This window comes from Schistocerca serialis, chromosome 5 (genome assembly GCF_023864345.2).
Source record: "Schistocerca serialis cubense isolate TAMUIC-IGC-003099 chromosome 5, iqSchSeri2.2, whole genome shotgun sequence".
NCBI lineage: Eukaryota > Metazoa > Arthropoda > Insecta > Orthoptera > Acrididae > Schistocerca > Schistocerca serialis.
The window spans coordinates 142,677,145-143,191,291 of record NC_064642.1 but is presented as its reverse complement, the minus strand read 5'-3'; the positions used below and the strand labels follow the sequence as shown (position 1 = coordinate 143,191,291).

The 514,147-nt window shown below is 39.9% G+C and overlaps 3 protein-coding genes across 4 annotated transcripts; 1 reads left to right on the top strand and 2 right to left on the bottom strand.

The window, feature by feature from the left end:
- The first annotated feature begins 113,729 nt into the window (after nucleotides 1-113,729).
- On the top strand, nucleotides 113,730-420,785 carry LOC126481638 (protein tramtrack, alpha isoform). Of its 2 annotated transcripts, none has more exons than XM_050105536.1 (10): nucleotides 113,730-114,166; nucleotides 159,431-159,613; nucleotides 179,750-179,890; nucleotides 196,312-196,525; nucleotides 215,329-215,576; nucleotides 233,527-233,641; nucleotides 325,061-325,284; nucleotides 346,005-346,385; nucleotides 378,393-378,581; nucleotides 414,433-420,785. In XM_050105536.1, exons 2-10 carry the CDS (start codon nucleotides 159,443-159,445, stop codon nucleotides 414,676-414,678), a joined length of 1,929 nt encoding a protein of 642 aa, XP_049961493.1. In that variant the 5' UTR covers nucleotides 113,730-114,166; nucleotides 159,431-159,442; the 3' UTR covers nucleotides 414,679-420,785. The 2 variants fall into 2 exon arrangements, with proteins under 2 accessions (XP_049961493.1, XP_049961494.1); XM_050105537.1 differs by lacking the exon at nucleotides 113,730-114,166 and adding an exon at nucleotides 114,514-114,572.
- On the bottom strand, nucleotides 153,308-153,955 carry LOC126481807 (uncharacterized PE-PGRS family protein PE_PGRS54-like). The gene has a single exon (XM_050105762.1). The coding sequence runs from the start codon at nucleotides 153,953-153,955 to the stop codon at nucleotides 153,308-153,310; it is 648 nt and encodes a 215-aa protein (XP_049961719.1).
- A 5,443-nt stretch (nucleotides 420,786-426,228) lies between the features above and the next one.
- LOC126481639 (NADH dehydrogenase [ubiquinone] iron-sulfur protein 3, mitochondrial-like) lies at nucleotides 426,229-495,280 on the bottom strand. Its single transcript, XM_050105538.1, has 5 exons — nucleotides 495,121-495,280; nucleotides 494,725-494,796; nucleotides 494,263-494,510; nucleotides 443,806-444,051; nucleotides 426,229-426,512 (listed from the first exon to the last, which is right to left on the bottom strand). Exons 1-5 carry the CDS (start codon nucleotides 495,179-495,181, stop codon nucleotides 426,336-426,338), a joined length of 804 nt encoding a protein of 267 aa, XP_049961495.1. The 5' UTR covers nucleotides 495,182-495,280; the 3' UTR covers nucleotides 426,229-426,335.
- Nucleotides 495,281-514,147: the final 18,867 nt, after the last annotated feature.

Genomic DNA, 514,147 nt, shown 5'->3' with positions numbered 1-514,147 from the left:
TCTGACTGGACGAAGCAATGCCAGATTTACGAAAAGTGACGTCGTCTTTTCCGATTTTCGTAACATACAAACCAAAACTTTTCAGTTGTTTCGAGTTCAGAATTATGTATTGTAGCAGCTATTTACTTATGTGTAACAGACTGATTGCGGTTCTGACCACCACCTATATCTGAAGAGGTAACCAAGTGATCTGTCTTTGTTGTTCATTATTTAAACAATGAAGCAGCAGATAAAGAAGTCTGATAAAATAACTCAATGTGAGTTAATGTTTAGCCAACAACCTGTCACATTGTGCACAACTTCATTCTGTTGTCAAGTGGAATATAACTGCGGAGAATCCCAAGAAATATAGATTATGTGTTTGTTATACACAAAACAGGTACTTTCAGTTTGGATAACATTCACCCTGAGGAAGAAAACAAAACACTTTGCCATACAGTTCATACACACTTCAATACATACCCACATTTCTTCTCTTAAGTGATATGCAGCAGATCTAATATGAGACTACGGCACTTTTTTTTGGCAACTAACAAATCAACTGCAGCAGCAGCACTTAAATGACATGTCTGTTAGCCAAGGCAGTATAACAGTGTTCCAATTTTCATCTGATATGGGACTCATTTTAATAGTAGTAAGGAGTTCTACTTATTGCTTACTTACCTTAGGTTTCAATTTCTTATTTTGGTATGGAAGAGATTTCCTAACAGGGCAACAATGTCCCAGTGTTTTTAGGTAGCTTAGGCATAAACCATTCTACATTGAGCTTTGTTTATGTCATTCCCTATTTTATAATTTTCATTCTTTTAAATGCAAGCCTTTCTTGTCAAGCTGACAGGTACTTACAGTGGTACAAAATGAAATGATGAAGGGATTGAGACGGATCATGGAGCAAAACTTTACATCATAGTTTGAGAAGTGTGGAATGTCTCAATCAATAAGCAGAAGCTTCATTGCTTGCCAATGACAAAGTTTTACTAACATTGAAACTAGGATTTGCTTTTGAAATCATTGTCCTAATAAAAATATAGGCTATAAAGTCCTTATTCATTCATAAAAAGTATGGGAACTGGGAATGAAATAAAGCATAAATATTAGATACTATATTCAGAATTTTATTCCAGCAAAAAAGCTTTTCTTGATCTGTTATCCACTTTGTCGAACTGCTTGTTACTGGTATACAGAAAAATTATTACAATGTGACTTTTCAGATAACTGCCTTTTTCACAAATTTTTGGAATTTAAAAATAACATAGTTCTATGTTAAAAAAAAATATTATATGGAATTGTAACAAAGTCCACATCATTGCTTGTTGAGAATGAAAGAAATGTCTCAGTCTCCTTACTGATACAAATGTAATACTATTTACCATTCCACATACATATGATTTATCACAGTGGTCTTGCATAAACCAGGAGAGTAGTCAAGCAAACAAACATAAGAAAATATGCAATCATTTATAAAATATGTCTTACTACAGATATAAATGTTGTGGGCTGTAGTTTCTGTACAACACATGGGTTACATTTCAATGGATTAGGGGAGAGACTGCTAGAAAATTTAGTGCCCAATGAAGTAGTGAAAAACCAATAACGCTCACCTGCAAACACTACTATCTCTCATTTTTTTAGGGTAAACCACTGTTGGACTAGATCACAAAAAAAAAAATTTGTAATGACACAAGCAAAAACCATAACATACCACACAATGATGGGAATGTGTTTCAGTGTGCCAAAAATGAGGCAATTCTATTTCTCATTAACATGTTGTCACTCGTGGAAACTTAATTAACAACACTGGCTAGAACATACTACAGCATACTCTGCCAAACAATGGCTAAATATTTCAAAAAGAAATGTATGTCCCATTTGGAAGCACACAGATCACAAGCTATTGCAGAACTAGTACTGCATACTGGTATGGTGGAGTATCAATCACTTGGAAACACTCTACATATAATGTAGTTCCAAATTTTGGTTTGAGGAAGATATATTTGGAAGATATTACACACGCACATAAAATTATAATTGTCTGACTCCATCACACACCAGGAACAAATTTTCATAGATACCCTGAATATGCTAGTACTAATAGTTTTAAGATACACACATCACAAACATTTTGTAGCTGGTTATAACAACATAGACATAATGGAAAAGGAAGAATGTGCATCATTTATTAATTACAATAAGGTTACATGCCCAGTTTGCCTCAATATAATGAGTGCTTTATACAAGATGCCTCACACACTAGACCTCTGTGTACAAATATCAGTTACTGACCTTTAAAAAAGGTTGTCCTGATTTTATTTTCATGCAATGCATCACTTATTCTCTTAGCTGCATGTTTTTGGAGAGAGAGAGAGAGAGAGAGAGAGAGAGAGAGAGAGAGAGAGAGAGAGAGAGAGAGAGAGAGACCACAAATCCAGCTATATATACTACAATATGGACTTCCACTTCAAATCCAGCTATATATACTACAATATGGACTTCCACTTCAGAGAGATAAATTCCAGTAGCAAAGTAATCGTTGTCGTTGTCAGTTGTCGCTGCACTATTTTCCGTGCTTAGTAACTGCCACCGTTCCGAAGTGTTAGCCACTTTCTTCTTAAGTCGTCGCTTAGACTGCTGAAGAGTTTTAATTTGTTTTTTGTACTGATCAGTTTTTCTTATGAGGTGTTCACACTTCGTCTTCAGTTCCTCACTTTCAGAGGATGTCTGACTACGTTCTGGTGGTCCTGCAGTGTACTCAGGAACAAGAGCAGGAACTACTACATCCTGCACTCTGCTGATGGCAGCCAAAACTGAAGATGGAAAGGAAGAGCTCTCCTTCCGCAATGGTGGCTTTCTCTTCTTGTCTCCCTAAATGAAATAAACGGATGGAAAACATTAAGAACTGTTTTTAACAGATGGTTGAAGGTGTTACAGTCTTTGTCATGAACAGCATGTTACAGCCTACTAATTACTCCTATTCTTAGTCCTTTCCAGAAATATAAATTCTATTTTTCCAGCAGCTATTTATCTTGTTCATAAAATACTGATTACTCTAACAAAAACCGTTGTTGTGTTCAGCAGACAACTTGAAATGCCTCCCATGTGCGAAGCTACAATTAATACACACTTATTGAAAAAATATAAACTTTGAACATGTAAAATATTTCTGCTGGGGTGTCTTGTTTAACTATCACACTGTATCGCTCCCCTCTTAAATTCTATATACAGCATGGAATCATTCCTAGGCAAAAGCTATGTGTAAGGACCTAATCAGGTGGAAAGTGAAATTAATGTATTCAAATGACCTGAAGGAATCCTCCCAAAAATACACATATATAAGTAAAACTAGAGCTGTATCAATTACTCCTAAAACATAACTGCCATTAACTAGGAAAGACAGTGCAATAAAAATTTTGTACAACACAGTAGACCAAACAAAGTGAGATGTTCACAAACTACTGCCTTAAATTTAATTTACTTCACACGTGTATTTCATTACTTTCGGAGTTAGAGCTAAATAATAGAAAGTGAAAACTAAGTTAGCTATACCCTCCCTCCAAAGCCCCATAAATACATCTTGTTTGTAATACGTTCTGGGACATTTCAGTTACGTTACACTACTGGGAAACACTGTTCATTACCACCAATATTTAGTGAAATACGGTACATAGAATGGCAAATCTACACAGTGTCCTGTTTAGGCCTATACTTTACGCCAGTCAGTGTAGTGTTAGCTTTTAATTTGGTACATGACGAAGACAAAGTGAGTTACTCAACACTTCGATTATCGACGATACGTACGTATTATACTGAAACGTGAACTTGAAAACTAAGACTTTAATTCTTTGAATTAACATACCTTTTGCAAATGTTTTGGGTGTGTAGGGAAAACTGATGGTACAGCATTTTCTCGGAGCCTTACTGTTGAAAGGGAAGTTCGGTCTATGTCCTCTTCTCGGAAATGCTGAGAACATATAGTGCTCCATTTCGACGCACGCCAATTCTTCCTCCTCACGGCATTCTCCCACAGAGCTTTCCGACTTTCATTTTTAGGAAATCTAAAATCATACAGGAGAAAAACACGCTATAGTACAAGTACCGATGTAGCACCCGTTCATTCACAATGAAGTTGTAAAATCACACTTAACGAGACAACTTACACATGAAATGTTATTCCCTTCGATTTCGCATCACAATCAGAACGATTCGTACACCCGAACACCACACAAGTCACCATTATAGCGCAAAATCCTTCCAAAAGCGAGCGACAAGCTTATGCACACAATCTTACAGCAGCAATGTTTTGGTCGGACTGAGATGGCTACCCTTGGCTTCACATAGCTTCGCAGCTGTAACGTCACGGCGTCTCCCTCTATTCTTACCTCCATGCAATTACCTCACGCTAGGCGAAAATAGTAACGTAACGCTACGACATCAAGACGTAAATAAACCTAAATCGACTATATGAGTACGTATATCGATCTTTGCAGTTGTACCACAGAAGTTGCACGATAACGTGAAAGCAAAGTGTAAATAAATTAGTTCAAAAATGGCTCTGAGCACTATGGGACTTAACATCTATGGTCATCAGTCCCCTAGAACTTAGAACTACTTAAACCTAACTAACCTAAGGACAACACACAACACCCAGCCATAACGAGTCAGAGAAAATTCCTGACCCCGCCGGGAATCGAACCCGGGAACCCGGGCGTGGGAAGCGAGAACGCTACCGCACGACCACGAGATGCGGACGTAAATACATTAGTACAAACGACGTAACAGCAGTTGTGTGGTATGTTCATCCCAGCTGAATTGGTTATTAAGCTCGAATCCCAACAATTTTGGGGTCTAGTCAAGCTGGGGATACAACCTGTCGGCTTTGACCAATTACGAAAAACATTATTCAAGGATAAAAATGTCTTCGCTTTCAGCCATAGATAATAAAACGGTTCTGTGTTCCGGCTAAGCGCTATCACTGTATATTAAAATAACTGAATGTGATTTTAAGAGAGATCGCTACATATTGCTCAAAATATTCTTCGTGTGCATTTATTTGAATAATTGTTTGTTTGTAATTCATTCGGTACTTAATCTCATTCTTCGTGATATTGAGGTAATTTGAACTATTAGTTTCTTGTTTTAGGACAATTTTTAGTATCTCATTTTCGTTTGTAGGTATAGATTTATCTGGATGAACCTGGATGATTTGACAGAGCCTATGGGCGTAGACATGTTGGCCACAATTTTTTTTTACAAATGTGTAGTCTTGTTGCCGAGTATGTTCGATGTCGAGAGTGCGACGAACATATACGCCTCGCTGTACTCACGACTTATTTGTATGGTGCTGCAGGAAAAATCGGTTGTGGCGGTCCATTAGACGAGGGATGTGGTTAGAAAAATCTAAGCTCGCCTTGAGAGACATTATGAAAATCACATACTGTTGGTGTTTGAGATATCCTGTGTGGCTGTATGCCCATTGCCCATGAATGTCGTGTGAGGGTTCAGAAAAGACCCTCTTTAGGGGCGGCAGCACACAAAGAAAGCAAAATTTAAGAGAGGTTAGAACTGAGACAAAACTTCAGTTTGAGAAAGAAATCAAAAAACATAATTACAGCTTATTACATCAGCATAAACAGCTATTGGTTAATAATTTTCAACAGTCAGCAGATATTTTACCTCTACCCAATTTTAACTCAGTTAATGTGAAATGTCAGCTATCTTTATTGCATCAAAATATTCGAGGACTGAAAAATAAAATTAATGAATTAACTATCTGCATATATGGATTAGAGTCTTGAAAAACCCAGTTGACTTAATCTGCCTCTCTGAACATCATGTGACCACTGGTATAGAACTTTTAAGTGTTACAGGGTTTAGGTCAGCATCTCACTTTTGTAGATCAGAAATGGAGAAAGGAGGAGTTGCCACATTCATCAGGAACTGTCATAAATTTAAGAACATAGACATTCATAAATTTTGCCTAGAACAGCATATGGAAGCTGAAACACGTATGTAACATAGCAGCGATGGCGAGGCATTGTAGCATCTGTGACCAGAGAGTATGCGCTTGACCGCGCGAGTGTTGCGAGCGGTTCTTACTCTGTCTGTAGTCGTTGCGAGTCAGTAGCTCTGTTCAGTTGCGTCGAGTACGCTAGTAGTCGTCATGCAGAGCGGTCGGTCAGTGGTAGCAGCCCAGTGCGGTTGTGTGATGTAGTCGGTCGGCAACACTGGTCAAGATGCTGAATGAGGTATACTGTTAATTAATATAATCATTAGATAATGAAAAATTTTATTTATTGTAATTATTCTCCAACAAGTGCCCCAATAATAATTTTTATTTCAAAAGCATTTTCTCAAAAATTTAATTTTTTATTGAACTAAAGATTTCGTTGCACTTCCCATTTCATTCCACTTCTTTTGAAGAAAAATTTCACTAAAATCACAAAAAAAAAAGAATATTATTATTTGCAATGCAGTTCCTCCAAGCGGTGCGCAACAACAAGAGCAGAAATTTGACTAGGTGTTGCAATGAGGTAAGAATTTAATTTTGATTTTTGCACAGGGCCAAAGACCGATATTTCGGTTTAATTGAATTTTCTTATCACTGAATGGACTTTAATTTTTGGTGAAGAATTTATATTTGAGTCAGATTGCGAATTTCACATTTTTGTTGCCATTGTCAGTACATTTCATTGTGGGCAGGTTACGCTTAGCGCAATGTCCATTAGGATTCATAATTAAATATTGTCATATTTCTTTCTTTCAAATTTTTGTGGGGAGGTTACACTCGGCTCCCATTTCTATTAAGTATTGTCTTTTTTCCTTTTAAAAATTACGGTGGGGAGGTTACACTTGGCGACCCTGCCAGGATCGTATTTCGTTGAGAGTCTTTTGAGCGACAGTCAGATATCTGCTCTTATTTGCTTAGATATAATTAGGATTTTGCGCAACGCTTTTATTAACTTGTGACTTTCTTTCTACAGGTCAACGGCAATTCGTTGCTCTATTGTATTTGTGTGTTGCTTTTGCATTGTGCTTATTTATTTTTTGAATAATTGTGACTATTGCAAAAGTGCCGCGAAAGACTGTGAATAGTGTATCGCGAAGTATTATGAATGAAATTACCGACTTAAACAACGTGACCGATAGTAATTGTGATACGCAGCGTAATGATGACAATCCTGCGTTCACTAACAATCAGTGCATTCCAACCACTAATGGTGACTTTTACCTTAATGATGAACAAACGAACTCAATTGTCTCGTCTGTTAAGTTGACGACAATTGATGACGCGGGACGCTCTATGGTAATGAGCGCTGCCGAGCTTAACACACCCGATTTAGAAAATCTAAGTAGTGTACAGACAAATTTTTCGAATGAAAATGGTCAGTGTAGTGAGAGTATGACGGATCCATTTAATTCCGAGATAATGTCTGATAGTGTACATACGACTGATAAACCTTTTTGTAAAATACAGAATGACCAAATGGTCACACAAAACGCGACAATTGTAGATACACCATCAAACAGTACTGAGAATAGAGTAGGTAATGTCACCTTGGAGCAATTTATGGCAATATTGATAGAACAGAATGAAAGGCAAAGTGAGAAAATAGACAACAATTTCAAACAACAGAACGAAAAATTAGACAAACAAAGTGAAGATTTTAGACAACTTAGTGAACAGGTCAAACAACAGAACGAAAAACTTGACAATAATGCCGAAGATCTCAAACAACTTAGGGAAGATAACAAACAAGATAACGAAAAACTCAAACAATACTTAAATGAAAAATTAGACGACAATTCCAGACAGCTTAGTGAACAAATAAGAGCCGTTGCCGCGCAGTGTCATGACACTAAGGAACAGTTGCGCGTGGAAATTGAGGCTTGTTCAAAAAAAAAAATAGCGAAGAAATTAAGTCTGTTGCGCAGGAATTAAGAGAAATGCAAACAGCCGCAACAGATACACTCAGAGACGAAATTAGCGGAGTCGCTAAACAATGCTCTGAAAAAGCTGCACAATTACGGGACGAGTTTAGAGCAATGACGGTAGAACTTTCGCGCACTATGGACGCAAAGATAGACGCGAAATTCGAACAGCAGAACACTCAGATTAACGAGCGCTTTAATCAGCACATACAGAACAGTGATACGCGTTTCCGCAGATTTATTCAGGATCAAAACAAAGTAAAACGACAAGTCATGGAAACAATCACTGCACAAAGACAAGAGGACAAACGTAAAATATTCGCGAAAGCGAAGACGTATGTAGACAATAATATTACTACAGTGTCCGACAAAATTAATACCATAGAACAATTGAACGCGGAATTACGGGATGAAATTTCTGACCTTAAATCAAAAACAGATACACACACAGTAAATATTCAAACAGTGACAGATAGATTCGAACAATTAGATCTAACACAGAATTGTGATGTTATCAAAGCTGATGTTAAAAAACTGAGCGAAACTACGTGCAAGTTGCAAAAACAGATTAATGCATCTGATTCTAAAACCGATGATCAGCTTAAAATACTGACTGAAAAATGTGATGAATTGGCCAGTCGTATGGATGTTATCGAAAATGCTAATGACAATAAATCAGACGATACTGCACCGGTTTCATTTATCCAAACACCTGAATTTCAAAATTTACAGCAGACAATTAATAAGATCGATTCATCTAACAATACGTTACGTAGGAAGTTGTCAAATTTACAACAAGAAGTAACAGAGATCAAAAACATTTCAGTTAATAACATACCGCAACAGACGCCACTTTATGAACATATGTCAGACTCACGCAGCGCGTATAATTTGGGTAATCTACAGAGAGTACGGGTATTAGATTCCGATCAACCACAGTTCAATAGATTCTCTTACGATCCTGAACCTGTTCCATCACACAGAGATGATAATTTCGACTACAAACATTTTCTGTCAGTGAGAAAGTTTAAGGTTTTCAAAAACGATAGAACGCAGATTCACCCACTGGATTGGATTCAACAATTTAGCTTTGCTCTTCCACCGACTTGGCCTGTAACGCATAAACTTGAATTTATTTGCAGTTTTTTGGAAGGCGAACCGGCAACTCGTATGAGACCGATCGCGAGGCAATGCTATTCAGTAGAAGAGTTTCAGAATGCTTTTCTATCTGCGTATTGGTCGAAGACGACACAGCGCGGAATTAAAGATCAGTTAATTAGTTTGCCGAATTACGAGAACTCAAATTTTCCCAGTGTCACGCAATTTTTTGAGCATATGGTCCAACAAAACCAGTACCTAAGTGAGCCGTACAGTGAATCCGCACTTATACAATTATGCATTTCCAAATTACCACGGTCATTACGAGTGTCACTTCTAACAGGTCAGCAAAAAGAAAATGTTTCAGCGTTTAGAGATCTTTTACAGCTCTTGGAAGTACAGCAATCTGATTATTCTTTTGTAAACAAAAACTTTTCGTGTAACAACCAAGGTCAACAACAGTACTACAATTATGATCAGGGACGTAATTTCAATCGGAAAGATAACAGACGCTTTAGGAACGACAACTACCAAAACTTTAATAACAGGCAAAATTCTAATTATCAATACCGTCAAAATTTTCAGCAACAGGAACAACACTTTAGTAACAATAGAGGTGTTTCACAACAACAACATCAAAACCAGCCGGTTAGCATACCTAACCAACAATGGAATACACAAGGTCAACCAGGCTTTAATGTTTCGCCGCGTGGACGTATAGTCCCTGGTCCAACAAATAGTAATGCACGGCAGCAAGGAAACAACTATGTACAAAGAAGACAGTATTTCAATTCCCATCGCAATACACCGTATAGGAATGACTATTACGACAGACGTGAAAACGATGAGCACAATTACCAGCGTACATATAATAACAGTCGGTCTCACCAACAGCAAAATCATACGCAAGAACATATTCGCATGAATGAACCCGACAGTAGGTACCATCCAGAGCGTAACACGTCTGGAAGAAGTAATAGGACAGTTCAAATAGTCGAAATGCCACAGAATCCTCCTAATAATAATAACACGTCAGATAGAATCTGACTAGATACTGCACAGGACGCATCTTCTAATAACACAAGCCCTACCTTTGACACGCAAAATGTTGTTCACGAAAATGTAATTACTTTTGACGATATCAGAGACACTCTCTTGCAGGAAAGACCAGTTATTCAGAAAACCATTTCACATCCTGTTATCGAAATTAAAATTGGTTCATCGAAATTCTCAGCAGTAATTGATTCCGGATCACCAATATCAGTAATAAATCAGGAGACTTTCAACGAGTGCAACAAAGAGAATACCTATCCGACATTACCTTTAGGCAAAACAAAAGTGAAAGGAGCAGTACCGAGTAAAGGAGTAGACGTTAAATTACAGACGCATTTATCATTTTGTATCGCAGGTCACACTTTTCACTCTAATTTTTGGATTGTTCCTTTATTGACAACAGACGTTATTTTAGGTACAAATTTTCTGGTACAACACGACGCAGTTATCGATTTTCAAAATTCTTATTTAATGTTAAAGGATGAAAATGTACAATTGGCTTTAGAATTTCAGCACTCTTTATCTGCGGAAGAACAAACAATTAACCGCACAGAGGTCATTTCCGCAACACGTAACATAGACTGTAATCCCACATTGTTCACGGATACGTACGTACACAACTATAATACTCCAGACGAAGCTGACTACGACGTAATGCAATTGATTTCTGATAAGGTTAAAAAGAGCAGTGCAACTACAGACGACGAACGAAAGCAATTACACAAAATTCTTTAACAGCAAGCTCCAGTTTTTGACAACATTCCTGGTACTATGTCCGGCTTTATGTATGAATTTCAAGTCAAACCGCACGACACATTTAAAGCAAAGCATTATCCTATTCCATATATCCACAGAGAACAGGTTAAAAAAGAATTGCAGGATATGCTTGACCAAGGAATTATTGAACCGGCAGTTAGTCCGTACATAAACCCGCTACATATTGTTAAGAAAAAAGATGGCTCACTTCGCCTTGTACTTGATTCACGTCACATTAATGACATTATTATTAATGAAACAGACCGACCACAGACATTAGAGGAACTTTTACAGAAATTTCACGGCACTGCTATTTATTCCACATTAGATTTGAAATCGGGATTTTGGCAAATTCAACTTCATCCGAATTGTAGAAAATATACAGCTTTTCTGTTTTGGCGACTGTTATCAATTTTGCAAATTACCATTCGGGTTAACTATTTCTTCTGCAGCTTTTATTCGCGGTTTGAACACAATACTTCCGACAGAACTTAAAGACAGAATCACGACGTATGTAGACGACATTCTTATCGCAGAAGCTAACTGGTCTGAACACAATCTGATTCTTGAACAACTGTTGCAAACTTTTCATGCACAAGGACTTACAGTTAATCTTAGTAAATCGCACTTTGGCAAAACTTCTATAAAATTTCTTGGACACGTAATTTCAGCAGAAGGCATTGCACCTGATCCAGAAAAACTTCAAGCTCTACGTGATATTACTGTTCCGACGACAAAGAAGCAATTACGCAGTTTTTTGGGCTTAATTAACTTTTTTCGTAAATTTATTCATCACTCTGCTCTAGACACACCCAGATTATGTCAATTAACAGGTAAAAACACTATTTGGTCTTGGGATAAGCAAGCTCATTCTGAATTCATGAACCTGAAACATGCTCTGTTGAATGCACCACTTTTATCGCACCCAGATCTTACTAGAAATTTTTCCATTGCCACCGACAGTTCCAACACCGCTTTAGGCGTACATATTTTCCAGGAAATTGAAGAAGATGGTTCAACAGTAATTAAAAACATCGCATTTGCAAGTCGCATTTTGTCACCCGCTGAACGAAATTATTCTGTTACAGAACTTGAAACATTATGTGTTGTATGGGCTTTTACGAGATTTCGGCACTTTCTTTATGGCAGACATACCACCGTTTACACAGACCACAGAGCGATACAATTTTTACTTTCGGCCAAATTCACTCACGACTGATTAAGCAGATGGAAACTTTATTTACAGGAATTTAATTTTACAATAGTTCACATTCCCGGCACACAAAATGTTATAGCAGACGCACTATCGCGTTCTCTCGGCAACAATCAGCAAGACGTAGCAACCAACTTCTGCAAAACAAATTTCAGTGTCATGTGCATTCAGCAAGTTGCATTTGAAAACTTTATTTCATCGTCATTACAGGACATAGCACAAGAGCAAAATAAAGACAATATGTGGAAAGAAATTAAACACCTTTGGCAAGATAAGAATAATGTTACGTTTAGAAACCACTACACTGTACGCAATGACATTCTGTTTCGCCGCTCTCATCCTGACAGCAACAATTGGTTATTATGCATTCCTGACGAACTGGTTAACAAATTAATTTGGTACACTCATTTAAGTTACGCACATTACGGAGCACGAAAATGTTTTCTTATACTGAGACAGAACTGTTATTTTACCAACATGGAGAAACGTATACGACGAGTTTTAGCGTCTTGTAAAATTTGCCAGAAAGCTAAATCAGACACCACTTCACATATTCCTCCATTATATCCCATTATACCTGTTAAATTAAGACACATGGCCGCAGTAGATATTTTTGGTCCGATTCCCAGAACTAACAGAGGTTTTTGCTACATCTTTGTCGCTGTTGAGCTCACTTCAAAATTTGTTACTTTCACTCCGTTACGCAAAGCTACTGCTAAAACTGTTTCAAAAGCATTTGTAAAACATTTTCTATTTCATGTAGGGCATGTGATGAAAGTAATTTCTGACAATGGATCTCAATTTCGTAGTAGCGTATGGACACGCATGTTACGAGCCAGAAACATTTCTCCGATCTATATATCCAAGTACCACGCTTCTTCGAACCCCTGTGAAAGATTAATGAAAGAAATTGGTAAACTGTGTAGAATATACTGCCACAAAAGACATATTGATTGGGATACACACATACTCTCATTCCAAGATGTAATTAATTCCATTCCAAATGAATCCACTATGCTATCTCCGTCTGTTATACTGAAAAACGTTGAACCACCAAACAAAATTAAAGAATTAGTAAAATTCCCCAAATGTCGGCGACTTAGACACCACGAAATAATTGACATTGCGCTGAACAACATCAAACGTGCCGCAGAGCGCCGGAGAAGACAGCAAAAACAGGTTTGTACACGCCGCGACTTTCACGTTGGACAGAAGATATTTATACGTACACACTATTTATCCAGCAAATTAAAAGGTAAGTGCAGTAAATTTGAACTTCTATACGCAGGTCCATATCGGATTCGCAGCATCCCTCACCCCAATGATGTACACGTCGAAACTTTGAGAACCAGAAAATCGAAAGGCAACCACCATATCTCGAACATTAAACCGTTTATTGAATGAAGACACTTTATGATTCAACACACTATGATGTCGTTTACTAATGGAATTATTTCACCTGACTAATTACTGATGATTATCGTATTTTTCCTTGGCAAGTGCCCGGCAAGGTAAGGTTAGCAGGTCGCTTTTCTTGTCGTTACACATCAGACCGTGCATATTTTTCCAGATGAACTTACGTATTTTATGAATAATTATGCAATTCTATGTAATGACGTATTAATTTTATCAAATTCTCTCTCCATTAAAGTCTTTAATTCTCGCCTCTATTAACTACACTACATACAAGCTGAACACAACGAACGTCACATTTGTCTTTTTATGTACGATTGTATTCCAGTTTTGTTTATATGCACTGTGAAATAGTTAAATAGTTAAGATATAACACACACCAGTTGACTTTGACATTTTTTTTTTGCCTTATGACAGCTCAACATCGTGACTGTTTTACATTTTTTGCTGCTGCATTGTGATATTCTCTGTACATTTTTAGCTTTGAACAATGTCTTTGACATATTAGGTTTTCTGTCATGTTATGCTGTATGGTTAATTATGTCACCATAAACCAGTCATTATTTAGTGGGTATAGGATTTAAATGCAAGACATTAATCTTTGTTCATGAATTTCAGAAAGAAATGATTTGTGTAAGAAATAAATTCAACAGAAATGGGAATTTCACCTACGGAATAAACGAAAGAAGATGCAATAACTTTATGGGGAAGAGTAAATGGATCAGGATTAACAAGAATATACTATACTCATCATAGAATAGCAGTCTTAACTAATTTTTTCTTTCAGAATACAAGGTAATTGATGCAGGCTGTCAGACAGAACTACACATCTTAGTTTTAGTGATGAAATATGCTAGAGATAAGGAATAGTTGTATAATGAGTAATGAAGTGATTTTTTTTGCAGATGACAATGAATACTGATGAATAATGATGAAGGATATGGTATTATGAATAATGAAGTTTTTCTTTACAGGTGATGATAATAATGAAGTTATGATAATATGGATAATGAATAATGAAGTTTTTTTTCTTTACAGATGAGGATAATGTTGAAGTTATGTATTTATGCTATGTAGTTATTTAAGTTTTTGTTGCAGTTTGCTTTGACAGCAGGTGTTACATTGCATAGTAGGATGACAGAAAGTTTTGGAAAGGACAGCTATGGAACACAATTTATACACATTTCACTACCTGTTAATTCGAAGTTCACTACTTTTCAGCATAGTGTGCGTTTCTTCTTTCAGGTCAATAATCCGTTTTTGTATTTTTTCCAGGAGAAGCTTTTCATGATACTTACTAAACCTGTTAGTTATTATACCTGTTCTAGTACTTGCATTTTTATTTTTTACCCATTTGTGTTTATCACTTATAAATGTGATCACATATACTGCCTTGTTACATAACCTTGCTACAGCTGACTCATGACGAATGACGTTACCTATCCTCATTTGCAGCAATAGGTCAAAAACAAATAGTGTTATGCCTCAGCAATTAATTAACGATCCCAACGCAATGCATTGCTAAAAAAAAAAAATGTATTACCAGTCCCAAGTAGTGATACCAGTTTGAGAAAATTCTGAATAATACTGATTAGCTCTGAATAGTATGTCGCTTGAGTAATGACTTCTTAATGAGACAAAAAAAAACGTTTATATTTAAAATAATGCTTTGTCACTAGCTAATAACTGCCACTGTTTATTGTAATGAGACTACTTATAATGCCCACGATTATTAATGCTATGACTGTAATTAACTGATTTCTAATAATGACTTCGTAATGATCTGAATAATACTGAATGATGAACTATGTTTTATTCTATTCAATACTTGCTGGCCACTGAGTGCCAATAATTAATGTCACTCCACGAATTGTTATTAATTATGCCATTGATTAGCTCTTGTTTCCAATGTTGATACTTTGTAACCAGAAAGGAATGTGACTGTTTAATAATGCTTTGTAATTAGGAGAAGACTAATGATTCTTACTATTGGAATGACAAATGATTAATTAACGACAAATGATTAATTAACTGTTATTAGACAAATGATTAATTAACGACAAATGATTAATTAACTGTTATTAGACAAATGATTAATTAACGACAAATGATTAATTAACTGTAATTAGGAAAAGGCTAATGATTATTATTGGAATGACAAATGATTAATTAACTGTAATTAGGAGAAGGTTAATGATTCTTAATTATACTCTGTAACTGAAAAGAATGCGATTATTTCATAATGCTTTGTAACCAGGAAAAGAAGGCTACTGATTCTATGTAAAACAATTAATGAACATTTTTCTGTAATACTACATACTTGGTACAGAAATGTTCAATAACTGGCCTATGAATGCCACAATCTACTAATTAAGTCTGTAATTGTCAATATTATGTGACATAATGTCCTTCTCCTCATAAGCTAACTACCCTGAATTACTGCAATGTCCATTTGTCCTGTTTATCCTAGTGATCATGGAGCACTATCTTTGGTTTTGCACTAATTCTACGTTGGTGTGCCTTGTAAGAGCGTGGTGTTGACACGACATGCTGTCCACCACCGTGAGCGATGAAGACGTTATTATGGTCCCACTGTTTGGTGTACCTAATGTACTGCCAAAATGAAAACATGGAACATTACTACGACAATTCAGTGTCTTGGCTACACTGATAAATTCTGATGGGGAAAAGAACTTCAAGTTGTGTCACTTGGTGTTGTACTACTGTGGAAAGATATGGACTTTCAGAACAGCTGTGTGCGATCTAAAATGCTACAACCATGATGCAATCCTTCCGTTTCCTATCCTAATTCTTGTCACATAGTGAAAATCATTTTTTTTGCTAACATCATTTAAGTTCGTGGGTTATACATTTTTCGATTCGCTGAACTCCAGTGCGAGTACACTTATGTCACTGGTCGACATGATGTTTTCATCATTATGTTTATTTGTTGTGAAAATGCTAAAGACATTTTTCAGTGCGTGTGCACTTTGGACATGATTTTTTTGCCATTATGTTTATTTGTTGTGAAAATGCTAAAGACATTTTTCAGTGCGTGTGCACTTTGGACATGATTTTTTGCCATTATGTTTATTTATTGCGAAAATGCTAAAGACATTTTTCGATTTGTTCTGAAGTACGGTATACAGTATACGTATGTACACTATTGTCTTTTATATTGTATATACATTTTTATTTTTATGATATGTTCTGAACTACAGTGCATGTGCACTTCTGTTAGGTGTTAATATGTTTTCTACTGAACTTCAGTGCCTGTACACTTATCTCATTTTTCAATATGTTTTCTACTATTCTGTATATTCAATACTTTAATGCGAATGCACTTATGCCATTTGTTACTAATTGTACATACATTTCATCAATTATGGATATGTTCTCAACTGCAGTGCATGTGCACTCATGTCACTTGTCAACATAATATTTTTTGCCAGTCTGTTTATTTGTTCTGAATATGCTAAAGAATTTTTTCAGTGCCTGTGCACTTTGTTATCTGTCAAATAATTTGTATATACATTTTTCTGATTTGTTACTATGTTTTGTACTCACATTTTGTCTTTGTCTGATATATCTTGTACTTAGTGCGTGTGCACAACATCTAATTCATGTACTACATCTAAATATTCTGTAAATTGTAGAAGTTTATTAATTAGAAAAAAATTTTGCCGCGATTGGCAAGTCCAAATGACTCACCATCGCTGCCAAATTTTTGCCCCCCCAGTGGAGGGTTATGAAACACGTATGTAACATAGCAGCGATGGCGAGGCATTGTAGCATCTGTGACCAGAGAGTATGCGCTTGACCGCGCGAGTGTTGCGAGCGGTTCTTACTCTGTCTGTAGTCGTTGCGAGTCAGTAGCTCTGTTCAGTTGCGTCGAGTACGCTAGTAGTCGTCATGCAGAGCGGTCGGTCAGTGGTAGCAGCCCAGTGCGGTTGTGTGATGTAGTCGGTCGGCAACACTGGTCAAGATGCTGAATGAGGTATACTGTTAATTAATATAATCATTAGATAATGAAAAATTTTATTTATTGTAATTATTCTCCAACAAGTGCCCCAATAATAATTTTTATTTCAAAAGCATTTTCTCAAAAATTTAATTTTTTATTGAACTAAAGATTTCGTTGCACTTCCCATTTCATTCCACTTCTTTTGAAGAAAAATTTCACTAAAATCACAAAAAAAAAAGAATATTATTATTTGCAATGCAGTTCCTCCAAGCGGTGCGCAACAACAAGAGCAGAAATTTGACTAGGTGTTGCAATGAGGTAAGAATTTAATTTTGATTTTTGCACAGGGCCAAAGACCGATATTTCGGTGTAATTGAATTTTCTTATCACTGAATGGACTTTAATTTTTGGTGAAGAATTTATATTTGAGTCAGATTGCGAATTTCACATTTTTGTTGCCATTGTCAGTACATTTCATTGTGGGCAGGTTACGCTTAGCGCAATGTCCATTAGGATTCATAATTAAATATTGTCATATTTCTTTCTTTCAAATTTTTGTGGGGAGGTTACACTCGGCTCCCATTTCTATTAAGTATTGTCTTTTTTCCTTTTAAAAATTACGGTGGGGAGGTTACAAAGCATGTGCAACAGAAATAGAATTTCACATAAAATCCTTCATTATATTAAGTGTAGGTAACTGCAGGTAACTTGAATCTGTTTGTAAGCCACCTTGAAGCTGTGCTGGCCCATTTAACAACCAAAAACAAAGAAATAGTGGTTGCTGGTGATTTCTATGTAGATTTCCTTAAAGACTCTCCCAATAAGAACTTATTTCAGTTAGTAAGAACTTATTTCAGTTAGTAACACTATCATTCAACTTAATTCCCACTGTAAAGTTCCACACTAGGATAGCCAATTGCTCACAAACAGCCATTGATAATATCATTATAGAAAAGTCCAATGAACAAAATTATATTACAAAACGAATAGTCAATGGCCTCTCAGACAATGACATGCAGTTCCTTCTGTTAAATGTTAATACTGAACAGGATAAAAAATCTGTTAAATCCGAACTCAAGAGGGTAGTCAATAAGCCAAAAATTGATTATTTTAGGACACTCCTCAGAGACATTCACTGTACTGATGTTTACAGTGCTCATGGCATGAATGAAAAATATAACACTAATAAAGTGCTTACCTTATTCGAACACTGTTTTCCCCCAAAACTTACCAGCTGGCCGAAGTGGCCATGCGGTTAAAGGCGCTGCAGTCTGGAACCGCAAGACCGCTACGGTCGCAGGTTCGAATCCTGCCTCGGGCATGGATGTTTGTGATGTCCTTAGGTTAGTTAGGTTTCACTAGTTCTAAGTTCTAGGGGACTAATGACCTCAGCAGTTGAGTCCCATAGTGCTCAGAGCCATTTGAACCAAAACTTACCAAGGTTAGAGCAAAGTCTACAAAGAAGCCTTGGCTTACTCAAGGAATAGGGGTATCTTGTAAAACAAAAAGAAAACTGTATCTGTCAATCCGAAAAAGTTCCAAAGTTGATGCTATAGCACATTACAAGAAATACTGCAAAATATTAAAGACTGTAATACGGACATCAAAGCAAATATATTACAAGGAAAAGATAGTCATATCAGATAACAAAATAAAGAGAATATGGGATATAATGAAGGAGGAGACCGGTAGAACCAGACATGAAGAGGAACAAATAGCATTAAGAGTAAATGATACATTGGTGACAGATGTGTATAGTGTTGCAGAACTTTTTAACAAACATTTTATAACTGTTACTGAAAAGATGGGGTTGTCAGGTTCGGTAGATGCTGCTATGGAATACCTCAGACCAGACATTTCAAGTAACTTCCATAATATGAATTTGACCCTCACTACCCCAACAGAAATGATGTCCATCATAAAATCTTTAAAATCAAAAACATCTAGTGCGTATGATGAAATATCAAGATAGTTAATTAAAGAATGTGAATCTGAGATAAGTAATATATTAAGCTATCTGTGTAACCAGTCGTTTATCAGTGGAATATTTCTTGAATGGTTGAAATATGCTGAAGTTAAGCCAGTGTTTGAGAAGGGAGATAAAGAAATAGCATGAAATTTCCGTCCAATTTCACTGTTGCCAGTATTCTCAAAAATTTTAGAAAAAGTAATGTACAGTCGGCTTTATAACCATCTTATCCCAAATAACATGCTGTCAAAGTCACAGTTTGGATTTCTTTAAGGTTCTGATATTGATAAGCCTATCTACACTTACAGTGAAAATGCGCTTAATTCATTAGACAAAAAATTGAAGGCAACTGGTATATTTTGTGATCTGTCAAAGGCATTTGATTGTTTAAATCACAATATCCTTTTAAGTAAATTAGAATATTATAGTGTAGCAGGAAATGCTGCAAAATGGTTCAAATCTTATATCTCTGGCAGGAAACAAAGGGTGTTATTAGGAAAGAGACATGTATCAAGCTATCAGGCATCATCCATCTGGGAACTAATTACATGTGGGCTCCCACAAGGTTCCATTTTGAGGCCCTTGCTTTTTCTTGTGTATATCAATGACCTTTCATCAGTAACATTACCAGAAACCAAGTTCGTTTTGTTTGTCGGTGATACAAACATTGCAATAAATAGCAAAACAAGTGTAGTCTTAGAAAGATCAGCTAATAAAATGTTTGTGGACATTAATCACTGGTTCCTAGCCAATTCTTTGTCATTAAACTTTGAAAAAAACACACTACATGCAGTACAGAACTTGTAAGGGGTGTCCCACGAGTATATGTCTAACATACAATGACAAGAAGATAGAAGAACTGGACAGTGTTAAATTCTTGGGATTACAGCTAGATAATAAATTCAACTGGGAGGAGCACACCAGAGAACTGCTGAAGCGTCTTAACAAATCTCTGTTTGCAATGCGAATTTTGTCAGATGTAGGGGATATAAAGATGAAAAAGCTGGCATACTATACTTACTTTCATTCCATAATGTCATATGGGATTATTTTTTGGAGTAATTCATCAAGCTAAGCTAAAGTTTTCGTGCACAAAAACGTGCAGTAAGAGTTATATGTGGTGTGAACTCAAGAACATCCTGCAGAAGCCTGTTTAGCGATCTAGGGATACTAAATACTGCTTCCCAATATATTTATTCCTTAATGAAATTTGTCATTAAAAAAATATATCACTTTTTCAAACCAACAGCTCAATTCGTGGAATCAGTAATAGAAATAAGAATAATCTTCACAAAGATTTAAAGTCACTTAGTCTTGTACAAAAAGCTGTGCATTATTCAGGAACACACATTTTCAATAACTTGCCAGCAGCCATAAAAAGCTTAACAACCAATGAAATTCACTTTAAGAGAAACCTAAAGGATTTATTAGTGGCCAACTCCTTCTACTCCATTGATGAATTCCTCAGTAAAACCAATATATATATATATATATATATATATATATATATATATATATATATATATATATGTGTGTGTGTGTGTGTGTGTGTGTGTGTGTGTGTATGTGTGTGTTTTCGTAATGTTTTGTTTGTTGTGTATGTGATTTTTGTTGATGTCTTTCTAGGCGAGCTTCAGTTCTTTTATGAAGTACCCGTATAGTAAGTTCAGTTTTCCATTTTTTTCTTTTACTGCATTTGACTATTTTGCCATATTTCATTGTTGCATTTCACCATTATGTATGTTTTTGTGTACTCCAGTACGTAATAGAAATTTCGCAACTGTCTTTCTTCTTTCGTTTCCCAGCACTAGCATCAGTAGGATTTTTTTCGAATCTGTACTAGCAATATTCTACATCTACATCTACATCTACATCCATACTCCGCAAGCCACCTGACGGTGTGTGGCTTAGGGTACCTTGAGTACCTCTATCGGTTCTCCCTTCTATTCCAGTCTCGTATTGCTCGTGGAAAGAAGGATTGTCGGTATGCTTCCGTGTGGGCTCTAATCTCTCTGATTTTATCCTCATGGTCTCTTCGCGAGATATCCGTAGGAGGGAGGAATATACTGCTTGACTCTTCGGTGAAGGTATGTTCTCGAAACTTCAACAAAAGCCTGTACCAAGCTACTGAGCGTCTCTCCTGCAGAGTCTTCCACTGGAGTTTATCTATCATCTCCATAACGCTTTCGCGATTACTAAATGATCCTGTAACGAAGCAAGCTGCTCTCCGTTTGATCTGGGTTGGGTTGGGCTGTTTGGGGAAGGAGACCAGACAGCGAGGTCATCGGTCTCATCAGATTAGGGAAGGATGGGGAAGGAAGTCGGCCATGCCCTTTCAAAGGAACCATCCGAGCATTTGCCTGGAGCGATTTAGGGAAATCACAGAAAACCTAAATCAGGATGGCTGGTCGCGGAATTGAACCGTCGTCCTCCCGAATGCGAGTCCAGTGTTTATCCGTTGGATCTTCTCTGTCTCATCTATCAACCCTATCTGGTACAGATCCCACACTGCTGAACAGTATTCAAGCAGTGGGCGAACAAGCGTACTCTAACCTTCTTCCTTTGTTTTCGGATTGCATTTCCTTAGGATTCTTCCAATGAATCTCAGTCTGGCATCTGCTTTGCCAACGATCAACTTTATATGATCATTCCATTTTAAATCACTCCTAATGCGTACTCCCAGATAATTTATGGAATTAACTGCTTCCAGTTGCTGACCTGCTATTTTGTAGCTAAATGATAAGGGAACTATCTTTCTATGTATTCGCAGCACATTACACTTGTCTACATTGAGATTCAATTGCCATTCCCTGCACTATGTGTCAATTCGTTGCAGATCCTCCTGCATTTCAGTACAATTTTCCATTGTTACAACCTCTCGATATACCACAGCATCATCTGCAAAAAGCCTCAGTGAACTTCCGATGTCATCCACAAGGTCATTTATGTATATTGTGAATAGCAACGGTCCTATGACACTCCCCTGCGGCACACCTGAAATCACTCTTACTTCGGAAGACTTCTCTCCATTGAGAATGAAATGCTGCGTTCTGTTATCTAGGAACTCTTCAATCCAATCACACAATTGGTCTAATAGTCCATATGCTCTTACTTTGTTCATTAAACGACTGTGGGGAACTGTAGCGAACACCTTGCGGAAGTCAAGAAACATGGCATCTACTTGTGAACCCGTGTCTATGGCCCTCTGAGTCTCGTGGACGAATAGCGCGAGCTGGGTTTCACACGACCGTCTTTTCCGAAACCCATGCTGATTCCTACAGAGTAGATTTCTAGTCTCCAGAAAAGTCATTATACTCGAACATAATACGTGTTCCAAAATTCTACAACTGATCGACGTTAGAGATATAGGTCTATAGTTTTGCACATCTGTTCGACGTCCCTTCTTGAAAACGGGGATGACCTGTGCCCTTCTCCAATCCTTTGGAACGCTACGCTCTTCTAGAGACCTTCGGTACACCGCTGCAAGAAGGGGGGCAAGTTCCTTCACGTACTCTGTGTAAAATCGAACTGGTATCCCATCAGGCCCAGCAGTCTTTCCTCTTTTGAGCGATTTTAATTGTTTCTCCATCCCTCTGTCGTCTATTTCGATATGTACCATTTTGTCATCTGTGCGACAATCTAGAGAAGGATCTACAGTGCAGTCTTCCTCTGTGAAACAGCTTTGGAAAAAGACATTTAGTATTTCGGCCTTTAGTCTGTCATCCTCTGTTTCAGTAACATTTTGGTCACAGAGTGTCTGGCCATTTTGTTTTGATCCACCTACCGCTTTGACATAAGACCAAAATTTCTTAGGATTTTCTGCCAAGTCAGTACATAGACCATTACTTTCGAATTCATTGAACGCCTCTTGCATAGCCCTCCTCACACTACATTTCGCTTTGCGTAATTTTTGTTTGTCTGCAAGGCTGTGGCTATGTTTATGTTTGCTGTGAAGTTCCATTTGCTTCCGCAGCAGTTTTCTAACTCGGTTGTTGTATCATGGTGGCTCTTTTCCATCTCTTACGATCTTGCTTGGCACATGCTCATCTAATGCATATTGTACGATGGTTTTGAACTTTGCCCACTGATCCTCAACATTATCTGTACTTGAGACAAAACTTTTGTGTTGAGCCGTCATGTACTCTGTAATCTGCTTTTTGTCACTTTTGCTAAACAGAAAAATCTTCCTACCTTTTTTAATATTTCTATTTACGGCTGAAATCATCGATGCAGTAACCGCTTTATGATCGCTGATTCAATGTTCTGCGTTAACTGTTTCAAATAGTTCGGGTCTGTTTGTCATCAGAAGGTCTAATATGTTATCGCCACGAGTCGGTTCTCTGTTTAACTGCTCTCGGTAGTTTTCAGATAAAGCACTTAAAAAATTTCATTTGATTCTTTGTCCCTGCCACCCGTTATGAACGTTTGAGTCTCCCAGTCTATATCCGGCAAATTAAAATCTCCACCCAGAACTATAACATGGTGGGGAAATCTACTCGAAATATTTTCCAAATTATCTTTCAGGTGCTCAGTCACAACAGCTGCTGAGCCAGGGGGCCTATAGAGACATCCAATTACCATGTCTGAGCCTGCTTTAACCGTGACCTTCACCCAAATTATATCACATTTCGGATCTCTGTCAATTTCCTTCGCAGCCAGCCGAAATGGCCGTGCGGTTAAAGGCGTTGCAGTCTGGAACCGCAAGACCGCTACGGTCGCAGGTTCGAATCCTGCCTCGGGCATGGATGTTTGTGATGTCCTTAGGTTAGTTAGGTTTAACTAGTTCTAAGTTCTAGGGGACTAATGACCTCAGCAGTTGAGTCCCATAGTGCTCAGAGCCATTTGAGCCAATTTCCTTCGCTACTATTGCACTTCTTATCGCTGCAAACACGCCTCCCTCTTCACTGTCCAGCCTGTCTCTGCGGTATACATTCCAATCTGAGTTTAGGATTTCATTACTGTTTACGTCTGGTTTCAGCCAACTTTCTGTCCCTAGTACTACATGGGCATTGTGACCATTTATTAATGAGAGCAGTTCTGGGACCTTTCTATAGACGCTCCTGCAGTTTACAATTAGCACATTAATATTGTTATTCCCTGTTGCATTTTGCCTACTCCTACCTAGCCGCGTCTCAGGAGGCGTCTTGTCGGGCCTAGGGAGGGAATTCTCTAACCTAAAAAACCCACATGTGAACTCCACACGTACTCCGCTACCCTTGTAGCCGCTTCCGGCGTGTAGTGCACGCCTGACCTATTTAGGGGGACCCTACATTTCTCCAACTGATAGCGGAGATCGAGAAATTTGCACCCCAGATCTCCGCAGAATCGTCTGAGCCTCTGGTTTAAGCCTTCTACTCGGCTCCAAACCAGAGGACCGCGATCGGTTCTGGGAACAATACTACAAATAGTTAGCTCAGATTCCACTCCACGGGCGAGGCTTTCCGCCTTCACCAATTCCGCCAACCACCTGTACGAACTGAGGATGACCTCTGAACCCAGACGGCAGGAGTCATTGGTGCCGACATTAAAGGCGAAACGTCCGCCACAACTAAAATTTGTATCCCATCCGTCAGTTGACCTTTACACTGACACTACCTATTCGAAAAGAACGACTTATGTAACATTGATGAGATTTACCTTTAAATGTCAACTGGAGACCAAGATACAAATGTTATGTATAGATATATAGCTCAACTTAAGAATGGGATACTATTGTCACTGCTGTCATCAAAACCATAACGCTCATTAGATACTATTCGCATAGAAGGCGAAAAAAACTGTTCCCATAGTGAAATACGGGATACAAATTCTATAAATGTCGTGTTATTGCCTCTTCACGTAGTTCAACTGAGATACAGGTTGGAAATGTAACGTACGTCCATTTCCACAGTTTCGGTAGCAGTATATATATATATATATATATATATATATATATATATATATATAGGTCAATGGAAGTATGGGATACAAATATTTTGTACACAACTCCTTCTGCCATCGGTAGTACTACTGTCTATGTAAGAACAGACTATTAGTGGTAACGGAGGCGAAAGAAACAAAACATGTAGTATTTGTATCCCATGCTTCAGTTGACCTATATAGTTCAACTGAACAACAGGATATTAATGCTAACGAAAACGAAGAAATCGACGTATGCTTAAGTTGTATCCCATACTGCAGTTTCTAGTACCAATACAGTTTGAATAAGTTTCGAGATGCAACCGATATATATGTGACGTGAGGTATTCTATGCTACCAATATTTCCATCCATTTTTCCCCTTCATTTTCCACAGAAATAATATGATACAAACACACGATATCCTTAACATGAAAATACTACTTCACTTAATATATGTCAACTACATTTTTCGTCTCTCGTATTCCTTTGTTCCTGAACAGTCTTGTCAGCTCTTTCATCTGTGTAATAAATGCTTTCTGGCCAATTCTGATGCTATTGGTCAAAGCCGACAGGTTGTATCCCCTGCTTCACTAGACCCCAATTTTGGATGTAATTGTGTGTTGAATGTCTGAGCGAAGGAACCATAACGAAAGTAAAAGGAGAAACGCTGTTAGTCACTTTTTTTTAAATCCGATGAATCGTTCACAAATCATGTGGACAGAAACGTGAAACAATTAATTATTAAGCTGTAATATAAAGAATTTGGGATGTTATTGGGTATCTCATGAACATAACGAAAGTCAAATAAAATGTATAGTCATTTTTTTTTTTAAAAATGGCATGAACCATGCATAATTGTGTCGACAGAAACGTGTATTAATTAATTATTAAGCACTAATCCCAAGAATGTGGGATGTTATTGTGTGTTTCGTGAACATGACGAATATCTGAAAGAAGGAACCATAACCATAACAAAAGTAAAACAAAACCCGAGTAGTCATTTTTTTTAAATCCGACAAATTGTGCATAAATTACGTGGATAAAAACGTGAAATAGAGAGAAATTAAAGTGTTTCTTATTTTTTATAAAAACCAATGGATTGTACATAACATTAAACCGAGAAATTAATGTGGTTCCAAAGATAATTCCGAATGTTGCTAGAATTCTAATTTTGCCTTCATGTTGTAGATCACCTTATGACCTTCAGAAATAAATTATTGCTTATGATTATAATGTGCTGACTTGTTTATAACACACGTCATTATTTTTCTCTATACACTGTATACTGTGAAAAAACAATGATATTTCGTCTGTAATTGTTACTCACATTTTAATATTTACACAGTATCAACTTTAAAAAATAGTTTCCTAGTAGTTGCCAAATGATGTTGAACACTGACAGTCACAATGGATGAGCTACTTTACAAAATAACCTCAACAGCCCTCAGTTTTTAGCAGCACTAAGTGATGTTTCATATGCGATGTTGGAATACTGTGTTAGTTTATTCTCTCAATAGACATGGTATAAATTTTGGGCGTGTTTGGTATGATTAGTATCTCTATTTCCATATTGCCTAAAGATCATACAAAAAAGTATCTGAAAATGACAACAAAACTCACTGCTTTCAGTTTCTTAAAATGCTGGTAAATGTGACTTGCATGTCATTGTTGTTTCACAGTATACAATGTAAAAGAAAAATAATGAGGTGTGTTATAAACAGGTCAGTACATTATAATCATCAGCAACAAGAGCAAGTTGATGTTCAACATGAAGGCAAAATTAAAATTCCAGCAACAGTCGGAGTTATCTTTGAAACCACTTAAATGCTCAGTTTAACATTTCTGCCCAGGAGAATTATGTACAATCCATTGGCTTTTATAAAATTACGAAACACTTTAATTTCTCTCTATTTCACGTTTGTGTCCTGTGCACATGATTATTGCACAATTATCGGATTTTTGAAAAGATGACTAGACACTATTTTTTACTTTCGTTATTGTTATCGTTCCTTCGATCATACATTCATTACATTCAAGAAACACACAATAACATCCAGAATTGTTGGGATTACAGCTTAGTAAGTAATTCATCTGGAATGTGCATACCATAAAACTGCAGTCACTTCGTTTGTACACGTCTATTTACATTCAGTGTTCACGTTATCGGTGCAACCTCTGTGGTACAACTGCACAGCGCAGATCGATATACGTACTCATGTAGTCGATTTAGGTTATTTACCTCACGATGATGTAGCGTTACGTCACTATGACGTAGTGTTCTCCTGATCTAGAATGAGGGGAATGCTACCCAGTAAACGAGAGGGAACTATAGTCCGATCCACCAACGATCGCCATTCGCATATATCGAGACAAGGACGGGGACTGCATTGTTGTCGGTTCCAAGCGCAGTTGCGGGATGCGTGTACATGAAACCATGTGTCCCGCACATTATGTTTCTCACTTGCTTGTGTAGAATTTGTCGCTCCCTACCAACATTAGCCATCACAACTCGCAACATATGGAATAAAAATTCACCAACTAAGTAGCTACTATCACATATAAAACTCGGAATGCATACAACATTCACAGCAAAGCGCTCAGAACACTACTGAATGCTCATTGGCTGTCGGAGAATACATGATGTAGGTGCGCAGAACAAGCCTAAACGCGACCGTCGTCGTTGGTGACTCCAACTATAGCGTGCCCAATAGGGGGTAATACTCGTCTCATACTACTTCCTGCAAATAGTGCTCCTTTATAATACAGAGTGGCCCACATAAAACCGGCTAGAACCTGAATGCGAACGCGCGTGAGTAGCATTACTAGCTTGTCAGTTTCTTTGCCACCTTCCAACAGCAGTAGCGTGTGAGTAGTGTATACAGAAAGTAGTCGTTATAAGCTGTGTGCTTCATTGGCATGCCTTACTCCATTGAAGAACGTGAGTTCATTGTTGAAGAATATGTGCAGTCTGAATCCATTAAAGTTATTCATGACACTTTTCACGAAAATTTTTCTGAAAGTAATATTCCTGCAAAATCAGCGATTCAGGATCTAGTGAGAAAGTGGCGTTCGACAGGCAGTGTTGTTAATTCAAAGAGAAATAAGGCACTGACTGTACGTACACCTGAAGTTATGGCAAACGTGACCGTACACATTGAAAGAAGTTCCTACAAGTCAACATGACGATTATCACACAAATGTGGAATATCTCGCAAGTTGTGTCAACGCATCCTTCATGGCTTAAAAATGAAACCTTACCGTGTGAGTGTTGTTCGGCAAATAAAAGAAGCAAACAAGGGTAAGCGTACACATTACTGTAATTTTTCGATGGATGGATCTAGGTTTCATCTGTCGGGTTACGTTAATTCGCAAGACACTTGACTACAGAGAATCCCCATGCCATACTCCAAAAGCCGTTACACGATTTAAAAATTGGTATATGGTGTGCTGTATCTGGTAACAGAATTATCGGGCCACTGTTTTTCAACGAAACTGTCCACACACGTGTTTACTTGCAGCTCTACAATGAATTTTCAGCTCTGTTAACTCCAAACGAAAAATGTTGTGCGTATTTTCAGCAAGATGGGGTAACTTGTCATACGTTGGATTGGTCCTTAGCTTGTATACATTCTGATTTTACAGAAGAGAGGACCATTAGTAAGGGCTTGTGGCCAACCTGCTCTCCCGACTTGTCACCATGCGACTTTACCTCTGGGGATTTCTAAAGGCTAGAGCCTACCACAACAGTACCAGAACACTTGACACATTAAAAAAAACAACATATGTAGAGAAATTTCGAACATTCCTCAAAGAGTACTGAATTGTGTTTTCCTTAACATGCTTCTATGTGCACAACTGTGCTTGGGTGTTGGCGGAGAATATTTTAAACACAGGCTTTATATTCCTTTATAAAACATGCTTATTAAACAAATAATAGTAAATCTGTTACTTAAACTGTTAATTACAAAGTTAATAATGAAACTGTAAAATGAAAATGTAATAAAGCGATGATGTACGTTGATTTTCTTCATTCATATTCCTTTCAGCGCAGGGGCGGGTTTTATGTGCGCCACTCTGTAGTATGAATCGTCTGCCATGTTTTGCCCAAATTTGAGGATTTGTCAATGTCTACCTTGTTGATGGATAACGTTGTCATCCAACTTTTTACAACATTTGTGAAAAAAGTATTTGATACTGTATGTATCAAGTGTACCAATCAGTAAATAATGTGGTAGAGACATTTTCAGTGCCATTTTCATGTACCAGAAAAACTGAAATGTAATATTACACAGATATAGACCAATGTCTTCAAATGTAGGTGTTATGTAGCAACAACCTATGTCTGTTTATTATTTTTACCTGTATATAAACACTAGCAAAGTGGTGTTTATTTCTTAATCATTGTTAGGAACTTTAAGAAATGCGGCACAAAAAAGTATAATTTTATGTTACAGTGAAATGAATTTTTATAAATAGTTTCATCTATCATTCAACCAGTATTCATATTGTATACTTCATGACAGGTTAGTACACCTCAGTGAAGAGCTTGTTGATGTGTAGTCAAAACTTTATTCTTTGAAGTTTATGTAACTTGTGCAGATTCCCTTACAACAGCCAATCTGCTGTAAAATTATCGTAATTATCACTTGTCCTACTGTACCTGTATAAGAAACAGGGTTTAAGTGTTATCATATTTGTGTGCGTAACTTTATGATACTGAATTATAAAGATATCATAATATATATTCTTGTCTACACTTTCACCAATTGCGAAAAAGTCTCACGAATCGAAAATTTTTGAGACGAACAGCTACAGTATAGTTTATGATTAGGGGAAGAAACGCAATTGTATCTAATTGGTTTCATGCGGGTTAGATTTTCGCGTTGCATTGCGTATTTGTTATATTCGTTATATTGTGCACTACAAAAGTTCCACCTACTTCAGTACGGCGTCTGATCAATAGCCCGTTTCTCTGCATACGTAGATACTGTTCAGACGATGTTAAAAGCAGCGTTGAAGAAAAACTCTTCCGTTTGCAAAGTCCACGTGAACTCTGGTAGCAAGCTATCCTATAGTATCTTATAAAAAATATCGGGTGGAAGGCGATTGCTTCATATCTTTAGGAAAATGACAAAATTCTGCAACGAGTTCTTTTTTTCCTTTAGGTTTTGGAATTAAACACTTGCCATCTGCCCTAATTTAATTAACGATTAACATCACTGTCCTCAGCTCACAGTTCATACAACCCCATACGCACACAAGGCAGCCGGGAATGTACTTAAGTCCTACCAGAATTATTAGGCGATTTACAGTCATTACCCTGCTACAATATACGAGTCTCACATTTCTTCCTTTTTTTTTTTTGGTTTATTTCTAATAAAGAAACTGCTCGCCAACCATTCCATAGATGAATATGAAACATGCCACGAGGAATTTTACAAAAGCCAAACATTCACACTCGTTTATCTTTCCAACAAAACACTTCATGAAGCTCAAATTGTCACAATTTGTCCGTAAATGCAACTGCTTTCACAGCAATACCATCCATATGCGAAATACCAGTAACTTCTACATTTTACTCAAAATGTAGATCTACACTTCCAACATGACCTGTACGTCTGATAGCTAGCCAATGACTCACTGCCATTCCTTCCATGGTCTACAACTTCTTGATAGAGCGCGGGAAATGCTTGACTCTGATTAGTTGTTAAAAATGACCAGCCAATCAAAACAATACATCTAGTTCTTTCTCGTGCCAAAACTGTCCTACGCCCATCAATATTCACAGATGCATTTATGTCACAACATACAAATCTTAATAAAATGTTTAACAAAACCAAATGAAAAGAAAGCTAATCTTGAAATGACTTTAGAAAATCATTACTTTGCAAATGGCGATTCTGGCTGCCTTCTTACCAAAGAAAGTACCCTTGGACATACGTTATCAGCAAGGTAGGGAAATTACAGCTTTCATTGCAACAGCTTGCTTCACACTTTCCCATGACATAGTTACTTAATGTTTACCAACATATAACATTGAATCCTTATGTATGTCCCACATACACACTTCACCCACTCTCATTTATTCACACAACAAAACAAATAGTTATTAAATAAATATTAATCCTTTCTGAATTCTATGTTACAAAAATGAAAAATAGTGAACGATTTTTAACTATAAAAAAATCTAAATAAATTGACCTAACATTTTGTGAACTTCAGTAATGATACCAAAAGACAAACTGTTATGAACCCTAATTGACTTTAATCTTACAAGTGTCTGTTTGGGGTATTTTAGGTAATTTTCTCTAACTCTGATGAAAGCTGAGATTATTACACAATCTTCTTTTTAATAACCAAGGGCTGTATATTGACTTTTAACAAAATTGAATAATATTTAATACTGTTTATTTAGATTCTTAGGGGCTTGAATATTCTGTCACTCGAACTAACACAGGTTGCGCTTCCATGGCTAGGCTAGTGACAGGTGCAAGTGGGTCATGCAAAGATACCAGTGGCTGTACATTGCTACCGCTAACTGCTCCAAAGCTATGAGCCCATACTTCAAAGTAGCTTACTGCAATAAAATGCTATTGTGCATTGACTTGCGGCGTTACAATTTGGGATCACTTGGAAATATGAAAACCATTTTTGCAATGGTTATTGCAGTTCATAGCTGAGCTGCCACCCACATCTACGACGAATTCTTCAATATATTTAATTAGTAATCCTCACTTGCATCATGATTCATATGTAAACAAGTATGAATATTGTATAATTTGGAGGAAACATGCCGGACAGTTCAGCTCAGCTTAAAGGAATCTTAAGGCAGCCACACATCTAACTGCATGCTTGACAAGCACGCTTGCAAAAGCTTTCTTTAGTAAGCAACTCCCTGGCGCCTATATATGGTACAAGCATGCATTGGATTGTTTACAAGAAAATGTCAAGCTCAGATGATGCTGTGCCACGTTTGGCAACCTTTTTCCTTGTGTTACAAAAAAATCAAAAGTTAAAACGTGACATGTGGAGTAAAGAGTGGTTAAAGAAATGAAAACACTAGTCCCATATTTACTATTCGTAGCGAACATGCTATGAACTCTATCTCACAGTACTGTTTATTTTTCTTCTCTTTTTCTACATGAAGTATTGTACTGACTTACCCTACTGTACAGTACAACCTTTGTATAGAATGTAATTTAACATGGCCAAATATAAATTAAATCAAACTAAATCACTGACAAATGCTTGCACAAGTTTCCCTATGCTTGCTATACTAGCTTATGCTGTCGGCAAAGCAAACGGGACGAGTTAGCTAACGTTTACGTGGCGCTGTAAGAGTTTTGTGGCGTCTTTTCATACCGTTTCTCGTTCAGAAGCTATTTCATCACATGAAATACAAAATAAGTACTGTGATATTTCGGCAATGTGCCATGTATATTTGAGTAGAACCAATAGGAAGCAAGAATGCTCCCTACGTCACAAGCAGAAAGCAAGTCGACATATTGTGTTTGCCGTTTTTAGCAGAAACCTATGTTCGATGGGTTATATGTTATAGATTACACCCTATGAATATATGCCGTTTCTAAACACCACCACTTTGAATGTCTCGAGAACAAACAGTTCTTGGTGCGAATTATTGCAATAAAATGACGGGAAACGACACATTGGTGTTTAAAGAATCTTCGTAGTTATTTTCGCGATATAACTCACTTGTAATGAGAGTAAGCTATTTTGAAGCAACGACCCATTTAAAACTCCTGAAAACGTATCGTTGATATTACTATTTGTCACATAATTAAATTTCAACAAAATTTCGGAATCTAAAGCATCTTAAAAGCAAATGATCAGTAGAGTAGTTGGTTAAGGCACTGTGATGTAGAATTATCATTAGATCCGAAGAAGGTTCGTATGCTGCTGTAACTAATTTTTTTTAATTTCACATTAGCCTTTTCTAAGCTGTTGTGTGAGTTTCATACGAAATTAATAGAAATAATTTCTGTAACATTTGGTGTTATGCAAATATAAATGCACTGTCTGTTACAAGAGAGTGTGTTTGATTTGGTGAACTTTTTATAAGTTGATGTCTTTCCTGAGCGTAAATATATCTTCAATTTTTCTCTTATTATACGTTCACGGATTACAGTTTTTATTTATATACACCACAGGGTAAACAACATGACTACACTACTTTCAGGAAAGTAAATGTTTGGGTTAATAGAGCTAATGTAGGAATTCTAGGTGTGTCGATTTTTGTGAACAAACTGTATGGTTTTCGAGCCAAATAAATCCGACAACCATCGCTTCAGTGCGCTGAGAGCGCGAAATCACTAGAGAGCCTGTATACAGGCTCTTTAGAAATCACATGCCTCGTGACGTGGGATATCCCATTGCGTGCACATTGACGTTAGCTGCTTAACCCCGTGTGCCGGCGGCTTTAAGCATACAGACGCTTGAACGCTTACACAAGCATGCATAATCGAAATTCGATCAAGCATCAAGCTGCTTGACGCCATTTTAATGTCATGCGCACTATTGACGATGGAGGAACAGCTATCGAATTTTTTTAGCTTTCAATGCGGGCTTGTCTCCTATGGGTAACAGCTCACACATGTCCTTAGCTCCAGAAATGTACCAACCGGAAATGCCATTGGTTTGCAGAAGTACTTGTGAGATTATTGTTACCCACGAAATACTTGTGGCAAGGAAGAATGTGAATGTTACTGCTCATCGTTTCACTCATAGCAATTTAAAATGTCCTCTTAAGCTCCTGACTGAGTATATATTCGGAAATCGCCGAAATTTTCGGAAATAAAAGAGCTGAACATTTATCGGAAAGAAGAACGTGATTTTTAGTTCTGCCTCACAGCAATTTAAGCTGTCCTCTTAGGTTTCAGAGTAAACACACACTCTGAAATCACCTCGTATTCGGAAATAGACAGCGAAATATTTATGACAAGGAATATTATGAATTTTATTGCTGCTCGTTTCACTTGCAGCAATTAAAGCTGTTTTCTTAGGTTCCTGCCTAACCACACACACTGAAATCGCCATGTATTCGGAAATAAACTGCGAAATATTTATTTCCTCTTTCTTTCTCTAATGAGGTGGATATGTTAAATAACATCAAATATTGCAGAACATACATATATTAGATTCATAAGAAAGTCCCAGAATGTGCTAACATCATTGAGATGAAAAGAAAAGTATAAGTATGTAGTGAAATACGAACCTAAATCCTTCAGCTCCATTAACCATGACACTATACATTACAGTAGAGCCTAGTGATGTGATATTTGTCTTAAGTTTCAGTTTTCCTAGCATCTCTTGAAGGCTTATATCGTTCATGCAGTATTAAGTGACATTTAATAATAATAAGAGTGTGGAGTTTGTGACACATTTTCAATGCACCATTGCCTTCTGCAAGTTATAGTATAAAACAACTACATATGATAATAAATATGGCGCCTGTTGCATCGATTTGCGCCTGCATGGAAAACTTCGTGATATAACGTGTGCTGTCAAAATTACGCTTCGTCTGCAGGAAATGTTGTGAAATGTGTGTTACTCCCACAACAGGGTTGCGACAGGAGTGGCTGATTAGTAAATGGAATAGTTTTGAAGTGTACAAATAACCTGAGCAATGAGCGAATAAATAGAGAAATGTGTGTGTAACTGAGTTTATGTTCAGAGTAAGTTGGTACATGGCTGTTAAGATTAGCAGTTGTATCAGATGTCATTATCGTTAGAAGTTAAATCAGAGATCTATCTGTTTGCATTCATTGTGTGGTAAAAAACAACAGATTTCAGTATAATAAACAGTTTTTGATCCAACTGTGGTGTGTAAGAGTTACTTTTTTTTCCTTGTTTGTATGGCCAACATATTGAATGATTCTCTAGTAATTAACCATTCAACGTTTACATCCCTGCACTGATAACTTACAAGTGGCAATGGTTGACTGAACAGTTTTTGGTGAAGTAGTATGTGGGGAAGAATGAACTGAGAGAACGATTTTAAAATTAAAAAACTGATCATGAAAGAATTGGCAGCATGTAGACGACGTCCACAACCGAGCGGAGGAGTAGCATAGCAGACCATGTGACTGGAACTGTCTGTTCAAAGAACTGTGAATTGGATAAATGGAATGCAGTTACTCAGTTGAACAACAGAAGAAACGAAAATGATGATAAAACATCATATTCCATCTTTAAAAAAATTATTTAGAAGGCAATGCTGGAAGAATACATCAAAAACATCAAATTACAACCAGCACCATGGTGAAGTAAACATAAGAAGTTTCTACAATAGCAACTGACAATGATCAAAGATTAACATTGCATGTATATTAAATAACACTGAATAAATACTTATACTTTCGCTCTCCCCCACAATGTTTTACACACAAACACACATACACACATTATATATAAATAGACACACAAGGTAGTTATTTCCACCATGTACAAACTCTAGGGACTGATCAATGAGAAGATACAGAACAAAAAAGGTCTAACAAACTTATGTCCATAAATGCAAAGTTTCCATGCTAGAGACCAATTATTCAATCATACTTTATTACAGAGAGTGTAGTCTAATGTGAGCTGTACCATGCAGCAACAGTTACAGTACGCATGGTTTCCTCCTACAGGGTGGTACCACTCCTCATACGTAATTCCCTAGCACCATCTCCTGCCATAGATATTGGTAATCTTGTGTCTGATTCACTCCTCTTGCTGGCTCATCTTGTAGTGTATTTGATACAGCGTTGTACACAATGGTTCCGTATTCGAATAGAGAGCTTTCGATATGGTGTTTACTTATGGAAAGGCATATGGCAATGGGCAGGAGGCAGCAAGATTGTATCAGGAGACCTATCCCTGTCGGCAACAATCACAGCAGTCAATGTCTGCAACAGTGCTTCACCATTTGTCTGAGACAGGGTCGTTTCAGGAAGCAGGAAATCATGAAGGACATAACCGAAATGTTTGGACACCAGAATTGGAGGAAAATGTGATTAACACTGTGGAAGGTGATACTGTGTTATAGTTGGTCTGCCAGTACAAGGCAAGCCAGAGGACCGTGTCGAAGATTCCCCATGATAATTCTTACTACTCTTATCACATACAGCAGGTGCAGGGCTTACTAGACACAGGCTTTCCACATTACAAACAGTTTTGTCACTGGTTTCTTCAACAGGCAACTGCGATTCCAGGATTTGTGTCATCCATACTATTCACAGATGAGGCCACCTTTACGCTGAATGGTGTCTTCAGCTTTCACGACAGTCATCTGAGGGATAGCATGCAGAACCCCCATGGTATGGTGACAGTGAATCATCAGCATCAGTGCAGTGGGAATGTGTGGGCTGAGATAATTGGCGGCTGTATTTTGGAACCAGTCTTCCTTACACATCGCCTAGAAGGCCTGTACTATCTGCGTTTCTTGTGGGTGACTTTGCCTCCCCTGCTGGAAGAAGTGCCACTGATGATACAAAGGGTTATGTGACCATTACATGATGGTGCTCCAGCCCACCTCGCTGTTAATTTCCAGATGCATCTCAATTGTGTCTTCCCTGGTCGATGGATCAGACGAGGGGGTTCAGTTGCATGGTCTGCTCGTTCACCAGAGCTCAATCCATGCAAAATACGGTTATGAGGCGATCTCAAAAGTATTGTGTATGCATAGCCCATTCCAGATTTGGAGACACTGAAACAGCATATTCATTGTGCCTTTGACACTGTTCGGATGCAGCCTGGACGACGTGAACATTTGAGACAGAACATGCAATGGTGCATACGCTCTTCCATTGAGGCACATGGGAATTATTTTCAACACATACTGTAACTGTGGCTTCATGGTACAGCACATATTAGACTGCAGTCTCTTTAACAGTGTATGATTGAATAAATGGTCTCTAGCTTGAAAATAATGCGTTTCCAGACATAAGTTCATTAGACCTTTTTTGTTCTGTATCCTCTCATTGATCAATTCCTACTGTTTGTACATCGTGAAAAATTACCCTGTATATAATGAGGTAGACACTATATCAACGAATTCCTTCATCATATGTAACTTTGCAAAACAGGAACTCAGGATTCATCAACAGCTGCCATTTCTTTGAGAAGTCAATCCAACCACAAAAGTGATTTGAAAGTTTCGTTTTTAGGCACATATTCTGCCTTGATTGAAGAAAGATGTGTACTTTACTTTTCATAGTAAGTGGTCCTCCGTGAAAGTTGATAGAATGCCACTTCCTAATCGGCTTTGGCATTTATACCCACCGTGATCAGCATCACTATATGCTTCAATTCAACAGTTTTTATTCTTTACAAACCTAATGCCATCCAGTATCCGTTCTGGTTCAACTGCTGAAGATAATGGTTACATCTCCATCACACCATATTTTTCTAAAATTGTCTTGACATATATAGACACATTCACTAGAGTACATTTGTCAGATTTTCTTGATTCATAAGCCCAGCAAGTAAGAAACCTAGTCTACAGTGATCTAAAACGTTTACACAGCTGTTCAATAAATTTAGTTGTTTCATCAATAGAGGCCCTATTCAATCCATCATCAACATAATCAATCCATCATCAACATAAAACAGCTGTACCGGATTTCTACCATAGAATTTACCTGAACTTGAGTAGCTGTGATAAATTAGTGTATATAGTAATCTTAGTGATTTGATCTACTTTGTGGTTCTGCCTACTCATATAATTGTATCCAATGTATCTGTGACTGAATTTCGTTTATCTGGTGTTTTAATACAAAATGCAGAGTATAGCCTATAGTAGTTTAAAAATTTTTTGGAAGTTTTCTGTCTGCACTACGCTGTAAAAGAAAAGGTAAGGATTTCATTGTCGATTTCACTTTACCAGAATAAGTACTGCTTGATACATTAAGCTTTGCAAATTTTACAATAGAGGCTACCTTTAACAGTAATGATTATCTTGTTTGTACAAGATAGTTAACTGCACATCACAAGCATGTGTAATGGTACAGTGATGTTTTGGTGTTTCATCTCAGTAATGTTGTATTCCAAAACATTCTTGTTCAGCAATACTCGTAATTTGTTTGCTGATATTAATTTTAATTAAAGGATTTCATGTGCATGATTTCAGTCATTTTTTGTTTTATTGTAAAGATTGGGAAGCCGTCCAAAATGGAACCAAAAGCATTATCTGAAATAGGAGTTAAAACTAATGAGAGTGAATTCGCTGACATAGTAGTGCAAATGCTTCAGCTCATGATATTGAATTGATTGCTGAAAGCGAAGTAATTAATTCTGTCATGAGTGCTACAACTGGCAATATACTGGACCTAGGTAGAACAACAATTCACATTTTAATGGATGTGAGGGAAATGGCTCGAATAGTTGTCAGTAAAACCAGGTTAAGAAAACGGCAGATCAGTTGTCACTCACCTAAATTGTTATCTGACATGTCCGTGGAGTTCAGATAAATGTCAGATCAGCTATTCATTAAACATGATGAATTTTGTAATGAAATATCAACTAAAAAAATGAATTCCACAACGAAACTTCCTTTTAAATAAGAAGCTTAACCAGCGATGTCTCAGATTTCAGAAGAATGCTATGGATCTCAGGGACAAATTGGTCCATGTATCTGAGAACGACCTTCAATACTCTATGTTTGTGCTGCCCTCCCTTGATCTCATACAACTGGATGATAAATTGAGTGCCCATAACAGTAACAGTGTAGCACAAGCCTCTCCTCGATAAGCTCGGTGGTAAACACAAAGTGGGACAATATGGAATCACGTTAATTATGTCACACAGCCAGGTACGACTCCCACGTGCAATGTACAACAGTTATATCATGGTCCACTAAACACACATAAAATAGATGGAATGACAGCTAATGTCATCCAGGTTATTATGGTAACAGTAATGGGTAGTGGTGGAGGCATAATAACGACCACAACAACAACAATAGGTGGAATTACCAAAGGGGAAATCACAACCAAGCGCCCATTCATAATAAAGATGACACACATAATGTTCCAATATGAAATTGAAGAGTTGAAGGTGACTGACAGACACATAATGCCACTGTAAATATCACTGAAGTGGTGGAAGAGCTACAATCCGCTAACACAGGGTGAACAAAATAAGTCTGACAGCATTGCACTCACAAATTTTGACCATGGAGAGGGTCAGGGGCAATGAAGACAATCTCACAGTAATGAAACTGACATCAGAGAAGAACTAACTGCAGTTAATTCTAAATGTCGTGTAAAGAATGAAGAGATTGTCCAAGCCACAATATATGCAGAGATACCATCTACAGCTGTAATAGAAACGGGTGCTATGGTGCTATTGTCCAATTTGGCTACTAAATTTCGTGAGGTCACAAAAGTACCCACATATTCTGTACAAAACTGTAAAATCATTGGAGCTATTGATGTTAAACCACGCAATGGAAATATGCAAACTCATGTGGCGGTTAAAACACGTAATGAAGAGCCAAAATGCCCAGTCCTAATTAGAAAAGGATTAATAGTTGAATGGATCTTGGAATTGATTTCCTATGACACAAGGACACAATAACTGACTTCTCTTCAGCAAAATGTTTCTTAAACACTGATAGCCAGAAGATTGTGGCATGAGTTAATGAAAAAAATAGAACATGGTAAATAATCCCAAAGCTTCTGCATAAAATTATTTAAGACAAGGACAACATACACCAGTAGCGCACACTCACACTGTGGTCATATCGAATGGAAGTTCATTGCCGGAAAATATAGTGTCACAACACATATTCCATCCTATGAATCAAAAGGGCAGCCATCACAAATGAGCTAAAACAAATGCTTGAATGAGAATAACTGAGCCTTCCATATCAACTCATTGTAGTCCACTACTATCTGTGGCAAAACCTGATAGAAGCGTTTGCCTAGATTTACATGCAATGGTCGTTAATCACTATGGCACAACTAAGTACATCAGAAAGATCAGCTTATATTGCTGTTTTCCTAACGTGAGAAGACACATACAGCAAGTACCGAAAACAAGATTTTTATATATGTCCAAAAGCAAAGCCCACAAGCAAATGCTGTCTTGCAGAGCTACACTCTATGATACCAACAAAACCACTGCATATCATCTCAGTTGACATCGCAGGACCTTTGCCCTCAACTGGAAGAGGAATTAAGTATACAGGAGTATTGTATGAAATTTTCTATATTTACATCTACATACATATTCCGCAAGCCACAATAAGGCATGTGACGGAGAGTAAGCTGTACCACTGTCAGTCATTTTCTTTCCTGTTCCACTCGCAATTAAACCGAGGAAAAAACGACTGTCTGCAAGCCTCTGCATGAGCCCTAGTCTCTCTAATCTTATCTTCGTGATCTTTATGCGAAATGTACGTTTGGAGCAGTAGAATCGTTCTGCAGTGAGCCTCAGATGCTGGTCCTCTAAATTTTCTCAATAATGCTCCTCGAAAATAACGTCACTTTCACTTCAGTGATTCCCATTTGAATTCCCAAAGCACCTCTGTAATATCTGTGTGTTATTCAAATCTAGCATCACCCCCCCCCCCCTCTGAATTGCTTCGATGTCTTCCTTTACTCAAACCTTGTATGAATTCCAAACACTCAAAAAGTACTCAGCAATGGGGTCGCATTAGAGTCCTATATGTGCTCTCCTTGCAGATGAAGCACACTTTCCTAAAATACTACCAATAAAGTGAAGTCGACCATTCACCTACACTACTATGATACTTACATGCTTATTCCACTTCATATTGCTGGGCAGCGTTATGCCTTGATATTTAATTGGCGTGACTTATCAAGTAGCACACTACTAATGCTGTAATTGAACATTATGGCTTTGTTTTTCCTACTCATCTGCATTAACTTACATTTTTCTACATTTGTAACTACCTGCCATTCATCACACCACCTAAAATTTGGTCTAAGTCATCTACCATTCTCCTACAGTCACTCTATGTTGTTACCTTCCCGTACACTACAGCATCATCAGTCAACAACCACAGATTGCTGGCCACCCTGTCAGTCAGATTACTTATTTATATAGAAAATAACAGCGGTCCTATCACACTTCCTTGACAATACGCTTGTCTCTGATGAACACTCCCCATCGAGGACTAATTATTGGGTTCTCTTACTTAAGAAGTTTCGAACCACACAGGTATCTGTGAACCTATTCCATATGCTTGTACCTTAGTTAATAGTCAGAAGTCTGGCACCACGTCAAATGCTTTATGGAAACCTGGGAATGTAGAGTCTGTCTGTTACCTTCATCTATAGTTCGCTGGATACCATATGTGAAAAGGGCAAGTTGAGTATCAGATGAGCGATTCTTTCTAATATCGTGATAGTTTGTGGACAGAAGCTTTTCCTCTTAAAAATAATTATGATATTCTAACTGATAATATGTACAAGGATCCTGTAGCAAACCAGTGTAAGAATACTGATTTGTAATTTAGCTAGTCCAGTATTTTCCCTTCTTATACACTGGAGTCACCTGCTCTTCTTCCATTCGCTTGGAACTTGGCTCTGGGAGAGAGATTCACGACAAATATAAGCTAAAGGAGGGGCCAATGCTGTAGAGTACTCTGTGGGAAACTGAACTGGAATTCTATCATGACCCGACGACTTATTTGCTTTCAACTGTTTCTGTTGTTTCTCTACACCAGGGACAATTAATTATCACTATGTCCTCCATAAAGGGGTCTGTACAATGGGCCGCACGGGGTAGCCGCGCAGTCTTGGGCGTCTTGCCACGGTCTGCGCTGCTCCCCCCGTCAGAGGTTCGAGTCCTCCCTTGGGCGTGGGTGTTCGTGCATTGTCCTTAGTATAAGTTAGTTTAAGTTAGATTAAGTAGCGTGTAAACCTAGGACCGATGAACTCAGCAGTTTGGTCCAATAGGAACTTACTACCACCTGTACAATGGTCAAATGACAAAATGTTTCTACGATTCTCCTGCTTGAACGATTTATTAAATGAGAAATTTAAAACTTCGGTATTGCTTTTGCTATCTTCAACTTCCACATCTGGTCAATGAGAGAGTCGATGGAAGCCTTAGACACACTTAGCAATTTCACGTAGGACCAGAATTTTCTCTGGTTCTCGGCAGGATCTTTAACTAAGGTACGACGGCGATAGTTGTTGCAATCTTTGCACATCGGTCTTTTTATAGACGCATGAGTATCTTTGAGTTTTTGCCTGTCTTCCTTTTTTACAGACACATGAGTAACTTTGAGTTTCTGCATGTCTTCCTTTGTTCATTGGCTTTTAACTGAGAGTGCAACAGCCTTTTCTTCCTCAGCATATTTCGAATTTCGTTCTTAAGCCATAGTGGGCCTCTTCCGTCCTTAATCCCTTAACTCAGCACATACTACTCCAAAGTGTCTGATTTACGTATTGTTTAAAGTTTGACCATAATTCCTCCATGTCCATTGTACTGGAATTAAATGATGTCAGTTCATCGTGCTGCTAACAACTGTCTGTCAGCTCTTTCTATCAGAATATTCTCCTAGTGTTCTTGATTGATTTCTTAACTTTAGTAATCAAAGCTACCATGATGACATCATGGTCACCAATCCTTTTCTCTATAACGACGCTGTCGATTAAGTCAGGTCTGCTTGAAGTTACGAGGTCTAAAGTATTTTCATGGTGTGTGGGCTGTCGAACTAGCTGTTCAAGTCAGTTTATAGAAAATGTGTACAAAAGAACTTCACAAGACTCTCTGTATCCCCTACAACGAATCCACAGCATCCCAGTCTATACTTGGTAGGTTAAAATCACCAACAAATATTGCATCATCTGGGTATTTACGCATAATAACCGTAGACTTTCTGTGAATGGTTGTAGAATTGTTACAGTAGAAAGAGGTACAAAAGAACTTCACAAGACTCTCTGTATCCGCCAGCCGGTGTGGCCGAGCGGTCTAGGCGCTAAAGTCTGGAGCCGCGAGACCGCTACGGTTGCAGGTTCGAATCCTGCCTCAGGCATGGACGTGTCTGATGTCCTTAGGTTAGTTAGGTTTAAGTAGTTCTAAGTTCTAGGGGACTGGTGACGTCAGATGTTACGTCCCATAGTGCTCAGAGCCATTTGAACCATTTCTCTGTATCCCTTACAACGAATCCACAGCATCCCAGTCTATACTTGGTAGGTTAAAATCACCTCCAACTAATATTGCATGGTCTAGGTATTTTCGCATAATAACCGTAGACTTTCTGCGAATGATTGTAGAATTGTTACAGTAGAAAGAGGTGGATGGTAAAAACATTGAACAGTTAACTTGGTTTCACCTGGAACTGTTACATACGACTAAATAACTTCAGTGTCACTCAATTTCACCCTCAATAGAGACAATATTTTTGTCAGCTACAATGAACTCACACCCTCCTATGCTGTCTAATCTGTCCTTTCGATATACATTCCATGAATCGCTAAATATTTCAGGTCGTTCCACTACAGGTTTCATCCAGCTCTCGGTCCCACGAACAATTTGAATGCGAGAATTTTCCTGGAGGGCAGTAAAAGTGGGGACTTTGTTATGAGTACTTCGGCAATACTGATAAAATTTTCCAGTTGAAGTGTCTTTACTCTGAACATTGCCTGATTTTGATAACTGCAAACTGTCCGCCGAGTGTTCGTCAGAGTACCTCAACTTACTGCCTATCCTAAAAGACCCCCATGTGCTCTCCACAAGTACTCTGCTGAGTAGAAGCTCCCTTTGCGTAGTGCACTGCTGATCTATCAACGGGAGTCCTACAATTCCCCACCCAATAATGCAGGCGCAGAAACCTGCAGCCAAGGGCATCACAGGATCGATGAAGCCATTAGTTGAGACCCTCCACTCAGCTCTAAACTAGAAACCCTGAGCGACTATGGAAACAATGCTGAAAATTGCAAGCCATATTTGTATGCCATACATGAGGCCAGCATCCTTCATCCTCTCCACTAACTGCCTATGTGAACTGGGGATGGCCTCAGAACCCAAGCTATAGGCGTCATTGGTGCTGATGTGAGCCAAAACTTGCAGACGACTGCATCCTGCACACTCTGTAACCACAGCCAAGGCCTTCCCCACATCTCAGATGTGGCCCCTCATCAGACAATCCGAGTGCACTGGGCCTGACCACTGTCTTCCTAAAGGGCTCCATAACATGCCTGACATTTGAGCTCCTGATAACTAGTAAATCCCTCCCCCCATGTGTGCTCGGACCCTGCTGAAGTAAGGGGCACCTGTCTACTCACAGGGTGGGTCAGATGACCAACTTCCACATTGGCACTCGGCCGCAAGTGACACCAACACATTACCACTCACCACCCATTCTCCTGTGAGTGCAGATCCACTGTGTCAGATACACTGGGAGGTGCCTCTGCAGCACATCCCATGGGCGAAACAAGAGACACTAGCGGTGTTTCACACAATGCACCAGGTTCTCTACTACACCCTGAAGCAGCAGTGTGAAGACGACTGATCGTAACGAAAAGCACATTCAGCTGTTCACAAACTGTAGCCAGCTCCTCGTGTGTCTGCCCATAGCATGCACACATTCAATCCATCCCAGTATTTCTAATTTAAGAATTGACTCAAAAAGCACAGACATGAATTCAGATATGCAACCTGCTAACCATCCTGTGTGCCACCAATGGAGGCTGACGCCTTATTTTCACCAAGTATGTTGAATTGTATGCTACAAAGTCTACTGCAGGAGGTACAGTGATTAAAAGAACAGCAACCAGGTATATACCAATAGTTACCAAGCCTCCCACCTTGCTGTCAGATAACGTTTCAGACTTCACATGTCAAGCATGACAAACATTTTTACATGGATATGGCGTTAAACAGATACCAATATCATGCTTTCATCCATAAGGAAATCCCACTAAACATATCTTCCGAAAATTTAACATGTTCAGTAGGAACTATGCACCAAGCAATCAAACCAGACAGGTAGAATATATGCAGCTCTTTGAATAGGTAGTGAACAATTTGCCACATACAATATACAACACTTCAGCTGAACTTATAAGTAGGATGAAAGAGAAGAATTAACGTATAAATCCTCTTACACAACCAGACAGAGAAGTGTATTTCTGGTAAGATATGGTAAGAAAAGTTTTGATCTCACTCACTGAGCACATACACCTGAGAAAATTCTGCTATGATAGGTGAGTCAAAGAAATGCAGAAATATCGGGTAGGAGAATATAATCTGTTGAAGACGCATCAAAAAGTATTTGATTCTTACAAAAGAAACTGTAAATGGCAAAATTTGTAAATAAGTCGCTATCAGATTGTAAGGATTCTACATGAAGGAAGTTATCTCATGGCTTATCCTAAAAGCAATAAAATTAAGAGTTTTTATGCACACCAGAACTAGAAAAAAGACTTACATAGATTTATGGTGCTATTTATGTTATATGTGATAGTTTATATGTAAATGTAATTATTATTTGTCATCTGTGTCTGGTTTAACCAGTGTTATTAGTAGAAAACTTAATGACATATGAGAGAAGGATGTCTGTATGGACTGAAGGAATACTAGAAAGATAATGCTGATGGTAACATTAATATGAAGAATAGCGTTTAAGTTAATAACATTTGGATGAAGATAGATTCTACTTACTGACTATATGTATTGAAGGCATTACTTGCTAGGTCTTGTGCTGCCTAGCCTATTCAAATATTTATTGATGTGTACAGATGTTTAAATAGTAGTTATAAGAAAAGTAAAGCAAAAGACACTCTGGTGTGAGTTTATACTCTGTTTGGACGGCACATCTTAACACCTAACCTATGAAGTATGTGCTGCACTCGTCCATGATGTAATTAATTTAACCTATGAACTGTATGAGAAAATTCACTGACGCTGTTTGCTAGGTAGTAATCATATTTTGCTGTTCATTGAACCGTCTCCAGGCGATTTATTGTGAACAGCAGAGTAATCAGGTAGATGTAGATACACTGGACGACTGGAATGTTTCTGCTTAGAGGAGAAAACAAAGACACTAATATGAATGTATGAGTTAACGTTTCCAGATGTGAAGAGGATACTGTAGTATCTGCAGCGTTTTGCATGAAAGCTGCATGGCTTATAAGTAAACAGATTCTTCCAGTACTTCTGGAACCAGTAAAGGAAAGACTTGGTACAAGAAAAGTGTGCTACAAATTGAAATCCTTTGTAAATATTTATCTGTTATATTACTCTAAAGCAGCTTTAAGAGGATGACTTAGTTTTAATACTTTTTAAAATCATGTAAATATTAGCTTGGTAGAGCTAGCCAGTTTTGAAGGAGAACAGTTTTTCTTAGCTCCTCTCGAGTTGTAAGTATGGGTCCTGTCCAGGTTTGAACTTAAGTTTTCCTTTGATGTCGCTTTGCTTTTACGTTTTTATTCATTGATTTGATTTAACACTCTATGCAAAAGTTGACTTTTATTCTTTAAGTAGACAGTGTTGTCCTGACAGGTGGAACATGTAATCCTTATAGAGTGCAGGAGTGCATAAGATTAGGGGAGAGTCATGTATGAAAGGCATCCAATGATTGTAAACCTAATTTTGGCGAAGTATAAGTTTATTATTCCTATACAAAGATATACACATTTATTCTATAAACATGTTACCTAACAGTGTTTCATTATGAACACTTGAGACCTGTCAGACGAACTGAAAACCACAGTCTGTAAATAATAGACTAATGAACAATAACATATTGATCTATCCTTTTCTAAAGACAAACTTACTGTAATAGTGAGTCTGTAATAAAAATATGGGACAGTGATGAACACATATTGAGAGCATTATGGCGCAGTGAACTTAGCACTGTGTCAAGGTTTGTTGGTGTTAACTACTAAACTAAACTACTAGTGTCCACCTTAAGATGGAGTTACACTTACTGGTGATGAGCTCAGCAAAATGACATCCATTACTGCTCCAGTGGGGAATGATTGGTTGTTATTCAAGTGTGAGATGTGACACCCATTCAAATGCTTCACAAACACACACATAATTACTAAAGAGTTTCTACATGCAAGAGTCAGCAAGCCACTGGTGGGTGCTAAGCGTCTGTATGCTTAATACACTGTGATTATTCAAATGAACTATATGTTTGAAAAAAAATAAGGTTCGCACAGAAGAGACACAAAAAATTTGTATGTTGTCTTCATTAGTTGCAAAAGTGATCTTGATGTTATAAGCTTCTTCATCTCAAACTTTAGTAGTTTAAACGCTCTTTAATGGACAATGAGTGATCCTTTATAAACGAAACACTAAAAGATCCACCCCCCCCCAATGCTCAATACTGTTCCAATTAATATGTTAAAGATACATTTTGTTCTTTATATTTATGTAAAAAATTATCTGAGACCTAACAAGAATTTCTTTCACCATAACCTGTATAGGTCATACTCTATGTAGTAGAAAATCCATTGTGCAACTGTTTTATGTAATTTCTCAGTGGTGAAGATACTGTTGCTTACTGCTCTAGTTGATGATCTTCCTATAGAGAACCTGATCATTGACTTGTGTCCTACCACAGGTGACAATGTCACCTAAATCACATTCTTGGGTTCATCACACCTCAGGGGCGTAGCTACCGCCGTATCAGCTGCATAAATGGCACGGATCCCTGGGCTACAGGGAGCCCAGACAGGTGTTAGCAAAAATTCGTAGAATGTTTTCTACAATCTCACTCAAGGTGAATGCTTAAGTCTTAGGCCGAAACCTAAACCATTAATAAACCAGGCGTCCAAATGTTGACAATACTGAACATCTCAGATTTCCCATGGGGCACGTCAGCAGACGACTATGATTGTAGTATTTCTCCTTTGTTGAATGAGAAAAATCTATACGCGTTTATTTCAATCTGTACACGCGGTTCCTGACGTTGTAAATCTAGTCATTATTTGCTTGTTAATAAGTTTAATTGTGAAAGAAATGTGCGAAAGAAAGAGAGATTGCCCCAGTTAAGCTATAAAAAGAAGAAATAAACAGAAGGAAGAAGTCATAAAGGAATTGCCCAAAATTTGTTCATTTTTTCAGCGGTCAGATTCTGTGAGTGATTTACGCTGCAATAGTAAGTATCCATCTCTACGGGAAAAATGATTCTTGTTTTTAATTTAGGTCACGTTATGTAGCTTTCCACACTGTGTAATCTACGACTCATTAGTATCATTATACGTCGTCGTGTAAATGTAGAACACACATAATGTTATTTGAATTATGTTAACAAACCATAGGGTTAGATTAAGGGTGCACATGCGATGTATGTCGCTTGAGAGCAGTGGCGTGTGAGAAGTTGCATCTGGGTCTATCATCTAGTTGAACAAATTGCACTAAGTAACATATGCGAGCAGCATTTTTGCTAGATTTGTAAACACGCAGTATGCTCTTTTATAAGAAAATACAGTGCATAATTTTATATACACAAGTTTTCCCACATTAGGTGTATGTATATGCATGTTTAATTTAAAGCACTTCATGCAGAGTATATTAATTAAATAAATTTTTTCGTATACAATTAACATGATGGTAATACGGTAAATTCGATTACAACAGTGAGCCTATATCAGGAAGAGATCTCTTCCAGCTAACAAATCTAGTGTGGAAAGGCCGGTGAAAAATACAATCAGCCAATGTAGATTTTTCATTCAGTACACATTTAACAAAATAAAACTTTATTCAATATAGTACGGCATTACTGCTTAATCTCGTTAGCGTGAAATCGCTCAAGATGAACTCATGGTTAACGCGAAAAAAAAAAATTGGTCCAGGCAGGAATACATTGGTCCAATGGTAAATTTTATCAGTTATCGTAAATTTAGGTGATGGTGAATTACGAACTCTCTTTCAGTCCTCAGTGTAACTAAATTTCATTTTAACACAAACGTTTCAGTAATTTTTTCCGAAATTAATGCAAGAAATGTAACTTCAGAGCTAACTACCCGTCGTTGACTCGTTTCTAGCGTATTTTAGGTCGGGAGCCGCGATTATCAGCGTGTACGCTGCATTTAACGAAAGATTTTAAAAGTATGTTCTAGAGATATTTGCGCTCTGTCACACGTAATGAAAAAACAAGAGATGATACCTCCAATAGCAAAAAAAAAAGTAGTTCCTTGGAAGAACTGGCCCCACGGAAAATTCGTTATAAGTAAGAACGATAACCGAATTTTTCGAGTAAGCTAGATGAATTTATGGACTATAGGTTAGACTAAAAAGTCTGATTCAGCGATATAAATTCCGAGATGTGTTGACTTTGCTGATTACATATTCCCCAAGACATGAATTTCGTCTCAGAGCTGCTACTTATTTGTTTCTAATCTTGATGCGCCTTGGAAAACATCATAGGTCAATATGCTGACATAGTATTTATTACAATATTCATTTGCCATGAAAGAAGAGTACGAAAAATAGCTCACCAAAGAAAAGAAAGGCACTTTTTATATCGAAAAGAATATTAACACTACAGCATACATAAACAAGTAACACTTTGCAAAAGAGTATGAACGAACAGAAATATCTCTCGATATACCGTACACCAAACTCACAGTAGTTTGTAAATTGGAAGAATAAAAATGCAGACGGGTCAGTGACGGCTAATTAAAGTTTTGCAGCTATTGCAAATTGATTTTCGTGGGGAATGTTTTTTACAAACAAATCGCTAACACTGTTTTGTACGCGTCATCCAAGCTCTGTTTGACTCAATGCCCAGGCGTATCAAGGCTGTTATTACGGCCAGAGGTGGCTGTTCTGGGTACCGATTTCTCAGGATCTATGCACCCAAACTGCATGAAAATGTATTCAAATGTCAGTTCTAGTATAATATATTTGTCCAATGAATACCCGTTTATCATCTACATTTCTTCTTGGTGTAGCAATTTTAATGGACAGTAGTGTATCTCTATCAGAATTGTCTTACTTTAATGTCATATCCTCTGGTTGAAAAATATACCAGATATGAATATGAATGACTCTGTGAAGAAAGTGCTTCCACGAAATATGACTTGTATTCGTCGAATCTCCACCATATCAATCGTGTGGCATGACAAGAAAATGGTGTATGTGTGTGCCCACACGTGTGTGTTACGCTCACACTGAATAAGATGGCGCAAATTAGGCCTATTTGTTTCACTCCTACCACTACACCGTTGTTCATCCGCCTTCTGCACCTTGAACCCTCCACACCGCTGCGATTTTAAGACTGAACGACCTATAAAATATGGCTCACTTTGACGTTGTGTCATCAAGGAGGCCCCATGAAACAATCTCTGTTCGTTGGGCCTGGTTTAAAGATTAATTTAAAAATTTAAAAATTTGTTCAATTAACATTTTTAACCCTACAGTTCTAATAATTTCCAAAAATACCAAATATTAATTTTACTTCAATTTATTTTTTGATGCATCTAGAGCAGATCGTCTGCCAGAGGTTCGGGAAATAGCAGAAACCCATACCAAAGATATTAATAAGTCTGAGGAATTTCATAATATATGTTTGTCAGATAGAGGAAATTTTGGTGACAGCCTTACTGAATGTGAACAATTGGGCCCATTTAAACCATAAAGTTTCCAAAGGATCCAGAAACAAAAGAATGTTTTTCAGCCTATCATTACTCATATTTCGATAAGACTGGTACAAAAATTTCAAGACCATGTCTATGTTATCCTAATATTTTAAATAAACCATATTGGCATGTCTCTTGGTTATTTGCAGGTGGTCAAAGGAAATCATACTACTCCACATGGGTTAATGGTGTTTTAATTGGAAGAAATTTTATGCATTGTATATCTTACAATGAAGGAGCATGTCAATGTGACTCTATCTTTGATAATTGGTTACAAGGTAACACCATCGATGCTTTACTACAAAGTCAAATCAATAGTAAAATTACTTTCTGGCGATACGTATTGCATTGTGTTATTAATGTCATACTCACTTTAGCTTAATGTAGTTTACCTTTAAGAGGTCAGAATTCTGAATCTGGAAATTTCATGTCAATTTTATGTTTACTATCAAATTATGATCCTGTTTTAAAAGAACCTCTTTTAAACCCACAAGCTGAAATAAGTCACTTAAGCCCCATGATTCAATATTATTTTTTAATTCACTTGCTAGTGCAGTTAGAGAGAATTTGTTTTAGAAATTGAAAAAGCTCCTTTCCTGGTGATTATTTTGGATACAATTCAAGACTTTCATATACTAACCAACTTTCTGTAGTTTTTCGATACATCTTAATAGTAGAAAATGATGATCATGTGCCTAATAAAATAAAAATCTGCGAGTCCTTTTTGGGATTTATATCAGTTGCTGACTGTGCAGAAGGGCTTAAAACTGAAATTTTTAATACTACAAAAGAATATTGAATTGATGTGTTCAGATGTAGGAGGCTGGGTTACATTGCAGCAAATGCTGTGTCACTTATGTATGGAGGATTACAAGCCCTTATAAAAGAACATTCGACAAATGCCGATTATATTTATTGTGCAGCACATATATTAAATTTAATTTTAAATGATGCTGCAAAACGTGTTTCTCAAGTGTCAATTTTTTTCGATGACTTGGAAAAAATATGTATCTTTTTTGGCAGTAATATAAAACGCTGGTCAATGCTGAGTAATAGTAAATATTTAAAATATAAAGTTACCCTTAAAAAGGTATACCATACTAGATGATCTTCAAGACACAATGCTTTATCGGCTATAAAGAAAAGTTATTCATTAATAATGAAAAGGCCGTGCGGGATTAGCCGAGTGGTCTGAGGTGCTGCAATCATGGACTGTGCAGCTGGTCCCAGCGGAGGTTCGAGTCCTCCCTCGGGCATGGATGTGTGTGTTTGTCCTTAGGATAATTTAGGTTAAGTAGCGTGTAAGCTTAGGGACTGATGGCCTCAGCAGTTATGTCCCATAAGATTTCACACACATTTGAACATTTTTTTGAATAATGAAAACTTTGTTCCAGATGAATTTAATTTCCACTAAAAAATGAGAGTGACAAATGTAAAAGTATAATTAATATTTTAGAGAACCACAACATTATAGTGCTTGTAACCATTTTCAATTCATTATTTGAAATCATTAGTCCAGTTTCTAAAGCTCTACATCACGAAAATAAAGACTTACAGGAAGTTAGTATTTTACTAAGTAATGTTTCGAATGGTCTGAGCGAAATCAGAAATAAAAAATTAATCCCATGGTTTGTTAAATTAGTACAGAGACCTAGCAGAAAAGTGAGGAGTAACAACTGTTTTCAAAAATAAAAGATGGAAGATGACAAACCGATATTTTGATGAGTTATCAGAAGATGAGAGAATTTCAGACCTGGAATCGCATTTCAAAGTCAATTTGTGTTATTGCTGCCTAGATATATTAATTTCTCAGACTAAACAAGGATTTCAAAGCCTCTGTGACCTTAGTAATACATTCCAAGTGTTACAAGCGGAAAAATTCTTATCGGTTTCAAATGAAATAATAAAACAGGAGCGAGAAAACTGACTACTAAATACAGTAATGACATGTCATTTGAACAATTAATTTCTTTGAAAATGTGCTTAAAAGCTGAAATTTAGAAAATCCATTCCATTAAGGAACAAACAGAATTACTACTGATTAAACTGAATAGCCTTGCATCCAGTTTTCTGGAGGTAATAACAGCTTGTTTCCCACTTTTTACCCTTTCTGTAACCATTGCAACAGCTGAAAGAAGTTTTCGAAATTAAAACTGATTATAAACTGTATTAGGACTTATATGATCCAAGAAAGGCTTTCAGACTTGTCACCGCTATCTATAGAGGCAGAACATCTCAAAAAACTAAAATCGTCTTCAGCTATGAATGATTTAATATGTAAGTTTGCCGAAAAAAGGAGAGAAAACTATATATTTGAACTGTTTGGCTGACTTGGCTCCTAGGAGCATTAATTGTAAATAATTACTTACCTATGTAACCTATACTCAGTCAATAAATATTTATTTTATTCAAAATGAGAGTTTTTGTATCTTTTGTGAAAAATCTTTACCCTTCATTTGAGCTCAGTTGAGGTATCCCCTCCTCCCCTTAACCTATTGTGCCACTTCTGGTATTCTATCACTGATCATGAACTGCTTCAGGTCAGCCTGAGTTTTATGAATAAACGCCTCCCATCAGTTTAATAGACTAATTAATTAAATCAATATCCATTCTGTGTGGGGCTTGTCCTTGATGGATAGAGCCCACTCCTGGAAATACTGATTGACTGGAGGGAAATCAATTGTAGTTTCTGAAATATTGTTTATTTAAACAATTTATGGGATACAGTGTGTGGAAAGTTTTTACAATTGCGGCTCATTTTTATTCTGATTACGTAAGGAATACTGTCATGAAGTACTTACCACACATAATTACACCATCACATATTACTTTAAATATAACTGGCGATTGCCGCGCTGCACCACGCACCGGAGTCTGAAACGGCTGAGAAGCTGCACTACATGCCAGCTGCTGGAAGCCATGACGAACTCGGGCCTGCAACACCGCACCGCACAGGGAGAGATGCTGACCAACTGCAACTAAGTGCACATCTCCCGGTATTAGCAGGTCAATCGTGCAGAGATTGTCAATCAATACTGAAATTGCACAATGCTTATTCAGCGGCAAGAGACCCCCAACGCCCACGACAGTGAAAACAAGCTACATCTTTTGCGACGATCTGGCAGCCAGGTCACCCCAAAGCCACGGTCCTCTTTGTTTGTGGCGGCGTCCTTTGTTGGGGAACTCCCACCTCAATTTGTTACTTCCAGTTGCAGCAACTGCACAATCTCCTCCCAAACACACCAGGTCAGAGGAAGCAGCTGCTCTATGTGCTCGCCCTGCTGTGCAGATACTGGATGAGTTAGTTCACAATACCACCGGCACTGGACGCTGGAAGAAGCAACCTCCCCAACTCTCCTTCCTCCAATCGCCTCCACCCCTCACCTTCACCCCTCTGGCTTTTTCCTATCAAACAAATCATCAGGTGGCAGCATCTGTTTGATATTGATACCTGAGAAATTGCTGTCAAAACCCATGCTGTCTCTCTTTCTGTTTCTGTCTCTCCCTCCCTCTCTCCCTCTCTAGTGCCCACTTGCTGCCCAGTAAGTGTCTGTCATCTTCTGCATTAACCCCTCTTCTGTACTGAATAAAGTAGTGGATTCCTGGTAAATCTGCAGCTGTGAACGTCTTAAAAATATTCCCACACTCAAATTGACTGACTAATTAAATCGATATCCTTTGTGTCTGTGCAGTTTTTTCTTGCATCCTATTGGTGGATACTAGGACCGGTATATTTGGTGGCATTTGATCCCACAACTGCCCGGTTTCCAAACACTATTCATCTGCCTTCAGGATTTTTTTCCTTGCAATCTGTTGTGGATACTGGCACAGGTAAGTCATTTGGCAGGAAATCTATTATGCTGGAGGTAGCTGAAAATTTCAAATTTCAGATCAATTGCATGTAATGTCCTTAAACAATTTGTGGGAGAAAGGGGGTGGATTTGAAATGGTGTGTGTGCTCACAATACTACTATTACAAACAATACACTGATCAACTGGAAATTTAATATTGTGACTGGGTTTTTAAAGCACTATATAATGCCAAAGTTGGTTCTCTCAGCTACACCACGTTGAAGAATGAGAGGGAGGAGGAGAAGGAGGAGGAGGAAGGGTCTACCATATGACTGGATACTAACAACAACAAATACCATGAGCACCTTTCCATTGCAAGACAGAGTCCACTGAACTATACTGAGAAGCAGTGAACACCACTCACTTAAACCACATTCCATTCCATAGTAGTAATTAGTAGTGTGATAAAGCTCGTTCTGATGCAGTTTTTGTTATCAATTTAATTGAGTAATTGATCAATTAATTACCCCCACCCCTAATGACATCATGGGTTTTCCCTAGCCTGTACATAGATCCCCTCAGGGGACTCCCAGCCCCCTCTTCTCCCCCTTCCCTTCCATCACATAATCCAAGTTTGCAACCTGGAGCAGAAAATGGAGGGAAATTCACTCAGTCTGTGTCGAGCTGCTGGACTGGGAGGACCTCACGACAGTAGGGTAACGTAGCAAGCCTAAGGAATTGTCTAAACAATTTGTTTAAGAATATTGTTTATTCAGTTCTGAAATCGCAATACACGTAGATAGTGACACTGGCGTTTAAATAATTTATACAATGTTAAACAACTGCAGTGTGTTCTTTTGTTTCAATAGCGAAAGGAACCATGTAATTTCACTGACACAGATACCTAAAAAACTTTTTTGAGGGCACTCCGTCCGCCGGTGCCATTCGCCAGGCTCGCAGCGTCGACCAGTGTGTGAGAGGCGGCAGCCACAGCACTGCGCTAAGCTATTACTGTCCCACAGGGAAATATCTCAGCCTCTCAGCCTTCTGCATCCTTGGCACACTTATTTTCTTTGTGGTACATTGATATGCCTTGTTACTGAACAAAAACTGCCTCAGTAGTTATTAAATCTGGTGTTTAAGCCATACATGGAATTTTGTCACAGGAATATCTTGAACATGTCACAAATGCTGCTGTTTCAGAAGATGTGGCACAGGAAATATTAATTAAACAATTCGCTTCAAAACTGAATATATATCACAAAAACACTCAAATACACTTGCACGCAAAACAATGTGGAATATTTAAACAAATTGTGGTGACATTGAATATTGTTTAAACACTTAGGGCGCTGTGTGGAATATTTTACAATGTTTATAAATGGAAGATGTCACAGGAAACAAGCATAACACTACACAAAGAGTGAAATGCAACTGTAGTGCGACTGTCGAAATGATTCAGAATATTGGCATAATTTTATTGTTCTAACAACATTTACTTTCCCAAGTGTGCCCTCGTCAAATGAGTAGTCCAAGACGTTTGAACTGACACTGTCGGTACAGTAAGAACTTCACCACAGGCTCCCAGTCTAAACTACTCACAAATGAAGTCAGTCTCAGAACAGATCCCAGGTACCAACCACACATGCCAGAGCTTCGACCAGAAGTGCTTACCAGACCAAAGTCCCCCACCCGAGTGCTTCGCACCATTCCAGAAAAAAATCCCGTTTTCCTACAAAGTACATGAGCGACACCGCCTTCACCATGTCTTGAGCCTATCACAGGGTTCTAGAGGCGCTAAATCTCCCCTCCCACATGACAGCACAAATTCATGTCGAACCAGGGCAAGAGTTAAGAAACCCGAGTCTCTGAAAAAAAAGAAAGCGCCAATTACTGGCTTTTTAAAGTTTTCGCAGAGGTGGAAGATGATTTTTTCCGAATTCGTGTCTCTTCCCACGGCAACAAGTGAACAGATACAGTCTCAAAGATCTTTATCGAAACCGCCTGTGCCGTGGAGCTTGTTAGTCCTAGCTATGAGGTGTAATAAAGATTCTACCTCTAAACGTTTCTTAGACGCCGGATTTTTCTTATATAACTGAGGCGGCTGGGGGAAGTGGTTCACTGTCCTATTTGCACTATTAGCGACCACAAAAACAGGTGAATTTTTATTACGCATGGCTCTGCACGCAATGTGAGGTCTATGACTCCACTGTGTAGACGCATTCCTTCAGGCCGTCGCCCCAGCCCAGACTTCTGCTGGCACCGCAGCAGGTAGTACAGCATTGTTCTGCTGTGGAGTCCTGTCTTGCCGAGGGGTTGCCCTGTCTACCCTGTAGGGCTGTGGACCTTTCCGACTAGATTTACTGAGGGATGCGCTCGCCGCCAATTGCTTTCCACTCCCAACTTGCTATTTCTATGAGCTAAGGACTATAAAAATACCTCATGCTTTTAGCGCCCTACCAGGCCCCACTAACGTCTACTCAGGCTGTTAACTTTCTGGAGTCTCGTTCAAGGAGCGTCAGGTTGTAATAAAATCTCATCCTGATAATCGATATATATATGAAAAAAATTAACTTTGCCAATCAGGTTTGCCCATGGCTAAAACACATCCTAGCTTGACCTCATTCATTCCAGGGGTCATTCACTCACATGAAGCTGCAAGCCCACAAGAGTACATGTAAACATTGCTGTGAGTAGTATGAATTACGTTAGGCTCAGGGATCATTGTTACGTCATAGACTTCTGATAAAGATTTGATATGCAGTTAAAAGGCCTGCATACCCGTGCACACCATATCCTGAGCTCTGAGATGTCTAATGTTCCAAATCATCTACAACGTCCTGGAGTATGAACTGTTCTCTGCTCAATGATTTACCTCTGCTCTACCACTCATTTGCTCTCAATCATCAAACACATACATCCTCAAATTCTCAATGACCAAAGAAATCACATGTGTAATCTGTTTGTCTTATTACCTGTTGTTGTTGTGGTCTTCAGACCTGGGACTGGTTTGATGCAGCTCTCCATGCTACTCTATCCTGTGCAAGCTTCTTCATCTCCCAGTACCTACTGCAACCTACATCCTTCTGAATCTGCTTAGTGTATTCATCTCTTGGTCTCCCTCTACGATTTTTACCCTCCATGCTACCCTCCAATACTAAATTGGTGATCCCTTGATGCCTCACAACATGTCCTACCAACCGATCCCTTCTTCTGGTCAAGCTGTGCCACAAACTTCACTTCTCCCCAATCCTATTCAATACTTCCTCATTAGTTAAGTGATCTACCCATCTAATCTTCAGCATTCTTCTGTAGCACCACATTTCGAAAGCTTCTATTCCCTTCTTGTCCAAACTATTTATCGTTCATGTTTCAATTCCATACATGGCTACACTCCATACAAATACTTTCAGAAATGACTTCCTGACACTTAAATCTTTACTCGATGTTAACAAATTTCTCTTCTTTAGAAACGCTTTCCTTGCCATTGCCAGTCTACATTTTATATCCTCTCTACTTCGACCATCATCAGTTATATTGCTCCCCAAATAGCAAAACTCCTTTACTACTTTAAGTGGCTCATTTCCTAATCTAATTCCCTCAGCATCACCCGACTTAATTCGACTACATTCCATTATCTTGGTTTTGATTTTGTTGATGTTCATCTTATATCCTCCTTTCAAGACACTGTCCATTACAATCAACTGCTCTTCCAAGTCCTTTGCTGTCTCTGACAGAATTACAATGTCATCGACGAACCTCAAAGTTTTTATTTCTTCTCCATGGATTTTGATACCTATTCCGAATTTTTCTTGTGTTTCCTTCACTGCTTGCTCAATATACAGATTGAATAACATCGGGTAGAGGCTACAACCCTGTCTTACTCCCTTCCCAACCACTGCTTCCCTTTCATGTCCCTCGACTCCTATAACTGCCATCTGGTTTCTGTACAAATTGTAAATAGCCTTTCACTCTCTGTATTTTGCCCCTGCCACCTTTAGAATTTGAAAGAGAGTATTCCAGTCAACATTGTCAAAAGCTTTCTCTAAGTCTACAAATGCCAGAAACGTAGGTTTGCCTTTCCTTAATCTTTCTTCTAAGATAAGTCGTAAGGTTAGTATTGCCTCACGTGTTCCAGTATTTCTACGGAATCCAATCTGATCTTCCCCGAGGTCGGCTTCTACTAGTTTTTCCATTCGTCTGTAAAGAATTCGTGTTAGTATTTTGCAGCTGTGGCTTATTAAACTGATTGTTCAGTAATTTTCACATCTGTCAACACCTGCTTTCTTTGGGATTGGAATTATTATATTCTTCTTGAAGTCTGAGGGTATTTCGCCTGTTTCATACATCTTGCTCACCAGATGGTAGAGTTTTGTCAGGACTGGCTCTCCCAAGGCCGTCAGTAGTTCCAATGGAATGTTGTCTACTCCGGGGTCCTTGTTTCGACTCAGGTCTTTCAGTGCTCTGTAAAACTCTTCACGCAGTACCGTATCTATTTCATCGTCATCTACATTCTCTTCCATTTCTATAGCACTGTCCTCAAGAACATCAGACTTGTGTATACCCCCTATATACTCCTTCCACCTTTCTGCTTTCCCTTCTTTGCTTAGAACTGGGTTTCCATCTGAGTTCTTGATGTTCATACAAGTGGTTCTCTTATCTCCAAAGGTCTCTTTAATTTTCCTGTAGGCAGTATCTATCTTACCTCTAGTGAGATAAGCCTCTACATCCTTACATTTGTCCTCTAGCCATCCCTGCTTAGCCATTTTGCACTTCCAGTCGATCTCATTTTTGAGACGTATGTATTCCTTTTTGCCTGCTTCATTTACTGCATTTTTGTATTTTCTCCTTTCATCAATTAAATTCAATATTTCTTCTGTTACCCAAGAATTTCTACTAGCCCTCGTCTTTTTACCTACTTGATCCTCTGCTGCCTTCACTACTTCATCCCTCAAAGCTACCCATTCTTCTTCTACTGTATTTCTTTCCCCCATTCCTGTCAGTTGTCCCCTTATGCTCTCCCTGAAACTCTGTACAACCTCTGGTTTAGTCAGTTTATCCAGGTCCCATCTCCCTAAATTCCCACCTTTTAGCAGTTTCTTCAGTTTTAATCTGCAGGTCATAACCAATAGATTGTGGTCAGAGTCCACATCTGCCCCTGGAAATGTCTTACAATTTAAAACCTGGTTCCTAAATCTCTGACTTACCATTATATAATCTATCTGATACTTTCTAGTATATCCAGGGTTCTGCCATGTATACAACCTTCTTTCATGATTCTTAAACCAAGTGTTAGCTATGATTTAGTTGTGCTCTGTGCAAAACTCTACCAGGCGGCTTCCTCTTTCATTTCTTAGCCCCAATCCATATTCACCGACTACGTTTTCTTCTCTCCCTTTTCCTACACTCGAATTCCAGTCACCCATGACTATTAAATTTTCATCACCCTTCACTATCTGAATAATTTCTTTTATTTCATCATACATTACTTCAATTTCTTCGTCATCTGCAGAGCTAGTTGGCATATAAACTCGTACTACTGTAGTAGGTGTGGGCTTCGTATCTATCTTGGCCACAATAATGCGTTCACTATGCTGCTTGTAGTAGCTTACCTGCATTCCTATTTTCCTATTCATTATTAAACCTAGTCCTGCATTACCCCTATTTGATTTTGTGTTTATAACCCTGTAGTCACCTGACCAGAAGTGTTGTTCCTCCTGCCACCGAACTTCACTAATTTCCACTATATCTAACTTTAACCTAACTATTTCCCTTTATGAATTTTCTAACCTACCTGCCCGATTAAGGGATCTGACATTCCACGCTCCGATCCGTAGAATGCCAGTTTTCTTTCTTCTGATAACGACATCCTCTTGAGTAGTCCTCACCCGGAGATCCGAATGGGGGACTCTTTTACCCCCGGAATATTTTACCCAAGAGGTCGCCATCATCATTTAATCATACAGTAAAGCTGTATGCCCTCGGGAAAAATTACGGCCGTAGTTTCCCCTTGCTTTCAGCCGTTCGCAGTACCAACACAGCAAGGCCGTTTTGGTTAATGTTACAAGGCCAGATCAGCCAATCATCCAGACTGTTGCCCTTGCAACTACTGAAAAGGCTGCTGCCCCTCTTCAGGAACCACACATTTGTCTGGCCTCTCAACAGCTACCCCTCCGTTGTGGTTGTACCTACGGTACGGCTATCTGTATCTCTGAGGCACGCAAGCCTCCCCACCAATGGCAAGGTCCATGGTTCATGTATTATGTATGGCAATAATTTCCCGCCCATCTGAGACCGTTTAATAGTGACTGTGCTTATTTTAATCACCACACAATACAGTACGTGGGCATCGCACCACACACTACCTTACAACCCTTCTGACACACAAAGAGGACTGTTCTGGAACTTTCTGTCGCAACGTTTCCCCGCCTTACACTTCCGCGAGGAAATCCCTTTAGATTTTAACTTAAGCCTAAAGCCATGACTCACTACAGCTTTAATTACAAAGGTACATAATACTTTCAAAACTAAGAGATTAATACAAAAAACTTTATTTACAGCTGTACATTTAAAATACAGTTATATATTATTGTCTGTGTACTTCGCAGGCTAGTGCAACAACTTATAGTCGCGAGCTGCCTTACTTTACCCTGCTGCCGTCAGATCTCACTGCTTGCTTTATACAGGCTTTTACAGTTGCCCTGCTACTGATCGTATTTCGTAAGTTATGACGGAGAATAACGAAATAACTTCTACAAAATGAAATGGAACAATTCCTACACTGTGTGATGTATACCTGTGTCATTGCAAGAGGCATACCTGCTTACTACTGAGCATTTGAACAGTTCCCTGCTGAAATTTTAGTGTGCGACGAGTTTTTATTTCTTATGTCCTTCTTTTTTGTCTTGTTGCTGTAGCCTTCATCCCTGAGATGATGAGCAATCTAGAACAGCAGCAGGAGGCCGAGAGACTATTGCAACAATAGCCTCCAGCAACAATAATCGAGTCGGTTCAGCTAGAACGTAAGAGGATTCTTTTTAACTTGTAGCTGTTGGGGAACATATTTTATTTTAGTTCATATAATGTACTGTTCTAATGATGAGGGCTGGGGACTGTATATAGATTTATTTTTCATAACATGATGCATTCGGTTGTCTGAGACACACTCTTTGCTTTTCTAGGTGTTTCTATCGACGAGGAAGGAGGTGAAGACGCATGTGACGAGACCTAGAGCCAGGAACCATCGATTCAGTCTTGTAAATAGCATTTTCAAATTCAGTGTGTTTGCTATATAAGTAATTTAAGTGAACCAGAGAATACAATTTTCTATTTATATTTCAGTGAACTGAAGAATTCGATTTTCTGTTTATAATTCAGTGAGATAACGAATACGATTTTCAGTACTATTTTCTATCTCTAACATTTTCAAGAAATAATTACGTTCAATGTCTTATTTTTGTAGGCAGCATCATTGAGCAAGATAGACGGCCCCCAAGGCCTGGCTGAAATACCAGAGCAGGTGCATGGTGGCGGCTACTGAGGAAGCTGAAAGGCAGCACTGATGGAGAAGGATGAGGAAATACTGGGTTAGGTGGGAGAACGATCGGAAAGCCTGACTGAACTGCTCAGTCCAAGGACCCAAAGTGGAAAAGGAGATTAAAATGCAACCATAGTCGTTACAGCATATAATTAATATTATTATGGAATGTTAATAGTTGTTTGCAGTATATACTTTTTAAGAAGTCTTGAGTGTTGTACTTAATTTTTTTAGTTATTCGTGTGTTGCAGAGGCACCACAGTCGCCACCAGCACCTCGACAGCTTGCTGTAGCACGAGTGCCTAGAGTAGTGGTTGCAGGGGCAATAATGAAATGCGCGCCCAAGCAGCATGAACAGCTGTACAAAGAACCACTTGTGGCTGCGTGAGAGGTGGTAGAATCAGCTGGGGCCACTGGAGTGCAAGCCAGCAAGCCATTGAATACCCTCTGGCGTCTGTGGGTGCTTCAGTTGGAGGAAGGAGGAGAAGAAGAAGAAGAAGAACAACAACAACAACAACGATCTCCCACTTTCCAAGCTGGTGGTGGTGTAGGCTACATCATGCAGCAGCATCGTCAGACGCCATAGCTGCAACCTGAGTGTTCCCACTGGGCCTCACCACTGTTACCTCATCCTACTCTGGCTCTGACTGTTAGCTCTCACCACCAATGGAAGGTACGTGTGCCTTGGAGAATACCCCTTACCCCAGCAGGCGCCTCCTCCCCAGCAATGTCATCCATTGCATGGACGCAAACATCTCCTAGTTGTAGTGTTAAAGATAATGAACCTGTGGCTAGCGGTGGTAATCTCTCCCGTCCTGATAGTAAAGGACATCAGATTAGAGGCGTCATGACCCTTCTAGAATACACGGTACTTGCTAGAGCCTTTGAGGGACATATCTGTTTCACTATAAGTAAGAATCCTTCTAGAGGATATTTCGACCTAGAAGCACGTCTCCCAGTGCTAGAGACAGACATATAATGCCATTAAATGTAACACAGTACTCTGCTGCAAGTTGACTCACCCACCCAAACAGCAGGGTGCTGCTGAAGAGAAAAGCCTCCACTACTTCTGGGATGATAATGGCTTTACATCTTGGAGCACATCATTCACTGAGTGGTATTGTGATTTCAACTTGGGTGCTATACTGGCCCAGTTCTTCGAGATAGAAGTAAAGATGGTCAACTAAAGCACTCAGCCAAATATCACACCTCAACATCAATATTCATATCTATGATCTGTTAAAAGGAGGGTCCAATTGTATCAAGCTCCCTAAGGATATAGCTGATAAGAAGGTATGTATTAATGTCCAAAACGAAAAGCACTAGGCTTGTTTTGCATAATACGTTCTGGCATGCAAAGAAAAAATTAAACAGAATCCAGAGCATACATCTCAATACACGACAGGTCTTAACATTCGTGGATGATATAACTTTGATGGTATTGAGTTCCCCTTACAGATTCGGGACATAGCAAAATTTCATGCACAATATCCCAGAATACTGGTTCATGTTTATGGCATGGAGCAGAAAGCAAGCCAGATGAGCAGGACAAGCGTACTGTAGTTGGGTCACCACGTTTTCCGAAATATGCAGGTGAATGTGATTCTCATGTAAACATGCTGCTCTTCTCTGAAAGTGATAATCAGCCTTATATAATAGATCAAAGATAAATCCCAGCTCCTTTCATTACAACTGACTAAACATGTACATAAACGGCATATTGGCCTCCTGTGTCTAAATACCTTTTCAGAAGAAAAGAATTTAAAAAGGCAACTGAAGGAACTGGTACATGTTGTTATGCCTTCAGAAGAAAACAAGTTCATTAAATTGAAGAATGCTCACCATCAGGGGCGAAGTCCATTTGTTGTATACATTGACTTCGAATGTCTCCTTGCAAAATGGTTCAAATGGCTCTGAGCACTATGGGACTTAACTGCTGAGGTCATCAGTCCCCTAGAACTTAGAACTACTTAAACCTAACTAACCTAAGGACATCATACAAATCCATGCCCGAGGCAGGATTCGAACCTGCGACCGTAGCGGTCGCACGGTTCCAAACTGTAGCGCCTAGAACCGCTCGGCCACACCGGTCGGCGTCTCCTTGCACCTGTCACACATTGTGAAGGGAATCCCTAAGCCTCACATATCACTTTCACGCAAAAAAACACACCATATGGGGGAGTGTACAAACTTGTATGCTCAAGTCTTAACCGCTATAAATCTTATGTCGTGGACGATCCTGGAGTTTGGTTGCTCACTGGGCTTGAAAAACTCTCAGGGGATGTTGACAGGATTTACTGCACTAGCAACACCATGACCGAATCGGAGGAGGACAAAAAATTATACAATGATGTGGTTAACTCTCATATTTGTGAGCTGCCGTTAGACAGAGAAGCTGAAACTCCCTGTAGGGATCATTGTCATCTTACTGGTAAATTCCTTAGTGCAGCTCACAAGGCTTGCAATTTGAAATATAAGTTACCACGACACATATCCGTTTTCTTCCATAATTTAAGCATGTAACGCTCACTTTCTATTTGAGAAGTTGACTAATTTCGGTATGAAGAAAGATCAGGTCAGTGTCCTGCCTGAGAGTATAGAGAAGTATATTTCTTTCTCGAAAGGACAGACAGCAAAAATTATGGTCCGCTTCCTTGACTGTATACGTTTCATGCAGACTTCGCCCAAGAAACCTGTTGACACTCTATCAGGAGGATATACACAGCACCTGATCTGCGTACCCCAATGAGGAAAAGTTTCAACTTGTGACTAGGAAAGGAGTATTCCCTTATGAGCATCTGAATAGTAAGGCGAAACTCGACGAAACCGGGCTACCCGACATATCTGCATTTACCAATAACCTAACAGACGATGACATAATTAGTGCAGATTATGAGCATGCCGTGAATGTTTGGCAGGAATTCAACATTCCCTATTTGAGTGAATACAGATACATTGACACCGATGTGTGGTAGCTTGTGGATGATTTTGAAAAGTTCCAGAGTGTATGCATGGCTACATACTCTCTGGACCCTTCCTTTTATTACACAGCACATGGGTGTCCTGGGGCACAATGCTGAAGAAAACGAGGCGTAGCATCGAACTTTAGACCGATACTGATATGCTTCTTTTCTTTGAGTGCAGGATTCATAGGGGACTTTGCCAGTGTGTCCATAGACACACGAAGGCAAATAACCCGAAATAACTTGAAAACGAATTAGAGGGCTTAGACGGAAAAATAATGAGTGTGGCATCTGATTCTGATGTAGGGTATGTGATGAAGGGAGATTTCCTTTACCCCTATTTTTTTTTTTTTTTTGAGTCATTGGTCTTCTGACTGGTTTGATGCAGCTCACAACAAATTCCTCTCCCGTGCCAACCTCTTCATCCTGGAGTAGCACTCTCAACCTGCGACGTCAATACTTTGGTGGTTGTATTCCAATCTCTTTTAGTATGCATGAAATGAGAAGCGACTTGCCGTTATGTCGAGAGCAACAAGGTCCACGAGGAAGCACTATCCCTATACTGATTGACCGCTGTTGGATACAAGCAGAGTTATATAATTCATTATAGTAATCTCCAGAAGTGCCTCAGCTTAGGGGTGGAGACAGGTAGAATCACCGGGGCTGTCTCCCTCGATCAGTCACCTGGTTGAAAGAGTATATTGAATTAAATACCGAAAAGAGGGTGGGTGAAACTAGTGATTTCGAGAAAGATTTTTATAAATTAATGAACAATTCCATTTTCGGCGAAACCAGCAGAATGTAAGAAATGAAAATGATATTTTGATTAGGACTGAATGGAAGGGGCGTTATGGTGCAAGAAATTGTATCACTGGGTGAAGAACTGCGATCTGCATTAAGTAATTAGGAGTCACATGATAAATTCGACACATCTGAATACACATCCAACAATCTTTACGGTATTATTCTTCAGAATAAAAAGGTTATTGGCTTAATGAAAGAAGAGTCAAATGGATTGAATTTGTGGATCTAAGATCCAAAATGGATGCATATCGTACAATAGATGGAGTCACCCACAAGTGGGCTAAGGATGTGCAACGTGCAGTATCACATGTCCTCTCGTTCGAAGACTACTTGGAGTGCCTGTATGGGGGTGTTCATGGTGCTCCACCACAACCTCCACATATGGTACGGCAAACTAGTATTTGATCGTGAGGTCGCGAGATGTATACTGTGTTGCAATCTAAAGTTGGATTGTCACTTCATGACGATAAAAGATCCATTTGGGATGATAGAATCAAAACCCTCCTGTACTCACACCGTTTACTTGAAATGCATGGGGGACTCTGATAGTGTGACAGAAACAGAATGACTGAGTGGCTGAGTGAGAGCTTGTGCCAAATAGTATAGCTCTTTTATGGTTCAAAATGGTTCAAATGGCTCTGAGCACTATGGTACTTAACACCTGAAGTCATCAGTCCCCTAGAACTTAGAACTACTTAAACCTAACTAACCTAAGGACACCACACACTTCCATGCCAGAAGCAGGATTCGAACCTGCGACCGTAGCGGTCGCGCGGTTCCAGACTGAAGCGCCTAGAATCTATCGGCCACAGCGACCGGCGGCTCTTTTATCATAGTGTAAATATTGTATGTGTGTGATGTGTGGTATGCCTGCATACCTGATTGCTTATGTGTCTTTGTGTATGCGTGCAAATTCGTTTGAGTGTGGATGGAGTAATTTTACATTTTCATAAGCAGATACAGCAACACTATTTTCACATACTTTCTTCTTGAGTCGATGGAGAGCAGCCCGTAGGTTTCCAGATCTTGAATAGCAGCAAACTTGAAAATTCGACGTATCCAAGAGATCTTCTCCTTCCGTAGATGATGGTGCCTGTGGGATCGAATAATCTAAGCGACGCCACCATATCTTTATAGGGTATGCCAGGATCATCCTAGTGGATTCCACAATAGAAATTTGCTAACCACTTTGACTCTTCCATGTTTTAGCACACCTCACATCTTAGAAAGATGTTGGTCATTCAGTGTTTGCTGAGAATGTCTCTATTATTTCGGCATCTTCTGTGTATGCCATGAGTGCAATATCTTTAAATACGAATTTACTACCCTAATTATCAGAGAAACCCTCAGCGTCTGCAAATGACGTTCACACCTTGAGATACGATTGCTGAATGCTCTGGGCATTTATACAGCTCGGTGCACAACAGAGGTGAGTGGGCAGTAGTTAATCACACAATGATACAGAACTCGAGCGTACACTACAGTGTATTCTGGGATATTTGTCGAAGATTCAAATTCTGTTTGTACGTTTATAGAACCAGATTAATTATCTCGTTCAGTTTTGAGCAGTCTATTACGATGACTGGCGCCAGCTCCTTGAATTTCCGTGGCCTGAGTAGATAATCCCCTCCTTCTTCTTCAGCAATTCATAGTAAGAAGCACAGAATCTCGCATACATGTCACATGCAAGACTGTATACACGTTCACCCCATTACAGGTGTAGATTTTTCAGATGGGTAGATTCTAAATTCTGGTACACCCTGGCATTGATTAACTTGCAGTTGTTGTCTGCAGTGGAATCATTTGCTATATTCCTTCTTCTATCAGTCTGAAACACAAAGTATGATGAATCTTGGCGTCTCCAGCTGAGACGAGGTTTTTAATAGCCCATGCTTGCCTGCTTGCAATCGGTAGCATTGGGTACTCGAAAACCTCCCAAGAACAGAATATTAGAGATAGATATGCACCGGCTTTCACAACTTCTAAAAGCTTCAAATGTTCCTTGCCTGATACACTGGTGTAAGGCATTTTCCATATAGTCTTGCTCATTGTAATCATATTCTTCTCTTGAGCTCCTTGAATGTATGAGTTATTGTCTGTCACACTCTGTACCAGAATTAGTTCCTCTTTAGTATTCATAATAATCTGCTTCATGTCCTCAAAGAAGTACGTAAGCATTTTTGGAGGTATGCATGCAATGTATCGTCCTCTGCAACTGTTCGATCCACCAGATGGTCTATGAACCATCCTGCATTTTCTAAACCATTCAAATTCGTGGGTGATGCAGAGATGTATGTTTAAGGAGTTGATGTTATGCCGACATTGCGTGTATGCTCAGTCTCAGACCCATTGAGTTCGTAGTGAATCTCTTGAAGCTGGAATGATGAAGCGTTACGTGTAAGTTTAAGTCTCACTGTATTGCTGCCGTCGGTATTCTTGAATGATCCCTCTAAACATATGAAACTATGGCATGCAAGGGTCAGCGCGTCTTGATGCTGGATGACAATCCTAATTTGATCATTCTTGATATATGTGACTGAAGCATAAGGTTCATGCGAGAAGCAGTCCTGGTGTATAATTCGCTCATCACAGTCTACTGGACTCGTTATACTGAGTGAGGACGTCATTGTGACATTTCAAATCAACTGAGTGAAGAAAATCATAATTATCACGTGTTATCTCTTTGCAGTTTGGCAGTAAAGTAAAGTACTGTGGATTGTATTCACTGGTTTTTTGCCATACTCTCATCCCGCCTTAGACATAATCGTACACTGATTTCCTCACTGCGAAAGTCATCAAGTTGATTATTCTTGTCAACTCCAAGTAGTCCAGTGTCTCAACCGTCACTGGAAGGTTTATTGGATTGGTGGGAGTCTCAAAAACGTTACACTCAGTTGCAACTGAGGGGAAGAATCCGTAAATAGTATGAATCAAACTGTCGTTGAGATGGGAGTTCGTTGCAATGTTACACTTGACTCTGATTGTTCTGACAGGCAGTACGTCCACAGTCTGATCCGAGTTGTTAAATTTACTAGGATCCTTCTTCAAAACCTGTCCTTTTGTGATACCCAGTAGGTAATCTATTAACGTGTCTGGTCAAAGTCAATCGTTGCAGTCATAGTCGTTATTTCAGATTGTGGTGTACTGATGTTTGTACATAGCTCAATACCTTTTCCACACTGTTTTAAGACTTCGTTTAAACTGTCGATACCGTATGCACCAGAGTCTATTTCCCCAACGTCTTTTTCACCGTTAATATCCAGATGTAGCTTGTTGTTGGCCTCAGTGATGTTTTGGATGCTGTTGTAAGTCTCCAGTCCAATCAAGGCAACACTTCATTCAGCAATGCTCAAATCAATTGGCGGGAAGTAATTTGCACGTAATACAGATGATCTTTCTTTTGAAGTCAAAGTGTACGACATTGCACCTGAGCCTCAACAGATGAAAAAATGTTTAAAGCCATTCCTTACATATTCTTCATCTTTGCAAAAGTCAAGAGAAACGTGATGCATAAATGCCCACAAAGGTGTGTATTATAGTCCTGATAGCGTCGAAAATTGTAGGACACAGGCTTTCTGCAAGTGAGGTATTTTAATTCTTCTTGCCGTTGCAGGTCGCCAAATGAGTGAAAACAGTAGGTGATATCTGCATTTTTCGTAACATATAACACCCAGTGGGTGCTGGGACCTCCAGAATCATCTAAATTCTCAGTACCACATTCACCAGTTTTCCACATAGTCTTCGGTAATGTATCCCACATAAACACACCATGGAATCTTTGAATGTTAATTTTTTCTAATTAGGAGTGGATTAGTGCAATTTTTGTGTCAAGTGTTGTATGGTGTTTTCGCTGTTACATGTTTTTGTTGCTGATGTTGCGTGAATGAATGTTATCCCGTAGCAGTGCGCGACTGTTGTCGAACGCATCCCAAATAAATCGACTGCACACGATGGTGCAGGATCAGGGTAGTAACAGGGTTGTACTAGATGAAGAAATGTTGAGTTTTCCTACGGGGCGGGAGGTGTGGAACACAGACGATAGACGCGAATCGGAGGTAGACCGAGAGCAGGAGGATATGAGAGGTGAAATCAGTGAGAAAGAAGGGGAGGTAGAAGTGAATAGGCATGTGGAGGATCTTGTTTATAAAAATAAGACCACAGATGAGAACACACCGAGGAAAATTCGACCTCCACAGTATAACAGTGCTCAACTGTCTCGAGTAACATCACCAATTGGTGAAGACGGGCCTTGTCAGGCGTAGGATCTATTGTTGGAGATTTTGGGGATGGTAAAGGACATAAAGTACAACCTATAGACTTGAATGGATAGAGTGAGAATAAGTACTTTCGGTTGTGAACGAAGTGAAGAGTGAATTAGCGGTGGTCGGTAATACGAATGTCGAGGCGAAGAAAAGGGCCGCCGAAACCAAGAAAGATACAGAGTCAGCAAGGGTAGAAGCAGTTGGCGCCAAGAAAATTGGCATAAATACCAAATAACCGTGCAAGAATCGCTAGGCGAATTGGACACGTCAATGCGGAAGGAATTGATGCAATAAAAGCGCAGGGGAAGAAATCACTTGAAAGTACGACGCAAAGAATGGAAAGCGTCGAAGAACGCGTTGCGGATACCACCGAAAGATGCGAAAGTGTAGAATAACGTGTAGCACGCCTGGAACGCCAAGTACAAATTGGTACATCGAGTCCAGAGGCATGGCGGGCATCGAAGTGTGTCGCCGGCCGGCGACCTATCGCGCACCGGCTCTGCGCAAGATAGAGGACTACCAAGCGCGCACTGCAGCCCAGGGAGCGAACGGACGCAAAATGACGACCCGATCGTAACAACAAACGCTCGGTTCGAGTATCATAACGGGGCAGGACTCTGTGATCATAGCACACACCAGGAGATGTCAACTCGCGTCGAACAGACGGGCGTGTTTGATAGTAGAACCAACAGAAATGTGCAAAAAGACCAGAGTTTGATTACAAACACTTTTTATCGGTCCTCAAATTCCAAAATTTCTTGGGAACTGGAAGCTCACTTCACCCAAAAATTTGGCTGTCAATTTTCTAACACGTTACCAATAACTTAGCCATTGAGAGCAAAATTAGAATTTACCTGCGGGAACATCGAGGGCACGGCAGCTGAGAAAATGCGCGGTGTTGTGGGTACATGCCGAACGTAACAAGAATTCACCGACGCGGTTCTCGGAACTAATTGGTCGCGCGAAATGCAAGACCGAATAAAACAAGAAATCATTTTGTGTCCATATCTGGAGGCGTCAGGATACAAGAGCCCCACGAAACTCTTTGAGGATTTAATGAAAAAGAATCAGTTTCTTGATGTGCCACATAGTGATGGTGAAATAATTAAGTTTTGCTTCGCGAAACTGCCAAGCAACTACCAGCAAGCGCTTGTAGGAAAGTACTGATCGAATATTGAAACATTCAAAAGCCTTCTGCGCGAGTTGGAGCTAATTTTTGAAAAAGAAGCAGCGCATTAAGGAAAGGGCAATATAACCATTATAGTGGCGACTTACGTGATACACCGTGCAATAACAACAATGGCAGGAGGAATGAGCGTGATGGAATATCCGGGAAGCAGGACTATAGGAAACAAAATTCAGAACGGCAGAGTAACTTGCAGAGACAAAAAGATACCCGCCAGTACGACACGAGCTGGAGGCGCAGAGATTAAGAAGAACAGCGGGATGAGTCAATTGAAATACGTGCTGCTAACCCGAGTTCCAATCGTCGAAACAGAAATGGAGGACGAGATGGAAACCACGACCGTGCGGATTCGGCTCGCGGAAAATCTGCACAAATGGCTCTGAGCACTATGGGCCTTAACTTCTAAGGTCATCAGTCCCCTAGAACTTAGAACTACTTAAACCTAACTAACATACATGCCCGAGGCAGGATTCGAACCTGCGACCGTAGCGGTCGCGCGGTTCCAGACTGTAGCGCTTAGAACCGCTCGGCCACTTAGGCCGGCTCTGCACAAATATTCGGACAGAGCCGTGTACATATGTTGAAATACAAGGAGCGCGCGAACGTCGTTTTTGTATAGGGGAAACAGTGTTGGTGAGATCTTTTCGGCTTTCGAATAAACAAAAACAGAAATGGCAAAAGTTTTTCTCAGTTGTACCATGTAAAATAAGCGAAAGGAAAAAGAAACAATAAGAGGAGCATAAGAGATGCTGTAAATGACAGCCTGACCTCAAAAAGGTAAGCGTGTAAACTCACAGTTGGGTTATGAGAGAAAAGCAGTAAAGAATATGTGGAAATTGCAGTGTGGAAAATCTGTAATATAAACATTATATGAGCCTAGAAATTAAAGAATCTGGAAGGAAATAGTCTTAAGATAATCCGAGGAAAACCTGTGATCTTTGAAAAAGAATTTGTGATTTTAGAAAAAAAAATTTAAATAGTTGTAAGAAGTTCAGCCATCACTAAGGAAATTAATATGTACGAAAAGGGGGAAAGAAAGAGACAACGAGAGGAGAGTAATCCTAGCAGCAGTGTTATTGGAGTAGTATGAAGGGATTATATTCGTACTGTTTGTGAAAAATAAGATAATTTTGTAAAAAACATAGAGGCAGGGGTGAAATTTGACAATATGATGAGCACGAATGCTCATGTTCCAGCTAAGTGTGACTTTCAATCTGTAGTGTCTATAAATAACAATAATCAATTATAGAAGCAAATGCAGGTGCTGTACGACAACTGAAACAAAAGTTATAACGAGTTTAATTAAGAGAGGCGAATCAGAATTCAGGATGACATCGGATGAGATGCACGCTGGCTTGGATCGCAGGGTGGCAGTGCTTAATGCATCCAGAGCGAGCTAAGTTGGCTGTCGGTGTGGGGTCACAGTGACTTGCGGGAGCCAGGAGATGGACCAACACAGCCACGGTAGAGGCAAACAAAAACTAAAACGCAGTATCTATGGAGGGACACCCCTCCACACTGGGGAACGTGGACTGGTCCTACCACAGCCCCCAGGAACGAAGAGTAGTTCTTACACTAAGTAACTAAGGAAAAGCAAGGTGGCATGGCAAAAATTAGATAAAAACATAATTACGTAATTCTAGTACTAGAGAGTCACCAAGTGCAAGCTAAATTTGAAGAGGTTCAGTTTTACAGAAAAGATGGTGGCAAACATCTCAGCGGTTCAGAAAGAGGGAAGGCTGGCAGGAATGCCATTATTAGGGACTTTGAGGGGAAACGAGCGCTGTGTCATTGTAAGAGGTACAGGGGTGAGCGAGTGTTGGGCCTTCCCCAGTTCGCTACTACCAGCGCCACGTCATCGTAACGCGCCTCTGCTCGACACACAAAACATTACACCAAAATCTAAGAGTGAAATTAAAAGTTGAAATAACTTTTCTAAACTTCATCTGTGTATGCTTCAGCATACCAGTGTTAACAATGTAAAGGCTAAGAAAGAACAAAAGAATATGTTAAGCAAAATATCAAACTTAAGAAAAAAATAAGTGGCGCTAAGTAATAAAACTAGAAAGATAAATATTGGTCAGATATGCAAATGTATGTCACAAGCAAAAGTTACATTTCTCAACTCCATCAGAGCAATATTTTGGTCAAAATGGGCCTTTTTATGAAAAACGAAGGAGCTAAATATTAGGCTTAGAAAGATGAGAATTCATATCTAAGCTCATTTACATGTAAAAACCTTATATATATGACACCAATAAGCTACCTCTACTAGTTTTCAAGTTATTTACTAAAAACCAAATTTGAATAAAGTCTTTATTTATGATAGGTTAAGTATCATTTGTATTTGTGATAGAGAGTTCTAATTAGAGCACTCGATTACATTCAGGTAATAATACAGCTTTACCAAGTTTCAAGACTGTATTGTGAATAATAATAATAATAATGGTCATATTGTATTGTCAGCTCCGTTCTAAGAAATTTAGCCAGCAAAGTTCAAATGCAGTCGAGGTAAAGCTTTCTCAGTAACAAAAGCAAAATTAATTAAGAAGATAGTAACTTTTAAAAGAAAGAGATTTAATTAGTATGTGTCCGAGACAGGGCCTGTTTAGATGCTGCTACCTGTGCCTTAGGCACTTGATAGCAGATGTTCCGTTTGTTGGTCCGCTGCATCCATTTATAAATACAGCCACAGAGGCAGTGAGAAGACACACTTCGCACAGAGATATCAATCTGCCCACGTCAGTCAAACCCTGGCGCTCAATGTACCTCGTATGACATCAGAGCAGGGCAGCTACCAGAATCATTTTTAGTAAAAGTAGGATGTGAACCCACGAGGACTAATACACCGTCCTGGATCGCTTAGATTTCACAGAAGTAACTGTTTGTGTGCCGACCACAATGTTGGCAAAACCACGTGGCAAATGGCAAGATTATTTTCCAGTTTTAAGTGAGCGATTAAGATTTGGAGACAGACCATTTTACTTGGAACTTCCCCTAGAGGTCGCCACTGAACTGTTGTCAATAGCGTTGTTTCCGATAGAGATATTAGTTGGAATTAAGACTCATATTTTGTGCGTGTGAACTTTGACTGAATATATCAGTCAGTTAAAGCTCAAAACTTTTCCTTTTTAGTCATAGTTCCTGATCCTGCCGAGTAAAAGGCAAGTAGAAAAATTTTTTCAGCGAGTACAAAAAGAAATACGAACTTGCAGACTGGGAGTTATGGTCAGTGTGTTCTCCTTCGCTTTCTGGCTGAACGCAAAGATAGTTTTCAGGATCTTGCAAACGACGAAGGTAGGTGTAAAACACACACAGATAATTTAAGTGTCTTTGCATAACGATATAAAGAAAGTAACGACAATTTTGATTATTTACTCGCCGTCCCACAACTTGGAGTTAACGGCAGTGAATAGAATGGATGAGCATCAGTGTCACTAGCCCTGATTTCGTAAATAAGCTTCGTATTTTGCACAAACAGAGCCAGAATGTGTGCAGTCACTTGCGCAAAGGTTGTGACAAACGTCACGGATTTAACGTGACTTTTCACACGTTTAATTCATTTTCATTACCTTTTTATAGCCTATTAGGCCATATAAAGGATGAGATATCCAGATTTGCATAGAATAAGTAATATCTAAACAATGAGTGTGCATATATTTGCTATTTTTGTGTATATCAATAACTTTCTTTTTAATTCTTATCACAAATTTGAGCGTGCTATCAAGAAGTAGGCCTACTTGGGGGTTGGTGTAGGAGATTTTTGTCAGAGCTGAGCTGTAAAGGACGAAGCACGCATTCTTCACATTGGACAGAGCGAGCTGGGGATGCTGGTCTGATGGCTCCAGAGTAATCAGTTTGTGATAGCCACTGTCACCCCATAAGAGGGGTGCTGGATGCGGGATGCGGCCTGCCTTCTCTTCATGGCACGGGCAACGGACAGACAGGTTTTTTTTTTTTGTGTGCCGTACTTTACATTTGCCTTCAGAGCTTGTGAAACAGAAAACATGCCTTTACGTTCCGCAGTGTTAGAGAAGAGCTCTACTCTTTCTCTCCATGCCGGGAAGACAACTCTGTCGGCAGACTGGCATCTTCAAAAATGCGGATATGGGACGCAAAAATACCACCCGCCACCCACTTGCAAAGCGTTTTCCTTTGTTTAGCTACGAGCATGGGAATACCGTAGCATTCAGAGAGCGCAGTTCCTATTGGTGAAGACATTGTGACATCAGAGGGAAAGGTGTTGTGGTTCCCCATTAGTACCAGAAGACTGAAACTACGCGTTCGATTGGGTAAGACTCTTTTTCCTTTAGTTATTAGGAAGACTCTCGCAGCGCTCAGGCCTGTGACTGAAAAAAAAAACTAGTGGAAAAGACATTAGAGATACAAGTTTTCGTGATTCCCACCAGAAGCCACACGAGTCTCTCTTCATCCTTTTCTGTATCTGGACACTCTCAACTCTCTGACATCAAACGGGATTGCTCACACTGCTCCAGGCCTAACAAATTAAACCATCACCTAGTTGAACCTATGTGATTGCAGGAAAACTTATGCCTTCGCATGTGGTCATGGACAACATATAGTTGGCACTACGCAATTGTTGAATAACCTGCCTTAGCATTCAGCTAATTAGATTTGTGTTTAACCTCATACTTTGTCAGGTTAAAATTTGTCATTACATATGAAATTTGATAGGCCTCTAGTTCAGATTTCTGAAAGTGTAAAGCACTTAAAATTTTCCCATCCAAGTAGGAGAGATTAATTCTAAGTGTGGTTCAGTATGAGCATCATTCACGATCACTTATTTTATTGAATCAAGTCCTTCTGACTTCATTCATACCAACAGAATATTCCTTAACTCTGTGATTTGGTTATTTGAAAGTTTAAAAATAGGTTTTGCAATGGAATAAACGCTAAACATCGACCTCAATAACGAAAATTTGAAGAATGATTTTTCGGAACTTACTTCAGCCTACGGCAGGATTAGTTCTATTTTCGCTACCAACCAACAGATGTGTCTGTACAAACAGATCCTTCACGCAGCACATGAGCCTGCCATCACATCAGCATTCACAGCCACGACGATACAGCATGCTACGTGCTCGATACAGCAAAGTACGGCTCAGCTCCGGCAGTTTAGGGAATCTCAATGTCGACTACTTTCTCAGCTCTGGTCATGATTTAATCGATTTTTAGACTTCCTTGCCAAATTCAATTTTACAATAAATATTCATTATTGATAGGAAGGGCATACTCCTTCGTGAGTGAGCAGTAGGAAAACTGTTAAGTCACTTCATTCCTATTCCCTTGCTTTAAAACAATCGTCAACAAATTAATTGAGTTTATTTTTTTAATAACTCTTGTTTATATCCACCACTGAATCGGCAGTGTTGCAAAAATATGTTCAATGCGTTTTTTGTGTTTTTTGAAAGAAATAAATGAGATTCATTAAACATACTACATGTCTTTCAAATTACTAGTAGTAGTCACCATTGTATCTGTATACGATTTTTAAGTGTGGTAGAGGCATTGATTGAATTTTACGCAAGTACATTCGTCAGATGTGTAACTTTTCGTTAAGATTGTAGAAAGAGACTATTCATGTTTCAAGATTCGCAACGTTGGGTTGAAAGTCACAGGGCTAATTTATTTCTCATGTTATGCTGTATCCGTTGCTTCATTTTATCGGGCATTTAACTTAGGAGCAATAGAGTGGTGTCTCAAATACACACACAAAAATGTTCAGATGTGTGTGAAATCTTGTGGGACTTAACTGCTGTCATCAGTCCCTGAGCTTACACACTACTTAACCTAAATTATCCTAAGGACAAACACACATACACCCATGCCCGAGGGAGGACTCGAACCTCCGCCGGGACCAGCCGCATAGTCCATGACTGCAGCGCCTGAGACCGCTCGGCTAATCCCGCGCGACTACACACACATAAAGGGGTCTTGTATAGAAATGGTTTACCCTGCCAGGATACGAAATTTCATGGGTGATTCTTTGTTGTAAAGTGTTGAGGAAAAATGCTCATGTAACGTGTAGGATAGTAGGGATATAGGTACGCCTTGATTTTCGCGTTAATCCAGAGTGAAGTCAGAGTAGCTATTTTTGCATTTGTTGTGTGTTTGTTTGCCATAAATTGAATATTAACTCGAAGCAAAACAATGCTTGAGAAAGATTAACGAGTTGTCAGTTCAGGAAACGACATGGAACAATCGCAGGGCAATACAGTAATTTAAATGACAGAGCATGAATATTTGTCCCAGCAGAACAGTCATATTCTAGCGGTCCAGAAATTGGAACATGTGATGTCGAAATAATGAAGAAAAAACGAAATTTTTCTGTGTAATTTCGAACTTGAGAATGTAATTCCACAACATGTTGACGTACGTCCTAGTAATAATCCAAAATTTTGGTGGTGATGACGATGAAAGGGTAGTTTCTCTATCCCTCAACCACGAAAATATTCATATGAGCTCACGCGGTTCGCCACCTTCAATTTGATAATGGTGTACGCAAATTGATTTCTTATTCTTTAGTGGTTCCTGTTCAGAAGCACAGGTATACACAGTTCTCCAAATTCTGAGTGGACAGTTGTACGTAGATCGAAAGGGAGTCATGGCATAATGACTTCTGTTTATTCAAGAGGCGGTGTGGTTTGACAAAACCCTTTTGACCCACCTGGAATTGTTTCAGTTTTGCTCCCCTGTCTGCCCATTGTTTCCTTTTTGTAGCCGCCTGTTTGATTTAAAGTGTCACAACTTTTCTAATTTTATGAAACACTTTGAAACACGTATGTAACATAGCAGCGATGGCGAGGCATTGTAGCATCTGTGACCAGAGAGTATGCGCTTGACCGCGCGAGTGTTGCGAGCGGTTCTCAGTCAGTAGCAGTCTGTCAGTCGTTGCGAGTCTGTCAGTCAGTCGTTGCGAGTCTGTAGCTCTGTCTAGTTGAGAGCAGTACTCAGTCTGTAGTCGTCATGCAGAGCGGACGGTCAGTAGTAGCAGCCCAGTGCGGTTGTGTGATGTAGGCGGTCGGCAACACTGGTCAAGATGAGGGATAAGGTATACTGTTAATTAATATAATCATTAGATAATGAAAAATTTTATTTATTGTAATTATTCTCCAACAAGTCTCCCAATAATAATTTTTTATTTCAAAAGCATTTTCTCAAAAATTTAATTTTTTATTGAACTCAAGATTTCGTTGCACTTCCCATTTCATTCCACTTCTTTTGAAGAAAAATTCCACTAAAATCACAAAAAAAGAGAATATTATTATTTGCAATACAGTTCCTCCAAGCGGTGCGCAACAACAAGAGCAGATATGTGATATCCATTTATTCTGAGGTAAGACTTTAATTCTGATTGTTTTACACAGGGCCAAACACCGATATTTCGGTTTAATTGAATTTTCTTGTCACTGAATGGACTTTAATTTTTTGAAGGATTTATATTTGAGTCAGATTGCGAATTTCACATTTTTGTTGCCATTGTCAGTACATTTCATTGTGGGCAGGTTACGCTTAGAGCAATGTCCATCAGCATTTCTAATTAGTATCGTCTTTTCTTTTAAAATTTTTGTAGGGAGGTTACACTTGGCTCCCATTTCTATTAAGTATTGCTGTATTTTCTTTAAAAATTACGGTGGGGAGGATACACTTGGCGACACCCAGTCCAGGATCGTATTTCGTTGAGAGTCTTTTGAACAACAGTCAGATATCTGCTCTTGTTTGCTTAGATATAATTAGGATTTAGCGCAACGCTTTTAATAATATTGTGACTTTCTCTCTACAGGTCAACGGCAATTTGTTGCTTTGTTGTATTTGTGTGTTGCTTTTGCATTGTGCTTATTTATTTTTCTGAAAAATTGTGACTATTGTAAAAATGCCGCGAAAGACTGTGAATAGTGTATCGCGAGGTATTTTGAATGAAATTACCGACTCAAACAGCGTGACCGATAGTAATTGTGATACGCAACGTAATGATGACAATCCTGCGTTCACTAACAATCAGTGCATTCCAACCATTAATGATGACTTTTACCTTAATGATGAACAAACGAACCCAATTGTCTCGTCTGTTAATTTGACGACAATTGATGACGCGGGACGCTCTATTGCAATGAGCGCTGCCGAGCTTAACACACCCGATTTAGAAAATTCAAATAACGTACAGACAAATTTTTCGAATGAAAATGGTCAGTGTACTGAAAATTCGACGGATTCATTTAACGCGACAATTGCAGGTATACAGTCAAACAGCACAGATCATGGAGTAGGTAATGTTAATTGGGATCAATATATGGCATTTTTGCGGGAAAATTTCAAACAGCTTAATGAAAGATTTGACAAACTTATTGAACAGTTCAAACAACGAAATGAAAGTGTCGACAACCATTACAAACAACTTAGCGAAACAATTAATGAAAGTTTCAAACTGACGAACGAGAAACAAGACAACCTTAACGAACGGAGCAGACAAGTTAGGGAAGAGATTACAGCTGTTACCGTTCAATGTCGGGACAATAAAGTACAATTACGTGAGGATACTAAGACTTGTGCTAATAACAGTAATGAAAAAGTTGGCACTGTTGCACAAGAATTAAGTAGCACACGTGTAGGCACAACAGAATCACATAAAGACGAGATTATTGGAGTCACCGAACAATGTTCAGCAAACGAAACACAGGTACACGAAATTAATGCAATCACTGAACAATGCCCTAAAAACGCAGTACAGATTTGCGACGAAGTTAATTTAGAGTCAGTGGAAGTTTCATACACTCCGAATACGGAAGTTGACGAGAAAAGTGAACGACACAATAACCAGATTGACGAAAGTATTAAAGTAACAGAATTAACAATTATTTCAGTCACCAATACGTCACAGAATCCGCCACGTTGCGAGCATTTATCAGAGTCACGCAGCGTGTATAATGTGAGCAATTTACAGAGACTACGCGAATTAAAATCTGAAAAGCTACGCAACTTGAAATCCGAAATGACACAGACAAACAGATTCACACACAAACCCGAACGTGTTTTCAAATTCAATGACGAGAATGTAGATTTCGAGCAATTTGCATTTGTAAGAAAATCTAAGGAATTTAATACTGACAGAACACAGGTACACGCTTTGAGCTGTATACGACAATTTGTTTTTATGCTTTCACCGCTATTGCCTGTAATGCAGAAGCTAGCTTTGAACCAGATGCGACAATTTATTTTTGTATTTACAACAGCATTGTCTGTAATGAAGAAATTTGAATTAGCACGGATACAACAATTTGCCTTTGAAATTTTACCGCTATTGCCTGTAACGCAAAAGCTAAAATTTATTTGCAGTGCGTAATAGACCTCAGGGGATTCATTACGCTTTAATGAATATGTGCCGTAGCGAGCATAGGGCCCCGAGCTGTAGTAGTGCTGTTTCATCTTTAGTTTTCTGCACTGCTGCCTTCTCTTCTACTATCCTTTATATCTATCCAAACTGCTCTTTAACTATTGCTCTACGTAGTATTAAGAAACGAGTAATGAAAACCCGATATGACAAATATTTTACCGAATGTGACAATTTTCAGTAGGCACTCCCGTAATGACAACTACCGCCGTAACTTTAATAACAAATAAAATCGTAATCATCAGTATGTACAAAATTTTCGGCAGTCGCAACCACATTTTTGTAACAATAGATGTTTTCCACCACAATAGCATGAAAGTCAACCGCTTAGCATACGTAACCAACAATGCAGTCTACAAGGTCAACCAAACTTTAATGTTTCGCCGCGTGCACGTATAGTCCCAGCTCCAACAAATAGTAACGCATGGCAGCAAAGAAATAACTACGTACAGACAACACACCATTTCAACTCGTATCGCAATGCGCCGTATAGAAATTACTATCATGACAGACGTAAAAAGAATGATGAGCACAATTTGCAGCGTACATTTAATAACAGTCGATCTTTTCAGCAGCAAGAACATCAACAAGAACATATTATCATGAATGAAACAGACAATAGGTGTCATCCATAGCGTAACACGTCAGTAAGAAATAACAAAGCAGTTCATATAGTGGATATGCCACAACATTCTCCCGTAAATAATAACACATACGATAGATTTTAACCAGATACAGCACAGATTGCATATTACAGTAACGCAAACATTACTTTTGACACGCAGAATTTTGCTCACGAGAATGTTATTTGAAACATGCTCTGTTGAATGCTCCACTGTTATCGCACCCAGATCTTACCAGAAATTTTTCCATTGCTACCGACAGTTCCAACACCGCTTTAGGCGTACACATTTTCCAGGAAATCGAAGAAGATGGTTCTATAGTAATTAAAAACATCGTATTTGCAAGCCGCATTTGTCACCCGCTGAACGAAATTATTCTGTTACAGAACTTGAAACATTATGTGTTGTATGGGCTTTCACGAGATTTAGGCACTTTCTTTATGGCAGACATACCACCGTTTACACAGACCACAGAGCGATACAATTTTTACTTTCGGCCAAATTCACTCACGATAGATTAAGTAGATGGAAACTGTATTTACAGGAATTTAATTTTACGATTGTTCATATTCCCGGCACACAAAATGTTATAGCAGACGCACTATCGCGTTCTCTCGGCAACAATCAGCAAGACGTAGCAACCAACTTCTGCAAAACAAATTTCAGTGTCATGTACATTCAGCAAGTTGCATTTGAAAACTTTATTTCATCGTCATTACAGGACATAGCAAAGGAGCAAAATAAAGACAATGTGTGGAAAGAAATTAAACACCTTTGGCAAGATAGAAATAATGTTACGATTAGGAACCACTACACAGTACGCAATGACATTCTGTTTCGCCGCTCTCATCCTGACAGCAACAATTGGTTATTATGCATTCCTGACGAACTGGTTAACAAACTAATTTGGTACACTCATTTAAGTTACGCACATTACGGAGCAAGAAAATGTTTTCTTATACTGAGACAGAACTGTTATTTTGCCAACATGGAGAAACGTATACGACGAGTTTTAGCGTCTTGTAAAATTTGCCAGAAAGCTAAATCAGACACCACTTCACATATTCCTCCTTTATATCCCATTATACCTGTTAAATTAAGACACATGGCCGCAGTAGATATTTTTGGTCCGATTCCCAGAACTAACAGAGGTTTTTGCTACATATTTGTCGCTGTTGAGCTCACTTCAAAATTTGTTACTTTCACTCCGTTACGCAAAGCTACTGCTAAAACTGTTTCGAAAGCATTTGTAAAACATTTTCTATCTCATGTAGGGCATGTAATGAAAGTAATTTCTGATAATGGATCTCAATTTCGTAGTAGTGTATGGACACGCATGTTACGAGCCAGAAACATTTCTCCGATTTATATATCCAAGTACCACGCTTCTTCGAACCCCTGTGAAAGATTAATGAAAGAAATTGGTAAACTGTGCCGAATATACTGCCACAAAAGACATATTGATTGGGACACACACATATTCTCATTCCAAGATGTAATTAATTCCATTCCAAATGAATCCACTATGCTATCTCCGATTGTTATACTGAAAAACGTTGAACCACCGAACAAAATTAAAGAATTAATAGAATTTCCCAAAAGTCGTCGCCTACGACACCACGAAATAATTGACATTGCGCTGAACAACATCAAACGTGCCGCAGAGCGCCGGAGAAGACAGCAAAAACAGGTTTGTACACGCCGCGACTTTCACGTTGGACAGAAGATACTAGTACGTACACACTATTTATCCAGCAAATTAAAAGGTAAGTGCAGTAAATTTGAACTTCTATACGCAGGTCCATATCGGATTCGCAGTATCCCTCACCCCAATGTTGTACACGTCGAAACTTTGAGAACCAGAAAATCGAAAGGCAATCACCATATCTCAAACATTAAACCGTTTATTGAGTGAAACCACTGTATGATTCAACACACTATGATGTCATTTACTAATGCAATTAATTCACCTGACTAATTACTGATGATTATCGTATTTTTTCTTGGCAAGTGCCCGGCAAGGTAAGGTTAGCAGGTCGCTTTTCTTGTCGTTACACATCAGACCGTGCACATTTACCACTTTTTTTTTGTGTATATGACTGTACTCCAGTTTTGTTTGTATGCACTATGAAATAGTTAAGATATAACACACACCAGTCGACTTTGACATTTTTTTTTTGCCTTATGACATCTCAACATCGTGACTGTTTCACATTTTTTTTGCTGCTGCATAGTATTATTCTGTGTATATTTTTGTTTTTGAACACTGTCAATGTTTTTGACATATTACGTTTTCTGTCATGTTATGCTGTATGGCTAATTATGTCACCATAAACCAGTCATTATTTAGTGGGTATATGATTTAAATGCAAGACATTAATCTCTGTCATCAATTTCAGAAAGAGATGGTGCGTGTAAGAAATAAATTCAACAGAAATGGGAATTTCACCTACGGAATAAACGAAAGGAGATGCAATAACTTTATGAGGAAAAGTAAATGGATCAGGATTAACAAACATTAACAAGAATATACTATACTCATCACAGAATAGCAGTCTTAACTAATTTTTTCTTTCAGAATACAAGGTGATTGATGCAGGCTGTCAGACTGAACTACATATCTTAGTTTTAGTGATGAAATATGCTAGAGATAAGGAATAGTTATGTAATGAGTAATGAAGTGATTTTTTGCAGATGATAATGAATACTGATGAATAATGATGAAGGATATGATGTTATGAATAATGAAGTTTTTCTTTACAGGTGATGATAATAATGAAGTTATGATAATGTGGATAATGAAGTGATTGATAATGAAGTTTTTTTTTTCTTTACAGATGAGAATAAGGTTGAAGTAATGTATTTATGCTACGTAGTTATTTAAGTATTTGTTGCAGTTTGCTTTGACAGCAGGTGTTACATTGCATAGTAGGATGACAGAAAGTTTTGGAAAGGACAGCTATGGAACACATTTTATACACATTTCACTACTTGTTAATTCGAAGTTCACTACTTTTCAGCATAGTGTGCGTTTCTTCTTTCAGGTCAATAATCCGTTTTTGTATTTTTTCCAGGAGAAGCTTTTCATGATACTTACTAAACCTGTTAGTTATTATACCTGTTCTAGTACTTGCATTTTTATTTTTTACCCATTTGTGTTTATCATTTATAAATGTGATCACATATACTGCCTTGTTGCATGACCTTGCTACAGCTGACTCATGACGAATGACGTTACTTATCCTCATTTGCAGCAACAGGTCAAAAGCAAATAGTGTTATGTCTCAGCAATTAACTATCGATCCCAACGCAATGCATTGCTAACAAAAAAAAAAAAAAAAAAAAAAAAAAAATGTTACCAGTCCCAAGTAGTGATACCAGTTTGAGAAAGTTCTGAGTAATGCTGATTAGCTCTGAATAGTATGTCACTTGAGTAATGACTTCTTAATGAGACAAAAAAAAAGTATATATTTAAAATAATGCTTTGTCACTAGCTAATGACTGCCACTATTTATTGTAATGATACCACTTATAATGCCTGTGATTATTAATGATTTGACTGTAATTAACTGATTTTAATAATGACTTTGTAATGGTCTGAATACTACTGAAGGAGGAACACTGTTTATTGTAATGTTACCACTTATAATGCCTGTGATTATTAATGATTTGACTGTAATTAACTGATTTTTAATAATGACTTCGTAATAATCTGAATAATACTGAATGATGATTCTATTCAATACTTGCTGGCCACTGAGTGCCAATAATTAATGTCACTCCACGAATTGTGATTAATTATGCCATTGATTAGCTCTTGTTTCCAATGTTGATACTTTGTAACCAGAAAAGAATGTGACTGTTTCATAATGCTTTGTAATTAGGAAAAGACTAATGATTCTTAATAGATTGGAATGACACATAATTAATTAACTATGGTACTGTTTAATAATGCTTTGTAATTAATTAAGGCTAATAATTCTTACTATATTGAAATGACAAATGATCAATTAATTAACTGTAATTAGACAAATGATTAATTAACGACAAATGATTAATTAACTGTAATTAGACAAATGATTAATTAACTGTAATTAGACAAATGATTAATTAACTGTAATTAGACAAATGATTAATTAACGACAAATGATTAATTAACTGTAATTAGGCAAAGGCTAATGATTATTGGAATGACAAATGATTAATTAACTGTAATTAGGAGAAGGTTAATGATTCTTGATTATACTCTGTAACTGAAAAGAATGCGATTATTTCATAATGCTTTGTAACCAGGAAAAGAAGGCTACTGATTCTATGTACAACAATTAATGAACATTTTTCTGTAATACTACATACTTGGTACAGAAATGTTCAATAACTGGGCTATGAATGCCAAAAACTACTAATTAAGTCTGTAATTGTCAATATTATGTGACATAATGTCCTTCTCCTCATAAGCTAACTACCCTGAATTACTGCAATGTCCATTTGTCCTGTTTATCCTAGTGATCATGGAGCACTATCTTTGGTTTTGCACTAATTCTACATTGGTGTGCCTTGTAAGAGTGTGGTGTTGACACGACATGCTGTCCACCACCGTGAGCAATGAAGACGTTATTATGGTCCCACTGTTTGGTGTACCTAATGTACTGCCAAAATGAAAACATGGAACATTACTACGACAGTTCAGTGTCTTGGCTACACTGATAAATTCTGATGGGAAAAGAACTTCAAGTTGTGTCACGTGGTGTTGTACTTCTGTGGAAAGATATGGACTTTCAGAGCAGCTGTGTGCAATCTAAAGTGCTACAACCATGATGCAATCCTTCCCTTCCCTATCCTGATTCTTGTCACATAAAGAAAAAATTTTTTGGTTACATCATTTATGTTCATAGGTTATACATTTTTCGATTCGCTAAACTCCAGTGTGAGTACACTTATGTCACTGGTCGACATGATGTTTGCCATTATGTTTATTTGTTGTGAAAATACTAAAGACATTTTTCAGTGCATGTGCACTTTGGACATGATTTTTTTTTTTTTGCCATTATGTTTATTTGTTGTGAAAATGCTAAAGACATTTTTCAGTGCATGTACACTTGTCAACATAATATTTTTTGCCAGTCTGTTTATTTGTTCTGAATATGCTAAAGAATTTTTTCAGTGCCTGTGCACTTTATCTGTCAAATAATTTGTATATACTTTTCTGATTTGCTACTATGTTTTGTACTCACATTTTGTCTTTGTCTGATATATTTTGTACTTAGTGCGTGTGCACAACATATACTTTATGTACTACATCTAATTATTCTTGCCAGTCTGTTTATTTGTTCTGAATATGCTAAAGAATTTTTTTTCAGTGCCTGTGCACTTTATTATCTGTCAAATAATTTGTATATACATTTTTCTGATTTGCTACTATGTTTTGTACTCACATTTTGTCTTTGTCTGATATATTTTGTACTTAGTGCGTGTGCACAACATTTAAATACTCTGTAAGTTGTAGAATTTTGTTAATTAAAGAAAAATTTTGCCGCGCTTGGCAAGTCCAAATGACTCACCATCGCTGCCAAATTTTTGCCCCCCCAGTGGAGGGTTATGAAACACGTATGTAACATAGCAGCGATGGCGAGGCATTGTAGCATCTGTGACCAGAGAGTATGCGCTTGACCGCGCGAGTGTTGCGAGCGGTTCTCAGTCAGTAGCAGTCTGTCAGTCGTTGCGAGTCTGTCAGTCAGTCGTTGCGAGTCTGTAGCTCTGTCTAGTTGAGAGCAGTACTCAGTCTGTAGTCGTCATGCAGAGCGGACGGTCAGTAGTAGCAGCCCAGTGCGGTTGTGTGATGTAGGCGGTCGGCAACACTGGTCAAGATGAGGGATAAGGTATACTGTTAATTAATATAATCATTAGATAATGAAAAATTTTATTTATTGTAATTATTCTCCAACAAGTCTCCCAATAATAATTTTTTATTTCAAAAGCATTTTCTCAAAAATTTAATTTTTTATTGAACTCAAGATTTCGTTGCACTTCCCATTTCATTCCACTTCTTTTGAAGAAAAATTCCACTAAAATCACAAAAAAAGAGAATATTATTATTTGCAATACAGTTCCTCCAAGCGGTGCGCAACAACAAGAGCAGATATGTGATATCCATTTATTCTGAGGTAAGACTTTAATTCTGATTGTTTTACACAGGGCCAAACACCGATATTTCGGTTTAATTGAATTTTCTTGTCACTGAATGGACTTTAATTTTTTGAAGGATTTATATTTGAGTCAGATTGCGAATTTCACATTTTTGTTGCCATTGTCAGTACATTTCATTGTGGGCAGGTTACGCTTAGAGCAATGTCCATCAGCATTTCTAATTAGTATCGTCCTTTCTTTTAAAATTTCGGTGGGGAGGTTACAACTTTCGTGGGCCAAATTGCCCATAACTCAAATGACTGTAACCTATGAGTTTGTTTATCAGGTCTTCAGGTATGCAGAGAGCCCATAAAGACTCGTCTGCATTCCTCGTCCAGTCAGGAGGACTCGTAGTGCTATAGATGAGAACGATAAATTCCAAATGTTATTTGATTTCATGAAACGATGCATCAAGGACCTCGGTGAACATAACAAGTGTATAACCGATCAGACTGAATGGGTAAACGCGAAAACTGTAAAGCAGGGCTTCCCAACGTGTGGTCCGCGGACCCCTTAGGGGTCCACCGGCTTTTTTAGAGGGTCTGCGGCCACCTTTCACCAAAACGTGTAAAATAATGAGTAAAATTATTGAATAAAATATGAAAATCAAATTCATCACTATTTTTTTTTCGTGTGAAAAATATGTGTACTTCAGGTCGTATTCCCAAGCAGCCTTTACAGTTCCTAAGTGAGAACGCATACACAGTCTCGTGCCGCTGAATGCGGCATCTTTGATCGACTGTTTCGCAACAAAGATGCGCTGAAACCTTTTAAGCATGCACGAAGCGAGCTTTGTCGACCAATCACAGCGCTCGCTGGCACGTATGCGGCCCTAGGCATCATTAAATGTTAAACGTGCTTTGTCAGTGCACTACGTATTTCAGAAGTCGATTCTTGAGCAGTTTATTACTTGTAACATGGATCGGTGGCTGAAGTCAGCATCATTGAAGAACGGTGCAGTTTCTCCATCGCCTTCACAACAAGGGAAGTTTCCAGTTGAAATGAATGAAGAGGGAGGACGACCAAAGCAAGAACAATCACAAGAAGCTCCACAGCTGGATTAATTATGAGAAAACGCTGCGAGTACTCCACTGGTTGCAATATCCTGTGGAAGTGGAATAACCAAGAAGCGCAAGTACAACGAAAGCTATATAGAAATGGGCTTTATGGAGACAAAGGAGGGTAAAGCTCATGTGTAATTTATGCGCGAGTCCTTCCGAACAGTACAGTGGTTCCAGTTACATTGCGCCGTCATTTTGAAGGTACTCACCCGGATTTCCAGGCTAAAGACATCGATTTTTTCAAAAGGAAGATTGCTGAACTAGCTGCTTCTCAGCATTGCATGAAAACTCATGCAAAAAGAATTAATGAAAATTCATTAAAAGCTTCTTTCTTGGTTAGTTGTCGAGTGGCAAAAACAAGCAAAGCTCATACCATTGCAGAAAATCTCATAAAGCCTTGTGTTAATGATATTGTTTCTTGAATGCTAGACGAAAAGGCAGTAAAACTTGTATCTTCGGTGTCATTTTCAAACACCTCGGTCAGCAATTCTGCTCTTAGAGATGAGTAGCTACTTTGAAGAAACATGGGGTTGAACCTATCTTTATTTTCTCATTTCATCCCGTGTTGAAACCTATAGCACGGGCTATGAAGGATCTAGGCAACTTATTCAGAGTGTGTTGTGCTAAAAAGCACACCAACTGAGACATCTTTCTACCTGATTTCCAGAATGTGTGAACGAGTTGCCACATGACACAACCAGTCTTCCACCAGTTACAGTATTAAGAAATAAACAACGTAAGGATAAGGTGAAGGAGTTAGTAACTCCCTGTAATCGGACACAGCTTGCAGCAGTAGTAGGTGTGGCACTGAGTAATATCAAAGAGACGGCTACAAAAAAGAAACTATGGGCAGACAGGGGAGTAAAACTGAGACCATTCCAGATCAGTCAAAAGGTTTTTGTCAAATGAGTCACTATGACATGATCTCCTCTCAATCTACATACAACGGCCTATTCAGAATGTGGAGAATTGTGTATTGCAGGGCTTCTGAACAGCAGCCACTAAAGAGTAAGAAATCAATTGGCGTACACCAGTATCAAAGTGAAGGCAATTAGTAATGGTCATTCAGGAGTGGTGTTTGTGTTCTCCATTGTCAGTAAAAACAAGTAATTTACCATAAAAACGCATAATTATGATTAATCAATCTTTCATACTATGGTCAAGATTGCTAAAAAACAAAAAATGTCAGAAACAAATTTCAGTACCTCATCTTCAAGTGAAGTAAGTATTGAGGTAGAAATGAACTTAAACCTCGAGAATATTAATGCCGCCGTGAGAGAAACCAATACGCAAACTGCAGGTAACACATTTCAGCCAGACTTTCAACCATCCGCAAGTAATGAACAGATCGCGAACAAAATGGTTCAACCTTCAACCAACTTTGCATTCCTGCCACTAGGAGCTTCTAGTGAACTCGAAATAGAACAACAGTTGTTGCAAAAGCTGTTAAAAGCTGAGATATCCACTCTTAGTACTCAAATAGCCACATTCAAAAATGAAATAAACGCTGGGATGTCCACCTTAGGACTTATGTTTTCCACTCAGACCACTAAAGATGAAACGACCACTTTTAAAAATGAGTACCTCGCAAGCAGTGATGTTGCAAAACCTGAACAGATTCATGAATTGAAACAACACAAAGACACCTTTAACAAAGATCTGCCGCTTTAGCAACAAATTGTGTCCTCACAGTAGTCTGATCACAAAGTTCGATGAAGCAACGAAAAATATCACAAACCAAATTTCAGAGCTTTCACGGAGTGTAGCTAATTGGCAGCCACAGTTTAGTAACATTTCGATAGATGTAGGACCAACATCACAAAAGAATTATACTTTTAAACAACAAGAAACATTAGCCAACAATGTATCAAAATTATCAAATGTTAGTCAAACTTTGTCTACGAATGTAGATAAGCTCACTGGTGAAAACACTATACTCAGTGAAATGGTACATTCATTTTAATCTGAAGAACATTTCACTATAGAACAGGCAAATAGTTTTTAGTTACAACTCGACTAGCAGATGCATATATTTAGCAGTAATTAATCCAAATGGATTGACTACAAAGATAAACACATAGATAAACGTATTAGTGAAGAGTTACTGTGAGCGATTTAATGGTTGGTGTGTGAATACTTTGCAAGTAATGATGTTGCAAAACCTGAGCAGACTCAGGAACTGAAACAACTTAAAGAAACCTTTAACAAAGATCTGCCGCTTTGGTAACAAAATGTGTTTTCACAATCGTCTAATTTGCTACATAAATTAAAACAAATACAGGAAAGTGTAACCCATTCCTCATCCACAACCGCACCCATGCAGAAAAATTCCAGCCACCTGCAAACTGCACGAAATTATGTTAACGAAAATGTTAAGGTGCTCAGCTCTTCATCAGTGACGTGTTGTATTATCCGGAGGCAGTATGTAAGTTGTCGACTCTATTACTGGACGAGAATTTACCAAAACACCATCAATTTCAAGTACATATCCAAGAGAAAAAGGCCATTAACCTTGTAGTTTTTCTTAAATCATTTAAAACAGCTTTGCCTAGGGCTTGGAGCAACTAAAAAAAATTCGTTGTGTGGCTGGCTACATACATGGTGATGCCACCATATGGGCAAACGAAACAGCCGCTAACTATATCGATTACCAACTGTTTAAACTCACTTTCTTGAACAAATTTTGGCCAGGCTCGGTTCAGAAGAGATTGAGACGAAAGGTTTTTAAGACGCAATTCTTTAATCCACGACAAGGTAGCCTAATATGGTATTTTGGAAAGTTGGAAACTATCTAAATATAAGGGATTACTTGGACGATCCTGTCTCCAAACATGGTGTGCTGTAGATACAGAAAGCAAAATTGCGGTTTAGACACGTTAAAGACTTGTAGAAGTTCCAGCGACAGACATAGAATACTTTCTGTTTGTACTCGACTCATTGGATTTAATGTAGGAAGATATGCGTGGCTTACGACCTGACAATAGCAATGCTCTCACAACTGTACAGCCAATCTTAACTCGCACAGTGAAAACTTTGTTAAGCATGTAGGACTGGCTAATCAGCCGACAAATGCGGATGCAGCACCTCAGAATTATGGACCGAATTCACCCAATAAGAAAAGAAAGAACAGAAACCGTTTCCATCCAGCATACAACGGCAACCATAACAGACGAAACAACCGAAATGGGAACAGAAATGAGAAAGGAAACCATACCAACGCCTATAATAATAATAACACTAAAAACTGAAATAGTTTGCAAAACAACACGCAAATTCGTGTGGAGGACACGGCATCCTCTTATGAATACAACTCAAGTGATAATGAGCCTCAATTGTCGAAAGACGGCCTGTCAAACTACGTTCGGTCTCATCTTATCGCCAGGTGATCACTGGGGATCATTAGAAAAAGCCCAGGTATTAGTCAGGTATTTACCGTGTCCTTACTAAGTTACAATGAAAACATGGAACTTCATGACGAGTTAACAGAAGAAAATACCAAACGTCATGCTCCAAAGAATGAAGTGGAACAGGCCACAGTACAAGTCACCGTTGGTGGTATACCAACCACAATTGTTACAGGTACGGAGGCAACAATATGTGCTATACCATACAATTTGTATAAGAGGATGAGGGAATTAGGCTTCGTTCCATATTTTACCGTCCAGAAGTGTTAAATCGTAAGCGGTGTTGGCCTTAAGTAACATGGGGTTAGGATGCAGGTTTTTGTGACAATTAACCTGGGGAATGAAGTGTTACACTACCCGTTCCTAGAAATAGATGATTTACTTACTGACTGGCTGATAAGCGTACATTTTCTGAGACAGAAAGCAATAATTGATTTATTCTTAGTAAAATGTCTCTTGATGCACAATGGCGAAAAGATTGAAGTTAACCTGGACAGACAAAAGTTAAACCATGACAAGTACTGCCAGAGCTCTCGTATACAATTCATAGACAATGGCGACAGTCATAACATAAGCCTCCCGACAACAAAAGATGAAATGTCAGACTTAAAGGAACCCATAAGCGACGGAGTGATTGAATCTACAGCAATCACAAAGGAATAAGAAGGTAAGTTACGTGATTTATTACTACACTATTTATAGGTATTCAGACGTTTCTAAAAGCTTTATTTACGATTTGTAAGTTCAACCCCATGAGTATTTTGCCACAACACGTATATCCCCTGGTCAAAGCAAACAGCAGTGAGAGCTGAAAGCAAGCAAATGCTAGAATGGAACATAATTGAACCACCTGCTGGAACGCTGGGCGCGAACGCACAACGAGGGAGAAAGTTTACAACTTTTTGTGCAGAATTTTGGTTTCAAAAAAAGATCAAAGGACGTTTCAGTAATTTACCGACAACTAGTGGAAACTTGAAACAGGGTTTGAAACATGAGAATTTTGTTTGAAATTCGTTATGTTTGCAACAAATGTACATGTATTTTTAAAATTTTCAAACTTTCTTCAAAACTTGCCAACATTTTAGTTTCCAAACAGCAGTGTAAACGTGCCTTAACGATTCTTAGAAGCATCTTTATTAAACTTCTCAATTCTCATTATGTAGGCTGTGCCCAGCTGACACCTTGTATCTACTTTGAAAAAATTTATGTGTAGTTCACTCAGTTTATGTTTTTTTTTTAACTTTGTGAGCTAAGTGTTTAATGTTCATTACCCACTTTCGGTCCAAGCTTGTTTGCAACATTAATTACCAGATATGTGTAACAAAAGAAAACATTTCTTATTTCACATCCAAACAGCCAGTCAACGCGTTTATATAAAGAAGGAGTAAGCTTTCTGGTAAAACTACTTTTGCTTTTGCACGTATTTTGAGTCTGTAAAATGTTTAAAACAGGTCTTGGAGGTCATAGCTTTTTCAGCTCCCTTTTTCTCTTAAAAATAAGATTCTGACCACCAGTAATTAAAATACTGTTCACACCATTTACACTATTCATTTTAAACAGGAAACTAGCGCGTCAGTTAGTCATTAATTTGCACTTTCAAACAATCTGCTTCATAATGAAACAACAAAACTTCTACCACCGGCGTGGCACTACTCGTTTATTTTGCCCGCTTCGTACGGGTGCTGTCCCAAGTAGGCCTACACAATGCATTTCGATTTACGACATCGTACATACTGCAACCTTTAACGTCACAGATACTACTGGAAGGGCGCCGCCCTGGAATCCTCAAGGAATAGCCGCCACTGGTAGAAAAACATAGAGATATACACTGATAATCAAGCTCAGAGTTTTTTGACGCTTTGCAGATTATTGCATCGATGCTTAACGCGTTATGTATTCTATTTACAAGAATATTCATAGGATATAATTCATACAGCAGGAAAACAAAACACTGAAGTAGACACATTGTCTAGACTGTTGGAGTTATTATCGAAAATGCAGAAACGTTAGAATGAGTTACAGACTATCGCATTTTACTGATGAAGGACAAACACTATCGACAGCATAGAAACATAAAAAAATTACGAGAAACAGATCCATGATGACACAAAGTGTGAACACAGCTGAAAGAAGATAATGCAAGCAGTTTGGGACAGTATTACACCTTACACAACGATCTGTTGTTCTATAACAGACATCTCACGACAAACACTTGGTGTGCATGCATTCCATCTGATAGTATAGATAAACTTATTTGGTTTTGCACATTATGCCTTTGGACATTACAGTACCACAAAATGTGTAACGAAGCGTAACCTATTTTGCAACTTTCCAAATATGCGACAAAAGTCCATCGATAACCAAGAACTTGTGTCATCTGTCAGAAAGCAAAGTACATCAAGAAATCTATTAAGGCTGAACTGCACTCTGTTTTGCCTTACAAACCACTTGAAATCGTAGCTCTTGATGTTGTTGGTTCATACCCGACTGCCTTTGAAGATATTACATACGTTATTGGACTATATGAAATTTTTCCAAATTTGTAAATATATATACGCAGGTAAGTCCGCTACAGCTCAAGTAATTATCAGGAGAATCTCAAATGATTACATTCCCACGGTAGGGAAGCCCAGCTTACTGCTAACAGACAATACATCTTACATCACTGACTGTAAATGGAGACAATTGTTGCAAGATAATAGCACACAAATAATTTTAATATCACGATTCAACCCGCAAGCAAATCCCTGTGAATGAGTATTCTGTGAACTAAAGAGGTCCGTATTCACTTATAAACATTAGCAACACATGTGTTATGTACAGTATCTTGACTTGTTTGACCAGGGAGAGAACCATCTTCCTCAAGGTGTGTTTACACCTATGCGCCTTGTGCCTAGTCACCCTGCAACTGTTCTTGACCCTCACGCAAGTAGAGGCACGAGTGTAGGTGCATGTCTCTTCATCAACATGTGCATGCGAGTGAATCCCTTTCACGTCTGTGTTCATACTAGGCGCCTTTACTTCTGAGTGGGGCAAGCTACAGCCGCTGGTCAACTAGCCGCAAGGCAAACAGGTGTAAACGCACCTTAATTATGACACACAGTACAATCCTGTAGACTTGATGTTGGATGTCAAAGAGAGCAATGAGTAAGTAGACCCACTTTTAAAATTTCCAAGACAAGCAGACTCTTACAAAGAAAAGGTAAGATCCGTGTTAAATAGCACTTACTCGCCAAGTGCGCCTTAGAAAATCGCATTATGACAAAATTCTTAAAAACGTGCAAACTTATGAAGTAGAAAATTATGCTGTGCTCAGAAGTCACCACAAATCTTCACAGCTCAAACAAGAAAAACAGCAGGTGGGCACTACCTTTATGAAGGACCATATGTCATTACACGCATCCCACAACCAGGTTGTTATTAGCTCACAAATCGCAGAATCAATAAGATTAAAGGTCTGTACCCATAAAAAGATTTGGAGCAGTTTTTTACCAAAACTGCTAAATAATTATGAAAGGTAAGTATCAGCCATGAGAATATTCGTCATGCTGATCGTCAACTGAACTAAAACTCATGAAACATCAAGTATCCTGACTTTGTTTTGGAATGGGCATTAAATCTGCAAAATGTGTATATATCAGTGATCCATCTACACTACCTGGAATTGTATTTATGCACACATAAGGATGTATCGATTTGAAGAACATGTGCAGTAGCACCAACTCAATTTCATCTATGGTTTTTCTATGTTTATTGTAATGTATAGGTATAAAGTTGTTTTCTCTGTACGCAAAGGTGCGCTATGCAAACGTGCACCACAGACTTATATACTGCTGAATACTTTTTATGCTTGGCTCATTCTAATTTTATGACATTTATTTTGTGAAGAGAGTAAAAGATGATCATGAACTGATAGGACTGAGCGAATAGTTAAAATCCCAGGGAATTATGTAATGTCCATAAATGATAACATTTTTGCAGATATACCGCACTGTGTGCCATTCTCATATGAGTAATCTCTTTCTATAAACTTAACTGACCAAAATACTTGTGTAAAATTCAATCAGTTGCTCTCTCACCCTTAAGAATCGTATGTAGATACAAATGATGATTGCTACTAGTAAACTGAAAGAAAGGTAGTATGTTAAACGAATTCCATTTATTTTTTGTAAAAACAAAAAAAAAAGCATTGAACATATGTAGGCAACACTGCCAATTGATTGGTGAAAATAAGCAATAGTTATTAAAAATGTAAACTTAATTAATTTGTTGATGAATGTTTTTAAAAGTAAGGGAACAGGAATGAAGTGGCCTAACAGTTTTCTACTGCTCATTCACGAAGGAGTGCGCCATTCCCAATTAACAATGAATATTCATTAAAAATTAAGTTTGGCATGGAAGTATAAAAATCGACTAAATCGTGACCAGAGCTGTGGAAGGAGTCGACACTGAGATTCCCTAAACTGCTTGAGCTGAGCTGTACTTTGCTGTGTCAAGCATGTGTTCTGCATCGTCATGGCTGTGAATGCTGATATGATGGCAGGCTTATGTGCTGTGTGAAGGATTTGTTTGTACAGACACATCTGGTGGCTGGTAGCGAAAATACATCTAATCCTGCTGTAGGCTGAAGTAAGTTCTGAAAAATCTTTGTTCAAATTTACATTAATGATGTGGATGGTATGTGTCAGTTCCAATGCATGACCTACCTTTAAACTTTCAAACAACCAAATCACAAAGTTAAGGAATATTCTATCAGTATGAATAAACTCAGAAGGAATCCTCAATCAATGAAATAAGTCATCCTGAGTGACGCTCAGTTTGAACCGACACTCTGAGTGAATCTCTGCTACTTGGATGGGAAAATGTTAAGTGCTTTACATTTTCAGGAACCTGAACCAGACGTCTGTCAAATTTCATATGTAATGAGAAATTTTAATCTGACAAAGCAGGATGTTAATCACATATTTGACTTCCTAACTGAAATTCACATTGATCAAGAAAAAGAAAACACACGTTTATTTTCCGTATAAAAACACGTTTTACAAAGAACAGGCTACGCAGGTAAAGCGCGCAAAAATCAATAAACAAAGAGAGAGGAAACAAAAGATCAAACAGAATGAGATTTTCACTCTGCAGCGGAGTGTGCGCTTATATGAAACTTCCTGGCAGATTAAAACTGTGTGCCGACCGACACTCGAACTCGGGACCTTTGCCTTTTGCGGGAAAGTGCTCTACCATCTGAGCTACCGAAGCATGACTCACGGCCGGTCCTCACAGCTTTACTTCTGCCAGTATCTCGTCTCCTACCTTCCAAATTTTACAGAAGCTCTCCTGCGAACCTTGCAGAATTAGCACTCCTGAAAGAAAGGATACTGCGGAGACATGGCTTAGCCACAGCCTGGGGGATGTTTCCAGAAAGAGATTTTCACTCTGCAGCGGAGTGTGCGCTTATATAAAACTTCCTGGCAGATTAAAACTGTGTGCCCGACCGAGACTCGAACTCGGGACCTTTGCCTTTCCCGGGCAAGTGCTCTACCATCTGAGCTACCGAAGCATGACTCACGGCCGGTCCTCACAGCTTTACTTATGCCAGTATCTCGTCTCCTACCTTCCAAATTTTACAGAAGCTCTCCTGCGAACCTTGCAGAATTAGCACTCCTGAAAGAAATGATACTGCGGAGACTTGCCTTAGTCACAGCCTGGGGGATGTTTCCAGAATGAGATTTTCACTCTGCAGCGGAGTGTGCGCTTATATGAAACTTCCTGGCAGATTAAAACTGGCGGAAGTAAAGCTGTGAGGACCGAGCGTGAGTCGTGCTTAGGTAGCTCAGATGGTAGAGCACTTTCCCGCGAAAGGCAAAGGTCCCGAGTTCGAGTCTCGGTTGGGCACACAGTTTTAATCGGCCAGGAAGTTGCAAAAGATCAAACACATATATTATCTTGTCCTTGCCTCTTAGATCGACAGCTGTAGTCGCTACACCAGCACCCTCTTTGGTGAAGCTAGGAGGGCCAGGAATGCCTGGAAACTAATGCCTCACGTTTCTACCACCCTTGGTGATTACTGCTGGACATACTGGTGAGGACAATGCTGCATGGTAGAAAGCTTGCATCCACCTCTCCTGCCAATATATTCAGCATAACCAGTGTGCGTGATCTCCTGAACTCTATTGGGATCGTCTGATGACATTCCATGGTATCTTTGTCCAGGTGGGCCGATTTCAGTCTTCTGACTGAAACTGTTTCCTGTATACCATTCCAATCAATGATGAATGTGTTGTCGTGCTGTTGAAGGACGTTGTACAGACTTGTGTAAGACGATTGTAATGGTGGCCTTGCACTGTCGTCACAGAGCAAGACGTGTAACGAGGTGCACCAATCCTTATGGCCGAATAAAGGCTTCTCGCTATACTGCTGCGACGATTTGAGTATTAGCTCTAAACTGAAGGGCTCCTTCATCTCATATGTCTGGAGCTGTGGTGGTATTACAGAAATAAGGACCACTGGCAGTCTTAGTTGTTTTCTTCAAACCAGTGGGGCCACTGAACGATCTTCATCGCCCGTAATTGCAGTCCATAGATCCAAGAGAACCAACAGTAGTGTATCTATTCATTTCTCATAGCTACACATTAAGGCTGCTTTAAGAGTTCTATGTAGCCGTTCTACCATCCCACTGATGGTGGGATGGTAGCTCGTGGTCTTAAATGTGTGCAGCCACTCAGACCTAAAAGCTTGTGAAAGAGCACAGATTCAAACTTCCTTCTATGGCCTGTTGTTATGACTAGCAGCACACCAAACTTCACAATCTACCCTGTCACTGAGGCACGTGCTACTGTTTCTACTGTCATGTCAGCTATTGGACAGGCTTCCGGCCGACGTGTGAATGTGTCAACCACTGTCAGTATGAAGTTGTTTCTCCCAGAGCATGGCAGTGGCCCAACTAGGTCAACGTGAATATCCTTGAAGTGAGCTATATCAGAGGTTCCCAAAGGCGCTGATATATGTCACCCAGTTTGGCAATGTTGGCACCTTATGCAAGCTTGCTCCCAATGACAGCAATTCCTTTACAGTCCTGGCCACACCACTTCCTTCATAATCAGTCTGATGGTAGCTGGCATGCCAGAATGTGTCAAGTCGTTAAAAGAGTCAAAGGCTACGTGCTGATTTTTCTATGGTATGAATGACCATTGTAAGCTATGTGATTTGTTACACCATAAAGTAGTTCTAAGTTCTTGTCATCGACTGCTGACAGATTAAGGATGTATGTAGCATCTTCCTGCAGCCGTTTCAAATCACTGTCTGTTTTTTTTTTGTTCCACTGCATCTTGTTGTCAAGGAATGACTTTTATGCTAGCACAGCAGCATGAAAGGTACTCCACAACTATAAAATCTTTGCCTTTTATTGAGCCTTTGGTTGCTGAATGGTAGCGCAAATAGCATAAACTTCCCTGTCAACTGTGCTCCATTTCTGATGCACTGTTGTGAATAGCTACGAAGAGAATGCCAAGGACTGCCACTTCCCATTCACTAACTCTTGCAGTGCTACACCAACAGTTACTTTCCTAGTGTCCACCATTAATGCCACCTGTGGTGGATGAGGAAAACACATGAGCCACATACTCCTTATCTTCTTGAAAATTTCCATCAGTTGTGGTCTCCATTTCACTTCTCTTTGGCCCGATGTATATTTCCCTTTCAATATATCCGTCAGCAGAGCCTGAAGTTCAGCCACCTTTGGCATACGTTTGCGTAGTAACTGCACGCCTGGGGTGGATGAGGAAAACACATGAGCCACATACTCCTCATCATCTTGAAAATTTCCATCAGTTGTAGTCTCCATTTCACTTCTCTTTGGCCTGATGTATATTTCCCTTCCAATATGTCCGTCAGCAGAGCCTGAAGTTCAGCCACCTTTGGCATATGTCTACAGTAGTAACTGATCATTCCCAAGAATCTTCTCAGTTCTTCGAATATTTGTGCCATCGTCTTGATACTGTTCCTTCCATGGGAACAAACCAATCTTCAGTGGTCTGTCCACCTGCGAAGAATGATTTATTGCCTTATCCATGTCAACTAGTTCTTCAAAGCTGTGAATCTTGAAATCGATTTTAAATGAGGTGCAGTGTCGTTCAGCGTTTTTCGTTGTAGGTACTCCATTCTTTATAGCAATGTTGGAACTTGGGTCTGGTGTGAACTTTATGTTCCAGAGAACGATCAGCATCACTGAATTGAAACCTACTGCCTGTGTCTGCTTCATTTGTGATCTGCAGAATGTGAACTTGATACGAACTGTTAAGGAACACTCTGGTTGACGAACTGGCTATTTCCTCTTCTGCAGTATGAAAAACTGATTATTTGGTCCTGAGCCAGTGAAGTACAAGGATGGTTTGAAAAGTTCTTGGCACAGAATAGAAAAAAAGTACTTACATCCCTGAAACTTTTTTATTTTTCAATGTAGTCTCCTTGTAGATTAATGCACTTGGTCCAACGATGTTCCAGTGTCTTGATCTTATCTCGAAAATGAATTTCTTCCAGGTCTGCAAAATAGTTGTCAACTCCAGCTATCAGTTCTTCATCTGAAGTGAATCTTCGTCCACCAAGAAAACTTTTCAGTTTTAAGAAGAGATGTCAGGTGAATAAGGTGGGTGTGGCAACAATTCATACCTTAGTTCGTGTAATTTTGCCATGGCAACGGCACATGTGTGCCACGTCCTTTTCCGCCAAAGGAATTGTCTTTGCTTTCTTTGGTGCTGAAGAATAAGCACATTTCCACTGATTTGACTGTTGTTTTGTCTCTGGGGTATAGCAGTGCACCCAAGTTTCATCTGTGGTCACAAACCGGCAGAAAAATCTTGTTCTTTTCTCCTAAAACGGGCCAAATATTGTTCCAATATGTCCATTTTCATGCGTTTTTCATGCAGCGTCAAGAGTCACGGCACCCATCTTGCAGATATTTTTTTCATTTCTAATTCTTCAGCTAAAATGTGATGTTCCCTTTCAGATGAAATCTGGCAAGCGTGAGCAATTTTACGCACCTTCAATCGACGATCCTCCATGACCATTTTGTGCACTTTTGCAATGATTTTTGGAGGAGTGACACATCTTGGCCGACCACTGCGGGAATCATCACCAAAGGCCCCCTGACCAAATTTAAATTAATTTGTCCACTTGGCAACAGTTGAATATGAAGGAGCAGAGTCCCCAGTGTATTCTCGAAATCTGCATGAATGATCTTTGGTTTCATACCTTTCTTTACGAAGTACTTAATCACTGCTCGAATGTCTGCCTCGATAGCTGAGCGGTTAGCGCAACGGAATGCCACTCTAAGGCGCCCAGGTTCGATTCCCGGCCGGGCTGGAGAATTTCTCCACTCAGGGACTAGATGTTATGCTGTGTTCATCATCATCTCATCCCCATCGACGCGCAAGTCACCATAGTGGCGTTAACTCAAAAGACTTGCACCAGGAGACAGGTCTACCCGACGAGAAACTGGTTGAAAACGACCTCAGGGAAGATCAGTTTGGATTCCAGAGAAATGTAGGAACACATGAGCCAATAATGGCCACTATGAGTTCTCACAGAAGATAGGCTAAGGAAAGGCAAACCTACGTTCATAGCAATAACAGACTTAGAGAAAGCTTTTGACAATGTTGACCAGAATACCCTCTTTCAAATTCTAAAAGATAGCAGGGGTAAAATACAGGGAGCGACAGGCTATTTACAGTTTGTACAGAAACCATGATGGCAGTTATAAGAGTCAAGGGGCACGAAAGTGAAACAGTAGTTGAGAAGGGAGTGAGACTGAGTTGTAGCCTATACGTAATGATATTCAGTCTGTGTACTGAGCAAACCGTTAAGGGAACCAAAAGAAAAATTTGGAGTATGAATTAAAGTCCAGGGAGAAAAAATAAAAACTTTGAGGTTTGCAAATGGTTCAAATGGCTCTGAGCACTATGGGACTCAACTGCTGAGGTCATTAGTCCCCTAGAACTTAGAACTAGTTAAACCTAAGGACAACACAAACATCCATGCCCGAGGCAGGATTCGAACCTGCGACCGTAGCGGTCTTGCGGTTCAAGACTGCAGCGCCTTTAACCGCACGGCCACTTCGGCCGGCTGAGGTTTGCAGATGATATTGCAATTCTGTCAGAGACCGCAAAGGGTTTGGAAATGCAGTTGAACGGAATGGATAGTGTCTTGAAAGGGGGATATAAGATGAACATCAACAGAAGCTAAATGCGAATAAAGGAATGTAGTCGAATTAAAACAGGTCATGCTGACGGAATTAGATTAAGAAGTGAGACACTTTTAAGTAGGAATTGGGTTTTGCTATTTGGGAAGCAAAATAATTGATGATGCTCGAAGTAAGGAAGATATAAAATGTAGACTGGCAATGACAAGGAAAACATTTCTGTACAAGAAAAATTTGTTAACATCGAGTACAATAGATTTAAGTTTCAGGAAGTCGTTTCTGAAAGTACTTGTATTTCTATGGAGTGTGGCCATGTTGTTGTTGTTGTTGTGGTCTTCAGTCCAGAGACTGGTTTGATGCAGCTCTCCATGCTACTCAATCCTGTGCAAGCTTCTTCATCTCCCAGTACCTGCTGCAGCCCCTATGAATCTGTTAAGTGTATTCATCTCTTGGTCTCCCTCTAAGATTTTTACCCTCCACGATTCCCTCCAATACTAAATTGGTGATCCCTTGATGTCTCAGAATATGCGCTACCAATGATACCTTCTTCTAGTCAAGTTGTGCCACAAATTCCTCTTCTCCCCAATTCTGTTCAATACCTCCTCATTAGATATGTGATCTACCCATCTAATCTTCAGCATTCTCCTGCAGCATCACATTTCGAAAGGTTCTATTCTCTTCTTGCTTAATCTATTTATCGTCCATGTTTCACATCCATACATGGCTGCACTCCATACAAATACTTTCAGAAACGACTTCCTGACATTTAAATCTATACTCGATATTAACAAATTTCTCTTCTTCAGAAACGCTTTCCTTGCAATTGCGAGTCTAGATTTTATATCCTCTGTACTTTGACCATCATGAGCTATTTTGCTCCCCAAATAACAAAACTCCTTTACTACTTTAAGCATCTCATTTCCTAATCTAGTTCCCACAGCATCACCCAATTTATTCCAACTACATTCCATTATCCTTGTTTTGCTTTTGTTGATGTTCATCTTATATGCTTCTTTCAAGACACTGTCCATTCCATTCAACTGCTCTTCCAGGTCCTTTGCTGTCTCTGACAGAATTACAATGTGTTTGGCGAACCTCAAAGTTTTTATATCTTCTCCATGGATTTTAACCCCCACTCCGAATTTTTCTTTTGTTTCCTTTACTACTTCCTCAGTACACAGATTGAATAACATCAGGGATAGGCTGCAACCCTGTCTCACTCCCTTCCCAACCACTGCTTCCCTTTCATGCCCCTCGACTCTTATAACTGCCATCTGGTTTCTGTACAAATAGGACACCTTCTGAGGCACCAACAGATCACCGATTTACTACTGCAGGGAAGTGTGGGGGGTAATAATCGCAGAGAAGACCAAGAGATGAATGCAGTAAGCAGATTCAGAAGAATGTAAGTTGCAGCAGTTACTCGGAAATGAAGAGATAGAGTTCAGGATAGAGTAGTGTGGAGAGCTGCTTCGAACCAGTCTTTGGACAACATACTGAGTAATGTGGCACAGAGTAAGGCTCTAGAGCTGCATTCGGGAGGAATGGCGTTCAGTCTCCTGTTCATTCTTCCTGATTTAAATTTGCTGTGGGTTTCCCAGGTTGCTTGGGTGAATATTGTGTTGGTTCCATTGAAAATGCCATTTCCAACTTTCTACCCTGTGTATTGATATGTAAGAAAAGCATTGACAAAAAAATTAGCGAGACCACTGTAAGCGTCAGCAAAAGATGTATTTTACTATGATGGAAGACGGTAACAAATGAGGGAAACCTCATTCAGTTTTTTTTTTGTCAATCATCGGAGACACTCTGTCTTTAGTTCTTGTGACTAGAAGACGTTTTTCTTGTAATACAATGTGGTCTGAAAAATAATCCTATGAAAAATATGAAATCTCAAAATTCGTTTCTTTGTGCAAAGTTTTCTTTTCTTCCATGCATCATCTCAAAGTTAGGCTTGCATCGGAAGAATAAGCCTGATTAAGAACTGTTATACACATGGTCAATGGCGGAAGAAGATGAATATAACCAAGGACACCAGACATAAGTTCATGGAACCACTGGCTCACAATTTACTAAATTTGTGAATTAAAAGAAAAGACAATTTATTTCCTGGAAAAAAATCATAAAAAATCAAACAAGCCAATAGTATACAAGCAACAAAAAAATATATGTTTGCACTCTTGTGCTCACTTAATCCAGTTCTAGTTTATACAGGGTGTTACAAAAAGGTACGGCCAAACTTTCAGGAAACATTCCTCACACAAAAATAAAGAAAATATGTTATGTGAACATGTGTCCGGAAACGCTTACTTTCCATGTTAGAGCTCATTTTATTACTTCCCTTCAAATCACATTAATCATGGAATGGAAACACACAGCAACAGAACATGCCAGCATGACTTCAAATACTTTGTTACAGGAAATGTTCAAAATGTCCTCTGTTAGTGAGGATACATGCATCCACCCTCTATCGCATGGAATCCCTGATGCGCTGATGCAGCCCTGGAGAATAGCATATTGTATCACAGCCGCCCACAATACGAACATGAAGAGCCTCTACATTTAGTACTGGGGTTGCGTAGACAAGAGCTTTCAAACGCCCCCATAAATGAAAGTCAAGAGGGTTGAGGTCAGGAGAGCGTGGAGGCCACTGAATTGGTCTGCCTCTACCAATCCATCAGTCACCGAATCTGTTGTTGAGAAGCGTACGAACACTTCAACTAAAATGCGCAGAAGCTCCATCGTGCATGAACCACATTTTGTGTCGTACTTGTAAAGGCACATGTTCTAGCAACACAGGTAGAGTATCCCATATGAAATCATGGTGGTGAATCAAGGAAGTAAAGTACATACTGACAAAACTAAAATGAGCTCTAACATGGAAATTAAGCGTTTCTGGACACATGTCCACATAACATCTTTTCTTTATGTGTGTGTGAGGAATGTTTCCTGAAAGTTTGGCCATACCTTTTTGTAACACCCTGTATATGGTATACATATATGCAAGTCATAAAGAGAAATATTCATTAATTTAACTAAATAATAGGACACTAATGTATGTATGTATGTACAACATAACCTCTTTACACATTAGCTTAAATCTTACCAAAAATTACTTTATTTTTATTCATGAAATCACAGAACAGTCACTCAATCAAAGACATTATTCAGTTTCTATGTTCTAAAAGCTTCGAATAGCATTGTACCTTCAGTTCGCCATGTATTTTCTCGTGTTACCAGCCAATGTCAAAATTTTAATGCAGAAAGTATTGCATTTGTCATAACGTTATCTGCTGGACAGCATACTAACATTTAAAAATGGCTTACAAACTAAACTCCCTCAACTGAGCAAGTTGTGGATAGTAGCTACTTATTATAAAGTAATTCATTTGGTAATTAATAAACACGACCTTAAGGTTTGTGTCACAAGAAATTTTGGTTCATACCCTCTAACTGATCCCCTTATGTGAAACACAAGTCAGGCAGACAGCCTCTGATTGAAACTAAAGATACTCAAAAATTGACAGGAAAATTAGGTTCATTCAGTTGCAATTCAGCCAGTGCACAAAATCAGCTTTCGCTATTACATCAGAATATCTGAGGACTAAAGGGTAAGCTTAATGAAATGGTTATTTGTGGTAAAGAATTAGAGTTGAGCAAACCAGTTGATATAATTGGCCTCTCTGATCATCGTGTGACCACTGGTATATATATGTTAAATATTACAGGATTCAAGTTAGGTTCTTAGTTCTGTAGAGGAAATGTGGAGAAAGGAGGAGTTGTCATATTTGTCAGAAACTGTTTTGATTTCAAGAATACTGATATTAATAAATTTTGCTCGGAGGAGCACTGAGAAGCTTGTGCAACAGAAGTAGTATTTCATAATAAGTCCTTTATAATATTAGTTATATACAGATCTCCTTCAGGAAATTTTAACCTCTTCTTAAAAAATCTGGAGGCTCTGCTGTCCCACCTCATAGCAAAAAACAAGGAAATAGTGATTGCTGGAGATTTTAATGTGGATTTATTGAAAAGCACTGTCAGTGAACAATTATTGCAGTCAGTAACACTATCATTCAATTTAGTTCCTACTGTGAACTTTGCTATTATAATATGTAAATTCTCTGAGTCTGCTATTGATAGTATCTTTGTAGACAAATCTAGGAAAAAAGTCACATCACAAAACCAATAATAAATGGGCTATCTGATTGTGATATGCAACATATAGTGTTAAATGTTGAAACATGTGAGGATAAAAAAAATCTATTAAATCTGAGTACAGGAGAGTACTAAATAGGTCACAAATTGAGACATTCAGACATGGAACGGATAGTTGTTTACAATACATCTGACTCAAATGGAAAATACAAAGCATTCAGTAATAAAGTTGCCCCCACTTTTGAGAATTGGTTTCCCCTAAAGATAACTCAACTCACACACAAGTCAAAAAATAAAGCTTGGATTACACAAGGAATAAAGATATCATGTGGGACAAAAAGGACACTCTATCTACTATCTAGGAACGGCTCTGAGGTTAGAATTGTAATGCATTACAAAGAATACTGCAAAATATTGAAACAAGTAATCCAGCAATCGAAGCAGCTTTATTATGAGAAAAAGATAATTACATCAGGTAACAAAATGAAAACTATATTTGATATTGTGAACACACAGACAGGTGGGGACAAAAAGGAAGAGGAACAGGTACCTCTAAAAATAAATGAAACTTTGGTAACATGTACATTTAGTGTTGCAAACCTCTTAAACACCTACTTTATTTCTGTTACTGACAGCTTGGGGTTATCGGGTTCGGTGAACAGTGCAATGGAGTACCTGAGACCAGTCTTTAAAAATAACTTCAGTAAAATGGAATGACACTCACATCTCCTAAAGAAGTAGCATCCATCATAAAATCCTTAAAATCTAAGTATTCCAGTGAGTATGATAACATATCAACAAAGTTAATTAAAGAGTGCTCGTGCGAGTTAAGTTCTATCTTAAGTTCTTATGTAATCGATCTCTTATCAGCAGAACATTTCCAGATTGGCTAAAATATGTTGAAGTTAAGACTCTTTACAAGAAGGGGGATAATGAGATACCATCAGACTATCGATCAATTTCACTTTTTCTGGCTTTCTCAAAAATATTTGAAAAGGTTGTGTTCAAGCATCTCCTTAAGCATCTGACTGCAAATGATATATTGTCCAAGTCACAATTTGGATTTCTGAAGGGTTCTGATATAGAGAAAGCGATTTACACTTACAGTGAGAATGTATTTAATTCATTGATAATAAATTACAGGCTACTGGCATTTTCTGTGACCTGTCAAAAGCCTTTGACTGTGTGAACCACAGCATTCTCTTAAGTAAATTAGAGTATTATAGTGTGACCGGCAATGCTGCGAAATGGTTTGAGTCTTATCTATCTATCAGGAAACAAAGAGAGTCGTTGCAAAATACCTGTGCAGATATAAATATAAAAAAAACTTGCATACTTTGCTTACTTTCATTCTATTATGTCATATGAGATCATATTCTGGTGCAACTTATCAAACCGAGCAAAAGTTTTTAGGGTGCAAAAGTGTGTGATAAGAGTCATTTGTGGTGTAAATTCAGAACATCTTGTAGAAACCTATTCAAGGAACTTTGTATTCTAACAACTGCCTCTCAATCTATTTATTCATTAATCTCTATTTCCAACCAATAGCTCAGCACACAGTATCAATTCCAGGAATAAGATGAATCTACATAAAGGCATAAAAACACTTACCTTGGTCCAAAAAGGGGTCCAGTATTCAGGAGCACACATTTTTAATAAATTGCCAGCAACCATTAAAAACTTGGTTTCAGATAAAGCACTGTTTAAACAGATGAATATCTTAACAGAGACTGTTAAGTCAGCTTAAGTAAAAATATCTGTTAGATTTCAGTTTTGACAACACTTCGTCACAACAGACAAGAGTGGGTATTTTGTGTATGATAAATTTATTAATAGTGAATAACAGTGTTTCATTCTAACAGTGTGTTAATTCTGTAAATATTAGTTGACCCAGTTTACTGCATTGTATTAATTTATTTTCGACTGTCTTTTGACAAATGATCAGGGTAGTAAGTATTATATTCAAATGTTTTATGTTTTTATTTCATGCTTTCTGAGATGTTCCACACCCACGAGAACCATCTCATTTTTGGGTCTCTGGAACGAAAACTGAATCTAATCTAAAACTATTGTGAGTACCCTCACATTACTCAGTTTCTATGTTTGTTGGGAACATTCATATTTTACTCTTTGATGTGTTATATGTGTAATAGTTTATGTTTTCTCCTTGATCTTCGTTATGTACATCGCTGAATAAATGGTCTCTAAAAATGTGTGTTCCTTGCAATATGGTGTATTGCGTATTTGATTAAAAGGTCAGCTTTATAATGCCACAGATGACTAATTAGAGTCAATATCTAATAGGTTATGGGCCCAGGAGAGATTAGTGAACTTCCCATACCAAAGAAATAAACTGATAAATCAAGGTTACATAATTTTCGCGTGTGTTCAATGTGTTGCTAACGTATTTTTTTTTTGCAGAGAAACTTTCAAGATTTACTTGTTTAACTATCTGAACGTATTCAAGATGGCTTTGGGTGGACAATTACTGTTTAATTTTGAAAAGTTGACTGGTATGACAAACTACGACTGGAAATTCACTATGGAAATGTACCTGACACATGAGAGGCTATGGGACACAATTGCTGGCACTGACGAAGATGAGAAGAATGTACAGAAAGCATTATCGAAATTATGTTTATCTGTAAATTCATCTGTGTATCCAAAACTTCGTGGAGCAACGACTGCTAAAGAAGTATGGCAAAATATACAATCTGCATTTGAAGATAAGAGTTTATCTAGTTATATTGGGCTGTTACAATACTTAATGAATGTACGATTGGCTTCTGAGAAAAATATGGAGGTGTATTTGTCGAAAATTATGTCACTTGCTCAACAAATTCGAAGCATTGGTAAGAAAGTGGACGATGATTTCGTAGCTGCAAATATGCAAAGTGGACTTCCAGCAGTTTTCCAACCCTTGATTTAGGCAATTGAGAATTCGGGTGTCAAGATTACTAGTGATTTAGTAAGTCAGTGATGAATTCAAGGATCGACGAAACGTCAGTTTGCACCCACAAATGAGACCACAGATTCGGCGCTGGCAGTTAGTAAGCAGGACAGAAAACACCAGAAGACGAATATCCAACGTGATGTGCGAAATATCAAGCCTTTTGAGTGTTCTAAATGTCAGAAACCTGGTCACAAGGCGAATGAGTGTAGATCAAAGAAGAAACAAAATAAATTTTCAAATTCTGCGAATGCAGTGAGAACTGAAAACGAAACTGTGTTAACGGCTCTAACTGCATCTCCGCACCATAGTGATGGCTGGTATGTGGATTCCGGGTGTTCATGACACATGACGAATCAAAGAGACTCGTTCAACACTTTCCAATCGACCACAGCTGTTAAAGTGACAGTAGCAGATAACAGCAATCTTCAGGCTATTGGAGAAAGCGATGTTCATCTTCGAGTTACTTGTGACGACAAGAATAAACAGATAACTGCCAATGTTGTTGCGTATGTTCCAAGCCTTGCTTACAACCTACTGTCGGTTAGTCAGATGACTAGACGTGGATTGTGTGTATTGTTTGACAATATGCAGTGCGGTGTATACAAAAAAAGTGATTTAACTGTTTCTGGAATACCAGTAGGAACTGCAACTCAAATAAATGGTATGTATCGATTAGATGATGTGCATCATTACGCAAATGTTGTAGAAATTGACAGTTATGATTTGTGGCATCGAAGATTGGGACATTTGAATCGTGTAAGCATACATTTATTAAAAGAAAAAATGGCTGATGGACTGTACTGGACGAACGTCAATTTGGATCCGTGTATTCCCTGCATAAAAGGTAAACAGTCTCGACAACCTTTTCCTAAAACATCAAGTAGAATAGCAACAGATCTACTTGACCTTGTGCATTCTGATATTTGTGGACCAATGAGCATGGCTTCGTGGGGAGGATCACGATATCTTCTCACTTTTACCGATGCTTTGTCAAGAAAATCTTTTGGTTATTTGCTAAAATCAACAGAAGTCTGTGACACATTCATCGAATTCAAAGCACGAGTAGAAAATGAAACTGGTCGAAAAATCAAAATACTTCGAACAGGCAATGGAAAAGAGTTCGTCAATCGGCGCATGAAGTTATTTTTAAAGACGAGTGGAATTCAACATGAAACAACTCCTTGCACACCAGAACAGAATGGTGTTGCAGAACGCTTAAATCGAGCAATAATTGAAAAATCAAGATCAGTGTTAACAGATGCAGGTCTAAGTAGACAATTTTGGGCTGAGGGTGTAAACACAGCAATTTATTTGAAGAATCGATCTCCAACAAAAGCTGTTAAGAATGTCACTCCTGAGGAATTATGGAGTGGTCGTCGGATAAATCTGAGTCATTTACGAATCTTTGGATGTCGAGTATTTGTACATATACCAATAGAAAGAAGGACGAAATTAGAAGACAAATCTAAGGAACTTATCTTTGTTGGATATTGCGAAGATTCTAAAGCATATCGTCTGATTGATCCAAATTCACCAAAGACAATTGTGAAAGCCCGTGATGTGCAATTCTTGGAAAACTCAAAGTGCACTTGTGGAAACAGTATTCCAAACAGTAACCCAATTGACGATAATCGTATAGACAGTCGTCAACTAGCGCCAGCACCTAACATCATTGAAGAGGCAACTGAACTGACACAACCTGCTGAAGTTGACAGAAATGCAGTTTATCTTGAATTAGCAAAAAGTGACACTGAAAAAAAGGAAATAGCAATGTACATAGTCACACGGAAATTGTGCAGCAGGGAAAGGCAACCAGAAATTAGAAAATCATCATGTGAAGGAAAACCAAATACTAAATATTTTAATGATGATTTTGTTTGTCTTGCTTGTATTTCTGAACCAAATTCGTATAAAGAAGCAATGAATTGTGATGACTGTGAAAAATGGAAGGAAGCCTTAGATAATGAATATAAATCTTTACTTGAAAATGAAACATGGATTTTGACTGATTTACCACCAGGCAGGAAGGTAATTAATTCGAAATGGGGGTTTTAAGTTGAAAGAAACGTCAAATGGTGAAATTGAACGTTATAAGGCTCGTTTCGTAGCGGAATGTTATTCCCAAATACCAGGAACAGACTTTGATGAAACGTTCTCACCTGTTGTTCGTCATTCTTCACTTCGCATCCTGTTAGCTTTATAAGCTGAGTTTGGTCTTGACATTGAACATATGGATCTTCAAACTGCATTCCTATATGGTAATCTCGATGAAGAAGTTTACATTCGTCAACCTCAAGGCTGTGTAAAGAACTGGAGGAGATGAAGGTTTGCAAGCTCAAGAAGGCAATGTATGGTCTGAAACAGGCGTCACGTGTTTGGAATATGAAATTAGATGTGACATTACCTAAAATGAACCTAAAGAAGTCAGAATATGATTCTTGCATGTATTTCAGAATTGAGAAACAAAATATACTCATTGTAGCTGTTCATGTAGACGACTTGCTCATTTTCTCTAATAGAAATAATAGGTAGAAGAAAGAATTGAAGAAAGGATTAATGAATCAGTTTAAGATGACAGATGTTGGTGAACTTAGTTGGTGTCTTGGCGTGAGAATAAAGCGAAACAGGAAACAAGGGACCATTAGTATTGATAAAAGCAAATATGCAGCAAACATACTCAAGAAATTTGGCATGGAACATTATAATCCGTTTGCATATCCATTTGAATCTGATTCAAAGCTGCAAAAATGTGAAAATAAATTGACAGATGAAGAAAACCTTGTGTTGCATCGCATTCCTTATCAGCAAGCCGTAGGATCACTACTGTACTTAGCTCAAAGCACAAGACCGGACATTGCATATGCTGTGGGGGTTCTAAGCAGATTCAATTCTAATTATCGGAACATCCACTGGGAAGCGGTCAAACGAATTATACGATACATTAAAGGCACAGTCAACGTAGGACTAACTTTCCGAAAAAGTGGAACAACTGAAATTGAAGGCTTCTGTGATGCTGATTATGCATCAGACCTCCATCAGCGGCTATCGACGGTTATACCTTCAAGTTAGCTGGGACAGCAGTTTCCTGGACTTCAAAACGATAACAAACTGTCGCTCTATCAACTACAGAAGCTATGGATATTGCTCTATCAGCAGCAGCACAAGAAGCGGTATACCTTTAAGGATTGCTTCATGAATTGAGTGTAACGCATAGTGAAAAACCAGTAAGTGTATGATGTGATAATAGAGGTGCCATTGCACTGAGTCACAATGGTGTGCATCACACACGAACAAAACACATTGACCTGAGGCACCGCTATATTCGTGATTTAATTAAAACACGAAAGTTCAGTGTGAAACCTGTAAATACCGATAAGCAGCAAGCTGATTTTTTGGAAAAGATACTGCCTGAAGGTAAACATCATTGGTGTTATCAAGCTGTGGGATTTTCAGAGTTCACGAATTGACATTTCGAGAACTTGTGGGGGTGTTGGGAACATCCATATTTTACTCTTTGATGTGTTATATGTATGGTAGTTTATGTTTCCTCCTTGATCTTCATTATGTACATCGCTGAATAAATGGTCTCTATAAATGTGTGTTCCTGGCAATATGGTGTATTGCGTATTTGATTAAAAGGTCAGCTTTATAATCTCACAGAGGACTATTTAGAGTCAATATCTAATAATGTTATGAAAACTTCGAATGGCGTCGTACCTTCAGTTCACCATGTATTTCCTCGTGTTACCAGCCAATGTCAGAATTTTAATACAGAAGTATTGCGATTTGTCTGAGCGTTATCTCCTGCACAGCATATTAACATTTAAGAATCGCATCCAAACTAAACTCCCTCAACTGAGCAAGTTGTGGATTGTAGCTACTTATTATAAAGTAGTTCATTCGGTTATTAATAAACACGATTTTAACGTTTGTGTCACAAGAAATTTTGGTTCGTTTCCTCTAACGGACCCCCTTCTGCGAAACTATTATGAGTCCACTAACTCCCCCCGACAACAGTGCAACCAACCACCCATCCTTATCGTCTTTTTCTACAGATTACGGGTACCCGTTTTGTTGAAAAAGCAAGAACATTCCTGTAGCACTTACGAAAATTGTCACAAGGGGCTGGCGCCAACAAACAATATATTTGAAAGCTTAGTTTACCGTACCATTCTGTACGAAGGAAAATTGTGTTTTTTTATAGAAGTTCCTCCCTACATTTCTACACTGTTTTTTTTTGTATCTACACGCGTGGAGAAATGTTAAGATTATTGTCTTCACTTAAAAGAAGAGACTTGCGATAGTAGATGCTATGACTAATAGCGCGTAAACATCAAATGTTTCAATGTTCGTACGGCAGTGTATACATCATATCCTCTATAATTTAAGAACTTCAAGTAGTTCCTGCAATCTTAGCATGTTTCAGGGCTTCTTGGTTATTTCGAATGGCATATAATTAACTAATAATACTGCTCAGCAGGACGAAAGTGCATGACATTTCATGGTAATGCGGAGTTCTAATATAAGCAACATCTTTGTTGCTTTCGATTACCAATTTATTAAAAAAAATTCAGTAATATCAAGAGCGCTGCAAAATAGTTGCAGTGAAGTCATACAGAATAATGGCAGTGAACGTTTTTAAGTGAGACCCTGCCATCACGATATATTGTTTCTCGTATTTTTTTCACATGACTATTATATACTGTATGACGTCATAAGGAATTGTGAGGGCGTCATTTGAGGAGATTTACAGAAGATCCAAACCAGGGTTTTGAGGTAATGTAATCATTTAATTTTGATGATATGCAAGACAGTTGTCGAACCATGGTGATTTCCCCGCGATTGTTATTCTCCACGAACCTTTGAGGCTTTTGTATAGTTCGTTGCTTTGTAATTGGTATGGAATGTTATGTTTCCACAGCTGTGTACGAGTGTACGATTTGTTTACAGCTGAACTAAATCTTAACACTGGTGCGAGTTAATTAGCATTGTAGTTGCAAATTACGACATGACCACCAAAAGGTCTTAAGGAGAGTAATAAAGCGGTTTGTAGGTAATTAAGTAGCTCATTTGAATTCATTCTTACATTGCAACAGTATTGTCATACGCATATTAATGCTCTGTAGAGCTACGAACGAAGAGGCGCAACATCTGCACAGAAGGAAATACACACACACATAATGTACGTGGCCAGGACGATAAGCTAACGGTATTGGAAATTAGTGTTTGTGAGTGTCAGTGTTTGTGACGCCTTGAGCGATTTGCTTATCATTAAACATCAAGCGAAAAGTTTTACGAAATTGTCGAACAACTGCTCGTAGCTATCGCTGTGGTGTTAGTTATAGGGTGATAATTACGTTGTGCCTTCCATGCAGTTTTGATAATTTATGTCACATGTGTACAAAACAAAAGTTTGAAATTTGTCCAGTATCTAAAACGCACATTCTGCATTTACCTTCCAGCTATAGGTTTTGTAAAGGAAAATATGCATACATCTGTTTGAGACTCTTTAGTTGTTTTTTTAGATATAGGTCTAATGTAAACTTGGATTCACATCTTGTTCATGCATACATATCAGCTAAAATTAAAATTTATTCCATTTTTACAGAGTTGCAACAATTGGATACTTGGTATGAACATGTAGTTACTCAGTTGGAATTGGAACATAGTTATGAACGTTATGAAAATAATATTTGTTAAATGTAAGTGAGAATACTTACAGTTGCATGTAGAGCAGGGTTAAATAGGCCTAATAAATAATTCGCATACATTAAGTCATATCTGAGAAAGTAATGTAGGCCTAGTAAATAAAGAAAACTTTAATCAGAAACTAGGTTTAGGCTGTTGTGAATTAGCAGTTTGCTTCATGCATCGTAGTTTACAGTTTCTGACATAAGAGTGAGTCCTCTACTACCAAGCTTTTAATGTGTGTTAAGATAATGAACAGGGAGGTCCTGTGAAGGTATGAAGTTATAAATGCTATTTTTCAGGCTGTCTGTAAAAACAAGGTGTTTTGTAGCCAAAAGCTTTGTTTTATAATGATTGGGGAATACCTACAAAGTAGATCAACTCTGAATCTTCATGATAAACAGGTAATGCCATGCAGGTCATATGCAAATAATTTTTTAGCCATTTGGTGGAAACCTTCCCTGTTTCATAGTTCTCTGCCAGTGGTATTTGATGAAAAGAATACTTATTCTGAAGGATTACTGGACTGACTAACATTCTGTTACACAGCAAGTATCAATATTGCCCATTATTTACTATTTAGGCAGCCTTAGAGTCCCATGAAATTGCTGATGTAAAATGTTTGAGGTTAGCCTACCATTTTATATGAATAGTAAACACTTATACACACCTAAGTTAGCTTGTCTGTATTACTTTATACATTTAGTAAAAAGGTTTTTTGTTGTTTGGTTTTGTTTCTGGTGCAGAGTAATATGCCTTTAGGCCTGGAAAAAAGTTAAGTGTGTTTAAATTGGTCACTTTATGAGAAGAATCCAGATACAGTTTCATCTCAGGACTGTTTTGTTGGGTAAATGACTACGTCATAGTAAAAATTGAAGCATTCAGTATTGCTTTGCCTATCCACAACTTTTAGAAATGCTGCAGATCATTATTTCAGTACGTCAGAGCTTTCATATTCACATTCTTTATCTTCCCCAAACTGCGACCCTATTGTCACATTCCGGCCTAAGCTAGACTTCCTGCTGCGCGAGGGATCAGTCTACAACCACAAACTATATTTCAAAAAGAAATATTATCAGTCCTGTGTCCTTTTTCTATTTGCACACACATGATGTCACACATCACATTGTCAGTTTCATGCTCCATAGGTTATTTGCACAATAAATTGTAATGATGTGTAACGAGTAATTTTACATTCACATTGCGCTGCAGGATGAAACCAACAGCCACTAAGTTTGGTTGACTTTAAACTTGCTGGGTAGATATTAACTCTGTGTAATTGCATTTTGAATACCCAGAATGTACATTGTTGAAGACAGCAAATCCAAAAGGAAATTCCAACAATTAATTACCTTTATTCCTGCAACCTGCTGATAGCAGTTTTTCCCATACAACAAGCGATAATACATTTGAATTAAAAAACATAAGATTGAACACTGATGTGTTTATAACTTTGGAATCCATGAATTTTATTAATAGTCATTGCACTCTCAGAAGCAGCATGGAAATGTTGACAGGCAGAAGTTTCTAGAAACTTGTGCATCAATAAAAAGATCGATGCACAATGCAAACGACACATCCACCATCGTTCATTAGTGAAAGATCTTGCCAATAGCTCAAGAAAGTTCTCCTATGTAAAATCACTAAGCGAGCCAAAGTCACTTGTCGACCAGTGTGGTACTGCAGTAGGAGGCAGTAAAAGGAAAGCTGGAGTTCTTCATTTCACATTTAAGAAATCATTCACTCAAAAGGATGTTACGGACAAAACAACATTTGGCTGTCACACACATACTTGTTTGGAGGACATAACAATAGGTGTCCCAGGTGATGAGAAGCAACTAAAAAAGTTAAAAACAAATAAGTCACCAGATGTGAATGGAATCCCTGTTTGGTTTTACAGAGGGTACTCTACAGCATTGGCCTCCTTACTTAGCTTGCTTTTATTGCAAACCTCTCACCCAGTGCAAAGTCAAAGCAACTGTAAAAAAGTGCAGAGGGCTCCTGTATATAAGATGTAAGAAGGGTTAAAAGGACAGACCCGCAAAATTACAGACAAACATCTTTAATGGGTCGACAGAGTTACGCGTTTGCTTTTGGACTGGATTCCGCAGCAGGCCTGGTATTGCAGACTTCCAAGTTCCGTCTTGCGTGGCAATCATATATAGAACATAAACTATGTAGACAAACCTTAATTTCACAGATGTACCACTTATAGATGTCGCAATATCAGTGTTGGAAGGAAATTGTCCTAAATTTTGCATCCACTCCGAAGACTTTGCCCATCCAGTGTCACTGAGCAATGTGTCTTGAAAATTTCAGTGAGGCTACTGAAGGAATAAGGTTAGAGACTTGCAGGCCCATAACTAGGATGCCTGCACCTGAGCGGAACATAAACACTGAAGAAAGAAAGTTGTTATGTTAAGAGAAGAGAGAAATATAGTAATTTTACATGCTGACAAGAGAAACACTGCAGTAGTTCTGCCTGCAACATCTTACTTTCGCAAGAAGATGGGTGCCCTGCAAGACTCAACGTACTGTCATTTTCAGAAAGATCCAATGGATGTACTGTAATGGTAAATATCCGCCGTCCTCAATTGCAACTCTTTTCCTGAAAATGTGAAAAAAAGCTCAAGAGTACAAGTACCAATTCCATCACGACCTTATGCCTGCTTAAGTTACATAAGGAAGTATAGGGAGCCTCAATATATTACTTAGCAAAACATCTGGCTTCTCTTCTGACCCCTTTAGTAGGAGAATGTGAACAGTATTTTTGAAACTCTGAAGACTTTATACAGCAACTAAATCAATCACATCTCAAACCTGCTGACATATTAGTGAGTTTCGGAGTGGTATCTTTGTTCACATGAGTACCTGTGAGGGTTCATTACAACCCATAAGAGCTAAGTGGAGGAGGACATCTTACATTTTTTCAGACATTTACTCCCTCGATTTACTTTTTATTTAACAAACAATATTTTGAGAAAACTGATGGTGTTACTATAGGTAGTCATTCGTATATGGGATACGAATGACTAACCTTTTTATGGAAGATCATCAAGGTTAATGCACCTAAGTCAGAAGTTTTGAGACCTAAATATTTCTGAAGATATGTGGATGACACCTTTGTAGTATGACCACATGAGACAGCAATACTTCCTGAATTTCTGGGATGCCTTAACTCCCTCCATCCTAGAATTTGCTTTACCATGGAACTGGAGACAAAAGGAGACCTGCTGATTTTGGATGTCTTGATCCTTAGAAAAGGAATTGATTCCTTAGATCACAGTGTGTTCCGTAAACCAATTCACACTGACCTATATCTATGAGGTGCCATCACCTATCCCAACACAGTGGTGTATTACGGACTCTCATTCATGGGGTTGGAGTTGTCTCAAATCCAGGGACCTTGTCAGCAGAGCTTAGCCGTCTTTGCTCTTTTTGTATAGAATGAGCACTCTGATAATCAATTTGAAATGCATTCCAGGGGAAATCCATCTGGATAATTTATCTACCCTTGTGTTGGAGTTGTGTCCTTTATGATTGTCAGTCTGTTTAAGAAACATCAAATGAAGTTTGTCATTCACTTTCCAGCACCAGTGTGGGTGATGCTAGCTCCTATTAAAGACAACCTAGGCCTATAGAGACCAGGGGTATGTAAAATCCCGTGCCAGTATGGGAAATCGCACAGTGACTAGAGGTGTTGCACTGTTAAAGGTAGAAATGCTGAATGTATGATCACACCAGACTAGGTCAGCCTTAAAGGTCTGGTGTTGATGAACACTGTCTTGACGCAAGACATAGCATGAACTACAGAGAGAAAAAGATCCTTTATCCGCCTCCATGTACTAGGACTCAGTCATTAAATAAGTGGTGAAGTACTGATAAGTAATGGGCTAATTAATAGAGACACAGGATTTCAACTTAGCAAGGCATAGGAACCAGCATTGGTACTAATGCATCATCGACCACAGACCACCAGTCAAACAAAGACGGCCAATCAGAATCGGGACACTTAAACTGGCTGCAAACTCTCTGCCAGCATGTGCACTGGACCGCGACTTGCGGCTGTGCTTTCTCGCACCACATGTTTGAAGATCATGGCCTGTTTCACCAGCAGGGAGCTCTGACTGTTGACGTCTTCTGTTTTTCAGCCATGATGATGATGATGTAGTCCCACCCCTCGGCATCTGCACTTTTCTAGCGAACCATCACTTATGTAGGCAAGCCACTTCAGCAACACGGCAGAAAGCAACTGAACGTGATTAGCAGCTGTCTTGTTGGAAATTTGTGTAACTTTTTCAACTTACCTGATGTGACGCGTGTGAATAACTGAATAGCTGCAGAATTCTTGGCATCTTCTGGGTTTGAATATAAAGAGTTTCCTTGGTACAGAAAAGTTTCTGTCCACAAATCCACATGGATTTAGAAAACATTGGTTGTGTGAGACCCAGTTTGCCCTTTTCTCACATGGTATCCTGCAAACTGTGGATGAAGAGCAACAGGCAGGTTAAATGTTCTAGATCTCTGTAAAGCGGTTGACTTGGTGCTCCACTGCAGACTATTAACGGAGGTCTGAACATACGGAATAGGTTCCCAGATATTTTAGTGGCTCAAAGACGAAACACTAATAGAAACCAATACGTTGTCCTTGACAATGAAATTTCATTGGAGACAAGAGAAATGTAATAGGACTGAACTTGTTCTCTATGCACATAAAGGATCCGATGACTGTGGTGAACAACAATTGGCAACAGTTTGCTGATGACACTGTAGTATATGACAGTGTCGTCGTTGAGTGACTGTAGAATAATACAGGACGAGTTAGAATTTTTATTTGGTTTGATGAATAGGAGTATGCTCCAAATGAGGAAAAATGTAAATTACTGCAGACGAGTTGGTGATGAAATGCTGTAATGGTTGGTTCTGGTACTAGTTGTATGCTGCTTAACACATCCACATCAATTAAAGATCTGGGTGTAATGTTGCAAAGTGTATTTAAATGAAATGAGCACCTAACGATGCTACAAGGGAAAGTGAATGGTCGACTTTTGTTTGTTTTGGGAATTGTAGGAAAGTATATCTCATTATGGAAGAGACTGCTTATGTAGCACACATGTGGTCCATTCTTGAGTACTACTTGCAAGTTTGGGACTTCACCATGTCAGATTAAAGGAAGACACCTGAGTAATTCAGAGGCATGCTGCTGGATTTGTTACTGATGGCTTCGAACAGCATGCTACTATTGTGGAGAGGCTTCATGAGGTCAAATGCATAATAGCATAATAATATGTAGAAACATAGATCTTAACACAGTGTTGAGGGTAAAATTAGTAATAATCTGTTACACTTAATTTCAGCCACCAAGTCAGGATTTCTATATAGTTCTTCCAATTCCTTGTTTCTTCTTATCCTCCATTGTCCTGCCTCATACATGGCACCAAAAATCTTTCTTAATATTTTCGTCTGCCATCTTCTCAAGAGCTTGTCTTCTGCTACAATCACTGTCCATGTTTCTGAGCCATACATTACCACTGGTCTTATGACTGTTTGATAGACAGTCACCTGCGATTTTCTGCTCAGACTACGTTACTGAAGGATCTTGATCTGGGTCCAGTAAGCTCTGTTTCCTGCAGCAATCCTAGATTTTATTTCTTCTCTTATTCTGCTATCCTCCGTAACCAGCACTTCAGGTATTGGAACGTCTCACATCTCTCATAATTGCCCCTTTTAAAGTAAATATACTTCTCTTTAACAACAGTATTTTTCCTGGAAGCAAAGAGATACTGTGTTTTTGTGTTGTTTACTCTAAGTCCCAACTGCTCTGCCTCCTTTTCCAGTCTGCCAAATTCTTCTTCCATTTCTTTCAAACTTCTAGACAGCATACACGCATCATCGGCATAAGCTAGATTTTGGTGCATATGGTTAAACAGAGTGCCACTTCAGTTAACAATCTCCACCCTTCGCATCACTCTCTCCAACACTATGTTGAAGAGTAGCACCCTGTCTTAACCCTTGGTTGACTTCAGATTCTTTATAAAGTTTTCCTTCTACTTTTACCTGGCATTTTGTGCTGGTGAGGGTCATTTGTACCAGTCTTATAAGTTTACTTGGGAATTCCATCTCCATTGAGATGTCATATAGCTTTTTCCTTTTAGGCCTAACACTATCGTAGGCCTGTTTAAAGTCCACAAAAAGTTGCTGTGCATCCACATTATGTTCATAACACTTATCCATTATTTGCCTTCTTATGAAAATCTGGTCTGTCATTGATCTGCCCCATCGAAAACCACTCTGGTAGTCTCAGAGTATTTCTTCTGTAATTGGTGTAAGTCTCTTTCTTTTGGCTAATACTTTGTACACCACGCTGACTAAAGCAATGCCATGGTAATTTTCACAGTTTGACAGTACAGTAGTTAAAAAATAAGAAGTCCGCAGGCATTGGTGAGATTCCTGTCTCTGTTCTGAAGGTGTGCGTAGATAACATGCAAACCCCATTAAGAAATATAATAAATGAATCCTTTAGTTCACATGTTTATCAGAGTACCTAAAGGATTTGCGAGTGGTGTCCTTACTAAGGGCAATACGGAAAGCACTGAGAACTATAGGCCAGTTTTATTGCTGTCTTCATTCTCAAAAATAATTGAAACAATGATGAGAGAAAGACTGACAAGTTACGTGAGTAAACACAAACTCTTTAATGAAGGGTAGTTTGGTTTCAGAAGTGCAAGCAGTACAATGTTGACAGTTGCAAAGTTCACAAAAGTGATACTTGAAGCTCTTGATAGGAACGAATGTGTTACAGACATTTTCTTAGACTTGTCCAAGGCATTTGACACTGCCGACAGAAAATACTATTGAGTAAACTAGAAGTGCTAGGTGTAAGAGGAATGGTGAAAGAGTGATTTCAGTGTTACTTGGAGAACAGGGTGCAAAAGGTGTAGGTTCTTCATTCATCTGCTGATGGTAAATTTCTAGTCCAACAATTATTGGACTAGAAATATATTAACATAGATGTTCCTGAGGGTAGTGTTTGGTCCAGTTCTGTTCTTATTATATATCAATAACTTTTCAGACGGCATAAGACGTGGAGGAAAAGTTCTTTTGTGCCGACAGAAACATCATAGTCACTGATAAAATGTAAGAACTCCCATAAGAGAAAGGAAATTGAACCCCCAAGGATATTTACAAATGGATAGTATGTAATAAAATAACATGGAACATAAAAGAAAACCAACAGTATGCACTTCAGCACAAAGAGAGGAAGTAACTCTTTTGTAAACCATAGGTGGTAAATGTATAGTTGTGTAGCAAACATGAAGTTTTTATGGATGAACATTGTCGGCTAACATGAAGTGAACATACAAAGATATTGACAAAATGAATGGCATCAGCATACATTGATCATAGGTTTTTAGCATTAGTTTGTAACAGTCAATGTGTTGTAGCAACTTACTACACCTACATGCTCAATTCTTAGTTGTGGGATTCTTTTCTGGGGATAGAAGGGACAAAATAAGGACACGGTTTTTAAAATACATAAAAGGGCCGTAAGAATACTAACTGGAAGTAGTAGTTGGGCTCATTGTAAAGAGCTATTTCAAAAATTGGGCATCCTTACTGCACCAAATTAGTACTTAATACCAATCTGTGTTGCACACCAGGGAAAATATTATAAACACTGAAAAAATAGTTCTATACATAATTGTGGAACAACAATCAGTTTGGAATTACATTTATTCAGCAAAAACAAAAATCTAAAAACAGCAGTTTGTATCGGGGGATAAAATTGTATACTAAGTTCCCAAAGGGAGTCAGAAAGTTCACTGAAACATTTGTTCAAAAAAAAGCAGCTAAAACATTCTTTACAAGTAATGCATTATTACCCAATTAAAGATTAGTTAGAGGAGAGTAGTGGATAATAAGAAAGTAGTTAACTACATCGCCTCGTCACATTTCGGTACACGATTATGGTTTACTACTTTCACGAGGATCATGTTTGAAGATGTATGATGCTTGACAGTACTAACTGATGACTTAGGACGATAGCACATAGTTGAGTATGGAGGCCGAAATTGAGGCAAGGGGCACAGCAACTTCTTCTCAATCTAGGAGTCGTCAGTTGATGTCTTAATGTGAGTAGCACTGAAGATTGGAACTATGTTTTACATTGCAAGCAACCAGAAACAGTCCAGTAGTCATCAGCGGTTGCCTTCAGTTTATGGGCGGTGAAGAAGGAAACTATGTTTTATATTGCAAGTTACCTGAAACAATTTGTATTTAAATGAAGGAATATTATACAGTAATCAAATGAGGCAAGGTATCTGTTAGGACACTGATCTCATATTCGGGAGGCTAAAGCTGCTCTGTTCAGTCATCCTGATTTGGATTTTCCACGATTTTCCTGGATCACTAGGCAGATGACAGGATGGTTCCCTAGTCAAGACCATGGTCGACTACCTGTCCTATCCTCTTAAAGCATGTTATGTATACTGCGTGTTATTTTTTGGCCTACTGATTGCATTGTATTATCTTGACAAGCCCTGTATCATTGTGAGATGATCTTTGGACGAATAAAGATAAAAAAGTAAATGGGAATTGCTCAAGTAACGACCACATTCTTTTCACAAAATGTTATTGGGAAAATTTAGAGAAGCACATTTGCAGCTAACTGCAGAATAATTCTACTGCCACCAACATACATTTCACATGAGGACTACGGAGAAGAGATCAGATAAATTAGGGCTGTTACAGAGGTGTACATACAGTTTTCCCTCACACGATTTGCGAGTTGAAATGACTAGTTATGGTACAAGGTACCGTTTCGCCATGTATCATATGGGGGCTTGTGGAGAATGTATGCAAATGTAAATATAGTGTTGATAAATGTTGAGCTATAGGTTCAGAACAATTTATGAGAAAAAGCTTTACAAAGTCTGTAAAAGATACTCAAATTTAAAGAAAAACTCAACCAACCAAACAGTATCAATAAGTTACTGATTTATCAATATTCTGGTAACATTTAGAAATGGAAATTAAAGAAACCAGTAATGCATTGGGGCCTGAAGGGTTGACAATTCTAACTAGTCAGGATCCTGCATAAATTCGTTTTTATTTGTTGTTGTGGTCTTCAGTCCAGAGATTGGTTTGATGCAGCTCTCCATGCTACTCTATCCTGTGCAAGCATCATCATCTCCCAGTACCTACTGCAACCTACATCCTTCTGAATCTGTTTAGTGTATTCATCTCTTGGTCTCCCTCTTAAGATTTTTACCCTCCACGCTTCCCTCCAATACTAAATTGGTGATCCCTTGATGTCTCAGAATATGCCCTACCAACGATCCCTTCTTCTAGTCAAGTTGTGCCACAAATTCCTCTTCTCCCCAATTCTGTTCAATACCTCCTCATTAGTTATGTGATCTACCAATCTAATCTTCAGCATTCTTTTGTAGCACCACATTTCGAAAACTTCTATTCTCTTCTTGTCTAAACTATTTACCGTCCACGTTTCACTTCCATACATGGCTACACGCCATGCAAATACTTTCAGAAACAACTTCCTGAAACTTAAATCTATACTCGATGTTAACAAATTTCTCTTCTTCAGAAACGCTTTCCTTGCCATTGCCAGTATACATTTTATATCCTCTCTACTTCGACTATCATCAGTTATTTGCTCCCCAAATAGCAAAACTCCTTTACTACTTTAAGCGTCTCATTTCCTAATCTAATTCCCTCAGCATCACCCGATTTAATTCGACTACGTTCCATTATCCTCGTTTTGCTTTTGTTGATGTTCATCTTATATCCTCCTTTCAAGACACTGTCCACTCTGTTCAGCTGCTCTTCCAGGTCCTTTGCTGTCTCTGACAAAATTACAATGTCATCGGCGAACCTTGAAGTTTTTATTTCTTCTCCGTGGATTTTAATTCCTACTCCGAATTTTTCTTTTGTTTTCTTTACTGCTTGCTCAATATACTGATTAAATAATATCGGGGTTAGGCTATGACGGGGTCTCACTCCCTTCCCAACCACTGCTTCCCTTTTGTGCCCCTCGACTCTCACAACTGCCATCTGGTTTCTGTACAAATTGTAAATAGCCTTTCGCTCCCTGTATTTTACCCTGCCACCTTCAGAATTTGAGAGTATTCCAGTCAACGTTGTCAACAGCTTTCTCAGTCTACACATGCTAGAAATGTAGGTTTGCCTTTCCTTAATCTATTTTCTAAGATAAGTCGTAGAGTCAGTATTGCCTCACGTGTTCCAACATTTCTACAGAATCCAAACTGATCTTCCCCGAGGTCGTCTTCTACCAGTTTTTCTATTCGTCTGTAAAGAATTTTTGTTAGTATTTTGCGGCCGTGGCTTATTAAACTGATAGTTTGGTAATTTTCACATCTGTCAACACCTGCTTTCTTTGGGATTGGAATTATTATATTCTTCTTGAAGTCTGAGGGTATTTTGCCTGTCTCATACATCTTGCTCACTAGATGGTAGAGTTTTGCGAGGCCTGGCTCTCCCAAGCCTGTCAATATTTCTAATGGAATGTTGTCTACTCCCGGGGCCTTGTTTCGACTTAGATCTTTCAGTGCTCTGTCAAACTCTTCACGCAGTACCGTATCTATTTCATCTTCATCTACATTCTCTTCCATTTCTATAGTATTGTCGTCAAGAACATCAGCCTTGTGTAGACCCCCTATATACTCCTTCCACCTTTCTGCTTTCCCTTCTTTGCTCAGAACTAGGTTTCCATCTGAGCTCGTGATATTCATGCAAGTTCTTCTCTTTTCTCCAAAGGTCTCTTTAATTTTCCTGTAGGCGGTATCTATCTTACCCCTAGTGATACACACCTCTACATCCTTATATTTGTCCTCTAGCCATCCCTGCTTAGCCATTTTTCGCTTCCTGTCGATCTCATTCTCTAGATGTTTGTATTCCTTTTTGCCTGCTACATTTACTGCGTTTTTGTATTTTCTCCTTTCATCAATTAAATTCAATATCTCATCTGTTACCCAAGGATTTCTATTAGCCCTCGTCTTTTTACCTACTTGATCCTCTGCTACCTTCACCATTTCATCTCTCAAAGCTATCCATTCTTCTTCTACTGTATTTCTTTCCCCCATTCTTGTCAATCGTTCCCAAATGCTCTCCCTGAAGCTCTCTTCAACCTCTGGTTCTTTCAGTTTATCCAGGTCCCATCTCCTTAAATTCCCACCTTTTTGCAGTTTCTTCAGTTTTAATGTACAGGTCATAACCAATAGATAGTGGTCAGAGTCCACATCTGCCCCTGGAAATGTCTTACAATTTAAAACCTGGTTCCTAAACCTCTGTCTTACCATTATATAATGTATCTGAGACCTTCCAGTATCTCCAGGCTTCTTCCATGTATGCAACCTTCTTTTATGATTCTTGAACCAAGTGTTAGCTATGATTAAGTTATGCTCTGTGCTAAATTCTACCAGGTGGCTTCCTCTTTCATTCCTTAATCCCATTCTATATTCACGCACTATGTTTCTTCTCTTCTTTTTCCTACTATCGAGTTTGTCACCCATGACAATTAAATTTTTGTCTCCCTTCACTATCTGAATAATTTCTTTTATCTCATCATACATTTCATCAATCTCTTTGCCATCTGCGGAACTAGTTGGCACGTAAACTTGTACTACTGTGGTAGGCGCGGGCTTCGTATCTATCCTGGCCAAAATAATGCGTTCACTATGCTGTTTGTAGTAGCTTACCTGCATTCCTATTTTCCTATTCATTATTAAACCTATTCCTGCATTATTCCTATTTGATTTTTTGTTTAGAACCCTATAGTCACCTGACCAGAAGTCGTGTTCTTCCTGCCACTGAACTTCACTAATTCCCACTATATCTAACTTTAACCTATGCATTTCCCTTTTTAAATTTTCTAACCTACTTGCCCGATTAAGGGATCTGACATTCAATGCTCTGATCCGTAAAGCGCCAGTTTTCTTTCTCCTGATAACAATTTCATCCTGGGTAGTCCCCACCCGGAGATCCGAATGGGGGACTATTTTACATCCGGAATATTTTACTCAAGAGGACGCCATCATCATTTAACCATATAGTAAAGCTGCATGCCCTTGGGAAAAAATTACGGCTGTAGTTTCCCCTTGCTTTCAGCCGTTCGCAGTACCAGCACAGCAAGGCTGTTTTGGTTAGTGTTACAAGGCCAGATCAGTCAATCGTCCAGACTGTTGCTGCTGCAACTACTGAAAAGGCTGCTGCCCCTCTTTAGGAACCACATGTTTGTCTGGCCTCTCAGCAGATACCCCCTCCGTCGTGGTTGCACCTACAGTATGGCTATCTGTATTGCTGAGGCACGCGAGCCTCCCCACCAACCCACCACGCCAAGTCCATGGTTCATGGGGGGTTAAATAGATTCACCAATTTTCCTTATCATATGAAGGAGATTATCAGCTTAAACATCCACTTTTTTACACTGGAGTTTGTAACAAAGCAGTTGTACAGGAATTTGTAATCACTATCTTTCTAAATTTGTCATTTTGATCACATTTCACCATCTTATGCATAGCTACATTGGCTATGTGTGTAGAAGTGCAGGTATTTCCCTTGTACCATATGATCAAAGTATAAAATCCTACATATTTATACACACCCATAACACTCTTGTCCAAACAACACAGCAGAAATACTTCTTCCCACCAGAGAAAAATATTTTCTCTCTCACTCCTTTACACAGGTGCATTCTCTGTGTCATTTGCTGTAAAATGTGCCTCATTTTGGAATGGTCTCCCTCACTAAAGTGGGGTTACCCAGTGTCTGAACAGTGAAGTGATGAGTCTACTTTGCTTCATTGCAGAATTGAATCCTATTAAAAGCTTGAATGGGGCACATGTCATGTTCCGTTTCTTGAAACAACAACAAAGCTTGAATTTGTTTCTGTCCACATCCCTTAACCCATTACAACTAAGTAAATTGGCACTTTGAACATTGTTTAAGTAGACTTTGTTGGAAGAGTCTTGAGTGCATAAAACCAAATTTCACCCTCAAATACGCAACATTTTCATCATATTTATGAAAGGGTAGAGAACTCAATGGACATCACTTGTCACACACTATTAGATGCTCCATTTCTAAGCAATATATTTTACATCGCACGTTCTTTCCTGTCTCTGTGTATACAAGTTAAGGAAGTATCATTCTGATATGAAATTTTTCAGATTGTCTGGGAAAACAGTGACCCATATGCACGGTTAACAGTAATATGTAGTCTCTTTGCTCATGATGTTTCCTGCAGGTTTCTGTTTTCCTTGGCAGGCTGTGTATCTTCTAGTGGTTTACCATTTTTACTGCTGGCATTAATTTAATTTCTTAGGAAAATGAAATGTTCTTAGTACGTACAACACTCGCAACTTCAAATGCTGTGTGTGTGTTCATTTAGTTACATTCTTATTTGAACCAAATGATTAGCTAATTTACAAACAGGAACTGCCAGAGAAGACTTTTGTAGCAGTTTGACATTGTGAATAAAGTTGGTGTTTGAAAGAATATTTTTGTTGCATTGTTTTAAATTTTTGAGTGGGGGAAATAATAGTTCATCCTATTGTCTCCATGTTCAGCAGATGCTTCAGGTATATTGTTGGCTATTACATTGTATGGCCTTACCACTGTCTCTAGGTTAACTTGCGAGTCAGCCATCTTCTGTTGTGTAATAGTGTCTTTGAGAATGGAGTGGATGAGTGCTTCTCTGCTGGAAGTGGTTGGAGGCGTAGATGGTGAATTGTCAGAGTTCTTTATTGTTAACCATAAACAGACACAGTGCCTGTGGTATGGAGACTACATACAACAGATGTTGAATCATGCACCCAGGTGCGGTGGTGCGGACATGCCACTGTAAGCACTTCCTGGTGAGGCAGCCCAGTAGCAAGAAGCTTCGGCTGTCATAGCAGTCCAAGTAGCTAGTTATTGTGGAGTCAAGATAGTGTGACAGCGTGCCGACTCAGGCGGCCATAGTGGGGCAGGCCCAAGATCAGCCTTGGTTTGATGTCTGGATGATGAACCCGTAACCAATGGCTGGCATTCTGCACATGACGACGTTGGTTCCCAATGGCATGTAGCTGGGAGGACATCAGTTCATACGCAGGACCTTGAGGTGGCAACAGGACCACCAGTGTGGGGTCTCGTGGAGATGGTGGAAGAATGAAGGCGACCTGATGGATAGACTGGCAGGTGGTGGTTGTTGGTTCTCAGCTTGGTGTCATCACAGATTGCTGTATTAGAAGAGTGACGGTGACCTCGTGGCAGAGACTGACAAACAGTGAGCATCAATGTGTAGCCCAGCCATGCCAGTGACCTGCAAAGCTGGCCTGGAAGTATATATTAATGAGGCGCACTGAAAACCTTGTAACTCCATCTTTCTGTGAAAATCTTGTAATTCCACTAACCAGTAACTCCGTTATCAAAGAGAGATTTGAAAGTACGTGGATTTTTTAATCAGCCAATAACCACGATTCTATTATATAGGGTGAACATTGATAAAACTGACAAACAACAGGGATGAATTCCTGACTGGAAATGGAGGAAAAAAAGGTCCTGTGAACATGTACTGCAAATGCATCATTGCCATGGTAGATGGCTCTGACCACTCGCTGTGTGTTCCTTGGTGTTGCAGGCTGCGTGATGGATGCAGTGTACTGTAAGCAGCTGAATGGTCCGGTATTCACATCAGAAACAAGTTGAGATGGTGTTAGTGTAAGGCCAAGCAGTTGGAAACTGTAGAGGGGCAACACCGCTATATCAAAACAAGTACCCTCACAGGCACCAGCCGCATCACACAACATTTTAAGTCCTTTTTGGGCATTTGTGTTATCATGGGTCCTTTCAGACAGACGGATGTGCTGGGAGGTGGTGGACTGTGTGTACAATAGATTTGGAGAACCAGATTCTACAGGATGTTGGGATGAATCGTAGTACAAGCTCCAGGCAAGTGCCCCACCAACATGGTGTAAGCCAAAGTAAGATTATGAGTATCCTGCATGACCACTGCTACTATCCCTATCATCTGCACCGAGTGCCAGGATTATCAGCAGTGGATTTCCCTCTATGGGAAGGATTTTGTCGATGGTTTTTGTGCCAGACCATCACAATTATGGGATTTCTGTCATCAGTGCTCTTTACTGATGAAGCAACCTTTACCAGAACTGGCATCATTACTCTGCATAATCTTCATATGTAGGCTCCAGCCAATACTTGGGGAATGGTTGAAGTGTCTCATCAGCATCAGTTCAGCTTCAATGTGTGGCCTGGTTATTATTCCACAACGCCTCGACAGAGACCACTTTGAACGTCTGTTGGGATGTGGACGGGATGCAGCTCTGTAATGCGTTCAGGGAAAATTTGTTGTCATAGCACGTGCACCATCCATTTCCAGACATATATTCATAGGACTTTTTCTGTCATTTCCAGTCAGGAGTCCGTCCCTAGAGTTTATTGGTTTTATTAATGTTCACCCCTATAGTTATACATGTAGTGACTTTTATCCGTGTTATTTTGTATAATTGTTTTAAGAAACTGTTTTTGCTTTTGCTGTGAAATGTAGCAAAATGGAATTAATGAGCTTTTCAGTGCCTATCATCAGTATGTGGCTAAAGCGGGCATGTTAATGCAGGAGCCAAGTGGAGCTGCGTACTTTAGTACTGTCAAAATTTCCTGGAGGGTACTTGTTGCCTAGAGAACTGGGTCGCTATTGACGAAACTGTTGGTGCGGTGAAATACTGTTGCAGCTGGCTGTAACTCTCACTGTGAATACTGCCCTGGGCTCCTATCTTGGTCCATACCATTACATTTCTTCCCTTCTAGGAGTAATTCGAACCACTGGATTCCTGCTTGAGAAACTGACTGTAACAGAAGGAGTAACAGTTCTACAACTGGTTACACTTTGCAGTCTCCTACCCCAGTTCAAAGTAGCCACTTGTGAGTAACTTGTACTGTTTTGTGGCATTCTTTTCTTTCTATATTTACACTATGTTCACTGTTTCACTTCTAAGAGACACAGACATGGAGTCATTAGGCCCTGTTTTGCACTGGGTTCATTCAATTCTCCTTCTTTAGTCCAGTAACCAGCTGTGTCATTCCATGTTGCAGGAAGGGGGATACAGATGAGAGTGGTGTGCTCAAGTAAATTACATTATGTGCACACAGTCGGTGTTATCGGTTCATCCCCCAGCTCCTCCCAGGTACCATAACTGAGTCTATCACTTATGTAATGGGAATTGGATGACAGGAAGACAACAAACCAAAGTTTATGAAGACCCTATGAGTGGCTAAGACAATGTATATTTTGCGACTTATATTTTCTGTTGTTGAACTACAATTCTAGCCCTCCATTGCTCAACCACTTATGCCTCTAACAGATTACCTTCTTGATACGAAGTAATGGCATAAGAGAGTATTTATTGGACAAGGTGAATGGTTCTCTGCTGGAGGTGGGTGGAGCCATAGACCATGAAGGCAGTCAAATTTTGTGAAAGTTCTTTATTATTAACCACGAACAGATGTAGTGCAGCCTGCTGCAGAAAGCAGATGACGACCGTTGAACCTTGCAGACAGATGTGCTGATGTGGACACACTGCTGTAAGTGCTTCTCGAAGAGGCAGCCCGTTAGTGAGCCTCCTTAGCTACCAGCAATCCAAAGCACACAGCTATTGCAGTGTCCAGATGATGTTACAGTCTCCTAGTTCAGATGACCAGAGCGAGACAGGCTAGTGGCCAGCATAGTGGGATAGGCAGTGATGTCTGATGGCAAACTCGAGACCCATGGCTGGAGTGCTGCATCTGGTGGCTTCTGACCTGAGCTGTGTAGACTGTCTGCAACCAGTGCTGCTAATATGGCGCTGGTCTCTAGTTTGGCCCCGTATGTCAGACAAATCGTCTGGTACTTGGAAATTTGTCATTTATTGTGCAGATCCTCATTATAAGATTAAAGAACTGTGCTTAAAAATACTACTGTCAAATGTTGCAAATCATCATGTTAACAGGTGCAGTTTGTATGGGGAAACTAAAAATATTGTTATAGTATCTAATTTATATTCATTAATACATAAAGTGTAACTTAAAAAAAAGTTTTGTGGTTTTTATACATAACAGTCCACTTAATACATTTTTATCCTGGCTGAATTTGTTTGTCCTTAGGGAAAGCTAAAATGATACTTTCAAGTAATCAGAAAGGACTTTTCCTATCTTTTTGACAGGCATTGTGAGATATGTACCTTCTGGTTAAGCTCATTAGGCTTTTTTAACCATTATCATTTAAACCAAAAAATTCAGAAGCCACTTACACACATCAGAATTTTTGACAAAATATTAGTATGTGTAATTTATCAAAATCTGAAGAACCTAGCATTTCTTGCTTCAACTTGTTCAGTAGGTCATTGTAATCAGCATAAAATTGGATAAACTATTCCTGGTATATTTTTTGTGTTAATTATCTATAAACTTGACAGAACACTGAAAGATCTAAGAGGAAACAAGGCCCATGGAATAGATGAGATTTTCTCAGAACTAGTGAGAGCTTCAGGACAGCCAGCCATTACAAAATTATTCCACCTGGTGTGTGAGATATACAAGATAAGTGAAACACTGTCAAACTTCAAGGAGAAAGTAATAATTCTTCTTCCAAAGAAGGCAGGTACTGACAGGTGTGAATACTACTAAGCCACTAGTGTAATCAGTCATGTTTGCACAATATTGACATTAATTATTTATAAAAGAATGAAAAAGATTGGTAGAAGCTGATCTTGAGGAGGAAGAGTTTAGATTCTGGAGAAATGTAGGAACACACATGGCAGTACTCCAGTAGACAACTTGTTTAAGACAGGTTGGAGAAAGGCAAGTTGTGTTTAAGCATTTGTGAATTTAGAGAAATTGGCAACATTGTTTGAAATTTTGCTCCTAGAAAGGATAAAAGCTAGGGAGTGAAGGATTATTTACAACTTTTACAGAAACCACACTGCAGCTATAAGAGTTGAAGGATATGCAGGGAAGCTGTAGTTTAGAAGGGAATGAGATAGTTGCATTGTATCACAAATATTATTCAATCTTTATGGTGAGCGAACTGTGAAGGAGAAGTGTGGAAAGGGAATTAAAAGCTCACTGAGCAGAAATAGAAAACTTTAAGGCTTGCTAGTGACGTTGTAATTCCGACAGAGATGGTGAAGTACTTGGAAGAGCAGTTGATATATTGTCTTGAAAAGAGATTATAAGATGAACATCAACAAAAGTAAAACAAAGGTAATTGAATGTAGTGAAATTAAATCATGCACCGCAGAAGAAATTCGGAAATCAGGGGGTTAGAAAATGGGACACTAAAAGTAGCAGAAAAGGTTTCTTTCTTTTTGTAGCAAAGTGACTGATGATGGCCGAAGTAGAAAGGATATGAAACGCAGACTGGCAATAGCAAGGAAAGCATTTCTGAAAGAGAAGAATTTATCAATTTGTTGGGAAGATTTTTGTGAAGGTATTTGTCAGGATTGTAGCCTTGTATGCAAGTGAAACTTGGACAATAAGTGGTTAAGACAATAGAAATTTTGAAATGTTGTGATAGAGAAGTAAGTTGAATACTAGATGTGTAGATCTAATAACGAATGAGGAGACAGAATGAAATTTTCACTCTACAGCAGTGTGTGCACTGATATGAAACTTCCTGGCAGATTAAAACTGTGTGCCGGACCGAGACTCGAGTCTCGGTTTGTTTCGAATGAGGAGATACTGAACTATAATTGGCAGAAAACAAATTTATGGCACAACTTGACTAAAAGAAGAGATCACTTGATAGGACACATCATGAGGAGGCAAGGAATCTCTCAGTTTGGTACGAAGAAGCTTGCACAGTATAGACTAGCATAGAGAACTGATTCGAACCAGTCTTCGGACTGAAGACCAGAACAAAATCCATGAAAATCTGAGTGTTCGACTACCTTTGTCAGCCTCAGAAAAAGCCACTGACTGGCCAAAAAGTAACAGAATGACACACAAATGTGTGTATATACGAAGGTTGGAACTTAAATAGTGGCAACTATTTATTCGTGACCGATACAAAAGAGTTACATATGTGCACCTGTTACTGTCCTTCAAAGTAGTCACCAGGGTTGTGTAGAACCTGTTGCCAGCAGTGTGGGAGGTGTAGATACCGCTAGCAGAGCCTGTTCTGTTGATGGTGCGAATGGAGCAGTCTACTGACTGGCAAATCTCTGGGACAGTTCTGAAGCGAATGCCACGAAGTGGTTCCTTCATCTTTGGAATCAAATCAAAGTCACAAGGACTTAAGTCCGGGGAGTATGGTGGGTGTACAATACTTCCCAGTCCCATCAATTGAACAGAGCAGCCACAGCTTGCTCTGTATGCGCCTGCACATTGTCGTGCAAAATGATTGGTGGTTTCCACAGAAAGTGTCACTGCTTCTTTCACAAAGCTGGTCGCAGGTGATGCTCCAAAAATGAACAGTAATGCTGTACATTGACTGTCTGCCGTGGAGGAACGTAATGCGTTAGGATAACACCATCACAGTTGTACTCGAGAATCACCATAATGTTAGACTGCTCCATCCACACCATCAACAGAACAGGCTCTGCTAATGGTATACGATGCCTTCCACATTGCTGGCAATGGGTTCTACACAACGCTGGTGAGTACTTTGAAGGACAGTAACAGGTGCAAACACATAACTCTTTTGTATTGGTTGTGAATAAATAGTTGCCGCTATTTAAGTTACTACCCTCGCGTAACAGGTGCGACAGAGAAGTAGGTGATTTGGCAACCCTGGAAATAGGATGTTACATTAGGAAGCAGAAAACAAGTGTGATGCCAGCTGGACAACAGACCTTTGCCATTGACCCTGATGTTGATGTTAAGCCAAAGTTGCATTGTGGACCAGTGAGCAACAAGCCATTGCCCTGAAGGCATACAAAGACAATGATGGCTGCATGGCAGTGCATGTCATGCCCCAGTCCTGTCAGCATATGCTACCAAAGTGTGGGTACATAACTTTGAGGAAACGTGTGATAGGGTGCAAAAGTGGGGTGGAAATGCAATACACATGTGCACACCAGAGATTGTTGCAAGATTGGAAGAAGCCTTCATCCAAAATCCCAGGCATTCAGCACCCATACGAAATTCAGATAGTGCAAAAACTGAATGTGGATGACCTGATCGTGAGTGCTGAGACCAAGATTTATGTGTCAGGCTTTGTAAATAAGCATAACTTTAGGTACCGGTCACGTGAAAATCCTGAAATTCCTCTTGAAACGCCACTCCACAGTCAGAAAGTGGTAGTGTGGTGTGGCATATCATTGTTTGAAATCATAGGACATTATCTGGAAACTGTTGTGACAATGCAGTTAATGTGAGTACAGAACATTATTAACATGTTGAGCCATTTCCTAGTGTGACAGCTTGCTGATCTTCTTGTAACTGCTAACACATTCTTCCAACAAGATAGGACCACATGACCTGCCTCGCGGTATTCCATTAATGCGCTGCAGAACACATTTCCTGGTCATTTTGTCTCCAAGAACAGATAGATTGCCTGGCCTCCAAGACCCCCTGTAAGTGTATGATTTCTTTCTTTGGAGTCATCTGAAATGTCAGATCTTCTGTTGTGAGCCACCACACACTATCTAGGAATTGAAGGGTCAAATTTGGGATTAAGTTAACAAAATTCTAGCACAAGTCCTGCATGATTTGATGACTCATTCCCATAAAAGACTTGAAATGTGTCTTAAGGACAATGGATATCACCTACATGATGTGAGTTTCAAGTGAAGAAAATTTTAAATTGCAAGCATTATAAATTCATGTTGTATTTCTTTTATTATCACTGTGAATAAATTTGTATTGCTAGTGGAGATTTCAAAATCGCCGGTTTCACTGCTGCACCTGTCAGTATACCCCTTGCCGAACAGAAATTACAGTTGCACCTCTACATCTCCTGATTCTGCCTGGTTGATCACAACCTTTCCAGTTCCTTTCTGGCTATGCCCCTCTATAAAGTTACTGCACAGAGATGCGTCTCCATAGGATTCTACCTAGCTTCGTCCTTCTCTAATGGTGCTGCCCAACGGCAAGCCTCCCTAAGATTGACATTTACGTGATGCAAGTGTTAACACATTAGGGGAATACCAACCCAACTTCTAACAAGGAAACATCACAAATGTGGCCTTATATTTCAAGGAGAAAAAAAGTACATTTGCGAGATACCATACATAGAAATCTGTCACATGCGAAAATTTGGGCCATTATTGTGATAGTACACAGTTATGACCTTCAGTATGTACAGATTTTAAACTTTCATGTGCATCATTTGTTTGTCACTCATATCACCCCACTGCAGCTGCCTAGTGCCCTTGGACAGCCAGAGCCCTCCTGTTTCTTAGGATGTTGAAGGCAAGGGAAGAGGAGGGGGTAGGTGGACACATCTGCCCATTGTGTTTTGAAATCTTGTTCGAGAACATGTTATTCTTTAAATCTTGTTACCTTCAAATGTGTCTTCTGACGTGTGAGAATAGCACCTTTTGTCCTGTCTGTGTGAAAAATGGTAAGTAATATGAGTATATAACAGTCAATCTCATGCAAATACATGTTTTTTTCCCTTGTATTGGTATAATTCAGTTATATGTACACTCAAAATAGAAATGAATCGCCTTAAGCAATTGAAGAATGATTATGAAATGAGTTTAATGAGCTTCAGTTTACAGTTCATCGTACTAGTCACATCGAGGGATCTCCTGCAAATGTCCTTTGCTTTAACAATGCCATCTTTAAAATCCTAAGAAAATAATGTACAGCAGTGAAGTTAACAATTAAATAGTGCCATGTTACTTGTTTAATGATGCCTTCTTTTGTTTCATTCATTTACATTGTACTTGTGAATCGCAACATAAAATTGTACAAAGCAAAAATCACTGGCAACAGCTACTGGTTAGGAACATTGCACTTTGACACAGGTAACAAAGCATGTCACCAGTGTCGAAACAGTACAGTAGAGCATCAATTATCTGAACGTCGGTCAACCGAACGACCACTTAACCAAACTGTGTACTCGCTCGCACCTGTTACTCTCCCACCCTACCGTCCATCATCCCCCTCACTCCCAAACCAAGTTTCCCACAGTAGTCTCTGCACTGGGCCACCGCTGGCGGAACATTGCTTCTAATGGGGCCTTCACAAGGCGCTGCTGACCAGCCAAGCTGCCGGATGCTGTTTTTCAACAATCAGCACACTCCTGTCTGCTTGGCACTGGCAGTAGAAGTAGCGGCAGTATCAAAGCTGTTCACAGCAACAGCTGCGCCAGCTTTGAGTTGAGGCGTGCCGCTCCGTGCAGTTTGAAGGATTGTGCGCCCCCAAGAAGAGCTTCTCATGGTGCAAACAGTCATCTTCTGTTCTCTGTTACGACCACTTGTGTGCTGCTGCGTGAAGAAGTGAACTTGACTATACTAAACATAAACGTGTTGTGCTTTCTATGAGGGATAAGTACGAGATTATTAAAAGGTTAGAAGAAGGTGAACCTGCAACCACTTTATCCAATGAGTTCAAGGTGGGGAAGTCGACAATTACTGATATAAAAAAACAAAAGACGAGCATAGCCATTTTATAGCTATGCTTGATTCTACTGATGGATCAACAAGCCGTAAAACTATGAAGGCTCGCCACTAACACAGATCTAGATGATGCTGTGTACAAGTGGTTTACACAAAAGAGATCAGAAGGAGAACCTATCTCAGGTCCCATTCTGTGTGAGAAGGCAATGCAGTTCAACGAAAAACTTGGAGGGCCTTTGAACTTTAAAGCGAGCATGGGCTGGTTAAAACGCTTCAAGTCAAGACACGGCATTCGTGAGCTTACAATACAGGGAGAAAAACTGTCGGCTGACTCTTCAGCAGCTGATTCTTTCAAAGTCAAACTAAGGGACATATTAAAATGCTGACGAAACTGGACTTAACTGGAAAGCTTTACCGAGAAAAACTCTTGCTTCATGTCATGAATTAGCAGCACCAGGTCCTAAACCAAGCAAGGACCGTATTACAGCTTTGGCTTGTGCTAATGCTACTGGAAGTCACTGACTGCCTATGTTCGTCATTGGTAAAAATAAAAAACCGCGTTGTTTCAAGCACGTTAATATGTCAGCCTTGCCTGTTGTGTACACCTCACAAAAGAGTGCCTGGATGGATAGTACGATTTTTATCAAGTGGTTTCTGGACGTTTTTGTACCCTCTGTAAAAGCTCATCAGCTAAAGAATGGGAAGAGGGAGAAAACACTACTTCTCCTTGACAATGCACCAACTCATCCGTCATGTGATATTTTAAACGAAAAAGAAGAGTTCATAAAGGTAATATTTCTTCCACCTAACGTAACCTCCTTATTACAGCCCATGGATCAAGGCGTTATTGAGACTTTCAAACAATGTTACAGTAAAGAAGTGTTGCGTAAGTTATTGTTAGAAAAAGAAGAGGATGGAGAAGAAAGTCTCTTAAGAAATCATAAGAATATTGACTTGAAAGATGCGTCCTACATGATCAGCGCAGCATGGAATAGTGTAAAGGAAGAGAATTTGAAGAAAGCCTGGAATAAAATTTTGGACACAGAAGAAAATTCACAAGGTATGATTGAAAATGACGAACAGAATGATATGTCCTAAATTCTCGGTACGCTAAAAGAAATAGATTGCCACGAATGTGATGAAGAAGACGTTCATGAATGAATGGATGAATATTGATGATGCAGATCCAGGACACCAAATCATGCAGGACAGCGAGATTGTAAACGTCGTCACTGATAAAGATGACGCCGCCAGCATCTCATCAATCAGTGCTCCAGAAAGTGAAGATGAAAGTATACCAACAGCTTCTGAGGCATTCACTTGTTTAGATACTGCCTTGCGATGGTTTGAAGCCCAAAATGAAAGTGACCAGTTTCAGATATCTGTAATGAAAAAAGTACGTGACTTAGCTGCTCGTAAGCGTGTAGGCTTGCTTAGACAGACCAAAATAAAAGATATTTTTAAACGTTAATTTTGTATACTGTGTGTATTGTTCATGCAAAATGCATATGTAATATGTATATTTTTTTGTTTAATAAACTGTGCCACATACTATATATTCCTACTGAAGTTGCCTTTGTATGTTACTTTGTAATACTAAAAGAGATGCCTGTTTTTATGAGTAAATTTACTGTACAGTACTTCTTTTTGGCAAATAAACATGTACAGTTCGATTATCTGAACAAACCAGTTTTCCGAACACCCATGTCCTCCAATTACTTCGGATAATCGATGCTCTACTGTATTTCACAAACCTCCTACTCACTCCACCATGCAGTACTTTGCACGCGGGCATTAAGCAGCTGCAGTATGGTAGACTGAGTGACACCCTGTGTATGCGTGTGTTTAAAAACTGTTCTTTCAGAATGTCTTAAGTGTGTACTATCAGAATTATGGTGCCAGTTTTGATGGGGGATCAACTGCTGAAGTTGATTTCTTGCAAGCGTATCTTTTCTTTTCTCTCCTTAAAATATTAGGTCAACTTTGTGATTTCCTTGTAAGATCTGACATTTATGTGATACAAGTGTTAACACATTAGGGCCAATATTTCTTATCGTATTAATAGATAATTATGTTAAAAATGATATGTGTATAGACATTCATTCAATATGTTATGTGCCAAGTCTATTTTGTCTAGCCTATCATTTGGCCTGCTAGATTATAATTAACTGAAATTGACTAGCATGTAGGGCTCTGTTTACGTTTAAGCAAAGCAGTACTAACATTGCAGTACTGTTTGAGGTTTATATTCATTCAGTTCTTTGTGGCACTAGGGTCATTGCAAACAAAGCCTTTAGCCTCGAACATGAAGATATCAGTTGAAGAATGTGAAAGCAATAGTAGTGAAATTATTTGTGCTAAAAACAGTGTAGAGTTGTGTTTTCTCATCCGAGGATTAGGAGGAGAATTTGAAGAATGTCATGTCAGGATATCAACCAAAGTTTATACCATTTACTTCCCCTTCTAGTTTCAGAATTGAAAATTCTAATTGTCAGATGTAATACGAGAAATGTGCTGTGAACTGTTTGTGCCAGATAAACTGTTAGAAGAAATTCTTGAACAAACTAACTTATATGCGTCATAGTAATTAGAAGGTGAATACTTGTAGAGCTTTAGTAAACAGACAGTGGCAAACAGAAATGAAATACAGTAGAGTCTCATTAGTCCGAACTAATTGGGACCGGACCTTGTTTGGATTACCAATTTGTTCGGATTTGCCGGAATTATGGTGATGAGCTGTAGAATGAAGTATACCAAGCAGATAAGTAGGTACACCATGGTAACAAGTGAGAACAAGTGTGGAACAGTGGTTCACTCTCACTCCCTGCCCTTGTTGTTGTGCATTGTTGAGACCTTTGTAGTGTCTGAGGTCAGTGCTCTGCCAGTTGGCTCACAAAGCGCTTGGTTATGTTGGTTATCAATCGCTGGCACGTGTAACAGTTGTATTGTATTCATTCAGGTATAGTGTTGTACGTATTTTCGTCATGAGTAAACAGAAACATACGATGTTAACTCTCAAAGAAAAACTGAATGCGTTGAAGTTGTTAGACAATGGTGAGAATGTATCTTAACTGACAATGGAACTGGGTGTTGGTAAAGCAACCATTTGTGATTGGAAGAAGAACTGGGTGAAGCTTGAACAGTCCTGTGCAACGTCTTCGAGAAAAACACTCGAAATTTGGCAGGCTTTGAAACAGTCCCAGTACGAGAAAGTGGATGGAGCTCTTTTCCTTTGGTTTACACAGGAAAGAGAAAGGGGGAACTCCTTTGAGTCGAGTACTGGTTCAGGAGAAGGCTGTTGACCTGAAAAAGTTAATGAATGGTGATGAGTCTTTTAGTGCAAGTGCGGTTTGGTTGGACAGATTCAAAAAACATCATGGAATCTGTCGGGTAACAATTACTGGAGAGAAGCTTTCTTCTGACAGTGATGTAGCGAAGGAATACTTAGGTGAGTTTGAAGAAATAAGAGAGGGAAAGTATTTTCCCAACAAATTTATAAAGCTGGCATCAAAAGCAGAAGAGCATGCTCCTGGCTTTAAAATGTGCAAAGGTCGTGTGACTTTATTAGTGTGCAGAAACGCTTCTGGTAATCACAAGCTGCCTTTAATGCTGATCAGCAAATCTGCTAGGCCCAGAGCTTTTGAAAACTGCAACGTGAAGTCCCTGTCCGTATATTATCCCAACCAGAAAAAAAGGATGGATGCATGGCAAACTGTTCAGAGAATGGTTTCACAGCCAGTTTGTTCCCTGTGTTCGACAGTTTTCTGAGGAATATCATTTGTCTCCCAGTACAATCCTTTTGATTGATAACGTGCCATCTCACCCCAGCACTGAAGAATTATGTGGTGGAGAAATTGTGGCAAAGTTTTTGCCCCAAATGTTACACCAGTTCTGCAGCTGATGAACCAGGGCATATTGTAAACATTAAAACTGATTTACAGAAAACAATTTTCAAGAATGCTGATCCAAGATGATAGCATTCCCGTAGTGGATGAAATAAAAAAGACCGATGTGAAGGATGTTGTTTATTAGACCGCTAAGGCATGGCAGAATATTTCAGAAAATACTTTGAGAAAATCATGAAGAAAACTGTGGACATCTCTCGAATTTCAGGACAACATAGTTGAAAATGAAGAGGAAAAGGTACTATAAATGATACAGATAATCCCTGGATGTGAAGGAGCTAATTAAGGAGACGGTAGATGAGTGGATGACAGCAGATGGGGCGTGTGTGGAGAACTTTCCTGACGCTGATTTAGTTGCTGCTGTGACTCAAGACTTCCCCTCCTCGCCCCTTCCCCACTGCCCCCTACTTCCCCTCCTCGCCCCTTCCCCACTGCCCCCTACTTCCCCTCCTCGCCCCTTCCCCACTGCCCCCTACTTCCCCTCCTCGCCCCTTCCCCACTGCCCCCTACTTCCCCTCCTCGCCCCTTCCCCACTGCCCCCTACTTCCCCTCCTCGCCCCTTCCCCACTGCCCCCTACTTCCCCTCCTCGCCCCTTCCCCACTGCCCCCTACTTCCCCTCCTCGCCCCTTCCCTACTTCCCCCGCTCGCCCCTTCCCCACTGCCCCCTACTTCCCCCGCTTGCCCCTTCCCCACTGCCCCCTACTTCCCCCCCTCGCCCCTTCCCCACTGCCCTCTCTTTCCCCTCCTCGGTGTTTTGATTTATGTCGACCTGGCTATCCACCAGGTTCCCTGTATTGCTTGCAATTTTGTTCCTCCTGCCTGTTCTCTTTCATTCTTTTTGACGTTTAGGTCCTCACCTGAGGTTTGAGCTCCACTTATAAATTTTGTTTTTTTTGTGTGAGCATTTTGGGGAAAAACTCCCTCCTTAATGTCTGTGTTGTGGATACCTCTCCCCCCTTCTTTCCCAGTCTTTGTTCCCTGCTGTAGCCCTTCTCCCCCCCTCCTACTCCCCCTACATCCTGCAAGGTCACTAACATCTCAGTAAGATGCAGTCAGGCTCCTTGTTGATAAAAGCTGCTTCTACTGCCCAATCTGCAACTCTTCATGCTTGTGATCATCTTGGCAATGTCCCATTGTCTATTACCCCTCATCAATCTCTTAATATGGTCCAGAGAGTGATTTTTCATAGGGACCTCATCCTGAAAACTGATGATAAACTCCCGGCTAATCTGTAGTGATGCAGCATTCATTTTGTTCGACATGTGCAGGTGGGTCCCAAAGACAACTGCACCAATGTTGGTGCCTTCATTTTAGCTTTCGAGGGGGATACCCTCCCAGAGAAGGTCCAGGTTACGTGCTACAGATGTGATGTGAAACCGTATGTCCCATGATCCATGAGGTGCTTTCAGTGCTTGCAGCAGGACGGCAGACCCTCTGTGTGGTGACTGTGGACACCCACTCCATGAGGGAAGCCCATTTTCCGTCACCTGTGTATGTTAGCTGTCCATGACTGACACTCCTCTTGCTCACTAGATTTCCCACCCTACAAGAGTACAATTCCCTGGATCACTTGTCTTAAGCTGAGGCTTGTCAAAAGTATGAGATGCTCCATCTAGTGTCACTTTCTTCAGCTTATGCTCCTATTTCATCATTTCCCACTTGCACATCTTTCTTGCCACAGCATTGTTCCCCTCTCCGCTTCCCCTTCCCCTCCCCTGCAGTCCCCCCCCCACCCCCCCACCCCGTCACCCCTGGGACCCCTCCCCCTGGCGTGTGTCAGGCTGGAAGCCTACTGCCACCACTTGACCACGAGGTGCACCGTCCTTGCACCAAGGCCAAGGTCGCCTGCTCTCTTTTGGTTCTGGATCTCGCAGACGCCTGTACTCCTTCTGTGCCTTGCCATCCTCCACCTCCAAAAGAGATGAATAAGAAATTTAAATCCCAAGACAATCCCCCCCCCTCCCCCCTCAGTGCCCCCCCCCCCTCCTCCCCCCTGGAAGCGCCATCTTCCCCCTTGCAACCTGAGTCTGACACTTTATTTATGGATGTCACCCCATCCTTGTCAGTGACAACCGCTGAACAAGTGACATGACCTCCTCTTGGCTTCTTTAAGTCTAACCTGGCATCTCATCACACGACAATCCAGTGGAATAAGGAATGGATACTATAGTTTCCTCCAGGAAATACGATGTCTTGTTTCCTCCTGGATATTGGGTGTACTGTCGGAACCGTGCCGACACCAGTAGTATCTGGAGGGGTCTGCACTTTGACTTGTTCCGATGTCATTAGTTGCTGGATGCTCCTTCATACCGACCTGGAAACAATAGCAGAGTGCAAAAGACCCCAGAAATTACCATTTGCAATATCTTTCTCCCTCGAAGTAGGCAATTTCCTTATGTTGGACTGTCCACCGTAATACAGAAACTCCGGCCACCATTTCTCCTCCTCAGGGACTTCAGTGCCCACCATACCCTGTGGGGGGGAGTGATACTTCAATGGGTAGTGGGCTGGTAATTGGCCAACTTACCACAGACTTCGATCTGTGTCTCCTCAGTGACAGTTCCCCTACCCACTTCTGTGTTGCTTGTGGCACCTTTACTGCTGTTGATCTCACGATCTCCTCCCCTGCTCTCGTGGCTTCCCTACTTTGGTCACCCAATGATGATGATTGTGACAGTGACCTCTTTCCGGTGATGCTATTGTTCCCCTGCCGCCGCCAGAGAGACAGGCAACCAAGTTGAACATCCGCAGGTCCAATTGACTTTATATATGTCTGCTATGCATTGTGACACCTCCCTCTCGAATTACATTTATGCAGTTGTGCAGGGTGTCTCTGCCGCCATTCTTCATGCTGCTGGCACTGCTGTGCCCCTATCCACAGGTCCCCCTCTTCGTTGACTGGTACTGTGGTGGACGGAGGATGTAGCAGTTGCTGTCCAGGACCATTGATGACCGCTGCAGTGATTTAAGCGACACCCTACACAGAGCAACCTCCTCACTTTTAAGTACCCCTGTGCTAAGACTCGTTACCTTATTAGGCAGAGTAAAAAGGAATGCTCCCTCGGGCCTTATGCCTCGTCATCACAGGTTTGGTCCAAGCTGCTTGTGGGCTGCCAGCGACAGTCAACTGTCCAGGGTCTTAACCTTCAAGGTGCTCTGTGCACTGATCCATTGGTCACTGCAGAACACCTCGCGACACACATTGCGATCGCATCAGCATCCTCTTCTTACCCCACCACCTTTCTGCGGCAGAAGCACTGAGTTGAACAGACCCCAGTCTGTTTCAACCCACATTATGCTGAACTCTATAATGAACCCTTCACTGAATTGGAATTCTTGCAGGCTCTTACCTCTTTACATGACATGGCCCCAGGCCCATATTCCAGCCACAACCAGATCATCCAACACTTGGATGTTACTCAGGGTCTTCAACCATATTTGGCTCACAGGTGCTTTCCCGTTGCAATGGTGAGACAATCTAGTTACCCTGTCCTTAAGCCCAGGAAGAATTCCAATGTCTCTCAACAGTGATCACATGTGTAGTGTGACAAATATATTTTGTAAACTGCTTGAGAGGATGGTTAACTTCCGATTATGATGGATACTCGAATCTCTGGGCCTTTTGTCCCCAGATCCGTTTAGCTTTCAGAAAGGACACACTCCAACTGACCATTTACTCAGATTGGAAACAGCAGTCCAACAGCTTTTTATTTACCACCAGCACCTTGTCGCAGTCTTATTTGACCATATGACATGGCTTGACACCATCACATTTTTAGTTATCTTACATGACTGAGGCTTTTGTGGTACCCTTATGAACCGTGAGTTTTTGTCACACTTGCTCTTCTGTGTTCGAGTTGGTACTTAACTCAGCACCCCTCGGATTCAGGAGAAACGGTATCCCACAGGGTTCTGTGTTAAGTGTCAACACTCTTCCTCATAGCCATCAATGGACGTATAATCTCTGTTGAGCTTGTGGTTACCCCGGCATTTCATGTTGACAATTTTTGCATCGGGTGCAGCTTCCACTTGATAGTATCTGCTGAGTGCTGGCTCCAATGGACCTCTGCATGGGCCATCTCCCATGGCTTCCAGTTTTCTCCCATCCAGAACTTTATTTAAGTGACCAGTTCCTAGATGTTATAGCACAGTTCTGTTTCTCGGGCCTTATTTTGGGTATAAGGCTGACATAGCTCCCTGTAATTGCCACATAAAGGCTACATGCATGCAGAAGCTTAATGCTCTCCGCCTCCTGGCCCCCACATCTTGGGCTGCAGACCTTGCTTCATTTTCACAGTGCTGTGGTCTTGTCCAGACTAGATTATGGTAGTCATGTTTATGTCTCAGTGGCTCCTTCCACTCTGAAAGACTTGACCTTGTTCACCAGTATGGGGTGTGTCTGGCTATTGGTGTGTTTCTTTCTAGTCCCAATGACAGTGTCATCCCAGAAGTGGGGATTCCCCCTCTACAAATACGAGGGAGCTAACTCTTGTTTTCTTATGCAATCAACATTTGCTGATTCCCTGTCCTCTTTGCAAACAAGGGATGTGTGTCTCCTGATAGTGGCCCATGGGTGGGATTGCTGGTTTGAGTGCGTCTCACTCCCACCTGTCAGCATCTCTATCCCTTCTCACAGGAATGCGCCCCGTGTGTGTTTCCTCCCACAGCCCACAGGGATTAGGACCGACCTATTCTAGGGTCCTAAGGTGTATGTTGCCCCTATGGTTTTCTGGCATCTTGTATGTTCCATCCTTGCAGAGTTTCAGGGTGCCACCATCTTCCCCACTGATGGTTCTAAGACAATAGATAAGGCAGGATACGCTTTCACGTTTCCTGCAGTCTTAGAACATTTATTGCTGGGGTCATGTAGTGTGTTCACAGCAGAGCTCCTAGCCATTCATAGAGCCCTCCATTTTGTTTCTCAGGCCTCCCTCCACAGTATTTTAATATGTACCGACTCAGTGAGCGGCCTGCAGGCTATTGACCGATGCTACTTTTGGCACCCTTTGGTCTTTGCTATCCATGACCTCCTTAGAGCCCTTGGCTGTGCCATTTGCTCAGTTGTCTTTCCCTGGGTCTCAAGTCATGCGGGCCTCGCAGGGAATGAACTGGCCAACCGTTTGGCTAGAGCAGCAGATACTTAACCCCATTCCCTGTGATGATTCCAGCTGTGGATATGTGGATTTGTGTCAAATCTCTCTCTGCCCAAAAGTGGAACGACATCCTTGCAGATTCTGCTCCTCTCAGAATGAGTCCACTGCATTATGCCGTCTACTTGTTAGTCATACCAGACTCGCTCATTGTTTCCTCTTGTGTAAAAACCACCCCCACAGTGTGGTTGTTGAGCAATACTGACAGTATCCCATATGTTAGTAGAATGTTCCCTTCTTTTGGCCTTTCACACTAAGTATAGTCTTCCAGATTCCTTAAATTTAATATTAGCAGACAAATCACAGATGGCTGAACTGGTCCTCAATTTCCTCCATGAAAGTGGTTTTTGTTTTAAGATATAAGGTTTTGCTTTACTGCTGGAGCAGGGCAGGGGCAGAGTGGTTGCGATTGGGACCTCTCTCTGTGTCTTCCCAGTCTGGGACCTATGACCACTCCTCCTTGCAAAGACTGCCCTTTTATCCTTCTGTTTTCCCAGTTCTTAGATTTGGGCTACCCTTTTTATACCTTATGTGTGTGTTTTAACTTCCTCGTTTTATAATTTGACACCTCTCCAGCGGGACTGATGACCTCAACGTTTAGTGCCATAACCCCCTCAATTAATTAATCAATCAATCACGGGGATAGCTTGAACCCTGCGGAAGAACATAAGCTACTTGAGAATGTAAAAAATTTAACTCCTAGGTAGGTGAAGTAGGGAATGAGACATGTTTCTTCATATCAGTGAACATAAACCATTTTAAAAAATTATTAAATGTCTTGCATGAAGTACATGTTGCTTAATGTATAACTACTTCAATAGCACGATGCATAGATGTGTGGTCCTGCCCATGCCGCTCCACAACACACCACTTGGCAGTGACGCCGCATTTGCTGCCAAGCCAAAGTTTGTTGGGTTGGGGGGGGGGGGGCACACATCATGAATTATGCTTATCCAATCAGGCAGACATGTGAGGACATAAGACGTTATTGTATGTACAGTAGCTTACCTACTTACCAATACTCATCATAAAACTACTTATACACATGCAGCCAGAGGTAACAGATGCGTTAACTAATGCGACAACTCTTCATGAGTTTTCACATGATATAATTTATCACAGTACACCAGAATTGTAGCCGCCCCCTAGCAAGGCAGCAAATAGTTTTAAGGCCACAGCACATATATGTTCATACTTATAAATACAGTGCTAAAAAGTGTGCTAAAAATGCCTTCACTTCACTTTTTTGTATTCAGCTCTCCTGGTCTTCGTACTGTAATTACACACTCAGTTTTCATTCTCTAACAATCCCCTGAGGTTAATAAATAAAACAGATGTTGTTACATGTTTGAGAGACTTCCCCAAAAATATTGTCCCACATAATTACATTGTCATCCCCTCCCCCCCCCCCCCCCCTCCCCGCACCAAGTTGTGCAATCATGGTTTGAAGGTCATTCATTGGCCATTTTGAGATTGTTTCCCAAGTGTGTGTATGTTGGTGCCCTCACCTACTAATAATCGTGTGTTTTGTGTGAAAAACATTCCCTTTGACTTTCCATTACTGAAATTGACTGTCGCCATTGCTGTAGGTTGTGGCATACTGATAACCACAAAGGGTCCTCCACATAGTGGATAGAATTTTTCAGCCACTGCCTCATTTTTTACATTATGCCTATGACGTTTAACAAGAACTAAGTCTCCCACTTTGTAATGTGCAGGGGTTCTCTTGTTCCCACATTTTTTTTCCCAATTTGTCTTCCTCTTTCCTTATTGTACAGAGGCAACCTAGTTCATGCTCAATTTGCTGGATTTGCGTGTGGAGGGTAACTGGAAATAACTATATGATTTACATCTTCTAATGCAAAAATGCTTTAAACTTTTTTTCCCGTTACCAAACAATAGCATGTTGGTTATATTGTAATATTTGTTTTGGCCCTTTTTAAAGGATTTAATTTCACCAATTTTGTCCAACATTCATCTACCTCAAAAATGTTGGGCATTCCTCCCCAGTCACAGGGTAGTAAAAAAAAAAAATCCACAGTTAAAAGATCCCAAATGCCTTATGATAATATAAAATAGTAAATAGTGTGTATACATGAAGTAACTACTTTCACTTTGTGTATGTGTAGAACAGTAAAAAATACCGAGAACCTGTAGCACGCACGCGCGCGCGCACACACACACACACACACACACACACACACACACACACACACACACACACACACACACACACACAGTGCTTGCTTTGTAATCTTCCAGTTGGGTTACCTTCTGTATAGGGAGCAACTGAAGAAGATGTAATTAATGTCCTGGTGATGGTGTGAGATAGATTCTATAAAGGGTGTTTTCGGTGGCAGTTGTTGTTGAACGTCAACATGGCAGTGATCCTCACAAACTCTCACATCACTGATGTGATTAATAGTTGAATTTAAAAATACACATCCCAACCTACCTTTGGGCCTTCAGTAGATGTGGAAGGATCTGTTTGCACCACATGACCTGTATGGATATTTGGTCTCCTACACCGTTCCCATTTGTTTTTGGCCATGTCCCTGCATACTGCAATGAAATCATCCTCTGGGATGCATTGCTCTTGTAGGGCATTTGTCATCATGTTGCAGGCCAGTTGGTCAACTGTCTCATTCCCCATAATCCTAACAAAGCTCTTGATGCACAATTACATGACACCTCCATATTGATGTTGTGCATCTCTGATGCAAAAGCAGCTATTTGGTATGGTAAGTAACAACGTCCTTTGTCCTCGCCAATTGTTAATAGTATTTGCACTGCAGAGAGTGATTATTATGATATTGTAAGTCATTATGATCATCCCGTATTTTAGTGTCCGTTCAGTGGCTAGGGGCTTGTCTGTAAAAAATTGATGCCTTTTGTGATAGGTGAAATAGTTAAGTCTCTTTATTTTTAATATTTGTGTAGGAATCGCCAAGAGTCCTTGCATTTAGACCCGTCAGTATACACACATGTGGTGCACATGATACGTTTGTGCGATATTTACTGTTTCGGTAGAAAGTGACCCTATACAAGTGCATGTGGAACCAATAGATCTACAGTGCAATTCCCACTTAAAAGCTGAATTCTTTTACTGTAAAATTGTCTAGGAGTTCTATGTTGTTTTGCTCGGAAAAGTTTCCATGTTTCCATAATGACATTACAAGTGTGATACAATGTTTCAATGAACATATGATGTGAAAGGACTTTTTTTTTATTGTGAAAGTAATTGAGTCACAATTATGTGGCAGTCAAAGTGACAAAAATCTCTGGAACTGTGTACATCTGTCCCTATGCTGACATTTTGTTCCAGATACAAATTTTATTATGCCTTCAATATGTCAAAAGTAATTAAATAACACTGAAAATTTGTTTTGTCAGCTATGTTGCTATCAAATAAGAGACGAAGCCATGTGCTAGACGTGCAGTGTTCCTTGTGTGGTTGCATTGCCACTTAAATCCATTGTACTCATAGTTTCCCCTCCATTTCATGCATGGCTTCTCAACTCCCTCCAATTCCTGCCTGGCTTCTTGCCCCCCTTCCACCCCCCCCAAGTGCACAGCCCCCCTCTGGTCCCCCCCCCCTCCCCCCCAGGTGTGCAGCCCCCCTCCGGTTCCTGCCCCAAACTGCGTATCCAGTTGTTGTTGTTGTTGTTGTTGTCATTTGCTTACCAACATTCCTTCCATTCCAGACAACACTGTGCTGTATGAGGTCTGTTGAAAAATTCTGGAACTTTGTCCACAACTTTTTTTGCTTTTACGTTTCACTTTTTGGGCATCGTCTCCTTCGGAATAATCTCCTTCACAATTGATACACCACTCCCAACGCCATTTCTACATCCATAAACAGTCTTGGTACGCCTCTTGCTTGATCACGTGAAGTATGTGTGTGATTTTCTTTTATCTAGTCTATTGTTGCAAATCTTTGTCCTTACAATGGGGTTTTCAACTTTAGAAATAAAAAAAAAAGTCTGCTGGGGCCAGGTCTGTAGAGTACCGGGATGACACAGCTCAGTGATTCTGTTTTTTGTGCAATAATTATGCACCAACAGCGATGAATGTGCGGGTGCATTATCGTGATGTAAGAACCATGAATTGTCTCGCCACAGTTCAGGCCGTTTCCTTCTGACATTTTTTAACAGGCGTCACAACATGTCCCAATAGTACCATCAATTAACAGTTTATCCCTGTGGAATGAATTGATGATGAACTAATCCTTCAAACTTAAAGAAAACTATCAGCATGGCTTTGACATTTGATGTGACCTGAGGTCTTGGAGAATCTCTTCCAATCCGTTTTGAGGATTGAACCTTGGTCACAGCATCATAACCCACATCTCATCACCGGCTATAATTCTCTTTAGGTACATCTCGTTCTCATTTGTGCAATCCAAAGGCTCTTCACAGTTTGTGAAGCAAATGTATTCCTGGTCTTGACTCGTGAGCCTTGCAGTGAAATTGGCGGCAACACGATGCATTGCTAGATGCTGTGTCATTATTTCATGTCATGCTCCAACGGAATTGTTTCATTTTTCTGCAATCTCTCGGACAATCATTCTCTCTATTGACATGCACAGTTGCATTGACGTTCAAGATGTGAGCCTCGTCGGTAGATGTTGAAGAGTGTCCTGACAAGGATCATCTTTAACTTACGTCCAGCCATCTTTAAACCATGTGAACCATTCGCAACACAGAGTACGGCAAAAGTTCTCATTGACATAGGCTTCCTGCAACATTTGGTGTGTCTCTGTAAAAGTTCTCTTGATTTTCAACAAAATTTAATGCATGCATGTTGCTTCTTTAAATATGCCATCTCGAAATTCACAAACTGTGCAACACAACGTTCTACTTGTGACATTCGCCTGCTTTATTTCTTCGTTGATAGTCCTCAGTGTCGATGTACTGCATTTTATACTGGCTGAAAAATGGGGGGTGGAAGTTGAACACTGACTACTGTAAATGGTGTAGCCGACAGTTGCACAGTTGCTTTTTACCGTCCTTTACTTTCACTGTTCACGACCCCACAACATTACACAGTTATATGGCCAATTCACTGTTTCTTAACTTTTGATAAGCCTCATTAATAGTATGCAGGCAAATGTCAGCATACTGCTACAATAGTTTACCGTTCAACATCTGTGAGCAGTAAAAACCTAACCACACAGTTCTTGCAGAATAATACGGTTTGTGTGCCACTATTGAACAGACACTGTCATTATTTTAACACATGGCCTATTTGTGTTACACTTATTTCACGGTTAAGTTGATGCACTGTTGTTGACCTAACCAATACAGGTTTCTTGTCTGAAAATCGACTGTGGACTGACTGTCTCGGGACCAAAAATTGGGCCTTTATATATGCTCACAATAATAGGTACTGAAACTAAGCATCGTTTGATGTTTAATTTACAGAAATTACAATTAAAACATCTCATTCAATTAACTGAATATATAGAAAAATTCCTTCTTTTTAACAGTTACTTTTACTACAGGGGTTAGGCTGAATCATTTGTTTAAATAATGAAATTAACAGATACAGTTATACGAACAATACTTTTGACAAACCTGGTAATTACTTTGGTATTAAATAAGGGCTGGCTTTGCTAATATGTTTTCGAATGGAGCCAGATAAATTCTTTAAGGATCCTAGTATTTCATCTTCCAAATGTTTATAATTAGTATATAATTTACATTTGTTTATAAGTCAACAATAGAAATAGTCACGAAACAATTACTGATTTCACCATATAACAAAAGATATTAACTAGGAATAGTAAAAATAAATTAGGAAATTGATGACATACACAAAACTAAGCAAAAAATTAGATATGGTGCTATATTTCTTAAGTCTGAGGGCAAACCTTTTTCTTTTATGAATATTCAGATTATACTCATGTGTGTTAATGGTAATTAGACAAAAAAAATTAATTTAAGGAGGCAGATGACAAAACAAGAGAGGAAGTAAGGAGATCCCAGCTTGCTTTATCACATACTCAATACAGCATTGAACAATAACTCAAATACAACAGTGAAACTTCTGGCAGTTACACATTAAACACAGGGGTGTGTGCAAGGCTGCCAACCACATTTCGCTCCAACACACCATTGGTACAGAATTATGGATGTCCTGGAATTTTGTAAACAGACTTTGTACACTGTCTCCCCCTCCGACGCCCCACCATTATTCCAGTTTCTTCCTGGCTTATCACCCCCTCCCCCCCTCAAAAAAAAATCCCCTTTACCGGTTTCTGTCTTTTCACTTACCACTTTTCTAGTTCCTGTACTATTGTTCACATTCTACCTATTCCCACTTCCTGCCCTGTTCACACTTCCATTTGCCAGTTCCTGCCTTGTTGTGAACAATCCCCATTTTCTGGCTCCTGTGTGAACATTTGCACTCTTTCATTGGCAGTTTCTTCTCCTTCAGTTCTCACTTTCCATCTCCCAGTTCCTATCTGGCTGCGACTTCTCCCATTTATTAGTCTCTACCTGGCTGCCAATTATCCCATTTGTTAGTTCGTGCCTACCTGTTTACACAACCCATTACAAGTTTCTGCACAGCTGTTTGCAAGTCCCCTTTCCAGTTCATACATGGTTGCGTGCCCGTCCTTTCCAGTTCCAGCCTTGTTGCCCACCCATCCTTTTTAGTTCCAGCCTTGCTGCCCACCTGTCCTTTCCAGTTCCTCCCTTGCTGCCCACGCGCCCTTTCCAGTTCCTCCCTTGCTGCCCACGTGCCCTTTCCAGTTCCTCCCTTGCTGCCCACGCGCCCTTTCCAGTGCCTCCCTTGCTGCCCACGCGCCCTTTCCAGTGCCTCCCTTGCTGCCCACGTGCCCTTTCCAGTTCCTCCCTTGCTGCACACGCGCCCTTTCCAGTTCCTCCCTTGCTGCACACGCGCCCTTTCCAGTTCCTCCCTTGCTGCACACGCGCCCTTTCCAGTTCCTCCCTTGCTGCACACGCGCCCTTTCCAGTTCTGCCCTTGCTGGCCACCCGCCCTTGCTGGCCACCCGCCCTTGCTGGCCACCCGCCCTTGCTGGCCACCCGCCCTTGCTGGCCACCCGCCCTTGCTGGCCACCCGCCCTTGCTGGCCACCCGCCCTTGCTGGCCACCCGCCCTTGCTGGCCACCCGCAGCCCCACTGGGCTGCCTGCCCCGACCCACCTGCTGTACAGTCCCACCAGGTTCCCCCACCCGCCTTGCCTGCTAGACATTTCTCCCCACCCTCCACAGTCCTCATTTATAGTTGCTGCCTGACTATGGCTAGTCTAGATTTATGCGCAAACTGAAGAATTGAATTATGCAGAATAATTGTATTTTCAAAGTAAAGTACAATGGGAGGAGTGATTTATATGAAACTTATTTGTACAACAAACTATTGTGCTCAGTTACAGAATCAGATACCTCCATAGGTTACAGACTTTTGCCACTTAAAATCTGCATCTGGCCATCCAAATTTGGGTATTCTGTGATTTCTCTTAATTGCTTCAGGCAAATGGCAGAATGGTTCCTTTGAAAGGGGATCGCCAATTTCCTTCTCCATCCTTGAAATAATCCAAACATGTGCTCCATCTCTATTGATGTTAATGGACATTAAACCCTAATCATCCTTGCTTCCTTCGTATTGTGATTTAGTAATACTGATTTTGTTACCAAATTATGTTAATTTTCTTAATTCTACATTTTAATCTCTCTGGGAAATTGTCTTGTGTTAGTGATTCATGTCTCAGAACTAATTAGTGTTCTTTTGCAAATGCTAATAACTGTAAGAGCGTTCACCGTAGAAAGGATTTGTGTGTTTTTGATTGAGAAGAGTATGGGGGTGGAGTTTGAGATGACTTAAGTTTTATGGAAATTAATTTTAAGCGTACCCTTTCTTTGTATGTGGGAACTGTAGTTATCCACACGTTACTGCATCTCTGCAACCGGAACCATGGTGCATGTCGATACACGTGCTCATTTGAGTAGCGCACTGTTCAGCTGCTGTCCTCTGTCCAGTGCCTCTGTCGCCTGCAGCCAATGGCAAGCAGCTCGTGGTAGGCAAATGCTTCTTGTATAGCCATTCACCAGCTCTGGCTGGGAGTTTTGTGTTCGTTCTCCGGACTGTATTGTACTTGTGCTGTCATGTTGTGACTTGATAATTAGCTGGTGTCTCACGACTTTTTGTTATGTGTTCGGAGCTAGAACAGGAAACAATAAGCACTGGAAATTTTATCTTTCTGTTTCCTGAAGTAAGAGGATTCTATGTACATTGTGTATGATATTTGTGAACATCCTTCAGGTGGGTTTTCATTGTGGGAAGTAGTACATGTAGTGCCATGTGACAGAAGAAAGTTTTTTTAAGTACGAAAAAGTGCACACACATTGAGTTGTATGGGCAGAAATCTTCACAAGTGACAGTTCTTTCTCAAACATGCTTAACCCATAGACTAGGCTGTTTCTTCCACCATGTAGCTGCCGTTGTAGTGGTGTTGCCTGCTGCTGTCATAGGGATTTGCAGGAGCTGCTATCTGTTCTGGCCCATGTAATTATTCCTGAGCCTCAAGTTGCTTTTTTGCAGCACATTGTATTCTGACACACTTTGGCATGCTTTTCTCAAATCAAGTGATTGTTGTGATTGTAATTTGCCAACAGTTATGGAGCTTTTCGCAGCAGTAGTGTGCGCTATGAAAATAAGCAGATTTTTTTTTACTTATTTTGATAGACATAGGAAGCATTTTATTGAAGGAGCTAACTTGTGTTCAGTTTCCTTGTACAAAATTTATTTAGTAATTATTTTTTATATGGTACTATTTGAAACACGTATTAAAAATAGACCAATGTCACATGCTTTACAATAAACATGTGTTTTTCTTATTTTATTTCCAGTGATGTTTTTTCTACTGCAGCACATTTGGCAATGTCTCATAAGTGCCTGTTTCTTCTCAATAGAGGGAACATGTTTCAAAAAGCATTGTTTCACCAACCATGTTGGGGATGACACTTGGCAGAGGCAACCCACTTTCCTTTGTTGACAGGAAGAATGTATAAAATGCACCAGTTTTTCAATTAAAACTTACAGTTGAATTTGAAAATCAAATCTCTCAAATTTTTCATTAAGTTTCTTGTGCAAGAAATTAAATTTAGAGCAGCAACTGTCAACATAGTGAAATTGCTTTATGTAATGTTTTAATAGATGTTTCCTTCCTCTCGAATAATTTGTCATGTGCTAGTCAGAAGTCAGTGCCACCCAATGTGTCACTGTATTTGAGGATAATTCCTGGCTTCACTTTCACTATTTTCTTCCTCACAATTTGTTGTAGTTATTCACTGTAAATACTAAAAACCATCTTTTTTGTGTCACTGTCACATTGCCATCCATTTCCCTTTAAAACGATCATAACTTTACCCATCTTGAGTTTTGCCTCCCTCAAAGCAGCTGGTATTTCCGTGGTGGTACTCATAACGGTGCCAGTGCAGTCAGTATTTTTAGAGATAAGGAAGTCAAATAGCTGGAGACACGAATAAAATCTGTTGGTATGCCCTTTGTCAAAATATCCTTCAAGCAAAGGCATAACTTAATTTTGTGTGTAAGAGGATTTTTAATATGTTGTGGCTCAAATACTATATATCTCTCTGTGTGAACTGTAAAGTAAAATAAAAAGCCACTATTTGCTCCACACAAGCAAAATGTTTCGATCTCAAAATGAGCATGTTTCATTGGTACTACTTTTCTTTTATGGAAGTGTCCCTCTTCACTATAAAAGTTACTTGTCAGTAGTAAGTTAATTAGTTAAGTGCCCCATGGATCATTTGCATGATAAATTGTAATGATGTGGAACAAGTCATTTTACATTCGAATAACAAATTAATTTTTAAGTATGGCTGGCTACATGATGACCATTCTTTTGTTGATATACATATATCAATTAGTAATTCCTACCTACCATCTTTAAACGTTGCAATAGTACAAATTGTTGTACGGAATAGCAAGTGTTCTCAAGGAGAAACTTTTTTTGTTTGTTTTCAAAATTTACATCAGTGTCAGTCAGACTTTTTATATCATTGGGCAAGTGATCAAAAAATTTTGGTTGCAGCATTGTGCACCCCTGTTTGTGCTAAAAACAACCATATTGTTGAGTAATGAATGTCACTTTTTCTTCTGGTATTGTAGTAACCTACATTATTGTTCCTTTTGAACTGCAGTAGACTATTTACAACAAACTTCATGAGGTAGTAAATGTATTGTGAAGCAGTAGTCAAAATGCTTAACTCTTCAAATGGATGCCTACAAGATGATTGTTAGTGAGCACCACTTATTAGTCTTACAGCACATATTTTAGCAATGAACACTTTCTTTTGTAGTGGTTAATAAAAAAGAACAAGAGAAGAGAAGGAAAGAAAAGGTTGAAAATGTGGGAAGAAATGGTGAATAAAAAGGGGGTTTTAAAATCGTAAATGACCGTGAAAAAGGGAAAGAATGAAATGCAAATCAGACTTCGTATTACAGAAAAGCTATCGGACTTCGTGATTCGGAAAAGCTATTGTTGGGGTGGTCCTTGTGGCGTTTCTGAGCAAAAGTCAAACCAATTTCCACTACAAAAATTATTTGAAGGAGAACAGAGAATAACAAAATGTGGTTTACAGGGGGAAATGGCGTAGATAAGAGTTCATCCTTTACCATGTTAACATGTCTTCTTTCGTGCAGCGTCCAGGTCTTCAAAAATCTCCTACTTCATTTCTGCGTGAAAAGTCTGCTCCAAAATCATGCAGTCGTTCAGGAATCACTAATTTATACAAATTAAAATCGTCTTCATACTGAATGCAATTTAATTTACTTTGCTACTTCCGTCCTCCGAATTTCATAACAACTTCCACAATATGTCTACACATTAAAATCAGATCAAGACTAGCTAATAAGTTTTTTACGTCTGCATTAAGCTTCCGCTCTCGAGAGACAATAGACGGATAGAGAAAAAAGGAGTTACAATTTTTTGTTCCTTCATTTTCTGCCGTTGAGTGCTCATACAGCTGTGACGGTATAATATATATCTGATGGAACGAGTGTAGCGCGGCGAAATTCAAAGTCCCACTACACTTTCTTCAAGTTGAATTAACCCAGAACATTATTCTGTATGGCATCATTGATTGAAAATACGCAAAATATCTCAAATTATAGATTTGTTTCACCCCAAGGATTCCAATGATTCAAAGTGCAAGAGTGGCTGAACTATGTTGTATAAGGGATTCAAAAATGTATTTTTTTCCAGTTTAAATTCTCATCTATATGGACACCTAAAAATTTTGATCCTTTCCACCCTAATTATTCTTTTCTCACCTTGTGTTATATTTATCATTGCTGTAGTACCTCTGGCTGTATAGAACTGAGTATGTAGTCTCTCTTTGAAACTGAGAGTGAGACCATTTACAGAAAGCCAGTCAGTGGTACTTTTAAGGACATTGCTTATCTTTTCTTCTGTTGCTGTGTGTATGCTTGGAATGATTACAAAACTAGTATCATCGACAAAACGAAGTAATTCTGCTTGTTGTAGATTAGACAGAAAATTGTTTACCTGTATGAGGAACAAAAGCAGAGCTAAGATAGAGCCTTAGGGAACACCACTTGTGATTACTCACCAGAATTCTCATTCGGGAGTGTACGCTGCATCAAATTTTTTCTGCAGATGGTCAGCCACAGATTTTAATTTTTATACTCAGCAAGAATACTATAATCTTTGAAGTAAAAACTGTAGTCATTACTTTTCAGAAAGGTGGTGTATCTAGAGTTTCTTTGCTTAAATAATACATTTCAAAATAGGGTTTCTGAACTTTGACTTCGAACAGAGAATACAATTCTCTTTTGTTTGTTGGTACCAATTTATGCACACACAGTTGTTGTTTCAGCCTGTACTCGTAGGGCCTTACAAATTGTTCAGCATACTTGTTCATCTCACTACTTATCTTTGTTAACAACCTATCATGAAAATGAAAGTATCATGTGGATTCAGAAAACTTGCAAAACAATTTTTTGCATCCATTGTCCCTGTAAATGCAAATTTATCCCTGCCTGCACTACAGTTAACAGACCACGTTCTCATAGAACCACAGTCAGCAGTCAGCATTTCAACATCACCTTTGCCACTTGACATTTTTGTATCACCGTCGTTAAGGTCCTCGTCATCACTGTGTTCTCCACTACTAGACCAATTATAAGCATTTTAATTTAATAATCTTCCAATTCCTTCATCATGCAGAGACATGCGTGATGTGTTACATATATTCTCCTGGCTCTGAACAACGTGTATACTACCTGATGAAATAATTGTTTCGTAGAACAGAAATGCCATCGACAAATGTTGGATATTGCTTACACTGGGTAATGTGAGCCTTGTGGCTGATATACAACTCTAAATACATGTTGTAGAGCATCCAGAATTTTGCCGCCTGTGCAGTGTATCCTGAGCCCAGCTTGTAGAGCACAGTTGAGGGTTTAAATGTGTTGTGGCCTGTGGTGTGTGTCACTGTTACATGTTTCATTTTGAGAAACAAATGGGAAATTGAAGCCAGTTTCCATGTTCATTCTCTCTTCTTTGTCTCTTATGTGTCTTTTATCAAATATAAATAATTTTTTGTTTTGTCTTATACTTCTTTATCAAATAGAAGAATTGGGTTACTATTATTTGTGTCTCTGAAAGCTATGAAAATAAAAACCATTGTGTTTTTTTTTTTTCCCTAGGTCAGAGCGGCAATGGCTGTGCAGCAGTTTTGCCTTCGATGGAATAATCACCAGCCAAATTTTATCTCGGTTTTCACACATCTACTAAGCACGGAATCTCTGGTGGATGTGACACTAGCTGCTGAGGGCAAGCATCTCCAGGCTCACAGAGTAGTTCTCTCTGCTTGTAGCCCATACTTTCAGGTGGGCACACACGCACTAAGCAAAATTTTAATTTTTTGATTAACAGTTTACATTTAATATGCTGTAAATACATTTCTGTCTGCTTCTTCAAAGGGAATGCAGTCTTTTAATTACTTTTCTCTCTTTTTTTAATGGGTATGCAATTTTTCATTGTTTTTCTCCATTTTTTTCAACCTTAGTACTATTAGGGATTTACATATTAAATATAAAACCTTTTTTTCTATCACAGTACTCACATACAACAATATTTTTGGTGAGCAAATGTGGAAAGTACTCAGTATGCATAGCATTTGTGTTCTGAAATGACTTCTTGACTATTTGACAGCTGTTACTGCTTCAATTTCCCATCTTCAGTACTGATTCTTAGTAAAATCATAATGTAGAAAAATTTCATAAAAATTTTAAAATATATAGTATAAAAGTATTTACACAGTAAAATGAATAATCTAATGTTCTGATGACTTAAATTGTGAGTGAGAGTCTGGATTATACTGATTTATTTCGACAAACCACATTCCATTTCTTTATGAGGTGACTTACTTGGAATTTTGCAGCCCTTCTTCTTTATTTGATAGTCAGCTGCTGGAAAATCTCGTCTTCTTCTCCGTTGAATAGAGCTAGGTACAGGAACTTTTAAGCCCCTTTCTGCTTATAAAATGAGTAGACATACAAACCTTCCTTTTCATCAGTTAGCGATGTATTTGACTTTCATGCACAACATAATTCACACTTTCTACATAAATATGCAACTTTCTGTAAGTACCTTGTATTGTCGGAAATTTGAAACAAAATGAGTTACAGTTAAAAGAAAGTTGGCTTGACTACCATGACTTTCTTAAAATGAATCAGAAAATATGTCTCGCCTCTACCAAGAGTCTACTTCAACTGTTCTTGTTTCACATAACAATAGTCAGTGACACAATAAGCACAGAGCGGCATAAAAACTCCATGGTTCTTCCTTGCACATGCACTAAAACCTCTATGGATTGCCCGACAAGTACTTGTCAGTGCCGTTTGACCGCTGCATCTACTTTCTTCCTGCGACTGATTTCAATCCTGCACACACAAACATGTGACACGCAGTAGGAAGAATTTTACCATTCCACATATGTATCTAGAATATTGTGTGTTCGAGATGGTAGTAGGCTGAGTGGTTCTAGAATTTACACAGAAATTCTTGAATCACTACGTTTCCCCCTCCTCAGATCGAACACACGATACTTTATACATAATCATTATGCAAGTAATATCAGTCATAATTACATTCCAAATCTTAACAGTATATTTTTTACGTATGTTTATATACATATCTCTCCTTTCAGGAACAATTCTCTTTCTTATTTTACTTTATTAAGATGTGAGCATTTACTTGTGGTTTTAGTCAGCTTTACTAATATTTAGTAATTGTGGGTACACTTTTTCTTTTCTTTGTATCCTTTTTCAATCATAAACTTCAGGGGTTTATGACACTTGAGTAATCTATTTTCTATTCTTATCTTTTTGTACTACCTTTTTCCTGGTATGTACTATTTTCATTAGTTGTACCTTGGAAGAACTGTGGGCAAATGAAAGTGTTCTTTTGACACTCATTTACTTCCACGAAAGATAATAATGCTAGTCCGTTCATAGAATTTACACTTTCCAGAATAATTCCTATAAAATTTGTGACTTTTGTCATGATACTGTCCCCTTCTCCTAGGATCAGCACCTATTCCTTGCTTGTGTGTTGACCTTATGAGAGCATGTACGTTTTCCGTTCTGGTAGGTACGCCTCTTACAAAACATTTTTTTTTAGGCCACAGATAATTTTATCTCCACATAGCTAAGTCTGCCCTTTATACTTAGTGATTGCCGGGTACACCCTCCTTATACTTTCTGAGTAGGCCTCACGGTTCATTACCATAATATACATTTCTATGTACACTCCTGGAAATGGAAAAAAGAACACATTGACACTGGTGTGTCAGACCCACCATACTTGCTCCGGGCACTGCGAGAGGGCTGTACAAGCAATGATCACATGCACGGCACAGCGGACACACCAGGAACCGCGGTGTTGGCCGTCGAATGGCGCTAGCTGCGCAGCATTTGTGCACCGCCGCCGTCAGTGTCAGCCAGTTTGCTGTGGCATACGGAGCTCCATCGCAGTCTTTAACACTGGTAGCATGCCGCGACAGCGTGGACGTGAACCGTATGTACAGTTGACGGACTTTGAGCGAGGGCGTATAGTGGCCATGCGGGAGGCCGGGTGGACATACCGCCGAATTGCTCAACACGTGGGGCGTGAGGTCTCCACAGTACATCGATGTTGTCGCCAGTGGTCGGCGGAAGGTGCACGTGCCCGTCGACCTGGGACCGGACCGCAGCGACGCACGGATGCACGCCAAGACCGTAGGATCCTACGCAGTGCCGTAGGGGACCGCACCGCCACTTCCCACCAAATTAGGGACACTGTTGCTCCTGGGGTATCGGCGAGGACCATTCGCAACCGTCTCCATGAAGCTGGGCTACGGTCTCGCACACCGTTAGGCCGTCTTCCGCTCACGCCCCAACATCGTGCAGCCCGCCTCCAGTGGTGTCGCGACAGGCGTGAATGGAGGGACGAATGGAGACGTGTCGTCTTCAGCGATGAGAGTCGCTTCTGCCTTGGTGCCAATGATGGTCGTATGCGTGTTTGGCGCCGTGCAGGTGAGCGCCACAATCAGGACTGCATACGACCGAGGCACACAGGGCCAACACCCGGCATCATGGTGTGGGGAGCGATCTCCTACACTGGCCGTACACCACTGGTGATCGTCGAGGGGACACTGAATAGTGCACGGTACATCCAAACCGTCATCAAACCCATCGTTCTACCATTCCTAGACCGCCAAGGGAACTTGCTGTTCCAACAGGACAATGCACGTCCGCATGTATCCCGTGCCACCCAACGTGCTCTAGAAGGTGTAAGTCAACTACCCTGGCCAGCAAGATCTCCGGATCTGTCCCCCATTGAGCATGTTTGGGACTGGATGAAGCGTCGTCTCACGCGGTCTGCACGTCCAGCACGAACGCTGGTCCAACTGAGGCGCCAGGTGGAAATGGCATGGCAAGCCATTCCACAGGACTACATCCAGCATCTCTACGATCGTCTCCATGGGAGAATAGCAGCCTGCATTGCTGCGAAAGGTGGATATACACTGTACTAGTGCCGACATTGTGCATGCTCTGTTGCCTGTGTCGATGTGCCTGTGGTTCTGTCAGTGTGATCATGTGATGTATCTGACCCCAGGAATGTGTCAATAAAGTTTCCCCTTCCTGGGACAATGAATTCACGGTGTTCTTATTTCAATTTCCAGGAGTGTATATCGTAATTAAGTATCTGCTGGTAAAGGTATAAATCTATCTAAAACTTCACATTCATCCTTTAATTATATCATTCACTCCCTAGAGTCCTCCTCTACTTATCAACTTCTATACTTTCAATGGATATTATGTCTATGTATACTACTTACATCCCACTATCCTTCATTTCATCAGAGTTTTTATTGCACTGACATTGCTTATGCCTTTTTCTTATTTATCCATTACTCATTACTGCTTTCTAATCATTCATTATTTTATGGGCACCTCTCCTTATGTATATTTGACGCAGAGCCATCATAACTCCCCATATATGTGCGCATGATTCCCTATGTACACCTCTTTTCCCTGGCGGTTCTCGTATCTTGACAGGCTTTGTCTTATGTAATTTAATGTTTGTGTAGAAGTGTATATTTGTGGATGTGTGTTTCTGTAGTCTGGTTCTTCAGCCTTCATATCTAAAGATAAGATGTAGGTTATTAGTAACCACAGAAATAAGGACTTCAGTGATAGAAGTTTGTGAATATGGAAAGAGGGAAAAGATAGACAGATCCTCAAGATGAGAAGTAAGAAAGGAAAAAATAGATGTGGTTGTTAGGTTCGAAGAAGAGAAAGAAGATAGCCCCAAAGACAGGAAACCCTTCCCACCCCCCTTCCTCAGGATCCCTACCTCTCAGGTACTTGAGTGAGAAGCCAGAGGAGGTTTGGTGTTAAATCATCTCCTACAGAATGGACTTGTCCCACCTTCACCCTCAAGATCCCCAAAGGAAATCCTACAACCCTATGGAAACAGCAAATGATGAAGAATCAAGCACACTTGTTTGTAAGGGTTATTTGAAAGGTGTGCTGTGTGTTTTGTGTTAGTCATGATGTATCTGTTCATGTAAATCCTGCTCTTATCTACAATACCCACCCCTTTCAAAATTTATACAAACCCTCCCATCTACATCACTTCTCACAAAAGGTATAAAATACTCTATACAAAGTAGATAATCTATACACTATGGTATCACAATTGTTCGACTAGTCACATATTATTATATTTTCCACAAATATAATACTCTATTTAGTTTATTTCGTCTAGATATGACCTGTTTTTCTGTGATTCTCTTAAGCTGTTCTCTATTTTATGGTCATATCCAGTTTTTTAAGCAATGAGATTATAGGATAGTTTTAGATTTTAAAGGAATTTGGTGCAAGAAAACTATTTTGGAAGAAACACTGAAAACAACTCGGGATCCGACGGTCGTCACTCTGCCTGTTAACTCAGAATGTTAAGGCCCCTGGGGGATAGGTGACTCTGCTCGGGTCCCACGGATCTGATATTAACTTTTCTTTCACACTCAATATTTACTGTACCCCATTCTAAGGCTTCCCCTAGAAGATACCCCACAGCAAATTCGATCTTCTTTGAATCTTCCCAATTTTTTTGTAATACTTGGTTAAACCTTTTTAAGAAATGAGTTTGATGTACATCTCCGTCCAGCTTAAATTTAGGGAATTGTCTAGGTAACCCTGAATTAGCTCCCCAATGAGTCACAGCTTCACTAGTTAATACGACATTAGGTGAAGATACCCTTTTTTCTACTTTATCTTCGATAAGCTTAACCACTTTCCACGTGTCGTCCATACTCTTCAGAAGAAGGAATAGGCAATACATTCCCGGATGTTACTCTCTCAGTAACTTTTCGATATGTAATTTCCCCAAATTGTTCCTCCAAACTAATTGCATTTATAATATCAGAGTTAGCTATTTTCTCTTTGAAATTCCTTTCTACATTTTCTACCCGTGTACTGACACCTGTAATTTGTGATTGAATGATTGGCATTAACTCATTCTGCTTATCTACACTCTCTTGAAAAGTATACAACTCATGTCTTACATCATTATACTTAATATTGTACGTGTTTTCAAAAGAGCCCAACTTTTCAATAAGTTTGGATTCTACGTTATTACGTGTGTTCTCAATGTTAAGTTCTAACCTTTTTGACAAATCTTGAAAGTTAACATTCTGTTTCTGACTAAGGTCAGTAAACGTGTGTATTTTATGTGTAGTCAAAGAGTTTGTCAACTCATTTTTTAGATCTACTTTTAAATTCTCTACTTTAGTTGTTATTCCGTCAAACTCAGTTTTCAAAGCGCCCATGCCTTCCCGCAGATTACTAAATTCTTCACTTTGAGAGTCGACCTTGGCACTTAACAAACCCAAATTTGTTGTTTGAATATTTAGAGTTTCCCTCTGGGTATTTAAAGCTTCACTCTGGGTATTTAAAGCTTCACTCTGGGTATTTAAAGCTTCACTCTGGGTATTTAAAGCTTCACTCTGGGTATTTAAAGCTTCACTCTGGGTATTTAAAGCTTCACTCTGGGTATTTAAAGCTTCACTCTGGGTATTTAAAGCTTCACTCTGGGTATTTAAAGCTTCACTCTGGGCATTTAAAGCTTCACTCTGGGTATTTAAAGCTTCACTCTGGGTATTTAAAGCTTCACTCTGGGTATTTAATTGCAAATCTAATGAGTTTAAATTAAGACTTTGAGCATTTAATTGAGAATTTACCAACCCTAGAGTCGCACTCTGAGCTTTGATTAATTTTATCAGTTCAACCCAGTCAGGCACTTCGTTGCTAATTTTCATGGCCATAGCTGGGTCTTGAGTTTCCCCAAACTGTTGTAGATTTTCCATACTTTTATGTGCTTTAGCTCTTTTAAGCATTTAAAACCAACTTTAAATATGCTAATTGCACAATAAAAGTTCTCTTAACAGTATCTGGTAGCAGTTTGCACTAAAGTAATTAAGTGTTGTTTTGCGCTCACCCGTCGTAGAATTCTCTTTGCCTAGGTGAGCAGATGTGGAGGCAGGTCAGCACCGGTGAACAGCAGCTGGTGCCGGCGGTGTCAGATGTAGGTTGGTTTCTGCGTCTGCGTCCCCGCGAATCGTGTGAGAGCTGTATACCCCCCGCACTGGATCTTCGTGCTTGAAGCATTCTATGTGTATTTCTTCCTAGACAAATACATCGAAATCTTCTTTGCTGTTTTTATTGTTGTGAATAATTCGTGTCTTCACTGTTTTTCTTTCAAATTTTGCTTCAGTGGGTACGTGAACATATTCCAATGTCTCGGAGTAAATCCTTTGTAGTATTATGTTTGGTTGCTATGGCAGCACACAACAGCTTCTTTTCTCGTTTTTGACAGAAAATTCCTGTTTTTTCGGTCCGTTCACACAGGTCACCATGTTCTAACATTCTAATGACTTAAAGTGTGAAAGTAGACATACAAACTTTCCTTTTTATGCACAGCATAATTCACACTTTCTACATACATATGCAACTTTCTGTAAGTACCTCGTACTGTCGAACATTAGAAACAAAATGAGTTACAATTAAAAGAAAGTTGGCTTGACTACCATGACTTTCTTAAAATGAATCAGAAAATAAGTCTTGCCTCTACCAAGGCTGAGTCAAGAGTCTACAAGAGTTCCTCAACTGTTCTTGTTTCACATAACAATAGTCAATGACACAATAAGCACAGAGTGGCATAAAAACTCGATGGTTCTTTCTTACACATGCACTAAAACCTCTATGGATTGCCTGACAGGTACTTGTTTGTGTCGTTCGACCACCGTGTCTACTTTCTTCCCGCGACTGATTTCTAACCTGCACACACAAACATGTGACGCGCAGTAGGTAGGATTTTACCACCCCAGTCTCGTATCTAGAATATTGTGTGTTTGTTACAGTAGAAGGCTGAGTGGTTCTAGAATTTACACAAAAATTTTCAATTCACTACAATACTGTATGTCAGATTACACAGAGACGGAGTTACACAGCTTCAAATGCAAAATATTTCCATAGATAATCTAAAAGAGAAAATTGTATTTATATAATCCGCATTGAGTTCAGTGCATTTGATCCAATGAGATATGAGATATGAGATACTGATTTCTTTATCCACCAAGGGGGGGGGGGGGGGGGGGGTGAACAATGTTTTCAACAGTACATAATACACATTTACATTACAGATAACTGCCTAATTTGGAGAAAAATTCTTTCCTGCATACTATTTTTTGAACTTTGGTAACACAGAAGTCGTGGTTCCAATTCCAGTTGATAGCATAGGTGGAGAGCTATTTCACAACTTAACCATCACAGTGCCTGATGGGTCAGTCGGCACATTGCCCAGGTGCAGGAACACTTTTCCCACTGTAATTTTTGTCACACACTTCAACTCATGGCACCAATGCCCAACAGTCACAATCTGACAAAATAGTTGTAACTTTTCTGTGTACTTTCACTATTGTCAACACACTTCTTATGGTGGCATTTTATCCTTTGAGGTGTGATTTTGAGGTGTCTTTCAGATTTTTATGAATGTATGTAATACGTAGTATGACCTTCACAGTAAAATCTATTAAAAGGACAGATTTTGCTATGTCAAGTTTCCACCTGCTACAGCAAGACAAAACCTAAGCATACTGGCATTTGTGAACAAACTTACAAGAAATATCATAAAATCAAACTTTCATTGTAGATAGATATACGTCAAATGTAAATCTAACAACAGAAGGGCATGGGACAAGCCTCACCAGTTTGGCTTAAATAACACTGAAGATTTTGAAATACTTGTAAAATATTATAATCAGCTTCTTAATTGTCCACAGCCAAACCATAAGCTTGAACAGCCACACACTCATGAAAATGTAGACTAAGGTTTACCCCCAACTATCAAAGAAATTGAAGAAGTTATTGAAATTTTTTTTTTTTCTGCGACGAGTTGCATACAACATATTCTTCAAGATTATATAAACAGAGTAGAAGCAACACTGAAGAGTAATTAGGTGAATGAATGGCCAAGGTGGTTTCAAAAAGGGCAGAGCATGTTCCAAACAGATATTTAATCTGAAGTCCATCATTTGTCACACATTACTGAATTCAAAAGGCCAGTTTTTTTTTCTACTTTGAAACTGCTTGTAGTGTATTGTGCTAGTATGCATAGTATGAGGTATTTTTAAACCACCACTGTCATGATGGCATTTTGAGTGAGTGGTCAAAATCCCAGACTGGCAGTTTGCCGACCCAGGTTCGATTCCTGCAGATCTCAGATTAATAATTCCATTTTATTTTATTCCTTGCAGTGCTAAATTATTAATTATAAAATGAAATATATTTGGACAGCTCAATTTATGTATGTAACATTAATATAAATTAATTTATTCATTTAGTTAAGATTACGACCCCTTAATGACTTAAGGCCATCACATTGTAGCACATTGGTATGATTTTGCACAAGCCATCACTGTTAGTACCTCTTGCTTTCTGGACTTTGACTGGAATCCCCTTCTTGTTCCTGAACTGATAGTCGTATGGGATCAATTAGTGCATTTGTGCCATAAACTGCAAGATGGATCCTCTCTCACAGTTTCCTTGTGTCTGTATGGTACTGTTTCTGTCAAATGACTGTATTGCTTCACTTACCTGGACAGTTTGTGATTCAGGTCTACAGTTTCCTGGAACCATACTAGAAAGTCATTTCCTAGAATCCGGCCAAATTCATGACCTTTCTTTGGTAGAAACTCTGCGACAGACTCAAATTTTTTTTTCTCCAGTGTGCAGCATGATCTGGCAGGACCGTAGCGATAACAGCATTCTTACAAAAACCACTGGTGGAACTGAGTGACAACCCTAATTCTTAAATCCTGATCTCACATGTGCCCTGGTATTTACTAATATCTTGATCTGTCTACCATCCAGCTGTCTCAGTAGAAATTATTTTCTGCAGTTTTCTTATACTCTGATAGTTCTCTAGGATTGTGCTCATTGTGGGAATTGTGTGAGGTCATTACACACTACCACCCAACCTGTTTCCCATACTAAGACCTTAAGCTGTGATTTCTCTGCCATTACCTCTGTGCTACCAAACTACTCCTCTATTTCTCTCCTGGACATTAAGAAGCCTGGAACACCTTCTCGTGTTCTACGTCTCAGCAATAGGTGCATGGCATGCGGCACTCATTGGAATAGTGGCCAGTCTGTCCACAATGGCCAATTCTAATCTTTGCTCTAAAACCATGGGGTGGGTCTTGCATGTCCATCCTTTCGATAGGAGGTCTGGAGGACTTCTGCCGTTCACTTATGTGACCTATACCCGTCCTTATGATATGATTTATTGTATGCTATCACTCTCAGTACTTCAGTGCACTATCTTCAGGTCTTAGCTGATGCTAAAAGGGTTAACACTATCTGTATACATGATGTACCAGTGGCCAACATAACTGGTTGGAGAGACATCATCACAATTACAGGTAGTCAGCATAAACGACTTATATTGGCCACTGATGCTTCATATATACAGATGGTCTTAACCCTTTTAGCATCGCCTAAGGCCTGAAGATGGTGCACTGAAGTACTGAAACTGGTAGCTTTACAGTAAATGACATCATAAGGATGACTGTAGGTGTTTCATTTTCTTACAGAGGGTTCCGGTTTCTTTGTTATGCCAAGCCACAAACTGATTAACTACCTGTTGCAGCATTGCTAAACAGATATTGTCTTGTAACGTGCGCTGAAAGGAGGACTGAATTTCCAAGCCTACATGAGGATCTATTCCCTTAATGAATTCGTAAACAGTTCACTCTTCTTCCTTGTCAAGAAGAGCCTAATTATAAAATCTCTTGTCACAAACAACATTGGTTCAACAGGATATGGCCCAGTTATGATTCACATATACTGTAAAACGATTTTCATTTTTTTGTTAGAGGTTAGACAACTTATTCCACTAAAAAGTGACACTCCTTTTTAGGTATAGCAGTCTACTAAATCCCTGGCCAGTGTTTCAAAATCGAGGGTCCATAATAAATTTACTACATGTAAGTCAACATATGCCCTGGAATCTGCTGGGAACTTCAGTCGTGTGATGTTTAGCTAAAATTCGCTGCTATGTGCGTGTGCGCACACACACACACACACACACACACACACACACACACACACACACACACCATGAATATTCTGAAGGAAAACATGAAAATTGTCAGTGGGTTTTTCATGTGCTGCATTTGTAGGTACTACTACCAGAACAACAAAGTTAGTGACGGAACTTGTGATTGGTGCTTTAACAGGTAAATCTGTAGAAGCACTAAAGTCTGAGATATGGCCAGATTTTGATGGGGAGCCTGCAACTGCTCCCAAAAATTATTTTTTTACTTCCAACGCATGTAACAGTGTACTCAAAGCCTCCCGCAGTTCTGTATTTACTAGTTGGAATATTTGTGCCTTTGTATGAAAAGATGGAAGACAACCTGTCTTTTTAGTTGCAAGTGTGTCGTGGAAATATTTAACAATACTCGTAACTCAATATAAAGTGACATTCACACCAAACATTAAAATGCAACACAAAAACCTTTCACAACAGTAATCCTCAAAATATGTTATGTTAATATGTAACTACACAGTGCATTTCCTTGACATTCCAGAAAACTAAAGTGCAGTTATGTGATCCACAAATTGTTAAGTTTGTCCTTCAGTGTCAGCTGCAGTGGTGTTGGCTCTTCGCACAAGAGAAACTCCCTGTTGCACTCCCCTCGAATTTAGTGGTAAGTTGGCCCATTGGACAGCTTAAGAAAAACTTGGGCTATCATCGTGTGGTCAGGGTATTAGACTGCGAAAGGGGAGATCTGGGTTCAAATCTACTTTGTGTCCAATTTTTTTTCACAAAATTATGAACTGTCTGTCTGGTAATTGATGTGTCTGCTTGTTGTATTCAAATCTGAGTATGTGTCGTGGCATAATGTCCATTTGCAACCGCGATGTGTAACAAAAGGACCTCCAGACATAATTACCTCCTATTTCTTCTACACAGGTACCACATGTTGTGCCTCCTGCATTCCTTTTTAAAAGTTTTGACACTTGAATTGCACCATTGTAACATGATCCAGACCCGTTTATTTGTTGTTTTTATTTCTGTGAGAGGTCTATGCGGCATCTCACCTCTCCTCCGTAGTCATCACATTTAGTTGCAACGGTAATATATTCTTACCTCATGACTCATATCCTTTGATGAATAGTGAGAGCAGGTGAGACGCCTCGTAGCTCTATCACAGAAATAAAAACAGCTAATAAACGGGCGTGAACTATGTTACAGCAGTGGAATTAGTGTCAAAACTTCTAAAACAGAACACAAGAGGCATAACATGTGGCACCTGTGTAAAAGAAACAGGAGTTACATACATCTGAAGGTCCCACCGTACACATCGCTGTTGCAAACGGACATTATGCCATGACACATACACAAATTTTAATACAGTGAACAGACACGTCAATGACCGGATGGGAAGTTCATAATTTCGTGAAAAAAGGGGGGGGGGGGGAGTTGGTGTTGGGCACTAAGGAGATTTCAACCTGGATCTCCCCTTTCGCAGTCTTAACACCATGACTAGATTGGATGACCATGACTCAAATCTCATTAATATTGGTCAATATTGCACATATTAAATTTGTAACATTCCTGTTTCTATTTTTCTTCTGTTTTCCACAGTTCAGCACACCTTCTTCTCGTTTTCATGTTTGATCTGTGTTCAGTTTTTATGGGCTGTCCAATGGGCCAACTTGCCACTAAATCTGATGAGGGTGCAGTTGGGAGTTTCCCTTGTTAGTTACCTCTTAAATGGAAATTCACTCTTACGCCTTTGACTGCACATTTATTACAATATCCACTATTGCCATTTCAACCTTTTGGTCATTTTCACATGGCTATAGCTGCAATCAGTGTATACATCAAAGACCGATATACCACTGTTAAAAATACACACACATTTCGCGTTGAATCTCCCCCACACGGTAACATCGATGTATTCATCAAACAACGGAAGTAGGAGTGTTGAGAGGGATATGTCTCGACCATTGGGTGCCATACGTCACCTTCCCAAGTCTGGGCAAAGATCAAACGTCTTTTCAAGTACCAGACCCCCAACAGGTGTTCCCAGTGTTACCATAAATGGCGTGTTATCTACCAATGCAAATATGATTGCCGAGCACTTTGCTTGGGCCTCTGCATCGGAGAATTACCTCCCAGCCCGTCGCACACTCAGATGGTGGCTGGAAGGGAACATCCTCTCATTCACTACACGTTGCATTGAATCCTATAACACCCCATTTACAGAGTGGGTGCTCTTGAGTGCCCTTGCACATTGCCCTGACACAGCTCCTGGGTCTGATCTGATCCACAGCCAGTTGATTAAACATCTATCGCCTGACTACAAGCGATATATCCTCATCATCTTCAACCGGATCTGGTGTGATGGCATCTTTCCATCGCAACGGTGGGAGAGCACCATCGTTCCAGTGTTCAATCCTGGTAAAAACCCGCTTGATGTGGATAGCTGTCGGTCCATTAGCCTCACCAATGTTCTTTGTAAGTTGCTGGAACGTATGGTGTGTCGGCAGTTGGGTTGGGTCCTGGAGTCATGTGACCTACCGGCTCCATGTCAGGGTGGCTTCCGCTAGGGTCGCTCTACCACTGATAATCTTATGTCCCTTGAGTCTACCATCCGAACAGCCTTTTCTAGACGCCAACACCTCGTTGCCGTCTTTTTTGACTTGCATAAAGCATATGACACAACCTGGTGACATCATATCCTCACCACATTGTAGGAGTGGTGTCTCCGGCGTCCGCTCCCAATTTTTATCCAAAACTTCCTGTCACTCCGCACTTTCCATGTCCAAGTTGGTGCCTCCCATATTTCCATCCATATCCAGAACGGAGTCCTGCAGTGCTCTGTATTGAGTGTCTCTCTATTTTTAGTGGCCATTAACGGTCTAGCAGCAGCTGTCGGGCCCTTTGTCTCCCTTCTCTGTTTGCAGACGACTTCTTCATTTCGTACTGCTGCTCCAGCACTGGTGTTGCTGAGCGTCGCCTACAGGGAGCCATCCACAAGGTGCAGTCATGGGCTCTAGCCCATGACTTCCAGTTTTCTGCCATGAAGACTGGTGTCATGCATTTCTGTCGGTGTCATACCGTACATCCAGAGCCAGCACTTTACCTTAATGACAATCCACTCACTGTAGTGGAGACATATTGTTTCGTAGGTCTGATTTTCGATGCTCGTTTGACTTTGCTTCCTCATCTTCGTCAGCTTAAACGGAAGTGTTGGCAGCACCTCAATGCTCTCCGCTGCCTGAGCAACACCAGCTGGGATGCATATTGCTTCACGCTGCTGCAGCTCTATAGAGCCCTTGTTCAATCCTGCCTTGACTATGGGGATGTGATTTATGATTCGGCAGTGCCCTCAGCATTGCATTTGCTTGACCGATTGCACCATTGCGGAGTTCGACTAGCGACAGGAGCTTTTTGGACGAGTCCAGTGACAAGCATACTGGTGGAGGCTGGAGTCCCTCCATTGAAGATCAGACGTGCACAACTGCTCGCCAGTTATGTTGCACACATTCATAGCTCTCCTGAACATCCTAATTACCGTCTTTTCCCAACCACGGTGGATCACCTCCCGCATAGGCGGCCCAGGTCAGGGCTAATGACTGCGATTCGTGTGCGATCGCTTCTGTCTGAACTGGAGTCCTTCCCTTCACCACCTCTCCTCAAGGTCCATTCACATATACCTCCGTGGTGTAGCTGTAGGCTGAAGCTTCGCCTGGACCTTTCGCGTGGCCCTGAGGACTCCGTTAACCCTGCGGCTCTCCGTTGTCACTTCTTCTCGAATCTTGAAGTGTTCCGGGGCTGTGAAGTGGTTTACACCGACGGCTCGATGGCTGATGGTAATGTTGGCTTCACCTTTGTCCACAGAGGCCATAGTGAACAGAATTCCTTGCCCTATGGCTGCAGTGTATTCACTGAAGAACTGGTGGCCATATCTCATGCACTTCAGTATATCCATTCATTTCCCGAGGAATTGTTTCTTCTTTGTACTGACCCCTTGAGCAGCCTACAAGCTATTGACCAGTGCTACCCTCACCATCCTTTGGTGGTGTCCATCCAGGAGTTCATCTATGCCTTGGACCTGCCCCATCGTTCAGTGGTGTTTGTGTGGACCCCAGGACGTGTCGGCATCCCAGGCAACGAACTTGCCGACAGGCTAGCCAAACATGTTATGCGGAAACCGTTTCTGGGGATGAGCATCTCTGAACCTGATGTGCATTCTGACTTATGGTGCAAGGTTTTTCAGCTCTGGGAGATGGAATGGCATAACAGTATGTGCAACAAACTTCTTGTCATTAAGGAGACTACGAATGTGTGGAAGTCTTCCATGCGGACCTCCTGCAGGGAATCAGTTGCCCTCTGCCAGCTCCAAATTGGCCACACTTGGGCAACCCACGATTACCCTTGTGCCGTGACGACCCGCCTCAGTGTCGGTCAGCGCCGGGTTGACAGTGGTGCACTGTTCCACTTTGACTGCCCAGCAACGAAATCTTGGGTTACCAGACTCATTGCCGCTCATTTTATCTGACAACGCCTCACTGGCTGATTTAGTTCTATGCTTTATTTGTGAGAGTGGATTTTATCATTTGATCTAAGTTTTAGCTCATGACTTTTGTCCCTCTGTGTCCTCCACCCTAGTGCTTTTAGGGTGGAGGTTTTAATGTGTTGCAGAGTGGGCTGGCTTTGCCTTTTTATTCTCATGGTTGGCCAGCTACTGTAATCTGCTTCCTTGTTTTACTCTCTTCTGTTTCTAGCATCTCTCTGTTTTCTTGTCCTCTTTTGTTCCTTTTGGTGTTCATTGCCTTTCCTTCGTTCTTGTGGTTTCTCCTTTCTTTCCGTTTTGTGTTAAATGTCTCATCTGTTTTATTCTCACACTTATGGCATTGTTTTATTAGGAACAAGGGACTGATGACCTTGTAGTTTGGTCCCTTCCCCCTCTTTTAAACCAACCAATCAACCAACATTTCGCAATACAAACATGAAAAATCTTTATTAAAATAGATTAAAAATTACTCATGTGCTGAAAATACAGCATCAAAAAAGCATAAAAATGAAGTGAGCATCTATGGCATTGTCAGCCTTTGTCACATAGACCATTTGTATATAAAGTATAAAATAAATAATCACATTATGAGAGCACCTCCTAAAACACGTAGATAAATGCAGTGCTCTTAACTGATTTTACAGTTACATAAAAGACAGGATAAGAACCCCTGAAACTAAATTTGGGCATAGTGCCCGTGCCAGTAATGTTCATGTACTGGTCGGAACTGGTGGTTATCGGCTCCAATATATTTACGCAATTTCCAAGGACTACATTTAAGACGTGCAGGCTTCCTGATACAAAACCTGTTCCAGCATTGATAAATAAACTCTTAGGTGTTAATCAAGGTAATGTGAAATGAGGACAGTCAGACTTTATTTGCGATGGTAAAGAACATAAACATCTCAGTAAGCTAGAAAATACATTCAAATGCTACACTGCCATGAAAACGTATACAGTAACACAGCATAGTTACAAAAATTCCCAAGCTGTTCGTCAGCACACAACATAATATCTCTTGTATTGTATTACTTGAAGGATGGGATCTGAAGTGTGAGGCTCATGGGGGCATCACGCCACAAAGCATGCCATAAGGTGTGATGCCTGCATGAGCTCCATACTTCACATGTTGTCTTTTTAAGTTACACAATACTTGACATACTACACAGAATCCAGAAAACATTGTAACATCAAACTTGTTGTATATATCTTCATGACCATGTAGCATTTGAATGTATTTTCTAGTGCTTTTTACTGCTGTTAATAGTATCCAATTGTCTTTGTCTTCCCATTACTGGAAAGTTAATATGTACGCAGGGAATTGTTTTGTGTCAGGATGTCAGAGTGAGTCGTAACCCCTTAACCTAACATTTTTTCTTTTCAAATTATATTGCAAAAAAAAACATTTTTAGTAGTGAAAAATGTCCTTTAATGAATGACATTACATGTAGATATATAAAGACAGCTTTTAAAGCTCAAAATAATTAGTTACAAAGTTCTGAAGCTCGCCAGTAATAAAATCCTGAGTATACTTCTGCACTCGACTTCAACTAAATTGTTGTGAAATTTGAAGTTATTTTTTAGTTACCATGTAGGTATGAAGTCTAACCATGTATTTCACAATGGTTTCCTGTGAACATAAATCTTGGAGGAGCTTGGTGCAGCACAGTGGATGTACTTATCTCATACCACTAAACTGACTAAACGTCGTGTCTCTGTCTCTAACGAAGTAACATCACATTCTTTATTTTCTGAGCCACTAAATTCAATGTTAAACTCAGGACCACTGTAGCCATCCTGTTTTGAAAGCATTGCCCAAAACAGCAATATAGGAGAGAGTCTGAAAGCTCGTGTTTTGTTGTTGAGTATGCAAAGCAGCACACAGTAAAGATGATACCTAATGGCAGTTACCTCAACCAAAATGCAACAGCCAGGCTACAAATGTAGTACCAGATGCTCTCCAATGGCTGAACATTTAACTGTCAGTGCTGAAATTGATGTTAAGCGGGTCTTTATTTTCGTTTTTCGTTGAGTTTCCAAAATGTACTTGGAATTTTAAGTTTCTGTGAAAATAATAAAAACGAAATAACTCTCAAGTTTTAAGTTAAGTGGAAATAGTGCAAATAAATTGGTGTCAATTCCTGCCCGTTTCGACCAGTACAGTTTTTATTATTGACATCACCAGGAAGCACAAATTTAATCTCGTGGCTTTTTATCTGGTTTGTCATATAATGATAAAATTAGTTAAGAGTGTGTTTTATAATGTGCTCTCATAACATGATTATATATTTTATACTTTATACAGATAGACACTGGACTCGCAATCGGAAGGACGACGGTTCAATCCCGTGTCCGGCCATCCTGATTTAGGTTTTCCGTGATTTCCCTAAATCGCTCCAGGCAAATGCCAGGATGGTTCCTTTCAAAGGGCACGGCCGACTTCCTTCCCCATCCTTCCCTAATCCGATGAGACCGATGACCTCGCTGTCTGGTCTACGTCCCCGAAACAACCAACCAACCTTTATACAGATTGTGTATGAGACAAAGGCTGGCATGAGCCATATAGGCTCAAGTCATAATTATGCTTTTTATTAATGTTGATTACTACTTTGTTTTCAACATGTGAGTAATTTTTAGTCTATTTTAACTTGGATTTTTTATGCCAGTACTGTGAAATAAGTGTATTTTTGTCAGTAGTGTGTTTAACATTGACGTATATGTTGTTTTCAGCCGTAATTACTCGACAGTGACCAAAGGGACGAATTTGATATAGTGGAAATTGTAGTAAGTGTGGAGTCAGTGGTGAATATGAAGTAATTTAAAAAATCCACACTTAAATTAATGATCTGTAAGAGAAGTTGGTATGCAACAGTGACAGTGGCATGAACATGTGGCGCTGGGGTGAATGGCAGTGACTCCCCACGGAAAGGTAGACAGCATGAGTATCTTAATAAACCCATTGTTCCTGGACTGCTATACTGCACTACCCACTGCAAAGATGGCAGTGGCTAGCTAGAGCCCCACAGTGTGTGACAACCCACTGCTGTGACAGTGCATGGCCTCCCAGGCGCCAAATATGTTTTTCTTTTCTTTGACTCAGCTTGTGGCTCATGTTCAGCAAGAAAGTTGAGAGACAACTTTGTGTAGCTGACTAGCCCCTCACAGCCTCCATTAATAAATTCTACCCGAAGAGATAAGGTACAGTATTCACCGGCCAATGTAAATGGCCATGTGGATATGCTCCCCTCATCTGCAACCAGTTGCTCATAGGACAGGCGAGTGGATAGGCAGGGTGCAAGGATTGGATCGTGACATTTAGATAAATGGTTAAGAGGAATTTGGAAAAAAGAGACTTCGGTTTTTTGGTGAAACAAGGTAAATTGAGTAGGGACTAAAGTGCCTCAATTAAGTGACAGAACACAGTAACCAGACTTCATTAGGAGACAGAATTTCTTGGAACTATGAGTGGGAATGAACCAAATACACTTAGGAAATGACTGTTTGGTCAAGATTAGTAAATCATGGAGAGTTCTTGGCTCAATTGGATTCACAGTAGTGTGGAACCCTGTCATAAAAAGTGCCACATCCCTCCTGATGTATTATTTGGTAAAACTATGCATTTAGCATATGATATTCAGGATAGTGGTGATGTTCTATTTGATAAATATTCCTATTGTTATTGAGGAAAACAAATGCAATGATTAGGAAGTGATCTATCTCCAATAACTTCATCTTCACTTGGGCAATAAACAAATTTTCTTTACTTTCCTTAGCAAGTAGTTTCTAAAGTCGTATTGGCTTGTGATTTATATTAAGAAAATACAATAATTCATATGAAATGACACAGTTCTTGAAACAGCCATGGAAATTTACATTCATGAGCAACTTAATTAGACAAACATTCATATTAACATTTAATACCTCTTTTCACTTTTGATGGTGTTAACACTGCATGGACTCCTTGAAACACTGGAATAGTTGGGGAGCCATCATGATTTGTGACTGCCCAGCTGCTGCTCAAATCTAATGTGTGCAAAACTGACTTGTTGGCAGATATGCTCAGTAGCATCAAGGCTGGATGGTCTGACAGGCCTCACCAGCATCCTCAAGTTAGTAGAATGTTCCTCAAACCATTCTTGCTTGGTTTCAGAGCTACAGGTGGTGCTTTGTCTTCTTGAAATTATGTGATGCCTGAAGAGTGCTGTAGACAGACAAATGGATGCACATGGTTGGGTGATGGGTTCCTGTGTTGTTGGCTGCTAAGAGACAATGGCAGACATATTGGGCTCCATTTCATTCCATGCTCCACCACGTGCCTGAGTGATACTCAGTTGTAAAGTGAGATGCATCACCTTCTGTAGTTCTCTGTTTACTCATACCATGTCGTCAACATGTACAACAACTTGTCTATCCAGGCAACTTACTTCCATGATTTAAGCTGCCAAGGGCAGTGTTCCTGGGCCCTTGCCAGTCTCTGTGGTTTGTGGCATGTGGTGATCAGGAGTTCACTTGTGGCATGGTGGTTTCTGTACCCCTCAGCAAACTAGTGGTTCTGAGTGATATGGGTGGTCACCAGCTGTTATTGTCCCACAATGAATTGATGAGTGATATTTGGTGCAGTATGGTTTATCTACCTGTAGATACAATCCAGAATGACCTACAGCAACCTGATTAGTAAGTATATTTTTGCCCATGCTACTTGATACTGGCAGCAGCAGCTTTTTCCGAATCAAGCTGCTCACAGTAAACTCATGATTGTGGCACATAAGCCCATTGCCTGCACAATCTTAAAGATGGAGTGTTCCGAATGTGAGGACCCGCCATCTGGTTGCAGCCAAATGTGCTGATTAGCATCTCGTGCACTTGTGATAGACAAGGTCTGATTTCAACCCAGTCATGTGACATCCTGGACTCTTCCCTTCTGCCATGGTGATGAGAGTAAACCTCCCCAAGACACAGAAACTACTCCAATTCAGTTGCTCATGAGATTAAATACATATTTGTTGAGTTACGTTGTGAAGTAAATATTATTTAATTTGAGAATTACAGACTTTTAAGACACATTTAGCAATGGTATTTGTAAGTTTAATATTTTTTGACATCTGATGAGACCTTCTGATGAGAAGTGTTTTTTGTGAGGCTGAAGGATTACTTTTGTGTTGTGGAAGCTCATTTCTACTTTCTATTACCAGCTGAACTTCTTTTGTGGGTGTGAAACTGTAATAATAAAAATTGGGGATTTAAAAGTTCCTCCTCTTAACACTTGTTTATACTTCACATATCTTTTCGGATGCTTTAGTTATCTGATGCTTTTGTCTTCACACAGATGCTGTTTACAATGAATCCATGCCAGCACCCAATTGTTATTCTGAAAGATGTTAAATATGATGACTTGAAAATAATGGTAGATTTTATGTACTATGGCGAAGTCAACATCTCGCATGAACAGTTGCCAGCAATTTTGAAGGTGAGTGTCTTATATAGTTTTAAAACAAAGTTTAATGTTTTTTTAACAAGAAGATTAAAAATGGAAAAACAAATATTTCTTGTTAATGTCTTTTTTTAACCAAGTGATTCCAAACATTTAACAAATTGCACACTGTAGATATATTAATTGTTTATGATAGTTATCTCGGATATACTAATTGTTTATGATGGTTACCTTGGTCTTGGGAAAGGAGGGAGTGGGGGTTGATGTGAGTAATAGGACAAAACAGGAAAATTCTTTCATTTTCCACATTTCCATCTTTGATTGTCTCGTATATTTCTCAGTACAGTGACAAAATTTCCAGTCCAGGTTTTCTCATCTTTACCCATTAGGTCAAATTTTAGCTTTTTGCAGAAAGCAGTTTGGTAAACTCTTTTGTGACAAATATTGTGGGAGATACCTTTTGTTAAGAAAATATTTGTTCTTTCTTGTGCAAAACTGCTATCAGTGTGTAGGTCAAGTTCTACATAAATATTTAGGGAGTTGCTGTGCTATATGAAATTGTTGCTGAAGTCACTTAGTGTGATAACTGTCTGCAAGTGGAATATGAACAAAATGATATGCCCAAGGAAACTTTCTTAATTGATTTCATAGAACCTGGGGAAACCAGTATTAAGCATTAACTAACATCCCCCCCCCCCCCCCCCCCCCCCCCCCAAGGGGTTCACAGTTCTTTTGTGAGTTTGTGCATGGCGCACACACACAGAGCCCTGAGCTATTGCAGCCCATTCTTCCTTCCCAGCCTGAATTTCCTTCAGTGTGCTCCTTCACCACTGACCCCTCCTTCCCCACTCTCGGTGTACTGATTTGTATAAACCTGGCTACCCACCTGGTTCGTAGTATTCCTTGCAATTTTGTTCCTCTTGTCTGTCTTCTTTCATCCTTTTTGGCGTTTTTGGTCCCCCCTTGGGGTTTGACTTCCACTTCTAAATTTTCTGTCTTTAGTGTGAACCATTTGGAGAAGAACTCCCACCCTAGTCTTTATGGCATGGATTCCTCTCTCCCCTCCCCTCCCCCCCCCCCTTACTTCCCTGTCATAGCCCCACTCTGGCCCACTAGGTCACCAGCATGTGTAGCCAGTCCATGTGGTGAGGCTGTTACGTGCCCATCTGGCTGAGTCCCTGGCAACACAGTGGTCACACTGCTGATACCTGAGCTGTTGCCTCCCCATGTATGCTAAGGAGTGCTTGCTTGTCATCCTGGAGCATCAAAAGTCCTGTCAATGGCCACCGTTCCAGATGGAATGGGTGGGTGGCTCCCGCGGGGAGAGCCCCTGGTTGTAATGGATGGTATCAGGCTGGATGCTTGGCGCATAAAAGCATAAAGCTGCAAAAATCTGGCTATTCCTAAATGACCATCTGCTCAAGTGTTCAAGGATCATTGGATGCTGCTTTATGGGAACCGGAAGCCTGCCTTTCTATAGTAACATCCTGGGAGGAGGGCCAGGCTCACCATCTTAGGATGAAACACTTTCCCTGCTACGTGGTCTGTACTAGTACATTAACTGCCACAAAGCCATTGCTTTTTGCGGAGAATATTGAGGACAAGTTTGGCAAAGTGGAGTCTCTCAGTAAGGTGCAGTCGGGCTCCGTGTTGATCAAAGCTGCTTCTGCCACCCAATATGCAGCTCTTCGAGCTTGTGGTCGTCTTGGCGATGTCCTGGTGTCCATTACTTGTCATCAGTCTTTGAAAATGGTCCAGGGAGTGATTTTTCATGAACTCTGGACTAGTCTGGAGCAATGCAGTGTTAATTTTATTTGACGTGTGCAGAAGAGTCTTAAGACAAACACACTGATGCCAAGACCTTGACTTGATTTTGATTTGATTTTATCAGGGAAGCAAAAACATCGGTCAAGCCCACTGCTGCCCGAATTGAAACAGAATGTATTGTGCGGTATCGTTCCCTGTGTCTCTAGTAAAGCCAACCAATGCCTCTGAACAGTGCGAGGAGATCCTTTACCAGTGCTTTACTAGACACAATTTCTTCAGGTCTGGTTGATTCGAATATTCTGTGACTTTTAATCTCCAATGCCTCGCATTTGAAATTCAAATGTGATGCGGTTTCCTTGCCCACACCAATCATCCTGCATTTGGGGTCTTCTTCTATTATCCCCATTGTATGTAGGTGTTTTTTTGATATTCCCATGGCCTGTCAATAGTCCAACAATGAGTTTCATTTCTTTCCTGTTCAGGCCCAGGATTGAGATACTTCTCTTAGAACATGGCTTCAGCATCAATACCTTGCCTTTTTTGTGCTTTTGGATCTCAGCCCAATATTCTACATGCTGTCTTCTTGTCCACTCTCGTAGTTTTATTTTGATTGTTGCCTTGGCGATTGTCAGTACAGGTTCCAGTCCAATAAAAGGTGTCACAGCTCCTATCCAGGTGAACCTATTGGCTTGCTCATTATCACTAATCCCTGAGTGACCAGGTACCCATAATAGGGTTACCCTATTGTTTTCCCCTAACTCCACAAGGACTTTGTGGCATTCTGCCACAATCTTTGATCTTGTTGCAGAGGCTGCCAGTGCTTTCAGGGCTGCTTGGCTGCCTGAATAAATGAAAATTCTATGACCTCTGTAGCACCTCCATAAATTCTTATCCACGCACACCCTGATACCAGATATTCCTGCTTGAAACACAGTGCCCATAGTCCCTAGAGAGATTGAACTTTCTAGCCTTTGCTACACTCCTTATACCCCAGCCCCAACACCTTGGTCTGTTTTCGAACCATAAGTGAACCAGACTATGTCCCCAGTACGATGTCAAATTTTCTTCTCCCAGAGATTTCTTCTTCCAGTTACTACGTTGAAAGGCTAGTTGAAGCAGCTGGGAGTTATTATATAGTTGGCGGGCATTTCTCCAACCATACCTATGTCTACTCACTCAGTATTTTAGTGTGAGATCCTGGATACCCCAGTGATTGCCAGTGTGCTCCATCTGCTGCCTCCATCTTTACCCACAGGTTTAATGGGGACATGTCCAGCATGGTTCCCATCCCAGCAGTGGGTGCTGCTAATTCTGCCTGTAATGGCTAAGCAGGCCAATCTCAGCATCTTAGCATGCTAATTAGCAGCTACCCGCTATTCTACCTTTTTCCACCACACTGTAGCCCCATAAGTGATCATAGGTTAACTACTGTGGTATATATCCAGTACATACTCTTGAGCTTAATCACCGGGTTTTACCACAAGCTCTCCTGGTACTCATTAGAGTACCTTTCGCATAGGAACAGGTGCTCCTTATGTGAGGGTTCCATGATAGTTTCTCATTCAGGATTACCCCTAGATATTTCACTATCCCCTTCACTGGTAGTGTTTCATCGAGAAGCTTGAGATTCTGATATGTGTGTCGGATCTGCTTCCTCGTAAATAGTACTACAACAGTATTCTTAGGACTGACCCTTAGATCCTCTTTCCTGCACCAATTTTGCACAATGTTCAATGCTCCTTGTGCCATAACTCCGACTGTACTTGAAAATTTGCAAATATCGTCTGCGTATCTCTGGCAAAAGTACTGTCTAAAGTTTAATTCTACAATGAGTTCATTCACCACAAGGTTCGACAGTGGAGGGGCCATGACTCCTTCTTGTGGATAGGACAGCCTCTGGTCGTGTTGATTACCATTTTTTCTTGCATCGTGGTGGCTTCTACCTTTCTACCACTAAGAATGGCTCCAATCCACCTGCAAATTGTGGTCTCCAAGCCATGCACCTCTGCTGCTGTAACCATCGATTCAAAGGTCGTGTTGGTAAAAGCTCCTTCGATGACCAAGAAGATGCAGAGGGCTACTTCCTGAAAGTGTAGTGCTTTCTCCACTTTCCGAACAAGTTGGTGAAGTGCAGTTTCACCCAATTTTCCTGGCTGTTATGCATGTTGGTTAATGTGTAGAGGGACCATAGTTAATCTCCTCTTCCTAACATGCATGTTGACCAGTTTTTCTAATGTTTTAAGAAGAAAGGAGGACAGACTGATTGTTCTCATATCCATGGCCCTGGTATGATCAATTCTCCCTGGCTTTGGAATGAAGACAACCATCACTGCCCTCCAGACAGTAGAAATGATTCCTGCTGCTCGGCTATCCGTAAGTAACCTACACAGGGATCTTATTAAATTCACTCCTGCTTGTTGCAGGAGCGCTGGAAAAATTCCATCTGGGCCAGTTGACTTGAACGGTTTGAATGTTCCCAGCGCTCAATGGATTCATCTATGGTCCACACAGTCTCCGACAGATTCCCAGTTCTCCCTTCGAATATCTGAAAACCAATATCTCCCAGGTTACCTTGCCCTGGTCTGTGTTGTATGTCAGGACATTGAGGAAAATGAGTCTTGAGGAGTAATTCCAGTGTTGTATATTTCCTCTTTCCTTAAAGTTCCTCCTGGATTAATTGGTATCCTAGTGAGGATTTTGTGAAGTCTGGCGTGAACAGCCATAACCTCTATCTCCTCACAGAATACCTTCCAGGATGCCTGCTTTGCTTGCTTAATTGCAAGATTGTATTTAACAAGGGCCTCCCTATATTCTACCCATTGTCCTTTCCTTCTTGCGAGGTTAAAAGTCTTTGTACCTGTTCCCTCTGTGATACCAGGTTGTTGTCCCACCAAGATTCATTCCTATTCGTGCACTTCTTTGTGATTGAGCAGTTGTCGTGGTATGAGGTCATGATGGCAGAGGTCACTGCCTCTGCTACCTCCTCAAACTCTGCTTCCGAAGCTGTTTCACAGAGGAAGACCGCACTGCAGTTCCTTCTCTAAATCCTCGCATGAGCGAAAAAATGGCTGACATCGAAATAAGTGTCCAAGGAATAGAAAAGCAACTGAAATCACTCAACAGAGGAAAGTCCACTGGACCTGATGGGATACCAATTCGATTCTACACAGAGTACGCGAAAGAACTTGCCCCCTTCTAACAGCCATCTACCACAAGTCTCTAGAGGAACGGGGGGTTCCAAATGATTGAAAAAGAGCACAGATAGTTCCAGTTTTCAAGAAGGGTTGTCGAGCAGATGCGCAAAACTATAGGCCTATATCTCTGACATCGATCTGTTGTAGAATCTTAGAACATGTTTTTTGCTCACGTATCATGTCATTTCTGGAAACGCAGAATCTACTCTGTAGGAATCATGGGTTCCGTAAACAGCGATTGTATGAGACCCAACTAGCTTTATTTGTTCATGAGACCCAGAAAATATTAAATACAGGCTCCCAGGTAGATGCCATTTTCCTTGACTTCCGGAAGGCGTTCAATACAGTTTCTCACTGTCGCCTGATAAACAAAGTAAGAGCCTACGGCATATCAGACCAGCTGTGTGGCTGGATTGAAGAGTTTTTAGCAAACAGAACACAGCATGTTGTTCTCAATGGAGAGACGTCTACAGATCTTAAAGTAACCTCTGTTGTGCCACAGGAGAGTGTTATGGGACCATTCCTTTTCACAGTATATATAAACTACCTAGTAGATAGTGTCAGAAGTTCCAAGCGCCTTTTCGCGGATGATGCTGTAGTATACGGAGAAGTTGCAGCGTTAGAAAATTGTAGCGAAATGCAGGAAGATCTGCAGCGGATAGGCACTTGGTGCAGGGAGTGGCAACTGACCCTTAACATAGACAAATGTAATGTATTGCGAATACATAGAAAGAAGGATCGTTTATTGTATGATTATATGATAGCAGAACAAACACTGGTAGCAGTTACTTCTGTAAAATATCTGGGAGTATGCGTACGGAACGATTTGAAGTGGAATGATCATATAAAATTAATTGTTGGTAAGGCGGGTGCCAGGTTGAGATTCATTGGGAGAGTTCTTAGAAAATATAGTCCATCAACAAAGGAGGGTGGCTTACAAAACACTTGTTTGACCTATACTTGAATATTGCTCAACAGTGTGGGATCTGTATCAGCTCGGGTTGACAGAGGAGATAGAGAAGATCCAAGGAAGAGTGGCGCGTTTCGTCACAGGGTTATTTGGTAAGCGTGATAGCGTTACGGAGATGTTTAGCAATCTCAAGTGGCAGACTCTGCAAGAGAGGTGCTCTGCATCGCGGTGTAGCTTGCTGTCCAGGTTTCGAGAGGGTGCGTTTCTGGATGAGGTATCGAGTATATTGCTTCCCCTTACTTATACCTCCTGAGGAAATCATGAATGTAAAATTATAGAGATTTGAGCGTGCACGGAGGCTTGCCGGCAGTCGTTCTTCTCGCGAACCATACGCAACTGGAACAGGAAAGGGAGGTAATGACAGTGGCACGTAAAGTGCCCTCCGCCACACACTGTTGGGTGTCTTGCGGTGTATAAATGTAGATGTAGATGTACTGGTTTCCTTATCGAAGTACTGACTTCTGATAGGCTTGAGTTAAGGTCTCTCCTAATCACCTCCTAGTCCATTTTTCTGGGATTCCTATAGGACATGATCTGTCTAATGCCCATTTCAACCTCGAACTTAATATACATGTGATCTGATGAGGATGGCTCTAAAGCTACGTGCCATTGTTTTATATAACTACCCATCAAAGTGGAACCGAAGGTTATGTCAATTACCTCTTCCCTTCTTATATTTCTAAATGTAGTTTCCTTGCCCTATTGAGGATCTCTAAGGTATTAACTAGAAGAAATTCTAGAAGGTTCTCACATCTACTGTTGGTGTTGGTGCTGCCCCACACTAAGTTGTGGGCCATAGCATTGCATCCAACCTGTTCTGTTGCTCTGTTGTGCACAGGCTTCCATCAGTCTCCTCACCTCCTCAGGAGGAGGAGTACTGTCCTCGTAAGGAAGGTATGCCATTACAAACTCCCTCGTGATACCTTCCTCACGTTGTCACATCCTGATGGCCACTAAATCCCTGGAACAAAAGTCCGCCATGGGCATGAAGGGGATTCCATTTTTTGCATAAATGCACGTTCTGGAGTTTCTTATATTTCTAGCATAAACCAGCTTACATCCTTTGCCGTTGAGGCTCGATACAACCCCTTTATATAAGTAGGATTCCTGAATGAGGGCCACATCCACTTCGTGTCTTTCCAGAAGATGACTCGGGGCAGTGGTGGCCCCTTTACTGTGTTGCAGATTTATCTGCAGCACGTTTAGTCTCCATCTTGCCACCATTGTCACTTCTGATGTCTTTGTTTACCCTGATGGCAACCTGCGAGAACCGCAAGATAGTCTCAGGTCCTGTTCCTTCATTGCCTTTAGGGACTTCTACCACAAGGGTTTGGCCGTTTGGTACAACCTTCCGGTTGATTACCTTCCGATCCTCTGTCAAGACTTTAGGGTTTTGAGACCCTGTTTTCTCAGAGTTTCTGGAGAGGTGTCCTTAAGGAGTTTTGGCACCCAGATTAACAACTCTGCAGTCTTGAAGAGTTCAGCCACTGTCTTTAGCAGAAGCTTCAAATCCTCCCACGGTGATATTAAGGGGCACCTTTTCCTTAAGCCAGTCCACTGTACACAGATTCACAGACAAAGATAAGAGCACTGTGATTCAGATAGAATCTTCTGAATTTGGGTCCTGGACCAGTGTCCCCCTCCCCCCCCCCCCCCCCCCCCCCCCAATCTTCTCAGAGAGAGCCATCTGTATGACCTGCTCCTGCTGCGAGGTGATCTTGACTAGTGGATAATCACCATCCTAAAAACCAAAACTGCAGTACTATAGGTCTGTTTCCCTATTTCTTGACTCAGCTTTTTCTGGATACGCTTATCCTGAGAAGTGGAAGTCTTAGATTCCTTTCTTGTTCTCTTACTGTGTGCCCTCTATGTAGAAGGGGTTTGTACACCCCCTTCGCACTGGGACAGTCTTTTCTTGGAGGTCTTGGGCTCAACCCCCTACCGGAACCTTTATTCTGGCGTTCAAGGGAGGTACGCTCCCAGAGGAGGTGAAGGTTATGTGTGACCAATGTTATGTGAAGCCGTATGTCCTGCCATACATGAGGTGCTTTTGGTCCTTGCATTTTGGGGAGATGTCTTCCCGCTGTCTGGCAGACACACTGTGAGGGAAGCCCTCATGTTCCGCCACCTGCTTGTGTAAATTGTCATGGCCACCACTGTCCACTCTTACCAGATTACCCACCTTACAAGAGAGAAAAGTAAATCCAAGTCACTGAATCGCCTGACTTATGCTGAGGCTCACCAAAAATATGACTGACTCCACCCATTGTCAATTTCTTCTCCTTTTGCCTCCGTTGCATCCTTTCCCCCTCATACCCCTTCCTTACCCCAGCCCCATCTCCCTCCCCCTCCCCTGCAGTTCCCACACCCTCCTCTCCAGCCCACTGGTGATGGGGCTTCTGCCGTGGAAACCCCCCCTCCCCCCCAACTTGCATCTCTCTCTGGTGCCACCAGAAGTGCCATCACCCCCCTTGCAACCTGAGTCTGACATCTTATTTGTGGATGTCACCCCATCTCTGTCAGTGACGACTACTGACCAGGTGACATGACCTCCCCTCAGCTTAATTATGTCTAACTTGGATCCTCACCACATGATAATCGAATGGTGAAGTGCAACAGTTGTTTCCTCTTATTCTGTGTTCTGTCTTGCTCTTCAAGAAATGCACTTCCGTGATGCCCACTCTCCAGATTTCATGATTATTGGACATTCTGTCGGAACTGTCAGTCCTGGGATCGCATCTGGAGGGGGTCTGCACTTTGGTTGGCACCAATGTCATTAGAGACAGGATCCCCCTTCATACCAATGTGGAAGCAATAGTGGTACCAGTGCGAACGACCCCATCGATCACTATTTGCAATGTCTATCTCCCTCCAGGTAGGCCATTTCCTTACATTGACCTGCTGCCTTAATACAGCAACTTCTGCCCCTCACATCTTCTCATTGGGTACTTCAGTGCACAACACCCCCTGTGGAAGGAGTGACACTTCGATGGGTAGTGCGCTTCTAATTTACCAACTTATTACAGACCCACTTCAGTACCACTCACGTCACCTTTTCTTCTATCGATCTCACGATCTCTTGCCCAGCTCTCATGTCTTCGCTACACAGGTCACCCCAGGATCTTTGTGGCAGCAACCACTTTCCTGGGATTCCATCATTCTCCTCCTGCCGCCAGGCAGACGGGCCCTCACTTTGGGCATTCCACAGAGCCAGTTGGCCTTTATAACATCTGCTGTGCACTTTGTCACCTCTCTCTCGGATTGCATTGATGTGGTCGTGCAAGACATCTCTGCCACTATTCTACATGCCACTGGCACTGCTATCCTCCTATCCACACGTCCCCCTCGTCATCGACTGGTACCGTGGTGGACCAGGGACGTAGCAGTCGCTATCCAGGATCACCGGTGGGTGCTGCAACAATTTAAACACCACCATTCATAGACCAACGTTATTGCTTTTACGTGTCTCCCTGCTAAGGCTCACTACCTTACTAAGCAGAGAGTGCTGTGTTTTCTCCCTGTGGATGTATGCCTCTTCATCACAGGTTTATTCCAAGCTCCGCAGCCTTCTGGGCAGCCAGTGACAATCAACTTTCCAGGCTCTTGTCCTACAGGGTGCTCTGGTGCTCAGTGTTGTGATCCATAGGTCCTTGCAGAACACCGTGCAACTTGCTTTGCTGTCACATTGGGGTTCTCTTCCAATCCTACTACTTTTTTCTAACAGAAAGGACGAATTGAAGAAACATCCCTGCCCCCCTTGTTTCAGCTTCCACCAAGCTAAATCCTATGATGAACCCTTTACTGAATGGGAATTCTTGGAGTCTCTTATCTCTTCACATGACACAGCCCCAGACCAGATTCCATCCACAACCAGGTGATCCAACACTTGGACATTGCCCAGAGGCAGCATCTACTCACTATCTTCAACCACATTTGAATTACGGGTGCCTTCCCCTTGCAGTGGCAAGACAGCATAGTTATCGCTGTCCTTAAGCCCGGAAAGAACCCAACATCTCTCAACAGCTACTGGCCAATTAGCATGACAACACATTTTGTAAACTGCTGGAAAGAATGGTTAGCTTCTGATTATGTTGGGTACTTGAATCTCGTGTTCTTTTGTCCCCGTATCAATTTGGGTTCCGGGAAGGACAATCTACAACTGACCACTTACTCAGACCGGAAACAGCAGTCCGACAAGCTTTTACTAACCGCCAACACCTCATCGTGGGGTCTTCTTTTATCTGTATGAGGCATACGACACGGCTTGGTGCCATCACATTTTAGTTATTCTTTCGCGGCCCCCTTCTGATTTTTATTCACGAGATTTTATCCCACTGACTCTTGCGGGTTCGACTTGGCACTTCAGTCAACACCCCTCAGATCTAGGAGAACAGTATCCCACAGGATTCTGTATCAAGTGTCACATTCTTCCTCATCGCCATCAATGGGCTTGTAAGCTTTGTTGGGCCTCAGGTTTTCCGGCATTGTATGTTGACGATTTTTGCATCTGATGCAGCTCCTGCTTGGTAGCATCTGCTGAAAGCCAGCTCCGGCAGGCCTCTGTGTGCTCTCTCCCCCATGGCCTCCAGTTTTCTCCCTCCAAAATGCAGGTTAAGCTTTTTTGCCATTGATCGAAGTACACCTGATCTGGAACTTTATTTCCGCAACCAGTGCCTAGATGTTGTAGCGCAGTGCTGTTTCTTGAGCCTTATTTTATAAAAAGCTGATGTGGCTTCCCCATATTCACCACCTGAAAACTACATGCATGTGGAAGCCAAATACTCTCTGCCTCCTGGGCCACATGTCTTGGGCTGCAGTCCGTGTTACTCTTCTCCATCTTTACTGTGCTCTGGCTATGTTCAGACTAGATTATCATTGTCAGATTTATGGTTCAGCAGCTCCTCCCACTCTGAAACTATTTGACCCTGTTTATCATTATGGAATGCGTCTGGCTGTCAGTGCCTTTTACACTAGTTATGTTGACTGTCTCCTCACAGAAGCGTGGACTACACCTCTACAAATGTGACGGAGCCAACTCCTGGTTTCTTATGCCATGGAACGTCATTTACTGCTAGGATCATGTTGTGGGTTCACAGCAGAGCTGAATCATCAGAGGATCATCCATTTTGCTACTCAGGCCTCCTTCCACAGTGTTTTAATATGTACTGACTTAATGAACAGCTGGCAGGGTATAGATTGATTCTACTCTCATCACCCTTGGTATCTGCTATACATGGCCTTCCCTATGCCCTTGGCCATGCCGCCTGCTCAGTTTTCCTTTTCTGGGTCCCAAGTCATGTGGGCATCTCAACGAATGAACTGGCTGACCATTTGGCTGGAGAGGCAGACACTTACCCACCATTCCTTTAATGATTCCACGTGCAGATATGTAGATACACATCAAATCTCTCTCTGCCCAAAAGTGGAATGAGATCTGATGTGCTACTGCACTCAGTCATAAATGTCACACAATAAAGAGGATTGCTGAAATTTGGAGTTCTTCCTTCTACTCCTCTTGGAAAGAATCCACTGTCTTATGCCGTCTACGCATCAGTCATATTAAACTCATCCCTTGTTTTCTCTTGCATAACAAGCCACCCCCCACAATGTGGTTGTGGAGCCAGACTGACGATGTACCATATATTGGTGATTGTCTCCTTCTTTTGGCCCTTCATACTAAGTATACCTTCCAGATTCTTTGTCTTTAATATTAGCAGATTATCCACAGATGGTTGAACTGGTCCTCAGTTTCCCTCATGAATGTGGTTTTTATTTTCAGTTGTAAGGTTTTGCTTTCCTGTTTGGTGTCTGGAACCCATAACCACTCCCCCATGCAAAAACCACTCTTTTATGCCTCTGTTTTTTCAGTTTTTTGATTTGACCTATCCTTTTATGTGTTCTTCTGTGTGTGTTTTTAGCTTCCTCACTTTATGATTTGATCCCTCTGACTGGATCTGTCCACTTTTAGTGGACACCTCTGTCTTAGGCACACAACTTTTGAATCACAGGATTGATGACTTCATCATTTAGTCCCATATCTCCGTCATTCAATCAATCAGTCATTAACTAACAGTTATTGCAAGTGCAGCTCTGAGGAGGAAATAGTTATTACAAGTGAAACTCCAAGGAGGACACACGTGAATGAAAAGATTCATATGCTTCAGGTTAGGTTCACGAGACACAAGATCAGATTACTTTGAGAATACAGTAAGGATGTGAAGCCTCCATGTGCTCCAGAGCAGCTAAACTTGTTCTGTGGAATCAAGAAGACATGGAATTGTTTCTGGGAAATCTGTGTCCACATAGTTGACACATACTGTATGTGTGTCTACAAAGCAACAAGGGCTGCTGGAGTAGCATCATGATCAACTTAGGAACCAACCATATTCCACATTGTCTGCTGGGCAAAAATCACTTGAATGTAAAGCCTAGGAAAGCAGTGGCACGCACCATTCCAAAGAACGTTTGCATATTCTTGGAGACAAGGATGGGGTGTCATCCTGCAGTGTGTTGGGTTCTAAAATATATCTGATGTAGTGTTTGGTGATCAGATTTTTATCACTGCGTAGGTCACTAGATTGGATGTTGTATTCAGTGATGCCATGAACCACGGTATTTGGTGCTTGTATGCTATGCTGCTCAATAATGCACGCTGCCAGTTTGCAGGTGCCACAGCAGAGCCCAAATTATACAGGGTGGTCCATTGATCGTGACCGGGCCAAATATCTCATGAAATAAGCATCAAACGAAAAAACTACAAAGAACGAAACTTGTATAGCTTGAAGGGATAAACCAGATGGCGCTATGGTTGGCCTGCTAGATGGCGCTGCCATAGGTCAAACGGATAACTGTTTTTTTTTTTTTAAAATAGGAACCCCCATTTTTTATTACATATTCGTGTAGTACGTAAAGAAATATGAATGTTTTAGTTGGACCACTTTTTTCGCTTTGTGATAGATGGCGCTGTAATAGTCACAAACATATGGCTCATGATTTTAGACGAACAGTTGATAACGGGTAGGTTTTTTTAAATTAAAATACAGAACATAGGTACATTTGAACATTTTATTTTGGTTGTTCCAATGTGATACATGTACCTTTGTGAACTTATCATTTCTGAAAATGCATGCTGTTACAGCATGATTACCTGTAAATACCACATTAATGCCATAAATGCTCAAAATGATGTCCGTCAACCTCAATGCATTTGACAATATGTGTAACGACATTCCTCTCAACAGCGAGTAGTTTGCCTTCCATAATGTTCGCACATGTATTGACAATGCGCCGACGCATGTTGTCAGGCAGTCGGTGGATCACGATAGCAAATGTCCTTCAACTTTCCCCACAGAAAGAAATCCGGGGATGTCAGATCCGGTGAATGTGCGGGCCATGGTATGGTGCTTCGACGACCAATCCACCTGTCATGAAATATGCTATTCAATACCGCTTCAACCGCACGCGAGCTATGTGCTGGACATCCATCATGTTGGATGTACATCGCCGTTCTGTCATGCAGTGGCATCGGTTGAACATTATGTAGGAAATTAGCATACATTGCACCATTTAGATTGCCATCGATAAAATGGGGGCCAATTATCCTTCCTCCCATAATGCCGCACCATACATTAACCCACCAAGGTCGATTATGTTCCACTTTTTGCAGCCATCTTGGATTTTCCATTGCCCAATAGTGCATATTATGCTGGTTTGCATTACCACTGTTGGTGAATGACGCTTCGTCGCTAAATAGAACGCGTGCAAAAAATCTGTCATCGTCCCGTAATTTCTCTTGTGCCCAGTGGCAGAACTGTACACAACGTTCAAAATCGTCACCATGCAATTCCTGGTGCATAGAAATATGGTACGGGTGCAATCGATGCTGACGTTTTTGAGATTCCCAATTATCGCGCAATTTGTCTGCTACTGATGTGCAGATTAGCTGCGACAGCAGCTAAAACACCTACTTGGGCATCATCATTTGTTGCAGGTCGTGGTTGAAGTTTCACATGTGGCTGAACACTTCCTGTTTCCTTAAATAACGTAACTATCTGGTGAATGGTCCTGACACTTGGATGATGTCATCCAGGATACTGAGCAGCATACATAGCACACGCCCGTTGGGCATTTTGATCACAATAGCCATACATCAACACGATATCGACCTTTTCCACAATTGGTAAACGGTCCATTTTAACACGTTTAATGTATCGCGAAGCAAATACCGTCCACACTGGTGGAATGTTACATGATACCACGTACTTATACGTTTGTGACACGTACTACATGAATATGTAATAAAAAATGGGAGTTCCTATTAAAAAAAAGAAGGCAGTTGATATCCGTTTGACCTATGGCAGCGCCATCTAGCGGGCCAACCATAGCGCCATCTGGTTTCCCCCTACAAGCTAGACGAGTCTCATTCTTTGTAGTTTTTTTGTTTGATGCTTATTTCGTGAGATATTTGGCCCAGACACTATCAATGGACCACCTTGTATAAAGCCGTTTGAGTGTGTGTGGTATTCATTTCTGGGGCTTTGGATTCAGTGTGTGCCAGTCTGACAGAAACCAAACAAAAGAGAATATGGTTCATTTCTTTACAGCTACAGAAGACTTAAATTTAATACTACTGAATTACCTGATGCTACAGGGAAAGATATATTCTCATTTATTAACATATTGTTACTTTTTTGTGTCCAGGCAGATTTGCAGCCATGTTTTCTGATCATTGTTGTCTCTTATAAAGTTTTTGGCCCAATATCGGGTAATGTCCAAAGCTCCATTGTTTCTTAAACGTAGATAGCTGAGGGTGGACTTACAAGGAATGTTAGAATGATCTAATGTGTTTGCCACATACTGCACTTGACCACAAAAATGTTGTTGTCTTGAAACCCCCACATTGAAAAGATAATCTTTTTTGGTGCAACACTTGTTCATAGTATGTTGAGGGTCTTCAAAGTTTCACCAAATGGATATATGTTGAATTAATTCTTGTGGTGGTTACTATTTGGAAAGCTTGATGTCTATATTGTTCATAAAGCTGCTTCTGCATTTTAATCATACTAGAAACTTGTTCTCTGTGTGGTACACTGCGTGTTTTTCATCAAAGGTCTGTTTGAACTTTTCCGTATATTTTATTACTGGTGCTAAATACAAAGAGCAGAGGAATGTGCCGGTCTGTCCAACTTATCTAGAGGTCTAGCCTTCATGCAACCAGCTGTTAAATGCCATGTTTCCTTCAGAATGATGCCCATTTTTCCTGTATGCCTTACCAATTTGATATTTGTTGGCTGAATTTCCTGATGTTTAATGGGCTCAAAAAGTGTATTGATTCTCATTTAGAAACAGCAGCTATTTTTGTTTTGGGTCACAAGCAGTTTTTTTGCATTTACAAGCATTAGCGCTTTTTAAAATTATTCAGTAACAAGTTGTCCCAGACCTTTTAAATAAGAAGCATTTAGTTCAGCACACACTGGACTACAAATTAAAACCATGATCACCTAGATGAATGTATTCCTTAATATATTTTTAATGACTCAAAAGTTATTGGCCACAAATTGAAAAACAAAACTCAATTTTTGAGCAGTGTTTTTCCAAAGGAGGAGTAATTTCTGCGCCTTAATATTTCTTGTGCTGTTATACTACACAGTGTAGTTGCTTTTTATTCAGTATCAATGGTGAGAAGCTTACAGTTAAAAAAAAAAGTATTTTCAAAATGATTTTTTCATTCTTTGATCTGCAGTATCTTTGTTTGGTGACCAGATAAAAATCTGAAAATTACGCACTTAAGAGACCTTTATGATACGAAACATCAGTATAAACTTCAACTTTGCGATTCAGTGGGAAGTTATGGGGCCATAATATGACATTGGTCTTTTGTTGCTAGGTGGGGTCGCGCCAGAGATATGAAGGCCAACATTTTTTTTTTATGGGATGCTTTAGTTTGGTACTAATTTTCTGATAGCAGCTATCGAGACGAAGCCAATGATGTGTAACAGTAAGGTCTTTGAAGGTGAACGAACGTCAAAAAGGTGGCATGAAAGTCTGTTTACAGAAGGTGTTCGAAGTGATGACCATTGGTATCAATGCAGTGCTGCAATCTTCTCATCATGGATTGAGTGGTATTCCTTACAGGTGTAGTTGGAACGTCTTTATAAATAATGTCTTTTACAAATCCCCACCAGAAAAAAAAAAAACAGGAACTGGTATTTGAAACGCATTAGGATGAATAACTTTTATTATCCCTCAAGAAATGTATGTATTGAACATCATAAAGTGTGTCCACAATATATTTTAGAAAAAAAAAACACTTGTTTCTGTTACTTTTCAAGGAATCTTTTGTCTGTTACAAAGTGATTTTCCACATCTGTTTAACACACTGTTTCTTCTTTGGCTATTTTCTGCTTCTGCCCTCAAGCCCAAAGGAACAGTAGTTAATAATGATATTCGTGATCTTTGGCTATTTTCTGCTTCTGCCCTCAAGCCCAAAGGAACAGTAATTAATAATGATATTCTTGATTAAACAGACTGCAGAACTATTGAAAGTCAAAGGCTTGGCAGAGAACTCGGATCCAGGCTTGACCAAGCAGGCAAGTGGCTCATCTGACCGTGCAGAGTTGTTGGCACCCGGAGATTCTGCCTGGGACAGTGCAAGTCGCCGCAGCCCATCACCTTTATCAATTGCAGCCAAGCGGAAAAGGCTGCGAAAGTCGTCTACAGGTTCAGGGTCTGGCTCCACAGGTAATTCAATCCTTGCAGCTATGGAAAGTGTACCGTAAAAGTTGAAATTGCAGTACTTCTCCTGAAAAACACTGTTTGCACCTTACTGTGGGCCCACTTCCTGTTGGTGTATTTTGTATTATGACATTGATTAACTATAGTTTTTTTCTGTTTAAAAAAAAATTGCATTTCAACTTTTTTCTGAAGTATGGGATGTTAAACTCCAACCAACCTTCTTTTCCCCTTTTGTGAAATTTGATGGTAAGCCCAGTGTTGTAAGAATGCAATGCTATCACCAATACAGTGTTGCAACCAGGCATTTATTTTTAACCAAACACAATTTTAATTGCAGATCCTTTAGTCTTAATAATTTTTCATGGCAGCTAATCAATTTTTATAAATGTTGGCTACACTGTCTTTGGCCTTGTCATCTCTCCATGAATTCTCAACTGTAAATCGACACTCCTTTGTATACGTGCTAATATAGTAATGTAACTGTAAGGAATTTATTAGGTATGTGAATTTTAAATTGGTTTGAGGAAGTTAAGAATCAAAATGGTCATGTCCAATATGGATGATATACACAGTGAACACTGCATTTATGATAAAAACAGGGAAAATTTGCAGTGCAGGCTAAACAGGGAACATTCGTGGTGCAGGCTCTTGACTGGGCTATTGGTCTAGCTGCAGGTAGAGTAAAGTGTTTCTTTGCTGTCGCACTAGGAGGGGAGGGGGGGGGGGTGTCTTCGCCGCAGGAAAGATCCTTAATACATACGTGACAGCAGGCTATGTGGATCTGACACTGTCCTGGAGGGATCAAAAGGAAGAAAAGTTCCTTCCCCTTTACGGGGCTTAGCCTGGGACCTCCAGTGTTTATGTCTACTATTCATTTCATAATGACTGACATCTGACTGAGCTCATATTCTGATTACATCACATGATGAACATCAATGTGTCGTATCTTGCTGGACTCATCAAAATGTTTACTTTTGTTTTGTGTATGAATATGACACTTTATTTGAAAAGGGGACAATATATGCAGTAATATTTAAGAGACGGCATGCTTTTTCATGCATTTTTGGCGAGTGTCAACTTTAAGGACTCATAGAAATCAAACCGTAATTAGGAGAGAACAATTTCCTGTGTGTAGTTTAAAGATACAATCATTCTCCACTCACAGGGGAAATTTCATCACTTTCCATTTGCCATTTTGTCGTGATAATGGTTGATGTAAAGTACCACAGTTTGCCAAATGGTGATGCATATGAGCTAACTGTAACACCTACAGCGCCTCTCGGTGTTGAAAAAACAAAAATAGCTCCCAAATTAGCTCCCATGTCCTTAAAATATCAATTCACAAAATGACCCAAGTCCCTCCACAAGTAGTAATTATGAAAAATAAATAAAAAACAAATACAGGGAAATATCTAGTATAGAAAGCAAAAGAAAAGAAAAGGAAAATTTAACTATAAATTTTAGAAACATGGGAAGGGGGGAAAACAGTAGAAAGTATTAAAATATTAGTTATTCCAATACGTAAGAAAATCAATGTTATAGTCATAGAACATAGGTCTGAGACACCAAAGATAGTGTTTATTAAAGTATAAATAGCCATACGTTGTAATTACGATACTCCAGTCTCTAGTCTGTTCTAGTTCGGAAGTTATTTAGGACATACAGCTTTAGAGAACAACAATTGGGACTTAATTAAACGGGGATCAAGAATAGACCGTGACGGACGAGATTGTTTTTAAGGATTGTCAAGTCAAGACTTTAATTTGGACATTTATCAGATTAGATAAACAGGTTCAAATGGCTCTGAGCACTATGGGACTTACTAGATAAACAGGAAGGTGAATAGTAATCTCTCTGGCTATAATGTCAATTTGTGTGAATATTTAAACACTTTACTGAATTGAGAATTTTAACTGCATTCGGACTTTGAATTGTGATAGTAGGAAACTTTAACTTTACGCGACTAGTGATCATAGTTAATGACAGTTTGCGGATATTAAATAGAAATAACTTATTTACTGAAAGTGACAGGATATTATCTAACACCTCTGATGCTAGTGGGAATCCTACTTCGACATCTAATTAAAGAACTTCTTTGAGTGAGATTGTATGAGTGAACCTATTTATTAATAATTCTTGTCAATAAACTGACATTGTTAATTTGAAACATAATACAAGTCTTGAACATTAATTTAACTTAGGTTGATAAACGTTAAGGTTATGTGATCTATGCCAAGAACAAACTAGCGATTCGTAACTAAAACAATTAAACGAAAGGTTAAAGTATTGTCGTCTGTAAACATTTGTAGTAAAGCTACTAAAGATTTTTTCTCTCAGAGTTGGGAAGACAATACGTGTAATGACCCATGTTTAACATAGGGTTTTAAAAGTAATCAAATTGATACTTAGCCGGGACAATATTAAATAAAAGTAAAACCCTTCAATGACAGTCAATGTGTAAAAAATAAAATCAAACTTTCACCTATTAGACGAAAAAGTGAAAACAGAAAAAGGGCTGCTACAAAACACAAAGTGTAAATGCAAGCTCTGTTGTTGCCTTTCACAGCTGTTATATTTTTATGCCTATAAATGTACATAAAATGCTAGTATCACATCTTTAATTTATTTGCCGATTCGTCTTTATGCACTGCACGCTTGCTTGTGTTATGTTGCCAGTCCTCAGAACAGTATGTTCAATTCTTTGTTCATTGTTGCAGTGTTTACATTGGGGCTTTTCATCAGAAGGGGAACAATCTTGCTCCCATTCGTTGTTGTGTACTTGTGTGAGACAATCATTTTAACATAATTAGTTGCCTTGCACTCGTGTGAAAACGTGCATCTTTTACATAGTTGTGGAAAGTTTATGGTGATCTGTGTGCATACTTACATAGAAACATAAAAAGAACAAGGTATGGGCAGTTCCATGTCACTGCCAGTGTGGAGAACTTGTGAATGTCGTGGTGTTAGTGAAAGTTCATGGCATCAAATGCGATGAAAGTAGATGACTTTAAATGTGAACACTTTAGGTTAAGCTTTACCGTAACTGTTATTGACATTAAATGAAACAACAAGTTTGTTATTGCCAGTCACGTTATTTGTCTCCATAACGTGTTTCAAAGGTTTAAACCACCATAAGATGATTTACGTGTGTGTGTGTGTGTGTGTGTGTGTGTGTGTGTGTGTGTGTGTGTGTGTTGTTTTGTGTTAAGAGTTTCTAGAGGAACCTGTGGCACTGTCTCCAGTGGTCACAGGTTCCTTTCACTGTCGTAACGCATCACATGTCACGTGTATACTGTCATAAAAAATACTGCCATAAAAAAGGTAGACGAAGTGAATTTAGAGATAATATGGGGAAACTGCGTGTCCTATATCATCAAAAAGGAGTTCTGGCAGGCAACAGAAGTTTGCATTGGAAAGTTTACAGAAGGAGTCATAAGAAGGAAAACCCACAACTTCTATGTGGAGAAATAATTTACAACGTTAGCTACTGTATTGAAAAAGTTGAAAACTGAAGTGGAAGGTTTTCATGAAATGAGTGAGACAACCCTTTAACATGCTAATCTAAAATTGGTCTTCAGGTACAAGAGGTTCAACAAAATACCTTTGCTGATGGAAAATAACAGAGTAGCAGGGGAAATAAGATACGTGTGAAACACTGGATGGACTATTTATTACACTGATGGGAGTTGGTGTGGTGTAAATCATCCCAGAAAATTAGGATGGCAGGAACAAAGATACCTTATGTATAAAAAGACATATATGATAATCACAGAGGAAGTGTGAAAGAGTGGAATTGACTGCAAAGGAGGAATTCAAAACACTTTCCAGTTCTTGAGTTGCAGAAAAAGGATTATGATGTGCCACATTGGGAATGAAGATGGATTTGACCAAAATGTTGGATTGTGTTTTGAAAAATTACCAAACAAGATCTGAAGTTGTTTTAAATTAAGCTCCATATCATATGATGACAAATCCAGTACCACAAAGGATTCCATCATTGAATGAATGGAAAGTAGTAATGCAGAGCTTCCGTGTAATGCCACATCATAAGAGGAATTTACTAAAGCTGTCCTACTGGAACATGGATGACTGCTCTTCAGCTCACAAGAATAGTTTTGGAATATGTATTGTGCTCAATGGTCAAGAAAATTAAACATCCGTGATTGCCAATGGCACACTGAAAATTTGGCACCATTGAGTTTACTTGGATATTTGACAGGAACACGGTAGGAAAGGAGGACAAGAATTTTAAGATAAATGATACTTTACAGTTTCTTTGCTTTGGAGAGTGTTCCCCAGAGTGTCTGGAGGAATTCAGTGAGTCGTGTACACAAACTTCGCAACAGTTGCACACAAAGAGCCCACTGTCTTGAAATAGCAAAAGTAGCGCTGCCGTGCCAAGTAGACGACTGCAATAGCAGCAGCAAGGCATCAGCAGCAGTGAAAGTGATTAAGATAGGTTGCCCTTTATTCATCATTCTTTCTTGCAAAATGTATTCCACCTAATAGATTTTTCATTTACTGTTAAAATGTACATTACATTTCATATTGAGAGCTGGTTATATATCGAGCATTCACTTGCTGTTTAACATATTATTGCCCTCTGCTCACAACAACTGAATGCGGCAATGCTGTGTGGAAGTGCGACTACGAAGTTCGCATTCTTCACTGGTGAATATGTTCTTATCGTGCATTACAACAGTGGTAGCGCACTGATGTGACAATTGTGCTCTACCAGAGCCTCGCATATATTGCAGCTGCTTATGCAGTTACTTTACAAACTCTTAACTGACAAACATAGGGAGTATTCATTAATAATGATATGCAATGTAACCAGCAAAAGTTTCAATTTTACATCGATGCTTTCTCTGCCCAGTAGTTACAACAGTAAGTTCAATTTCAGCATCTTATGTTTGGCATTATAGTGATTAAATTATTAATCAGAAAATAACAAAAATCCACCTGCAAATGTAACAATGTTGCATCTGTAAATTGTGAAAAGGAAATGTTTCTCCTAATGAGGGACTGACTTTTCCAATCCTTCAAAGTTGACATTTACCAAAAAATGCTTAAAGACATATGCTTTCTCATAAATACTACTGCGCATACAGCCCCCCTTTCAACTAAAATGTAATATTCATACACTAAATAAAAGAAGACATTTCGATGATTCTGGTGAGGTACTACACGTTGATCTTCATCATGCGATATAACCAGAATATGAGCTCAAAGTCAGTGTTCATTCATTACAAAATCAATAATAGTGCTCTGCGCATTACCCTCTCACTGCCACACATTATCGGAAGACAGCATTTCAGGGGGCCTGGACCCTCCTGTGTATGTGTTGTTTTAAATTTAAGGAACATTTTCTCGTGCACTACATGTACCATAAAGGCAATTTTGCTAGGCATATTTTGCCAAATGAATTTAAACCCGTTGGCAATTATTCTGAAGATTTTCTTTTTGTTTTTGTTTTCATATCTGCAAATATTAAAAGAACACTTCCACTGAGCTCTGTGGTACTGATATATTTTTTGACATATTTATAAAAGGACTATAATAAAATTTGATAAAATTTGCAAATTAGTAAGCTGGACCAATACTGAACATTTTGGTTCTTTGTCTCAAATAGTTCACTTGAAAATGTTCCTTGTGTGGCGAAAAGGTATATTTGTGGGATGTGGTGTTTTGAAGTTTCATCAGTAGTTTAATCAAGTCTCAGACCATAGGAAGGTCTTCCTAAGTCACTACACCTGAATCAGAATAACAAAGTGATTGACAGATAGTTGTTTACAGGACAGTTGCCATAGCAACAGCCAACCAGAGACCCGAGTTTGTTCATGCCTCTATTCTGTTCACCATTGTCATATCATTCTGCTACCTCACGTGTTAGTTGCCAAAGTTAGATGCTGATGACACTTGTGGCCAATAACATAAGCTACGATTCGTTTTCATTGTTGCATTGTTTCCTTGTGCAACTTGTTTATTTTTTGTTACAGAATGTCCTAAACAAGTTGCGAAAGTGTACCAGAAAGTGATTAAACTATTGCCACCCTGCTAAAAAACTAGTGCTGCATGATAACAGACAATATGTGAATGAAACCAGAACAGATATGCCCAGCTGTTCTGCAGCAGCTATATTATGTGTACAATGACAGATGTGAACTGACAACATTGCCCTCTCCCATGCTCAAATGTCAATCACTTTAGCATTTTGATCGAGGTGTATACAACTCATCTATGTTTCTTCTTGTAGCTTTTGTCCTTTGTGTAGCTGGAGTTTTCAAATTTTACCATTTCATCTCAGCATTCATGTTTCTCTAATTGTCTTTGAATGACATAGTGCTGGTCATCTAATTCCCAGAGCACATAAAACTTATAATATTTCCTTTGCTGTATGTGGCAATAGCATCGTGTGATTCAGAGTAGAAAACAGTATACTTTGCCTGCCAGTCTTTAACCTGTGTGTGGATTACATCAGTGGGGACCAGACATTTGATGTAAATATGATAGATATCAAGTATCACAGTTTGTTTATACACATTTTTGCAGTGTACTAAAATCTCTACCTGACATAACTGTATGAAGCTAATTTTCTGACATTGTCTCATAATTATTTATTTTAGAAATGTCTTCATGGCCAAGCGCATAATTGGAAAGATAGTGTGAACAATATGATTTTGACCAACGAAGCTTCTTTTTGCACTAGATGTTGGAATTGATCACTCTTCACACACATCTTCACTACTGTTAGTATCATTCCCTGCATCACTACAAGAAACTCTCATTATTCTGTTATATCAAGAAAAATAATCAGTATTTGACAGTATGATGTGGTTGGGAGATTAACGGTGGAAGCCAGGTTAATATGCAAGACAGAGATTATTGCTAAAACATCGTGCAGGAATTAATAAGAGTGAAAAGCTAAGTGTGTTGCATGTAGCAGATGTGGAAGGGGGACAGTGAAAAATAGACACGTCAGAAAATGAAAGATGTAAAAAACTAAAACGGAGTAAAGAAAGGAGTAGTTACTGTGTAGAAATGCTGAGACTCAGAAATTAATGTGAATTAAGGCCAGGCAAGTGGTGAGAACCAAAGACATGTTGTAGCATTAGTTCCCACCCCGGAGTTCTGAGAAATTGGTGTCTACGAGAAGAATCCAGATGGTGCATGTGATGAAACAGGTACAGAGGTCACGAGTGTCATGCTGTAGAGCATGCTCTGCAAAAGGATATTGTGTGTTGCCAGTATACACCCTCTGCTGATACCCATTCATCATAACTGATAATGTGGTAGTAGTCATGGCGATCTAAAAGGCCAAGCAGTGTCTACATAACAGCAGATATATTATGTGTCATTTCACATTGATAGTATGTGTTTTGCCACTTATAGGGCTGGTGTAGGTGGTGGTAGAAGGGAGAGTAAGACAAGTCTTGCAGCGGGGATGTTCACGTGGATAGGAGCCAAAGGATAGGGAGATGAGCGGAGAAAGAACATAGGTCCTCACAAGGGTATTGTGGAGATTGAGATGGCGACGAAAAGCTATTCTAGGTGTGGTGGACAAAATCTCAAACAGAACTGATCTCATTTCAGGGCCTAATTTCAAGAAGTTATGGTGTTGTCGAAGAAGCTGATAAATACATTCCAAACCAGGGTAATAATGAGTGACAAGTGTGGTGTGTTCCGAAGTTGTTTTTTTGGAGGGATCAGCAATACCAGGATTGGATGTGGTGGCTCAGGAAATCTGCTTTTGATGTAGGCTTAAAGTGTCTGCATCCAAACAAATATATTTGCCTTGAATGCCAAGGCTGTGTGTGTGTGTGTGTGTGTGTGTGTGGGGGGGGGGGGGGGGGGGGGAGGAGATGTTTGACATGAAAGGATGGGAACTGTCAAGATGTAAGTACTGTTGTTTGTTAGAAGGTTTAATCTGGACAGAAGTATGTAGCTCACCTTCAGTGAGGACAATATCAACATCAAGGAAAGTGGCATGGGATTCGGAAGAGGACCATGTGAAATTTAATTGGGAGAAGGTATTTAGAGATTCCAGGAATTTTAACAGATCAGCCTCACCGTGAGTCCATATGGCGAAGATGTCATCAATGTATCTAAACCAAACCTCCCTCTTTACTAACATCTCCCATGTACATGGTCTGTTTGCCACTGAACATTTCCTCAGTCAGCCACACCTGTTTCCAAGCCTAAGACATCCCCCTGCTCACCTTAATCAACTTGATACTTACCAACAACTAATTCACCTTTGAGGGGCAGATATGCAAACAGATCAGAGGTACAGCCATGGGAACCAGGACGGCTACTTCCTGTGCCAACCTTTTCATGTATTGCTTGCAGGGGGCTTTCCTGGGGTCCATAAGTGTTCAGCCCCTGGTTTGGTTTACATAAATTCATGACATCTTTGCCATATGGACTCATGGTGAGGCTGATATGTTAAAATTTCTGGAATCTTTAAATACCTTCTCCCAATTAAATTTCATATGGTCCTACTACAAATCCCATGCCACTTTCCTTTATGTTGATCTCTTCTTCACTGAAGGCCACTTCTGTCCACTTTAAACCTACTGACAAACAACAGTACTTAACATTTTGCAATCCTTTCCATGTCAAACGTTCCCTCCCATACAGTCTTGGGTTCGAGGCAGACATATTTGTTTGGATGCAGACTCCACAGCAATACACCACTCTCACCTCAGCCTTCACTGGTCATGATTACCTCACCAGTCTAGTTCAAAAGCAGATCTCCTGGGCCATCACATCCAATCCCTGGTACTACTGATCCAGCCCAAAAATCAACTTCAGAGCACACTACTTTTCACTCAATATTATCCTGGTCTGAAACACATTAGTGATCTACTTCGATGAGGCTATGACTTCCTAAAATCATGCCCTGAAATGAGATTCATTCTGTCTTGAGATTTTGCCACGACACTCATAACAGCTTTTCCTCGCCTTCCCCATCTGCACCCATCTTCCTACCCCATGGCTCCTCCCCCTGTGACAGTCCTCACTGCAAGACTTGGCCTATGCATGCTCCTAACTCTACCTACACCAGCCCTGTAAGTAACAAAACATATACTGTCAAAGGGAGAGTCACCTGTGAAACGACATGTCATGTATCAGCTGTTATGTAAACACTGTTTGGCCTTTTAGATCAGCATGAGTACCACTAAATTATCAGTTAGGATGTATGAGTGTAGGTGGAGGCTATATACTGGCAACATACAATATTCTGTTGCAGAAAACATGACAGTCGTGACGTAAGTACGTGTTTCTGGATTTTCCCCTAGACACCAGTTCCTCAGAACTCCACAGATGGGAACTAGCACTGCAACATGTCCTTGGTTCTTACCACCTGCCTGTCCTTAATTTACGTTAATTTCTGAGTCTCAGCATTTCTTCACAGTAGCTACTCCTTTCTTCACTCCGTATTAGTTTTCTACATCTTTCATTTTCTAACCCATCTGTTTTTCGATGTCCCCCTCCTACAACGCGCTCAGCTTTTTACTCTTATTAACTCATACATGATGTTTTAGCAGTAATCCCTGTCTTGCATATTACCCTGTCTTCCACCTTCAAGCTCTCGGCTTTTCAAATCTTCTCTGATGCAATCCCCCAACAATCAGTCTTTCCTTCTCTGTCTGGTAAGTCCCCCACACCGGTGGTTCTGGGTGACTTTTCTGAAACATATCCCTTTTCCTAAACCCTCCAGTCCTTGTTCTGCACCCTTCTTCCTTCCCCTTCTGCCAGGAGGAGGAGCCACTGGCTCTGAAAGGTTGCATAAGTATAAGCTTCTTTATGTGCTTGTTCTGCTGCCACTTGATGAGTAGATTTAATCTATCTAATTTATCATTCTTTTACTCACATACCTCCCTGGATCATTGTTCTTTATAAAAACTTGATTAATGAATCATGCAACCTATTAACTGAAGCATACTTTACAGATTTATTAGCTGTGAAATTATTGAATAATTTGAATGACGTATTTTTTCAGACAGAATGGCACAACAAACCTGTGTTGTCATAGTTTTAGACAATAAATTAAAAATACTTTCAGTTAAGCCAAGTACAAAATACTTTCATCATTTTATTGAAAAGGCTACTATTTCAGTACTAAAAAATTCAAAAATGAAATATTAGACTTGCATGCAAATGTAATATAACAGCAAGTGTCACATTTAATCTTGAACATGGTTTCACAATGAAAATGGTGAGTATGAAAAAAAGTTTTACTGTGCTTTCTTCCAAACATATCAATCTTTCTTGTTGTTACATCAGTCATTCTTGTTGACATGAATGGTTGAGATGATAATATAGCTTGCATTTTGCCAAGGTATTCATGCACAGTAGCTTTAAAACTGAATAATCTAGAAGTGACATCCAGTGAGTAAGCTGTAAACTTTTGTTTTAAATTCTTGTATGTTCTTATTTATATTTTTCTTCAGCTGAGAACCTTTTCAAAACTTCTTGTCTCGTTCTTGTTGTTCTTCTCAAGTGCTGGTTGTCACTTTTTTTTATGTCATTTCTCATTATAACATAACCAGAAATCATCCTATTTGATATTATTTAAGATTTTAATGTCAGGGCTTCAGAGGTTTGAAATACATGCCGCCGCCCCGCCCCCCCCCCCCCCCCCCCCATCTTAGGTTCAGTTCTAGAATAGCATCTTAAATTAAGAATAATATATTTCCAGATAATAGGTTGCCTTCATAGAACAATTATAACATGGAAAACACTGTTGTTTGATGAACTGTTGTACCAAAAGCATACAAAACAGACAGTTATAGAGCAGTTTCGTTTACATAACAGCAACATCCAGACTTGTAATGTGATTTACTGTGTTGCAAACTATATCCATGTAAGCTTTATCTATTTGTGTGCTTTCCTCAAACTAACTGTTGCCTTTCTGTTATTGTTAACCAGACTTCTTTCCATAGGTTGTCTGTAACCAACCCCATAGTTGGTAGTTACGTATTGCACATTAAACACAAAGTAAGTGTAGTCACATGGAAAAAGTCACTTGCGTAACAGTTTGTGAAAGTATAAGTGTAGGGCTGCATGCTGTGATTTAAAGGTGTGTAATTAACACCAACTGAATTTTATGTCAGTGCTTGATAGAGCTTGACGAAAATACCAAATAGGAACTTGAAGAAAGTGTTCCCTGTTTAATAAGGTGTGTAATTGTCTACTACCTTATCTGTTCGTTGCTTGAAGTAACTCATTAAGCATATTTTGGTTAATAGCATAGGATTTGTCCCATAAGTGTTGGTGTTAGCTAATATTCTTCAAAATATGACTTAATGGGCTGCCATTTCTCCACAGATGTTCAGACACTTCATTGAAAGTGTCCAGATATTACTGATCTTCCCGCATATGTGACGAGCCCTGATCCTCTAAGTTTATGCTCTTCCGCGTATAATTTTCCTTTCAATATTTTTTTTGCAATCATAATCCATAGTGGAACACACCTTCATGTCTACTGTGCCCTTTATTAGCTCATGTGAACCTTTTTGGTTGTTTTGGTTGGGGAGAAGTGTTTGCTGCTCACAGCTTACCTTTCTTCCCTGGATCATACTTAAAAATCCAAGTTTTGTCCCTGATTATCACACTGTCCAAAATGTTTGCTCTGCAAATATATCAGTTGTTTGAATAAGATGATTCTCGGTATTATGCAGCAGCATTATAATGACATGGCTTAACACCTAGATGGATTTTATTCAAATTGACATTGGTTGGGCAAGCTTATGCTCTTGTTTCAGTACTTGGCAACAGCAAATTATCATGTCTTATTCCTTCTGCTTGTCTGACAAAACTTTAGACATCAACTTTGCTCACACCTTTTAAATTTTCATATCATTGGCAACAATTGAATGCACAGTGGGTTTCACTGAATTTAAATCTTGTGCTGTCAGCTGAACACTTCATCAGCAGTTGCAGTGTAGGTGTCTTAAATTTGACATAATACATTGCTGAAGATGTAAGGAGACATCCAGGGTATTGTTGATCTTTGACTCTTCCTGACTCATTTATTGAATTATTTACTTCATTCATAAACATGTATTCTAAATGTGGATTTGTTCTTGTAAACCTCATGGATGAAATCGAAATTTCTGTAACAGATTTGTTTAATGTTATCCAATTTGACAACACAGTATCGTGGCTGTCGGCAGAAGCACGGAAAACATTTTCACTCCGGCATGCTTTGCACACTTCGGAGACTAGGAAGTAACTGAGCCAAATCTTATAGCTCTGTGACATCTGTTGTTATCAACCCCCCTGTAGAAACTACACTTTACCTTTTCTGATCTACTGTTAAGTTTTAAGTTTCTAGTCACTTTGTCGATTCTAGAATATTTTGAGAACTGGGTGGAATCCACACAGTGAAAACAAGTAAGACTCCTGCCTGCAGCACCTGAAGCAACTGAATAATTCATTCATCAAAATATTGTGTACAAAAACCTATTCATCAGCTAAACCCAGAATGAGAAAACATACTGTAAATTAGAAAACAGGCCACATGCAAGTAGGACTCATACACTGAGGGTTCCACACAAACGTAATGATGTATGCATATACAATTCATCCGTACAGGGAATCGAGAATCTCAGTGATTTTTGTCTGTTATCAAGTGAAAATCTCTACAGTAGTTCCAGACAAACAAAAAGAAATGACCAGGGGACTTTGGTTCATGTAGGAAGAGAGAGAAGATGTATTAAAACATTTTTGTTTACTTACTAAAACATGACTATAACTTACATTATATGTTTGTGTGCAATAATGTTTGTCTGTTATGCTTTTGACAGATGATAAATGTAGTGTACATTCAAATGGCAAAAGATATTTTTATGTGATATACTTACAATTTAACAAGTTTCAGATTTTTTCCTTTACTTGTACTGTGAAACCTTGCTTCTCACCAAATGTCATGATTCTAGGTTAACGGGAGGGATCCTGCAGGTTTTGATGATTGAATTTTAAATATCAAACAATGGGACATAAATGGCCCATCTTTTGATTGAGCGACTTATGAGCTTAAAATTTTTACACCTCCAAGGACCTTAAATCTTACATGAATTTGAACTTGTTATGCGCGCGTGCCCACACACACGCGCGCGCCCACACACACACACACACACACACACACACACACACACATCTCAGGCTGCCAGGGCCAGACTCATTATTCCACCATAGATTTCCCATTGTTCTATAAATTTGGTTGGACTTCATATGTCTACCCATTGTTGAGAAAAAAGGTTCTTAACAGTTGGGTAGATAGACAGACAAACAACAAAGCGATCCTATAAGGGTTCCATTTCTAAAGATTGAGGTATGGAAGCCTAACAGTAAAGGAATTGCAGGGTTCTGATGTTTGACAAACTGTTTACAGAAACAAGACATCTGATGAACATTTTTGTAGATGTACACCACTGCTTCAGAACCAGAGTTGCACTACACTTTTATGTTCATATGTCACCATTTTCCCCACATGATGAGTGCCTTATTGACCTATCCGAGTTAAAAATTTTAGTTGAAAGTCCATGCTTTTCAACTACTGATTTTATTTTGTGCTAGTAATTTCATCTATTCCTGTTTTTACCACTTCTTTAATCAGGATCAGTCAAATGATGCTTTTGTTGTCTTGTCTTTCTGTTTCTACTTAACTGCACTGTTATTTTTACAGTCAGTTTTCGTTACCCATTTTGCTTCCTACAAAGAAAGGACTTTGTTTGAGGTATTTTTACGCTGTATTACTGCGTAATATGATAGCGTTGATCTGAAGATTTACGGTGAAGGAAGTGCTGTAGCCTGGGCTCTCATGTTGCTAGATCTCATTACAGCAGAAATGATTGTTACCAGGATGTGTTATTACAAATAGGGTTTAATTATTAGTGACATGATAAATTTGATGATTTATTCATCGTGCTGTCCTTTGTATAGTCGCTATTTCCTGGATTTGCTTGGACTCTTATCATTCCACCCTTGAGCATTTTCCTGATGCGACATGTGCCAAACAGAATCATTAATCAAAAATGTTGTCGACAAGTAGCTTCTACTAAATTACAAAACATATGTATTTAATAGAGGCATGCTATACAATTATGAGTTTTATATGATCATGATTGTCATTTACTGCCCTTTGTTCTTGGGACAGGTCTCATGCAGTGCTAGAAGTGATATTGGTCAGCTAAGCTTGTAACAGGCAGTTGATGACAGTGGCAGAGCAGTAGACACAAAATTAAAACATGCTTCAAGCCTTTAACATCACCACCTCCCATTAATGAATTAAATTTACGTAGAATAATTGAGGAATGAAAGTATTAACTTTATTTAAATTCTGACTAGAAGTAATTAACATTGATTGCAACATTAAAGAAAACTGGGGCTTCTTTTCATGAAAAGTAGTTTCTTTGATTCTATTATGAATGTGTTCTTAAATTATTAAACAATTTCAGTAGCAACTTTAAAGTAGCTGTGACCCACAATTAGCTTGGGAGGCAGTTCTTTTGGTAATCTGTACATTGACCATGAAATTTAATGCTCTTTCCTTTCAGAAAATAGTATTTGATTTATAATCGAACTTTGTAACATAAAAATGATTGCAGGATCTATCATGACTTAAAGACAAAAGATAGCTGTGTGTGAAATGGCATATGAAAATTATGTGAACTAAAAGAAAGCTTTGTTACTTAATTATTCCACAATTATTAATCTTGTAAGAAATGGGTTGGCACTTTAAATGAAATAAAAAATTAGTTTAACAATATATTTTCAAAGTAATTGACACATACCACTTACATTTGGTCATTATTGTGACTAATCGTTAGTTATGATGGAAAAACAAAAGCAAGTATTGTCTGTTAACATAGTACTTTTATATAATTCCTATAAATCTAATTATTCCCGGAATCTGATTAAACATTTATTCTACACATAAGAACTAAAGGTAAACACTCAGCTAAAGTAATATCAGATCAAAGCTAGTGCAATTCAGAATCGAGTGAGTTAACAAAGCGAGTGAGCAAAATAAGCAAAAACTGAAATCGAGGACCCTTGTACAATGCTTTATATAATCCCTTATGTCGACGGGCCATTTAGAGTAATAAAATTCAAGGAAAAATTTGTCCAGTTCTGCTGCTGTGACCTAAGTCTACACAGTGTAGTTAATGTCTGGTACTGTCAACCTTAAAATTTACTTACGTACTTACTACATGCTGTAGTTCCTTCCAGACTTCCTGAGACCAGCTGCAAAGTGTTTGAATTTTGAATAGACATAGTGAGCGTTGATGAAATGACACAATTTCAGATATTTTACATGTCTCATACATATATGATTTTATGTATACAGACTGAAACGGTGAGTGAAAATTTGTATAAAGGCTGGGAAATGCATCTGGGTATCCTGATTTCTAGGCAGGTGCGTTAGTCACTACGCCGCCTTGGCTCAGCGATTCATGTTTAATGCTGGGGTACTATTGCAGAACAGGGAGAGCATTGGCAATTCTCTTCATCTGTAAGAGTAAATTTAAAGTAGACTGATGCGGCAGTGAGAAGTTGGATCAAGAAGGGAGGCATGCCATGCTAGTTCGAGCAGTTGTGTGAACTGCTGTGCCAAAGCGGCTTAGTGGCTAACACACTTGCCTTGTACTCAGGTTCAGTCAAGACATACACATTTGGCTCTATCAGTCTATTGTCTGTTTTTCCCCTTACTTTTGTCTGCTTTCTTCCTTTCATTTTCAGTTCTGTAGTCTATTAAGGTGCTGCTTTCATCCCCCCCCCCCCCTTTTTTTTCCAGTGAAATTTCACTCATTCAATGAATGTGTCCTCAGGATTTTGTCATAGAAGAACTTTGCTACATGTCATCCCAGTGCTATCTTGATTCAGATGGTCCCTTACTTTTCAAACACTGGTAATCTTTTAGCCTATAGTTGTATGGCTTATTACAATATGCTGTGCGTGGTTTTCACAGTTCCTCCATTGTACCCTCAGGGTTAATACATTGAAATTAAAATTTGTCCCACCCTGTTGCTTCAAGTAATTGTTTCCATAACTTTGGCTTGAAGTGTGTCGTTATGATTTAAAATGTATATGTACATATGTACGTTGCATGGTGAGGGATACTTCATACTAGTATTAGTTGATTTCTGTTATATTCCATATGAGTATGTTGTGAAGTGAAGTGAAATATAACAAACTATAAGAGACAGGAATGCCATCATCTGTTGACCATAAACCGAATGAGGTGGCATAGTGGTTAGCACACTGGACGCACATTCACGAGGATGAAGTTCAAACACATGTCCAACAATCCTGATTTAGTTTTTCCATGATTTTCCTAAATCACTTCAGGCATATGCCAGGATGGTTCCTTTGAAAAGGCATAGCCGATTTCCTTCCCCAATCTCATGGGACCAGTGACTTCATTGTTTGGTCCCCTCCCACAAACCGACAAACTGATCTCTTGACCAAAAATTGTGTAAATTGCCTCCGTCCATAAATGTATTTCTGTGAATTTTGTCAAATATTTTTCCGCAATAAAATATTTGTCTCAAATTTGTTATCATTGTACATCAGCTATAGACAACAGTACTTCAACAAGTACCAGTTTTAATTTGAAAATACTGATTACTATAACCAGTCACATTTATTTTTTCCCCAATACACATTTATGATGATTATATACCTCCATCATTAGGGAGATTTGTTACGGTTGTTATGGCATAGATGCTATATATATATATAGATGACAGTGTAAATGTCTTAGACCTTACCAGAGTAATTAATGCCGATTTAAAGTTTATCTGAAACCCACCACAAAACACACTATGATCCTCAAAGTACACAAAATGCCAACATTTAAGTACATGATTAACATAGTAGTCTAACCATCACTATCTGAAGTTAAATTTAAATAAGAATTGGAGACACTAAAGCAGCCATTAGAAATGTCAATAGCAGCTCCATTGTACGCACATCGAAACACTCAATAATAACAAAGCATCCACAGCACAGAAATTCATGGGGTAAGACCTTTCAAACAATCCATTTTCTGGAAAATATTTCGTGTGGTATTGCCAATATCCTTTACCATAAAGGCATTAACATATATTTCACCACTGAGAACAAGATAGAGCAGAAATTATCTCATAGCAGCAACACAAGTAACTCGCTACTCTGTAAAGGCGTGTACAAAATTGAATATTCTAGCTGTTTGACCTGTGTAGAAGCAGATGCAGTTCAAACATTCAATTGATCTTCTGATATGCCTGTCAAGACTTGCTTGTTCATTCAGATCTCCTCCTTCTATAGTGATATCATCCTTTTGATCACTTCTTTTTACCAGGTTGATGTAATATTTCTGAGACATCCATTCAGTCTTTTTCTCTACATGTGAAAATACCATGCCACATCATGGTTTAGAACCTATGTTGAACTGGAATTCCCCATGTAAAAATAAATAAATAAATATAATAGAGGGAAACATTCCACGTGGGAAAAATATATCTAAAAACACAGATGATGTGACTTACCGAACGAAAGTGCTGGCAGGTCGATAGACACACAAACACAAACATACACACGAAATTCAAGCTTTCGCAACAAACTGTTGCCTCATCAGGAAAGAGGGAAGGAGAGGTAAAGACGAAAGGATGTGGGTTTTAAGGGAGAGGGTAAGAAGTCATTCCAATCCCGGGAGCAGAAAGACTTACCTTAGGGGGAAAAAAGGACAGGTATACACTCGCTCGCGCGCGCGCGCGCGCCCACACACACACACACACACACACACACACACACACACACACATATATCCATCTGCACATACACAGACACAAGCAGACATTTACGCAAAAAATGACTGCTTGTGTCTGTGTATGTGCGGATGGATGTGTGTGTGTGTGTGTGTGTGTGTGTGTGTGTGTGTGTGTGTGTGTGGGCGCGCGCGCGCGCGCGAGCGAGTGTATACCTGTCCTTTTTTCCCCCTAAGGTAAGTCTTTCTGCTCCCGGGATTGGAATGACTCCTTGCCCTCTCCCTTAAAACCCACATCCTTTCGTCTTTCCCTCTCCTTCCCTCTTTCCTGATGAGGCAACAGTTTGTTGCGAAAGCTTGAATTTCGTGTGTATGTTTGTGTTTGTTTGTGTGTCTATCGACCTGTCAGCACTTTCGTTCGGTAAGTCACATCATCTGTGTTTTTAGATATAAATAAATAAATATGTAGATCCTGGTGGGAAAATCCAGTGAAATCAATAGCTGGCTGTGTACAAAATTGTTATGCGTTGCCAAGTAGGCCAGTGGAGTTTTGAAAATTACGGAACAAACTTTTCCATTAATTTTAGAAGCTTTGCAACTATACTCGCATATTGGTATATTTTTTAAAAATATTCACCTTTACTGATACATAAAGTGCCAGTTTTTTTCTCTGATATTCCAAACTGAGCCTCTGCCTAAGTAAAACTGCATAGCGAATATGGAATTATTATGCTTAAAATGAATTACAATTGAAGGTTAATAGGAATTTGTTTGTATCAATGGCTTTCTTCCTCTCTTCTAGTATGAAAGCTTATAACCTGTGAGGATATGCATATACCAGTAACATGATTGATTAATGACATTAAAAAATCTCTATTTTATAAAGAAACTGGTGGTGCTACTCAGCTAAAGAATGAGAGAGCTTAATTTGGTAAAAAATATCACAGAACTAATAAACTGAATGAAATATCAGGAATACAGTTTTCTTAATGTATTTAGATTATACGTCAAGTTAGTATTAGTAATCTTGTCATTCAAATTTTTTCAGAACGGGGTACCTCTGAGGAACTCCTGACTGGTGAAGTGACTTTAGTTCCTTCTCCAGCACTTGTAAAAACTGAAACTTCTGGCTTCCCAGTGGTGCAGTCAAGTGGAGGAGGCAGCACAGACGCAGATAGTGGTGGCACAGGGCGCAGTGCTGATAGCTCCCTACGCACTGGAGGGCAGGAACCTAGCACTGACTCGGAGCCACGGAATGGATCCCATGATAGCACTGATGATGATCCATTATCCATTGTAAGTTTTAATTAATGCTTCATACCAGTTGTGAGAACTCACAGGCCACCTCCTTCATCTTTCTCGCTCCTAGTTTCACAACAATTGGGCCTCTTTTGGCCTGGGATATGAGTGAACTTCACTTTCTTTCTAATGTTCTCCAATCTGTGTCATCTCTCGCCAAAAAAGGAACTAATAATTCTGAAAGCTACGATAGTTTCTTGTGCCTCATACAGGGTTATTTTTCTGAATAGGGAAAAACTACAGGAAACTATCCCTGAGAGGGTAAGGAGAAACTCAGTCACATGGATATACGGCTGGAATTGCATCCAGAGGGATGTACACACACTTGAAAGTGGAGAGGAAAGACCTGAAATTGTCAGTTATTGAAACCTCACATGAGGACATGCTAGGCATGAAGGAATTTTCTGTTTGCACTGGCATTTCGGCTTCACACTCAAGAGTTCAGTAATGTTGTCCATGATGGTGTCATGCTCACACATCAGTACTGGGACCATCCACTTCAATTTTGTTGCCAACTCACTCTGCTGTCAATGGTGTGTCATGGAGTGCAGTGCTGAGAGATGACGGACCTATATACCAGCCAGGAACAAGCCGACATGGTCTTTTACTAAATTTCAATAGGCAAGTGACAGTGGACAGATGGCAGCAAGACTATACTGTGAAAAGTATCCCTCCTGATGGCTGCTGCACCATACACTGTTTACAACAGTGTTTCATCGCTTGTGCATGAGAGACTTGTGTATGGGAATGGGTAATTGTGCAAGATTGGTGCTCCCAGTACAGATGCTACACTTGGAGGGACAGGTGTTGAATACTGTAAAGCATGACTCCAGTATCTGCACCAGGCAGGAGGCCCATCAGCATGGGGAAAGCCAGATGACCATGTGATACATTCTCCACAACTACTGCCACTATCGTCATCAGTTACAACGAATGCGGGGCTCATTACCTATGAGCTTCAGAAAGTATTCTATATTCTGACAATCCACAGCTGTTGAAGGCATAATGTTAAGTATTCTGGTAACAGCTGGTAAAATTGTTGTTTTATTGTTTCACGACTGGTTTCGTTCATTTTCACGACCCACATCTTTGTCACCCTTCATTTGCCAATGTAATGTGTAGAATATTCATTGAATAAAATATCTTGGCTAGGAGAGATGGGTACATCTATGACCTTTTAATTAGAGAATATTCACTGAATAATGTATTTTAACTAGGAGACATATGTACACACCTATGACCTTTTAAATTTGTTGCACCAGATGATGCGGCTTTAGACCATGAAACCACTTGTGTATAAAAAAAGCAATAATTTTACCAACTGTGAGCGGAATTCTTCTTATCATCGAGACCGACAGACGTGTCAACATGACACTGATTTTGTCATTGGTTTGTCATACAGGCCACACAGTGGTGGTATTTTTGTCAGTGATTATTACATGATGTAGCTCCAGATCATTTCTGCATTTCTGTGGAGAGGCATCTCAACAACATCTACCTTGGACATTGGATTGGACGAGGCGGTCCAGTTACATGGCCCACCCACTCGCCAGACCTCAGTCATTTAGATTTCTACCTGTGGGGCACATGGACAAAGTTGTCTATGCAGACCACATCCTGGAGATGTAGATTCTGGGGGGGGGGGGGGGGGGGGGGAACCATTCATGCTGCCTGCGACACCTTTCGGTTGCAGGATAGCACTTTCGAATGAGTGCATCAGCTGTTGCTTGTTGTATTCATGCATGCTTAGAGTCCCATGGTGGCTACTTCAGATTCCTTGTCTAATGATGATCAAATCACAGCATGTCGTACTGTGCATTGTATTGTACTGTACAGACCTGATGAATTAATGTAGCAAAGATATCATGCACATCCGGCCACATGTTCATGTAACCTATTTTGCTCCTTATCCTTGTGAAGGATACAGTTTCCTGCAGTTTATTGCCATTTACCAAATTCATCTTGTATATGTGTATCTACAGAACTAAGAATTCCAGCAGCAGGAGGTAAGTAAATTTCCCACAGTTTGATGCCATTTATCAAAATCTCTTTGTATGTGTGTATCTGCAAAACTAAGAATTCCAGCTGCAAAAGGTAAGTAATGGCTGCCCAATCTGTCTCAGTTTTTTAGTTTTGTTGAGTGAATATTCCCTACCAGTATAAAAAAATTAAAACAAGGATAATGGAATGCACTCAGATTAAGTTAGGTGATGCTGAAGGAATTATGAGGGAATGAGACATTGAAACAAGTAGCTATACTGTTTACAGAACAAAATAGAGGAGACGGTGGCAGAAGTATAGATGATATAAAAAGTCACACTGACAGTAGCAAGAACAACTTTCCTGAAATACAAAAAAAATGTTAACCTGTTATATACATTTATCTGGAGTGCAGTCTCATACAAAAGCGAACTGTGGACTATAAACAATACGAACAAGAAGAGAATAGAATGTTTTGGAATGTGGCGCTGCCAAAAATGCTGAAAATTAGATAACTAATGAAATGATACTGAATTGAATCAGAGAGAGAAGAAATTGATTAAAAGAGGTGACTCGTTTCTAGTACAAATCATAAGGCATCAAGGAATAGTTTGATAATGTGGTGAAATGTGGGGGTTAAAAATTTTAGGCGTAGACCCAAGATTGGCTACAGTAAGCAGTTAGAAGTGGATGTTATGCAGGGATTAAGGGCATAGCACAGAATTGAAAATTTTTGAGAACTGCAGCAAAGCCATCTTTAGACAGAATACAATAACAAGAAAAAATTTGATCATTCTTTCAGCTGGAAAATTTATTCAGTTATTGTTGAAAAAGTAATTCATGTTTTTAAAGAAATTATGCCCTGTTTTGTATTTTATTCTGTACTAATCCCCATTGTTTATTCCTTGACATATGAGAGAACATTTCTACACTGCCATACTACTTCTATCACGTGTTCGTTGCTGACTTAGCAAAAGTTTGGTGACTCTAAGGGTATTCATCTCTTTGTTGCTGAAACAGCAGCAAATTAATGATTGCAAGGGGTATTCACCTCTTTGTTAGGTGCACCACACTGAGAAAGGAAAGTTTTGTGCATTTTAGGTGCAAGTGTTACTATCAGTGCATCGTTCAGTGAAAAATAATACTTAATGGCTTTGATAAAATTGGAAGTGAATTTTAACTTTTGGCTGGTCTTTGTTTTAATTCTTTCAAGTGTTTGAAACAAGTTATTTTGATCAGATTTAAGCTTCAAAATACATTCTGTGTATTCGTATTCACAGAACAGGTGATAAGGAATGCTGTGAATGTTTTATTGCATCACTAGTTGAAACTATCACTAGGAAAAAATGTGAAGAACATATCATATATGAAATGTTGATGATATTCTAGACAAGCATTTGAATAATGCGAACTGGGAGCGATGTCATGACTGAAGGGCAGGTGGTCTATTAGTTACAAATGTAAACACTGAACCACATCCCCAGTTCATGCTGTGGTGTGCGGACGTGTGTTGTGTTGGTGGATTTACGGTTTCCCACACTGTCGATGTTAGTTGGCACATCTCTGACTGATGAACATTTTGCAGTACATGTCAGCAGTATTGTTGAGCTACATTTCACAAAATCAACTGAAAGAACATCCAATTTATCTCAAGAGATGATAGCATTCATATTTTGATTCAAGTAAGTAGACTGTTGGAATGTTATGTTTTGTGAAACTGAATGATGTGTCTGCATTGATTGTTATGTTGAGGATACTCCATTTACATATAATAAACACATCTTGCTGCTCCTAAAAAATTTTCAGCGATTACAAAATTGGCTTAGATTTGTAAAGAACTTGGCAGTATGAACCTAGTTGGACTTTGTGTGTGCTGATTTAGTTGAGAAAGATGTCCTAAAGCCATTGCATTATCTTCAGAGGCAAGCTGGCCCACAACCGTTGTAACTGGTCCTTGATATGCTGGTTACTGGCTGTGGGACAGAGTTGACCTCTGAGCTGAAACTTTAAGTTTCATTTCATTTCCTCCTTCCCTTCTGTATACTTCACATTTTTTTGTCAGCCAGTGTATGTGTATAGATTCTTGATAGTGGGGAGTTTTGAACGTGAACAAAATATAAGCTTAGGCAGGGTTATAAGATATTCCTGAGCAATTGAGGTATCTCTTTATTTTTAAAAAAAATCTGTTCATTGAAAGTAGTCAGGTTAATCTCTAAAGCCATTGTAAATTTCAATTTATACAAGTTTATCTAGAAGTTGCCTTTTTTACTCTTATGTAGAATGCTCCTTAACGCTTTTGCTACTGTGCGCACTTATACGTGTCTTAACGCTTTTGCTACTGTGCGCACTTATACGTGTCCTGCTACACCATTCCCCAGTTGTTGTGGACATGTACGCTTGCCACTTGGGTTTTCCTACAGTGCTGTGGATGTCTGAATGCATCCTGAGACACCGACCTCTCATTGCTGTGGACAAGTTGCTATCATATATTGGGGAATAAAAATGTTTCGAGTATTTGTCATACTACATATGTGTGTGGTTGCATGCTAACATTTGCAAAAAAAATCTTGTTTTGGTATCTTGAATTGTTTGAGATATGAAGATTGTCACGAGCACACGATTAGCGATGCACAAGGATGTGAATGGGTGCATCACGTGTGACCATCCTTTGGATATAAAACCAAATTAGTCGAAAACTGAAAGAGATTTTCTTCTGCTCTGAGTTTTAAATAAAATTTCGATATCTTACTTCCATTTCACTCACTGCAATGTATGAGCTGTATGTCAGCTATACAGAAATTTTACAGGAAGTGCTCTTACCTCTGCAAAAACTTTACAGTTTCGTACATTGTTTTAGTTAATTTGATGCAGCACAGTTTGTACAGCATATAATAAAAAGAAATTCAGTCCTTTATCAAGCAAATATATCAGACTGTAAGATGTGAAAAAAATCAGATTTTTTTTTTTTTTTTTTTTTTTTTCCTCACAATAATTTTCTTAAAAATGGGTGATAAGTCTTTCACAGAAGCCGGCTAGTCCCTGCGGCCATGTCACACCTGAGCGTCCATCGGATATGAAATTCAGTAACTCGAGAACGAAGTGAGATATTGTTCTGCTCTCAATTTTAAATAAAATTTCAACATCTTGTTTATATATTATTACCCTGCAATGTAGGAGTTAAAACCAACCATATGCAAAGTTTACTCGTTCCCTTTTTACCCCTGCAAAGTCTTTAAAATTTTGTGCAACTTTTTACTTAATTTGATGCAGCGCAGTAATTATGACAGATAATGAAAAGAAATTTAGTTCTTTATCAGTTGAAGATATTGGACTGTAAGATGTGCAAAAATCAATTTTTCTTCACCTGATAGTTTTTTAAAAATCGGGTGATAAGTATTTCATATCAGCCAGTACACCATCTCTCACCATTGGCTCCAGCATTTGGAGAGCAGTACAGCCATAACGAGAGCTACCTCACCATGGAATGCAAAGAGCAGGTCTGTAGCAGTGAAAGAGTTGAACTGTCAGTTTCTTTCATGTTATGCTTGCTTGAACAAAGATGGTAAGTAAATGTATAATTTCTTTCTCTGGTATTGTTACATTCCATCCTGGATTTCCCATTGTTTGATATAATTACATTACACTATATCCCCATGATGGTCAGTGGGATACACCAAGCTGCATATGCATTCAAACCAAAGTCTTTTAGGGCAAATCAGAAGGCAGCTGCCCCTGTGGTGGAAAGGTAATTGCAGAACTATGAAGCTTTCAGCTATAGAGAACCTTTCAGCATTTTGAGGTATATGTGCTAAAGTAATACAAATCATTAAGAAGAGGAAGAAATGATTATGACAGGAGGTGGGAGTGATTAACGAATGAGAAGTTCCTCTGGACTTAGGAAACAATCAGCAGAACTTCCTAACACTAGCAGTGCAGACATTACCTGGGCAGTAGCAGAACTTTGTTACTGTGACTGCTGTACTACTATGGACCAAGCCACAAAGAGTTTCTTGAGAAAGGCAGATGGAATTTAATTTGTGGTAGTGAAGAATATAATTGTGGCCTCCCCATGTAGGAGCAAGAGATGATCTGAGCTCCTGGACATAGTTACTGGCAGTGAATAGGTCCAATATAGCATGGCAAGAACTTCCTTCATAGCCACTCAAATGAAATCCTCGTTGCTCTTTGTATTAATATTCGACAGTTACCCCATTATTGGAGGGAGATGATTTCCCTTCATGAAACCAAGAGTGAACTGAATTCACCCAACATTTTATCACAATATTGTGCTTGTTAGCTGCATAGAGAAGCCCTGGGAGCATTTGCTGAGCTAGTGACTAAAATGACTAACTTCGGTTCTCGAAACCGAAAGTTCCCTTGTTATCACCTGTGTGTGTCAGGCAGATTTTCAGTAACTGATAACCTGACAGTACTGAAGAAGCTATACAGTAGACCTTCGTATGTGGTGAACACATGTTGAGTGGAGGCTTAACATCGTAAGGGAACTTAATGACTGGAGGTTCCCCCCCCCCCCCCTCCCCCCCCCCCTCCCCCTGTATATTCAGTCAACTCCTGCGCTGTGTCAGAACTGTGCAGCCTACAAGTGTCCACATAACTAGCCCTATTAAAACTTTCAGGCACCAGCCCATCCCAGTAGATGAGAAAATTGAGGGGGAAGAAAAACTAAACAAAAAAAATGAATAAAATGAAATTGATAATTACTTGCAGAGAGCTGCAGTAGAATTCCATCCAAGCTCTCAGAACAACACAAATTCCTAGAAACACTATAGATGCAACTATGTGGCCAGTAAGTAATTGTATGCTTGATTGAATTACTAATTCTGCCTTCCAGCACTATAGCACACCTTTGATTAAATAGATCTTATTTGGTTTAAGATTATTCATGAAAGCCAGCCCCCCCCCCCCCCCCCACACACACACGCACACACACAGCAGCATATAATGGAGTGACTGCACAAGACAACTCACTATTACTGAACTGTCTTCTTGACTCTTAACACTCAGCAATTATATTTGAATGTACTTTGAATTACTCTTCAGCTGTAAATAATGTAGTAATTGATGTTAAGTTGTAGTATGTAAATTATTCAGACTTTTGAGTATCTATACTTTTCTTTTATGAAGAATTCATTCAGTGTATGTATCGTATGGATACATAAGTTATCACATAGCAGTATTCCACTAAATAACTAAACTATCTTTTTTGCACTAAAAATTGACTTTCAGTATCATGATGCTGAAGACTTTAACATTTATATACTGTCAGTTACTTACAAATCCCTAAAGTGTTGAAAAGTTTCAGAATTAAATTTTTTTTGTAATATGTTCTGACAACCAATTCCAGGAGTACAAGACAACGCAAATAAACTTCTTTAGGCATCATGTGTGGTTATTTATTCTGCTACTGATGAATCTTTACTATAATCCTTAGATACATGTTAGTTAATTCCTATGGTACACCATTTAAAAATCTTCTTGTCAATTTTGCCATTTAATTATTTGTAACATCTCAGTGCGAGCCTATTATGAAATTGCTTTAATGTTTTAAGCCATAAGGTGCTTAGGCTTTTAAAATGACCCTCTTTCATTTAACTAGTCTCAGTCCAATTGTCTGGATCTAATTGCTGACTTGAGCATATTTAGCTACTTGCTAAATATCAGAGCTGTAACTTTTGATTTCCTCTTTAAACTCTTTCCTTTTAAAAATTATTTGAAAGATGGTCTTGAGTATATGAGAATGTGAGGATTAAAATTTATTTTCAACTAATGAAAGTTTATTTTCTGTCCTTTTAAATGTAAGTGCTTTACAGTGATAAAACATCAATTGTAAATTAGTCACTGCCCCACTCTAAGCAAGATGAAAAATACAAAAACTCAAAATAAATCCTAGGTGTCACCACCACTTTATATCTCAACTTAAATTTCAGATTTTCAAAATGTAAGCCTCTTCAGATGTTGACCTCATGCATACCCACTAGCAAATCCTAAATGTAAAGCCACTCATCACTTTTACTACAGAAAAACAATAGAAGTTGAAATTTCCACTTTAATGTGGTTTAAGTAGGGCAGTGTTGTCTCAATGGTGAATTCACCAACAATACCACAGGCAAAATACGCTGTCTATAATAATTCACCTCCAATCCGCAGTTTCCTGTGCTGAATTCGACAATACAGAAAAGCTTTGAGAATAAGCTAGGTAAGCAATTACTCCTCATACACAACAACATTGTATTGCTACCTGTAGTATGATTGTGTACTCCAAAAAAAGACAGCTGACACTCAGTCATCTTAGTGTGTGCCTTCATAAATATCTCCTAACTAATCGTAACACCCAAATCAACTGCCATGTTCATTAACTGGTATCACAGGCAACACAATACAGATCACTTCAGACAAAATTACTGAAGTCAAAACTTTAGTATCGCTGTATTTTAATGACTCACAATTCTACTATCAAACACCGACACAGCATACAAGCCACTGTTTACTAAGCCTGTACCAACATAAAATCACTTGACCTTTCATCAGATGTCACACAAAATCGAGGAGCCTGACACTGACAAAATTCAGAAAATAATTACACCCACCATGCCCTAGACAAGTTACTACATTCTTCAGACTGTGCATTTTAAATACAAATCAGTCCAAGAACAGCTTCCTATACTCTTTCAATAAAATCACAGAATGAAATAATCGATACAATTTTGCACCAGGTAGGTATCGATCACAGCTCTTGTAAATGTGTCCTAAGTCGCATGCAGTAACACATACGTCATCTTGTCGAACAGAGCTTGCCATCTTCCCAACTCCTCAATAGTGACTGACTGAAACCCCCTTCAATACCATAGTTGAATGATTAATTCAGAAAAATTTAGGGTGCTACCATTATTCATTAACAATTACAATAGAGAATCTCGTGATCGTTGGTTCCTCTTCTAGAAGCCAGCTCATCCAAGATGATCTCTGGTGCATCCGAGCTCTGCTGTCTGCCAGTGATATGCAGATGATCTTTGCTGTCTCTGTATGAATACTTGCATGGCTGGACACTATGGATTTTTCTAGAATATATGCATCAACATAGGCTTTAATGACTTATCTTACTTCTTGGCTGCTAATAATACATTGAAACAATGAAATTATATAGTGAGGCACGAAAACCAATAAAAATAATTTTGATCCATCACATTCTGTCTTAAGATTGCGTCAGTCGGGTACTACATTGGTCATTGTGTGTCCAACTAGTGTGAGTAGGAGAAAGGACTCTATTTTAAATATTACCTTATCTGAAAAAAAAGATCAATAGAATAAGCTTATGGTACAGAGGGCCAAAAGTGCTGACTATTCACGAATGATTTAGGTGTTCTCTGCTTCACCATAAGCCTTTCTACCACCATCTTAGAATTGCTACTCACTATTAAGACTATTTTTTGAATATTCACATTGTTATATTATAGCCACATGTAGATACAGGTTAATGTTTTCATTTAGTTTTTTAACTATTTTAGCTCCAAGTGAGCATAATATTAAAAATGTAATTATTGGTACATTTCTGGCCTTCAGAGTAGATTATACACAGAGCCGGTTTGTACAGGTTGTACAAGGCTTTTGTGTGGTGCTTATTTGATTACAAGTGCATATTTTATGGATTGACAAGGTTTTTGTGCCTTAAAATCATTGACATAGTACACCCTGTGTCAACAGTGTCATTTAAGAGCTGCCCTATGTCCCTTTAAGCATGCGCTGGCAAGCTGCCATATGCTGTTGGGCAGCTGTAATGGAGTTCACCTTCAAGTTTACTGTAAGCAATGAGACTGTTTGGTAACCATTCAAAGCAGGGCATCATGCGATCAAAATTTTTATCAGAGTCAAGGACAGAGTCAATCACTCAGATAACCGAAGAATATTGTAGTATACATGGCAAGGTCTAAAAGAAGAGGCTACCTTGTTCCATTGACTGCTTTATGGCTTACCATCTTAATTAACAGTTTGTAAAGAGGAGGTTTATTTGATGTTGATAGCACCAGAACCAAGGAGACAAATTTGAACTATGAAATTACTCATCTGCTCTGAATCCCTAAATATCTTTCACTCTGTTCAGTCTTTGTACCCAACAGGCAAGCAAATACAAACAATTCAAAGCCCGTTGCTCGCTACCAGTTGTTACACTGAGGTATTTGTAAGAGTTGACCAATTATAAACATGGTTTATTCTTATTGACAATATTATGAAAAGGATAGACTGCTGTTCACCAGATAAAGAGTCATAAGTTACTACTTTCTGTGTTTTGTGAAGTGCGCAGTTTGCATTTTTGAACATTCAATGCAAATTGCCAATCCTTGCACAACATCATAGTTTTATCAAGATCTGACTAAATATTTGTGCAATAAAAAGACTGTCAAACAAGTAAGCTTTCGGCCAAAAGGCATTCCTCCAAATTAGACAGCATAAACATGTACACTCACACAACTGCAACTCACTGCCGAGGCCAGCCAGAGACAGTGGTCATGTGCGCGAAGAATGTTTGTGTTGATGTTGTCTAATTCGGAAGAAGTCCTTTTTGCCGTAAGCTTACTTGTTTGCAGTCTTTTTGTAGTGCCTATCAACAATTCAGCATTTCCACTATCCATACCAGTCCATCCTTTTCGTGGTGATATTGCTATTCCATCCTGGATTTTCCATTGTATAAATATTTTTTCAGTGTTTTTTAAACAGTTCTTTATTATGGATAACTACAATGTGTACAAAAAGTGTGAGGTGCTACTAACATTGTCTGCAAGGTTATTAATTTAAAACACTAATGAGCTCCCTGCATGCTTTACAGTGCCCCTCAAGGAAAGAAAGCTTTTTTATTTATTTTCTTAATTGAAGTACTTTTTTATACACAGTATTTTTTTGTTTTTCCGTTTGGTGCATACACAAATTGGAAGGTTTTGTGCTGTGTGAGCAGGCCAAATACTGCTGTCCATGGGAGAAGCACGGATTTGGCATATTTAGTCCACATACTTGTAACTATTGTCCCTGTGCTTTGTTAGTAGGTACTGCAAATCAGAGTTGCACTTGAAACTGCGTAAGTTTGAATTGGAATGGCATATCTGTCAGAATAATTGGGGTGCATGACAACAGCAAATCTTTTCCCGTTTATTTTCCATTTACAGTTGTAGCCCCAATGGAGGATATTGTCATCATCTTCATTGAAAACCTGGTGACATTGCAAAGTTGTAGTGGATTTATGTTTCGTAGAAGAATGATAGGCATGCCAGTTTTCAGTGTTAAAATGTGTGATGCCATGCCTCCCAAATCAAGTGAATTCAAGAAATAAATTGTATAATTGACAACTATGTCATAATTTGTAACATGTCGATGGACTGACGCATTGCCACTTTATTTGGTATTTCGTTTTGCCTGCTGAAATTGATTTCATTGACATCGTTTTTGGCTACTAATTTAGCTTGTGCACTGAGCTTGTGAAGTCTTTTTAATTCTGTGTGATATTTGAAAAAACTTTGTGGATCAATTCAGCCGCAGTCACTGTGATTTTACAGAAGCCTTGTTTGCAGTGTGATACGTGGCAGGGATTCATTCACTGTCATTAATTAATTCATAATATACAATAGCTGTTCTGCAAAACATTCAGCAAATTCATCAGGTTTTAGTGGTATGCACGTAATGACCTTCAAAGTCAGTTTCTGTGCACGTTGCCACAGACCTGAATGATTTGAGACAAGAATTAATTTCATCAATGACTGTCGAACACGTTATAACTGGTAACATTTTTTGAAAGTCACTAGACAATAAAATGAGTGCTGTTCATTTCTTCAAACATTTGAGTGTACAATGAACAATGAAGTGCTTCCAATGCATTTATGTGTGCCATAGTACATTCATCTCATATGAGTTGGCGTGAATGAAGTACTTTACCCATTCCAGAATTTTGTTGATATTGCATGTTTTGGTGTGTCAGTGATCAAACAGGAGTTTCCGTATGAATGCACTGTTTGGCCACTGTCAAAAAGAGTTGCCACAATTCCAGATGCTGTTGTTTCCAGTGCAATATTGTTTCATGGTTACCAAAATAAGTGAAATGAGAAAAAAGTTTGCCCGTGCCTCTGGGTGCATCTAGGAAATACAATCTGCTGCTTGTGCTTGTGATTGCATGAATAATTCAATCATATGCTATGTGTTGGAATCAATTTCAGAAGATTTGTTTGAACAAATGAGCCCAATTCGATGACATCAGAGAGTATTTCTCATTGCAAATCATGATTGAAAAGTTAGTTTGCAGATTGATTAGGCATAACCATTCCTAATTGTAGAAGTACTTTGGTAGTGATAGGCAAACGTGTGTTCTCAGTTGAAACCAGTGCCTCACAATATGCTTTTGGTGTGAATTGAACATCCAGATTCTGATTCATTGCATGTAGACAATCTAGGATGTTTTGACGCATGTGTCTTAGTATTGTTCCCAAAGGTATTTTGGATTGGATGAGGAACATGTTATCAGTATGATTGTGGATAATATGTTTATTTGCTGTGGTTGAGCAGTATTCAGTGCATTATTGGGTAAAGTGTCCCAATGTTCATCATTTTCAAGAAGATTTAATTGTTGGCAATCTTCATGATAAGTACCACATACTTGACCATTACTATTTTCAATTTTCAGAAGGATATTGGTCCATGTACATTAACAGTTATTGCAAGTAAAGTATTCTGCATTTTTTTGGTGAGCAGTGCTCAGGTGGCCTGATGTGTCAGTCAAATATAAATTGAAGTGCCCTGCAACTGCTTTACCTTGTTTGCAATGTTGAAACTTGCTGCTGAGATGTTCCATGTGTATGTAGGCTGTTGGCATTCCATAGTGAAGCAGCATCTTAGCAAATGCCATATTTATCAGAGTATAAGACGACCTTGATTGGTTGTCTGCATTTTGACAACACAAGCAGAAATAAAATAAAATAAAATAATTGGTTACATTAATTTGCGGACTGTTTTCTTTTCTACGTTTTGTGCTTACTATCCCTGTCGTCTGTGCTGTCACTATTTTTAGTCGTCGTCGTCGTCGTCCTAACAGCATCTTCATTCTTACATATATTTGGCTGTTTGTTCCGAATATGTTGCCATTTCTGAGGTGGTTGCTGTGGAACCAGAGAATTCAACTGTTTTTGTCCAGATACATATTGGATTCCACTTCTCTACTGACTTGAGAATATTAAAATGTCTCTTGCTTCCGAACATATTGTCTGCCGACCGCTCTCTCACTGGCTGCATAGAACCAGCAGCTGACACACCCTCATTCATTCCATCACACTTACGGTGAGCATCGACAACACTGGAGCACGAAACATATAAGTATGGCACTGGCCTCTGTCTAGACTTCTACCATCTCATGCAGAAGTGAATACTATTATTGAGTATTTGTCCAATTTTAAAGTCAATTCAGTTCAGACTACAAATAGATTCATTCAAACTGCAGTTCAAACATGGTAGGTGTTCCTCAAAAGCCATAGTACACGGTATAGATTCCCATTGTTGACAGCGTGTTGTAATTTGCTGCCCCATCACTACCCCTTTCCCACATTTCACTTGTTCTTAGCCAAGCTGGTATCGCTGATCTCCCTCCAACCCTTCTGCAGTGCTTTGCTTGAGTGACTTTGAAACACAGACTGCAATACCTTCTAGGGTGCAAGTCATATCTAACTCAGCAATTTGTATGTAAATAAAGATTGTAAACATGATTCAGTCCATTTCTCAAACATTTGCTCATCCTGTGATCTACTGACGTCTCCATGACAGCTCTTTCTGCTGTAATTTATATATTGGTTGGGGAGAAAGACTGTGAATTATTCTGAGCTGAAGTAATTATTGTTTAGTCATGCCAGAATTTATATGCCCAGAAACACATGCAGGTACGGATGCATGATGTTAAGAAATGTTGTGGCAGTTCTGGAACATTAATTCAGTGTCAATTCCTTTGAATTTTGGTGTATGGCTTAATATTTACCTTGTCTCCCCAATTATGTACAACAATCCTGTGATGGCTGCAGTGGCTATTCTCTTTTCATTTTGACTTCTTCTCTGAAAAGGTCCATTTAAAGATTGCGAGTCCTCATCCCGTCGGTGGAGAATAGGATATAGCCAAGTACGAGAGTGGAAACTTGCGAATTCTGCACATTATAACTTTTAATTAACACCATACTGGGAGAGCACAATTACATATGTCTGTATTGCACCAGCTAAAAAGACAGACAGACGCAGAGATCGGTGAAAAAAACAGATGAGGTACATAAAATAATTGATAGTTTACCCTTCAGTGTTCTGTTAGCTTACTGAGATAGTCATACCTCCCTATGATATCTTTTCCACACGGGGATGGTGTGAATATTTATTTGTATGGGTAGGCCATTTAAAAATTTTCGCAACAACAATTACTCAGTTTAATATGAATATTTTAAGACCTTTCTATCTCAATTAATTTTCCTTCTTGTTTCATCTGAATGTTGTTGTCATTCAGATGCTGGTTAAAAGTTGGTAACATTTTTATCTGGTATTTTAAGATGTGAGCAACATCCAAATTTCTCATTTGCAACCCACTTAGTAAATCATTAAAATCTTTCACAATCAAATGAAATATTAATTAGAATCAAATGATGTTTTTGAAGGACAACATTTCTGCTTTTGAATGTTACATTTACTTAAAAAGCAGCATTAATGTTTGTACCTGGATCCATACGTGTATGAGAGGTTTAATTGCAGACTTGTTCAAATACAACAGTAATTTGTAAGGTGATAGAATTTAAGCTGTTTCCTCCTCCGTTTTGCAAAATTGTCAAATTTTAAGCAGAGCAATAGATTATTGTAGTGGCTAGATCACAGTTTCTTTTGTCTCCCTTGCACTAGCATTGCACGAGTCAAATGTCATGTGATTGTTCGAGCGATGATTGTTTGAGCAACGTCAATATCTTGAGTCTGCTTGAATGCGAGTATAATTTGCTCAGCCTTGCCCTTATGAATCCTTCAGAATAAATCTGCATGTGACCTCAATAGCCAAAACTCCATATTTAAATGTAAGACAACCCTGATATACTGTATTAAACAATGTAAAAATGTTAACCACAGCAGTAATAGTTTACTCTACTAACATAACATGGCCCTGTATTTTTCAGATGACAAATTTGGGGGAAAAAACCTCATCATATGATTGGGTAAATACGGTTGATAACCCCCATGCAGTGAGAAAAATGCAGTTAACATTATTAGGGTGCTGAAAGTGCCTTTGCATGTTCATTTTCTGTTGTGGTGCTGTTTATTTTTGAGACGGACTGCCAAATAAACAACTGTTGGATGTCATTCATGGATTGTAAATGATAAAATGCCCTGCACTGTTTCATTCCTATTAATGTAGTAATCCAGTTGGTGTTGGTCGATTCCATTGATAGGAGCTGTTGCATTTCCAACTGCCTTATCCCATCCTTTGTTGATATATTTGCTAATGTACTTGGCCAATTTCACTGAATTACAATCTCAACATTGATGTGTGCTTTTATTTGTTTTGAGAATAATGACTAATGCAGTACAACCTAATGATTATCAACTTCATCACTGGATATCCATCGTTGCCAGTGATAGTCTAGCTGAGAAAATCTCTTGGACATTGTTTCATGCATTTTCCTTTGGAAATGCATGGTGAATTGCTGTTGGGTAAGCCACATGAACAAAGTTTACTTCAAATAAGTGTAGATTGGTGTCAACATCTGGTATTTCTGCTGAGATAACTTATATTTCAATTCTTATTTGAACATACACACAGAAGTACCATGATGATGATCCACTGATGATTGTCCAGTTAACAAAAGTTCTTTCATTTTATCCCACCTAAGATTGCATGTGAATGTAATAAAACAATATTGGTGAGCAAGTATGTCATTGTATCATGTGCGCATTTATGCATATGCTGTGGGCTCCCTTTAAATCTGGATGGTAGTATGACCATTCTTTCCAATTCATTGGGATTCACATTGTGATCATTAATGATGACGTTGAATAAATGAATGTACTCTTCAGAACACAACTCTGTTTTATTTAATTGAATGTACATGAGTTGTTCAGTTTTCGTTTTTGCATACATATTGACACTGTATTGATGGAACATTTGTTGACATTTCAAGATATGATTTTCAGCATTTTCGCAGATCATCAGTCGATATGAATAGTGATTCGGCACTCGCTTCTTATTTGTTTCCTCATCTGCGGATTTTTCACTGTGTGTGTGTGTGTGTGTGTGTGTGTGTGTGTGTGTGTGTGTGTTTTACCCTAGCTTGTTAAAGGATAACAGCAAAAGCTAGAAAGTTTTCTTTCATTTTTATGTGCATATCGACAACACAATGCTTCTGCTTTTTGGTGAATTGTGTCCTTTAATCCAAAACTATTAAGTAACACTTTTAGTATTTATGAGACTGCAATCAAACTAGAGCAGTCGCATGTTTTGAACAGTTAGCAATTTTTGGTTGTTAGACCTTCTCTAATTAATTACTTATTGCACCAAGCATGGAGAATTGCATACAAAACTCAGATATTTGTGTCTTTATTGTTCAGTCACTAATTTAGCATATGCACCATATTAAGAAACTCGGGTAAGTTCTGCTTTGGAGAAAATCTCAAAATCAAATTGGGATACAACATCCTGTTTAATATTAACTAATACTCTACCATCTCTTCCTTTATATACGTATCCCGATGTGACATACTCCTATTGTATTCTGAATCCATGCATGGATTCCGAGCTGCCATCTGAGCTGTATTCATCGTACTCCTCTACACATAATCAGTCGTCATCTACTTACATGATGCTGTAACTCTGAATGCACTCCTTTATATCTTTGAGCAACCATGTCTAGATGTTAGCCCATCACTTTATAGAAGGAAGTGTACTTCCCTTCTGTGCCACATCAACTGTGATGGAACTGACAGACAGTATAGAGATCCTACTTGAGAACTGTATCTCTACTATCATCTAGTAGTTTATTTGTTGGTCAACTTTTGCGAATTTATGCATGTAATGTGCACATCATTAGTAACAAATACACACTGTGCCTGTCATACTCTGTTTGAAAGTAGTCATCAAAATACTAATTTTTAGATATATACTGAAAACAAATCCAAATTTGAGTGTCACATATTACACACAAGTGCTACATTGTATCTGAATTAGGTATTCTATAGTGTAAAACATACATAGACTTACAATTTGTTTCTTAATCATGTTCTCATCACTCATAATCTCTTTCTTTGGCCATATTTATTGTTCACTCGTAGGGTATAAGATAGTTAAAGAAAATTACAGTTTCAAAGTAGATAGTGAATCGGTAAGAGACTGCTATAAGAAAATGTAAATCTGAAGAAATGTAGCAGACAACTTGTTGCCTAGCAGGTATCAATTTGCTAAAGTCACACAGGATATAAAATTATCTGAGAGTATCATTCCTGTTGTGCCTGTGGTATCAAAAAGAGCACTCCTGGAAAACATTTTGCATGTGCTAAGCAAACCACACATCTGAGTTTGTTTGATATGTGCATGAGGTCATCTACCTTCCACCTCAAATTTACGTTTTCATTTCTTTTTTATCTTCCACAAATACTTTCACTACTTGTTATACTATAAGACTCAAAGGTGAATTCTGACACTGTGCTTTTGATTAAGTAAAAAAGTTCATAAAAATTAACATTAAGTCATTTGTACTACCTCATACAAAAATATCAGACAGTCATGTAAATTAATGTTATAAATACTGGGCACATTAATTCACAACCCTTTCCTGAATATTTTGTCATCATGACTTTTTAAACAGGTGTCGCAAGTATAGTAGTAATTAAAAATGATGATGATGATGATGATGATGATGATGATGTAGCAGTAATGCAAAACAACTGCAATTGTTCTTTCTCTATGCAGCATATACCACCAGAAAGTGAAGGCAGCAATCCTAAGGTGGAATCCAATGTGTCAGAGTACAGTCAAGGTGAAACTCAAAGCCAGCAGTCTCATCAAATGCACATCTCTCCACAAGGTAAGATATGGCTTTGCATTGCTCTTGTTATTCCTGCGTCCTACCCGAATCAATTTTCCTCCTTGACCTGCACGGTACAGGCACAGACGCTGTATAATGAATGTGGTGTAGTTAGCCAAGCAGTATGGAGAAAATAATGTGAATGTTTCTGAAATCTTTTGGATTCATTTTCATTAACGTAAATACACTGCTGCATAGTTTATAGCTGCTAACACAGTAGAATTATTATTACCATATTCTCCAGATATGTTTGGATATTAAAATTAGTGAAATTATAATTATTGAAATAATTTTGGTGCTTTTATTCACTACTCAATTTGCCACAGTATTGTAGTTATAATAAAGTAATGAAAAGTCACCTACAGGAGAAAAAGAATGTACGCAAGGGAAATATGAGCTCTTATGCTCATATATCTACGGAAAATATTATACAACTTCTGTGGAGTGTTCATTGTGGAATTATGGCTGCTATGGTTAGGTTACATTATACAGGGGAAATTATATTGTGTGAGAAAATATTTTGGCAATCAGAGTGTTTCAGTCAAGTATACCAGAAATGAGAAGTAATGGGTTATGAACAGAAACAATTTTTGAAAGTACGTTATGTGATCAAAAGTATCCAGACACCCCCAAAAACAAACATTTTTCGTATTAGGTGCATTGTGTTGCCACCTACTGCCAGGTACTCCATATCAGTGACCTCAGTAGTCATTAGACATTGTGAGGGAGCAGAATGGGGCACTCCGCAGAGCTCATGGGTTTCGAACGTGGTCAGATGATTGGGTGTCACTTGAGTCATATGTCTGTACACGAGATTTCCACACTCCTAAACATCCCCAGGTCCACTGTTTCTGATGTAATAGTGAAGTGGGAACATGAAGGGACACATACAGCACAAAAGCGTGCAGTCGACTGACGGAGACTGCCAACAATTGAAGTGGCTCGTTATGTGTAATAGGCAGACATCTGTCCAGACCATCACACAGTAATTCCAAACTGCATCAAAATCCACTGCAAGTACGAGGGCTATCCACAAAGTACATTACATTTTCGTTTGTGTCGATTAGGGGCGGGGCTAGCGCGGCCATCTTGGTGTCATGGCATTCCGCCGCTCAGTCGGCACCCTGCCGTGCTAGTGAGAGGTTGAAAATGCCGCGAAGTGTGAAGTGCGTGCTGTAATACAGTTTCTGACTGCAAAAAACTGTAAACCGATAGAAATCTATCAGCAGCTTTGTGAAGTGTATGGGGACAACATAATCACTGAAGGTGGAGTGGGTCAATGGGTCTTAAAATTTAAAAATGGCCGAACTAACGTTCACGACGAAGAGCGAAGTGGAAGACCCAGCATAGTCACTGCCAAACTTGTCGAAAAAGTCGATGCCGCGGTCCGTGAAAACCGTAATTTCACAATAACGGAACTCTCTATGAGTTTCCCACAAATTTCATGAAGTTTTTTGCACGAAATCATTACCGAAAAGCTTGGTTACCACAAGTTTTGTGCAAGATGGATACCAAAAATCTTGACAGAGATTCACAAAAATCAGCGAATGGCTGCAGCGTTAACGTTTTTGGACGCTTACGAGAAAGATGGCGACTCATTACTCGATCGCATCGTTAGTGGTGACGAAACATGGGTTAAGCATGTGAAGTGGGAGACAAAATTGCAGTAAATGCAGTGGGGGGCACACAAATTCCCCCCAAAAACCTAAGAAATGCATACAGACAATGTCGGCAAGGAAGGTGATGGCGACTGTCTTTTGGGACAGAAAAGGTGTGATTTTTGTGGATTTCCTGGAAAGAGGCACTACAATAAACTCTCAAAGGTATTGCCAAACTCTGCACAACCTCAGAAGAGCAATACAAAACAAGCGCAGGGGAAAGTTGGGCTCAAAGATCTTGCTGATTCACGACAACGCCCGGGCCCACGCGGCAAATGCCACTAGTGAAGTTCTCGAATCTTTTAAGTGGGAGTTGTTTCCTCATCCGCTTCAAGAAGAGGTAACCACATGGTTGAAGGCGCAAGCGGCCGAATTTTACGACGAAGGAATTTCCAAGCTCGTCCATCGCTACGATAAGTGCCTTAATTTAAATGGTGTTATGTAGAAAAGTAGTATTTAAGTGTGGCTTTTATCTGTATATAATAAAAAAAATTTCCAATACTTTATTTATTTTTAATTCCAAAACGTAATGTACTTTGTGGATAGCCCTCGTACTATGACAGTGTGAGGTGAGAAACTTTGATTATGTGGTTGAGCGGCTGCTCAAAAGTCGCACATCTCATGGGTAAATGCAAAATATCGCCTCGCTTGGTGTAAGCAGCATAAACATTGGACGATCGAACAGTGGAAAAACATTGTGTGGAGTGACGAATCACAGTACACAAAGTGGCGACCTGATGGCAGGGTTTAGATATGGCAAATGTAGAGTGAATGTCATCTGCCAGCATGTGTAACGCCAAAGGTAAAATTCAAAGACGGTGGTGTTATGGTGTGATCGTGTTTTTCGTGGAGGGGACTTGCACCCCTTGTAGTTTTGCTTGGAACTATCACAGCACAGGCCCACATTGATGTTTTAAGCACCTTCTTGCTTGCCACTGTTGAAGAGTAATTCAGGGATGGCGATTGCATCTTTCAACACGATCAAGCACCTATTCATAATGCATGGCCTGTGGCGGAGTGGTTACATGACAATAACATCCCTGTAATGGACTGGTCTGCACAGAGTCCTGACCTGAAGCCTATAGAACACCTCGGGGATGTTTTGGAACACTGACTCCTTGCCAGGCCTTACCGACCAACATCGATACCTCTACTCAGTGCAGCACTCCATGAAGAATGGGATGCCATTCCCCAAGAAACGTTCCAGCACCTGATTGAACGTATGCCTGCTAGAGTGGAAGCTGTCATCAAGGCAAAGGGTGGGCCAACACCATATTGAATTCCGGCATTACCGATGGAGGGTGCCACAATCTTGTAAGTCATTTTCAGCCAGGTGTCCGGGTACTTTTGATCAGGCAGTGTACGTTGCTGAGAAACAGTAACATCATGTTAAAATTCAACAGTCTGGTACTGCATGCTAAAGTTCAATAACATTAAATATCACAATGGGCAACACAGGAATACCTACGGAAATTGTATGTGTTTACTTTGTCCTTGATGCATGGGTCATTATGAATGGTCAGAAAGCTGAGTATCACAGTGTAGCTAACTGTTTCCTTGATATGAAAGTGTGTCAAGTGGATTAAAAGGGTAAGGAAAAGAAAAGAATAACTACATATGACATGAAACTGTAAATCTAAAGGAAGAATCTGGATCATAGTAAATGTGTGATGTATTATTCTATATGAAGATACTGTTTAGTCAGTAATAATTGATTACAGCGTTGAAGGGCATCATGTGTTTTTACTATAATGCTATTAATAATTGTCATTGTAATTTACCCACTGCCCATAGGAATCTTTCACTTTATAGTTATGCGTCTCCTGTATTGTGGAAATTAACATGGCTCCTTTCCTGGTGAAGGACATGCTTACACTTGTCATACTGTATGTTCTGGTTTTTTCAATAACTAGAGTTATCAGAAATCTGGAACAAAAATAGCAAGCCTCTAAGATTTTATGTAATTTTTTAAATTATAAACACAGGCTGCTGATAAGCTTGCCAAATATTTTGTCTCTGGACCAGTGTTGGAATAAGTATGATTCAATGCTAACTAAAAACCCCACACAGAACCCTGTTTAAAATACATGAAATCCATTCGTAGTTGCGAATATGGACAACCATGAGGTGCGTAATGGAATGACGACATTGAAAATTTGTGTTGGACTGGGATTCGAATGTGGGTTGCTGCACATTAAGAGCTGCTGCCTTGTCATTTGGATATCCGAGCACAATTCACGCCCACATCCATACCTCCATATGTCGTCAACCATGTGTCTATAAACCTGTATTTGTAAATCAATTGTGTACTGTCCTGTACAGTGGAGTATTGTTTATTCCATCCTACCTCCACCTCTGACTCTTCCCATTTCTCCCAGTCATCACCTGGTTTTCTTTCAGGAATTCCTCTCATCTAACTTGGCCTCACTTTCCTTTTCTGAATCCCTACACAGTGAGTCCACCACTCCTTTGGAACATGCAGCTATCTGTTAACTGGAAATCAATCCAGACATAATCGTACATATTGAAGACAAAACCTCTAATACTATGGTCGTGAATCATAGTGAGCATGTGGCTGAGGGTCTCTGCCAGCTTTCCAACACCTCTGCATACAAACCTTACAATCATGATCCCATCCCAGAAGTCCAACAGGATCTCCAGGGACTCATCAAGGCATTAGATCCACCCTGCAAACTGACACGTGAATTCATTTCCCTCCTCACATCAGCAACCCCATGCACTCTTACCTTTTATCTACTCAACAAATCCAAACCCACTAGTTGACTGTTGTGGCTGGGTACAATGTTCCCAATGAACAAACCTCTGCCTTTATTGACCAACACCACGAAACCATTATCTGTAACCTCTTTTGCCTTACTATGCTTGTCCGCCCTCTTCTGGAGTATTGCTGTGTGGTGTGGGATCTGCATTGGATAGGATTGACAGAGGACATAAAAAAGTCAAAGATGGGCGAATATGACACACAAATTGGGTTGGCAGTCATTAGAACAGCCTTTTTTCATTGTGGCAGGACTTTCTCATGAAATTTCAGTGAACAACTATCTCCTCAGTGTGTGAAGATATTTTGTTGGCGCCCATGTACATAGGGAGAATTGATCATCATAATAAATTAAGAGAAATCAGAGCTTGCACACGAAGATTTAAGTGATCATTTTTCCCACTCACTGTTACAGAGTGCAGCAACAGAGAAGTAGCTTGATGGTTCAGTAAACCCTCTGTCTGCTACTTAATTGCAAATTGCAGAGTAGTTATGTGGATGTAGTTATACAGCAACGTCCCCCATACCATGGCCTTGTGGCCATGAGACACTACCTTTCCCAAATTCTCCTGGTATCAAACCCACTAAACATTTCCTAATCCTACTAACCAATGACAAACTGACCCGCATTTATTTCACTTTTGAAGGCAATGTCTTTAAACAAATCCATGGTACTGCCTTGAGTACTCACATGGTACCATCCTATGCCAAATTATTTGTGAGCCAACTGAAGGAATCCTTCCTGTCCAGTCACCAACTTGTCTGGTTCAAATTCATTGATGACATTTTCGTGTTCTGGCCTCATTACAGGGACAACTTTTGCTCCTTCCTCCATGACCTTAACACCTACTTCAAAATCTTCTGCACCTGCGAGTCACTTTCCTATATATCAATCTCCACCTCTCAGATGGCTCCATAAATACATATGTTCATATAAAGTGCATCAACCATCAGCAGTAAATCCACTTTGACAACTGTCACCCACTCTATGTCAAAAACTTATTTCCATACAGCCTCGGCACCTGGGCATGTTACATCTGTAGTGAAAAGTAGTAGTTGTCAAAGTATACAGATAACTGCATCAGAGCCTTTACTGACAGACAATAGCCTGTACAGCTCATCCATAAAAAAATCTGTTCCTCTGACACCAGTAAAGCTGTTAACCAGCCACCAACCAGCAAACATCTGATCAAGCAGTATCACCCTAGCCTTGAAACACTCAAACAACATCCAACAGGGCTTCGACTACTTCTCGCTGTGTCCTGAGATGTGTCGTAGCATACCCAAAATCTTACCCCCACCACCCAAAGTAGTATTCCACCAGCTATCCAATGTACAAAAAATCCTTGCCTGTCCCTCCTTCAATCCTGCACTCAATGGGTCATTCCCTTGTGGTCAATGCAGGTGCAAAACATGCCCAAACATCCACCTACCACCTCCTATCGCAGTCTAATCGAAGGCATCTACTCAAAAAAGTCAGAACTTCGTGTGAAAGCAGCCATATTATGTATCAGCCAAGCTGCATTGACTGCACGGTATTCTATGTGGGTATGACAAGTAACCAGCTGTCCAATTTGCAAGAATGGCCATTCCCAAACTGTGGCAAACAGCAAACTTGACCATCCAGTTACCGAACATGCTGAGCAACACAACAATAATGACTTCAACAGCTGCTTCACTACACATGCCATTTGGAAACGTGCTTCCAGCGCAAGTTTCTCTGGGTGTGAATTGTCTTTCCAGCATATCCCGTGCTCTCGTAGTCCTCTTGGCCTAAACCTCCACTAACTTGTTTCTCACTGCCTCACATCACCTTACCTTTTCTCTTTTCTCCTCTTTTCACACCACTCCTCCATCCTTATTGTATACCCCATACAAGCTCTCTCTCTCTCTCTCTCTCTCTCTCTCTCTCTCTCTCTCTCTCTCTCTCTCTCCATTTCTACCCCCGTCTGTTACTCTTTCCCCTCCCTGTCTCTCTCTTCATTACCACCTTCCTCTCCTTTCCTACCATCCCCTCCCCTCATCATCTCCTCTCCCTCTCTCTACCCTTTATATGCTCTACCCTCTTGAACTCCTTTTATCTTGTTTTCAGCCACTGACTCATCTGGTGGAAGATCTGCTGCACACCACCACCACCACCACCACCACCACCACCACCTCCACCTCCTTGACACCTACATCCTCCCCATCTCCAGTTACCCAGGCAGCTTCTACTGCTATATTGTGTGTGTGTGTGTGTGTGTGTGTGTGTGTGTGTGTGTGTGTACTCGTACTAGAAGAAGAGCAAGAGCTCGAAAGCTAGTATTAACAGTTTTCTGTGTGCTACGCCGAAGAACTCTGTAGATAAGTGGTTGCCTTTCTCTTGTTTTATATGTGGTTATGGCTGAGAGATTGCAACCTAATTTATTTTATATTGATACACATCACAGGAAAAACTGTTTGTCAAACTGCACATACTCAAAATTGTTATTAACGTAGTACTAATATAATAGAGGGAAACATTCCACGTGGGAAAAATATATCTAAAAACAAAGATGATGTGACTTACCAAACGAAAGCGCTGGCAGGCCGATAGACACACAAACAAACACAAACATACACACAAAATTCAAGCTTTCGCAACAAACTGTTGCCTCATCAGGAAAGAGGGAAGGAGAGGGAAAGACGAAAGGATGTGGGCTTTAAGGGAGAGGGGAAGGAGTCATTCCAATCCCGGGAGCGGAAAGACTTACCTTAGGGGGAAAAAAGGACGCGCGCGCACACACACACACATCCATCCCCACATATACAGACACAAGCAGACTCCTGTATAGTATATTTAAATATATCTGCTTGTGTCTGTATATGTGTGTGTGTGTGTGTGTGTGTGTGTGTGTGTGTGTGTGTGTGTGTGTGTACCCATTCTTTTTTCCCCCTAAGGTAAGTCTTTCCGCTCCCGGGATTGGAATGACTCCTTACCCTCTCCTTTAAAACCCACATCCTTTCGTCTTTCCCCCTCCTTCCCTCTTTCCTGATGAGGCAACAGTTTGTTGCGAAAGCTTGAATTTTGTGTGTATGTTTGTGTTTGTTTGTGTGTCTATCGACCTGCCAGCGCTTTCGTTTGGTAAGTCACATCATCTTTGTTTTTAGATATATTAACATAGTACTTTACAAAAAAAGTATTTAATTTTTTCAGTCCTTGTCATTTATGTTCTCTGTCATAAACCTAGGGAACGTATCTGCATGGAATCTTTGAAGAGACCAATATTTCAATAACCAAACCCCATCCCAAACTCATCAGAAAGGGGAAAGCAAACAGGAAGACAAAATAATGGGTTGGTGCATAAGTTCATAGCTTTTCTCCATAAATTTAATAAATACAACATGTATAAGAAAGACTTCAGTCGTCAGTAACATATTCTCCTTTACTATTTACAACAGTCTGCCAACCCTGGGGCAACTTTTTGATTCTGCAACTGTAGAAATCGTGTGGTTTTGAGGCAAAGAACTAGAGAAGCCATATTCGGAGTACATTTTAATCCGGAAAGGAAGTTCCTTGAACATTTTTAGATAGCAGAAAAAGGGACAATTTGAGGGCACAAAATTGATTGAATAAAGGGGATGTGGAATGCCTTCCCACCCCAACTCCTGTATAGTGTTTTTTGTCAGTCTGGGAGAATATAGGTGGGCTTTATCGTGGAGTAGGATTATTTCATGCAGTCTTCACTGTTGTTCTTGAATTGAATTTACGTGACACCTCAGTAGATGAAAATAAATGTCAGCAGTGATGGTTACACGTTGTTGTTGTTGTTGTTGTTGTTGTTGTTGTGGTCTTCAGTCCTGAGACTGGTTTGATGCAGCTCTCCATGCTACTCTATCCTGTGCAAGCCTGTTCATCTCCCAGTACCTATTGCAGCCTACATCCTTCTGAATCTGCTTAGTGTATTCATCTCTTGGTCTCCCTCTACGATTTTTATCCTCCACGCTGCCCTCCAGTACTAAATTGGTGATCCCTTGATGCCTCGGAACACGTCCTACCAACCAATCCGTTCTTCTAATCAAGTTGTGCCAAAAACTCCTCTTCTCCCCAATCCTATTCAATACCTCCTCATTAGTTATGTGATCTACCCATCTAATCTTCAGCATTCTTCTGTAGCACCACATTTTGAAAGTTTCTATTCTCTTCTTGTCCAAACTATTTATCATCCATGTTTCACTTCTATACATGGCTACACTCCATACAAATATTTTCAGAAACGACTTCCTGACACTTAAATGAATACTCGATGTTAACAAATTTCTCCTCTTCAGAAACGCTTTCTTTGCCATTGCCAGTCTACATTTTATATCCTCTCTACTTCAACCATCATCAGTTATTTTGCTCCCCAAATAGCAAAACTCCTTTACTACTTTAAGTGTCTCATTTCCTAATCTAATTCCCGCTGCATCACCCGACTTAATTCGACTACATTCCATTATCTTCGTTTTGCTTTTGTTGATGTTCATCTTATATCCTCCTTTCAAGACACTGTCCATTCCATTCAACCGCTTTTCCAAGTCCTTTGCTGTCTCTGAGAGAATTACAAGAAGTGTACGAACACTTTGACTGAAATGTGCAGGAGCTCCATCGTGCATGAACCACATGTTGTGTCGTACTTGTAAAGGCACATGTTCTAGAAGCACAGGTAGAGTATCCAGTATGAAATCATGATAACGTGCTCCATTGAGTGTAGGTGGAAGAACATGGGGCCCAATCAAGACAACACCAGCAGTGCCTGCCCAAATGTTCACAGAAAATCTGTGTTGATGACTTGATTGCACAATTGCATGCGGATTCTCGTCAGCCCACACATGTTGATTGTGAAAATTTACAATTTGATATCGTTGGAATGAAGCCTCATCCGTAAAGAGAACATTTGCACTGAAATGAGGCTAGACACATTGTTGGATGAACCATTCGCAGAAGTGTACCCGTGGAGGCCAATCAGCTGCTGATAGTGCCTGCACACGCTGTACATGGTACGGAAACAACTGGTTCTCCCGTAGCACTCTCCATACAGTGAAGTGGTCAACGTTACCTTGTACAGCAGCAACTTCTCAGACCCTGACATTGGGGTTATCGTCAACTGCACGAAGAACTGCCTCGTCCATTGCAGGTGTCCTTGTCGTTCTAGGTCTTCCCAGTTGCGAGTCGTAGGCTGGAATGTTCTGTGCTCCCTAAGACGCCGATAAATTGCTTCGAACGTCTTCCTGTCGGGACACCTTCATTCTGGAAATCTGCCTCGATACAAACGTACCGTGCCACGGCTATTGCCCCGTGCTAATCCATGCATCAAATGGGCATCTGCCAACTCCGCATTTGTAAACATTGCACTGACTGCAAAACCACGTTTGTGATGAACACTAACATGTTGATGCTACGTACTGATGTGCTTGATGCTAGTACTGTAGAGCAATAAGTCGCATGTCAACACAAGCACTGTAGTAAACATTACCTTCCTTCAATTAGGCCAACTGGTGGTGAATCATGGAAGTATAGTACATACTGACGAAACTAAAATGAGCTCTAACATGGAAATTTCTGAACACATGTTCACATAACATCTTTTCTTTATTTGTGTGTGAGGAATGTTTCCTGAAAGTTTGGCCGTACCTTTTTGTAACACCCTGTATACTCCTTCCACCTTTCTGCTTTCCCTTCTTTGCTTGGAACTGGGTTTCCATCTGAGCTCTTGATATTCATGCAAGTGGTTCTCTTTTCTCCAAAGGTCTCTTTAATTTTCCTGTAGGCAGTATCTATCTTATCCCTCGTGAGATAAGCATCTACATCCTTACATTTGTCCTCTAGCCATCCCTGCTTAGCCATTTTGCACTTCCTGTCGATCTCATTTTTGAGACGTTTGTATTCCTTTTTGCCTGCTTCACTTGCTGCACTTTTGTATTTTCTCCTTTCATCAATTCAATTCAGTATCTCCTCTGTTACCCAAGGATTCCTACTAGCCCTCGTCTTTTTACCTACTTGATCCTCTGCTGCCTTCACTGTTTCATTCCTCAAAGCTACCCATTCTGCTTCTACTGTATTTTATGTAGGGGAAGCCATTCTTAGTACACCACTCCTTTACACGTAGGGGAAGCAATTCTTAGTACACCACTCCGTTGCAGGTCCATCAGATGCGTAACATTATTTTTTGTGGATTCACTTAGGTCTTTGAATGGGGAGTTGCTGCTTTGTTTGGGCTGAACCATCCCTTTCTTCTCCTTATGTTGGAATAAAGACACCATTTCTTGTCAGCAGTACCAATTGATGACGAGCAATCAGACATGATGTACTTATGGCCACCCACTGATTTTAGTGATTGTGGCTTAGAATGTGCAGTATCCATATATTTGATTTTCGAATCATCCCCGGTGCATGCAAATGTTGCACAATGGTGGAATGATAATAGATAATCACATTTGTCATTTCTTGAGCACACGAACATGAATCATTGTGGATTCATACATTTAAATGATCTTCATCAATCCCTAAATGTCTCCTTGAATGTGAAAAGTCATTAATGTCCAAATGGCCCTCCTTAAAATGAGAGAACTATTTTCTTGTCACGCTCTGTCCAGTGGCATTATCCCCACACATGGCGCAAATGTTTCTGGCTGCCTCCACTGCTGTCACCCCTCTATTGAATTTGAAAACGAAGAATGTTCCAATTTCTCCACTTGACACTCCATTTTCTAATGTCCACAGCACCACTCACTATCTCAAAATGACAATATGTAAGCTGAAATGGCTACAGTGAATTATAAATAAAAACTGACAATCAATAAATAAACCTATAACAACTGGAATACCAATATGACAAACAAAAACACTAAGAACTTATCCACCAACCTAATACATGCATAGGTATGAATTCTACTTGCCCACAAGAAAATCAAATATTACCAAAACCATAGAATGTCTTCTGATATCAACTTATAATGGAGAGAAATGAGTTGTTTCTACTTGACCGTTGTATTATTCTAACAAGGAGAGAGCTGTGTCTGGAATAAAACTATCTATTGATTCATATTAGACCATGCACTAATTTAATTTTAATTGAATCCTCCAGGACACTGACCTAATGCTTTGAAGCAAACTTTATAATCTTTGTATTGTGGGGTGGCCAGCAATGAAGTGATGCTCTGCCTTGACAAACTGGTTTGCTATCATAAACATATAAATGAGGGTGGCATAATTTGTATGTACCAACCTGTAACCTTAAAGAATGCAAAAGATATCAGTCTTGAACAGGTCAAGCTTTTCCAGAAGATAATGTAGAAAACACCTGGTCTCCAAGAAGGGATGAAAAAAATTACATCTGTTTAAAACAGCCATAGAAATCTGATTGCAGAACATTGAATTACATTAATTTTAGATTTTTGATCTCAGTTGAAGTTCTGAAACATTGTGCTAATGGACATTGAATTAGTACGTGGTCTCATAAACTAGAAATGTTGGTCTTATGTTTAATTTTACATGGGATTCAAATCCCTTGTTATTTGAAAAACAGATGGGTTGAGTGAGCATAATGCATTTCTCTGCATATTCCATGAGATAATATTTGGATGCGGTATCTTTGCTCTTAGTTGTTGGCATGTGATACTCGTGCATACTAGTGGAATTTCATCTTCCTATTTAATGTTGTTTATAATCTCATCCAGTGTAGTCTTGTCCATGCTCAGTTCAAATCGCAGAGTACCAGTGGGCTTGTGGTATGTGCCTTCAAAATTAGGATTTGGGGAGGAGAGGTGGAGGACCAGTATGCCTTTGAAATTTCAGCCATTTTTCATGTTTTGACCCAAGTGTATTTCTACTAGTTTTTCAGACAGTATGTTGGGAAAAGTTTAAATTTCTCGCTATTTACCATTACAGGAACGAAAGGAGTCATTGTTGTTGTAATAGTCTGTTGTAGCCCTCTTTGAGAAATGAAATTGTCTTTCTTGCCACCAGTCACTAATTTAAATTAGCTGCTTTCACTTCATCTCAGGAGTTCTGCCATCATCTTGCATTTTCTTGACATAAGTTCATTGGTGTCACGTGGTCTGAGTGTGATTCAGAGAATCAATGTGCCACTGCTCAACAAATAATGGAATTTACAAGACTGTAGACATAAACAAGCACTTCATTGGCTTAGGATAACTATATTTACTTAACATCTTTGGAGGCCCAAACATTACTCACTCGCGAGAATTATGGTTTGAATTTTGACCTGATTCCCCAGGTTTTTCCTCATGACTCACTTTATCAGTGCTTTGAGACAAGCAGTTTTAAAATCAAGACAGCGTTGATGAATACGGCTCTTGATCAGCACATTTTTGCCTAAGAGTACTGTCTTGGAATGGTGGACAGCTCAGCAAAACAGTATCTTACAGAAGATCCTGCCATAATTGTGTCAGTTGCTGATAAAGCTAATCTGTGGGTTTGCTAGATCAGAAGGATCATATATGTAAGATACAGGGAGGATTAGATTTCAGCAGAGTACGTGCTGATTGAATGAACATGGAGGAAAGGAAATTACTAACGAGAAACCATTAGAACATTTGCACCTACCCAGTAGCCCCTGCTAGGCTACGTGGCATTGCCAAAATTTGTTAGGAAGGTTACAATCTTCTGTCTATGTTTTTCAACATTGTTCTTCCATTGTGTCACAGTACCACACCTTGCTACACTTTTAACGCCTCTGATAACGCAATGCGAATGCCCTATCTGTATGTTAATTTTTTACATTGATTTCAAGGACAGTGCCTTAATTTCTTTAATATTTTAGTAAGTTTTGATGTAATATATCTTTTTACTCAATATATCTTAACCATTGTATTTTTTATACAATGACCAGATCTTTGAGAAGACTAACGGCTGGCTCTGACTTGTTTCCCATAGTTACCAATCTCTTTAGGAGGATTTTGAACAACATCCATTTGAATCCGCAGAACTCATGCTTCAGGAGGTATCCGAAGGACACCATTGTCATATGGTGTCAAGATAGTGAGAATTGGCATATCTTTTTGCGCCATCTAAACTCCACCTCAATATTAACTTTTGCTACAGAAGTTGGGAAGAATTTTGCCGCACCCTTCCTTAAGGTGTTGAGCAGAAGAGAATGTGAAGGTCACTTGGGGATGCAGTTTATAGAATGAAGACATATCTGTGTTACTGTTACCACCACCCAACATAATGTTATGTGATAGTCTCTACTTCAGTGCACAGAGATCATACTATACAGGGTGATTCGCAAAGATATGCAAATATTTTAAATATGTTATTCTACAAGTAAAACTGGACAAAAGTTCATATAAACATAGGCCCGCAAATGTTTATTTATGGAATTACAGATAATAAGATTTTTCCAGAAATTTAGGAACTTCGCTAATATGAAGCAGTCGCAAAACTGTAAGAGGTTAAAGTAAAGCACGATTTCCATTTATTTTGTTGTTATTAGTCTGGCGAATGTAATAAAACGTGTCCCAGACATGTATCTGCATTAGTTTTCCATAATGTCCAGAGAAGCAAAGATTATTATATAAGAAAATTTGTTTACTTTCTATTAAGAATGTAGAAACGTTTGTCATTGTTGGCAACAATTAGTGAGTTGTTTCAGTCATTTCCTAACCTTGAAACGAGTTAGTTTTCTGTATTGTTCAGTGAAAGAACATAACAACAACAGTGTATTTAAGTGAAACCACATAGTCACTGTTGTAGTTCGTAGATTATTTACGAAATGAGGATGCCTTTCAAATTTATGACAGAGGAACACACCGATATGGTGTTCAGTTAGGGCAAATGTTATCGTAATGCTACAGCTGCAGTTAACAAATATCGCATACGTTATTGAACTTGGAGGATTCCAAATGCACAAACAATTAGTGGAATATTTTGAAAGTTACAGGAGCCAGGTTCTCTACCTAACATTCATAATCAGTACGAGCGCTCGATACATGAAGACGACAATGAGGATATTATGGATGCTGTTCATTGTAGCCCGGGTACCAGTACATGACGTACCTCTCAACGATAGACATTTCACAATCTAAGGCATGGCGTACACTGAAATACAATAATACAATCCTTACCATTAACAAAAAGTGCATCATTTACATCTGGGAGATCCTGTCCTTCGCTTGGAGTTGTGCAACTGGTTAAATACTAATTGGCAGTTACACAAATACATTTTATTTACTGATGAGGCACAGTTTGCTCGAGATGGTATAAACAATTTACGTAATGAGGACGTATGCTCTGAAGCAAACCGTCATGCAACAGTGCAACACAATATCCAGCAGTGATTTAGTATAAATGTGCGATGTGGTATAATCAACACACACTTTATTGGACCATTCATTTTCCCAGGACATCTAACTGGCGAGACATACTTACATTTCCTTCAAGAAGAAATGCTCCACTTGCTCGAAGATGTTCCACTTGCTATGCAATTGCACATGTATTTTCAACATGACGGTGCACCTCCACATTTCACCAATTCTGTTACAACACATTTAAATCAACATTTTCCCCAGAAATGAATAGGTCATGATGCTACATGTATGTGGCCACCCAGATTGCCTAATTTAACACCAATGGATTCTTGTGTATGGGGTGGATGAAAGACATAGTTTATGAGGACAAAGTCAATACACATGAGGCATTACTTGCTTGCATTATGAATGCAATAGACGAAATTAAGAACAACATTGTGAAACTGAAATGAGCAACAAAATTCGTTGTACACGTGCAGCTAAATGCATTGAACTTGATGGAGACATTGTTGAACGTTTATTGTGAAATTGTATATACACTGTACCACTGTTTTTAACACTGAGCTTCGTTTTTTCCAGTTTAACATGAATTTATGTATGCTGTGGTATTAATAAAAGCAGATTATGTGACACATTCATACAGTTTCAGTTAATATTATTACCATCATTTTTCCATAATTAAATTCTCTATAACTTCGGTTGAAAACTCCATGCAATTGTCTGGAATTTATAAAACAAATTGGGCCAAGTAGTTGATAAATTAAAAATTTTATGAAATTACTGCTTTGCTTCTGTGTGTGTTCTGGAAAACTACTGCAGATACACCTCTGGGACATGTTTTATTGGATTCACCAGATCAATAACAATGAAATTAATGGAAATCGTGCTTTACTTTAAACTCGTACAGTTTTGCGATGGTTTCATATTAGCGAAGTTGCTAAATTTCAGGAAAAATCTTTTATGAGCCGAAACTCCTAACTAAACATTTGCAGACCTATGTTTGTATGAACTTTTTTCTTTAGTTTTACTTGTAGAATAACATATTAAAATATTTGTCCTGTCTGCTCCCCTGAAAATTTGTTAGCTAAGGTAGACCACCTGAAGAGCACCTTTTACTTTAATAGTCACAATGAGCAAGAAGACACATTTTGGCCTTTTAAGCCACTAAGCCAGTGAAAGCTTAAAAATGGGGGGTTAGGGGAGAGAGAGAGAGAGAGAGAGAGAGAGAGAGAGGGGGTGTTTAGAGGTAGGGGCTCTCTAAGTGGTAGTCTTTTAGCTCTATGCAAGGACTAAAATTGGTTGTATTTCAGCGAAACACAATGTGAGGAATATTTTTCAACCTCACTCCAACTTTTCCTCCTCATAAATAAGGTATCTGACATAGTCCATAAAGCGATCAGGTCAAGCCATCTGTGTCATAGCAAATCGCTACTCTGAATAAAAACCACAAACTTACTTACAGCGGCCAAAGGAGACTGTGACTGCAGAGTACTACCACCCAAGTTTGCACCAATATGAACACTTTCCCCTCTCATTTCAAGCCATTGGGATGGTGTTTACAGAGAATTAATTGAAATTAAATTAGTTAATGGCCACACAAAGATGAATGAGGTTTTATTTAAATTCTGCATGGCACAAAACTCTCCTTATTGGAAAATCAGAGGGTGTGAATATGCTAAAACATTCATGTACACAATAAGTTGGTACCATTAAAAATTTCTGGCTGTGGGAATATCTGTTTGTAGTCATTGACAGGTGGTGTCTTTGTAAACTTAATATATTTTCTTTTCGATTTTGCTGTGTTCTGTGGTCTGTTCTGCCTTGGATATTATACATGGAGTATCAGTGGTTTAATTTACAGTTCATGTCATTAGAATGACATCTTGCATGTTGAAATATTGACATTTTGTTACTCTACATGAGCGCACTCCCATTAACTCTGTCAGTATGCCGGGTGAAGCTTAAATTTCACAATTGATTCTTTCATTTAAATGTTTTTGAGTCTTCAGAATCATATAGATAAAGTATTACTAATAGTGGTGTAAACAACAGCATGAGGAGGTTATAAAAGATATTTAAAATTGTCTATGCAACTACTAGAAAATGTTTATCATCATCATAAGCATTTCATTTAATTGATGTAAAGCATTAGGAAATGTCATTTGCTTGTACATTTTTGAAGTATTCTTTCAGTAGGCAGTAATACTTTTTGCCCAATCCTGTAATCATTTGCAGCACTTCACATTTTGTGACACGAAATATGACGCAGTATAGCATCACTTGTGTTTTTGTTTTCATACTCCTGGCTATACGTTTGTGTGCTGCTGTATAGGAATCGGCACTGCGGGTGTTAGAACCTCCTAATCTCCTTATTCCCATAAGTGCAGAGAGAGGGCAAAAAGGATTTCTCAACCCTGACATGTAGGGTGCACAGCATGGCAGGCATAGAAAGAGGGGAAGAGGCCTATTTTGTGGGTAGTATTGGCATGCCTTGCAGGGTCTACAAGTGTGGATGGGCACAGCTGAGAAGAGAGAGACTGAAGAGGGGGAAATGGACAGTGAAAGAGGGAAGGATGAGATAGACAGATAGGGGGGAGGGGGGGGGGAGGAGGCGAAGGACAGAGAGAGTGTGAAGGAGGATGAGATGGACAGAGAGAGGAGGGCTGAGGAGATGGACAGAGAAAGGAGGGAAGGACAGAGAGGGGAGAGATCAGAAGGCAAGTTGAAGGTTTAGGTATTGGGTAAGTTTAAGTGCAGGAGGGGGAGTATGAGATGGACAAGGGAGGAGAATGTGGTCAGGGGGAGGAAGGAGGAAGATATGATCTGAGAGAAGGGGTTGAGGAGATGGACAAAGAGAGGTGGGATGGTGAGACGAGATGGACAGACAGGTACCTGTGGGAGGATGAGGTGGACAGTGAGTTGGGGGGAGGTAAAAGGTGCACACAAGGAGGTGAAAGAAGGAGATGCACGTAATAGATGTGTGGAATGCATACCTGAGCGAAGCTGTGGGTAAAAGGCTGCTATTAAATGAATACACATTAACATAATTGAAATGACATAATACACTTATGACAATCCACAGATGAAGTGAAAATTTATAGATTACGTGGAAACCAAAACTACTGTTTTGCTTGATAATAGTGCATGTGCAAAAATGGAGATATGTTTAGCCAAGAATATGAAAACTAGCACAAATTGTGCTATAGTTTGTCATAGTTCATGTAATAAAATGTGCAGTACTGCAAATGTACATCAGTCCACAATGAAGAAATCTGCAAGTAGATGACAGTGTCTGATGTTAGAGAAATTTGTCCATGAACTCCATACTGTAAGTAAAAAACACCTCAGTGTCTTTTGTGAAAAACTACTATTGGATCTAGTAATGACTCTAAATTGCAATTATGTTTACATTACAGACCACTGATGGTGTTTTATATCAATAAAATGAAATGCACATGATGATAAAATACAAATTTTTTAGTATTTGTACAGACAAGTGTAGCTAACAGATTTAAATTCTTTTCATAATTAGTAAAGCCACTACAGACACTGCGGCCACATAAACGCAGAATTTAAAGGCTGGGGAAAGGCTATCAAAAGGAATGTAGTAGTAGTTACTCACAAAACCTTGCAATTTAAGTGATACGTTGGGCTACGCATATTTTTGTTTGAATTATACTCCTTCAACAAGAGTCACAACTTGACCTTAAACAAAAGATGGAGAAAGATATGGACTTAAACAAACTTCAGAAGACAGTTTTCCTGTCATTAGTTTAACCTATTTTTCCATTCATCTGAACAGAAAAAAATCACTTACACACTACCAGAAATATATCCATTTTAATTAGGCTCTGTGCAAAAAGTACTCAAAAATATTTTCTGTGTACACATTATTCATATGTTGCATTTTCAGGATACTGTTGATTGTTGTCATTTTTTAAAACATGGATAATAAATAACCAGCGTTATAAACATTCTGTATCCTTTAAATCTTTGCCTCCATGATTGCTCACAACAGATTTATTCATCTGGGTATTACTGTAAGTAATTGTTTTATTGTGCTTGTCTCATACTCTTGCCATTTGCTAGAAGTGGAGTTTTTGTGTCTGCAAAGACAACTTCTTGTCATATTGTGCCCTTTCAGTAATAATTGTGTTTTCTTTCATCTTTCTCCTTGTCTCCTTTACTGATAGGTGATCTCCACGTTTTCCAATTTTCTGTAGAGTGCTGGAACAATAGTTACCCTTTGTCTGGGTATTTTCTCAAAAACACACTTAGAGTTGTAAGAAAAGTGTCCTCTTTGTGTTGCAGACTCCTAGTGACATTGGTGTCTGAAATACAAACCTTACAATAGTATGTTTAAAGTAACATGTGGCTTTTGACATTTGACTCACCGAAGAGTATGTGACAGTCTCTACCAAGTCACTGCTGAAGCACCTGTTGCCATGCCATGAATAAACAGTACTTCGCAGTATTGCACATTAGATGTGTCTGTGTTTGTCAGCTATCATTGTGAAGTGGTATTTTATGGTGTTCAAGTGTTTTGCAGTCGCCAAGTGTTGTGAATGAGTGTTTTGTGTTGGCATTGCATTAATAACAACAGTGCAGCATGATTGGACACAGTATTCGTAATAAGAGGTCAACCAAGAATATGTTCACTGACTGACTGCAAAGATATAGAATGTTGGAAGGGGAAACCCAATCCATGGACAAGACTATGAATTTCTGTGCGCTGCAACATTCACTGATCTACAATGCTGAGAATTGGGTAGGAGAAGGAAAGAAAGGAAGGTGCAAATGATGAAACAACAGCAGCAGCTCGTACGTTAGTAGAAACTCCAGGAGAGAGAAGAATGTATGACCAATGGCTACTGAAGATATATGCATTCCAGTAACGGCAAGTGTGCCCAACGGGAGTGTGCTTATTATCAACGCAAGGAATACCCTACTTTAAATAAACTTCCTTACAGCCTCGTAGATGGAGCAAGGTGGCGCAGTGGTTAGCGCACTGGACTCGCATTCGGGAGGACGACGGCTCAATCCCGCATCCAGACATCCTGATTTAGGTTTCCCATGATTTTCCTAAATCGCTCCAGGCAAATGCCGGGATGGTTCCTCTGAAAGGGCATGGCCAACTTCCTTCCCCATCCCGATGAGACCGATGACCTCGCCGTTTGGTCTCTTCCACAGGTGCTACGTTCTTAAAACATAGGACTTTCTGCTACCACATTAATTAACAACTTTGTCAGACTAAAGTGTTGTTGGGAGACTGCCTATTGCCTTATGACAAAGTGACATCACTCATTATCTTATAACTACAAAGTTTTTTTGTTACGAATACAAAGTTGTAATGTGACATTATTATATGATTCTTCAAGGACTTTGTGGAAACAAATCTGAGTGGTTTGAAACATCATTGAGGTGCCTAATGATCAGTGTACTTGTTACTCACTCCATTGGTTGTACACCATCGCTTCTGTGATGTCTGCTACCAGTCCACACTCGCCTATACACAACAGTGATGTAATTGGTGCTGTTCCTTGTGACATATTTATTACACCAAGTTTTGTACTGTCAAACTAATTGAACACATGCAGAAATACCAGTCACTGACTTTTGTGAAACCTTCAAGTAGATATCATATTTAATGCATATGGGTTCCAGACAAGTTTCTTCTGTAATTAATCAAATGCCCCCCATGAACCATGGACCTTGCCATTGGTGGGGAGGCTTGCATGCATCAGCGATACAGATAGCCGTACCGTTGGTGCAACCACAATGGAGGGGTATCTGTAGAGAGGCCAGACAAACGTGTGATTCCTGAAGGGGGGGGGGGGGGGGAGGGGGTGGCAGTCTTTTCAGTAGTTGCAGTGGCAACAGTCTGGATGATGACTGATCTGGCGTTGTAACACTAACCAAAACGGCCGTACTGTGCTGGTACTGCAACGGCTAAAAGCGAGGGGAAACTATGGCGGTAATTTTTCCCGAGGGCATGCAGCTTTACTGTATGGATAAATGATGATGGCGTTCTCTTGGGTAAAATATTCTAGATGTAAAATAGTCCCCCATTCGGATCTCTGGGCGGGGACTACTCAGGAGGACGTTGTTATCAGGAGAAAGAAAACTGGCGTTCTGCGGACTGGAGTGTGGAATGTCAGACCCCTTAATGGGGCAGGTAGGTTAGAAAATTTGAAAAGGGAAATGGATAAGTTAAAGTTAGATATAGTGGGAATTAGTGAAGTTCGGTGGCAGGAGGAACAAGATTTCTGGTCAGGTGAATACAGCGTTATAAATACAAAATCAAATAGGGGTAATGCAGGAGTAGGCTTAATAATGAATAAAAAATTAGGAATGCTGGTAAGCTACTACAAGCAGCATAGTGAACGCATTATTGTGGCCAAGATAAATACAAAGCCCACGCCTACTACAGTAGTACAAGTTTACATGCCAACTAGCTCCGCAGATGACAGAAATTGATGAAATGTATGACGAGATAAAAGAAATTATTCAGATAGTGAAGGGAGACGAAAATTTAATAGTCATGGGTGACTGGAACTCGACAGTAGGAAAAGGAAGAGAAGGAAACGTAGTAGGTGAATATGGATTGGGGCTAAGAAATGAAAGAGGAAGCCGCCTGGTAGAATTTTGCACAGAGCATAACTTAATCATAGCTAACACTTGGTTCAAGAATCATGAAAGAAGGTTTTATACATGGAAGAAGCCTGGAGATACTGGAAGGTGTCAGATATCTTATATAATAGTAAGACAGAGATTCAGGAACCAGGTTTTAAATTGTAAGACATTCCCAGGGGCAGATGTGGACTCTGACCACAATCTATTGGTTATGAACTGTAGATTAAAGCTGAAGAAACTGCAAAATGGTGGGAATTTAAGGAGATGGGACCTGCATAAACTGACAGAACCAGAGGTTGTAGAGAGTTTCAGGGAGAACATTAGGGAACAGTTGACGAGAATGGGGGAAAGAAATACAGTAGAAGAGGAACGGGTAGCTTTGAGAAACGAAATAGTGAAGGTAGCAGAGGATCAAGTAGGTAAAAAGATGAGGGCTAATAGAAATCCTTGGGTAACAGAAGAGATATTGAATTTAATTCATGAGAGGAGAAAATACAAAAATGCAGTAAATGAAGCAGGCAAAAAAGAATACAAACGTCTCAAAAATGAGATCGACAGGAAGTGCTAAATGACTAAGCAGGGATGGCTATAGGACAAATACAAGGATGTAGAGGTGCATATCACTAGGGGTAAGATAGATACTGCCTACAGGAAAATTAAAGAGTCCTTTGGAGAAAAGAGAATGACTTGCATGACCATCAAGAGCTCAGATGGAAATCCAGTAATAAGCAAAGAAGGGAAAGCAGAAAGGTGGAAGGAGTATATATAGGGTCAATACAAGGGCAATGTTATTGAGGACAATATTATAGAAATGGAAGAGAATGTAGATGAAGATGAAATAGGAGATACGATACTGCGTGAAGAGTTTGACAGAGCACTGAAAGACCTAAGTCGAAACAAGGCCCTGGGAGTAGACAACATCCCATTAGAACTAATGACAGCCTTGGGAGAGCCAGGCCTAACAAAACTCTACCATCTAGGGAGCAAGATGTATGAGACAGGCGAAATACCCTAAGACTTCAAGAAGAATATAATAATTCCAATCCCAAAGAAATCAGGTGGTGTAAGATGTGAAAATTATTGAACTATCAGTTTAATAAGCCACGGCTGCAAAATACTAACATGAATTCTTTACAGACGAATGGAAAAACTGATAGAAGCCGACCTCGGGGAGGATCAGTTTGGATTCCATAGAAATGTTGGAACACCTGAGGCAATACTGACCCTACAACTTATCTTAGAAAATAGATTAAGGAAAGGCAAACCTATGTTTCTAGCATTTGTAGACTTAGAGAAAGCTTTTGACGATGTTGACTGGAATACTCTCTTTCAAATTCTGAAGGTGGCAGGGGAAAACTACAGGGAGCAAAAGGCTATTTACAATTTGTACAGAAACCAGATGGCAGTTAGAAGAGTCGAGGGGCATGAAAGCGAAGTAGTGGTTGGGAAGGGAGTGAGACAGTGTTGTAGCCTCTCCCTGATGTTATTCAATCTGTATATTGAGCAAGCAGTAAAGGAAACAAAAGAAAAATTCGGAGTAGGTATCAAAATCCATCGAGAAGAAATAAACACTTTGAGGTTCACCGATGACATTGTAATTCTGTCAGAGACAGCAAAGGACCTGGAAGAGCATCTGAACGGAACGGGCAGTGTCTTGAAAGGAGGATATAAGATGAACATTAACAGAAGCAAAATGAGGATAATGGAATGTATTCGAATTAAATCGGGTGATGCTGTGGGAATTAGATTAGGAAATGAGAGACTTAAAGTAATAAATTAGTTTTGCTATTTTGGGAGCAAAATAACTGATGATGGTCGAAGTAGAGGGGATATAAAATGTAGGCTGGCAATGGCAAGGAAAGCATTTCTGATGAAGAGAAATTTGTTAACATCGAGTATAGATTTAAGTGTCAGGAAGTCGTTTCGGAAAGTATTTGTATGAAGTGTAGCCATGTATGGACGTGAAATGTGGACGATAAATAGTTTGGACAGGAAGAGAATAGAAGCTTTCGAAATGTGGTGCTGCAGAAGAATGCTGAAGATTAGATGGGTAGATCACATAACTAATGGGGAGTTATTGAATAGAATTGGAGAGAAGAGAAATTTGTGGCACAACTTGACTAGAAGGGGGGATCGGTTGGTAGGGCATAATCTGAGGCATCAAGGGATCACCAATTTAGTACTGGAGGGTAAAAATCATAGAGGGAGACCAAGAGATGAATAAACTAAACAGATTCAGAAGGATGTAGGTTGCAGTAGGTACTGGGAGATGAAGAAGCTTGCACAGGATAGAGTAGCATGGAGAGCTGCATCAAACCAGTCTCTGGACTGAAGACGACAACAACAACAACAACAACAACAACAACAACCACCACCACCAAATGAATCATCAGATGAAAATAAAACGATATGTCATTCTATGTACTATCAAGTGATGTAAGGACTGCAGTCCCCTTAACTTGTATAATTTAAATTTGAATCATTGTTGGAGTTGAAATCTAAATTTCGAGCTGTTTCAGGAGATGAATGTTTCTCCCTTTAGGCACAGTGAGCGGTTTTTGGAAGTCATCAGGAGTAAGCTACAAGTGATGTCCAGTGTTACAAACTTGCATTTCCGTGGCGAATTTAGTATGGTTCATCATTCTACTGTTGGATAAATGTCCTCACTAAACTTTTCTACGCACTAAGGCATTCAGCAACATTTATCTGTGCTGCTTTCACATGTTTTCTAATGTTATCTACCTAGGTTTCAATAGCTTACTTTCAGAGTCCTTTTTCATCTCTTGGAATACTGCAGATCACTTCATCAGTGTCCATCTGCTATCCGTCGTGGCCACTTCCATTATGTTTTCATTACAGCCACAGTTATATCTTTCACTCCAGTCTGTTCCACTACATATTTGTTAATTTTCTGTGTCCCTTAGTAATTTCCAACATGCACCTACAGACTGCGAAAAATCTCCCTTTTTTAATGTTTTTGTGATTGAAAGTTCATGTCTCACTGCGATGAACTCAAAAGTGTTAACACATACTGATTGTAATCTTTCTGTATCGGACGCACCAGAAGCTTAGTTTGTGAAATTATTTGTTATTGTTGTTGTCATTGTCATCATGTTCTTCAGCCTGAAGACTGGCTTATGCAGCTGTCCATGTTAGTCTGTCTTGTGCAAGTATCTTCATTTCTACTTAATTACTGCAACTTACATCCATTTGAACCCACTTAACAGTTGTCAAGCCTTGGTCTCCCTCTACAATTTCTACACTGCCCCCTTTCCCTTCTGCCGCCACTTCCCTCCATTACAAAATTGACAATTCCTTGATGACTCCGGATGTGTCCTATCAACTGATAGCTTCTTTTAGTCCTTGAGTTTTGTTGTTCATTTTTGTTTGCTTTGTTTCACAACTGTGTTCTGTATATTGTGCTCATAGTTGTTGCAGAGTCTGAGTTGAGTATAGGCTTTCATGTAGATTCTTGTTTGTTGGAATGTTACTGATGTTAAATTTTTGTTTATTATTAGTTGTATAACTAAATACACAGTTTTAAACAGATAGCCTCGTGATGTCCTGCCTCAGCTCTCTAACATAGTAGTTACGGTATGGTACAGTGGCAGTGCTATTAGCATTGCCTGTTCTGTCCTGGGCAGATGGTTCCCCCCCTCCCACCACCCCACCACCACCCCACCCCCCGTCCCCCTCCACCCCCATGTTGCTCATGTTTTCCATTTAGTTACCGAGCAATGTGATTATGATTTGTTATCATTTATATTTCAGTTATTAAACAGAATCACAAAGCAAACATATAATTAAATTTTCCCTGAGACATTTAAGTCTCATCTTTATCTATGTCAATCTTGGAAGCTGAAGAAATGACTTAAAATTTGTGCTGCAGCCGGGACTTGAACCCAAGTGTTCTTGCTTAGTAGGCAGAAATACTGACCATTACACTACCATAGCATTATGATCAACACATTGTCGCACAAACTATCCTAGTCGACTGCCCTCCCCAACACAGACTTCAATTCATATCTCCAGCTTATTTTCCCCCTACATTGTCACTATTACCAGGGCTCTCTGGCACTGGAGTAGCACCCCAGCATTGGACGTAATGGGGAAGTCCTGTGCCATGGGTGATTGTATAGATCTTAAAATCAAATTTTCCCTGAGACATTTTAATTCATTTCTTCAGCTACCAACATTGTCATAGATAAAGATGAGACTTAAATGTCTCAGGGAAAATTTAATTATAAGATCTATACAATCACCTGTGGTACAGAACTTCCCCATTATGCCCAATGCAGTGGTGCTATTCCAATGTCGGAGGCCCTGGCAATAGTGACAACGCAGGGGGAAAATAAGCTGGAGGTATGAATTGAGGTTTGTGTTGGGGAGGGCATTCATCTTGGGTAGTTCGTGCAGCAGTGTTGACTATATTGCTGTGTTGGTGTAATGGTCAGCATTTCTGCCTAGTAAGTGAGAAGGCCCGGGCTAGATTCCCAGCCATGGCACAAATTTTAATTCATTTCTTCAGCTTCCAACATAATTGTAGACAAACATATGCTATTTTAATGTAACAGAATTATGAGGTTTGTGGTTAATTAATTTGCTATGAACATCAAAATTGTTTCAGATTACCATGTTATATAAATATGTATCAGTTTCCATATTGGCTCCTGCTAATTTAGCTTTTGAATTGGATGTTAGATATATGTTTAGTATTCATTGTTGTCGTTTATTTGCAACCAGTAAAATAGTAAACAGTGGGCTTAAGATTTTAGCACACACTATTTTACTGGAAGAAAAACAGGGATTTAGAAAAGGAAGAGCATGCAGAGATAAATATATTTATCTTAAAAGCAGGGAGAGAAGAGAATTTAACTTAAAAACCTACATTGCCTTGATTGATTACAATGCTTGGAAAGGGGAAGGAACATATGCATCCTAGATTAAAATGGAATAACACATACAAGGGGGGTATTCAAAAGAAACCCCGCAAATTTTTTGGTGGAGAAAGCTTAAAGTACCGCATTTTGCCATTAGAAGCGCATAGATCGAACATTCCAGAGTCAGTGAGCCGAGTGCCATTACTGAGGGAGGTTAGAACTAATTTCAGCAGAGTTTATAATGAAAACTGTTTTGTGTGATTGTCGTTTTTCAATGGCTGACATTCGTGAACAGCATATGTTGGTGAAATTCTGCTTTTTGCTCAAAAAGATGGCATACAGGGACGATGCTATGGGGAAAATCCGGGTGTTTGAGCAGTTTTCCTGGTGCAAAAATGTAGAAATGTCAGTTGATAATAAATCTCGTTCTGATCGTCCTTCCGCAGCTTGAACACATGAAAATGTTGAAAACGTTTGTGCAGTCATCAAAGGAGATCAACAACAGACCATTGTTGAAATTGTGGAGCTGTTGGGAGCAACTTTGATTTCAGTACAGCAAGTTGACAGAAGATTTGAGAATGGAAAGGGTGGTTGCCAAATTCATGCCACGATTGCTGACTGCTGAACAAAAACGAGAGTATGGAGCATGCTGTGCTTTGAAAGAAGAGTCCCGGAATGATTCAAACTTTTTTTTTGAAAATTATCACAGGTGATGAATTTGGTGCTATGCTTACAATCTTTAGTCGATGCAACAATCGAACCAGTGGAAGACTTCAATTTCACCTCACCCCAAGAAAGCTCAGTGAAATCAAATGTAAAACAATGCTGATTTGTTTTTTCGATGTGAGGGAGTAGTTCATTCAGAATTTGTTCCGTAGCATCAGGCATTTGATCAGGCTTCCTATTTGGAAGTTTTGAAAAGATTGCACATCAATGTGCGGCAGAAGCAGCCTGATTTGTGACATTTGTGTGACTGCCTTTTCCATGTATGTATGTATGTAAATATTGTGCTTTTGGCAGATGATAAACTTATCCTACGGAGCAGTGAATATAATCTTCAGAAATCATTATGTAAGATACATATATTATTAGAGCAATGAAAATAATTGATAATCAGCCAGTAGATCAAGCTTCAGACCTGCTTACTATTAAAGGTTTGCTTCCATGTTTTCTGCTGAGTTGTAGTCTCCCTCTTTATGTGAGTGCCACTTTCTGGTTCCAAGGAACTAATCATGGAAAAGTTTGATGATTGTTGTATAGGACTTTTTAGGCACATTCTGACATCAGCTATTTCCTATTTGATGGAAAATATTATGGACAAACCATTGGTGTCGCAGTGTGTTGTCGGTTATTGTCTTATTGTGGCGAGACTATACATGAATAACTTTGAACTAAAGGCACTGAAAACTGCCAAATTGAAACCACCGTATTTCTATCAGTATATGGACGTTGTAGTGTGGTCACTTCCGACAGAATAGCCTTAAGGGTTTCTGGAACATTTAAATTCTATTCATCGAATATAAAATTCACAGTGGAACTTGAAAAAGACAACCATGTACCTTTCCCTGATTTATTAGTTTAGATAAAATAGGACAGATTCTTGGGTATCTGTAGACCTGTGCACACTTACCGCTATCTCCTTGCCTTGAGGCATCATCATCCATCACAAAGAAATTCGGTGCTGAAGACTGCTCCGTAGAGCTCAAGCACTATGACAAGAAGAGCCTAACTGGGGAATTGCAACACAGATGAATAATATTCTGAAGGAATGGATACTCAAATCATCAAACTGAAGGTGTAATGAAATCAAAATGAAGAAAACCAGAAAAAGAGATCGACACTGAGTCTGAGGAAGAGAAGCCAAAAATCGCTTATCTACCTGTAGCTGACCGAATATCTGGAGATGTCAGTAGACTCCTACAGAAACCTGGCACCCAGTGTGTTTCACACCCTTCAACCAAGATAAAGAGTATTCTTTGTCATATTAAAGAAGATCTAGGTCTGTGAAAACCTGATGTGTATCATAGTCCTTGCAAATACGCCATGTCTTACAGGGCTAGACCTGCCTAATACAACTAAGCAACTCGGCTGTTGCCAAGCGTTGCCTCAAATATAATTATGAAATGAAATGTGATGAGACCAGCATCATGGTGCAAACGCCAAGTTTCTGAGGCAGCAAATGAAAGAGTCTATCAAAATAAAGATGTTAGAAACCTTATAATTAGGGACAGCAGTTTCAATTTAAGTAACACTTGGCATCTAGCACTCAGTTTATTAAAATGTTGCTGACCATCACATCCATCAGAGTTTGAAGACGCCAAGGGAATATATGAGCTCTGGAAAAATAACATCAAAGTACAAAGTGAGCATCAGGAATCAATTTCGATTGTAAATAACACTGTGATACCAGCAGTAGTTCACAGTTTGGTTGTAATACAGGCAGTGAGTACACATAACAGCAAAACTCGTAGCACTTGAAGATGATGACTAGGGCGGTTGTTGAAATTTCGGCTTAAAATGGAAGCAACTTTGAAACATCTGGAACCACGCCATTAATCATAAAACAAATTATAGAAAGGGGGGGGAATTACAATCGTCCAAAATTTGGTTCCTCAGATCGATGAATGGGTATTCCCTGAAACACAAAAAAGCACAATGAAGGTATGAGGCAACAATTACATATTTTCTTGTTAAATGACAGAACTTCCTGAAACAAGAGAAATCGGAAAAACACTCTTTTTGGAGTGTATGACGATGGGATTCTGAACTTTGCGTGGGTAAGGTCAGAATAGGGTAATAGCTAATGCTGGAAAAGGAAGTACCTAAGTTATATTCACAGTTGGCTGGGTCAGTTTTGGGGGAACGTATAGTAAGAATCTACATATATAGAACATTTGTGACTGGGGAAAGTTATTATTTACACAAAGGCTTAAGTTTTGCTGGGCAGATGCAAACCAAAATATTTATTGTCTCTTCTTGTATCCCACAACTATGCAATGTTTCACATTAGATGTGCAGAACATAAAATAAAGTGACTTCAAAAGCTTTAGTGATCTTAATAAAGATAGGAAGTTTGTGAGTGCTATGCCAAGGTATAGTAATTGTAGTTAGGAGAGTGCATGAAATTTGACTCTAGTCCTCAGAATGCCAGGGTTTATTTACTGCTTTTTATAATATGCAGAAAAGCATAAATTGATAGAAAAGTGTGTAGATAATATGTTAGAAAATCACAGGATGCAGAAAAGAAAAAATCAAGGCAAATTTTGTTGTTATATGTTGTGTTAATATCATGTTTTTCGTAATTGGTCTTCTGTATGAGTTCGTCCTATGTTTTCCTTCCACCTCCCACTTCTCCCACCTTCCCCCTTCCTCTTTCCATTGTAATACATGCCATCTATGGCAAGTATATTTTGGATAAACCACTATGTGCCCGATCTGAAGTAATATTGATGAGGAAAATGATGGTCTCGGCCTATACATATTCTATTTTCCGTAATGCGTAGCACTACATTAATGACATCTTCGTTAAAGGACATACGTGTCTTTCTTTGTTCAAAAGTGATGTCTTGCTTATCTTAGTAATTTAACAGTGTCTCGTTTGCTCTATAATCCGTATTCTCTGTGAATTGTGAATGTTTGGAAAGAAGGAAGGAAGATTAGGATTTAACATTCTGTCCATGGAAAGGTTAGTAGAGGTGAAGTAGGAGCTCAATTTGGACAGAGACTGGGGAAGGAATTGCTGTGTCCTTTTCTGATGAACCATACTGGAACTTGGCTTAAGCAATTTAGGGAAACAACAAAAAATCTAAATCTGGAGAGCCCAACAGGGAGTTAAACCCTAGTCGTCCCAAATGCAAGACTAATGTTTTTCATTGCAGTGTGACAGGAATCTCTCAGAAAGGAGTCATCTATTCCAATACAGAGTTATATAAATTGTAATACTTAATTTACTTGGCATATGGCAGGGGCCTTATTAACAAAATGCTTGCTCTGTGGGCCTCTTCCATTTATTTCTATTGAGTGCACTGTTTTTCCATTTGTTGTGATGTTCATCATAGCTGTGTCCTCTCAGGTGTTATCTCTCAGCCTAGTTGTAAGTCTTCTTCTCATTATGTCTGTTGTCCTCCAGAATGCTATTCTAGGTCATCTATTCTCTGTCATTCTTGATAAATGGCCGGCCCAGTTCAACCTGCTATTCTGTAGCATTTTGACTCTTTTATTATTTGTACAGCTCTTATAATTTTTTTCTTATCCTCCATTCCATGCTATTTTCATTACATGCAGATCCAAAAACTTTCCTTGTTATTTTTCTTTTGAGTGTGAGATATTTTTTAATCTTTCTTTCTAAATATTGGTGCCTTGCATGTGTATAATGTTAACACGTAATAGTCAGTTGAGGTGAGCAAATTTTTAATTTGGTACAAAGTGGATCTTTCCATTAAGATATTTATAAAGTTAACAAATATTGTATTCACTATTCCTAGACAGGTATCTGTTTCTGTACATGTATTGTTGTTGTTACTAAAAAGTCACCTAAAGTACTTAAGCAGTCAACTGTCAATAAAGCGAATCTATCTGTAGCATCACTTTGGATTTTCTTGCTTAGAACCAGATATTAAAATTTGTCTTCATTGACACGTAATTCTATTTTTTCAGCACATTCGTAACATTTTCCATAATTCTGATTAATTCGGTTTTGGAACCATTTGTTAATGTTACAGCATCTGCATAAGCAAGTCTAGTAATGTTCACACTCAGCAGTTGGATCCCTTGCAGATTAGATTTAGTAAATTCTCGATCAATCTTCTCTAAGACAAGATGAAACAAAATATATGAAATGGTGTCCCCTTGTCTCAGTCCTGTGTGCAGCTTAAAATTTTCAGTTTCTCCTACTGGTGTTTTTATGTGTCAAAGTTTCATCTCCACACATTTTAACTAATCTGATTAACTTTGCGGGTATTTCAATTTCCCTCATTATATTTAGTGTGTGTGTCGGTGTATGCTATTGTATGTCTTGTTGAAATCTGGAAATAATAGTGGACATGTATGTGGAATTTCCACACATTCTCTGTTATTTGTCCTAGAGTGAATAATTTACCTAATGTGGATCTATTTCTGTGAAAAACACATTGGTAGTCCTCAATTAGTTCTTCAGTTATGGGGATCAGCATGATTAATAATCATATTGATAGGGTTTTGTAAGTGACACCCAGTAAACCAGTATGTGTCTGTAGTTATAGCACACAAGGGGATCATTCTTCTTAAATACGGGACACATACGAGTAATTGTGGGTTTCCAGTCTGCAAGTATGGTTTCCGTCTTCAAAATTTTTTCTATTAAGGACTGTAGTTCTAATTCCAGTTGGTGTCCTCCATTTTTTAATAACTTAAAATATACCTGGTGTTCAACACAAGTCTTGGAATTCTTTAATTTCTTTATTATTTGCTGTGTTTTATTTACTGATAGGGTGGTGACTTGTACACCAGTAGTATCAGGTTCTTCAGATTTAAAGTAAATCTGTAGGTAATTAAAGTTGAGTAGTTGTGAAAAGAATGTTCTCAATCTTCATACATTGTAATACATGCAGAAATTATCTGCGAATGTTAACAAAAGGGCAGTTAACAATAAATTATGGTAACCAAGACATTTTTTAACAATAATGTCTGCCCTATAAAAATATACCCAACAGCTTGTAAACTTTGGCACTATAATAATTTTGTGGCACATTATGCCCAACAAAAATAATATATCCCTTAGACTAAAGCTATCAATATGTTGTCACTCTAACATGAGGAGTTATTTATTATGAGGGCACAGAACACCTATATCTGTATTACTATAAAGCTGTGTACAGTGACTCCAACGGCTGGTACAGAGCTGAAAATGTGGAAGAGAAGAAGACTCTGAAAATCACACGTCGTGAACCAAAAATTCTTTCTTGCAGAAAAAGGGAAAGTACAGCTTCACAAAAGAATTTTCAAAGGGAATGGCAAATTATTAAAATTACATTTTACAAAAGGGGGGGGGGGGGAGGAATAGAACCAAAAAACAAGGAATGAGGGTAAATGATAGGCAGAAGGAAAAATAGAAATAGTGGTTCGTACAAAATATACTTGCCATACGTGGCATGTACACCAAAGACAAACTGGGTGGTTGTGGAGGCTTTAACCTGATGGTTATTATACTGGGTGTCTCAAAATGAATATTGGGGCTTTAAGGGGACCACACCCTGCCTATCTAACCCATGTTAATTTAGGCAAGTACTTGACCCATTTCTGGAAAAACTATTTGATGCAGGACCTTAATATTTTACTGTATGTTACATGATGCTAATAGAGTCAACTGTACTAAAATCTACTTTATACATTTTATAGTTTTTAAGAAATACTTTTTTTAATTTATTAACAAAAAATATTAGGTTTTTCTCTGCAGAAAATAACTTTGAACTTCCTAATGGGGGAATATTATTGAATGTAGTACCAGAGGTGGCTTTTTATGTTATGCAGAGTCTCTGAAAATTTCATTCATTTATCTATGATAGTTTCTGATATAATGGGGCACGTGTACTGAAAATTTTAGTTTGTGGGAAATTGACATTACAGAAAAAACTTTTGAAATTTGTTACCTACAGTTAATTAAAACTGTCCTGCTGCATATGATGGCCCTTCTTTGGCCTCTATCAGGTCTTCCAGCTTCTTTTTCACCTTCTTGGACATTTGTCTTGCTTTCTTGGCCATATTAGATGTAGATCTGTCTGCATCGGCTATCCTCATTTTATCGCAATGTTGCAGTCCAGTGATCATATTTTCACCAGGATTAATTCCCTGCTTTTTCAGTACCCAACACTTTCCAATATTATCACAATTGAATCTAATAACAGCATCATGAACTACTAGTTTCATTGTATGCATGTCTACAAATACAGTTTTAGGAAGGCGGTTCCAAATTATGCTGTTGAAACATTCATTTGGGTTCTGTGTCTGCCCATGCAGACATTTCCTTAGGTCAGGATGTGCCAAATCTCAGAAAATAGGTTTAATTGCTGTAATAACAGCAGCAGGAAGAGAATGCTGGTGAGAATTAGATTCTCCAGTTGCCTGAGCCCTATTGTATTTGCACCGCCAATTTTCTCCTGATGCACACAATCCATGACATGGCTTATCAGCAGGGGACTTATGGAAGAATATGGCCCAAACATCTCTCTTCATTGCCTCCAGATTTTCTTTATTTCTCCCAATTGCCTGCCCATAGTATACCTGCAAGTTTTCTATTTCAGTTTTAGTTAACCGACCCTGTCCGGTCAACAATTTTTCAATCTTCTAATTTTTTTCCTCTCATATCAGCAGTTAGTTTTCTCGGCCTTGTTCCCAAATGTTTTTGAACATGGCCTACACATACTATTTTGCTAATAATGGCATCTCCATATGGCTTAGAGTTCACCACATTGTTGTATGCCTTACTGTCACCATCACCCAAATATTTGGTGTACCGTACGCCTCTTGTTGCTACGGAGCGATGAAATATTTGTTGTACTCCATGAACTTCCATACCACCACTTGTTCCTCTAAAATTAACCACACAGTTGTGTTCTTTATGTTCATTGACTTTACAACATTTGCAATATTTAGACATTATCTCCACGTCTAACACTTTAACGATGTCTACACTTGTAGCATTCACTACTCCATTCAGAGAAGTATGTACTCTTTTTCTGCCAACTTTCATCAAGTGCAACTGCAGTAGCTGAAAATCCATCATTTTCTTCCACTGCTTCCCACGCAGCCAGTTTCATGCTTTCCTCACTGACCTCACATGCAGCTTTCTCTAATATTGCAGTCAGTTTTTCAAATTTATTTGGTGGCTGATGTAAGTTCATCACTGAACAAAATGTTCTCCCTGCAGCCATGCCCTTGCCAATGGATCGTAAGGCATAAACTAATCTAGTATTGATTTCATAAGGGCCACTTGCATCTGGTTTTGAAGAACTCATAAAAGAAATCACAGCTGAGCATTTAGTGCAAATTAAATCCAAAGCAATTGCTAGGCCTTTTCTCCTACTGGCACTCTCACACATTTTCACACTCTGTGACTCACCACACTGTCTACATTGTACAAATTTAGAAATTGCATCTGATAATATTCTCAAATTTATAATAATGTTACTGCACCCTTTGTCATGTACAGTAAATTCGTTGTAACTCTCTTGAAATGGTGAGAACTTCTTTGATGATGCACTTGTTGAAGAATTACAATTAGAAACATCGCTGCCAGGCGACATAACCTCTTGTACAGAAAGCTTTCTAAACTAAATTGTCGTTTCTTGAAAATGCCTTTACGTTTAGTCATCTTCAATAAACACAACAAAACACAAGTAATATTTGAAAGCGTGTTATTTACAAACAGCAGAAAAAAAGAATACCGACCATTGCATTCCAAGGATAGCCAAGACACTTTGGAGTAAAAAAACAAATCCCTAATGTGCAATGTAGGGGATATAAAGATCTAAAATATATACAGAAAAGTGGGCGTGGCACATAAACACACGTGGTAGGAAAATGCTCTTTAAATGCCCGAAAAAAAAAATTTTCAGCAAAATTCTTTTCGGAGTACTTAAATAAATCTTTAATCTATCGAAATGATGAAAACCGAAAATCAATTTTTTTCGACCTGAACCACGGTGTGGTCCCCTTAAGGCTTTGTAGCTTTTTTTCTACGTTCGGCTTACAATTTTAAATAATACATCAAATAAAAAGCAACTCACAGTTTTTCTTACAGGTGTTCAGCAGTAGCAGCGTTCATCAAAGGTACACACAGAGTTTGTGGACAAGTTCTTCCCGAACCTTGATCAGAGTATCTAGAGTCATTTTTTCAATAACTACTTCAATACTATTTCTTAAATCAGGTATATCAGCTGGTAGCAGAGGCACATACACATAATCTTTCATGAACTCCCTCCTAAGGTAAGAATCACATGGTGTCAGATTGGGTGAATGTGGAGACTAAGCAAAACAGGCTCTGTCATCTGGCCCTTTGTGGCCAATCCAGCCGTCAGGGACCATGTCATTTAAAAAGGCACGTGGTGAGTTATGCCAGTGAAATGGTGCACCGTGTGTGTGTGTGTGTGTGTGTGTGTGTGTGTGTGTGGTTTTTTTTTCCACATTTCCACTATAGTGACATGTTGGTTCATCACTGAAGATGGCATGGTCCAGAAAATCTTCATTGTCATGCAGCAACATTTTGTTTACAGAGTTGGCACATAAACCATAGTTTGTAGGCTTTAGAATTTGTAACAATTGCAAACCATAAGGACATAGTTTTAATAGTCTCCTTAAGTCTCCACACAGACCTCAGTGAAATGGCTAATTCACAACTAGCCTTCCAAACCGTTTTCTTGGGGCTATGCGTGAAAGACACTCCGACATTCAACACATTCTTCAGTCACTCTTGATCGTCATACTCTTCCTTTTGTGAAGACAGTTGTTGTCTACAAACTGATGATACTGTCTACGAATGTTGTTATCACTTGCAAGATTACAATGGAATTTAATACAGAATGCATGTTGCATAGCAACAGCAGATTCAGTCCTTGCAAAAAGAAGATACAAGAAACAGTGCATGTGCACAGGTATAAAAACAAAACTCCAAGAATTACTTTTTTTAAGTATCATTTATAATCCACTGCCTTGGCAAGGGATCATTGCTTCTGCCACTTAGTGTTGAAACACATTTGCCTGATTGTCAGTCATGGACAGAGAGATCATTAGGGGCACAGCATTTCGCTCATTAGGTACGGTGAGATGGACATTATTATGCATATGCTAATAAAATTTGCAATTTACAAACATTGCTCAGTGTCATAAAAATCATTCTGGTGTTCACCACCCTGGTTTTGTGAACTAGCCTTGTTCGTATGTAATCATTTGTCTGCACTCATCTCACTGCTGAGTGACAGAACTTTCGAAGTCAAGGGCACGTGTATCTGCATGATTACTCTGCAATTCACAGTTAATTGCTTAGCAGAGGGTTCATCAAACTGCCTTCAAGCTATTTCTCTGCAGTTCCACTCTCTGACAGCGAGCAGGAAAAACGAGCAATTAAATCTTTCTGTGCAAACATTGATTTCTCCTATTTTATCATGATGATCATTTCTCGTAGACAGGTGAGAGCCAATTGAATATTTTCGCATTCGGAGGAGAAAGTTGGTGACTGACATTTCACGAGAAGATTCTGCCTCAACGAAAAACGCATGTATTGTAATAACTGCCATCCTAATTCACGCATCATGTTCATTGCACTCTCTCCCCTATTTCGCAGTAATAAAAAAAAGAGTTGCCCTTCTTTGAACTTTTTCTATGTCCTCCGTCAGTCCCATCTGATGCGGATCCCACACCGCACAGCAATACTCTAGAAGAGGGCAGACAAGTGTGGTGATGCAGTCTCTTTAGTCAACCTGTTACACTTTCTAAGTGTTCTACCAATAAATCACAATCTTTGCTTTGCTTTACCCACAAAATTATCTATGTGATCATTCAAATTGAAGTTATTTCTAACTGTAATCCCCAAGTATTTAGTTGAATTTACAGCCTTTAGATTTGTGAGATTTAGCATGTAACCAAAATTTAGCAGATTTCTGGTAGTGCTCATGTGGATAGCTTTACGCTTTTCATTATTTAGAGTACAACTGCCACTTTTTTTTACCACACAGATATCTTGTCTAAATCCTGTCTTGTTTTGATCATCTGATATCTTAAGAGGGCTGCTCAGATTATCTTATATATTGTTTATGTAGATCAGGAACAGGAAAGGGTCCTTAAGACTTCATTGGGTTACACCAGATAGTACTTCTGTTTTACTCAATGACTTTTTAGAAGATGCTTGTGAGTTATGGAGTCAGTAGCCTTCTGGATATATAAAAATATGGAATCAATTTGACAACCCCTGTCGATAGCACTCATTACTTCATGAGAATAAAGAGCTAGTTGCGTTCCACAAGAACAGTTTTTCCTGAATCCGTACTGACCATTAATCAATAAATAGTTTTCTTCGAGATGATTCATTATGTTCAAACACAGAATATGTTCCAAAACCCTCCTGCAAATTGACGGTAGTGTTATGAGTCTGTAATTCAGTGAATTACTCCTGTGCCCATTCTTGGGTATTGGTGTGACTTGTGCAACTTTCCAGTCTTTAGGTGTAGCTCTTTTGATATGCAAGCAGTTGTATATTATTGTTAGATATGAAGCTATTGTATCAGCATACTCTGAAAGGAACCTGACTGGTAGCAGTCTGGACTGGAAGCCTCGCCTTTATTAAGTGATGCATGCTGCTTCACTACATCGGAGATGTCTACTTCTAAATTACTCATGTTGGCAGTTGTCCAGATTCGAATTCTGTAATATTTATTTCATCCTCTTTGGTGAACAAGTTTCAGAAAACCGTGTTTAGTAACTCTGCTGTAATGGCACTATCATCACTGACATAACCATTGTTATCGGGCAGTGAAAGTAATGATTGCAACTTGCAGCTGGTGTACTTTACACAAGATCAGAATCTCTATGGGTTTTCTACCAAATTTTGAGACAGAGTTTTGTTGAGGAAACTATTAAAAGCATCTTGCCTGGAAGTTCGCCATCAATTTCAAGTTTTTGCAGAATTTTGCTTATCTTGTGGGTAGCATATCTATTACAAGATATCCTTCTCTAGACTGAGTAAAGAATATTTTAGTGAATTTTATGGACGTGTGAACATTCAGTGGTAGTGCAAGCTTGAAAGTAGGCTTAAAAATCAGTTATAATAAGACAGAAGTAACATATGAACAATATAGTGAAAAGGAAATTGCTAAAAATGACAATGAAGTTACAAAACCAGATGAATTTTTTTGTGTTTAGGGAAATTGAAGGCAGTAATTGGATGATTAGCAGTGAAATAAATAGAAGCAAAAATGGCATGGAGCACTTTTGCCAAACTAAAATTTCAGTTAGGGAGTTACCAGATTTGACTTCAGGTAGTGAGACATGAACTTTTAAGTCACTAATTGTTCAAGAACTGATGATTGCTCAGTGAGCATTGGTGAGCTGTGTTGGACATTATTACTATGAGAAAGAGGAAAATGAACAAATGGCTGAGGGAAGTGACTGTGATGAAAATAAAATGGTGCTGGCTGGCTCATGTTGGTAGATGAATGGATGGTAGATGGATGAGGAAGTTTTTTGCTAGATTCCTGGAGATAAAAAAAAGACTGAAGCAACAGAATAATGGAAGGCAGATAAATGGCATTAGAGAAGATATGGGATGTTGTGGATGTGGGTTCATGAAGACTTTGGTGTAAGAAAAAGCTTTATAGTGGCATTTGTCCAGTAAGGATGATGAGTGATGGTGATCATACAACTAGTCTTGCACCTGTGCATTTATTAGTGTTCACCTAAGGCATTGTTTCATAATGATCCATGACATAATTGCAATTTGATAGTAAACTGCAGTTACTTCTACCTTTAGACCATATGTAATTTGAACCTGCTAAGTTTTAACAAGAATCCGAACATGTCCTGTGTGTGTGTGTGTGTGTGTGTGTGTGTGTGTGTGTGTAAGGGAGGGGAGCTATAATCTTGAGTTTTCTCTCTGCAACACAGTATGAAGCAAAAGGGAAGAAAAGTGGTAAAAGGTGATACGATATCAAAGATACTGGATCATAATTGTGGCCTCTTGCTATGATGAGGAGTTAATAAGTTTTTCAATGGTAGGCCACTTTCTCATTGGAAGTAGGGATGATTTTTATTATTTATAAAATTCTTTACATTGCTATGCATGCTGTCCATAGAGCTGAATAACTCCCTCTTTTCTGTGCAACAGTAGAGTCGAGTGGTGAATAATGAAACCTTTTTTTTCTCTTAGTATTATGTTTACAAATGTTAATATGGTTTTGAAGCTGTGATCGATTGTTGACAACAGACTTGTAAAGGGAGTTAATGTACTGTGATTGTGTTGTCCATATGCCCAACTGTTTGAAGAGCTAATATATCAATGAAAATAATAGATTTTTAAAAAATATAATTGGATAGATGAAAAAAATCTACTCACCAAGTGGTGTACACACACACACACACACACACACACACACACACACACACACACACACACACACACACACACACAAAATTTGAAATAAATCCACTGAATGCAAATCTCTTAGCATCAGCTGTGTTAGGTATAGATATACTGCCTATTAGTGACATATGAAAATGATATAAGGATGTAGGCATGTATACCTAACATTACTGATGCCAAGATATTCTTATTCTGCTACTGCATAAGCACTAATGGATGTTTGCGATCACATTTGCCCAGTCTTCTCTATCTCTTTCAGCATAGATCAAGTCACCAGCATTTCTTATTCCTGTCCACTGGCTGATGTTGCGGAGCCATTACATTCTTCTCCTCCCAATTCCTCTTTTGCCTTCAGTCTTCCCCTCGATTATCAGTTTAAGAAGGTGGATACCTTTCATTTCGTATTACGTTGCCTAAGTAAGCTGTTTGATTGTGGTTAGCAGTTTGCGGTCTCTTTTTACTATTCTCAAGATCTCTTCATTTGTTTTCTTTGCTGTCCACAGAATTTTAAGTGTTCTTTGATATAACCACATCCCAAATGCTTCCAACTTGTTCATAGTGTTCACTTTGTGTCCAACTTTCCATGCCATACAAAATCACTGACTCCACATAGCTCTTCATAAATGTAACTCTGAGGTTAATAGCAAAGTCAGTGCTAGTAAACACTTTGTTAAATTTCAAGAATGCATTCCGGGTCTTCTCTATTCTGCATCTGATTTCCATGTCCGATGACCAGTTTTTGCACAACACATCCGCAAGTAGTTAAATCTATTCACCCTATCTATGGGTTGATTATTATACATTAATTCTGCATTTTGATGCTCATCTGAATTGCAAGTGACTATCATAAATTTTTGGTGTTAATATTGAGACCCATATTCCTGCTGTGTTCTCCCACTGTAGTCAGAAGATCTTGCAACTCGTTCATGTTATCTGCAATTAAGACTGTGTCATCTGTGTATCTTATGTTGTTAATCCATAACCCGCTTACTTTTATTCCTATCTCACGATCTTCAAGCACCTCTTGGAATATATGTTCTGAGTACAGGTTAAAAGAGGAGTGGCGAGAGAACGCAGCCTTGTCTAACTGCTCTACGGATTTTTTTGTACATCTGTCAGGATACTCACAATTGCCAAAGTTATTTCAAATCAGTTTTTGAGCTGTAAATTATCGTTAGTAACTATTCATCCTGATATACAAGTAAATACATATAAAAAGTTAAAGAATGTGCAAGCTTTTGCAGCAAGTAGTGCCTTCTCTTGGCAGAAGGGTTGAACAGGAAGGAAGAAGGATTAAGCGAAAGGACTGGCGAGGTTTAGGCAATGGTGATAAGTCCAGGACAATTGCCCAGAAACCTGGGTCTGGGAGACTTACTGAATGGAACTTCTGTTCAGCACACTCCTGTTTCCTCAGAGACACATTACTCCATAGTATGATGCTGTAAGACACTAGTAAATGGAAATAGGAAAAGTAGGTCAACTTTTTGACATTTTTATCTCCAAAATCAGATACTGCATGATGTAAGAATAGCAGAACTTACAACATTTAAGAAAATTTGTAGTGTGTGACTTCTACTTCAGATTTTTATCAATATAAACACCAAAGAATTTAGAATACTGTGCTCCAATTACTGATTTACCCTCATGCATTATTTCTATTAGTGTGGTCAGACCGTATTCAGTACTGAATTGCTTGTATTGTGTTTTTCTCACATTCAGTGACCGTCAATTGATATTAATTTTCAAGGAAATTTTAGTTACATTATCATGTTTACAAGCTTCTCCCATAATCTTGATTATAATGTTTACATTGTGAGGAATGAGGAAGGAGAACTATTTTTCTACTTGGATGTATGGTTTTTGGTCATGGATATAACAAGAACAAGAACAACAGTGAACACAGTATCGATCCCCGTTGATCACCTTTTGTAATTATTCCCGATTCTGAAGATGAAATGCTCCTTTGTGTAGACACCCTGAGTTTCTTTATGCAATTAAATTCATCATTTAGATAGGATGAAACCCAGTTACTAGCAAGATCTCTGATAGCATAATATTTGAACTTTTTTGGGGGGAAAACACTGTATTTAGGTGGTTTGAGGGACCTTTTGAGCTGCATACAGTAGGACAGTGCTTGGTAAAATTTAATAAGTAATGTACAAGCATTGTTGGAAGAATGACAAGTATGTTTTTGTTTCTGTCCTGCATATTTGCCTGACATCAGTCTCCTTGAATATGTAGGGATATTGTTTGTAGGCAACTCAAAAGGAAATGTCATCAACTTGACATCATATTTTAAGGAGAGAGAAAAGCACACTTACAAGATATCAGCCCCAGAAATTAACCCCAGATGAAAATTTGGGCCATAATTCTGATAGTATGCAGCTGTGACCTTCTGAAAGAACAACTTTTGAACTTGCGCATGCAGTCAACCCCATTGCAGCCACCTAATGATCAAGTGTGAAGTGATGTTCAGTGAAGCAACAACCAGACCCCTCCTATTCACTGGGTGTCAAAGGCAAGGGCATGGGGACGAGGGAGGTGTCAGGTTGAACACATGTGCCCAACCTGTTTTGAAGTCTCGTTCGAGAATGCATGTTATTCTACATGAAAAATTGTAATTTACATGAGTATGTAATACAAGTTGGTTATTACTAAACTTTCAATATTTGAGCCAGTTTAGACAGAAAATATTTACCATGTGGGTACCCAACCTTTAGGAATGTTGTTCAGACTGTGTGCTGCAGTATTTGTGTTGTTGGTAGTGTTAGTGTCATGACTTGCCATTAAGCACCAGTACTGTTAAAGTGACATAGGGTTGAAGCACAAACATCAGTGTGCATTAAAGTTGCAGACAGTCAACACTGGTGTGGACAAGGTGAGCAAAGCTTTACGCGTAAAGCTGTTTTATCAAAAAAAAAAAAACAGCTGTAGTGCTACGCGTTGCTCTTGAGGTAACTTGGTTACACTCTAACACATTTGGAGAAAACCAAATCATTGGCCAATTGTTCCAAACTGTGTGGCCACTGAGATCACCAGTTTTAAAACCTTTTGATTTCTGGCTGTGGGTTTACCTGAAGGACAGGGGTTATTAACAGGACACTAACACACACTGGACACTGGAGATGAACATAGTGAAGAAGGTCGCCAACATCCCTCCTCTCTAGTGCAATTGCAGGCTGTGGTGGATGTGGATGGTTGTCACTTTGAGCAATGTTTTAGTTCACAATTAACAAATTTTACCATCTCTTGTGAATATTAAAATGTTTCTTTCAATGGTTTATTTGTTATTTCTATTTTGTTTGTCCATGCAAATGTTTCCACTGTTTCATTGTCTTACTATCACTGGTTTTTCATGGGAGATCCTCCCTCTCAAGTAGCAAAAGTTTAATTGTAATCACCCTGTATGTCAACAACACGCACACTCAAGTTCAGAATTGTTTTAACAATATTTTTGTGTCGGTATTCTGCAGCTGTATACACACCTCAAAATCAAAATGAATAAACCTAAGCAACTGAAGTGTTATTATGGAATGAAGTTTATGATTTTCAGTTTACAATTTAATCATGCCAGTCATGTTCAGGAATGGCACATGTCCTGCAGATGTACTTCATGTTAAGTGTCAGTTTTAAAACACAAAGAAAATAATAAACAACAGCAATTTTAGTAATTATACAGCATTACGACACTTCTCTAATGTCACACCAATTCATTTCTTTTACACTGCATCTGTGAATAGCAACATAAAAATTTCAAAGCAAAGATGTCAGAAATTGTGCACCTTGATGCAATGAACAAAGCATGTTACCAGTGTTGAAACAGTATTTCACAAACCTCTTTGTCACTCCATTTTATAGTACTTCCTGCTTGGGCATTAGATGGCTGGAATGGGGCAGAGCGAGTAAAATTGGTACGCTTGAAAGTTTAAAAGCTGTACTTTCTCAAGGTCATAACTGCCTACTGTCAGAATTATGGCCCATATTTTTGCATGGGATCGATTGCTAGGGCTGATGTCTCGTAGATGTGCTTTTCTTCTTAAAATATGTGTTCAAGTCAGTGATGTTACCTTGTCATTCCTCCAACAAACACTGTTATTGTTATCTCAAAATTGTATAGGTGGAGGTTTCCCAAAAACATATGCAGGCCCTCTTTGATTCCATGCCACAGTGAGCACTGGTTTATCATTTATATATTTCTGCATATGTAATCTGTGGTAAAACCTTGTCTCTTAGGACCTTAATTGTATTATAATTTGTTAGTGAAGGACATTATCGCATTCAAGTTTGGATGTATTTTATTATTAAATAGATGGGGCAGAAATAAATCTTTTTGCAAGAGGTTTTCATCATTGCCCTATGTTGTAATTTTGTGGCAAACACTTCTGATGTTCACTTGCATTACATGACTTATGTAGCACTCTCGTTCAGAAAAATGATTTATTTTCAGAACAGTTAGTTTCCTGAATCGTGCTTGTTTGTTAGTATAAATTAATCATTTCTTCACCACCATTAAAGATTTTCTTGTAACAGTTTTCTTGTGTTGTGAATTTTTCACAATGAAACCTTTGCAAGTTTACTCAAATTCTGTAAATTGGAAAGTATTTTCATTCCTTATTGTCTGCCTCTAAACATGCAATACATTCTAATTTTCATCTGCAACTTCCATATGTCATTAATGTTTTAAATTACCTTTTTCCTTGTGATTACAAATTGAAGAATTTGCAACACAATTTTTTATATGTATTTACTAAATTACTTCAAAATTTTGATCAGTTTAAAAAAAACATTTATTGCCTGTATTAAAAAGATGGCTGCTACTCACCATATAGCAGAGATGCTGATTATTTGGCAGTCTTTGTGTTGTGGCTATCTGCAGCTCAGTACATCAGCTATACGGTGAGGGTAGCAACTATCCTTTTCATAATATTGTCATTATTCCACCCTGGATTTTCCATTGTTTCATTTATTGCCTATTATGTACACAAGATTTTTTTATAGACAGCAGTAAATTATGACTGTGACTGCTTTTAACAGATTAAAACATTTCATTTGTAAATATATGAACAAATACTTAAAAGTAGTGAGTGCAGTATTCATTAATTAAAAACTGATTCAGATTTTGGCCACAAGAACTCACCCATCATTGTTGTAGTCATCCTTTCACTTCACTTCTTACTTTTTTCAGCTATTCATATTTCATTACTCATATTCAAATGTTGAAAAATGGTTTCATGAAATTTCAGTTAGTTACAGTATGTTTGTTCCATTTGTAACTCCATTTCCGTTCTGTGTGAAATGAGAGATTGTACGCTTGGGTAGTGGGAGGGGGTGCGGGGAAGAAGAGATTTATGGAGATGGAGGAGATATGAAGGTAATAGAGAATGGGATAGTTTAAAAGGTAATAAAAAGTTGATGCAGATATGTAGAATATTTAATGCCCCATTTTGAATGGTATTGGTTAGAAGAGAGCAGAAGTTACGTGGAGTTCTTGTGGGTGTACAGTATATTTGCTGCAGTCATCAGTGTTTCAGCTTTCATGAGGACACTCACCCTGCCATAGTGAGTAACAACCCCCCCCCCCCCCCCCCCAAACACACACACACACACACACAAACACACACACACACACACACACACACACACACACACACACACACACAACCTCTCTCTCTCTCTCTCTCTCTCTCTCTCTCTCTCTGTGATGTCTAGCTTTTGGCACTGCAGAGCCTCAGAATGTTAAAGAGTATAGAGGAAGCTCAAAAAGCGTGTCACTCGGTAAAGGTCCTTCTGAATTGCATGGGGGAGAGGTGGCGAGGATGGAACGACAAGCTCCTGTGAGATTTGCTAGCCTCCCCTCCCTCTCTCTCTCTCTGCTGCATTTGTTTTATATTCAATCTCACTCATTACTGTTCTACATAATGGTGTTTAACCTAAAAGTAATGTAACTGAAATATATCAAATATAAATCCTAAGTGTTGTAAAAAATAGAACATGTGTGAAGCTAATAGATATTTAGGAAACAAAAAATCATTTGTGCTCTATTTTTCTCCACTTGGAATTATCAGCTTTTCAAATGAAAGGGAGTTTTTCTATGTAGCCTACTGGACAATTGGTATGAAACAGAAAAGTTTGCAAACTGCTAGGCTACCTACAGTCCTGTAGGTTCTTATAAACGAACTTACGCATCACTTACATGAGCCTTTTAACATTTTTTCTCATCAGGAAGTCTTTGAAATACTTGTTTTTCAAAGGTGTTAATATTTTAGAATTATATACCTGTAGCTTTTTGACAATCCTGTGGCAAGAGGTAAAATATTAGCCAGAAAGTTGTGCCAAAGAGGACAGCACAAACCTCACGAACCATGTATCGTGAAGAAGGTAAACACTGGTTGTGAGAAGATGCATTGCACGAGCAGGCAATGATATTCCTTTTGTGTGTTTCAATAATTAAACTTGATGCCTATCAGTTGATACTGAACTACATATTGTTGTAAGCTTCAGTTTTCCATAATACTAGAATTTGAAGGGTGTTTGTGTTGGGAGGCAGGGGGTTGTTCTGAAAACCTTTAATCTTTTTTTTTTTCCAGCTCTTGTAATCCACAAAGTATACACGATTGTTTTAATACGGAGTTTACAAGATCGAGTCTTTTCATTTATTGTTCCTACAAAAACTTGTTCCATTAAAAATGCTATAACATGATGATTCTACATTTGACCTGAAAGAAAACGTGAGTTGCAGCATATTTAAAACGCCCTAACATAAGACAGAGCTCCCATGTGACTCAAAAAATATGCAGTACCCTAGTGCTTTTATGCAGGGTCCACATGCACCCATCTCATACAACTTATGCAAAATATAGGCTAGTTATGCATTACAGAAAACACTCCAGGCAATACAAGAATGACAACATGGTAAGAGGATAATGCACTTGGAAATTGCAATAATTACTCAAAAGAAAGATTGTTTCTGATTTAGCACAGATTTAGTCATAGACTGAATACCAGTTGTAAGCCAAAATGTATGTTTAATTGGTGCACTGGCAAAAAATGCAATTTATTATTGATTACATTTACCTGGCATCCTAATTGTCATTAACTGTTGACTCATTCTTCTGTATCTGTTTCCTTCCTATATCTTTTTGAGAACTGTATCAGTGCAATTAGTTTCATAACTATGTGTTGTCTTAGTACTGAAGACTTCAGTTATATTTACGTGCAGTACCTATGAACTGAAAACAAGCATGGCAGATTTGCATTCTCTAGTTACTTTTACTGTTTCAGTATGAATGCGTAGCAGATTGTGGCAGTCCTAGAGTTGTTTGTATGCATTAATATTTTGGCAAAAAATGTGGATCCAGATTTAGCGGCAATAGATACATTTTCTCCAATCCCACACCTACAACTGCATTCACTGTCTCTTGAATGCTATTCATCAATGATGCAGTATAATAATGATTGCAGTAAACGGATTTCTTATGAACTGTGAGCAGTATGTGATACTCAAAGTGAATTGTTATCAGAAATCAGAATATTTGTTAGCTTAATGGAGTGCTAGCAATTACGATAATAGATGGGACTAGTTACCAGCTGTTAGATCAAAGGTTTTATATTGTTGCTTTGACACAATGTAACTGTTTCTAAATTTATTTCTCTCTAACTCCCTTCCCTTTCTCCATCCGTTTGCAGTAGTGCTTTGAGCTTACTCACTTGTAACAATTAAACAACAGAATTTCATATAGCTAATATTATTTAATTCTTTTGTAGTAACAGAGGAAATTATACCACACATGCGTTATGAACTTAGTTCTTTTAGTATTGCACTAGAATTGTCTGATTTGAAGTAATAAAAATACTGTTGGCATCTGGAACCTATGTAGCAGTGGAACATGTTTTCTAAGAGACTACTGCCAATATGCAGTGCGGCTGTGCCTGTGCCGTTGTGACTCCCAGTTCCTCTGTCCTCCAGCAGGATTGCTGTGGTGCCTGCCCGAGCTGCCGTCCTACCTGGACCCAGCACCAGCACCCCAAGGCCCCCCGCTCCGCCCTGCCCCCCCGACATCGCGTCGTCGCTCCAATCCACAAGCTGGCGAGAACTTCAGTCGTGCACTCGACGCAGTACGCTTCGGGGGGTTGGGCTTCTGCAAGGCGGCACGAATATATGGGGTCAACAACCGCACCTTGTGGCTGGAGTACCGGCGACGTGGTTATCCTGTAGCGAGGCCACGGCCTCCGCGAGGTCCTTCTGCAGGCATGCGGCCGGTAGCTGTTATTCCAGCAGCTACAACACAAGCCCAGCAACTTGTATCTTCCTTTGCTAATTGTCCTGATCCTGCCTCAGTTGTCGGGTTTGGAGTGGCATCGCAACCGTCCCAACAGATGAGTTGTTGGACTTGATGAATAATTAGATTATTGTTTGATGAGCATATTATTTAATAATTCTAAGTGATGGAAGATGTAAAATTAGTTGACCTTGTGCCTAATGTGAATGACAGTTGCTACAGACCTAGTCTGCCAAAAGATAGTCATTGAAGTCCAGTTGCCTCAAGAAATAATTGAAGTGCTATATGTGCAATTTTTCCTCAAAACTCTGGCTGTTTTACTTTATTTTTAACTGTTTTCATTTTCCCCTCCAGTATTGTACCAGTCAGAATTAAAATGATATGATTTTGATAACTGTTTCCCTCCTTTCTTTGAGAATTATTGAAGTACATATTCTCTGCTTATTTTTTATTATGCAGGTTGTATTTTAGTTCGTGACTAAAACTGGGGTAGCCCACTTTTTCCTACCTGAATCTCTGTGCAGATGTAACTCAAAGACATACTGTTTGTCTTCCAAAACACCTGACATGTGAGGGTATAAGATATGAGAATGAAAGTAAGGTAAACATGATCTTTTAAAAAATACAGTAATGTATTTATGAAAGTTATAGTCATGAATCCAGGAATTCTGGTAAATTTGACAGTAACATAGAATTGCATAGTGAATATTGCCCAGCTGGACCATGGTACAGAAGAAGCAGATGGAAATCTGTATCTTTTTGGTCCAAAAGTCAGTGACAGACTTAGATTAAAGAAATGAAAAGGAATTGGTGAACTTCAGGCATTAGCGTGGATTTATTCAGTTGGTATTTTTGTGTGGCATTAGATAGAGTGGAAATAGGATCGTTTTTAGTAGTGTAATCATTGTCTATAAGGCTACCAGTCAATAAATAGCATTGAAACATTTGAGAACTGCATAACGAAATGTAATTCAAATCAAGACACTGTCCATACAGATTTTTCCTCATTCACTTACTGCAGTTGACCCCTTGACCCCAAAGTACTTCAGTAATATTGTGCCAGCAAAGATGAGATTTATTAAGTTTTCTGGCAATGCCCCCCCCCCTCCCCCCTCCCCTCAAAAAAAAGAGGTGGGTGGAAGGAAAGCTGCTGACAGTCTGGTAGATAATGCAGCAGTAAGACAGATGACTGCAAAAAAAAAAAAAAAAATCATGAAAGTGTAAGAGTTAGTGGAGGAATGAAATGGCCATTCTTAAACTTTTTTTGTGTAATGGGGCGGCCAACTGATCTGGTCATGATATCTTTGGGTAAAGCATATTTACTCAATAATTGGCAAGAGATGTTGCTGAAAGTTAAGAAGTTTACTGTGTGCTGTTGTACCAGTATATATTGGGTTTTAAGTTGTCATTCGGCTGTAAAGAATATGGTAAACTATAGTGAAAAGGAAATGGCCTCTATGTGTATTAATAAATAACAGAAAATGCTAGACTGAAACACTTCCAAATGTGGCATACAAACTCTTTTTAATAAGTTTGTCATATTGTAGATGCTCATTTTTTCACATTTTCAGAGAATTTATTATTTTATGTAGAGTATTGCTTCAGAGTAAGAGTACAAACTACACCTTGCGTAAGGTAGTGTTTTAAAAATGATCTGTTATTAATTTTTAAAATATTGATGAACTGAAATGGTGTCATTTTGTAATTGTGTGAGAACTGGTGCAACCTAGTTCATCTGTGTGCTTGGAATGGCTCAATGAGTATTCCATTAAATTATTTTGTTGTCAGTGGACTGTATTAGTAGACATTCTAAATGGATGTGGTTCATAAGTAAACAGAGTAAGAATACATAGCCTAGTGCAATGTTTTGCCAGTTGGTTGTGGTTTGTGCAAAAATATTCGAAACTATAAGAATGACAGTTGAAGTATGGGTATACAAATGTATCTGAAATTTGGAATTTTTATAGCAAAGTGTTATGAGCAATTTTGTGCAAATGCATTGTACTTGAAATATATTGTGGTAATGATAATCATCGTGCAGTTTACCAGAAAAGCTCACTACAGTGTTGATTGCAATTATTGATAAGTGAGAATCACATCTTGGAGCAATATTTACCGGTTATGTGCTGCAGAAGATTATGAGCAGTGTGTTATTATTATTATTATTATTATTATTATCATCATCATCATTATTAAGCATAAGAATTCTGAACTAGGATGAGGAACATATATATATTATCTGTGTTAAAAAAGAAAAAGGCATTAATGAAAAAAGAGTGCATTCACTAAGCTAATAAAAAAGACAGGTATGATTTGGATCACCACCTGTTATAACTATAAGGTTTTGTAAAAAGCAGTTATCATAACAATTGTGAACAATTAGTTTTAGTTTTTCAGAGGATCTATACATGAATTTCAGCAGATGACATGAATTTAGTACTTCCAGTCAGCTGGAGGGAAGCCATCATTATGAACCCAAATAATTGTGAAGCTTTATTTATTGAGCAAAAATGTTAATGGCAACTGAGGAAAATTCCACAGTGTGAACTTACTGACAAAGATTTCGTAAATTGTCCCCTGTGAACATTATATATTTCATTGTTGCCATGTGACAATCACTGAAGTTAACAGTTTTTGAATAAATTTCACACACTATAGATACATATCGGAACCTGACATTATAAATTTTTAAGGAAATTTTACACCAATTCTAGGTACTAATGCAGAACTGTTCAATAGAACACTGTGTAATCTATTGCAGCAATGTGTTCCTGTAACAGATTACAGTAAAAGCAGTGAACAGAGGAAAGTAAATGGATGTAAATTGGATGTGTGTTAATTATTGTGAAAACATTGCATTGGACAGTGTCATCTCCTTGTACACTCCGCCTATGTTGAGAGTACTAAATGAGGTGCAGCCCTTAAGTTTGTAAGTTAGTTTCAAATGGACAGAGTTCTTCTCTCATGTCGTATTAATGGCTTTTGCATAGTTGTAGCTGTTTTGTTAAGAATAAAAACAAGTTAAGATATTTAAATTCATTTCAGATTGTCATATATTCCCTTGAATAACCTTTATTCCCTCTCCATGACTGATAGAAAACTTTAATCAGTTACATTCATACTGTGGTGCTGGACCCCTTTGCTTACTTGGAAAGACAATACCTATGCCTATAAAAACAAAATGCATAATTTTTATCATAAAACTAAAATTTCTGATACTGCTGGCTACCAAATAGATCTGTGTAACTCTCAGTAATTTCTCCAAGGAATTTAAATAGCACTCATTAAATAATTGTAAAATTGTGCTTGGAAGAAACATGGAAACATGTTGCTTTCACAGTTGAGCTATTTTGCTTTCCTTTATATGCAGCAAAAGTTGTATTGTAATTTAAGAACAGGATTTTCTTTAATATTTCTGTTGTCTCATAGGGTAATAAAAGGGATTTGTAGTTCTAGAATCTAGATGTCCTGATAATTCCTGAGAATAGCTAATGAGACACGATTCTAATTTGATTTTGAATTTCTGATTATTACATTTGTTAAGCAGGGAAGCTTTGCCCAATTAATACAGAATTCCACTTGGATCATCATTTGAGGAAATTATTTTGTATTATTGCAACACTAAACTTTTTTTTAGATATTGGTAGATGCTTTGCAGCTTCATGTACTTCCTGTCAATCTGATATGCTGTAAGAAGTGTGCAAGTGGCGTGGGGTACTTGCGTTGTGGGTGCTTCCACTTCTTTGAACACTGAAACATTGACATTCATTTATTGTATTGCTGTTGTTTTGTTTGTTTATCAGATGTGTGTTTTTTGATCATTTATTATTGTTTTGATATTTATGCCAAGCTAATAGTTGTGTTTGTCACTGGCTTTCTGTTTAAAATATTTCTGTGCAGTTCTTAATTTCATTTATAATTGATGATTTTTCAGGGAAATAATGGGAAGGTGGAAGTGATAATGTTGGGTTTGTCAGTTCTATGTACAGTGGTGTATGTTACTGTAATATGTAAGAAATAAAAAACAAATTAGGAGTTGGAGAGAAATATTGAAAATAATAAAGCACAAATCATTGTATACTGGTATTTAAAAAATGAGAAATTGTATAAATGAGGTACTTAGCACAATCATGTAAGTGGTCACACATTGTTATTTTTTCACTAAAAAAGTGTACAATAGTTGTTGTACTGTGTTCCACATCATATCAAGAGGTTGCAATTATGATCCACATGATACGCAAATAACTAACTAATGGTCTAGCCAAATATCAATACCTGATATGATACACACCAGTATTCTGCAACTTTGTTAATCTCGGCACATTCAGAAGGGGCTAGATTCAATATGGCACACCGAAATGTCTGTCCCCTAAAAATCATGTTAATCTTAATATAATCATGAATTATTATGTGATTACATAATTTATTATTATTATAAAACATGAATAGTCCCATGCCTTTATTAACAACTTACTGCCCTTAATTCCCTATAAAAAATAGATATTCATGATATGAATTTTAAAGTAAATAACTCTACTCATACCTTTAACATGATATTTGAGCCTGCTTATCAGCACACACAAAGGTTGGTTCATGGCAGAATTGTTGCCAAAGCAAGTGTCATTTCTTCATCTGATTCTTCATCTTCATCTGATCTGAGTCTCTCTCTCTCTCTCTCTCTCTCTCTCTCTCTCTCTCTCTCTCTGTGTGTGTGTGTGTGTGTGTGTGTGTGTGTGTGTGTGTGTGATGTTTTAATGTCAGTCAGTGCCGAGAAGCCCATTTCACACAAATATGTGGTTGAAAATGGCAATAATCCATTAACTGCGACCTTGGAGGTAGCCATGTATTCACTGCTTTTGAAAACCAAAATGTATTCAAAAGGCACTTAAAAAATTTTTAATTTCAATGTTCAGTCTCCTTTCAAATCTGCTAGTTCCACTTGTAAGCCTAAACCTAAATTATTCGAAATATGTTTGGAATCTACAAATGGATCATGAACCCATTCTAAATCTTCAACGCTCTCTCTTATTGAATGGTGTGACCTATCAAAGGAGAAACACATTTGTTCTAATTTGATGCTAACATTTCTTTGGAGACTGAGACCTATCCTTCCCGTATGCACAGTAATGCTCAGTGTTCCCTTAGTTAATTGTGTCTTGCTTTAAACACCCTAATTGATCTGCAGTGAAGGCTGTTAAATAGTGAATGTAGTTAATGACTTCGTTTCATTGTGATGCTTATTGACCTATGAACTTTCAGTTCTGTGAATGTGGCAAATTTTTTTTGAAACTTATCATTTTTACGAATACTACATTGCTCACCAATGTGTGTTTCAAATTTTGATTGTTCTCGTTTGCAGTTGATCAGAGCGATAGACTATTTTTAGTTGCCTGTCACATCAATTGGTTTAGATGCATGAGGGAATTTGATAAATAGGTCATATATCAGCATAACGTTTCATGTCTTTGTTCTTACGTATAGTAGAGTTCAAAAGTCCTGATTGTCCTGTGACATTGCCTATAATCACACACACCACACACACAGTCATGCTCAGTGTCCCCTTAGTTAATGTTGTCTTGCCTTAAACATCCTAATCTATCTTCAGTGGAAGTAAACAAAAGTCTGTTAAATAGTGAATGTTTTTAATGACTCCATTTCATTATGTTGCTTGTTGACTTATGACCTGTCAGTACTGTGAATGTGGCACATATTTCAGAAACTGATCACTTTTGGAAACGTTACAATGCTGACCAATTTGTCTGTCTCAAATGTTGGTTGTTCTTGTTTGCAATTGATCACAGCAATAGTGTTTTTAGTTGCCAGGTCAGTTTAGATGCATGGGAAAATTTGATAAATAAGTTAAATTTCTGTGTAACATCTCAAGTTTTTGTTCTTAGGTGCAACAGAATTAAAAAGTTCTGTTTGTACAATCACATTGTCTATAAGAAAAGAAGTAAATAAATAAAATATGTAAATGAGGTGATGAGCAACAGGTGCTGCTCAACTTCCCACCAGTGAAGTTGCTTACATAGGCAAGTAATCCTAATCTTATCTTAAGGTTAGGCTATGTCAGTCAGTCATCCTCATCTTTATCTTGCCTTTGTGCAGTCTGCTTAGAATTTTGCAGTATTACCACAGAAAACTCAGAAGATGAACCTGTCGCAACATGTAGCCCTAAAGTTCAGATAAGTGGCATTCACTTTCAGCACAGGCCATTTAATTTTGGATTCCTTTGATAGTGGCAGATTACGCCATTTATTAATGTCTTGGAATTTTTTTTTATTTTTATTTTTATTTTTATTTTTTTATTTTTTTTTAATGTGGAGTCTGATGTAAATAATTGAACTCCTGTTCCATTTGTTATTGTAAACCACAAAAATTTGTTCATGACTATAACAGATTTATGCAGCAAAGGCAGGTATTTGTTTGTTCATCTGTTCTTCCATCACAAATTGTTGAATCTATGGAAAGACACACTTGTGAGAATTTGCCAGTGTCACAGTTATCACTTTTGGCCTTTCTTATTTCTTTTTTATTTGTGTTATGATACGGAACATATCAACAAATCAGTTGTTTCTGTTCATACTTGGGACTATTTACATGGTTTTTCATAAACTCATTTATCAATTTTTTATGTTAAGGAAACTTGGTACTAGGTTTAAAAATACATAAGCGCTCTCTCTCTCGCTCGCTCTCTCTCTCTCTCTCTCTCTCACACACACACATTTATACACACACACACACACACACACACACACACACACACACACACACCACAGTCTATATTATTACCTGTTAAGAAAAATACCTTTGTAGCGACACACACACACACACACACACACACACACACACACACACACACACCACAATCTATAATATTACCTGTTAAGAAAAATACCTTTGTAGTGAAACATACGCTGTCTAGCAGATATCAACATAATCTCTGGTAGCATATGGAAGTTCAGTGACTTGTGATGTCTCCAGGACATAAATCAATCAACTATGTAAAGTACCACAATGACCTTCAGATAACTCATAATGTGGTCATTGAAAGCTTGTGGCTGCATGCAAATCCTGTCGTCATTCGATTTTGATTCATTTGAAAATTTATTCTTATGGATCCACAATTCAGTGCTTTCTGCGCCATGCTGAGGCTGGAATTGTGTTACCCAGTTTTCTTCAACTATTATGTTTATCAAACACTATGATGTATTCGAACTGAAATAGGTTGTTGACAGCAATATTCTCAGGTATCTAAAAATATTCACAAAAGGTTTTTGTCTCCCCAAGTATTATTCTTTTTTAAATGTATTTGAGCAATGAACAGCATCTTTTTCAATGAAGAGTTGCCTCATTATAATATACCATTAAAAGTAGCCACAGTCAATTAACTTTTTGGCATTTTGTGACAGTTGTTACTCATAATGCAATTGTAATACCTGCATTGTCAGACAGAAAGGCAACTATTTCAGGAGAAATTCTGTATTCCCTTGTAATACATCAATAATGAATTCTCCCTGCTCTGATCATGCTAATTCATTTTTCATGCTTCTTTAATTTCTTACTGTGAGAGTCTGCATTTGGTTAGTTGGGTAATATGAAAACTGATTATCTGCTTTGTACCTAACAGCATAACATTTCTGTACAAGAACACTGGAAATAGCAAAATCGTGTAATTACATTGCAGGAAATCACAGTTTGATATTTTTTATTTCAAAATTTCATCATGATATATGAATTGAAATGTGGATGTTCTGTGTAGAGATCTGTCCAAGGTATAGATTGCCATCGATTAATTATCTTATTTTGGCAATGATGTGAAAAGACCTTTAGACAGCTAGTACAGAAGCTTAGAGCTATTTCAGTGAGGAATGAACAGTGATTGGAAAGAAACAAAAGTGTCACAAAGCTCAGAAAGTAAGTTTGAAGAGAGTCACTCAGTTGGAAATAGAAGAGTTACAAGCCAGTTCCATAAGGTAATGCTGTGTAGCCCTCGATAACCACTTAATGAAAACATCAACAGAAGTTCTTGAAATTCAACCATCAATTGTGGTTTTATTTTGTAGTCATCGATGCACCTGTGAGCAGCAGTTTAAAACATTTGGCAGAATATTTATAAAGTTGTTTTGTTAAGATTAGAAAGGTGGTTTCTATGAGGGGCTTTTATCAATAGTGCTCTTGCAGAACTACTGGTCAACTGTTGATAACTTGCCAGTAGTACTTGTGCAGAACTGCAAAATAATGAATTGCTTGTTTGTGTAACTACTGTCAAACTGATTCTCAGTTATGTGTCTTAAAAAAATAAGAGACAGCTAATTAAGTCTTAACTTATACCAGCAGACAACATGTCTGATGAGCAGTGGATACACCCTGGCAGGTGTGTGTGTGTGTGTGTGTGTGTGTGTGTGTGTGTGTGTGTGTGTGTGTGGGGGGGGGGGGGGAGAGAGAGAGAGAGAGGGAGGGGGGGGGGGCTGCCCTACTCTGTCCCTAACATGTCATTGCATGCCTCCACATGCACCATTGCGACCTCTGTGACCTCTACCCTGCCATCCCAGCCCAGCCTCCTCCTTACCCCCACCACCACAGAGATTGCTTCTCCCATCATGTGCAGTTGCACGTAGTGACCACAGAGACAGTGGTTTTTTTTGTGTGTGTGTGTGTGTGTGTGTGTGGGGGGGGGGGGGGGGGGGGGGGGGGGTTGAGTTGAGTTGTGCTTGCATGAGTGTATGTGTACTTAAGGCCTTGTGGGCAAAGGGTCAAATGTATAACTCTTTTTGTCGTGCCTATTTATGACCCAAGATCATCTCCTCTATTTGAGGTGTAGCAATCCATCCTTTTCATATTATGGTCACTATTCCACCCTAGATTTTCCATTATTTATTTCTCAGCATAGTCACCCTGGCGAAGAACATATTTCTCCCAATGCAAGATCAGTTTGTTGATAGCAGAATGGTTGACTTCATTGATGCAGCTACAACCTCAGCTCTGCTTGCACTGCTTCACCACTATCAAAGTGAAGTCCTTTAAGTTGTTCTTGAAGTTTTGGAAACACACAAAAATCAGATGGGGCCAGCTCAGAGCTGTTTGGAGGTTGATCAATGACAGTGAACTCGAAGTGTGGATAACTGTAGATTTGCGTTTCCCGTATGTGGCTTTGCATTGTCATGGTGAAGGAGAGGGTGCTTCCTGTGGGGACGAACTCTTCAGATCTGAAACATGAATGCAGCATGCTGTTTCTCATGCACCAACATGGTTATGTTACACACTTCTGTGTCACACACTACCATTCAAAGCCCCCTAGTGGCAAAGAGCTGCAAATGTTAACAACATGTGTTTTATTTAAAGAACTTTAAAGAGTTTTCATATAAAACATTTTTTTTTTCATCAGGCACTCATATAAATGTTGGCTTCTTAACAGTGGAAACACTGACACTTGTCTTGAGAGAGGTGGCGGAAGTTAAGTTAATAAAACTTGCAAAAATTTCAAATAGCGGTCAGGAATGTTTGTACCTTAAGCCACATCCACACCAGTCATGCTACACTGTGCAAGCCCGAGAAAGCGGTTTGGCACAGAACAGCACATCTGTGGGGTTGAAAGCCTCACCTCTCTACATGACAATGGACGAGTTCCGCGGAAAGGTAATGGTTTGTTTGTGCAAAGCTCTGGTTGGACGGCGCTTCTCATTTTCCATTTTTATTGATGATCATGCACTCGAGCACTGGAACATTTCTGTGCACCTGTGAACACTGCTCCATTCTGCTGTGCTCTGCACTGTGCATTTGTGCACAGTGCATCTGTTGTGAATGTAGCTAGAGCTCATCAGCTGAAGAAAGACAACTGTCATTGTTAGAGAATTATCTTAATATAACATTGATATTGCTGCAGTCAGTGAGTCTCATATGTCAGGTAGTGAAGTACTGAGTGAGAACCTTGGTTTCTTTACGTAATACTGGACTGCAAACTCATGTGTGAGAAATAACATACTCTTGTTGAATTTGCAGTTACCGAAGTATCTGCACATTGCTCGTCACAAATATCTGTCACAATTTCATCAGTACCTGTGCTCCTCTCACATCACCATATGATGACAAAGAATTGTATATGATTCTTATGCATTTTGTTGAAAATCATTGTTAATAGTAAACTGATTCTGCTTGCTAACTTTAATGAGTCTGTTAAGACAGTAAATAGTGTGTTATGGAATACTGATCGTCATGTGTTACTGGAAAATGTAATACCAGCAGTAACTTTCTCATCATATTGTGTAGTGAATTCAGACACTTCATTATCTAGTTGACACCAATTAGAAACATAGCATCTCTGATGTCCTTTAGAGCCATATTTGGACCAAGATTGAAACCTAGTGCACCAATTTATACCTGCAGTAGGACACTTTATCTCACAGAGCAAAGATATATTGTGACATTTTGAAGTTAATACTTCAATTAAGTGCTAAACATGTGCACAATTAGAACCCAACTGAGCATACAAATACATTAGAAAAGAATTGGCCTCCAGGTAACTAAATAACTTTCTAGCAGAAGTTATTAAGTATGGAGAGACTAATATTAATACCTGACTGAGTTCATAGTACTTATGTGAGATGGAACCAGTATTTCTAGACAGCTTGAAGGGGGAAACCAGGTGGCACTTTGGCTGGCCCACTAGATGGCACTGCCATAGGTCAAACAGATATCAACTGCGTTTTTTTTAAAATAGGAACCCTCGTTTTTTATTACATATTCGTGTAGTACGTAAAGAAATATGAATGTTTTAGTTGGACCACTTCTTTCGCTTTGTGATAGATGGAGCTGTAATAGTCACAAACATATAAGTACGTGGTAACACGTAACATTCCGCCAGTGCGGACGGTATTTGCTTTGTGATACATTACCCGTGTTAAAATGGACCCTTTACCAACTGCGGAAAAGGTCGACATCGTGTTGATGTATGGCTATTGTGATCAAAATGCCCAACAGGCATGTGCTATGTATGCTGCTCGGTATCCTGGACGACATCATCCAAGTGTGTGGGCCATTCGCCAGATAGTTACGTTATTTAAGGAAACAGGAAACGTTCAACCACATGTGAAATGTCAACCACGACCTGCAACAAATGATGATGCCAAAGTAGGTGTTTTAGCTGCTGTCATGGCTGATCCGCACATCAGTAACAGACAAATTGCACGAGAATCGAGAATCTCAAAAATGTCGGTGTTGAGAATGCTACATCAACATCGATTGCACCTGTACCATATTTTTATGCACCAGGAACTGACGACGACTTTGAACGTCATGTATAGTTCTGCCATTGGGCACAAGAGAAATTACGGGACGATGACAGATTTTTTTTGCACGCGTTCTATTTAGCGACGAATCATCATTCATCAACAGCGGTAACGTAAACTATCATAATATGCACTTTTGGGCAACGGAAAATCCACAATGGCTGCGATAAGTGGAATATCAGCAACCTTGGTGAGTTAATGTATGGTACGGCATTATGGGAGGAAGGATAATTGGCCCCCATTTTATCGATGGCAATGTAAATGGTGCAGTGTATGCTGATTTCCTATGTAATGTTCTACCGATGTTACAAGATGTTTCACTGCATGACAGAACGGCGATGTACTTCCAACATGATGGACGTCCAGCACATAGCTCACGTGCAGTTGAAGCAGTATTTAATAGCATATTTCATGACAGGTGGATTGGTTGTTGAAGCACCATACCATACCATACCATACCATACCATGGCCTGCATGTTCACCGGATCTGATGTCCCCGGATTTCTTTCTGTGGGGAAAGTTGAAGGATATTTGCTATCGTGATGCACCGACAATGCCTGACAACACGCGTCAGCGCATTGTCAATGCATGTGCGAACATTATGGGAGGCAAACTACTCGCTGTTGAGAGGAATGTCGTTACACGTATTGCCAAATGCATTGAGGTTGACGGACATCATTTTGAGCATTTATTGCATTAATGTGGTATTTACAGGTAATCACGCTGTAACAGCATGCATTTTCAGAAATGATAAGTTCACAAAGGTACATGTATTGCATTGGAACAACTGAAATAAAATGTTCAAACGTACCTACATTCTGTATTTTAATTTTAAAAACCTACCTATTACCAACTGTTTGTCTAAAATTGTGACCCATATGTTTGTGACTATTACTGCACCATCTATCACAAAGCGAAAAAAGTGGTCCAGCTAAAACATTCATTTCTTTATGTACTACAAAAATATGTAATAAAAAAATGGGGGTTCCTATTTTAAAAAACGCAGTTGATATCCGTTTGACCTATGGCAGCGCCATCCAGCGGGCCAACCATAGCACCATCTGGTTTCCCCCTTCAAGTTAGACAAGTTTTGTGCTTTGTAGTTTTTTTGTTTGACGCTTATTTCGTGAGATATTTGGCCCCGTCACTATCAATGGACCACCCTGTATAAATTGTACAAATACCATGGTGATTATCCAATTATGGCTTGTACAGAGGCACGCCACCGTATGTAGGCAAAGAACCAAAATAATTAACAGTTTAGTCCTTTTTCCCCTCCAGGGAATTAGTTCCGGAAAGACAATGTGGCTTCCGACCAAGTGGGAACACAGTTGATGCTGTTTTTGTAGTTCAGCAACTTCAAGAGAAAATTCATGCCCAACGGCACTTCATCAGTTTCAAGAAAAGGCTTAAGTGGTTACCAATGGGAGGACTCTGAATTGCTTTGGAGAAAGCCACATCTTGAGAAACACACTAAATTGACCTATGAGTTTCTTGAAGGCATGTTTGTCTGTCCACGTACATGACAACCTCACAGGCCAGTTTCCTGTTGCAAGTGTCATCAGGCAGGAATGTTTAATGGTGCCCACACTTTTCGCTATTTACTGTGCTTTTTTGATGAGCAATGTTCTCAAGTATAGCAATGACAAAGTAGTTCTGAGTAAGAAGTCTGACAAAGTTTTCTTCGCCATCTCACACTTTTGAGCCAGACAGAAAACCCACTGACAAACTGTTCTGGAGATTCTCGTTGCAGATGTGGAATATCTGGATTGTGGATGACAGTGCAGAGTCTCCAGCAGTCCTCCAAGAACTAGATAAGATGTATTATAAATTTAGTATTGTGATAAGTGTGCCAGAAACTGTTAAATTTTCAAAGAAGTGGTTGTAATGAAAAACCATTTTAAAACTAACAGAACACAACTGGAGGTAGTGATATATTTTTGATGATTTTTCCCCATAGTCAGTCTTCTGACTGGCTTGAGCAGCTCATGACTACTTCCTCTCCTACACTAATCTCTCATCTCAAATGCTTGAGGTCGGTGTAGGAGAAAGATGCTGAAAATTAAATGGACTGATAAGAAGTGAGGAAGTCCTCCACAGATTCAATTATGAAAGGAATATGTGGAAAACAATAACGAGGAGGAGAGACAGGATGATAAGATGTGTTAAGACATTGTGAAATAACTTCCATGATATTAGAGAGAGCCATAGAGGGTAAAAACTGTGAAGGAAGTCAGAGAGTGGAATATAGTCGACAAATAATTAAGAACGCTGGGTGTAAGTTCTACTCTGAAGTGAAGAGAATAGTGTAGGAGAGGAAGTTGTCATGAGCTGCATCAAGCCAGACAGAGGACTGACTATGGGAGAAATAATCAAAAATATATCACTACTTCCAGCTGTGTTCTGTTCCTTTTAAAAAGGAAATTTTAAACTGTTTTGGGAACACTTATCACCAGACTAAATTTATAATATATTATTACCTAGTTCTTGGAGGATTTCTAGAGACTTCACACTGTCATCCGCAAATCAGATATTCTGCATCTGCAAAGAGAATCTCCAGAACAGTTTGCTGGTGGGTTTTGTGTGTGGCTCAAAAGTGTAAGATGGCGAAGAAACCCGTGTTTGTGCAAGAAGACATTTTAAATCCTCAGAAAATAACTTCTCATCTACCTAAAGGCAGATATCTCTTGTCATACAAATGTGGCACTATTCTTTTAGTTACAGAAAGCGCTAAGAAAAATACAAGAAGAAAAGAACAAAAAATTCTATATCATAACTATCCAGGAGAAGACTATTTTGTGAAGAATGGCAGGTTATTGCTTGAAATTTAACATCTGTCTCTACCATTACAAATACCAACATCCTTCTTTCATATGTGGGATTATATAAGTTTTAACAAGAATATTCAGGATTTGGAAACTAACCAGCCCATTGTGGTTTAGTGCACTGGTGTGAGGAATATTAAAGATTCTAAAAGGCTATTTCATAAGATCCGTGTGTTGCCATATGTATACAAGTGATTAATTTATCCTGTGATTCAATGACTGAAATGGAACAGTTTACTACAAGGAAAGGAATTCTTCACTTGGATACAGCAAAAATAATAATAATAATTATAATAATAATAATAATTATTATTATTATTATTATGGTGAAGAAGACTTTGACACTGATGATCCCTCACTTGTTGGACGATGTCGATCATCAGATGTCATTATTCGATCAGTTTTTCAGCTTGGGGCTGACACAAGACGATTTGCTTTTACCTCGTCTATCTGACATTCCTGCTCTGTATGGTTGCTACAGACCATGGCGTCATTTTGCAGTTCGTAACTCCAGCATATCTACTATCCAAAACAACAAAGATGGGTTCAAGGTTAATCTAGACATCTAGCAGTTCAAACCGGAGGACATGACTGTAAAAGTGATGGGCAACAGCATTGTGGCAGAGGCAAAACACAAAGGGCATCAAGATGAGCACAGTTACATATTGCGCCACGTGCAGCATCACTATAGTACTGCCGAAGGATGTAGGAACAGGTGCAGACACTACTGTCATCAGACAGTGTCTTCACAACCACGCCACCAAAGAAGGCTCTCCCTCCTGCAGAGGGTGGTGAGCAAGTGGTACAAATTGTGCAGACGGGTGTTCCAGCAGTTACCAACCAGCAACAGGAGGGAAGAGAAAAGATGGAGCAGTGAATAATCCATTGCTGGTGTACAACATCACTGTTTGAAGAATGCATTTTATGTACTGTTTGTAGTGACGCATAATTCTCACATTGTAAGACGGATGGTATTTGTATTGATGTTCAATAAACTTTTTCTATGGGAAAAAAAGGCTTCAACTCCTTTCTTTGTTTGTGCTAGTCTGCTTCTTCTGTCATCCTTGCTTCGGCTGTTGTGCATTATTTTGTTTCTGAGGTATGAGAATTCCTTCACTTTGTCCACTACTTGGCCAAATTTTGATATAAGTTTGTCAGTAGTCTCATTTCTGCTATTTCTCATTACTTTGATCTTCTTTTGTTTACTCTCAATGCATAGCATAAGCTCATTGACTGTTCATTTCATTCAACAGATCCTATAATTCTTCCTCACTTTCACTGAGACGAGTGAAGTCATCAGCTAATTGTATCATTGGCATTCTCTTATCCTGAACTTTAATCTTAAGGCTGAACCGTTCTTTTATTTCCTTCATTACTTCTTTGAGGCACAGGTTGAACAGCAGAAGAGAAAGACAGAGTACCTCCCTTACACCATTTCTAATTTCAGCACGTCTCTCTTGGCGTTCCGTTCTTATTTTTCCCTTTTGGTCATTGTACATATTGAATATTACTCTTTTTTTCCTTATAGCATAAAAATGTTTTTCTGATAATTTCAAACATCTTGGACAATTTTACATTCTTGTGTACTTTTTCTAGGTCAGCAAGTACGGGGACCATTCAATCTTTTTTCCCCATTATTTTATATATTATTACTGTCAGTGGCTTTGATGCTTGAGATGTTAAGCTGATTGTGCAACAGTTTTCACATTTATACGGCTGTGATATATTCAGCATAATGGGGATGATATTGTGTCAAAAATTTGATGGTATGTCTCTTAGTCTCATAGATTTTGCACACTAAATGGAATAATCATTCAGTTGATATTTCCTCCAATGATTTTAAAAATTCCAAAGGAATAGCATCTATGTCTTTGCTGTTTGATCATAAGTGTTCCAGAGCTCTTTCAAACTTTTGACTCTAATAATTGATCTCCTGTGTCATCTAAATTGACATCCATGGTATCAGTTACATAACAGAGACTTCCAGCTAGCATCTTCCCATGTCTCAGGGCATTTTCCACGTATAGCCTCTCTTTTGTGATTCGTGAATAATGTATTTGTTACTACTATCTGAGATTTATTGTAGAACGCAAGGAGTTTCTCCTCTTTGATTCCTACTAATGAGCAAGTATTGTCCCATAACTGTGCATTCTGTGCCTTCCCGTCCAATAGTGTTCCAATCTGCGTCTATTATTAGTTTTTCACCTTCCTTTACATACTGAGTTATCTATGTAATGCCCTCATATAATCTATTTCTTAATCTTCTGTTTATGAAATCAGCATTTATACCTAAACTATTGTTGTTGGCATTGGTTTGCTGTTATTTCTGATGAGAATAATACTACCACGAACTACTCATAGTCACTCACTCTTAAACATAACTTAACCAGTCCTTCATCCTTTATACCATTTTCTGTGGGAGCTGATAATACCATACATTCACTGATCAGAAATCCGCATTTTATTTCCGTTTCACTTCATTGACTTCTGCTATATCTAGATAGAACCACTGCATTTACATTTTCAGATTTTCTCACCTACCTTTTGTTGATATTTCAATTTTTTCTTCATGGTCACCCGTACCTGGCCCCCAGCACCCTTCCAGATATCAGAATGGGGTACTAATCTGAAATTTTCCCAAACGAGGATCACTGTGACATTTTCAGTTACTACCACATTTTCTGTGGGTTGGTATTATGAACATTTCATGCAGCGGTGACATCATGTAATCTTTTATGGTGCCAGAATGACCCATTGGCTATTGACATTGTTAAATGCCATGGTGCTGATCAGAATGGTGAGCAGGGTGCTGGCTGTGAGGGATCAGTTTTTTGACATTATGGAACCAGAAATGTAGCCTAATCAACATCATACTTTATTTATCAAGAACTTGTACAGTAGCCACTGGCAATGTCTCGATGGTATGCATTTACTCTGGACAGGTGAGCCCCTCAACATAACACAGGGTGGTGTGTTGGCAAACCACAGATGCCAGTAGGCAGAGTCGTAACACCAGCAGACCGAGCGAGGTGGCGCAGTGGTTAGCACACTGGACTCGCATTCGGGAGGACGACGGTTCAATCCCGTCTCCAGCCATCCTGATTTAGGTTTTCCGTGATTTCCCTAAATCGTTTCAGGCAAATGCCGGGATGGTTCCTTTGAAAGGGCACGGCCGATTTCCTTCCCCATCCTTCCCCAACCCGAGCTTGTGCTCCGTCTCTAATGACCTCGTTGTCGACGGGACGTTAAAAAACACTAACCTAACCTAACCCGTAACACCAGCAGCCTTGCAGCACATGGTTATTTCAGGTGCTCAACCTACAGTGAGACATGTAAGCACCAGACACTGACAGCTAGTGGCAGTAGGTCAGGTGCAAGATGTGCCCAGGTGTGAACTGCAAACCCAGAACTGCTTGGAGATTCCCATGAGCCAGTCGATGAAACGTGGAAGGAACCACAATCATATGGCTTCCACTCAGCCACCAGCAGTGTCAGGCGTAGGAGTGGCCCATAGGCCAACAGCTAGCAGAGGTGGCAACTAGTTATAGTCTAGGCTGGGTGATTCACATCAGATCGAAAGCTGGCTCAGAATAGCTCTCTTCATAGACGGCAGTTGAAGACAAACGCCACTAGATCTGGACAGTGAGTATTTGTGGCAAATTTTGCCCAGCTTGTTATAACCGGGGCACGTCTCTGGTCACTCAGAGGTCACGGCGGCACAGTGTCATAGTGGCACGAGCTAACCCTGCTGACCATTGTGCCAATCTAATGTCTTGCACCATACCACCGCAACATTAATCTAGCCCTGGCAGCAGAATTTCACAGGCCCATTTCGTCACAAGTTGTGAAGTCTACTAGTAAAGGTATTGGCGCAACACTCCTCCCCTCTTTAGAAGATTTGGTCCACTGAATCTCGAGCTACTGCCAAATCTGTGAATTACTTAGATATTACCCAGAACATTTTTTCTTCCTCCATCAATTTACATTTTCCACTCCTGTCTTTCCAATCCAGCCCAACTCACAACACATGATGACTGTTGTACTTATAACGACTAAAACTCTATGGGTGACCCACTCAGGTGGTATATGATAGACGGGGAGTCCAGGAGGATGGGCAGGTCTCTGCCGTAGATAGGCTGCACAAGTGAGAACCAAAATCAAGATGGTATTCAAAGGTAAGATTATGATCACCATTACCTTTTGTTGGTATCTACTGTGATACTGTTGAATAAGCTGGAACATTTGTTCTGTGCTTCTGAGCTTCTATAAGCTCATGTAGAGAAGTGAGTATGGTGGGATCCAAGGTATCATTTAGGTGGGCCAGGTTCTTAGCTGTTAATATTTCCAAATGTTTATTGAGCAAGTATAGTAGTAGACACGCTAGATTCAGAAGCATAACCCTTATTATAGTTGCTGTAAACAAAAAAATCTGCTTCAGTTTGTCACACTTTGTACCATTTAGTAATATTCCACTGTCCTGCAGCTCTAAGTGCTCAGCAACCTTGCTTGTAGCAATTTGCGATAGTTATCACTGGTTTTACAGAGCATGTTCAGAAAGTAAGTGTTCTAGATTTTTATATTTTTTTAGTTGAAAATTTAATTCCAATGTATGCCTTCAGGGAAGCGAAAAAATGATAATCTTTAAGTGCCAAGAGCATCTTGGTGGCTAAGGCTGTGTGAGGATGAACTTTGTTGTGCAGCACACACACTCCTCTCATCAACATTCCCCTTCTTTTGTTGAATGCTCCTTTTGATTTTTTTAGGGTCTCACAATAGCATTGTACATTGATGATCTCCCCCTGAGGCAGAAATTCAATCAAAATGAACCCAAAACTCCAAGGGCTTGATTTTTTTGCCCAAAATCAATGTTTTGAATTTTTTGGCATCTGGGGAATTTGTGTGATGCTACTGTACCAACTGTCTTTTTGTTTCAGGCATGTGTTATGATCCACCCCTGTTTCATCTCCAGTCATGACAGAGCTCAGAAAATCCTCACCTTCCAGTCAAGTCACTAAAGAAAGTATCTGACACTATTGCTATAATTTTTTGTATGACGTTCTGTCAGGTGTTTTGGGATCCATCCTGTGCACAGTTTTCAGAATGCCAGTGTTTCTGTGAGTGTCTCTTATAAGAACGTTCTAGAGAGTTGTGTAAACATTGCAGAAATTTCATCCGCTGTCAGATGTGGTCTTCAAAAACATTTTCCTCACATTTTTTGCACGAGCTCATCAGTCATAATGGAAGATCTTTCACTCCTGTGTCCATCATGAACATTTGTTGTGCCTCCACTAAACTACCTACACCACTTACACAAACTCATTCTGTTTAGAATCCTTTTGCCATAAACCGTTTTGATTTAAAAAGTAGAAGAAAGAAAGAAAGTTGGAAAAGTTCAATGTTATTCTTTCCATACGTAGGTAGCAAATCACAGGACGTGGCTTGCACTGCAACTTACTTTATGAGCCTGCCTCATATACTGAAAAGACCCAGTGTATGCATGCCCTCTGAAAAGAAACGTTTGCTGTGTGAGGATGTCCCAGGAGTACCCTTCTGCCCATGTTCCTCTGAGAAACACCTCCATTTAAAATTTCCCAGTGGCAGTCTGGGTCATCGTGGATGAGCATACCGTAACCTGCTTCGCTTGGCAATACTGCAGTTTGTCTGTTGTCATTAATGCTTGGTTTTTCCTAACTGGTGTAAACAGCAAAATTCCCATCATCCTGATCTGCACAAAGTGTCTCAGGGTCCTCCATCCTACAGGGTATGGGTGAATCTCGTAGCTCTCATATCAGTTGTTGGTACCTACTACCACAAAATAAATTAGTATGTGTGGGTTGGTGCATCAGCAATGCCCCCCCCCCCCCCCCACTAACATAAGATTGTAGTATCATGATAAGGATTTCTCTTCTGGAGGCACAGTGAACTCCAGCACAGCTGGAAATCCTACCATGGCTGACATAAGCCAGCCAGAAATTTAATCAGTGGTAGCAAGATAGGGGTTAACTGTCTCTGCTGAGTAGTGTGTCATTCTGCCAAGGTTCTGTTACTTTTTAACTCCCTCTGTACCTGAACCAGTGTGTCATTTATCTGCCATAGGTTAGTGGTGTGTGCTGTTCTAAACACAGGTTTCAACAGTCTACCTCCTGCATCTATCCACTCCACCTCAATCATTTCAATGTGTGTGGTGCCAAGTCTGCAGCTGCTCTTTCAGGTGCTGGTATGAAATATGCAATACCTGGTACTCCCCTTTTATTTCATTTTATAACCCACTTTTTCCAGCTTCTTGGTGCAGCTCCAAGAAAGTTTCGTCTAGATTCCACTCCTCATTTCTTATTCTCCATGCGTCGTATGCCAGTTTCAATGCGAACTGGTGATTTGTCATGACGATGTTCTCTTGTCATTAGAGAAGCATTCCATCTTCCAGTGGCCATGCCTGCAATGTGCCTACCCCTCCACACCTGTGATGGTACGGTAGCACCAGTAATATGATGCATCTCACATTCATCATTGCTGGTGATGTTACCTGCTGCAGGGAAGCAGGGAGTGTTTAAACACTCTCCCCTCCTCGGCCTTAAAGCATATGACAATGCATGCATAGCATGGGTGGATGTAGCCTGTCTCCTCCTCCTCTTACGATCTTCTGCCCCCTTTTTTTGGGAGTGGTGCCAGTAATAGTGGTAACAGATCTGATGCACCTAAAAAGAGGACAGACATGTGCAACCATTGTACACTATGTGATCAAAAGTATCCGGACACCCCCAAAAACATATGTTTTTGATAATAGGTGCATTGTGCTGCCACCTACTGCCAGGTACTCCATATCAGCGACCTCAGTAGTCATTAGACATCGTGAGAGAGCAGAATGGGGTGCTCCGCGGAACTCATGGACTTCGAACATGTGATTGGGTGTCACTTGTGTCATAGATCTGTACATGAGATTTCCACACTCCTAAACATCCCTAGGTACACTGTTTCCTATGTGATAGTGAAATGAAAATGTGAAGGGACACGCACAGCACAAAAGCTGACTGACAGAGACTGCTGACAGTTGGAGAGAATCATAATGTGTAATAGGCAGACATCTATCCAGACTATCACACAGGAATTCCAAACTGCATCAGGATCCACTGCAAGTACTGTGACAGTTAGGCAGGAGTTGAGAACACTTGAATTTCGTGATCGAACGGGTGCTCATAAGCCACACATTACGCCAGTAAATGCCATATGATGCCTCGCTTGGTGTAAGGAGTGTAAACATTGGACGATTGAACAATGGAAAAACGTGTGGAGTGACGAATCATGGTACACAATGTGGCAATCCAATGGCAGGGTGTGGGTATGACAAATGCCTGGTGAATGTCATCTGCCAGCTTATGAAGTGCCAACAGTAAAATTCGGAGGCGGTGGTGTTATGGTGTGCTCGTGTTTTTCATGGAGGGGGCTTGCACCCCTTGTTGTTTGGCATGGCATTATCACAGTAAAGGCCTACAATGATGTTTTAAGCAGCTTCTTGCTTCCCACTGTTGAAGAGCAATTCGGGGATGGCGATTGCATCTTTCAACACGTAGAGTACATGTTCGTAATGCACGGCCTGTGGTGGAGGAGTTACACGACAGTAACACCCCTGTAATGGACTGGCCTGCACAGAGTTCTGACCTGAATCCTATAGAACACGTTTGGGATGTTTTGGAACACTGACTTTGTGCCAGGCCTCACCGATTGACATCGATACCTCTCCTCAGTGCAGCACTCCGTGAAGGATGGGTTGCCATTCCCCAAGAAAGCTTCCAGCACCTGATTGAACGTATGCCTGTGAGAGTGGAAGCTGTCATAAAGGCTAAATGGTGGGCCAAAACCAACTTGAAATCCAACATTACCCATGGAGAGCGCCATGAACTTGTAAGTAATTTTCAGCCAGGTGTCCAGATACTTTTGGTAACATAGTGTATGTATTAGAAGCTGTGGCTTAACATTCATCAGTGAGCTCATTGTGACTGCTTGATACTGAACTTGATACTGGGTAATGAATTTCATATTTCCCCTCAGGCGTGTGGACTTGTCAACATCACTTACTGGCCCATGTTGCTCAGATTGCTTTGTACTGTGATACCCCATCTATTCTTGATGTTCAAGAGCCTTCATATTGGCTTTCCATGCAAAATTTCACACTGGCTTCTTTCCAGCTTTACGTTTGATTTTCTCATGTAAATCACATTTTAAGCACCTGGCAGCGCACAGAAAAAACGAATACCTGTATCTTTCTGCATGAGCTCTGATTTTCGTCATTTTATTTTGGTGTTTGTTTCTCCCTGTGTAGGCCAGTGTTGACAAAATATTTGCATATTTGGAGGAGAGGGTTAGTGATAGAAATTTCATGAGAACATCTCACTGCAATGAAAAATGCCTTTGTTGTAATGATGTCCAGTCCAAACCCTGTATCATGCCCCTAACACTTTCCCCCTATTTCTCAATGATACAAAATGTGCTGCTCTTCTTTGAAATTTCTCGATATACTCCATTAACCCTATCTGATAAGGATCCCACACTGCACGGCAGTACTCCACAAGAGGACGAACAAGCATAATGTAGGCAGCCTCTTTAATAGATCTGTTGCATCTTCTAAGTCTGCAGCCAATAAAATGCAGTCTTTGGTTGGCCTTCCCCACAGCATTTTCTGTGTGTTCTTTCCAATTTAAGTTGTTTGTAATTTCTAGGTATTTAGTTGAATTTATGGCCTTTAGATTTCAATTGATATATCGTGTAACCAAAGTTAAAAGAATTCCTTTTAGCACTCATGTGGATGACCTCACACTTTTCATAATTTAGGGTCAATTGCCAGTTTTTCCACCATACAGATATCTTTTCTAAATCATTTTGCAACTTGTTTCGAACTTCTGGTGACTTTACTAGACGATAAATGACAGCATCATCTGTAAAAAACCTTAGACAGTTGTTCAGATTGTCTCCTAAATCATTTATATAGGTAAGGAACTAACTTGGGGAACACCAGAAATCACTTCTGTTTTACAGTGACATTCCGTCATTTACTATGAACTGCGATCTCTGTGACAGGAAATCATGAATCCAGTCACATAACTGAGACAGTATTCCATAAGCAGGCAATTTCACTACAAGCCACTTGGGTGGTACAGTGTCAAAAGCCTTTTGGAAAGCTAGTAATATGGAATCAGTTTGTAATACCTTGTCAATAGCATTCAACACTGTGTGTGTAAAGAGCTAGTAGTGTTTCAAAAGAACAATGTTTTTTATTCCCCTGTTGACTTTATGTTAATAGACCGTTCTCTTAAAGGTGATTCATAATGTTCGAACACAATATATGTTCCAAAATTCTGCTGCATATCTATGTTAATGATATGGACCTGTAATTTGCTGGATTATTCCTTTTGCCTTTCTTGAATAGTGGTGTGACCTGTGCAATTTTCCAGCCTTTGAGTACAAATCTTTCATGGAGCAAGCGGTTATATATGGTTGTTAAGTGTGAAGCTGTTTCATCAGCATACTCTGAAAGGAATCTAATTCATATACAGTATGGATTGGAAGACTTGCTTTTATTAAGTGATTTAAGTTGCTTCACTACTTCAAGGATATCTGCTGCTAAGTCACTCAAATGATGAAGTCATTTTCCAGCCATATACTACTCCATATGGTGATGTGCCCGTACTTTCATGGATCATAAAGTATAACCTTTGACAAGATATGGTAACAGAGCATCCCAGTCATTGTTATGGCTATTCGCACAGTGACTTAGCAATTTCTCTGTTGTCTTTTTTGCTGTTCAACTGCAGATGTAATTCGCTTGCCCTTAACTTATGATTTAATTCTCGCATAAAATTGGTGCTCTGATCTGTAATTAATGTTTCCAGAACACTGAACTTCAACAACTAATTATACACAGAAGCCTGTGCCACTGTGTTGGCCTCTTGATTCAAGATAGCTACCATTCCCACATAGTGTGAAAAATGATTTGTTGTTATCACGGTCTAGCCATTCCTCACCAGCATGTATGAAAAGATCCTGAAATGTTCATACTAATCATTTCAAAAAACTTATTAGCTTCCAGAAACGTTTGTAGTAAAATATGCTGATGGCTCAGCTGGGCTTGTCGTGCGAATGGTGCGCAGTTTTTAAAATTTTGTTCCACATCCTGTTTCTGTATATGCTACCAGTATGGTCAGCTACGTGCTTTTCTATGGTTCTTCAACCTCATGGCTGGATAACACATAATTATGTACCTGTTTTACTACTTCCTCCCGAACCTTGACTGGAAGTACAATACACAGTTCAAGCTTTGCTGTCCTACGTAATACACTGTCATGCACTATGAACGTTGGCTACATTGCGAATAGTTTGCAGTCCTTGTCAGCATCTTTCACTTTTTGCCACTAAACAATGGAGCGCTACACCAGCTTTCCTGTTGAGGCCGTCTGCATTCCTATTATTCCTACCAAGATTATGGTTTACTTCAAAATCAAATTCACTTAGCTTAAGCACCCACCAAGTTATAATCTACTAGATGTGTCCTTTGAGCCTAATAACCACTTAGATGCCATGTGATCTTTCACCACCATAATTTCTTACTGTATTAATAGATAATACGTATGTCATGATGTATATGGGGTTCAACATTTCTTTCACTGTGGCAGAGTACTTGCTCTCTGATTTATTCAACTGATGCAATCCATAGTGTATTAACACGACTCACGTTGTCCGTCGCACTTCACATAGTGTAGACCGGGAACTGTCTGCTAGGCATGCCCGATGTAAAACTGACTGGGCACGGCCCATGCTGCCTGAGTTGTTGTTGTTCCGCCGGCAGAGGGCGCAGCCGAATTCTCACGTGCCCTCTGGTGGACGGGACTTTGGGACTTTACATGCGGCAACTACTGTCCGTGACGCGCCATGCCGATGTGCGCCTCCCGCGATCTTTCTGGTGGGTACTGCACATAGACTACCAGATGTTCTCTTGCCTCTACTTCCTGAGATAACACACATCACCAATACCAGACTAGTTGTCAACAACTCTTTCAGTGTTTCTGAATGCTTCTTTACATTATGATGTCCAGTTTAACTTATTAATTTTTTCAACAAGTGTGTAAGTGGTCATGCTATTTCTACAAACTTTGTTTGGATAAATTTTCTGCAATAATTTGTAACTCCATTTTGGTCTCAGTCATTCAAAAACTTTACAAGGCCCCACCAGTCTAGAATCTGTCTGTACCCCATTACTATTAATTACATGTCCTGAACAATGTCCCTCCTGAGAGTAAGGTGTGCAGCACTTAACCATTTAAAAACTTCGAAAACTTCTCTTAATCATCACACACGCAAAAACAGTTATATCATCTAAATAAACCATATACTGTTTTTGACATCAGTCCCTTCAAAACTCTGTTCAACAAATATTGAAATGTGGATGGTGCATTCCTTAATGCAAACACCCTACAACAATACTGGTAGTGTCCCCCAAGGAATGTATATACCATTTTCAGTTGGTTCTCTGCACTACTTCTAACTGGGGATAATCACTCCACAGATGTATTGTGAAAAAATATATACACTGCTCCAAATTGTCAAAGGTAATTGTCATATTTGGGATTGGATATGTATCTCTTATTGTACGACATTGCCATACCCTTGGTCGCAGCAAAAATAATATGCCTTATTTCCATCTATGCTAATTTTTGTGTATGATTACCATTAGTGGTACCCCACAGGCTGGCACTTCTTTCAGTAATGCCATCCTCTAATGGTTTGTTAATGAAGTCCTCCATCACTGGCTATAGGTGATGTGGTGCACAGTATGGCTTACGTACGTGGGTGATGCATTCAAAATTGAGTTACTGTGGTGCTTTGCCAAGACCACCGCTAAAGACCCATGAGAATTAAACAAATCATCAGACTCCAATATCAATTCCTCCATTGCCCATCTTTCTATTCCTTCTAAACATTTCACTTTCTCCCGTAGTGCACTTCCACTGCTGGCTTCCTTACGGCAAGGGTTCAAATTCATCCTATGTGCATCATTTTCATCTAAAATATCTAACACTTTAAAGAGATCCATGTCTTTGGTCCCAAAATTATCTATACCAAAGGGCACTACCTATTTGTCTTCTGTCTCCCATACATTTGCAATACTCCTGCCCATAAAACACTGTGATTTATCTAATTCATCATTTTCTATTAGTGGCTCAACCACAGATAACTAGTCTAACAGCAGATCCATTCCTATGCTCACCCATAGCAAGTTCCTTGCACTTTGCAGCATTTTGTTACACAAATTGATACTTAGTGCTCTTGCACACAGTTTAATTGGATCACATTTCATGAGAGAGAAACATTGCAGCAAAATGGCACCCACAATTGTTTTCCCCCGATGGAAACATATTCTATCGAGTTGATTAAGCTCAGTTTTAGCATGATGTTTATGTAAGAAATCTGACACTAAGTACTCACCACCTGTACAAAGCAAAACCTACATACATCCCTTAAAATATCTTGCCGCCACCTGAAAACCTAATGTCGCCAAACCTAGCAAATCTGAGTCATTACCCCCTACTGCAGGTAGCTTATAATAAGTAGGGTTTAATTGCCTCTTTCCCTTGACTCCCAAATTTGGTGCAGAGACATGCGTGCCTTTGTCCCTTCCATCCACTAGGCCAGTTAGACACAATAACACCTCTGCACATGTTTAAGCTGTGCTAAAATTCATTTGGAACATGGCTTGGTGGGCCTGGCCCCCATTGCAGCTTAACAGTTTGTTACAGCCATTCCACCTCTCCCTATCCTGCCCTGTATTCGGCGAACAGTCCCATTTCTGATGTCCTAATTTCCTACATTTTCTACACTGTGGCCTACAGCAAACCTGTCATATATGACTCAGACATCCACAATGGTAAGATGTGATGTCAGTGAAAAAACTACCTCTTCTATGTGCATCTCTCTCTTCAAAAACTGTCGCCATTCTTATGGCTCGAGCTATGTCCTTCAGAAATTATGTGCGTACTTTTCTCAGCATATTGGGAGATAATCCCCACAAAATAGCATTTAACATCCCTTGTCCTGCTTCTTGCAGAGGGACCCTATTTGTGCCATTGCTCTTCATTAATTCATAGACATTAACATTCAGTATCCTTCTTCTACCCACAAAACATTTGATGGATCTGCCCTGTCTTTACAACACACCATTTAACTGCACCCAATAATAACTACAATTGTTTTGTCTTAGGTCACTGTATTGAGACTTCCCTCGTGACTTCAAAAGTTTGAGCATTTCTTAGGCCCTCATAGTACATAACACATGTTTTCGCATCTGCTACCAAACATACAATGAAGCACCAAAGAAATTGGTATAGGCATGCACATTCAAATACAGAGATACGTAAACAGGCAAAACACAGCGCTGTGGTCGACAGTGCCTCTACAAGACAACAAGTGTCTGGCGCAGTTGTTACATTGGCTACTGCTGCTACAATGGCAGTTTATTGAGATTTAAGTAACTGAATGTGGTGTTATAGTCGACACGCAAGCAATGGGCCACATCACCTCCGGGATAGGGATGAAGTGGAGATTTTCCTGTATTTTGCAAGTGTACCGTGAATATCAGGAATCCGATTAAACATCAAATCACTGACATCACTGCGGCCAGGAAAAGATCCTGTGAGAACGGGATCAGGACCAATGATGACTGAAGAGAATTGTTCAACATGACAGAAGTGCTAGGCCATCAACATGTGTCAGCATATGAACAATTCAACGAAACATCATTAATGCATGCTTTGGGAGCTGAAGGCCTACTCGTGTACTCTTGATGATGGCGTGACACAAACTTTACACCTCACTTGGGCCTGTCAGCACTGACATTGGACTGTTGATGACTGGAAACATGTTGACTGGTCGGACGAGTCTCATTTCAAATTGTATTGAGTGAATGGAGATGTACGGGTATAGAGACAACCTTATGAATCCAAGGACTCTGCATGTCAGCAGGGGACTGTTCAAGCTGGTGGAGGCTCTGTAATGGTGTGGGGTGTGTGCAGTTGGAGTGATATTGGACCCTTGATAAGTCTAAATATGACTCTGACGGGTGACATGTACATAAGCATCCTGTCTGATCACCTGCATCCATTCATGTCCATTGCGCATTATGCATTCCGACGGACTTGGACAATTCCAGCAGGACAATGCAACACCACACAAGTCCATAATTGCTACAGAGAGGCTGCAGGAACACTCTTTTGAGTTTAAACACTTCCACTGTCCACCACACTCCACAGACATGAACATTATTCAGCATACCTGGGATGCCTTACAACATGCTGTTCAGAAGAGATCTCCACTCCCTCCTACTCTTATGGATTGATGGACAGCCCTGCAGGATTCATGGTGTCAATTCCCTTCAGCACAACTTCAGGCGTTAGTCAACTTCATGCCATGTCATGTTGCAGTGCTTCTGCATGCTTGTGGCAGCCCTACACAATATTAGGTAGGTGTATCAGTTTCTTTGGCTCTTCAGGGTAGTACGACCTTATGTAATGATTGCATCCCTGAACACCAGCAACCCATCTTTGCAACTGCCAGAAAATTGTCCCCAAATGCTAACACATCCACTTCTGCCTTACCTGAAAAAGGATCAAGTAGGCTAGTTGTACTAGCATGTAGGACAACTCCCAACAAACCAGACAAGGATGTGTCCTCTTTAAAAGTACCTAACTCCTTGTGCAAGTCTATATCATTTGACCTCATTTAAGCCACTTGATCCAGCAAAGACTGAGCTGCTTCCTGAGTGGTAACCACCTGTTCCCTTGATGTACTCGTTGCAAAACCTGTATCTTGGACAGAATATAATAGGACAAACACAGGGGAATACTTAATATTAATAGTACTGTAACACATCCCACCATGACTAAATTTTTATGCCTATGTGCCAACCACGCACACTCGTTCCATTCCATGGCATTTTACATTTAAATCAAATTATAGGTGATGATTTAGTGCAGGGCACACTATGCCCCAGAAAATTACATTGCATACAACTATCCCGGTGCACATTGGCTTATGTGTCTCTAATAAGTGTTCCCTTTAAATTTTGCTCGTATTTATACCTGAGTCAACTTTCTTGAACAGTACTTTAAAACCAACTCTCTAATGTACCTGTTCCGTTGTTGCAACTCACACAGATGAAAAGCAGAGGGGGAGGGGGGAGGGGAATGCATCTTCAGTCCCTGCGCTGTGATGAGGATCCTTTATGCTGAGCCACAATGAAGTCACTGACTCTTCTAATACCAGTTATTACAGTTTCAGAATGTTCCATTGGCCGTTGACACTGTTAAATGCCAGATGCCAACTCCGAAGGTGTGCAGGACACTGAGTGTGAGAGATCAGTTCCTTGGCAGTCGCAGAATCAGAAATGCAGCTAAATCAACATCATATTTTATTTAGCAAGATCTGATACAGTAGCCCCAGGCAGTATCTCAATAGCGTGCATAGACCCGAGGCAGCAGAACCTGGCTGTGTCACACAGCGAGGTGCATAAACATCGAATGCTGGTAGCGAGAGGCAGGCTGTCAGGAGCGAAGCGCCCTCCAGGTGCAGACTGCAAACCCAGAGCTACTTGGAGACACTCAGTAGTTGGTTGATGACAGCCTGGAAGGAACCCCAGTCGTACAGCACCCACTCAGACACTGGCAGTATCAGAACTAGGAGCAGCCTATACACCAGCAGCTAGGGGAGGTGTGACTAATTCTAGATGAGGCTGAGTGACCCACTCGGGCTGACAGCTGGTGTGGAGTAGTTCTTGGTATACTCAGCAGTCAAAGACATACTGCTTGGTTTGGGGGGTGAGTGCTTGTGGAAAATTTTGCCCAATTTGTTGTGACTGAGCCGCCCTTCTGGTCATATAGTGGCCGAGGTGACAGTGTCAGGCTGGCACGAGGTAACCTCACATGCCACTGCAGTGGGCTGGTGTCTCAAATTGTGCCGCCTCAAGTATTATTGCGGCTCCGACAGCAGAATTTCACGGGCAGCCAACTGGCCCCTCAGGCCTTGAGTTGTCTGGTTTGCTAGGAAAGGTATTGGTGCAGCACATTAATCATTTCTGATTATTTCGCCTTTAGTGACAGTTTCCCAGACCAAGGGAGGGAGTATGCCCAGAACCTCTATCCACTCCTTTGCCCTCTTTGAAAGGATCATTGGCAGAACCGGGGTAACTCCTTATAGAGGATATCTACAACCGCCATTGCTGAATATTTTTTATTCAAAACTAGCTGAGAAACCCAGCATTACCCAAATATTTATTTATTCCAATCTTCTGTAAGTCCAACTACTCCTTCCCCTCTCTCTGTCCAGTAGTTGGTTGATGACAGTGTGGGAGGAACCCCAGTCCTACGGCACCCACTCAGACACTGGCAGCTTCAGGGCTAGGAGCAGCCTATACACCTCCTGTCCACCTCCTCCTCTCTCTAACCACCCCCTCCTTCCCCCTCTCTGTATCCATCCCCCTCTCTCTGCCCATTTTCTGCCCCCCCCCCCCCCCCCACTCCTCTCAGTCCATTCCTCCTCCCCCTCTCTAGTCCATTTCCTCCTCCTCCCCTTATCTCGTCCACCTCATCCACCCTCTCTATCCATCTCTTCCCCCCCCCCCCTCTGTCTGTGCATATTCTCATTCCCCCTCTCTCTGTCCACCTCCTCTCCTCTCTCCATAACCTCCACACCCACTCTAATGGGGTTGGTGATTTACCCCCATAGTATTTCTTCTCATGTTTTGGGTAATATGTGTACCAAGTTTGGTTGAAAGCCACGCAGGGGCTTAACATCTGTGTATGTGACTGCATTGCACACATATATATGTATTTGCTTGAAATAGCTTCAGTGCTCCTGAGTTATGGTTCAGTGCCACCTCAATTTTATTCCCAACGCTTTGGGATGTGTGTGGCTCTTAACTCCAAAGTGCTTCTTTCTAGATAGTAACTAACTAGTAAATCCCAGACACTTAAAAGTATTGAACTCTGTACAAAACTGCTTCAAACTTATGATGACTTTACAAATGAGTTAACGCATTGATATTTGATGTTAACCATGTAAGCAAGAAAAAGTTGAGAAAAGGTTTGAAATTATTTTTAAAATATGTTAGAATCTGTGCTAAGTGGATGAATAGAATCTGGGTACTTTGCAAACCATTTTAAGAACACACAGTTTTCCATGCGTCTCAGTTTTTGCTGGTACATTCACAGGTATATGTGGATACTATCTGCAAATGTGTTGTAAATAGAGTTAGCAGTAAAGAAATAACAAATGAAAACATCATGCTTGCCGTGACAGTTTTATTGCATGAGTGGCAAAAATATACTAAGCGACAAACCTTTTTCCTTTCACCGTTTTGTGGGGGATGTCAGCAGTAAAGAGTTTCTTAATTTGTTTCAGATTATGTATAAAATTTGTTGCCAGTCTCTAAGTGTTCTGTTCTCAAACACTGGATGAGTATAGTCTGGATATTTATGCTCAGTGCACTATGCTTCTTTTTCACTCCCCCCTTTGTTGAGAGTTGGTGTTTCTTACCTCCATGATGCTTCTTTCCAGATAGCAAGTGATATGTGTACCAAGTTTGTCTGTGATAATGATAGAAGTTGAAGGAATGAATTGAAGACATGTCAGGAAAAACGGGCTAACTCTCAAATGTAAAAGCTTAGAGATAAGTGTTGCCATCGGTTGCTGGGTAAGGGAACTATCAAAATTGACATTGGTCTCCCCCCTAAATATTACTTAGGGGTGAGACCAATGTCAATTTTGATAGTTCCCCTACCCAGCAATAGATGACAACACTTACAAACTTTACTTTCATTTTCACTCAGTTGATACTCGACAGATATCAAACCTGCATTTGGATCAGACTTTCTTAACTCTTGCGCAGAAGGGTGTGCAGTATACTGCTGCATCCATATATGTAACTTGCCACTCGGTAGATGTGAACAGGTGACAGCTGAGGGCCTGACTGACTGGCTCACTAAAAAAGTGGACAAGCAGCTACTGTGCTACAGACTGCCTGAATTTACACTTAGTTACAAAACGTGAGATTAAACCTCTTAAATAGAAAAACACACACGAAATACATTGCAAGAGCTGTTTATCCAGTTTCCTTGTATTTAACACTTTTTGTATTCCAATGACTTAATTACTTTTCCCCCACAATAAATGAAAATGCCATAAATCATGGTTGCAGCATTTTGGAAAGGACACTTTCTTGATATTCGACTGTAGCGCACTAAAGAAGTGCTGGTGATTTATACACTTTTTTTCAACAAATAAATCATTTATATGTAAGTCAAAAAGACATATATTTAACTGGTGTTTTTATTTAATATGCTTCCCTTTTATCTCATATACCTGACCCAGTCTTCCCCTTTTGAGCCAGTATACGGCTGCTCTGTGTCTGATGGTTATGTCAATAGCGTATGTTGCAAGTACAATACCAAATGTTCCTGCCATTCTGAGCAATACACCTCTTTGTCCCTGTCTCTCGATGGTTTTTTGGGTCATGAGTGATAGTCACTGTGCCCAGGCACTTCCTGCAAAACACATTATAGGTTCAAAGAGGGCTGTATGATACATTCGCAGTATCTGTAATGATAGTCTGTAGCGAGTTGAGTTTAGTGTGACAAGTTTGTGCACTAGTCTTGTCGCTTTTTCACCTGTAAGCCCTATGTGCTCGTTGAATGTCAGTCGTTTGTCAAGGTGTATCCATAGCTATCTTCTTGTTGTTTTCCTCTGTATCCTAGTGTTGTTCAGCCTAATGGTAGTGCAAGGCCTCTTTGATGAGTAAATGTACTGTCTTGTTTGCCACAATTGTGAGCTTGTTATGGCTGCACCAGTCACTTATTTTTATAAGGAGTTGTGTAGCCTTGCTTTTGCATTGCATTCTTGAGTTGGCAGTTACTACTACTACTAACAAGTCATCAGCATAAACTGCTATTCCCTTCACCCTATCATCTTGTTTAGGAGTGGTTCTGTGGCAATATCCCAGAAAACTGGTACACAGATTGAGCCTTGTGGACATCCTTTTGTTATTTTCTTGATAACTTTGTGTTCGTTCTTGCTATTGCACAACCCTATCTCTGCAGTAGTTGTGTAAGCTGTTGTATAAGACTGTTAAGTGTCTGCCTCTCTCATAGCCATGCAAACAACGCATGTCACCAGAGATTGCTGAAGGCACCTGCTATGTCGATTGCTATTGCTACTGCGTATTTTTCTTGTATGTCCTGTATTATTTCCAGCGTGCACTTAACTACATCATCTATTGAGCTTCTTGATCTAAAACCATACTGATGTGTACTAAGGTGAAAGAGCGTCCTGGGTGACTGTAGTCGATTATACAGGAGCCTCTCCTGCACCTTAGCCAATGTGTTCAAGAGGCAGACGGGCCTGTAAATCTTTGGGTCTGTTGGGTCCCGATCCTCTGATTTTTTTATTATTACTACATTCGCTGTTTTCCACATAGCAAGGACCCTGCCTTGCAGCAGTGCTTCATTCAGTAACGCTATTAGAAAGGGGGTGACTTGTGCAACAGTATTTTCTAGTGTTTCAGTGTGTTTCATCTGGACTGGGAGTCTTCTAATTCTTTAATTGTTTTATTGCTCATGCTACCTCGTCGTGGGCAAATGGGACAGTAACAGGACCATTTGTGTAGGTGTTCTCCATTTGTCTTCCTAGGCCTATGTGATGTTGCTGGTCATTCACTTTTTTGTCATCAGGGAGAAGCTTGTTTGGCAGGTACACTGCGGAACATCTCCAGCCCCTTGTATAAGTGCTGTCTGTGTGCGTAAGAGCTCACAGTACTGTAAGTATGAATATGAGTAAATGTGAGATATGAAAATAAGACGTCATGAGTGGATTACATTATGAAAAATGTTTGTTTGAAAATGCAAGGAGGAAATGGCCGGTGGAGGGGAATGGAGCTTGAATACTACACATTGGGTGGCAAAATCCCTGTGGCCTGGGCCCTGCTTGTCCATATCCTCCACTTCCTGCCACCTCTCCCTCTCTCTGTCCGTCTCCTACTGTTTCCTCTCTCTGACCATCTCATCCTGCTTCCTCTCTCTGATCATCTCCTCCTCCTCCTCCCCCCTCTGTCTTACCACCTCCTCCTTCTCACCCTCTTTGACCATCTGCTCCTCCTCGCCCTCTTTGACCATCTCCTCTCCCCCCCCCCCCTCTCTCTCTGCTCAATTCTTCTCCCCTCTCCCTTTCCATCCCCACCTCTCCCCTTCCATCTTCTTCTCCCCCATCTTTGTTTATATACGTGTACATCTCCTCTGCCTCTTCCCTCTGTCCATCCCTTCATTCTCCCTCTCTCTGTCCATCCACTCCCCCCCCTCTTCCTGTCCATCCACTCCCCCCCTCTTCCTGTCTATCCACTCCCCCCCCCTCTTCCTGTCCATCCACTCCCCCCCCCCTCTTCCTGTCCATCCACTCCCCCCCCCCTTCCTGTCCATCCACCCCCTTTTTTCTGTCCATCGGCCCCCCTCTTTCTGTCCATCCACCACCCCCCCCCTTTTCCTCCTGTCCATCCACTACTTCCAACCTCTGTTTCAGTCCATCCACTTCTACCCCTCTTTTTCTCCTCTTCTCCTCTATCTGTCTCCTCTGCCACCTCTCTCTCTATATCCACATCCTACTCCCTCACCCCTCTCTCTCTCTCTCTGTCCATTTCATCCACTTCCCCCTCCCACTCTCTCTGTCCATCTCTTTCTCTTGGCTCTCTCTGTGCACCTCATATGTCACATCCCCCTCCCCCCCACCTCTTTCCCCCAGTTGGAGCTAGGAGGTTCTTAATCTCACACTACTTCTTTCTGGACAGTAAGTGTTATGTTTACCAAGTTTGGTCAAAATTCATCCAGGTTTTTAAGAAGAGATATGGTAAATAATTTTACACATGCACAGCACTTACATACATTCATATATATACATATAGTGGCTGGAATCGAGGCTGTTAACCAAGACTCTTTGATTTAGCCAAAGGTGCTATGTGCCTCTAGATCACAGTCCTGATTTTTAATATAATTTGGAGTGACATCAGACTTCAAACTGAAATAACTACCTTTATTGCCAAGGCATATGCTGCCTTCAATAAATTAAACCCGGAGGTACGGACATCCCATGATTTATGTCTGAATACCAAACTAGGCATGTACCTGGTGATGATCTTGTCCTCTGTGAATTGGCACCTTTATAAAGATGCATTTAAACATTATGACAGCATATACCCTGAAGAGCCAAAGAAACTGGTACACCTACCTAATATCGAGTAGGGCCCCCTTGAGCATGCAGAAGTGCCGCAGCGTGATGTGGCATGGACTCGACAAATGTCTGAAGTCATGCTGGAGAGAACTGACACTATGAATCCTGCAGGGCTGTCCATAAATCTGTAAGAGTACAAGGGGGTGGAGATCTCTTCTGAACGCTAAATTGCAAGGAATACCAGATATGCTCAGTAATGTTCATGTCTGGAGAGTTGTGGCCAACAGAAGTGTTTCACCTCAGAAGAGTGTTCCTGGAGTCACTCTGTAGCAATTATGGACTTGTTGGGTGTCGTGTTGTCATGCTGGAATTGCCCAAGTCCATCAGAATGCACAATGCACAATGGACATGAATGGATGCAGGTGATCAGACAGGATGCTTATGTATGTGTCACCTGTAAAGCCGTATCTAGATGTCTCAGGGGCCCCATATCACTCCAACTGCACATGCTCCACACCATTACAGCGCCTCCACTAGTTTGAATGGTCCCCTGTTGACGTGCAGGGTCTGTGAATTCATGAGGTTGTCTCCATACCCGTACACACTCATTCACTCAATACAATATGAAACAAGACTCATCGGACCAGGCAGCATATTTCCAGTCATCAACAGTCCAATATTAGTGTTGATGGGCCCAGGTGAGACATAAAACTTTGTGTTGTGCAGCCCCCAAGGGTACACGAGTGGGACTTCAGCTCTGATGGCCCATACTGATGATGTTTTGTTGAATGGTTCACATGCTGACACTTACTGATGGCCAAACATTTAAATCTGCAGCAATTTGCGGAAGGGTTACACTTCTGTTATGTTGAACAATTCTCTTCAGTCGTTGTTGGTTCCGTTCTTGCAGGATCTTTTTCTGAACTCAGCAATGTTAGAGATTTGATGTTTTACAGGATTCTTGATATTCACGATACACTCGTGAAGTGTTCATACGGGAAAATCCCCACTTCATCGCTACCTCAGAGATGTTGTGTCCCATTGCTTGTGCGCTGACTGTACCACCACACTCAAACTCACATAAATCTTGATAACCTGCCATTGTACCAGCAGTAACTGATTTACAGCTGTGCCAGACACTTTTCATCTTACATAGGCATTGCTGACTACAGCACCTTATTCTGCCTGATTACATATCTCTGTATTTGAATACGCATGCCTATACCAGTTTCTTTGGCACTTCAGTGTACATGACATCTGTCTGGACAGTACTGAAACTGAAAGGCAAAGTAAAATGCTAAATGCTGAAGTTCTGCAAAAATGTAATATGCATGGCACAGAATTCTTTATGGTAAATGGCGTGGTGTGGACACAGTGCAGGGTAGTATCCATAGAGTAACTAAATTTGTATTTTATTCAGAACTTCAGAGTGGCAATTCTAAGCTTGGTGGTCAGTACCTGCACCACTATGATGCATTAAAGCTAAACCTAAACTCCTGCAATATCTATTTGGACAACTGATAGCTGTTTGCTTCACAGAATTGTAAGTGGACATGCAAAATGAAAGAACATGTTTGAAGCATTTGAAAAGTCACATGTAGAAGATTCTAAAGCCAAACGCCATGTGAAATTTGAACCCAGCTCACCTATAAAACATTCATGAGAGCAAACTGTTATTTTGCCTGATCTGTAACCACATCTTTATCTTAAAGATTGTCTTTTATTGTCACATCACTGAATTAGAGAACTTGCTGCAGCGGATGCATCAAGGTGGATATTAGTGAATATTTTAATGGGTAACTCTGACTCTTGTGGACTGACATTGATCAGTCTCTCAGCTGTTTGGAGCTAGAAGTATATACTTCTATTTGGATAGGCTGACCATACCGTAAAGTGAAAAAACTTATACACTTGTGTTTATACTTTATACATAACTTCTTATCACTCTTCTGATTACCATTCTTGTCAGTTGTCATGATATTTTGGAATCGATAACAGGCCTCTGACAATGCTGCAGCAGAAAAACCCATAGTAAAATATATCTACATTTTGTGAACTGGAATGGAACATGTTGCTACATTATACACAAATAAAGTTATTTTCTTCAGAAATAAAAAGGAATGATACATACTTTTTATTGTAATAGCTTAGATATATTTTCTGCAATGTTAAGTCACTTACTAGGTGCTTAGGTACAATTTGTTAATCCTAAAAACTGTGTAATTTTAATAATCAGTAATCAGATACAAATGATGCATTTCATACTAAAATGTAAGATTTCATTTGCCTTCAGACTGTTTTGGGAAGCTTGCATACATACCAAACAGTATTCAATAAGCACTGCACATTCCACATCACTCACATTCTCACAAAATTAACGTTCATATTACTGCAGTTCCATTAGGAGAAACGGTGTAAGTGATGCTCCTTTACACCTTCCTTGGTTTGGTTTTACTTGCACTGAGGGCCATAAAGGGAAGGTTGACAAGTTTGAGGGAGAGGGGGGGGGGATTAGGTAATACAAGCTTTTCTTTTCAACATATCTCTTACTCTTTCTTTAAGCATAAGATGAGTTAAACCAAATGCTGTAGTCCCATAGTGGGTCTTGTGATAGTATGTATTTCTGTACATTCTACTACAAAAAATATGTTTTTCATAAATATTTAAATAAATAATAACTGTTATTGCACACATTTATGTGAAAACCAGAACTGTCCTGACAAAACTTGGATGTCTGGTCAGCCTAGTGTGAAGTGGAAATTGGGTCACATTCATCAGGCTGTAGGTTATATATACACTCCTGGAAATTGAAATAAGAACACCGTGAATTCATTGTCCCAGGAAGGGGAAACTTTATTGACACATTCCTGGGGTCAGATACATCACATGATCACACTGACAGAACCACAGGCACATCGACACAGGCAACAGAGCATGCACAATGTCGGCACTAGTACAGTGTATATCCACCTTTCGCAGCAATGCAGGCTGCTATTCTCCCATGGAGACGATCGTAGAGATGCTGGATGTAGTCCTGTGGAATGGCTTGCCATGCCATTTCCACCTGGCGCCTCAGTTGGACCAGCGTTCGTGCTGGACGTGCAGACCGCGTGAGACGACGCTTCATCCAGTCCCAAACATGCTCAATGGGGGACAGATCCGGAGATCTTGCTGGCCAGGGTAGTTGACTTACACCTTCTAGAGCACGTTGGGTGGCACGGGATACATGCGGACGTGCATTGTCCTGTTGGAACAGCAAGTTCCCTTGGCGGTCTAGGAATGGTAGAACGATGGGTTCGATGACGGTTTGGATGTACCGTGCACTATTCAGTGTCCCCTCGACGATCACCAGTGGTGTACGGCCAGTGTAGGAGATCGCTCCCCACACCATGATGCCGGGTGTTGGCCCTGTGTGCCTCGGTCGTATGCAGTCCTGATTGTGGCGCTCACCTGCACGGCGCCAAACACGCATACGACTATCATTGGCACCAAGGCAGAAGCGACTCTCATCGCTGAAGACGACACGTCTCCATTCGTGCTTCCATTCACGCCTGTTGCGACACCACTGGAGGCGGGCTGCACGATGTTGGGGCGTGAGCGGAAGACGGCCTAACGGTGTGCGTGACCGTAGCCCAGCTTCATGGAGACGGTTGCGAATGGTCCTCGCCGATACCCCAGGAGCAACAGTGTCCCTAATTTGCTGGGAAGTGGCGGTGCGGTCCCCTACGGCACTGCGTAGGATCCTACGGTCTTGGCATGCATCCGTGCGTCGCTACGGTCCGGTCCCAGGTCGACGGGCACGTGCACCTTCCGCCGACCACTGGCGACAACATCGATGTACTGTGGAGACCTCAAGCCCCACGTGTTGAGCAATTCGGTGGTACGTCCACCCGGCCTCCCGCATGCCCACTATACGCCCTCGCTCAAAGTCCGTCAACTGCACATACGGTTCACGTCCACGCTGTCGCGGCATGCTACCAGTGTTAAAGACTGCGATGGAGCTCCGTATGCCACGGCAAACTGGCTGACACTGACGGCGGCGGTGCACAAATGCTGCGCAGCTAGCGCCATTCGACGGCCAACACCGCGGTTCCTGGTGTGTCCGCTGTGCCGTGCGTGTGATCATTGCTTGTACAGCCCTCTCGCAGTGTCTGGAGCAAGTATGGTGGGTCTGACACACCGGTGTCAATGTGTTCTTTTTTCCATTTCCAGGAGTGTATATTCTGTATGAGAATGGATGTCAGGTCAGAGTTAATTGGAGACCGTAGTTCCAATCTTCCTGACAGAGTAAATATCAAAATGAAGCAGGTGAAAGGAAATACATATGTCTAAAATATGAGATTGACATGAAGTCCAAAGTGGCTAAGCAGAAATGGCTAGAAGACACATGCATGTCTATAGAAGTATGTATAACTAGGTGAAAGATAAATACTCTCTACAGGAAAATTAAAGAAGTCATTGGAGTAGAGAGAAGCAGCTGTATGAATATCAAGAGCTCAGAGGGAAAACCAGTCCTAAGTAAAGAAGGGAAAGCTGAAAGATGGAAGGGATATATAGAGGGGCCATACAAGTAAAATGAAATTGACGGCGATATTATAGAAAGGGAAGAGGAAGTAGATGAGATGAAAGATATGATGCTCCGAGAAAAACTTGACAGAACACTGAAAGACCAAAGTCGAAATGAGATCCCTGGAGTGGATGACACTCCCTTAGGACTACTGATGTCCTTGGGAGAGTCAGATGCGACAAAACAGTTTCACCTGGCATGCAAGATGTAGGAGACAGGAAGTACCTTCTGACTCCAAGAAAAATGTAATTATTTCCATTTCAAAGAAAGTAGGTGCTGTCAGATGTGAATATTACTTAACTATCAGTTTAATAAGTCATGATTGCGGAATACTGACAAGAATTATTTATGGAAGAATGGGAGTCTGGAAAAATGTAGGAACATGCAAGGCAATACTGACCCTACAACTCAGGTTAAAGAAAGGCAAATCTACATTTATAGCACTTGTAGACATAGAGAATGCTTTTGACAACAATGGCTGGAATACACTCTCTGAAATTATGAATGGAGCAGGGGTAAAATACAGGGATCGAAAGGTTCTAAACTGTACAAAAATTACACTACAGTTATGAGAGTTGAAGGACATGAAAGGGCAGCAATGGTTTAGAAGGGAGTGAGACCGGCTTGTAGCCTGTCTGTAGTGTTATTCAGACTGTACATTGAGCAAGCAGTAAAGGAAACAAAAATTGAAGAAGAAATTAAAGGTGAGGGAGAAGAAATAAAAACCTTGAGATTAGCAAAGACTTGGATTAGCTACTGAATGTAATGGGTAGTGTCCTGAAAGGAGGATGTAAGATGAACATTGGCAAAAGCAAAATGAGGGTAATGGAATGTAGTCAAAATAAATCAATTGATGGTGAGGGAAATAGATTAGGAAATGAGAAACTAAAAGTAGTAGATGAGTTTTACCATTTAGGCAGTAAAATAATTGATGATTGCCCAAGCAGAGAGGATATAAAGAGTAAAATGGCAATGGCAAGAAAAGTGTTTCTGAAGAAGAGAAATTTGTTGAAATCTAGGGTCAATTTTAGTGCTAGGAAGTCCTTGCCGGATGTATCTGTCTGGAATGTAGCCATGAATAGAAGTTAAATGTGGGTGATAAGCAGTTGGGTCTAGAGGAGCAAGTTATCACCAGTTTAGTGTTGGAAGAAAGTAGGAGGGGCAAAAATTGCAGAGGGAGACCAAGAGATGAATACAGTAAGCAGGTTCCAATGGATGTAGTTTGCTGTAGTCTTTCGCAGATGAAGAGACTTGCACAGAATAGAGTACCACAGGGAGCTGAATCAACCCTGTCTTCAGACTGAAGATCACAATAATAGCCACCAGCACATAAATCAAGAGCCTTGTCTTTTGCAAGAAATACTGTCATTGACTGATCTGTCCAGGCTCAATCCATGATCCACTTCCACACTTCTTTCAATACCTCTCACACATCCCAAATTCCACTGAACTTCCCATGCTCACCTTGCTGGACAAGCAGTCCTGGAAAGGAGGATGTAGCAGTGAAAGGGGGTTAGTTGCAGCGCCTGAACTGGTTCCAAAAAGTGTCATTCGCTCATAGTGGAGTGTGCACTGTTATTGAACATGTCAGGTTAAAACTGTGTGCCAGCCTGATACATAAACCTAAATCATTTCCTTTTTAGGGGAATTCTATTACTATTGGAGCTAACCAGGTATAACATACAACCTACCTCGAACTTAGAGTGCTAGTCCAGAAATTTTGAGTGAAATTCAGAAAGTACTCAAGAAGCACTGACAGAATTGAAACAGTCCTAACCTGTCAGAAAGTTGAAGATGTGTTAATAGCTTCATACATGTGAAGATAATGTAGATTTTAAAAGTGTTAGCACTTGTTTGAATGTATATTAACAGAAGTGCATAGTAGTCAAAATTATTTAGATGCAGGCTATATATTTACCACTGATGCAGATTTTTGAATCTCTATTTTTTCGGTAGAATAATGTGTGCTTGATTGTATGTCTTCGAATTTCATTTCTTTCTCAGCAATATTTGAAATATATCTACCATAACAAAACAAATGTCAGTTGCTTTATATTCCAACTGTATTCTATCATGTAGTCCAGTTGCCTTGTTTTTCTTTCTTTCATGAACAACTTTCCCATTGTCTTTCAATGTCCATTTCTCACTTTGGCTTCTGAAAGAGGAATTACTATAAAATAATCGCCTAAGGGCTTTGGAGTACGGCAAATGTGGCTGAGCCTAAGCTATCATGAATGTAATGAAAAAGAATTGCTCATAAAATGAGAAGTTATCTCACTTAATATTATTTTTGTTTTGCTAATACTATATTTTCATTTGGCACACAAAATGCATCAATATGTTAATAAAGTGTTTGCAATATGTGATCACTTTGTTATTTGTATTTAAGGAAATTTTCTTATTTTACTTACTGTCTTTTCCTGTCTCATTTCTTACTATGTTTCAAATAATTTTACTATGTTTCTTCAGAAGGCTGTTTTTCTGGGAAATAGATACATTTTAATGTTCCAGTGATTATATTTAAAAATTTGCAATTCAGTGTGTAATATAATTTAATCATCCAGTGTCCTTAGGAGTGAAGATTGCTTTATTGTTTTGGTGTGCTAAAAGTGTTCTTTGTCCTTTCGGTAAAGATCTGCATTTTTTTAAGTATCGATATATATTCACTGTAATACACTTCTGTTCATATAATGGAAAATCCAGGATGGAATAAAGACAATATTATTAAAAGGATAGTTGCTATTAACCATATAGCGGAGATGCTGAGTCTCAGATAGGTACAACAAAAAGACTTTCAAACAAGTGAGCTTTTGGCCAAACAGGCCTTCATCAGAATTAAACAACACACACACACACACACACACACACACATTCTCACACAAATGCAACTTGCACACACGACTAAGAGTCTGACCTCCGCAGCCAGAGGCTGTGGTCGTGTGTGTGTGTGTGTGTGTGTGTGTGTGTGTGTGTGTGTGTGTGTGTGTAAAGCTGACTTGTTTGACAGTCTTTTTGTCGTGCCTGCCTGTGACTCAGTATCTCAGCATCTTTTGTTCAAACTTCCTGTTATTCATTTTTCATTTGCACCAGTGACTTACCTGTATTATATTTTGCTTGTTTTCTTGCATTCATTTGATTTCTATTGGTGCAATTTGTAAGTTCATAGATGTTTTTTCTAACATTTATACATCTCATGAGCTCTCACATAGTGTGATTAAGTTATTGTTGTATAATATATCTCGTTTTACACTCAGACTTTACCAGTCATCTAGAATATTCTGTGACTGAATGAGGAGCCCATCAAAATCTACTCTTGTACATTGATTTGTGCCTTAATATGGAAGTATAAGTTTATTCGTATCCACTGTCCTATAATCTTTTTCTAAGTTAATTTTTCTGTGCATTCCAAAAGACAGAAAAGGTACTCTCAGGCTCGTCTATTTCAAGAGTCATGCCTTGATGTCCTTTCCTTCTAGTGAGCTTAGTTTTTTATCCATGGATTGTGTATAATCTTTTGTGTGTTTGAAGATTTGTGTGTATTAATATTTCAGTGACTGTTCACATTACTGCAGAAAATTGTTAGAATCATATGACATGGGTTTATGAATCAGTAGGTGCCATTTCAGTACTAGAAGTACAGAAGATGACATAACTTATTACTACATTACCATGTAATCTATTTTTTACAAGTTTTGGAAATATCTATTAACAACACAAATCAACTTCAATAGCAATATCCTAATTTTTCGTCTACCAGGTAAATGTGTATATTGTATGTAGGTGTGGACAAAGCAACAAAAATTGTTCACTAGAAATATCTAAATATCTAAATAGATAAAATAATGAATGTGTCTGATCATTACACTAAGTGGGCATCACCTTTTCAGGAAAACCACCATCAGCAAAACGTAATAGGTGGCTGGTGCGACAGCCGCGTGTCAAGAAAGAGGGTGATGCAGGTCAGGAGGAAGTTGAGCTTACTGCTCCTGCAGCTTTATCACCAACCGTGCCCAGCCCTTCACCCCAAGTAACAGAGATGCAAACCACAGTTGTGACACCAACCACCACTGTCCAGCCTCAGCATTCACCGCCACAGCAGCTCCTTCTTGCGGTCAGTCTACAGCCGCAATGTTTATGTCTTATGTCAAGTTCTAATTTTTACGTATGTCCTTAAAAGAATTCACTTCACTGTATGCATACATCCAGCAGCTCAGAGAAAAGTTAAAAAAAATACCAGGAAGAGATTGAGGCAAGCTGCAAGTAGATGAATTAGTTAAGTTGCAAATTTAACTGTTTCAGAATCTTTAAAGAACTATTTCAACACATTAATAGATATTATCATCTGATAAAAAATTGCTGTGTATGTTTTACTTATGACACCCTAAACCTTAGAGAAAAAGAAATGTTACGAGGGAGTAATCATTATTACACATGCACATACCGTCTGTCATCACTGAACTGTGACCACCTATCCAATACTTGAAATGTCACTGTAGAAGAGCTAAAGGGACGGTGTAGCAATGACACACTTTTAGTAGGTGTACCTGTGGTAATACCAACCGTACTATGTTTTCTGTGACTACAGTGCCCGAGTAAGAATAGAGGAAAATTGTAGTGAAAATACATGTTGTTCGTGGAAGACTGGCAGGTGCTCGGAAGGAATGAGAGTCAGTTAGCTAGAGGGTCACTGTGGTTTTCTTTAATTAGTCTTGTAAGGAAATACACAGTGGAAACAGTTAAAAATTATGAATGGTCAGACAACTCTGCAGAATGTCTCACTGAAAAGGCAATGAAACACCAAAACAATAGGAGATTGCGTGTAAGTCAGCACTTAAAGCCCCTGAATGTGAAAACCACCATTCCAGCATAAATTGTGGAAATAAATTATTATTTTCCAAATGAGATATCAGTATTGAAATAAGTGTAAAGAATCTGATAATTATACCACACTTTCTCTTATAGACAGTTCTGTTGTAAATTTCATAAGATGAAGCTGACTACCAGTGAACTTAAAATTGATACATAGGCACTTGCAACAAAATACCATTACAAATTAAACTGTCATCCAACAAAGAAAAAAACCTTCCCACCATCACAAACTTACAAACATGGTTGATAAGGAGTTGATAGAAAGTAATGCATCAAGAAAGACAGTGACATCTGATTTCAGTTAATGTCTGCAAATGCCTGTTGTCCAGAATCAAGTGACTTTCTACAAAAAGTAGTCATGGCTTTATGCTCTCATTTTTAAAAACTGTGATGCTTCAGTGGCATGAAAACTTGTTAGCAAGAAAACTGCATGATGAGATAGGCTCCACCTTGTTTCAATACATCACAGGGGAACTTAAGTATGAAGTATTCATGTATTGTGTTGAACTAAACACCACCATTCATGTTGCTGTAATGTCCATGGTGGTCTTTCAAAGGACATTATTGGAGTAATGTATCACATATTTTTACTGTCAGAACACACACATATTAAATATTAAGTGTGAAGCAGCAAATAGCCTCATTAATAAAAATCCTTAAATCTTTTGGACTCCAAACTGCTGTTAAAAGATAAGTTGCAGTGGCACATAGTAGACAGCAGTGCTAAACCTTTTGGTTGGGATAATGTTTAAGGATAAGTTTATTAAAGATGAATGTGAAATACAAATATAAAAGAGAAGACTTTAAAATTATGAACCATCATAGACCATGAATTATAGAAGGAAGTCTTTCTCTAGAAGACAACCATTTTATTTTTGAACATTTTTTTTGTCTTGTTCATCATTCATCATTTATGCAATGTCTTACTGCTGGACTGGCATTAAAATGGATTGCAAGCAGTCAGCTACTGTGTCTTGGTACACGTTGCAAATTCAAATTTTCCTTATTGTTATTCATCAATTTTAGTGTTTTATGTTCTTCTGTAACTTAAATATCAAGAAATAAAGAAGGCATGTATTGTAAACCTTTACTCTAGAGCTAACAAACATTCATTGAACACGAAATTATTACTATATAACAACAGATTAAATTTTCCATTAGTCCACAAAAACAAAACAGTAATATTCCTTGATTGGAATTAATACAAATCCAAGCACGAATAATTCGTTGTGCATGCATATTGCAATTATTGTATTAAACACAATTCCAAAGAAATATTGCAGCAATGGAAATCACATGCTCGTCAAATAGAAGCCCTTTATGGCAATGTTGTACCAGCTTTCTGAGTACAGATAGGAGACCCATTATGCTTCTCACACAATAAATCGGAAAACACAGCAGACACAAGTCCAATCCAGACCAGGTAAACAGGAGCGGCAGTTGTAGTTCACTTTGTAGAGGCAGAGTTGGAGAGTAGCAGGAATGAAAAGCACAGCGATCCATTGGCCGGATGGACTTACTACAAAATTCCACTTGACTGCCCTTGATATCAGCAGCTTGCCTGCCATGCCACCCTCACTGATAGTGTGGTGTTATGCATATTGATACATCTTGTGCTTCTATTTGCATATCCATTTGGTTTACTAAAACATTTAATCTATAAATTGAAGATCAAGTAGAATCAAAAGCAGGCTTTTTCTCTGAGGTATACTAACAACAGATTCTATTGCTAATCTACTAATACTGATAATTAGGGAATTAATTCCAAATTACATTTTGTATGTTTAGCTGCAATCTGCATACAAGCACTTTGAGACGAAACAGCCTGATCAAGACATCTAAAAATATTTAAGTTTATGTATGCTTACATATATTAAGAGCCCCACCAGGGGGCTCACCACTCTTTGGCGGATTTGTACTTGGCTACCATGGAGCCCCAGCGTTTGCAGCACTTTTCCCCTTCCTTGCTAATGTCTATCCTCTTGCTATTCTTTTTCTCCTCCCTTGGGGAACATGTCTGAGGTATTATTGGGAATGTTCTGCATTCTGTCGCTGACCTGCGAACAGTCTCAACATTCTATTTGGCTCCCTTTTCCTTTCTTTGTTTCCCTTCTCCTCTCATTCCTCCACTTCGGCGTTTTCAGGATCCTCTTTTTTTCTTCTTCCTTCCTGTGCACTCCTGAAGACCGGCCCACATGTCTCACGCTTAAAAGGTGACTGTGTAATGTATAATTCGCAGCCCCGGTTCGACAGGTAGGGTTCGCCCATACCCCTTGGTACAGGCCAGGCCCAGGGAGGGGTGATTGCCTGAGCTGTAACCTTCCCAAATTGCCAATTGGTCCCTACATCAGGGGTTAGGGAGGTGTGACTTGAGGTGTGAACAATCACCTAAGGCGAGTGCGCCCCCTTTTGAAGGGGGCCCCCAGTTCGAAGGAGCGTGCCATCAGAGATGCTGGCAATCGTTGGGGATTTCTTCACGATGAGTCAATCATCTCTCCATCGACATTGACGAAATGTAAACATAATGAGGCTACTGATTCGAAGACCCTTCCTGCTGCACTGAAGTTCCTTGTGGTATCATGTACTGAAGACGGTCAGTCCTTCGCCATGGTCAATCCATTTATTATTCAGAAAGGTGTTGATGCCATTGCTGGCCATGTGAAATTCTGCTCTCATTTACGGAATGGCACTTTGCTTTTGGAGACAGCTTCTGATTCTCAAGCACAACTGCTTGCTGCCTCGCTTCTTCATGGCTACCCTGTTCGTGTCGAGGCACATAGAACTTTGAATTCTTCCTGTAATGTAATTTACACCAGGCTGCTTGATGGTCTAACCAAGGCTGAAATACACTCTTACCTCTCTGAGCAGGGTATCACTGCTATCCATTGTGTAATGAAAAAGGTCGATTCCTCCTTGGTGCCCACCCACACTCTTTTCCTCACCTTTGATAGGGTGGTGCTGCCGTCCAAGATTAAAGCAGGCTATGAAATCATCACAGTCTGAGCTTACATTCCGGGTCCGATGCGCTGCTACCAGTATCATCATTTCAACCACACTCGAACATCTTGTTGACACTCAGCCAAATGCGTAACCTGTGGCAGGGATGCACACGAGGGCGAATGTCCACCTCCTTCTCCTTGCTGTATCAACTGCAGTGGTGGCCATGCCACCTCCTCCTGGGATTGTCCCATGTATCTAGATGAGCGGGCTGTTCAAGAGTTTCAGGAAATGGAAAAAGTGCCTTACCCAGTAGCTCGCAAGTTACTGGCTAGTCGCAAACTCTGTTTTCTCCCATCTGGCACCTATAGTTCTGTTCTTGTTACCGCTCGCTCCATGAAGGACTTAGCCACACAGACATGCGATCTCAAATTTGGCTCCGAGGTTGTGAAGTCGCCCAGTGTCAAGGTAGCATCGCTGTCCCCCGTGCCGCTGAGCAACAAACCGTTAAACTCTCACCTAAAGGGGCGCAGCTACCCACTACACAACCAGCAGGCAGGAAAGGATAGAAGGAGTACTCCCAAGAAGACTTCCTCTGTCCCTCCAGCCAAACAACACCCAACTGTTCCTCTAACCAGAAGGGCTCAAAGAAGTTTGCTAAAGACAAAGGGTCTTCTCCTTCACCGACTCGAAGATCCTGCTTGACGTTGTCCCTATGTGGTCACTTAGCCCAGCCGGCTTCTGTCTCGCTGGTGTGCACCACCAACTGTTTTTCAGTGTTGGACTCCACAGACCAAAGGCACAAGCACGCCGATGCTTCTGTGGACCCCGTGGAGCAGGATCCTCCTGCTTCTGTGCCTGTAGTAGCGACTCTACACCGGCTGTCCCTCGGCGGCCACCGAGTTGACACCCCTACGTCTCTTCCTCCTCATGACTGTCCTCCAATGGAACATTTGCGGCCTTCGGTCCCACAAAGAGGATTTACGGGTGCTCCTAGCATCGCATTCCTCTTGTACTCTCCCTTCAGGAAACGAAATTGCGCCCTCAAGACCACTTTGAGCTTCCACACTACTTACCGATTCATTTTGACTTTCCACTTGAGGTCAGCATCCCTTCTTATAGAGGCGTCATGCTGCTCATACGGGATGACCTTTGTAGTCAACCCATCTCCTTGACTACCCATCTTCAAGCTGTTACCGTTCAGCTTCTCCTTTCCCACCTGACTTTCTTCCTCTGTATCGTTTATGTACCTCTGTCCTTCGATGTCACCAGGGCAGACTTCTTTCAGCTTATTGGGCAGCTACCTCCCCCCTTTTTGCTACTCGGTGACTTTAATGCGCACAATCCCCTTTGGGGTTCTCCCAGGACCTGCCAGAGAGGTGCCCTCTTGGCTAACCTTCTTAACCAACTGAACCTCTTCTGCCTTAACACTGAACACCCACTTTCCTTTCTGACACCTCACACACCTATTCCCATTTGGACCTGTCCTTTTGTACTGCCCAGCTTGCCCATCATCTTGCATGGTCTGTTCTTTCTGATGCCTACTTGAGTGACCATTTCCCGTGTGCTCTCCATCTGCTGACTCCTGCCCCATCTACCTGCATGCCCAAATGGAAGCTTACTAAGGCTGACTGGTAGCTGTACTCCTTCCTGGTGACCTTTGCAGAACAAGATTTCCCTAGCTGTGATGACCAAGTAGACTAACTCACCAATATTATCCTTACTGTTGCAGAACGGTCCATTCCTCCCACTTCCTCTTTACCACATCGTGTCCCAGTCCCTTGGTGGAATGAGGCATTCTGTGATGCAATTCGTGCACAGAGACGTGCTCTCTGCATTTTTAACCACCACCCTATGCTGGATAACTGCATTCATTATAAACAGATGCGTGCAAAGTGTCATCGAGTTCTTCGAGACAGCAAAAAAAGCTAGTTAGATTTCATTCACTAGTTCTTTTAACAGTTCCACACCTTCCTCTGCCATGTGCGCCAACCTCTGATGGCTCTCTGGAACCAAGATCCATTCCCCCATTTCCGGTCTGACAGTAGGTGCTGATGTCATTGTGGATCCTTTTGCTATCTCCAGCACCTTGGGCCGCCATTTTGCGGAAGTTTCGAGCTCTTCCCAATATCACCCTGCCTTCATCTATCGGAAACAAGTGGAGGAGGCTTGGGCAATACCCTTCTCTTCTCCAAATTGTGAGTGCTACAATGCTGCCTTCACTATGAGGGAGTTAGATCATGCTCTCAGTTCATCCCGGTCCTCCGTCCCAGGGCCAGACGCCATCCACATTCAGATGTTGCAGCACCTCTCTCTTGTGAGCAAGCACTTTCTGCTTAACACCTACAACCGCATCTGGGATGAGGGCAAATTTCCTGGATGCTGGCTGAAACCACTGTCATACCTGTACCTAAGCCCAGTAAGGACAGAAACCTTTCTTCTAGCTACCCCCCATCTCTCTTACTAGCTGCATTTGCAAGGTGATGGAACATATGATTCATGCCCGGCTGGTGTGGTGGCTCGAGTCTTGCCATTTACTCACGAATGCACAGTTTGGATTTCGAGTGTGGAGTTCTGCAATTGACCATCTCTTTACCTTGTCCACCCATGTCATGAATGGTTTTCTGCAGAAATTCCAGACTGTGACCGTGTTTTTCAATTTGGAGAAGGCCTATGACACCTGCTGGAGAACTAGTATCCTCCGTACTCTTTACATGTGGGACTTCGGTGGGCACCTGCCCTGCTTTCTTCGGGCATTTTTATAAGACCGAGTTTTCAATGTGCATGTGGGTTCTGCCTTGTCGGACACCTTTATTCAGGAAAATGGTGTGCCTCAGGGTTCTGTCCTGAGCATCATCCTCTTTGCTATCACCATTAACCCTATAACGGCCTGTCTCCCACTGGATATCTCCGGCTCCCTTTTTGTCAATGATTTTGCCATCTATTGCAGTTCTCCATGGACCTGTCTCACTGAGCGGCGTCTTCAGCACTGTCTTGAGTGTCTTTACTCCTGGAGCATTGCCAATGGCTTTCGCTTTTCCGCTAACAAATCTGTCTGTATGAATTTCTTGCAGCGCAAATGGTTTCTCCCACTATCTCTACATCTTGGGCCTGTTGCTCTTCCTTTCATTGACACAACGAAATTCCTGGGGCTCATGCTCGATAGGAGACTCCCTTTGTCCTCCCATTTCTCTTACCTGGCAACCCGCTGAATACAGTCCCTCAATGCCCTACATGTCCTCAATGGTACTTCTTGGGGGTGCCAATCGAACCACCCTCCTCCTGTTGTACTGGTCCCTTGTCTGTTCGAAATTTGACTATGGGTGCTTTGTTTATGCATCTGCATGCCCATCTCTTTTACGCCGTCTCAACACTATCATCATGCCATCCGTTTGGCCATGGGCGCCTTTGCACCAACCCAGTTGAGAGTCTGTATGCTGAAGCTGCTGAACTACCACTGTCCTACCACTGTGACTTTCTCCTCAGCAGGTATGCATGCCGTTTGTCTGCCATGTGTGGCCACCCTCCTATACACCCTTCTTTGATGATTCCTTTCATTGTCAGTATGGGGCTTGTCCCTCTTCTCTGTTACCTCCTGGAGTCCACTTTCACCACTTGCTATGGCGGCTTAACTTCACGCTACCTGCAACTTTCCCAGTGGGTGTGAACTCTTCACCACCTTGGCTTTGTGAAGCAGCCCATGTTAACCTTGGCCTTCATTCGCTTCCTAAGGGCAGTACTCCAGCTTCAGTCTATCACCTTCAGTTTCATGACCTTCACTTGCAACTTAGCGATAGTACCTTTGTATATACTGATGGCTCTCAGACTGACCATGGGTTTTTTATGTGCCTTCGTCATTGGCGCCCGTGTCTTTCGATATTGGCTTCCGGCACACTTCTCAGTATTTACAGCCGAGCTTTTCGCCTTGTATCAGGCCACAGAGTACATCCGGCGACACAGCCTTCCCAATTGTGTCCTCTGCTCAGACTCACTCAGTGCCCTCCAAAGTCTCTGTGTGATGTACACTGCTCATTCCTTAGTGCAACGGGTCCAGGAAAACTGTCACTTGCTCACTCTTGGTGGAGCCAATGCTATGTTTCTGTGGGTTCCTGGTCATGTCGGTCTGCCAGGAAACGAGGCTGCTGATGCTGCTGCCAAGACTGCAGTCCTTGTACCTCAGCTCATGAGTACCTATATGCCGTCTGAAGATCTCTGTGTTGCCGTTTGTCAGGAGGTGGTGTCCCTTTGGCATCACCAATGGTCCTCCCTTCATGGGAATAAGCTTAGGCATACTAAGCCTCTCCTGGTGCCTTGAACGACCGCCTCTCGGCCCTCCCGCTGGGAGGAGATTATTTTAACTCGGCTGCATATTGGGCACTGCCTTTTTAGCTATCGCATTTGCTCAGTGGTGCTGCCTCACCACTTTGTATGCATTGCACCCAAATTTTAACTGTCCGCCACCTCCTACAGATGCTCTTTTTTTTCCAATTAACGTTCCAGTTTGGGTTTGCCGTCTGATTTACTGACTTACCAGCAATTTCAGCAAATGACGCATGGGCGGTCGATTGTGTTTTCCTTTTTATCCACCGAAGCAATATGGTGAAGGCCATTTAATTTTTAGTTTTGGACCACCATTTTTGTATGCTGTTTTTTATCCCTTTTTCCACGTGCCTTTTTTAGCTGTCTCCTATTGTCCATTGGGACTGACATATAGTCGTTTCCCTTGTCTATGTGTTTGTGTTCTATAGTTTTGAGTTGGGTGCATATGACTCCAGGTGTTTTATATATAAAAGAAAAACAGCTGTTTTGAGAAAAAAACCACTACTACTACTGTTTTACTATTCAGCTACAGCTTTTATCTAATACTTCAAACAAGACATTTATGTAACTATACACAGTTGACTATATGTTGACAAAATCAAGGTCTGTTTAAAATGAGGGCTTTTCATAAATTAACTTCCAATGGGCTACAGGCTATAAGAAAATAAAAAAGTGATAAAGTTTTATATACACTATGTACTTATATGTTGGCATTATTTCTCCACATAGTCGCCACCCAAACTCAAATGTTTGTTGTTCTGTGACATCAACTTCTTTATATGTTCATCAAAGAATTGTGCCACCTGATGCTTCAATCAGTTGTTGACAGCATCATTGAGCTCATCATTGACCATGAAGGGCTGAAAGCCAGCCAGGCCTTCATCTAGAGGAAGAAATGAAAGTTGTTTGATACCAAGTCCAGTCTATAGAAAGGACACTGAAAAATCACCCATACAAAAGGTCTGTGTTTTTCTTTCCCTCAGTTCACAGTGTGGGGTTGTGCATTGTCGAGAAGAAGAATGAGTATTTTGGTAATCATCCTGTGCTATTTATTTTGGATGGACCTTCAGAGTTTCATAAGAGTGCCATAAGTCTCTCAAGTATTACTCTTGCCGAAAACTGTAACAGTCATTTTGGGGTTCGACTACATCTGCTTGAATTCTTATGGCTTGTTGTGATAATAAGTGTGCATCCCCAGTGTAGACTGTTTCTTAGTTTCAGTTTCATATGTTGCATCCATATCTTATCCCTAGTCATGATTCCATTCAGAAATTCATTCCCCTCTTCATGGCGGCATTGAAGGAATGTGAAGGCCAAATCCATTCATTCAGTTGTGTGAACATTGGTTAGACATATTAGTACCCACCGTGTGCAAAACTTATGACAACCTAACCCCTGTGAAACAGTGTTAAAGAGAGTTGCCCATGGAATCTGAGGTGCATTGTCATAAAATTTGAAAATTGTGAACCTACATCTTGCATGCACAATTCCATCTACATATTGCACAACTTCATCACTAACTTCCGACTGTGTTTGTCAATCACTTGTGCCACGCGCATCTGTATACCTTGCCTTGAATTTTCTTGCACCGTTCCCTCATAAAACTATCACCCATTAACCCCATCTCCATATAAACAACACAATCGGTGATGAATCTCAGTGGCTTTGATTCCTCTGCTGGCAAGAAGGAAATGACAGAACATACCATGCAACTTGCAGGAGATGAAGTAACACGACCCTTTTCAATCACTTGGTGCTTACATGCTGTTTAACACAACTGACACAACGTGATTTACGAAGTCTCCTCTTCCAACCACCAAGTAGAAAGAAGCTAGAAGCATATGTTTACTTTTAATAGTCAGTTAGAGGTTAATTTATGAACATCTCTTGTATAATCTTTGGTGTTTTTTGGAATTTACATCCATAACTCCAAATATTCTAGTAAATTGCACGAGGAGTGGCAAGTGAGGTATACTTCATTTTTTAATATTGAGATTTTCAGTTTCCTGCCAAAAGTCTGTAGCTTGTTACAGACTTTTGTAGCAGAATATAATGCTACATTTAGGCCCCTAGACGAGGAAGAATAATCTATGTAGAAAATATTTTTGTTTGTAATATTGTGGTTGTGAATTGTACAGTTTATCATAAATTCACTAACATTATTAAATACAAATGCTGTCCAATATAACTGAACGGATGCTGAGTATTGTTTTAAGAAATCTATGGTGTATACACAATGAAACAGCAACTCCAAAATGGGGAATAATGACAACAGGTGTACCACAGGGGTTGATATTGGGTCTCCATCCTTGTTCTTGTTATAGAAATGATCCAAAAACATCCAAGGAGGAAAAAGATGGTCCTCTTTGCTGACAATGTAGATATTATATTCAGTCCCAGTGGAGTAACTTTTGAAAATATGACTAAATTTTTTTTGTAAATTAATAACTGATTCTCTGCAAATGTACTGTATTTGTATGAAACATGGTACATGTAATTCTGTGCTGCATACGGCCTGACCATAGCATTAGAAATAATGTGCGAGGTTAAATCAGTAAATGAAAAACAGAATATTCTAAATCCTTAGGTGTTTATATGGGTAAGAATGTGGACTGAAAGTCACACGTTACAGGTCATCTTAAATGTCTAACCTCTAAATTTTTAGGTGTTTGTATTAATAAGAACCTGAACTGGAAGTCACATGTTACAGATCATCTTAAATGTCTAAGCTCTGCAACTTCTTCATATGAATAATATCAGACTTTGGAGATGAAAATGTCAAAAATTTAACATACTTTTCCTATTTTCATTCACTAAAGTCTTGTGGCATTATGTTCTGGAGTAACTCCTCATTGAAAAAGAAAGTGTTTGTTGTACAGAAATGTATAGTATTGGTAATATGTGGTGTCTACTCTAGAACCCTTTGTAGACAGCTCTTTAAACAGTTCGGCATGGTGACAACAGCCACACAGTACATTTAGTCCTATATGGAGTGTGTTGTCAATAGTCAGTCACAGTTCAAAAATGTAAGTAGCATTCATAAGTATAACACAGGGTTAGCCTAAATTTTTCTTCAGGTTTCAAAGCTCTGTCTATTTACAGGTGAATGGAGTACAAAGACAGATAGTTCGTGCAAAGATAGACATGCTTACCAGAGTTCTGGTACATTCTACAAATTTTCAGTGTGTATGCCCTTGGTCAACCAGTATATATTCAGATGGCAATCCAATTATCTTCACTGGCATGTTTCTATCAAAGTCTGTCACAGCAGTAGTGAATCGTTCCTACATTTTTTGCAGTATCATTGGCATTTGGGGTACATATACCTTGTCTATAACATAATCCCACAGGAAGAAGTTGCATGGCATGAGATCTGGTGACAGGGCGGGGGACATGCAAACAGAGGAATATCACAAGACTGGTGTGCCCTGTCAGTGATGTGGCAGTCCTTTGTTGAGAAAGGTGCAGACAGTTGTGCTCCAGTGAGGCAGAGCACTGTCCTGTTGAAAGATGAAAATTGAGTAGTCAGCAGTCAGTTGTGGCAACAACCACAACTGCAACATACCCAGATACACAGAATCTGTCATCGTCAGCTGATGAAGAAAAAGGGACCGTACACCTTTGTCTGGGACACAGCACAGAAGACATTCACCTCTGCATTCTCACAATGTGTCGTGTGCTCCATGACTTCATTTGAGACACAAGGTTGCTCCATGTTTTTCTCTTTACTGGACAACTAGTATTGTGAAACTAGCAAAACCTGTGCAAAATGCTCTGGTGACCAGGTGCAGGTTTTCCACATTTGTGTAGAAATGCAAGCTGAACACTCATAAGTGATTACCACTTCTCATATTCTGACACACAAAAACTCTTCTCTGTCATTGCCGTCATCTTGTAGAGTGCAGTCACAGTCCTGCCATCTAGCATGCATACGAGCCATGAGGCAATTTTTTTAAACTTAGGTACGTAGTGTATCTGTCTTCTCATGTATCAGCCATCCTTGTACGTCGTATATTTTCTATTCTGCTTGGTGTGATTAGAAACTGTTTATCATCGCTTGCTCCAGCCAGTACACTGAGCTACAGGGAAATGAACATGTGTTCCTATAAGTCCATAGTAGACTTAAGTTCAGGAAGTGAACGAAGCACTAACAAGTCTGGGGCATAGCAAAGCCGGTGTAACAATATAACAATTCTGAATCAGTATATACTCGACATCGGAAACAAACTAAGTCAGCTCAGCTGTGCAGTGGCATGATGTCAACAGCTACAAGGTACAGCAAGGAATGGTCACGCTGCGAGCCCGGGTCACAAGCACAGCGGCAAACTGTTGTCATCGGGTGGAGCCACATGACGTGCGTGTGTCAGCACTGTCTTGCCTTACGATGGCAAGCCCCAGCCACTGCTCACAGCCTTAGTACCTCTGACATGTCCATGTCAGTGCTGAACAATGTATCTGAATCACTGTTGGGTACAAAACCCCTCTCCCCTTCAATCAGCACTTAGGGCTAGAAATGGCCTGACCTTTGCTGACCACGAAACCAGAATCCCCGCCAGTCGCTCGAGCATCACATCCTCAACATCCAGAATGGAGGCACAATCCGCATGGATTAAGTAATGACCTCTGGGGCACATCTCAGGTCTTCCTATGGGGAAGTGGCCTTCTTGTGTGACGGGGCTAGCACCAACATGTTGTCATCCAAGAACATGCATGGTCCTGTGATTGTTTGGAACAGGCAGTACCAGCAGGAGGGACAGAGGAATGTGAGGCTGTGGACAGAGTCGATTGTGGTGACGGACCAGCTGCTCCTGGAGGACCATCACCTTGAATGTGTTTTGCCACCTAATGACAATCACAATGCCATAGATCCACTTGGGATTTCAGCCAAACATGTGACCCAGGTGTGAGCACCATCATGATGATAAAGGGGGGGTTGGGCCGTGGAGGCCATGCCGCCGGATGCAGGTGGCCAAACAGGAAACATGGTTGACGCCTGTGGAAAATCTCAGCCAGGCTATGTCCATTGACAGTTATGGACTATTACATGGCCAGGGAGCTGGTGAGTGCATCAATTGAGTTTATCGCCATTCGGATTTTTTCACCTGCAACTTGAACATCCTGACCAAATGATTGGCTTCCAAACTGGATGCTGGTGGTCAGGCAAAAAAATCCCAAAGTGCCAAAGCCATACAATTGTGGTCTGTTTTCAGAAACCTATGTAGCTCGGCTCCTTCTTTAAAAAAGATAGTACGTAAGACCCTGACCGTGGCCCCGGAGGATGTTGCAGACATCTGTACTACATACAGGAAATTAGAAAGGGTGTCAGTGACCAACAGCCATGCCACTCCCTGGAAAGGTCCAGCAGATCTACATGTACTCTTTGCCGTGGGTGCTCAGGACGAGGCTATGAGTGAAATTGCTGTGCTTGGGCTGACTGGTTATACACACAGGTGTAGCCATAGTGGACTGTGTATTCAGTGATGGCATCTATGCCTGGCCAGTACACATGACCCAGCACTTGCTTTCATTTGGCACGTTCCCCATTGTGCATTGTGGAGGAACTGCAATACATGAGTGCAGAGTGCAGGAGGAACAACCACCCAACTTGCTGCATCATCCGTTGCTAACAAAATGATTCTGTCCATTACATTAAGTGCACTACTCTGAGTCCACGTCTTTGGGTGAATGTTCAGGCAATCTCTACCTCACCATAGACAATACCCTGTGAGGGAACGGGTCCCTGCTCTAATGGCAAACTCATCGAGGGTGTGCTGCTGGTTCATGTCCTAAGCAAAACACAGCAATTCATGTCTGTCAAAATCAGCATCAGGACCACACAGCAAACAAGACAAGGCAGACCAATGTTGAAATCTATCTAACTCAGTTCACTCCTCGATCCAACTGTGATCCACCCCCTCTGCCCCAATCCTTCAACCTTTCCTCACCATCACTCCCCAAATCCCCCAACATGCAAACTAACCTTACATCCGCCAAAAGAAATGCAGTCCACCATCTAAAAACTGATCCCCAGTGCTATAATCTGACCTGTAGACTATGACTTCACCACTGCTGTTTTTGAACTGCAAGGTTTACATGGCAGAAGGACTCTGCCAGCTCTCAGATACTTCCACCTACAAACCGTGCCACAGTGACCCTGTTCCAGAAATCCGGCAGGATCTCCAGTCACTCCTCAAATCCTTAGGCCCATCCAAGAACCTCTCCTTGGCATCTGTTTCTCTGCTCACCCCTGCCACTCCACACACTCCTTCCTTCTACTGCTTTCTAAAGTCCATAAACCCAACCACCCAGGATGCCCCATTGTGGCCGCTTAGTGTGCTCCCACTAGGAGAATCTCTGCTCTCGTAGACCAACACCTTCAATCTATTACCCGGAACCTATCCTATATAAAAGATACCAACAATTTCCTCCGCTGGCTCTCCACAATTCTTGTCGCTTTACCACACGGTGCCCTGCTTATCACTATTGATGCCTCCTCCATTTACACTAACAACTCTAATGCCCATGACCTTGCCACTATTGAACACTACCATTCCCAATGCCTGACAGATGATAAACCAATAACCTCTTTCCTAGTCACCATGACCAACTATATCCTCAATCACAATTCCTTCTCCTTTGAAGGCATTTCCTACAAACAAATCTGGGGTATGGGCATGGGTACCAGCATGGCACCATCCTATGCCCATGTATTCATGGTTCATCTAGAGGAAACCTTCCTAAACACCCAGAATCATAAATACCTCACCTGGTTCAGATTCATTGATGACATCTAGCAATCTGGATCGAGGGAGAGGACACCCTATTCACATTCCTCCAGAACCTCAACAACTTCTCCCCAGTTTGCTTCAAGTGGTCCTACTCAACCCAACAAGCCACCTTCCTAGATGTTGACCTCCAACTCAAAGATGGCTACATCAGTACCTCCGATCATATAAAACCTGCTAATCACCAGCAATACCTCCACTTCGACAGCTGCCACCTGTTCCATACCAAGAAATCCATTCCATGGTCATCACATCTGCAGTGATGAGTGATTCCTCTCGAAATATACTGAGGGTCTCACTGAAGCCTTCACTGATCGTAATTATCCTCCCATCCTTGTACAAAAACAAATCTCTAGTGCTGCCTTATCTTTCCAGTCTCTCACCAACTCCCAAAGTCCCACCGTCTGGCCACAGAGGAGTATTCCTCTCGTAACTCAGTACTACCCAGGAATAGTCACCATGACCAACTATTTCCTCAATCACAATTCCTTCTCCTTTGAAGGCATTTCCTACAAACTAATCTGGGGTATGGGCATGGGTACCAGCATGGCACCATCCTATGCCCATGTATTCATGGTTCATCTAGAGGAAACCTTCCTAAACACCCAGAATCATAAATACCTCATCTGGTTCAGATTCATTGATGCCATCTAGCAATCTGGATCATGGCAGAGGACACCCTATTCACATTCCTCCAGAACCTTCTCTGCCACGGTTTTGACTACCTCTTGTCGTGTCCTGAAATGAGAAATGTCCTGCCCACTATCCTTCCCACCTCTCTCACACTGGTATTCCGCTCTCAACTGAACCTGCGCAGTATACTCATCTGTCTTGCACAAACCCTGCTCCCACCCCCCGTACCTCATGGCTCTTACCCCTGTGATAAACCTATGCAAGACCTGTCCCATACATCCTCCCACCACCTCTCACTCCAGTCCGGTCACAAGCATCGCCTGTTCCATTGAAGATGGGGCTACCTGTGAAACCAGTCATGTGATCTATAAGCTAATCTGCAACCACTGTGCTGCAATCTATGTGGGTGTGACAACCAACAAGCTGTCTGTTCATATGAATGGCCACTGACAAACTGTGGCCAAGAAACAAATGGACCACCCTGTTGCTGAGCACACTGCCAAACATGACACTCTTCGTTTCAATGACTGCTTCACAACCTGTTCCATATAGATCCTTCCCACCAACACCTGCTTTTCCGAATTGCACAGGTGGGAACTTTGGCTACAATATATCCTACATTCCTGTAACCCTCCTGGCCTCAACCAGTCATTGTCCTCATCCATCCAGCCCCTTCCCTGTTCCCTTTCCAGAACACTACACAGCCTTCATTCCACCATCACACCCAGTCTTTTTACTTCTCTCCCTTTCTGCTGCTACCTACCTCCCCCCCCCCCTCCCCCCCCCCCTCCCTACCCATCTCTCGCCTGCCCTCCGTTTAACCTGCAGCACTTCACTGTCTGCACACCATCTCCCCCTCCGTCCCAACCTCTTCGTACCCGATCCCCCCCTCTCCCGTCACTACTACTGTCATGCACTGGTGCTGCTGCTCGCAGTGTGGCCTCAGTTGCCTGAGACTACAGTTGTGTGTGTGTGTGTGTGTGTGTGTGTGTGTGTGTGTGTGTGTGTGACAAAGATCTTCCTGGCCAAAAGCTTTATATGTCACAGTCTTTTTGTTGTGCCTATCTGCGACTCGACATCTCTGCTACATGGTGAGTGGCAACTTTCCTTTTCATGACATTTTTACATTCCATACTGGATTTTCCATTGTTCAGTGTCCCCTGTTAATTCTATTTGATACGGGTCCCTTACACATGGGCAGCAATCTAGGATGGGTCACATGAGTGCTTTGTAAGCAATCTCCTTTGTAGACTTATTACATTTATACCAATAAACCACAGTCTGCCATGTACTTTACTTACAACTGACCGTATGTGACTGTTCCAAATCACACCCATACAAAGTGTTAAAGCCAAGTATTTGTATGAATTGGCCATTTTCATTTGTGTTTTATTGATACTGTAGTTACAGGATACTACTTTTATTGTGAAATGCACAATTTTACATTTTTGAACTTTTAAACCAGGTTGCCAATATTTGCACCTCTTTGGAATCTCATCAAGATCCAAATGAACATTTGTGTAGCTTTTTTCAGACAGTACTTCAGTATAGACAGCTGCATTATAAGCAAAAAGTCTGAGGTAACTATTAATAAATATTATGTGCAAGGTCATAATATACAAAATGAACAACAAGGCTCACAATACACTTCCCTGGGGGACATCGAAAATTAATTCTACATCTGTCAGTGATGCTGTGTTAACATGCCACAACCTCCATATCAAAAAGCCTTCAGTCCAATAACAAATTTTGCTGGATAGCCTGTATGATCATCTGGTTCCAGCTGCCAGAGACTGTGGTCATGTGTGTGTGCATTGCTTGTGCGCATGCACGTGTGTGTGTGTGTGTGTGTGTGTGTGTGTGTGTGTGTGTGTTTGTGTTTGTGATTGTCTATTTTTGACAAAGGCCTTGCTGGCTCAGAGCTAACTTTCCGAGAGTCTTCTTGTTGTGCCTTTCTGCAACTCGTCATCTCCTCTATACAATGAGTAGCAACTACCCTTTTCATTATATCATTTTCATAATAAGTGCTGATGTGGTACTGAGTCAAATTTTTTTGGAAACTGCGAAATATTGCATCTGTCAGACTGCTTTTGTCAATGGTTTTCAGGATGTCGTGAGAAAGATGAGAGTTGGATTTCACATGATTAATGTTTGTGGATTCGATCCTGGTTCGCATGGAGGAGGTCATTCTGTTTGAGGTGCCTCATTATGTTGGAGCTCAGAATATGTTCTAATATTCTACAAGAAACAGATGTCAAGGTTATTATGGGCAATAGTTTTGTGGGTCACTTCTGTTACCCTACTTATAGACAGATGTGACCTGTGCTTTCTTCCAATTTATTGGTACGGTTTTTTGTTTGAGGGCTCTAGGATAGATTACAGTTAAAAAAGGTGATAAACTGGCCACAAATTTGGTATGAAATATGATAGGTATTCCATTGGATCCTGGAGATTTGTTAAATTTTAGCCATTTCAGCTGTCTCTAAACACCACTGATATCTGTATCATTTGTTCATGCAGGGAATTAAACTGGGGCGATACTTACAAATTTTTATTTGTAAAGGAACGTTTTTAAACAAAGTTCAGTGGGTCTGCTTTTGCTTTACTGCCCTCATTTTCATTCTCTGTCTTGTCCTTGAGTGTCTGGACACAAACTTGGGTACCAATATCAGCATTTATGAATGACCAGAATTTGTGTGGATTTTGTGAGAAATCCTTTGAAAATATTCTAGTATGGTGGTCATTGGAGAAGACCGCACACAATTGCCCTCTTGACAGCCAAACCCAATTCATTTAGCATCTCACTATATATAACCTTATGCTTTGTTTTACACCTGCTATGCTATTACACAGCAGCCTTTATTGCTTGGGTACAAGATTATTTACAGTGATTATGTACCATGGAGGGGCCCTCCCATGATGAATTATTCTACTAGGCACATATCTATCAAGTGCATGGTCAACTATTCTTGTAAACCTGAGGCACAGTTCTTCTGTATTTTCCTCTTAAGAGCAAAATGTTTAAAGTTCCTTATTTTGAGATATGATACTACTGCTTCGTTATCTAGTTTGCTAAAATATAAATCCTTCTACTTGTTGCCTTTGTACTTTAGTAATCACTGTTGCTACAACAGTCTCCACCAATAACAGTTTGTATGTGGACATCCTCAAAGAGGTCACATCTATTTGTTGCTGTTAGATACAATATACTTCCACGATGAGTAGACTGTCTAAAAATCTTTTCTAGGTAGTTCTCAGAGAATGCATTTAGTAATGTTTTGCAGTACATCTTGCCATGCCCATCACTTACAAAACTGCAATTTTCCCAATTGATCATTAGATGATTATAAAGTTTCAGCTGATGATGACAATATGATTGGGGAACTTAATGTTTCAAGTGAATTTAGGTTTTCTGTAATGTTTCCAGTTACATCTGCAGATAAATCTGGTGGTCAATAGAAGAATACCATTGTAAGTTTATGCCTAGCCTTTGATATTGAGTCTTGCCTAGATAATCTCATGTGCAGTTTCAATTCCTGTCTCAGTAGATTTGGGTTTCTCATCTACTGCAACAAATACACCACGAACATGTGTCATTAACCTATCCTTTCGATACATGCTTAAATTTTCTGCCTAAATCTTACTGCCATCAACTTAGAATTTTAACCAGCCTTCTGTACCTAGTAAAATGTGAGCTCAACAACTTTCTAGGAGAGCTTCAAACTCTGGTGCTTTGTCATGAATTCTTCAGCAATTAATCACTAGGATTTTAATACTCTCACCTGTTTCTTTGGATCTTACACTTACACTTCAAAGTCCACTACAGCCGAGAGCTGATGTGTGTGTGTCATTTAACTATGAACTAACTATCAATTAAGTAACTATGAATTCAATCTGGTGTCACTTACTTAATATGTTAAAGTTACTAGTGCAGTGAATATGTAGCTGAATGTGGTTTACAAGATTGACCATTAACCTACTACCCATACATCAAATTAAGAGACCTCAGTGCCATTTCACATGACATATTTAGAATCACCACAGGATCATGTAACACAGTATGACAAATATTGCCTATTATGAAATGTGGAAATGCCTGCTTCGTTAGCTACATTTTGGTATTTTCTCCAGTTATCATTCAAATTCAGTATCTCATACTGATCCAAGGATTTCTAATGGACCTTGTCTTTTTGACTATGTTGTTCTGCTGCTTTCAGTATTTCATCTCTCAGAGCTACCTATTCATCTTCTGTTTAATTCCTTTCCCCCATTTCAGTCAATTGTTCCCTAAACAATCCCATTGAAACTCTCAACAACTATTGGTTCTTTCAATTTATCCAGTTCTCATCTCCTTAGTTTTTTTACATTTATGCATTTGTTTCAGTTTTAATCTTCATTTAATATGGCCACAGTCCCCTTCTGTTCCAGGGAAAATTTTACAGATTAGAATCTGGTTCTGAAATCTCGTCTTATCATTGTATAATTTATTTGAAACTGCACAGTGGCTTCAGGTCTTTTCTACGTATACCATTCACGATTCTTAAAACAAGTGCTTGCAATGATTTATATTTGCTCTTTTCAGAATTCTAGCCTGTACTCACATGACCTGCCACCACTCTTTCACTAATTCCCACTATATCCAACTTCAATTGATCCATTTCTCTTTTCAAGTTCTCTAACCTACGAACCTGGTTACAGGATGTAACAAAACTTACAGGTTTCAACCCATAGAACACCAAGTTTACTTTTTACTGTTGACATTGTGCTCCTGTATAGTCCCCACCCAGAAATCTTAATGGGGAACTATTTTATCTCTGGAACATTGTGCTCTAAACTAGATAATGCCATTATCATTAAACCATATTGTAGAGCTGTATGTCCTTGGGAAATATAACAGCTGTAGTTTCCCCTTGCTTCCAACCATTCGCAGTACTAATGTAGCTAGGCTTAGTTGACTAATGTTACTATTAATCATCTGGATTGTTGTCATCACAATATAGAAGAGATTACTTCTCCTTTTTATTACCCTCTCTGCTTATATCCCTCTGATGTGTGGTTGCACCTGCATGTCATTGAGATCCACAAGCCACCTCATGATGGCAATATTCGTTGTTTGTTGGAGGGGGTCGAGGATTTAAAGGTTATAGTGACATAAAGAAAAATAATTTGTTAAATAAATAATTACATTTTTGCTCCATTTTATGTTTAGTTTCAGGGAACCGTAGACAGCTATGGTTCCAGAGTAGCATAATTTCTGTAGCCTTTTTAAGTTCATGTCTGACTTCAGGTTCCACACCGTGTCGAACGGCAGAGCTCAGAACCTGGGCCTAGTCGCAGTTGCCAGCTTCTGACAGTGCCGCAGACACCAACCTACCTGGTGAAGCAGCATTCTGACCCACAGATACAGAGTGTAGTATCCACTCATACGCCTCTGCTGACAATTCAGCGTCAACTCTCGCAGCAGCATCAGCAGCAACACCACTTGCAGCAGCATCAACAACAACCACAGCAGCAGCAGCAGCAGCAGCAACAACAACAACAACAACAACAACAACAACAACAACAACAGCTGCCAGTTCTGCAGCAACAGCTTCCACCACCTCCTTTCCACGTGCAGCTCGTAACTGCACCAACACAGGAATCACCAGCACGAGCACCATCTCCCTCAGTATGTGTTTACAGATTATGTTGAAAGTCTCAGTCTGTATATGCAAACATGATTTATCTATGTTTTCTTTACATTAACCTAACAAAGTCATGGTGCATGTAATAAATTCTGCAGAATATTGATCATACTTAGTTTGGATACCTGGAGCCAAGTATGTGAGACTCTGAAACTTCCTGGCAGATTAAAACTGTGTGCCCGACCGTGACTCGAACTCGGGACCTTTGCCTTTCGCGGGCAAGTGCTCTACCATCTGAGCTACCAAAGCACGACTCACGCCCGGTACTCACAGCTTTACTTCTGCCAGTACCTCGTCTCCTACCTTCCAAACTTTACAGAAGCTCTCCTGCGAACCTTGCAGAACTAGCACTCCTGAAAGAAAGGATATTGCGGAGACATGGCTTAGCCACAGCCTGGGGGATGTTTCCAGAATGAGATTTTCACTCTGCAGCGGAGTGTGCGCTGATACGAAACTTCCTGGCAGATTAAAACTGTGTGCCCGACCGAGACTCGAACTCGGGACCTTTTCCTTTCGCGGGCAAGTGCTCTACCATCTGAGCTACCGAAGCACGACTCACGCCCAGTGCTCACAGCTTTACTTCTGCCAGTACGTCGGCTCCTACCTTCCAAACTTTACAGAAGCTCTCCTGCGAACCTTGCAGAACTAGCACTCCTGAAAGAAAGGATATTGCGGAGACATGGCTTAGCCACAGCCTGGGAGACATTTCCAGAATAAGATTTTCACTCTGCAGCGGAGTGTGCGCTGATATGAAACTTCCTGGCAGATTCCTGGTAGAGCACTTGCCCGCGAAAGGCAAAGGTCCCGAGTTCGAGTCTCGGTCGGGCACACAGTTTTAATCTGCCAGGAAGTTTCATATCAGTGCACAGTCCGCTGCAGAGTGAAAATCTCATTCTGGAAACGTCCCCCAGGCTGTGGCTAAGCCATGTCTCCGCAATATCCTTTCTTTCAGGAGTGCTAGTTCTGCAAGGTTCGCAGGAGAGCTTCTGTAAAGTTTGGAAGGTAGGAGACGAGGTACTGGCAGAAGTAAAGCTGTGAGTATCGGGCGTGAGTCGTGCTTCGGTAGCTCAGATGGTAGAGCACTTGCCCGCGAAAGGCAAAGGTTCCGAGTTCGAGTCTCGGTCGGGCACACAGTTTTAATCTGCCAGGAAGTTTCATATCAGCGCACACTCCGCTGCAGAGTGAAAATCTCATTCTGGATGTGAGACTCTGTTTGTGTTCTGAAGCTGAAACATGAACAAACATTCAAACACAACCAGGTGTTTTATGCTCTTTTGGGTCATTCCACGTGAAGTGTCCTAGAGCTCCCAGCTCAACCATCTTCAATTCTGATGAATTTTCTACAGTGTGTGCCTGAGAGCGCTATGGGAACTTGTGGAAAGTTTCAAGCTCACCTGTAACTTGGTTGAGGTGAAGACCATTTTTACTGAGACTGAAAAGTCCCAAAGAAATCTTCAAGTTTGGCATTTCACTGTTCCTAATGTAAAAGAGCTAAACTCTTGCTTCTGGGTACACTGGTACAACTTTTTGTGCTCTACACACAAATGATGAAAGTAGAGTTCAGAAAGCAATGCATTTGGCATAATCTGAGTTCAAAGTGGGCAACAAATCATGTCACGAGAAATTTGTCCCATATTTTAATGAGGCATAAGTAGTGGAGAAAGTCCACTATGGACCTGGTCTTTTGCCAAACTACTGTCTGTCTGGGTGTTTAGTGTATCACAAATTTGGGCCTAGCTTGTGTGTTTAATTACTGTGCTACCATCCTGTAAATTTGCCAAAAAATATGGATGTATCAAAATATAACTGTGTTCAAAATCATGTAACTCATAATGGACACCTACCACATTACATTCATTAACACCATTCAATAGGGCTCATTTCATTCTATTAGAAAAACTTATTTTCATTTTGGTGTCTCTTTGGGTAAGGTACAAAAATTGTGCCTAAACTGTTGAATTTTTTTGTAGTTCTAGAAAAATCCTGGCATTGGTCCACGGTGACTATGCCACTACCAATCTCAGTGAGTGGTAGCCCCATCACCAAGGGGGACCACGCCCAATAGCCATGCAAGCTCAGCCATGGGTGAGTTTCTTTACTGCAGGTTCCCAAGTCTGAAAGTGGGAGTCTAGCAGGTTCCCAAGCCATAATGTGAGTATCTAACAGGTTCCCAAGCCTGAACCTGGGTATCTAACAGGTTCCCAAACCTGAATGTGGGTATCCAACAGGTTCCCAAGCCTGAATGTGGATATCCAACAGGTTCCCAAGTCTGAATGTGGATATCCAACAGGTTCCCAAGTCTGAATGTGGATATCCAACAGGTTCCCAAGCCTTGTTTGGGTCTTTTTGTGGTTCCCAAGCCATAATGCAGAATTCTTCAGTTGTTAAATGCTTTAAATTTGTTGCTGATGTCCAAAACTATTGCTTCTGGCAAACTGTATTGCTGCCCCATTATTGACACAGCTGGAACTGGTATGACTGCAATTATCTGTTATTCTGGAATCCAGCATATCTCTCTTCTAGCTGCCCATTGAAATGATTGAGCAGCTCCATGAGGATGCATGAAATTAATCAAGGCATCTTTTTCTTCACATGAAAGTTCACAGATATTTCCTATCTACCATTTTCGATCATTGTAGTTTGACTATTTTCCCAATGGAATCTTTGAACTACGTCTTGGACAATAAAGGAGTAATTTTCAGCAAAATCCATTAATATAATCAATTCTCCTGGTTTGATACCTTCTTTAGTAAACTACAAATGCTTGCTCTGATGCTTTGCAATGTAGTGGTGAGTAGGAAGGACCAAAGTTTTGTAACCGATAGTTCAGTGGATTCTTCAACTTCATTTCTCGGGCTTCAAGTGTATCTCTGTCAGTGTGAGTCCATTGTTTGAACTGAATTGTATCCTCAGGATCAATATCTGCAAAAGCGCTTTCGAAATATTCCTTTAGAGCTTCTGTTCCTGAACATACTTCACATGGATGAAGCACGTAATCCTTTGTTTCCAAATTGCAGGTGATTTTGCTCAGCAATATTTTGTGATCTTTTATTGGGCTACGTGCCAACATTAGTTCCACATTTTGATGTATTGTGCAGACACAAACTGAATGTGAACCAGCTGTGCCTACAGTCACACACCACTTTGGCCTTAATTCACAAAGTTGGGAAAATCCAATTTCTGGTCCATTTTTATTGCAGTGCACAACAAACATTTCTTTTAAGTTGCTCAGTAATAAGTATTTTTGTTTTTGAACCTTTTTTCCATCAATCCAAACAGTAATACAGTATTGTTAAGGCTTTCGTGGCCACTTGTTGACAAACTGCCTATTGGCTTCTGTCTCGGGTTCTTCGGCCAACGTTCATCTAATGACTTTTCTGACTTTTCGCCAGCATGAGTGGCTGGCATTGTCAAAGCTTCACCCTCCATTGCCGGTGGTGAGCTGGAGCCGAGCTGGGCGCAGACTGTATGTACCTGGCGTGCCAACGTCCGAGGGCTTCTCCGCGGTCATTTCCGGTGCGGTTCTCCTCTTGCTACTTGCGACGGTCGTTCGCTGCAGTACAGGAACCCGGGATCCGTTGACCTTAAGGCTTTCCTCTTTCTTGTTCAAACTGTTAGTGTGTTTTTGTATTTCTACAGCTTCTCTGAACAAGTGCATGTGATAGTGCTTCTCTACAGCCAGAACTTCCGTGTCGGCGAATTTTATTACGTGGTCGGTCTCATTGAGTGCGTGCTCTGCCACGGCCGATTTCTCCACCTCCCCCAACCTACAATGTCGCTTATGCTCGTCGATCCTGGTGTTGATGGATCGTCCAGTCATTCCGACATAAACTTTTCCGCATGTGCATGGTATACGGTATATTCCCGACATTGCAAGTGGGTCTCTTTTCTCCTTCGCCGATCTAAGACACTCTTTGATCTTCCTTGTCGGTTTGAAAATCGACTTTACACCATGTTTGCGCAATATACGGGCGATTCTGACCGTCACTCTGGGAATGTATGGCAGAAAGGCCGTACCCGACATTTCTTTTTCTGGTTCCTTACTTCGCCGAGTGTTTGGCTCTGTTACACTTCTAATATAATTTTTGGAGTACCCATTGCTCCTCAGGACAGCTTCCAGGTGTTGCATTTTTCGTTTGAGGTGTTGCAGCTCACATATTCGTCCTGCTCTCGTTACGAGCGTACTAGTCATTCCTCTTTTCTGGCTCGGGTGGTGGTTTGACAGTTTGTGCAGGTATCGGTCCGTGTGTGTCGGTTTTCGATACACGCTGTGTCCCAGGTTTTCGCCATCCCTTGTGACCAGCACATCTAGAAATGGCAGTTTCTTGTCCTTTTCTACTTCCATGGTAAATGTTATGTTGGCATGGAGGCTGTTCAAGTGTCTTAGGAAGTCACCGAGCTGTTCTTCACCATGGCTCCACACCACAAAAGTATCATCGACGTACCTGTACCACACCTTAGGTTTGCAAGTCGCCGAGTCCAGTGCCTGTGCTTCGAATTGTTCCATGAAGAAGTTGGCCACCACTGCACTGAGAGGACTACCCATGGCCACAGCTGGAAGCACTGGCACTGGACTCGGCGACTTGCAAACCTAAGGTGTGGTACAGGTACGTCGATGATACTTTCGTTGTGTGGAGCCATGGTGAAGAACAGCTCGGTGACTTCCTAAGACACTTGAACAGCCTCCATGCCAACATAACATTTACCATGGAAGTAGAAAAGGACAAGAAACTGCCATTTCTAGATGTGCTGGTCACAAGGGACGGCGAAAACCTGGGACACAGCGTGTATCGAAAACCGACACACACGGACCGATACCTGCACAAACTGTCAAACCACCACCCGAGCCAGAAAAGAGGAATGACTAGTACGCTCGTAATGAGAGCAGGACGAATATGTGAGCTGCAACACCTCAAACGAAAAATGCAACACCTGGAAGCTGTCCTGAGGAGCAATGGGTACTCCAAAAATTATATTAGAAGTGTAACAGAGCCAAACACTCGGTGGAGTAAGGAACCAGAAAAAGAAATGTCGGGTACGGCCTTTCTGCCATACATTCCCAGAGTGACGGATAGAATCGGCCGTATATTGCGCAAACATGGTGTAAAGTCGATTTTCAAACCGACAAGGAAGATCAAAGAGTGTCTTAGATCGGCGAAGGAGAAAAGAGACCCACTTGCAATGTCAGGAATATACCGTATACCATGCACATGCGGAAAAGTTTATGTCAGAATGACTGGACGATCCATCAACATCAGGATCGACGAGCATAAGCGACATTGTAGGTTGGGGCAGGTGGAGAAATCGGCCGTGGCAGAGCACGCGCTCAATGAGACTGACCACGTAATAAAATTCGCTGACACGGAAGTTCTGGCTGTAGAGAAGCACTATCACATGCGCTTGTTCAGAGAAGCTGTAGAAATACAAAAACACGCGAACAGTTTGAACAAGAAAGAGGAAAGCCTTAAGGTCAACGGATCCTGGCTTCCCGTACTGCAGCGAACGACCGTCGCAGGTAGCAAGAGGAGAACCGCACCGGAAATGACCGCGGAGAAGCCCTCGGACGTTGGCGCGCCAGGTACATATAGTCTGCGCCCGCGAGCTCGGCTCCAGTTCACCACCGGCAATGGAGGGTGAAGCTTTGACAATGCCAGCCACTCGTGCTGGCGAAACGTCAGAAAAATCATTAGATGAACGTCAGCCGAAGAACTCGAGACAGAAGCCAATAGGCAGTTTGTCAGTAATACAGTCCTTTTTTCCTGGACAAATCTGACTAAACTCTTCATCATAAAAATGTTTTATAACTTTTGCCTTCACAACCTCGGAAAGCTTTTTCCCACATTTACCCTTGGACTGTGCCAATATTCCCAGTTCAGCTTTTAACTTCCTAGTCTTCCTTACCATTCTTTCTGAAACACAAAATTCTTCCATATTCTTTTTGCTAGATCAGCTTTGGGTCACTAAGGTCAAAAATGGAACTTTATCATTATGATTTGATACATGTAATTTGTCTCTCAGTTCTTGGATCAGCTGACTGTAATCTGAAGAAGTCAAGCATTGCTTGCTTGTGGATGGTTGCTCCAGTTCACTGGGATCAAGTCCTCCCACTTCTGCAATTTTCTTAATAATTACACCTTCAACTTGACATATTTTGCACTTTGCATGCCCTTTTGCATCCCTTGCACCAATTCATTGAAATTTTGATGGTGATAGTCCAACAGCCGTTAATGTTCACATTGTGAGCAACATTAGTCTCATCATCTTCATCTAACTGAGATGTAATTTCCATTTGTGAATATTTCAGTATATCATATTCTTTTCTACAGGAAGGGCACATTTTATGGCCTGGTTTAACGTCAGACATCGTTTTAGTAGGTCAGCTGTTTCTATGTTGATTGAGTGCAAACTTTTTTGTGCAGTATGGTGTTTCTTGCAAAATGGATTGCAGCATGATCTTTGCAAAACTTCAAATCTTTGTAGGAGTAAAGCTTCATGGTGGAAGCATAGTTGAGCATTTTCGGCAGAGTGTAAACCACTCTGCCTTGTAAGAAATTCTTATTCTTTTAAGGAAAGTTCCTTTACAGCTTGTGGTCCTTTTAAAACACTGTATGTCATTAATGGCACAAATTTGTGATATACGTAACTGCATACATTAACTTGATCTTGTTTTTCCATTTTAGCAACAACTTGATATGCTACAGGCACTAAAATAAAGTTGCCGAGTCCTAAATAAAGCAAAGAAACAAAATTAATAAGCAGTCAGCTTCACAAAAATAATGTTGCAGTCTCCAGTACAGTTAAATGGTTAAATTTAGGAATGAACCTGTCAATATGTTTGTGTTTGTTTGTGTGTCTATCGACCTGCCAGCGCTTTTGTTCGGTAAGTCACCTCATCTTTGTTTTTATATATAATTTTTCCCACGTGGAATGTTTCCTTCCATTATATTGATAGCAAAATGTATATTTAAACACTGCAGACATAATCAACAAAATTTCAAATTTGAAGCACAATTTTTGCTCCTTACCAAAACAGACACCAAAATGAAAATAAGTTTTTCTAATAGAATGAAATGTGGCCTATTGAATGGTGTTAATGAATGTAATGTGGTAGGTGTCCATTTTGAGATACATGACTTTGAACATGGGTATATTTTGATACATTCATGTTATTTAGCAAATTTACAGTATGGTAGAGCAGTAACTAAACACACAAGCCAGGCCCAAATTTGTGATGTATGTAACACACAGACAGACAGTAGTTTGGCAAAAGACCAGGTCCATAGAGCACTTTCTCCACTACTTATGCCTCGTTAAAGTATGGGACAAATTTCTCGCGACATGATTTGTTGCCCAGTTTGAACTGAGATTATGCCAAATGCGTAGCTTTCTGTACTCTACTTCCATCATTTGTGTGTAGAACACAAAAAGTTGTACCACTATACCCAGAAGCAAGAGTTTAGCTCTTTTACATTAGGAACAGTGGAATGCCAAACTTGAAGATTACTCCGCGAATTTTCAGTCTTCGTAAAAGTGGCCTTCACAAAAGTGGCTCTAGCACCTCAACCAAGCTACAGGTGAGCCTGAAACTTTGCATAAGTTCATGTAGTACCCTCAGGTAGATACTGTACAAATTTCATCAAAATTGTAAGTGATCGAGCTGGGAGTATCTTCTAAACTCGGACACTTGACATGGAATGCCCCTTTTGTGAGCTTATGTGCCAAGAAAATCGCTTGTAGGTGTGTGCTTCATTGTACTCATTTTTGTATGTTCTTTCTCTCTTTAAATGCACATGACCATGAAGTAGCTTGGTTGTTCTTGATGATGAGGGTAACTGAAATTGTGAAATTGCCTTTGAGAATGTAATTTTTGCCCCCCCCCCCCCCCCCCCCCCCATTCTCACACACTCACCAAACACACTCGTTCTCATTTATAAGCTGTGTGAAGTCCACCATACATGGCTGCATCCATAAGCCCAAAACTCCTAAAATTAATGTCTGGGTCAGAACAAAGGGACAATATGTAGCAAAAGACTTGTATTTTAATGCTAAGACAATGTCCAGGAATACTGGAACAAGTTACCATCAACAGCTTATCCTATGATAGAGCTTGAACTTTCGCTGAGTTGTCAGTATTAGACAGACAACACTGTGAGGATTTTCAAATAACCTGCTTCTGGAAACCATATATCTTTATTTTCATGGATGATTTCAAGTAATGTGCTCTGCAGTTTGCAGCATTAGATTTGTAGCCGATACTTTCGTTATTTGACCTCAACAAAGTGAGAATTTGCACATCTTTTTAGAACACCTTAATATGGTCCACCCGAATATTCTCTGTATTTTGGAGTTGGAGAAGAACATTTGCTTATGGTAATGTTCCTCCCTTCTGTAGAATCTTCACGGATGTAGAGAAACAAAACTTACTATGTTGAATTGGCTTTTCTAATGTTGTCAACATTTAATTAGTTGCTGAAGGGAATAAACATTATATTAGCAGATAAATGTTACTTATTTTGCTATGGCTGTCTTGTTGTCTAATGTTTCTTCTTTGTTCCTGTATAAACTTACCAAAATTATTGGTCCAGAGTGTTTCAGTGACAAGTCACTGGCTTATTGTTACTATTTATCACCATATCGATTTAGTTTTACATCCTTGACACATTTTCTACAACACCAGTTGTTAAGTAAATGCATTGTGCAACATTGCTGCACAAGACAAAGAACATAATTTCTGAGACAGTCACACAGACCAGTGCATCTTAATGCTAAGCCAAGTGGCATGCTTAGCACCTAAATTACATTATATAGTATAACCACAGCTTCCAGTACCTTCTTGGACTGGATGTAATCCAAATTAGTGTTAACATTACTGGCTTAACTGAAATTGCATTTCAGATATTACTTACGTAATCTTTTCTGGAAATAGTTATTTACACAAAGATTTATGCACCTAAAGATTGCCCACCTGGTTAGCCAAGTGGTGTAACGCACAGCTTTCCAGAGTGGGAAGGAGCGCCTGGTCCCCGGCGCGAATCCATCCGGCGGACTTGTGTCGAGGTCCGGTGAGCCGGCCAGTCTGTAAATGGTTTTTAGGCGGTTTTCCATCTGCCTTGGCAAATGCGAGCTGGTTCCCCTTGTTCCGCCTCAGCTGCACTATGTTGGCGATTGCTGCGCAAACAAGTTCTCCATGTACACGTAGACCGCCATTACTCTACCATGCAAACGTAGGGGTTACACTCGTCTGGTGTGAGATGTTCCCTGCGGGTGGGGGTGGAGGGTGTCCACCAAGGGCTGAACCACACAATAACCCTAGGTTTTGGTGTGGGGCGGCGGAGGGATGAAGTGGACTGCAGTAGTCGTCGTGGGTTTGTGGACAATTCTGGCTGCAACGGGGATGGAGCCTCTTCGTTGTTTCTAGGTCTCCGGTTAACATACAATACAATACAATACAATACAAGACACCTAAAGATTCATAACAGAGGTTGCAACTTCCTGTATTTGTACACAGTCAACTGTATTATGGATAATAAAATTAGAAAAATGATAAATGAAAACAGAAATTTTGTTTATATGGTAACTGAGGCACAATAATATTATCTTTACTGTAAAACAGCTCTTGGATCGTTTAACTTGACAACGTGATTACTAATTTTCATGGTTTAAAATCGATATTGTGAAATGGAAAATAAAATTATAATATCAGAAAAATAATATTTTTGTGATCAAACATATGCAAAAATATCTTCAAATGTGGAATATAATTTAAGTATCAAAAATTAACTCAAGTCTGGTCGAAGTTTATATGGAATCAAACATTTCAATTGATGTACAAAAGTTCTGAGGAGGCGAGATCCATTACAATATCCTTCCTGGATGTGTTGATCAAGAGAAAGTGTGAGTGCATCTTGGCTCATTATGTTAATAGGAAGCCAGGTCTGTACTGCTTTGCGTCGTCAGGTTGATAGTTGTCATCATGGCTTAGTGTGAAGGGATATTTCATACCTGGGTTCATAGGGCCCATGTTATTCCAGATCCATAAAGTTTGTCAGCTGAGTTATCTCATCTTGTAGTTATGTTTCACCAGAATTGGTATAGTCAGAGACAAATCATATGCACATTGTACTATCAGCCAACCATGAACTGGATGAGTGATGCCAATAACAAGGTGGTGCCTAAGGCTACAGCTTTCTTGACTTATGCGGCTAGTGTTTCCAACAGGATTGGTTGTATTTTGTGGAAACATGTTGTGAAGTAAGATTAGAGCCCTTTCCGGTCCGTGAAGGATTATCAAGGTTTGCATAAGGTGGTTGTATACCATATCCTGTGCACTTCTGTGCTGTAATCTATTGTTCAGACCCAGACCATTGGGGTATGGAGGACTAGTGTATAGAGCATAAGCAACACACACACACACACACACACACACACACACACACACACACACACACAAAACCTGAGTAAATCTGTCATTGCAAAATTTTACTTGTACTGATCATTATACGGACTATACAAACATGTAAATTCTGACATGTGCTTCCAGTTGCTGGGATATTGTTATTAAGAATGCCATTGAGATTAAACTGAAAGTGACCATACAAATGTAAGATGAAAACTGAAAAGGGATCTTTTGTCAACAATTTTGGATTTTGAACTGTTGATATTTTTACATTCATCATTAAATTCTAAACAATTTTTAAAAAAGATTTATATCTCTAAATTTGAGTGAGTTACAAAAGGCTTAATATTCGTGATGAAAAATACAGATAATGCATTTTAAAGTTTCAATTTATTATCATTTTTTGATTGTTGTTGTGGTCTTCAGTCCTGAGACTGGTTTGATGCAGCTCTCCAAGCTACTCTATCCTGTGCAAGCTTCTTCATCTCCCAGTACTTACTTCAAACTACGTCCTTCTGAATCTGCTTAGTGTATTCATCTCTTGGTCTCCCTCTATGATTTTTACCCTCCACACTGCCCTCCAGTGCTAAATTTGTGATCCCTTGATGCCTCAGAACATGTCCTACCAACCGGTCCCTTCTTCTTGTCAAGTTGTGCCACAAACTCCTCTTCTCCCCAATTCTATTCAATACCTCCTCATTAGTTATGTGATCTACCCATCTAATCTTCAGCATTCTTCTGTAGCACCACATTTTGAAAGCTTCTATTCTCTTCTTGTCCAAACTATTTATCGTCCATGTTTCACTTCCATACATGGCTACACTCCATACAAATACTTTCAGGAACAACTTCCTGACACTTAAATCTATACTCGATGTTAACAAATTTCTCTTCTTCAGAAACGCTTTCCTTGCCATTGCCAGTCTACATTTTATATCCTCTCTACTTAAACCATCATCAGTTATTTTGCTCCCCAAATAGCAAAACTCCTTTACTACTTTAAGTGTCTCATTTCCTAATCTAGTTCCCTCAGCATCACCCAACTTAATTTGACTACATTCCATTATCCTCATTTTGCTTTTGTTGATGTTCATCTTATATCCTCCTTTCAAGACACTGTCCATTCCATTCAACTGCTCTTCCAAGTACTTTGCTGTCTCTGACAGAATTACAATGTCATCGGCGAACCTCAAAGTTTTTATTTAGACACATTTAAAAAACAAAATCAGTGTATATATTACCCTTAAAATGCCCTTTGTCAAATGGTGCAGGCTTTTTTAGGCTAACATTACACATTACATGATTAACCCCTTCAGACCGATAGCACATTATAGTGAACAAAAATTTAAAACCAAATAAACTAGCCCCAAATCTAGAAAAATTAGCGTACTCTGCACAGCCTTTTTTGGAAAAATATAGGTATTTTTGTTGTGTTATGGCATCTTTTAGACCAAACTTAGATTTTGGAGCCATTAATGGGCCCAAAACCACATACAATTTTGAATTTACGAAGCCCCCCAAAATATATTGAGATACCATATTTTATAGTTGCCAAAGGATTTAATTTTCTACTTTTAAAATACTTGTGTCTAAAGGGGTTCAAGATTTTCACAAACAGCTTTTTTACCTCTTCTTCTTTGCTTCTGGAATATCTAGCTGGACATGTTCTTCCTCAGGATCCTTATTGTCACTGACTGGAGGTACTGGTTCAGGTTCTAGCTATACTTCAGGACACAGAAAGTCTTTTTGTTCCTCTGTGCAATGGAAGCTTATGTTCTAAGAAAGATAGTCTTTTTATTGTTTTGTCATCCCTGTGGGAATTACCACACCAACGGGTCCATTTTCTTTGGGAAAGATTTGGTGCACAAATTCATGTCCATCAGTGTCCATTTTGCAGTGATTACTAAGCAGCCACAGCATTATAGCTAGCATAGCTGTGATGGTGTAATGGCTAGCATACATGCACAGTAAGCAAGGAGACCCAAGGCCTGGCCATGGCACAAATTTTTGTTCATTTCTTCAGCTTCCATCATTATCACAGATAAATATGAGACTCATATGTCTCAAGGAAAATTTAATTATATCAGTTCTATGTAACTTACTCTTCTTTAAAACACAGTGTAATTGGATAGATAAAAGATCCAATCGCCAAGTGACGAGGAGAACACACAAATGAGAGGTATTATATATGTCAGCTTTTGGAGCCAGTGGTGGCTCCTGCTTCTGGCAGGAGGGTTGAAGGGGAAGGAAGAGAGGAAGGAAAAGGACTGGTGAGGTTTATGAAAAAGAGTAGAGCTCAGGAAAGTCACCCAGAACCCCTGTCAAGAGAGACTTACTGAACAGGATGAGAAGGAAAGACTTTCCTTCACATCCAGTGCAGTAAGTCTTCATTGACCTGGCGTTCTGGGTGACTTTTCCAAACTCTACCCCTTTTCCTAAACCTCACGAGTACTTTTTCCTTACCCCTCTTCATTCCCCTTCAACCTTTCTGCCAGATGAAGGAGCCACTAGCTCCAAACACTTGCATACATAATACCTTTTATTTGTGTATTCTCCTGCCGCTGCTTGGTGAGTAGATCTTTTATTTATCCAATTATGTTGTGCTTTCAAAAATTATTTTCGTTGATTTACTAACCTTCAAGATATTTAGCCAGTCATACATATCACAGCAACTTCTTTTTCATTTCTAGCAACAACAGCAGAGTTGACATTTGTTGCAGGGGTAGGTTTTTGCTGCTACAGTACTGTCAGCTGTTAGCTAGCATTTTAAAGCTGCTAACTGCAAATTGGTAACATCTGTAGGCATTTATAACTCTCATGTAAAAGGGAACCACTTGTCTTACTTGGCATTATTGTATGCACAATTGTTTTTTATACAAAGCTATCTGTGCTCCTTTAAGTGCCTATAAAATTTAGGTGATACTATTTTGTGAAGCATTCCATATACAGCAACGAGATTAGAAAAGGGAGCTCATGTTGGACCAGTATTATTTCTCATACTGACAAGTGGTCCATTTTCAGAATACTTACATTGATTTTAATGACATTAATGACTCCTGTTGGATTCAAACAACTTTCAAATTGATAGTAACATGTACAGAATGAAGTAAATTCCTGCAACATACAAGAAAACAAGTATAGATATTTTAGATATTATTGAATGATTTTGCATTTACTGAAAATTTTACTTCTCTGACATGGGCTCCCTTTTCTCTTTCCATCTCACAAATAGAGAAAGTTTTTTGCTTGAATTCTGTGTGGGATCTTGTTGCTCCCTCCTTGATGAAACAACAGAGGGACAGAGTTAGCGCCACTTGCTCGCCCATTGTTAATTAATATTTCACTATTGATAATGTGTGGTGGTGTTTTTCTTAATTTATGTGGTGGCACTTCTTATTTATGGTGCGTATTGCTTTCTGCATGTGCCTTCTTTTGTTTCCTGGTTGACAACCCATCCCACCGAGTGTTTAAGTTGTGATGCACTGTGATCTCTTATTTCATTCACACCTGGAAAATGATGGGGCATTCCCTTGTCAAAATATCAGCACAAAGACATTATCACAACTAAGAGACGCACAAAAATCAGGCCAGCAGCTTGTGAGAGCTACCATATTAGGACTAAAAGGAATACACGAAAAGCCATCAGATCAGCCCACAATCATGACATCTGAAAAGACCAAAGGGGGCCCATTCATGGAAGCTATGAACTATGAAATCTGCCAGAGTGAATTTATCACCTCTCTCAGAATTAACAGCTTCTGTAGGATTGTCATAGCAGTGATGAAAAATGGCTGTTGCAAACATGTCTTGCATACTGCAGTGGGCCAGAAATAGTTTTTGCAGACCTGTGGAGGGACTGAAGCAGCTAGCTAAGAAAAGGCCATTGTGCTTGCAGCACATAGAGAGATATTTCAAAGGTACTGTTGCCCCGGTACTAAGGAGATATAGCGTCCATTATAACAAGGAGCTTATTATTGAAAGACTAAAGGTTGTGTAGCCAACTTCATTAATAAAACTTGTTGCACCTCATCTCTCTCTCTTCCTCTCCACTATATGCAATATAGGACAACTATATGTTTCTGCACATGCCTCCTGTTGACACTTTAGATAATTGTACAAATCACCCCTCTTTCCTTCTGTGATGTGTTTTTAACACTTTGAGGATTGAGCAGCTAGGGCATAGTTCTACTGGCTGATACTATCGTTTTTCATAGTTTTTCTGAATTTTGTGTAGTACATTCTACTGCACAGAATTTACATCTCTTCATTGCATTTGCATTTAGTCTTTTCCTATGAAATATTGCAAAGAAACAGAGACTTACATCAGTCACCATTTTTTAGAGTTCCATACCTCAGTCAGAAAAAACAGAACCCTTATAGGATCACTTTGTTGTCCATCTGTCTGTCTATCCGACTGTTAAAAACCCTTTTCCCCAGTAATGGGTAGACATATCAATTTGAGATTTTTGTCACATCGTGAGGTCTATGGTCCCTTGACGGTATTAAAAATGGAAGCTTCTGAGTCAATGCAGTCAAAAGATACAGCTATTTATGTCACAATACCAGAGAAGGAAAGTTGCTACTCACCATATAGCGGAGATGCTGAGTCACGATAGGCACAATAAAAAGATTCACACACTCATAGCTTCCGGCCATAAGGCCTTAGTCAGCAGTAGACACACATACATACACGCACACACACACTCACGCAAACACAACTTGCACACACATCTGCAGTCTCAGAGAGCTGAAACTACACTCAGCTCTCTGAGACTGCAGATGTGTGTGCAAGTTGTGTTTGCGTGAGTGTGTGTGTGTGTGCATGTATGTATGTGTGTCTACTGCTGACAAAGGCCTTATGGCGTGAATCTTTTTATTGTGCCTATTGCGGCTCAGCATCTCCGCTACATGGTGAGCAGCAACTTTCCTTCTCTGGTATTGTTACATTCCATCCTGGATTTTCCATTGTTAGCTATTTATGTCACATATTTTGATACTGCATCAGGAGATATGTTATCAGGAGAAACAAGACTGGCATTCTACATATCATATCATTAAATGTCAGATCCCTTAATTGGGCAGGTAGGTTAGAAAATCTAAAAAGGGAAACGGATAGGTTAAAGTTAGATTTAGTGGGAATTAGTGAAGTTCGGTGGCATGAGGAATAAGACTTCTGGTCAGGTGAATACTGAGTTATAAATACAAAATCAGGTAGTGGTAATGGAGGAGTAGGTTTAATACTGAATTTAAAAAAAATAAGAGTGCAGGTAAGCTACTACAAAACAGCATAGTGAATGCATTATTGTAGCCAAGATAGACATGAAGCCCATGCCTACTACAGTAGCACAAGTTTATGTGCCAAGTAGCTCTGCAGATGATGAAGAGATTGAAGAAACGTATGATGAGATAAAAGAAATTATTCGGTAAGTGAAGGGAGATGAAAATTTAATTGTCATGGGGTCTGGAATTTGATAGTAGGAAAAGGAAGAGAAGGAAAAGTAGTAGATGAATATGGAATGGGGGTAAGGAATGAAAGAAGAAAATGCCTGATAGAATTTTGCACAGAGCATAACATAGCTAACACGTCGTTTAAGAATCATGATAGAAGGTTGTATGTACGTGGAAGAGGCCTGGAGACACTGGAAGGTTTCAGATAGATTATACAATGGTAAGACAGAGATTTAAGTTCAAAAAAGGTTCAAATGACTACAAGCACTATGGGACTTAACATCTGAGGTCATCAGTCCCCTCGACTTAGAACTACTTAAACCAAACTAACCTAAGGACATCACGCGCATCCATGCCCGAGGCAGGATTCGAACCTACAACCGTAGCAGCAGTATGGTTCTGGACTGAAGCACCTGGAACCGTTCGGTCACAGTGGCCGGCTAGAGATTTAGGAACCAGGTTTTAAATTGTAAGACATTTCCACAATATATTGGTTATGAACTGTAGATTAAAACTGAAGAAACTGCAAAAAGTTGGGAATTTAAGGAAATGGGACCTGGATAAACTGAAAGAACCAGAGGTTGTAGGGAGTTTGAGAGAGAGCATTTGGGAACAATTGACAAGAACAGGGGAAAGAAATACCGTATTTACTTGAATCTAAGCCGCACTTTTTTTCCAGCTTTTGTAATCCAAAAAACCACCTGCGGCTTAGAATCGAGTGCAAAGTAAGCGGAAGTTCTGAAAAATGTTGGTAGGTGCCGCCACAACTAACTTCTGCCATCAAATATATGTAGCGCTACACAGGCATGCTTAGCAGGCACAAAGATAAATACTGGCACCAAAACCTCTGCGTCAGTAAATAAATTAAAAGAAAAGGTGGAAGAATGTAAACATGCCATGTATTCTTTCGTGTTTGCTGCCTAATGAACTACGAAACTGGAGTGAGACAAGAGCAAGAATATACATATCATGTCATGTTTATATTCGTATTATTCTTATGCTGAATAGTGATACAGTCAGAAATGAAGCACAGGAATCGATTAGATTTTCAAATCTAAGATAAATCTAATTTTTGAGCAGAATGTAATGTACTAAAGAGGCATCTGCAAAGATTTTCAAAGGGAGAAAAGATTTCGCTAAACTCTCGTTCAGAACATCTTCTATCATCCGCAGTCTATTATTTGGTTCCTTGTTATCAAAGAGGGCTGCAGTGTAAGTAAGAATAAACAGCAGTCTCTTGCCAATATTTCACTAATGAGACAATTGCTCTCTTTTTTTTTTTTTGTTGTTGTAAGCGGCGGTAGCGCGCACAAAAGCAAGCCATGCTGCGAGCGGCAACAGGTCGTGAACACTCCTTGTCAGAATGAGACAAACAGTGCATGACACAGTACAATAATGCATTTTCAGCTTAGAGTGACGTAAACACCTATAACAAAGAAAACGGCACTTATCAGATCAAAACAAAATAAGCAATCGATTCAAACCAGACGGCACGCGAAAATGGAAGGGTACCCGTATAAATACGGATGGAGCGCCTGGCACATAGCAATGGCTACTTGGTAAAGCTTAACTCTTAAGCTTATGACTCGAACCAAACTACTGTAACTGTATCTTCATCCATTCAACTTCAATTGTGTCTCATATTACAATGGACCAACTTTGTTTCGATTTGAAAGTGCGGTCTAAAACTTTTCTCTCCCCTTGAATTTTGAGTTTCAAATTTCAGGTGCGGCTTAGATTCGGGAAAAATTTTTTTTCCTCGATTTCGGGTCTCATTTTTCAGGTGCGGCTTAGATTCAAGTAAATACGGTACAGTATAAGAAGAATGGGTAGCTGTGAGAGATGAAATAGTGAAGGCAGCAGAGGATCAAGTCGGTAAAAAGACAAGGGCTAGTAGAAATCCTTTTGTAACAGAAGAGATGTTGAATTTAATTGATGAAAGGAGAAAATATAAAAAACGCAGTAAATGAAGCAGTTAAAAAGGAATACAAACATCTCAAAACTGAGATTGACAGGAAGTGCAAAATGGCTAAGCAGAGATGGCTAGGGGACAAATTTAAGGATGTAGAGGCATATATCACTAATGGTAAGATAGATACAGCCTACAGGACAATTAAACAGACCTTTGGAGAAAAGAGAACCACTTGTATAATGTCAAGAGCTCAGATGGTAAACCATTTCTAAGCAAAGAAGGGAAAGAAAAAATGTGGAAGGACTGTCTAGAGGGTCTGTACAGGGGCGATGTACACAAGGGAAACATTATGGAAATGGAAGAGAACGTAGGTGAAGATGAAATGGGAGATACAATATTGCATGAAGCTTTTGATAGAGCACTGAAAGACCTAAGTTGAAACAAGGCCCCAGAAGTAGACAACATTCCATTAGAACTACTGTTAGCCTTGGGAGAGCCAGCCCTAACAAAACTACCATTTGGTGAGCAAGATGTATGAGATAGGTGAAATACCCTCAGACTTCATGAAGAATATAATAATTCCAATCCCAAAGAAAGGAGGTGTTGACAGATGTGAAAATTGCTGAACTATCAATTTAATAAGTCACGGCTGCAAAATACGGACACGAATTCTTTACAGACAAATGGAAAAACTGATTAAAACTAACCTTGGGGAAGATCAGTTTGGATTCCGTAGAAATATTGGAACACATGAGGCAATACTGACCCCATGACTTATCTTAGAAAATAGATTAAGGAAAGGCAAACCTACGTTTGTAGCATTTGTAAACTTAGAGAAAGCTTTTGACAATGTTGACGACTGGAATACTCTTTCAAGTTCTGAAGTTGGCAGGAGTGAAATACAGGCGAGCGAAAAGCTATTTACAATTTGTACAGAAACCAGATGGCAGTTGTAAGAGTCGAGGGGCATGAAGGGGAAGCAGTGGTTGGGAAGGGAGTGAGACAGGGTTGTAGCCTATCCCCGATGTTATTCAATATATATATTGAGCTAGCAGTAAAGGAAACAAAAGAAAAATTTGGAGTGGGAATTAAAATCCAAGGAGAGGAAATAAAAAACTTTGAGATTTGCAGATGACATGGTAATTCTGTCAGAAACAGCAAAGGACCTGGAAGAGCAGTTGAACATAATGGACAGTGTCCTGAAAGGAGGATATAAGATTTACATCAGCAAAAGCAAAATGAGGGTACGGGAATGTAGTCAGATTAAATCAAGTGATGCTGAGGGAATTAGATCAGAAAATGAGACTCTTGAAGTAGTAGATTAGTTTTGTTTTTTCGGGAGCAAAATAACTGATGGTGGTCAAAGTAGAGAGGAAATAAAATTTAGAGTGGCTATGGCAAGGGAAGCATTTCTGAAGAACAGAAATTCGCTAACATTGAGTATAGATTTAATTGTCAGGAAGTCTTTTTCTAAAAGTATTTGTATGGAGTGTAGCCTTGTATGGATGTGAAACATGGACGATAAATAGTTTAGAAAAAGAGAGAGTAGAAGCTTTCGAATAGAAGCTGAAGACTAGATGGGTAGATCATGTAATGAATGAGGAGGTACTGAATAGAATAGGAAAGAAGAGAATTTGTGACACAACTGGACTAGAAGAAGGGATCAGTTGGTAGGACATGTTCTGAAGCATCAAGGGATCACCAATTTAGTATTTGAGGGCAGCGTAGAGGATAAAAATTGTAGAAGGAGACCAACAGATGAATATACTAAGCAGATTCAGAAGGATGTGGAGTACAGTAGTTACTTGGAGATGAAGAAGCTTGCATAGGATAGAGTAGCATGGACAGCTGCATAAAACCAGTCTCTGGGCTGAAGACAACAACAGCAGCAACAACAACAACAACATTATTTTGGTACTTGCGAACTCACTCATCAACCCCTACAGTGTACTTCCCATCGACACAGAATCATGAAATTTGGCAAGAAGTAAGGTTTCACTGTACAAGTAAAGGACAAAATCAGAAAACCTTTAATTTATAATTAATCATATGAAAAAAAATCTGGTGTTATTTGATCATCTCCGACTTAAATTTAAAACATTCTTGAAAGTCTCTGCATTCCTGGGACCGATATGTTGCCAGACTCAGTGGTGATAACAGCCAAAAATCTTTGAGGTGCTCAATGCCTGGACTGGATGAATTGTCTGTATACATAATTAAGTTTGTAGGGAACCCTCAGTCCTGTTCCCACCTGGCCAATTTTTTGCATCAAAATGTAAATCCTAAATGGAAATAGATTTTGATGTTTTTGGTACTAAAAACAATGCTATTTTCAAATTTGGTTTTTTATTGAAAATTATTTAGTATGAAAAATTTGAAAGGATTGTGGAAAATGGAGTCCTGCACTTTCCCAGGTCTTGTCTTGCTTTGTTCTGCACAAATCTTACATCTCTTGTGAGGCCATTTTAACATTTCTGTTGCTGGAATCTATTTAGGAATATGTCTTCCACTGAGTCTGTTTACAGTTGAACTATTTTGAATAGAAATTGATTCAGCCTGACCCCCTTCTGTTTAACAAAGTCACTGCCAATTCAGTAAAGAATTTAATAAGATTTTAGCTAGTAGGCATCACCTTTTGCTTAAAACATACAAATTTACAATCATTGTCATGAAAATGGGAAAAAAGCTTTCTTCCACCACTTTATTTTCCTTCTTCTCAAAAGCTGGTTGCTGTGATCCACACCAGCCCTGTCTTTATTATAATCCAAAATATGGGCAGGTTTCATTTTTTGCGTCATTCTTAATTTTGTTCTTACATTGACATTGGATGCAGTCATTTTTTGTTTCATCATCAGAAGAAATGCATTCCCAGTGTCTTTCCATTCCATAAACAACAAATGGCTTTATCTGTATAAAGTTCTTTTTTTTCCAGCTTCTGGGTAGTTGGATCATTAGCTACCTTTTTTCTTTTTTTCAGCACTGTACTGTAAGGCCTTCTTGAAAATAAATACAAAGCATGTAGCAGACAACAAACAATGCCCTTTACTCTGAGTGTGACCTTGTGGGGGACAATGAATGGCAAGAGGGGGAATGTAAATGCCACAAAGCAAGTAACACTCAGTGTTGTCTGTATTCTTTTTCCATCAGTACGAGTGACAAGTTCTGCCATCTTTGTTTTTTCATGGTAGTGCAACAAGCATCATAGAGTACCTTTATGCAGAGGACAGACATTAGACTAACATTTGCAGATGGAATTATATTTCCCGGGAGACATTCTCAACTTTATCTTCGACAAGCATAGAAGCTGAAGCAACGAATTAAAATTTTCTGTTATGGCCGGGACTTGAACCCAGGTCTCGTGCACACTTTTTTCTTCTTAATCTCATTTTGTTCATCTTCGTTCTTTGTATCTGCTCAGGGCGGACGTCGCAAGACACCCGTTTCAGTTTGTCGAAAAATCTCATTTCGTTCGTCATTGTTCATTGTGTTTGTTCGGGGCGGACGTCCCATGACACCCGTTCAAGTTCTTAGTTGACCTGTTCACTCAGTTTTTTATTACAGAGGGCAGCTAACCCTTGATCAAACATGCTGAGCTACCGTGCTGGCTGTGCATACTAGGCAGATGTGCTAAGCACTACATCATTAGATGTGCTAAGCACTACATCATCGTAGCATTGTGGTAGCCACAGGTGCACGGACTACCCTGTTCCAATCCCTCCCTAACACAAAATTCAATTCACAACTTCAGTCCATTTTCCCCTTCTTAAATCGTCAGTATTGCCAAGGATCTCCAACATTGGTATAGCATCCTAGCTTTGTATATAATGGCGAAATCCTTCCTGTACTTTAGATCTAGGTGATCTATTGATCTGATGGAATTATATTTTCTGGGAGACGTATGAGTCTCAACCTTGTTTTCAATAAGGATAAAAGCTGAATCAACGAATAAAATTTGAGCCACAGCTGGGACTTGAGCCCGGGTCTCCTGCATACTACAGTGATTTGCTAACCAATACACCATCATAACATAACACTGTAGTTACCACAGCTGTACAGACTACCTGTCAGTATTGCCGAGGCGCTCTGACATTGGAATAGCACCCCAGCTTTGCACATAAGGGGAAGTCCTGCTTATACCTCAGGCATAGGTGACCTATTCATGTGATGAAATTACATTTTCCTGAAGACATATGAGTCTCAACTTTATTTTTGATAAGGATAGAAGCTAAATCAATGAATTGAAATTTGTCTCCTCTTGCTTATAGGCAGATGTGCTAACAACTACACCACTGTAGCAATGTGGCTACTACAGCGGCACAGGCTACCCTAGTATAGTCGACGTTGGATCTATCATGCCTGTCTTTTTGGAGTATGATCCACGCAGTGTAGGAGTTATGTTGCTTGTCTCCAGGGTGTTTAAACATCTGTAGAGAAATGCAGTTCATTACAAACAATTTCGTCCAGGATTTCCATATTCCTGTGTTGTTATGTTTAGTTGTGCTATCAACCTTAATTTCTGTGATGCTCTTTTTAACCTTTTCTAAATTACCATTACTTTAATTTTCTTCTTGTTTGCTCTCAGTATCTTAGTGCTTCTGACAGCATGTGCAACATTTTGTTCAATTTGATACAGTATATTTTTTGATTCTTGAATGTGATATCGTTTGTTTTCCATTTTATGGTTTGTTTAGCTTCTTCAGTATAACAAGCCTGCCACACTGCTTATTTATTTTATCCTTTTTTTCTAATCTGTTTATATTTTTTTGCACAATTCGTAAACCCTTCTTCTATGCTTCCAGTCTTATTCATTTCCCTTCATAGTGAAAAAAGCAGTTTCTAATTCACATTTTAGAAGGCATTTGCCATATCCATAAAAATGGGATACATCCATAAGTTGGCTTCTAGTTTTCTTTCCAGCAGCACATGTAAGGCTGTAATTGTTTCTCTTCTTCCTGCACTAGATATGATCCTTTTACTGTTATGTATGTGGATTGCCTTTATTTATGTATTTATTTATTTTTAGTTAGAGCCAATTGATAAGCATCATTTCTGTAGCATTAATTAATTAATTTAAAGAGTTTTTGTGCATTTCTGTACCTAATGTTTTTAGCATTTCTGCAAGGGTCTCATCAACACCTATTATCTTTCCATCTGTAAGTGTTTGAAGTGCCTGTTGAAATTCCTTGTTGCATTCTTTCTCCTTGCAATGTATAATATTAATGGTAATAAGGGTGTTAAGTTTCTGTCACCTTTTAGTAGCCTGCACAAGATATGTCTGGAATTCTTCTCAGTTATGGTCACCTTTGATGATTTCTCAATGTCATGCACTTGCTAATCAAGGCCACTGATTATCGTGTGTGACTCTTCTCTGATGCAGTTGGTATGAAGAGTGTAAGAGTGTTCTGAATCTGTCCAGTAGCTACAAAATTATAGCTCAACATTCTCTCACAGAGCTGTTGTATTTTAAATCGTCTTGAACAATTTTACAATATACTGTAACAGATCTTGAATAAGCAAGTCATTATATCAACACATTTTTAAATATATTTTTTTCATGTCTAATGACCAAAGTTCAGTTAAACAATCAATGAATAAATCGTTTTTCTATCCTCTTTTGTTTTTACAACCGTTGCTAGCTCTTTTTCTCTGAGACATCCAAAACACCTCCAGGTAGTGACAACACAGCACAATTACATGCCTGCACAGCAAGTAGGTCTGCTAGGATGCTGTCATTCCTTGTAGACATTCCGTATGCATCCCATTTCATGGACTTTACCCACAGATTATAACACCCTTGAAGAGTTAGGTTCTCACACCCACAACTAAGCTACTTATGCTTTTACACAATCATCTTTTTTCTAACATTGAGGAATAGGGGGAACATATACCCTTGGACGAACTACACATTACACCTCATGGTTGTCCGCCCCGGTAGCTGAGTGGTCAGCGTGACAGACTGTCAATCCCAAGGGCCCGGGTTCGATTCCCGGCTGGGTCGGAAATTTTCTCCGCTCAGGGACTGGGTGTTGTGTTGTCCTAGTCATCATCATTTCATCCTCATCGACGCGCAGGTCGCCGAAGTGGCGTCAAATCGAAAGACCTGCACCAGGCGAACGGTCTACCCGACGGGAGGCCCTAGCCACACGACATTTCCATTTTACCTCATGGTTCATGATAGAAGGACCTTACTCCTCTTCTAAACTCTCACTTTTATTCCCTTGAAGCTCCTCTGACATTTCGAAAGTTGTTAGAATAATGACTTGTTAACAGTAGTTTTGTTCATTGTTACTCATCTGCTATTTTCAAAAATATTCAATCTTCAGTCTATATAATCAAGTTGATTGTAAAAGGTGTGTCTGATAAGGATTTCAAGTTTGTTTCAGTATACAGAGATTCCAAATGGATTTTATTACATCTGCTGATAGCTTCTTGAAGATCTTTGTACCAAAATCCAAAACCCTATTAGAACACTAGAGAAGAAAGGATGGGCCTATACAGAAATTATTTTTATGTCTTACATTATGACAATATAACTCACAGTTCACATTATATTGATTTTTTATGATAAATAAATATGTCACAGAATTACAGTGAAGGAAGGAGAAGAAAGAAGAATTTTGCTGTGTATTTACTTTACAAGTGGTTACAGAACCTCAGTACAATGTTAAAATGAAAACATTATCTTCTCTTGATCATATATTTATTTTTATGTGCTGTTGGCCACTTTCAGCCTTTAAGTCATTCACAAGTGAAAAATTGCACATAGCATCACTGTATAATATGCAACAATTTTGTACAATAGTTTAACCATGAAAGCCAGATGGTAAACCATTCAGCCTCCTACAATGGGTCAAAATCCACTTCAGCAATCATTACAACTTGAAAGATATACAAGTATATGTCTACTTACCAACTGAAGTACAATGAGCTATTTTAAATGGTTACATGTAAGTAATTTATGAGTAAAGGATACCATTTACCAAATAGTAGAAACGCTAAGTCACCAATAGACACACACAAAGGGATAGAAAACTTGCTAGCTTTCGGACATTATTCTGAGTGGACACAAAGTGCTGATTGGATTTCAGCATGTGGACTAGGGTGAGGTGGGGGTTGTGACAGATGGGGTGGGTAGAGGAAGAGAGAGGCTGGAGGCAGGAAGAGAGGTTGTGGTGGGTAGCTAGTGGTTGGTGGGGTTGGCAGCAGTTTTGCTGACTTGGAATCCGAGAGGGAGGGATGACAGGTGCACGGGCTAAGCATGTGATGCATGGATGCCAAGCCGGTGGGGTGCAGCACACCGTGAAGATGATGAGGATTGGGAGGGTGTGACAGGACAGGGAAAAGAGAAATTATTGGGGTGTAACGTTAGGAGTATGTGGGCGAGTTATTCGTGCACCTAGGCCTGGTATTGAGGAGAGGTGAATTCATTGCACGGCTGAATGCTAGTCGGTCCAGGGCATAGGATGCACCATAGCCAGCCTGGCTAGATAACTGTTTCCACGTGAGGTGAGCTCAGATGCAGACATATAGAGCCCGTTGCCAGAAATGGGTAAATCACAGACCTGGTAATTTGGACAGCTGATGCTCACATTGCCTTTTTGAAGAATATGTTCCAGGAATTGACAGAATGTCAGACACTCTGAAAGATGGCTAAGTTACAGCTCTTTGAGATTCATCAATAACTCCCATCAAATATTAATGCAGATCTGAATACGTCGACCATCCCAGATAAATGAAGTACATCCAATGACACAACAGTTCATCATCTTTAAGACAGAAGTTAATATTATTTCACAGTGAGTAAACATTTTCACAATGAACCTCTAAACTAAAAACTTTTAAACATTTCATGTGAGTTCAACAAACTGTACCTCAGGTAATAGCATTGTACTAGATCTATCACCCCTGAAAGCTATGTATCTGTATTTATTTTATTTGTTGATTTATGATGTCTCCTATATTGCTTGCATTATGCAAATGTTTATCAGAACATCCTATTCTCCACATTTACACAGCAAATGAATACATGCACCAGTATCTTATATTTTTTTGTGCTTGTGTATTTATTTACTGGAAGTGTAGTATTTTGCCAGGCACTTTTTAAATGTTGATTGCAAGTTCTATTAAAAACTGTGGTAATTTAAAACTAGTCAGTCGTGTGTTAGCAGACACCACAATTGAAAAGAGTACCAAAAGATGCTTTTGTTAAGAACGCATAAATAATTGTTTAAATAATATTTAGTAATAACCTGTAGTCATTAAATTCATGCACTTCCACAAGAATACTGGCTCACTTTATTTATAATTATTGTAATTTACCTGAGTGTAACAGAATGCTTGTAACTTTTCTTTATTTAAATATTTAACAATGGAAACTCCAAGTAGGAATATCAGCAAGATAGACTGCTACTTACCATAATGCTGACGCGTCAAGTTGCGGACAGGCACTATTAGAAGACACTCACATATAGCTTTCGGCCACAGCCTTTGTCATTAAGTTACACACACACACACACACACACACACACACACACTCAGACACACTCAGACAAGCAAGTGTACCTCACACGCACACGATCGGCAACTCCAGCATCTTGGGCCAGAATGCGACATCATGTGGGATGCTAGCGGCAATCTGGAGGGGGTGGGGAAGGGGAAGGGCTAGTAGTGTATGGGTCAAGAGAGAGACGAACACTGTCTAGTGGAGTGTGCAGGGACTAGACTGCCAGCAGGTGGAGTGTCAGGTGGATGCATTGGCAGAGGGCTGAAAATAAACAGGGTGGGAGATGAGAATGGAGAAGAGATGATAGGACAGAGGGGGTGGAAACTGTTGAGTGGAGGGTGTGGTGACAGTACGTTACCATAGGTTGAAGCCGGGGTAATTACGGGAGTGGAGAATGTGTTGCAAGGGTAACTCCCATCTGCGCAGTTCAGAAAATCTGGTGGTGGAGGGAAGGTTCCAGATGACTCGGGTACTGAAGCAGCCGTTGAAGTCAAGTGTGTTATGTTTAGCTGCATGTTGCACCAGAAGGGGTCTACTTTGCTCTTGGCCTCAGTTTGGCGGTGGCCATTCATTCTGGTGTACAGCAGCTTGGTAGTCATACCAATGTAAAATACTGTGCAGTGATTGCAACAGAGTTGGTAAATGACATGTCTGCTTTCCCTGGTGGCCTGACCTCTGAGGTAGTAGGGTCAGGACTGGAATAGGAAGTTCTGGGTGGGTGGATTGCGTAGGTTTTGCGACTTGGTCTTCCACAGGGATATGATTCTTGTGGCAAGGGGTAGGGATTGGGAGTAGCTTAGGGGTGGACTAAGATGTTGTGGAGGTTGAGTGTGTGATGAAACACCACTCTAGGAGGATTGGGAATTATCTCGGGTAGGATGTAGCTCATTTCAGGGCACAGCCAGGGTGACAAAGGAGATACTCCTTTGTGGCTGGTTTTCGGTGATGGTGGGAGGGTTGGGGCTGTGTGGGGAAATGGCACAGGAGATCTGTTTGCAGACTACGTCTGGGGATAGAGCATGCCTGTGAAGGCCTTTGTGAGGCCCTTAGCATACTGAGCAAGGGATGACAGTTGTCAGAATGCAGGTACTGTTCGTGGTTGGTGGATTTAAAGTGGATAGAGGAGGGCCACCAGAGAGGAGGTGGTCAACATCTAGCCATCTGAATCCTCCCCTCCACCACCAGCTTTTGTGAACTGCGCAAAGTGAAGTTACACTTACAACACATTCTCCATTCCCATAATTATACCAGCCTCAACCAACAGTAAGATATTGTCGCCATCCCCTCCACCCAACAGTTTCCACTCCCTCTGTCCTATCACCTCCTCCCCATTCTCATCTCCCATCCTGTTTATTTGCAGCCCTCTGCCAATGCATCCACCCATCTTTCCCCACTCCTCTCCTTTTTTGTTCCTTTGTTCCACCTTCCTGCCCGACAACCTCCTGACACTGTGCCTGTTTGCAGTCTAGTCCCTGCACACTCCACCAGATACTGTTCGTCTCTCCCCCCAGCCGTAAACTACTTCCCCTTTCCCATCCCCCCACCCCCTCCAGACTGCTGCTTGTATCTCATGTGATGTTGCATTCTGATTCTGGCCCGAGATGCTGTTGTGTGTGTGTGTGTGTGTGTGTGTGTGTGTGTGTGTGTGTGTGTGTGTGTTTACTGATGAAGGTTGTGGCCGAAAGCTGTATTTGAATGCCTTTCAATCATGCCCGTCTGCAACTTGACGTATCATCTGTATGATAGATAGCAATCTATCTTTTCCTACATTATTTATTTAAATTTTGTTGTAACACATTAGTTTAGTCCAGGAAGTGGTCAGGTTGAACCTGGGGTTTATGGCCTTCAGCCAGTGACAGTTGGACAGTGGTGGAACACTGCTGGAGTCCTGTGAAGATGGGGCTTTTCGAGTGATTCTAGACACTTTTACTTGAGTTTTGAAAAGGGGCAGACCTGCCTGTGGTAACGAGTAGTTTTTGATTGTGGATGTGATTGATTGTTGGCAGTGAATGACCACTACCATACTTTAACTTATGAAGGGATTTATATTTCAAAAGATTTGAATGTGCTCCAGAGTCGGACTCTATCTTGCCACTTGATTTGTGGATCTGAGAATAGACTAACGTTAGCTAATATTCTTTGTATCATGTGTGTTAAGTCATAAATCATCAGGTTGAATTCTGAACTATTTTGTGCTGGCGAGTGTTTAATGTACTGTGACCATGAAATGGACTTAATTATCGTGAGACATTGATGACTTGCCTGAAGCAGGCAAAAAGGAATACAAACGTCTCAAAAATGATATTGACAGGAAGTGCAAAATGGCTAAGCAGGGATGGCTAGAGGACAAATGTAAGGATGTAGAGGCTTATCTCACTAGGGGTAAGATAGATACTGCCTACAGGAAAATTAAAGAGACCTTTGGAGAAAGGAGAACCACTTGCATGAATATCAAGAGCTTTGATGGAAACCCAGTTCTAAGCAAAGAAGGGAAAGCAGAAAGGTGGAAGGAGTATATAGAGGGCCTATACAAGGGCGATGTACTTGAGGACAATATTATGGAAATGGAAGAGGATGTAGATGAAGGTGAAATGGGAGATATGATATTGCGTGAAGAGTTTGACAGAGCACTGAAAGACCTGAGTCGAAACAAGGCCCCCGGAGTAGACAACATTCCATTAGAACTACTGACAACCTTGGGAGAGCCAGTCCTGACAAAACTCTACCATCTGGTGAGCAAGATGTATGAGACAGGCGAAATACCCTCAGACTTCAAGAAGAATATAATAATCCCAATCCCAAAGAAAGCAGGTGTTGACAGATGTGAAAATTACCGAACTATCGGTTTAATAAGTCACAGCTGCAAAATACTAACACGAATTATTTACAGACGAATGGAAAAACTGATAGAAACCGACCTCGGGGAAGATCAGTTTGGATTCCGTAGAAATGTTGGAACACGTGAGGCAATACTGACCCTACGACTTATCTTAGAAGAAAGATTAAGGAAAGGCAAACCTACGTTTCTAGCATTTGTAGACTTAGAGAAAGCTTTTGACAATGTTGATTGGAATACTCTCTTTCAAATTCTGAAGATGGCAGGGATAAAATACAGAGAGCGAAAGGCTATTTACAATTTGTACAGAAAGCAGATGGCAGTTATAAGAGTCGAGGGGTATGAAAGGGAAGCAGTGGTTGGGAAGGGAGTGAGACAGGGTTGTAGCCTATCCCCGATGTTATTCAATCTGTATATTGAGCAAGCAATAAAGGAAACAAAAGAAAAATTCGGAGTAGGTATTAAAATCCATGGAGAAGAAATAAAAACTTTGAGGTTCGCCGATGACATTGTAATTCTGTCAGAGACAACAAAGGACTTGGAAGAGCAGTTGAACGGAATGGACAGTGTCTTGAAAGGAGGGTATAAGATGAACATCAACAAAAGCAAAACGAAGATAATGGAATGTAGTCGAATTAAGTCGGGTGATGCTGAGGGAATTAGATTAGGAAATGAGACACTTAAAGTAGTAAAGGAGTTTTGCTATTTGGGGAGCAAAATAACTGATGATGGTCGAAGTAGAGAGGATATAAAATGTAGACTGGCAATGGCAAGGAAAGCGTTTCTTAAGAAGAGAAATTTGTTAACATCGAGTATTGATTTAAGTGTCAGGAAGTCGTTTCTGAAAGTATTTGTATGGAGTGTAGCCATGTATGGAAGTGAAACGTGGACGATAAATAGTTCGGACAAGAAGAGAATAGAAGCTTTCGAAATGTGGTGCTACAGAAGAATGCTGAAGATTAGATGGTTTGATCACATAACTAATGAGGAGGTATTGAATAGAATTGGGGAGAAGAGGAGCTTGTGGCACAACTTGACTAGAAGAAGGGATCGGTTGGTAGGACATGTTCTGAGGCATCAAGGGATCACCAATGTAGTATTGGAGGGCAGCGTGGAGGGCAAAAATTGTAGAGGGAGACCAAGAGATGAATACACTAAGCGGATTCAGAAGGATGAAGGATGCAGTAAGTACTGGGAGATGAAGAACCTTGCACAGGATAGGGTAGCATGGAGAGCTGCATCAAACTAGTCTCAGGACTGAAGACCACAACAAGCAAACAACATTGATGACTGTTTTCGACCATTGATTAACAGAGACTGAAGCCAGGAGTGTTACAGGAGTAAAGGATATGTTGCAAGGGTAACTCCCAACTTCATAGTTCAGGAAACCTGGTGATGAAAGAAGGATACAGGTGCCTCGGGTTGTGAAGCAGCCATTGAAATTTTACATTGTGCTCAGCTGTGGGTTGTGCCATTGGGTGGTCAACATTGTTCTTGGGTGCAGTTTGGTGGTGACCACTCATTCTTGTAGACAGCTGTTTGGTTGTCATACAAACATACGAAGCTTTTTGTGACAACCAACCAGTTGTCCACAGGAATGAATGAAAACTGCCAAACTGTGACCAAGAACAAAATTGGCCACCCAGTGGCACAACATGCTCAATTTCAATGGCTGCTTCACAACCCAAACTATCTGGATCCTTCCTTCCACCACCAGCTTTTCTGAACTATGTGGATAGGAGTTATTCTCACAACACATCCTTTGCTCCCATAGCCCTCTTGGTCTCAATCTCTCATGACCCACACCTTCCACCCAACAGTTTTCCCTTCCTCTGTTCTCTTCTCCCCCTACTAATGGATGTCGCCTTGACCATGCACTTCACCCCACTGACTAGCCTGTGCACATGCCAGCCTGCAATCCTAGCCAGCAAAACTGCTGCCTCCACCCGAGCTGCTAGCTACCCACCCCTAGCCACTACTCCAGACAAGTGTAGGATTTATTCTGAAAGGTAGCAAGTTTTATTTCTCTTTTGTGTTTGCCTATTGACAGTTGAGGCTTCCGCAATTTGGAGAGTGGTCACATGTACTCCTAACTCATTTACTTCTATCAGAATTTTTCTACTGTATTTAAACAGTTACAGCTTTTTCTTGCATCTCAGTTGCTCACAAAACTGAAATAGTAATCTTTTCAAGACAGCTGACCAAAATTTCAACATAATCCTTGAAATATCATGTGTGTCTAAACTCCAGGATATCAAAGATATTAGAGTGAATTGAAGAAGAAGTAATGTGTAAATGTAAATTTCATAGACAACATGTTAGAAATTCTCCAAAGAACTTGTTAGGAATCATTATTGATATTCTACACTTGTATTTTATGCAGTGACATGTATGTTTGATTGTTATTATTCAGCGCAATTTCTTCTGATTTCTGGTACTTTTGAAATACCTCTTGGTGGATACTGAATGCTAACTTAATTCATTGACCTTTTTTGCTTCTGTAAATGGCTGGGAATTCCTCAATCCCTGAAGTTAGTTAGTGGAATTAACAACATAAAATATTTATATGATATACTAGTGTAATTACTTAGTCTTTGAGTGCATCATCTAGTTCTTATTTATTGCAAATAAAATTTTTAGGTTGTAAATTTCTTTTACAACATTCTATTATAATGTCATTTGTATTGTTGTTAATGAGCAGTGATTAATATTTATTAATGATCATGTACTATTGAGGAAGATAATGAATAACAAAATCTATTTCAGAAGGCATAAATAAAAAGCAACCATGACAGGAAAGAAGAGGAGTTGAAAGGAGAATGAAGGAGATCTGGTTTTATTACTTCCCACAATGGACAGTCTCAGTCGATAATATTTTATCTTGTTATGTATGCAGGTGGTGGTAATGGGAGGTCCAGCAACACATCAGCATTCACCTATGTCTGTGGAGCATCCTGCTGCAAGTACTGCTGCCAGCTCTGCCCCATTATCTCAGCAGGCCACACCCCATCAGGATGCTAAGAATGCACCTACAGGACTGCGAGTCCGCACTGATGAATTGCGCAGAGCATCTTCATCACCACAGGTGCTTTTTGTGCAACAATTTTTCTCCCTTAATGTAGGAATAGCGGGGAGGGGGGGGGGTGGAAGGCTACCTCAATTTCAGGATATTTGTAAGGTAGAATTTATAGTCGTCAATTGACACTTGAAAAATTACTCACACTTAGAGATTTTGCGTATGTTGTCTGGCCGCGCAGTTGTCCATTCGCAGTTTAATGTAAATTATGCAGAGTTCTGTAGAACTATTTTTTTATGCTCTGATGGCAACAGAGGCTTTTTTAAATATCAGTAAAGAGCAAGAGTGGCAGGATGTTAAGAATACTGATAACATAGATGATAAATATAATGCTTTCCTTAACACATTTCTCGTGTTTTTTGAAAGTTATTTTCCTTTAATATGGTTAAAACAGTGTACTAGTACTAACAGGGAACATAGGTGGCTGACTAGTGGCATACGGATCTTATGTAGAGCAAAGTGGGAATTATATCAAAACATTAGAAATTGCAGTAACCCTTTACAAACTATACTTTAAGGTGTTCAAACATGTTATTACGAAGACAAACAGCAAGTGGTATGCAAATAGGATAACTAATTCTAAATAAAATTAAAACCATATGTTCATTCATGAAAGAAGTATGTGCCACACAGTTCAAGGTCAAGGATACAAAGACAGTATATAGTAAAAATGTTTCTGTTACTGGTAGGTCAGATACATGTATGGTATTTAACAATCAGTTTCTCAATATAGCAGCAGAATTAAATACAGGTAATCGTATAACTCTCTTAGAAACTGGCTTTATAAGACTGCCATCTGAAATACACCTTTGTGATTTTGACAAGGGGGAAACTGAGTCAGTAATTAAATTGCCAAAGACGAAGGACTCCCATGAATATGATGGGGTAGCTGACAAAATATTAGAGCACCGTGCTGCATGTTTTAGTCCAGAAATGTGACTAATTTGTAATTTTGCCTTTCCAAAATGATCAGTTTCCTGAACAATTAAAGTGAGGAACTGCTTTATAAAAAAAGGATAATGTAGACAATTGTAGATATATTTCTAAGCCATCAGTATTTGCTAAAATTTTTGGAAAGACTGTATAATGTGGGTAATGATCATTTCAGTTCACATAATTTGTTGTCAGACATTCAGTTTGGTCTCTCTTCTCTTTGATGAACTGGATAGATTGCAAAAAAAATTGTGAACGTCAGATGGCTTATTTGATTTAATTAAGGTGTTTGATTGTATCGATCACAAAATATTACTGCAGAAGTTGAAGTATTATGGAAGAAGAGTAATAGCTCATAATTGGTTCATCTCATACTGTAAGAACTGTTCTCCACAGTAGTGACGGCAGCTATGATGCACTGTTAAGTTGGAGGGGGGGCGGGGGGGGGGGGGGGGGGGGGTACTGAGGATCAGTGCTGGGACCAGTGCAATTTTTTTATACATATGATGATATGCCTTCTAATATGGCAAGTGATTCTAAAATATTTCTCTTTGCTGATGACACCAGCTTGATAGTGAATGATTTTGAGTGCAACATAGCCATGTATCAAATAGTGCAATAAGGCTCAAATTTTACAGTTTCTAACACACAATTCAATTAAAACTGACATTTTGATTACACAGAATGAGCATATGATAAGTGAGTCTGAACAACCCAAATTTCTTGTTGTTCAAACAGTGGAAACTCTGGGTTGGAATATCAACAGTATAAGGAAAAGATAGATTGCCACATTAAATGTGACATGTTAAATTGCAGAGAGGAACAGCAAAAAGACACTTACACATTACCTTTTGCCCACAGCCTTCATCAGGAAAGGGTACACACACACACACACACACACACACACACACACACACACACACACACACATTCATTCACGCAACAAACGCATACCTCACACACACGTCGTATGCGCGAGGTGAGTTTGCTTGTGTGTGTGTGTGTGTGTGTGTGTGTGTGTGTGTGTGTGTGTGTGTGTGTTTCCCTTTCTGACAGAGGCTGTGGCCAGAAGCTAATGCATAAGTGTTTTTTTGTGTTTCTGTCTGCAACTTAACGTATCATATTTACGGTAAGTGGCAATCTATCTTTTCCTTACATTGTTTCTAGATGTTCAGGTATATGGTAAGCTGTCATTGAAAGCCATGTTCAGCATCTTCTTCAAAAACTTTCTGTTATAACAGTACCTTCAATAAGTGATAGTGTAACAAGGAAATTAGTCTACTTCACTTGTTTTCATTCACTTATGACAAATAGCATTACATTCTGGGGTCACTCTTCCCATTCATAAAGGATGTTTTCGGCTGAAGAGTGAACAATTAGAGCCATGTGTGGTGTAAGTTTGTGAACCTCTTGTCAACCCATGTTCAGGCATCTGGTAATTCTGACATTGGCCTCTCAGTATGTATTATCTTTGATGTCATTTATTGTTAACTATATGCGCTTGTTCCCAAGAATTAGCAGTCTTCACTCAATTAATACTATACAGAAATTCATTCTGCATTTGCATCACACCTCCTAAAGTGTCATGCAGACATGCAGGCAGTACTCTCCTACATCCATTTTGAGTATGTTACCATTAGAATTGAAAAGCACTTTCAAGCCAAACCAAACAATTTTCTTATGACTGACTCCTCCTATTGTGTTGGGGAGTACTGGAAAAAATTAAGTGAATTCCTGTGTTAAATTGTTTTGGTGATTTGCTCCTAAATTTGGTCCTATGGACCAAGGTGTTTAAAATAAAATCAAAATGTATTTGAATACTATAAACTCTAAATGTATTCCATCTGTGCTGCTTTCCATGAAATTTGAGTAAGCACATATGAGTTGCCATTGTCTGATACAGTTGCTTTCATATTTGCAATGAAATTCTGTTTGCAGTAGCTGCATAAAGAATTGTTTCTTTGTCCTCCATTTTTTCCTTTGTGAAATAATTGTACATATGCCATAGTGTTGTTATTTTAGTATCTTCTTCTGAATAGAGCTGATTTGTAAGTACAACTGAGTGAAGCTCTAATCAATGTACTGTTACCAGAACTCTGTCTGTGAATGATAACAATATTTTGTTGGAAAAGATAGATTCCTACTCACGATAAAGATAATACACACACACAAACAAACACACACGTATACATATTCACAAAAGCAAACACACTTCATGAGTGCTATCACTGGCAGCTCTGACCAGAATTTAACTGTCATATGAATAACAATCTGGAGTGGGGTGGGGAAGGAGGAGGGACAGGAAGGTACAGGTGAGGGTTAGAGAAGAGTGCTGTCTGGTGGGACATGCAGGGACTAGAAACTGCCAGGGGTGTGGGAGGAAAAACGAACAGGAATGGAAAAGGAGAGGAGCATGGAAGGGGAAAGGATAGGCAGGTGCAGGGGACATGAAAAGGAAGGAGGTGATATGACGGAGGAGACAGAAACTGTGAAGGTGTGTGTTACCATAGGTTGAGACCAGGATAATTTTGAAAGTGCAGAATTTGTTGTAAGGGTAACACTCATCTGTGTTGTACGGAAAAGCTGGTGGTGGATGGTAACACTCGTAGATGGCCCAGATTGTGAAGCAGCCATTGAAATCAAGCATGTTAATCCAGCTGCATGTTGTGCCTCCCTCCTCCCTGACTCACTCCAGATTACTATTCACGTGACAGTCGCATTCCGGTCAGAGCTGCCAGTGTTAATGACCATGTGTGCATGACGTGTGCTTGCTTGTGTGAATGTGAGCATGTTTTCTTTGCTGGGGAAGGCTTTGGGCCAAAGCTGTAATGTGTAACAGTCTTGTCCTTGTGCCTGTCCGCAGCTTAGCACATCATCTTTAAGGTGAGTAGCAATCCATCCTTTTCCTAATATTGTTTATACTCCAACCTGGGGTTTCCATTGTTTAATAGTTTGTTAGCTTCATTTCCTATCCATATTCAAGTTCAACTGAGTAACTGACTGTGTCTCCAGCTTTATAACGCAACTGGAAACAGTGCACTGCTTTCCACAAAACACATACACACACACATTCTGCTGTGTGAAAAGTGTGATTTGAAACCAAAAGCTCACAGAACGGTGTGGGGATCACCATATCACTAGACATCAGTTCTATAATATGTATATAAAATGCCATAAATTGTGTTTCGGTACCAGTCCATGTACCAGACAATGAAATGTTTTTTTTTTTTTTTTACTCATGGTAATTCACAGTGCAAGCTCTCAGACATAAATTGGCATTATTATTTTATTCATAGCTGTTATTTTTCAGCAACTATAGTACAGGGTGACACACGGGAGACGGACGGTTTTTAATGAAATAATACTCAGCCAACTTTAAAATTAATGCATGTTTATTTACACAAAATCAAAGCTCATTATTTGCCATTTTAGTTAACAAAGTTATTTGTGAAAAAATAATATCGTCAAGGTGATGTCCATCATTTTGAATGCAGGACTCAAGTCTCTTCTCAAAATCCTCCATCACATGGACTAAAATCTCTGCAGGGATGGCCGCAATTTCTTGAATGATTGCATTCTTCAACTCATCCAAATTTCGTGGTTTGTGGTTATAGACAGAGTTCTTAAGGTATGTTGTTGTTGTTGTTGTGGTCTTCAGTCCTGAGACTGGTTTGATGCAGCTCTCCATGCTACTCTATCCTGTGCAAGCTTTTTCATCTCCCAGTACCTACTGCAACCTACATCCTTCTGAATCTGCTTAGTGTATTCATCTCTTGGTCTCCCTCTACGATTTTTACCCTCCACGCTGCCCTCCAATACTAAATTGGTGATCCCTTGATGCCTCAGAACATGTCCTACCAACCGATCCCTTCTTCTGGTCAAGTTGTGCCACAAACTTCTCTTCTCCCCAATCCTATTCAATACTTCCTCATTAGTTATGTGATCTACCCATCTAATCTTCAGCATTCTTCTGTAGCACCACATTTCGAAAGCTTCTATTCTCTTCTTGTCCAAACTATTTATCGTCCATGTTTCACTTCCATACATGGCTACACTCAATACGAATACTTTCAGAAATGACTTCCTGACACTTAAATCAATACTGGATGTTAACAAATTTCTCTTCTTCAGAAATGCTTTCCTTGCCATTGCCAGCCTACATTTTATATCCTCTCTACTTCGACCATCATCAGTTATTTTGCTCCCCAAATAGCAAAACTCCTTTACTACTATAAGTGCCTCATTTCCTAATCTAACTCCCTCAGCATCACCCGACTTAATTAGACTACATTCCATTATCCTTGTTTTGCTTTTGTTGATGTTCATCTTATATCCTCCTTTCAAGACACTGTCCATTCCATTCAACTGCTCTTCCAAGTCCTTTGCTGTCTCTGACACAATTACAATGTCATCGGCGAACATCAAAGTTTTTATTTCTTCTCCATGAATTTTAATACCTACTCCGAATTTTTCTTTTGTTTCCTTTACTGCTTGCTCAATATACAGATTGAACAACATCGGGGAGAGGCCACAACCCTGTCTCACTCCCCTCCCAACCACTGCCTCCCTTTCATGTCCCTCGACTCGTTATAACTGCCATCTGGTTTCTGTACAAATTGTAAATAGCCTTTCGCTCCCTGTATTTTACCCCTGCCACCTTCAGAATTTGAAAGAGAGTATTCCAGTCAACATTGTCAAAAGCTTTCTCTAAGTCTACAAATGCTAGAAACGTAGGTTTGCCTTTCCTTAATCTTTCTTCTAAGATAAGTCGTAGGGTCAGTATTGCCTCACGTGTTCCAGTGTTTCTACGGAATCCAAACTGATCTTCCCCGAGGTTGGCTTCTACTAGTTTTTCCATTCGTCTGTAAAGAATTCGTGTTAGTATTTTGCAGCTGTGACTTATTAAACTGATAGTTCGGTAATTTTCACATCTGTCAACATCTGCTTTCTTTGGGATTGGAATTATTATATTCTTCTTGAAGTCTGAGGGTATTTCGCCTGTTTCATACATCTTGCTCACCAGATGGTAGAGTTTTGTCAGGACTGGCTCTCCCACGGGCGTCAGTAGTTCCAATGGAATATTGTCTACTCCGGGGGCCTTGTTTCGACTCAGGTCTTTCAGTGCTCTGTCAAACTCTTCACGCAGTATCATATCTCCCATTTCATCTTCATCTACATCCTCTTCCATTTCCATAATATTGTCCTCAAGTACATCGCCCTTGTATAGACCCTCTATATACTCCTTCCACCTTTCTGCTTTCCCTTCTTTGCTTAGAACTGGGTTTCCATCTGAGCTCTTGATATTCATCCAAGTCGTTCTCTTATCTCCAAAGGTCTCTTTAATTTTCCTGTAGGCGGTATCTATCTTACCCCTAGTGAGATAGGCCTCTACATCCTTACATTTGTCCTCTAGCCATCCCTGCTTAGCCATTTTGCTCTTCCTGTCGATCTCATTTTTGAGACGTTTGTATTCCTTTTTGCCTGCTTCACTTACTGCATTTTTATATTTTCTCCTTTCATCAATTAAATTCAATATTTCTTCTTTTACCCAAGGATTTCTACTAGCCCTCATCTTTTTACCTACTTGATCCTCTGCTGCCTTCACTACTTCATCCCTCAAAGCTACCCATTCTTCTTCTACTGTATTTATTTCCCCCATTCCTGTCAATTGCTCCCTTATGCTCTCCCTGAATCTCTGTACAACCTCTGGTTCTTTTAGTTTATCCAGGTCCCATCTCCTTAAATTCCCACCTTTTTGCAGTTTCTTCAGTTTTAATCTACAGGTCATAACCAATAGATTGTGGTCAGAGTCCACATCTGCCCCTGGAAATGTCTTACAATTTAAAACCTGGTTCCTAAATCTCTGTCTTACCATTATATAATCTATCTGATACCTTTTAGTATCTCCAGGGTTCTTCCATGTATACAACCTTCTTTCATGATTCTTAAACCAAGTGTTAGTTATGATTATGTTGTGCTCTGTGCAAAATTCTACCAGGCGGCTTCCTCTTTCATTTCTTAGCCCCAATCCATATTCACCTACTATGTTTCCGTCTCTCCCTTTTCCTACACTCGAATTCCAGTCACCCATGACTATTAAATTTTCGTCTCCCTTCACTACCTGAATAATTTCTTTTATTTCATCATACATTTCTTCAATTTCTTCGTCATCTGCAGAGCTAGTTGGCATTTAAAATTGTACTACTGTAGTAGGTGTGGGCTTCGTATCCATCTTGGCCACAACAATGCGTTCACTATGCTGTTTGTAGTAGCTTACCCACATTCCTATTTTCCTATTCATTATTAAACCTACTCCTGCATTACCCCTATTTGATTTTGTGTTTATAACCCTGTAGTCATCTGACCAGAAGTCTTGTTCCTCCTGCCACCGAACTTCACTAATTCCCACTATATCTAACTTTAACCTATCCATTTCCCTTTTTAAATTTTCTAACCTACCTGCCCGATTAAGGGATCTGACATTCCACGCTCCGATCCGTAGAACGCCAGTTTTCTTTCTCCTGATAACGACATCCTCTTGAGTAGTCCCCGCCCGGAGATCCGAATGGGGGACTATTTTACCTCCGGAATATTTTACCCAAGAGGACGCCATCATCATGTAATCATACAGTAAAGCTGCATGCCCTCGGGAAAAATTACGGCTGTAGTTTCCCCTTGCTTTCAGCCGTTCGCAGTACCAGCACAGCAAGGCCGTTTTGGTTATTGTTACAAGGCCAGATCAGTCAATCATCCAGACTGTTGCCCTTGCAACTACTGAAAAGGCTGCTGCCTCTCTTCAGGAACCACATGTTTGTCTGGCCTCTCAACAGATACCCCTCCGTTGTGGTTGCACCTACGGTACGGCTATCTGTATCGCTGAGGCACGCAAGCCTCCCCACCAACGGCAAGGTCCATGGTTCATGGGGGGACCCCCACAGAAAAAAAGTCACATACTGACAAGTCGGGAGACCTGGGAGGCCAACGAACATTCCCAAAATGTGAGATAATCCGACCAGGAAACGTGCGTCTAAGAACTGTCATTGAAGTGTTTGCGGTGTGCGATGTTGCCCCATGCTGCTGGAACCAAACGCATTTTAAAGGGATTCGTCATCTTCGTAGTTATGGTTTGGAGAATGTTTCAAGCATACGAATGTAACTAACCGAATTAACAGTAACTGTGGCCCCATTCTCTTCAAAAAAATAAGGTCCAATAATGGCAACAGAGCCAAGAGCAAACCAGACTGTAACTTTTTCTGAGTGTAGAGGATGCTGGTGGATAAGGTGTTGATGCTCTGGTGCCCAGTAACGTAGGTTTTGCTTATTCACGGTCCTGTTTAAATGAAAATGAGCTTCATCGCTCATCAATAAAATTTCATTTTCATTCGATCGCAAAATCACTTGCATTCTGCAAGCGAAGTCATCACGTACAGAAAAATCAGTTTCCTTAAGTTGTTGGACAATGAGCATTTTGTAGGGATGGAATTTTAATTCTTTATGCAAAATTCATCTAACCGATTAATGATTGCTTCGTAACTCACTAGCATGATGTCTAGCTGACCGTCCTGGGCGTCTGACTGCCGCTTGCCTTACCTTTTCAACATTTTCTGATGTTGTTACTCTGCGTCTCTGGCCAGGATGCTTCTTATCCAGTATGTTTCCAGTTGATCTGAAGTTTTCCACCCATTTGAGGATTCTGTTACAGCTCGGAACCACGCACTAATCAATCGCTGTGTAGCAATAATAGAATCACCACTTTTCACGAAACTGTCATAAACAAACACTCGACATTGCAAGTCCCACTGCTCCATAGTGACTGAGTAAATGAAATGGCGTCTTGTGTAGATCAGAACTATCCCCACCACGACCACCTCCCACCACCGTGCCCTCAGTACTATGCAGTTCAAAACCGTCCGTCTCCCGTGTGTCATCCTGTATGTATTTCAGAATAAAATTCAGTCTCCAGTAGCACAGATATTTTTATTTCACCTGACTGGTTTCAACAAATTAGTCAGTCATTATCAGAAACTTAGTTGATGTTGCTAATTTACAGTAAATGAATCACATTAAAGCAGTACTAACATTCTGAAGATGACAAATTAATTTGTCAAAACCAATAAACCAAAACAAAAATATCTCTTCAATTGATGATTGAATTTTATTCTGAAATAAAGTGAAATTTTTGTGGCAAGTGAGTCTTCATCTATGGCACACTGAATATACTCTGTGTATCTGCATTAATATGTTGTTTTTTTTTTTTTTTTTTTTTTTTTTTTTTTTTTTTTTTTTGTACTTCAAGCAACACCCAATTGGAAGCAAGAGTAACCAAAAAAGAGCATTCAGTGTAAAGTGTATAAGTACTCTGCAAACTTCTAGATGCACCCATGTGGTACACTCTTTACACCACAGCAATAAAAATTAAGGTTAAAGTTCTAAAACTAAACTAAACTCTGCCCAAACAAGCCATGAAAGCCCAACGGTACTGACCAGCCGCCGTGTCATCCTCAGCCCACAAGTTTCACTGGATGCAGATATGGAGGGGCATGTGGTCAGCACACTGCTCCCCCGGCCATATGTCAGTGGATGAGACTGGAACCTCTACTGCCCAGCTTCTCAATTTGACTCACAAGGGCTGAGTGCACCCTGCTTGCCATCAGCACTCAGCAGACTGGATTGTCACCCATCTTGAGTGCTAGCCCAGCCCAACAATGCTTAACTTTATTGATCCGACTGGAACCAGTGTTACCAATGTAGCAAGAGTATTGGCAAGGTTAAAATTCTAGCCACAAAAGACAAAGAAAATTATAGAAACAATAAAATATTATACAGACTCACTTACTATAACAAAAGAATCACTTCAGAAATATCAAGACAAAATTAAAATAGCTCAACATGCCAATTGGCAAGAATTAACTTAAGAAATTAATAATGATGCACAGATAATATTCAAGTCCAAACGTGCCAATTGGCAAGAATTATCATAAGGAATTAATAATGCTGCATAGAAAATATTTGAGTCAATTAAAGTGAAAAGAAAATATGGTGGAATGATATATAACCAGACTTTATCAAAGAGGGTCAAAGGGCAAAATGGGAAAAGTGGAAATGCTCAGTGAAAATTGAATACTATAATCTGTTTAAATGGAAAAGAAAGGAAACAGCAAGGATAATTAAAAGAACTAACAGATATTTTGAGAAGAGGAAACTTTCAGAAATGAAGAAAACTTTTCAGTTATAATACCTGTGATTTTTATTAGACGTTTAAGAGTAGACTGAAAGGATACCACAGCCCAAGTGTCTGTTTCATAGATGAAAATGACAGACATGTCTACATCTACATCTACATACATACTCCGCAATCCACCATACGGTGCGTGGCGGAGGGTACCTCGTACCACAACTAGCATCTTCTCTCCCTGTTCCACTCCCAAACAGAACGAGGGAAAAATGACTGCCTATATGCCTCTGTACGAGCCCTAATCTCTCTTATCTTATCTGTGTGGTCTTTCCACGAAATGTAAGTTGGCGGCAGTAAAATTGTACTGCAGTCAGCCTCAAATGCTGGTTCTCTAAATTTCCTCAGTAGTGATTCACGAAAAGAACGCCTCCTTTCCTCTAGAGACTCCCACCTGAGTTCCTGAAGCATTTCCGTAACACTTGCGTGATGATCAAACCTACCATTAACAAATCTAGCAGCCCGCCTCTGAATTGCTTCTATGTCCTCCCTCAATCCGACCTGATAGGGATCCCAAACGCTCAAGCAGTACTCAAGAATAGGTCGTATTAGTGTTTTATAACTGGTCGCCTTTACAGATGAACCACATCTTCCCAAGATTCTACCAATGAACCGAAGACAACTATCCGCCTTCTCCACAACTGCCATTACATGCTTGTCCCACTTCATATCACTCTGCAGTGTTACGCCCAAATATTTAATCGATGTGACTGTGTCAAGCGCTACACATTAAATTCAGACATTACAGGATTCCTTTTCCTATTCATCTGCATTAATTTACATTTATCTATATTTAGAGTTAGCTGCCATTCTTTACACCAATCACAAATCCTGTCCAAGTCATCTTGTATCCTCCTACAGTCACTCAACGACGACACCTTCCCGTACACCACAGCATCATCAGCAAACAGCCGCACATTGCTATCCACCCTATCCAACAGATCTTTTATGTAGATAGAAAACAACGGCGGACCTACCACACTTCCCTGGGGCACACCAGATGATACCCTCACCTCCGATGAACACTTACCATCGAGGACAACGTACTGGGTTCTATTACTTAAGAAGTCTTCGAGCCACTCACATACTTGGGAACAAATCCCATATGCTCATACCTTAGATAGGAGTCTGCAGTGGGGCACCGAGTCAAACGCTTTCAAGTAGTCAAGGAATATGACATCCGTCTGATACACTTCATCCATTGTTCGCAAGATATCATGTGAAAAAAGGGCAAGTTGCGTTTCGCAGGAGCAATGTTTTCTTAAGCCGTGCCTGATGCATGGACAGCAACTTCTCTGTCTCAAGGAAATTCATTATATTCGAGCTTAGAATATGTTCGAGAATCCTGCAACAAACCGATGTTCAGGATATTGGTCTGTAATTTTGAGGACCCGTCCTTCTACCCTTCTTATATACAGGCGTCACCTGCGCTTTTTTCCAGTCACTCCGGACTTTACGTTGGGCAAGAGATTCACGACAAATGCAAGCTAAGTAAGGAGCCAATCCAGTAGAGTACTCTGTAAAACCGAATTGGAATGCCATCAGGACCTGGCGATTTATTTATTTTCAACCCATTCAGCTGCTTCACAACCCCAGGGATGTCTATCAATATGTCCTCCATACGGGAATCTGTACGAGACTCAAACGGCGGTATGTTTGTACGATCCTCCTGCGTGAAAGATTTCTCAAATGCTAAATTTAAAATTTCAGCTTTCGTTTTGCTGTCTTCCATTGCCAGGCCAGATTGATCAGTGAGTGACTGGATGGAAGCCTTCGACCCGCTTACCGATTTTATGTAAAACCAGAATTTCCTTGGGTTTTCAGCAAGATCTTTTGCTAAGGTATGACGGTGGTAGTGGTTGAATGCTTCGCGCATCGCTCTTTTTACAGCAGCACGAATCTCTACTAACTTTTGCCTGTCCTCATTCTCCCGATCTTTCTTGTACTGCGAGTGCAACTGCCTTTGCTTCCTGATTGTTCTCCGAATTGCGCTGTTAAACCACGGTGGGTCTTTTCCGTCCGTAACCCACTTTTTCGGCACACACTTGTCCAATACGTGATTTACAATGTGTTTAAAATTTGCCCATAATTCTTCCACGTCCATCGTACCAGAAGTAAATGAAGTCGATTCATTTACTAAGTGGGATGCTAACAACTGCTTATCTGCTCTTTCTAGTAAGAATACTCTCCTAGCCTTCTTGACTGACTTTTTAACTTTCGTAACCATAATCGTAATGACAACATCATGATCACTAATCCCTGTCTCAACACTGACACCGGGCGCTGATAACCTCGTTGTTGTGCGCCCTAAAACACTAATAATCATCATCATCATCATCATCATCATCATCATCATCAACACTGACGCCGTCGATGAGGTCTGGTCTGTTTGTGGCTACCAGATCTAAAATATTTCCATTACGTGTTGGCTGTCGATTTAGCTGCTCAAGACAGTTTTCGGATAATGTGTTCAAAAGTAATTCACACGTCGGCTTGTCTGTACCACCTGTAATGAATCCATAGACATACCAGTCTATACTAGTTAGGTTGAAGTCACCTCCGACTAATATAGCATGATTCGGATACTTCTGCGATACGGAATGTAGACTCCCTTTGAATGATTCTAGAACTGTCACGATGGAACCTGGTGGCCGATAATAACACCCCACAATTAACTTTATTTCCCCTAGCCCTGTTAAACGTGTCCAGATAACTTCACAATCACACTCTACTTCGACCTCAGTAGACACAATATTTTTGTCAACTGCAATGAAGACACCACCTCCTACGGTGTCTAATCTGTCTTTCTGATACACGTTCCAACCCTCACTAAATGTTTCAGAACTTCCTATCTCAGGGTTCAGCCAGGTCTCAGTCCCGAGAATAATTTGCGCACCACATGCTTCCTGGAGGGCAGTAAATTCAGGAAATTTATTCCGAACACTCTGTACATTTACTGCTAATATCTTGATAGCTGAAGTGTCTTTATACTGAGCGCGTCCTGATTTCCCTGCCTGCACGTCGACTGGTGAGTGTTCATCAGGACACCTCGCACTACTGCCTAGCCTAAAAAAAAAAAAAAAAAAAAAAAACCATGTGCACGCCACAAGTACTCTGCTACCCAAGTAGCCACTTCCTTTGTGTAGTGCACCCCTGACCTATCTAGGGGCATCCTACAATTCCCCACCCATTAGTGCAAGTCTAGAAATCTGCAGCCAAGACCGTCACAGAGTCGACGAAGCCTCTGGTTGAGACCCTCCACTCGGCTCCAAACCAAAGGACCCCGATCCACTCTGGGAATGATGCTGCAAATAGAGAGCTCTGCTTGCACCCCGCGTGCGAGGCCAGCGGTCTTCACCAAATCCGCCAGCCGCCCGTACGAACTGAGGAACCCAAGCGACAGGCATCATTGGTGCCGACGTGAGCAACTACTTCCAGGCAACTGCACCCCGTACGCTTGATAGCCACAGGCAAGGCTGCTTCCACATCTCGGATGAGGCCCCCCGGCAGACAAACTGAGTGCACGTTGGATTTCTTTCCAGCCCTGTATGCTATTTCCCTAAGGGGCTCCATCACCCTCCTAATGTTGGAGCTCCCAATAACCGGCAAGCCTTTGCTCCTGTGTGCCTGCTCGGGCCCTGCTGAAGAAGCAGCCACCTGCCCACTGACAGGATGAACGGGCGAGGCCAGCCTCCACATTGACCCTCCGCCTCGAGCGACGTGAACGCCTTGCAGTCCGCCACTCACCTTGAGGTGAGGGCGGCCCCAACGCACTGGGTATACTAGAAGGTGCTGCGGCAGCTGAGTCAGCAGACGCAGCAAGCGACACCTGGGGTGTCTCAAGCGACGCGCCAGACCCTCCGCTGTTGCTGCACCTCGAGACAGCAGCCTGAAGGCGGCTGACCGTGGCCAACAGCACGCTCAGCTGCTCGCGAACCGCGACCAGTTCCTCCTGCGCCCGCACACAGCACGCACGCACCCTATCCATCCTACTGCTTATATCTAACGACTCCACGAATTTATACTCTACGGCTATCAATAAGCAATATTACTCCTCTCAAATATGAGAGTACGCAAGGATTTTATGTAATTAAATATAATGCTGAAAATTGTGAAATACATGCAAAATATTTCGAACAGGATAGTGGAAAAACAGACAATGAAAAATCCAGAATGCAATAACAACAATTTGGAAAGAATATATTTTTACTCACCACATAGAGGAGATGTTGAGTAGCAAACAGGAACAGTGAAAAAGACTGCTATTAAAATATTAAGCTTTCAGACCTTCTTCAAACATAGAAAACACAAAGACAACTCTGGCTGCTGAGGCCTGACTGCAGTTGTGTCTGACATGAACAGCATTCTGCTGAGGTGGGTGGTGGCGATAAGGAAGAGGCAATGGGTGAGGAGGGGGAGGGATAGCAGGATACGGGTGGAGGAAGTTACTGTGCTGCTTGTGGGAGCAGGCAGGAATGCGGTGAGGACAGGTCAGGACAGAGCTGAGAGATGCAGTGTCCAGATTCTGTGCTGGGGCAAGAGGGGAAGAGGGGGAGGAGAGAAGCAGAGAAGGGGAAAGGACTAAAAGGTGTGGTAGAAAGTGTGTGGAGTGCCGGAATGGAAGAATGGGAGGGGATAGATAGGTGGAGGACAGGGACTAGTGAAGTTATTGATCAGGGGGACTATGGGAATGAAGGATATGTTGTAGGGAGAGTTCCTGCCTGCACAATTCAGAAAAGCTGGTATTGGTAGGAAGATTCCAGATGGCGGAGTCTGTGAAGCAGCCTTTAAAGTGAAGCACATCATGTTGGGCAGCATGTTGAGTATTTGGTTGGTCCAGTTGTCTCTTGGTCATAGTTGGCATTGGCCATTCGTGCACACAGACAGCTTGTTAGCTTATATGCCCACATGTAAAGCAGCGCAGTGGTTGCAGTGTAGTTTGTAGAACACATGCCTACTTATTTGGGTAGCCCTGCCTTTGATGTGGTAGGAGATACCTGTGACAGGACTGGATGAAGATGATGATGATGATGATGATGATTTTGGATGTGGGGCACTCTACAGAATGGTCATTAGCACCATTATGAAGTGTCAGCATACCATTACAGTGGGTGGGTGGGTGGGGAGGGAAGGAGTGGGGCAAGTCTTTCCACACAACAGAGTTGTTTATAATGCATTGAAGTCCACCTCCCTTCCTCTGCACTTTAAGGAGGTAGGACTTGAGTAGTTGGTAATGAGCAGATGTAGGGGGGCAGGCCTTGGGTCTAAGTCTGTTGCAAGGACATGAGCCGAAAGGCAAGTGGGTGGGAACAGGGGTGGAGTAGGGATGGAAAAGGATACTGTGTAGGTTCAGTGGCCAGCAGAATACCACTTTGGGAGGGATACGAAGGATATTTATCATTTCAGGGCAGGATGAGAGGTAGTCAAAATCCTGGAAAAGAATGTGATTCAATTGCTTCAGTCCTGGGTGGGTCACGAGAGCAGTGCTCCTTTGTGGCTGGACATGTGAGAGGTGGTAGGTAATTGGAGAAACAAAGCACAGGAGATCTGTTTCTGGACAAGATTTGAAGCCTTATTTTACTGTGTAAAGGCCCCTGTGAGACTCTTGGCATATTTGGAGAGAGACTGCATGGTAGCTGGGAGTTGAGGTGCAGTAACAGTCACAAGAAATACCTCCTTACACAGCTGGGAATGAAACATGGCTTTCTCATGTGGTGGAAGGACCCATCAGTATGAGGAACTTGCAGAACATGGTTGTTGCTCGACCATATTTTAATTGAGTGTGGTTTATTTTTTGACGTGATGGCTGATCTGTGTCTTCCATAGTATCAATGACAATGATATGAGTGTGTATGCATTGTAAGGTTTTGTTTGTTGTCTGGTCTCCTTCCCAAAATACTGGGAGGGAGATTTTAGTGTGTTACAGAGTGTTTTGTTCAGCCATTACACTGGGGAACAGTGATTTTGCTGCCTTACGATTTTGACATATTTCTGATTATATTTGGCTCATTGATTCCAAAACTCCCTTCAGTTTTACGTCATCCAGCTATATAGCTTATTCTCATTGTATTCCACCCTAATAATATTAGTCCACATATACAGCTACATCAGTCACATACAATTAAATACAGAAGACATTTGGATGGATCAAGCACTTCCATTTGTATTAAGCAATATTGTATCAATCTAACTGCCATTATTTATTTGTACATAAGTCACATTTAGTTCATTAATTTTGTTTCCATTGGGTCACTGAATCTTCATTTCTGTGATTTTCTCTTAAGCATTGATCTTAGACATTCATACTGGATGCTCCAACAGTAATCCGCCATCATATGTGTATCCCATCATCCACAATACTGTTCTTCCATTGAACTTATTTCCTGGTGGAAATACACACCCTGTTCCTCACTTACATCACCAAGACAATCTGGAAACTGGTCCAAATGACAGTGCAGATAGTGGCATTTTATGCTCATGTTATAACGAAGTGCACAAAACGTAATGAACATAATCTCTATTAGATCTTGAGGGTTGAATAACCGTTTGGCAGTTTTTTGTTCTACTGATTTTTATTTGTATGAACTAGTTTTTGGCTTATTAGGCCATCTTCAGATAACTACTGGCTATTGTTTACAAGGAGCTTGTGTTCTTACGAACCAGACATTCTGGACTAAGATACAACGCAGTTACATATGATCTTTAGTTGTGGTATTGTCTTTGGAATTGTCAAACGGGTCTCTTGAATTTTTGTTCTGTAAAATTGTTCTTCAACATAATAAATCACATTTTATGGTTTGTCAGTACCATGTATGACAACAATTAGAACTATTTAGAACACACATTATTACAAAATTACAATTTTTTTGTATTTGTTGTGAACAGTAGCACTGGACACTAATTGTTAGTTGTACAACAGCGATGTTTTCTTTGGGGGTTACATTTTGTTATTAGAAAAAATGTGCATTGGTAAATATCAAATATTACATTGTTACAGTTAGGAATGTAAACACATAAGGGATATTACATTATATTGGGGTGTGAATTTGTTTACTATTGGGACACTTTGTGGTTAGTAGCAAGTTTACTGTACTGAGTAAAGTTTAAGAGTGGTGATGTGTTCAGTTGCAATTGGTCATTTAGAACCAGCTCGGATTTAGGGCTAAATGTTTGTTAATTTCAAGTGCTTCTAGTAGGCTGAGTTTTCTGCCTTTGTTGGCTATATGTAGCACTTCTGTGCGTGTAAGATATTTGTGTCCTTCTTTGAGCACATGTTCAGCAAAGGTGGAGTCTGATTGATTTAATCTCCAGCTGCGTTCATTTTCAGCCAGCCTTGTTGATATGGCCTGGTCTGTTTGAGCAATGTACAGTTTATTGCAGTCAGTGCAGGTTATTTCGTAGACCCCACTTTTGCTTAGTTTATCTGTTTTGTCCTTGCTGTTGAATAGGAGATTAGCTGTAGTGCCTCTGACATAAAATGATGTTTTATAGTTTTGGGTTTCAGTGTTTTGGCCAGTTTGTCTGATAGCTTACCTAGATATGAAATAGTACACCAGTTGGTTTTTGGTGCAGTTGTTATTGCAGAGGGGGTATAAATGTAGGGCTAGATTTTCCTTCTTTGTTTCTTGTGCAGGATTTTGTCAACTAATTCGGGTTATAGCCATTGTTATATGCAATATATTTAATAGCGTCTACTTCTGTTTGGAAATTTTGTTTTGACATTGATATGGATGTGAGGCGATGCACCATGGAATGGAAGGCTGCATGTTTGTGTGTTATTGGGTGTTGTCAACATGAGGGTATTACTGTGTCTGTTGTTGTGGGTTTTCTGCAAATTTTGAAAGTTTGTGTATTTGTGGTGATATCTGTGTAAAGGTCTAAAAAGTTAATGTATTTTTCACCTAGCTCCATGGTGAATTGTATGTTTTTGTGTTGTGAATTTAGATGTTCTAGGAATCTATTAGATATTATAATTAAATTTTCCCCAAGACGTTAAGTCTCATCTGTATCTACGATAATGCTGGAAGCTGAAGAATGAATTAAAATTTGTGCCACAGCTGGGATTTGAACTCAGTAAGCAAGATGACCCTGGTTCGAGTCCCGGCTGTGGCACAAATTTTAATTCATTTCTTGAGCTTCCAGCAGTGTTCTCTGTTAGTTCTTAATTGTTAGAAGCGCTATAGTTTTCATGGAAATTCTGTTCTACCACACCCGAGTGATGATCACACAGCTGCCTCAGCATAATTTATTGAGTCTTGAAATTTCTGCTCATTTATGAGTTGGCAGATTTGTGGTCCATCATATATACCTGCTTTCACAAATACTCTTCTTGGGTTTGCCGCTAGATCATATTGTACTGATACCACTGTCCGACGTCTTCAGGTGGTCGTCATCAAAATTTATCAGGCCGAGAGAAGACAATGCGTTTGAACAGGAAGAGCCTCGCAGTTGGAGGAAATCAGTGCTCACAGTGCCCACTGCCAGGAGACATAGAAAGGTGCTGAACCGAAAATCTGCATCCCTGGTGATAAGACAGTCCCAGAAAGATGACACTAAGGATAACACGTCGGTCTTCTCGTAAAACATGTGATACCCCGTGTCTGAGCATTGCTCTGCTACTGGTTATTTATCAGGCTGGCCAAGCAGATATGACAATGGTTTTTAACTCAATGTTCTTGCACGGTTTGGCACGTCTGCCCAATATAAGATTTCCTACATCGGCACGGAATCTTATACACGCCACATTTCCTAAGTCTGAGATCGTCTTTGGCCGAGCACAACTAACTCCTCAGTTTTGCTGGTGACCGAAAGAAGACTTACCACCAAAATATAGCAGGAATGCTGTTGCAGTGGGTGCCTCCACATCTTCATTTATGTCCCTGTTTTGAACTTGCTTAGAATGGAATACATGGCATATCTGTCTAACAGAATAGCTGTTCTGACACACACACACACACACACACACACACACACACACACACACACACAAGAAGACTGAAGTTTTATCCTCAGTGTCAAATGTATTTTTAAGGAGGTCATACGTATCCGTATGGCCAACGATCTCATCAGCAGGGATGCAGGTATTGAGTTCAGCAGTGCCTGGAATCCAGCAGTGGCTGGCATAGGGCACTATGAGCGCTGCTTTCTTCCAGCTACAAGTGTCTTCCCAGGCACGCTTATTGCTTGCTCCTGGCCTAATAAATTTCGGTGCTGCCTTTTGACTGTCGTCAGTTGTACCTTGTAGCAGGGACACATCAGCTACCACCACATGAAGAGGTCGATAGTTGTATGGATAAAATATTGTGGGATGGTATAGTCCGATGGAAAACTTGAGAAGTTTATTTGTGACAGATCCGTCAGGAAAGCCTGAAATGTCATGTATCTGCTGATCTGCTGTTATTTTCTCCATACTTAAATGCAAGAAATTTTGTACATATATAGCCAAAGTATCCTCCATCTCTGTTCAAAGCCTTGATTAACTGCTTCATTTATCCAAGTTTGATGTGCAGTGGTGGCAATATGATGCACTTTCTGTCAGCCAAAGGTTCTGTATTGAGGTATTTTCTCCAGTGATGCTCAATGATGTTCCATGTGAATCCATAGATGTATCACAACACTGCACTGAGCAGATATTTGAATGTTGTGCAGCGGTAGTGAATTTAGTGAAACTAAACTTCTAATTGTTGTTGTTTATAGGTCCCCTAACTCCGACTTGAGCATTTCTGCTCAAGCTAGAGAGGGTTCTTGTTTCACTTTGCAGGAAGTACCAGAAGCTAGTTATATGTGGTGACTTCAATATAAATTTTGTATATGATAGTGCAAGAAAATGGATGTTGGTAGATTCATATGATCTGATACAAAGTTCCCCCCCCCCCCCCCCCCAACTATGGTGCAGGGGAACAGTAGCACAGCCATAGACAATATTTTTATTCATTCTACATTACTAGATGGGCATTCTGTTTGTAAAAGCGTGAATGGCCTTTCAGACCATGATGCACAAATTTTGACACTAAAAGGCTTTTGTACTCAAACCAATATCATATTTAACTACAAACTATGTAGGAAAGTTAATCCAACAGCAATAGAGAGTTTTTTAAACCTTGTCAAGGAACAAGTGTGGCAGGATGTTTATAGTGCCAATAACATAAATGTTAAATACAATTCTTTCCTTAACACATTTCTCATGCTCTTTGAGAGTGCTTTCCATTAGAACATTCTAAACGGGGGTACTAGCAGTAATGGGCAGCCCAGGTGACTAACTAGTGGGATAAGGATATCATGTAGAACAAAGCGGGGATTATATCAAGATGTTAGAAGTAGTCACAATCAAACTACAGTAGCCCATTGCAAACAGTATTGTAAGGTGCTTAAAAATGTTATCAGGAAGGCAAAGAGTATGTGGTATGCGAATAGAATAGCTAATTCACAGGATAAAACTAAAACCATGGTCAATTGTGAAGGAAGTGACTGGTCAGCAGCACAAGGTCAACGATATAAAGTCAGTTCGCAGTATAAATATTTCTGTTACTGATGAATCAGATATTTGTACAGTATTTAATAATCATTTTCTGAGCATAGCTGGTGAATTAAATAAAAATTTAGTTTCTACAGGAAACCATATAACTTTCTTGGCAAATGCCTTTTCGAGATTGATGTCTGAAATACTCCTCTGTGATACACACAAGAGGGAGATTGAGTCAGTAATTAAATCACTGAAGACTAAAGACTCTCATGGTTATGATGGAGCATCTAGCAGAATATTAAAGTACTGTGCTGAACATGTTAGCCCTGTATTTAGCCATATTTTTAATTTTTCCTTTAGGAATGGTCAGTTTCCTGAGCAATTAAAGTACTCAGTAGTATAGCCACTTTATAAAAAGGGAGAAAGGGATAATGTAGATAATTTTAGACCTGTTTCCTTGCCATCAGTGTTTGCAAAAGTTATTGAAAAGGCTATGTTTGTAAGGATAATTGATCATTTTATATCACACGATTTGCTATCAAATGTACAGTTCGGCTTATAAGTCGTTTAACAACTGAAAATGTTATATTCTCTTTTCTCTGTGAGGTACTGGATGAGATAAACAAAAGGTTTCGAATGCTTGGCATATTTTTTGATTTAACTAAGGCATTTGATTGTGTTGATCACAAAATATTGCTCCATTAGTTGGACCATTACGGAATATGGGGAGTAGCTCACAAAATTGGTTCACCTCTTACTTTAGCAACAGGCAGCAAAAGGTCATTATTCACAATGTTGATAACAGCTGTGATGTGGGGTCTGATTGGGGTACTGTCAAGTTGGGGTTGCCCCAGGGATCAGTGTTGGGGCATTTCCTGTTCCTTATTTATATAAATGATATGCCCTCTAGTATTACGGGTAACTCTAAAATATTTCTGTTTGCTGATGACACTAGCTTCGTAGTAAAGGATGATGTGTGCAACATTGGCTTGGTTTCAAATAATGCAGTACATGACCTCAGTTCATGGCTTGTAGAAAATAAACTAATGCTAAATCACAGTAAGACTCAGTTTTTACAGTTTCTAACACACAATTCAACAAAACCTGACATTTTAATTTCACTGAATGGGCATATGATTAGTGAAACTGAACAGTTCAAATTTCTAGGTGTTCAGATAGATAGTAAGCTGTCGTGGAAAGCCCACGGTCAGGATCTTGTTCAAAGACTTAATACTGCCATTTTTACTATTCGAACGGTATCAGAAGTGAGTGATTGTTCGACACGAAAATTAGTCTACTTTGCTTATTTTCATTCACTATTGTCATATGGTTTTATATTTTGGGGTAACTCTTCTCATTCTAAAAGGATATTTTTGGCTCAAAAACGGGCGGTTCGGGCAATAAGTGGTGTTAATTCACGAACCTCTTGTCGACCTCTGTTCACAAGTCTGGGTATTTTGACATTGGCCTCTCAATACGTATATTCCTTATTGTCGTTTCTTGTTCCCAATATTAGTTTATTCCCAAGAATAAGCTGCTTCCTCTCGGTTAATACTCGACGGAAATCAAACCTGCATTTGATTGGACTTCCTTAACTCTTGTGCAAAAAGGTGTGCAGTATACTGCTGCATCCATTTTCAATAAGCTGCCACTCGAATTCAAAAATCTTAGCAGTAATCCACACACTTTTAAATCAAAACTGAAGAGTTTCCTCATGGGTCACTCCTTCTATTCTGTCGAGGAGTTCCTTGAAAAATTAAGCTGATTTTTATAGTACTGCTGATAGCGTTTACTTAAACTTATGGATTGACTTTTTTAAGGTTCATGAACATTTATTTTTATCTGTTATTATGTTTATGTTGTAATTTCATGTACTGACACATTCCATGACCTTGGATATTTGCTCCTCAATTTGGTCCTATGGAACTTTACGAGTAAATAAAATAAAATAAAATTTCTCAGTGTGGTCGGCATATGTTTCAAGCTATTTGTCCTCTTCTCCTGATAACTCAGGAAGACAGGTAAATATATGAATAATTATCTCCTCTGAATGTGGAATGGGGCATCTTGCAGAGGGTAGATTGTGATACATTCACCTCTGCCAGCTATGATGCCCTTTAATTTACTGAACAAAAGTAGCAGTCATGTCTGTGGTTTATTTGCTGGTACCCTAAATTTCAGACACTTCTGTTTCCCAGTTGTCAGTTGTTGCAGAGATGCTCTGTGCACATTTTACAAACAATTTGAGTTGCCCAAGCCTTATCTCCATCTCCCATTTTTCCTTTGAAATAGGCCAAAGAAGCTCTGTGTACTCGGTGAGTCAGCAATGTCTGATAGTTCTTGTATTTATAGTGCACAGTGACTTTTGAGATGCAGCAGCTTATTTTATTTCAAAAGTTTCACAATGAATAACAGATTAAATCTTATATGCTAATTTTGACGGAAATTAATTATTTGTGAAATATAATGTCCTTTAAGTACTGGCACCCTCTTTTTCAGTAAGCTTGTCAACCCTGTGTGCAATGTTTGTCATTACTCTCTCCAACATGTTATGGGGTACAACACAAATCTCTCACTCAGGTGGTCTCACTTAATTGAATCACAGTATGTGGCTTGCTGATGTACACTTTGTTCTTGAGGAACCCCCACAAGAAAAAGCCACATGGAGTAAGGACTGGAAAGTCAGGCAGCAAGTCAACATCTCCTATATTGGATATCACTTTTCCCAGAAACAACTTCCTTACTTCAAACATACATAAATTAGAAGTATGAGCTACTGAAAGCAAGCATTTCAACAATTTATGCCATGGTGATGAAGTTCTGGTACGAGAAATTCATGAAACATGGTCAAATAATGCTCTGAGTTCACGGTGATGGCTCTCCCATTTTCTTGAAAGTAATAAGACCCAGTGACACCAAATTTTTTCCTAATCCAGCCCACACTGTAACCCTGTCACAATGCAGTGGACGCTGGTGCAGTTGCAGAGGGTTGTTTGGAGACCGATAATGACGGTTTGTTTATTAACACTGCTGTTTCGATAATAATGGGCCTTTATTTCATAAAATGACTCCTCCTCATAAAATCTTGAGGCTTTAACTTCTGAACAATTGCAGTTTTGTATGGATGAAAATTTAGATGGTGTAAATTGCATCAAATGTACAAATTTGATAACCCAAGAGACTGTGCATGTTGTCTTGCAGGTTGGTTGGGCTCTGTTGAATTGCCTGACACACAACATCAACATGGGTGACACGGCCGTCTTTGCACTGTCTCCCAGTTTTTTCTTCAATGCCAAACCTGTCTCACGAAAGTTGTAAATCCATGGCAGAGAGGTATTACGGTTTGGGATGGCACCATTACATGGAATGTTGAATTGGAAAGAGTTGTGGTAAGAGATTCTGCGTTTTTAAAGAATGTGTCTGTGACGCACACAGGGTGCTGTGCAGAGCACCTCTCCATAGCAACTACACTGCTGTTATAGGGAAAAGCAATGAGCCCAAGCACTACCTCCACTATGGTGCCTCACTCGCTACTACTTGAGTCGAAAGCGTCAGATAATGCTGACTCTCAATGTATAAAACTAGTTATGGATTCTCTTTGATGAATCAATGTGTACTCTTTACAGATGAAAATAACACATCAGGATTATTCCTACATTGTGTTCTTGATGAAACCATGTTAGTGTCTTTAAAAAAATTACAGAAAAGTTCAAGCACATATGCAACACAATGTGAATAGAGCTTGGACAAAATCAAGTAGTTTTATGCAATCAATCAGTTTACAACTGGTGGAGTAAAACCAATGTAGTCACAATTGCAATGTGTAATGATATCATCACTATCTCATGAACACTAAAATACTCAGAATCAGTTCAAAAATCTCAGGCACTAAATAAATAAAGTTCCCCAGTTTTATTACTAAGTGGTTGCAGCTATACTAGCAGTTTTATAACCCACTCTTGATGTGGACAATACACCATGTTGACTATTAGCTTGTCTCACTTAAATCTTATATGGGTCAGGCATACACCAAGACTTTAAAACCTATGCATTTATTAAAGACCTGGCCCTTAGATCCTTGTAATGCAGTAGGCGGGTTTGCAAAATAATATAAGTAAACTGCATTGACATATCCTGTGGGATTAATAATGTTGTAGAAACAGAATATTTATTGTTCAAATTGAAGAAATATATATTGCAAATAATAATTTGAAAATGGTGGTCTTACACAATTGTAAATTAAAATGAAAACAAAGATAAATAATAATTAATATAGTGGAAAAGATCAACATAAATGGAACATGCACATCCAAAGTTTGCAAAGTTTGTTGAAGTTCATTGTCCTGAATAAGCACTGTGTCTCAATATTAACTGCAGAAAATAGTTAAAAGTTCTCATGTGCTGAAAGTGCCACAGATAAAGTTAAAGTTTGTAAGTGCATTCAAACTCCATCTTCGAAAACTATCATAAACTATTCTAAGTCCAAACTACTATAAGGCCAACGAAGTGTTGAAGAATTTGCTTAGCACTGTTGGTTCACTGCCCAGACTATCTCAGCTGCCATCAAGCACATATGCTGATACAATACCACTTGCAAAAGACTAGAACCTCCAGTGACAATGCGCTACCAAAAAAGACTGTGATGTCACGCAGTACCGAATCCATGTTAAATATTGAAACAACAACCACCACCATCAAAACCAAGGCTGTTTGCACAAATATGCTTAATGTCATATTAGTTCCACACTTATTACTATTATTTTCTGACCTCTCATTACAAAACTCACACAGTATTACCTAAGTTATGAACAAAAATCCCTAAACAAACATACATTTGTTTTTACAATATGAAATAAATATGTTAAAGTTATAAAATACTTATGGACAGCATGAAGAAAGTGTATCCTTCTGCCCCGTCTGTCTAGAAGTTCTTTCTGCAAAAGATTTACTTTTTATTATTTGCCCTTTGATAGTGATTTAATATAACTTTTATTAATGGCTATTTACATGTATATCTAATAGCAAACTCTTGTAGGTAGTCATTACCTGCAATCATTCAGTGAGGAACTAGGTCACTAAGACTGCCTTCATAATACATGTAGCTTATGGAGGATTTATCACTATGGTGTATGTGCATATCTACATTTTATAAAAATTATCTGTAACTATTCATGTTCATCCTGGATTTGTAATGGAGCCTATTGTGGTACTTGCTGATGTCGTCAGCTGTCTTTTGGTACTTCATATGATGCAGTTGCTCCAATGGTTTCTTATTGAATTATATTGTCCAGCATAATTTTCATAATTAAAAACAACTGTTACTTTCATAATATTTATCAATGAATCATGTTTAAAGTTGCAACGAGCTTGTCTCATCACCATGATTTTTACAGTGTATTAGGTTTTATTGAGTCATGTTTGTAAGGTTTGTATTGTAGTTTCCCTGAAAATGAACATCCATCTTGTGTTTATTTACTGTGGTTGCTGTTGTCTCTTCTTTAACCAGCTCACCTGTGCCTGTTTGGACCCACTGGGGAAAATCCCATGCCTATCAGTCACTCCGCTTACCTGGAGGCAGCCCTGTCAACTGCTGCACTGACAGTTAACTCCCCCTTCACCACTCTGGCTCCTTGAGTCAAGTACTCAGAATGTCACATGGTCACCCAGCCACAATGACCTGGTGCACTTTTAAACATTTTGTCTTGCTAATTTCTAATGGATTTCTGTATTGTTTTTATCTGTTTCATGTTGCTTTTTATGACATCCTTTAAGTCTGTGTTGTGTGTTGAACCTTGTTTGTTTTATAGAATGAAGGCTTTCATGACCGGATGACGTATTTGCTGGTAAACCATTTGAGATGTGAGGTTGTGGTCCAAGAAACTCTTCTGTTCCTGACATTTCGTCCAGGACTACTTTGGACATTCTCAGAAGCACTCCTGCGCTGAGTCTTGCCGAGTGACCAGTGGTTGAAGTAACATGTGATGGGCAGAGATAACCCTTGTCAAAGACAAAACTTGACTATCGATTGTCATCTTGTCACAGATAAAATTGTTCAGCGATTCTGCAGAGCTACTGTCCATATGTCGCTAAGTTTCATTGCCTTCTATTTCCTATTAAAACTATCCTGATGCTTATAAATTTCAATGGCTTCTGTACATAGTCGTGGATAATAATTTGACGTTATAGATAAAATTTATCTCTGAGAAAACTTCACTTCATGGCCCTGACTGAAGAGCATGCTCTGCTACAGCTGATTTCTCTATTTTTCCTAGTCGGCAAAGACTTTTGTGCTCTTTTAGCCGTGTATTTACACTCCTCTTGGTAGTTTCAATGTAAACTTTACCACGCATACACAGAATTTTGTATACATCTCATGTCGACAGGGGAGGGCATTTATTCTCTTTGTTGGTCTAAAGACTGGTCTGATGACATGTTTCTGTAAAATCTTACCAATCTGATCCATTATTTTTTTTAATAAAAGGGAGAGAAACTGTATTTTTCTGTCTTTGTGGTTCATCCTTGTCCTTCGGTCTTCTGTTCCTTGGTTGCAAAATTCTCTTTACCTCTTTATTTGAGTAGCCATTTTTCTCAAAGGCCTGCTTCAGATGTTTTATTTCAGCATCCAGGTGTTGTGATGTGCATATCCATTCGGCTCTAAGGACAAGACTTTTAATGACACCTCTATTTTGTTGTGGATGGTGATTGAGTTTTTATGCAAATATCTATCGGTATGTGTTACTTTCCAAAGACCTTCATGCTCCAAACTTCCATTGGACCACCTCATAACTAAAACATCCAAGAAATGTATTGTATTACCATCTTCCATTTCCATGCTGAACTGGATTTTTGGATTAATTTTATTTATATGATTAAAGAATTTGTCCAAAGCCTTTCTACCATGGGACCAAACCACAAATCTGTCATCTACAGACCCATACCAGGGAGATGGTGTCTTATTTTCTTTGTCCAGAGTCAATTGTTCGAATTTCACTGTATAGTAATTGTTGATCGCAGGACCTAATGGGTTACCCATTGCTACACCATCAAGTTGCTCATAAAATTCTTCATCCCACTGGAACTGACTCGAAGGAAGCCAATGTCTAAAAAGAGCAGTCAAATCTCCTGGAAAAGTATCCATTATAAAAATCATAACTTCGTTAACTGGAATCATAGTGAATAAGGACACTACGTCAAAAATTACAAGAATATCTTCAGAGCCAAAATTAGTCTTTCAAGTTTCTCAATAAAATGACATGAGCCTTTTATATAAGAGTCAGTTTATATACAAAAGATTTGGTAGCAATGGATAACCCATTAAGTCCTCCAATCGATAATTTCTATGTGGAGAAATTTGAACAATCGGCTCTGGACAAAGCAAATAAGAAACCACCTCGCTGATATCAGTTTGTAGATGACACATTTGTGGTTTGGTCCCATGGTAGAAAGTCTTTGGACGAAATCTTTGATGATATAAATAAAATTAATTGAAAAATCCAGTTCAACATGGAAATGGAAAATGCTAATAGAATATCTTTCTTGGATGTTTTAGTTATGAGATGGTCCAATGGAAGTTTGAAGCAAGAAAGTTTTTTGGAAAGTAACACATACCGACAGATAATTGCATAAAAACTCCAATCACCATCCACAACCAAAGAGACGTGTCATTAAAAATCTTGTCCTTAGAGCTGAACGGATATGCACTTCAGAACATCTGGATGCTGAAATAAAACATCTTAAGCAAGCCTTTGAGAAAAATGGTTACTCAAAGAAAGAGGTAAAGAGAATTTTGCGACCAAGGAACAGAAGATCGAAGGACAAGGATGAACAACAACAACAGAAAAATACAGTTTCTCTCCCTTTTATTAAAAAAATAATGGATCCGATTGGTAAGATTTTACAGAAACATAACATCAGACCGATCTTTAGACCAACAAAGAAAATAAGTCAAGTTCTCCGATCTGTGAAGGATAAACACCCTCCTCTGTTGACATGTGGTGTGTGCAAAATTCCGCGTACGTGTGGTAAAGATTATATTGGAACTATCAAGAGGACAATGAATACACGGCTAAAAGAGCACAAAAGTCTTTGCTGACTAGGAAAAATAGAGAAATCATCGGTAGCAGAGCATTCTCTTCAGTCAGGAAACCACGAAGTGAAGTTTTCTGAAACAGAAATTTTATCTAGGACATCAGATTATTATCCATGACTATGTAGAGAAGCCATTGAAATTTATAAGCATCAGGATAATTTTAATAGGAAAGAGGAGGCAATGAAACTTAGTGACATATGGACAGTAGCTCTGCAGAATTGTTAGGAAATTTTATCTTTGATGGGATGACAATCGATAGTTAAGTTTTATCTTTGACAAGGATTTTCTCTGCTCATCACGTGTTGCTTCGACCATGCCCTCTTTCCTACAGTATATGTGTCACTCTAAAACATCCGATCGGTCAGTCAGTAAGACTCAGCAGAGGAGCACCTCTGAGGATGTCCAGCGCAGTCCTGGATAAAATGTTAAGAACAGAAGAGTTTCTTGGACCAGAACCTCACATACCTAAAGGTTTACCAGCACCCTTGTTTGTTTTGTTTCTTTTTGTCTGTGATTGATTTTAGGGCTTATTGTTGTGTCAGTCAGTTTTAACCACACTTCTCTCTCTTCATTTTATGTGATGGCACTAATGACTCGGCAGTTTATCAGCCTAAAATAACAATATTATTATTAATAATAATAATAATAATAATCCAAAGACTGAAGCAGTCCTCTAGAACTGATTACACTATAATCTTAATATGCCATTACCTTTACAGGTGCACCACACTTTGCCAACACCCTCCCAACGTATCTAATTGTTTTATTCTACTTTGCCCCATTTCATGTCACTTAGTCCCCTAATATATAAATGACAAGACAGATCTCAGAAGTTAATTACTAGCCTTGCAGTTGAATACAATCAGTTTGTTCCTCATTGTTATGACCCTTACATTGCATTTATTAAGTTCAAAGAGAACTGTCAAATAGTCCTATAGACTAAAGTACTTACCGAAAACAATATGAATGCTGCTAACATCACCTGATACATTGTTTTGTATATTAAGAATATTAGCAGCCTATCATACTTCCTGGTTACACCAATTGTTGACTATTCAGAACCCATTAAGGCAAACCAGATTCTGTTAGTTAAAAATTGTTTGAGCCAGTCACATATTTGTGAAGATATTCCATAAAATTGTATCTTGTTTATCAGTTGACAATGTGGTACAGTGTCCAACACATTTTAGAAATCTGAGAAGATGGAGTCTCTCAGTTCCCTCTATCTACTACATGCAGGTTTTTATATGAGTCAGCAATGAACTGTGTTTCACATGAGTGGTTTTTCTTGAACTGGGCTGAGTGTTTTAGAGAAGCTACTTTTCCACCAGAATGTCATACTGTTTGAACTTTGATTATATTCTAGATACTGCAACACACCTTACGCTTATTGGTAACTATTTACGTAAATTGAAAGCAGAGGGGGGAGAAAGGGAAGGAACCCATGCTGTCAGCTGCATCAGGTCTTTAATGCAGAGTCAGAGGTGTCAACTGAAAATGTGTGTCAGACTGGGATTCAAACCCAGGATTTCCTGCTTATTAGGCAGTTGCTTAATTCTCACCCAACGCCACTTAACCTCAGTCCTCTTCCGTGTCCTCTGTATTCTCTACTTTGAGATTCCTGCAGGAGGTTGAATGTGATTGTGCATTCACACAGAAGGTGGTGGATTCATATCTCACCGAGGCAATTTGATTATATAAATGCATGGTGTCTGTTCTTTCAGACATGTCTGAAAGAACAGTCACCATGCAGAATCTGCAAATCCCAATACAGCTGGCATCATGAGTTCCTTGCCTTTCCTTTCTCCTTCCTCCACTTCATTTTACGTAATACATATCACAGCTGGAAATTCCACATGGTGTCTCTTCTTTAGGGCATGTCTACCATACATTCATATAATTGAGGCTCCTAGGTGGGCTATGAATCCACTACCTTCAGTTTGAATTCACAATCACATTCAACTTCCTGCAGGAGTCCCAAAGTAGCAGTCATGGAGGACATGGACGGGGACTGTGGATAGGTAGCGCTAGGTGGGAATGCGGGGAGGTTCAAATTCTGGTCCGGCATACATTTTCACTCAGTGCTGCTGACTGTGCATAAAAGTCCTGATGCAGAGGACATCATGAGTTCCTTCTCTTTCCTTTCCTTTCTTTTCTCCCCCTCCACCTTTAGCTTACATAATATGTATCACAGCTACAGATTCCACATGGTGTCCGTTCTTTCAGACAATTCTGAAAGAACATATATCACATATTACTGGCCACTGATTCTGTACATCCATTCTGTTATTCTTTTCATAAATAGGGGTGATCCAAACTCTTTATCAGCAATGTGGGACTATTCTTCACTGCATGGCAGTTATCAATAAATATAAACTAGGAAATAGACTAATTTTACTTTGTGTATAGTGTAAACTTTTGAAAGGAATTTTGTCAGAGCTGGGTTCTTCTTTGTATTTGAATTTTTTTAACTGTGTGTGCCATGATTACATCACTGAGTAGTGTATCAGTCTTCTCTACTGTGGTGTAATGTAGCATATTTTATACTGATAAATTAAAATAAACTTATGGCATTGTAGAAACAGAAGGAACTTATGCTCCTAGCCAATACAATGTTCATACATTAAAGGATGACTGTAAAAGAAACAAGAAGAGAATTGATATGACAAAATTTTTACTAGAAAATTACAGTCTATGATGGGCAGTCAAATGAAATGAAAACCAAACACCAACCACAACAGAACCATGGAATGGTTCCATTCAATATTATTGATCACCACGTGCATTAAGACGTGTGTTCCATTGGCAGACAAAATCATCAGTTCCTGTTCCATAGAACATGTTTGGCTGCTGATGGATCCACAACCATGCCCCCTCTTGCACTTCCTCATCCAACTGAAACTGATGTCCATACACCTTTCTTCTGTCACCAAAGATGCGAAAATCACATGGTGAAACAACCAGACTGTACGGAGGATGTTGCAGTTTTTCCCAACCAAATTTCTGAAGCATAACATTTGTCTGATTGGCAGTGTGGCTGTAGGTATCATCATGCAGCAAGATGATAATGTCTGACAGCATTCCAACAGCCCGAGGGCAAATGCCAAATCCAACAGTGAAAATGTCCCACATCTGCCCCACCAAAGAAATCCAGATCTGTTCATGTAAGGCCCAGTAAGGCCATGATGACCTCTTTCTTTGACTGCAAGGGCACTCTGCTCGTAGAGTTCATTGAGCACGGAACCACAGTCAGTGTGCAGCACTATGAAGCCACTTAGCAGAAACATCCAGGGATGCTGTCAGATACAATAATCTTGTTGCACGATGGTGCTTGCCCCCACACTACCAGTCAGATGAAGGCTAAGCTCCAGTGATCTGGTTGGGAAACATTGCTACATCCTCATTACGAACCGATCTTTCACCGTATAACTTTCGCATCTTTGGCAACCTGGAAAGAGACAGGCATGGACATCAGTTTCAGTCAGGTACAAGAATGAGTGCAGTTGTTGATCCGTCAGCAGCCTACCGCATTCCAGAAAACAGGAACTGACTGTCTTGTCTCCCAGTGGGATAAATGTCTTAATAGGTGTGGTGATAACTTTTGAATGGAACCATTCCATATATGGGTATTGGGTTTTTATTCGAATGCCCCTTATAGATCACAATTAACAAGCAGTGTTTATCGGTTGAGAAAAAATCACTGAAAATTTTGATAGTATACTTTAATTAAGATTTTATGTTATTGATATTTGCATTTACAACATTGTAACCAAACTGTTTACTTAAGAAGTTTTAGTAAGTGATGCCAATAATCATAGTGTTGAGGCCCTAATATATACCTGTTATATCATCATCATCATAATCATAATCATTACTGTAGACAAACCATTTCTCTGGTCCAAAAGCAAATAGAGAATGAATCACCACATACTTAACTGGCTACAACAAAATACACACACTTACATTTTTATTAACATGGCAGGTTATGCATATAAATTATTTTCTGTGAGATATCTTATAACTGTAGTTCATATACCAACAAAAATAATAGTTTTTGAAAATATAATGTAACTGGATATAGATAAAGAATCTAATCACTAAGTGCTGGCAGGAGGAAACACACATGAGTTCAGGAAATGTGCAAGCTTTCAGAGCCAGTGGCTCCTCCCCCTGACAGAACAGTTGAAGTGGAAGGAAGAGCGATAAAGGAAAAACACTGGCGAGGTTTAGGAAATTGGGGGAGTTCTGAAAAGCTGCCCCAACACAGGGTTAGGGGAGACTTACTAGATGGTCTCCCCATCACCCAGAACCCTGCGTCAGGGGAGACAGTGTGGTACAGTAAGTCTCACCTGACCTGGGGTTCTGAGCACCTTTTGTGTAACTCTATCCATTTCCTAAACCTGGCCAGCCCTTCCCCTTCATCTCTTTTCCTTCCCCCTCAACCCTCCTGTCAGAAGAAGAAGCCACTTGCTCCAAAAGCTTGCATGTTTTGTTAACTTTTATATGCTTTTCTCTTGCTACTTCTTGCTGAGTAGATTTTTTATGTATTCAATTATATTACGAATCTAGTTGTATTGTTTCTCATGCCGTTAGAATTATTATGTTACCAGTAGCATTATGGTAAGGCTTTAGTGCATTAAAATCAAAGTGTGTGTTGGAGGATCATACTGCTCTTTCGTTTAGTAATTATGTAGAGGTAACTGTTTCATTTGCTGAATTTGGATTCATTGGTAAAAATGGTTTTGGTGTGACATTACGACTTTTTAGAAGATAATTCATTTCTGTGACATTTGATGCAAGTTGATGGTATTGGATAATTTTAATCAGTCAGCATCCTCCCTTCCTTGACACTGACCTCCAGTAAATTGGAACAAAATGTGTGAAAGATATTGATACACTGTGGTGATTGGTATGTTGAAAAGTCCAACTTAACACATTTAACTAAGTGATGGAGTATGATTTGATAATTTAAACAAAGTAATTTTGTTGAATAAATCTGTTAGGGTAGTAGGCCATGTCATTACAAAATACTAAGACAACTACAAAACTGATATTTGGACTGTCTCTGCGACTCTTTAAAAAACTGGTGTATTTCCAGATATTTTTAAAATAGCAAGTTTCACCAGTACCAAAAAAAGGTTCATCTGAAAAAATATCAAACTACCAACCCATGTCACAGTTAAGTTCCTTCTCAACAATTCTAGAAACACTCTTCTATGACAGGCTTTTAAGTTTCATGAATAAATATGCACCTCTTACAGTACAACAACATGGTTTTAGAAAGTCTAAATCTACACAGACAGCAATTTTCGAATTCTTAGACTGCATTTTAAAATCCCTTGATCGACATAAATTAGCTGCAGGTATTTTTCTAGATCTATCAAAAGCCTTCGACATCCTGGACCATAACATTCTGCTCGAAGAATTAGAAAGATGAGGAGTAAGAGGTGTAGCACATAGCTGGTTGTGTTCATACCTAAAAAACCGCAGGCAGAAAGTATCACTTCAGTATGAATTCAACAAAATGAATAAAACAAGAAACAACTCCTTTCTTTCTATGGAATTACCAATAAAATATGGTGTACCACAGGGCTCAATCTTAGGTCCACTACTCTTCTTGATTTATGTGGACAACTTAGTTGAATATATGAGTCCCACAAAAACTATCCTGTTTGCCGATGACACCAGCATATTGCTCACTGGATCCAGTCCAGAAACTTCGCGGTCCACAGCAGAAAGTTCTATGAAAAGACTTTCTGAGTGGTTCACAAAAAATAAACTCATTATAAATACTGAAAAAACTGTGTGTGTCGCTTTTCATTTAATTCCTCCAACTAATCAAATGTCTGTTCAAGCCCAATTAAAAAATGATCCCCTAGAAAATGTAAGTGTCACAAAATTCTTGGGTCTTTGGGTTCAGCAATACTTAAAGTGGGACACACATATAAATAACTTATGTAGAAAACTATCACCTGTGTGCTATGGCTTAAGAATTTTGAAGGCTACAACAAGCAAAACAACAGTACTGCAGGCATACTATGCACAGTTCCACTCACTAATCCGATATGGGATCATTTTCTGGGGATACTCAACTCACAGTGTAAAGGTTTTTAGAATGCAAAAAAGAGCTTTAAGAATAATTTGTGGCCTTAAAAAGATGGAGTCCTGTAAATCCTATTTTACTGAGCTTGGTGTTCTAAATGTTCCAAGTTTATTCATTTATGAAACTATCTTGTTCACTAGGGACTACCTCCTGAAAACAGGCAAACTGCTACAGAACAAAAATGTACACAACTATAGTACCAGAAGGGAATCAAATGTACATCAAAAATATCACAGAACAACCACCTATCAGAGGAGCATAATTAACATTGGTGTAATACTACACAATAAGATACCAGAGGAAATAAAAAATACTACTCATCCAATATTTAAAGCTAAACTAAGGGCATTTCTAATAAAGCACTGTTTCTATTCTGTCAGAGAACTTCTGAATAAGTAACAAAATTAATTGTAATAGGTGCCTAATTTTAATTTGCCTACTATTTTGCTAATACTATGTATTATTGTAACTTATCTTTGACCTGTCCAATATCAATTGTACAATTTGTGCTATATGATAAAACTGGACCAATAAAAAATCAAATCAAATCAAACCAGTCTTCTTCGTGATGATAGTTTAGTCAACATGAAGAGGACCTCTACAAATGTAGTCAAAACATCAGTTTATGGTTGGTTTAGTGTTTCACATTGTAATTGCCTAATACTCTGAAGAATTTAATTACAACTGACAGTGGAAGCTAGGGAATCCTACACACTCGTACAAATTAGTGTGTTAATCTGCCATCAAACTTTTTGAGTTATCATTGTGGTGCAGAAATTGCGTGCATTAAATATTTCCTGGACATCAGATTAGATGCTATTGATTCTGTTTGTGAGAGAAGAATAAGCCATATTAAACTTACAGGCAAGAATAGGACTATATTGTACCAAAGTCTTCAGTTCTCATCTCCAACTTGGTAGTATAGTGTAGAAACTAAATACGACAGTAATATTTATGAAACTATAACAACAATGCCTGTTAATGATGCATTTAATTATTTTATCCCATCAAGTGTAATACATATAATTCTTATATATACAGGAGACAACGTACGAGTGCCCACTGCGATCGAACCACTGCCCTGCCCTGAGGCCTGGCCCTGCACTGGGTTGCAACTATTGCTGGAACACAATCGACAGCCATGGCCGCATTCTCCGGCGTAAGACTAAATATTATTGCCCTGAGTGCCAAACCAATCTCTGCATTGTTCCCTGTTTTCAGGCATATCATGAACGTGCGACAGCTCCGCCTGGCAGCAAGATTTTGCCTAAGACTGGTTCCATATAGTGAATAATGTCACTGCATTAGGATAAAAAAATTCTTTCAGCTTTCTGCCATTTCAGAAAGTGCACAGAGACAATATTTTTCATTGTTAGAGAGTCAGTTCTGTCAGAACAGAGAATTTTGGCTTGTTTAACTCAGAGGGACAAATTGTATCATGTAAAGGAGTTCCACACACATACATTAATTGTGCATGATCAAAATGAACTGTGTTGAACTTGTTAGGTCTGTTGTATTCTCACACATTAACATGGTCAGTGGATCTATATGACTGCTGAATTTTCTTTCAGAACTTATAACTTGACCATATTTTTGTGTTGCATTTTCACATTACATATTACATGCAATGAACTCATTCGATGCACATTTCACAGTAAATAGAATTTTGTGAAGCAAGTAATAAAGGGGTTCTACATTAAATTAATTATTATCTCGAACAGATTAACTATTTACAAAAATAAAAATAGGAAATCCAATCGGTACTCCAGAAACATCATCCTGTTTATATTTTCCTTTAGTCTTTCTGAGTTTAGTTTCATTGAAATTTGTCAATGCTTAGGCCCAAAATCCCTAGCTGTGATGACGCCCTAATATTCCCAACTGTCGTATGATCTGGAAGTGATGTCGAAGTTATAAGGTGTTTCATTAAAGAATAACCCAAATAAATTTACAAGCATATTGAATAAAAGGAAGAAGTTTGTTTTTGGTCACTCACTTGGAATACTGGAAGATAGTTTGTAATTAATAAGTTTAGTGGAATATGGTTCCAAAATGAATGGCCTGTTGATTCTAAAAGAATTCTCCTGTCATATTCCCAGCTGACACACTTACGATGCTACAAACTGCAAACAGAAATGTGTACAATTCCTATTCTTAGTGGCTTCAAATAGAAGGATGTGCCCTTGGCTGACAGCAGCATAAAGTAGTGTAGTGGTGAACCTTGATGTTTCAAATTTAAAAGAAAGATGAAAGGAATAATGAAAATAGAGAAAAGGATTAAATATACTGAGAGAAAAGTTATTCATAACCACATTAGAGGGTAACATAAAAGGTTTGCGGTAGAACAGTTACCTTGATAACTTTTTTCTGTTGTTGCTTCCTGTGGGTCTCTTCTGTTCTGTATTTTCTGTTGTGAAGTTTTAGCTGATGATATGAGGTGCCTTATCAGAGAAGTTTCAAAAATCTGCGTTGTCGACTAGTTATATACCTTTTAATGCTGCTCCGATGCTGCCTTTTTTGCGGTTTTTAGCTATGTGATTTTTATGGGCTCATCTGTGGTCTATAGTTTCACTTTTGATTATATGTTTGGATAGTATTTACAATAATGTTTCCCTTCATCTTTAGCACATTGATTTGGATTCCAATTTTTAATATTACTTCGGCGAATATTTATAGCTTTCCACATCTTCTGTTCTTCCATAGAAATTTGCCATATCACTTTAGAAAGCAAATCTGTTTCATAGTGCTGTAATATAAAATAAAATTCACAACATGAAGCAGCAACAACTCAAAAGACCCTTTGGTTCCAACTGTCCAAATTTTCATGCAGTTTAGCTTCTGTCAATTTTAATTCTCTCTTCTATCTGTCAATTTTAATTCTCATTCAGTTTGTTTAGTAAATTGTATGCTGGCAGGACATTCAGCTTGGGCAGTATACCATTGTAACATATCACATATAGCTGTGCTGATATCCTTTTAAATATGCTATTGACTGTCTACAGCTCTGCTTCCAAACAACATCTACCAGATGGTGATGGAACATTAAACTCTGAACTTTCTTCCTGTCTTTTTCAAGAAAACATTATATGGTGACTTTTTGTGTTACACTATTTTTCTAAGGCTTGTATGAATATCAACAATATACAATTGAGTACCCACCCAATCTTCTATATACTCTAGATTATCTGACAATTTCCAATTAAAGAGTCTGGAAGCACTAAAAATTCAATGTGTGCTTGTTTATTAGAAGAGTGTCACCTTGGGTACTAAACTTTTTAATTAGGAGGTGCTAATTCACTGTAGCAATTATACAACTGAATCCTTCAAGTGAATAACTGAATTCTTAATGTCAGAAAAAGAGACATTTTAAATTTCACAGTAGAATATTGGTTTCTTAAGAAATTTAGATAATAGATGGTATCATATATCATTGCAAATTAACATCACAGCAGATAGTATTATGGGTGTCTGAGCTTGAAACACTGACCCTGTAAAATTGTGGATCATTTGTAGATTATAATTCGCTTTCTGTAGTTGCAAACTATATATTTTCCTTAGTTCCTGTTCCCCTGTCCTTCATTGTCCACTTGGCAATCATCAGCACAATCTTTTAAGTTCACTAATTCAGGCGGTAATCAATATCATCTCACTAGCCTTTATTTTTTAGTATTTTTTTCTTGCCACACTGTTGTTTTCTTAATTGGCCAGAGGCTCAACAGTCACTTGTCTATGCATCATGTTTATTATGTAATTTTGTGAATAATTATCTGTTTCACAAAAGATACAACATGCCTCCCTTAAAAAAAAAAAAAAACCTCAAATGTACACAATAAAATTTCTCTGCAACTCATTAATGCAACTAATGGTATGTTTTCTGAATACCATTACAGAGTTTATATTTGTGAAGACTTTGGTATTATAAGTGTGTGAAGGAATCTTACTATTGTACTCATAATGCTTGAGTGCTTAATCTATGTTTGCAATCTAGATGAAGAAAGTGAATGGAGTATATTTGTTGCTGTAAAATTCACTAAAAATTAATTCCCTGAACTACTATGCAGATTAATATAGTGAATTTGTTCTCATTTAATGATCACAGGAAATTTGTCACACTCATCTCCATGAAGCACTACCCCAGTAATTCCCTTCCTTTCAGGACATTACATTACATACATCTATATTTGCAGGGTTTTTTGGTAATACTTCATATCAGAAATTATTAGAATTATATGGTTTGTAAAATAAGTGACTTCCTGTTTGAGCTGTTGAATGTTGTGCAGCTGAGTATACATTCTGATATTTTTCTTAGCACACAAGAAATGAGAAAGAATAACACTGTTTTGTGCTGAACTGTTTTTACTCCCTTCCACTCTAACCCTTAATTTGTTAAAGTGCCTTTCTGTTTGTCCTTTGTAGCGATATAACATTCACAGTGCAGATTATCGTGGGTTCTGAGACTTTAACATCAAAACAATGTTATTGCCATTGCTTGTAAAAGATTTGAGTTTTTAAAAAATTGTGAAGTTTACCTACACTTCAGGTTTCACTTTACTCTTTAAGTTCTCCTTAGATGAGTTACAGTGTGGTTTGATGAAAAACAAAGACACCACTCTAGCAAAGCTCAGTGTTTCTTAAATAAACACAAGGTTGTCTTTTTTTTCTGCTGTCATTTCTTTCCACTGGACATGAAGTTAGCACCTCTTCAGTGATTGTGGTTTTCATTTCTCAGTTTTTCTCTCTGATTTCAATGTTCTCTCATGTAACATTATAAGCAAAGAGAGGCAATATATCAAATACAATTCAAAAGCTGGAATCAGTAGCTTACATGAAAATTCACAGTTCCTTTCCACAAAATTTAGTTAATCTTGCCATTTCTTTTGTGTCGTACAATATAATTATTTAGCACTATGTCCAGCATATTGATCAGAGAAGTGTAGACTATTAAGAGCCATAATGTAACATGTCAGTGGAGTTCTTTCCAAAAAGGAACATAGGGCAAAGTAGTGACAGAAATACTATAGAAAAAATTAATGTTCATTACCTCTTACCTACTGCACAAGTTTCTTCTGGAAGCCAGTGAAGTACCTAGACTAGACCATTCTGTAATTCACTGTTTATTAATATTTTTACATCCACATTTTTCCATTGTTCCAGTAAAAGGCATGCAAACATGCTCTTGAAGATATATGAAATAAATTCTCGTCCTTTTCAAATCATCTCTAAAATACTTGGTCTTTACTGAGACCAAGAACGTGTTCGTATCAGTGCTGTTAGTGTTTGACATGCTGATAAGTATGGCACCTCTGTCTACAGTCTCATACATATTTCATTTCACTCTCCCACTGTGATTATATTTTGGTATATAAATTGAAACAGTCTGTCACCATATAGGAAAGTCACTTGATACAGAGCATTCATGACAGTTTTACTTCTTTTAACTGACAAACTATAAATACTATATGCTGGTACCTGTGGTAGATAAGTCTTAGTTTTTACAAGAAGTGTGATGTTGGCTACATAAATGTAAATTTTCAGTGCAAAACCAATGGCAAAGATCCATAATTTTGTAGACTTTTAGTGTTCAAAATACTTCCTGTATTATTCATTCAGTTACTATTGTACAATAATATGCATTGCTGGGTTGATATTAAGAATGTTGTGATAAAGAAACATGTATACTGTGTACATATTAAGAGAATGGTATGAACCATTTAAATCTTTATTTTCTGTATTTCACTGTTGTGCCTCCTAACTGTCAAGATTTTGTACAGTTGTTATAGTCTTTGTGTCATACATGTTACAAACAGAAACTTTATTTTTAATTATACTGTTTGCAGATAAAGATTAAAAGTAACTGTTACTTATGCACATTAACAGCTCGTATGCAAAAATTTGAGAGAGAAAATTGGTTGTAAAACTTATTGTTTGTCTACAAAAATATTGCTCAATTCTATTTTTATGCTAAAATTGCTTGTATAGACATCAGAACATTTTTTTGTTTTGTTTTGGCTTTGGGGTAGGCTGTAATAGAAGTTGCAGTTGTGTGATGTGAGTAAAAAGTCTACTAAAAATTGTAGTTGGTTCACATGTGGTATTGTTGTCAGAGAGCTATAAATTAAACAAGTAATCCCAAAAAGGTGCAATTCTGAACGTGTAGACAGGCAGTTTAGAAACTGTGTGTAATGCATTTTACAAAGTTCGAAACCGTATATTTAGTTTTAAGGACAGTAACAAATATTAGTCCTTGTACCACATGTTTGGTATTGTTAAGATTTCAGACTTTGCGGAGAAGGTACAAGATCTACTCTTAATATTAATGTATAAATGCCCCCCCCCCCCCCCCCCCCTCCGAAAAAAATGAGAACTTGGTAAAGGAAAATTGATGAAACCAAGCACACCAGAAAAGTAGGACTGCTACTGAGTCTTTAATTATTCCATCCCCAGCATGTGTAAGTGTGATGAAGGCAGTTCAGTCAACTGACTGGAAATTGAAAACATAAATGAAACTCTGTACATATGGTATATTTTTCAGAATAATTAAGCAGTAGTACTTCTTGCCAGAGAAGCACGCATTTGCTCTCTTCGGTACCAAACAGTTGCCTGTGAATTTTTCCATTATAGTGTAACATCATGAGTAATATTAGTAAAGTTATGCACATAATTTTTCAAATTCTGTTATTTGTTTTCATACATCAAGGACTTTTTCCCAATCCAGGTCTATTATGTACCATCTTCTAGAAGCACATGTTGAATTTGGGAAAAATTGCCAGACTGTCCATTAATGGAAAAAAAATCCTTCCAGTGGTTATCAGCTTGTGGTGATTGTCAAAAAATACTTATTTAATTTTCTTAAAGAAATCTCTCTTACTCTCCAAAAACTTTTCCTCATCTGCTGTATGTCCATGTTAGCCTGATTCCCTTATTGTTTTATTTCAGTCACAGGTCACACAAATAGTATCTTAACCAGTTTTGACATTTTAGAAAGTTATCAGATGCTTGACTTTTCTGAAAGTAAAAAATACAGCGATTATGTTCCCTCCCTCTTTAGTTAGTATGCTTAGTCTATGTGAGCATGTTTGTCATTTGCGGACTTCAGTAAATTGTTGCACAGGCACTCTACTTTAAATCTCACTTGCAGTGTCAATGCAAATTCCGGATTTTGACATGGGTACTAATTAGATCAGTCATGTAATGTGGGTTTTTTAATACCTGAATCTATATTTATACAACAACTTTCAAATGAAGTGGTGAGTCACTTTAATTCCCAACTGCTTGTGTATTTGGTGATCAAGGGAAAAATGTGTTTCCAGTCACTATCACTACAACTGACATCTTCACCATCTCTCTCTCTCTCTCTCTCTCTCTCTCTCTCTCTCTCTCTCTCTCTCTCTCTCCTCTCATGGCCTTGGCTGATTAGTGCCTTTGGAAAAAGTCGAAACCATGTTCCAGAACAGAACTTTAAATAAAAGGTCCACTTTTTATTAACAGTGTTCTATCAGCATACCTGTGTGACAAATTACACTCTGCCTTACCAAAATCCCCTCCATTTCAAATTCAACAAAGACATTCTATACAGCAAATTCAAATAGTGGAAACTCCAGGCTGGAATATCAATAATATTAGGAAAAGGATAGTCACTGTAAGTAGCAATCTATACTTTTCCTAATATTGTAGGCTATACAGCAAACTTGGCAAAGAGGCAGAATATGGCAGAAATACTTTATCCTGAACATGAACAGTGATTCCAGTATGATAACATTCCTCTGAATTGAGAGATGTCTTGAAAACTTTTATCCTAGGAGCACACAATAGTGCTCAGTTTTATATTCTGATTAAAATAATCTTGTGATTGTAGTATCACATCAATGCTTTGGTTAAGCTCTGAAGCAGGCTGAACTAGCTTGGTGAGTAGGACAGAGTGTCAATTGGGCACATATTTGTTACCTGCAATGGTGGCTTCATTAATTTCCCTGTAGCTATGTTTTAGTATTGTAAATTTTGAAACACTCAATTTTTGGGAACAATGTCCCTTAATATTAAATTTGCAGAAGTCATTACCTGTAAGAGTAAGTCACATACTTTAATTGCAAAATGAGTGTTTTCCCTAAGCACAAAATTTCATCAGTTTATGAAGCTGACATATTTTAATAAATGTTAAATCCTGATGTGAGTTAGTATTTACTAAGAAAACATGGTTTTCCATTCTCATGGAAACAAGATCCTCTGCTAAATATCAATGTTTGAATTATAATCCATTGTTTGTTGAGCAAAATTGTCATTTGAAGTACATCTACATGATACATCCACACTTGGCTACAATGACAGGAACAAAGCACACCCACCAGTCTCTCATGTAGCTTCTGTTTTGCATTTACCTGATGTGGGAACAATGCTCCATGGACAAAAAATAAATATATATATATGAGAAGCAGGCTCTCTCATTCTTAACTGCAGCTGGTTTGCAGGTATTTGTAAATCATCTTTGGCTGTACATACAAAATTATGCAGAAAGATAACTAGAGGGATTTTGACATACGAAATTGAAGTCCTCTTAAAATATTATCGTTGGAAAAATTACAGTATTATTGTTATATGGAACATTTTGTTCTGCTGTTTAAATACTTCTAATAGTAGGTAAATGTAATAGGACGTTTATAATAGAAGTGTCAGATCTTTGTATATTTTCTGAGAATATTGAAGTTATGTTTCATATGGCTATTGCTGTAATTGGGAAGTGTATGTCAATTTATTGCAACATGTTTGACAATGTTAACAATTTAAAATGTTATTTCAACACTGTGTTTCATGGCTGCTTTGTAATAAGCCAAGTATCTTGGCTACACAGTTATTTTCTATGAAGCTCGTATCTGAGTTCTGCAAATCCAATATTAGTGCTGTCGAGATGTGCCATTACGCACCCCCTTTTTTATTTTATAATTGCAGTGATTTTCATCCACGCCAGTTGGTTACAGTGGATGCCAAAATGTTTTAAGGAAACTTTTATGAAGTGTTAATGTATTTAAAGAGAGTTGATATAAGAGTGAAGTATGCCAGTGAAAGCACTTTGGTGAAGCAGAAAACTTTGAAGAAACAATTTTGTGTGTGTATCATAATACAGCTCATGTGATGTATTTATGATTCTTCATTCTATTCAATTACATATGGTTTATATCTGCGTAAAAAGTTCCGTGTGATGGCATGAAAAACACATACATTAATTGTGGGTTTCCCAAATATTAATATTTTTGTAGGATTAGGTTGCATGTTTTGGAGGTCTGCAGAAATTATTTTCTACTCTTTCAGACCTTTTGTTAAATGCTGTAAAATTTGGCAACCATACATGATGTTTGGCATTTATTTTTATAAAATAAAGTTAATGTCTACTGCATGATAAACATTATGATTGAATATATTTGTATTTTAGTGACTGTCTTACATTGTTTCAGTATTATATCATGATACTGGTTACACTGTATGTGAGACAAAGCAACGTACTTTGTCTTTATGTTGGCGTTACTATGTGTGTATAAAAAAGGAACAATGTTACACATAAAGAATAAGGATTTATTGGAAAAGGTGTGAAATTTTGTTCCGTTCCCAGCAAATTCAATTCATCAAATGATTGCCAATCTTTTTGTTGCTTCTTTTGAACATTCCTGCTAGGTGTTATATTGCTCTTAGCAAATGCATATTGCATGTGTTTGAGAGGGCAAATTGCAAATCATATTAAAAAAAACTGCAGGCCAATGAAGTAGAGTCCTTGTATCATTAGTACCCTCTGCTGTTATGTCTACCTTGTGACATTCTGCTCTGGAATAACAGTCCCAAATCTTTTGAGTATTTTGTATAATAAATATTTAATAACTTGTCAGAATATTTCCTTTATATTCTAGTTTACTAGATCAATTAAGTAAATACATTTCCTTTAGTATTATTGCATGTTCATGAGCTTTAACTTCACAATTTCTCGTAATTATGTGAAACTGTGCATTGTCCCCTATTCGTACTTTTATCGTTGGACAGTAATTCTATTGTGAGCTTCATTCTAGAACACAATGGCAAGCTAATTGTTTTGTTAATCAAACTTTTATGACCTGTTATAAGTGTGGCGAGTCAAATTTTAGTTTTTTAATTGCAGTCCCATGGCACAGTTCACAACTTAGGAACTTGTGAACATCTGGAGAGTGTGTTATTTACAGAAGATAATTAAATTGTTAATTTGATTTCAGATACAAATTTGCAGTAGCCTTTTTCTTTGCTGGAGTCAGAACAGAATTACTGGACTCTTAGCAGTCATTCAGTGAAATTCTCTGCCTATTTCGGCAGCCGACTGTGCTGTAAATTACAACACTTTTACCAAATCACATGGGTAATGAAGGTATTAATCAATAACCAAAGTTTACATCAAGTAATAGCTATGAAAATAAAAATGGGATAATGAATGAACAGAAGCTTTCATCATTAACACCCAATGAATTACTGCTTTCAGAAAAAGCAACTTTTGTTTTCTGCAGGATGTCACTAATTCACAATCTACAGTTTCCTTGTGATCATTCTCATTTTCAAGCCTAAAAAGTGGGGCTTGTCATTCTAATACTTCTCTCTTCTCTCAACCCCCCCCCCCCCCTCCTCTCCCTGCAGCCCACTCTCCTAAACCAGACAAAGAATATTGCTCGGTTTCTGGAATCTCATAATTCAGTGTGCTCCAAGAAATATTTTTGGTGTTGGCTTCTCTACATTAATCTGGGATTTTATGATTACGAAAACAAGTTTGAGATTTTATTCCCTTTCAGTACTAGAATTTTTTAAAAAAAATTTCTTTTGCACTTAACAAAACTTTTACCTTTTGCAGTGCTTTGCATATTGAGTGATTGTAAGTTATGTTGTGGTCCAGATCTCATGCTAAGTTGCAGGTGCAAGTTCAAATAAGCAGTGTTGTAATACAACCTCTAAAATAACAGGACATTGGCCTGTAATTTGACTACTCCTTTTAATTGTGAACCTACCTGTATTTACAACAGTGAATTGATTTGCCAGTTAGCTTTATACAGATGTCCCAAATTTTGCTTCTGCTTCAAATATGAGCATTCTTCTTTATGATTAATTCAAATTTTGGACCCATGCATCACTGACATATCATTATTAGAAATTACATATTGTAAGATGAAGCCGCTGTATAATTTATTTTTTAATTGCACAAACAGATACCATTTTCCAGTAATTTTTTATATAGCATAGAACAAATGTCAAAAATATTTCACTATTTATAAATATTTCTCTCTCTCTCTCTCTCTCTCTCTCTCTCTCTCTCTCTCTCTGTGTGTGTGTGTGTGTGTGTGTGTGTGTGTGTGTGTGTGTGTTTAAGAAGAATTTTTATAAAATAAAGTGTTGTAAAACTAACAATAAATTATACAGCAGCTTCACTTGCTACAATATGTTACTTCTAAGATTTATCACAGCTGCGGAACACAATCAACAAAAACATTATTAGTAATTTACCATGATACTTTGAGGACATTCTGTGACTTTTCATAGTTAAATTGTAGAAACCATTTTCTTGTACTTTCTTATCATCTGGGTACAAAATAATGGCAACTGTTAGAAGAAAATGTTCAGGTGCTGCAAATATAAGTTTTATCTTCTCCTCGAAATACCACCTAAGCTTCAATGTGTGTTCTGAAATCAAACTGTACATTAAAATGAGGAGGAGGAGATTAGCGTTTAACACCCCATTGCAAACAACGTCATTAGAGACTGCATTTAAAAATGTCGCTTACTTTTCTGTTCTCACTTATATCTAAAGCAATTGTAAAGTACATATAATTTATTATGTTACATATGAGGCATGTGTCAACTTCAGTCTAACAATGTAGCTGTATACAGAAAATTTTGGTGCGCAATTCCATCTTAAAGGCCACTTAATATGGGCAGCACGGCCAAAGTTTTGGGCTTGTTTGGAAACCACAATTCACATTTCATGCATACTTTCCGAACACAATTAGGACTTGTCTGACATTGCATATTTTTGTGTGTGGCTGTTCACCTTTGAACTGTGTCCTTTCACTGCAATAAGCATTATCAAAAATGTTCAATTCAGTATCAGTGGATAAGAAACCTATTACAGGTGTGTTCTTGTGCTTAACTGTAAATCTGTATGGTCTGCACACTACAAATTTGTGTATTTACGTAATATGTTCAATTAGTGGTGGCAGACTTTTCAGTAGGACCCATATGAGCCCACACATCTGCATTCATCCCTTTTGTCACTATCTGTCAGGCAGCAGAGGAACTCTCACCTTTTCACCCTCCAGCAGAATGCAAGAAAATGTATGTAATAAATGGTTCATATATTGCCACACAGCAAGAACAAAGTTCAAGATGGATGAACAGTTACACACTAATATGCCATGAAAAATGGTTCAAGCAGTCTGCCTTTTTTCTCTCATAGCTTGTATTACTGCAGCAATTGGAAGTACAATTATCTCACTGTAAAAGAGATGGATGGAGTAATTGGTAAGAGAGCATAAATTTATTTGTGGAAGATTTGTGTTTAACTTAATTGTACCGTTATATAAAACTTCATTAATGCTTTACTTATTTCTGAACATTTCATACTGTATATTATCTGTACTTTACCAAGTGTCTGAATATGTGAAAAATGTAGCAGTTGTGACTGTGATAACACGTATTATCCCAAGATGAGGGTCTTTATATTTCTGTTTCTTGACGTTTGCTTAGTGAGCTGATCACAGCTGCTGTTATAAATGTTAACTGAGCACCTGATTTTAAGTAGTACAATTCTACAGTATGGGAGATATATTTCAAGCACTGTAACAGTTTGTGTGTGTGTACATATATATTTATTATATTTCACTTCAACTGTACAGTGGTTCAACATATAAAACTAATGCTACTAACAAAGAGCTGTTTTGAGTTCTTCCAACCTACTTCTTCCCTTCTCCAGACTCACTACCCTTTGTCTGTATTTCTTCTTGAGCAGCTGGAGCCTCTCTGAAGTTTGGGAACTGCTCCCACGGTGCTGACAACTCAAATCGACGGAACTCTTGTGCCAATTCTAGTGGCTCGACAACAACACGCTTTCGTTCATCATCGTAACGCACCTAGAATGGACAGACAGAAGCTATGACAACGCTCGTCAGTGATAATGTGTCATCAAACTTTAACAAGTAGTTTACCTTTCATACACTTTACAGGGTCAAAGCTAATAAATGCTAAAACATACCATTCTCTCAGTAAGATATTAGAACAGCCCATGTGTATGACAATGCTTACTCACTCAGCATATGGTAAAGGCACTGAGCAGTGGCTGGACGCACAAACAAGATTGTGTACATGTGTTCATATTTTGTTTACGTATCTGTTCACCAACAATGCCTTCGAAATATGATAACAGGCTTTACTTATTCACTTACTCCCTGATAGAAACAATTATGAGGGGGGGGGGGGGGGGGGGAGATTGAACAACATTGCCTTGGGTAGAGCTTGTGTAGTTTGCATTTCTGCCACTAGGCGCATATAGCGCAACTTGCTACCCGTTCAGCACCGCCTGTGTAATCAATCTGGCTTGTTCTGTTGATCTGCAATGATTGTTTTTGCTAGCACTGTTTTGTTCTTATTTCACTTTTTTTTTATGATGGCAAGTTTAAGCGAATAATGTGCAGCTGTCAAATTTTGTTTTCTACTCAGTAAAAATGCTGCTGAAATGGTTTTAATGTTTAAAACAGCTTACCAAGATGATGCTATAGGAAAAACCCAAGTGTATGAGTTATTGGCTTGATTTAAAAATGACGACATGTAGACTGGTGACAAACTTCATTCTGAACAGCCGTGAACTGCTCAAATCAATGAAAATATTGAAAAAAATTCAAGAGCTTGCGCTCACAAATTGTCGACAGACAACTGATCCATTGTCAGAGCTTAGTGGGTTATCTTTGAGCTCAATTCAGCGAGACTGGTTCTCCCACCATGACAACGCACCTGCACACACAGCCATCTCTGTTAATCAAAAACTAAGCACGGCACAGTTCCACTGCCCCATGCACCTGGTTATGGGTGACATTTTCTTATTTTCTCATATGAAAAGGGGCATTGAAGTAGTCATGGAAAAATAACTAGAGAGGAGCTGTCAGCCATTTCTAAAGGTGACTGTACACAACGTTTCGAGCAATGGAAGCACCACAGGGAGCAATGTATTAGCTGTAATGTAATGTACAGTATTTTGAAGGGGTAAGGTTGTTTTGTAAACAGTTTGAAAATATATAGCTTTTAGAAGATAATTCTGGATTTTTTTTGGTACCATCGTATTTATGAAGCATATAGCAAAATCATAATATGCTTATTTTTTATTAATATTTTGAAATGGAACGACTGAAGAGAGTTTTAAATTAATTAAAACAAATCCTCAATTATGACTGGAATACATGAAACATTCGCTAATCAAGAGAATGATACAACCTTAAATAAACATTTAGCAAAATTTATTATTGTAAAAGAAGAATGATTTCCTTCATGCAACACAAGAGAACCATCATCTAGAAAATAAAGAAAAAAACATGCATACATTATGAAGTATAAAGAGATGTTTTCCTTTTGAATCCATCCATGGAGGAAAAAGCATAATTAAATCATAGCAATAAATTGTGTGTGAGAAGAAAGGGCTGATAAAAGGTTTGTCAAAAAACCAACTGTGGTTGTCTGATTACAAGACTAATACTGGAAAGCGCAAACATTCTAAGAAGGTGTCACTGTTTCTCTCCACCACAATGATTTATTCACTTACACTGACATCTACATCCATACTCTGCAAACCACTGAAGTGTATGAAAGAGGGCATTTCCCATTGCATCAGTTGTTACAGCTTCTTCCCATTCTATTCGCACAGGTAATATGCGTATCTGAACTGTTATTAATCTAATGTTTTCCTAAAGATTCCTATTAGAGTGATAAGTAGGGGATTTAGTATCTTCATCATTTAAAGCTAGGTCTTGAAACTGTAAGGATGCTTTCCTGGGACTGTTTATGTATATCATTAAAAACCTGCCACTTCAGTTCTTTCAGCATCTTTGCACACACTGCCATAGGTGAAACAAACCTGTTACCATTCTCTCCTGATATAGGACATACACATCCAACACACTGACCAATATTCTATGGTGGGTCACATGAGTGATCCGTAAGCAATCTTCTCTGCAGAGTGAGATAATTTCTGTGGTATTTTACTAAGACCAAAGTCTGCCAACTTCTTTAATTACGCCTGACTTTAACTGACTGTTCCATTCAAATTCCTACAAATGTCACACCCAGTTTTTTTTTTTTGTATGAACTGACCATTTTCAATTGTGTTTTGTTGATACTGAGTCATAGGGTACCACAATCATGCCTCCCCCCCCCCCCCTCCTCCCTCACAGGACCACAATCAGTTCCGAGGACAATACCACAAAATGTGACCTTCATTGAAGCTCCATGAGCAAAGCTGGTCTCCTCAACATTTACTGCCAGTCACTGGAATAATCCAAATATGACCTCACTGTGTGGTTGTTTGTCCCACAGTGTGCTGCAATCCATTTGTTGCACCCTGTTCCCTAAATGGCTGCTGGAACAACCTCCTTTTCAAGATGCTGAATGAGGTCCTCAGGTACACGCACTGCACATTGTTCATATAGCTAAGCAGTATTCCCAAAATTTTTATGAAAATGCTTCTAATCACATATCACACACAGAGTTGTGGTAGCAGTGAAAGCGTTAAAATACATTCATTAGTTAGCTCTACATTTCATAAAAGGTATCATAAAAATCATTAGATATAAATGAAAGAGTCAGAAGCAAAGGGGTGTAAGTATACTTCTTATAATTTTGATAAGACTAAATTCACTTGTACCTCTTTCCTTCTGACATCCTCAAATAAGATAGTTGTGTTCAATTTCATTTATTTTGCTAATTTAATATCATCTCCAAGTTCATTAAATTTTAAAACAAGTTTAATGGGACAAATGCATCCTATCACAATTTTTGTGAAATCAGGAGTCAGACTGCTAGTTAATATTCTCATCACAGCCTGCAAATTACTGTCTGTTAAACAGCTTCGGTATTTGCCCTTGTTGATTTTCAAGCAAGAAAAACTTTGTTCACAAATATACGTCGATCCAAATGTGGAGAACATTTTGCCTGCAAATTTCTTGATACATGGAAATGTTTCAGCTGACAAAGATTTATAAAAGTCAACTAAATTTACAGCACTAAACATTTCTTTCACTGCGTGATCTGCCTGCATGTCAATCAGTTCAAGTTGCAGCTCCTGTGGTGCAGTGTCAATATCAGCAGTGATGGGATACAATAAAACATTAAATTGAGGCTCAATTTTCTTAAAATCCTGAAATCTTGTAGTAAACTCCGCCTCTAAACTCTGGAGACAAATCCCTAATCTTAGCTGAAACACTTCCAGGTACTTTCTGTTTCCCTAGTAAAGGGAAATGACAAAATTTGCCTTCATTTGCTTGCCTTGCAAACAGACCTAGTTTTGCTTTAAATGCTTTGACATGTGTCCACATTTCATGAGCAAACAACCCCTTTCCCTGCAATGTCACATTCAGCTCATTCAGTTTTTCAAAAATATCAGCTGCAAACATCATCTCATATCTCCACTCTTCACATCCTATTTTTGCAACAAAATCATGAGATATTTCCTTAGTGTCCAGAAATAAAATAATTTCATCCTGTAATGCCCAGACTCTCTTTAATACTTTGCCCAAGCTCAACCACCTCACACTGTTATGGTAAATTACAACTTCATGTGAATTTAAAAATTTTTCGCCAGTCTGCGACGGCTCACCTGAAGATGACTGGCAGGTGCCCAGTTGAAATATCGTGCGAAGTATTGAACGACGACCAGCTGCAAGCCCGAAATTTGTTTGAACAGTCAATTCGCCAGGAAAATTTTAAAATTCACATCAGACGCCTTTACGGGGAGGAGATGGCCTCACATATCCGAAGTTTCGAGAAGCTACATGGTAAAAGAGCAAAGCTTTTAAGTTCATTAACCTTTTTATTGAGATGTCGGGACCATGGCATTATACCAAAATTTGCTAGAGTGACTCATTTCATTAAGACCGCTACTGCACGGAAGATTACTGAGAAGGCTAGTCATGCTATTGTCAAGGAGAGGATTTGCTATACAAGACGAAGGTTAGATGCTATTTCAGCAGAACTTTACCAGTTACATCTGAAGGTTGCAAGGTATCTTTCTCCTGTATCATGGGACTGGGTTGATGGAGTGACTTCGGCCAAGTTCGAGTGGATCCACAATGATTCTAACTGTCGGCAGATATCAAAATTTGATCAACTGTTGCCACAGAAGCCGTCGCCAGAAGGGATAATGGTACGACGTTCCGTTGTCAATCTCACGGAGAAGAATTTGGATGACGCTACGCTGTCTGTATTAAGCAAGGGACTCAATTTTGCACCTACACCTACAGCACCGCCATTAATAAGTATTTTGAGTGGTGTTGAAGAAGCTGTACGACGTCTTCCTTTGGATGCTGCAGACAAAATAAAAAGGGAAACTTGCCGTGCTCTGTTGAAGGCTCCTACTCAACGCAGTAATTTAACCTCTGTAGGAAGGGCTGCATTACGAAATCTGAGAGAGGACCCTGACGTAGTGGTATTGAAAGCTGACAAAGGTAATGCAACTGTTTTGTTACCTCGTGGTGTGTATAAAGATAAGATGTATGGTCTGTTAAGTGACTCTACCTATAGCAGGATTGATTACGATCCTACAGGACGTGTGCAACGAAGAACTTCAGCACTATTAAATTCCTCCTCCTTACCGCAAGAGACCATCAAGAGGTTAAGACCACAAGGTTGTGTACCTCCAAGACTGTATGGCCTTCCTAAGATTCATAAAGAGGGTCTTCCTCTGCGTCCAATAGTGAGCACCATTGGAGCTCCTACATATTATTTAGCTAAACATCTCGCTTCCTTACTGAGACCTTTCGTAGGCAAGTGCTCACATCACATACGAAACTCAGCTGATTTTATCAATAGACTGGGGGCTCTTCGTCTTGGCACTGTAGACCTTCTAGTAAGTTTTGATGTGGTCTCACTTTTTACAAAAGTTCCTCTTGCAGATTCTTTGACACTGATTGGTAACATGTTTCCTGTTGATATCACTGCTTTGTTCAGGCACGCACTTTCCTCAACTTATTTTATGTTTAATCAAGAATATTTTGAACAGACTGACGGTGTCGCCATGGGTAGCCCCGTCTCCTTTGGTGGCCAACCTTTTTATGGAGGATTTTGAAGAGAGAGCGCTTGAATCAGCTGCCCTGAAGCCAACAGTTTTTTGGCGGTATGGGGATGACACTTTCATAGTGTGGCCTCATGGAGAAGATAAATTAATGGAGTTTCTACATCACCTCAACTCCATTCATAGCAACATCCTGTTCACCATGGAAATAGAGAAAGATGGTTGTTTGCCTTTCTTGGATGTCCTGGTTCGAAGGAAGAATGATGGTTCTCTAGGGCATTCAGTTTACCGGAAACCCACTCATACAGATTTGTACCTGCAAGCATCGAGTTGCCATCACCCATCGCAAACCATGAGTTTGCTTAAAACACTTGTTCATAGAGCTCATACTGTCTCAGATCTAGATAGCTTTCCTCAAGAACTCGCCCATCTAAAGACAGTATTAAGCGAAAATGGGTATTCCATCCGGCAGATTAACAGGGCACTAACAGTTAAAACTAAGAAGCAGGAAGTGAATAAAGAGGAGAACATGCCGGAACAATCTTTAGCTTTTCTTCCTTTTGTTGGCAACACTTCGTTTAAAATAGCAAGAATCCTCCGAAAATTTCAGGTAAAAGTGGGTTTCCGCCCACCATCGAAGATTGCAGACCTTGTGGGATCAGTTAAGGACAATCTGTTACTACGAAAGGCTGGAATTTACAAGATACCGTGCCAATGTGGTATGGCTTACATAGGTCAAACTACACGCACCGTGAAAGAACGCTGCACTGAACATCAACGTTACACCCGCCTTTTGCAGCCAAGCAAGTCCACTATTGCTGAACATTGTATTTCTACTGGACATTCAATGGAGTATGAGAAAACAATGACTTTGTCCACAGCAACGTCTTTCTGGGACTCCATCATTAAAGAATCCGTAGAAATACGACTGGCGGAAAATCTGTTAAACCGTCACAGCGGCTACCAGCTGGACAGTGCATGGAATCCTATCATCTCCAAGATTTGCTCAAATCGAAGACGACAGAGTGCGTCGACGGCCATGGCAAATAGCAATGCAGAGGGCGACTGAGTTCCGCTATTCCACCAGCGAGGGCGCTGCCGGCGGGCAGTGTGGTTCAACTATCAAGTTTTCGACGCATGCGCAGAATAGTTACAGTACGCTATATACTGCGAAACGGAGGACGTTTTCGTCAGTCTGCGACGGCTCACCTGAAGATGACTGGCAGGTGCCCAGTTGAAATATCGTGCGAAGTACTGAACGACGACCGGCTGCAAGCCCGAAATTTGTTTGTACATCTTCATGTTCTGCCCCCACCTCCTCAAGAAGAGATTTGAACTGTCTGTGATGAGTGCCCTAGCTCTGATTGTGTTCACAACACCAACAACAGGATCTACGACATGCTTTAAGTCTAGTGCAGTCTTGCAGATGTAAAATACAATGAAAATCCAAAATGTCACTGTCTGTGTCTTCGGCTTGTAACTTGGGTTTTAAAAATTTCACCATACCTATATTTTTCCCACAGAAAGCTCTGGCCCCATCTGTTGTAATGCTTACCATTTTGTTCCAGGGTAAGCCACTTGTTTTCACACAATTAACAACGCGTTCTAACAAGTCCTGACCAGTGGTTCTATCTTTCATGGATACTATACCAAGTAATTCCTCGGTGATGACAAAATGTTCATTAATTCCACGGATAAAGATGAGTACTTGTGCAGTGTCTTCAATACCTGTGCTTTTGTCCATTGCCAGTGAAAACCAAACAAAACCTTCGCTCACAGTCTTTAGTTGGTCTGCAAGTTCGTCACTAATTAAATCAATGCACTGCGCTATAGTCCTCCTTGACAACAAAATACTCTCAAATTTGGTTTTAATCTCAGGACACAATACACTTGCACACTCTACCATGCACTGTTTAATAAACTCGCCATCCGAAAAAGGTTTGTTTCATTTAGCAAGGTTATAGGCAACCATGAAACTTGCTTCTGTAGCACTATTTTGAAGTGGTATTTGCTTCCTAAATAACGCTTGTTGCTTCTTCAAGTGTTTCACGAACTCTGCTGCTTTTATATTTCGTTCTTCATCTGAAAGTTTGCAGCCAAAGTCATTGTGTTTTGTTTCGTGAGATCGTTTCAAATTGGTTCAAATGGCTCTGAGCACTATGGGACTTAACATCAGATCGTTTCAGATTGTACTCCTTGAATACGGCAACTGTATCATGGCATAGTAAGCATGCGGCTTTATTTCCTGCATCAATAAAGAAATATTTGGCCGTCCAGCCTTCATTAAACAGATGGCACTTATCACCGACTTTATGCTTCTTCTTAGGAGTCATGATTGCACTGAAGTAAAAAAAAAAATAAAATAAAATAAAAAAAATAATTAAAAAAACCGTGGTACTGCTGCACAGACAAAACACAAGTAAACCACCCAAAAAGAAGAAAATTGCTCTGAACGTCGTACTATTCACTCGGCGCAGGAGAAATACAGCATTGCCATCAGCCACCACGTGGAGCATAAATTTGCGCCAATAGCAGGATGCACAGTGCTTTTTTCCATGCCCGTGGTGGCTAATGGTAGTGCTCCCATAATCCACTGCACCCACATTGAGCTAGGTTGGTTGCGTGACTGTAGAGACATCTGTCTGTAGTAAGCACTTCCAAGCAGCGCAGACGCTTGCCAATTTTTTTAGTCGCGCAGGGAAGGGAAATTTTGTTTTTCCTACGATTTTTGTAAATGTCTTGGCGGGCCACACAAAACCCCTCTGTGGGCCACATGTGGCCCGCAGGCCGCTATTTGCCCACGCCTGCCCTAAGGTGTTCCAATAGCACCATACATTTGAACTGTCGATGATTAATAGACCCTATCCTTTTGCATTTGCCTCTTCTTGACATAGGTCATACCAGCTTTCTCAACAGGTGAAGCAAGTCTCTATGGTTCAGTCTCAGAAAAAGACAGCACCTCAAACTTGTTTGTTAGGGAGAACTCATTGTTACACTGATACCCCTGGCATCTGTCTTCCCTGTACAGGGCACTTAGCCCTAGCACTGACATGCTACTCAGCCAATGGACAAGTACTGACAGATCCCATTCTTTCTGTAGAGGGGACAGGATCCACAGGAGAGGATAGTGCTTGAGGTACCTTTGGTGTATCTGGTACATGGTAGGCCTCACAACACACCCATTCGCAGCAGCTCCCAATCTTTTGACAGTACTCAGTGCTATTCCCAGCTGCTTTCAAACGTCAACCAACTCGTCCCATGTTCGAGAATAACGCTCAGTGGGGATGCATTCTGGCTGGTGCAATGTTTTACAAAATAGTGAACCAGTAACATTTAAATTAGCTTCCTGATTCTCTTAACATATGGATATGCTAAGCTAGAAGTATTATCAGTTCTCTTTAAGAACTGAAGTATTTGGCACACACAATGTTGTTTCTATTGAGGCAACAGAAAAATCTGGGATACAAGTTATTAGTCTCCTGAAACGTTGAGGCTATTGTCATTAAAAACTTGAAAATAGCATTAATTTATGATAAATGCAGGTAACATACAATGCAGTTGAAAGGGAACACTAGATATAACAATATGTTAGCTACAATATCTGCTACATTATATCATGACAGTCAATGAAATAGGTAATGCATGACACTCAACTTCTCAAAAATATGTTAAGTCATACTGGTGTACACTGAAATTCGAGGTGAATGATTCTTTAAAGGAGGGTACTATAGCTAAAATTGTATAAGGCATTGATGCTGATTACAACTGAGCTGTAGCACAAAATAAATTTTTCGTGGCCTGCAAAATATGACAATACACATGAAACACACTTGAGTTTTGATGCAATAAACACAAAAAAGCACGTAAAAACTACTTTAAGTTTTTGGACATGAGGTTTCAAGGCAAAGTTGTCTGACATCTGATCCTACTCAAACACTAAGAACATAGCCAAAGTTGGCTTATATACACATCAATTTAAGTAAACGAAAGTGCAAATTGTACATATTTTGCATTTAGCTGGTTTCATGTCATGTTTTACACTGGCAAGCCAAACACACACACACACACACACACACACACACACACACACACACACACACACACACACACACACATAAAATGTAAAACGTGAAGCACAAATATGTATTATTTGTGCAACCCAAGCTGACACTTTACCAACAGTAATTCATTCTTGACTATTTCCTACCACTTTTTTCAGATTGGCATACAATATTTCTATACCAAATAAGGTAAGACATTTTCTGGGGTGGGGAGGTGGATGATTGATAAGAATAATGAGGTCCCATGTATAAGCCTACAGCTTTTCTGGTTTACACAGGTAGTGTTTCCAATAGGATTGGTTGTATCCTGGAGAAATACAGTGTGAAATGTGCTCTTCGACATCCATCTAAGATCACTGTGCGTTTGTGCCAGTTTTGCATGGAGCATGTGGAGGGGAACACTGCCAGCATGAACTGAAGGTCACAACTCTATTTTCTGGGGGTTGTCTGTAACAGTCTATCAGGGAACCTATGTTAATTAATATACAGAAGCAATATCAGGCACATTGCTCTTTAGTACTGTTGAATTTGGCAAGCATTTTGGAGCAGAAAACTGGAAAAACCATCCCTTGAGAACTGTAGCATTCATTTCCTAATGTTTCACCTTGCTTTCCAGAATGAAACATCACTAAATATTCCAGATGAAGTGACAAACCAAGCCACTGGGAAAGACAACTGTCTTATCACCCTTGCCAATTGGTGCTTTTGTTGTTCCATTGGTTACACAGTTCCTTTAACCAGTGTCTTGTCAAGTAAAACAATGTCAATTAATAAAATGCTCTTCATGACATGCAAATACTGGCATCTCCAGGCCACTCTGATTCTTCTCTTGATCATAAAATTCGGAGTCAAATATTTTGTGCCAGAAACCAAGCCTGCAAAGAAAGTTTTGAAATGATAAATTACACCTATTAAATAACCCCACTTCTTTGAAGCAGAGAAGATGCTTGTTGAAAGTAGGGTACTCCTTGCTCTGATAAAACCATATATATGTATGTGTACTGTGTACTGCTCGAATGTGTTAATCTTGGTTAGCCATCTGTCTTTTCACTTCTAGCCTGGTGTTTCCAGGAGCTACTCCTGGTGGAATTTCATCATTCTCTTATTCCTCATTTTCTTTCTCCTTTCCAATTGCAGCACCACAGGCCGGAATGTTAAATGCGGTGGCTGCTCTGTCCACACTCCAGAAATACCGTATTTACTCGAATCTAAGCCACACCTGAAAAATGAGATTCGAAATCAAGGGGGGGGGAAAAAAAAAAAAAATTTCCCGAATCTTAAGTCGCACCTGAAATTTGACACTCGAAATTCAAGGGGAGAGAAAAGTTTTAGGCTGCACCTCCAAATCGAAACAAACTTGGTCCATTGTTATATGAGACACGATTTAGGTCGAATGAATGACAATACAGCTACAGTAGTTTGGTTCCAGTCGTAAGCTTAGCAGTTAAGCTTTACCAGGTAGCCATTGCTATGCGTCAGGCGCTCCATCCATATTTATATGGGTACCCTTCCTTTTTCACGTGCTTTGTCTAGTTTGAATTGATTGCTTATTTTTCTTTAATCTGATAAGTGCCGTTCTCTTTGTTACAGGTGTTTACGTCACTCTAACCTGAAAATGCATTTCTGTACTGTGTCATGCATTGTGTGTCGCATTCTGATAATGAGTGTTTACGGCCTGTCGCCGCTCGCGGCATGGGTTGCTTTTGTGCACACTACCGCCGCTTAAAAAAAGAGCGGAATCGTCTCATTAGCGAAACAATGGCAAGAGACTGCTATTTGTTGTTACTTACACTGCTGCTTTCTTTGATAATGATCAACAAGAACCAAATAATAGACTGCGTATGATAGATGTTCTGAACGAGAGTTTAGCGAAAATTTTTCTCCATTTGAAAATCTTTGCAGACGCCTCTTTAGTACATTACATTCTGCACAGAAATTAGAGTCAAATTAGATTTAAAAACCTAGTCAATTGCTGTGCTTCATTTCTGACTGAATCACTATTAAGCATAAGAATAATACGAATTATTATTATTTAGCGTATGGCTAATACAGACATATCATGAAATTACGTATACATATGTACATACTGACACACAAGAAACTTAAGTTTGTCTTTACAACTGAATATCCAGTCCTCCAATCCAGCGCACTGCATCTGGAGTTGCTAGCAGGAAGTCCTCTTTGGCGCCATGATAGGCTCGAATCCTGCATTCACTGACAATGTGATGAACAGTCTGGTATGGAGCCCCGCAGTCACAAGCTGGATCAGGCAGCTTCTTCCACTTAAAGAGAGCATCCCTGCATCGCCCATGGCTGGTACGGATTCTGTTGAGAGTAGACCATGTCTTGCGTGGTAAGTCGAATCCACTTGGAAGTTTAGCACCTGAGAAGATGTTATGCAGGTGCACATCTGTCACTGCTTCCCACCGACCTTTCCATTCTTCAGGTGGTTTGAAATTCTTAGCAACCATGTCAGCGGCATCGCACAGAGTTGGATGAATTGATTTCAGTCTCTTGCGATTTAAAAGTGGCAGGTCGCTATGCACGGGTAGGTTAGAATTCCTGGAGATCTTGTGGAATTCTCTCATAAGGGCAGTACATCTGCGTAGATCAGGAGGCATTATACCGGTTAACAGTGGAAGCCAGTAAACTGGAGTAGATCTGATTGTGCCAGATATTATGCGCATTGTCGTATTCAGCTGGGTACCAACAAGCCTTGTATGATGACTATTCATCCAAACAGGTGCACAATACTCAGCACTTGAGTATACCAAGCCCAGAGCTGAAGTTCGCAGGGTGGTTGCTGAAGATCCCCAGGTAGTTCCACATAGCTTATGGAGGATGTTGTTTTGAGTCCTCAGCTTTTGAACTAAGTTAAGAAGGTGTTGTTTGAAGCATAGTGTACGATCCAGGATGACACCAAGATATTTTGGGTTCCAGTTGTGACGAAGAATTCTGCCTCTGAAACTTACCTCCAGTTTTACGTTCGCCAACTGGTTATTTAGATGGAAGCAACACACTTCTGTTTTACTCACACTGGGTTGGAGTCTCCAGATTTTGAAGTAATTGTCTAATGCAGACAGGTCATTGGCTAAAATCTCTTCTGTTGTCTTCATTTCCTGGTGTTTGACGGCTAGAGCCAGGTCATTGGCATAGCAGTATTTTCTGGACGAAGTGTCAGGTAGATCAGATAGATATAGGTTGAACAGTAAGGGTGAGAGAACTGATCCTTGAGGCAATCCATTGTTCAGCTTCCACTCCTTACTTATGTTGCTTCCAGTGATTACCTGGAACTTCCGATCACTTAGCATGCTGTTAATCAGTCGAGCCATTGTTCTGCAGGGTATGATGGCTCGACTGATTAACAGTGATCGGAAGTTCCAGGTAATCACTGGAAGCAACATAAGTAAGGAGAGGAAGCTGAACAACGGATTGAACAAGAAACATTGGATCAACTATCAGACTCCTTCAACTGAATATCGAAAGCATTAGCAGGGCAAAGTGTGACTACCTGTCAAAATTTTTGCTGGACAACAAATCGATGTCGTCGCCATTCAAGAAACTCATGTTTCCAGCGAAGAAATATTCCGAAGCCGAAGTTGAATTCCTGGATATTCTGCACTTGGAGTAACTTACCATGGGGTGTATGGTATTGCTACGTATGTCCATAACAACATAAATGAAGCTTCGCTGATTTCTGTAAGCGTGGAGGCAGATATACATACAGTTGTCATACAATTGCACGGCATTACTATTACAAATGTTTACAAACCACCCAAAACAACATGGCCTGATTTTGTCCTACACACAGCAGAACATCCTGCAATTTACATAGGAGACTTCAATAGTCACCATGAACTTTGGAAGTACTCTCAAAATGATGAAAATGGGAGCATGCTTGCAGAATGGATCGAAGAGAATAATCTTCATCTAGTGTTTGATGCCAAAGATCAAGGCACTTTCAGGCCAGCTGCTTGGGACAAGGATTCAAATCCTGACTTATGCTTTGTTAGCTGCAACGAAACTGGCTTTCCCATCAACACCACAAGGAAAGTGATAGATGCCTTTCCTCACAGCCAACACAGACCTGTAATACGAATATAAACATGAGATGATATGTATATTCTTCCGCGTTTGCTGTTGTCTCACTCTAGTTTCGTAGTTTATTAGGCAGACACGAAAGAATACATGGCAAAATGTTTATATTCGTATTATTCTTATGGTGAAGAGAATACTGCATGTGATTCACGATTCATAAAGTTCCTATTAGCAACCATCTCTTCTCACAGGTAGAAAAAATTCAGAACGTAGAGTTGGCCATATTGACAAACATCCCAAACAGTCTTGCCAGTCGGATTTTCATAGTACATTGAAATGCTGTTACATTCGAAGATGAACAATACGGAATTTGTATTTACTTCGTTGGATAATGTATGAAAAAGCAGCGGTCGAAACTCGCGGCGGAGCAAAAAAGCTCGTCTTCCACTTTTTTTAATTTATTTACTGTTGCAGAGGCTTCAGCGCCAGTATTTATCTTTGTGCGTGCAAAGCATGCCTGTGTAGCGCTACATATATTCGATGGAAGAAGTTAGTTGTGGCGGCACCTACCAACATTTTTTCATAACTTCCACTTACTTTGAACACGATTCTACGCCGCAGGTGATTTTTGGATTGCAAAAACCGGAAAAAAGTGCGGCTTAGATTCGAGTAAATACGGTATATAAAATCAGACCCTCACAGTTGCTCTCCAATTCAAAGCAACTGATGACTGAATTTTACCCATAACACAACTTCAGAGCATCGGCTGATGAACACACAACACTCCAATGATCAAAGAAATACTACACTTCACAACACAAACATTGGAAGCTCACCAGCATATGCTACTGTTTACTGCCAAGGTGGCAACAGGACGGGCTATACCTGCTGGCCTGTTACTCGCCAAGGAGAGGAAAGGTTCATCATCAGTATTAGTTGGACAACAGTATCATATCCCCAGCATTGAACTAGAGTGTCAAAAGTTATTTCAGTCGCACAGCAGAGCCTTTTTAGGGTCTGTAAAGGATGATCTGGGTTTGCGTAAGGTGGGTGTCTACTGTATTCATTGCAGTTGTGTCACATCATACATCAATCCCACCATCAAGTCTGAATGACAGATATCTATCCATCGTAAGCATGATCCCGATGTAAGCAAGCACATGCACGGCAATTTGTCAGCAGTCATAGCAAGTTGATGGATATTACTAAGCTACTGGAAGTAGACCCTATTTATATACTGGATTTTTTTGTTATGCTATCACTAATGAAACTAAGACATTGTAAAGTATTCACAAACAGCAATGGTTTTGCTGATCAGTATGCTAAATGCTTACACCATGTATAATCACTTTCTCTGAACAATTCTGTGCAAGACATTATGGCTAGCTCTGATCAGTGCTTGTTGGACGTGGTTTGTAAATACTCCCTCAATTTCTCCTTTGTACATGAAATGCTGAAACTCTTACATTTTCACCTTCTTTTTAATAAATTTGAGAAACATGGTATAATATCATAAAAATATCACCAAATCTACACAGATGTAGTAGCATAGTGGATACAGTAACTGATTTGTATATGCAAGGTTGTGAGTTCGATTTCACTTTTTTCTTTCTTTTCTTTCTATTTTATGTTTATCAAAATGACATTCACTGTTGTACACTTGACAGCAGATGAAGTGTGTGGAGGAAAATCAACCTTTGTTACGTGACTATGTACTCTTCACCGTTACTCAGTGTGTTGGTGGTGATATTTCTGTACAGGAGCATTCAGTTGTATACACCATTCTGGAAAAAGATCAGGAGGGTGCTAAGAACCTCTTCCGTTGTGAGTACTGAAGAAACTCCTTCCCAACAGGAAAAGGAAGAAGGTAGATTGTACTGAACTGTTTTTTGTATCACAAATGACTGGGCATTATCATGAAGACATGAATGGTGAAGTGTTCCAAAAATGGTTCAAAGATATTCTACCCAAATTAGAGCCCAACAGTTTTATAACTATGGACAATGCTTCATGTCATAGTGTTAAGGTTGAGTGTAGGCCACAAAAATCTTGGAGGAAGGAAGACAATGTAAACTGGCTGATGAGAAAGGGAGCACACAACAATCCTATTGTGATTAAGCTTGAATTACTGGAACAGGTTGAAGCTGATGTTTTAGATTAGTGCATTATTGTTGAAACAGCGCAGTCTACAGATCACACTGTCATTAGGTTACCGCTGCAATTTGAATCCCCACAGAATTTATTTGGAGCCAAGTTAAGGATATGTCACAAGAAGTAATATGACATTTAAGCTACCAAACACGTTTAAATTAGTGCTCGAAGCTCTGTTGCACGTCAGTACCAAACACTGGTGGGATCCAGAACAACAAGTAATAAAAAGTGCTTGGATGGTTTCAGAGATTGTGGCGTTGATTAGCTACTTATCATTCTTGAGGGTGCCAGTTCCACTGATGAAATTTCTTCTTCAGATTCAGAGATGGAAGGAGCTCAGAGGTTACCATACGGCTGAGGTGAGTAATACCTCAAGTGATTTCAGTTATACAGCAAAATCTCTGCAATACACTCATAAAATCACACCCTGCTCTCACAGATAAATTATACTGTGTTCACACAAGTATTTTTATGCTCTTTTTCTAAGCTAAAATGTGGTTTCTGCCTGGTCCCTTAACAAGAGTATTACCAGAGTATTATTGTATATTGATGTATCCCTTCTATAAATTAAATAGCATTTTAAGTTTTATCATTTGTGTACTGTTTGCAGATTTTATTAATTATCTGCAGGTGTAATGTTTGGTCTAATCTGCTTCTGAATGTTTTATTTTGATACTTTTGATGCAAATGATTTCAGTGTTCCAGTATTTTCAAATACCTATCTATGAGACATGTTTAAATAAATCAACTGGAAACAGTTTAAACAAAACATTGTTAACATTCACTTTTGGAATGTTGAACTGAAACAAATAAGCTTTCACACGACTACCTACAGCTGTTCACAACACTGTGGGCTTTATGGACCAGCTTTCCTGTTTACGTGCACTGGTAATACATTGTTGCATTGGGTTATCTCCACTGAGTAGTGCAGGTGAGCTAGACTGCTGCATAAAATGTAAGGTAATTTTTTGTACCCAACTATACACAGCTGAACTCCCACCGGAAATAAAATCCAATGAGATTATAGCAAATAAAAAAGACTATGCAGTGTAATGTCTACATCAGGTTTGTTACGATGAAGAGAGTATCGAACAGTTAACATATGTCTACAACAACCAAAAAACTTGCAACTGCAGGACACTGCCTTGGGACCGATAAACAGGTGGAATAAAACAAGAGAGATTCAAGAGTGTCCTTTCTGTTATTGCACAACGTTATTAAGGAAGCTGTTGAGATTGTTGCCATGCACAGTGATCTCTTAGTTCATTTTTTCCTTAAAAATGATGGACTGTTCGCTAGTTCAAATGTCAATGGGTGTCGAGGATGTTACCCAGCTGCATTCCTGTAACTTATTTGAACATTCTGATTTTAACCAACCATAAATTCCCATTTCAGATTTTTTGGATTAAATTTTTATATATGTTTTGTGCATATTAAATTGATTTTCAATTGTGAATCTCATGCTCATGAATCTTTTGCTTATGTCACTGAAGACTCAGTTCCATGAAGTCCTTGCATTTGGCACCATGTGGTGGCAAAATTAATTAGTGGGTACTGTAGATGTAGTAAACACAACCCTCTTCCTGCCAGCCTGATTCTTTGGATAAATGGACATGCTTTAGCTGTACTACACTGACTCCAAGGACACACATCAAACCCATAAAAATACTATGAAGAAAATAACCAAAGGAATTGAATTCAATACAGCTTTCTACTACTTTTTGCTACTGTAGTGGGCTTTCTGGGTAGATGTTGAATAAACAAGAAGTTTGACTTAATTTGTTAAGATAAATTACACCAGGCTCCAGGCTGAAATGGAACAGCTAATATACAACTTTTCTATAATATGATTGTAAATGAAATATGGCAACTATCAAAGTTATAATCAAATGATATGCTTACCTCAACATATCCACTTAGTGGAAAGTCCTTACGGAATGGATGCCCTTCAAATCCATAATCAGTGAGGATGCGGCGCAAGTCAGGGTGATTTGCAAAGAACACACCAAACATGTCCCAGATCTCCCTCTCATACCAGTTGGCAGCTTTGAACACCTCACACACTGAATCAATAGGCGTAAGTTCATCTGTATAGGTCTTCACCCTTATACGTGAATTGAATCGAAGTGAGAGTAAATTGTAGACCACCTGTCAAATGTATCAATTACGTAAGGAACATATTCAATCAGATACACTTACTTATTACTTCGGACACACAATATACAGGGTTATTACAAATGATTGAAGCGATTTCACAGCTCTACAATAACTTTATTATTTGAGATATTTTCACAATGCTTTGCACACACATACAAAAACACAAAAAGTTTTTTTAGGCATTCACAAATGTTCGATATGTGCCCCTTTAGTGATTCGGCAGACATCAAGCCGATAATCAAGTTCCTCCCACACTCAGTGCAGCATGTCCCCATCAATGAGTTCGAAAGCATTGTTGATGCGAGCTCGCAGTTCTGGCACGTTTCTTGGTAGAGGAGGTTTAAACACTGAATCTTTCACATCACTATGCGTCAAACTTGCCCGCACGCGTTCAACCGTTTCTTCGCTCCCTGCAGGCCGACCCGTTGATTTCCCCTTACAGAGGCATCCAGAAGCTTTAAACTGCGCATACCATCGCCGAATGGAGTTAGCAGTTGGTGGATCTTTGTTGAACTTCGTCCTGAAGTGTCGTTGCACTGTTATGACTGACTGATGTGAGTGCATTTCAAGCACGACATACGCTTTCTCGGCTCCTGTCGCCATTTTGTCTCACTGCGCTCTCGAGCGCTCTGGCGGCAGAAACCTGAAGTGCGGCTTCAGCCAAACAAAACTTTATGAGTTTTTCTACGTATCTGTAGTGTGTCGTGACCATATGTCAATGAATGGAGCTACAGTGAATTTATGAAATCGCTTCAATCATTTGTAATAGCCCTGTATAATTTCTCAACTATCTGTCAACAATTTTTGCAGGTATATCAGTCAATTTTGTCATAACCTATTTTAAATTCTGTTAATGACACATAACTATACTTAATGTAATTGGAGGGATAAAAAATCTACCCACCAAGCAGTGGCAGAACACACACATAAAATAAGGTTATAATTTGGCAAGCTTTCGGAGCCAGTGGCTCCTTCAGGCACAAGGGTTGAAGGGGAAGGAAGACGGGTGAAGGAAAAGGACTGGAGAGATCTAGGAAAATGGATAGATTTCAGAAAAGTCACCCAGAACTGCAGGTCAGTGGAGACTTACTAGACACGATGCGAAGGAAATACAGACTGTTGTGGACTGCACCTTAGAGTTTAAAGGTCGAAGACAGGGTAATATGCAAGACAGAGATTACCACTAAAACATCGTGTAAGAGTTAATAAGAGTGAGAAGCTCAGTGCATTGTACATAACAGAGGTGGGAGGGGATGGCAAAAAATAGACAGTTAAGAAAATGAAAGATGTAGAACACTAAAATGGAGTGAAGAAAGGAGTAATTATTGTGAAGAAATGCTGAGACAGAAGAAATTAATGTAAATTAAGGCCATGTGGGTGGAGAGAACCAAGGGTATGTTTTAATGCTAGTTCCCACCAGCGGAGTTCTGAGAAACTGGTGTCTGAGGGAAGAACCCAAATGGCACGTGGTGAAACAGGCACCAATGATGATGATGGAGGTTTGAAGTGAGGGGTGCTCAAAATCATTGTCATCAGCACTGTGACAAAAAAATCAGCATGCTAACCTGCGTCCCCACACGCAGAGCAGTTTATAATGTATTAAAGCCTGCCTCCCATCCCCATCAATTTAGGGATGATGCCTGACAGTTCACAAAAATTCACCACTCTTAACACTGGAATCAGTATCTATGAGGATGGTGGGCAGATCTCCACTGAGACTGAGGGCTGCCCTAATATCCGAATATAGGGCACAAGTTGCCAAAATATGCTGAACTGAAAGTGGCATGGCACAAACTGCACAGAGTGATGGATCCTCCTGTCAGAGGAGGAAGCCACGTGTTAAAGATCTATGTCCGCTGCGCAGTCTAATAAGCAGAACCTCCTTCCAGCAGTGAGGCTGACATGATGTCCATAATGCCTTTGTGGTCGATTTGAGCGACCGTAGTTTGTTTTCTGTCACCTGCAATCATTCAATCTTCCAGTGACGCATGATGTGTTTGTCAGAAAATGTGATGGTGGCCTGCAAGGGAATGGGACACTGACAGACAGCACCATCCCCACATGCTTCCTTGGTAGCTTTGTCGGCCATGTCGCTTCCCTGTATCCCGGTGTGGCCAGGCACCCAGCAAAAGATTGCTTCCTTGCCACAGTGTTGCAGCTGCTGTAATGAGTCACGGATTAGCTGAATCAGCTGGTCTACTGCATACAGTTGGTGAAGTGCTTGCAGTGCACTAAGCAAGTCAGAACAGACAAGAAACCTTGTACAGTGATATCAGTAATTTGTAAATTGTTCCGGAAAATCCTGTCAGAGGAAACATGCCAGAACAACTGACATTCTCTTACTGGGTTCTATCTGTATAAACAACGATAAAACTGTGGTACATACTGAAATGGACAAAAACAAAGTTGTAAAAAAAAATAATGTGGAGTACAAGTTATCTTGTCCTGTGTCAACCTTAAAATCTCTTTGAACCTCTGAAGACGCAAAGGTGGCAGTGCATTCGGTCCCTGGCTGTGTATTTTGATGCACGATAGATCCAGATCCTTGAGACAGTCTGTAGCACATATCCGAATGGCGCAGATTCCTGGACAGCTGTTCAAAGTTGGGTTGGCCCACTGAACTTCTGAAAGGCTCCAGTCGATATCCGACGGCCCTTATGGTGGACAGCATCTAACATCTTGAGGCAGGAATTATGGGCATATCCGTAGACCATGCTGCCATAACCTAAATGTGATCAAACAAATGCTCTATAAAACTGCAGGAGGCATGACCTGTCAGCTCCCCCATGTTTTTCCGCTAAAATATTTCAAAATATTCAATGACTGGAAGCCCTTTGTTCATAAGTCTTTCAGGTGTGGGAGCCAAGTTAATTTTGAGTCAAGTAATAAACCCAAAAAGCGCACAGTTTCTTGGACACTTAAAATATTGTCCCCCATTGTGAGCACTGGTTGGTTGAAATTTCAATGAGCATGATTAAAATTGACACATGTAGTCTTCTTGGATGCGAACTGAAAACCAGTTGCCTGGCCCAGGTTTCCAACTTCCTAGTGGTCGGCTGTAGCTGCTTCATCATCATTATAAGGCCAGAGGAAGGGTAGAGGATTGTAAAGTCATGCACAACCACGAGCATTTGACAGAGCTCCCGACTAGAGAGGAAATTCCATTGATAGTGATGGCAAACAATGTGACATTGAGGACACTGCCTTCGGGGACCCCATTCTCCAGTCAGACAAGGTGTCGCCAATGGGATATCAAAAACGACGTCAAGGGTGGAACGGTAGCACCTGAAACTACACTGGGAGCGGCTCAGGTGACCTCGGGATTCGAGCAGCCTGACAAGGCAGCAGCTGACCATGTGTTCAAGAGTCTTACCCATACAATTGGTAAGGGCTACACTCCGGTAACTGTTAGGAGTGCTACGGTCCTTGCCTGGTTTCCAGAATGGAATTAATATTGTCTCCTTCCAAGTAATGAGGTACTGTCCATCAAACCATGTCTGATTGAAACAAGATAGGAGCTGTCCTTTCACATGAGCACACAGATGACGAAGCATGGCATAATGGATCTCATCAGGTCCTGGAGCAGTGTGTCTGGCTGCTGACAAAGCTGATCCCTGTTCCCTTATGGATAACAGAAGGTTGTAGACTTTCTCATTAGGCATGAAGGTTTTCTGTAGTTGGACGGTGTTTGAAGTGTAGAGCTGTTCCTTTGGCCCTGATTGCCGAGTGATAGTCGTCATTCCACCAAGGTACAGGCCGTTGTCTGAGGTGGTTACTAGACTAGGGATGGGCTCTGCGGCAGCCCGTTGTAACTCCCAAATGATATGGGCCATTGTCTCCTGTGTGCAATCCTTTTGTTAAAACATAGCCTGTTGACTGTACTGCAACCAATTTGCCCTTTGCATCACCCATCTGCATGGTCTCCTGTCAGCCACTGTCCTGGTCAGTAGATGGAGCCACACTGGGAAGTAGTCACCATAATGTAAATCTGTAGCCACTTCCCCACTGAAACGAGTCTGCAATAGCTGGGGAACAAAAAGGTCAATGACTGAAAAAGACCCTTTAGCTGTGGAATAGTGTGTCAACTGACATGTTCAGAAGGCAGATATTCTCAGAATGGATGAATCGCTTGATCATCCGACCCCTGGAGAAAGGGTCAGCCGAGCCCCACAGCACATTGTGTGCACTGAAGTCCCCTACCAGGAGGAAAGAGGTGTGGGAATGCCCGGAAGAGTTCTGCCAGTTTGTCTACATCCAAAGCATCATTAGGAGGAAGTTACGAAGAACACACTGTAATATTAAAGAGTGTGAGAACTTTCACAGCAATTGTTTGCATGGTTGTGGTTAGAGAGACAGGAGAGAGGTGGCAGCTGTCATCAATGAAAACAGCCACTCCACCTTTAGCCCTGTTTCCAGGGATATCATCCTTCCATACATGGGTGGTAAACCCACAATGCAGGTGTGTCAGTAACTTTAAGATGCGTTTCTTGTAAGCAGATGCAGAACAGTTTCTCCTGGACCAGGAGCTGCAATCCTTCCAAATGTGAGTATATCCATTTAAATTCCACTGCAACACAGGAGTCCCTGTGGAAGTCATTGTTTAGCGAATGTGGTTGTCCTCTTTCTCCCATGGAGGCAGTGATTTACCGGGGAGGTCAGGGAGGAATGTTAGCAGGCTCTCCGGTTCTGCTTGGAAGCCCATATCCTCAAGAGCAGAGCACAGTCACCATCAGAGAGGGAGAGAGCTCACCGATCCGAAGGTTTAACTACTGCTTTCTTGGACCTGGGGCTACTTTTCAAAGCGAGTTTTTCTTTACTGATGGGACGAAGTGGTTGCCCGGGTTGCAGGGACAGCTTAGTTGGGTAGCTGTATGTGGTTTATCTGGTAAGTCCATCGCTGACAGCTCCCAAATGACTTCAGTTTCAATTGGAGAATTTCCCCCACAGGTTCACCGACAAGTGCATGTGCTTGTACTTGAATCTGTGGTCTGAGTTTCTGTGGCAGCATCACATGCAGCGATTAGCATCTTAAGGGCTGATGCAAAAGTAGTAGCAAAAGAAGTTGCACAGGTTTCAAAGCTTTGAAAGATTTTTTAGCTTACCATAAGGTATGCGTCGCTTTGCTTTCAACTCCTGAATTTTCCTTTCCTCGTTGTAAACGTCATACTTTCTGTTCCATGATGGGTAATCCCCAGAGCAGTTTACACATTTCGCAGGAAGTGTACAAGAATTGCCTGATTCGTGAGCTGAGCCTCCACAACTGCCACACGTAGCCCTCCCATTACATCTCATAGTGGTATGGCCAAATCTTTGACATTTGTAGCATCGCATTGGGTTAGGAACAAACAGGTAAACCTTAAGATGGATATAGCCTGCAAGAATATGTTCAGGTAATTCTGGAGTACTGAACGTTAGAATAAATGTTGCTGATTTTTCCATTTTGCCACTAACTCTCCTCGCATAGTTCTGCACTTCCGTGTTTCCCATTCTGGGGTCCACCTCCATTACATCGGATCAGGCAACCACACACTTATTAAAGTTAAGGGTGTTATGCAACTCAGCCTCGACTGGGCAGTCACCTAAGGCATTATATCCCAGGAGCGTATATATTTGTGTTGAATTAGCAGTTTCAACTAGAAGTGTTCCATTACGAAGTCATTTGACACTTTTTCGAGACCCAGCAATGTATTCTAATGTCTTGTGAATATAGAAAGGGGATACCTTCTCTAGATTCCCCCTGTTCACTTGATTACAATGAAAGTGTTATGGCACACTAATGCCTTGTTACTATTATTCTGAGACTTCTTTTCAGGAGGACTGACCAACCAAGCTCTCTTTGATGAGTGTGTGTAGGTACTACCTGATGGTACACCCATCCCACTAGTAGTAGTAGTTTGAGGAGACTGTTCCATGGGGATCCCACAAGACGTAAGGGAAACAACCATCGAGTGAGGCAGAGATCTGCTTGCCTCAGCAAGAAACTGGGGGGAGGGGGGGGGGCATAGGTGCCCCAGAGGTTGCCCACTAGAGACTGCTGTACCTCAACAGCCATTCACCTTATCAGCACATAGCACATCTTAAGGTTGAGGTGTTTTTTATTTGTTTTGTTTTGTTTAATAGGAGTGTGTATCTTCCTCATGGTCTGAGCAGTGAAGCCAAGACCCCCATTCTCCAAAACACACAACATTCCACCGCTGCGCAACACAGAGGTCACTGAAGCATGACAAGAGCTTACGGCGACAGAGGGCTGGCAGCGCTCACCAGTCCCCAGCTCAGGAACCCCGGGGTCACCAAGACCCCGAGAGGAACAGGCACCGAAGTCACAATTGTCATGTTGTAGAGCATGCTCTGCAACAGGATATTGTATGTTGCTCTGTCTATGCCCATTCATCCTAACTGATGATTTGGTGGTAGTCATGCTGATGAAAAAGGCCAAACAGTGTTTACATAACAGCTGGTATATGACATATCATTTCACAGGTTTCCTTTGGTAGTACGAGGGCAGTTCAATAAGTAATGCAACACATTTTTTTTCTGAAACAGGGGTTGTTTTATTCAGCATTGAAATACACCAGGTTATTCCCCAATCTTTTAGCTACACAACACTATTTTTCAACGTAATCTCCATTCAATGCTACGGCCTTACGCCACCTTGAAATGAGGGCCTGTATGCCTGCACGGTACCATTCCACTGGTCGATGTCGGAGCCAACGTCGTACTGCATCAATAACTTCTTCATCATCCGCGTAGTGCCTCCCACTGATTGCGTCCTTCATTGGGCCAAACATATGGAAATCCGACGGTGCGAGATCGGGGCTGTAGGGGGCATGAGGAAGAAAAGTCCACTGAAGTTTTGTGAGCTCCTCTCGGGTGCGAAGACTTGTGTGAGGTCTTGCGTTGTCATGAAGAAGGAGAAGTTCGTTCAGATTTTTGTGCCTACGAACACGCTGAAGTCGTTTCTTCACTTTCTGAAGAGTAGCACAATACACTTCAGAGTTGATCGTTTGACCATGGGGAAGGACATCGAACAGAATAGCCCCTTCAGCGTCCCAGAAGACTGTAACCATGACTTTACCGGCTGAGGGTATGGCTTTAAACTTTTTCTTGGTAGGGGAGTGGGTGTGGCGCTACTCCATTGATTGCCGTTTTGTTTCAGGTTCGAAGTGATGAACCCATGTTTCATCGCCTGTAACAATCTTTGACAAGAAATTGTCACCCTCAGCCACATGACGAGCAAACAATTCCGCACAGATGGTTCTCCTTTGCTCTTTATGGTGTTCGGTTAGACAACGAGGGACCCAGCGGGAACAAACCTTTGAATATCCCAACTGGTGAACAATTGTGACAGCACTACCAACAGAGATGTCAAGTTGAGCACTGAGTTGTTTGATGGTGATCCGTCGATCATCTCGAACGAGTGTGTTCGCACGCTCCGCCATTGCAGGAGTCACAGCTGTGCACGGCCGGCCCGCACGCGGGAGATCAGACAGTCTTGCTTGACCTCGCGGCGATGATGACACATGCTTTGCCCAACGACTCACCGTGCTTTTGTCCACTGCCAGATCACCGTAGACATTCTGCAAGCGCCTATGAATATCTGAGATGCCCTGGTTTTCCGCCAAAAGAAACTCGATCACTGCCCGTTGTTTGCAACACACATCCGTTACAGACGCCATTTTAACAGCTCCGTACAGCGCTGCCACCTGTCGGAAGTCAATGAAACTATACGAGACGAAGCGGGAATGTTTGAAAATATTCCACAAGAAATTTCCGGTTTTTTCAACCAAAATTGGCTGAGAAAAAAAATGTGTTGCATTACTTATTGAACTGCCCTCGTATATGTTTTGCCACTTACAGGGCTGGTATAGGTGGTGGCAGGAAGGTGCTTAGGGCTTGTCTTGCAGTGTGGATGGTTACGCAGTTAGGAGCCATAGGGTAGGGAGACAGGTGCAGAAGGAACATAGGGCCTGACAAGAATATTGCGGAGATTGGGTGGGCAATGAAAAGCTATTCCAGATGTGGTGGGCAAAATCTCAGACAGAATGGTTCTCATTTCAGGACATGATTGTAGGGAGTCATGGCCTTGTGGAAGTAGCAGACTAACACATTCCAGACCAGGGAAATACTGAAGGATCAGTGGCGCTGTAGCGTCGCAGCTATTACACGACTGAAGATTTTTGCATTAAGTTTTGTTACGTTACGGCAAGCTGTTTTAGAAGCCTGCAGTTTAGTAGCATTTGGTGGTGGCCAACTTGTGGCCTGCCGTATGCGTCACAGCCACACCTGTCGCTAAAGCGGACCATGAGAATGCTCACTGTGGCGTGTACTAAAATCACTTATTCACCTCACCTAAGAAACTAAGTAACTATTTTAAATATTATCTGTTTTATTCCAAATTTGGTACATTACCTTTTGTTATTCAGACAAACTTTGTGTCAAAATTTGATACTGCTACCTATAATAGTTTCAGAGATATAAAAAACCCATTTAAAAAGTACTTAACCAAGACTTGAGGAATTAAATTTAGGAAGGAACTATAATAGTGTACCTTTTGGTATTATTTGAAAACATAAACAGAACTCTCAATGTGCAGAATTAATTAATTGAGATTTTTATATTAAAACTTTAATTTTCATTTTCGTAATATAAAATTCAGACAAAATTATTATTTGCATCTTATGTCATTGTGGGGGAGTAAATGAGAGTGAGGGAGTGTGTGTATGTGGGACATACGTCAAATTTCAAGATTAACTTTATGTAATGCATTATGCAATCACAGCGTGGGAAAGATGTTTGTACCCACATTGCTGATGACTATGTCCAGGCGTACTTGGTTTTGTAAGAAGGCAGCCAGAATAGTTATTTGTAGAGTAATGTTTTCCTAAAGTTACCTCAAGATTAATTTTCCATTTAGTTTCAATTAATAAACATTTTGTTAATATTTGCAGCACGAAATGACGTAAAAGCATCTGCAAATGTTGATTGGAGTAAAACAGTTTAAGCACAAATATGATCTTGAAAGATTGATCTGATTGGCTGTTTGTTTTGATCAACCGATCAGAGTAGTCTTTTGCATGCATTGGAATGAGTTATATGCCCTGAAAGCAGTGGCATTGAGACAGTCATGGACTAGCTGCCGGTCGGGAAGGTAATGTTAGAAGTGTCTGAAAAAGTTATTTGTAAAATGAAGAAGTGACTTATTTTGCGTTTCGTTTATATTGCCGTGCAAGCAGATGCATTTACGAACAGTTCTGTGAAGTTTGGGAGATTTTGGAGTGTTTGTTGTAGAGAAAACTACGTGTGAAACTATCGGCTTTTGTGAAGAATTCTGGATGGCGTGTTTAATATGCATTTACAGAATATGTTTAGGCGAGCATCTTCCTTTCAAGAATCACTGAAAAGGACCGAGTGTGAAACTCATTTCATAGCAGAGTATTGACTGTATTAATGTCGTAATATTTCAGGTTGGACTTAGTACATTTCTGGCTGTCTTGTGTGTGATATAAGCTGCAGGAACTGGTAGTAGATGTGCTATCGATGGAAATGTGAGCTTGTTGACACCACAGCTAAAAGACAATAAAAAAACGTTATTATCGGGAAGTGGACATTTTCAATCAATGAAGGAAGGAAGCATCCACTTTTGCCCATTATTACTAGAGATTTACAGGTTTATTTTGCTACCTGAGTTACGAGGACTATGCAATTGTAAGTATGGATGATGGTTTTCTTCAACACTACTTTTAACATCGTCTACATAGTATCTATGAGTGCAGAGCAACAGATGGTGAATGAACGCTGTACTGAGATAGGTGTACATTAATTTGCAGCTTGCTTCACTCAGTGCTAGCAAACTTTTTAACACCGCTCTGCCGCAGCGTGCTCTGAAGCTGTTTTTTGGAGGGATCAGCAGTACCAGGATTGGATGTGGTGGCCTGGGAAATCTGCTTTTGAACTACGCTGGTGCGGTAATTACATCCAGTGAAGGCTGAGGTGAGAATGGCAGTCTATTGCTGTAAAGAGTATGCGTGCAAACAAATATATTTGCCTCAGATGCTAAGGCTGTATGGGAGGGAATGTTTGACATAGAAAGGATGGCAACTGTCAGAATTTAAGTACGGTTGGTTGTTAGTTGGTTTGATGTGGACAGAAGTGTGTAGCTGGCCTCTGGTGAGGGTGAGGTCAACATTGGGGAAAGTGACATTGGATTCTGAATAGGACAATGAGAAATTCAACTGGGAGAAGGTATTCAGAGATTCCAGGAATTTTAACTGGCCTCCTGAGTCCATACAGTACAGATGTCATCAATATATCCAAACCAAACCAGAGGCTAAAGACTTATCGATCCCAGGAAAGCCCCCTTCAAGTGACACATGAAAAGGTTGGCATAGGAAGGAGCCATCCTGCTTCCCATGGCTGTACTCCTGATCTGTTTCTAAGTCTGCCCTCAAAGGTGAAGTTTTTGTTGGTAAGTATAAAGTTGATTAAGGTGAGTAAGATGGATGTCATAGATCTGAAACCAGGTGGGCACTGACTGAAGAAATGCTCAGTAGCAGGCACACGTACGTGGGGGAAGTTAGTATACAGGAAGGTGGCATCAGTGGTGATAAGCAATTTCTTTGTTGGGAGTGAGACAGGTGAAGATTTCAGATGATCTAGGAAATAGTTGGTATCTTTGATACAGGAGTGAAGTCTTTGTACTATCTGTTGCAGGTGCTGATCAACTGAGGCAGATATTTGTTCGGTGGGTGTTTTGCAGCCAGCAACTATAGTACAGCCAGGATGATTGGGGATGGGGATCTTAGGAAGAAGGTAAAAGGTGGAGGTGCGTGGTTTGGGTGGGGTTAGAAGTTCTATGGGTTGAGGTGCTAGTCCTTGTGAGGGGTCTGAGGTTTTAAGGAGGGACTGCAGGTCAGTTTGAATCACAGGGATGGGATCTAGAAAGCAGATGCTGTATGTAAAGGTGTCAGACAGCTGGCGCAGACCTTCGCCAACATACTCCTATTGGTCAAGTATCATAGTGGTAGACCCTTTGTCTGCTGGGAGGATAATAATGGAGTCATCAGCTTTCAGGGCATGTAGAGCCTGGAGCTCTGCATAGGACAGGTTATGGTCATGTTGTAGGGACATGAGGAAGGGTTGTGAAGCAGTGTTGGATGTGAAGAGTTCTTGAAAGGCTTGTAAGGGATGATTTTGAGGTAGTGGTGGTGGATCAAGTTGGATTATGGTTGTAACTGTTCAAAGCAGGGTTCAATGTCAGGGTTGCTGCCGGAAAGGTTTTGGGATTGGGTTGCAAAGTGGTATTTCCAGTTGACATTACATGTGAGAGAAAGTAGGTCCTTCACCAAAGCAGCATGATCAAATGCTGGTTTAGGGCTGAAACTGAGATCTTCGGATAATACAGATAATTCAGGAGGGGAGAGCACTTTACATGAGATGTTGAGGACACTGTAATGTTGTGACTGGTTCTTGTGATTATGAGTTATTCTTGGTCTGGGAGGCAGTGTTGAAGGCTGTGGAATGATAAGGAGGTTGACCAAGCTTGGTTTGTAGAAGAGGAGTAGTGGTTATGGTGTGGCTGTTTAGGGACCTACAGAGCGACAGGAAGGGAAACACCACTGTTCAAGTAGTTTAGGAGAAGGTGCGTTTGCTTTTTGAGGTGAAGTCTGGTATGTTGTTGCAGTTTGAAGTTGGCTTGGCAGATGATACCATCCCAGGAAACACGAGGGGCAGCAGAGAACTGCAGGATTTTGTAGGAGGAGGATAGTCTGATGAGGCATATAGCTCATAGATTAGCCGAATAAAAGCAAGAAATTGCTGTGTTTGAAAAAGAGCCTGGTGTAGAATAGGAATACATCCAGAAACAGGTACTTTCAATGCCGGGCTGTTTGGAGTAATTTCAAGGGACAAGCAGGTTTCAAGAAGAACGTGGGACCTTAGTTTTAACAGTGCAAAAGCATCTTTTCAAAAAGAACAGATGTAGTATGTGATGGGATTCTATCATGGCAAGAGAGGACAATTTGGAGTCTTAGGACTCATAGGAGTGGCAAAAAAAAAAAAAAAAAAAAAAAAAAAAAAAAAAAAAAAAAAAAAAAAAAAAAAAAAAAAGCGTAAGCAGAGGGTGGGTAAAAGATAGAAATATGGAAGAAAAGCAAGGGGGTAATCAGAAAAATTCATGAAAATCATGAGAACAGACAATGATTAACAATAGGGAATGAATGGGTAGGAATTTCTTGCCAGAAAAGTGGTCTATATCATATGGAGAGAAAAAAAAAAGAAAGAGAAGAAGAAGACTGGGAGGAGGGGGAGGGAGGGCGTGGGGAAGTCATGAAAACAGACAAAATTTTAAAAACTGGACAAGAGAAAGTCACAGGAGACAATGTAAACTACTTGGCTTGGAAATTAAAGTATCCTAGGAGACGGCAGCAGAAGTAAATCAGAGCGGTTTGGCGAGAAACAAATGCACAAAAATGTGAAAGAATTACATATAAATGAGGTATGTGGAAAGTGGGAAAGAAAATAGCTGTCAAATTTGTAAATGTATCGGCAAAAGACGATCAGGAGAAGGCCCTGCAGTGTAGTGAACCGTAAATTGTTATAGGCAAATTTGTAAATAACAATGGAATTGTTATATGCAAATAGAAATGAACCTGTCTACGTGCACAGAAATCAGTACTAGAAAAGATGTAGGGGCAAAGTGTTGATTAGTCTTGGTGATACAGAGAAATAAACAAATGGATTAGCACATAAGGTACAAAACAGATGACAGTTTGACCAAGATAGATGAGAACAAAGACTGACAAGAGGGTTACATAAGAAGGAATGATGGCCACATGGGCTAATATGGCAAAAACAACCGATTTTTGACAGTATAAGCACCAGATGAAATTTGAAAACCTGAGAGCTTAAAGATAGAAGACAATCCAAGACATAGAACTAAATGCATTGTACATAAGAGAGTTGGGAGGTGGTGTGTGTGTTCTGCCACCACTTGGCGAGTAGACTTATCTATCCAATTACATTATATTGTCAAAAATTGATTGTTTTTGTTGTTCTATAACTATACTTCAATAGCATATGATTAACTTGCAATACGGCAGCTGAACTTCCCCGCATGGGGCCTCCCGGCCAACAATGCCATACGATCATTTCATTTTTTTCATTTCATACATTCAAAAACCAAAGCACCGGTGGAATGGTAACATTAGTTTTTTCATTCAAGGCAACAATGCTACACGACAAGATCATTTGCAACAGTAACAACAGCCAAGTTATCGCACGACAGTGGACCCCCTTCAAAATCTGATCTGTAGTGTAGCCTGGGATCTGGCTTACACTGGAAGGTGGCAATCTTGCAAGGTAGCAAGTCAAGGAGTGTCATGTAAAATAGTGGTTGTTGATGGATTAATCTGCCGTCTAACTCAAAATCTACGTCACCATAATTTTCAATATAAATTTTATTGGAAGAACTAAAACTGCAAGATAAATTGAAAAAAGTTGTACTGCTCAATAGAATCTACTGAGCAGTGTGTGCAAGATGGATGCACTTGGATCTTGTGAGGCCAACTGATTAGCTACTTTACTGAGAAACAGTGTCTCCAATCTCAAAAACTGACAATGGTCAAGAGAGAGAGGGCCTGATCACATGCCCCTCCATATCTACATCCTAAGACACCTAAGGGCTGAGGATGGCATGGTGGTCAGTCAATACCATTGGGCCTTCCAAGCCTGTTCCTATAGAGTTAGTTGTATGGTATTGCTTAATAAACAACTCTATGAAAAGAATTTTGCAGCATATTTGGTACACATACTGTATATCAACTAGGAAAAACTGCATGAGCAAGAAAGGAGATGGGGGGAGCTTTACGCAACTCATGCAATAATCCTAACCAGACGATTTTTTCCAATGCCATAATAAATTTAAATTAATTTAGTATGACCAGTTTCAGAAATACTGAAGAAAGTTTATGAAGTGCACAAGAATTTGCAGAGGAGACTGCAGTTCACCTTGCAAGAAAGGTTAATGATCATATATGTTTCTGTCTCGTGTCTGCATGTCAAATTTGAGGCAAACTATGGAGCAATACGGATGGGTTACTCATTGTGACATACATAAGTTAATGAGGGTTACATATGATGCACAGGAAAAGGCTTTGAAGTCTTCCTATGGAATCAAGTCAGCTCCTATTGCAGTAGTTCCCTTGTCTATCAACACACACTGCCAATGTTGTTGGAGGTCTTTGAAGTAAGCAGGGTAATTTTTAACTGCAATGCTTGTAAGCTCATTTATCACAGCCTGTTCGATGTCTACGATATCCTGATGAAGCTTTCCTTTAGCTCACCTTTTTACTCGCAGAAACAAGAAAAAGTCGCAAGGTGAGAGGTTGGGCTAATATGGCAGATGTGGGATGGCAATAACAGAATGTCTGGATACTTGTTAACAGGTAAAGCATTATGGGGTCTTACATTGTCATGCAGTAAGAACCTGTGCTGAGAAAGCTGCAAATCAGGTCAGTGACGTCGAATGGCTTGTCGCAAATGTTTCAAGACTTCGATATACAGAGTCTGGTTTACGGATTGACCAGGAGGAACATACTCATGGTGAACTAATCCTTTTCTATCATAGGATGTGATCAATATTGTCTCTGTTCTCAAAGAAAAGATTGTCGTTTGACATTTTTCGAAGCTGGTGATCCAGAACTCCACCATTCAGCACTTCAAAGTTTTGTGTGAGGGTCATACAAGCAGAATCACCTTTCATCCCCAGCAATAGTCTTTGACAGAATGTGGGATCAAGTCTGGCTTTATCCAGTAGTTCTGTAGAAATTCTTCGCCTTTCCTCTTTCTGTTGTTCTGTTAGTGTGTATGAATGACAAGGTTTCCCTTAAGTTTCCTTTTCCCTAAATCTTTGCATAAAATCTTATGACACACATCACAATTCAAATTAAGTTCTTCTGGTATCACATCCACAGTTATACAACTGTCTTCTTGCAATAACTGCCTTACATGCTCCACGTCTGCATCAGTACATGCTGTAGATGAGCAACATGCTTTGGGATTGTGTTGCAATAAATCTCTACCTAATGCACCAGGAACCTAAACTGTTTGTTGCTAGTACGGCCTTGCCACACGTAGTAACACACCAAGGTCACTTCGAGGGACACACACATACTAGGTTACATAAGAACATTTGTTCTTCTTTAGTGTTGCAAACTCAGAAATAAAAAAGCTTGTCCCAGAACTCTTCTGACAAAGGGAGTATGAAGTGACTTAATCAGCAAGATGATAATTGTCATATTTTATCAACTGTTGATACGATACTGGTTCCTACATAGTTCAGTTTTAAGATTCTATAAACTGATTTGAAACAGTATGGTTCAGGTAAAAACACATGTACATCATAATTAATAACAATGGTTTAAATGACTATGGGATTGCTGTGTGTTTTATGGGCTTCATTGATGATGATGAGGATGATGATTAGGATTTCACTTAATGTACAAGTGGTGCTCTGAGATCTTTAGTCGAGCGAGTGGTTGTATATGATTGTTAAGTATGGAGCTATTGTACCAGCATACTCTGAAAGGAACCTAACTGGTACACAGTCTTGATCACAAGATTTGCTTTTATTAAGTGATTTAAGTTGCCTCACTACTCCGAGAATATCTACTTCTAAGTTACTCATGTTGGCAGCTATTCTTGATACGAATTTAAAACATTTACTTCGTCTTCTTTGGAGATGGAATTTCAAAAGGCTGTGTTTAGTAACTCTGCTTTCGCAGCACTGTCGTCGATATATTTCCACTGCTATCACGCAGGAAGGCATTGACTGAGTCTTGCCACTAGCACACTTTACATATGACCAGGATCTCTGGATTTTCTGCCAGGTTTCAAAGTTACTGTACATTGTGGAAACTATTATAATCATCTTGCATTGATGTATGCACTAAATTTTGAGCTTCTGTAAAAGATCACCAATCTTTTGAGATTTTGCGTTCATTTAAATTTAGCACGCTTTTTTGCATCGTTACTGCAACAGTATTCTCACCAGTTTTGTCAACTAAGGGGTATCAGCTCCATCATTTGTTAATTTATTTGGGATAAAACTCTCATTTGCTGTAGATGCTATTTCTTCAAATTCAAGCCACATTGGTCTACACTTACACTGTTAATTTGGAAGGGGTGGAGATTGTCTCTCAGGAAGGTGTCAAGTGAATTTTTATCAGATTTTTTGAATAGGTATATTTTTCATTTATTTTTGGAGGATTCAGGAGTTACAATATTCGATCTCACAACAACATCCCTGTGTTCACTAATCCCTGTATCCATTTCGATGTTCATTACCTCTACAGTGGAAGTACTTCTTTGTCAACGACCCTCCAACCAAAGCCAGTGCAATCCTAAGACTGAACCCTGCCTGTCCCAATTCGTACCCCGATCCAACCACGACCCTCCCACATTCCCAACTAACCATCCCCTGGTCACCTACCAGAAATTCCTAACTTCCAACCTGGACTCCCCATCCTCCCCCAGGTCCCTCCATAAGACAACAACCTTTCAGCAAAATACTGCCAAACACAGCCTAAAAAATAGATCTCGAACAGATCATCATCCTGGCAGACAAAGATTCCACCACTGTTACGATGAACCAGAGTACTACCTGGCCGAAAGAATCTCAGCTCTTGTCAACCAACATCTACAACCAACTGTCCAAAACCTAGCCTCCCACATTAAAGATACCAACCACTTCCCGCACCCGCTCTCCACCATCCCCACACCCTTACCTCCCAGGTCCCTACTCATCACTGTAGATGCAACCTCCTTATACACCAACATGCCCATGCCCAAGGTCTTGCAACAATTTAACACTACCTCTGCCAACACCCTGCAGATTCCAAACTGACCACTTCACTCCTCATACACCTATCCAACTACATTATAACCCATAACTACTTCACCTTTGAAAGGAAGGTACACAAATTCGTGGCACAGCCACAAGCACCTGTATGGCACCCTCCTATGTCAACTTCTTGATGGATCACCTAGAGGACACATTCCTAGCTTTCCAAAACGCCCAACCCCTAGTCTGGTTAAGGTTTATTGATGGTATCTTTATAATCTGGACCCTAGGCCAGGACACCTTATCCTCATTCCTCCACAATCTCAACACCTTCTCTCCCCTCCACTTCAACTGGTCCTCCTCCACCCAACATGTCACCTTCCTAGATGTCGATCTCCTCCTCTCACATGGCTCTGTCCACACCTCATTCCACATCAAACCCAACAATCACCAACATTACCCGCACTTTGACAGCTGCCACTCCCTCCACCCAAAAAATCACTCCCTTACAGCCTGGTCACCCATGGCAAAAACATCTGCACACTCCCTCCCCCAGTATACTGAAGGCCTCACAAAGGCCTTCGCAGGCAGGCAATACCCCACAGTCCTAATAAACAAACATATCTCCCGTGCCATGTCCCCAAACACACCTGATCCTCACATCCATCCCAAGAACCAACCCTTGTCAGTCAGTACCACCCAGGACCAGAACAACTGAACTACATCCTTTGTCAGGGCTCTGATTATCTATTATTATGCCCTGAAATGAGGGGCATCCTACCCAAGATAGTTACATCCCTTCCCAAAGTGGTTTTCTGCCACCTACCCAACCTCCACAACATCCTGGTCCATCCCTATCCAATTCTATCCCCCAATCACCTGCAACAGGGAATATACCCTTGTGGAAGACCCAGATTCAAGATCTCCACCCAGCACTTCCCGTTTTAGGCTTATCCTACCAGCTCTGCTGCAACCACTGCACACCGTTTTACATTGGTATGACAAACAACCAGCTGTCGATCAAGATGAATGGCCACCGCCAAACTGTTGTCAATAACAAGGTGGACTACCCAGTGGCATAACACGCAGCAGAGCAAAACATGCGATTTCAATGGCTGCCTCACAACATGTGCCATCTGGACCTTCCCCACCACCTTCAGCTTCTCTGAGCTGCACAGAAGGGAGCTATCCGTGCAGTATATCCTTTGCTCCTGTAACCTCCATGGCCTAAACCGAAGGTAACTGTGTGTGTGTGTGTGTGTGTGTGTGTGTGTGTGTGTGGTTTTTTTTTTTTGGTGGTTTTAGGGCGCACAACTTCAACGGTCATTAGCGCCCAGACTACGTTAGGAATGCACCGCGAGGCACAAGTTTAAAACAGCAACTAAAAGGGAAAACATGATAAAAGATCGACAGGCATAGGATTAAAAAAAATAGCATAATTAAATGTCCTTAGACAGGTTGGTCAATTTGGTAAAATGAAGAACGCGAGCAGCTGCTCCTGGGTCATCCACTAAAATGGCATCGAGAGTACATGGCAGGCCAAGATCAAGACGCAGTGGAGTAAAATCCGGACAGGACGTTAAAATGTGGCGGACCGTCAGCATGGGCAGAACGGCGCCGGCGCAGCCGTCAGCAGATGGCGATGGCTGAACCGTCAGTGTCCAATTCGTAACCGGGCCAAAACTACATCCTCCCGCCGAGAGGGGCGTGAGGAGGACGTCCAAGCCGCGGGAAGAGGTTTCGAGGCCCGAAGCTTGTTGTCCGTAAGTGCAGCCCAATCGGCATGCCACAGCGATAAAATGCGCCGACAAATGCCCTGCTACAATCTGATGAAGGGACACAACAAGAAGCTGTCCGAGTCTGGAGGACCACAGCCTTGGCCGCGGCATCTGCAGCTTCGTTCCCAGGGATACCGACATGGCCAGGAACCCACATAAAGCTAACCGCAGAACCGTCGTCCACCAGCTGCTGAAGAGAGCGTTGGATCCGGTGCACGAAAGGGTGAACCGGATACGGATCACTGAGGCTCTGGATGGTGCTCAGGGAATCAGAGCAGATGACATAAGCAGAATGTCGGTGGCGGCAGATGTAAAGAACAGCCTGGTAGAGGGCAAAGAGCTCAGCTGTGAAGACCGAACAACGGCCATGGAGCCGGTATTTGAAACTTTGTGCCCCGACAATAAAAGAACAACCGACCCCGTCATTGGTCTTAGAGCCATCTGTATAAATGAAGGTCATATTAATGAACTTCAAACAAAGTTCGACAAAACGGGAGCGGTATACCGAACCGGGGGTAACCTCCTTTGGGAGCGAGCTGAGGTCAAGGTGAACACGAACCTGAGCCTGGAGCCAAGGTGGCGTGTGGCTCTCGCCAACTCTAAAGGTTGCAGGGAGTGAAAAATCAAGGTGTTGAAGGAGGCGACGAAAGCAAACTCCAGGGGGAAGCAGGGCAGAGACATACAACCCGTATTGACGATCGAGGGAGTCGTCAAAAAAGGAACGATAAGACGGGTGGTCGGGCATTGACAGTAGCCGACAGGCATACCAACAAAGCAGTATATCGCGCCGGTAGGGCAGTGGCAATTCACCAGCTTCAGCATTAAGACTCTCGACGGGACTAGTATAAAATGCTCCGATCGCAAGACGTAAACCCCGATGTTGTATGGAGTTGAGGCGGCGTAAGATGGACGGCCGTGCAGAGGACTATACGAAGCTCCCATAATCCAGCTTTGAGCGGACGATTGACCGATATAGGCGAAGTAGGACGGTTCGATCCGCTCCCCACGACATACCACTGAGAACACGGAGGACATTTAGTGAACGGGTACAACGGGCAGCCAAATAAGACACATGTGGAGACCAGCTAAGTTTCCTGTCAAATGTAAGACCTAAAAATTTTGTTGTCTCCACGAATGGGAGAGCAACGGGACCAAGTCGTAAGGACGGTGGGAGAAACTCTTTGTAGCGCCAGAAGTTAATACAGACCGTCTTCTCGGCAGAAAAACGGAAGCCATTGGCGACACTCCAGGAGTAAAGATGGTCAAGAGAACGCTGAAGACAGCGCTCCAGGAAACATGTACGCTGCACGCTGCAATGGATGGTAAAATCGTCCACGAAAAGGGAGCCTGATACATCAGCTGGGAGGCAATCCATTATTGGATTGATCGCTATGGCGAAGAGAGCGACGCTCAAAACTGAGCCCTGTGGCACCCCATTCTCCTGGCGAAAGGTGTCCGACAGGACATAACCCACACGTACCCTGAACTGTCGATCCATTAAAAAGGAACGAATAAAAAGAGGGAGGCGACCGCGAAGGCCCCATGTATGCATGGTGCGGAGAATGCCCGCCCTCCAACAGGTGTCGTAAGCCTTCTCCAAATCAAAGAACATAGCCGCGGTCGGGCGCTTCCGCAAGAAGTTATTTATAATGAAGGTTGACAAGGTAACCAGATGATCAACAGCAGAGCGGCGCCTACGAAATCCACATTGTACACTGGTAAGTAGGCGCCGAGATTCGAGCATCCAAACCAAATGAGAGTGAACCATTCGCTCCATCACCTTACAGACACAGCTGGTAAGCGAGATGGGTCGATAACTGGAAGGCAAGTGCTTGTCCTTCCCCGGCTTAGGAATCGGTACAACAATAAACTCGCGCCAGCATGCGGGAACATGTCCCTCAATCCAGATGCGATTATAAGTACGAAGAAGGAAACCTTTACCCACAGGAGAAAGGTTCTTCAGCATCTGAATATGAATAGAATCAGGCCCTGGAGCGGAGGACCATGACCGGGCAAGTGCATTTTCGAGTTCCCGCATGGTGAAAGGGGCATTATAATTTTCACGATTCGAGGAGCGGAAGTTAGGTAGCCTAGCCTCCTCTGCCTCTTTTTGGGGGAGGAAGGCAGGGTGGTAATGAGCGGAGCTCGAAACCTCTGGGAAAAAGCGGCCGAAGGCATTGGAGATATCCTCAGGGGCCACAAGGACGTCATTCGCGACCGTCAAGCCAGAAACTGGTGAGTGGACCTTAGTGCCAGATAGATGGCGCAGGCTACCCCAGATAACAGAAGAAGGAGTAAAACTGTTGAAGGTGCTTGTGAAAGCAGCCCAGCTGGCTTTCTTGCTTTCTTTAATAATAGGACGGCACTGCGCACGTAATCGTTAATAAGTGATACAATTCGCCACTGTAGGGTGGCGTTTAAAGGTGCGTATAGCACGTTGACGAGCACGTAAAGTGTCTCTACATGCTGCGGTCCACCAGGGGACCGGTACGCAGCGTGGAGAAGAAGTGGTGTGAGGGATGGAATATTCAGCAGCAGTGAGAATGACTTCCGTGAGGTGTGCGACCTGACTATCGCAGCTTCTGAAGGTTTGATCCTGAAAGGTCGCCCCGGAAGAGAAGAGCCCCCAGTCGGCTTTGGAGATGTTCCAACTAGCTGAGCACGGAGAGGGGCTATGATGCAGGAGATGGATGGCACACGGGAAGTGGTCGCTCGAATATGTATCAGAAAGGGCATACCACTCAAACCGGCGTGCAAGTTGGGTAGTACATATAGAGAGGTCTAAATGGGAATAGGCGTGAGATGTGTCCGAAAGAAAAGTAGGGGCGCCAGTATTGAGGCAGACAAGATTGAGCTGGTTGAAAAGATCTGCTAACAGGGAGCCCCTTGGGCAGGATGCTGGAGAGCCCCAAAGGGGATGGTGGGCATTGAAGTCTCCAGTTAACAAAAATGGTGCAGGTAGCTGAGCAATAAGTTGAATCATGTCTGCCCTGGTAACGGCAGACGACGATGGAGTGTAAACGGTACAAATAGAAAATGTAAAAGTGGGGAGAGTAATTCTGATGGCAACTGCCTGCAGGCCGGTGTGCAATGTGATGGGATCGTAGTAAATATCATCCCGGACCAGCAACATAACCCCTCCATGAGCCGGAATACCTACCACAGGGGGTAGGTCAAAACGCACAGAGGTGTAGTGTGCCAAGGCAATGTTATCGCATGGGCGGAGCTTCGTTTCCTGGAGGGCTACGACGAGCGGACAGTGCAAACGGAGCAGCAACTTGAAGTCCTCTCGGTTGGAGCGAATGCTGCGAATATTCCAGTGAATAAGTGCCATCATGAGAAGAAAAGGAAGATGAAAGAAGGGGTCACCTCGAAGGCCGCTGAGGGCCTGGCTTCGAGCGAGTACTGCCGCCGCCATCAGTAGGCGGACAGTCATCGTCCATTGGTTCTATAGGTTCATCGGCCATCTCGTTAAGATGGCCGGGAGGAGCAGCTTCCTCCGCCGGTGGACGGCCAGATGTTCGGCTACCAGCGGTGCGGCCAGGCAAAACGGATGACGGCCTGGGGCGGCAACCGCTGGGTGGCGCAGGAGAAGAAATGCGCCGTGGAGGAGAAGGAGAACTGAGCTTCCTATGAGCCTTCTTGGAAGGTCTTTTAGTGGAAGTACTGGTCGACGGCTGGGAGTGCGAGGTACGTAGGAAGTCTGCATGGGACGGTTCCTTCTTGAAGGCCCGTGCATCTGATTTCTGGGTCTTCTTCTTGGCAGAAGCTGATGAAGGTGCTTGTGTTGGAGGGGGTGACGGGAGGAAGAGGAGACATCGACCGCGCGATCTTAGCACTGGCCGAACGGACGACCGTGGTGCCGAAGGTCAGATCGCATGTCTGCGTCACCACCTCCCTGGTAGTCCGAGGAGAGGCGAGGACAGTACTGTACTTTCCCGCTGGGAGCAGCGCGGGCTTCCTACTAGCAAATAGCTTGCAAGCAGCCGAGGTGGACACTTTCTCTTTGACCCCAACTTCTTGGATACAGCGTTCTTCCTTGTAGATGGGACAGTCGCGGGAGGACGCTGCATGGTCACCCCGACAGTTCACACAACGAGGAGACGGAGGTGGACAGTCACCCTCATGGGCATCCCTGCCACAAGTGACACATTTAGCTGCATTGGAACAAGACTGGCAAGTGTGATTAAAACGCTGACACTGGTAGCAGCGCGTAGGTGTCGGGACATAGGGGCGAACAGAAATAACCTCGTAGCCCGCTTTGATACGCGACGGCAGCTGAACACTGTCAAAGGTCAAGAAAAGTGTCCGGGTCGGTACAAGGTCATTGTTGACCTTTTTCATGACCCATGGACAGCCGTCATGCCCTGTTCGGCGAGGAAAGACTGAATCTCCTCGTCAGTCAATCCGTCAAGTGATCGAGTATAGACCACACCACGAGACGAATTCAAAGTGCGGTGAGCCTCCACCCGGACAGGGAACGTGTACAGGAGTGTGGCCCGAAGCAGTTTTTGTGCCTGAAAGGCGCTCTCAGTTTCTAGTAATAAGGTACCGTTACGCAACCCGGCACAAGATTTGACAGATCCGGCTGTGGCATCTAGGCCCTTCTGGATAACGAAAGGGTTGACAGACGAAAAATCCTTTCTGTCCTCAGATCGAGAAACGACGAGGAACTGTGGGGCAGGCGGTAGTACTTTTGTCACTGGTGGCTGGTCAAGTTTCCGTTTTTGGGCAGAAGTCGAGAGAGATGGAGAGAAATCCATTGTGGAGGAATCCCCCATGATTGCCAGCGTCTCCGATGGCGTGCTCCTTCCTTGTGGGGACCCTCGCAGAGGGCACTCCCGCCTTAGGTGAATGTTTACACCTCAGGTCACACCTCCCGAGAAACAGACGGAGGGACCAATCGGCATGGTCAGAAGGTATCAGCTCAGGCAATCACCCCTCCCTGGGCCTGGCCTTTACCAGGGGGTACGTGCGTGCCTTACTTGTCTACCCAGGGCGGGGAATTACGCGTTACCCCGTCACTGGCTACGCGTGCGAACGCGTGGGTCGGCCTTCAGGCGCGCACAAGGAGGAAGGAAGAAGAGGAAAAAGAAGAGAGAGAGGGAGAGAGAGGACAGACTGTCTCAAACGCCGAGGCGGAGACCAGAGAAGGCAAGGAGGAGGAGGCAATGAGAAGGCAAGGAGAAGAAGACAAGGGAAAGAGTAAGGAAGACAGTGAGATGGAGAAGAGCAAAGAAAGGAACCAACCAAAGGCAGGAAGAAACGAGAAGTGAAAAAGCAAAATGACCGCAAATAGAGGTCGTGGAACCGTCCGTCTCCGGACGCAGGTGCTAACTACCCCCTTGAGGGGGAGGGACTCCTTTTAGTCGCCTCTTACGACAAGCAGGAATACCTCGGGCCTATTCTAATCCCCGGACCCGCAGGGTGTGTGTGTGTGTGTGTGTGTGTGTGTGTGTGTGTGTGTGTGTGTGTGTGTGTGTGTCCGTCCTACAGCTTGAGAAAGGGGAAGCTTTCAAAAGGGTGACTAAAATGGCTTCTCGCCACAAATCACAGTTGTCCATACACCCACATCAGGTTAAAAAAGTTGAGGACAATTTCTATGCTGTTTTTCGTGAAGTGCTGTAACAGGCTATGATGGACTATATCATGACCAGGCAATGTGTCACTAGCCACAGACAATGTCTAATCCAGCTCCTACATGGAACTGAAGTCCCAACCACCCATCTCAGCAGAAATTCAGAGTGTTGAAAAGCATGATCCTGATTGGCAGTGACAGCTACTCTAACAGACTATTCTGACTTTTTCTGAGCTGTACCCTTCTCATTCAACTGGAGGCTTCCATTACTAGTTTACAGCAGTTACAATGATCTTCACACTCAATTTTTCTGGGGAACAAGATGTCTATATGGATACACTTTGTATGTATCAAATGCTGGCCTAATTCATCTCTGGTGGGCTAGAGCCCACAGGTGGTGCAGGGATGCACCATCATTTGAGTACAGAAGCAGTTTGGTGCCTGCCGACTTGGCTCACAGAGGTGCTCTGGATGTCTGCAGAACTGTAGTGTCGCGGAGTAGTAAAGGGTTGGAAATGTGGAATATTGTCAAAGTTTCATTGCATATGCCGAGAGCCAGAGGCAGTAGGTTAGCGAAGAGGTAGGAGGATTGCACATACATCGGAATGTGTCGTCACGCAGGGGCAATGGCCTGGTTACACACAACAGGCGAGAGAGAATTGCTTAGCACGCGGGTTTATGTTAGACGGAGACTTTCGTAGAGTGCAAGACAGAGGTATAGCGTCAGCTGTACTGCATTTCACAACTTCGCGTAAGTCTGCCGTAACAACACGTAACTCTGTCGCAAGAACACCTAAGGGTAGAGTTCGGCAGATGAATCAGCAGTATAAGTGGAATGAATGCGTTCCTTACAAACGAGCACGACGTCAGGACGTCGCTCGTACTTCCTTTAAATACGCCAGCTTTGATAGCAACAAGGCACTCGCAGTTAGATGTGTACTGGGTCGCTGCGTAATGCTCAGCTCGGTGATCGACATGTTAATCTTTATTAAGGAGATGTTGCAGTAAGGGCGGCCCATCCAGCAGCATACTTGAGGGGACAGTACCAGCTCTGGTCCTCTCTGCTGCCGCTGTCAATCATAAACCCAGGATTAGCAGACATCGCGGCAGACTCGCTCGCCGCCAATGCTGACCACATCAGTGAGCCGTCATCGAGATCGTGTGGGGCCTAGGCCCTGTGCATCCGCCATCACAAATGGGTGAGCTGACTACGCTGGGGGACTGCAGCCCGTTCCGCCCGTCCACCGCAGACGAGCCACCAGGAGGAGCAGGGAAGAAGACGGGGTGGGACAGAGTACACTCCGCACTACGAGAACGCCTCTCGTGCCTACAGCACCGGGACTCCAACCCAGAGCCTCCACGCGCAGCGGTGCTGTCCGCAGCCGAGTCAACTGGCCAGCTGGACGCCGCCAGCCACGCGCAGCCGAGGTAAGGACATTCCTCCACTACGTCACAGCAAGACGTGCGGCCCGGAGCTGGTGTCATCGCTCGGGGAAGGTCGCTGATATCACCGAGCCACATTGTACTTGGCAGGAATAAAGGTGTTATGAATTAATAATGTTTATTTGGTGTTTCTGATGTGTCCACAGTCACTTCCTAGCATCCTGACAACTGGAAAGGTCATCGCTTGGCCTCCAGTCCACCGTAGGTGACTGGGACCACAGAACTAAGTCACAGGTGAGGGCAGTGTGTACAATCATACGTCAGAGTGCAGAGAGTAGACATGGTGATTAATAATTGTGATTAACATTAGTTATGTATGAAATGATAAACTTTATGGCAACCGGACCACACCAAAAGGGAAATAGCTAACTCGAGTCAAGTTGTGGAATCATGTAAATACTAATTGCTGTGAATGACCTTTACGCACTGTAGGGACATTTACTAAGGACTTAGAGTATAATAAAATGTCTACTACAAACTGTTCTTGTCTCAAGAGATCTTTCTCATCATATTTTGTGTGTTACTAACTTAGTTATGTGGAATAGCAAGACTGGGAGTTGTCATGGCACATTTAATTTAGATACATGGTTAGAAACATTAATACCGTGACATGGGTACCTTGGGAGCAAACCTACCCACTGATGCTCTCAAGATCAAGAGGAGAGGATGATGCCAAAACAGTATGACAGCTAACTGAAGAACCTAGTATTCAAGAATAAAGAACTGGCATGACTTCCTGTGATAAGACTGAAATGCCATGTCTTCGGATGCAGCCACTACAAATAGTTACAGTGAACTCCCTTGGACAGCAAAGAAGTCATTCAATCTATGGATGGCACTACTAAATGAAAAAACAAAGATTTTAGGCAAATTACTTAGCATAAAGAATGGGACTAATATCCTCTATGGATTGAGACAACAGCTGCAACTGCATATGAGTGATGAATACCTTAAAGTCTGCTAATGAATAAATGATACTAATAACAAAAGATTATAAAATGGCATGCTGAAAGTAAAGGTGCAGATACTGCGCAGCAGTTTTATTTTCAATTCGTACATGTTGAGCTATATCAAGGGATGATGTGTCTTCAGCATGGGACAGTGACTGTTGTGATTTTGCAATAGGAAATGCCTGCTTGGATTTGAAAATAAGTATTTTACGGATCACTTGCCTTTCCTGGAAATGCACAGATCCCCAAAGTATGGTTATATTAACAATGAATGCATGCTGTCAGAGATGAAAGGTGAGCTATTGAGAGATTACTAAAATGGAAGTTTGAAAGTAATCAGGTAATTTAACGTAGTCCACAGGTGTGGCAACGAATAAAACACACAATTTGTTTACTCAACAGTAGCAGCACAAGTTATTCATGGATATATGGTACAGGTTATTCTTCATTTTAAAGCAATGAAAGAGGGCTCCCCGAGCGGGCAGTGGAGGAGGAAGTCCCCGAGCTGGCAACAGTCACACAAATGTAAAGATCGCTATCACATTGAAACTTATATCAAAGGATGCAGTAAGGGGAAGAATGGAGGAAGAAGAGGCAAATGGAATGTGCACCACACAATGAAAACACATGAAACAAGCAGACGCAACATCGCAGCATGTGGCAGTCACCAGTCGCAGGAAACAACAAATATCACAAATGCTTTCAGCAAGTAATTAGTATCACTGTACTAGGACAAGGCTTAGACTGCTGCAATAGGCAATAACAGTGTCACAATTTTATTTGACAAAACTTTCTAGTAGTCTAGATCTGCATGTACTATGTAATATTTCTGAGAAGTATTTATGAGAATAGGACAGTAAAATGGATCTAGTCATACTAAGAAATGAAAGTAAACTGGAGACTGTGCCAGATTGGAAGGAGTATCAAATAGAAAATTTAAGGAATTCGGTATTTCTGCTAGCAGACAGTATCTTTGACGCAAGTGTGGGAAGCATGACCACAGCATAAATGGTAAGATGGGAAGAAGTAAAGAAAAGACAAGATGGCACTGAGGTTGAGTATGCAGAACTCCCCAAGCCATGGTTAGGAAATAATTTCAACCTGATAAAAATGATGACAGCAACTAAATTATCAACTGCAGAGAGATTCGACAGGAAAGTAGATATTAAAGAAATAAAATTGACTAAAATAAGGGAAGTGCAACTAATCTCATCTACAGCAGACTGATGTGTGTTGCATAGAAACATATAACAGAAAACAGTATTCACAGTAGCTTTCAAGCTCTCACTCTGTTTCTAGTAAAAGTACACACATTCACATACACAGCCACACAAAATTATCAAGCAAAGGGCCAAAGGTTCAAAATAAATAAAATTAAAACATATGAAAGTGTTAAATGAAACAAAAGAGAGAGAAAAACTGAAGAATTAAATAACACAGTGAAATTGGAAATTCAAACAGTAAAGGATAATCATGAAAAACATCGGTGGAGCTTTAAGGAGATGTTCAAACACAGAAAACAGGAGTAGATGAGAAATAAAATTGGTACAAGAACGACAGGAAACTAGCAATGAAATAAAATACAAGTTTAAAAAAAATAAAATAAAATAAAAAAAGCAGTATAAAAGAATACGGAAGAAAGTAGACAATGTAGATGTAAAAGTGCAGTTCACTATGTAGAAGCAAGATGAAGCAACCTTACAGGTATTCCAAGTATAACAGAAAGTAGACTCCTTTAGCACAATAAGTAAAACAAATGATGGAAAAATGGGTAGAACACACAGTAGATAACAAATTGTGTCTGGAAGCGGTTTCTGTTTAAGTGCAAACTGCATTACTTGCAAGAAAAGGCCCTCAAGTGGAATTCATACACAACTACAAACTTAAAAACTTCCACTCAAAAGAGAGTGTTATTGGAAAGAGAACTCTAAAGAAATAAGGTTAAAGATGTGCAGATCAATGCACAAAACATAGTGCTCTAGGTAGTGCAAGGGCTCCCACACAAAGAATGCAGTCATTAAACAGGCATGGTAATAGTAAATGTGGATCAAAAACATATAATATGCACACAAACTGAATGCAAATTATGTAGCCACCTAATAGGCAAGGATATAGAAACACTGAAACAAGAAGGAATAGTAGCGCATAAAGTGACAACAGGACACACAAAACAAGGTATTTGGACAGAGGCACACAGCCACAAAGAGTCTGCCATGAAGCAGATAGGCATCACAATAGTAGCCTACAGTGCCACAGAGAGAGAGAGAAAAAAAATAATCTTTGGGCAAGGAATTATGAACACAGAGGATATCCTCTCTGAAGCAGCAAAGCTGGAAGATGGTGTAAGAAAAATGGGCACACTCCAAGCAAAGCACATAAGAATGGACATGAATGGGCACAAATCAGCCAGCTAATGAGAATGCAGGAAATTCCTGCCAATTCCTGGAATAAAATCTGTAGGACCATAAGATCTGGAGGTACATAAGTGGTTATTAGTGTGTGCTCAGTTTACATCATTAGAATGGAGAATGTAAATGATGAACAGAATAACTTAGAAGAATAAAATATAATAAAAAATAATGTGTAGTTATTCAAATTATTAAATTTTGTAAGTGACTAACAAAAACCTAAAAGATTCAGAATTATGGCTTTCTATAGTAACAAATGGCTTATATAATGTAGTACTAAAGACAAGAATGTACATTGCAAGCTGTAGAAGGCACTGTTTGAAAGTTAAGGAAAATCCATAAGATGCCAAATATTCTTGGAATTTGAAATGAAAGAAAAATTGGACCGCATGTACACAGTAGTGATGCCATATAAAAAGTTACTGTTGAATCAAAGTGGCTAAAGGTGAATAAAGAAGAAACAAACTACAGAAGAAACAAACTGAAATTATGTAAAGAAGAATCAAGCAGAAAGACTACAGAAGAAATGAAGTTAGATAATGCCAAGAAGAAATAGAACGATTAAGTTTTTTATAAGAAAACACTGACAGGTGTACAAAGGAATACCCATGCCTATCATGTAGCTAAACATGCAGATGGCAAAAAAGTGACATCTGAAGATTTGACTGGGCAGGTAGAACTATGAGTGATGAAGCAGAACATGAATGGTCTAAAGAAGAATTTTGTGTAAAAAAAATAAATAAAAAATAAAAAAATGATACCAATAGGTTAGAACGCACCAACACAAGAGATTTGGCCAAAATATTGGATAAGTATCACCAGAACAACCAGTAGTCACAAAGGGAACTGCCAAAGAGTAAAAATACAATGTACATTATACTTATGTACCACATCATCGTAAATTACAGATGAGAAAAGAAACAGTTCACAGCTGTAGAAGTAATAAAGCATAGATTTATGAAGAATAGCAGTTCATTATTTAACAACATGTATAAGGAGCCATATAAGATGATTGAAGCCAAATATCTGAAGACATTGAAGCTAGTAGAATTTGGAAAAGCAGAAAAGAAACAATTCTGGAAATGTGCAAAGACATAATATAAAAATGTATTTTTGCAAAAGAGACAATTTCCAAGAAAGGCAGTAAAACAGACAATTGCATCTAAAAGATATTAGAGCAGACATATGAGAGAGTAATTTGTGTTTGCATTTTATATTTGTTAACTATGAGTGGTATGAAGTGTTAAGAAGGTATTCTGAACAACGTTATCACACAGGGCAGCAGATGTTAGAGACAGTACATAAAGTGCTAGGAAAAGATGAAGAGCACAGCACACTTTCTTTGCTTGTTAGTAGCCAGCAAATGGAACACGTGGCACAGAACTCCACAACAGCAACTCCACGACAGCTCACACCAGAGCCATTGCCAGTACTGGCTGATAGCAGTTGAAAGCTGATGTTGAGAGAGGTGCTTCAGAGGCTTTCAGCAGACGTTCTGACATTTCAGAGATGACCAAGCTATGACCTTCATCACCAATCATCTATGCACAGCTGCCTGCTTTCACGTTGTATAACTAACAAAACGTCATACAGAGGCGGCGCCTATGGAATCAACTAGTTCCATTTTTTGGGAAATGGTAATATGAACTAAAAAAAAAAAGGAAAAATTTTGAACACTTCCTCATCTTTGCTACTGTGAACAATCTCTTAAGTTTTAATTTTTAATAATTCAGGTGTCAAGTGAGAGCCTGTAAGAAATACTGAAGGGATGGATGAATGAAAGTGTGAATCTGTTGCCTATTTCAATATCAAAATTTTCGGTACTAAGGTTGAGTTAAGAGGGCACCATTGGTATCTGGTATTTCAGATGAATTATTTTGGTGGTTCTACGGATTTTGGCTTTTGGACTTATTTTGCCTAAATTTCTGAGTTACTCATTGGTTACCAGGAGTATCTTTTTTGTTATTTCCCATTTCTAGCATGGAAAAAAATGCAGTGGGAGGATGAAGTTCTTATATATCTAATTTTGCCCCTTCTCATCTCTAATGGACCAGAACCCACAGGTGGTGCAGGGATGCTCCATTATCTGTGTATAGGAGCTGTCTGGTACTGCCAACTTGGCTCACAGCAGTTGGTTTGAAAGTCTGCAAAGTGAGTCACAGGTGAGTATGGTGTGCAAAATCACATGTTAGAGTGCGAAAGTAGGTGTGGACATTAATAATTTATGATTCATATTAGTTTTGCCTGAAATGAGACATAATATTTTGTGTCAGCCACGCCAAATTAGAAAAGCTGGCTAACTTGAGTCGAGTTCTACAGTGGCCTGAAGAACAGAGTTCCTGGGTACAGAAAAATACTGCAGAGGAAAGGAAATACAGTACTAAACTAACTATAGCAGGTGTTTAAAGTGACCAACATTCATCTCTTGGCACTTCTGTGCCCTGGTCAGCGGGTTGCTGAAGGCAGATTGAAGCTGGAATTGCTACAGTCTCATCTGAAACGTTCTGCTTCAGTTCGTGAAGACTGTACACCTTAGAATTGAAGGCTCCCCACACAAAGCAATTGCACAATGACAGATCAAGTGACTTGGCATGGCCAGCTAGGGCCACAACTAGACTGATCTCTGCAAACAAGTCTGTCGGAAGTGAAGATCGTATAACGTGCTCCGAGGTTCGGCCGGCTGCATGGGTAGTTGCTCCATCCTATTGGAAGTAACTGTAGGTCTTTTCCTGCTCCATTAATGCTGCCACAAATGGTAATCCAATCATATCCACTCGTCCAGGCCACTTTTATTTGCCCCACCCAGGTGAACTGTGTGAATCCTAATATACTCTGAACTTTACTCATCATAGGGACTTTTGTATTAACTTATTTAAAGTAAAAGAGAGTGTATTTCAAACTGATCTGACTTCAAGAGCCCTTATTTCTTTTTGTGTGTTTCTGACTTAGTTATATGGAGTGGTAAGAGTAGAAGATTGACATGGGTCGTGTCAGATATTTGGTTAGGAACTTTATTACCATGAGACCTGTACCTTTGGACAAAAGCTATCTACCAATGCCATTGAGATCAAGAGTCCAACACTAAACCAATATGATCACAGATTATAACAGCACAAACATTAATCTAAAACCAATGTGGGGCTTTACTAGTTGGCTGTTACAGTGTCTAGTTCATGTTACTGAGCATCCTTCATGGCAGTTTACTTTTGATCACTGCAATACAAGTGTCAGTCACTTCCCAATGTGCAGTGTGTGCAAGGGCTGGACAACACATCTAAACATCAGTGGCAGTGAATAGTGTTGTACCAGTGCTGAAATGTTTACACTGTCCTATTTTCAAAAGACAAAGGTTCTCTATCAACAAGAGGTTCTAAACAGCTCCTCTCCAGGGGCCATGAGCATTAAAATTAAAACCCCATATAAGAGAAATGTGTGGGGTAGCCGTGTGATGAGGTTACTGAGATCCTCCTGCTCAACAGATATGGTAGATGGAACAGATAGTGAACTTACGTTGCAGGTATACTGTTACAGCAACTGCTTGCACAACATATTAAGGGGGAGAGGAGAAAAGTGGTATGTATCATCTAAAAAGATGACCACTTCACCTTTAGCTTTTGCTTTCTCCCCACTCAGGTAGTCCTTTCCATGATGGCCATATCCACAAAGTACAGGGGCGTCGAAGCCTTAAAACATGCATCTTGTATACACAAACACTATGGTGTCCCCTGTACTAAATGTTTCAGTTCCTCCACATGAGCTCTGAATCCATTAATGTCCCACTGTAGTGTGGGAGCCATTTTATCAGTGATATTTATCTTTCCTCCTGTTGTTCCACAGGGGTGGGGATCCTTTAACACTTGCAGATTTAGTTGAAAGCCTGGATAATTGCCTTTGGCCACCTTCATATTCTACAGACTCTGAAGCTGAATTGTTTGAACTGTCAGACAAAATTGGATTTTCATGATCTGATGGTTTATGATTTTGTGTTATACATTTTTCTGTGAGTTTTTCTTTTGGAGGAGATATTTAAGTTACATTTGTGGCCTTAGCAATGTTTGCTGAAATATGCCTGTTGTGATATTGTAAGCTAGAAGAGCACTTTTGCAATTACACTTAAGAAGTGTAGATGTTCATGCTTGTAATTTTTACCCATGTTCATGTAGGTGCATCAGCTTTCTGGATGTAGTTTTTGAGGCCAAAGCTAAAAAGTAATGAACAAAGTGGATCACATGGCTTTATATCTATACGTTTGGTTTCCCTGTATGGAATTTGCTTTGTTATTCTGATATCTTGTATCTTCTTTTCTTCCAGGGATATGGTGCCATATTTACTCCTGGCAGAGTTATTTCCAGAACAGTTTACACACCAGAGGAGATAAACAAATACCTCCATCATGGGCAGCCTTATCACATCTGCTGTAAGTGGCTTCTCCTTTATACACTAGAATGGAGTGCACTTAAATCACTCCTCCTCAATCCCACTCATCCTTCACTTCTTTTGGAATTTCTGTAATGACTCCACTTGAAACACCTTTGCTATAATTCAAGATGATGTGTAGCTCAGTTTCTATGGCTATCTCCTGGGCATTAAGCTATCTTGGGATCTGTTGTTCACTGGGAACTGGATGTTTCAGACAAGAATATCCCATTTCTTAACCACATTAAAGATCTTAAAGTACCAAGAGTGACCTAAAGACCCTTGCCAATGTACAAAGGTGAAACTTTCTCAATGCCATCCTCTTTTCTTTCAATGATTAAAAATACATTAGGCAAGCAGCATGTGTTCTGCTACTGTTAATTGATGCACCTCATATAATCCATTCTTCAGGAGGACTGGTTACCTACGCACTCTTTTCAACACTGCATGCCCCGTGCTTAGAGAACAGCTCAGGAACTGTAGGAAACTGAACTCCCCGAGGCGCTTGCCCTATAGAATGGCCAGAGAGGCATGTATTGCTTTATTGAGGGTACCACGGATGCCACAAGCATTAGCCTCCTTAGTTGCAACTGTATCCAACCAGTGGTGAGAATTCTTTCAACAGTTACAACCCACTGATTCCAATCTGTCAGTGCTCAGCACCATGATGATGATTACGTTAATGCTCCTAGAATAAGTGCTTTCAAAAAGTACTTTGGTTTTTATTAAAACATATGAAGTTCATTTTCTTTAAAAATAAAAAAAGTTCTATTGCATGCTGCTACCAAAAACAAGCCTCATGTTGTGCACGTTTGGTCCTCTGCTTACTGGAAGCAAAAGTTACAAAAAATTAAGGAAAATGGAATCCGTTAACAAAAGAGAAAGTACAGGTGAAGTCACATGACCTTTTCAGATGTTGACAGTAATGAAAGAAAATATGATGACTGTTGGTATAAAATAATATTTTGAAAAAAAAAACGGTGGCAACAGGAATAGGGCAATGATATAAAGCATATGGTAAAGAAACAGCCAAGTAAGGGGGTGAGAAGCAGAGCTCTGCACTCTGGGTCATCCATAGATTATACAGCCACGAGTGCGCGATTGGGAGACGGTAAGGCACATAATTCAACTAGGATGTTGATTAGGTTGGTTTGGATACAGACTACTACTATTGGGAACAAAGGCAAAAATTTAGATGAAGCACTCCTTATCCCAACGAAAGATGAGACAGTCAAAGCTGTGACAAAGAAGATGTCGACTTTTTCAGTTTCAGTGGTATGGTAATTTCTGGATGATAACTGCTTCACAATGGCACTGGGTAATTGATATCATAGGAAGAATGGGTGCCTCTCAGCTTGCAAAATTATGATGAATCTCTACCCTCAACCCCTAAAGTAGCATTCTAAACAGTACCCTATCCTATTCCTACGCCCCCTCAATCTCAGTCTTGCAACATAGCATATAATAACACTACAGAGAACTTGTATCACCAGGTTGTGCCTCACAGACTGTGTAAAGGGCCAAGAAGAGCACAAACAGCTCACAAGAAAAAGGTATGCACTGCTTCTCAAGGATCTGGTTCTAATCGAACCTTGCCCACACTCTATTTGAAGGAATTTTTCTACCCTGAGATGCCTCAGACACAGGGCATGCTGATGTATATCGCCATGCTCCGGTCAGGAAATAAAACCGGCAGTCTCCTGTGGCTTAACAGTAAGCCTGCCAGCAACAGTAACTTTACAAAAACCATGATGCCTAGAGTGATTGACCAAGCCACTAAATTGCCACCTTTAGTTGACACAGGCTCACATGTATGTGCAGTCCCACAGACACAGCATCAGAATGCCAAGCACCAACATCAATCTTGTTACAACAAGCAGTTTCTCCATAGCAGCATATGGCTGGGTGACAGTCATAATGAACATAGGCTTGTGTAGAGCTTTTGAGCAGCATGTTACCAATGCCAATGTCACCTTCCCAGATGTAGGTCTCTTATTTTCTGTCCTGTGACCTCATACTTGAGATGACATAGTTGCATCTTGGACCAACCAATTTCAGTACAAACAATTGGCCAGCTAATTCAGACCAGTGATCTTATGATGCATTTACTCACAGGACTGCACTTCTGCACCTCTTAGCAGAATTTCCATTAATATGCATCCTGTGGTGTTCCATAACCTATGTCCCCTCTAACAACATTCAACAGTGCATGACTAACATCCACAGCTGGCCCACCTGTGTTCTTTCAACTTTTGCATCTTGGTCCCAACAAACTTTGGATTGCCAAGACAGAATTCAGCACAACCCCACAAACAGGACGTACAGTTCAGCAATTTACTACATTTGCATGGGTGAATCTAACACAACTCAGCTGCAGTAAACTGTCCAGAGGCTGCCCACTAATGATTGTTCTGCCAAAACAGCTATCCACATCATGAATATGTAATGCAACACACACTGAGGAAAACATGTTAGATTTGTACTGTCTTTGCAGTCTGGGTGGTAAGGGTTAGGTACCAAATCTCTGTGATACACCAGGTATCACAGTTATCCTGAAGTATTCCCAGAGTTTACAGTAACGGAGAACTGGCAGTGCAGTCCAGCACTACCTCAAGAACCACAGAATCAGCCAGTATCACAGTCTGGCTAGACCTCCGAAGAAAGGAACAGGGCGACCGGTGGTTAGATTTTCAGTACCAAAATGGTTCAGGGCATCACATTTACTGACCCCACTTACAAAAGAGCTGTAAATGTTCCTTGAGATTCAGAATTCCAAGGCTTCTTATGCTGCAATATGGAATCTGAAGATGACTGCAGTTTACCAGATGAAACTTATGAGGTGAACGTTGCTGCATCTTGACTAACATTAAAACTACTTCTGGGAGATGTGACAATGCACTGTAAATCATCTCAGGGCTCAACAAGTTTTACGGTTTCTGCTTTTTGAGCGCACACCATCGTGACAGTTGTCAAAAGTGGAGTCTGCAGCTGTGGCTGGCCTCAAACCCTCAGTCAGAGGAAATATTCAAAAGGAAGCCAAGTAGTGCAATGCATTTTATGGTTGTGCATCATAATAAATACTGAACAGTAAATCGCAAGTAAGGAATGCCATCCAATGCTGAAGCATTCATGAAAGTTGGAACTGTATTCTTATCTCATGGCATGATTTTGTTCCTGTAATCAAATAATGCCCTTTGACAAAGAATATAATAAACTAATAGTGACATCAAATTCATTGTGCTTAATGAACTTCTGATTGCTTATCAATTAATACTAATGATGAAACAATCCATCATTGACCAGAAGAACCACTTTTTATGATTCACACAATTTGTGCTACATAATCTCATTCAATTTTGACAATAGTCTTTCGCATCTTATAGTCTCACATGGTGTCTTAATAATGAACTGGCTCTTTTCGTTATTGCTTATAGTTATTATATACTTTGAAATTAAGTAAATTACTGCACATATTTCAACAAGTTTATAATAGAAAAGATATAGTCACAGGGCTGTTTACACGTGGTGCATTTTAGGCCGTACATTGCTAATGCAAAATGTAACTAACATACCAAAATTGTTTTTAAAACTGGAAGAAGAGCCACATCTATTTCCAATCTCTAGTAAATTACCGAACTATCAGTTTAATAAGTCATAGCTGCAAAATACTAACGCGGATTCTTTACAGACGAATGGAAAAACTGGTAGAAGCCGACCCCGGGGAAGATCAGTTTGGATTCCGTGGAAATGTTGGAACATGTAAGGCAATACTGACCCTACGACTTATCTTAGAAGAAAGATTAAGGAAAGGTAAACCTACATTTCTAGCATTTGTAGACTTAGAGAAAGCTTGTGACAATGTTGACTGGAATACTCTCTTTCAGATTCTGAAGGTGGCAGGGGTAAAATACAGGGAGCGAAAGGCCATTTACAATTTGTACAGAAAGCAGATGGCAGTTATAAGAGTCGAGGGGCATGAAAGGGAAGGAGTGGTTGGGAAGGGAGTGAGACAGGGTTGTAGCCTATCCCCAATGTTATTCAATCTGTATATTGAGCAAGCAGTAAAGGAAACAAAAGAAAAATTCGGAGTAGGAATTAAAATCCATGGAGAAGAAATAAAAACTTTGAGGTTCGCCGATGACATTGTAATTCTGTCAGAGACAGCAAAGGACTTGGAAGAGCAGTTGAATGGAATGGACAGTGTCTTGAAAGGAGGATATAAGATGAACAACAACAAAAGCAAAACGAGGATAATGGAATGTAGTCCAATTAAATCGGGTGATGCTGAGGGGATTAGATTAGGAAATGAGACAATTAAAGTAGTAAAGGAGTTTTGCTATTTGGGGAGTAAAATAACTGATGATTGTCGAAGTAGAGGAGATATAAAATGTAGACTGGCAATGGCAAGGAAAGCGTTTCTGAAGAAGAGAAATTTGTTAACATCGAGTATTGATTTAAGTGTCAGGAAGTTGTTTCTGAAAGTATTTGTATGGAGTGTAGCCATGTATGGAAGTGAAACATGGACGATAAATAGTTTAGACAAGAAGAGAATAGAAGCTTTCTAAATGTGGTGCTAGAGAAGAATGCTGAAGATTAGATGGGTAGATCAAATAACTAATGAGGAGGTATTGAATAGAATTGGGAAGAAGAGGAGTTTGTGGCACAACTTGACTAGAAGAAGGGATCGGTTGGTAGGCCATGTTCTCAGCCATCAAGAGATCACCAATTTAGTACTGGAGGGCAGCGTGGAGGGTAAAAATCGTAGACGGAGACCAAGAGATGAATACACTAAGCAGATTCAGAAGGATGTAGGCTGCAGTATGTACTGGGAGATGAAGCAGCTTGCACAGGATAGAGTAGCATGGAGAGCTGCATCAAACCAGTCTCAGGACTGAAGCCCACAACAACAACAACAGTGTGTGGCTGGATTGAAGAGTTTTTAGCAAACAGAACACAGCATGTTGTTATCAATGGAGAGACATCTACAGACGTTAAAGTAACCTCTGGTGTGCCACAGGGGAGTGTTATGGGACCATTGCTTTTCACAATATATATAAATGACCTAGTAGATAGTGTCGGAAGTTCCATGCGGCTTTTCGCGGATGATGCTGTAGTATACAGAGAAGTTGCAGCATTAGAAAATTGTAGTGAAATGCAGGAAGATCTGCAGCGGATAGGCACTTGGTGCAGGGAGTGGCAACTGACCCTTAACATAGACAAATGTAATGTATTGCGAATACATAGAAAGAAGGATCCTTTACTGTATGATTATATGATAGCGGAACAAACACTGGTAGCAGTTACTTCTGTAAAATATCTGGGAGTATGTGTGCGGAACGATTTGAAGTGGAATGATCATATAAAATTAATTGTTGGTAAGGCAGGTACCAGGTTGAGATTCATTGGGAGAGTCCTTAGAAAATGTAGTCCATCAACAAAGGACGTGGCTTACAAAACACTCATTCGACCTATACTTGAGTATTGCTCATCAGTGTGGGATCCGTACCAGATCGGTTTGACGGAGGAGATAGAGAAGATCCAAAGAAGAGCGGCGCGTTTCGTCACAGGGTTATCTGGTAACCGTGATAGCGTTACGGAGATGTTTAACAAACTCAAGTGGCAGACTCTGCAAGAGAGGCGCTCTGCATCGCGGTGTAGCTTGCTCGCCAGGTTTCGAGAGGGTGCGTTTCTGGATGAGGTATCGAATATATTGCTTCCCCCTACTTATACCTCCCGAGGAGATCACGAAAGTAAAATTAGAGAGGTTAGAGCGCGCACGGAGGCTTTCAGACAGTCATTCTTCCCGCGAACCATACGCGACTGGAACAGGAAAGGGAGGTAATGACAGTGGCACGTAAAGTGCCCTCCGCCACACACCGTTGGGTGGCTTGCGGAGTATAAATGTAGATGTAGATGAAATAAGTGATGTATCTTGGCGCTATGCAGAGTCGTGGCTCTTGTTTCTCTTTCGTATATAATTTATTAAGTCAATTAGTCACATTCAAAGCTAACATTTCATTACTAATTATTTTCATTTTAAAACTGGAGCTAGACAATCACAGATAAGGTAGCACAGGTAGCCTTACACAAGTAGCATATATTTCAGTTTGTCTTGTCTGCACTAACAGCTTTGTTCACGAAACATTCAGTAACTGTTTTATCATCCACGGTGATTATATCAGACCTGTTTCCTGGTGTCCAGTCAGCAATTGTGCCATGAATATTTCAGAAATTACATCAATTCAAAATTTTATTGCTATATGATCTGACTTTTCCTTAGTTACATGTTTAAAAGACTCATTATCAGATTCTGTCATAATTGCAATTTAATTTGCCTATCTGCTACATTTTGTGTCTGAAGAACACAATGCAACATATCAGCTATAAGAGAAATATGGAGTTTTGAGAAACTACAAAAGCAGAGTTTGTTGAAACTTTGCCGTACAGCTATGTTCCGCAAAGAATCTGTTCATGTGAACTAAGCCTTAAGGTGATTAAAGAGTTGAATCTGTATCCCACTTTTTCTTAAATTAAAGAACTGAATCTGTATCCTTCTTCTTCTTCTCCTTCTCCTTCTCCTCCTCCTCTTTTAAGACACACTATCATTTGATAACTGTTGCTGAAATATCAAAGGCAATATATCATCATCTGCAACCTGAATATTTATCAACACCAACTTAAGAAATCTGGAAGAAAACTGTTGATTAGTACTGGAAACTATTAAATTTACTGAACTGCTTGGGCAACTTCAATGGAAAGCACACCAGGACATCAGGGATAAAGCTCCTGATAAATATGGATCAACATTTTATAATTACAATCCACAGTCTTGTAAACTATTTTTTGAAGCAGAATGATTGTTTTTTTATCTGCTGACACTGACAAGTGTTACCGTGACTGTGATGGGAGAGTGGAACCCTAAACCCCCGTTGGAAGAAGACTCAAAATTTCATTATTGTTTTGCTGTAGATGAAGTGTTTCCCCACACAGAACATGGAATGAGACTATGTCCTTAAAGCCAATTAACTCATGGAAGGCATGTATTTAACTACATATTATCCAGGGACGATTTGAAGAATTTTCTTTTGCCATGTTAGAGTCAAAAATCTAGGTGTACACATAATGTCACCTCACTAATGTGGTAATGCAGCTGTAACTGTGACTGGATCCTGAGTCAGCGGTTTACTAGACAAGAAATTAAGGACAAGCCACGTCAATAGTTTATGGAAAAGCACATTACTGGCATAAAAATAATATGTTTGAAAGTCATACTAATTCTCATTTCACCAACCATGGATGACTCTTAAAAAAATATATTATTCCACTGAAAAAGCCTGTAAGCACAACTATTTATTTACAACCAATACAAAAGAGTTACATGTTTGCACCTGTTACTTTCATTCAGAGCAGTCACCAACGTTGTCCAGAACCTGTTGCCAGCGATGTGGAAGGCGTAGTATACCGTTAGCAGAGCCTGTTCTATTGATGGTGCAAATGGAGCAGTCTACTGCCTGTTGAATATCTGGAACAGTTCTGAAGCGAATGCCACGAAGTGGTTTCTTTATCTTCGGAATCAAATCAAAGTCACAAGCACTTAAGTCACCTGCAGCCAGCTTTGGGAAAGAAGCAGCAACACTTTCTGTGAACCAACCCGTCATATTACACAACAATGCCCAGGTGCATACAGCGCAAGCTGTGGCTGCTCTGTTCGGTCGATGGGACGGGGAAGTATTGTACCACCCACCATACTCCCCAGACTTAAGTCCTTGTGACTTTGATTTGATTCCGAAGATGGAGGAACCACTTCATGGGATTCGCTTCAGAACTGTTAAAGAGATTCGACATACAGTAGACCGCTCCATTCACACCATCAACAGAGCAGGCTCTGGTAACAGTACACAACGCCTTCCACACTGTTGGCAACGGGTTTTACATAACACTAGTGACTACTTTGAAGGACAGTGTCAGGTTGTGAATAAATAGTTGCAACTATTTAAGTTCCAACCGTTAAATATGATAGTAAGAGAGAGCCTTTAGAATCAGATTTTAGATTGTAAGATATTTCCAGGGGCAGATGTGGACTCTGACCACAATCTATTTGTTGTGAACTGTAGATTAAAACTAAGGAAGTCACAGAGGGGTAGAAAATTAAAAAGCTGGGACGCGGATAAACTGAAAGAACCAGAGGCCGTAGAGTGTTTCAGAGGGAGCATTAGGGAATAATTGACAAGACCAGAGGAAACAAATACAGTAGAAGAAGAACAGGTAGCTTTGAGAGATAAAATAGTGAAGACACCAAAGGATAAAGTAGGTAAAAAGACGAGAACTAATAGAAGTCCTTAGGTAACACAAGAGATATTTGAATTTAATTGATGAAAGGAGAAAACATAAAAACGCAGTAAATGAAGCAGGTGAAAAGGAATACAAACATCTCAAAAATGAGATCAACAGGAAGTGAAAAACACTAACCGGGAATGGCTAGAGGACAACTGTGAGGATGCAGAAGCATATATCACTATGTGTAAGATAGATGCCGCCTACAGAAAAATTAAAGAGACCTTTTGAGAAAAGAGAACCACCTGTATAGAGCTCAGATGGTAAACCAGTCCTAAGCAAAGAAGGGACAGCCAAAAGGTGGAATGCTTATATAGAGGGTCTATACAAGGGTGATGTACTTGAGGATAATATTATGGAAATGGAAGAAGACGTAGATGAAGATGAGATAGAAAATGCGATACTGAATGAAGAATTTGACAGAGCACCGAAAGACCTAAGTAGAAATGAGTCCCAGGAGTAGACAACATTCCATTACCGGTAGAACTACGATAGCCTTGGGAGAGCCAACCATAACCAAGGTCTTCCATCCGGTGGGCAAGATGTACGAGACACGCAAAATACCCTCAGACTTCAAGAAGAATATAATAATTCCAGTTCCAAAGAAAGCAGGTGCTGACAGGTGTGAAAATTACCGAGCTATCAGTTTAATAATTTATGGCTGCAAAATACTAACACAAATTCTTAACGGATGAATGGAAAACTCGACAGAAGCTGACCTTGGGGAAGATAAGTTTAATGCCTGTGGAAATGTAGGAATACGCAAGGCAATACTGACCCTACGACTTATCTTACAAGCTAGGATAAGGAAAGGCAAACCTACATTTCTAGCATTTGTACACTTAGAAAAATCTTCTGACAATATTGACTGGAATACTCTTTCAAATTCTGAATGTGTGCAGGGGTAAAATACAGGGAGCGAAAGGCTATTTACAATATGTACAGAAACCAGAAGGCAGTTATGAGAGTCAAGGGGCATGAAAGGGAAGCAGTGGTTAAGAAGGGAGTGAGACAGGGTTGTAACCTATTCCTGGTGTTATTCAATCTCTAAACTGAACAAGCAGTACAGGAAACCAAAGAAAAATTTGGAGTAGGAATTAAAATCCAGGGAGAAGAAATAAAATCACTGAGGTTTGCCAACAACATTGTAATTCTGTTAGAGATGGCAAAGGACTTGGAAAAACAGTTGAACGGAATCAACAGTGTCTTGAACGGAGGATGCAAGATGAACATGAGCAAACGCAAAACAAGGATAATAGAATGCAGGCAAATTAAATCTGGTGATTCTGAGGGGATTAGACTAGGAAATGAGACACTTAAAGTAGTAGACGAGTTTTGCTACTTGGGCAGAAAAATAACTGAGGATGGTCCAAGAAAAGAGGATATGAAATGTAGATTAGCAATGACAAGGAAAGTTAGTCTGAAGAAGAGAAATTTGTTAACATCAAGTATAGGCTCAAGTGTCAGGAAGTCTTTTCTGAAAGTGTTTGTATAGAGTGTAGCCATGTATGGATGTGAAACATGGACAATAAATAGTTTCAACAAGAAAAGAATAGGTGTGTGTGTGTGTGTGTGTGTGTGTGTGTGTGTGTGTGTGTGTGGTCTTCAGCCCTGAGACTGGTTTGATGCAGCTCTCCATGCTACTCTATCCTGTGCAAGCTTCTTCATCTCCCAGCACCTACTGCAACCTACATCCTTCTGAATCTGCTTAGTGTATTCATCTCTTGGTCTCCCTCTACGATTTTTACCCTCCACGCTGCCCTCCAATACTAAACTGGTGATCCCTTGATGCCTTAACGCATGTCCTACCAACCGATCCCTTCTTCTAGTCAAGTTGTGCCACAAACTGCTTTTCTCCCCAATCCTATTCAATACTTCCTCATTAGTTATGTGATCTACCCATCTAATCTTCAGCATTCTTCTGTAGCACCACATTTCAAAAGCTTCTATTCTCTTCTTGTCCGAACTATTTATCGTCCATGTTTCACTTCCATACATGGCTACACTCCATACAAATACTTTCAGAAATGACTTCCTGACATTTAAATCTATACTCGATGTTAACAAATTTCTCTTCTTCAGAACATTTGCTTTAAAAGAATTGGAGACTAAGACTGTGCAGGCACTGTGAGAGTGCGCCTGAGTTCTACTAACGTGGAAGAAGACACGGAAATTCCAATTCTGCAGTTTCAAGGGAAAGATAATGGCACAAAGACACAGGGTGTTGTGAATGACACTGTTGCAGCTATTCAAGTGAAATTAGAAGTTAACAGAAGTTGCCGGGCATCAAAAGGAGACGTTTAAAGAGGTATTGTGATATCACCAAGAAGTTATTTTCATCCCAGCCCAGACTAATGAAAGAATGTGTTTGTAAATTGTAACCAACCCTCATTAATGATTTTGTATAAAATCTTACTCTGTGCTATTGGCCCAAAAACTTGCTGTCCGCCAACAAATCCAGATAATGCTACACATGTGAATCATCTAGCAATTTGAAAGTAAGCACAGCAGTCATACCAGCATTAATGTAGTGAAACAACTGTCAACATTGTATCAAATGCCAGTGTAATCAACAGGATAAAAAGGTGATAACCCAAAAATTTAGAGAAGCTATTACAGTGATTTAATGGTGTCAAATTTTTAAACAGTTTTGACCTCACAAGAAATTACTAGTAATTTTTATTGCACCCAGAAAGCCAAAATACATCGCATTTCTGTACAATGGCCAGAGGCTTCAATTTAAGAGAACCTCATTTAATTTGAATGTATTTTCTGCTGGCATCATGGGAACACTCGCTCAGTTGTATCGACAGATGTCAGGAGACATGTGCAATACCATCCACAAAATTTAGATAGAAGAAAGCACAGTAACTAGATAAAAATCGAAGATAATATACCAGTACAGACATATTCAAAAGACTGCCAGATTACTGTGGCTGGGTCACTACTCAGAAATAGTAAGTGACCAAGTCACTGCATGACATTCTAAAATCGCACACCTATTATTTTTAATGAGTCCTGACATCACACAAAGCCTTAAAACATGAACAACTCTCACCTCATTAGCAGTCAAAATAGAAGGCAGGTCCTGTAGGAGATCCAGTTCTGCCGTCAGGTTGTAATATAGAACAGATTCAATAAAGATGTCATATTGACAGCTGAGGTCCACATTTCTTACACATGTCGGCTACTGGCAATGTATAAGATAGCCATGTGTCAATGGGCAATGTCCCACTCCATCCCTTGTAAGTGCCACTTCTTCAGCTTTTCACAGCCAGAAAGAAGTAAGCTATGGTCACACTGAAAGCTTCACCTGTCACAGTTTACAGCTCCACACCAGCAGCCACTATGTCTCCCACCAACATGTGATCTTTGAGCTCAATTTGTGGTAACAGCCTACAGAGGGACCGAACAGTGAGCAGGAGGTGTAAGGGTGACCGGTAGCAAGAAGGGCACTTTGGGAATAAGAGCACATAAGAAAGTCCTTGCCGTAATGTCATCTTATCTGCTCTCACAGTGCCTTCAGGATATCAAAGAATTCAGCATAACAACTGAAAACTGCTTTTGGAGCCCTGCAGGATAAAGTCTGAGAACATCTATCTGCATCTACATATATACTCTGCAAACCACTCTAGGTGCATGGTAGGTGGTACGTCCCATTGTACCAGTTACTAGGGTTTCTTGCTATTCCACTCACGTATGGAGTGTGGGAAGAATGATTGAGTGCCTCTGTGTATACAATACTTATTCTAATCTTATTCTATGTGAGCAATAAGTAGGGGTTTGTGGTTTACTATTACAGAAATCATTTAAAGCCTGTTCTTGAAACTTTGTTAACAGTGCTTGGGTAGCTCAGTTGGTAGAGCACTTGCCAGTGAAAGGCAAAGGTCCCCGAGTTCGAGTCTCAGTCCGGCACACAGTTTTAATCTGCCAGGAAGTTTCATATCAGTGCAGAGTGAAAATCTCATTCTGGAAACATCCCCCAAGCTGTGGCTAAGCCACGTCTCTGCAATATCCTTTCTTTCAGGAGTGCTAGTTCTGCAGGGTCCACAGGAGAGCTTCTGTAAAGTTTGGAAGGTAGGAGATGAGGTACTGGCAGAAGTAAAGCTGTGAGGACGGGGCATGAGTCGTGCTTGGGTAGCTCAGTTGGTAGAGCACTTGCCCGCAAAAGGCAAAGGTCCCGAGTTCGAGTCTCAGTCTGGCACACAGTTTTAATCTGCCATGAAGTTTCACAAAATTTCCTCATCATCAATTTGTAATCCTGTATGAACAGCCAATAAGTGTTTTGTCTCATCACTGTTGTCACACATGTTTGAGTCCTGATTGTCTACAGTAAGGTAATTCATGACACTCCTGTCCTAATGCTGTACCAAGAAAACATTTCTCCAAGTCATCCACACATTGACCATACACTACACCACTCACTCCCATACTGAACTGTAGTGTCATGCACACTTCTCATAAGATGATTCAATACTGTGCACAGCGACAGTACATCTGTGATTGGATGGTGGTTGTGGATCAATTAGGATTCCTGGGCTGGCAGACCTTTATTATAGGTGGTGTGTTAGGTTGCTGTCTGTACATAAAAACAATAAGTTGTTATTACACTTATCAGGCTTACCACAAGTGATGGGGGATTTGGATTTAGAGAAATCAAAATAAAACGTTTAATTTAAATCCTTGATTGCTTTAGATGAATTTCAAACGTTTATTATTTGATAGACAAGATTAATGGACAATTTCAGTAATTCAGCATTATTTTTGTCTGCAGTTTTGACTAATAGTTCTGGATTAACACCATAAAAATAAAAAGAGTAAAAATTAAGAATTTAAAGTTGAATTTAACATAGTGCACTTTGGACACTTCAGAAAACATCCCTGAAAGATAGTGTCATCGTTTGCTGCTTTAGGGGATAGGTTTCAACTTAATTATCTCATATAAATTATCCCCTCCATCACAGGCAGCATGTGCCATCTATCATAGGTGTTTATCCATACAGTGTTTATGTATGAAAAAACAATTAGAATTAAAATATAACTTACGGAATTCAGTTGATCTTGAACATGACTCAATGAAATGAGAGTCTTTCTTTACTATCAAAAACCAACGCATGATTTTAGTGATATGTGGAAGAGCTTTCATTGCGAAAAAATAAATTATTGCAGAAGAACTTGGTGATGCTTACTAGTTTCCATATTTCCTAGCTGTGCTACTGAAAACAAGCTTAATAATGAACTGTTTGTCAATAATGGTGGGCAATCATTGCAACAATGAACTGTCTGCCTACTTGCCAGACCACTGTTAACCAATATCACCTGCAAGTGTAATTTCTCTAAGATGATGGTAATAAACGAAAGGGGAAAAAAAGTTGCAGAATGTTTCTATTCTCTACATGTAATTTCAGTGCCTTAGGATTTCATTGAAACTATGCACAATCATGACTTCCATATTTTTAACCTCCTCTCATAGGCTCATTCACTCATGGAATGCCTGGTATAATATGTGTTATATCAGTATTAGAATACAGTTAAATGACTTACAATAAATGGGAGTAACACAAATATATTTTGGGGTAATTAGATACAAGCTACATAATGAAGCAATTTGAAGCACGCTTTGATCTTGCACACATTGCATTTGGAGAGGTCCCAAATAGTGATTTTCAACAATTTTGGAATTTTCAAAATCTGAAAAGTCAGTATGTGCATGCAAGTGACACAATCAAATTTGTTTTATGAATTCAGCCTTATCACCTCTCTATACACACCAAATATTGTTTCAGTACTATCATTCACACACAAGATAAAAAATACCGGAAACTTGCAAAAATGTGATAACTTGTGTAGCTGTATTACTTCTCAACCATGAACCATTGCAACACATCCTTGCTTTCTCCTACAAGGGAGAGGTGATACCTTTTAAATGACATCAACCATTTGGCTGTATCTGATTTAAGGAGGTAGGTGGTCACACATGGTGGCACATTTTTTGGAGGGGGGTGGGGGGGGGGGGGAGAAAGAAAGAAAGAAAGAAAGAAAGAAAGAGAGAGAGAGAGAGAGAGAGAGAGAGAGAGAGAGAGAGAGAGAGAGAGAGAGAGACCAACATTGTAAGTTTGGGAGGGCCCAGCTCAGTCCCCCAGGGGTTTCACATTTCAATGTCTGACTTATGAACTTACCTTAGTGCAGGTATTAACTGTACTAAATTTCATTAACATTTGTAACCATGATGCTGTCTGTCCGTTCCATCCATTGTCTGTACCACTCTCAGCGGAGGGATAGAGTTATTCTTACAGAATTTGTTATGCTGATATAATACACTATAATGAACAAAGTTAGGAACCACTGCGTCAGTGGACAAGATTATCATGTACTCTTTACTAGTGTCTCCTTGAATAGTACCCAAAGGCATGGAGGTACCTTTATCAGTTCAAAATTGAACATGTGACCTTCATTGAGGCAGTGCTCTTTCACTGCAGATTTGTGTGTTAGCAAAGGCGAATGTTTCTTATATATTCAATACAGCAATATGTCTGGATGATGTCTTGGCATCCACACTTCCAGCCAATATTTGAAAACATGTGGGTCCTCTAATATCTTTGATGGCATCCAGCATTTCCTTAACTCTGGATTTTGGACATAACATAACATATGTGGATTTTTGTTCTGAAGATAGTTTCTAGAAGGTGCTGCATCCTGCCAGGCAGATTGCTTGATCTCTATGATATATGATGGGGAATACAGTATTGGAGAGTAGAAGCTAATGCAAATCCTATCACTTATGTAAAAATCTCCGAGAATTACTTTTTACTGGTACACAGACTGTCACAGTACATCATCTGAATTCTTTTTATGAACAGTAAGGCTGGTTACCTGATATTTCACCCAGGAAGATTAGCTATCAATTATGTACTGATGTAGGGCTCACTGGAAAAGAGAATGCACCAGAGATGCAAAGAATCTGGAAATAATGAAAAGACAAGGATGCGAGGGAAAAGAATACATTTGTTTGTGCTGAGATAAGAATTCAGATGAAACAATACAACATCACAAGAGGCAATACTGATCCTACAAATTCTCTAGGGAAATAGGTTAAGGAAAGGCAAACCTACTTCTCTAGGATTCATAAATTTAGAGAAAGTTTCTCACAATGTTGTCTGGAATACTCTGACGTTCTGCAGGCAGAGGTAAAATACAGGGAGCAAAAGAGTATTTACAACTTTCACAGAAACCAGACAACAGAGTCAAGGGGTGTGAAAGGAAAGCAGTGGTTGAGAAGAGAGTGAAACAGGGTTATAACCTATCCCTGATGTTATACAATGAGTACACTGAGCAAGCAGTAAAGCAAACAGAAGAAATAAAAACTCTGAAGGTTGCTGATGATATTGTAATTCTGTCAGAGACAGCAAAGGACTCTGATGAACGACCGGACAGAATTGAGAGTGTATTGGAAGAGGGCTATAACATAAAAATAACAAGAGCAAAACAAGGATAGTGGAAAGTAGATGAATGAAATCCAGAAATGCTGAGAGAATTAGGATTAGGAAACAAGACATTAAAAGCAGTAGGCGAGTTTTGCTATTTGGACAGCAAAATAACTGCTGATGGTTGAAGTAGAGAGGATCTGAAATGTACACTGGCAATGGAAAGAAATGCTTTTCTGAAGAAGGGAAATTTGTTAACACTGAATATAGATTTATACAACAGGAAGTCTTTCCTGAAAGTATATGTATGGAGTGCAGTCATATATGGAAGTGAAACATGGACGATAAACAGTTTAGACAATAAGATAACAGAAGCTTTTGAAATGCTGTGCTAAAGAAGAATGCTGAAGATTAAATCAGTAGATCACATAACTAATTAGAAGGTATCCAATAGAATTGGCGAGAAACAAAATTTGTAGCACAATATGGCTAGAAAAAGGTGTCTGTTGATAGGACACATTCTGAGACATCAAGGGATCGCCAATTTATGCTGGAGGGATGTATAGAGGGAAAGAATCATATAGGGAGACCAAGACATGAATATAGTAAGCAGATTCAGAAACATAGGACCTAGTCGCATGGATAGTTGAATCAAACCACTTTTGGATTAAAGACGATAACAACAGCAACCTCCAAGACACATTCCAGTACCTGTATTTTATATGCTGACAATAACTGTAGTGTTGGAAAAACCCAAAATAGCTTGAGAAAGCTGCTGTGATTTGATACAGTTATTGATCAAGAATATTATATCAGCACGTACTACAAAGCCAAACCTTATAGATAAAGAAAAACACGAGGCTTATAAAATAATTTTCGCATTGGCAGCATCAAATAGCAAGCATTGCAATGCAAATGGATCCCTTTTGCTCCAGTAGACATCTAAAGTGCACTTTTATTTTGAGTTAAAATTAGATATTTTAATAATTATGTTTTACTGACTATGGGCCAACACAAACTTCTTAGTAACATACCTCAAATCTGAACTGTCTGCTAGGCACATCAACACCTGCTATATCTACAAGATTGGCAAACTGTGCGTTGTGATGGTCCTTGAGGAATTGTAAAACTGGAACTACACCCTCTGGGACAATCAATACTTCAAGTTCATCACCTGCTGTCAGCTGGACTTTCTGCACAAACTTTGGAAGACATTCTGCTACATAACAGCCATAATCACTCAATTGTGCACGTTGTGCAGCATCAAATTTACGAGCAGTTGCTGTAACATCAATGTCACATTAGACAAGGTAGACATATACATGTATTATCCAATATATTATATCATGAACTGAAAAAAAAATAAACTAATTAAAGGTGTATTATACAAACAACCAAGGCAAACTGATTGCATATTTCTATAATGGCCATAATTCTCTTCCTGTATGAAGAAAATAAACAAGAAAAATATATGTAAATAAAAATGGGTGACTTACGCCTAGTTTCTGCTGCAGCTGCTGCATTATCATGTTTACGTCTAAGATGAATGGGAACACCGCTCAGACAGCCTGTAGGGAATTGTACATTGACAGCTTTCAAATACGTTGTCTCTATCCCCACTAAATTCTATACATATCGTACTATTCAAGTTGTAAGTGAAAAATATAGGAAAGTACTTTCACTGGCATACGATTAATTCATCAAAGGTTCAACAGCAAACTGAAGAGTCGTATTTGGATGTTACTTAATAACAAACACCAATGGAATGTTTTCAGCATATTAAAAGTCTAATCCTGGCTCTTATATAGAGATACAAAAATTGCTGCCCGTTTTAACAAATACAACACACGAAATGAAAATTCATATAGATAAGTATTTATTAGTGTGCTTACCAGTCTGAGACACCGTTGTTCTAAATAATCCACATACATTTCTAATCACAGACACAGCCATGTCTCATATAATAACACAAACACCCACAGGCTTATTAGGTTTCGGATTCGGGCTTTCTGCTAGATCTAAGATGTTTCACAGTCAAAGATATTTCTATTGCAGCAATTAAATGCATTGCGTTAACCATGGAGGTAAAGCCCGGTCCACACGCAACGATCTGTCTGCGCAGACATCAGTGCAGATGTCTGTACATGCAAAAGATCGCTGCAAATGTGGTGTGTTCACACGACACAAACCCCAATCTACTACTCGCCCGCCATCTGTCGGTGTAGAAAAGAAATATCAGTGGCAAGCGACTACGCTCCCCGTAAACGTCAAACATTTAATTCAGTTATTTTGAAATATAGAAATGGAGGAAGTTCTGTTGTGGTCTGTGTTCGCAACTTGTGTTGCAAAAAACATTCGGACCAACCGCAGGAAACAGAGAAAGCGGGCAAAATGGTGTAGACAGTGGCTGCTATAGCGAAAGCAGTTTTCTCACGTAAATTTACTGAGAGAGTTGCAGCACGAACCTAACGACTGGCGAAATTATTTGCGGATGGATGTCGAAACTTATAATTATCTCTTAAAGCTTGTAACCCTTCATATTATGAGAAAAAATACTTGTATAAGAAGGGCAATTTCTCCTCATGAACGGCTGGCGGTAACATTGACACTCCAATTTCATCTTCAATTGTACTCCTGCTTGGTCTTAGCGTTTCTTGATCACTAAGAAAGCCAAGCAGATCAAAATACCATAACGTTGGCTGGTATACTTGATCTACTCCTACACCAGATCTAGATTTCTGAACTTTGGATAACTCAATTAGAGCATTGTATGCTGCAGTCTTTTTGTCTCGGTCACTATATTCTTTACTTTTAATCTTCCACAAACATGGGTGGTTTCTACATATTTCAATGAATTCACTTACAAACTCTTGAGAACACTGACGAGTATCAGCCAATTTAATGCCCTGTGCACGCAAACACTAGACTGAGCAAACAGCTGTTTCGCGCCAGATTTGCGGCAATCTCCTGTCCACACGCTCCAACTTGTCTGCGCAGATGTGGTTTGAACCCACAGATTTGAGAGGTTTCGCTCAAACCTCCAACTTCAACTTCCAGGTTTGCGCACACCTCAGGTTGGTGCAAATCTTCTGTCCACACGCAACGATCTGTCTGCGCAGATGTGATGTGCGCAGACATTTGCGCAGACAGATCGTAACGTGTGGACGGGCCTTAAGAATTCTTACCTCCATGGCATTAACATATTTGTTAAAGTGCCGTCACACCTCCTTGACAGCAATTAAATGGCTCGTTGGAAACTTCGCCGCGATAACTCACGCACGATCTGTTTTGAGAAATCAGTGTCTGGATTAGTCTCTGATACCGATGAATGTTGATCCTCGGCAGCGAGTGGGCAGTTTTTATCCTAAGTTCAATCGTCTGAATTTCTAGTAAAAATGTGAAAATAAGGTTATTTTCTGCAATTTACAAGAATTTGTTGGCTGTGCAATTTACAAAAATTTGTTGGCCAGTCTTGATGAGTGCCAAATGAAATGTTGCACTGTTACTCGAAACTGAAAGATGGCTAACATAAATTAATTATTGATCCATTCGTACAGAACATGCCTTGTATGAATGTCACCAAAAGTTGAAATACTCGTTCTGTAAAGAATTATCATAGCTTAACATCGCTTTAACGATGACATTATCACACATGTAAAGTACCTGACAAACGTTTCAAAACCAAGGTTACAAGCAGATAAAAACCATGGTAGACCTGTACTAAAGACTGACAAATTTGAAAATCGGTATAGTTTTATAATATATACAGTAGTATGAAGACTGACTACGCCAGATAAGCCTACGTTGAATGTAGAAATGTGTATAAAGGACAAGTAATGTTCAGTAAATAAGATAAAAAATCAGTAGTTTCATATCTCAGTGAGGAACTTCCACTTTCAGCACATGGCAGGAATATGTAGAGAACTATGACTCATGTTTAAAAGAATAGTTGACCATGAACTGGATAGATATGTACCTGGTAAAAACAGTTCATAATGGGAAGGACCTCCATCGTATGCAGTCACTGTGAAGAAACGTCCAAAGAAATAGACTACTGCATAATAGGTATCAAAAAAAGCATAGCGTTATAGTTAATGAGATGCCGAATAAAACGCGTTTGGCTGTCAAGACAGTAGTGCGTGATACCTTCGACGATTGCTGCAGCAAAATACTGTCAAATAATATTTCACAAAACCCAAATAAATTCTAGTTGTATGTAAAGGCTGTCATTGGGAGTTTATGGGTAAATTACCCCGGAGAAGGGAACTTACACCAGCTTTGAGTGGACTCAAGGAAGGGAGGATGTCAATCACTTTGTAGGAGTATATGGATAAGTAGCTCCAGGGAAGGAAACTTATACCAGGTTTGGGTGGGCCCAAAGAAGGGAGGATCCCAACCACTTTAGGGGATGAGAGGTACATTATGTCAGTGAGGGTGCGAAGTTAGGGAAAAAGAGTACCTAATCTCTGGAAGGGCAGTGCTGACAAATAATTATGAGTATCATTATTTGCACAGGGGTAAGTACCCTGGGTAAGGGAGTATTTCCTCCAGACTGATTAAATAAAATTATTAAAGTTAAATAATTTACCTGTTTCCAAGAACACAGTGTAATCTCATAGTGCTCTGACGTTTGATCCTAGAATTGCAGAAAATATTTACCTGCTACAAGAAAGAAAGAAATTTTCGTAACAAGGTATAGTGAAATACGTGTTAATGGTAAAACCAAATGCAAAGGAATGTTTACTGCAATAATAAAATTAAAGAAAAACTGAAAGCAATAGCGAAGCTATTGTGTCTATTTATGTAACACTTTTATAATAATTGAAGTTGAATGAGTGGTTACAACATCTTTTCTCTTAGTGGAGGGATACGTACTGATAGCCGGCCATTGTGGCCGAGCGGTTCTAGTCGCTTCAGTCTGGAATCGCGCGGCCGATATGGTCGCAGGTTCGAATCCTGCCTCGGGAATGGATGTGTGTGATGTCGTTAGGTTAGTTAGATTTAAGAAGTTCTAAGTTCTAGGGCACTGATGACCTCAGATGTCAAGTCCCATAGTGCTCAGAGCCATTTGAATGTAATGATACATCCCATTCCTTAATGAGAGGTATCATGCCCTTAAATACGTACGTCAGAGAAAAGATGTTCATGACTGTGAGTAGTCAATAAGTGGTGAGTACCCCACTCTTGTGAGGTATTTAAATTGTAGGTTCTGATATCAAGAACTAATGATCCAGTGACTGTACAAACGTAGGTAGCAGTCAGACGACCCTATTTGCTCATGTACAGTAAGGAGCTCCACGGAGTGGGCAGTGCAGAATAAAAAGCGCCATGAAATCTAAGAACACGAACTGTCAAAGATAATAATTGTATTGTAATTGTTAATTATCAAGTTGAATATCAGATCTGTTATGTACATAGTACAGAGAGGCAGTAGCTGTTCTCATTTATCATGTACTGACTTGTAATTTTGAAGGTAATATAAAAGGTGAGTTGAATTTCACTTCCTATTTATGTAGCGGAGTGAATGAGAATGGGAAGTTAATTTTCAGCAGCTTTATCTGCAGCCTGTAAGGAAACGAAGTCTGTAGGAAGAAGGCACACGGATTCAGGGCAAAGACTACCTTGAACCTGGTTAATAATACTTGATGGCGACCAAATATTCAGTAAGCAGCATTCATTGTGCGACGCTAATTCGGAAAGCAGGTTACAATAATTTTTTTAAAGAGGACAAAATTAATTCATTTTAATATAATTTACACTCGTTGTAGTATAGGTCTTGCATTATTTTTTCACATAATCACCATTTACCTCAATACCTTTTGTCATCATTGGGACGAGTGTCATAGATGTCTCCTGCCGCCTTTTTCGGCCAGTTCTTCACTTCGATTTTCACTTAGTCGTCGTCGGAAAAGCGTTTTCCACAAAGGCGTTCTTTCAATTTAGTGAACTGATGATAGTCACTAGGTGTGAGATCAGGGCTGCGAGAGGTAAATTATCCCAACGAGACGAAGTAATAACTCTTTGTGTTGCGTGAGCGCTGTGCAGACGCGCATTGTCATGAACTAAACAGACTCCTGTTGTCAGCATCCCGCGACGTTTGTTTTTTATGGCTTGCGAAGTTTCTTCGTGGTCTCACAATATCTTGGAGCATTTATTGTTTCATGTCTTTCCAAAAAATCAACGAGCAGAACCCCTTCTTAATGTCCTAAAACACTGACACCATGATTTTCCTTGCTGTTTTCTGAGTTTCAAATCTAGCAGTGGAGGATATATATTGCATGTTGGGGACTATGGAAACCAGTGCCATCGTTTTCAGAATGTAGAAATGGAAATATTTATCTAACATCCAAAAGGGCATGATCATTGGCTTCCCAACGAAGTGTGGAAGAATTCCTGAAAGTTTGTAAACTGTTCATGTGCTGCTTTGGTTAAAGTATACCATATATGGCAAAATGGCACTATCCCAAACAGGCACCGAGACAACTTTGGTACACCATGGGCCATAGATGGCAGTGGTGAACGACAGCTGTTGAGATGTGTAGGAGCGAACAATCAACTGATGAGCAACTAATCACCCAGACGAACCAAAAGCTACCAACATTGTCTCCCCAGTGACTGTTCAGAGAACGTTACTGTTTATGGGTCTCAACAGCAGGTGCATGGTTCATGTACCCATGTTGACAGCTGTTCCTTGCGACAAAGGCTAGAATTTGCACGCCAATGCCGCAACTGGACGTCAACTGACTGGTGACAGGTGGCCTTTCAGATACATCTCATTTTGTGCTCCATTGGACAGTGGTGACACACTGCAACAATCGTTGGAAGGCTCTAAGCCAGAGAAGGGAGCATTGTGGCCTGGGGAATGTTTTTGTGGCATTCTCTGGGTGATCTCGTCATTTTGGAAGGCACCATGTGTCAACCCAAGTATAGATCTATCCTTGGGTATCATATCCAACCCCACATGCAGTTTGTTTTTCCTCAGAACAATGGCACCCATCAGCAAACCAGTGTAATGTGTCACACAGCTCGCATTGTATGTCTATTGTTCAAAGAGCTCCAGAATGAGTTTACCATACTCCGCTGGCCACCAGAGTCCCTAGGTTTGAACCCAATTGAGATTCTGTGTGACCACCTCCAATAGGCAGTTTACACTGTGTACCCTCAGACGAGAAATCTAGCATAACTGGCCATGGCGCTGGAGTTGGGATGTCTTCCCATTCTAGTCAGTACCCTCCAAAGCCTCGCTGACTCTATTCCTGCATGTCTCACAGCAGTCTGCACTGCAAAAAGATGGTTATTCAGACTGTTGGCAGGTGGTCACATTAATGACTAATGAGATTTGACACTGATCTGAGTGCACGAGTTTTTCCTCACCCTGTGTGTGTGTGTGTGTGTGTGTGTGTGTGTGTGTGTGTGTGTAATGAACACACCCTGTATCTGCCTACACACACACACACACACACACACACACACACACACACACACACACACACACACACACACACACACACACACACACACAGGGTGAAAATCTTGCACTCGGACTTCACAGAGTGATTCCCCACATACTGGCAATACAAAAATCTCTAAATTTGGTCCTATGCATATTTTCGCCAGTAAATGGACATTAAACATTGACAATCTGGCAACACTGTAGTTACATGTAAGGTAACCACCTCTGTCAGCAAAGAGGAGTACTGATGTGCAGTTGGTGCAATGCACATTGTTTTGTGTTAGCAAGCAGGAGGTTGATGGTTCGATTCTGTGTCAAGTCGTATTTGTTTTCATTTGATAAATGTAGTCTGCGTGGTATGGTATCTGGCATCTTAATCGTCATACACACCGAGCGAGGTGGCGCAGTGGTTAGCACACTGGACTCGCATTCGGGAGGACAACGGTTTAATCCTTCATCCGACCATCCCGATTTGGGTTTTCCGTGATTTCCCTAAATCGCTTCAGGCAAATGCCGAGATGGTTCCTTTGAAAGGACACAGATTTCCTTCCCTAATCCGATGAGACCAATGACCTCACTGTTTGGTCTCTTCTCCCCAAAAAATCCAATCCAATCCAATCCAATCGTCATACTGCAATTACAGTGGATCATCTACAAACATTTGCACTTACGTACTAAGAACACAAAAATGGAAGTACAATCGTTTTCATTGCTCAGCTTTTAAAGAGGTCTTTTGCATGTTGTAGATGCGAATTGTTTCTCAACACTGCATCTAATAGTTTCCGAACCTGTTTTCCGTGTACCCTCCCCCGGTGGTCCCATCGATTAGTACCAACTATTATTCTTGCCATGTTCAGATCTATTACATTTCGTTAGGGCCTTGCGACACCAGCAGTTCTAGCAGTTCTAGCAACGTGCTTTGAAAATAATTTCCAAACTGGGTTACCATTTGTATGTATTATCACCTATTATCACCATGGAACCACTAATTATGCCTCTCAGCACTGAGTCCGGTAAGCGCATGATGTTTAGTAAGTTTCGCCATGTGTTATTGTTATCATGATCATGATGGTGATCAACATCATAATCGATGGAGATGTGGAAACATCATGTGCATTACTGTTAGGAAATCTGTGTAATTCGAAAACGAACATTTCACAGTTAGCAGTGCCGGGCTGAATCAAGCAGAATAAAGATGCAAGACAGATGATGTACCCATTAGGTGGAAAATCCCACTGTGACAAATGACATGTTTGCACTGTATGTGCTGTTCGCCAGATAGGGACTAATTGTTAGCGGAGTGACACACCCATGACAGACTCTATACACATTCGTGCACATATCATATTTTCTTATTCTAAAACAATGATGCATATGTATGCAATACACAAAGGATGAATATGTGGATATACTTGTGGTCATTGGTGCATCTGATAACTGGGCTGGTGTTGCTGCTCACAAATATGCTACTAGATATCCTGGTCGACGTCATCCAGATGAAAACGTGTTTCACCATCTGGAGCTTCACCTGCAGGAGACAGGTTCTCTTCTTCCATCATCACTTGACAGAGATCGTCCATGGACTCACCATACTCCAGCTAGTGAGGAAGCTGCTCTGGAGGTCATAAACCAAGGTCCCCAGCGCAGTGCATGTAGCATAGCAAGGAAGCTGTGTGTCTCGCAACACACGTGCTGCATGAGCATGGACTGCACCTGTATCATTAGTCTTTAATGCGAGACCTGTATCCTGCAGACCGCTATCTGCAGATGCAATTCTGTGAAGGGTTCTGACAACAACAGGAAGCCAATGACGACTTCATAAACACTGTAATATGATTAGATGAAGCAGCTTTCACTCGTCAGTGTCTCTTCAATATGCACAATACCCACCCTCAGTGTGATATTAACTCACACATCACCCTGACCGTGAATATCGAGTTCGCTTTGGCATCAATGTCTGAGCCTTAATATTGCGACACAAGAGTTTCGATCCCGACATGTTGCCTGACTTGTTGACTGCACAAAGGTATCAAGCATTCCTCTCAAACTATTTCCCTAATGCACTGGAAGATGTTCCTCTTCATGTTTGGCAGAAGCTAATGTTCCAATATGATGGTGCCCTGCACCCCTACGCTTTGGAATTATTGGGCCATGATATTTAGACCGAACATTTCAACAGAAATGTTTCAGACGGAGAGCTCCAGTTGTTTGGCCTCCATGTTCACCTGACCTAAATCCCCTGGTTTCCTCCTGTGGGGACACTTGAAGGAGCACATGTATCCTACTATACCAACACACGTGGGAGCACAGATAGCATGTGTTCATGTTGCTCTTGTATCTGTAGATGCAGCCATGTTGGGAAGAGTCTGGAGCTGTATCATCCAGTGGGTTGCACAATGTCTGGATGTAGAGGGGGTCGCTTTGATCATACACTCGGAGGACAATGTACTCTTCTGTAAACGTCATATGGTCATTAATATGGAAATTATTATCATCACTGGTTGCTAATGTGTCATATCTGAGCACATATACTGCATGCATTATAAATGACTAGTAGATGGTGCTTTATTTAACTGTGTAGTCATCTTTAGCATCTTGAAATTGGTATTGTTTTTGTAGTTATTCTGTTCTGTGACAGGTCATTTGTTTCAACTCTCTATTTCTGACTTATCTAACCACGTTTTTGTTATGTTCCCAGTTACAAAACACTGTGCTATGTAAATGTGAGATATGCATGGCTTAAGAAACAGTGTACACTATATCATTATATGGCAGAATGAAACTGGCAAATTAAAAACAAGTATGCCTCGACGAAGAATCGAACTCTCGACCTCCTGCATGCTAACCCAAAATGCCATCTACTGCACCAACTGCACAGAACTACTCCTATATGCGGACAGGTAGTTCCCGTACATGTGATTACAGTGTTGCTACATTGCCAATCTTTAACGTCCATTTACTGCCAGAAATATGTTCAGGAGAAAATTTTGTGAGAGATATTTTTGTATTGGTAGTATCGCATTATGAATCCTAGTGCGTGCAGTTTTCTTCAGCCTGTATATACACCTTGTGATCAAAAGTATCTGGACACTTGGCTGAAAATGACTTAGAAGCTCATGGCGCCCTCCATCGGCAATGCTGGAATTCAATATGGTGTTGGCCCACACTTAGCCTTAATGACAGCTTCCACTCTCGCAGGTACACTTTCAATCGGGTGCTCGAAGGTTTCTTGGGGAATGACAGCACATTCTTCACAGAGGCCTGCACTGGGCAGATGTATCGATGTTGGTCAGTGAAGCCTGGCACAAAGTTGGCGTTCCAAAACATCCCAAAAGTGTTCTGTAGGATTCAGGCCAGGACACTGTGCAGGCTAGTCGATTACAGTGATGTTATTGTCGTGTAACTACTCCGCCATAGGCCGTGCATTATGAACAGGTGCTCGATCATGTTGAAAGGTGAAATTGCCATCCCCGAATTGCTCTTCAACAGTGGGAAGCAAGAAAGTGCTTAAAACATCAATGTACGCCTGTGCTGTGATAATGTCAGGTACAACTACAAGGTGTGCAAGCCCCCTCCATGAAAAACACTACCACACCATAACACCACCGCTCCAAATGTTATTGTTGGCACTTCACACGCTGGCAGATGACGTTCACTGGGCATCCCCACACTCTGCCATCGGATCGCCACATTGTGTACCATGATTCGTCAATTCACATAACGTATTTCCACTGTCCAATCGTCCAATGTTTACGCTCCTTACACAAAGCGAGGCGTCGTTTGGCATTTACCGGCATGATGTGTGGCCTCTGAGCAGCTGCTTGACCATGAAATCCAAGTTTTCTCACCTTCTGCCTAACTGTCATAGTACTTGCAATGGATTCTGATGCAGTTTGGAATTCCTGAGTGACAATCTGAACAGATGTCTACTTGTTACACATTACGACCCTCATCAACGATCAGCAGCCTCTGTCAGTCAACAGACGAGGCCACCTGTACGCTTTTGTGCTATATGTGACCCTTCACATTTTCATTTCGCTATCACATCGGAAACAGTGGACCTAAGGATGTTTAGGAGTGTGGAAATCTCACGTACAGACCTATGACACAAATGACACCCAATCACCTGACCATGTTCGAAGTCTGTGAGCTCCGCAAAGGCCCCATTCTGCCCTCTCACGATGTCTAATGATTACTGATGTCGCTGATATGGAGTACTTGGCAGTAGGTGGCAGCACAATGCACCCGATATGAAAAATGTATTTTGTTGGCGGTGTCTGGATACTTTTGATTACATAGTGTACATAGAGACACATACATGTGTTCGTTTTAACTGAAGACATTGAAATGTCTCGAAGACTACACATTGGATCATGCCGTGTGTGGGTGGTGCATATTAACATTGAAATCTTCAATAGGAACCCCTGTTTTTTTATTACAGATTATGATTCCACATCAAAATCTACACACACACACACACACACACACACACACACACACACACACACACACACACACACACACACACACACACACACACACACACACACGCTGTAGGCCTGTAACTTGTGAACTTTTATTTCATTCTATTTTATTGTTATTTAATTTCACTTTGTATTATTTTATTTAAGGGTAGACTTAGTCTTTAGTAATCTGGTTCTTTGTCACAGGATGCGCCAGATCCTCTATCTCCACAGAATACAGACACAATGAGGATGAAATAGGTAAACTCGGGAGCCTCAGGAGACAGCAGTACATTTGAAGAAATTCCTACACCAGGATTATCTTCCTCATTCATTAGCGCTCCATCAACATCAGAAGGTGTTTCTATCTGCAAGTCTATAAAGAAACCAATGAAAGAAGATCCATTACGGGCAATGATTATTAAGCTACATCAGATGGAAAGAGATGATGCTACTGAGGTAACACAACTGGTAATGTGTATGCTGAGATGGATCTAGTGAAGAGAATCTGAATAGAGAAGTTTGCAGATGTCTTGTGTGATGTCCAGCTTAAGAATCTCACTAGATACACCACACTAACAGCACTGGAAGTCCAAGTAATTTTCGACAGTCTATGCCCAACAAGCAACGATCTTAAAGGTCTACTCAATTTCGAGGTGATCAAATAAATTCTTCTTCTTCTTCTTTCATCGTGCATTAGGCTTTCCTTCAGCCTGTTGCAGCTACACCTGGTCCTTCCATCGTTTTGCAGATTTTCCAATGCATCATTTACCTTGCGGAGTATATCGCCAAAAATGTAGTGGTGAAATGAAATGAAATGATCATATGGCACTGTTGGCTGGAAGGCCCCATGTGGGGAAGTTCGGCCGCCATATTGCAAGTCCTTTTTAGTTGACGCCACTTCGGCGACTTGCGAGTCAATGATGATGAGGAACACACAACAGCCAGTCATCATGAGGCAGAGAAAATCCCCAACGCCGCCAGGAATCGAACTCGGGACCCCGTGCACGGGAAGTGAAAACGCTACCGCAAGACCACGAGCAGCGGACTTAATCTTGATTTCTCCATTCGTAGCAGATCTGATATCCTTTTTTTTTTTGCATTCGCTAACCTTACTGTTTATATCTAAAATATTTAATTGCCTTCCAGGTATCTATATTTCTTTTGTTGTCTAGCTTGGTGTATCCTGCTATGTACCTGAGGAATTTGATTTCATTGTTGTAATCTTATTTTATCTTTCTTTTTCATTATCCAAGATTCACTTCCATATAGTAACGTTGGTAGTGACGTAACTTTATAAAATTGTAGATACATTTCTGTTCTTACTTTACGTTGGGGGGCTCTTCTGATAGTGTCATTTAGTTAAATTTCTCAATTTTGTCTTTTTGATCTAGGTCTCCCCAGAACGACAGCATAGTTCCTAGAAATTTGAATCTATCTACTTGCTCTATAATCTTGTTATCTATAATTATTTTTGTTCTTACTGAATTTTTTCCACAGAAAGCCATGGCTTTTGTTTTTGTATTGATATTGACATATAATATATCTGGCATGTTTGGTATAGTTCATAGAGGAAGCTTCTCGGCCTGCAAGGTCTGGGCATTCACAGAGGGTGGGTTTGCTGGTAGTTGGGAGCTCCAACGTTAGGTTCATAATGGGACCCCTTAGGAACATGACTGAGAAGGAGGGGAAGGAAGCCAGTGTGCACTCCATGTGCATACCGGGGGGGAGTCATTCTGGATGTGGAAAGGGTGCTTCCGGATGCCATGAAGAGTACAGGGTGCAGCCAACTGCAGGTGGTGGCTCATGTCGGTACCAATTATGTGTGTTGCTCTGAATCGGAGGAGATTCTCTCTGGTTTTGGGCCAGTCTTGCTTGCAAGATTATGGTGGGGCTCACCATCTGCAGCATAGTCGATAGAACCGACTGTGGTTCTTTGTTGCAGAGCCAAGTGGAGGGTCTGAATTAGAAGCTCAGGCAGTTCTGTAACCGTGTAGGCTGCAGATTCCTCGACTTGCTCGTTTGTGTGATAGGTTTCCGGGTTCCACTTATAGGTCAGTAGTCCACTACACACAGGAAGTGGCTACACGGGTAGCGTGGGCTGTGTGGAAGGGACTGGGCGGTTCTTTAGGTTAGAAGGTCTCAGGGAACCATAGAAAGGGTGTCCGTCTAAAAGAGGACAGGTAAAACACAGTAAGTTAGTTGTAGAAACGGTCGGTTTTGTAGTTGTAAATTGTCATAGCTGTATTGGGAAAGAACCCGAGCTCCAAGCCCTAATAGATAGCACTGAAACTCAAATAGTTATAGGTACAGAAAGCTGGCTAAAGCCAGAAATAAGTTTAGCTGATATTTTTTCAAATGATCTAACAGTGTTCAGAAAGGATACATTAAATACAGTTGGTGGTGGAGTATTTATTGCTGTCAGAAGTAGTTTGCCTTGTAGTGAAATTGAAGTAGGTAGTTCCTGCGAAATAGTATGGGTAGAGGTTACACTTGACAGTCGGACTAAACTATCAATTAGATTGATGACCGATTTACTGACCCAGAAGATTTACTGACTCAGAAGATATAGTTGCTGAACAGTTCAAAGAAAACTTGAGTCTCATTTCAAATAGGTATCCCGCTCATACAGTTATAGTCGGTGATGACTTCAATCTACCGTCGATATGCTGCACAAATTATACCTTTAAACCCGACGGCAGGCATAAAACGTGATCCGAAATTGTACTGAATGCTTTCTCAGAAACTTATTTTGAACAATTAGTTCATGAGTCCACTTGAAGCGTAAACAGTTGCGAAAGCATCCTTGACCTCTCAGCAACAAATAATCCTAGACAAATAGTGAGTATCGTGATGAATTCAGGGATTAGCGACCATAAGGCAGTCTCCACTCCTTCCGATCTGGTTATGTAAGCGTAGAAAATCTGTGGAATGATTTCAAAGAGATAGTATCGACAGCAAATGAGAGACTATATAAGTGATGGTACTGATTCCCCATGGTACACAAAACGGGTCAGATCGCTGTTGCAGAAGCAGTGATAAAAGCATGCCAAATTTAAAACAACGCAAAATCCCCAAGACTGGCAAAGTTTTACAGAAGTTCGAAATATAACGCTTACTTCAATGCGAGACGCTGTTAATAATTTCCAGGACGAAACTGTCTCGAAATCTGGCAGAAAACTCAGAGAGAATCTGGTCATACATAAAGCACATCAGTGGCAAGACGCAATGAATACCTTCACTGCACGATAACAACAATGAAGTCACTGATGGAAGTGCCACTAAAGCAGAGTTTTCCGAAACTTTTTCACCAAAGAAGACGAAGAATTTATTCCTGAATTCCAATCAAGAACAACTGTCAATATAAGAAACATAGAACTAGGTATCTTCGGTGCCGCAAAGCAGCTTAAATTAATTAATAAAGGCAAGGCTAGTGGTACAGATTGTATACCAGTCAGGTTCCTCTCAGAGTATGCTGATACAACAGCTCCACGTTTAGCAATTATATACAACTGCTCGCTCACAGAAAGATCCATACCTAAAGACTGGAAAATTGGTTAAGTCACACCAATACCCAAAAAGGGAAGTAGGACTAATCCGTTGAATTACAGGCCCATATCACTAACGTCGATTTGCAGCAGGGTTGTGGAACACATACTGTATTCGAACATTATGAAGTACCTTGAAGAAAACGATTTATTGACACATAGTCAGCACGGATTCAGAAAATACCGTTCTTGCGAAACACAACTAGCTGTTTATACTCGTGAAGTAATGAGTGATATCGACAGGGGATGCCAAATTGATTCCGTATTTTTTTATTTCCAGAAGGCTTTCGACACCGTTCCTCACAAACGTCTTCTAACTAAACTGCATGCCTATGGAATATCACCTGAGTTGTGCGACTGGATTCGTGATTTACTGCCAGAAAGATCACAGTTCGTAGTAACAGACGGAAAGTCATCGAGTAAAACAGAAGTAATATCCGGCGTTCCCCAAGGGATTGTTATGGGTCCTCTATTTTTCCTGATCTATATGAACGACACAGGAGACAATATGAGTAGCCATCTTAGATTGGTTTCAAATGGTACTGTCATTTACCTTCTTTTTGTAAAGTCATCAGATGACGAAAACGAATTGCAAAATGATTTAGATAAGATTTCTGTATGGTGCGAAAAGTGGCAATTGACCCTGAATAAAGAAAAGTGTGTAGCTATTCTCATGAGTCCAATCCACTAAATTTCGATTACGTGATAAGTCACACAAATCTGAAGGCTGTAAATTCAACTAAATACTTAGGGATTACAATTAAATAATCTAAATTGGAACGATCACATAGATAATGTGGGTACAGCAAACCGAAGACTGCGATTCATTGGCAGAACAGGTCTCCTAAAGAGACTGCTTACACTATGCTTGTCTGCCCCATTCTGGAGTATAGATGTGCGGTGTGGGAACCGCATCAGGTGGGACTGATGGATGACATCGAAAAACTACAAAGCAGGGCGGCTCGTTTTGTATTATCGCGAAATAGGGGAGATAGTGCCACAGATATCATACGTGAATTGGTGTGGCAGTCATTAAAACAAACGCATTTTTCGTTGCGACAGGATCTTCTCATGAAATTTCAATCCCCATATTTCGCCTCCAATTGTGAAAACATCCTGTTGGCACCCACGTACATAGGGAGAAATGATCATCACGATAGAATAAGAGAAACCAGGGCTCACACAGAAAAATTTAAGTGCTCGTTTTCCCCATGCAGTGTTCGAGAGTGGAACAGTAGAGAGACAACTTGAAGGTGGTTCACTAAACCATCTGCCAGGCACTTTATTGTGAATAACAGAATACTCATTTAGATGTAGATAGCTCTCTGCAGTCCATCTTCATTATTCGAAATTAACACTTGGTCATCTGTGAATAACAAAGTGATCATGTAATCTTTTTGGTTGTAGTTGTATGTATAGTTCTTCAGTTTCATTCTCCATCGCCGTATAATGTCGTCAATGTATACATTAAAAAGCAGTGGATTAGATTAGATTAGATTAGATTAGATGGAAAGAGGCTGCAACCTTGTCAAACTCCTAAATTAATAACCGTTGTTATTTCTTCATTATACCCAATTATTTGGATTCTTGTGTTAGCATAGATCTTTTGAACTACTTGTGCAATGTGTGATGGTATGCCTCCTCTTATTGAAATTTCCCACAATAGCTGTCTATTTACTTTATCAAAAGCCTTTACATAATCGACGAAAACTATGTGTGTTTATTTATTGAATTCCTTATGTTTTTCTATAATTTGTTGTTGCATAAATACGTTACCTTTACAGCTTCTCCCCTTTCTGAATCCATTTTGTTCTTCTGACAGCAGGCACTCCATTATGGGTTTTAATCTTTCGGTCATTATTCTAGGACAGATCTTACACACTGTATTTAATAGTGATATGCCTGTCTAATTTTCAGGTTTTGCTGTGTCTCCTTTTTTAAATATTGGTTTTATATATGAAATCTTTCTTTTGGTATTTCCTTTGTTATCCAGCAAAGACTCAAAAATCTAAGAAACTTTTTTTTAATGCTACTGAAGAATGGTATTAGTTCACTGTTAATGCCATCACTTCATACTAACTTTCGGTTCTTTGTATATCTGAGAGCATGTTCTAATTCTTGGAATTCAAGATGATCTGGATTTGTTTCTAGATCATCATTATCTGTGTTTGTTTCATCAATCCACATATCCTTGTAATAATGCAGTTGATATCTGCCACATCCTTTTCGCTGTTATTCAAGTGTCTTACCATTTTATATGCAAGTGTTTGTCTCCCACGGACATCGTTTTCGATCCTGGCAACAAAGTTATCCTAACCGTCTTGATGAAGCTTCCTGCTTACTTTTTTCACTTCTGTTGTTTGCTTCTTGTATGCTTCATTATTCACCTGAGTTGGGTGTTGTAGATGTTTTTTTTTATATAGTTTTCTCTTTATTTCAACAGTCTCCTCAATTTCTTTTGTCCAAATCATGTGGCCTTTTTTCTTCTTTCTGTGTTTTGTTTTACCTAAAGCTTCACTGGCAGCAGTTCTTAAAATGCTCTTAATCTGTTCCCACTCATTTTCATTACTCTCTGAGTCTGCAACTGTGCCCATTACTGTGTCTAAGCGTCTTTGATAAGGATTCTTGGTTGACTCCTCTTCTAGTAAGTACGCTTCATATACATCCCTTGGTTGTTCTGGGGATTTTTTTACATGTTTTATGCCAATTCTGCTTTAGGGCAACTTTTGCTTGTAGCATGAATCGTCTGTGTCAATGTCGTAACCCCTATATAGACGCACATCCTGGTATGGAACAGCTGTTTTTTAGTTTGCTACGAAGTAGTCAATTTTGGTTCTAAATCCTCTGGCGGACCTTGTGTATTCATGTATGTCTTTGTGTTTAAAGAAAGAGTTTAACATTCTGAAGTTGCTGAAACTTGCAGAATCTCTTAACATGGTTCCACTGCTGTTGACTGTAGTCTCTCCAGTATAGCCAACTATATTATCTACTCTTTCCCTTCCTATTCTTGCAGTGTAGCCTCCACCAATTACAACATAAGCATTCTTATATATCTTATCTAGTGTTAACTGTAGATCTTCATAGAATGTCTCGCTTTCCTTCTTTCTCCCTTCCACTAGGGCATACACTGCTATACAGGTTAGATATCCTCTAGAAATCTTACATCTTATGCTGCACATCCACTCGTTTATCCATGCATACCTTATCAATCAGTTTGTCAATTTTTTAAATTTACTATTTTGGCAACCCCATCTTGTGCTTTTCCTTTGTTCTACTCCACTGTATATCATAGTATAATTTCCTATATCTTTAGTTCCTTTCATTTTCATTTTAGTTTCTGTGGTAAATGCTATATCACAACTACTCTCATATAATATTTCTTGTAGTTCTCCTTCCTTTGTCGATATCCCTCTGACATTCCATGTTATTAAGTTTACATGTTCCGCTATACCATAATATTTAACCTTTTTCATTTTCCGGTTCATCGTATGGTTTTCCATCTGGATTTCCCTACGTAGCCTGTAACTTTTTATTTCGCCTGGCCGCCTTACAGAGGCTGCGCAGTTATAGTTGGATAGTGGGGCTGCCACTTCAAAGCCTTCCAACCTGTCTGATTTTCTTGTAAGGGTTTACGCCCCTATGAAAGTTGGCTTCTCTATGACTATAGAGCCCTCCCTGCCCTGTGTTATGGCACACACTTCGTCTGGCTCCTCTGTCAAGGCCGTCAACTTGGGTGGCCCTGCTGATAGCTATGCTACAATTGGCATAGCCCTTGACTTCATTGAAGCATGCTGGCCTCCTGCCCCATTAAGCCGGTGTCCCCTGGGAGGTATCAAATAAGTTATGAAGAATTAACATCTATAGAACATTAGAACAACACGTAAATTTTGGAGAAGTTTCAGTACAAATGAAAAGAGAACTTTTAACAAGATAGGCACAATATCATTTTCATCAGTTCTACTTATAACTATTACTACTATTACTATTATTATTATTACTATTAGCAGTATTATATTTATATATCTAACAAAAATGTTTTGCTTTAATTTCATGTTGTATCCTTCTATCTTGTGTAAATGAATATATCCTCATTACGCAAGAATAAAGAGGCATATTGGCATTTGAAAAGTGTATAATGCACAGCCTTGTATAATGTCTTACCAGACGTTATGTATATAAGGCAGAGTGTATATATATGTGTATGTTTTGGATCCCCTCACAAACCCCCAGATCAATTTCAGTAAAATTTGCCACAGAAACAGCATGTCTCATAAGTATCAGCACTATAGGGTTTGAAACTGCCTAGCTCCAATTAGCAGAGATAAAGGCAAAAACATGTTTTTCCACCATATGGCGTATAGGTTGCCCTGCACAACAGGCATGTTGTGTGGGAACATTACTGGCCTGCCAAATCAACCCTCTGTGGAGGGCAGCCTACATGTCAGGGTCCCTGACATGTAGGCCTCCCTGCATGACAATGTAGCTAAGAGGGTGGCTGGGTACAGGTTGAGATGGATAGAGGAAGCAATGGACATAGTGGGAAGGAGAAGGAAATGGAGAGAGAGAGAGGAGAGGAGGGACAGATGCTTGAGGCAGGTGGAAGGTGTAGAGGGGAAGTGGGCAGGTGGAGAAGGAAGTGGTGGTGGCAGAGATGGAAAGAGAGAGGGGGAGGAGGATATGGTGAAAGGTAGGAAGTTATTGCCACAGAGGGCTGGAAGAAATGGCTGGAGAGAGGGAGAGGGTGAGACGAAGAAACAGAGAGAATGGGGAGGAGGAGATAGATGGACAGAGGTATGAGGATGAGGTGAACAGACAGAGGGAGAAATAGGTGGACACAGAGAGGGGAAAGAGGAGGAGTGTTCAATATATGTGTCAAACACATATGCAGGTGAAGCTGTGGGGAAGAGGCTAGCAAAACGATATACTCCTAGTTCCACCTTTAGTTAATTGTGCTTTAGTTCTTCATACATGGCACAATATGTTTCTGGAATCATGTGGCTCAAGTGTGAAGACATCACAGCAGAAAATTTCAGATCAACGTAGCTTCTGCCAGATGTCAATTACTTATAAGTCTTTCATAAGCACTTATAGATCCTCTCATTACTGTAGCATTTCTTCTTATAAATGATGTAATATACTGCAGCAATATGAAGAATCTTGCTTTTTCCATTCTTAGGTAGTGAAACCAGCCCTCTTTCTCTGTTTTTAGCTCCTCCAAAGGAGTATCACAGGAAAGCATTACTCATTTTAGTAGCTGTTCTTTTGTCCATCTACTCTATACTGATTATTTCTTTTTTTAACTTCCAAAGTAATATCACTGGACAGAATAATTATCTTATAAGCAAATCTGCTTAATTTGACCATGGCCACAAAATGCTCTGTACTCTTGGACTACTTACTCAGGGCTGTGCAAAGTTGGATTGTGATTGGAAAGTGTAAATGTGAATTGCTACTC

Bases quoted from the DNA above. Each gene is read 5' to 3' on its own strand.
- LOC126481638 (XM_050105536.1), top strand. From the start codon at position 159,443: ATGGCTGTGCAGCAGTTTTGCCTTCGATGGAATAATCACCAGCCAAAT. The intron at 215,577-233,526 runs GTAAGTTTTAAT...TTCTCTATGCAG, and splicing joins ATGATGATCCATTATCCATT to CATATACCACCAGAAAGTGA. The intron at 233,642-325,060 runs GTAAGATATGGC...TCACCTTTTCAG, and splicing joins AATGCACATCTCTCCACAAG to GAAAACCACCATCAGCAAAA.
- LOC126481807 (XM_050105762.1), bottom strand. From the start codon at position 153,955: ATGAGGACTGTGGAGGGTGGGGAGAAATGTCTAGCAGGCAAGGCGGGT.
- LOC126481639 (XM_050105538.1), bottom strand. From the start codon at position 495,181: ATGGCTGTGTCTGTGATTAGAAATGTATGTGGATTATTTAGAACAACG. The intron at 494,511-494,724 runs GTAAGTCACCCA...TTGATGTTACAG, and splicing joins AGCTGCAGCAGAAACTAGGC to CAACTGCTCGTAAATTTGAT. The intron at 426,513-443,805 runs GTAAGCATATCA...TGTCCATTCTAG, and splicing joins CACTAAGTGGATATGTTGAG to GTGCGTTACGATGATGAACG.